Source organism: Callithrix jacchus, chromosome 19 (assembly GCF_049354715.1).
Source record: "Callithrix jacchus isolate 240 chromosome 19, calJac240_pri, whole genome shotgun sequence".
Lineage (NCBI taxonomy): Eukaryota > Metazoa > Chordata > Mammalia > Primates > Cebidae > Callithrix > Callithrix jacchus.
In genome coordinates, this window is record NC_133520.1 from 8,418,427 (window position 1) to 8,870,099 (window position 451,673).

Below are 451,673 nucleotides of genomic sequence, written 5' to 3' on the forward strand. Positions count from 1 at the left end.
TTACTAGAATTCTAGCTTTCTGGGAAAAGGTATTCTCTTTTGTTCTCTAATGCTCAACACCCTGCGTGGCCGGCATTTAAAAGACTAACAAATATTTGTTGAACGGATGGATGAATGCGTGAATGAAAAACCAAACGAACAATGAAAACAGAAGTGTATATAATACATTATAACACGTACTACATTGGGCTTGCATAGTACTATGGGAATTTATAGCAGGAGCATTGTAAAGCCAGCCTTGACGGGGATAATCTCCGGAAGAGCAATTAATCTTTTCAAAATCCGACTCTTGGAGGATACGGTCCCCCACTGGCCTGCCACTAGTTGAAAACGAATTATTTTCTGTGAAACATCAGGATTGTGCCAATAGGGCATCAGGAAGACTGGCTGAATGAGTCAAAGGCCTGCGCGGACAAGTCCAATTAGAACACCTCTGGCTAAAAGCCAGAATGAATGAAAGGGTTCATTGCTGGGCGTAGATGCGGTACCGGTACTGGAAATCTGCCCGAAGCCTCCACGTCGCAGCAACGGCGCCGCGGTCACGTGACCCGGGCCTCCCCCTCCGTCCCCTGGGCCTGCCTGCGCCTGCGCATTACTCCCAGACGGCGGACCCGCGTCAGTAACGGCTTCCGGCTTGGTTGCTCCGCCTCCTGCTTGGCTAGAGCAGTCGGGGCTCGGCGGCGGCCGCGTTGGGGTGGAGGGGGCAGGGCGTGGTGAGGTGAGGTGAATGCCGTAGTGGGGTTCCCCCGAGCCATGGCGTGCTCCATTGTCCAGTTCTGCTACTTCCAGGACCTCCAGGCCGTCCGGGACTTCCTCTTTCCTCACCTCCGGGAGGAGATCCCCAGCGGCGCGGTGCGGAGGGACCCCAGTAAGTGCCTCTAGCCTCGCCGTCCCTTCCCGACCTCTGCTCCGCTGCTTCGGGTCTCCTACTCGCTCTGCGCCGTCTGCCTCTGCCCACCGGACCCTCAGTTCTCCCCGGGCCTCCCTTCCGCACCGGGATGATCCCCTGCCCCCCTCGTCCTAAAGCTCCGTTTGTGTTGTCTTCCTCTCGACCCATCTTTTCTCCTCAGATTCCTGGCCCAAAACTGCGTCTTGCTTCCTCCCTCCCCCCCCGACCCCCACCACATTCCTAGCTCTCTCTCTGAGCATCGTCTCCATCTCCCCATCTTCAGCCTGGGGTCGTCCCCTATTTCATGTTGCCTGCTCCGTGACCGCATCCTCCCTGTTCCTTGCCAGATGTCAGCGCTCCACTCTGATATTGCCCCAGCGGCCACTCTCTCCCATCCCGGGGACTATGGCCTTCTGCCACCTCCCCTTCCGAAAGTGTTCATCATCCCCCCCACACTCTCCCTTCTTCCCTCCGCGTTTCCCCCAACAAATGGCTGACTGACAAATGAGTGTCCCTTGAGGTGGTAAGACTCTTAAAGAAGGAAAATACCTGTCAGGAAGTGAGCGAGAATCTACCTTAGGAACCAAAATTACAGTGACACAGCCAAGAAAGGTTAATTTGCTTTATTGGGATGAGAAGCCTTCCACCTATTTTTATCATCAAAGTGTTAAATAAGCCCTTCCCCACATAGTATAAAGTTCCAGGGCTGGTTAATTAGACACTACATAGGTTCTCAGAATTTCCTACGTTTCATCTTTTGAAAAGGTGTGCCTTCTGTTTTGTTTGTGCATTCCCAGCATGAAGCACATTTGACTTTGTAGTACAGTGCTCTCACTTTGTGCTGTACTAGAATGGTGATGTAAGGCCCACTTAGCTCCTTTCTCTTTTTGTAAATGTAGAAGATATCAAATCAGCCCCCTCTGTGAGTGATTACATACTCTGTGCCAATCATTGGTGCTACAAACCAAATAAGGCCTCTAGGAACTTGTGTTGTACAGACACATCATTAGCTGCCATTCACTGTGATTGAGATATATATGAGGCACTTTGTTGAAGTGGCGATACTTAAGCCTACCTTTGAAGTACTAGTTAGAGGCATGAAGGAGTGGTACTAGCATGTGCAGAGGAAGGGAGGCCTGACATGGCATGGTATTTAGAGAACTAAGAAAAGCTGAATGGCTGGAGAGGAGGATGTGAGGAGAAGAGTTGGGGCAGTAAGGCAGTCATAGTAATAAGGAGCTAGATCATGAGAAGCCTTGTGAAAGTTGTGGCATTTCTCGGAAAGTTTAAGCAGAGAAGTGACATTATCAGATTTGTACTTAATGTAATCAACCTTTGTTGAAGACCTGTAATGTGCTTTGGTAGCAAAGTGGAGGAGAGATTGGAAGAAGGGAAATGGATTGGGAGGCTCTTCCAGTAATCCAAGCAAGAAATGATGTGAGCTTGAGCTAACAGCCTTAGCAGGATGAAGATGATGGACTAGATTAGAAAGATGTGAAGGCGTTAGAATCTGCAGGTGACGGGCATTGTAACTAGTCAGTGAGGGAGTTTCGGAAGCCTTTGGCTTCTTGTTTGGGCCGGTGTATGTAATAAGATAATGGAGGAAACAGGTTTTCAACCTTTTGCATTTTAAATGTTTATGGTATGTCCAAGTAAGGACATCTGGTTAAACACCAGATTTAGATAACCTAAACAGTAGGGAGTAATGGGCCAGAGATGTTATTTGGGGAACTGACAGCAAAAAGCGTCAATTCAGTCTCAATTATGTATGTTGTCAAATGCCCTGAGTAGTGAAGCCATAAGCTTAGAGGAACACTGGTGTTTGTTTAAAAGTCAAATAGAGGTTACTGGGAAGAAAACCAAGAAGGAGTAAAAGAAAGAGGAAGATCAGGTGAGAGAAGACCCTCGGAGCTGAGGAAGGTGAGAACCTGATGAAGGTGAGGAATGATCAGTTTTGCAAATGCAGCAAGGGTCAGGTTCCTCAAAAAATTAAAAAGAACTATCATATGATCCAGTTATCCCAGTTTAGGGTATATATACAAAAGAATTGAAAGCAGAGTCTTGAAGAGATGTTTCCACACCCATGTTCATAGACATGTCACAGTAGCCAAGAGGTAGAAGCAACCTAAATATCGGTCAATTAATGAATGGATAAACAAAATGTGATATATACACACAATGGAATACTATTTCGCCATTAAAATTAAGGAAATGTCACATACTAGAACATGAATGAACGTTGTTAAATTATGCTAAGTGAAATATGCCAGTCACAAAAAGACAAATACTGTATGATTCCACTTACATGAGGAATCTAAAGTCGTCATTTATAGGAACAAAAAATAAAATGGCAGTTACTAGAGGCCGAAGGAAGGGAGAACAGGGGACTTGTTTAATGGACGTAGAGTTTCAAATTTGCAAGATGAAGTTCTGGTGATCGTTTTTACAACAGTGTGAATACACTTTACTGAACTGTCCACTTAAAGATAGTTAAGATGATAAATATATTATGGGTTTTTTTTAATCAAAATACAAAATGTCAATTAGATTGATAATAAATAGATTATTTAAAAATGAGACAAAGCTGCTAATGTTGGAAAGTGACATAGGTTCCAGTAGGAACAAACCTATGTCAGGCCCCACTTGACTGCTTTTACTGCTAAAAGGATCAATATCTTGGCTCACCTGTAACCCATTTGCAGCATGCTGAGAATCTGCTATGGGCAGAGTAGTCATTGGTGGTTTTAAGTAAAAGTATAGCAAAAGTATTTTAAGGTTTGTGTTTTAAACAGATAGGTTTGGTAGCTGTTGAGAGAATAGATTGGGCAGTTCAAAGCTAGAGGCAGGTGATCATTAGAGAGAGAGTTGTAGAAGTTCAGGTTAGAGCCAATAAAGGCAGAACTCAGGTAATAGCAATGGCAGTGGAGTTTGAGATGATTAAAATTTGTGCTGAGAAATAGGATAGCCAGACAAATATTGTAGAGGCATTTTTCTGTCGGCAAAGAGAAGAATGGACGGGAGTGATAGGTAAAAGCAGAAGTAGAGTGACCAGTTAGGAGGCTGTTGCAGTATTCCAGAAGAGATTATCTTTTCCTTAACATAATTTCCTAAGAGGTTATTTTATAGTATACACAGTAACAATCCTGGAAGTATGACAAGTACTTTTGAATGACTGCTATGCTTAATACAGTTTGGGACTATTGAGACCTTAAATGAAGAGTAAGTCATTGGACCTTCCTCATACAGAAGAATTCTTGAAACTCCTAGATATCTGCTGTGATCATATCTTGTCTTTAAAAAAGAGACCAGAAATGGCCCCTTGACCACAGATTCCTTTTCTTTGTACATTGTAAGTCTAGGTCTCACATATAAGTTCCCCAGAAGAGAGAGTCTCATCAGGTCAAAAGAGTAGACATTACTTATTATCACATTGTCATCGTCCATCCCCTCCCTGTCCCCTACTCCTGCTTTTAATTAAGGTCTGTAAAATCAGACATAGAAGCCATCACCTGGCTACTCATACTCTCCCTTTCAGATGTTAAAATCTTAGTACTGTGCTGTTTAATATGGTAGCCACTGGCTACATATGGCTATTTACATTTAAGTTTAGATAAATAGTAATTAAATTTTAAAAATTCCTCAGTCACAGTGGCCACATTTGAAGTGCTCAATAGCCACATGTTGCTAGTGGCTACCATATTGATCAGCACAATATAGAATATTTCCATTATTACAGAACATTCTATTGCAAGTATTGCCTTAATGAGACTTGTATTCCTTCTTCAACTTTTAAGTTCAGGAGTGCATGTGCAGGATGTGCAGGTTTATTATATATATAAATGTGTGTCGTGGTGGTTTGCAGCACAGATCACCCCATCACTCAGTTATTAAGCCCAGCATTCATTAGCTATTCTTTCTAATGTTCTCCCTCCCCGCTCCACCCCAACAGACCTTGGTGTGTTTTGTTCTCCCCCATGTGTTCATGTATTCTCATCATTCAGCTCCCACTTATAAGTGAGAACGTGATGTCTGTTTTCCTGTTCCTGCATTAGTTTGCTGAGGATAATAGCCTCCAACTCCATCCATGTCTCTGCAAAGGACATAATCTTGTTTCTTTTTATGGCTGCATAGTATTCCATGGTGTATATATACCACATTTTTCCTTATCCAGTCTATCGTTGATGGACATTTAGGTTGATTCTGTGTTTTTACTATTGTATAGTGCTACAGTGGAAATATATGGGCATGTATCTTTATAATAGAATGATTTATATTCTTTTGGGTAATATACCCACCCATAGGATTGCTGGGCCAAAAGATACTTCTGCCTCTAGGTCTTCGAGGAATCACCACACTGTCTTCCACAATGGTTGAACTAATTTACACTCCCACCAACAGTGTAAAAGCATTTTTTCTCTGCAACCTTACCAGCATCTGTTGTTTTTGGAATTTTAACAATGGTCGTTCTGACTGGCACAAGATGGTATCTCATTGTGGTTTTGATTTGCATTTCTCTAGTGATATTGAACTTTTTTTCAGTATGTTTCTTGGTGACAAGTATGTCTTCTTTTGATAAGTGTCTATTCATTTCTTTTGCCCTTTGTAATGTGGTTGTTTTTTCTTATAAATTTGTTTAAGTTCCTTGTAGACTCTGGGTATTAGACTTTTGTCAGATGGCTAGGTTGCAAAAATTTTCTCCTATTCTGTAGGTTATCAGTTCATTCTGACAATAGTTTCTTTTGCTGTGCAGAAGCTCATTAGTTTAATTAGATCCCATTTGTCAATTTTTGCTTTTGTTGCAATTGCTTTCCTGTCTTTATCATGAAATCTTTGCCTGTGTCTGTGTCCTGAATGGTATTGCTAGATTTTCTTCTAAGGTTTTTATAGTTTTGGGTTTTAGTTTTAAATCTTTAACCCATTTTGAGTTAAATTTTGTATATGGTGTAAGGAAGGGGGTCCAGTTTCAATTTTCTGCATATGGCTAGACAGTACTTCCAGCATCATTTATTAAATAGGGGTCCTTGCCCCATTCCTTGTTTTTATCAAATTTGTCAAAGATCACATTGTTGTAGATAAGTGGCCTCGTTTCTGAGTTCTGTGTTCTGTTCCATTGGTGTATGTATCTGTTCTTGTACCAGTAGCATGCTGTTTTGGTTACTATAGCCTTTCAGTATAGTTTGAAGTTGGGTAGTGTGATGCCGCCAGATATGTTCTTTTTGCTTAGGATTTTCTTGGCTATTTGGGCTCTTATTTAGTGCCATAAGAATTTAAAAATAGTTTTTTTCTAATTCTGTGAAGAATGTCACTGGTAGTTTAATGGGAATAGCATTGAATCTATAAATTACTTTGGACAGTATGACCATTTTTATGATACTGGTTTTTTCCTATCCATGAGCATGGAATATTTTTCCATTTGTTTATGGCCTCTCTCTCTCTCTCTCTCTTTTTTTTTTTTTTTTTTTTGGAGCAGTGGTTTATAGTTCTCCTTGAAGAAGTCCTTCACTTCCCTTGTTAGCTGTATTCCTAGGTATTTTACTCTTTTTGTAGCAGTCATGAATAGAACTTCATTCGTAATTTGTCTTTCTGCTTGTCTGTTGTTGGTGTATAGGAATGCTTGTGATTTTTGCACATTGATTTTGTTTCCTGAGACTTTGCTGAAGTTGCTTATCAGCTTAAGAAGCTTTTGGGCTGAGACAAGGGGGTTTTCTAGATATACAATCACATAGCCTCTGCAAACACAGACAATTTAACCTCCCTCTTCCTGTTTGAGAACCCATTATTTCTTTTTTTTTTTTGAGACGGAGTTTCGCTGTTGTTACCCAGGCTGGAGTGCAATGGCGCAATCTCGGCTCACCGCAACCTCCGCCTCCTGGGGAGAACCCATTATTTCTTTATCTTGACTGATTGCCTAGCCAGAACTTCCAATACTGTGTTGAGTAAGAGTGGTCAAAAGGGGCATCCTTGTCTTGTGCTGGTTTTAAGGGGAATGCGTCCAACTTTTACCCATGCAGTATCATATTGTCTGTGGGTTTGTCATATAAGGCTGTTATTATTTTGAAGTATGTTCCTTCAATACCTAGTTTATTGAGAGTTTTTAACATGAAGGGATGTTGAATTTTATCAAAGGCCTTTCTGCATCTATTGAAATATTCATGTGGTTTTTGTTTTTAGTTCTGTTTATGTGATGAATCACATTTATTGATTTGAATGTGTTGAACCAACCTTGCATCTTGGGAATGAAGCCACCTTGATTGTGGTAGATAAGCTTTTTGTGCTTCTGGATTCGATTTGCCAGTATTTTATGGAGGATTTTTGCATTGATGCTCATCAGGAATATTGGCCTGAAGTTTTCTTTGTTGTATCTCTGCCAGGTTTTGGTATCAGGATGATGCTGGCCTTATAGAATGAGTTTGGGAGGAGTGCCTCATTTTTTACAGTAGTTTCAGTAGAAATGGTATCAGCTCTTTGTAGCTTTGGAAGAATTCCACTGTGATTCCATCTTGTCCTGGGCTTTTTTTCTTTGGTAGGGTATTTATTACTGCCTCAATTTTGGAACTCATTATTGGTCTATTTAGAGATTCAATTTCTTCCTTGTTTAGTCTTGGGAGGATGTATGTATCTAGGAATTTATCCATTTTTTTCTGGATATTCTACATTATTTCTCTGTGATGGTGATTTGTATTTCTATGGGGTCAGTGGTGATATTCCCTTTATCATTTCTTACTGTGTTTATTTGATTCTTCTGTCTTTTATTTATTAGTCTAACTAGAGGTCTGTTATATTAATTTTTTCAAACAACCAGCTCCTGAATGCCTTGATTTTTGTGTGTGTGTCTCTATCTCCTTCAGTTCAGCTCTGATCTTGGTTATTTCTTGTCTTCTGCAAGCTTTGGGGTTTATTTACTCTTGATTCTCTAGTTCTCTTTAGTTGAGACATTAGGTTGTTGACTTGAGATCCTTCTAGCTTTTTGATGTGGGCATTTAGTGCTATAAATTTTCCTCTTAATACTGCTTTAGCTGCATCCCAGGGATTCTGGTACTTTGTCTTTTTGTTCTCATTAGGTTCAAAGATCTTTTTGATTTCTGCCTTAATTTCATTGTTTACCCAGAAGTCATTCAGGAGCAGGTTGTTCAGTTTCCATCTGGTTGTGTGGTTTTGAGTGAATTTTTTTTTTTTCTTTTCTGCAATGGAGTCTCACTCTGTCACCCAGGCTGGAGTGCAGTGGCATAATCGCAGCTCACTGCAACCTCCACCACCCGGGTTCAAGTGATTCTCCTGCCTCAGCCCCCCAAGTAGCTGGGACCACAGGCACGTGATACCATGCCTGGCTAATTTTTTGTATTTTTAGTAAGAGACAGGGTTTCATGGTGTTATCCATGGTGGTCTCAATCTCCTGACCTCATAATTCACCTGCCTCACCTTCCCAAAGTGCTGGGATTACAGGCGTGAGCCACTGTGCCAGACCTTTTGAGTGAATTTCTTAATCTTGAGTTCTAATTTGATTGTTCTGTGGTCTGAGAGACCGTTATTTCAGTTCTTTTGCATTTGCTGAGGAGTGTTTTACTTCCGATTATGTGGTCCGTTTTCAAGTAAGTGTCATGTGGTGGTGAGAAGAATGTATATTCTGTTGAATTTGGGTCGAGAGTTCTGTGGATATCTATCAGGCTCCACTTGTTTGAGAGCTGAGTTCAGATCCTGAATATCTGTTGATTTTCTGTCTCCATGATCTAATGTCAGTGTGGTGTTAAAATCTCCCACTATTATCGCATAGGAGTCTAATCTCTAAGCACTTGCTTTCTGAATCTCAGTGCTCCTGTACTGGGTGCACATATATTTAAGATAGTTAACTCTTCTTGTTGTATTGAACCCTCTACCATTATGTAATGCCTTTCTTTGTCTTTTTTGATCTTTGTTTAATAAAGCCTGTTCTGTCAGAAACTAGGATTGCAACCCCTGCTTTTTTTCTGTTTTCCATGTGCGTGCTAAATTTTTCTTCATCCTTTTGTTTCTATGTGTGTCTTTGCATGTGAGGTGGGTCTCTTGAAGACAGCATACTGATAGGTCTTGGCTCTTTATCCAGTTTGCCATTCTGTGCCTTTTAATCAGGGCATGTAACCCATTTGCATTTAAGATTAGTATTGTTATGTGTGAATTTTATCCTGTCATTATGATGATAGCTGGTTATTTTGCAGACTTGTTCATGTGGTTGCTTCATAGCGTCACTGGTCTGTGTCCTTCAGTGTGTTTTTGAGGTGGTTGGTGATGGCTTTTCATTTCCATATTTATTGCTTCCTTTAGGAGCTCTTGTAAGGCAGGCCTGTTGGTGATGAATTTTTTTAGCATTTGCCTATCTGAAAAGGATCTTATTTCTCCTTCACTTATGAAGCTTAGCTTAGCCAGATATGAAATTCTGGAAATTATTTTAAGAATGTTGAACATTGGTCCCCAGTTGAGAGACCTGCTGTTAGTCTGATGGGCTTCCCTTCATAGGTGGCCTGGCCTTTCTCTCTGGCTGTCCTTAACATTTTTTCTTTCATTTTGACCTTGGAGAATCTGACGATTTTGTGTCTTGGGGCTGATCTTCTTGTGGAATATCTTACTGAGGCTCTTGCATTTCCTGAGTTTGAATGTTGACCTGTCTTGCTAGGTTGGAAAAGTTCTCCTGGATGATATCCTGAACTATGTTTTCCCACTTGATTCTATTCTCTCCATCTCTTTCAGGTACCCCAATCAGTCATAGATTTCGTTTCTTTATGTGATCCCATATTTCCTGGAAGTTTTGTTCATTCCTTTTTATTTTCTTTCTGTCTATTCTTGTCTGTCTTATTTCCGAAAGATTGTTCAAGCGCTGGGATTCTTTTCTCCACTTGGTCTGTTCTGCTGTTGATACTTGTGATTGCATTGCGAAGTTCTAATGTTGTGTTTTTCAGCCCCATCAGGTCATTTGTCTTTCTCTCTAAACTGGCTGTTCTGGCTATCAGCTCCTGTATTGTTTCATCATGATTCTTAGCATCTATGCATGGGGTTACAACATGCTCCTTTAGCTCAGCAAAGTTCGTTATTACCCATCTTCTGAAGCCTACTTCTGTCAGTTCAGCCATCTCAGCCTCAGCCCAGTTCTGTGCGCTTGCTGGAGGGGTGTTGCAGTCATTTGGAGGAGGAGAGGCACTCTGACTTTGTGAGTTTCAGCACTTTTGCGTTGGTTGTTTCTCATCTTTGTGTGTTAGCCATCTTCTTCCGTCTTTGAGGTTGCTGACCTCTGAATGAGGTTTTTGTGGGGTCTTTTTTGTTGATGATGTTGTTATTTTCTGTTTGTTTTTCTTTTAACAGTCTGGCCACTCTACCATCAGGCTGCTGCAGTTTACTTTGGGTCTGCTTCAGACCTCAGTTTCCTCAATTTCTCCTGTACCTGGAGGTATCACCGTAAAGGCCACAAAACAGCCAAGATGGTAGCCAGCTCCTTCCTCTGGAAGCTGCATTCTGGTGGAGTATTGACCTGTTGCTGGCCCGCATGTACCTATAGGAGGTGGCTGCAGACTCCCATGGGGAGGTCCCATCCAGTGAGGAGGAATGGAATCAGGGTCACACCCAAAGAAGCAGTCTGGTCACAATCTGACAAGGCAGCTGTTCTGCATTGTGGAGGACCCTTCCTCATACAGACTGTCTTTTCTCCACAGCCAGCAGGCTAGAGAGGCTGAGTCTGTGAAACCACAGAGATGATGGCCACCCCTTCACCTCTGGGAACTTGAGCACATCTCTGGTGCATTCCAACCTGCTACCATTGGCTGGCTGGAATTCCAAGCCAGTAGGTCTTAACTTGTGAGGTGCTGTGGAAGTGGGGCCCACAGAATGAGGCTGCCTGACTCCCTAGAATCAGCCACCTTCCTAGAGATACATACAGATGGATTTCCCGCCTTGCCAGGGATCTCAGGGCTGTGGTATATAAAACTCATGGTTCTCTGTGTGTGCCTGAATGGCTGCTCTACCAAGACTCCACACAGCTCTATGTATCAGACCCAAGGCCCTGGTGGTGCAGGCTCATGAGGGGATCTCCTGATCCATGGGTTGCAAAGATCCATGGGAGAAGTGTGGTTTCCCAGGCAGGGCAGCACAGTTACTCACCTCTTTTCTTAGCTGGAGGTGGGGGTTTCTTTGGCTATAGCATATTTTTAATGGTTATGTAATATTTCACTGGAAATTCCACCAGCCTCTGTTTAATAATTGCCTGCTCAATGAACATTTTTCAGGTTATTTCTGATATTTTTTACTGTAAGAACAGTGCTCCACTAAGCATCCTTATACTTGTGGGTCACAGTTGCCAAATTACTCTAAAAATTGGTTTTCAGGTTCAGTCCTATTTATGATAATCAGTGCCTGTCTACAAATATACTTGTTATCCTAATATTACCAGTGTCTTTGACTTTTGCTCTTCTGATGAATGCAGAATGGGATATTGTGGTTTTAATTCGTACTTATTAAAATTGAGAAAAGTTGAGCATTTTCAATGTGTATCAGTCAAGTAGAGCTTGCTTTGTAAATGAACTCTTCACAGCTTTTGCTGATTTTTTTAATTGACTCTTTAAACTTTTTCTATTGTTTTACAAATGTTTATCATGTCCTGTGTTTGCTTGACTCCATGCTGCTTCTGGGTGGGCCGTCGCCCCCTCCAACCCCATTTGCTTTTCTTTGTTCTCTGTGAGTCAAGCTGTTTGTCCAGTCAGTCCCAATGTCAGAACCTGGGTATCTCAGTTGAAGGTTCTGAATTCACTTGCCCTTTTTCATTCCTCACCATGATTGCTGCAGACCACAGCTGCTTCTAATCAGCCGTCTTGGATCTGAAACTTCTTTCAGACTTTCTGTGTTCAGTCAAAACACACACACACACACACACACACACACACACGCTCATTGAGAATTTTATTCTTAATTTTATATTGTGATCTCATTTTTATAAAACGCATATCTGCAACTTTTTGAAGTTTAATTATATATTACCTAATATCTATATCTTTCCAAGTCAAGTAATTTATAGTTTTCAGATATATATAGCTCTAGCATTTTTTTTTCTTTATTTCTTTTGAGGGAGGGTCTCACCCTGTCACCCAGGCTGGAGTGCAGTGGTGCCATCATGGCTTACTGCTGCCTCCACCTTCTGGGCTCAGTTGATCCTGATGCTGCCTCAACCCCCCAAGTAGTTGGGACTACAGGCATGTGCCACCATGCCCAGCTATTTTTTCTATTTCTTTGTAGAGATGGGGATCTCTCTGTGCTGCCTAGGCTGGTCTTGAATGTGTGGGCTCAAGCAGCCCTGCTACCTCAGCTTTCCAAAGTGCTGGGATTACAGGCATGAGCCACCACACCCAGCCTATAGCATGTTTTTAATGGCTCTATAATATTTCACTGAAGACTCCACCAGGCTCAGTTTAATAATTGCCTGATCAATGAACATTTTTCAGGTTATTTCTAATATTTTTGCTGTAAGAACAGTGCTCCACTAAGCATCCTTATACATGTGGGTCACGATTGCCAAATTACTCTAAAAATTGTTTTTCAGGTTCAGTCCTATGTAATAGTCAGTGCCTGTCTACAGATACACTTGTCATCATACTATTATCAGTGTCTTTGACTTTTGCTCTTTTGATAAATGAAAAATGGTACATCATGGTTGTAATTCATACTTCTTAAAATTGAGAGAAGTTGAGCATTTTCAATGTGTATCAGTCAAGTGGAGCTTGCTTTGTAAGATAACTGTTCAGTTTTGCTGATTTTTAAATTGGATCTTTAAACTTTTTCTATTATTTTACAAATGTTTATCATATCCTGTGTTTATATTTTGCAAATATTTGTACTAGTCTATCGTTTGTCTTTTAACTTTATTAATTGGACAGGCTTTAGATTTTATATAATCATATCTATTAACCTTTGCCTTTTTAGCTTCTGTTTCATATTCTCCGTTGACAGATCTTTCCAATCTTAAGCTTGTTAAACATTCTGCTAGATTTTAACCTAAATCACACTTGTGTGCATGTGTGTTAAGTATGAAATCTGAGGTGGAACCCTATCTTTATTTTATTCCAAATGGATGTGCAGTTGTTTTAACACAATTTATTAACAAATTTGTCAACTTCCTACTAATACAAGATGCTGTCTTTACCATGTTAACTACTCAGAAATACTTATCTCTTTTTTTGCCTTCTCTTCTGTTTCACTAATTTGTCAATTCCTATCCATTTTAATGCTTAATAGAGATAGTTTCTGCCAAGGTACTTGTATTACTCCATTCTCACACTGCTACAAAGGAAAGAGATATAATCGACACACAGTTCAGCATGGCTGGGGAGGCCTCAGGAAACTCACAATTGTGGAGGAAGGGGAAGCAAACACGTCCTTCTTCACATCGTGGCAGGAAGAATGAGTGAGAACAAAGTTGGGGGAGAGTCCCTTATAAAACCATCAGATCTTGTGAGAACTCGTATCATGAGAACAGCATGAGGGTAACCACCTCCATAATTCAATTACCTCCCACCAGGACCCTCCCACAACACGTGGGGATTATGGGAACTACAATTCAAGATGAGATTTGGGTGGGGACACAGCCAACCCATATCATTTCAGCTGTCTCCTCCCAAATCTCGTGTCTCACATTTCAGAACACAATTATGTCCTTCCAGCAGTCCCCCAAAGTGTTAACTTATTCTAGAATTAACTCAAATGTTCAAGTCCAAAGTCTCATTTCAGACAAGGCAAGTCCCTTCCACCTATGAGCCTGTAGAATCAAGAGCAAGTTAGTTACTTCCTATATCCAATGGGGATACTGGCATGGGGTAAATACACCTGTTCCAAATGGGATAAATTGACCAAAACAAAGGGGCTACAGGCCCCATGTAAGTCCAAAATTCAATGGGGCAATCATTAAACCTTAAAGTTCCAAAATGATCTCCTTTGACTTCGTGTCTTACATCCAGGTCATACTGATGCAAGAGGTGGGCTCCCACAGTCTTGAGCAGCTCCACCCCTGTGGTTTGGCAGGGTACAGACTTCCTCCAGGCTTCCTTCATGCCTGGTATTGAGTGTCTGTGGCTTTTCCAGGCGCATGGTGCAAGCTGTCAGTGGATGTACTATTCTGGGGTCTGGAGAATGATGGCCTTCTTCTCACAGCTTCATAGCGTCGTAGTCAGGAGTCTGTGCTGGGGCTCGTACCCCACAGTTTCCTTCTACACTGCCCTAGCAGAGGTTTTCCATGATGGTTCTTCCCCTTCAACAAACTTCTGTCTGGACATCCAGGCATTTCCATACATCTTCAGAAATTGAGGCAGAGGTTCCCCAACCTCAGTTCTTGATTTCTGTGCACCCACAGGCCCAACACCATGTGTAAGCTGCCAAGGCTTGCAGCTTGCATGCTCTGAAGCAAGAGCCTGAGCTATATATTGGCCCCTTTTAGCCATGGCTGGGACACAGAATATCAAGTCCCAAGACTGCACAAAACGCCAAGGCCCTAGGCCCATAAAACCATTACTTCCTCTTAGGCCTCTGGGTCTGTGATGGGAGAGGCTGCCATGAAGAACTCTGACATGCCCTGGTGACATTTTCCCCATTGTCTTGGTAATTAACATTTGGATCCTCCTTACTTATGCAAATTTCTACAGCCTGCTTGAATTTCTCCTAGAAAATTCAAGCAGGAAACCCAGGAAATGAGTTTTTCTTTTCTATTGCATTGTCAGGCTGCACATTTTTCAAACTTTTATGCTCTGCTTCCCTTTTAAACATAAGTTCCTGTTCGAAATCATCTTAAGTTCAAAATTCCACTGACCTCTAGGGCAGGGGCAAAATTCTGCCAGTCTCTTTGCTAAAGTATAACAAGCATGACCTTTGCTCCAGTTCTCAAAAAGTTTGTCATCTCCTTCTGAGACCACCTCAGCTTGGACTTCATTGTCCATGTCACTATCACTATTTTGGTCAAAGCCATTCAACAAGTCTCTAGGGAATGCCAGACTTCCCCATATCTTCCTGTCTTCTGAGCCCTCCAATTCTCTAGAAAGTTCCAAACTTTCCCACATTTTCCAGTCTTCTTCTGAGCCCTCGAAACTGTTCTGTCCTCTGCCTGTTACCCAGTTCCAAAGTTGCTTCTACAGTTTTGCATATCCTGATGGCAGCACCCACTCCCAGTACCAGTTGACTGTATTAGTTTGTTCTCACACTTTCATAAGGACATACCTGAGACTGAGTAATTTATAAAGGAAAGAGGTTTAATTGACTCCAATCAGCATGGCTGGAGAGGCCTCAGGAAACTTACAATCATGGCAAAGGGGAAGCAAGCATGTCCTTCTTCACATGGTGGCAGGAAGGAGAATGAGTGAGAGCAAAGTGGGGAGAAGCCCCTTACAAAACTGTCACATCTCATGAGAACTCACTATGATGAGAACAGCATGGAGGTATCCTCCCCCATCATTTGGTTACCTCCCACCGGGTCTCTCCCATGGCACATGGAGATAAGTGGAACTACAATTCAGGATGAGATTTAGGTGGGGACACACCCAGGCCATATCACTACCCTTCTTTCAAAAAATTCTTAGGATTATTCTTACACCTTTTTCTTTCCATTGAGCTTTAGAATTAAGTTTCAAAACAAAACAAGACCAAATCCATACTGGGATTTTGATGAGAGCTGTTTTAAGTTTATATATTAATTTGGGAAAAATTGATATTTCCCCAAAGTCTAGGTCTGTTGCTCTAACCCCTCCCCCTACCCCTAGGTTTATTGAGGTATAACTGACAAAAATGGTACATATTTAAGGTGTGCAACATGATGATTTGATATACGTTATGAAATGATTGTTACAATCACCTTACATAGTCAATTTTTTTTTCTTTTGGTTGGGAGAACCCTTAAGATCTACTCCCTTAGCCAATTTCAACTATACAGTATGGTATTATCAGCCATATTTGGGGCCATCATTCTCCAGACCTTAGAATAGTACATTAGGTCCTCATAACTTCATCTTGTAACTGGAAATTTTTACCCTTTGACTGACATCTTTCTACTCTCTGCTTCTATTAGTTTGACTTTTTTAGGTTACACTTATAAGTGAAATCATACAATATTTGTCTGGATAGTTTTATTCATATTTTTTGCATCTTTTAGCCAAGTTTTTTTTCTTCTCATGTAAATCTTACACTTTTGTTTAATATATCTGTGTACTTTATTAAATTTATTGTTATGACCTGGATCTCATAAAATTTTTATTTTAAAATATTTTATTGATTTTTGTTTACATTTAATTCTCTTTATCAAGTCTAATTTTTCAGTTTCTAATTAATTTCTATTTTCATCTTTAATTTTTTTATTTGTCTAAGATTTGTAGAAAAGTAAGACTAAAATTTCCAAGTGGTTCTTTTTAAATTTTTTTCGTTTAGTTATCTTTTAATTGCTGATTGATGTTTTGCCGTATTGTTGTTGGAGAGTATAGTTTGTATGTTTTCTGCTTCTTAAAATTTCAATAGTTTGGGGGGTACAGGTGATTTTCTGTTACATGGATGAGTTATTTAATGGTAGATTTATGAGATTTTTAGTGAATCTGTCACCTGAGTAGTGTACACTGTACCCCATGTGTAGTCTTTCATTCTTCACCCCCCCCAACCTCCCCTTGAGTCCTCAGAATCTGTTATATCACTCTGTATGTCTTTTTGTCCTCATAGCTTAGCTTCCACTTATAGGTGAGGACATACAGTATTTACTTTTTCATTCCTGAGTTACTTCACTTAGAATAATGGCCTCCAGCTTCATCTAAGTTGCTGCAAAAGACATTATTTCATTCCTATTTACAGCTGAGTGATATTCCATAGTATATATATACCATATTTTTAAAATCTACTTATTGGTTGATGGGCACTTAGGTTGGTTCCCTATCTTTGCAGTTGTGAATTGTGCTATAAACGTGTGTGCATGTGTCTTTTTCATATAATGACCTCTTTTCCTTTGGGAGATACCCAGTAGTGGGACTGCTGGATCACATCATAGATCTACTTTTAGTTCTTAGAGGACTCTCCATACTGTTTTCCATAGAGGTCGTACTAATTTGTATTCTCACCAGCAGTGTAAGAGTGTCCCCTTTTCAACACATCCACGCCAACATCTATTGTTTTTTGACTTTTTAATTATGGCCATTCTTGCAGTAATAAGGTGGTATTTTTTTGTGGTTTTAATTTGCATTTCCCTCATTATTAGTGATGTTAAGCATTTTTTATGTGCTTGTTGGCTTTTTTTTACATCTTCTTTTGAGAAATGTCTATTCATGTACTTTGCTCACTTTTTAATGAGATTTTTTTTTTTCTTGCTGATTTGAGTTTCTTGGAGATTCTGGATACTTGTCTGTTGTCAGATACATGGTTTTCAAATATTTTCCCCCACTCTGTGGGTTTTCTGTTTACTCTGCTGATTATTTCTTTTGCTGTGCAGAAGCTTTTTAATTTAATTAGGTCCCATTTATTTATTTTTGTTTTTGTTGCACTTGCTTTTGGGGTCTTGGTCAGGAATTCTTTGCCTAAGCCAATGTCCAGAAGAGTTTTGCCAGTGTTATCTTCCAGGATTTCTGTGGTTTCAGGTTTTGGGTTTAAGTCTTTGATCTATTTAGAGTTGATTTTTTAATAAGATGAGAGATAGGGATCCAGTGTCATTCTTCTATATATGGCCTGCCAGTTTTCTCAGCACCATTTATTGAATAGGGTGTCCTTTCCCCAGTTTATGTTTTTATATGCTTTGTCAAAGATCAGTTGGCAGTAAATATTTGGCTTTATTTCTGGGTTCTCTATTCTGTTCCAATGGTCTAAATGCCTATTTGTACATCAGTACCATGCTGTTTTGGTAAGTATAGCCTTGTAGTATAATTTGAAGTCCTGTAATGTGATACCTCCAGATTTGTTCTTTTTGCTTAGTCTTGCTTTCGCTATGTGGGCTCCTTTTTTGTTCCATATGAATTTTAGGATTGTTTTTTCTAGTTCTGTGAAAAAGGGTGATGGTATTTTTAGGGAAATTGCATTAAATCTGTAGATTGCTTTGGACAGTATGGTCATTTTCACAATATTGATTCTTCCTGTTTACGAGCATGGGATGTGTTTCCATTTGTTTATGTTGTCTGTCATTTCTTTCAGCAGCATTTTGTAGTTTTCCTTCTGCCTCCTTGGTTAAGTATATTCCTGGTGGGTTTTTTTATGTTTGTTTGTTTGTTTTTTTGCAGCTATTGTAAAAGGTAATGAGTTGCTGATTTGATTTTCAGCTTGGTCATTTTTGGTGTATTGCAGCGCTACTGATTTGTGTACATTGATTTTGTAACTAGATTTTATTGATTTCACTTATCAGAGTTAGGAGCCTTTTGAATGGGTCTTTAGGATTTTCTATATGATCATATGGGTGAACAGCAACACTTTTACTTCCTCTTTTCCAGTTTGGATGGCCTTTATTTCTTTCTCTTGACTGACTGCTCTGGTGCAGACTTCCAGTGCTATGTTGAACAAAAGTGGTCAAAGTTGCCTTGTTCTAGTTCTCAAGGGAAATGCTTTCAACTTTTCCCATTCAATATGATGTTGGCTGTGGGTTTGCCATATATGGCTTTTATTACTTTAAGGTAGTCCCTTCTGTGTCTCTGTTTTCTGCTTTTTGGATGTTGCTTTCTGAGCAGTAACCTAATTAATTAACGTTTGTAAATAGACTGGACATAGGAGAAGACCATTTTCTGTAGGAGACAAAGGTATTTTCTGTATTGCTCTCTAGCTTTTATCTCCACAGCAGCCCCGCGTTGTATTGCTCTTTAACGTGTTATGCTGATAGAGACTGTGAGTGGGCTTAAAATGACCAGTGACAGCATCATACTGGATCCAAAAGACTATCTCAAATAACTGAGAGGGCGTTGAAGATGATGTACTCTGGAAAACTGTTAGTTGACTCAAAAAGTAGATGGAAATGGCCCCTGAGTTAGCCTGCATGGGTCTGAATCCCAGTTCTGCCATTTATCAGTTATGTGACCTTGAGCAAGTTACATAATCTCCTTTTGCTTCAGAAACTTCATTTGTGAAATGGAAGTAACAATAGTACATACCCCAAGAGAAAAAGCTGTTGTGCTTAGAGCAATGTTTTGCGTGTAGTAAATACCATGTGTTTATTATTATGTCTTTAAAAAAAAAACGACTGATGTTGAAGGTACATGTGGAAGGGTTTTGTTTCCTGAAAAATTAAAATGAATAAAGCAAGTGTTCTAAGTCAGTATAGTTTCTGTCACTGGGAGTCCGAACATTTTTATCTTTAAATTAATCTCATATGATGTGTGACGTAATTAAATGTCGCATGTAGGCATTGATGTTGTCTGAGTGCCTGCATTTACAATGTATAGCATTCAGGTTGCCCAGAAAACTTTGTATTTTTGTATCTTCTGTTTGGAAAAATAGATAATTGCCTTACATTTGAAGTCACTTTTTCTTTACTCATTTAAAAAATAATGGTTCATAATGTTGTTTAGTGAGGTTGGAAACAGTCAGAAAATCAATATACAGGTTAATGTTAAAAGGAGGTTGTTTATAACTGCAAACAAGTTGAAAACAATACCTGATAGTAGAGGGTTGATTAAATTATGCTACATCAACACAGTGGTATAATGGGGAGCTGTGAAAACCTAATGGCTTATATTTATATTTATTACGTGGAATACCTTCACTGCAGAGTATGTGGCTAACTTTTTTTCCCAAGTTTCCAGTTTTTTTGGTAATATCAGCCTTGTGTTGCATTTGTCTGTTGACGTCTCTATGTTCTGCACTAAATTATAAACCAGTTTAGGCCAGGGAATGAGTAACGTATCTGTTGTATCCCCAGCATTGATACACAGATGATTTGTAGTAAGAACTTAATAACGAACAAATGTCTGTTGTGTGTTGGACTGTGTCTGAGTTGAATGTTTGTCCTTGTTTTAGGATTGCTAACTATGAAATAAAACAGTGATAAATATGCTATGTACATTTTTTTTCTTTACTATGGAACCAAAATATTCCATGTTATCATGTGATATTGTTAAAATTATTATCAGACTTTCTCTATGTGTACTTTGAAAAAAAGCAGTACTTGCAAGATTAGGCTGGTTTAGGAAGGATTTAATTTAAATATAAGGAGATTTCTCAGAGTCACTAGTTGAAGAGTAGAGTAGGTTAAGGAAGGAAAGTATATTATTGGTTTCTCTGGAACATGCAGAAATTAGCTTTAGTTAGCAATTTTTATATACCTTTACCTATCACCAGCCTGGGCAAAATGGCAAGACCTTGTCTCTGCAAAAAAAAAAACGAGAGAAAAAAATTAGCCAGGCTTGGTGACACATACCTGTAGTCCCAGCTACTTGGGAGGTGGAGGTGGGAGGATCACTTGAGTCTCGGAGATCAAGGCTGCAGTGAGCTGTAATTGCACCACTGAACTCCAGCCTGGGTGACAGAGAGACCCTTTTTCAAAAGTAAACTAAACTAAAAAAACATTCATCAGATTTTGAAGAGTGTATATCTAGCTCACAAATAATTTCATAATGTTCACCCTTCTTTTTAGACATGCTTATCTTTTTCTGTTGCTTTGGATATAAAAAATAAATAATATATAAATATGAAGTTGTTAAAATTATAGATGTAAATTTTTTAATGTATGTAATAAACCCTTTAGTAAGTGACTAAGTAACTAATATGAAATTTATTTTCAAACTAGTATTTCTTGCTAATATGAAATTTCATGCTCATGTGAAATTTGTTTTTCTATTTTGCATTTCCCTAGAAATGGAAAACAGTAATTCTGATTTATAGAAATATAAGAGGTAACTTAACTCCTCCATTCTTTAGACTTTTCCTTTTTCTTTTAGCTTTGATGCTTTCCTTGCCTTGGTCAAGAAGAGCGAAGTAAAATTCACTGAATCCCCTGAATTATTTACAAGTCATACCTTGTAGAGGTTCTTACTTTTTATAGAAACAAGTACATTATCTCCGTTTTTTTCTCATCTCGGAAGAATGGAAATGAATTTCCTTTTGTGCTGAGATCTTTTATTAGACCACAGAAACTGACTTAGGTTTTCCTTTTCCTAACATTTAATGGTTTCAGTTTCTCATTTAGTTTTTGAACTCGATATACTCATATTGGAAAAAGCATATACTATCAAATTAATTGCCCACTTCTAGAATTCAATTTCCTTTCTAGCTTCAGGTTCTTGTTAAATGAAAAAAAACCATACACTCAGTTTATGAGGACAGACTGTTCAGAAACAAATTAGAATAATGTATTTGGGGAATTAAATAGAGCTGCGGAAAGCAGAAGTTGAATTTCTTATTTAAGCTTTTGTTGGTGGAATAATTCATTGATTGGAAGTACTCCTTTTTATTGATTAAAATGTGTTTTCTGTGTGATTTGAAGGTTTCATTTATCAAGTGAGAGTCATAACAGGTTTTTCATGTTAGTATAATCTAATCTCGTCAAGAAAAAAGTTCTCTTCAGAAGGGAATTTTGGTTACATTTTATATTTTGAAGTCATTGATTTTATTTATTCAGGCAAAACATTTAGCTTAATGAGGGTAAGTAAGATCAGGAGTTTATGGTTATGCTGCCATTATTATAGATACTATTCCTATTAGTACTGTTCCTATGATTTCATTATCAGAACTAAAGCTAAGCAATAGTAGTTTTAATTATTTTTTCTCACTAATTAAAATGGAATGGAATAGAATAAAATTAATATTATTATGTTACATATAAAAGTTATTTGAAGGCTGGGCACAGTGACTCATGTCTGCAATCCCAGCACTTTGTGAGGCCAAGACGGGCAGTTCGCTTGAGCTCACAAGTTCAAGATCAGCCCGGGCAGCATGGCGAAAACCCGTCTGTGCCAAAAATATGAAAATTTGCCGGACATGGTGGCTCATGCCTGTAGTCCAGGCTACTTGGGAGGCTGAGGTAGGAGAATTGCTTGCACCCAGGAGCTTGAGCCTGTGAGCTGAGATCACGTCATTGCATTTCCAGCCTGGGCAACATAGCCAGACCTTGTCCCTCCCCATCCCCCCACACACAAAAAAAGTTCTTTGAAAAAGATGGTTTGGATCTCGAATATAAAGGCTGTATATGTAAAGTTTATAAAACATAATCTTTTGTATTTGTTGTATTTCTTTTGAAATGCAAAAGGTTTAGAAACAACAGCTGATTTATTCATTGTATTTAAAAACATTAATCTAAATACACCTGCTTTTATGGGGGTATATAGGGAAGCATTTGAGTAAGAATGTCATTTTCAATAAGTATTCGTTCAGTAAATATTTATTAAATACCTAGGATACTTTTATGTATGTATATGTGTAAATGTGTGCACATACACAGGACACATGTTTTCTGTTCTCTAAGAGGCTAATAGTTGTATAGCCAGGGTGTACATTTATGTTAAATCAGATAATTACATGTTAAGTAATAATGCAGCAAATGACCCAGAACAGTATATGATTAAGTTCTGAATAGGAAACAGTCAAATGCTGTTGTTTCCCAAGAGGGAAAGCTGATTGGTGGATGCAAGAAAACTTCATAAAGGATTCACCTTAGTTTGGACAAGTCGGATTTGGAGAGGTAGAGTCATATGGGAAGCACTTAGTTGATGGGTGTAGGATAGGCAAAGGCAGAGAGTAAGAGAGAATGTTGTATTTGGAGAGTGATAATTATAACAGCTTTTAAGGGTGTCTATGTGCCAGGCACTGTAAAAGTGCTTTGCATATTTTAACTATAACAACTCTGTGAGATTGGTGAAGTTTTTAAACCCATTTTTGCTAAAGAGGAAGCCGAGGCAGTAAGAAATTTAATAAACTGGCCAAGGTCATATAACTCTTTAGAAGGTAAAACTGGGCAACCAATCCAGTGCAACCTGACAACTCAATTAGACCTGAGATTTAATTGTTCTAGACTTGAGTTGTTTTATACTGTAGCCACTAGCTGCATGTACTTTTGAGCACTTGGAATGTAACTAGGAAGAACTGAGATGTGCTCTACATGTAAAGCACATATCACCAGCCTGGGCAAAATGGCAAGACCGTGTCTCTGCAAAAAAAACGAGAGAAAAAAATTAGCCAGGCTTGGTGACCCATACCTGTAGTCCCACCTACTTGGGAGGTGGAGGTGGGAGGATCACTTGAGTCTCGGAGATCAAGGCTGCAGTGAACTGTAATTGCACCACTGCACTCCAGCCTGGGTGACAGAGAGACCCTTTTTCAAAAGTAAACTAAACTAAAAAAACATTCATCAGATTTTGAAGAGTGTATATCTAGCTCACAAATAATTTTACATTGATTACACATTGAAATGATATTCTGGCTGTATTATGATCAACTATATCATTAATGTTAATTTCACCTGTTTCATTTTACTTTTTAATGTGGCTATTAGTTAGTTTAAAATTACATAGGTAGCTCATGATTATTTCTATTAGACAGTGCTGTTCAAGACTGCATACCAGTGAATGAACAGTCTGCCTGGAGTGAGAGAATAGAAGAGTGATGACAGGCAAAGGAAAATAATGTTTAGGATTAAATTAGGCCAGCACTCAGGTTTATCCTTGAGGTGATCCGTGCATTCACCATCTGCCTCAAGTTTTCAGGGTGGGGAAGGTAGTTAAATAGAGATTCCTGGATCCGTTGCAGACCTCCTGAAACAATCTCTGAGAGTAGGGCCATCTCCAAAACTTCAGTCATCCCTAACTCATTATTTTACTTTCTTCATTGTAAAGGTTTAAGGTGTACCTGCCAAGGAGGATCTGCAGGAGAGACTGTAATGCTGGTTTTATGAAGGCACTAATTGTGAATGCTATTTTCTTAATTTTCTAACCAATTTTGTTGGATTGGACAGTAAAATGAAAAACATTGCTTTTTGGAGATTGGGTGGTTCCTACTTATTTAATAAATAGAGAAAATGACAATTTTAATTGCCCTATAATTAGTAGTCTAGCCTTTCACAGAAATGAGGGCCACATAGCTCTAGCTATGGGATTTAGTGATTGGTGGAATGTTTGGAATCTTTACACTGGACCTAGACCGTCCTAGAGAAGTTGGCTGTCCTGGTGTCCTTAATTCTGTGATATACTTGGTTAAACTGATTTGCCTTTTTGAGTTATATCAGAGTTTAGGGATTTCAAATTATCCTGTCCTACAAGAGATACTGATCTATTTATTCTTCTCAAAGACAGTCATGGTGAGCCATTTTTAGCTTTCCTTGGAAGTAATTGATAATAAATTAACCAAATTAGTCATATTTCTTCATGATGACATAGAGTTTATAAACCTCAAGGCCTTACAATAATATTTCATATTAACCTAAAACAGTGTATAGTTCTCAAACTTATGTTGGACTTTGTTTGGCTACCTACATTCTTGACCAATGATCAATTAAAAAATACGAATGATATTGATTACAGAATACCATCCTTCTTAGAAAGGTTACCAGAAGGAAGTACTGTGCCTGAACAGAATTCTTTACATGAATGGCAATTTTATTAGACATTCATCAGCTATTTTCTCAATATATACCTTTTTTTTTCTAAAGAATGTGCTTGGCCCACTTGCATAATCTGATGGCATAAGAAATAACTTTGGTAAAGTGCTGGGATTCTAACACTTTTTAATAGCTGACAATAGCTATCAACTAGCTGCTGGCAAAACATTCTCAAATGATTTTCAATAGGACATAGGAGGCCACAAAAATTAAATCACTGGCGCTGAGTAGAAATAGCCACAAGGTTATTGCCCCACTGGCAAAACATTTCCCGTTTTTAAGCTGACGCATTCTCTCAAAGTGTTATAAATATACTTAGTCTTCTAGAGCAACCTACAAAAAATATCTTTAACTTACCTGAATAATAGTGCTGTTTCACCTCCCTTTATCTTGACTTGGTTGGGGAAAATGTATTCCTATGATAATAGAAGATGCCCAGTTGAATTCTCTTTCCTTTTTGTTGAAAGAACCTTTCCAGTCAAGGGCATTGAAAATGGGTAAACCTTCATGAACCTAAATATCTTATATAAAGTATTTCTCAAGGTCTTTTTTTTTTCTTGGAGGTTCTGAATTGTGGCATAGAGAGATACTGGTTCTCTGCAGGGGTAGGAAATCCAAATTACTGCTGTCTTCTATTTGCTTATATGAGTCGTTTGTGAATTGAGTCAGGTGCTTTTTATACCAATGTGGAGGAGAAATAACACACTCTGTATAGTTTTATACAGCATTCGACAGAGGTTATGTGCACAAACTAAGCTCTTTGAAGGCTTATTTTCGTTTATATCTCCAGCACTTAGCACAGTGCCCCAAACATAAAAGATGTGTGTGTTGAATGCATGAATAATTACAACCTTCCTGAAGAGTCTAAATTCTGCATGGTCTTTTCAAGATTGTGGTAATTTGATATATATGTTATTTTTATAGCAATTTAAAAATTGAATCATGAACTTTATAGTAATAAGCTCTTTTAGATACTTTGCTTTCTAATGTAAGAGATAAGACATATTCTGAAACTTTAAGTGGAATAGCCTAGTTGTCTGCCTTAAACCCACAATAAGACAATTGTTTTTGGTGCAGTAGAAAAATGAGCAAAATAAAGATTGCCTAATTGAATTACATTGCCAAAAAACAAACTGTAATTTTCCAAGTTTAAAAAAAAACTCTAAATCACAACATTAAGGGATTGTTTCTATTTTAAAATAAGAACCCTCTTACTTTTGGCCTTAACTGTAAACCCTACTTTTCCCTAATTTTACCCTCATGTGCCACAGTAGGAGTACATGTAGTCTAATACTTAGGAGTGTGGTAACTGAGTGAGTCAGAAGGAAAGCGCCACGCTCTGAGTTCCAAACTAAGAGTCCTTTATTTGCCGGTGACCGAGAGACGGCTAACGCTCAAAATTCTCTCAGCCCGAGGAAGGGGCTTGATTCCCCTTTCTACCTTGATTTCCCTTTATGCCTTGATTTAGGTAGGGGAGGCGGAGCCTTGCCGAAGTGGAATTTTACAGAAGCAGAATGAGCAGGTTGGAGGGACGTGGTTGCAGACCAGGGTGTTTTCCAATCACCAAGGGGGTACCAAGGAGAGTTAAACACAGTAACAGGTGTGTTAGCCAAGCCGGATGTAGTTGCAGTGGTTATATGGTAGGATAAGCACAGGGTAAGCATGACATAGCACAGCGTCGGTGTGGCCCAGTTATGCACCTGAGGGAGAGGTGGTAGGGAGGGAGATGCAAAAATGGAGCTTGTCAGGCTCACAGCTAAGATGGAGTCAGTTAAGCTAGCACAGGTTAGGTTATTACAGGAGCATGGGTTTTGGAACTCAGAAGTGAACTCAGGCTCCACTGTGCCACTTACTCCTATGTGATATTGGTCAAACTACTTAAACACTCCAAGAAATACGTTTTTCTCATTGTAAAATGGGGACAATAAAGGATCCTGCGATGTTTAAGTGAACTAATAATGTGTATAAAGCATTTCAGCATACAGAAATGTTTAATACATGTTAGTTGCCATATACATTGCATCTTTCTGCCTCTTCATTCTTACTTATGTTTTCCCCCAGCCTTCCTGGCTACTTTGTAAAGACTGAATTTCTTTATATATTTTTCCCCATCTCTTACTCTCTCATCCAAGTTCCCATAGTAGTCCATTACTGCACTTACCATGTATTATGGTTTCATGTTTGTCTACCTTCCATAATAGATCATGAGTTCTTCAAAGGCAAGGAGTATGTTTGTATTTTTCTCAGCTCCCACTACAGGATTTGCCACATGGTGTTTAATGGAGTATTTGTTAAATTGCTAATTGACTTGTACATGGAACTCTTCTATATAAATTGTGCAATGTTAAGTAATAGTGCTATTTTAGGACTTAATATATGCTATTAGGAAGTAATTATTTGGTGTGTAAGTACAGAATATTAGACTGTTACCACAAAACTAATCGAACAGGGACTCCAAGTACTAGACTATAACAAATTCTTTAATTAGCTATATGAAATTGATTTCAGGAAGCTTTAAAACCTTATACATAAGTGAATCTATTTGCCTCCTTCCTACTGTAAGTCATCAGGATCAGTCCCATCTTTTAAATGGATTTCCCCCAAGAATTTTAAAGCTGATTGCTTAAATATTAAATATAATATTTTATTTAGCTAAGTCTTGACCAGCATTGAGAACTTGGTATGTGTCAGGCACTGAGGACTTCAGTATGCTATCCTGGTGTAAGTCCTTACAACAACCCTACTAGATATAGGTATTCTTGTTTTCCATGCCTTTATGATTAAAAACTATAGTTTAAGTGGGTAATTTGCACTAGGTCACAGAGATAGTAAGTGCTAGGTCCAGGATTTGAGCAAGCATTCAATACTTTATATGTATTACCTCAAGGGTGGATGCAGTGGCCCACGTGTGTAATTCCAGCACTTTGGGAGTCCAAGGGGGCGGATCGCTTGAGGTCAGGAGTTCAAGACCAACCTGGCCAACATGGTGAAACCCTCTCTATTAAAAATAAAAAATTGGCCAGGTGTGGTGGCATGTGCCTGTAGTCCCAGCTACTCCAGAGGCTGAGGCAGGAGAATGGCTTGAACCCAGGAGATGGAGGTTGCAGTGGGCCAAGATCGCACCACTGCACTCCAGCCTGGGCAACAGAGCGAGACTCCATCTAAAAAAAAATTAAAAAATTAAAAAAAAAAAAAATATATATATATATAAAACACCTCGAATTTTTTAAGAAGATAAAAGTTCAAATAAAACTTAGGCAGTGTGATTCTGAGGCCTAAAGTTTCATTTGTACCTTATTGCATATAAAGTATCTCCTGCTTGTCTCAGAGTAGTTGTTCAAAGAATGATAGTTTTTTTCTCTTCTGATAAATTAAAAGATGATTATGTAAAAGCCAGTCACATGGGCATCATAAGGGAAGATACTGTACTCTCTAACCCTATCTGGGCTTTTACATCCCTTGTTGCACTGTTGTTGACCATCTTAATTTCCTCTGAGAGGATGTTCCCACATATAAGAAATAACAGAATATCAGAAAAGGGTGCAGAATGGTAGGTTTGTCTGGTTTCAAAATTCAGTTTACTTTTTCACTGATTCTTTATCTTATCAAAAAACAAGTTACTTTGTAAAGGCATCCGTGTGAAATTTTAGGTGTTTCCTTTGTCACTGTGTATATTTGTTTAATATATTGAGTAATAAACATTTGTCATTTTTAGATTTTTTAAAATCACCTTTGTAGTTTGAGTGTGAATTAACTTGATGTCCAGTATCTTAAGATCCAAGTAACCGACACATAATTTTACTAATAACTTGCACACAGTTTTACTAATACATACGTTTAGAAATTCAGTAGGTCAAATATTTTCTGATTGTTATCGCATATAGCAAAATCCTACTATAACACAGTTTACCATTATTTTCTTCCTAACATCAGCATTATACAGGGGTTGGTTCTATTACTACGTTTAAAACAATGCTTTAAAGATATTTAAAGCTCTGTATTTCATGCAAGCATTGTTCATCTTTTTAAAAATAGGTAAATCAACAGACTGGGAAGATGATGGTTGGGGAGCATGGGAAGAAACCGAATCCCAAGAACCTGTAAGTCTTTACAAACGTGTGGATGTTTGTTGATAGTGGCATTTTCCTTTTGTAATGATGGTGACATATTTCAGTATCAGGTTGACATTTTAAAATCTATGTCAGGAACATATTTGTGCTTACTTAATGGTTCTGAACTAGATATGTCTTCTTGAATAACTTAATGACACTGTAGCTAAAGCAGGTGTCTTCATTCATTGTGAGTTGCTATAACAATACCTGAGACTGGGTAGTTCATAATGAATGGAAATTGATAGGCTCACAGTTCTAGATGTTGGGAAGTCCAGGATCAGGGACCAGCATCTGGCAAGGAGGCTTCTTGGTGCATCATAATGTGGTGAAGGTGATAAGACCTGAGGGTTGTGGGAGGAAAGAAAACATGGGCCAAACTCCTTTTTATAAGAAATTCACTCCCACAATAATGAACTGACTCCCTCATTAATGGCATTAATCTATTCATTCTGCTCTCATGGCCTAATTACCTCTCATTAGGCCCCACTTCCCAACACTGTTCCATTGGGGATTAAACTTTGAACACATGCTTTTTGGAGACACATTCAAACCGTAGTAGTGGGCTAAATGGAGAATAATTGTTTTAAGAGTCTTTATTTTTCATGTTATTCTTTTACATTCTTTTATTATTCACTCAAATATTTGCTGTACCTACCATATTCTAGGCATTTTTCTAGGTGCTGGGAGTATAGCAAAGAACAGGGTAGACAAAGTTCATACATATGTTAGTATATTTTCACAAATGAGTAATAGAAAATCTAACTTAAATTGGCTAAAATACAAAGGAATTAACTTACATAACAGGAAGTCCAAAGATAGAATGGACTCCCGGGTTGGTTGATCAGGCAATTCAAATATGCCAAGTTCTTTCCTTCTGTCTACTTTGTATATGCAGCATTGGCTTCGTCCTAATGCCTGTTTCACTCACAGATGTAATGGGCAACATGTTTCTTCATTAACAGAGAGAGAAAAAGACTCAGGCTTTTCATGACTCTTCTAGGAATTAGGGAACTACTTTCTTAGATGTCTCTAGCAAACGTTTCCTTATATCTTCTTGGCCAGGATTGGGCCACATGCTCATTTCTGAACTAATCACCGGCAAGGGATATGAGATATTCATTCTTGAATCATATTATTCCTTGGAGTTGGAGGAGAAAAGAGTCAGCTTCTCTTGAGGCCCATGGCTACACAGGAGGAGTTGATATCTGAACAAATCAGGATTTTTTTTTTTTTTAAAGAAAGAAGAATAATATTAGATAGGTGTTTTTTTACAGTCTTATTTCTGGGAGCTTTTACTCCATGAGAGGGGAGACATAAAAAAGAAAGATGGTTGAAAAGTGTCAAGTGATGGTAATAGGTATGCAGAGAATTCAAATAGTAATGCGATAGCAAGTGATAAGTGACTGTTATAGATTGGGTGGTTAAGGAAGTCTTTTGAGAGGATGTCACAGTTAAACTGAGATCTAAAAGGCAACATGGAGTCAACAACTTGAAAATCTGACAGAGAGCATCTAGCCAGGATAACAGCTCATGCAAAGTCTCGAGGCAGGAATGGGCTTGGGAGTTTGAAGGAACATAAAGAAGGCCAGTGTGATAGAGTAGGACTGAGACTGTTACAAGATGGGGCAGAGGAAAAAGCAGGCCAGCTGTCAAGCTTTGTGGATTTGGTGTTTATTCTGAATGCAATAGAAAACTACCCTTACCTGATTTCTGACTTTGACAGCTCATATTGGCTGCTGTTTGCAGTAGGTTGAAGTTGGGAGCAAAAGTAGAAACTGGGAGACCAATTACAAGGCTGTTGCAGTAGCTTAGTTGAGAGATGATTGTGCCTTTGATTAAGGTGGTATATTAGTGAAAACGGGTAATGGATGGATTCCGGATAATTTCAGAGGTAATGATAAGATTTTCCAGTGAGCTGGTTATAAAGGATGAGAGGAAAGTGAAAAATCAGTAACTTCTTTTGTCTGGGGTATGGTGTGAAACAGATAAAACATGATTGTTGAAAGATTGATATTCTCACAGGGTGAGTAATAGATATTATTCTCTTTACTTTTGTTGATACTTGAAAATATCCATAATAAGAAGTTTTAAAAAAACCTTCCCAGGTATTTGGCTTGAATAACCAGAGGGGTATTGTGTTATATTGAGTTGGGGAAGATGAGGAAAAGAGCAGCCTTAGCAGAGAAATGAGAGAGCGTCATGTACTAGGAAGTAGAGAGATGCGCATGTAGTAGAGATTTATGGAAAAACTCCATGAGGAGATTAAGAACAGGAAACCATGTCAGAAGACCTCAAGGAGAATTAGGATGTGTTGAATAGGGTAAAATGCAGCTCCAGGAAGTTTATTACCCCAGCACCTCTGCGAACACCACCTGGTCCTCTTCTTTTGTAATGCTGTGTCAAAATGGAGCCTCAGCTACTCTCTCTGCTCTTACTAAGTCTGACTGGTTTCTGCTTACTCATGATTTCACCTATTTCATGGCTTTGGCTATGTCTCTTGTCTGGTTGTCTTAGATTCTTTATCCTTTTTTGTTTCACATTCAGAGGTCATATGAAGATTTTACTGAGTCTGTTGATTGCAACCTAATATAGAATATTTGGGGAGGGGGACATAGTGTTTATTCCAGGCCACTTCATGGGACATCAGCAGATCTATTAATGCTGCCTCTTTGTCAGGCATTCATCAGCAGTTTAATTAGCTATGGCAAGAATGAGGAGGGGAGGAAAGGAAAGGAAAGAGGAGAGGAGAGGGTTTGTATAAACAAGCTTGGAGGTTCTTTATGACTCTGTGAAACCTTTCAGAAAGGGATGTGTTTGAGAATTTCCCAGAAAGCGATAGTGTGACTAGCAATTACCTTACATGTGGTATTTGTTATAGATGCTTTTAGTATTTGCTTTCTGGAATCATGTAGCTGAGTTACCATTGTAAATAATGGAAGAGACTTCCAAGTACGTTTGAGGTTTACTGGACTCAACCTCACAGCCATTGCATGTTAAAGTAGACACATTCATTTATAATTTCAGAAGAGGTTCCAGTATGACAGTTATTATCAAGTATATAAAACTGTGCTGGTGTTGAGTTACAGTATATTTATTTCAGATCCAGATGGCCACATCTTTAAGAGCCCGCTGGTACATACTTGGCTTTTTCTATAATGGATTTTTCTTAATATTTGTGAATGACATAGTTAGGCATTTGTGTGAGAGGCTAGTTGTCTTTAAAGATACCTGCTGATTCTTCCCTGATAGTATTAAGTGCGTTAGTTTAGTCATAATGTGCCACAGACTTGCCTTTTGGCTCCTCAAAAATGTGCCTTCCTAAGGGTGCTCTACTTTATGGCAGTATAACCTAAGGAGTAGAAAAGAAGGAAAAGGTGCTACAAAATGGGGTCAGAGAAGCAAGTAGGCCTGATACAGGCTTTGTAACCTTTGAGTTTTTTCTAAATATGATCAGAAACCACATTATCTGATTTCTGGTTTTTGAAGCTCACCGTGGCTGCTCTGTGGAATAGGTGTGGTTAGTTTTTCTTTTCTTCTGAATTAGCTCTACTTCTCCTACTCTTGAGGGTCACGGGCCTCTATTTTGCAGTATTTCATTTTGATGTGCTACTGCTGCGACTGATGGACAATGATATTGCGGTTAGAATGCATACATGTTAACACACTTCCTTTAATCTGACCTGTAAAGCATGTCTTCTTTTTATCAGCAAGGATATACTAAATCTAGAGGTAACCTAAATCTAGGGATCTCTAGGGATAAATCTAAGGATCTTTTAACTGATGTAGTTAAAAGCTGAAAGATGCTTCTTTCCATTCCAAAAACACATAAAAATACTGACATTTAGAACATTATTTCATCTGGATAAAATTTGAATGTTTACAAGTGGCCCTAATGGATGAGAGTGACTTGGTGTTCTTTGTCTTGATAGATGTGCTCATGTTGTGACTTGACAAACGGAGCAAGTGAAACAGTATTGGTATTGATATACCTCATTCACAACAATTTGGGGTGTACCAGTTATTCCTAGCTGTTCTTATTACACACCTTTGAACCCCTGTATCTTGTCATGGGTCCCATGTATATGGTGAGGGAGAATGCATTTGGGTGACAGTAAAAGGAGGCGGGGACAATGAATTTCAGAGGTTATTTGGATGTTCAAGTTATCCTGTTTGTTCAAGAGAGCTTCTTTGAATTTGGATCCTTTCCTTAAAATAAGACATCGTTGCTAAAGGAGACTAGTGGGTGGGAACAAAAATGGCACTATGGCTAGGGTAAGGACTGTGACCTCTCCCTTGAACAGCAGCATCAACCAGAACTTTCCACATAGAGCACTACTATGAAGTTTTGCTGAGCAACATGTTTTATACCAGAACTATTAGAAAGATACTGAGCTGAGGTAAGAGACTCTTACTTCTACTACCGTCTATGATTATGAACAACTCCAGAACTATAACCAGCTCCAAAGGCAAGAATTAGAATAAATTTTGTCAGATGTGCTCTAGTTGCCTAGTTAGAATGTAAAGGGGTGGAAAGAGAACCTTTTACTCTCTCTTATTAGAAACATAGCAAACTGAAAACCCACCTCCTCTTGAGAGTTCAACTGAGTCTTGTCCACATTAAAGAAAAAACCAGGATTAGAAGAAGTAGAATGTCTTGAAGTCAACTTACACTTGTGTCAAGGTGTTATAATTAGAAAAACAATTATAGAAGCCAGATGTGGTGGCTCACACCTGTAATCTCAGCACTTTGGGAGGCGGAGGTGGGCAGATCACTTGAGGTCGAGAGTATGAGACCAGCCTGGCCAACATGGCAAAACCCCATCTCTACTAAAAATATAACAATTAGGCATGGTGGTGCATGCCTGTAATCCCAGCTACTTTGAAGGCTGAGGCAGGAGAATTTCTTGAACCTGGGAGGTCGAGGTTACAGTAAGCTGAGATTGCACCACTGCACTCGAGCCTGAGTAACATGTCTCAAAAAAAGAAAAATAGGATTCTTTACCAGTTGCCATTGGGTTAAGGTTGTTATAACCAGAAGAGGGTAAATGTTTTTCTGCGTTAGTTGGGCATTACAGAGATGGTATGTTTTGGTCTTCAGGAATGCTACAGTAGTGTGTAGATAAGTCACAGGAGGGGAAGCAAAGAGGAAAATGAGCAGCAGCCACTGCCGCTGAATGCTGACATGGAGGCCAGCTGGCTGCTCCTGAGTTCAGCAAAAAACTCAAAACTCCACAGTGCTTTTTAGCTCCACAAGTCTGTTCACTCATTGAGAGTAGTTTCTTATTTTTATGGCAGAAAATGACTTTTATGTTCAGAGAGACAGTACTGGGATCTGGACACGGCTTTTTTAGGAAAGGAGAAAGCCTCTTCTTTTCTGACTCTAGGTTGATTCTGATTCTGATTTGTAGGTGTCAGCTGTAATAATGGCTTAGTGAAGAAAGCATATTTTAATATACACTATCAGCAGTAGCCAGCTATGTCTGAGGAAGCATGCAGCTATAACACTGGTAGGATTAGGAGCTTTAATGGTTTCTGTGATAGAAGACAACCATCTTTCTCCTACAGCTATTTCAGGTCTACATTTCCCTGCTCAGGCTGCCATAACAGAATACCACCGACTAGGTGACTTAAACAGCAAAAACTTATGTTTTCACGGTTCTGGAGACTAGAAGTCTGAGATCAAGGTGCCATCAGGGCTGATTCCTGGATCGTAGACAACTGCTTTCTTGCCGTGTCCTCATTTGGTCCTTCTAGGTACATGTGCTGGGAGAGAAAGAGTGAGTTCTGTTGTCTCTTCCTCTTAAGAGGAGACAAGTCCTATCCAGCCCTGATGACCTCATTTACATTTAAACTAAATTACCTCCTTAAAGACCCTATGTCCAACGGGCATAGTCACTTTAGGGTTAAGGCATCAACATTTGAATTGGGGTGGGGGCAAGGGGACACAAGTCAATTGGCAAGTATACTGAATTGGACAAGTGACAAAGTAAGGTTAAGGAATTTCTACTTGCCTATAAGTAAATACAGTAAGAGATTGAAAAGGCAAACAGAACAGGCTTTTAAGATGAATTGGGATAGAAGAAAAGGTAAAACAAAGATCTTCTGTATCCTAACTTGATTTTAAGTGACATGATGACAAAATAGTGGCTGGCTTGAGGACACTGGAAAAGAAGATAGATGTACTATGCCATCTACTGATTGATGATCCTATAATAAATAGTAAATAGTTTTGCTGGTTTTTTTTTAATCATATTAAAAAGCTTTTAGTTGGGATTATAATTTTCTTGCTATGAGAAAGAAATAATTAGAGGAGAATATTTTGTTCAGCCTTATGCTATAAAGGAAATTGAGGCAGTTTAGAAAGAAGCTTGAAAGGCTTACTTTAATTTCATGGCAAGATTGATTTAATGGGCTTTTCTTCATTGGTGTATTAAGGCCAACGGTAGGAAGTATAGACTTGGAAATGTACTCAATAGTGAAAAGGTAGTAAATGGGTAGTAGTTACTGGATCAGAAGCACTGGAAGGTTCTGGGTCAATGTCTTTAGTTAAGGTAGGCAGCATGGAAAATTTCCATTCAAAAGAATCTTTGAAATGTGTTCCATCTGTTTTACAGAAACTGTTATAACAGTTTAGAGAGGCAATTATGATTTAGCAGATTAACAGGGAATAAAAGCATGCTGGTCAGATAGAGGCCCCAGAGAAATGTAGTTTAGAAATGTTCGTTTACAGGCAGAGAAGTAGAATATAGCATGACCTGATTAGAGGTTCCTAGAACGTTAATAATCTGGGATGATACTGGAAAATCTTTTGCCTTATTTCGTTATTTTCATGAGACTCTCATGCCATCTGCCACACAGGAGACGTGGGCAGCAGATTGGCCAGAGGCAGAAGGAGAATACTTACACAGTAAGGATGTCGTCTGAGGCTGGGCAAGGGTCTCCTTCTCATTAGGCCGTTTCTCATTAGGACTTTGGACTTTGGATTGTTAGAAACACTCATTTTGCTGAAGATACTCCTCTACATTAATACAGTTTGGTCTAGCCTAGTGATTGTCAACCATGGGTGATTTTTGCCTCCTCAGAGAATATTTAGCAATGATTTGGCATTATCTGGAGACATTTTTGGCTTTCACAGCTTGAGGGAGGTGCATCTAGTGAGTAGAGGCCAGTAATTCTGCTAAGCATCTTTCAGTGCACAGAATAGCGCCCCTCCAAACAAAGGATTTTCTGGCCCCAAATGTCAGTAGTCCTGAGGTTCAGAAACCTTGTTTATTTAGCCCATGGCTTTTAATGTAACCCTCCCAGTCTGTCTTTTTGCCTTTCCCCGTTTTCTCCAAAACTTCTTGACCTTCAGAGCATTTAATCTGTAAGATCATTAATTTAATTGTAGTAGAGTTTGGTGAAGTGCTTTGCTGTTATGAAAAGTGCAGCTAACTGATTGCCAGGAAACAAAAGTTAATATAAGTTGTTCTTCAATCTTTGGCCGCCAAGCAACAAGTTGTCCAGGCTTAGTCTCTGTGCCGTTATTTATGCCTAAATGCTGAAGCTCCATGTCGTGAGCTGCCATTTTTCCTTTCTCTTGTTTATAACTGTTAATTTTAGTTCCGCTCTGCACTCCTCAGGCATTCCCACAGAGTAGCTCTGTTAAGTGAGTTTTGGTTTGGTGATTGGGGCCTCTGGTCTTCTCCCAGGGACCCGGCTGGGTGGAGTAGGGAAAGGGAGCCTGGGTTCTGACTGCCAGTTAAACATACGTGCAATCAAGCCTCCTGATTTTACCCCATCCTTCCCCTTACTTCTAGAGGGACCTGGTGCCAATTCCTAAGGCTGCTGGTGAGTTTGCAGTGCATCTAGGGCAGCTTCTCAGCTTTCTTCTCCGTCAGTTTAAGAGCTAGCTTTCTAGGAACTGTAAAATCAGTTACCACCTGTTCCTTTGCTTTCTACCTCTCACATTTTGTGCCTTTTCTCCTCTCATTTTTGTTCATCGGTTTTTGGAGGAAGGTTTTTTTGTCCTTACTGGTTTTGCCTTTACAAAAAATTCTTTTACTATGTTTTTAGTGGTGCTGGGGAAACTTAGAGTAAAATTCATGTGTTTAATTTACCCTCTTTACCTGAGAGGCCAAATAAGACTTTAATTTTACACAATATTGTACTTCTTGCTTTTTCTATTTAATGTAATTTGGAGGTTTTTACGTATATGTAAATTATCTCATTCTTTTCAAGGAACACTATTTTATTATATAGATGTACTGTGATTTATTTAATCACGCTTCTGTTGAAGAACATCTAGTTTTCCTTTGCTTTTTCTTTTTTCCTATTACGAACAATGCTGCAATAAGCATCTTTATATCTGCCATTCATCTTTGGTTACATGTGGCCACATAGTATCATATTTGAGAGTCCGACTGCCTGAATTTCTGTCCCAATTCTGCCACTTACTAAGTGTGAAACCTTGGGCAAGTTACTTAACTGTTCTAAGCTCAGATACCTCATTTCTAAAGTGTGATTGATAATAATATCAGACTCATAGGATTGCCATGAAGATTAAATGATATATGCTTAGAATAGTACTTGGAGCATATAGTAAGTGCTCAGTAAGTGTTCGCTAGCCTTACTATTCCATCAGAATAAATTCAAAAGGTATATACATTCTCCTGGTTTTTTAGTTGTTGTTGTTTGTTTGTTTTTGCTTCTGTTTTCTGAGATAAGGTCTTGCTCTGTCTCCCGGGCTGGAGTGCAGAGGCACGATTGTGACTCACTGCAGCCTCAAATTCCCAGGCCTCTTAATTGTTTAGTTTTTGCAGAGGTGGGGTCTCACCATGTTGCCCAGGTGTATTTTACATTTTGACAGAAATTGTTGTATGGTGCTCCTAAAGGGCTGTCCAATTCGTATTCCAAATAGCAGTGTATGAGAGTACCTTTCTCCACTTGCTATTTACAGAAATAAAAATAGCTCTGAGTAGTTGCTTGTTGACTATGTGCTATTTTTAAGTGAAATATTTCTCTCTACCCATGTTTTTATCAAATACTGTATTGGGAAACAAGACTGTGAGAGATGAATGTGCTTTTCTCTGGCTGTTCTCAGGTATTTGAAGTTGTTGACTCTCAGCATTTATCAAACTTTAAGCTTTGCAAAACCACATCAATGCGAAATGCCACTTCAGTGTTTTAATCTGTATTTTAAATTTATGGGTAAGGACTGTTATCCTTTCATGTTTTTCGCTTATAATTGCTTTTGGGGATGCATACAATTGTCTTATTCTTTTTCTAAATTCCAATAGCAATTTAAGGTTCATGGCACTTTAGCTATTAAATCTGTTCTGATTTATATTGAGTGTGAATTGTTTCTTATTCGTTAGTGTTGTTTATCCGACTAGATGATACTTTCTGAGCAGGAATATTTTGGCACTTTGTTTTACACCATGACACTCAGTATGTGGTATTAAACAGCTGTGGTCAGACACAGTGACATGTGCTTGCCTATACTCCTACCTACTCAGGGGCTAAGGTGGGAGGATCGCTGGAGCCCAGGAGTTAGAGGCTGTAGTGAGCTGTGATTGTGCCACTGCACTGCACTTCAGCCTGGGCGTCAGAGTGACACTCTGTCTCAAAAAAACAAAAACGAAACAAATGAACAGATGTTCAGGCAATAGAGGAGGATGCTTTTTAGGTTTGGAGTTCCACCGTAATAGTTTATGAAATGAATTTTGTATAAGTAATAAAGTATTTTTGACACGTTTATTATAGAAAATTCAAGTATTACAGAAAAATGCAAAGAATAAAATACCCATTCCTAACATCTAAAAATAATCATCATTATGAACTTTAAGGGGTTCTGCATGGATCTATAAAATAAAGGGGTTTTTAGGGGTTTTTCTTTGGCACTATACAAATAGAAGGTTGAGCGGGCAGATGAATGGGCACAAAGAACATTTTCTGAAAATGGGATTATATTATATATATGCAGTTTAAGAATAAATGGCAGAATTAGTCCTACTTGTATTGACAGTTGAAGGAAATAAGAGTTACTGAATTAAAGTTCCTCTAATGCTAGAAAGAAAGGTAGTTTTTAAAATTGAGGTTGAAGTTATAGTGTTTTGTGATTAATTTATTTGTGAGAATTTTCCTCAGGGTCCCTTCAAATCAAATTTAGAAAGAGTTCATGCCTTTCCTTATGTTGAAAAGATGTCAGGACCTTTCATTTGAGAATTTTAGTCTCTGATGTGAAATGTGGCCTAGTACTTTTCATGCTCTGTGTGAGAGAGCTCGAGGGTTCTACAGAGGTGCTGTGTAGCTTCCTCATTTGTGCTTTTATCTATTTCATATGTTGAAATTTTGTATAAAGTTTTGTTTGGGAATAAAAGGTTATGCTATCTAAAAAAAGAAAGTTTGAAAACTATTGAGCATTTCATAGTAGCAGAATAGGAAAAACAAAGAAATCTTTAGTGACTAGTAATATAGTGGTGTTTACTTTCTTTTTGTGTTTCAAAATTGCTGAAGCACTACTTCTCTTGCTTTGACAGTATAGATGACTATTCTACGGCGTAGGCAGTGAGCTACTGAGAATTACAGAGAATGTGCTGACAGCCCTTAGGTTACACTGGATTTTACTGGGACCACTAAAATGTATAAATATCTGTGAAAGTTAGCACAGTGACAGTAACGACATAAATTGCAGATGATGGACTTACCGTACTAAAGTTGAAAGCTTTGAAAAACTACTCCTGGCTACTTCAGTGACTACATAAGTACTATAATAGCTGAGAAACCAAAAAAACATTGGTCACTGTGTTTACCTAGTAATTACCCGTCCCTATAATGTCAGCTATAGTTGAAAGGCTGATTAAAGTACTGCGCTTTTATTGTCTGCCTGCATTGTGTGCTTGAAATCAAAAGACAGAAATGTTTTCAAGTATATGCTCTATCCCATATAGAGTTGTTTAGGAAGAATTCCTTTTCATAATGCACATTACTGGCTTCTATATTTTTTCAGATTAAGAAAACTTTATTACTGGACTTAGTTCAAAAAAAATTCTTGAAGTTTAGACCACACTAAAATGTAATTATAGATTCCCTCCGCGCAACAACTAGGATTCTGTTTTCTAGGTGCATTCATTCATTCATTCATTTTTGCCTTTATAAAAACAAGTTTTATTGTTATTTACCATAGTAGTTTCAGAAAGAGAAACAGTCCGACATGATTGGCAGTTGGCAAAATCTAGTGAAGCAGGTGTTCTGATTGCTTTAATTTGGGGGATTTAATTTGGTTTCTTTTAATACTTAGTCATCTAACACTTCAAACATAATGCAGAATAAATATTTCATCTTTTTCCTTTAACACCATACTCACTTCACTTCAATATGGAAATAGCTTTATTAAATACGATTTTCAAAAGAACAAGCTCTCTGGAGAATATAGCCATGAGGACATTGCACAAAAAGAAAAACTCAAATCCCTGTATGATAATTTACTATTCTAAGGAAACAAAAGTTTCTAATATATGAAGAAATAAACCCAGTCTCAGATGCACTAACAGGTCTGTGAGAAGAGGTTGTGATATAATAACTGCAAACTGCCAGCTGTTTTCAAGATACTCAAGTGATAATGGTGCACCCAGCCCGGCAACAGCCCTCAGAAGAAACCCAGAGTGCTCTCTTCACTGTAGGCCAGTGTACTAGTCCATTTTCACATTGATGATAAAGACATACCCGAGACTGAGCAATTTACAAAAGAAAGAGGTTTATTGGACTTAGACTCCCACTTGGCCGGGGAGACCTCACAATCATGGCAGAAGGTGAAAGGCATGTCTCACACAGTGGCAGACAAGAGAAGAGAGTTTGTGTGGGGAAACTTCCCTTTTTAAAACCGTCAGATCTCTGGAGACTCATTGACTATCAGAACAGGGCAGGAAAGACTCACCCCCGTAATTCAGTCACCTCCCTAAGCTTCTTCCCACGACGCATGGAAATTGTGGAAGTTATAATTCAAGATCAGATTTGGGTGGGGACACAGCCAAACCATCTCAACTAGGTACAAAAATCCATCTTCAGCTTTTGCCTCATCCTAAAGCTGTCCCATGGTTGGACTGCACTGTTTAATCCACAAATGGAATGTAGGCCTTTTCAACAGGAAGCTGGATCTTACTCGTGATGATGCATGTGGACTGAACCACTACAATACCAGGTGGCACCAAGTACTTATCATGGTCAGTGTTCTGAGAGCCCAGACTTTTTCATAATTGGTGGAACCTGCCGGGCTGTTTTCCATGGATCTTTGGTGACTCCACTCACCTGTTTTCCAGGAGTGGTCCTCTCTGAACAGCCACTTCACATTGGCAGGGAGGTGACAGGCTGGCTCTCCCGTGAAGCTTAGCACAGCCACCACAATGACAACGATGGGGGAGACTGCACACAAATTGGTGTTACGTTTACTAACCGGGTGATGGAGGCAAGTTTTTGTGGGAAAGCCAAGGTGGAAGGGGGTCCCTGGTGGAGCACCTTTAACAGTGAAGTGGTTTTTTTTGGTTTGTTTTACATTTCAGGCATGGCTTGGGAAATTATCTTGTCAAATGATATTATTTTTGGATTGCTAGCTTCAAGGGAGCAGTGTTACTGACTGTGGGCCCCATTATTGGGGAAGTTTTCTAAAACCCCAATTAGTGGGCAAATGCCCTTACGATACAAAACAAAATGATGAGCTTGCATCTTGTCAGCCACTGAATGTGTGCTGATGCTCTATTAGGCTTCCCAGAGCATTGTTGTTTGCAGCCCTATTTCTTGCCTGAGCTTTCTGGAACTGGCACTGGAAATCACGTTTTGTTGTCAAACCTAATACTAGTTCATTGCGATCAGCCTAGAGAAGGGATTTCCTAATCTCCACACTACAATATTTTCATCAAGTTAGTTATGTGTGCTTAAACTTGAGGCTTCCCGGAAAAATCTAGCTCAGGAGTCACTTCAGACGGACTTGCACTCTTTATTCTTGGCTTGTGTTTCTGCAGCCCTTCTGGAGCACTACTGTGGCAGAGTTACAGGATACATTGAAGCAGAGAGAGAGAGAGAAAGGGAGGGGGAGGGAGGGGGGTGGAGAGAGACAGACAGACAGACAGACAGAAGAGCATCGAGGGTCTAGGCATTCTTATGGATTCTGACCCACTGGCCATTTCCTCATTCCACCTCAGAACCCTGATTTTAGAAGTGAAGGACCAGAGTTCCTCTGTAAATTGTCCAGGGACTGTGTGAATATATGTTGCTTTAAATTTATTATCTGTAGTATCGGTATGGTTAGTAAAAATCCACTTATTCTTTCTAGAACTTGGTTTCTTTTCTGGAAAATGAAGAATTTCGATCAAATGATCTCCATAGTTCCTTCTGTTTCTGTTTGATTGTTTCATCTGTCAGTTGGCTTCAAGAGGATTATGACATGTGTAGGAGGGAGGTTGTTGTTCCATACAGACAAGCAGTGCTAGGATCTTTGATTACATTGTCTTGCACTTAGTACTACAGTTTCTTAGTTAATTTTTGATTTATTTAAATAAATTTGATTTTACCTGAGATTTCTCCCATCCATACCTCCCTTGGTTTTCTGTTTTGAATTTGCTTCATAATATGGTAAAATTTACTCTTGTTAGGGACAAAATATTATAGCAAAGCTTATGGGGAAACAGTACATTTCTTCCTCTTTATAATTTTAAGGATATTATCTGGTTTGGGTTATTGTCATTAGAGGCTTTTTATCCTTATATAGAATCTGGTATGTTGGATACTGTGCCTTAGTCATAAAGAAGTTATTTTAGAATTCCATGTGACCAAGAGCTTGCAGTTGCAATAGGTGTACAGCTGCTCCCCCGTGTGGTTGTGGACCCAAAGAGCTTGTGGAGCTTCTGTTAAGAGCACAACACCATTGCATTTTGTGACAAGCTAGCATCATTCTTGAGAAGCACAGCTAAAAGTTTAGATCTAGAATTTTATGGCACATCGAACTCTAATGATGATATTAACAATATTGCTGTATTTTTGAACCTATTTTTATAATATGTAAGGCTCAGTTGTACGCATCCAACTTTACTGTGGCAAACTAGGAGGGTATGTTTTTAGAACCACAGTAACAAAAGAAGCTGGAGATGTTGAAAAGACAGAAAAGAATGTGAAAAGTGAAAGTGAAGAATGATAGAGTTTGGCTTTCTGCTTCTTTATTCCCCTGTCATCAGTGGATAAACCCAGAGTGCTAATCCACATCAAGTTTTATTCTCTGGATTCATGTAACTAAAAATGTACACGTATAAGTATAAGATGGCTAAGCAGGGGTAGGGATCTAATAAACGATCATGGAATCATTTTTCTGAATTTGCTTCCAAGCAAGTGAGGTCTATTTCCAATGCTTTTGACATGGCTCATCCTTTTGGGATAAAATTCATGTTTGCTTATGGATCGCGTATAGTCCATTTGTTGGGGTAGCAGCAGGCAGAGCTGGATCATAATTTGACAGTGATTTTTAGGCCCAACTAAGAAGACTGTGATACAGTGGTATTCTGTTCATATATTTCTTTAACTTGTACCTACCATGGATTTGTCAGCCAGAATCTTTTAAATCTTAGTATTACTTATGAAAAAATATTACGAAGGATTGAATATACTAGCTTTAGATTGATTGCTCATTGTCATACAGTTTCATGTGTAAGAATAGGTAATACATTATTCAAGAGATAGGGAATGCTGTTATTTACTCATATATTCTATTAGTGGACTGTGCTGTATGTGGAGTTGAAAAATAATATAAGCCATAGGCTTTGCCAACCCGAGGGCTTCTCATCTAGTGTGGGAGAAATGCAGTCACAGAATAAACAGGTAGCAGGCAATAGTAAGACCTTTAATCGCAGTAAGTTTGAAAGAAGGTTAAGAGTCAGGGTAGGATGTGTTTGCCAGAGGAACTGGAACTTCTGATGGAAAGATAGAAAGGAGAGGGACAGTATTTAAAGGAGTTCTTGAAGAATTGCCTCAAGAATACTCTGGCTCACATATTCAAATACGGTTTGTAGCTCTAAATCGACTCAAAGAGCTACAGAAAGCCTAGCCTGTAATAAAGTGACAATACGGTAGTTCTTTTGGAGGAAAGGCTTTTCATCGAATATGTCTCTAGAGTCAAATCTCAAGTAAAGATAAGCTTCCCGAAGAGCTAGATTTTCCCAAAAGCCTAGATTTTAGTTTGGGCTCTGACACTAATCCCGTGGCTGGAGCACATCCCTTAACTCTGCAAGACGCCATTTTCTTTATTATAAAATTAGGTTTTGGACCAATTGGTCTTGAAATGTCTTTCATCTTTGACTCTGTCTTTCCTGTGCACATAAACATCAGATCTAATCCTTGTTAGTGTCATTATTTTGAAAACATGGGGCAACATAGGAACAACATTCTTTATTGGAAAAAAAAGAAAAGCAACTTTTATAATATTTTTAGGATTTACTGTTTAAACATAGTTTTGGAAGTGTGATAAGAGGAAGGAATCTATTTGTATAGATGCTCAATTATTAAAAAAAATTTCTTTGAGAACATGCCCAAATCAGGGCTGTATTCCTTTCCTGAAGCATTATGTTGATTCTTTTTTATTACATTGAGATGGAGATTTTAGGAGAAGAGTCAGAGACCAATCAAAGAGTTTTAGACCCTCCCAATTTCTTATCAAGTATCAATGCCTAAATAATATTCCTGTATAAGATGCCCACTTCGGGGCTCCTACCTGAAAATGGAACTTTAATCGCTTAGAAGGTCCTGTGCCTCACAGTTGTTATACTTGGAGTCTCAGTGATTGGAGGAAACCACGGCATAGTGTTGTCCTCAGCTTACAGCAAAGCCACCACGAGGGGTGATGTGTTGGGTAAACAGAGACTACCCTATAGCAGAAACTGTGGAACCCGGGAAAAATTGAATCACAACTAAGTTTTACCTTAGAACTTTTATCTTTGGCGGATAATTTTCTAATTTTTCTGTAGAAAACAAATTATAAAAACAACAAGCTAGATACGGAATTCCTTAAGAAAAATAGAGTTTTAATAAAATGAGATTTTGCTAATGTTATGTTCTTCCTTCCTTTTAGGAAACAGTGCAGCCTCACTAATTTATTTTGCTTGAGAAAAAGGTTCCAAATCTATTTGTTTCCTAATATCCCACTGCAAAAGAAAAATAATTGCATGACTGTCCCAGAGGTTTCAGAGTGATTTGGAGTATTTCTGAGGTTTCCTGTGATCCATATTTGATTTGTGTTTTGAACATCTCTCTGATGGTATCCCAGCGAGAAATAATGTATTATTCCTGGAAGGATGCTACTACTATAACATTTCTGACTAGATTCTGTGTCTAAAATCTTTTAAATTTCATAATGCTTGAAATGCATGCTTATTACAAGTTTTTTAAATGCGTGAAAATATAATTTTTTATAAAAGTAAATTAACCTGCATATCTTTCCCTTCTCTTGCCCTCCCCTTTTGAATAATTCAATCTGAAAGATGTTAGATAGGGCTGAGTAATGTAGGAGTCTGCATGGCATCAGACCTAGAAGCCATAAGAGAATAGATGGATAATTTAGCTACATAACAATAAAAACGTTCTACATGGAAAAAATAAGCCATCCCAAATAGGAAAAACTATTTGTATCACTTATTTTCAAAGGGCCAATTTTTTTTTTATATGTAAAGAGTGTACGCAAATCAATTAGATAGAGAGCAGCAACCCAACAGGTAATCTACAAAGGAACAGAACAAACTGGTCATAGAAAATTATGCAGTTTGTTCCTTTCCTTTATATAAAAATGAGAAATTTTCTTAAGTATATGAGAAAATGCCTGAATTCTCATTCATAAGAAAAATGTAGTTTAAAAGTATATTGAGATACACTTTACCTATTAAATTGACACATCCGCCATTAAAACATCTTTTGAAACGTCTGTGAAAAAGCAAGCACTTTCAAAAATTGCTAATGGAATTACAAATTAATACATGTGTGGGGCACAGTTTGGGAATATCCAGCAAATTTACTAATACTCATTCCCTTTGACTCACCAGTTTTGCTTCTGGGAATTTAGCGTACTGATACACTTCCACACAAACTGACAAAATTATAAACTTATTTATTGCAACATAGTTTATAACAGCAAAAGATTGTGAGCAGTACAAATGTCCACACATGTGGGGGACTGGTTAAATAAATTATAATGCATCCAAAAAATGGAATACTATGCAGACATTAAAAAGAATAAAGAAACTTCATGTGGAATGAAGTCTTAGGAATACGTTAAGAGAAAACAGCAAAGTATAGAAGTATGTATATATTATGCTACCATTTTTGTAAGAAAAAGGAAGGAAAGGGGTAGTAAATTTGCATAAAATATCTCCGGTAATACACATAAGAACTGATTGTATTTCTCTAGAGTTGACAACTAGATGGCTAGAATATAGGAATATAAGAGACTTTTCAAAGAACACCATTTATAGCTGTTGAATTTTTAACCATGGGGATTTACCTATACAACAAATAAACTTCTAATGAAAGCAAGGAAATACCTTGTAGGCCAAATAAAAAGAAAGAAGCATAACATTATATCAAATGCTTTTATACATCCTAAACTATAATAAACATCAGATATATTTTTCTTTGCTGTCTAGCTGCAGATACCATAGCTATCTCTTTGTGAACAGGATTATTCATGAAATTTCCTAATGCTGAATTATTCCTGGAGTGATTCCTATGTGACTTTTTTTTTTTTTTTTTTTCTTTTTGAAGATAGATTCTCACTCTGTTGCTCGGTCTGGAGTACAGTGGCGTATTGTCAGCTCACTGCAGCCTCTGTCTCCTAGGTTCAAAGGGAGTCCTCAGCCTCCCAAGTAGCTGGGATTACAGGCGAGCACCACCACACCTGGCTAACTTTTGTGTTTTTAGTAGAGACGGGGTTTCATCATATTGGCCACTCTTGTCTCAAACCTCTGACCTCAGGTGATCTGCCCACCTCAGCCTCCCAAAGTGCTGAGATTACAAGTGTGAGCCACCACGCCCAACCACTGTGTGACATTCTTTTAATGCCTTGCTCGTTTATATTTAAATATTTTACATTAATATTCAAAACTGAAGATTTGTTTATAGTGGGTATTTTGTCAGTCATCTTTGGCATGTTTTGATAAGGAATATTATGAAACTGTATGAGAATTGGAAATATTTTCTCTTCTTTTTTTTCTTTCCCCTCACCCCTTGAGGCAGGCAAGCTGAGTTTGAATACTCTTGGCATTTTTGCATATGCAATAATTGTAGTTTTACATACAGGAAGAAGAGGGAAATACTTGGAAAACACAAAAAACTTCCTGGCTCCAAGATTGTGTTTTATCCTTATCTCCAAGCAATGATCTTATGGTGATAGCTCGAGAGCAAAAAGCTGTATTTCTAGTGCGTGAGTATCCTATTATTTTCAGCAACCTTTATTTTGATGGATTGGATAGAAGAGAAAATGGATTAGGTGGAAAGAATATAACAGTTTTTATTTCCTTCTCTCCCCGCCCCGCCCCCCGCCCGTCAAAGTCGTTGACCTTTTCTCAGTAACAATGTGAGTGAGGTGGTTTTCAACTCTAATTTGAAAACTTGTCATATTACAGATATCTGGTGTTTTGGGCATAACATTTTAACTTATAATTTTTTGTTGAAGATTAAAATTGACTTGTTTTTCATATCTTATAGATCTACAAATCTTACTGATCAAAGTAAGATTATATGTAAAATGTAATACTTTAAAATCAGTGAACAAATATGAAGATTAATTTTGTTCTTTCATTACCTAGTATGATGTATGGCATAGAAGTGTTTATAGTTTCTTGGATATGGCGGTGATCATCCTCAGGTTCGACAGATTTAACAAAAGTCAGTGGGTAGGACTTGTTTTGATTTTGAGCCTTAGTTTCTGAGCTCCTGACAAATATTTCAAATCTACATGTCAGGAAAAAATGTTTATAGAATGGTCTTACAAAGCAAATTTACCCTCCAGTAGCAAAGATCTAGTAGAAAAATGTTCTCTGTCATCTGAAGATAAAAGTAGTCTTGAACTAGGCAGGATGAGCATAGGAATTAATAACTTCATTCTACAAGAACTGTGACAACATTATATAGGATATAGGTTGAATTGGGAGGAGAGGCGAAAGGCCAGGAGACTAGGTGTGTTATAAAAAATCTTATAAACATTTTTATCTTATATTTACCTATAAAAAAGACCCAAGTCAGTTAATACACAAATGTTAAATTTTATAATCATATTCTAAGGGGAAAGAGCAAAATTTATAAATTACTGTTTTAGTATATTGTAGCTAAAATTATTTTATATGATCTCTTAATTTTTTTTAGCAAAATGGAAATATAGTGATAAAGGAAAAGAAGAAATGCAATTTGCTATTGGTTGGAGTGGTTCTTTAAATGTCGAAGAAGGGTAGGTGCTAGTTAATTTATGTTTCTCTGTGTGTTACATGTATGTATGAAACTGTTTGACTTGTAAGTGAATCTATTAAAAAGCGTGCTTGGTTAGGCACAGTGGTTCACATCTGTAATCCTAGCACCTTGGAAAGCCAAGGCAGGAAGATCATTTGAGCCCAGGAGTTCAAGACCACCCTGAACAACATAGTAAGACCCTGTCTCTACAAAAACATTTTTTTTTTCCTTTGAGACGGAGTTTCGCTATTGTTACCCAGGCTGGAGTGCAATGGTGCGATCTCGGCTCACCGCAACCTCCGCCTCCTGGGTTCAGGCAATTCTCCTGCCTCAGCCTCCTGAGTAGCTGGGATTACAGGCATGCGCCACCATGCCCAGCTAATTTTTTGTATTTTTAGTAGAGACAGGGTTTCACCATGTTGACCAGGATGGTCTCGATCTCTTGACCTCGTGATCCACCCGCCTCGGCCTCCCAAAGTGCTGGGATTACAGGCTTGAGCCACCGCGCCTGGCCTACAAAAACATTTTTAAATTAGCTGGATGTGGTACATGCACCTGTAGTCCCAGGTACTCCAGAGGCTGAAGCAGGAGGATTGCTTGAACCCAGGAGTTTGAGGCTGCAGTGAGCTATGATCATGCCACTGCATTCCTGCCAGGGAAACAGTGATACCCTCTCTCTTAAAAAAAAAAAAAAAAAAAATTTTTTTAAATAAGAAAGAAATGCATTATTTGAAATGTTTAATAAATGTATATGCATCCTAACTTTAGAGGTTGTAGAGAATGATTCAGTCAGCAAATTTTATGTATCATGTAATTAGTTTTTAATTCTGTTGTAAGATTTAAGGAAGAATTTAAAAAGAATCTCATAAAATCCTTTTTACATTTTGTCTTTTCCCTCTGTTCTGCATTACTAATTTTATTTATCCAAAAAGTCAAGGGCAATCATTGTCTTCTCTGCCTTGCTGACATTGGGCTTACACTTGAAGGGTACAGTACTACATTAATTCTTAAAACTTATAAATACTTCAGAAATGCAAGTTGGTACATTAGTTTCCTGCTGACCCAGTAAAACTTTTTTTTTTTTTTTTTGGAGACGGAGTTTCGCTCTTTTTACCCAGGCTGGAGTGCAATGGCGTGATCTCGGCTCACTGCAGCCTCCGCCTCCTGGGTTCAGGCAATTCTCCTGCCTCAGCCTCCTGAGTAGCTGGGATCACAGGCACGCGCCACCATGCCCAGCTAATTTTTTGTATTTTTAGTAGAGACGGGGTTTTACCATGTTGACCAGGATGGTCTCGATCTGTTGACCTCGTGATCCACCCGCCTCGGCCTCCCAAAGTGCTGGGATTACAGGCTTGAGCCACCGCGCCCGGCCTAAAACTTTTATAACCATGATATCCAGTGTGGTTACATGATGGAGCTGCTAGCCTAGAACCTTGAGCCCAACACTGGTTTTCAATTAAATTTTAATGACTGAAAACTGATCAGACTGAATAAGGAAAGCCTTCAGACTTTGAAATGAGATAAAAGACAGCCAAGTGGAAGTGCCTAAAACATCCCTGGCACATTGTAGATATTTGAAATATTCTCTACCATTATCAAAATAAATGGTAATATTTCCCCTTAGACCATTTAGACTAAGTGTTTTAAAGTCACTTGATTTCTGTCAGAAATGCAAAGCAAATTGTAATACTTTAAAATCAGTGAACAAACATGAAGATGAACTTTGTTCTTTCATTACCTAGTATGATGTATGGCATAGAAGTGTTTATAGTTTCTTGGATATGCCGGTGATCATCCTCAGGTTCGACAGATTTAACAAAAGTCAGTGGGTAGGAGTTGTTTTGATTTTGAGCCTTTGTTTCTGAGCTCCTGACAAATATTTCAAATCTACATGTCAGGAAAAAAAAAATATCTTTTTAATGGAACATCACACCTAACATGTACTTAGAAATAGATTATCAGAGCAATTTCTGCAAAATAGAAAAGAAAAATCAGCAAGTTGAATACATAAGTTTCTAAAATAATGTACCCTGCAGAAATACAATTTGCATTTCATGTAACTGGCAGTTCCTCAGCCATTTGCCCAGCTCCTGATCTCAAACAAGGCGGCAGGCCGAAGTTCTTAGCTGAAGCAGAGGAGAGGAGGGGAGATAGTAGGAAATGGCTGCTTGGGGATCATTTGAGGTTTGCTCAGTTCTGTATATAGTCAGTTGTGTAAGTAAAGTTTTGCTTTCTGTACTTCCATGTTTTTCATGACAATACAGAGTCAAAAATTCTGTTTCTTATTAACCTCAAATGTGTGCAGCATTACATTTTATGAGAAGGAATTTTAAGGACCTTACCTGCGGTGAGGTTTGACTGTATTTTTACTTATGCATCAGATAAAACTGGTTCACAGAAGTCATGTTATTATCCACTTATTATCCTTTAAACATCCAATTATGGAGAAATAAAAGTAATTGTTAAGTTCAATGGAAAAGCATATGATTTTGTTTTTGTTTTTAGGGAATGTGTAACCAGTGCTCTGTGTATTCCACTAGCAAGCCAAAAGAGGTAAGGATGAATAAGAGTTACCTGTTGTCTTTGCTTTGATGTATGAGTTGTTAAGACAATAAATGTTGTTTGTAACAGGAGTTCCACTGGGCGTCCTGACTGGACCTGCATTGTGGTGGGTTTTACTTCAGGTTATGTACGCTTCTACACTGAGGTGAGTTGAGTTTTCAGCAGCTAGAAAAAAAGCTATTTGACTGCAATACCTGGTTATGCATCCCCTTTATTTGTGACTTTATTACCTGCTGCCTGAAAATGTAGTTGATGCTTTAGGGGGATAGAGGCCAAGACAGACCATGGCAAGTTCTGGTAGAAGATACAGAGAAGAGGAGCTGTATTCTGAAAAGAGTGTACCTGGTACCTCTGGAAAACTGTTGGGGAAATGGTACACTCTGCCTGGTGATACCTGCTCCGATATATCGGTAAGAAAACAAGCAGGGCCCTTCTCTGTGCTTCCTCCTAGAATGGTGTGCTCTTGCTTGCACAGCTTTTGAATGAGGACCCAGTGCTTCAACTTAAATGCAGAACCTATGAAATACCACGACATCCCGGCGTGACTGAGCAGGTAGTGTAAAAGCTTGTGTTCCGGCAGTAGCAGTGACATTACTTGGAAGCAGTTTCTCTCCTCTTTTGGGGGTAGAGACTTAACAGATATCTTTGTCTTGTGGCACAGTTAGCTCTGCTGTCATATTCTAGAAATCTATTTGTAGCTGAAAAGGAATACCAGTCTTGCTTTTATTTATTTAATGAAATATTGTATGTTTCTTTCTACAACAAAGTAAAACACTTTAGTTAGAAGTCAAGAAAATTACTTATTTTAGAATTTGATAGTGACTTAAGACAAAAGTATGGTATTATATAACCTTATATCTTTTTTTATTTGGATTTAGGTGCTAAAATTACCCAGAGTAAAAGAAAAAAAAAATTGCCTTCTTGTTACTAGTGCTACTACCTTGTACTTAAAGTTATTTCCCAGAAAGGGGGTTACTAAGCTTTTGTTCATAGTGGAAAATACATTATATTCATTGAAGATTTCAGTGAGAAAACAATACTCTTTAGTATTTAAGGCTCCAACTTCTTAGTTGCCTTATAAGATTTTGGCTGTCTCAGTCAAAAAATGATTGTAGAGCATTTAAACCAATATGGTTTTATTTGTTTTGCAGAGTTCATAATAAAACTGTGTAATATGCCTTCCCTTTTTTGTACTACTTGGCCTCCAAAAGATTTCAAGTAAACAGATGTATATACTGTATGTATATGTTAATTTAATTTGCATGGGAGATGGACTGGAGCGGTCAAAGAAACCTATCTACCTAGTAAGAGAGACTAGGATTAAAATCTAATAATATCTATGTATGAATTAATCACTAATATAAAGCAATACCTAATTTATTGATAATGTATTTGAACGGAATACATTCTGTACAAGCTTAGAGAAAGGGGAGTTCAGTTTGGACTGGGAAAATAAGAAAATTTCATTGATGAGGTGAGATTTGCTCTAAGCCTTGAATAATTATAGAATTTAATTCGGTAATGGAACAAAGGGGAAAGTGTTTCAGGTGATCAGGAGAAAACTCGAGAGAAGATTCAAATGTAGAACTATATATGCAACTACAAAGAAACCTGTGTTATAAAACAGTGAGAAACTGTCAAATAGGCGGAGTGGCCGAATTTTGCATAAATTCAAAAGCCAAGTGGAAAATTAGAATTGATTCAGGAAATGAAAGAGACTCCTAAAGATTTATGAGAAGAAAGTGATGTAATCAAAGGAATATTGAAGATTTCTTCAGGATAAACTGGAATTCGGGAGGCTGGTTATCTGGTTTTTTAAGTTATGTATAACAAATATGGAGTGGTGGGAGCCAGGACTAAAATGGCTACGGGAAGAGAGAAGGGACCAGTACAAAAATTGTTTTGAGGAAGCAATTAATAAGACTCGGTTATTGTGTAGAGATGTACACCTTTTTAAATGAGCTAAAAATGTCTCTAAGATACTTATCCTGAGGAGTGCCATTGTCAAAGTTGGAATAGGGGACAACATAGGCAGTAAATGTTACTAAATGTGGTTTTGTACGTGTTGAGTTTGAGGCAATGGTAGGAAATAAAACCAAGTTATTGGTGTCATGTAATGATAGAAAACTGCTTATAGGCACAGAGACTAGACTGGACATGATGGTTGAAGTCCTAGATAATGAATGAATTCTTTCAAGTAAAGCATGTAGGAAAATAAAACTGCAGGCTGAGACTTAATTAAGTGTTAGTAACTAATAATACTCATCCTAAGGAGGTAGGAGAAATTGAACTAGTGCAGGAAACAAGGAACAGCTGGAAATCAAAGAAGATAATCTGTGAACTGGAGATAACTTTCCAGAGATGTTTCTCAAATTTCTAAAAATTCACTGGATGATGAAGCTTTTTAAAATACATTAAATTTTGTCATATCTGTAATACTCTTTTAGACATGGGTGGGAAAATATAACTGACATTTAAATATTTGCTTGCTATTTGCTATACAAGCCAAGAAAATAATCTCAAAATTTTTATCAAGAAGGAAGTCTTTGTTGTTACTCTGTATTCTACATTAAACATCTCTGGATCTAACACATCAATTTATATATCAAAACTATCTTCTATTTTCTTCTTTTTAATATGCTTCCAGATTTGTCAGAGATCACAGAAGCGTATTTCCTCTAATTCAGTTCTGGGAGCAGTGAATGTAGTAGGGGTGACAGTAGGTTATTGCAGGAGAGGATTCGAAAGAGGAAAAATCTTCTGGAATTTCAAAGAACTTCTTTTATATAATAGCTTCTGTAAAAAAAACTCTGTCATCTAGCACAATATCTACAGATTTGGGGCCACTGGTGTTTGTATTAGTGTTTTCTTCAGGAAGACTGCCTGTTTTTGGAGATAATTGTCGTGCTGGTGGTTAGGTCTTTTCTATTTTCTGACTCGCCAAAGTCAGTGAGGAGGCTCTCTCCCTGCTGCCATGCTCACTGAGTCATGCATGCTTAGCCTTGTGAACCTGTCATGTGAGAACACATGCCATGTCCTTTCTTCACTAGCTTATGCCCGTTATGCCCCAGAATTCTTTTTTAAAAAGAGCAACAGCCTGACAGTCTAGTTGAAAAAGGTGCAAGGCAGATCTCAAAAGAAATTGGCCCAAAAGCATATAAGAAAATTTTGAACCTTAATAATAATCTAAGAACTATAAGAAAATAGAATGAGAAGCCTGTAATTCCAGCACTTTGGGAGGCCGAGGCGGGTGGATCACGAGGTCAAGAGATCGAGACCATCCTGGTCAACATAGTGAAACCCCGTCTCTACTAAAAATACAAAAAAATTACCTGGGCATGGTGGTGTGTGCCTGTAATCCCAGCTACTCAGGAGGCGGAGACAGGAGAATTGCCTGAACCCAGGAGGTGGAGGTTGCGGTGAGCCGAGATCGCGCCATTGCACTCCAGCCTGGGTAACAAGAGTGAAACTCCGTCTCAAAAAAAAAGAAAAGAAAAGAAAATACAGTGAGATAACTTTTCACTTTTCAGATTGGCAAAGATAAAGATTAACAAACTTTTGGTGACAATATAGAGAAACAGACACCTGCCTGTGTTGTTGGTGGAAATATAAGTTGATAGGTACTTTTTGAGGCAACTTAATATATAAGAGAATGAAAATTGTGAATACTTTATGACCCAACAGACCCAGTTGAAGGAATTTACACTTAAGTAATATCCTACTAACATGGAAAGATATGGACAGAAGAATGTTTATTGCAGTGATGTTTATAATGATGAAAATATATTAATTCATAAATATTTCTTTACTGCCTATTATGTGCCCAGTTCAGTTCTAATCCTTGAGGATTCATTGGTGTAGCAGACATACACGGTTCCTGCTTTTATGGAGCTTACAGTTTGGGGATGGTGGAGGGAAACCAACAGTAAGCAACTAGAGATATCAAGGTGATTCCAGTCTCTGATAGGTACCGTAAAGGAAGTCATGTTAATGAGAAAGTAATGTGCCAAGAGAACAGGTATGTTGTTTGAGATGGAGGTTTAGGAGCAGCCTCTCTGGATAACTGACATTTGAACTGAAATCTGAATGACTAGAACAATTAGGCAGGTGAAAATCTGGGAGGAGAAGGTCCAAACACATGCAAAGGTCTGAGGGTAATGATGACCTCTCTTATTTGCCAGATCTTGCAGCCATGGTTAACGAGTTCAGCTTTTATTCTAAATGCAGAAGGGAGTCATTGGAGAGTTTTAATCAGGAGATTGATTTGATCTGCTGTGTCTCCTGAAGAGCACACTGGCTGTGTGGAACATGGATTCCAGAGAGCAAGGGTGGAAGCAGGAGGCCAAGCTGAATGTCCATCAGTATGAACTGGTTAAGTCAAACGGGGTACCTATAATGAAAGGCTGTGCAGCCACAGCAGATTATTTGTTCACTTACTGAAATGGAAAAATGTCACTGACATATTATTGAGTAGTAAAAATCATGTTAGGATACTGTATGTGGTATAGCCTTATGCAAATGTGTATGAATGTATTTGAGGATGTGTTGAGACGTGTCTGGGATTTCAGGTGAGTTTTCTTTCTTCTGTTTTTACATATTTGTATCTGTGCAATGAGTATATTTCCTTTTTATGAAATTGTAATTCTTTATGTTACTCTCAGCATCTTTGAGACCGTTATTCACCATACACAAAAAGGTTGTATTTGAAAGGAATTTTAGGTCTTTGGCAGAAAGGCACTCGGAAATTAATTTTTTAATCTATTTTTACTGTTGTTCTGACTGATACTGATTTGGGTGTTGGGTGGTTGATGGTTTAGTCCCAGTATTTTTTATTTTACATTATTCATGAAATTCAGGTATATTCAAAAATAGATAAGCTTATTTGATGTATCTAGTTAAGAACATTTATTTTTCTCTTTCTTGTTTCTTAAATAGAACGAAGAGTTGAGTATCTTATATCCCGCTGCCATTGTGACTATTGATGGATTTAGTCTTTTTCAATCTCTTCGTGCTTGTCGAAATCAGGTAGCAAAAGGTAATATTTGGGCAAGAAATATTTAACCTATGTTGATGTTTGTTTTATTTAATTTTACCTGCTTATGGAATTCATTATGTCTTCTAAATACAGAAAGACCTTCTGAACTAGATTTATGGGAAAAACCTGCCTCCTGTAGAGATAAGGGAGCACTTGAGTAGATTGCTTAGTAAGGTAGAGACAAGGGCTAAAACATAAACACTCTTCACATGTTGCCTTTGGAGAGCGTGGTCAGCACAGGAACGCCGGGCTTTCTTCACCAATTCAGCAATATGGCTTGGCCACTTAGATTTGCAACTGTATTGACAGCCAACATTGGGGTAAAGAATTTAGTTACGTTTGGCTGAGGTACCACATTTTCACTAGATCAGCAGCTAATCAAGGTCAACATCCTAAAACCTTGTGACTGCACATTGCTCCCGTCCTCACTGAGGTTAAACATATCGCTATGTCCAAGGGAAATGCAAGATCCTACAGATAGCACTGTAGGCAGGACCTAGCAGGGAGTCACCATGAGCTTCTTTTTGCTAACTTGGAACACTCGGAATGGAGAAAAGCTAGAGGCCTAAACTTCATGTGTATGTGGGCAACAATATTATTTTCAGACTTACGGATGAAAACTGACCAAATGATCAAGACTTCCTGCTTTTACTGCCTATAATTTACATTCTAATGCTGTTACATCTTTGGAAGAGATATTTCATCAAATTCAACATGCCATTGATTATAAGATACGCTATTATTTTATGTACCACTAAGAAGAACAACTATTGCCAGTAAAAGACACACCATCAATTTTCAGATCACGATTTCAGAGTTGTGAACACATGGAAAAGAAGAGTCTTAAAACTAGTGAAAATATGAGTGGTAACACTAACTTCCCTTTTTTTTCTGGGATTGAGTAGAGGGCCTTAATGGCTCCAAAACAAAGTTTAACTTTGGTGGAAAATGAAATGGCTGATAATACCAATTATAAAATAATGGTCTATTACTAGTTTATCAAATTAATGAACTTCTTACCTACAGAAAATTGCCTTTTGATATATAGATTAAGGTATTTTAAATGTTCTCAAGATGATGAAGTTTATGGTGGATTAAATTTAAATAATTTAAGAGTATTAAAATAGGTATAAAATTTTAAACAAATTCTGACCTAGTAAAAAAGCATATACTAGAAAAGAACCGCATAGCCAAGACTTCAGAATTTTGCCAGTCATGTCAGCCTGCTAAAAAGGAGAGAAAGTTTTGATTGCAATATAAGATGCTGCATTTAGACTAAATTTAGAAATGATTTTATGAAACAGTAAACATATCCTAATCAGTCTGTGTTTTCAGGAAACCGTCTCAACCATTTAGGAGTTAAATTTTGTTTTGGGGCCACCAAGGCTGCTCTACTCAATCCCAGAAGGAAAGGGGAAGTCAGTGCCACTACTCATATTTTTGCTGATTTTAAGACTTTTCTGTATTTTAACAACTCTAAAATTGGGATCCGAAATTATTTCTAAATCTAGTATAAATGCAGCATCTTATATTGCAAAAAATTTTTTTCTCTGTCTTTTTTAGCAGGTTGATATGATTGGTAAAATTCTGAAGTCTTGGCTGTGTGGTTCTTTTTTAAAAAGTTTATTTAAATTTTTATGCTTATTTTCATGATCTTTTAAATTTTTTAAATTTAACCCACCATAAGCTTCATTATCTTGAGAACATATAAAATACTTAGAATGAATATATATCAAAAGGCAACTTTCTGTGGATAAGAAGTTCATTAATAGAGATAGACAATTACTTTATAATTGGCATTAACACCCATTTGATTTTTCCCCATTTTTGAATTTCTGTTTGTTTTATATAAGACCATAAAGCCGTTTGTCTCCTAGGAAGTAAGGAATTAAGCCACTTAGTGCCCCTTTGCTGTAAGTTGCTGTAAAAAGAGTTCTGGTTACTTAGCCATAAATTGTGACATTTATTTCAGCATATAAGAAAGTTATCATTTCTTGGCCTTACTATCAGTCTGCAATGTTTAGAGGATTATATTTTTTCTTTATTATTATTTTTTCACTTTCCTGAATAAACAGCCAGAATTCAGCAGTATTCTAATATGCAGCATGGGAACTTATCAATTAACGGGATATGCATGAATCTGTGGCAAGAGGTGTAACTGTTACTTTTCCTTTTCTTACTCAGTAGGTGAAGGGACTGAGGTTAAACACTGGCATTTCATTCTTGTTTTTTTATTTGACAGTGCTGTTGCTTTTAACATATCTTTCTATCAAGTCTGGTCTCAGTCACCCAGATTAGAGACCTTGCTGTATGTGTACTCTGCCAGGTATATCAGGTTTTTAGTTTTTCACTCAGTAAAGCACTGATTGCTATCACTAGGATTTTATCCACTTTGTCAAGAGGGAGAAATTTCTTACTTGACGTCACTTGCAGTTTGAATGCACTTTTGTTTTGTTTTGTTTTTGTTCTGCCTCTGTCATCCAGGCTAAAGTGCAGTGGTGTGATCTCAGCTCACTGCAGTCTCCACCTCCTGGGTTCAAGTGATTTTCCCACCTCAGCCTCCTGAGTATTTTGGACTACAGCCGTGCACCACCATACCTGGCTGATTCTTGCATTTTTACTAGAGACGGGGTTTCACCATGTTGGCCAGACTGATCACAAGCTCCTGATCTAAAGCGATCTGTCTGCCTCGGCTTCCCAAAGTGCTGGAATTACAAGCATGAGCCACCGTGCTCAGCCTGAATTCACTTCGATTTTTAGTAGTAGTATAGGATTTTTAATAGTCTTCTTTAATTACTTGAGTGTTTGAGACTCTTTTTTTCTCTTTTTCCTTGTTTTGTTTGGAAGCACGGTGGTTTGTATTGAGAATCTTTTGTGACAGCCAACTTAGTCTTTTAAATGTTTGCATTTTATGATTATTGTCTTGGTATAAATAACTCTCACTTTATGCCTTGTTTTCATTACTTTGCCTCATTATCACCTGAAATTTTAGAAAAATAAATTAGTATGGTTTTAATGATTTTTTGTAAAACTTAATTTTATCCATAATAATTAAGTTTGGATTATCTATTTTGTCTTTGGTAGCTGCAGCATCAGGCAATGAGAACATACAACCACCACCATTAGCTTATAAGAAATGGGGTCTACAAGATATTGACACTATTATTGATCATGCTAGTGTTGGTAAGTATTACTAATTAAAATTTTCTTGGAATTTACTTCTTATACTTTTTTGCTGAAGTATCTCATTTGTTAGAAATGGACATTTATTCTTTATTATTATTATTTTGTTTGAGACGCAGTCTCAGTCTATCGCTGAAGCTAAAGTGCAGTGGCGCGATCTCGGCTCACTGCAGCCTCCGCCACCTCAGCCTTCCGAGTAGCTGAGATTACAAGCGTCCATCACCATGTCTGACTAATTTTTGTATTTTTAATAGAGACAGAATTTCATCATGTTGGCTGGGCTAGTCTTGAACTCCTGACCTCAAGTGATCTGCCCACCTCAGCCTCCCAAAGTGCTAGGATTACAGGTGTGAGCCACCATACCCAGCCAACATTTATTCTTATGTGAAAAAATGCATTGTTTCTGGTGAGACATCTGGAGGTTCAGATTCAGAGCATCATAGGCATGTATCTTTAAAGCTGGGGATGGTGGCTAATACCTATAATCCCAGCACTTTGGGAGGCTGAGGCGGGTGAATCACATGAGGCCAGGAGTTCAAGATTAGCCCGACCCACATGGTGAAACCCTATCTCTACTAAAAATACAAAAATTAGCCTGGTCTGGTGCACACCTGTATTCCCAGTTTCTTGGGAGAATGAGGCAGGAGAATTGCCTGAACCTAAGAGGCTGAGGTTGCAGTGAGCCAAGATTGCGCCACTGCACTCCAGCCTGAGTGATAGAGCAAGACTGTGTCAAGAAAACAAAAAACAAAAAGAGATGGTAGCAGTTTCAATAAAGATTTAATTATGCCCTCAGCCACAGTGTTGTATTGTTTTAAATCACTCACTATTTGACTAATTTTTCTACAGACAAATTTGGTCGATATAATGACCATATAAATTAGTCTTTTAAAAATGTAACCTTGGTCAGGTGTGGTGGCTTACACCTGTAATTTCAGCTACTCAGAAGGCTGAGGTAGGAGGATCTTTTGAGCTTAGGAGTTCAAGACCAGCCTGAGCAGCCTAGCAAGACCCTATTGCTTTAAAAAAAAAAAAGTAACCTTTAAACCAGTAGAATATAGATAAAAGTAGATTTCTTCTTGCAACCCTATAAGAGAGCTTACTGTGTTAGGTATTGAGGGTATAGAGATGAAAAGACATCCTTCTCTGCTGTCTGGAAATTGTGAGTCTGGGAGTCTAATGAGAAGAAACACATGTGAATGGCTATGATACTACATCATAATAATTGTAGCAAAGGGACCAGCTGTAGTGGAGCAGAGGAGGAAACACTGATTGTTTCTCCAGCACACTATACACTTTTACCCCTAGGTGTATGTGCATGTTGGCTAGAACGCCTCCTCTGTGTTTGTTCACTTGGTCAAGTTCTGCTCATTCTATGCAAACTGGACACTGGGAGAGGAAGAGCAAGGAAAAAAGGAAGGAGTATGACTCAAGAGGGGCTAACGAGGTTTCTGACACATAGGCCATCTTTCTATTTACTGCATAGCTCTTATTTGGAATACTCTGTAATAAAAAGCTATTGGTAAACATTTCAGTTTATCTACTTTTTTGCTAGCATAAAAATGCTACAAAATTTCGGGGGTATAGCTCAGTGGTAGAGCATTTGACTGCAAATGCTACAAAATTCCAAAGTGTTGAGTTCAGTTCAGGGGAACTTCCCTGCTCTGTGAATTAAACTTTGGAACATTGAAACTGGCTAGGGAAAATGATTGGATAGAAAATATTATTCTATTCATTTATCCCCAGCCGACAAAATTAAAAAGGGTCCAATAAACGTTATTGTATGTACATCTTTATGTAAAGGTCTGGTTAATTTATTCAACAAATAAATGAGTACCTATTAGTATTTGTGCTAGAAATACAAGCTAGGACACACCCTCATAAAGCTTACATTTCGATGATGGGGAAACAAACAAACTAAATGAATGAATATGGTAATATCAGACTGTTAGTGGGCATCATGAAGAAAATAAATAGAAGTTATGATAGAGAGTGAAGGAAGAGGGTGCTTTAGGTAGACTAGTGAGGAAAGGCCTCTCCAGGGACATGACGTTCAGACTGAGACTTGAAGGATGAGAAGGAGCCATCTATGGAAAGAGATGTAGGAAGAACATTCCAGGCAGAGGAGCATTAGAGATATAGGCGTGGGAGCCTTGAAGATTTCAGAGTGTTCAAGAAACAGAAAGGGGGTTGGTGTGACTTGGCCATAAAGAGTGAGGGGGAAACAGGACAAGGTTAGGCTGCAGATGCAGACTAGGGTTAGATCACGTAGGGATAAGGAGGTCAGATTTTATTCTAAATGCAATGGATGTTATTGATGGACTCTAAGTAGGAGATTGCATGTAAACATATCTCTCTGTTTGTTCTTTAGGGAGATGCTTGTAGATGAAAGCAAGGAGACCAGTTAGGAGTATATTACAATAATTCATGCAAGAGAGAACGATGGCTTTATGGTGGAGGCACCGGAGTTGGAAGGAAGTAGACAGATTTGAGATACATTTTGTAATTGCTAAGGAATGGTTTTGAGAAATAGGAAGAAAAGAATTAAGGATTTCTTAAATTTTAAGTTTGAGCAACAGGGTGGATGATGAGACTGTTTACTGAAATGAGAATAAGGAGGAGGAGAGGAAGAGATTTAAGGTAGTAAAATAATGAGTTATGTTTTTACAGGCTAACTTCTGACACAGTTATACATTCAAGTAGAGGAATCAAGTATACAAATTGGACATGAGTGTCTGAAGTTCAGGGAGGAAGCTGGGATTGTAGATATAAATTTGAGAGGGAGTGATTTACTATGGAATGCTTTGTAGAATTCAAGAAAAGAAGGTCTGTTGTATTTGACAACTTGGAATTATTTATTGACTCTTGATATGAACAGTTAAAGTAGAATGGTGAGGGTGAAAGCCAAATTAATATAGGCTTAAGAATAAATATTTTCACCCCCTGCTCTCCAAATGACAAGGAAAATAAGAAATAGATTCCCAGGCCGGGTACAGTGGCTCACGCCTATAATCCCAGCACTTTGGAAGGCTGAGGTGGGCAGATCACGAGGTCAGGAGATGGAGACCATCTAGCCAACATGGTAAAACCCTGTCTCTACTAAAAATACACAAAATTAGCTGGGTGTGGTGGTGTGTACCTGTAGTCCCAGCTACTTGGGGGGCTGAGGCAGGAGAATCGGTTAAACCTGGGAGGCAGAGGTTGCAGTGAGCTGAGATTGCGCCACTGCACTCCCGCCTGGCGACAGAGTGAGACTTCGTCTCAAAAAAAAGAAAACACAAAAAATAGATTCCCAGTATCTCCATGTTTATGGAGGTCCTGACCTCTTTTGATGAGTCCTGAAGCCTCATACTCATTTTTCTAGCTCCCTACTGAACAATTTCTACCTAGATATCAAACTTATCCCAAATTGAATTCTTAATTTCCTCCTGTCAAACTTGCTCCTTTTTTTCACACACCATCTTCTTCTGGTTGCTCCTCACTGTGACACAAGGCCAAACCTTACCTGGCTTATGGTACTCTGACACTGTCTCCTGCAGTATACCCCTCCCTGTGCATTGTGTTTCATCACGTGGATCTCCTTTGTGTTCCTCAGACGCAGCAAGCATATTCCCACTCTAGGGCATTTAGAATTACTGCTTCCTCTGCCGGGAAACCTTTAACCAGCTAGTCACATGACTTTCTCCCTCTCTTCGCTCAGGTCTCTGTTTATATATCACTTTGTCAAAGAGGCCTTCTTTAGCCGCTCTACTAGACCTAGAAAATCATCCAATGAGTTTGACTTTATGGAAATTTATATTAAGAGGGACTTTGGTGTCTTTCAAAGTGTGGAAAAGCCTCAGATGCTCAGGGAAAACTCTAAATGACAAGGTAATAATAACGCCAGGAAAAAAATGCACAGCCAAGGAAATATAGTAAGTAGTGTCTCAGCAGTGAGTTATATCATTCCTAATAATGAAAACAGGGAATTTAATAATTTGAGATACAAATATTTTGGAAGGATATAGGGAGAGAAAGAGATGTAAATAAGCCATACCACCATTCTTATTAAGTTAATAAGCCATTAACTTCAGTTAATGAAAAATAGTGCTAAAATCGGTGACTCGAAAGGTAACAGCCCCCTAAATTCAGTACCAATATGTAGCAATATAGAGGGCAGAAAAACAAATAATACTATAGGAATGTAGTCAGCAAAATGTAGACTGTGGGAAATTAGTCTCAAACAGCCAGGTTTCAAAGGATCAAGGGTGGGAAAGAGTTGAGATCAGAGGATTTTGGACCAGCCTTTATGTCCATTTGTTTGTTGTCCTTACTTTGAAACCCAGAGATTATTGTTTTTCTTAGCAATGATCAGCTATTTTGCTTCAAGATCAGAGAGTGGAGAAGGTTTAGGTCGACCAAGGTTAAGATTTAGCCAGGGAAGTATATGTGTAGGGGGAGACAGGTGTAGGGGGGTTGTGAGTATTTACAAGAAAGTGGTGAGGATGGAACACAAATCTAAGCTGGATAAAAACGGAAGTGATGCCAAGAGGTACTTGATAAATAGTGGAAAAAATAATAAGATTAATTATTTGAAAGTCGAAATTGTGAAATTACTGCAGGGAGTTTCTAGAGTAATTGAGTTGGAAAGCTAGGAGGTTGTGGTCTAAGTGTGGTATGCTTGAAATCAAGGTTACAAAGAATCTACAGATGCTGATGACAGGAACTAAAGCATGACATTGAAAATGTAAATGTAAATCTACAGATTTACATTATAGAAGGAAAAGGTTTATGTTATAGAAGGAAAAGATCATTGGTGGCAAGGATGGAAAGAACTAATCAGCCATTTCCTTACTATAAATTAGAATCCTTTAAAAAATTTGTATCTATTGCAAAATGGTCATGTGGATTATCTTGTATCAATTTACACTCCCATGTGTATTGCATGGGAATATGCAAAGAAGCTGTTTTAAAACTTAAATTTCAATTTATATGTCTTACAGTTTACTCTTTGATCATGTTCTGGTGGAGTCAGGCAAAATTTATGCAAATTTTATAATGTAGTGAAAATATTTTGTCTACTGAATCATGGATTCATTCATGACTATGAGGCAGGTGTTCTGACATTTTATAATATTCTAGGAAGTGAGACGGGAATTAACAGTCCAAGGATTTGTTTGATCACTTTAATTCCCATAAATCCAGCGAATGTTTTGCTAATGAACTCACTAAAAGAATTTCCTTTCCTAGGACTCATCTTAAGTACAAATTCATTATTTGACAGTTTTCAGGCAACGGGGAGGCAATACATGTATATGAAAATTAGTAATGCCGGGCACAGCAGCATGCCCCTATAATTCTAGCCCTTTGGGAGGCCACAGTGAGTGGGATCACTTGAGCTCAGGAGTTCAAGACCAGTCTGGGCAACATGGCAAAACCCTTTCTCTATGAGAAATAAAAAAATTAGCCATGTGTGGTCACCTGCGCCTGTAATCCCAGCTACTTGGGAGGCTGGAGTGGGATGATCGCTTGAGCCCAGAAGGCTGAGGCTGCAGTGAGCCGTGACCGTGCCACTGCACACCAGCCTGGGTGACAGAGAAAGACCGTTTCAAAAAAAAAAAAAAGTATATGGAACAATAGAAACTGTAACCCTTGGTTCATTCTATGGTATATTTGAGTTCAGCTTATCTCAATGGGGTATCTTCATGTATCGTATGAGTACTCAAGTTTGAAGACACTGCCTGAGTCCATCTATGTTAGAATAGCAGCAGTTCCTTACTTCCCAGCTCTCTAAGCTCAGTTTCCCCTCTTGCCATTCAGGTGAAATTAAATGACACTGGGTATTCCTCGCTACGCCACCCAGGCATATGGCTATCAACCTTTAAGCTATTTTTGCTCTTAGAGTCTTAAGGAAATGAAAAGTAAGTCTCCGTTATGAAACACTGGGGGTTTCTGAACCACAGAGCAGACATTCAAAAGTGTGTGTTCTCACTGTTTTGGAATGATACTGAGCACAAGTATTCTCAGCTTTTTTTGTGGGAGTGTAAGTTAGCGCCATCTTTATGGAATGCAGTGTAGCAGTACTTAAAATTTTTTTTAAAGGCCAGGCGCAGTGGCTCAAGCCTGTAATCCCAGCACTTTGGGAGGCCAAGGCGGGTGGATCATGAGGTCAAGAATTCAAGACCAGCCTGGTCGAGATGCTGAAACCTTGTCTCTACTAAAAATACAAAAATTAGCCAGGCCTGGTGGTAGGTGCCTGTAATCTCAGCTGCTCGGGAGGCCGTGGCAGAGAATTGCTTGAACCCGGGAGGCGGAGGTTGCAGTGAGCCGAGATAGTGCCACTGCACTCCAGCCTTAGTGACAAGGGAAGACTCCATCTCAAAAAAAATTTTTTTTAATGTAGATCCTGTTTGACCCTGCACTAATGTTTTTAAAAACATATGTATATAATTACAGTATAGATAGATGTATATAGGTGTGCAAAGACATTAAGGATGTATATATATTGTAGAATTCTTTGTAGTGCCAAAAGATGGGAAATGACCTAAATGTCCACCAGTAGGTCAGATCAATTATGCTATGTCTATATAATAGAATACTAAGATTGATGAGAAGAATGATGTCTTCTTGATGTTTTCTTAAATATAAAAAGTGAGGCATGCATCAACTTATTTGATGTTCTGTCATTTGTGTGTATACAACACCTCTGGAAGACAGCATAAGAAACAATTATATTGGTTGTTGCTACTAAAAAGCAAATTGGGGCTGGTGCCGTGGCACACGCCTGTAATCCCAACACTTTGGGAGACTGAGGTGGGTGGATCACCTGTGGTCAGGAGTTTGAGAACAGCCTGGCCAACATGGCGAAACTCCGTGTCTTCTAAAAATACAAAAATTAGCTGGGCATGGTGGCACATGCCTGTAGTCCCAGCTATTCAGGGAGGTTGAGGCAAGAGAATCGCTTGAACCTGGGAGGCAAAGGTTGCAGTGAGCTGAGATCACACCATTGCACTCCAGCCTGAGTGACAGGGTGAGACTCCATCTCAAAAAGAAAAAAATGAGATGTATATTGGTACTTGGGAATATAAGTGGACTATATACTTCTGGTACCTCTGAGTTTTGTATCTATTCAAAAAATTAAATTTTGGTTTTATATTCTATAGGTTATAGAAATTATAGATGGAATTTTTAATTTTGGGGTGGGAAACGAGGTCTTGCTCTGTTGTCGCCCAGGCTGGAGTGCAATCGTTGTGGTCTCGGCCCACTGCAACCTCCACCTCCCATGTTCAAGCAGTTCTCCTGCCCCAGTCTTCCAGGTAGCTAAGATTACAGACACCCACCACCACACCTGGCTAATTTTTGTATATTTAGTTGAGATGGGGTTTCACCATGTTGTCCAGGCTGGTTTTGAACTCTTAACCTCAAGTGATCCACCTGCCTTGGCCTCTCGAGTGTTGGGATTACAGGAGTGAGCCACTGTGCCTAGCAAAATATTTTCTGATGTTGATTTTGTAGCTCTTAAAATGACTTTTGTTTGAATAAAACTAAGGATTTAGCATCTTAGAATGGAACTGAAGTAAAAATGTAAGGACCACAAATCACGTTTTTTTTTTTTTTATCATTAGGTATTATGACTCTGTCCCCCTTTGATCAAATGAAGACTGCCTCCAATATAGGTGGATTTAATGCAGCAATTAAAAATAGTCCACCTGCCATGTCTCAGTACATCACTGTAGGGTCCAATCCATTTACCGGCTTCTTCTATGCTTTAGAGGTATGAGTTTTATCACTGATCATGAGTAAGGCCACTCTTGATTTTACAACTTGGCCTACAAATTGGATATGGTGACTTCTTAGCTTTAGAAGATTAAGCAGTTTACCTTTCTAAATTTTAATTGAAACTAACATTAATCTCAACTAGCTTTCTTCCAAATTCTATTTAGATTAACTAAAAAGGTACTAAAATCAGTATAAAAGAAAATTCTTTGTTTCTGAAGCCCTGAGTTCTTTGATAGCTTTAAATATTGCTGTAGTAGTCAGAAGCTCAAGCTTGTTAATGATGTTAGCCCACTAGGGATTTGAGTAAATGAGGAATTTGTAAAGACGGAACAAGTTGCCAGCTATGCTTGTTATAAGGGTGAAAATTGCTTCCTAAAATAGGGGAAAGTTGAGTGTTAGATTTGGCAGCTCTTGTTTCTCACTTATAAAGCATGCTTCTCAGAATTGTCCAAAATATCTTTTTACTTTTATCAAAATGTGTGTGTTTGTGTATGTGTGTGCATATATATATAAAAAGAGAGAAAAGAGTTGGCTGGTCCAGCTAGAATAACGTAATCTTAATATCCTAGTTTAAAATGTATTTTAATGAATTGGAATTTAAAGAGGGATAGTCTGATAGTAACATAGGCTAATGGTGATTTTATTTTTAAACTATAGAGTTAAAACTTTTTATTATATTGCTCCTAAAATAAACTGTTTACTGTACTCTGAAAGAAACTGAGTTGCTAGTCCAGCCTTTACAACTTTTCCAAAGTATTTTAAAGTAAACTTTATTTAGAAAGTATGTTTGTTTCTTTGTAAGCTACTAAATTTTCTCTCAAATGTTCTGTTTTTCAGGGAAGCACACAACCATTATTATCCCATGTTGCACTAGCAGTTGCAAGTAAACTCACTTCTGCTTTATTTAATGCTGCCAGGTAATTACTTAACAATTAAATAAAAATATCTAATTTGTATCTAGCTTGCTTTTAACCTATATTTTGGTAGCTTGGACTTTACAACCCTGGAAGCTCAGTTTTATTCTAAGTTTTCTTTCTTTTCAGTGGTTGGCTTGGTTGGAAAGGTAAGCATGAAGAAGAAGCTGTTCAGAAGCAAAAGCCAAAGGTTGAGCCGGCTACCCCACTAGCTGTAAGGCAAGTCTGTCATGCTTCTCAAATTTTAGTCCTTTTAGAAGAGTACTGTTACATTTATGGTCTTTTCATAGGCTTGGTTGATTTGCGATCTCCTAAGTCTTTGGAACTTCTGAAAGCCGTTACGGTGGGATTTTTTTTCCCCCACTAGAATGTAAAACTCTACGTGAAGAATGGTTCTTACCTGTTTTGTTCACAGCTGTATCCCTGTTACATATTAGGTATTCAAGATGTATTTCTTAAATGTGCTTATTAAGAAATAAACTTAGCTTAGTCGTAGGAAAATTGGTTTAGTGATAGCTGTTGAATTTCTTTGAAAAGTTTAGTTTGTTACTAAGTTATGTAAACTTTAAAAGTTCTTAGTGATTTCTTTTAAAAAATATAATCTTGGTAGATTACAGTGGCTCACGCCTATAATCCTAGCACTTTGGGAGGCCGAGTTGGGTGGATCACTTGAGGTCAGGAGTTTGACACCAGCCTGGCCAACATGGTGAAACGTAATCTCTACTAAAAATACAAAAATTAGCCAGGCACGGTGGTGCTTGCCTGTAATCCCAGCTACTCAGGAGGCTGAGGCAGGAGAATCACTCAAACCGGGGAGGCAGAGGTTGCAGTGAGCCAAGATCGCTCCATTGCACTCCATCCTGGGGGAGGAGAGCAAAACTCAATCTCAAAAAAAAAAGTAAAAAAGTAAAAGCAGGAGTCGTGTATTCAAGCAGTCTTTAGACAAGACTCCTGGCCTGTGCTTCCTTGTTTATTTCAGTAGTGCTTTAGAATGTATTAGTATATTTGTGAGATTTTTTTTTTGGTGGAAGGAGCATGATTTTTGTTTCTTTTTTATTAGTAGTTTTTAGACGGAAGGGTTTTTTCTGTTTGGTTTTGTTTTAAAATCATTTTATATCACCTAATATAAAGTACCACCATGAAGGGAAATAGTTCTGTTTATTTATCCTCCTTTTTATGGATATTCTTCACCTAAAGAGAGCCAACTAATTCTTAAAATTTATCGAAGTATATCATCTAAGGTTTTTTCATCTTTTTAAAAAATATATTGTAGCATATCACGTTTCCTAATATAAACAATCAAGAAATTAGCCAATGGCCCTGTGAATCTCAAATAGATGTAACAAAGTTTGAGCATCTTTGTTTCAGGGACTTTTCTCAAAGTGAGTTTCCTAGTTCTTTTTTAGTACCTCTTTACTTTTATTTTACTCACAATTCTAATGAGGTTGATTGTAGACCAACAGAAGTTTAGAGATAACTGTTTAGAAAAAGGAAAGTTTTTGCTTCAGGCAGATTGGTTTCAGCAGGATATGGTATCTTACAAAAAAGAGAAAGATTAGGAAGAAGAACTTCAAATAGACAAAGATGCCGGTGTGGGAGCAAATTCTAAAATTTAGTTGATGGTGAGGACATTATTTTCTATGGCATGACTCTTAATCAAATAAAGGTATACTTTATATTCTCTAAAGGTATAGGGTTGTGGGTATCTATTGAAAACCTACATAGACTTGTGGTTTTATTGCTTTTATATATCTTATATTACAGATGTCAGTTATGATTAATAAATTAACTATTAATCCAGGCAAAATTCATATTTCTTTATATAAAAACAGATTCAGCCTATTTCATTTATGCATTTCATTATTCTGTTATATATTTCTGAATTCGAATGTGATTTGAGCTTTTATTTTCTTTTTAAATGTCAGATTTGGACTTCCGGATTCTAGACGCCATGGTGAAAGCATATGTCTCTCTCCATGTAACACGCTGGCAGCAGTAACAGATGATTTCGGCAGAGTTATTTTATTGGATGTAGCTAGAGGAATTGCAATACGCATGTGGAAAGGTACTTCTTACAACAATCCAGAAAAAGAATTACTTTTCACCCCAATAGTTGAGCAGTGTTTTCATCCTTCAGCTTCTGGTTGATAATTCTTTATGTTTGATTCTTCATGTTCACATGTTTTTATCTTTTTGCCGTGAACTCGGATCAGCAACCACCTGATCGAGTAGTCAGTCGGTCCGTCCTTTAGGTTCGATCACCTCATAGCCATGTTTTACCTTTACCTGACGCAGTTTCTTTCAATTCTCACTGTCATTGTCGATTTCTGAGTTCAGTTTCTTGCCCCTGCTACATTTATTCCCCTTCACAAAGCCGTTCTTGAGCCAAATGTGCTCCCCAAATCTATAATGCCAAGTCTTTCACATTTAAGATAGCAAAACCCATGTTCACTTACTTGACTTTTATATCCAAGTGCTTGGGTCAGTCCACCTGGTGTGTCAATAAGTATGTCACTTAGGAGTTTCGTTCAGCTGTTAGTAACAGGCCTGAGTAACAGACCACAGTATCTTCATGAACACAGTCTTCTTCCTTGTGCTTCCCCACTCAAGGTTCTCATAGACAGCCCTCTTATCTGCATTCCAGGAAGGAAGCAGAAAGGAAGAAGGCTTCTTCTGACAACTGAGTCAATCTACTTTGAGGATATTCCCCAAAGTCTCTTCAACCATTGTCTACATTAGCCAGGACTTACTGACATGGCCTCATCTAACTCTAAGGGAGACTTGAAAATATCTTTTAACTGGACACATTGTCAAGCCCCGAATAAAATACTATCTCCCTGACTAAAAAGGGATGATTACATTATTTAGAATCATCTGAAATAGTAACATGTCAGTGTAGACCACAATGTATGGTGCAATCTTGTCTGTCCTCTAAAATCTGTGGAATTAGGGATTGAGGTCATTAAATTACTCTGGACCAGATTGAAGCTACTATCACCTTCTTACCAAAAAACTCCTGCAGTGACAGACAGAGGCAGGCAGTCTTTACTTACTACGTGTCTAAGTATCTGTAGAAATGATTTTAGTACTGCAGATAGATCATTTCTCCTTGGTGTTTGTCTTCTGAAACAATATCAAAGGTGTGTTCTCAGCCAGACTTTTCTAAAATCCAGAAGACAAAGCTGTACTGACGGCTCCAAGTCCCCTATGGCAATTTTACTCCTCACATCATTGCCTGTCTTTCTGCAGCGGGTGCATTCAGTTTTCCTTTCCATTGTGTACTTGGAAAGAAGAATCAATTGCCCGTAAGAGGGGCCACCCTAAAATGGAAGACAGCATCAGCTACTTCTCCCATGCAGGACCTTCCTCCCGTCGCCTTGTAGCCCATATTTTCTCTCTATCTGAATATCACCAAAAGGCTTGGTTGGGAAGGGAATGGAATGGGATCAGGAGGGGTAATCAGGTAGCTTCAATTATATCTATAATCTTTTCCATTCTTGAGTTTTGCTCTTGTTGCCCAGGCTGGAGTGCAATGGCGCTATGTCTGCCTCCCGGGTTGAAATGATTCTGCCTCAGCCTCCCAAGTAGCTGGGATTACAGGCATGTTCCACCTCGTCCAGCTAATTTTTTGTGTTTAGTAGAGACAGGGGTTTCACCATGTTGGTCAGGCTGTTCTCGAACTCCTGATCTCAGATTATCCACCCGCCTTGGCCTCCCAAAGTGCTGGATTTATAGGTGTAAGCCACTGCGTATTTTCTTTTTACAAAGAAAAAGTGATCAGAAGCAAATATAACAAAGTACTAATATTTGATAAGTCGTAGTGATATACTGGTTATTATTTATTACCATTTTTTATTTAAGCTATTCCATAATAATAAAATACACTTTTATAGCTTTTCTTCCTTCACACCCACTATTCCAGAGTACTTCAGGAGGTTACCTTGGAACCTAGATTAAGTAATTAACTTCCCTTTTCCTCTGTCTTTAAGGGTACCGCGATGCACAAATTGGATGGATTCAAGTTGTAGAGGACCTCCATGAAAGAGTACCAGAAAAGGCAGATTTTTCTCCCTTTGGAAATTCTCAGGGTCCAAGTCGAGTAGCTCAATTCCTTGTGATCTATGCTCCACGAAGGGGAATTTTAGAAGTGTGGAGCACACAGCAGGGACCTAGAGTAGGAGCTTTCAATGTGGGGAAGCACTGCAGGTAAGCTGCAAATGCTGGCATTGTGCTGGTTACAAAATGAAAAATCGGAATGCTTTTATTAAAATAAAGCTTTTACTAAAGCTCCTCATTAGATTCCACGTTTGAGAATTACAATATTCTTTATTGTGGTTTTCCCTGTGAGTGCCTGGTTTATAATTATTTAATAACAAGAAGAAAAGTGGAAAATGCCATGATGCGCTACTGAATTAAAGTTAGCTTTTTGCTGACATTTGTCCCTGACTTATGCTGTGAAGGCTCAAAAGGAAAGGTTCCTTCAGATTGCCCTAGTGATAAGTGAGGTGAATGCTTTGTTTGCCATTGAAACCTGGGCCTGACTGTATTCATTTTATTTTATCGAATCTTTTAACAAAGCAGAACTCTGCTAGCTGAGCCTTGCTCTACTTACGTGTTTGCTGTCAGTATTTAGTTGCCTTATTAATGCTCCTAAATTGATAATAATGTTGGGTTCCGTAACTATAATAAAAGCACTTTTGGGCATTTCTCCTTGTTCTAATATTTTTACCATATTGATTTGTGTTTTTTTTAGGCTACTGTATCCTGGATATAAAATAATGGGCTTAAATAATGTTACCAGTCAGAGTTGGCAGCCACAGACTTATCAGATCTGTCTTGTTGATCCAGTGTCTGGAAGTGTGAAAACAGTTAACGTTCCCTTCCATTTGGCACTGAGGTAAGGTTATCCGGTGTTGCTGACTGATGCTTCTCTGTACTCTGTTTTGTAGTTCTATTTTGTTGTTTCCTTTGTCTTTAGACTGATATCTTTAAAGTTAAATAGGAAACACAAAAAGGAAAAAATAGTTGGAGTGCGTCAGAGTTAGAAAGAAGACAATTTCATATGCTGTAAGAATTTGTTATATGTCTTGTTTTAGTGATAAGAAGAGTGAACGAGCCAAGGATATGCACCTAGTGAAGAAACTAGCAGCCTTACTGAAAACAAGATCTCCCAATGTTGGTAGGTATTCTGTCATACTAATCATAAAGCATATTGTTCTATCATCTTTTGAATCAATAAAGTATTGTGAATGGAGCAATCAAAATAATCCATGGATGAGCCCAACTCCTTTTCAGAATGAGGTGAGGTATAAGTGATACAAGTGATCACTTGTACTTACTGCAATTGCTCTGTAAGGATGAAGTCTGCCATCTAGAGGCTGTTATAGTTTATAACAAGGAAAGATTAATGCGAGAGAACCCAAAAATCCTTTAGACTCACTGATAGTATAGATGTGTTCATTTTCTTTCAGAATAATGTTTCACTGTTATAAAAATTAAAATTTTACCTTGATTAATTTCTTCTTTATAGATTTGGTTGAAACAGAAATAAAGGAATTAATTCTTGATATTAAATACCCTGCAACCAAAATACAAGTAAGTGTATATAATACGTGAGCTTTTCTGCTAGTAGCTATAGTACGTCCTTCTTAAAATCTTTGTTTTCCTATTTCCCCCAAACATGGCAGGCTGAAGTCTTCTCTTCATGTTTTTATTGTTTATCCCTTCCTATATTTTCATGTGGAAGTTCCTGTTGTCTCATTTAAAAATAGATATATAACCATACATCTGAGTGTGTTTTATATACACATACGTACACATCCCTACATTTTATATATATATAAGAAATATGTGTATATGACCACCCACCTTAAGAAATACAATCTTACCAGGAACTCTCAAGAGTCCTGAGTGTCCCTCCTCAGTCCCATTCCCTTCTCTCATCCCCTAAGGTAACCATAAATTAGAATTTTGTGGTTCTTTCTTTTTGTTTTTTTTTTTTCTGAGACGGACTTTCACTCTTGTTACCCAGGCTGGAGTGCAATGGTGCGATCTCGGCTCACCACAACCTCCGCCTCCTGGATTCAGGCAATTCTCCTGCCTCAGCCTCCTGAGTAGCCGGGATTACAGGCACGCGCCACCGTGCCCAGCTAATTTTTTGTATTTTTTAGTAGAGACGGGGTTTCACCATGTTGACCAGGATGGTCTCGATCTCTTGACCTTGTGATCCACCCGCCTCGCCTCCCAAAGTGCTGGGATCATAGGCGTGAGCCACCGCGCCCAGCGGTTCTTTCTTTTTCTTTGCTGTATAATTACATCATTTCTGTGTGACTTCTTTGAAACCTGTTGATGCATTTCCTGTCTTTTCAAACTTTATATAAATGGAGTCATGCCCTGTATCTTCTGCGACTTTAGTTTTTCCTTCAGGATTATGTTTCTGAAGGAAGTATGTAGCTGTCGTGGTAATTCATTCATTCACTATGCCATACGAATTCCACTTGCTGACTAGAATTAATTCACTGTCCTGTCAGTGAACTGTTAGGTTGTTTCCAGATTTTTGCCATTACAAACAATGATGCTTTGCTTATCTGTGTACATATTTCCTCATGCACATATGCAAGAGTTTCTCTGGAGTTTATACCTAAGAGTGGAATTGCTAGGGTGTGAGCTTCCTCAGCTGTACTAGTTGATGGCAAGTTGTTTCTCAAAATAATTGTACTAACTTATATTCCCACTTGTTCTGTATGAGTCCCTGTTACTCCACAGTCTCAACATTCCATGATATTGCCAGACTTTACTTTTTGCCAAGCTCGTGGTTATAATGTGGTCACCGTTGGTGATTTCTTTTACTCCCACTCCTCCTATCCAAAGCCCTCATAATGCTATTCAAGTCCTAACTCCATAAATTCTTACATAATGCTTCGATCCCCATGGATAATTCTGAACTTCTACTCTACTTTCAGTCAGAGCTGGATAGTTAATGACTACTTATTTTCTAATTATCTCATGTGTGTTAGTCACAACTTCCCCAACTTTTTTTTTCTTTAGGCCTTTTAAGCTCCTTCAAGTAGGAACCTTACCAAATACTTGAGTTTTATAATTCACAGCATCTAAAATAATGCTACTGTGAAAATACAAGAAAAAAACCATACACAGTGTTTTTTTTTTTTTTCTCTTACACAGTCACTCAACACTTTTGCCACTAGATGTTGGGCTTTTCTCCCCCCACCCACCAGTCAATTTCTTTGGGGGATTCTCCAGCTAACACCAGCTGGTTATTCTCTAATTCAATTCAATTATGACATCATCTACCTGGAGATAATAGCATGAGATCGTCACCACAGGTTAAGAGCTCAGTCCTACAAGACTTCTACCTACTTCCGATGCCAGTCACAAGTAGTAGGTTGTCAGCTATATATCTGATTGACTGGCTATAAATTGGGGTTCTTATGACCCCCTCTTTGGGTTTCATCTAGAGCAATTCATAGAACTCAGGGAAACATTTTACTTAGTTACCCATTTATTAAAAGGATAACACAGAGGGTAGAGATGAACAGCCAGATGGACGGGATGCATAGCGTAAATCATATGCGATGGGTTGCAGAGCTTCCATTCCCTCTCCTGGCAAGCCACTATTCAGGAACCTCTACATGTTCAGCCTCTACTATCCAGAAGTTCTTCCAAACCTTGTCCTTTTGGGTGTTGATGGAAGCTTCATTATGTAGGCATGATTGATTGTATCATTGGCCATTGGTGATTAACTCAGTCTTCAGGCTCTTGTGGCTCCCCAGAGGTCAGGGGTTGGGCTAAAAGTGCCAATCCTCGAATATATGGTTGGTTCCACTGGCAACCAACTGCTTATTCTGAAGCTTTCCAGGAGCCCACCATGAGAGGCTTCATTAGAACAAAAGATTCTCCTATCACCGAGGAAATTAGAGGTCTTAGAAGCTCCCCATTAGAAACTGGGGGTCAAAGACCAAATGTTAGAACAAAAGGTTCTCCTAGCACCTCTGTCTACAAAGAGATTAGGAGTTCTGACTCATGAACTAGGGCAGAGACCAAACATTAGAGCAAAATAAACTGCTAGCACGCCCATTGTTCAGGAAATTACAGGAACTCTGTGTCAGGTACTGGGGCCATAGACCAATATGTATGTTTCTTATTATTTTACAGCTACTACATGGGAGAATTTAGTGAATAGTGGTTTCTGTTACAGTCCGTTTTTAAAACACTTTTTATGGTGTTATTGTAGAACAGAAAAGTCTGCGTGGTTTTTAATCATGTTTTCCATTCTACTGACAATGCTGATTGGCTCTCATTTTCCTCAGGGCAAAGTCTCAGTTACTAAAAATGACATGATGATGACAAAGTGGGCATCGAGAGAGACAGTTGGAGACATCTGTAGTAGAAAGGGCCGTAACCCACACAGTTCTTCTCATTTTGATGTCATCTTTCTTCTTATTTTAAATTATAGAATAGCAAAATTGGGAAACCAGCATAATGCAAACTGTCTTCTTGATTTTCTTTTTTTTAAAACAATACTTCTGAATCATGTATGAAGCTGTGAATTTTATTAAAAACGCTGGAAAGCCCAGTAACAAAGTTATATGTCTTGTGAGACTGACTAAAGGGAGGGAAGAAACCGGTTTAGGCTTTGGGAGACTGAATAATGAGGAAGAAAGTAAGCTAGCTGCTAGCCTGTGTAATCATAGGCAGAGCAGGAGCCGGTTACGCTTGTCCTGGGTTCTTGCCTTTTTTAGTTACTTTCTTTATTGCTTCCAGGTAGTTGCTTCATTATAGGCCTGACCAACGTCTTGAGCCACCCTGTAAGCCCATTTCTCCTGCACAAACACACAGGTTCTTGTGTTACGATCAGATATTTGTCTCATCCCACATTCTCAGCCTGCTTTTTAAACTATTTAATCTCATTGATTAAAATCCAATGTAATGTGCTAATATGAAAGGATAAATATGACCTTTAACTGCTGTGTCTGACTCATTGATGTTTCTGCTACTTGCTACTTTAGGCATGAAGAGAGATTTTGGGACTGGTTATGAAGAATCTTAAATATCTGTGGGGGTGAGGAGAGGGAGGTAGGGTAGGGTAGGTACTGTATCTATCTAGCATGGCCTGTACATTCTGTCTGCCATCACAAATGCAGTAATGAAGCTATAACTAAGTTGTTGGCAGCTTTTGTTATTGATGTGTCAATAACCTCTGCTTTTCATTTATGCTTAGATAGTATAGGCAAATTCAAACTCTTCTTTTGGTAAATATCTTATCTTTGTTCCTGTTTGGATTTGGCTATTCTGTTAAGTAGCTGTTGCCTTTTAGTTGTTTTATTCTCAGCCTGGACTTTTTGTCATTTATATCATATTTGGTGACATGAAGTTGATTGTATATTACTTAACAATGCAACTTGAGATGTAAGGTATGTACACTAAAACATCTTAAATATAGAGCTTCCCTTTGAAATATGTGAAAGTACGGGCATAAATACAAGATAAAAAAATCATTGCCTTATAATTACTAGAGTTCTTCAATATCTTTCTTCTAGGCTTTGGAAAGCATTTTGGCAAGTGAACGTTTACCATTTTTTTGCCTTAGAAACATCACTCAGACTTTAATGGACACTTTAAAAAATCAAGGTAATAGAGTTTGTACTGAGAGGAGGTTATGTTCGCAACTCAAATTTTGTAATGCTGATTATAGAAAGCTACTGACTTTATGATACCATCATGTTACTTTAATATGGAAGATATATATATATATATATACATATACATATATATAGATATATATAAAGATGCTACTTTAATATGGAAGATGTATAGATATAGATATGAAATGAGGAATCTTATTTATTCCCTGTTTAATGTATGTAGTTGATGTTCATCTAAGCTGTCTGTGAATGTGTTGACTGTTTGTTATTGGAAAGGTTTTTTTTTAATTGTGAGGAACGATGTCAGTATAGAACAAGTTGTTTTTCTTATCTAGCTGTAGAACACCGTGAAAGCCATTGGAATGAAGGGGAAGTTGTCTGGTGCTATGGGAAAAGCAGCCAAGTTCTCTTGCTGCCGTTGTCTTTTCTTTGGCTTCACAAGAGGGAACAGATTTCTCTAGGGGGGCACATAGTGTCATTTAGATCAAGATAATAATAAAAAATATTTGTACTTTGTATTAATGTTCTATTAGTGTATAACATCTGTATTTTCCCATCAGTTTCCCTCATGAACAGAGTTAAGGACTTCCAGAATCACAGACAACAATCGGATTGTTAGTTCTGAATTTTCTGATCATTTTTTGCTGCTCAAAATTTGTCTGTACCATCACATTATTCTTAAAAATCAATCAATCAGTCAGTCAAAATGTATTTGTCTGAAAAAGGATTACACTTGAAACTGGGGTTGTAACACCATATTCTATCCAACTGAACTAGTAAAAATTCAATTTATTCTTAATTCCTGGCGTCAGTTAAATTGTCGTGTTCAGTGGACTGGTGTAATCTGGCTGTGACTTTTGCTTGTCATATTAATTGTGTAAAACCAGCCTTGTGTTTGAATTACGCGTGAGCCAGTGTAGAGTGGCTTACTCAACACGTTCTAATTTGTTCTTTCAGGGCTTCAAGCGTCCTAATTTTGAGACTCTTGTTCAACCTTTTTTTAACAGCTACATAAAACTGACATTGGCAAATAGTGAACTCCTTTAGTGTATACCACTTGTCAGAAATAAACACCTCTTTTTAGAAACATAGTATACTTAAAGCCCTCCTACCCCTCAAGGCATTAACAAAATCCCAAAATGTGGTAAGTGAGCAGTTACCTTTCACTCGTCTGGTAGTAAACCAGATACCATTGTTGGAGATGTATAAAATCATCAGTTTCAAGCTCCGTGTAAAATTAAGATTCCTAAAAACTTTAATTATTTTGTATGGTCAGTTTTATTATGGCTCTAAGAACTTGGAACAATATTCCATGATACTATATTTAAAATAAGATTTGGGGGGATTTTCGGTGTCTCCCTTTTTAAAGAATAAATACTTCTTTTATATTAGATGTAAATATTGATATACTATATGAATTATGGAGTCAGGGAAAATCTTTTCAAAGGTATTTTCAGATCATTTCTTTACATTTTAAGTAATAGATGAAGATATTTCTGCCTTCTTTTTTTTCTTTTTTATCCCCCTACTTTTAGAGCGTTTCATTTTATTTACAAAGTTAGACGTTTTGTCATGACAGAAAAATTATCTTTGCTTACAAAATCTGGTATAACTTAAGCATCTCAATATTTAATACATCAGAGCATCAGGGAATTATGTAATATTGAGAGATGTAATGAAAGAAAAGCCTGTTCATGAGTCTGTTAAGCATGTCTCTTTTTTTTGTTGTCAGTCAATGAGAGCATGTAACGTTGCTCGGGTTGGGCTTGAACTCATGGCCTCGCCTCCTCAAGCGCCAGAACAACTGGCCGGAGCCACTGTGGCCCCCTCATATTTCTTAAATATACTTTTTCTTCTGCCTTTAGAACTTGAGTCTGTTGACGAAGGATTGCTGCAGTTTTGTGCCAATAAACTAAAATTGCTGCAACTTTATGAGGCTGTCAGTGAGTTAAATTCTAGCTATTTTCATTTAGACACACCATTCTCTGATAATGTGAGTAATCCCAAATTTTACATTATATAAAATAATCTCTCTGATTAGTTTTACTTTTTAAAATCAGCAGTAAAGAAGTAGAAAATTAAGAATTTTTTTGACACGGTGCAGTGGCTCACGCCTGTAATCCCAGCACTTTGGGAGGCCGAGGTGGGCAGATCACAGGTCAGGAGATCGAGACCATCCTGTCCAACATGGTGAAACCCTGTCTCTACTAAAAATACAAAAATTAGCTGGACGTGGTGGCACATGCCTGTGATCCCAGCTACTCGGGAGCCTGAGACAGGAGAATCACTTGAACCCAGGAGGCGGAGGTTGCAGTGAGCCGAGATTGTGCCACTGCACTCCATCCTGGGCCACAGAATGAGACTTTGTCTCAAAAAGAAAAATAAAAAGAATTTTTTTAAAACTTTAAATGTATATTTTCTTTACCAAGCCTCCTGGTAGCTCTCTGTACCTTTCTGCTAAATTTACATTATTTTTACAAGTGCTGAGATTTGAGGCATGAGCCACTATGCCCATCCATGGTATTTTTTTCTACATATGTTATATAAAAATAATTTGAAAGCCTAGCAGGTTATATCCCTGAGAGCCGCATACAGGACTTATATGTAGATAAAATGAGAAATGTTTTCCTATGTTTTTATTTTATAGTGTTTATACTGCTTGATAACTAAGCATTTAAATTCAAATATTTAGTTTCCTCAGAATGGTAAGAGTTGCATTTGACACGCTTTTACCTTTTTTTCTGATTATATAGCAATATAAGTTTATTAAAATTGTAGCATTTGCCAGGGCATAGTGGCTCACACCTGTAATCCCAACACTTCGGGAAGCTGAGGTGGGAGTATCACATGAGCCCAGGAGTTTGAGACCAGCCTGTGCAACATAGTGGGGCCCTGTCTCTACAAAAAAAAAAAATTTTTTTTTTAGTTAACTGAATGTGGTGGCACACAGTTTTGGTCCCAGCTACTCAAGTGGCTGAGGCAGGAGGATTACTTGAGCCCAAGAAGTCAAGGCTACAGTGAACCATGATCGTGCCAAGGCACTCCAGCCTGGGTAACAAAATGAGACCCTATCTTACAAAAAAAAAAAAAAAGAAAACTAATGTTCTAGAAGAGAATAGAGTACCCTTAAGAAATATGCAGGAAATGTGCTAAAATGGTACTTCTAGTGGTATGTAGTGTTTCAAGATTATTTAAAGAACCTCCTACTCATGAAATGTGATTTGTAAGTAAAGTTTTAAGCAGAATATATGATAGCTATTATATTAATTAAAAAGTCAATTTTTTGCCGACAGCTTTGAATTTCAGTTCAGATAATGTGGTTGATAGATGTGGAATGTTGTTGTGTTTATTGTTTTTGTTCTGTCTTTTAAAGGACTTGGCTGTGTTACTAAGGCTTGATGAAAAAGAACTGCTTAAGCTCCAGGTATTACTAGAGAAATACAAGCAAGAGAACACCAGGACAAATGTTCGATTTTCTGATGATAAAGATGGTGTGTTACCTGTAAAAACATTTTTGGAATATTTAGAATATGAAAAGGATGTGCTCAACATAAAGAAGATAAGTGAAAAGGAATATGTGGCTTTAGGTATGTAAAATAATACACTGTTCTTTGTATCCTTCCACTTTTAGAAGAAAGCATTTTAGGAACATAAGAGCATCTCAGAGATTCAGTTTGTTTTGAAATTTAATCAATGAAAGGATTTAATGTGCTATATTTTTTAGCCAACAAAAGATACTCTGATCTCAACAGGTTGTATTAATAAGTTTACTAAAGAGACAGCACTAGATCATTATTTGCTTTCTGCTTTAATAAATCAAGCAAATTGCACCATTAATTTATCTGTCCTCATAATGTTTTGCTTCTCTAGAATTCCAGATTGTGATTCAGTAAGATTGTTAGTCCAAATGGTAAGTAGTCATTGATTGATGTGCTTTGTTTTTGTTCTACCAGGCAGTTTCTTTTTTTGGAAGTGTTTGCATGGAGAAAGCTCCACTGAGGATATGTGTCACACTTTGGAGTCGGCTGGACTTAGCCCTCAGCTGTTGTTGGTAAGGTGTTTTTTGGTTGCTGGATGCTGTTCTTCCTTGTGAGTATCACCGAGAAGTGTCAGTCTTCTTTTTTTTTTTTAACCATTTTCTTATAGGATATCGTAGAATGATATCCTAAACATGATCAAATGATATTCTAAAAAAGAAACTTTAAATCAACATATTTAATAGAGTAACATTATTTTATTTTTCTTATACCCTGTAAAAAATTTTTTTCTTTTTCTTTTACTTTGAGAGAGAGAAAGTCTTGCTCTGTCACCCAGGCTGGAGTACAATGGTGTGATCATAGCTCACCGCAGCCTCAACCTCCTTGGCTCAAGCCATCCTCCCACCTCAGCCTCCTGAGTAGCTGGGACTACAGGCACATGCCGTTACGCCAGGCATTTTTTTTTTTTTTTTTTTGCTTTCATAGAGATAGGGGTCTTGCTATGTTGCCCAGGCTGTCTCAGACTCCTGCCTTGAAGTGATTCTCCTGCTTTACCACTCAAAGCTTTTGGATTACAGACAAGAACCACTGTGCCTGGCCAATTTTCTGTAAATGTTAAAAAGCATATTCTGTAGTTGGCCTAAAGTAAATTTAGAATCTGTATGTATGCATTTACAGTAGAATTGGATCATCAGTAAGAAACTGTCATGTTACAATGAGAAAGATCTTAAAAACAAAATAAACTTCCCTTAAAGCAACGTGAAAATGTTATCAAACATTTTCAAACTTTAAATATCTATTAGAATGTAATCTCTAATATAACAAATATAAAACAAAAGAATCATCCACGGAGAAAACACAACACGAAATTTTTGCCCTTTCTGAAAAAAAAGGAAAGTTACCCCATATTCCTTGTTCTTTTTTGTTATTACTTATCCCCTACACATATACGCATACACAGCTGTCCCTCAGCACCCATGGAAGACTGGTTCCAGGAAACTCCCCCACCATACCAATATCCATGGATACGGGAGGTTCTCATATAAAATGGTGTAGTAAAAAATTAGCCAGGAATGGTGGCATGTCCCTGTAGTCCCGGCTACTCAAGAGGCTGAGGCATGAGGATCCCTTGAATCACGGAGGTCAAGGATATGCTATGATTGCACCTCTACACTCCAGCCGAGGTGACAGAGCCAGTCTCTAAAATATAAACAAAAAAGTTAAGTATTTGCATGTAACCTATGCACATCTCCTGTATACCTTATATCCCATATACCTTAAATCATATCTAGATTACGTATAATACCTTATGCAACATAAATGCTGTGTAAATTATTGTTAAACTGTATTGTTAAGGGAATAATGACAAGAAAAAAGTCTGTATATGTTCAGTACAGATGCAACCATCCATCTTTTTTCCCTGAATATTTTTGACTCAGTTGATTGAATACATGGATGTGGAATGCATGGATACAGAGGGCCAAGGGCACACTCTTTCATACCCCTCCATTCACGTGTTGTATTTTGGCCTCCATTCATATGTTAAATGTTAGAATTTGGGGATCCTACCTCTGTGAGCTTGTTGACTGTTTAATATATTCTTTTATTATGTATGTGTCTGGTTTTGGTATCAGGATAATGCTGGCCTCATAAAATGAGTTTGGAAGTATTCCCTTCTCTTCAGTGTTGTGAAACAGTTTGAGTATAATTCATATTAGTTGTTCCTCAAATGTTTGAAAGAATTCAACGAGAAATTCATCAGATCCTGGGCTTTCCTGTGGTGGGAGACTTTTTAGGACTGCTTCTGTCTCGTTTCTCATTACTGGTTTGTTGAGGTTTTCTGTTTGTCTGCAGCTGATGGCATAAAGCTGTTCATAACAGTCTCTAATGACCCTTTGTATTTCTGTGGTATCAGTTGTAATGTTTTCTTTTTTGTCTCTGATTTTATTTATTTGAATCTTTTCCCTTTTTTTTTTTTAGTCTAACTAAAGGTTTGTTGATTTTGTTTATCTTTTTTAATAAAACAACTTTTTGGAGCCGGGCACAGTGGCTCATTTCTATAATCCCAGCATTTTGGGAGGCTGAGGCTGGTGGATCACGATGTCAACAGATCGAGACCATCCTGGTCAACAAGGTGAAACCCCGTCTCTACTAAAAATACAAAAATTAGCTGGGCATGGTGGCACATGCCTGTAGTCCCGGCTGCTCAGGAGGCTGAGGCAGGAGAATTGCCTGAACCCAGGAGGCGGAGGTTGCGGTGAACCAAGATCGTGCCATTGCACTCCAGCCTGGGTAACAACAGCGAAACTCCATCTCAAAAAAAAAACAAAAAAGAGAAAAACATAACAGCTTTTTTGTTCTTTTGTAATTTTTTTAAGTCTCAAATTCACTTACTTCCACTTGATCTTTATTACTTCTTTTACTAATTTTGGGTTCGTTGGTTCCACCTTCTAGTTTATTGAGCTGCGCATTGTTAGATTGCTCATTTGGAGTCTTTTTTTCCTCAGGTGTTTATTGCTATAGACTTCCCTCTTAGCACTCCTTTTGCCGCATTCATTGTTTTGGTATGTTGTATTTCCGTTTTTATTTTTATCAAGACATTTTTAAATGTTCTTTTTAGTTGCTTTTTTTGGTCTCATTGGTGGTTCAGGAGCATGTTATTTAATATCTATGTTTTGTAGTTTCCAAAGTTCCTCTTGTTACTGATTTCTAGTATTATTCTGTTGGGGTCAGAAAAATTCGTGGTATGATTTTGACCTTTTACAATTTGTTGAGACTTGTTTTGTGGTAAACATACGGTCTGTCCTGAAGAGTATTTTATGTGCTGATGAAAAGAATGTGTATTCTGCAGCAGCAAGTGAAATTTTCTATAGGTGTCTATTAGGTCCATATGGTCTAGTATGTAGTTTAACTCTGATGTTTCTTTGTTGATGTTCTACCTGGAAGATCTGTTCATTCCTGAAACTGAGATTGAAGGCCCCTATTATTACTGTATTGAAGTCTGTCTCTCCCTTTAGATATATTAATATTTGCTTTATATATTTGCGTGCTGCACTGTTGGGTGTATACATACTTAACTATTGATAGATCCTCTTGCTGAATTGACTCTTTCATCATTATATAGTTACCGTCTTGCACCCTCCCTTTTTTTTTTGAGACAGAGTCTCACTGTCACCCAGGTGGGAGTGCAGTGTCACAATCTTGGCTCACTGCATCCTCCACCTCCCAGGTTGAAGGGATTCTCCTGCCTCGACCTCCCCTGTCTCTTTTTATAGTTTTCAACTTAAAGTCTGTTCTTTCAGATATATGTATGGTTTCTGCTCTTTTTTGGTTTTACTTTTTATGGAATATTTTTTTTAATTCCTTCACTTTCAGTCTATGTTTGTCTTTATAAGTGAAGTGAGTTTCTTATATGCAGTATATGCTTGGATTTTGTTTTTTAATCCATTTGGTCACTCTGTGATTTTTTATTATTATTTTTGTTCCTGGGTCTAAGCAATTCTCTCATCTCAGGCTTCCAGTTAGCCAGGACTATAGGTGCATACCACTGTACCCAACTCACTCTGTGTCTTTTAGTTGGTGAATTTAGCCCACTTACATTCAGTATTACTAGGTAAGGTCTTACTCCTGCTATTTTCTTACTTGTTTATTAGTTGTTGTGTAACTCCTCTTTTTTTCTGCTTTTTTTTTTTTTGATGGTAAAATGATTTTCTCTTGTAGTATGTTTCAATTCGTTGCTTTTGATAGTGTATTGCTTTTTTTAGTGTATCTATAGTAGGCTTTGCGCTGTGATTCCATGAAGCTTAAAACAAAGTCCTAGTTACAACAAGTATTTAAAACTGATACCAACTTAACTTCGATTGCAAAAAAGGAGCAAACAAACCATAAAAAGAAACCTATACAGATTAACTCCCTTCTCCCTGCATTTTAGCATTTTTGATATCATCATTTTACATTATTTATATTGTCTCAAGAAATTGTTATGATTTTTTGATAGTTTTTTCTTTAGTCTTCTTACTCAAGATATACGTGGTTTAAACACCATGATTACAATACTGGTACAGCAATCACATTAGCATCATTTTCCTTCAGTGTGGAGAGCTCCCTTTAGTGTCTGAGAGATTACATGTTTCTTGTAGGATAGGTCTGATAGCAGTAAATTCCCTCAGCTTTCATTTGTCTCAGGAAATCTTTTATTTCCCTTTCATTCCTGAGGAATAACTTTGCTGGGTACAGTATTTTTAGGTGGCAGTTTTTTTCCTTGAACCCTCTGAACGTATTATCCTCTCGGCCTGTAAGATTTCTGTTGAGAAATCTGCTACCAAACATATTGGGTCTATCTTATATGTTATTTGCTTCTATTATCTTGCCATTTTCTAAATTCTCTCTTTGTCTTTGACCTGTATGAGTTTGTAAATTCGAGTATTCTTGTTTGTATTAACTCAGATTGGTGACCCTTGACCTTGTTATACCTGTACATGTGTATCTTCTGGTTTGGAAAGTTTTCTGTTATTACTTATGTGAGTCAACTTTCTACTCCTTTGACTTTCTCAGTTCTCTCTTTAACTTCAGTAACCCCAAATTTGCTCTTGTGATGTTGTTTTGTAGCTCCTATAGGCCTTGTTCATTTCTTTTCATTCATTTCTTTCTTCTCCTCTGACTATGTATTTCCAAATAGTCTATCAACAAATTCACTGATTCTTTTGTTTGATCAATACTACTATTGATGCTCTCTACTGCATTTTTCATTTTATTTATTTTTCACCTCTAAGGTTTCTATTTGATTTTGTCATTAGTATTTCAAACTTTCTAAAATTTCTCTGATAAAGTTCTTAATAGATTGTATGTGTTTTCTTGAAGTTTGTTGAACTTCCTCGAACAGCTGTTGTGAATTCTTTGTCTTAGAGCTCACACATCTCCTTCACTTTAAGTTCTGTCTCTGGTGACTTACTTTGTCAATGTGGTGAGGTCATGTTTCCCTGAATGTTCTTGATGCTTGTAGAAGTATAGTGGTATCTCTGCATCGATATATTAGGTATTTACTTTAGTCTTCACAGTCTGGCTTTGTTTTTACTTGGACTTCCTCAGAAGGCCTTCCAGGGATTCTAAGCTGACTAACGATTACATTCCCTGAGCTTGTGCCCAGTGCAGCTGTCTCAGTACTAGATGACACTCTAAGCCCAGGCTTGCTGCAGGTTTCTCAAGAGCTCTTGAGGTTTATGTGGCTTTCCAGCCTTTGTGGACTGAGGGAAGACCCAATAAGGGTGCTGATGCTCTGTGGGAATGCTGGCCAGGGACCTGAATCCAGAAGACTGCCCTCGTGGCCCAGACACGTGTGCATCTGCATCCTAGCAGGTCTCTGTACAGGTGGATGGGTCCCCAGCTGCAGTGAGAGGTGGTAGAAGTGAGACTGGACCCCTTCAGGATCTGTGTGAAAAGGAGGCTGGCCGGCCTGTTTTGTTGGCTCAGATGGGTATGTGTCACCCAGCAGGTTCCTGCACAAGTGAGGTAATTCCTTGACTGCAACAGGAGGGGCTCGAGCTGAGACTGGGCCCTCTCAAGATCAGGTGTGGGAATGGAGGCTGGTGTGTCTCATGTTGGCTCAGAGAGGGGTGTCTTCCAGCAAGTTCCTGCACAGATAGGATAGTTCTCCAACTGCGGTGAGAGGGATAGTTCTCCAACTGCAGTGAGAGGGCCCTGAGCTGAGATCCCCTTAGGAATGAGACAGAGGTTGGCGAGCCTGTCAGGGAGCCTCTGACTCCTGAGCTGAGAGATCTGGGTGAGTGTCTCAGTCAAACCCTACAACCATTGGGGCACCTCGTTAATTAACAGCAAATCGGCCAGGCGTGGTGGCTTACGCCTATAATCCCAGCACTCTGGGGGACCAAGGTAGGCGGGTCACCTGAGATCAGGAGTTCAAGACCAGCCTGACCAACATGGAGAAACCCCATTTCTACTAATAATACAAAAAAATTAGCCAGGTGTGGTGGCACATGCCTGTTATCCCAGATACATGGGAGGCTGAGGCAGGAGAATCACTTGAACCCAGGAAGCGGAGGTTGCAGTGAGCTGAGATCGCGCCATTGCACTCCAGCTTGGGCAACAAGAGCGAAACTCCATCTCAAAAAAAAAAAGCAAATCTATGCTCACGTAGTAGTAACTCCTTTCTGATAATATGCTCCTTAATAGAGATTTGGATTGGAAAGCAGTGCTTAACAAAGAATTGTTGGAAACAGTGAAGTTTAAATAGACAACAGGTTGTAATCTCTTAGGTAGACAAAGTACCTCGTTCTCCCTCTCATATTGCATGATACAGCAAGCTACCACTTACTTTTTCACCTCAAGAAGCTGCATCATCCATATGCATGCATTTGCTGTCTAGGAAAGTATAAGATTTTGTCTATGTTAAATTTTTTTTAGAGTGAAAAAGATTTAAATTTGATTTCAGTCTCTGCTCCTGAGTGTTTGGCTTTCTAAGGAAAAGGATATTTTGGATGAACCGCAGTCTATCTGCTGTCTTCATAAAATGCTGTCTCTCCTGAGCAAGATGAAAGGTAGGATGCTAGTGCATGTCGTAGTTCAGAATCGCAGGATTTTCACTAATGCTCTCATAAGCAAAGTTTAGTGTTTGAAATGTCACAAAAAGATGGGAGAGTCGATAGGACTCCTTGTTAGTCCCTTAACAAAAGGAGTCTATAGTGTACAGAACGTTTCACGATGGAGATTCTTTTATGTATTAATAGAATACTCTTAATGCATTTGACTTATGTTTTAATTTATGAAATTTTACATTTTGTATCATCATAAAAATAATACGATTTGAACAATACATCTTAACTCAGCAAGGCAAATGGAATGGTCTTCAGGGGAGGTAATGTTTTCCTTGTTACTTTTTATATGATTATCAGAATATTAATCTATTAAAATATTCGGGCCAGGCACAGTGGCTCATACCTGTAATCCCAGCACTTTGGGAGGCCGAGGTGGGCAGATCACGAGGTCAAGAGATGAAGACCATCCTAGCTAACATGGTGAAACCCCATCACTACTAAAAATACAAAAAAATAGCTAGGCGTGGTGGCAGGCACCTGTAATCCCAGCTACTCAGGAGGCTGAGGCAGGAGAATCGCTTGAACCCAGGAGGTGGACGTTGCAGTCAGCTGAGATCACATCACTGCACTATAGCCTGGGTGACAGAGTGAGACTCTGTCTCAAAAAAAAAAAAAAAAAATTCAGTAGTTTTCAATAATGATGAAATATTCCAAATAAGGATTTAATATGGATTCAGAACAAAGATGACTAAAAGATCATAAATAAATGGAATAGATATGTTCTGAATAAAATAGATTGTTAGATTTATTTTCCGCTTCATTGAGAAATAACAAAACACATCAGTAGGGAGCTTAGTTTTAACATTATGTTTAACATAAATGGTTATACCAAAGAAATAGAAGAGTAAGAGTTTATTTTTGAGTTTTCTCCTGTCCCTATAGTGGCCATCGATGAGGCCTGGGATTCTCAGTCTGTGTCACCATGGTGGCAGCAGATGCGCACAGCCTGTATTCAGTCTGAGAACAGTGGAGCTGCTCTATTGTCTGCACATGTTGGACTTTCTGTTGCTGCACAGATATCAAACCACATGACAGAGAAAAAAGTAAGTGGGCAAAGGTTTGGCTTTGATCTGTACACAGCCATAGGCTAAGGGGATGCTTTCCTTTTCTGTTTTTTTTTGTTTGTTTGTTTGTTTTTGGGATCAGGGAAAAGGATGAGAGGTGCTCCCTGTAATTTGTTTATTCAGCCCGATGCCACCCATACTTGCACTTAACAGTTGCCAATGGCAGTATCCTACTGCGTTTTTCCCTCATCTCTTGAGGACTCACATTTCCTTTACAGCTCATGGTGGATGAAATAATTTTTTCCAGGAGGATGTTACATTCGTTTAGATGAGACACCTGAACAGGTCTGTGGAGAGTCACTTAACATTGTCAGTCACTGTTGTTTATCGGCTCAATTTAATATTGCCTTCTTTAAATGTTCTTTATGATGGGGAGAGGGGAAATTTCATACTTTTTTTAAGTTGAAGAGTGTATTCTGAAGAGACATAAGTATTTTGATGGGTACTGAGAGACAAAGCTGTGGCCCTTGCCAAAGATGGCCCAGAAAACTTCGACATGTACTCTGGTTGAATCGGGGTCATTAGTGCAGGACTCCTTATAAATATCTGAAGTCACCGTCCTTGCCCATGAGTCTCCAGTCTACTCCTGACCCTCATGTTTCATCCAACCCAGTAGTAATACTTGTAAAATAGCATTTATGTGTTGCTTTGTGATGTATCCTCAGTATCCATCATCTTTCAAGTTAAAAGCTCCTTTGAGTTAATAGTGATTCAGAATCTTTGGCAGAGAATAACCGGTACATTTTTTATTAGTTTTCCCAAACAGTTTTGGGTGCGGACTCAGAGGCCCTCACTGATTCCTGGGAAGCCCTTTCTCTTGACACCGAGTACTGGAAACTCCTTCTGAAACAGCTGGAGGATTGTCTTCTACTTCAGACTCTGCTTCACAGCAAAGGGAACACTCAGACCTCCAAAGTGTCATCGCTGCAGACCGAGCCACTTCTAAGGCTTTCTGTTAAAAAGTTATTAGAAGGAGGAAAAGGTAAGCTGAGTTTATTCGATCATTTGCATCCATGTTTCTATGTTATGAAGGTTTCTTTTAATAGCAATGACTGAAAGAATAGGGAAAGAAAAATACACTCCGATTTTAAAAATAACAATAACCTTCTATAAACTTTCTCTAAGTTAATTTTCTCTGAAGTCTCATTTGGTCAGTTCCACACTCAGGAACTGCTAGGTGCATCCCTCTGCCTAAGAAAATGGCAGTGATTCTCAAAGAGTGGTCAGAGGACCTCAGGAGTCCTCCTTTTTTCACCTACATATCTGTATAGGTCAGATTTTCCTCGTACGCTTCAACCAAAACAACAGAGCACAATAGATGGAATGTCAAAGCTGATTGGGGATTCCACGTAGAAGCCAGACATTACACAGATGTGCAAATATGTAAAGTGGTGCCACTTTTCTCACCAAATATCCCTTTTTTTTTTGCACTGGGACATGTAGTATTTTTTTTTTTATAGTAAGTTCTGGGATACATGTGCAGAACGTGCAGGTTTGTTACATAGGTATACACATGCCATGGTGGTTTGCTGCATCCATCAACCTGTCATCTACATTAGGTATTTCTTCTAATGCTATCCCTCCCCTAGACTCCCATCCCCAAAAGGCCCCAGTGTATGATGTTTCCCTCTCTGTGTCCGTGTGTTCTCATTGTTCAACTCCCATTTATGAGTGAGAATATGCAGTGTTAGGTTTTCATTCCTGTGTCAGTTTGCTGAGAATGCTGGTTTCCAGTTTCATCCGTGTCCCCGCAAAGGACATGAACTCATCCTTTTTTATGGTTGCATAGTATTCCATGGGTATATATGTGCCACATTTTCTTTATCCAGTCTATTGTTGATGGGCATTTGGGTTGGTTCCAAGTCTTTGCTATTGTGAATAGTGCTGCCGTAAACATACGTGTGCATGTGTCTTCATAGTAGAATGATTTATAATCTTTTGGGTATATACCCAGTCATGGGATTGTTTCGTCAAATATAATTATTTTCATAAAATACTAGCACATAATCAGTTTATTATTTTCATTTTAAAATGGACTAATAAAATATTTTTTAAAGTTATCAGTTTTAATTTTTAGTACCATAAAGATTGACAGCTATAACTCATAAACCAAAGTTCTTTGGGGTTGTCAGTAACTTTAAGGGGATCATGAGACTAGTACGTTCAAGAATTGCCTTTACATGCCTTAAGCATAAACTCTTAAGCTTGCTATCCAAAAACTTTTGATTTTGAATCCAACTGATTTTTCTATTTCTTTCATACTTGCTTCCTAGATTTTAGTTAAAATAAAGCATCCATATGCATCCCGTCTTAGATCTAGGCCTGTCCTCTTCCCTTTCCCTGCCTCTCTCTCATGAATATCAAAATCTTACTCATCTTTCAGGATCCAGCTCAAACGCTTCTCCTCCAAGAAGCCCTTCATATTCACTAACTGCAAATTTTCTCTTTTTCTTTCTAATATCCATAGAATGTTACTCCCCTGTTGTGATGCGTCCCTTTCCACTGTCCTGGAGTCATTTGGGTTCCTGTGCTTATATCCTGCAGGAACATAAACATCTTGTATTTTTAGTTTGTCTTTGGGTGCTCACGCTTTTTATCAGCAGCTCTTTTAGCTGCTGATAAAATACTGGAAGAACTGTGTGTAAGCTTTATAAATACCTGTGTAATTATGGATTTTTATTTAGCTTACTCATTTTCTTATTCTTTATAAACTTGTGACCATTTTTTTATTGTAAACTCACCATACGTCAAGTTGCCACCTAGTGAAAGGGTGAGGATGCTATTTGAATATTAACCTAAGGCAGTGGAATCAGGGGCTTAATTGTGGAATGAGAATTTTCAAATGTTTTAAAAGAAACATAAGACATGAGATCACCGAGCACACTGCTCACATTCATTTTCACTGATAATTGTGACTTTACTTTGAAGCATTCTTTTTGTGGAAGGTTGTTATTGGAATCAAAAGAGGAGGAAAGAGTGAGCGAGAAAGTTTTGGTAAACCACAGAAGAAATGTAATTTGTTTTCGATAATTAACGGGACTCTTTAAACATCTGGAACGTTTTTCACCATGAGTTTACAATTTTCTGTCCTGTATTGATGACAGAAGCATGATATATGCTGTTGATTAGCTATGGCTAAATTAGGCCCATAAATATTTCATGTAGGCAAAAAGTAATATTGGCTGGGCACAGTGATTCATGGCTGTAATCATAGCATTTTGGGAGGTCGAGGCAGGTGGATCACCTGAGGTCATGAGTTCAAGACCAGCCTGGCCAAAATGGTGAAATGCTATCTCTACTAAAAATACAAAAAAATGAGCGGGGCATGGTGATGTGCACCTGTAATCCCAGCTACTCAGGAGGCTAAGGCAGGGAAATCACTTGACCCTGGCAGGCAGAGGTTGCGGTGGGCCAAGATCATGCCATTGCACTCCAGCCTGGGCAACAAAGCATGACTCAGTCCAAAAAAAAAAAAAAAAAAAGATAATATTGTATTGCCTTTAGAAGGCTAGACAAGTGTCATACTAAACAATCTATTTTCACATATAATTAAGTACAAGTGTTTTAAGGATATATTAATTTCTTTGTTTTTTGAGATGGAGTTTCACTCTTGTTGTAACTCATTATACACCAGGCTGGAGTATAATGGTGTGATCTCAGCTCACCGCAACCTCTACCTCCCGGGTTCAAGCAATTCTCCTGCCTCAGCCTCCTGAATAGCTGGGATTACAGGCATGCACCACTACGCCCGGCTAATTTTGTATTTTTAGCAGAGGTGGGCTTTCTCCATGTTGTACAGGCTGGTCTCAACTCCTGACCTCATGTGATCCACCAGCCTCGGCCTCTCAAAGTGCTGGAATTACAGGCCTGAACCATCATGCCCAGCCAATTTCTTTGTTTTTATCTGGTAAAGCGTATTTTAAATCTGTGGACATAGAAAGCATATGTTATGCGCATGTACATTTATATTCATCTAATATTTTCTGAGAGTATAAGAATGCCTTGACATATATTTTGATATATCAAAATTATTAAAAGTCATATTGGTCAGGCACAGTGATTCATGGCTGTGAATATATATTCACATATATTTTAATATATGTCAGGGCATCCTTATACTCTCAGAAAATATTAGATGAATATAAATGCACATGCGCATACCATAATATCAACAAAACATCCTGCTTGTCGCCCTCATAAGTTGCGCGGTAGATAGTAACCCTACTGTAAATCTCGCGGCTTTTTTGGGTCACCTTTAGGCTCAGAAATGAATGTGGCACTTAAATCTCTTCATAAGGAAATGTAGGTTATGAACCATATTGGCTCCCATTGGCAAACGCTGCCATGTGTGTTGTGAATTTTTATTTTCTTTCTTGTCTCCAAACTATAGGTGGCATTGCAGACAGCGTAGCCAAGTGGATATTTAAACAGGACCTCAGCCCTGAAGTATTAAAACTGGCTAATGAAAAAAGAGATGTAGAAAACCCGGATGAACCCAAAGATGGTGTTAACAGAGGTTTCCTTGAGGTATCAGAGATGGAGGCAGACTTAGGAGCCATACCAGGTGATACACAAATAATGAGAAATATGAAATCCAGACTAGAAATATGTGGCCAAGTGTCCGTCAAGGAGAAAAATAACATCACTGCTTTCTTCTGACTTTCAGACTTACTGCATTTAGCGTATGAGCAGTTTCCTTGCAGCCTCGAACTAGATGTGTTGCATGCACATTGCTGCTGGGAGTATGTTGTTCAATGGAATAAAGATCCAGAGGTAAGAGTCTCGTTACCTCTTTCATGTTATTTCTGCTTCTGCGTTCATGCTGTTCATATGTGGGGACTGTAATTAAAGAGCTTATTCTAAACACTGGCTTTTTTTTCCGTTGTAATGCCTCTGTACTAACTAGGGTAGACCTTTTTCATGTATTTCCTCTTATAATCCTCACAGTAAACCTGTAACATGTAGGCACTGTCATTATCCCCACTCTAGAGAAGAAAAATGTAGGGCTCAGAGAATTTAAGTTTCTTCCCTGCAGGCACACAGCTAAGATAAGCGTCAGGATTTAAGCTTAGGTTTCTCTTTCTCTGAAGCCTGTGTGTTTTGCCCTCCTTCCTAGTTAGGTTATGACAAGTATATTGTTTCTTTCTTTCTGAATTCCTGCATGAAATGGCACCAACCTAACAGAATATTCGTATTTTTGAGATTTCTCAACCTGTCACCCAGACTGGAGTGCAATGGTGCGATCTCGAGTCACTGCAACCTCTGTCCCCCGGGTTCAAGCGATTCTCCTGCCTTAGCCTCCCAAATAGCTGGGATTACAGGCGCACACCACCATGCTTGGCTAATTTTTATATTTTTAGTAGAGATGGGGTTTCCCCATGTTGGCCGGGCTGATCTCGAACTCCTGACTTTGTGATCTACCCACTTCAGCCTCCCAAAGTGCTGGGATTGCAGGTGTGAGTCACCATGCCAGACTCAGAATATTATTATTATTATTTTTTTTTTTTTTTGAGATGGAGTTTTGCTCTTGTTACCCAGGCTGGAGTTCAATGGCACGATCTCGGCTCACCGCAACCTCCGCCTCCTGGGTTCAGGCAATTCTCCAGCCTCAGCCTCCTGAGTAGCTGGGACTACAGGCATGCGCCACCACGCCCAGCTAATTTTTTGTATTTTTAGTAGAGACGGGGTTTCACCTCGTTGACCAGGATGGTCTCGATCTCTTGACCTCGTGATCCACCTGCCTCGGCCTCCCAAAGTGAGAATATTCTTAATATTTTAGTCATCATGATAGAAGTCAAGAGTGAAGGTCCTGACATCAACCTAGTGTCTGATTGTTCGCATATGTCTGTGTTTGTCTGTTACTTCTATTTGCCTCAGAAGAACAAAGAGGCATGTTGTACCCAAGATTGCCCTTTCAGTTCTCTGCTCAGGCACTGTTTTCTATTGCTTTTGGTAGCCACTGTTTCTACCAGGGCATTTGCAGTCTAGAATCAGCATGGGGGAAGGACCCAAGCCTGGAGACAGAAGGCCGAGATTTAGATCCCAGCTGAATTGCTGATAAGCTTCTGGCTCAAGAGAGTCACTGAATCTCTGGCCTGTTATTTTCTACCTTTTTCCCCCTCCTTTTTAAAATGAAGGTGCCATGATTAAATAAGATATAAAAACCTACTGTAAATATTCCTCTTTGCCAGTCGGTTCTTCACTTAAACCTCCCTAGTCAGTGCCCTGGTAAATTATTCCTCTCAAATCAAAATTCTTACCTTTATCATCCTTGTATGAGGTTGCACTGTAAAGAACTCTCACAGATGAACCAATTCATGCTAATATATTAATGGAAACGATATTCTTCCTTCCTCCAAAAAACTAATCCCTTATGTATTAAAGGAAGACGTTACAAAAGTAAGTGATTTAAATAAAGGAGCAGCCTTTGATCAATTAAACCTTAATCAAAAAATGATTTTAGGGCAGAGGATCTTCTTAATGCCCCTCAAATCGCTCCCTGGAGTTGACTGCAGCCTGAATGGTGATCATATTTAGGCCGTCTACTTAAATGAGTTACTTTTCCTTTTTATTAAAAAGGAGTGTTATGTCTAGAATAAGAACACAATTTCTAAAATCAGAATGAATTAATATCAGATTCAAGTCTAAAAAAGTGGCATTTAAAAAGAAAATTCTGCTTAATAGCATTTGTTATTTTGTTTTTTTTTAATTGAGATGGAATTTCACTCTTTGTTCCCCAGGCTGGAGTATAGTGGCGTGATCTCGGCTCACTGCAACCTCCGCCTCCCGGGTTCAAGCAATTCTCCTTTCTCAGCCTCCCAAGTGACTGGGATTATAAGCGCCCACTACCACACCCGGCTAATTTTTGTATTTTTAATAGAGGTGGGGTTTCACCATGTTGCTCAGGCTGGTCTTGAACTCCTAACTTGAGATGATCTGCCTGCCTGGACCTCTCAAAGTGCCGAGATTATAGGCGTGAGCCACCACACCCGGCCTATAGCGTTTGTTTATAAACCAAAGGCAGCTTGCAGAGAGGACATAGACAAAGCTGACGTCAAGCCCCATGGCTGCTGCATACAGCTTATAATAATCATAGCACACGGTTTCTGATCTCTTTTTTTCAGCTTTCTCCTAAAATGAGGGCTATAATAGTAGTTATCTCAAAAGGTTATTGCATTTTTTGAGAAAATGAATGCATAGTGCATAACATTTTGATTAGTGTTGTCGTTATCATTAGTATTGCTTACATTTAAAAGAAGTTGTTGTTTTACTTGTTTTTCCTGTTAAATATTCATCTTGCCCCATCCAACCACTGTCTCAGCTCCACCATTTGACACACACAATTTTGTGAGGCTCAAAACAATGAAATTACCTTCAGACAAATTTCAACACAATATGTATTGGCAATGATATGTTTGATGATGATGTATAAGCTACAAAATTATTCAGCAGAGATCTGGATGATTTCATCAGTGTTGCGTACTGTATTTGAGTTTTAATATGTAAAGTATTTTAATCAGAAAGGGTTGAATTTCAAATATCCCATCTGATACTTCATAGTTCCTTCCCTGCTTTAATTTTTTTCTCTTTGGCACTTACCACTAACATACTAAATATAATGTATTTATTTATTATGTTTATTATGTAGGTCCCTCATTAGAATTTAAACTCAGTGAAGGCAAGACTTTGGGTCTGTTCGTTCATTATGGAATCTGTGGTGCTTCAAATAGGGCTTGATGCAGAATAGATGCTCAATAAATATTTGTTGAATAATGAATGAATTGTATCTACAAAAGCAAGCTTACTGTTTTCACATCTGTATGAAATTCAAGTGTTTATTAGAGAGAATATTGCTGTGATGTAAAAACCACAGCAAATTTGAACTCAGATGTTAGCCCATATGACATAGGAGCTGCTAGGAATTAAGATTATATAGGTAATATGAGTTGAAGAGGGACAGTATATCAAAAATTACTTCTCACCCAATAATTTCATGTTATTATTGCAACATTCTTAGGTAAATTTATGTAAGAGGTCTCCATTGATAATGGTAAAACCTATTAAATGATACCTCTTTTTCTTTCTCTTTTTTTCCTCCCTATATGGAAGGAAGCACGTTTTTTTGTTAGGTCAATAGAACACTTGAAGCACATTCTTAATGCACATATTCAGAATGGTAAGTACACAGATGTTAGAAGCATCACTGGTTGATTTAAAAAAGACTTCCTGACTTAACAGGATGTGAATTTAAAGATTCACAACCTGTTACATTTTTATTTGATTATTCTACAACCTAACATATTACTGTGTATTGGCTCAGGTGTAAGGGTCGCTTGAGGCCAGTGGTTCAAGGCTGCAGTGAACTGTGATCATGCCACTGCATCCAGCCTGGGTGACAGAGTGAGACCCTGTCTCTAAAAAATAAACAGTACTGGTCATGTTAACTACTTGGGGAAATGCTGTTTAGAAAGGGGTAAAAGAACTGGTAGTAATCACCACTTCTGTTCGTCAAGCTGACTACTGTTCCTGGGGAGAATGAAGGCAGCTGTTCTGCATCTGTCTTTCCAAGGAAACAGGGAATCAATGATGGCTGCAGAACAGCTGCCTTCATTACACCCGTCAAAGATAGTGAAGGGAAGAGGGATGGGTTTCTCAGGACTAATTCTTAATGAAACATTGTGATAGCCAAAAGCCTAATAAGATTAGATTGTAGCAACTACCTTGTGAATCTTAAAATGGATGTGAATGTTCTCCATTAGCTGCCAGACCTTGGCAACTACTAATGTCTCCTTAAAAAGTATTGAACTTGTGGGCCAGGCGTGGTGGCTCACGCCTGTAATCCCAGCACTTTGGGAGGTGGAGTCGGGTGGATCACAAGGTCAAGAGATCGAGACCATCCTTGCGATGATGAAACCCCGTCTCTCCTAAAAATTCAAAAATTAGCCAGGTGTGGTGGCACGCGCCTGTAGTCCCCGCTGCTCGGTAGGCTGAGGCGGAAGAATTGCTTGAACCCAGGAGGCAGAGGTTGCAGTGAGCCGAGATTCCGCCACTGCACTCCAGCCTGGTAACAGAGCAAGACTCTGTCTCAAAAAAAAAAAAATTGAACTTGTAAACAGATTCCATTTAATAGACAGATGGGTTTCATTATAGGAATTGAGGATATCAGCACCAAGCTAGTTAGTAACCTTAACAATGATGAGACTTGGTGTTAGGCTGGGTAAGAGGAGGTATCACCTTATGTCTCTGTGATAAATTCTTGAGAAGGTACTTTTTCTTTTTAACTGTACTTTAGGTCTGAGTTACATGTGCTGATCATGTAAGATTGTTGCATAGGTACATACATGGCAATGTGGTTTTCTGCCTCCATCCGCCCATTACCTATATCTGGCATTTCTCCCCATATTTTCCGTCCCCAACCTCCCCATTCCGCACTGTCCCTCCCCTAGCACCCTCCCGCCCAGAAACTACTTCTTTTTCACCTCTATCACATTCTTGCAGGTGGTATGTAATCCAGTTGCATAAATTGTAACATGTCCCATTTTACTTGAAAAGAACTTGAAAATTCCTTATTCATCTCTTAGATCTTACATTCATCCAAAAAGAAAAAATTTGCCCTGACTCATTTAGAAAATATCATGTTTAAATTACTCTATCCTTATTAATAAAATTATTAAGTTACTAACTGACTTCAGACTAGTATTTCTTCAAGTCAGACTTTTACCCATTTGTACCTTTACCGATCGAGTAAGGTTCCTGGCTTCTCACAGCCTATGGGGGACCTTACTCATAGACTCACTCAGCTGCATGGGTAGTAATAACAGCATGTGAAATGCCATGTTTATACTGCCTAATTGACAGCTGTTTCAGAAATTTAATTTTAATGCCACAGCTCAGTGAGTGGTGAGTGGCAGGGTCTTGCTTTATTACCCCAGCTGGAGTATAGTGGTGCAGTCATAGTTCACTGTAATCTTGAACTCCTGAGTTCAAGCTATCCTGTCACCTCAGCCTCCGAGTGGGTCTGTAGCCATGTGCCACCATGCCTGGCTAATATTTTAAACGTTTTTTCATAGAGATGGATTCTGGCCATGTTGCCCAGACTTTTTTTAGAAAATTAATTTTTTAATATTTTGTCCTTAATACTTTTTTATATATTACTTTAATTTGTAGTTATATATGAAAAAATCAATTGGCAGACATTGGGATTGTTTCTAGTGTTTGGCTGTCAGGAATAAAACTGTTCCCAACAATCTCGTGCGTATCTTCTGTATTCATTTCTCTTGTGTGTACACCCAGCAGTAGAATTGTCGGGTCATACAGCAGACACGTTTAGCTTCGGTAGCTACCACCCAGCAGTTTCCGGTGTGATTTTACCAAGTTATTATACCACCAGTAATGCATGAGTGCTCCACTTGTTCCATATCCTCATTAATACTTGGTATTGTCATTTAAAAATTGGTTTTAGCCTTTTTGGTGGCTGTGTATAATGCTTTCTCACTGTGATGTTCTATTTCTCTCAGAACTAATGATTTCACTGTTTTCTTCATGCTTATTGCCAATTTTGACATACTCCATACAGTCCAGTTCTGATTTTTATTAAAGATAAAGATTTCATTAACTTGGTAATAGTACATAAGATATAAAGAACGAAATCAAAATAAATAGTCCATATAGTTTAGTCAACTTAAGAAAGACAGTAACTTGTTATATATAAAAAAAGTGAGAATCTATACGCATTCTATTTACTACTGTACTTGCTATCTAGGCATTGCGCTGATGATGTGGAATACGTTCTTAGTTAAAAGATTTTCTGCTGCTACATACTTAATGGATAAGGTAAGGTAGTTTCATGTATTGACTTCTTATTGATTTGGTTCTCTTAATTGACTAATATTGGAAAGATTGGTCACGCTAGGCTTTGTTAGACTATTTTTTAATTTGATTATTAGATTTTACTCATGCTCAGTTAAATGTAATGTCCAGTACTGGTGTTTTAATGACATGAAGAAGAGCTCTAAATCCTCAGAAAGAGTCTATTATATTATAAAAGCCCCTTAACTAAAGAAATTAGGATCGGTGGTTGATTCAAGCAAGGATTTGCATTTTATTTCAAATTAAAATGTAGAAATATACACTTACTGATCTTTGATATAAGGCCAAGATTGTTTTTTTTGTTTTTTTTTTTTTGACAAAAGTCTAGCTTTGTTGCCAAGCTGGAGTGCAGTGGTGCAATCTTGGCTCACTGCAGCCTCCGTCTCCTGGTTCTAGTGATTCTCCTGCCTCAGCCTCCTGAGTAGCTGGGACTACAGGTGCACGCCGCCACGCCCAGCTAATTTTTGTATTTTTAATGCAGATGGGGTTTCACCATGTTGGCCAGGATGGTCTCAATCTCTTCACCTCGTCATCTGCCTGCCTTGTCCTCCTAAAGGGCCAGGATATTTTCTTTGAATGGAGTTGATTGCAGTTCTCCTTTGGTTTTCCTGCAAAAGCCTCACCCATGATGCATTGCCTATCATGGCTGGATCTTATTTTTTTGAAGTTTTTATGTAATCTAAGTTATAACCTTTAGATTTCTATAATTTCTGTAGTTCCTTTGTCTGTATCTAATCCAAAGACCTAGGAGTTATTCTCCGCCATAAACCCTTGCAAAGCATTCAACATAGCATTCATGTAAATACCTCCTCCTTTTTTCTCATTCATATTTCATCAGTTATTGAATTAAATGACATAATTACAGTTACATGTACAACTAGCATGAATTGCTTTGGGAACAAACATAACATGTAAGCATAGAACTCAATTGGTGGGAGCAGAAGCTGCTGAGGGTAACGGCCTAGTCTCCAGCTGACTGGCCAGGGGCACTAGTTTGTTTTACAGGCCACTCAACAATGTAGATTAATGTAGCATCAGGTGAGTGGATGCTAAGAGAATTACCACTGTAATGAAAACATAGTCTTTTAAATGTGTAGTCACAGTCATTTGTGCACCATGAATAGCAGCACAACCAAGACCCAGCTGTAGGCCACTGCTCCCCTTGAAGTTGCTTTCTTTGATGTTTTTGATAACATATTTCTAGTTAAAGCTGACCCGTCTTGGCCGGGCGCGGTGGCTCAAGCCTGTAATCCCAGCACCTTGAGAGGCTGAGGCAGATGGATCACGAGGTCAAGAGATCGAGACCATCCTGGTCAACATGGTGAAACCCCGTCTCTACTAAAAATATAAAAAGTTAGCTGGGCATGGTGGTGCATGCCTGTAATCCCAGCTACTCAGGAGGCTGTGGCAGGAGAATTGACTGAACCCAGGAGGCAGAGGCTGCAGTGAGCCGAGATCGCGCCATTGCACTCCAGCCTGGGTAACAAGAGCGAAACTCCGTCTCAAAAACAAAGCTGACCCGTCTTTCCTCTGGCTCCTCTCCCTTGACTGCTTAGGTTCTTTCCTGGAACTTGCATCTTTCGGCCTTTATGATGCTGTTCTCCTGTTCAGCTTCACCTCTGACCCCCTCCTCTTTCGAGAGAGTAACAATAAACTGTAATTTGTGTGTGTGTTACAGTTTGTAATTTCACAGCATTCTCACATCCACAGTCACATTTGATCTTCACTACTTTGATTGGGGTGAAAATAGTCCTGAACTAGGAAGCAGGAAATTTGTGATTCAGTAAGTCTTTATTATAATGTGTATTTCTCATGTGCCCAGACGATGCTAGGTTCTGTGGTTGAACCAATGGAAGTTACTTACAGTCCTGGCCCTCAAAGAGCCCACAGTTTGAACACCAGGTAAACAGACAATAGGGAGCTTTGGGAGCTCAGAAGAGGAGGAAATAAATAACAAGACAAGGGGAAGGCTTCCAACCTAAATTTTGGTGGATGGTTATATATGACCCAGTAAAAAGTAGGTGAGAAGAAAGTGTATCCCAGCAGTCCTGGAGATAGGAGGCAACTGGTTGGATTCAGAGAACTGTAATTAGCTTAGGATTGCTGGAACATGGGCTATATTAGGAGAAGAGAGAAGCTAAGATGAAGAATTTCTTGTGCAGGCTGTGGATTTGGATTTTCTGGTAGTATGTGTAAGCTTAGCACAGGGTCTGGCACGTGGCTCAGTAAATTGTGGCTATTGTTTTATATTGAAGACACTGGGGCAGTTTTAAGCACAGGAATTATATATTCAGATTTGTGTTTAAAAAGATTATTTAGGCAACAGACAAAATATCTTGGGATTGGGGTTGGCTGAGCTTGGTGGATTCCAGGCTGCTGTGGGTAATCCCAGCAAGGGGTAGCGAGGTCAGGTTTTTCTCCACTGTCTCCTGTGAGATTTCCCTCTTACCAGTTGGTATTTCTGAGGGCAGAACTTTTACCTCCCACTTATTACACTGTAGACATATACAGTAGAATCCTAATAAGTACTTACTGCATAAGGAAATCTTTCTGAGCTAGAATGTAACTCTCATCTGCTTTAGTGCTTTTCCTTTCTATTTCAAACGATTGTGTCTTTATCAGCAAGCCAAACTCTTAGGTGTTCTTGATTAGTATCCTTGAGTTAGGCTCTGGTTTTTTGTTTGTTTGTTTTTCTTTGGTGGGGGTGGGATGAAGTCTCACTCTTTTGCCCAGGCTGGAGTGTAGTGGTGCAATCTTGGCTCACTGCAACCTCCACCTCCCGTTTTCAAGTGATTCCCCTGCCTCAGCCTCCCTAGTAGCCAGGACCACAGGTGCATGCCACGACACCCAGCTAATTTTTGTATCTTTAGTAGAGACAGGGTTTTACCGTGTTGGCCCGGCTGCTCTTGAACTCCTGATCTCAAGTGATCATCCCACCTTGGCCTCCCAAAGTGCGGGGATTACAGGCATGCGTCACCACGCCTGGCCTAAGCTCTCGGTTTTTAGGCAACTCAATTATTTGACTGTACAAAGCGAGGGCCAGATTTTTAGAGGCTTTTTTCTTATTTAATAGTTCAGAAACAAAAAATCATTTAGAAATATGTAATTTATATTTGAAAAGGATTATTCTTGAGCCCAGTGTGACATTAAATTTAACCTCAAATTTAATTGCATCTACCATTGCTAGAGACAGCAGCTAATTAATGAGGCTGCCACATTTATTTATAGATGCATTTATAGTTTTTTAATTCAGTTACTTTTTCTTATCTGTACCATAGTAATGTCTTTTTATTTAAATTATTAAATATTACAACATTTTGTCTTTTTATTTTAGGTCGGAAAATCACCAAAGGATAGGTTATGCCGAAGGGTAAGTGAATCTCCCGTAACTAGAGTTACAGTTGTTAATTCCACACTTCATACAGTATTTTCTTAACTGCAGGGGCGAACTTTGTGATGACGTGTCAGGAGGAGATAACAAAACTGAAGAGAGAATGTCTTGCATTAAGGAAACTGGTCATGAACTACGGCCAATTTCAATTTACTTTTCCAGATTGTTAGATAGCATATTTAAACTGGGTTTTTATAAGATGTGTTCAACTTTGGACTGTGGACAGTATAACATGCTACCATTGCTGCATATTTTTGCTCGAATTCAAATTAGACATTTATAATAGAAGCATCCAACATCAGATTGAAGTAGGTTCAAATGTAATAGTGAATTTTACCTACCTATATATATTATGTATAATAACATAACTATACAAAGACAACATTAATCTTAACTAATATTCCAGTCCCTAGATACGGGACTTGTATTTGACCTGAGAAATTAATAGTACTAGCAACCTAAGAACTTTGAAATGTTCTTTTTACAAATACCTTAAGGAATGTTGGGACACAGCTGTGAGGTCCTTAGTCCCAAAAGAATCACCTCTGTTGAAGACTTTTTCTGGTGTGTTCTTGAGAATGGTTGTAGGACTAGGTTGTGTGTGTGTGTGCATGAGCCCACACACTGAATTATTTGCTTTGGGGATGTGAGGAAATGATTGTTTTTGGTTTTGAAAAGATTCTACACAAATGCAGTGGTCCCTTGGACAGGCCCTTTAAAGGAGTCATTGAGAACCATCTGTTGCTCACAGCATGGATCTGGTATTTCGTTCTCAAGCTTGGGGGTTCTAGTTTTGCTCAGAGGGTTGAGTTCAGTCTCTAAGAGATGCTCTGAAACCAGACCAGGCTGTTTTCTTGGAACTTTTCAGGCTAGAGTCTCGTATGGATCTTCCCTCTACCACGATTATTTGGCTACCAGGTGCCTTAGCAAGCTGAATAGTGAACTCAAAAGTGCTACCATGTATAGTAACTGATGAGACTATCTATACAATACACAAAGAACACTACCTTTTTTTTTTTGAGACAGTCTCGCTGTGTAGCCAGGTGCCAGGCTGGAGTGCGATGGTGCGATCTCGGTTCACTGCAACCTCTGCCTCCCGGGATCAAGCAATTCTCCTGCCTCAGCCTCCCAAGTAGCTGGGACTACAGGCGTGTGCCACCACGCCCAGCTAATTTTTGTATTTTTTAATAGAGATGGGTTCCACCATGTTGGCCAGGATGATCTTGATCTCTTGACCTTGTGATCCGCCCACCTCAGCCTCCCAAAGTGCTGGGATTACAGGAGTGAGCCACTGTGCCCGGCCAGAACACTACTTTTTAAAAGTCATTATTTGTACCACTTTTTAAAGCTTGACTTTAAAATTGGCTGACAGTAAATAATCTAAAAGAAGGAACTTAAATATGCTAATGCCTTGACTGTCTATTCAGTGTGGAAAGTCAGCTGAGCAGGTGTATTATATTCTGATTCTTGTTTTTCTGGTATTAACTGTAGCAGTTTTCCTGCAGGGCCTAATTATGTTCCTTTTTTAAAAACAGGATGTGGGAATGAGTGACACAGCAGTGACATCTTTCCTTGGCTGCTGTTTGGATCTTCTTCAGACCTTAATGGAGGTAAACGAGGTGTATTTTCCTTCTGAACTGCTCCTAAGATGTAAGTCTTCTGCAGACCATTGCAATTGATAATGACTATTTGAATGAGCTTGTTTTTCCTTCATTCATTTCTAAATTTTGACTTAAGCCCAAAAGGTAGTGATATTTTCTTATTAAATTCTTATTAAAATTAGGTTTTGTGTTTTTTATTACAATTTGGGACAGTGTACAGTATGAGTTTGCACTTTGCTGCTAATAAACTCATGAGGGTATTTGTGCCCTATCATTTATCCATTACTGAACACAGTCCTCCATTCTTAAAACTCTTAGGCAGATGTTAGCAGGGATGAAATACAGATGCCTGTGCTGGATACTGAGGATGCATGGCTCTCCGTGGAAGGACCAATCTCCATAGTGGAACTGGCCCTTGATCAAAAGCACATCCACTACCCACTGGTGGAGCACCACTCCATCCTGTGCTCCATCTTGTATGCAGTCATGAGGTTTTCTCTGAAGACCGTGAAGCCACTTTCACTTTTCGACAGTAAGGTAAGTACCTCAAAGGATTTCAGAGCTATTTTGGAGTTGCAGGCTTAGCAGACACATGGGTTTTCTTATTTAATAGAAGCTGTTCAGTACTTTTGTAACTTGCGTAATTTCGTGTGAGGTTCTGACTCCCTTATTCCCTGCTTGATTCTGTTCTTTTTATTTACCTTCCATACTGCTCCCCTCTCAGCTGTCTCTGCCCTTCTCGTTTTCCATATTATTCCTGGACAGACTCAGTTTCTCCCTCTTGTATATCTCTAGGCCTGACCAATCCCCAGAGTTTTTAGGCACACATTTCTATTGAACTTCTCTCTTTGAGTGTCCTATAGGACTTCAGACACCTTATATCTTAAAATATGTCTGCAAAGCCACACCCCCATCCTGCCCCTAACCTAAATTTGCTGTTCCTTCTGAATTCCCTGGCTCGGTTATTTGATGAATGATGTCATCCTTTTTGCCCTGGCAAAAAATAGAAACTTTTAAATAATCTCACTAATTCCTTACTTCAAGCCAGTGTTCTTCATTGTAAATTCATTCTTGTATATTCATCTATAGATCATACCTGTCCATTTCTCTCCATGACTCTACCCCTAGTTAGGCACAATCGTCTTTCCCTTGGCTATTACAACAGCCCTTTCCTAATCACCCTGCCTCCAGTTTCTCTCTCTCCAGTCTCGTGCTATGAGAAATGTCTTCCTGAGAGACAGGTTTAATTGTATTAATTCTATGCCTAAGATTTTTTTGGCTCCTCTGCAGGATTGAGTCCAAACTTGTAAGCAGAATATGTTTTTACATATTCTGTTGTAACCTTCACCATATAGCTGCAGTGGATAGTAGAACTCTTTCCTTCCCCATGCAGGTGTCAAATTTTGAGAGACAGACAGGACTCAGACTGCTGGAGATAAAAATGTCAACTTTATTACCTAGCTTTTTACTGATAGAAACGAGGTTAGAAAACACAGCTTAGGCTTGTGGGACAGTGGGCTTATTATTTCACCCTTAAATGAGAGACTCACAGCCGGGAGCAGTGGCTCACGCTTGTAATCCCAGCACTTTGGGAGGCTGAGGGGAGTGGATCACTTGAGGTCAGGAGTTCAAGACCAGCCTGGCCAACATGGTAAAACCCTGTCACTACTAAAAACATAAAAATTAGCCAGGCGCGGTAGCATGTGCCTGTAATCCCAGCTACTCGGGAGGCTGAGGCAGGAGAATCGCTTGAACCTGGAAGGCAGAGGTTGCAGTGAGCCAAGATCACACCGACAACAGAGCCACAGAATGAGACTCTGTCTCAAAAAAGAATGAGTTAGTGTATCTTTGAGATTATAAAGGATAAGAGTACTTAAAGATTAAAAAAGAGAAAGAAATGTCAAAATAAAGGGCCCAGCTTGGTATTCCCCTCAGAGGTCTTTGCCAAACCAGAACACATCCAGAACTGGACGAGCATACTGACGTTGCTAGTCTCAACGCAGAGCATGCCAAGGCTACCTGAGACAGCTGGGTGACTCTCATCTGCAGAGAGGTAGTGTGGTTGGTTGGGTAGTGAAACAGTCCCAGTGCTACCATTTGCTAACTAGAAGTACTTCGATTTTCTTAGCCTCAGTTTTCTCATTTGGAAAGTGGCAGGGACTCTAGCGCTGACCTCATGGTTGTTGTGAGGGTTCCTTGTACTCAGCACGAAGTACTTAGCAGTGTCTGGGATACAGTAAATAAGAAGTGGTACTGTTATAGACCTTTATAGCTAAGACCACCAGGTGGGAACTCCCAGGAAACGGATTGTGAGTGAGTGTATGCTGAATCTTTAAATACTTCGATCAGTGATGTCCAGAATGTCAAGGGTTGCCCCGGAAGTCTGGTTTTTCTTATCACTAAAGGATGGGTAGCTTTAATCTACTTGGCAATCACACTCGGTGACCTAGAACCATAGATGATTAGGTATGGAAGGCAAATTGGAAGATACCTAGGATGTGACCTGCCTGCAGAAGAAGCAGTAACCCAAGATTGTGGGTCATTTACCCAAGGCAAGCAGGTTGGAAGTGGTGAGCTTCGGACTAGACCTGGATCTTTCCATTTAAAGGCCAGTGCTCTTTGCTGTGTATTACATTTCCTTCCAAGGAACTTCTGAAATCCTGTTTTCTGATACTCTGTTTTTACTTTTTAGACACATGTCTGTTCTTTCAAATCAGGTGTTTTCAAACAATTCAACAAGTGTTTTTAAAGATTCAGAGGCTGCGCACGGGGGCTCGTGCCGATAATCCTGGCATTTTGGGAAGCCGAGGTGGGCAGATCACCTGAGGTCAGGAATTTGAGACCTGCCTGGCCAAGATGGTAAAACCCCGTCTCTACTAAATACAAAAAAATTAACGTGGGTGTGGTGGCACACACCTGTAGTCCCAGCCCCTTGGGAGGCTGAGATGGGAGAAGAGAATCTCTTGAACCAAGAGGAGAAGGCTGCAGTGAGCCGAGACCGTGCCACCGTGTGATTATTAAACAATTTAATGAAAAATAAACAGGGCCGGGTATCGTGGCTCACATCTGTAGTTCCAGCATTTTGGAAGGCTGGAGACAACTCTCTCAAAAAAAAGGATTCAGAGTACATATATATATATATATTATATAATCACATATATAATATATATTATATATAATCATATATATTAATATATAGTATATATTATGTATGTCATATAATGTATATGTTATATATAATATATATATTATATATATATTATATATATATATTATATATATATATATATAATTTGGCTATTACTGGAAAGCAAATCATCCCAAAACTTGGTTGAAAATAACATTTATTATCTCACAGTTCTTGTGGGTCAGTAATCTGTGTTCTCCTTATCTAGGTGCCTCTGGCTCAGTCTCTCATGAGGCTGTAGTTAAGGCCCTGCATCTGAAAGCTCACCTGGGATGGGGAAAGGGTGATTCATTTCCAAGCACAGTCGTTGGCAAGATTCAGTTATTTGCCACATGTGCCTCTCCATACAGCAGCTCACAGCATGGAAGCTGGCTTCCCGCAGAGCAAGTGACAGCAAGTATGAGTGCCTCAAGGCAGAAGCAGTCTTCTGGAACAGAGTCTTAGAAGTAACATGCTGTCACCTCCACCTGCTTGTTTGCTAGCAGCAAGTCACCAGCCCACTGGCAAGGAGAGGGGACCATAGGAAGCACCCATACCAGGACGGGGGGAATCACTGGGGATCATCTTGAAGGCTGTCTACTACGTACTAGATAATTGTTATAAAAATTAAAGGAACAATTCTAAAATCTTATTGTTCAAGGAGAAATAAAAATCAACCATGAGTTATTCTTAAATGTCTTAAGTTTTAAAAAAATCTCCCTTTCCCCGCTTAATAATCCACACTCTGATATCAGTTTTCTTGCTCTCTTTCTCTTTAGGGAAAAAATGCATTTTTCAAAGACCTAACTTCAATTCAGTTATTACCTAGTGGGGAAATGGATCCAAATTTTATTTCTGTACGACAACAGGTAAATTACAGCTATTGGATTTTGTTTTTGTTTCCTGGGGGAAATGAAAAGAGCAAAGGAAAAATCTAGCTGGCTTTTAAAAGAATGACCACTTGCAAAGTGTTTAGAGAGCTGGTCGTTTACCTTTAAATTATGTGTTCCTTTTTTGATAATTAATTTAATGGAAAAACCACTATAAGTGACAGAAAAGCCAACAATACTTTGATTTAGGTATTTTAAAATGAAACAGTAACAATATGTTGCTGTCTCTCTCCGTTTTCAAGTTCTTACTGAAAGTTGTCAGTGCAGCTGTCCAGGCTCAGCATTCAGCCACAAAGGTCAAATATCCCACAGAAGAGGCAACACCCACTCCTTTTGGGAAAGACCAAGATTGGCCGGCTCTAGCTGTGGATTTAGCCCATCACCTACAAGTTAGTGAAGATGTTGTCAGAAGGCAATATGTGGGGGAACTATACAACTATGGAATTGACCACTTAGGAGAAGAGGTAATCATGAACCCTTTGAATGTTAATTGGACTCAAGTTACAAAATTGATAGTTGGAATAAAGAATCAGTAGAGTCTCCAATGAAACCTTTTGCTCTTCCTTTTGTTAGACTATCTAGGTACAAAAATAGAACAATAGAGTATTTTTTAAACATAAAATTATAATCAAATAATTCCTACAGTGTACCAGGCATGCTGTATGCACAAGGATATAGCAGTAAACGAAACAAGGTTCCTTCCTCATGGACTTGACAGTCTGCTGGTATAAGCGGAAAAGCATACTAAATTTTGCATTGCATGGTAGGTGCTATGAAAAAGTAAACAGGGCCAGGCTTCGTGGTTCACACCTGTAATCCCAGCACTTGGGAAGGCTGAGGCAGCAGATCACTTGAGCCCGGAAGCTCAAGACCAGTCTGGGTGATATAGCGAGACCCTGTCTCTAAAAACGAAAAGAAGAACATTTGTTTTAATTAAAAAAAAAAAAAAACGGATCATATGAATAAACAGGAGCTACTACAGTAGGGTGGTCAGAGAAGGTGACTTTTGAGCTGATCCCCTAAGGAGAAACAGCAGACACCTACTCAGAAACTGGGGGAACAGTGCTTGAGATAAGAATTACAAAGGCCTGAGGTGGGTGGGGACTAGAAAGGCTAGGTTCAGGACTAGAAAACCTGGAATGGCTGATCAAACATGGCAAGGAATAAAGAAGTGTGGGATGAGGCAGGGAGGCTGGCACAGACCATGGCCACAACCTGGGATACAGCCCAGGGTTATTCTGAGTATACTCAGAAGCCATTAGAGGGGCTGGGCATGGTGGCTCATGTCTGTAATCCCAACACTTGGGGAGGCCGCGGCGGGTGGATCATTTGAGGTCAGGACTTTTGAGACCAGCCTGGGCTGTTAACATGGTGAAACCCCATCTCTACTAAAAATACAAAAACTTAGCTGGGCATAGTGTCACATACATGCCTGTAATCCTAACTACTTGTGAGAATGAGGCAGGAGAATCCCTTGAACCCGGGAGGTGGAGGCTGCAGTGAGCTGAGATCGCACCACTGCCCTCCAGTCTGGGTGGCAGAGTGAGACTCCATCTCAAAAAAACAGATCAAAAGAAGCCATTAGAGGGCTTCAAATAGCCATGATGTGAAACTCCCTTTATTTGCCACAACCTTGAAAACAACACACTGAATAGCCATATTGAATTGAAAAATTAGGTGATGAGACAAAAACAATTAGCCAAGGAGCAGAAATTTGGGTTTAAATGCTAAGTTTGATTTGGATTTATCTTTTGGTTGTATACAACCAATGGCCACAGTAAAAATCAACTAGAATCTCTTCGCTGGGAACCCCTTTCCTATAGAGTATTAACAAATCTGCTCACTACGACTGTATTATTTCTGTCTTCAGGCCATTCTACAGGTTCATGACAAGGAAGTCCTTGCCTCTCAGCTGCTGGTGTTGACGGGGCAAAGGCTGGCTCACGCGCTTCTCCACACCCAGACGAAAGAAGGAATGGAGCTGCTTGCCAGACTTCCACCCACACTGTGTACTTGGCTCAAAGCAATGGTCAGTGCAATAGAATGAGATCAGGCCATTGGCTGTTTTCTTCAGTGACTAGTTAATAACCGTCATGAAGAACATCTGACAAATTTAATTTCTAGTTACAAAGGAAAGCGTTTTTCTGTAGTAACTCTTAGGTCAGGAACAATTGTTGTTCAGTCGTCTATAATAGGTTATTTTTCTGTCCCGTTTGCAGGACCCTCAGGATCTTCAAAACACTGAAGTGCCAATTGCAGTAACAGCTAAACTAGTAAATAAAGTAATTGAGCTTTTACCAGAAAAACACGGGCAGTATGGTCTAGCCTTACACCTCATTGAAGCTGTGGAAGCCATATCTCTTCCTTCTTGATGACACTTACCTACTGGAAATGCTCTAAAATTATGATTAAACGTCAATTAGTGCATGGTTATTTTACATAATAAGACCTGGAATTTTATGGGAAAAGTATGTCTTTTTTTTTTTTTTCCTTTTGTAAAAGAAATAAGAATATATACAACTTTTGAAAAGTGCAACCCTGGCTAAATTCCACTCCTTGGTTAATACTAAAGATAAAATATAAACAAATGTCAACTCTATTATAATTAATACAGATGTTTTACTGTTTCTTTCTAATTCAAACACTTCGGTAGCTTTATTAAACTTTGCTATTTAAAAAATGGTTATAATTTACATATATGTTCTTATAAGATTCTGTATTTGCTATCTAAAATGTTGTAATTCAGTCTAAATGTGTTCATGTACAGTCCCCATCAGTAGAGTATAGAAACACCCCACTCTCCTTTAGTAAATGTTGAGAAAACGCCTTTCTTGTCATGCTTCAAATCCCACACTGGGCGGTCACCGGGGAGTTCTGGAGACTGAAAGGTTCCTTTCCCAGAGGTTCTGCTGTTGCCATCAGAGGATGACGGTGCTTGAGGAGGAAGAACGGGTTCAAGACCATCATATTCATCAGCAGGGGGCACTAAATAGAACCCTTCACCTGTTGTACTTGCCAAAATTGAGAAAAGAGGTGCGTACACTGCAGCAAATTAATTATAATGTGAGTTAAGATTTGCTTTTTGCCAAGTTGCAAAGTTGTATCCACATCAGGTGTCTGTAAAAATGTATTATCTTGTAAAACTTATGTAAAAAAAAGGCAAAGATACTAAAAATTTTAAGTCCAACTTTATTTTTCCTACAAGTGTTTAGAATGCTTCTGGGATTTGCTGATGTTATCTGTCCTTGGGAACAGTATTGAAAAAACTGCTTAGTGATATTACAGCTTTAGCAAACCGACCTCATAGCTGGGATGAGAGCATCAAATACAACTAATGTTGTACCCTACAGTGCCGAGAGCAGTCCAAGTGCTAAATAAATCTTTACTGATTAAAACCAAACTATCGCTACTCGGGAGGCTGTGGTGGGAGGATTGCTTGAGCCCGGGAGTTTGAGGCCATCCTGGGCAACAAAGCAAAACCCTGTCTCAAAAAAAAGAGAAAAAACCAAATTAACCAAAACTCTGTAATGTAAAAGAGTGCTTTGAGCTCTACAAATACCAAGTGTTTCTTATGGTGTATTTTAGAATGTAGCCATACAGTGTAATTATTGGTATGTCGTGGATCACAGTTGTTACTCATAGTAAGTCACTGTGATACACACGTTTGTTTCTTCACTTTCCCTTAAGAAGCCAACTATAGTAATGTTGCAAAGTTGAGAAGTATGTCCTTCAGGGATATAAAGAAAAAGCTGTTTCTTGACTAAAAGAGCACATCCAAACAAGAATTTAACTGGCTAAAATTTAATAATTACTGTTAAGTAACTATGAAACTTAAAATCCTACAAGGGAAGTGTTTAAGATGTCTTGAGTATTTGGGATGGGGCCTGAGAGTCTGACTGAGGCATACATTTCATAGAGTAACAGCACTGGAAAGAGCTAATCCAACCTCCCGGCCTCTGCTTGGGTCTCCGCTACCCCAGCCAGACGCATCCCAGAATTCTTGTAAACATATCTGGCTCTTAACAGTCACTTGTCATATATGTTCTAAGAGATCAGTTCTTCCTGTGATATTTTGCAGGTATGCTGAACGTAGTGTGAACTTAAGGAGGCTAGTCAAAGAAACTTGGAGTTACAGGCATTTTTAAACACTAAATCCTCAATTCCATCATCACTTCGGGGGAGGGGGTACTTATTAAGCATTATATAATAAAACTGGTTAAGCTTACTCTGGTAGAACAGACAGTCCGATTTGGGGATTGCTGAGAATAATCAGAAGCTGAAATATGGCTCACAGAATCCTAACACAAGTAATTAAGACTCGAGTTACATTTGTTATCCTAAAATTGTTCATAGAATTTTAAAATTGAATTCTGGCTTGTATGGTTAAGAAAAGCAGTTAAATATTTTACTGCTTATCAAGGGCTTTTAAAGTAAATAAATCTGATATGAAGAAAGGCAAGTACTATGTAGATATTCTGTAATAACAAAGCCACAGATGATAAAGGAATTAGATTTTATGTAGAATGGGTTGTTTCTGAAACAAAAGTATGTGGCACTTACTGTAGTTATTGATAAGAGGCCAATGACCAGTAGTGTTTCCTAGATAGATACCCACCCTCACACAACTTTCTTCATTAATGTTAAATATGCATTTTATCTTACGGTATGATGCTCAAGGAAAACAAAGTGTTCAAATACTCGTAACTTCTACATTACAGATTCTGTTGAGATGTAAAACTAGAGGGGCCAGGGAAAATGTAGATAAAGGGATACATAGCACCATGCTTCTAAATGCATCATACTATTGCAAAAAGAAAAAAAGAGTTTTACCTTTATTATAAAACTTCATCTACGGTCAAAGTAAACACTGTTACATTTAAATTGCTATTTTAAAACAATTGCAATCTAAAGTCAAAAATCTGAAATGTAATAATACTAGACTTAGATTGAATATAATGCTCATTTAGAAGTTGCTGTGGTCCGTTTGATTTATAAGAGAGAAAATATTTTATAAGAGAAAATATTTTTACAGTACACTATAGCAACAGCGAGAGCCCTCTCCCACTCTGATAGGAATGGGTTTGCTGGATGTCTACAAGTTAGATTCCTGCTGAGTAGAATTAGCCATCCTTAAAAGATTTTGATCCAATACTGAATTGTTTATAAAATGCTTTCTCTATTGTAATGTACTGTAAGTAGTGAAATTCTGTATATACTGCTATTTTCTGTCCATTGTTGTGAACTCATGTACATTAGTGAAATAAATTTTCAGCTTTCATGTTGTTTCCTAAACATTCATAAATATAAGTATTAAGAGTAACAAATTTGGTCCTTCGCTTCCTTCCTATTTTTTTTTTTTTTTTTTTTTAAGATGGAGTTTCCTTCTTGTGGCCCAGGCTGGAGTGCAATGGCGTGATCTCGGCTCACTGTAACCTCCACCTCCCAGGTTCAAGTGATTCTCCTGCCTCAGCCTCCCAAGTAGCCGGGATTCCAGGTGGTATGTGCCACCACACCTGGCCAATTGTGTACTTTTAGTAGACGTGAGGTTTCTGTGTGTTGGCCGGGCTGGTCTCAAACTCCCAACCTCAGGGGATCCACCTGCCTCAGCCTCCCAAAGTGCTGGGATTACAGGCATGAGCCCCACCACATCCAGCCGCTGATTATTTTCTTTCTAATCCAAAAACTAGCTCTTCTGAAAAGTCTGATGTTTACTAGTGGGGTAAGGGAGACACACCTCTGCCATTCCCTTTGAAAACTGTACTTGTCCTTGATACTCACTTCTGCACCAACAGCAGTCAGTACTTTTCCAGAATGCCTTTATTTTCAGATATCATAGAATTTAAATCCTGAGTCCAAAGATGTATAAAATATAAAACATTTTCTGCTCAACCATATGTGAAGATAAGCTAAATACATGTCTATGTTATACACACACACACACACACACATTTTTTTTCTGCATGTATATACACATAATTCTGTAGTTACAGGAAATACTTTTTATAATTCTGATTTCGACCCTCATCCTCCACCGTGTACTCATCCACTCATTACCAAGTCTTGGATTTCTTTCCAGTATTGTAAATAATGTATCTAAACTTCTAGCCAGTACTGTGGGGAGGTTCTTGCTCCGGTGAGCTATAATACTATTTTCCACTAACGGCTTCCGCACAGCGAGGACAGAGTGTATCTGAAGATTCCGCTGTGTACTTCCAACAACGAGGGCATTTTCCTTTGGTAGTCGGCATGACAATTACTTTATAGGAAGACTCTTCACGAATATCACCACCTATAAAAAACACATGAAGAGGATTTCTCATAGGCATTCAACTTGTATCACTATTTCTTCATTGGTTTAGCAGAGGCCTCTTTTTCAAGTCCTCCATCCTGCTTTGGTAAAGCTTGTTAGACACTTCCCCGTTTGCCCCATTACAGATGTAGCCAAGGTAATGGGATCAGACAACTTAACAACCAAAGAGAGCTGAGGAGTTGGCGACCCCATCACTGCGACTAACAAACATCTCCCAAGTCGCTGACGTCTTCTCAGGCAGAGCAGAGTTTCTAGCTGTTTAATCTGCGTATGGTTCTGATGAATGACGCTGCCTCTCCAGCTACGTACTTGACTAAGAATTTTTAAAAGCCAAATTACAGTGACAACTACAGTGTCCTTATTCAAGATTTCTCATGGGACAAAAGGAACCAAAAGTATCTCCACAATTAATACTTAGACCTCAAATTGATGAAATATAAAAGTAAATTATTTTCTAGTCATTGTACAGAGCATATGAACATTACATGGCCAGGCGCAGTGGCTCATGCCGAGCACTTTGGGATGCCAAGGCAGGTTGATCGCCTGAGGTCAGGATTTCAAGACCAGCCTGGCCAAAATGGTGAAACTCTGTCTCTACAAAAAATACAAGTATGTAACTGCCTTTAGAATAAATCTAGTTCACTGGAAAGCTGCAGATGGCTTATAATTATTCAGTTCTCCAGATGTTACTTATTTTCATGTCCTTCTTCTAAGTTAATGAGGAATTTCCCTTTAAGCTCAATTACATCTGCAGTCATCTCTCGTGGTTCCTGAGCCAGTAAAGTTGTCTCGGAAGCCATCATTAATTCATTCAACTGAGAGGTGCTGGAAGTCTCTTCAGACTGCAGCATCTGGACGGAAGCATGTGAAAGCTACAGTTTAGGTTACATTTTTATCCTAAACTGAGGTTAGAAAAAGAGACACTATAAAATCTCATGTTTAGAGAGGAACCCTTCGGTACACCGTTGCATCCTGAGCAAACACCATTAAATGCATCAAGCCTAATTATCATAAAAGTTTTTAACTAAAGATTTCCATCAACAGTATTTATTGAGAAAGCCAGGCACTTCACTTTGCTAGATCCTAAAATGTCTCTTATTTCTAATTGTCACACACAAAAGGCCTGCATGGTGTTTATTGCACTAACTTTACAAATGAAGAAACAAGCAAAGAGATGTTAACGTGCCCAAGTTTCTCAACTGCAAGTCGAGCCCTGGTGTGTCAGCCTCAAAGCCTTTATGTTTTCATGTATCACTGGGTGAGGGGCTAAAATACTGTCTCAACAAGGACCTGCTTTTGTAATGTATAGTGATCGTGGCAATCTAAGCAATATGCAGAATGCTTCGGAAGTAGACCGAATTTGTCTGATAAACACAGTTTTCACTGTAATTTTGATCTTCAAAGTGAGTTTGTAAGTTAACCAACACAGACATTCCTTTAAAAAATTAAAGCCCATGAGAAATGGGAGACTCAGAGAGATTAATTTGGTTTTTAAAGTTGATGCAATTAGTAATGGACAGACCCACCACCCCCTGACAGCTACTTGGTATGATTCCTAAGGAAACTACATCCATGTTTTTGAAAATTCCAAAGTGTTTTGTACAGTAAAATTGATCCAAAACAAGCTGTTATTCTTTCCAGTTCATTACTTAGACTGAAGTCAAAGGAAACAAACTACCAACATACGTAGGAAACAAGGCGGGGACTGGGCTGTGTACCCTGGCTGGGTCACGGCTTCAGCGGCCTCGCTTCCTCACCTGCAAAATGGAGAGCTTCCCAAGTCTACATTTTAAAATGTGAACATCTTATTACACCTACTAGCTATTTCAAACTCAAATCTCAATCACGCTAATTACATCGTTAAACATTTAAATTGAACTTACCAAACAAGGTGAGATGGGTATTTTTTAGAAAACTGAAACTAACAAAACTTTTAAAAAACATATTCATTGCCAATTCTCTTCTTAAGCATTTAGACTGGAAAAAAATCACATCATTATGTTAAGCTACAAACCAATCCGGCCAATCAACCCCTAAAAATCCCAAGAAGAAAAGTCTGATGTCCCTTCTGGAAATAAAAACCGGATAAATGCTTTGAAATATACAGAGATGGGGTTTCCCCGTGTTGGCCTGGCTAGTTTTGAACTCCTGACCTCAAGTGATCCGCCTACCTCAGCCTCCCAAAGTGCTGGGATTACAGGTGTGAGCCACCGCCCCCAGCCATTTCAGATCATTTATAAAGGTATTTAAGAAAAAAAGTGATTTCTTGATACTGTCAAGCTGCTAATACATTTCAGAAAGCCCTGGAGATGGCAAGGGCATTGTGAAATTTACCCTGCTCCTCTACAAACAGGTACAGACACAAACACAGGACCAAGACACACTGTGTCACAGAGCAGTCACTGTAGACGGGTTAATGCCCCTTATATGAAGGAGATAAAATCAGAAGTTGCACCTTTATCAGGGATCTTTGTCATTCAGAGAATAAATGAAGTATTCCTTACCTGTAATGTAAGGTATGTGCTGGAACACCTCTTCAGCCAGGTGAGGAAGAATGGGAGCAAAAGAACGAACTATTACATCCAAAATTTCAACTAATGCAGTCTGACAAGAGCGTCGTTTGGGGTCATTTTCCTTTTCACAATAAAGCCTGAACAAGAACAACTCATTCAGCAGTTGACGACACTTTGTATATATGGTCACCTAGGTAGGACCTGCCTCAGGTTGACTTTATGCGTAGTGGGTAATCCTACGGCTCTAATCATCTTCTCTTTAAACGATACAATACCCTCTCCCAGAATTTTACTCTGTCCAGGTGCACCCACCTCCTCCAAAGCACTCATGGCTATGCTCTATCATCCGTTTTTCAGGTGGATGACAACTAGGGTCTAGACTACTGTAGTAAAGGACTAGGAAACTTTAGTTGATGGCATTTAACATGTGGTTAAATACCACCCGTTACAAGGCTGTCAGTGTTTGAAGGGAAGCAGTGTTTACGGAGAGGGAGTCATAATCCCTTTGTGCAAGGTCCTTGGGGTGCTGACAGGCTGAGGCTAACACCTCAGACTGGACTCATTACCATAAAGACAGGACCGTCACCTGCACACTGGAGCAACAAATGAAGACTGTGGCATCAAGCCCTCTTCTACAAGGATACTGCCAACATGATACGCTGTTGCCATACAGCTGCACATCTCTCTCTCTCCCTCACGATTTGAGAACTCCAGAGAACAAGCACTATGTTCATCATCTGATACCAGCAGTGATTAGTTTTGAACTTTATCAAGCACAGGGGTCAGCACATTAGTGCTTTTCCTTCTCAATCCCGAGGTATTATTATACTCATTTTACAGATGAAGAAACATTACAGAAGTTGCCCCAAATCATAAAGCTAGTAAGCAGGAGGGCGGACCTTTATACTCAGCTGGACCCCAGAGCCCAGTCCTAAGTGCACGACACTGCCCATCTTGCTCATCACTATCCCCAATGTTTGCCAAACACAGAGCAGACACTCAAGAAATAGTGGTTGAGGTTTTTTTTGTTGTTTTTTGAGACGGGGTCTCGCTCTGTCGCCTCTGTCTCAAGTGAGATGGGGCACTGGACTGCAGGGACACACTCTCGGCTCACTGCAACCTCCGCCTCCCAGGTTCAAGTGGTTCTCGTGCCTCTGTCTCCTGAGTAGCTGGGATTACAGGCATGTGCCACCATGCCCAGCTCATTTTTGTATTTTTAGTAGACATAGGGTCTGCCATGTTTGCCAGGTTGGTCTCAAATTCCTGGCCTCGTGTGATCCACCCTCCTCAACTTCCCAAAGTGCTGGGGTTACAGGTGTGAGCTGCCGCGCCTGGCCACTGCTAAGCATTGTAATATTTAGTCATACATACCTATCTTTGATTACACTGAAATAAAAGTTAGACAGTTCTCTGGTATAAAATGTCTGTAACAGCCGAACCACTTTTCCAAAATCATATTGTTTGTATAATTCGGTAATCTAGGGAACAAAGCCAAAATAAATTTGGAAGCTGAGACAGGCAGATGAAAATGTAAGTCATCACAAGCAAACTATGCTCCTTTCAAAAATATGTTTCAAAGAAACAACTACAGAACAGGCAACATGCAAGAACTCCTGGAAATCTTCCAGATGTCATTTCTGGAGAACACATTTGACTCTCCTCAGAAAACACTATTTTACCCCGAGAACTACGAAAGAACATTAACCAAGAACGAGATTTTAAATAATAAAATCACACCATTTTTGCAACAGCAAATAGTGAAAGTTACTAACGGTTCATTAGTGTTCCCTGATTTATGCCTCATTGAGTTTTGATTTGGGCAAAACTGACGTGTACATCTCTGATACAAACACACTCCCAATTGTGGGAAAACAATTTTTTTTAAAGGGTCTTGCTCTGTCAACCAGGATAGAGTGCAGTAGCACAATCACAGCTCATGGCAGCCTCAAAACCCTGGGCTCAAGCGACCCTTCTGCCTCAGCCTCCCGAGGAGCTTGGGACTACCTGCTAACATGCCCAGCTAATTTTTAAAAGTTTTGTAGACATGGGTTCCAGGCTGGTCTTGAACTCCTGGCCTCAAGCAAAGTGTGAGATTCCGCACCCAGCCAGAAAACACAAATTATTTAAGTCCATGTAAAACTGAACAAGTATCTTATGAGAGAGAGGAATAGTCGTTTTGGTTATTTCTGTACTTTGTTATGAGGAGCACATCTGCAGATAAATAAGTATATCCACTTTATTTCTTCTTGTTGGAGAAACAGAGCTAATTGTGAGAGAAAAATCTGATCTGAGGGGAAGTCTGGATGCATCTCGCTAATCTTTTGAGAAACTCGAAAGATCTGGTAACACTTTATACCTGAGGCCAACCTGGGAATGTGTGAAATTTAGCAAGGGCAACTTTTTCAAGAGTGCAGTAGGTACTACTTCCAGCAAGGTCTGTTCTACTCAGATAAAACTAAAATGTTAACACCCAACAGTGCGGATATTTCTAGTTTCTAAAAGCTTATTAGTTTATATTTACCTTGTTTGCCAAGTCCTGCAGTAAGTGTAGCATATACTGGTCTATGACATACATATCATTGACAGGGATGGAATCGGTTTCTGGGTTGAAATCAGCCACATTTCCCAACAGAAAGCGGAGTGTATTCCTAAGCTATTCATAGGAACAAAAAATACGCAGTTAAAACACTTAATGGTGCCTTCGCTCTTCACTGAGAAGTTATTTTATTACTCTGTAATTAAGTTGCAGTCATCCAACTCCTGTCACGTTCTTAATGGGGTACTTTTATTATCGTCCCAAATAAGACTACAAATGCAAAAAACCAAAAAACAAAAAGTACACAGCAAACTCTCATTCCAGTAGGCCAGTTACAGAAATGAGCGCTGGATCAGAGGCAGAGGATCTTTCAGTGGCCCAGTTTATTCACATGTGTAGGTCAGAACAACGTTACTTCACTTGCTTCACAGGTGAAAATACAGAGACATGGAAAATGTTAAGGGTTATTGAGTGCATAAAAGTATAAAAAATTAATATAATCTATACTATGCTATATTCTGCTTTATATATTGTATTAATAAAATATAAAGGATATTATATACAAATGATATAAAATTACTGGAATTACTACTAATGTTTTGAAACAAATTAACACAGGTTTTTTGTTTGTTTTTGTTTTGTTTCTGGAGACAGTCTCACTGTAGCCCAAGCTGGAGTGCAGTAAGTGACACGATCTCGGCTCACTGAAACCTCCACCTCCAGGGTTCAAGCGATTCTCCTGCCTCAGCCTTCCAAATAGCTGGGACTACAGACATGCGCCACCATGCCCAGCTAATGACTGTATTTTTAGTAGAGATGGGGTTTCACCATGTTGGCCAGACTGGTCTCAAATTCCTGACATCGTGACCTGCCTGCCTTGGACTCCAAAAGTGCTGGGATTACAGACGTGAGCCACCGCGCCTGGCAACAGGAGATTTTTAAAAGCTCACAATATATGGAGAACTCATTTTCTTTTGGTTTTTTTCAGTGCCAAACAAAATGTGTCTCATTTTTTAAAGCAATGATTTGGTAAAGTTTCCTTTAGAAATAGGAAGAATAATGGGTCTAACCTTGCTAATATCATCTCTGGCAGCATTGAGCACGGATGGGCCAATTGTAACTTCAGTGAAGACATTGGACTCTGCTACCCACCAGCGAAGGACATCAGCACCATAGGGAGGCTCTTTGCTTTGATCCTTTTCGTTGAGGAAGAAAATAGAAACAGAATGGCTTTCAATTCCCATTAGCTGAACAAATGTTTTAGGTAAGGCTCCTATTCAGAAATTTTTTAGCACAATATAAGTATAAACTATATTAGCACTGTAATGAAATAAGGGCTAACAATCTCAAATTAGGCTGTATCTAAAAACTGGAAAAAGAAAGAGCATGCTCTACAGATGCTAATACCCAATGTCTTCCCTGGTCGCGTCTGTTTCCAGCCACTACAACTCAGCCATACCTCTCCGGCAGTGCCGGGGCGATCTCTATAATAAGGGAGGGAAAGGGGAAGGCCTGCTTTTCCTTTCACTATTTCCTAGCAACTCTGTACACAAAACAGTGAATGATTACAGGATATCAGCAGGGCAGTAAAAAGCCACAGGACTTAAAGAAATGAAAAACCCCCAAATTGTTAGCAACCTCAGATTTGATGTACATTTAAGACGAGCTTTAACGTGTATAATTTCTAACAATATAATAACGAAATGCGCATTTAGAAGTTGCAATCTCATTTTTTCTGTTTAACTATACATTTCCATTTAACTATACAATTACACCTTTTTTTCCACGTCAGGCAGTAATGTGCTAACAAGGTTTGAGAAAGGTGCACCTCACATAACAGTGTGGAAACCGGATCATCATGCTTAGAAATCACAAAAGGAACTACACATTGTAAAAGCTCTCAGACAATTAAAAAAGAAACAGTGTGGGTTGGGACCTAACTGGAGAGTCAGACATGAAATGAGTTAAAAGGGCCCAATACCGGCCTCTGCCTTTTTCATTAAAATCATGTGTTACTTGAGAGTGTAAAGGATAGTTTTTATTTTTACACTGATGTAACTATATTAAGGGCTCTGCCTACCAATTTAAGACCCTTAAAACGAAAATAAAGTATATTTTAGAGAATCACCTACTTGTCCTCCATTAATGACAACATCAGGACTGAGGACATTCCCAAGAGACTTGGACATCTTTTCTCCAAGGGTAAATCCATGAACAACCACCGTCCTAAAGGGACAAATCAGCTATTTTAATGATAAACACAATTATAACTATCTTTTTGAAGATTATCTATAGCTTAAAAAGAATATCAAAGTTTGACACAAAAATATGATTTTTCTTGACTAACTATGGATGAAACCTTTTCATTTTTTTTTTTTTTTTTTGAGACGGAGTTTCGCTCTTGTTACCCAGGCTGGAGTGCAATGGCGCGATCTCGGCTCACCGCAACCTCCGCCTCCTGGGTTCAAGCAATTCTCTTGCCTCAGCCTCCCGAGTAGCTGGGACTACAGGCATGCGCCACCATGCCCACCTAATTTTTGTATTTTTAGTAGAGACGGGGTTTCACCATATTGACCAGGATGGTCTCAATCTCTTGACCTCGTGATCCACCCGCCTCGGCCTCCCAAAGTCCTGGGATTATAGGCGTGAGCCACCGTGCCCAGCCTACCGTTTAATTTTTTTTTGAGATGGAGTCTCACTTTTGTTGCCCAGGCTGGAGTGCAGTGGCACAATCTCGGCTCACTGCAACCTCTGCCTCCCAGGCTCAAGTGATTCTCCTTCCTCAGCCTCCCGAGTAGCTGGGATTACAGGTGCCTGCCACCAGGCCCCACTGATTTTTGTACTTGTAGTAGAGACAGGGTTTCACCACATTGGTCAGGCTTGTCTCGAACTCCTGACCTCAGGTGATCCACTCACCTCGGCCTCCCAAAGTGCTGGCATTACAGACATGAGCCACTGCGCCTGGCTGAAACCTTTCCTTAAAAGTCAAATTTGGCTGGTTATGGTGGCTCATGCTTGTAATTGCAACATTTTGGAAGACCAAGGCAGGCAGATCACTTCAGGCCAGGAGTTTGAAACCAGCCTGGCCAACATGGTTAAACCCGTCTCCACAAAAAATACAAAAGTTAGCTGGGTGTGCTGGTACGTGCCTATAGTCCCAGCTACTTGGCAGGCTGAGGCACGAGAATCACTTGAACCCAGGAGGCAGAGGTTGGAGTGAGCTGAGATCACGCCACTGCACTCCAGCCTGGGTGACAGACTAAGACTCCATCACAAAAAATAAAAATTAAAACAAAACAAAACAAAAAACTCATTCATAGCTCATGTATCACAATGGTTAAATAGTAAGCTCTACTTAAACAAAGGAAAATTTTAGATATTTTAGTCACTAAACAGATTATGCTATGTACTGATTTTTATCATTAAAACTCAGTAAGTTGGAAATAGAAAACTATGGAGACAGAAAGCAGATCAGTGGTTGCTGGGGGCCCGGCGTGGGAGTGGAGATGCCCACAAACGGACATGAGAAAACATTTTAGTGTATTGGAAATTTTATAAAACCTTCTGTGGTGATTGTGGAAAAACTATATAATTCACTAAAAATCAAAATAATTTTAAAAATGAAAAAATAAAACCAGGAAAAAATATGTCTTAAAAAGAGCAGATCATCATCTCAAAATTATTTTTCAAAAGATAATTTGAAAAATTAGGATGTGAGCCGGGTGCGGTGGCTCACGCCTATAATCCCAGCACTTTGGGAGGCCGAGGCGGGTGGATCACGAGGTCAGGAGATCGAGACCATCCTGGTCAACGAGGTGAAACCCCATCTCTACTAAAAATACAAGAAATTAGCTGGGCATGGTGGCACGTGCCTGTAATCCCAGCTACTCGGGAGGCTGAGGCAGGAGAATTGCCTGAACCCAGGAGGCGGAGGTTGCGGTGAGCTGAGATGGCGCCATTGCACTCTAGCCTGGGTAACAAGAGCGAAACTCCGTCTCAAAAAAAAAAATTTTTATTTTTGTTAAACTTCACATTTCAGATATTGATTCAAATGAAATTTTAAGAATACGGATCTCTTGTACATCTTAGTTTTCCCTGATGATGACATTTTGGAAAACCGTAGTATAATATTACAAGTAGGATATTAACATTGATACAGTTAAGATGCTGAACATTACTGTAAGAATCCCTCTTGTCGCCCTTTTATAACCAAGTTATCTTCCTCACGTTGCGCTCTCTAACTGCTTTCAGCCATGGGTATATTCTGCATTTCTATATTTTTGTTATTTCAAGAATGCTATGTAAATGAAAACATGCAGTTTATAATCTTTTGGGACTGATTTTTTTCACTCAACATAATTCCCTTGAGATGCGTCTAAGCTTTTTAGTAGTAGTATTTTTTCATTGCTGAGTAGTATTCTATGGTGTGGATGTATCACAGTTTACCCATAAACCTGTCGAAGTACAACTGGGTCATTTACAGTTTTTGGGTATTATGAATAAAGGTGCTAAAAGCATTAATGTTCAGGTTTTATGTGAATGTAATTTTTTTTTTTTTTTTTTTTTGAGACAGGCTCTTTCTCTTACCCAGGCTGGAGTGCAGTGGCGCAATCATAGCTCACTGCAGCCTCAATTTTCTGTGCTCATGCTATCCTCTCACCTCAGCCTCCCAAGTAACTGAGACCACAGGTGCAGGCTACCAGGCCTGGTTAATTTTTGTAATTTTTGTAGAGATGGTGTTTTGCCATATTGCCCAGGTGGGTCTTGAACTCCTGGGCTCAAGCAGTTCACCTGCTTCGGCCTCCCAAAGTCTCTAACTTGCACCTTTTTTTTTTTTGAGACGGAGTTTCGCTCTTGTTACCCAGGCTGGAGTGCAATGGCGCGATCTCGGTTCACCGCAACCTCCACCTCCTGGGTTCAGGCAATTCTCCTGCCTCAGCCTCCTGAGTAGCTGGGATTACAGGCACGCGCCACCATGCCAAGCTAATTTTTTTGTATTTTTAGTAGAGACAGGGTTTCACCATGTTGACCAGGATGGTCTCGATCTCTTGACCTTGTGATCCACCCATCTTGGCCTCCCAAAGTGCTGGGATTACAGGCGTGAGCCACCGCTACCGGCCCTGAGGAAGTTAAATTATTCATCTGCATCATCTGTAAATAATACATTTCCTGTGTCCCTCATCATGCTATTTATAAGAAAGAGTAAAATATGAAATAAGAATATCCTGGGAAGATTAGGTTAAAATGTTTGTAAACATGAAAGTATGTTCATTAACACTAATTTCAGTTAAAACTACAGGAAGTGTAAACAGTAAGTTTGAAGCTGGAGAAAACTGAATAGAGTCAAATTCTGAATCTAGTTCTACTTTTATTCTCTGGTGAGTCAAGCCATTAAGAAAGAATGCAGTGTAAGCGTCGTTTGCCTCGTGCATTTGTGTCCTCTGACCTAACCCATCTCTTCCTTTTTCTCAGCCTCACGTGGGGCCGCCACCAAAATGCAGATTTTCGTGAAAACCCTTACGGGAAAAACCATCACCCTCGAGGTTGAACCCTCGGATACAATAGAAAATGTAAAGGCCAAGATCCAGGATAAGGAAGGAATTCCTCCTGATCAGCAAAGACTGATCTTTGCTGGCAAGCAACTGGAAGATGGACGTACTTTGTCTGACTACAACATTCAGAAGGAGTCTACTCTTCATCTTGTGTTGAGACTTCGTGGTGGTGCTAAGAAAAGGAAGAAGAAGTCTTACACCACTCCCAAGAGGAATAAGCACAAGAGAAAGAAGGTTAAGCTGGCTGTCCTGAAATATTACAAGGTGGATGAGAATGGCAAAATTAGTCGCCTTCGTCGAGAATGCCCTTCTGATGAATGTGGTGCTGGAGTGTTTATGGCAAGCCACTTTGACAGACATTATTGTGGCAAATGTTGTCTGACTTACTGCTTTAACAAACCAGAAGACAAATAACCGAGTTAATAAAAGACATGAACAAAAAAAAAAAAAAAAAAGAAAGAATGCAGTGTAATAAAACAGGAAAGTTAGCCCGTGAAACACTTCACCTTCTCCCCTCCACGTCACAAACATTTCTTAAGGCAATGGAGTTAAAGAAATGAAACAAATCAATAGTTTTGTTCAGAAGACATACTCATAACTAAAATTTCTTCAACAATATTTATAAGCACTCCTACATACATAGTCTGCTAACACAGCCACTCTGGAACTTTGGTGTATGTCAGAATCACCTAGAGGGTGACTGCTAGCACTTCCTAAAACAGAGTGCTAGGCTGGTCCCCGAGGTTTTGGATTCAGGCGGTCTGGGGTTGGCACCTCACAAGGTTCCAGGTGCTGCTGCTGCTCTCCCAGGGGTCATATGCTGAGGACCACTCTTGTAACAGAAGCTCTGAAAGGTCTCTTAGTGGAGGAACAGAGGAGGCAGCAGAACCAGACTTGAGAAGTGAAATATCAAATATTTCAGAAGCTGAGGCAGTCACTTTCAAAGGCACTTGTATATCCCACAGAGCTTGAAAATTTCAGAAACTGCAACTGAACCCTCAGGTGATAAAGGGATTCTGAAGCCACCTGTTTGGAGAACACTGAAATTCTCATTGGGCGAAAAGCATGGGGAAGTATTTACTCCTAAGAACTGCGCTTGGAAATGTCATCTCACTATTTCAGAAATGTGTGTCCTTTCCTATTTCCTGACAATCAACTGCAAGTCAAGTTATTCTACCAAATACTAGAAATACTCAACACTTAATCATCAGGGCATGGTGGCGCTGATGATTAAATTTTTGTATTTTTAGTAGAGACGGGGTTTCACCATGTTGACCAACATGCTCTCGATCTCTTGACCTTGTGATCTTCCCGTCTCGGCCTCCCAAAGTGCTGGGATTATAGGCGTGAGCCACCGCGCCCGGCCCCTTTTATCCTTTTTAAAAATTGGGTTGTTTGTCTTTTTGATCTGTAGCAGCTCTTTATACATTTTGTATATTTTTTAATGTGTAGCAAATGTTTTCCTCCACACTATAGTGTAGGGAAGGCAAGATAACATGGTGGCTATACACATAGGCACAGGACTCTAACTGCCTGGGCTTGAATTCCAACTGTGCTACTTAGTTGTATGATCCTAAGCAAGTGACATAACTCTATGTGCCTCAGTTTCCTTATCTGTGAAATGGAAACATTCATAGTTCCTACCTCGCATGGTTTTTTGGCATACCGTGTCTTCACCTCATCTGGTTTTGAAGATCATTTAATCAGGTACAGACCTGGGGTCATTGACTGGTGAAAGGCTGACATTGATTGAGTGCTTTCTATATATGTCACTTGGTTTCTCATTTTTTGGTATCTACATATTTTAATATTTGTAGAAAAATCAGTCCTTATTTACATGAACTAAATGTTTTGGATGTTGTGTTTTATGATTAGGAAGGCTATTCCCAAGAGGTGTACTCTACAATGAAATGGTAACAATTGTGAACTATAATGAAGTGGATAACCACATAGAGCAGAATGTGTCAGAAACAGGAGCAGAAGGTGCTTTGCATAGTATACTGTTCTACGAGTGGGATATAACAGGGATTTAGGGAAAGTTTTAAAAAGTTAGATTGTTTTATAATATTGTTAAAATTTATGGGAAGTCATTGATCTGGACTGAGCTCCGGCACTAGGCTGTTTGCTTGTAAGATCTGAATTCCAGGAAATCAGGAGACATGATAGCCAAATCCATTAAGCCAAGTAACTTTGAAATGGCGCCTGCTTTTCGTTCCCTGTTTTTGCTTTCATCAGCCTTTTCTGCCTATAAACTTCACCCTGCCCCTCAGTTCATCAGAGATCCTCTTTGTACAAAGGTTTAGGAATATCTAATACTAGCCAATTAGATCTGTACAACTCGATTTGCTGAAATTTTACTATTTTACAATATTTTCATTGAAGTTTGTGCTGCCCACAATGGTAGTCATGACCCAAGTGTGCCTGCTGAGGCCTTGCCATGTGTTTAGTCCAGACTGAGATGTGCAGCATGTGCAAAGTACATGTCAGATTTCAAAGGCTTCGCATGAAGAGAATATGTAAAATATCTTAGTTCTTATCGGCTACATGTTAAAGTGATGCAATCATAGCTATGTTGTGTTAAATTAAAATAACTATATTTTTAAAAAGGAGGGCACAGTGACTGGAATAGGAGCCGCACCTTTCCCGGCCCCCATGAAGCTGGGCCCGCCCCTCATGAAGCTGGGCCCGCCCCCCATGAAGCTGGGCCCGCCCCCCCATGAAGCTGGGCCCGCCCCCCCATGAAGCAGGGCCCGCCCCCCGGAGGCTGTAGAGACCCGGAAGGTGGTGCCGCCCCCGCTGCCCGCTTCTTCCCCGCCCCTTCCGTTCCCCGGGCGCGTGCGCCCTTTTTATTCGGCTCTTCTAGGTTTCCGGGGGTCCTGCCCCTTCCAGCCGGGGCGGGAGCGGACGACCACACGCCTAGGGGTAGCCCGACTATGCGTTGGGGGCTGCGCCCTCGCAGGCCTGGGGCGGCGGCCCTGGCCACGGCCCGAAGTTTGTGGGGGACGCCTCGCTTTCCCTGCCGCTCGGGATGGCTACAGGCGACGAAAAGGCTTCTGGAGCAGTCGGTCTCCGGGGCCAGTAACCACCAGCCGAACTCGAATGGCGGCAGTTACCGGGACACGGTGCTGCTGCCGCAGACCACCTTCCCCATGAAGCTGCTGGGCCGCCAGCAGCCGGACACGGAACTGGAGATCCAGCAGGTACGGGCCCTGCTTCGGCGCGGGGCCTCCGGAGAGGCCAGACCCAGCTGCGGGCTCCTGGCGCTCGGCGGGAGCCACACCTCTGCGCTCCACGCCGGTGCGGGTGGGCAGGGGTGTGACCAGATTGGTGGAATTCTTCTGCCTCCCATGGAGTTTGTGGGCTGAAAACCTAAGTGTAGAAATCTCTAGATGAGTCTCCCTCCTTTGTAGCAGGTTCCGGGGCGGGAAATTAAGGGGGACACTAGCGATACCCAGATACCAGCATGTATCGCACGTATGCCCCATTTCTCCCGTAGGCAAAACAGATCAACTTTGGGCACTTTTCCAATGCCTTGTAAAAAGTAAATTCACATGTCCACATGCAAATAAAAACCTAGGCTGGGCGCAGTGGCTCCCGCCTGTAATCCCAGCACTTCGAAAGGCCAAGACGGGAGTTCAAGACCATATTGGCTAGGCCTCCTCCCGCCCCACCTTGTTCTTAAAAAAAAAAAAACTTAAAAACCTCAATTATGATGAATGAGGGGGAAGCTGAAGTCAACCTTTTGGGCTCTTTAGATCCCTAGTTGGAATTATGACTCCTTTGAAATATGAAGTAGCAGTCCTTGCTCAGAGTCCCCTTTATAGACTGTGCGTCTATCTCCTCTACTAACCTAAGCCTTTTTTTTTTTTTTTTTTGAGACAGAGCCTTGCTCTGTCGCCTGGGCTGGAGTGCAATGGCACGAACTTGGCTCTCTGCAACCTCCATCTCCCGGGTTCAAGCGATTTTCATGCCTCAGCCTGCCAAGTAGCTGGGATTACAGTCATATGCCACGACTCCTGGCTAACTGTTGTATGTTTCGTAGAGACAAGGTTTCACCATGTTGTCCAGGCTGGTCTTGAACTCCTCACCTCAAGTGATCTGCCCGCCTTGGCTTCCCTAAGTGCTGGGATTACAGGCGTGAACCACCGTGCCCAGCCTAGACTGAACTTTTAAGGGCAGAGATTCCTCTTGTTAGTATCTGTAAATCTAGGCTTTAAAAATCTCTGATATTGGGGCCGGGCACGGTGGCTCAAGCCTGTAATCCCAGCAGTTTGGGAGGCCGAGGCGGGTGGATCACGAGGTCGAGAGATCGAGACCAACCTGGTCAACATGGTGAAACCCGTCTCTACTAAAAATATAAAAAATTAGCCGGGCATGGGGGCGCGTGCCTGTAATCCCAGCTACTCAGGAGGCTGAGGCAGGAGAATTGCCTGAACACAGGAGGCGGAGGTTGCAGTGAGCCGAGATCACACCATTGCACTCCAGCCTGGGTAACAAGAGCGAAACTCCGCCTCAAAAAAAAAAAAAAAAAATCTCTGATATTCTTGGAATATTGGTTAAGTAAATATACTTAGCTAACTATTCTGACAGTTAATCTAATTTTTTTTTTTTTTTTTGAGATGGAGTCTTGCTCTGTCTCCCAGGCTGCAGTGCGGTGGAACAAACTCGGCTCACTGCAACCTCCACCTCCTGGGTTCAAGCGATTCTCCTGCCTCAGCCTCCCGAGTACCTGGGACTACAGGCGTGCACTACCACGCCTGGCTAATTTTTGTATTTTTCAGTATAAACAGAGTTTCACTATATTGGACAGGCTGGTCTGGAACTCCGGACCTCAGGTGATCCGCCCGCCTCAGCCTCCCAAAGTGCCAGGATCACAAGCGTGAGCCACCGTGCCCGCCCAGAGTTCATCTGATTTTTTAAAGGCTTTTTATTCAGTACCTTCTCTATGCTAGAGTGGCCGTTTCCAATGTTTTCTTGTTTAATCTTCACACCAGCCCTGTGCGATGGATATTATTAACACTTTTCTTTTCTTTTTCTTTTTTTTTTTTTTTTTTGAGACAGAGTTTCACTCTTGTTACTCAGGCTGGAGTGCAATGGCGCGATCTCGGCTCACCGCAACCTCCTCCTCCTGGTTCAGGCAATTCTGCCTCAGCCTCCTGAGTAGCTGGGATTACAGGCACGCGCCACCATGCCCAGCTAATTTTTTTGTGTTTTTAGTAGAGACGGGGTTTCACCATGTTGACCAGGATGGTCTCGATTTCTTGACCTCGTGATCCACCCGCCTCAGCCTCCCAAAGTGCTGGGATTACAGGTGTGAGCCACCGCGGCAGGCCCGTAAGTGCATAGTAACTTGGCCAAGATCACACAGCAAGTGAGGGAAGGGAAGTGAGACTGCCGTACATGTTGTTCCCAGATTTTGGGAATGGCAAGCATCGCAGCCAAAGAATAGCAAGAATGTGTGTATCGGGAATCTGTAGGTCCTTCAACATGGTGGGGGTGGGGAGTGATGAGAGAATGCCCAAGAACTTAGTGGTATTAAACCTTTGGAGGGTCCTGCCTATCATGTAGAGTTTAGACTTCAGTCTTGAGGTGTGTGGGGAAACTACTGAAAGGTTTTAAGAGATGTGTACTCAGTCACACATTTCAGAAACCTCACCTTGTATTTCAGAGTTGAATAGATTGGAATGGAATTGGAATGGAAATAAGCAAGTGTTGGCTGTTATTGGTAAGACTCAGGAGTATGTATTTATATGATGTTTAGATATCGTTGTTCTTTTTAAACAGAAATGTGGATTTTCAGAACTTTATTCATGGCAAAGAGAAAGAAAAGTAAAGACAGAATTTTGCCTTCATGATGGACCTCCTTATGCAAATGGTGACCCTCATGTTGGACATGCTTTAAATAAGGTAATTATAATTTAGGTTATGACACTTGAAAGAAAGTGTTTATGTAAATACTCTTAGAGAGTGTACTCTATTTATATGATAATTATGTAAATTTACATTGGCATGTAAAACTAAAACGTTTTCATACAAAGCAATATATAACTTTAGTGCTGCATGAAAAAAACATTGCTGGTATTTGCTTTGAGCTTAATGTTATTTTATATTAGTAAACATCATCTTATTCAGTACGTAATTATCGTGCAAGGCATTGTCCTGGGAATAGCAGTAGACCCTACTGCTATTAGTTATGGCTTGGTGGGGTGCAGTGGGTCATGCCTGTAATCGTGCCTGGGCCACAGCATGGATGTCAATAATAATCAGTTCACTGATTTTTCAGTTCTTTATGTAGATTTCAGTGGGAATTTTGGGAAGCACGTGGCCTTGAGAATCTGTAGTTTCAAAACGAAGAATTTGGTCACTGAATGGGTCAATAGTGCTATTAGAGGCCAGGCACAGTGTGGCTCACGCCTGTAATCCCAGCACTTTGGGAGGCTGAGGTGGGTGGATCACTTGAGGTCAGGAGTTCAAGAGCAGCCTGGCCAACATGGCAAAACCCTGTCGCTACGAAAAATACAAAAATTAGTTGGGCGTGGTGGAGCACTCTTGTAATCCTAGCTACTCAGGAGGCTGAGGCAGGAGAATCATTTGAACCCAGGGTGGGGGGTGGAGGTTGCAGTGAGCTGAGTTTGCACCATTGAACTCCAGCCTGGGTGACAGAGCGAGACTGTCTCAAAATACCAACAAAGTGCTATCAGAGTAGTATTACTACATATTGTGACATACATTGCATATTGTATTATGTAGTAAATTATATTGAAAGCTTCTGAAACATTTTAGACATGTTACACATCTTGCACATTTGCCAGTATTATTTGCTTCCACACAAGCCAAACTACGCTCTACTGCTTGCTGATTTACTTTTTAATTTTTAGACATATGATATCAGATGGTATAAAAAAGCATTTACTTCTTTCAGTGGAGAAAACTGATGTGCTTGATTTTATTTTGGTACATGCTATTTGATACCAATTTCATTAAAATTTTATTTTTGGCCGGGCGCGGTGGCTCAAGCCTGTAATCCCAGCACTTTGGGAGGCCGAGGCGGTGGATCACGAGGTCAAGAGATAGAGACCATCCTGGTCAACATGGTGAAACCCCGTCTCTACTAAAAATACAAAAAGATTAGCTGGGCACGGTGGCGCCTGCCTGTAATCCCAGCTACTCAGGAGGCTGAGGCAGGAGAATTGCCTGAACCCAGGAGACGGAGGTTGCGGTGAGCCGAGATCGCGCCATTGCACTCCAGCCTGGGCAACAAGAGCGAAACTTAGTCTCAAAAAAAAAAAATTTATTTTTGTTAAACTTCACATTTCAGATATTGATTCAAATGAAATTTTAAGAATACGGATCTCTTGTACATCTTAGTTTTCCCTGATGATGACATTTTGGAAAACCGTAGTATAATATTACAAGTAGGATATTAACATTGATACAGTTAAGATGCTGAACATTACTGTAAGAATCCCTCTTGTCACCCTTTTGTAACCAAGTTATCTTCCTCACGTTGCGCTCTCTAACTGCTTTCAGCCATGGATATATTCTCCATTTCTATATTTTTGTTATTTCAAGAATGCTATGTAAATGAAAACATGCAGTTTATAATCTTTTGGGACTGATTTTTTTCACTCAACATAATTCCCTTGAGATGCGTCTAAGCTTTTTAGTAGTAGTATTTTTTCATTGCTGAGTAGTATTCTATGGTGTGGATGTATCACAGTTTACCCATAAACCTGTCGAAGTACAACTGGGTCATTTACAGTTTTTGGGTATTATGAATAAAGGTGCTAAAAGCATTAATGTTCAGGTTTTATGTGAATGTAATTTTTTTTTTTTTTTTTTTGAGACAGGCTCTTTCTCTTACCCAGGCTGGAGTGCAGTGGCGCAATCATAGCTCACTGCAGCCTCACTTTTCTGTGCTCATGCTATCCTCTCACCTCAGCCTCCCAAGTAATTGAGACCACAGGCGCAGGCTACCAGGCCTGGTTAATTTTTGTAATTTTTGTAGAGATGGTGTTTTGCCATGTTGCGCAGGTGGGTCTTGAACTCCTGGGCTCAAGCAGTTCACCTGCTTCGGCCTCCCAAAGTCTCTAACTTGCACCTTTTTTTTTTTTTTTTGAGACGGAGTTTCGCTCTTGTTACCCAGGCTGGAGTGCAACGGCGCGATCTCAGCTCACCGCAACCTCCGCCTCCTGGGTTCAGGCAATTCTCCTGCCTCAGTCTCCCCGGTAGCTGGGACTACAGGCACGCGCCACCATGCCCAGCTAATTTTTTGTATTTTTAGTAGAGACAGGGTTTCACCATGTTGACCAGGATGGTCTCGATCTCTTGACCTCGTGATCCACCCGCCTCACCCTCCCAAAGTGCTGGGATTACAGGTGTGAGCCACCGCGCCCGGCCTAACTTGCACCTTTTTACTGTGATGTCTTTTTTCCATTTCTTTGTGTTTTTTCCTTCTTGGAGTTCATGGAACTTTCTGGATGTATGGGTTGGTGTTGTTTAATACATTTCAGAAATTTTCATTTATTACTTCTTTGGATATTTTTTCTGCCTCTGTTTTCTCTCCTTTCCTCTGAAACTCTCATTATGCATTTGTTGGTTTGCTGAATGATGTGTGTAATGATGGCTCTGAGGCTCTCTGTAGTTTTGTTATTCTTTGAATTATACAGTATTTATTGATCTATCTTGTTTATTTTTTCTTCTGCTAGATTGTATCTACTATTGAACCTCTCCACTGAATTTTTCATTTTGGTTCTTTTTTATTGTTGTTTGAGACGGAGTCTTGCTGTCACCCAGGTTGGAGTGCAGTGGTACAATATTGGCTTATTGCAACTTCCGCCTCCTGGGTTCAAGCGATTCTCCTGCCTCAGCCTCCTGAGCAGCTGGGATTACAGGTGCCCCCCATCATGCCCAGCTAATTTTTGTATTTTTAGTAGGGACAGGGTTTCGCCAAGTTGGTCAGGCTGTCTCAAACTCCTGACCTCGTGATCTGCCTGCCTTGGCCTCCCAAATAGCTGGGATTACAGGTGTGAGCCACCAAGCCTGGCCATTTGGGGTCTTTTTTTTTTTTTGAAACGGAGTTTCGCTGTTGTTACCCAGACTGTAGTGCAATGGCACGATCTCGGCTCACCGCAACCTCCGCCTTCTGGGTTCAAGCAATTCTCCTGCCTCAGCCTCCCGAGTAGCTGCGACTACAGGCGTGCACGACCACGCCCAGCTAATTTTTGTATTTTTAGTAGGGACGGGGTTTCACCATGTTGACCAGGATGGTCTCAATCTCTTGACCTCGTGATCCACCCGCTTTGGCCTCCCAAAGTGCTGGGATTATAGGCATGAGCCACCGTGCCCGGCCGGGTCTTTTTTTTTTTTAAAAAAAAAAAAAAACTTCTATTTCTTTAGTGATATTCTCTGTTAGATGTGACATTATCATCATACCTTCCTTTATCTTTTTAATCATGGATTCTGTTAGTTCTTTGAACATTTATAATGTTAATTTTGAAGTCTTTTTCTGTAACATTTGACATCTGATTACTTTTATAGGTAGTTTTTATTTTATATTTATTTATTTTTTTTGTGAGACTGAGTCTCACTTTGTTACCAGGCCAGAGTGCAGTGGCATGATCTCAGCTGCTATCTCTGCCTCCCAGGTTCGAGTGATTCTCCTGCCTCAGCCTCCTAAGTAACTGGGACTACAGGCGTGTGCCAGCACACCCAGCTAATTTTTGCATTTTTAGTAGAGATGGAGTTTCACCATGTTGGCCATGGTGGTCTTGGTCTCTGGACCTTGTGATGCACCTGTCTCCGCCTCCCAAAGTGCTGGGATTACAAGCGTGAGCCACCGCGCCCAGCCTCTATTTTCTGCTTTCTTTTTCCAGTGTGTGTGCCATAGTTTGTATGTCTTGTAATTTTTTTGTTGGAAACTGGGCACTTTAGATGTAGTAAATCTGAATAATGGTCTCTCCCACCTCTCAGAGCTTGTAATTGTTATTTACTTGTGACTGGCTATAGTATTTTCATGAAGTCTGTTTCTGCCCCCTCCCATTCTTCCCTTGTGTTAAGCCTCTGATTCTCAGGGAGGCATAGCTTTGTGTATGTCCACAGTCTCCCTGGGATGACAGTGATTTTGGCAATGCTCCTGTCCTCTCTTTCCTTGACAACACCAATTTATTTAGCTTGAAATTTTCCAGCTCTTGACTCTGTTGTTTTCAACAATTCCCTGGGGCATAAATTGCTCTGCAGACTAAGAAAATCAAATTTGAGGTCTTTTGAAGGATTAGTTCTTGAGGTCAGTGTCTGATATTTGTTCTGACCCTAGGAGGGCTTCTGTCAGCTGTTTCTTTCCGTGGTTCTCTCCTCCAAGCTATGTGGCCTGTAGTTTAGCCTGTATCATCTTGAACGTGTGGATCTTCTAATTGGCTTTTTCTACAGCTTTCACTCTTTCTTCTACGAGCCCCATTACGTCTGAATTCTGAATGCTCTAACAATGGGAAGAGTGTAGGAACTATTCATGTTATTGCCTGCTTCTCTTCCAGCCCGGCATTGTCTCTCAGTCAGGGCTCTGGAGTGAAACAACTGTACACGTCTGTGAGGGACACTTCCACTTTAGGAGTCAGGTGTTTATGGGGTGGGCAGTAGCATGAGGTCCTCTTGAGTGGCCTCTCTGGTATGGAACCACCATCTTATGAGTGAGGACAAGGGTGACTGGACTCCCAGTATTCCCAGCAGACGTACACTGTTCCATGATTGTGGGCTGAGTGAAGAAAGGGAGCTTCTGCTTCTTGACTACACTTGCCCAGAACTTAGCTGGGGAATAGGTAGCAACAGGTAGCTGGGGAAGGAGGAGACGTTTCGATGTCCTGCCCCTCCTCGGAAAGATAGGCCTAGACTGGGAGCTGGGAGAACAGGGAACCTGGTGTTCTAGGCTGCAGCAGTATGGGGTGGTAGTCTTGGCTTCTTTGAACTAACTGGCACAGAGGAGAGAGGGAGTGGTCTTGGGTCAAATACCATAGACACTCACTTTTCTTACCTAGTGTTTGAAGATTTGTCTTCTATAGATGTTTCTTCATTTGGCGTATACCTTTAGGATCAATTCCAGAGGCTTTAAATGGTTTTTTTTTGAGACAGAGTCTTGCTCCATTGCCAGGTGCCAGGCTGGAGTGCAGTGGTGCGATCTTGGCTCACTGCAACCTCCACCTCCCAGGTTCAAGCAATTCTCCTAACTCAGCCTCCTGAGTAGCTGGGACTACAAGCACACACCACCATGCCCAGCTCATTTTTCTATATTTAGTAGAGATGGGGTTTCACCATGTTGGCCAGGGTGGTCTTGATTTTTTGACCTTGTGATTCGCCTTCCTCAGCCTTGCAAAGTGCTGGGATTAAGGGTATGATCCACTGTGCCCAGCCCTAAATGGTTGTTTTTAAAAATAATTTTTACCGATTTTACTAGGAAACAGGTCCACATGACTTCTCATGCTATTGTTCCTGAAGTCAGACTTTGTTTCACTGTTTTTTTTTTTTTCTGTTTTATGTTTCACTGATTTCTGCTTCCATCTTTTTTTTGAGACAGAGTCTTGCTCTGTCACCCATGCTGGAGTGCAGTGGTGCGATCATGGCTCACTGCAACCTCTGCCTCCTGGGTTCAAGCAATTCTCGTGCCTCGGCCTCCTGGGATTACAGGTGTGTGCCACCATGCCCTGCTAATTTTTGTATTTTTAGTAGAGATGGGGTTTCACCATGTCGGCCAGGCTGGTCTCAAAGTCCCGACCTCAAGTTATCCACCAATCTTGGCCTTTCAAAGTGCTGGGATTACAGGCATGAGCCACAGTGCCCAGCTGGCTTCTGTCTTTATTTTCTTATTTCTGCTTGCTTTGGGTTCATTTTTTCTCGTTTCTTGAGGTGGACTTTTACAGGCATCCATTTTCTAACATATGTACTTGAATGCTATAAATTTCCCTTTCAGCACTGCTTTAGCTATGCCCCACCAATTTTGACATGTTGGACTTCAATTTTTATTCAGTCTACTGTGTTTTTAAAGTTTTCTTGAGGCCAGGTGCAGTGGCTCAAGCCTTAATCCCAGCAATTTGGGAGGCCAAGGCAGGTGGATCACTTGAGGCCAGGAGTTCCAGACCAGCCTGGGCCACATGGTGAAACCCTGTATCTACTAAGAAAACAAAAATTAGCTGGACGTGGTGGCATGCGCCTCTGGTCTCAGCGACTTGGGAAGCTGAGGTTGGAGAATCCCCTGAGCCTGGGAAGTTAAAAGTGGCAATGAGCCACGATCGCACCACTGTACTCCAGCTTGGGCGACTGTAGGGTCCAGCCCTACAGGGTCCTATGAGGCCCTCTCTGCTGGTGTGGAGACAAGAAATTGTATGAATAAAAGACACAAGACACAGAGATAGAGAAAAGAGAGTTTGGGGCCAGGGGTCCACTGCCAACCAAAGCACGGAGCCCAGCAGTGGCCCCGAGTGCCTGGACGCTCTGGCTTTTATTGAGTCCAAAGCTGGGGCAGGGTATGTAGGGCGTGGCATTGGCGGTCAGTGATAGGTCAGTACATCACGTGTTATATAGGTTGGAGCCCAAGGCTTTCAGGTTGTGGAGATAAGGTAAGGAGCATAATGTGTCAGCACTTTTTCTGTACTTGTTAAGAAAGAATAAAGACATTAAGATTTACGTTACTTTTACTGATGATTTCTTCTGAGAAAAAAGGAACCAGGTACAGAAGTGGAACATAGAGTGGACATGGAACGTGACCACGGAAGCACAGTATCACATAGAGACATTTAAGCCCCCGATACCTGGGGCCTACCTGACAGTGGCAGGCCTACCGAAAGAGCTTGGAGGAGTTTTCTCCTAACTCCCCCGAGGAAAAAGCTGTCTTGGCCATCTTGGACATCTTCCCTAGCTGGCTAAACAGTAAGCACTTTTTCAGCACTGGCACAGCGGCACAACTGAGACGCCCTCCAGTAGTCCTTAGGGGGACCAGCATGACACAGAGCTTAAAGCGTCTTGCCTTAGGGTCATTTCTTTCACAATATCACCCCAGGTTTGCTTCTGACGTAAGAGGCGTTAGTAAAAGAATTAGGATCACCTATGAGAAACTAAGATCACCTGTGAATAGCTAGTATCTACTACGGCTTTCTAGTTACTTTCTTCTTCATTATTTATATGGAAATAGGCTGAGGCTTCTGGCTCCTGTCTAGGCACTTACAGGGTCTCCCGCTACAGGCGACAGAGCGAGACCATGTTTCAACAACTACAACAAAAATTTTCCTTGAAAATTTCTTTCAAGGAAAATGAATTTTTTACATGTGTGCTGTTTATAGTTTTTATTTATTTATTTATTTTTTGTAGAGACAAATTCTTTCTCTATTAACCAGGCTGCTTTCCAACTTCTGGCCTCAAATCATCCTCTTGCCCTTGACATCCCAAATTTTGAGATTACAGGTGTAAGCCACTGTATCTGGCCTCATACGTGTCTTGTTTAGTTTTTAGGTGTTTGAAGATCTTTCTGTTATCTTTCCCTTATTCATTTTAATCCATTATGGATAAAGAGCATTTTCTATTATTTCAGTTCCTTTTTTTTTTTTTTTTTGAGACGGAGTCTTGAACTCTTGCCCAGGCTGGAGTGTAATAGCACGATGTGGGCTTGCTGCAACCTCCGCCTACTGGGTTCAAGTGATTTTCCTGCTTTAGCCTCCTGACTAGCTGGGATTACAGGCACCCATCACCACGGCTGGCTAATTTCTTTTTTCTTTTTTTTTTTTTTTTTTTTCTCTTGATGCTCAGGCTGGAGTGCATTAGCGCAATCTTGGGCTCACTGCAACCTCTGCCTCCCAGGTTCAAGCTATTCTCCTGCCTCATCCTTCCAAGTAGCTGGGATTACAGGCATGTGCCACTATGCCCAGCTAATTTTGTAGTTTTAGTAGAGACGTGGTTTCTCTATGTGGGTCAGGCTGGTCTCAAGCTCCTGACCTCAGGTGATCCACCTGTTTCGGCCTTACAAAATGCTGGGATTACAAGCATGAGCCACCATGCCCGGCCCAATTTTTTGTATTTTTAGTAGAGATAGGGTTTCACTATGTTGGTAAGGCTGATCTTGAACTCCTGATGATCTGCCTGCCTTGGCCTCCCAAAGTGTTGGGATTACAGGCGTAAGCCACTGCGCCCGGCCTGATTCCAGTTCTTTTCAATTTGTTGAGTTTTATTTTTATGACCCAAAAGATGGTTTATTATATTTTTTGTTTTGTTGACACATGATAGAAATATACATGTTCATGTCCTTTGCAGGGACATGGATGTAGCGGGAAACCATCATTCTCAGCAAACTAACACAAGAACAGAAAACCAAACGCTGCATGTTCTCACTCATAAGTGGGAGTTGAACAATGAGAACACGTGGGACGCAGGGAGGGGAACATCCCACACCTGGGTCTGTCGTGGGGTGGGGGTCTAGGGGAGGGATAGCATTAGGAGAAATACCTAATGTAGATGACAGGTTGATGGGTGCAGCAAACCACCATGATACGGGTATACCTATGTAACAAACCTGCACGTTCTGCATGTGTACCTCAGAACTTAAAGTATAATAATAAAATTTTTTTTGAGATATATGGGTATATATTTCATAATTGACATCACATCTGAATTTGGACTGGCACCAAAAATAGCATGTGGCCAGTGGCTACTTATACCATGGCTTAGAGTATATATGATGCATGCATGCATTCATGTATTTGATAAATATTTATAGAATAGTGCCAAAAATCATTTGAAATGCTGGAATTCATGGGTGAAGAGGACAGATGGGCTCTCTGAGTTCATGGAGCTTATGTTTTACAGAGAAGAGACAGATAATAAATACACGTTTCCAAAGAGATAAGTAGAAAGGAGGTTATTTAAATGATGATTGATTTAAATAATTACCCAGAGTAAAGTATACCAATCTTAAGTATATATAGCTAGATAATTTTTTTTTTCTGAGATGGAGTCTCACTCTGTCTCTCAGGCTGGAGTGCAGTGGCACTATCTTGGGTCACTGCAACCTCTAGCTCCTGGGTTCAAGTGATTCTCCTGCCTCAGCCTCCTAGGTAGCTGAGATTACAGGCGCATGCTACCATGCTCAGCTAATTTTTCTATTTTTAGTAGAGGTGGGATATCACCATGTTGGCCAGGATGGTCTCGATCTGACCTTGTGATCTGCCCACCGTGGCCTCCCAAAGTGCTGTGATTACAGGCGTGAGCCACCACACCCAGCCTCTGATAATTTTTTTTTTTAATGTGACAACCACTCAGATTACAGGGCTCCTTCATGTTCACTAGTAAACAGTTTGAAATCTGAGTTTTTAAAGTGGACAAGAGATGGGAGAAGAACATAATACCTTTTCGACTTTCCATAGGTATGGAACAGAGGAAATTGTTTTCTGAACTACTGGGCTAGTGGTCAGAGCACTGTTTCCTCTTGGGAAGAGGGAAATTGAGCTTGGAGCCAAGTCTATTCTTTGCCTTTGATTCTCTCATTCTATTATAATAATACATTAAAAAAAATTTTTTTTTAAATAGTATAAACTTTATTTATCAACATGAGATCTATCAAGGTCAAGACATTTTTGTAAGTGATGTTTCCAGCCATTCAGTCCCTCCTTAAAGAATAAAGGGTCCTGGGAATTCAACTAGATCCATGCGGTCTTATTTACATTATTATCTGAAGAAAGATGGGTGCCCTTTAGAATTGTTTTTAAGATTAAGAAACAGAAATAAGTCAGAAGGAGCCAAATCAGGAACATAAAGTGGATGCCTATGATTTCCCCTCAAAACGCTCACAAAATTGCCCTTGTTGGATGAGAGGAATGAGCAGGATCATTGTCCGTGTGGACTCTGGTGAAGCTTCCCTGGGCATTTCTCTGCTAAAGCTTTGACTAAATACTCATCATAAGCAGATGTGATTGTTTTTCCGGCGCTCCAGAAAGTCAACAAGCAAAATGCTTTGAGCATCCCCAGAACCGTTGCCATGACCTTTGCTTTTGACTGGTCCGTCTTTGCTTTAACTGGACCCCTTCACCTCTTGGTGGCCATGGCTTTGATTGTGCTTTGTCTTCAGGGTTGTACTTCAGGGTTGTAAAGCCGTGTTTCATCTCCTGTTATAGATCTTCAAAGACATGCTTAGGATCTTGATCCCACTTGTTTAAAATTTCCATGGAAAGCTCTGCCCTTGTCTGCAGCGAATCTGGAAGCAACAGTTTTAGCACCCATTGAGTGGAAGATTTCATTAACTACAATTTTTCATTCAGAATAGTGTAAGCTGAACCCAGTAAGAAGACAATGGTGTTGGCTGTTGTTCTGCTGTTACCCACTGGTCCTCTTCAATTGGGGCACAGACAAGATGAATACTTTCCTTGCAGTGATGTGGATGGTGTGCCACAGAGGGCTTCATCCTCAACACCATCTTGTTCCTTCTTAAAAGGAGGTATCCATTTGTAAACTGCTGATTTCTTTGGGGCATTGTCCCTTAAACTTTTCATTGAGTATTGATGACTACTAAATTTGATGCTTGCTTTGGTTCAATTTTAGCAGAATTCATGTTACTCTGATAGGAGCTCCTTTCAAACTGGTGTCTTATTCTTCTTAGAGCCTCAAACTAGATCCGTTCTGGAGGTTGGGAAGTCCAAGATCAGGGTGCCACATAGCGGAGTTCTGGTCTTCTTGCTGCAGCCTCACATGGTAGGGAGATGTCTCTTCTTTTAAGGACACAAATTCCATCCTAAGGGCTCCACCTTCAGGACCTAATCACATACCAACAGCCCCACCTCCAAATACCTACATGATGGGGACTGGGATTTCAACATGTGAACTTGTCGCGGCGGCCGCCGAGCTCCGGGATGGCGTCGAGCAGCTGCGGGCCGGGGCGGCGGGCACACGCGGCCAGGTGTCGCCGGTGTCGCGCCAGCAGGCCGGCGTTCTCCCGGCTCAGCCGCGCCACTTGGCGCTCCAGCTCCTCGATGCGCCGCGACGATCCGGGTCAGCTCCTGCAGGTACTCGGCCGCCTGGCCGGGGACCTCAGCGGCGGCGCGGCAATGGCTGCACGGCCGGGAGAGCGGCTCGGCTCCCGCCTCCGCCGGCGCCGCCCCCAGGGCCCCCGCGCCGCTGCGCTCCGTTGCCCGCTATCCCGCGGACGCGCAGGGCGGCAGGGCGCGGAGCTGCGGCTACCGCGGGCAGGCGAGGAGTTTGCAAAGTAGTAATACATTTTTTAAAAGGCTCTGCTGCCCTCTAGTATTTAAAATGAACTTAAAAAGGTAAATTAGTTCTAAAACTATACCTAATGAAGAGGCCTACTGTATTAGTAAGGGTTTTGTCAGTGACAGAGTTCACCATAATATCGCATTCTCTGAGTACACTGTAAGTTCTGCGATGATCCGATGATACTTCTTAGCTCAGTATAAATAATATTAGGCTATTTGTGTTAATAGTTTCTTATAAAAGTTAATTTGTTTATTTCCTTTCCAAATTGCAGTTCTTTTTTCAAATTGCAATTTTTTTTTTTTTTTGGGGGGGGAGGAAGGCAGGAAGGAAGGGAGGAAGGAAGGAATGAAGGAAGGAAGGGAGGAAGCAGGGAGGGAGGGAGGGAAGGGAAGGAAGGAAATCAAGCAATGAGAGAGACATTGCGGACCTGGATCTAGAGGTTTACAAGTTGATTTCTTTTTTTTTGAGAGAAGGAAAGAAAAAAAAAATAAGTAAAGGAGAGGAAGAAAGAGGAAGAAAAAGAGGGAGAGTAAATGTAAATATTGCTTTATTTTGAAAAAAATTGGGTATTAATAATGGCCAATCAATGTTTCATTTAAACTTATGGGTAGGTGTGATGTGGTATTGACAAGAATGTATATTTTGTGTATTTGAAGTGGAGAGCTCTATAAATATTTATTAAGTTTACTTGTTCCGGATCTGAGTTCGAGTCCTTGAAATCCTTATTAATTTTCTGTCTCATTGAATCTAAGTCTCGTATCTGGGTGTTAGGATCGTTAGCTCTTGTTGTTGCATGGATCCTTTTACCACTATATCTTTGTTGCTTTAAAATCTATTTTATCCGATATGAGAATTGCAACTCCTGCTTTTTATTTATTTATTATTTATTTTTGCTCTCCATTTGGTTGGTAAATCTTCTCCATCCCTTTGTTTTGAGTCTTTGTGTATCCTTGCATGTGAAACAGGTCTGGATGTAACATGCCATTGGGTTTTGGCTGTGTCTTTTGATTGGGGGATTTAGTCAATTTATATTTAGGGTTACTGCCATTTGATGTTGACTGGCTGTTTTATCCATTTGTTGGTGTAAATTCTTCTTTATGTTGGTGCTCTTTACTTTTTGGTGTATTTTTAGAAAGGCTAATACTGGTTGTTTCTTTCTGTGTGTAATGCTTCTTTCAGAAGCTCTTGTAAAGCAGGCCTGGTGGTAATAAAATCTCTGAGTTCTTGCTTGTTCATAAAAGATTTTATTTTTCCTTCAGTTGTGAAGCTTAGTTTGGCTGGATATGAAATTCTGGGCTGAAGGTTCTGTTCTTTGAGGATGTTGAATATTGGCCCCCACTCTCTTCTGGCTTGTAGAGTTTCTGCTGAGAGATCTGCTGTAAGTCTGATAGGCTTGCCTTTGTGGGTAACCTGACCTTTCTATCTGGCTGCCCTTAGTATTTTCTCCTTCGTTTCAACCCTGGTGAATCTAACGATTATGTGCCTTGGGGTTGCTCTTCTTGAGGAATATCTTTGTGGTGTTCTCTGTATTACCTGGGGTTGAATGTTGACCTGCTTTGCTAGTTTAGGAAAATTTTCCTGAATAATATCCTGAAGAATATTTTCCAGCTTGGATTCATTCTCTCCGTCGCATTCAGGTACACCTATCAAACGTAAATTTGGTCTTTTCACATAGTCCCACATTTCTTGGAGACTTTGCTCATTCCTTTTTATCCTTTTTTCTCTAATCTTTTCTTCACATTTTATTTCATTAAGTTGGACTTTGACCTCTGATATCCCTTCTTCTGCTTGAACAATTCGAGTGTTTAAACCTGTGCATACTTCTCGGAGTTCCTGTATTGTATTCTTCAGTTCCATTAATTCACTCATACTCCTCTCTAAGTTGTCTATTCTCAATAGGATTTCATCAAACCTTTTTTCAAAGTTCCTAGTTTCTTTTTTTTTTTTTTTTTTTTTTTTTTTGAGACGGAGTTTCACTCTTGTTACCCAGGCTAGAGTGCAGTGGCGCGATCTCGGCTCACCGCAACCTCCGCCTCCTGGGTTCAGGCAATTCTCCTGCCTCAGCCTCCCGAGTAGCTGGGATTACAGGCACGCGCCACCATGCCCAGCTAATTTTTTGTATTTTTAGTAGAGACAGGGTTTCACGATGTTGACCAGGATGGTCTCGATCTCTTGACCTCGTGATCCACCCGCCTCGGCCTCCCAAAGTGCTGGGATTACAGGCTTGAGCCACCGCGCCCGGCCCCAGAGTTCCTAGTTTCTTTACGTTGGGCTACAACATGTTCTTTTAACTCACCGAAGTTTGTTATTATCCATTCCTTGAAGAGTGATTCTGTCATCGGGATGCGCTCGTTCTCCGTCAAGACTTGTTCCATTGTTGATGTGGAACTGTGATCATCTTTAGAGGGAGAGGCGTTCTGACTTTGAGTATTCTCAGCTTTTTTATGCTGGTTTCTTCCCGTCATTGTAAATTTATCCTTCTGTCGTCTTTGAAATTACCAACTTTCAGATTAGGTCTCTTGAGTGGACGTCCAGGTTGTTAGTTCCCTGGGCCAGAGCAGCGGCGTTAAAACTGATGGTGCTTTTCTGCCCAGGATTCTCCTGTCGGGCTTCCTTCTTGTGTCCATAGTAGGCGACTCTACCTTCCCGGGGCTCCAAACCTCGGTCAGAAGGGGTCCCGTTTGCGCCGAGTGCTGCCGCGCCGAGGTGCCGTCGCAGCCGCTGTGCCGGGCTCTGGTGTCGTGCTGGGGGCCCGTGCAGGTCCTCTGAACCTGTTTACTCTGCTCCGAGAGCTGCCGCGCCGAGGTGCGGGCGGAACCGCTGCACCGGCCACGAGAGTCCCGCTGGCGACCCGTGTGTTTCCTCCACTGGGGGATCTTCTGCTCCGTGAGCAACCAGACTTTGTCTGAAAGTGTGGCGTCCTCTAGTTCTCCGCGCCTTCCCTGAGAGCTGCAATCTCGGGATGTTAGCGATCGGCCATCTTGGATCGTTCCTCAAATTGCAATTTTTAAAACGGTATTAAATTAAAAAAAAAGAATTAAATTGTAGGTCAAATGTTTTATGTATGAATGATAATTATAATTTTATCTTTGCAGATTTTGAAAGACATAGCCAATCGATTCCATATGATGACTGGTTCCAAAATACATTTTGTGCCCGGCTGGGATTGTCATGGGTTGCCCATTGAAGTAAAAGTATTATCAGAACTTGGTGGAGAAGCTCAGAATCTTTCAGCTATAGAAATTCGAGAGAAAGGTAAAATAATGTCTATTTCTATTTTAAAATGATATTTGTAAACAGGTTCCTTGGAAAAGTCACAGCTTTACCAAAGGAACCTTTTGGTTTGGTTTGGTTTGGGTATAATGAGATTTATTGTAAATGCCTTTCTGTCACAGGAAATTCAGATCTATTTTATTGATTTTTATAAGAACGTATGAGACGGAGTTTTGCTCTTGTTGCCCCAGCTGCAGTGCAATGACACAATCTTGGCTCACGCCAACCTCTGCCTCCCGGGTTTAAGGGATTCTCTTGCCTCATCCTCCCAAGTAGTTGGGATTACAGGCCTGTGCCACCATGCCAGGCTAATTTTTGTATTTTTTAGTAGAGGCAGGGTTTCTCCATGTTGGCCAGACTGGTCTTGAACTCCTGACCTCAGGTGATCTGCCTTGGCTTCCCAAAGTGCTGGGAGTACAGGGGTGAGCCACCGTGCCTGGCCTCTGTTTGGATATTGAAGGGAAGACTTTGAGTGTTTCTAATTGCATTCTCAGCTTCTCAATGTTCATATTTTATACAATTATTTTTTTGTAATTTTTTTTTTAACTTTAGGGGGCTTGTTGAGTTATTTCTGGGGTTAAGACAAGAGTAAATTCTAAAATACATACATTTTACATCATTCCCTTATTCGTTCCTTTTTCTTTGTAGACTGGGCCAGGGAGGGCTCGCTTTTTCTCATGTGTTACACTTTGTACATTTGGATATAACTGTGAAGATTGTTTTACTTTCCTGTGAAACATATTATCATTGGCTTAGATTTGATATTCAGATTAATATTTTGTGTATAATGAAATGAAAATTATTATCGGAAATTTTCTTAAATTAAGAAATAAGGAATAATTTTTCTAGTTTATTTTTCCTAAATGTGAGGTCATTGTATAGTCTGGAAAATACAGAAGACAGTAATAAAATTTTAACTTTTGCAATTCCAGTTAATTTTAGAATTTGTAGGTATCTCCTGAACAGTGTTGACCTTCGTATTATTTTTCTATTAAAAAATTTTATAAGCTGGGCGCAGTGGCTCCCACCTGTAATCCCAGCACTTTGGGAGGCCAAGGTAGATGAATTGCCTGAGGTCAGGAGTTCAAGATCAGGCTGGCCAACATGACGAAACCCCATCTCTACTAAAAATACCAAAAAAATTAGCCGGGCTTGGTGGGGCACGCCTGTAGTCCCACCTACTTCAGAGGCTGAGGCATGAGAATTGCTTGAACCTGGGTGGTGGAGGTTACAGTGAGCTGTGATCATGCCACTGCAGTGTAGCCTAGGCAGCAAAGCTTGACTCCCTCTCAAAAAAAAAAAAAAAATCTTATATTCTAAACTGTCTACAGCATTTGTATTTAGAGAGATACATACTAAACCATGTTTATAAGAGTTCAAATTTACTGGTGTTCAGAAGCTTTTTATTTTTCCTTTTTTTTAGCTAGATCATTTGCTAAAGCAGCCATTGAGAAACAGAAATTAGCATTTATTCGTTGGGGAATAATGGCAGATTGGAATAATTGCTACTTTACATTTGATGGGAAGTATGAAGCCAAACAGTTGAGAAATTTTTACCAAATGTATGAAAAGGTAAAAAGATATTTTTTCTTCTTTGAGTAGGTTGGAGTATGTGTTAACAAAATCCTACCTTTAACGTAATATTTTGTCTTTTACAGGGCTTGGTTTATCGATCTTATAAACCTGTATTTTGGTCTCCCTCATCTAGGTATATCTGCATTTTTTGATAATTAAAAGGGAGAAATTTGTGAGGCTTCCGAATATTAATGTTTAATATTTCTAAACCTTAGGACTGCATTGGCTGAAGCAGAACTTGAATATAATCCTGAGCATGTCAGTCGTTCCATATATGTAAAATTTCCTCTCTTAAAACCTTCTTCTAAATTGGCATCTCTTATAGGTAAGATTTATTCATAGCTTGAGTGTACTAAAGTTGTAGAATTATCCCATTTGCTAACATATTTACAATTTTATGTTCACAGATAGTTCATCTCCTGTTAGTTTTTTGGTCTGGACCACACAGCCCTGGACAATTCCAGCCAATCAAGCTGTTTGCTATATGCCAGAATCAAAGTGGGTATATTATTGCATTTTTATTTTAGCCACAAATTGAATCTATTCTGTCATTACCATTATTTTGAATTTATTTTATCTTCTTTATTATTTTAAAACTTAATGAATTATACCTTAGTTATTATGTTCATATAGATTTTATTATCCTTTAGATGATCCTTTTTAAGACCTTATCCAGCTTTTGAGAAAAATGAAATAGAAATATATGTTATGAAGTCTTTTGAAAATAGTACAGTTTCATCTTGAAGTTGGTTTTTCTAAAATGATATTTAAAAATTAAAATCATATCTGGCTTTTCCTGTTTCATTACTGATAATTCTCTCCTAAAATTTTGTTAGGTATGCTGTTGTGAAATGTTCTAAGTCTGGAGACTTCTACATACTGGCTGCAGATAAAGTAGCGTCTGTTGCTTCTGCTTTGGAAACAACATTTGAGACTATTTCAACATTTTCAGGTGAAGACTTTGAGATATCTGACAACATAGTCATCAAAATACTGGGCTGACTTGAATTGACTACTTTGCTGAACAGTGCCCACTGTGAATTGAAACAGTTATGGCCTTTACCTTTCTAGAAAACATTTTACATGGATTACACTAAAGGAGAATATACATTAAGCATGATAGGAGTATAGAAAAATATGAATATTGATAAAGGTACAACAGATAAAAAAAAAATTGCTGGCAATAGCCAATAATTACTTGGTAACATTTTATGCAAAATTAATTTTTAAAATTGTTTTTATCTGCTTTAATAAAAGGAACAAGAAAGGAAATGAACGTATTCATTTTTTGGCATATGATTTTAATAGAGAATTGAATAAATTCTGAAAATCATTCAAAAAGCAGTTTTTCTATCAAAGGAATTTTACGTTATTTTATTATTTTTTTTGAGACAGAGTTTTACTCTCGTTGCCCAGGTTGGGTGCATTGGTGCAGTCTCGGCTCACTGCAACCTCTGCCTCCTCGGTTCAAGCAATTCTCCTACCTCAGCCTTCCGAGTAGCTGGGATTACAGGCATGCACCACCATGCCTGGCTAATTTTGTATTTTTAGGGTTTCTCCATGTTGGTCAGGCTGGTCTTGAGCTCCTTACCTCGGGTGATCTGCCTGCCTTGGCCTTCCAAAGTGCTGGGGTTATAGGCATGAGCCACCATGTCTGACCTTTATTTTTTTTTTTTTTAAAGAGATTGGGTCTCATTCTGTTGCCCATAGCCAGTCAGCTCATTATGGCTTCAAAATCCTGGGCTCAAGTGATCCTCCCGCCCTGGCCACCGAAGTAGCTGGGACTATAGGCATGTGCCACCACACCTAGCTAATTTTGAGAAAATACTTTGTAGAGACAGGTTCTTATTGTATAGCCCAGGCTGGTCTGGAATTCCTGTGTTCAAGTGATCTGCCCGCCTTGGCCTGCCAAATTGCTGGGATTACGGGCATGAGCACTCTGCCTGGCCCAGAAGAATTCTTTGTGAGCTATAATTTGGGACTTTTGAGGTAGTGACTGGTTTTGAAATATAATTATGGAAGTCTAGGGAAGTTTAAAATTAACTATTTTTTGGTCTTTTTTTTTTTTTTTTGAGACGTGGTCTTGCTCTGTCACCCAAGCTGGAGTGCAGTGGTGCCATCTTGGCTCACTACAGCCTCTGGGTCCTAAGCTCAAGTGATCTTCCTGCCTCAGCCTCTGGAATAGCTGGGACCACAAGTGTGTGCCACCATGCTGGGCTAATTTTTATTTTTTTGGTAGAGATGGGGTCTTGCTACATCACCCAGGCTGGTCTTGAACTCCTGGCTTCGAGTGATCCTCCTGCCTTGGTTTTTTAAAGTGCTGGGATTACAGACATGGGACACTATGCCTGGACTAGAATTTTATTTTATTTATATATTTTTAAAGACACGAGGTCTCACTATGTTGCCCAGGCAGGTCTTGAACTCCTGAGCTCAAGTGTTCCTCCTGCCTCTGCCTCCCAGAGTGCTAGGATTATAGACGCGAGCCACCACGCCTGGCCTAAAATTATCTTTTATCCTTAGATATGATAAAAAAATTCAGTCACATGAATAAAGGTACAAAAACGCCTGGAGAGACTGCCTGGCTAAATAGGAAAGCCCTCCAAATTAATCCGTTCAGATACAAGCCAATGAGAAGTTTAAACAACCTTAGCAAAACTAAAAAGATTTTAAGTCAAAGACAGGAAAGGAGCTTAAGAATTTTTAAGATGATTTGATCCTCTTTGGTGCAATAGGATAATAAAAATAAAAACCAGAATAATAATTTACTTTGCACCCTCCCATTTTTTTTTTAAATAGAGGTGGGATCTCATGGTGTTGCCCAGGCTTGTCTCAAACTCTTGGGCTCAAGCAGTCTTCCTGCCTGCAGTTAAAGACATAAGCTATTGCACCCAACCCCCGCCTCTTCTTTAAATGCAGAGGCTACTAAACAATTCATTGTCAAGTTACGTGTTCTCATAGAAGCTAAAAATCATAAGGTTTTTGAAAGTTTTGAGGTTGAATTTAAAGATCTTTTGTCTATATAACATCATTGTTTCAAATTCTTGGTATCAGATAATTATTGAGTTGCTATTTGAGTCACCATATTGTGGAGGATTATATATATATATTTCTTACCCCTGTCAAAATAAGCTGGTGTCATGTAGCTTTCTACTTACTAAAGCAGTAGACATTTTGAAGAATGAAGTAATTTGTATGGGGTAGATTTTCTTTCCAGAAAAAAATGAATTATTTCTCATTGATTACTTAGAGATCTTTTTGGGAGGGTGGTGAGGGAGAGAATGTTAAGTGGTAGATACAGTAAGTATCAAAACACTTAAACTACATTAACTTGCGTATTCTCACAGCAGCCTTTGAGATGGGAGTCAGAATTATCTGCATTTTACAGATTCCAGAAGGTCACAGAACAAGTTAAAGGGGCAGGTAGAATTTGAGCCTAGCCAGTCTTGTTCCAGATTCTGCACATTTAACCTCATATTCTATTGTTAAGCTTAATGAGATAGGTTTGCCATATAAAATGATTCTTTTTTTTTTTTTTGAGACGGAGTTTCGCTGCTGTTATCCAGGCTGGAGTGCAATGGCACGATCTCGGCTCACCGCAACCTCCGCCTTCTGGGTTCAAGCAATTCTCCTGCCTCAGCCTCCCGAGTAGCTGGGACTACAGGCGCGCACCACCATGCCCAGCTAATTTTTTTTTTTTGTATTTTTAGTAGAGACGGGGTTTCATCTCGTTGACCAATATGGTCTCAATCTCTTAACCTCGTGATCCACTCGCCTCGGCCTCCCAGAGTGCTGGGATTATAGGCATGAGCCACCGCGCCCGTCCATAAAATGATTAGTAATAGTGGTTTCCTTTCCCCACAGGTGTAGATTTGGAAAATGGTACTTGTCGTCATCCATTAATTCCTGATAAAGCCTCTCCTCTTTTACCTGCAAATCACGTGACCATGGCAAAAGGAACAGGATTGGTTCACACAGCCCCAGCTCATGGTATGGAAGATTACAGTGTAGCGTCTCAGCACAATCTGCCCATGGTACTGTTCTTCTTTTTTCAGTTTTAATTATTCATCTTAATGAAAGGGAATGATAAATTCTAACCACCATCTTTATTTTTAAAAAATGATGACTTTTGTCATATAATTGTAAAATGCTTATGGTTGTATAGTACTCCAAAGTTTAATTAATTCATACTAATTGAAAAATATTTCCCAGAATTAGGAGAAAATTTGCATGTTATAATTGAAGAATATATATATGGAGCACTTCTAAAATATTTTCTTTCTAGGATTAAGTCATATAGACAGATTACTTTTACTTCCTGAAAAGGTCTGTTTGTTTGTTTTAGCTAAACAGTCCTTTCTACACTTATTTATGCACCCTTCAGTTACTTAGCAAGTATTTCCATTTAGGTAAAAGTTGACTCTGAAAGGGAACAACTGTACATTGCCATAGATTTAGAAATGATAGAGACCACTCAAAGATGTTTTAATATATTTTGTTATTTAAGTTTATGTATATGCTTCAATAACACATTTTGCCTTTGATGATTTAAATGTATAAAATTCACAAATTCCTATTTCTTTTTGTGTGTGTGTGTGATGGAGTCTTACTCTGTCACCCAGACTAGAGTGCAGTGGCACCATCTTGGTTCACTGCAACCTCTATCTCCAGGGTTCAAGTAATTCTCCTGCCTCACCCTCCCAAGTAGCTGGGATTACAGGTGCATGCCACCATGCCTGGCTAATTTTGTATTTGTATTTTTAGTAGAAATGGGTTTTGCCATGTTGGCCAGGCTGGGCTCGAACTCCTGACCTCAAGTGATCCGCCTGCCTCAACCTCCCACAGTACTGGGATTACAGGCAATGAGCACTGGGCCCAGCCAAGTAACTGGGGTTTCAGGGTAGAGAAGGACTAGGCTATATGTTTTACATATATTGTTTTGCCGGATCGTCATAAGAGAAAATGTCATGATATTTTAATTGTTCAAAATGATACTTTATAGGATTGTTTAGTGAATGAAGATGGAATTTTCACAGATGTCGCAGGTCCTGAACTTCAAAACAAGGCTGTCCTCGAAGAGGGAACTGATGTGGGTGAGCATTACATCTGTTGATATCATGTATGTTTTCTGAAAAGCAGCTAGCAGTAGCCTTTGCTACCTATTTTCCCTTCTTATACTTTAACAGAAACAAAAAACTAAAAATATGTCTTGTTTTGCCACGTTTTAAAATGAAGTTTGGTGTACTTTTTTTATCTTTTGCTCTGAAGCTGCTCTATTTAAGCAAGTCAGGGCAGTAATAGGGAGTGAAGTTATTTTAGGGCTATGGAGGTAATAATCAGAGCAGTATTACTTTGTGGAAAAATAAAATCAAGATCAGGGCTGGATGTTTACTGTAAATTACACATTCCACACTCTCTGTTTAACCCTTGTAAATAACTGACCCATATAGCATGGTTTATATATTCGGATCTCGAGAATCCTCCAGTCTTGAATTGTCTTTCTTTCTTTACAGATTTAGAGACCGGGTGCTATGAAAACCTCTGTTTGCCCACACTAAGACTAAGGCTAATTAGACCTGATATATTACTTTTCTAGGGCTACTAGAAAAAAGCATTATAAACTTGGTGGTTTAAAACAACATAAATTTATTCTCTCTTGCCTCTTTCTAGCTTTTGGTGGCTCCTGGAAATCCTTGACATGCCTTGGTTTATAACTGTGTTATTCCACTCTCTGCCTCTCTTGTCACATGGCCTTTTTTAGATCTTATTCGTTTTTTCGAGACAGAGTCTGACTTCTTCACCCTGGCTGGTGTGGAGTGGCATGCTCTTAGCTCACTGCCACCTCCATGTACTAGGTTCAAGTGATTCTTGTGCCTCAGCTTCCTGAGCAGCTGGGATTACAGGCACACATCATCACACCCAGCTAACTTTATTTTATTTTTATTTTTTGTGACAGAGTCTTACTCTGTGGCTCAGGCTGGAGTGCAGGGGTGTGATCTCAGCCTCCTGGATTCAAGTGATTCTCTTGCCTCAGCCTCCCAAGTAGCTGGGATTACAGGCACACATTACCACTCCCGGCTGATTTTTGTATTTTTAGTAGAGATAGGGTTTCGCTATGCTGATCAGGTTGGTCTTGAAGTCCTGACTTCAGTTGATCTGCCCTCCTTGGCCTCTCAGAGTGCTAGGATTACAGGGGTGAGACCCTACCGTTTCAAGCCACAATTTTTTAATTTTTAATTTTTAGTTGGGGTTTCACCATGTTGGCCACACTGGTCTCGAACTCCTGGCCTCAAGTAGTCCATGTGCCTAGGCCTCCCAAAGTGTTGGGATTATAGGCGTGAGCCACCGCACCTGGCTACCTTCTTTAGGTCTTATATGTCTCTCTGTGAATCCTCGTTGGTTTTTTTTTTTATTGGAGGGACTGGTTCTTTATTTCAGAAGGACACTTGTCAGTATTTAGTATCAAAACAGTTGCACTATTGATTTCTGTTTCTCCCAATCAGCCTACGTCAGTCTACATCAAAGGAGAGTACATTGTAAGCCAGTAAGCTGTAGGATGTACGCCGGACAGACCTTAAAGAAACTTTACCAGAAAGTGGGGATTGGGTAGGGAAAGAAACTTTATAAGATCAGCAAACTGCCAGCCTGAGTGGCCGTGTTGGCTCACGCCTGTAATCCCAGCACTTTGGGAGGCCGAGGTGGATGGATCATGAGGTCAAGAGTTCGAGACCAGCCTGGCCAACGTGGTGAAACCCCCTCTCTACTAAAATACAAAAAATGAGCCAGGTGTGGTGGCATGCGCCTGTAATCCCAGCTACACGGGAGGCTGAGGCAGGAATCACTTGAACCCGGGAGGTGGAGGTTGCAGTGAGCTGAGACCACACCACTGCCCTCCAGCCTGGGCGACAGAGCAAGACTCCATCCCAGAAACAAACACCTAAAAAAACCTGCCAGTCCACAGACTATAGAGGGCAGTCACAGTCAGCTTCAGTGGCCAGGGTGCCATAAAGAAGCACAGTTTCAAAATAATACAAAAATTTAAAAGTTTTGTACATAAGCTGTGTGATACTAAGCACAATGAGATGGCACTTTTAGAGACAGCAGCTTCAAACCCAGAAAAGGATATTGAGATGAATTTCACATACCTAAATCAGTGGCAAAAACAATCTTCTTTCTATCCTCTTCATTTTAAGAACACCAGGGCTCCCTAATGCAGTGTGACCTCACTGAAACTTGATTTAGGGTCCTTTCTAATGCAGTGTGACCTCATACTAACTTGATTACATCTGCAGAAACCTGATTTCTAAGTAAGGTCACATTCACTAGGGTTGGGGGATAGATCTTCTTGGGGACACAGTTCAACCCATTACAGCTGTTTTCTTCCAGATTACCCGGAGACCATTTTAAGATTCATGGCATGAAAGATTATGACTCTAAATTTCAATCTAGAATTCTAGATATAATCAGTTCATCTTTGATGTGAAAGGAGGTGGAAGTGGCATAATTTGGAGTCTGATTAAGATTTTACAGTCCCTGCTTTTTACTTGCCAGGAGATGCCGAGAGCATGCCTTTGATACCTGGAAGGTGACTACTTTTTTGTGTGTGTGTGAGATGGAGTCTTGCTTTGTTGCCCAGGCTGGAGTGCAGTGGCACGATCTCAGTTCACTGCAGCCTCTGCTTCTCAGGTTCAAATGATTCTCCCACCTTAGCCTCCCAAGTAGCTGGGATTATAGGCGCATGGCACTGCACCCTGCTAATTTTTTTGTATTTTTAGTAGAGGTGGGGTTTCACCATGCACAGCAGGCTGGTCTTGAATTCCTGACCTCAAGTGATCCTTCTGCCTCTGCCCCTCAAAGTACTGGGATTATAGGCATGAGCCACCATGCCCGGCCAAGGTGACTACTTTTTTTTTTTTTGAGACAATCTCACTCTGTCACCCAGGCTGGAGTACAGTGATGTGATCTCGGCTCGCTGCAGCCTCCATCTCCTGGGTTCAAGCAATTCTCCTGCCTCAGCCTCCCAAATAGCTGGGACTACAGACACACACCACCATGTCCAGCTAATTTTTGTATTTTTGGTAGAGACGGGGTTTCACCATGTTGGCCAGGATGGTCCTGATCTCCTGACCTCATGATCCACCCACCTTGGCCTCCCAAAGTGCTGGGATTACAGGGACAAGGCACCACACCTGGCCCAAGGTGACTACCCTTTACACCTATTGCTGCAGATTAAGTACTTCCTGGAAGTTTAGAGCATTATTAGGATTTTCATAGTTCTTTTAAATTATGTGTAATATAATTAGGTTTTTTTTTTTTTTTAAGTTATAAAGATGCTTCAGACTGCAAAGAATTTGTTGAAAGAAGAAAAATTGGTACACAGCTATCCCTATGACTGGAGGACTAAGAAACCAGTGGTTATTCGTGCCAGCAAGCAGTGGTTTATAAATATCGCGGATATTAAGACTACAGCCAAGGTATGAAAAGCATCCTAGTATAAGGGTTTGGGTTTATCATTCCCTCCGTATAAAAGGGCTGCATATGAGGTTGAGGTGGGGTTTTGGAAGTGGAAAGCATTGTTGCTATTAAGGTTTAGTTTAATAAAATTGTAGAGTATTAGATCTGGAAGGACCTTGGACTACCATTTTTTTCATTATACGTGTGTGGGAAATGAGGCATGGAAAGGTCAAGTGATTTGTCCAGATCACACTGTGAGTAGATAGACTTTCTTGCTCAGTGTAGTCAAAGTTTGGACAGAACTATGTCCGCGTTTAACCTGCTGCAGCCTCTGTTTTCTCATCTGTAGAAAGTGATGATAATGCCTATCTCATACAGTAAGGGAATACAGGTTTCCAGAATATGATCTGATACATAATAAGCATTCAGTAAAATCTTTTTAAACCCTTTGCTTTCTTGAGACTGGAATTGCAATTAATTTAAAAAGTTACTGTTCTAGTTACAAAGGAAGCATATTAAAAAGTAAGATTAATCATATAGGAAGTTGTTTCTTTTAGTTAACGAATGCTTATTACTGGTGTTCTAAATACTATACATATATTTGAGCCCTTTTATTTAATATGTATCTTTCTATGTGGGTGTGTGTAAACATCTCTCACAACTTGATTTAATGAAAGAACTTAAATATATATGTGTTTGCAGAAATAGGAACGCTTTTACTGTTGGTGGAAGTATAAATTAGTTCAAACATGTGGAAGATAGTGTGGTGATTCGTAAAAGGTCTAGAAATAGAAATACAATTTGACCCCGCAATCCCATTACTGGGTATATACCCAAAGGATTATAAATCATTCTTTAAAGACACATTCACATGTATGTTCATTGTGGCGCTGTTTACAATAGCAAAGACTTGGAACTAACCCAAATGCCCATCATTGATAGACCGGATAAAGAAAATGTGGCATATATACACCATGGAATACTATGCAGCCATAAAAAAGGATGAGTTCATGTCCTTTGCAGGGACATGGATGAATCTGGAAACCATCATTCTCAGCAAACTGACACAGGAACAGAAAACCAAACACCGTTTGTTCTTACTCATAGGTGGGTGTTGAGCAGTGAGAACACATGGACCCAGGGAGAACATCACACACTGGGGTCTGTTGGGGGCTGGGGGTCTTGGGGAGGGATAGCAGGGGATGGGAGATTGGGGAGGGATAACATTAGGAGAAATACCTAATGTAGGTGACGGGGGGACAGAGGCAGCAAACCACCATGGCATGTGTAACAGTCCTGCAAGATCTGCACATGTACCTCAGAACTTAGTTTAATTAAAAAAATATATATATAAATATATATATATATGTTAACCAGTTTGAATATATAGATATTTTGCTTCACAGTTTGAAATATATTACTGTATTAAGCCGGTTTATTTATTGGCCTGGCAATTTGGGGTCCTTGCCAAAGCTGTTTACAGCAGTTTATACTGTCTATACTTGTGTAATGTGGACAACGGTAATATATAGTATGTTTTGTTTTTTTTTCTTCATTTAAAGCCTCTCTTCCTTATTTGTCAGTGTTAAAATTTGTAAATTGCAGATCTGTCAATTGCAGCTCTGCACCGATTTTTGATTGTAGAATGTCCAAGTCTGATGCAATGTATTTAAGCTAAGTTTTTTTTTTTAACTTTTTTGTAAAGTTAAAAATTGTTGTGGCCGGCCGTGGTGGCTCACGCCTGTGGTCCCAGCACTTTGGGAGGCTTAGGTGGGCAGATCACGAGGTCAAGAGATCAAGACCATCCTGGCCAACATGGTGAAACCCCATCTCTAAAAAAAAAAAAATTGTTGTTTGCAGAATTAGTGAGAATAAGATAATGTATCGTCATAGTCCCATCACTCAGTTTCAACAATAATGAGCTTTTGGTTAATTTTGTTTCGTTTTATTTTGTTTTGAAACGGAGTCTTGCCCTATTGCCAGGCTGGAGTGCAGTGGCATGATCTCTGCTCACTGCAATCTCTGCCTGCTGGTTGAAGCAATTCTCCTGCCTCAGCCTCCCAAGTAGCTGAGACTGCAGGCGCGTGCCACGATCCCTGGTTAATTTTTGTATTTTTAGTAGAGATGGGGTTTCACCGTGTTGGCCAGGCTGGTCTCGAACTCCTGACCTTGTGATCTGCCTGCCCCTGCCTCCCAAAGTGCTGGGATTACAGGTGTGAGCCACCATGCCTGGTCAATTTTGTTTTTATCTACATCTCTTCTACCACCCACTTTTTACCCCTTACCAATTGTATTATTTTGAACCAAACTCCAGGCTTTATTTTTTCCATATTATATATTGTCCTGGCAATATCTTAGCACATATATTTGAAAGGTAAACTTTTTTTTTTTTTTTTTTGAGATGGAGTTTCGCTCTTGTTACCCAGGCTGGAGTGCAGTGGCACGATCTCGGCTCACTGCAACCTCCGCCTCCTGGGTTCAGGCAATTCTCCTGCCTCCGCCTCCTGAGTAGCTGGAATTACAGGCATGTGCCACCATGCCCAGCTAATTTTTTGTATTTTTAGTAGAGACGGGGTTTCGCCATGTTGACCAGAATGGTCTCCATCTCTTGACTTCGTGATCCACCCGCCTCGGCCTCCCAAAGTCCTGGGATTACAGGCTTGGGCCACCACGCCCGGCCCAGACTCTTTTTTTTTTTTAAGTAGGGTCTTGCTCTGTCACCCAGACTGGAGTACAGTAGTGTGATCTCAGCTCACTGAAACCTTCACCTTCCAGGCTCAAATGATCCTCCCACCTCAGCCTCCAGAGTAGCTGGGACTACAGGTGTGTGCTGCCATGCCTGGCTGATTTTTGTATTTTTTGTAGAGATAGGGTTTCCTCAGGTTGCCTAGGTTGGTTTTGAACTCCTGAGCTCAAAGCAGTCTGCCTGCTTCAGCGTCTCAAAGTGCTAGGATTACAGGCATGAGCCCAAGATAAACTCTTTAAAGCATAATTCCCATGCTATTATCACAGCATTGAAAAAGCAATAGTTATTCCTTAGCATAATCAAGTATCTATTCAATATTTACATTTCTTGTACTTTTAAACCAAGTATAGTATTAATCAAATTGATTTGTAGGCATTTTGCCATTCTGCCAATAGATGGTGCTACAGAGAGTTTTGGGGGAGGGGACTGCTGGTAGTAAACGGTGAGCGAGGAAAGCATTTAAACCTTCTCTGAAAATGTAACAATGCTTTTATTAATGGATAGAAAGATTTTTAAAAATGAAATTAACATTTTGACCTTTTTGGAGACTATTAATAAACATTTTTGCTATACAATTCATCTTTTGCTAATTGACAAAATCAAATGATAGTAGTTTTTAGCCTTTTTGTGGGGGAGTGAAGGAAGGCAGCTTTATTGAGAGGAAGTAACTGTTACCCATTTGTCTGTTTATAGATAGATATTTATTTTAGAGACAGGCTCTTGCTCTGTCGCCCAGGCTGGAGTGCAGTGCCATGGTCATAGCTCACAGCAACCTTGAACTCCTGGGCTCAGGTGATCCTCCTATGTCAGCCTCCCAAAATGCTAGGATTACTGGTGTGAGCCACATGCTTGGCCTTATTTTGAGAAAGTGTTTTTGGTATTGTAAACTATATTATGTAAAATTAGGTATATTGCAATCTTTTTTTGGCAGCTTACGATAGTAATTTCTTTTATGTATTTTTATTTTTTTTGAGATGGAGTTTCACTGTTGTTGCCCAGTTTGGAGTGCAATGGCATGATCTTGGCTTATGGCAACCTCTGCCTCTCGGGTTCAAGTGATTCTCCTGCCTCAGCTTCTTGAGTAGCTGGGATTACAGGCATGTGGCACCACGCCCGGCTAATTTTTTATTTTTGGTGGAGATGCAGTTTCTTCATATTGCTCAGGCTGGTCTTGAACTCCTGACCTCAGGTGATCCACCCACGTCAGCCTCCCAAAGTGGTGGGATTACAGGCATGGGCCACTGTGCCCAGCCTAGTAATTTATTTTTTAAGCATTTTAAAAAATGCTTCAAAAATGGTGGAAATCAAGTTTGAATTGATTTTTAACTATACGTTAGTGAAGTATTATACTTCTATGAAAGCTTTTTTTTTTTTTTAGACGGAGTTTTGCTCTTGTTACCCAGGCTGGAGTGCAATGGTGCGATCTCGGTTCACTGCAACCTCCGCCTTCTGGGTTCAGGCAATTCTACCTCTGCCTCCTGAGTAGCTGGGATTACAGGCACGCGCCACCATGCCCAACTAATTTTTTGTATTTTTAGTAGAGATGGGGTTTCACCATGTTGACCAGGATGGTCTCAATCTCTTGACCTCGTGATCCACCTGCCTTGGCCTCCCAAAGTGCTGGGATTACAGGCGCGAGCCACCGCGCCCAGCCTATGAAAGCTTTTATTACCAGTTTTGATCTAGGGTTGGTATAAATTGGAAATTGGCATGAAATCTTTTGTAACATTGTTCAAAGGTGAAGTCTGCTCCTGATATTATTTATTAAATTCTTTATGGCTCCATTTTTACTTTGCCTTATTTGCTTTGAAATCTTTTAGTTTTTCATTTTTTTGGGTGGGGGGTAAGGGAGGCATGTGAATGGCTACAAACATCCAAAAGAAAGAAATGCATTTCAAAAATTTACTGTCTAGAATCTTTGTTCTGCTTTCTCTCACAAGACTTGATTTATGAATTTATTGCAGGAATTGTTAAAAAAGGTGAAATTTATTCCTGGATCAGCACTGAATGCCATGGTTGAAATGATGGACAGGCGGCCATATTGGTGTATATCAAGGCAAAGAACTTGGGGTGTTCCAATTCCTGTGTTTCATCATAAGACAAAGGATGAATACTTGATCAACAGGTAGAATGCTTTCTAAAATTTTTCAGTGTATTAGTGTGTTTTTTTTCTTCAAAAACGGAAACATAATGTGGATGATTGAGAACTGTTTATATATGTTAAATAAAATATGCTAAAATAGCCTTTTTGGGGGACTAAAATATAAACTCAAAAAGATTCTTTCATACAGGTAAAATATTAAAAACCAGATATACATAAATATCGATACTTAGAAGTAAAGGCCCTGGTTTTTTTCTATCAGAATTTATTGGGCTGGATTAAGATATCCTGGATCCAAAGATGGGCAGTATTCAGCAGGGGAACCTGAAATGTCATTTTTCTTCATGAATGAAGAGCATCACTCTCATATTCTGAGTCTTCTCTCCTTTTCAGTGGAAATGGAATTGTGTAATTGTGTAGTTACTTAAAAATCAAGAAATACAATAAAATAATTAAATGCACATCATTACACTGATCATTATATTCCCTGTTCTTTCTTGTTTCTTTCCTTATTATTTTTTAAAATTTGGAAAGATAATAGATGAACATAGTGAAGAATTCATAATAGAAAAGCTTGTACACTGAAAAGCAGGCTTTTTCCTACTACAGGTACCTGGAACCATTTATTTTATTTTAATTTATTTTTTTAATCTCAGGGTTCTGGGAAAATACAGACCACAGAATATTTTTTGTTTTTTGAGACAGAGTGTTACTCTGTCGCCTAGGCTGGATTGCAGTGGTACATTCTTGGCTCCCTGGAACCTCTGCGTCCTGAGTTCAAGTGATTTTCTGCTCCAGCCTGCTAGGTAGTCAGACTACAGGCGCCCACCACTACGCCTGGCTAATTTTTTTTTTTTTTTTTTTTTTGGAAATGGAGTTTTTCTCTATGGTTAGGCTGGAGTGCAATGGCACGATCTCTGCTCACTGCAGCCTCTGCCTCCTGGGTTCAAGCGATTCCCCTGTCTCAGCCTCCTGAATAACTGGGACTATAGGCGTGTGCCACCACGCCTGGCTAATTATTTTTTATTTATTAGAGGGCAAAATATCTAGGGAATTTTACTGAGGTGATTGAGGTGGGTGGGGATTCCTTGGTGAAATAGCCCTCTGGACTATGAGATGGATTATACGTATGTATTAGTAAATATAGCAAACTGGTTTGACTATAATTTATCCTGACAATTAAATGGTACATCGGTTGACTGGTCAGTAAGTTAGGTGAAATAAATATGAGCTTCGTCAGAAAAACACAAACAAGTTTTCATTAGGTATATTTATGTTCTATTTACTCAATACATTTATGTGGTAGTGTTACAGATTCTTCTGTGTATCTGCCAATGCGTTGGTTGCGTGATGTTTGTTGATTTCTGATACTGAAGTAGCATAGTCAGACAGAATATTGGCCTAAAGAAATGACAGACAAACTTAGCCATATTGTCTGTCAATTCATAGGTCATTTTCCTGTATACCATTTCTGAATGATGACTCTAATCCTCTTCCATTATTGGATCTTTTTGGTGATACAACACTCGAATTTAAGAAAATCGATATTAATTCTTAATCATTTGTTGATTTTTTTTTTTTTAATGAATGAGAGGTTCTTAACCTTGCCCAGGTTGGCCTTGAACGCATAGCCTCGCCTCCTCAAGCGCCAGGACAACTGGCCCAAGCCACCACAGCTCCTCTATTTGTTGATTTTACAAAACAGGCTGAAAGTTTATCTTGTTTCTGCCAGAATCAATTCAGATTCCAAGTGACCACAATTTTCTGTCTTTCTTTATTATACTTTTATATTGTAGCAAGTTGGTAACCATCAGAAGTAACAGCGTCTCCACTGGAAATTGGTACACGGTCCACATGGAGTTGCTGTTACACTTGATAACACCATTAAACATACAAGAAGATTCCTTTTGCTCTAGATGAGATCTGTACTTTATCTCTAAGTAAACCTGTTTCACAGAAGAAAGTCTCAATATATTCATGTTGGAAATATGTTTAGGGACTGGTATATTTGAAACTCTGTTTCTTTGTGATTTGAATTAATGGTGTAATTTGTATTTTATATCATATTTGTATTTTCTCAAGAAATAATTCCAATTCTGGCTTTACTGTAATTGGTCATATTTTGAATCTGTGATATAACGCCATTACAAGTTAGGTTGAAATCTGTTACTAGTCAATAAAAGCAGAGGGAATAATTTTTAGCATAAAAAAGATGACTACCTAGGAAGGAAAAGAAGTTGGTTAAATTTCCTTCATCATTTCAGACAGTTATAATCACTTTCATGCTATTAATGCTATAGCTAACATATGGAAACTTAGCCCCTGACTTCTGGAAGTTATGAGAAATTTAGTAAAAATAGGCAAGGAATTTCCAGTATAATTTGAGTGTTAACTTTAGCTACCTCAAATTTTTTCTCAATTAACAATAATAAACCTTTTGTTCAAAAAATTTATGTTTATTAAAGAAAAATTTCTCCAAAATGGTTTCCTGTTACCTTTATAACATAAATCTAGGATTAAATTAAAAATAGAAATTTCCCTCCCAAATTTCACTGTGTTCTAGCATTAAATTTAGTAAACAAATGTGAAACATTTAGCCTCTTACCTCATTCTTCCAGTAAGTTACAGAAGAAAAGTTGCGTTAATAATCCTTAATATTTTTGCTTCTAAATGCAAAACACGGAAGACAGTGGGAAGATAGCAGCAGTCGTTTCTTTGTTACTTAGTAATCTTCATGCTGCTTAATTGAAGTTCAAAATGATTGGTTGCTGTTTTAGTTGCTCATGCTACCCACTGGTATTTCACAGATTGAAACCTAAGAAGGAACACGTAATGCATGTGTTTAGATAAGGCCTTTGAGTAAAGTACAAGGTTTTATGATTGATTTATTACTTTGTGAAATACAGCATTAAGATGGAAGCATATAGATTACGTACTGATAAGTGGTTTCACCTACTTTTATCAGCACTCATTTATATTGATCTTTGGGTTATAAGTTAACTATGTGTTTGTGTTAAGTATAGGATATTAAAGAAATGAAGGGAGAATTCTTAAATTTCAGACAAATTTAGACTTTTTTCTTGTATTTTTTCTTAAAGAATATTAAATGTCACAAGGAAATAGAAAATGGTTCACAAAATTTTTTAAGTATTATCTGTTTCATTATTAAAAAAAATTATTAAAAACCTAAGTATTTACCAAAGAAAATAAGAGGACTAGTGTCTCTTGTGTGGAGGTATGTATATAAGATGTCCAATACAGTTGTTTTTATAAAAGACCGTAATGATAAACAAAAGAAGATGTGATTTAGGTTAGTGATAGAAGATTGAATATGCACCTGTTAAAAATGTCAGCTTAGCTCCTAATGAGTGGCTAGTTCCTTGTATATAAAAATCAAATGAACATAATGTATTCAGCATTTGGATATTGCAAGATTTTTGTCATATCTCTATAATGAGTATCTTTTGAGCACTTGATCACTGTTAACTTTATATATTTTTTTCAAATTATTTTTTCAAATTTTGTTTAAACATTAAATTCACCTTTGTTTTTATCATCATTATACCTAGCTCAAGTTTGTGGGTTATATGTCTGTTTATTTTTATTGCAATTTTTGTTTTCAAAATCTGTCACACTTTTTACAGAAATTCAGAATACCAGAGTATAAGGCAAGAGAAAGCTTTCTTTTGGTGATATCAATTTTGTGCACTTAAATTTTCATTTGTTTGGATTGTGAGGATGTTTTGTCTTAGAAATCTGTATTTTTTTTTCTTTTTTGAGACGAAGTTTTGCTCTTGTTACCCAGGCTGGAGTGCAATGGTGCGATCTCGGCTCACCACAACCTCTGCCTTCTGGGTTCAGGCAAATCTCCTGCCTCTGCCTCCTGAGTAGCTGGGATTACAGGCACGCGCCACCATGCCCAGCTAATTTTTTATATTTTTAGTAGAGACGGGGTTTCACCTTGTTGACCAGGATGGTCTCGATCTCTTGACTTTGTGATCCACCCGCCTCGGCCTCCCAAAGTGCTGGGATTATAGGCGTGAGCCACCATGCCTGGCCGGTTTATTTATTAAAATTAATTTTTCTTTTTGTTTTGAGATGGAGTCTTGCTTTGTTGCCAGGCTGGAGTGCAATGGTGTGATCTTGGCTTACTGCAACCTCTGCTTTCCGGGTTTAAGCAGTTCTCCTGCCTCAGCCACCTGAGTAGCTGAGATTACAGCTGCGTGCCATTATGCCCAGCTAATTTTTGTATTTTGAGTAGAGATGAGGTTTCACCATGTTGGCCAGGATGGTCTTGATCTCTTAACCTCCTTATCTGCCCACCTTGGCCTCCCCAAGTGCTGGAATTACAGGTGTGAGCCACTGTGCCCAGCCCTTTTTTTTTTTTTGAACAGGATCTTATTCTGTCACCCAGGCTGGAGTGCAGTGGTGCAATCTCAGCTCACTGCAACCCTGCAACCTTCGCCTCCCGGGTTCAAGTGATTCTCCTGCCTCAACACCCCCCACCTTCAAGTAGCTGAGACTACAGTCATGCATCACCATGCCTGGCTAATTTTTGTATTTTTTTAGAGACAGGGTTTTGCCATGTTGCCCAGACTGGTCTTGAATTTTTGAGCTCAAGCGATCCATGCACCTCAGCCTTCCAAAGTGCTAGGATTACAGGTGTGAACCACCGTGCCTGCCCAAAATTAATATATTTGATAAAAAATTGCATATATTTATTATGTACAAAATGTTTTCAAATATGTATGCATTGTGTAATGACTAAATCTAACTCATTAAACATATTTGTTGGGTTTTTCTTTATTCTCATTTTACAGCTATCTTATTGTTTTAAAAATATAAATAATTTGTCTAGAATCTCAAAGCAGAACTGAATTACAGAACATACTGCTTACTAAAGTTCATTTAGTAGACTTTAGTACATGATGTTTTCGTATTTTACAATATGAAGTAAGGAAGGAAGTCTTGTTCTTTAAATATTAGTGAGACTTGCTCTCTGAGATAAAGCTTCTGCCCTTAAAAATATTTCATATTTCTTTTGAATACATTGAACAAATTTCTGTTTTGTTCTGATTCCTATACATAAATAACAAGGAAAACTTAACTATGTTGTTTTATTTACAATAGCCTTTTTCAAATTGGATTTTTAAAAGTGATTTCAGGATTGCTTTTCATTGGTGTAGCTAATGTGTAGTTACATTGTTTCACATAAGTGTAATTAGATAAGCTAAAAGAAAAACCAGAAACCTTTCCTTCTTACTAAGAGACTTTTGTCAGTTTTTTAAAGTTTTTTTTTTTGAGACAGATTTGCTCTGTTGCCAGGTGCCATGCTAGAGTGCAGTGACACAATCTCAGCTCACTGCAACCTCCGCCTCCTGGGTTCAAGCAGTTCTCTAGTGTCAGCCTCCTGAGTAGCTGGGACTATAGGCGCGTGTCGGGGTCCGGCAGGTTTGCCGGGGGACTACCGACCCGCGGGAGTCCCCGAGACCGCCAACGTAGATGTCTCGTTCAACCTGAGAGAGAGAGTGCGCGGAAAAGAAGGAATATAGAAAAGTAGAGTCTGGAGGGCTGCGTGAAGATTATGGCCAAAACGCAGCAAATTTATTTTTGTGGGTTACAGCTTTTATACCTTTTGTCTTGTTTACATTTACCTCATCTCAGCAGAAAGAAACAAAGGGGAAAACAGAAAGGAAACAAACTCCATAAAATAGATATCCGGGGCTTGATATCCTGCTCAGGAAGCAGTTTAAGGGGGCTAGTGGTAGTAGTTTACATTTCAATGATTTTACATTCCAAAGATACAATGGCACCCTTAAGGTGCTGGTTAAACCTGTTTTTCACCAGGAGCTAAAACAAAGGCTTGGCTCCAGGGAAAATATGGGCAGAGGTCTCTGCTCCTCTTAGACATTTCAATTGCAGCAAGTTTATTGCTTACACAGAGACTGAAGGGGGACATGGAAGCAGACAGCACAATGTCCTCATAAACTGCAGGCCTTTGCTTTGCATTCTGTTGTTGCTTTTAGTGAGTCAGCTCACAGCCCTGTCTCACTCGACAGCCCTCGAGGTGAGGAAATGCAGTACAGGTCCAGCAGCCAAACTGGGACGAGTCAACTAACTGTCTCGAGCGTTTGGCGCGAACACCACAGGCGTGCACCACCACGCCCAGCTAATTTTTGTATTTTTTAGTAGAGGGGGGTTTCACCATGTTGGCCAGGATGGTTTTGATCTCTTGACCTCGTGATCTGCCTGCCTCGGCCTCCCAAAGTGCTGGGATTACAGGCATGAGCCACCGCGCCCAGCCTAAAAAGTTTTTTTAAACTTGCAAGTAAAGTGTATATAAAGCACAAAATTACATTTCTTATACTAAAATACATTCTGCATCTAAGTAAATTACTAATATTAAAGAAAATGTGGCAATTAAAATGAATTTTAGACTAGAGGTGTTTGACTAAACTTGGTGGGAATTTATAGTTGCCTTAATGACAGGTCAACAGCAAAATTGGACTCTTTCTTTCTCAATGCTTTTAGTTATAGACTCAGTAGGTTACTTGAATATAGTTAAATAATATTTAAAATGTAATTGAATTTTCTGATATTTAAGAATATGAAAAAGAACTTTATTTTATTAAATAATAATAATAATTTTTTACAATAATGGTCTTGAGCTCCTGGGCTCAAGTGATCCTCCTGCCTTGGCCTCCCAAAGTGCTAGGATTATAGTCATGAGCCACTGTGCCTGGCCAAGAATATGAAGAAGAGCTTAGTTTTATTAAAGTTGAATTTAGCATTCTAAAATATGAATGTGGAGCTGAGTGTGGTGGCTCACAACCCATAATCCTAGCATTTTGGTAGGCTGAGGCCAGAGGATTGCATGAGGCCAGGCATTCAAGACCAGCCTGAGCAGCAAAGCAGATCCCCATCTCTAGAGGAAGGAAAAGAACCGAACAGGGCATGTTGGCATGGGCCTGTAGTCCCAGCTACTCAGGAGGCCGAGGCCGGAGGGTTACTTGATGCAGGAGTTCAGGACTTCAAGTGAGCTATGATCACGTGCCACTGCAGTCCAGCCTAGGCCACAGAGTGACACCTTGTCTCAAAAAACTTAATTAATTAATTAATTAAAATAAAATAAAATGGATATGTTTCATCTATAGTCATAAGGTTACTCACCTTTCTTTAGTTACTAGGACTTTTAAGAATAAAAATTTTCACCTAGCTATCTTTGTCACAGCTTTTTCCAGTGTTTACAGAAACTGAAATGATTTATTCTTGTTATTATCAAGTAAGTCACAGGTAGAGTCTGGTCTTTGGACTTAAAGCTTGCCATGTCAACACACTAATCTCTTGAGACTGCCTAGTTCCTAACTTCATCTCTGATACAGTCTTCATTACGCCTGAGTAAAAGAGCCTTTTTGCCATTGCTTAGCAAACTCCAGAGAGTGAGAATGTGAGCTCAGTTACAGTGTTGTCTTTATAGATGAGTTAGAGAGGGAGAATAAAGAAGTAGAAACAGCACTGAACTATGTAAATTTCAAGCCCTGGTTTTAACTGCTACTTGCTTAGCTTTGTAATTTAAGGAACCTTTAGGTGCAGAACAAATCATCTGTCAAGACCCACTATGCATTTCTGTGAATCCAGTTAGCGAGTGCTTGTAAAGTGCTTTGAAAAAAGATGTGTGGTGTATGTATATATGCTTTTGGTTAATACTCTTTATCCTAACATTTTTACCGTATTTGCTAAATTAATGTGAAATTTGAGCCATTTAGTTTTACTTCGATATTATTTTTATCTGTTTTTCCAGTATATTTAAAACCGTGTTACTGTTTTGTTTTTACTCTTTACCTAAACTTGCCAGTCTAAGGATAACGTTGTAAAAAGGAAAGGCAAAATGACACCCATTTTTAGAATTATTTTTTAATGAGAGTTTCATTAGTATGAACAGTGTTATCTCATAATCGTGTGTATATGTGCATGGAAATGCACTAGTATCTCAGGGTTGGTTTTGTTTTTTCTTTCGTTCTTTAGATTTATTCACATTTTTCTATTATACTATATTCATATTTTCTTAACTGAAAATGTTCTGGACAAACTATCTAAAATAATAATACGTGACTAAATACTATTGTCATATAACTAGGTAGTTATTACATAAAGTTTTTATGGTCTGATAACAAAAGTTTATCTTTGCTGTTAAAGTCTATCTAAAATGAGTGACTGTCTTAGAAACATGCATTTATGCCCATTTTACTTTCTCATTATTTTGAAGTTCTTCAAAGTACATGATGGTAGCATGGTACTTTTTAAATCTGTTCTTCCTAAAATACCAACTTACTGACATACAGCCTTTGTAAGGTGTTTCAAATTTAGATTTGTGGAGCATATTTAATTTGTACTCATTTGATTTTTGCTTCCCACAACAATTTTTGGTAAACACTTCATTTATCTGTGAATTATCAGGCCCAGACCTGACATCAAATAATCAGTTTGAATAATGCTTATATAATACTTATTTAAATGTGGCGGGTATCGTTCTATGTGTTTTATATGTATTAACTCAGTTAATATTCATAGAAAGTCTCTTAATGATGCTGTTACTATTTGTGTTTTATAAATGAGGAAACTGAGGTAGAAATGTTAAGCTCCTTACCCGGGTTCAAGTGGTGGAGCCAGAAATGAAGCCAAAGCCCCCCGCTGGCAGGGTCCATGCTCTTGGCCATTATATGTACTGTAATTAAATGAAAAGCAACCAAAGGAAGCTGTAATAGCAGCAAAGCTGCAATAATACATTCAGTGTTCTAATAAATTAAAAGTGTGTTATTCTCGTGAGAAAATAGAGTATGATTCTTTTCCCTGAGTTTAATTTTCAAATCATTTATTATTGTGTATCTTCCCAAAGGTACAGCAAATTCTGTTTATTTATCTGATAGGGATTTGTTGGCTTTCTGTCATGTGTTAAGCAGTGTACTAAGTTTTATGTGTGTAGTCTCATTTAGTTTGTAGTCGTTCTGAGGGAGGTGTCTAGAATTACTACAATGTAAGTTTCATCAGGGCAGTTTTGCCAACTGCTGTATCTCCAGTGATTACAACTCTGCTCAAGACACTGGAGGTGTTGCATAGTTTTGAACAAATGAATGAGATTATTTATAACGGAAGGGAAAGCCAAGTCTTGAAGAAGTTTTGGTATTTGTCCATGGTCATATAAATACAAAGCAACAGTCAGAATCTAAGCCTTGATGCCTCTCATCACAGTCTCTGCTCTGGTGTGGCATCGCCTCTTACGCAGTTGTCTGTAAGCAGGGAGGGAGTCCTGGACAGTTTTCAAGCAGATTATTCGTGTGATAAAAGCAGTTTAGGAATGCATTCATTTCAAGGGCTGTTTTGTAAATGAAAGGGATGAGGGAAGGCATCAGTCTAGTTGTGAGGAAATGAGGTTGGACTGATAACTGTCAGTGGGAACCACGGTAATCTTTCAAAGGTGGAATGAGAGAGTAAGTTGGTTTAATTTAGTTAGAAATCAGAAGAGGAAAGATAATCAGGAGGTTTCGAGTATGTACCTGGATAGAAAATAGATTGGTAGAAATAGGTAAATCAGAACTGAAACAGCGTGGTCAGAAGAAGACTTTTTTTTTCTTTTTGGGGATGTGTATAATCATTTTTAAATTTATATTGAATTTGAAATGATAGAAGCTTTTTCTTCAAACTAGGGTTTGAGGGAAAAGATAGGAAAAAAAAATCACTGTTTGTTAATTTGAAAATGTTATTCTTCACAATAATTAATTGAACGATTCTGCCATGTCCCCCTGAACAGCCAAACCATTGAGCATATCGTTAAACTAGTGGAGCAGCACGGCAGTGATATCTGGTGGACTCTTCCTCCTGAGCAGCTTCTTCCAAAGGAAGTCTTATCTGAGGTAAATTTCTGTTTGTATTTAACAGCTTTTATTACAGTCCTATATTACAGGACTAAATGACAACGAGAGATTCTTGAGAGTTAAAAAATTATCTTACATAAAGCTAACAAATATATTCGCTGTAAATTAGTAGCTAATTCAGTTTGAAAATGGACATTTTGTTTAGCTATAGAGGTGCAGTATTTAAGACTGGGCGTGATGACTCACACCTGTAATCCCAACACTTTGGAAGGCTGAGGCACGCACATAGCTTGAGTCCATGAGTTCAAGACCAGCCTGGGGAACATGGCAAAACCCTGTCTCTACAAAAAATATAAAATTTAGCCAGGCATGGTGGCATGTGCCTGTAGTCCCAGCTACTTGGGAGGTTGAGGTGGGAGGATGGCTTGAGCCTGGGAAACAGGTTGCAGTGAGCTGAGATTGCACCACTGTACTGCAGCCTGGTTGATAGAGTAAGACTCTGTCCCCAAAAAAACAGTATAGTATTAGGTCAAGCACAGTGGTGCACACCTGTAATCTCAGCACTTTGGGAGTCTGAGGCGGGTGGATCACCTGAGGTCAGGAATTCAAAACTAGCCTGGCCAACATGGTAAAACCTTGTCTCTGCTAAAAAAAAAAAAAAAATTCGCCAGGCTTGGTGGTGCACGCCTGTAGTCTCAGCCACTTAGGAGGCTGAGGCAGAAGAATTGCTTGAACTCAGGAGGTGGAGATTGTGGTGAGCCAAGATCACGCCACTGCACTCCAGCCTGGGTGAAAAAGCGAGACTACATCTCAGAAACACAAAACAAAACAAAACAAAATGTAGTGTTTAATATAGTAGTGGAATGTGAGGGTCAGTTGTTATCTGATTGAGGGCCAGGATTGATTGATTTTGACTGACTTGGTTGATTAAGCTCATGTAATTGTTACTGTGAGAGTACAGTGTCTAATGTTATATAAGGCCTTTGGAGGATTTGTAGTAGAGTTAGCTGATTGTATCACACATTAAAATATCCAAATTTAAAGCTAATTTCAAGAAAATAGAAAGCAATACATATTACACTGGTAAATGTGTAATTCAGTGGCCATAGATACTTTTAAATGTGAATGGAGGGAGTTGTACTTAACCGTGAAATGCTTAAAAATATTGTAAATTTCAGCCGGGCGCGGTGGCTCATGCCTGTAATCCCAGCACTTTGGGAGGCTGAGGCGGGTGGATCACGACGTCAAGAGATTGAGACCATCCTGGTCAACATGGTGAAACCCCGTCTCTACTGAAAATACAAAAATTAGCTGGGCATGGTGGTACGCGCCTGTGGTCCCAGCTACTCAGGAGGCTGAGGCAGGAGAATTGCCTGAACCCAGGAGGCAGTGGTTGCACTCCAGTCTGGGTAACAACAGTGAAACTCCATCTAAAAAAAAAAAAAAAAAATTGTACATTTTATCTAAAAATGTGAACTTCTTGGTTGTATTTCATTTTCTGAAGACTTTTGGGATGCAGTATTTATTATCTGCGTTGTGATCCTTGGTCAACTAACATGCTTTTACATTATCTTACTAGGTTGGTGGTCCTGATGCCTTGGAATATGTGCCAGGTCAGGATATTTTGGACATCTGGTTTGATAGTGGGATTTCATGGTCTTATGTTCTTCCAGGTAATTTTTAAAAATAGATATATGCCGATCAAGAAGTTTTGAAAATATAGAATTGGTATTTAGAAAGGATCTATGATAGAAACCTTTTTTTATGTTTGCTTTATTAAGAGATCTGCTACATTTTAGACCTGGAGGGACCCTTAGAGTTTAATTAATCCAGTGATTTCTAAACCTTTTTTTGTTTTTTGAGATGAAATTTCATTTAGAATTTACGGTACAGAAAATAGTTAAAAATGGGATTTTTTTCTTCTCCTTTAAGCCAGTTCATTCTCCTTGGCCCACTTGGCAACCCCAAGGCACCCAGTTTTGTAAAAACAAAATTTGGAAGTCACTGAAGTTTGGAAAGTCACCCCATCATTTTTCAGAAGAGGAAATGCAAATGACTTAGAGCCAAATTAGGTGATGGTCACATAGATTAATAGTTAGTGTCGAACTGAAACTCAGGTCCCCTGATTTTCACTTCTCATCTTCTATACTTACATTGCTTTTCATGGCTTTTTCTTCTCTCTTTACAAAGAGCTAACTAACTTTATACTTACTGATAGTTAAGGAATGGTTTTGACTGACTGGATAAAGAGAAAGGAGAGACCTTGGGCAGGAATTAGAAAGGAGTAGTAGGGGAAGGCACATATTGGAGGATGTGTTTAGATGCTATACTAAGTGGAAAGCTAGAGTTCAAATGAAGAAGAACAAAGCTTGTTATCCCTGTGAAGTTAGAGACAGGGATGAGATGTCATGGAAGCAGTGATGGATCACACAGTTCCTCACTCTCCTGCTAAGGGCCAACTTTGGCCTGGGAGATTCTGTTTGCTTTCTGGAGTAAGGGTATGTGGGAAAAGTAGCTCGTCTGTGAATCTCACAATGAGATTCCTAGTAGATGGATATATTTCCTTCATTTAAGCCTTTCAGCTTAGGAAATTTGAAAAACAAAATACATGTAAATTCATGTTTACTCTCTCTTACAGGTAAAATGTGCATAATAATAATGGCCAAGTATAAGTTACATATGAATTTTTATAATTTTTGCGTAGCGTTTTTCAGAATTATTTCATCACTTTCTCCCAGCATATTTGAGAGAAAATATTGCAAGTTTAGGTACCTTGTTTCCCTAAATTATAGTCATGTATTATATATTGACATTCCAGTCAGTAGCAGACTGCATATGTGATGACGGCCCCACAAGATGATAATAAATTAGACTCCTGAACAACAGGGTTCCAACTGCACAGGTTCCATCTACTTATATGTGGATTTTTTTCAATGAAATGCAGATGGAAAATACAGTATTCTCAGGATTTGAAACTTCACATGTAGAAAGGGAGGGCTTTTTGTATACGCAGGTTCAGCGGGGCCAACTGTGGGACTTGAGTCGGTACAGATTTTAGTACGTGTTGGGGTAGGGGGTCTTAGGGGTTGTTGGCCCCTAGAACCAATCCTCTGCATATATCAAGGGATGACTGCTGTATTTTTATATACCCTTTCTGTGTTTAGATATGTTTAGATACACAAATACTTACCATGTGCTGACATTGCCTGCAGTATTCAGTACAGTAACATGCCGTGCAGGTTTGTAGCCTAGGAACAATACACTATGCCATGTAGCAGATGTAAAGTAGGCTATCCCACGAGGTTCGTGTTAATACACTCTGTGACGTTCATACAATGAGGAAATCACCTAAGGACACATTTCTCAGAGCATATCTCTGTTATTAAGCAATGCATGGGTGTGTATTGAAAATGCAGGTCAGTAACACTACTTAAGGTAGTAGGAAGAAGAGATTCCTGCTGGCACATTTTGGGCAGCATCCTGAATTTTAGAGAAGAGTATGCCAATTGTGAAACATTGAGGTATAGTGTATTGCACAGTTTATTCACTTCTTTAGATTTTGTGAGAATGAATGCTCTACCGTTGTTGCTTTTCAGTTTCTGAAGTGGTTTTACGTTACTGAGTGCAGTAAGTGCACGTTATATTTGATGCCTTCGAGTGGGTTAAACTGTGAAAACTGTCATTAAGACCTATCTGATAGAGTTTAGTCATAATATTTCTAGAGTCAGATTTTTTTTTTTTTGAGACAGGGTCTTACTGTGTTGCCCAGGCTGGAGTGCAGTGGCACGATCTCAGCTCATTGCATCCTCTGTCTCCCAAGTTCAATGATTCTCCTATCTCAGCCTCCTGAGTAGCTGGGATTACAGGCTTGTGCCACTGCACCCAGCTAATTTTTGTATTTTTAGTAGGGATGGGGTTTTACCATGTTGGCCAGGCTGGTCTCAAACTCCTGGCCTCAACCTTCCTTGGCCTCTCAAAGTGCAGGGATTACAGATGTGAGCCACTGCGTCCAGCCAGAGTGTAGTGTGATATTCTTAACCAAATAATTTTCACTGCAACAGAAAAATTTTAAATTAATTCATAATAATTGTACATATTATTGAGTACATGTAGTGTTTTGATAGGTTCCTTCAATGTATAATGATCAAATGAGGGTATTTAAGCTATCTATCACCCCAAACATTTACCATTTCTTTGTGTTGGGAACATTTTATGTCTTCTCTTATAGCTGTTTTGAAATATGCAGTTAATTGTTACTATAGCCACCCTACTGTATACAACACTAGGATTTGTTCTATATGTGTAACGGCTTTTCTATCCCATTAACCAACTCTGTTGATCCCTCCTCTCACCCTTCCCAGCTTCGGGTAACTTATCATTCTACTTTCTACCTCCATAAGATCAACTTTTTTAGCTCCCACACATGAGTGCGAATATGGGATATTTGTCTTTCTGTACTTGGCTTATTTCATTTGACGTCATGACCTCCAGTTCCATCCATGTTGCTGCTGATGGGAGGATTTCAGTCTTTTTTTTTAATGGCTGAATAGTATTCCATTGTGTATATTTACCACAGTGTCTTTATCCATTTGTCTTTGATGGATACATAGACTGATTCCGTATCTTGGCTATTGTGAATAGTGCTATAATAAACATGGAGGCACAGGTGCCCTGTTAATATGCTGATTTTATGTCCTTTGCATAAACACCTAGTAGCGGGATTGCTGGCTCATATGGTAGTTTTGTTTTCAGTTTTTTGAGAAATCTCTGTAACTTTTTTTTTTTCTTTGAGACGGAGTTTCGCTCTTGTTACCCAGGCTGGAGTGCAATGGCACGATCTTGGCTCACTGCAACCTCCGCCTCCTGGGTTCAGGCAATTCTCCTGCTTCGGCCTCCTGAGTAGCTGGGATTACAGGCACGCACCACCATGCCCAGCTAATTTTTTGTATTTTTAGTAGAGTTGCGGTTTCATCATGTTGACCAGGATGGTCTCGATCTCTTGACCTCGTGATCCACCCGCCTTGGCCTCCCAAAGTGCTGGGATTACAGGCTTGAGCCACCGTGCCCGGCCTTCCATAACGTTTTCCATAATGACTGTACACTGCTTGACATTCCCACCTAAGTTATCATAGCTCCCTTCTCTCCACATCCTTGCCATCATTTGTTACTTTCTGTCTTTTTGATAGTAGCCATTCTAACTGTGCTAAGATGATGTCTCCTTGTGGTTTTGATTTGCACTCCGCTGATGATTAGTGTTGTTAAACATTTTTTCGCATACCTCTTATCCATTTATATGACATCTTTTGAGAAATGTCTGTTCACACCCTTTGCCCACTTTGTAATGAGATTATTTGTTTTCTATTTTTTTGTTTTTGCTGTTGATTTATTTGATTTCCTTTATAAACTGAGTATTAGAGTCTTGTCAGGTGAATAGTTTGCAGTTATTTTCTCCCATTCTACAGGTTGTCTCTTCACTATGTTGATTGTTTCCTTTGCTGTGCTGAAGCTTTTTCTTTCTTTTGAGACAGAATCTCACTTTGTCGCCAGGCACCAGGCTGGAGTGCAGTGGTGCGTTCTTGGTTCACTGCAACCTCCACCTCCCGGGTTCAAGCGATTCTCCTGCCTCAGCTTCCAGAGTAGCTGGGACTACAAGCGTGCACTACCACCACCAGCTAATTTTTGTATTTTTTAGTGGAGACAGGGTTTTACCATGTTGGCCAGGATGGTCTCGATCTCTTGACCTTGTGATCCGCCCACATCAGCCTCCCAAAGTGCTGGGATTATAGGCGTGAACCACCATGCCTGGCCAGATTTTTCTTGATATAGTCCCATTTGTCTATTTTTGTTCTTTTACTTGTGCTTTTGAAGTCTTAGCCATAATGTTTTTGCCTAGACCAATGTCCTGGAGAGTTTCTCCTATGTTTTCCTGTAGTGGTTTCATAGTTGTGGGGAGTCGTAGATTTAAGTCTCTCTTTTGAGTTGATTTTTGTTTATGATGAGAGGTAGGGGTCTGTTTTTATTCTTCTTCACACAGATAGCCAGTTTTCCCAGCACCATTTCTTAAAGAGCGTGTCCTTTCCCCACTGCATGTTCTTGGTGCCTTTGTTGAAAATCAGTTGGCAATACACCGGTGGATTTATTTGTGGCTTCTCTATTCTGTCCCATTGTTCTAAGTGTCTGTTTTTATAACAACACCATGCTGTTTTTTACTATTAACTTTGAAGTATATTTTGAAATTAGGTAGTGTGATATCTCCAGCTTTGTACTTTTTGCTCAGTGCTGCTTCAGCTATTTGGGAGTTTTTTGTGTTTCCATATGAATTTTAGGATTGCCTTTTCTGTTTATATAAAGAATATTAGTGGCATTTTGCTAGGAATTGCATTGAATATTTACTTTTCTGAGATGGAGTCTCGCTCTGTTTTCGCTCCCGCATATGAGTGAGAATATGGGACATTTGTCTTTCTATGCTTAGCTTATTTCATTTGCCCAGGTGGCAGTGAAGTGGCACAGTTTTGGCCCACTGCAACTTCCGCTTCCTGGGTTCAAGTGATTGTCCTGCCTCAGCCTCCTGAGTAGCTGGGACTGCAGGCATGTGCCACCACACCTGTTTAATTTTTATATTTTTAAAAGAGACGGCGTTTTACCATGTTGGGCGGGCTGGTCTCGCACTCCTGACCTCAAGTGCTCAGCTGCCTCAGCCTTGCAAAGCGCTGGGATTACATGTATGAGCCACGATACCTGGCCACATTGAATCTTTACACTGCTTTGTGTAGTGTGGTCATATAAATGATATGAATTCTTCGTAACTATGGGATTTTGTTTCATTTGTTTCTGTCTCCAGTGTCTTTCCTCAGTGTATCATAGTTTTCCTTGTAGTGGTGTTTCATCTCCTTAATTAAATTTATTCCTATTTAATTTTTTGGCATAGTTATTGTAAATGGTGTTACTTCCCTGATTTTTTTTTCCAGCTAGTATGTTACCGTTGAATGGAAATGCTCCTGATTTTTGTAGGTTGATTTTAATAGACTGCAACTTTGCTAAACTTGTTTACCAGTTCTAAGAATTTTTGGTGGTATGTTTAGGTTTTTCTATATGTAAGATCATATAATCAACAAAGAGGGACAGTTCAACTTTCTCTTTTCCTCTTTTCCAATTCTTTTATGTCTTCCTCTTGCCTAATTGCTCTGGCTAGGGCTTCTAGTACTATGCTGAATAAGAAGTGGGCATCCTTATCTTGTTCCAGTTCTCAGGGGGAAAGGCTTTCATTCAGTATGATGTTGGGGTTTTAGTCATTTATAGCCTTTATTATGTTGAAGTATGTTTCTTCTTTGCTGAGTTTGTTGAGAGCTTTTATTAGGAAGGAATGCTGAATTTTTTCAAATGCTTTTTTCTGTCTTTGTTAAAATGATCATTTGGTTTTTGTTCTTCATTGATGAAGGACATAACACATTGTTGATGTGTTGTATCACCTTTTGACTTACATTATGTTGAACCATCCTTGCATCCATGGCATAAATCCCACTTGATCACAGTGTATTATTTTATTATTATTGTTATTTTGGAGATGGGGTCTTGCTCTGTCACACAGGCTGGAGTGCAGTGGTGCGATCATAGCTCACGGCAGCCTCGAACACCTGGATTCAAGCTATTCTCATGCCTCAGCCTCCTAAAGAACTGGGACCATAGGTGTACACCACCAGGCCCAGCTAATTTATTTTATTTTGTTTATTTTTAGAGACAGGATCTCACTGTTGCCCAGGCTGTCTTGAACTCCTGACCTCAAGCAGTTCTGCCTCAGCCTCCTACCTATCTGGAATTAATACGTGTGAGCTACTGTCTCCTGCTCTGCCATCTTTTTGATGTGCCGTTGGATTCAGTTCACTAGTATTTTGTTGAGGATTTTTGGGTCTTTGTTCAACAGAGATACTGGCCTGTAGTTTTCTTTTTTGTCATGTCTTCGGTTTTGGTATCAAGGTAATGCTGGCTTTATACAGTGATTTAAGAAGAGTTTCGTCCTCTTCAATTCTTTGGAGTAGTTTGAGCAGAATTGTTGTTCTTTATGTATTTGGTAGAATTCAGCAGTAAAGCCATCTGGTCCTGGACTTTTCTTTGTTGGGAGACGTTTTGTTACTGATTCAGTCTGGTTGCTCTTATTTTGTTTCTTCTCCGTTTAATCTTGGTAGGTTGAATGTGTCCAGGGGTTTATCTGTTTCCTCCAGGTTTCCCAGTGTGTTAGTGTACGTTTGTTTATAGTAGTCTCTAATGATACTTTGTATTTCTGTGGTGTCTGTTGTATGGCTCCTTTTTCTTTTCTGATTTTGTTTATTTGGATCTTCTTTTCTATCTTCTTAGTCAAGCTAAAGATTTGTTTTCACTGCATATGCATTTACCTTTTTATATTATCTCAGAGTTTCCTGGCTGCACCTGGATTCAGCCCTCTATTTTTAGGTTAAACCCTCTATTTTTCCCTTGGTAACACCCATCACAGTTATTTCTTTTCTTTTCTATTTCTTTTCTTGAGACTGAGTCTTGCTCAGTTGCCCAAGCTGGAGTGCAGTGGCACAGTCTCAGCTCACTGCAACCTCTGCCTCCCCAGCTCAAGTGATTCTCCTGCCTCAGCCTCCCGAGTAGCTGGGGATTACAGGTGCCTGCCACCACGCCCATCTAACTTTTGTACTTTAGCAGAGACGGGGTTTCACCATGTTGGTCAGGCTGGTCTCAAACTCCTGACCTCGGGTGATTGCCAGCCTCCATCTCCCAAAGTGCTGGGATTACAGGCGTGAGCCACTGCACCTGGCCCATCACAGTTATTTCTTGCTTAACATAAGATCCCCGCCACTAGATGTCAGCTCCAAGAAGGCAGAGTCCAGATTTCCCCAGGCTCTAACACAATGCCTGCTGTATAATAAGTGCTCAGGAATATTGGTGTAATTGAATTGGCTTGATTCAGTTATTAAAATTTTGTCTCCCCACCTTCACTCAGGTAATCTTTTTTACATAAGGATTGCAACACTAAATCTTCAATCTTAGGATATAAGGACAAATCATACTTTTATAAATAAAAGGGATTATGGAGTCTTTGAGAGTTGTGAGTGTAAATGTAAAATATGGATGTAATCCTTCTCAAAGACCTCATTACTTTTTTTGAAAACCTTTTTATTTTGAAAAGTCATAAAGTATTATAAAGAATTACAGCACGCTCTTCATCTAGAATTCCCACTGTTAATGTTAATATTTTACTACATTTGCTTTCTTCTTCTTCTTCTTCTTTTTTTTTTTGAGACTGAGTTTCACTCTTGTTACCCAGGCTGGAGTGCAATGGCATGATCTTGGCTCACTGCAACCTCCGCCTCCCAGGTTCAAGCGATTCTCCTGCTCAGCCTCCAGAGTAGCTGGGACTGCAGGCATGTTCCACCACACCCGGCTAATTTTGTGTTTTTAGTAGAGATGGGGTTCCTCCATATTGGTCCGGCTGGTCTCGAACTTCCAACCTCAGGTGATCCACCCGCCTCAGCCTCCCAAAGTGCTGGGAATACAAGTGTGAGCCACCACGCCCGGCCTACATTTGCTTTCTATATTTTTTCTATGTATGTATATGTAGAGGGAAAAAAGGCATCTTTTAGCTCAATATTTTAGTGTATATTTCTCAAAAACATGGATAGTCTCTTACATAACCAACACAGATATCAAATTAGAGAATTAACATTGATTCCATGCTGTTAACTACCTATAGAACTTATTCAATTATACCCAATCACACCCTTTATGGAAAGAGGGGAGGGACCCAAGATCTAATCTGAGAAAACATGTTACATTGAATCGTCATGTCTAGTTCTGTGTCTTTCAGGACCTTGAGATTTGTGCAGGCACGGGTTTATTTGGTGGATTATCTCTCTGGGTTTGTGGGATGCATCATCATGATTAGATTTAGGTTACGAATTTTATGTGGGAATATCACAGAAAAGATACTGTGTTTTTTTCAATGCATTATTTCACAAGTCACCTGATATCTATGTCCCATTACTGCTGATGATGTGTAACTTTGGTCACTTGCTTGCTTAAGGCGACATTTGCCGGTTTTCTGTATTTTAAAGTTACTTCCCTTGCTCCCCATTAATTGTTATCAAAACGTATCTTCTTTTTCTATTTTAATTAATGTAAATTTCTGGGATTGTTTTCTTTTAATATTTAATTTCGAGGTCCTGACCAAAGAGCAGATTTGTACTTGGAAGGAAAAGACCAGCTTGGGGGTTGGTTTCAGTCATCCTTATTAACGAGTGTGGCAGCAAGGAAGAAAGCACCTTATAAGTAAGTATACCTGAGCTCACCTGCTGAGTACCTGCCAGTGTGTGAAGCACTGAGCCGAGTACTGTAGAGATGGTCAGGCACCACTCTCCGTTGCTTACAGTCTCCTGTTGATTAAAACAAATAAGAATTTGAATTAAAAAAAAGAGAAAAGAAAAAGGAGGCAACGCCAAGGTGTCTTGTCAGTGTGAAGCAGATCATTACTGCTAGAAGGAAAAGTCAGCATTGACTGGAGTTGTTGGGGGAACCTAGGTAGTTGTTTTTTCTTTGTTTTTGAGAAAGGACCTCATTCAGTCACCCAGGCTGAGTGCAATGGTGTGGTCAGAGCTCGCTGCAGCCTCCAACTCCTAAGGAAGCTCAAGCAGTCCTCCTGCTTCAGCCTCCTGAGTAGCTGGGACTACAGACATGCACCACCACACCTGGCTAATTTTTAGTTTTTTTTTAGAAATGGGTTCTCCTCCCATTGCCTCTTCTGGTCCCAAACTTCTGGCCTGAAGCAGTCTTCCTGCCTTGGGCTCCCAAAGTGGTAGGATTATAGGCATGAGCCACCATGCCTGGCCTAGCACTAGACCTTGACCTGTGGTCAGACGACTAGGAGGAATGTAGTGAAGGATATTGGAAGTTGATAGAAGACAGCCTGAGTGCAGATGTCCCTTACATTTGTAATATTCACAGAGGCTAATGAACTGAAACATTGCTTTCATTAATTTTATTAAATTAGGGATTCCTATTTAGTACACATACTACTTTTTCAAACACATGAGTGAAAATATGAATCAGAAAGATTCCTCAATGGCTTAGCTTAAGATTTTGGCTGTCTTATGATGAAAACCTATCCCAGAACATTTTACATGTTTTTTGTTTTTATTTTTGTTTTGAGATGGAGTCTTGCTCTGTTGCCTAGGCTGGAGTGCAGTGGCGGATTCTTGGCTCACTGCAATCTCTGTCTCCCAGGTTCAAGCGATTCTCCGGCTCAGCCTCTCGAGTAACTGAATTACAGTTGCATGCCACCATGCCTGACTAATTTTTGTTGTTTTTAGTAGAGATGGGGTTTCACTATGTTGGCCAGGTTGGTCTCGAACTCCTGACCTCAAGTGATCCACCTGCTGAGCCTTCCAAAATGCTGGGATTACAGGCGGGAGCCACCATGCCTGGCCCTTTTACATGTTTTGTTTCTTAACATACTTTTAAAGACCAATGGATGGGCACATCCTATTTTTTCTTTCTTTTTTTTCTTTTTCTTTGAGATGGAGTTTCGCTGTTGTTACCCAGACTGAAGTACAATGGCGCGATCTTGGCTCACCGCAACCTTCGCCTTCGGGGTTCAAGCAATTCTCCTGCCTCACCCTCCCGAGTAGCTGGGATTACAGGCACGCACAACCATGCCCAGCTAATTCTTTGTATTTTTAGTAGAGACGGGGTTTCACCTCGTTGACCAGGATGGTCTCGATCTCTTGACCTCGTGATCCACCCGCCTCGGCCTCCCAAAGTGCTGGGATTATAGGCGTGAGCCACTGCGCCCGGCTCACATCCTGTTTTTTCAAATTATCTTTTGAAAAATAATTTTGAGATGATAATCTGCTCTTTTTAAGACGTATTTTTTCCTGGTTTTATTTTTTCACTTTTAAAATTATTTTGATTTTTAGTGAATTATATAGTTTTTCCACAATAACCACAGAAGGTTTTATAAAATTTCCAATACACTAAAATGTTTTCTCATGTCCGTTTGTGGGCATCTCCACTCCCACGCCGGGCCCCCAGCAACCACTGATCTGCTTTCTGTCTCCATAGTTTTCTATTTCCAACTTACTGAGTTTTAATGATAAAAATCAGTACATAGCATAATCTGTTTAGTGACTAAAATATCTAAAATTTTCCTTTGTTTAAGTAGAGCTTACTATTTAACCATTGTGATACATGAGCTATGAATGAGTTTTTTGTTTTGTTTTGTTTTAATTTTTATTTTTTGTGATGGAGTCTTAGTCTGTCACCCAGGCTGGAGTGCAGTGGCGTGATCTCAGCTCACTCCAACCTCTGCCTCCTGGGTTCAAGTGATTCTCGTGCCTCAGCCTGCCAAGTAGCTGGGACTATAGGCACGTACCAGCACACCCAGCTAACTTTTGTATTTTTCGTGGAGACGGGTTTAACCATGTTGGCCAGGCTGGTTTCAAACTCCTGGCCTGAAGTGATCTGCCTGCCTTGGTCTTCCAAAATGTTGCAATTACAAGCATGAGCCACCATAACCAGCCAAATTTGACTTTTAAGGAAAGGTTTCAGCCAGGCGCAGTGGCTCATGCCTTTAAAGCCAGCACTTTGGGAGGCCGAGGTGAGTGGATCACCTGAGGTCAGGAGTTTGAGACAAGCCTGACCAATGTGGTGAAACCCTGTCTCTACTACAAGTACAAAAATCAGTGGGGCCTGGTGGCGGGCACCTGTAATCCCAGCTACTCAGGAGGCTGAGGAAGGAGAATCACTTGAGCCTGGGAGGCAGAGGTTGCAGTGAGCCGAGATTGTGCCACTGCACTCCAGCCTGAGCAACAAGAGTGAGACTGCATCTCAAAAAAAAAAATCCTATAATCCCAGGACTTTGGGAGGCCGAGGCGGGTGGATCACGAGGTCAAGAGATCGAGACCATCCTGGTCAACAAGGTGAAACCCCGTCTCTACTAAAAATACAAAAATTAGCTGGGCGTGGTGGCCCATGCCTGTAGTCCCAGCTACTCGGGAGGATGAGGCCAGACAATTGCTTGAACCCGGGAGGCGGGGGTTGCGATGAGCTGAGTTCGCGCCATTGCACTCCAGCCTGGGTAACAAGAGCGAAACTCTGTCTCAAAGAAAAAAAAAAAAAATGAAAAGGTTTCATCCATAGTTAGTCAAGAAAAATCATATTTTTGTGTCAAACTTAGATATTCTTTTTAAACTATAGATAATCTTCAAAAAGATAGTTATAATTGTGTTTATCATTAAAATAGCTGATTTGTCCCTTTAGGACGGTGGTTGTTCATGGATTTACCCTTGGAGAAAAGGGAGAAAAGATGTCCAAGTCTCTTGGGAATGTCCTCAGTCCTGATGTTGTCATTAATGGAGGACAAGTAGGTGATTCACCAAAATATACTTCATTTTCGTTTTAAGGGTCTTAAATTGGTAGCCAGAGCCCTTAATATAGTTACGTCAGTGTAAAAATAAAAACTATCCTTTACGCTCTCAAGTAACACATGATTTTAATGAAAAAGGCAGAGGCCGGTATTGGGCCCTTTTAACCCATTTCAGGTCTGACTCTCCAGTTAGGTCCCAACCCACCCTGTTTCTTTTTTAATTGTCTGAGAGCTTTTACAATGTGTAGTTCCTTTTGTGATTTCTAAGCATGAGGTGCGCCTCTCTCAAACCTTCTTAGCACATTACTGCCTGACGTGGAAAAAAAGGTGTAATTGTATAGTTAAATGGAAATGTATAAACAAAAAATGAGATTGCAACTTCTAAATGCGCATTTTGTTATTATATTGTTGGAAATTATACACGTTAAAGCCGGTCTTAAATGTACATCAAATCTGAGGTTGCTAACAATTTGGGGGTTTTTCATTTCTTTAAGTCCTGTGGCTTTTTACTGCCCTGCTGACATCCTGTAATCATTCACTGTTTTGTGTACAGAGTTGCTAGGAAATAGTGAAAGGAAAAGCAGGCCTTCCCCTTTCCCTCCCTTATTATAGAGATCGCCCCGGCACTGCCGGAGAGGTATGGCTGAGTTGTAGTGGCTGGAAACAGACGCGACCAGGGAAGACATTGGGTATTAGCATCTGTAGAGCATGCTCTTTCTTTTTCCAGTTTTTAGATACAGCCTAATTTGAGATTGTTAGCCCTTATTTCATTACAGTGCTAATATAGTTTATACTTATATTGTGCTAAAAAATTTCTGAATAGGAGCCTTACCTAAAACATTTGTTCAGCTAATGGGAATTGAAAGCCATTCTGTTTCTATTTTCTTCCTCAACGAAAAGGATCAAAGCAAAGAGCCTCCCTATGGTGCTGATGTCCTTCGCTGGTGGGTAGCAGAGTCCAATGTCTTCACTGAAGTTACAATTGGCCCATCCGTGCTCAATGCTGCCAGAGATGATATTAGCAAGGTTAGACCCATTATTCTTCCTATTTCTAAAGGAAACTTTACCAAATCATTGCTTTAAAAAATGAGACACATTTTGTTTGGCACTGAAAAAAACCAAAAGAAAATGAGTTCTCCATATATTGTGAGCTTTTAAAAATCTCCTGTTGGCCGGTGCGGTGGCTCACGTCTGTAATCCCAGCACTTTTGGAGTCCGAGGCAGGCAGGTCACGATGTCAGGAATTTGAAACCAGTCTGGCCAACATGGTGAAACCCCATCTCTACTAAAAATACAGACATTAGCTGGGCATGGTGGCGCATGTCTGTAGTCCCAGCTATTTGGAAGGCTGAGGCAGGAGAATCGCTTGAACCCTGGAGGTGGAGGTTTCAGTGAGCCGAGATCGTGTCACTTACTGCACTCCAGCTTGGGCTACAGTGAGACTGTCTCCAGAAACAAAACAAAAACAAACAAAAAACCTGTGTTAATTTGTTTCAAAACATTAGTAGTAATACCAGTAATTTTATATCATTTGTATATAATATCCTTTATATTTTATTAATACAATATATAAAGCAGAATATAGCATAGTATAGATTATATTAATTTTTTATACTTTTATGCACTCAATAACCCTTAACATTTTTCCATGTCTCTGTATTTTCACCTGTGAAGCAAGTGAAGTAACGTTGTTCTGACCTACACACGTGAATAAACTGGGCCACTGAAAGATCCTCTGCCTCTGATCCAGCGCTCGTTTCTGTAACTGGCCTACTGGAATGAGAGTTTGCTGTGTACTTTTTGTGTTTTGGTTTTTTGCATTTGTAGTCTTATTTGGGACGATAATAAAAGTACCCCATTAAGAACGTGACAGGAGTTGGATGACTGCAACTTAATTACAGAGTAATAAAATAACTTCTCAGTGAAGAGTGAAGGCACCATTAAGTGTTTCAACTGCGTATTTTTTGTTCCTATGAATAGCTTAGGAATACACTCCGCTTTCTTTTGGGAAATGTGGCTGATTTCAACCCAGAAACCGATTCCATCCCTGTCAATGATATGTATGTCATAGACCAGTATATGCTACACTTACTGCAGGACTTGGCAAACAAGGTAAATATAAACTAATAAACTTTTAGAAACTAGAAATATCCGCACTGTTGGGTGTTAACATTTTAGTTTTATCTGAGTAGAACAGACCTTGCTGGAAGTAGTACCTACTGCACTCTTGAAAAAGTTGCCCTTGCTAAATTTCACACATTCCCAGGTTGGCCTCAGGTATAAAGTGTTACCAGATCTTTCGAGTTTCTCAAAAGATTCGAGAAATGCATCCAGACTTCCCCTCAGATCAGATTTTTCTCTCACAATTAGCTCTATTTCTCCAACAAGAAGAAATAAAGTGGATATACTTTATTTATCTGCAGATGTGCTCCTCATAACAAAGTACAGAAATAACCAAAACGACTATTCCTCTCTCTCATAAGATATTTGTTCAGTTTTACATGGACTTAAATAATTTGTGTTTTCTGGCTGGGTGCGGAATCTCACACTTTGCTTGAGGCCAGGAGTTCAAGACCAGCCTGGAACCCATGTCTACAAAACTTTAAAAAATTAGCTGGGCATGTTAACAGGTAGTCCCAAGCTCCTCAGGAGGCTGAGGCAGAAGGGTCGCTTGAGCCCAGGGTTTTGAGGCTGCCGTGAGCTGTGATTGTGCTACTGCACTCTATCCTGGTTGACAGAGCAAGACCCTTTAAAAAAAATTGTTTTCTCACAATTGGGAGTGTGTTTGTATCAGAGATGTACACGTCAGTTTTGCCCAAATCAAAAATCAATGAGGCAAAAATCAGGGAACACTAATGAACCGTTGGTAACTTTCACTATTTGCTGTTGCAAAAATGGTGTGATTTTATTATTTAAAATCTCGTTCTTGGTTAATGTTCTTTCGTAGTTCTCGGGGTAAAATAGTGTTTTCTGAGGAGAGTCAAATGTGTTCTCCAGAAATGACATCTGGAAGATTTCCAGGAGTTCTTGCATGTTGCCTGTTCTGTAGTTGTTTCTTTGAAACATATTTTTGAAAGGAGCATAGTTTGCTTGTGATGACTTACATTTTCATCTGCCTGTCTCAGCTTCCAAATTTATTTTGGCTTTGTTCCCTAGATTACCGAATTATACAAACAATATGATTTTGGAAAAGTGGTTCGGCTGTTACAGACATTTTATACCAGAGAACTGTCTAACTTTTATTTCAGTGTAATCAAAGATAGGTATGTATGACTAAATATTACAATGCTTAGCAATGGCCAGGCGCGGCGGCTCACACCTGTAACCCCAGCACTTTGGGAAGTTGAGGAGGGTGGATCACACGAGGCCAGGAATTTGAGACCAACCTGGCAAACATGGCAGACCCTATGTCTACTAAAAATACAAAAATGAGCTGGGCATGGTGGCATATGCCTGTAATCCCAGCTACTCAGGAGACAGAGGCACGAGAACCACTTGAACCTGGGAGGCGGAGGTTGCAGTGAGCCGAGAGTGTGCCCCTGCAGTCCAGTGCCCCATCTCACTTGAGACAGAGGCGACAGAGCGAGACCCCGTCTCAAAAAACAACAAAAAAAACCTCAACCACTATTTCTTGAGTGTCTTCTCTGTGTTTGCAAACATCGGGGATAGCGATGAGCAAGATGGGCAGTGTCGTGCACTTAGGACTGGGCTCTGGGGTCCAGCTGAGTATAAAGGTCCGCCCTCCTGCTTATTAGCTTTATGATTTGGGGCAACTTCTTCTGTAATGTTTCTTCATCTGTAAAATGAGTATAATAATACCTCGTGATTGAGAAGGAAAAGCACTAATGTGCTGACCCCTGTGCTTGATAAAGTTCAAAAGCTAATCACTGCTGGTATCAGATGATGAACATAGTGCTTGTTCTCTGGAGTTCTCAAATCGTGAGGGGGAGAGAGAGATGTGCAGCTGTATGGCAACAGCGTATCATGTTGGCAGTATCCTTGTAGAAGAGGGCTTGATGCCACAGTCTTCATTTGTTGCTCCAGTGTGCAGGTGACGGTCCTGTCTTTATGGTAATGAGTCCAGTCTGAGGTGTTAGCCTCAGCCTGTCAGCACCCCAAGGACCTTGCACAAAGGGATTATGACTCCCTCTCCATAAACACTGCTTCCCTTCAAACACTGACAGCCTTGTAACGGGTGGTATTTAACCACATGTTAAGTGCCATCAACTAAAGTTTCGTAGTCCTTTATACAGTAGTCTAGACCCCTAGTTGTCATCCACCTGAAAAACAGATGACAGAGCATAGCCATGAGTGCTTTGGAGGAGGTGGGTGCACCTGGACAGAGTAAAATTCTGGGAGAGGGTATTGTATCGTTTAAAGAGAAGATGATTAGAGCCGTAGGATTACCCACTACACATAAAGTCAACCTGAGGCAGGTCCTATCTAGGTGACCATATATACAAAGTGTCGTCAACTGCTGAATGAGTTGTTCTTATTCAGGCTTTATTGTGAAAAGGAAAATGACCCCAAACGACGCTCTTGTCAGACTGCATTAGTTGAAATTTTGGATGTAATAGTTCGTTCTTTTGCTCCCATTCTTCCTCACCTGGCTGAGGAGGCGTTCCAGCACATACCTTACATTACAGGTAAGGAATACTTCATTTATTCTCTGAATGACAAAGATCCCTGATAAAGGTGCAACTTCTGATTTTATCTCCTTCATATAAGGGGCATTAACCCGTCTACAGTGACTGCTCTGTGACACAGTGTGTCTTGGTCCTGTGTTTGTGTCTGTACCTGTTTGTAGAGGAGCAGGGTAAATTTCACAATGCCCTTGCCATCTCCAGGGCTTTCTGAAATGTATTAGCAGCTTGACAGCATCAAGAAATCACTTTTTTTCTTAAATACCTTTATAAATGATCTGAAATGGCTGGGGGCGGTGGCTCACACCTGTAATCCCAGCACTTTGGGAGGCTAAGGTAGGTGGATCACTTGAGGTCAGGAGTTCAAAACTAGCCAGGCCAACACGGGGAAACCCCATCTCTACTAAAAATACAAAAATTAGCTGGGTGTGGTGGCATGCACCTGTAATCCCAGCTACTCGAGAGGCTGAGGCAGGAGAATCGCTTGAACTTGGGAGGTGGAGGTTGCAGTGAGCTGAGATGATGCCACTTGCACTTCAGCCTGGGCGACAGAGTGAGACTGTCTCAAAACGAACAAGGTTCTGAAATATATTTTAGGTTTTATTAAAACAAAATATAGTGCCTTTTAGTGAATATTTTATGATAGTTGTTTTCTTCTGATTGTATTAACTTTATAAAAATTAGCAACTATAGCGGTGTAGAAAGAGAGGGAAGTCGCTTTAATCTTAGTACTGATAGCTGTTAATATTCTGATATTTCTATTTATTTTTTCTTTTTCTTTTTTTTCTATTTTTTTGAGACGGAGTTTCGCTCTTGTTACCCAGGCTGGAGTGCAGTGGCGTGATCTCGGCTCACCGCAACCTCCGCCTCCTGGGTTCAAGCAATTCTCCTGCCTCAGCCTCCTGAGTATCTGGGATTACAGGCGTGCAGCACCATGCCCAGCTAATTTTTGTATTTTTAGTAGAGACGGGGTTTCACCATGTTGCCCAGGATGGTCTCGATCTGTTGATCTTGTGATCCACCCGCCTTGGCCTCCCAAAGTCGTAGGATTATAGGCGTGAGCCACCGCACCCGGACTTCTATTTATTTTTTCTAAGCATCCTTTTTTTTTCTTTGAGATCTTATCTATTTTCTCTTTTGTTTAAATGTAACAAATGTTTTCCAACGCTGATGTAAATGTTTTGTAAATAATTAGGATGGCTCCATATTTCATCACTTGATTACCATAAATAATTCTTATTTCCCATTCATGGTCAATATTTAACGGTTAGAGCTTCATATACAGTTTAGGATGTATGTCAAACAGTTTACTGTTTTTGTTCTTCTGAAGAGCCCAAGAGTGTTTTCCGTACTGGGTGGATTAGTACTAGTTCTATCTGGAAGAAGCCTGGGTTGGAAGAAGCTGTGGAGAGTGCATGTGCAATGCGAGATTCATTTCTCGGAAGCATCCCTGGCAAAAATGCAGCTGAGTACAAGGTTACCGTTGTGATAGAACCGGGACTGCTCTTTGAGATAATAGAGGTATGCAGCAATATGCACCTTTTGAAATGGTACTAGTATCATAGAGCTTTGCCTAAAATTTACTTTTAAAACGTGTCTAAATTTAAAAAGTAATTTAGAAAGTAGGGTTTCTGTCTGCTAATCCTGGTATTATCGCTGATTGTTTCCTACCTCACTGTGTTCTTTTCCATGTCTTGTAAAACATGTTCTGTGCATGTAACATGTACATGTTACTCTGCAGGAACAGGAAAGGTATAAAGTTCTGTTTCAAATGAAAGCCCTCAGGACTGTTTAAAAGATGGGTGACATATAAATTGGTCGAAGTCGTCTTCAAATATATAAAAATTGGGAGTTTTGTATTAAGGGTCTGGTTTCCTGAGAATTTCATCCACCTGAACTAGAATTAAAACAAACCCCAAAAGAGTTTCCATTTTTATTTTGTGAGAGCTGAAGAAAATTCACTTTGTCCAGCAAGTTACCACGTATATTTCAAAGCATTTATCCGGTTTTTATTTCCAGAAGGGACATCAGACTTTTCTTCTTGGGATTTTTAGGGGTTGATTGGCTGGATTGGTTTGTAGCTTAACATAATGATGTGATTTTTTTCCAATCTAAATGCTTAAGAAGAGAATTGGCAATGAATATGTTTTTTAAAAGTTTTGTTAGTTTCAGTTTTCTAAAAAATACCCATCTCACCTTGTTTGGTAAGTTCAATTTAAATGTTTAACGATGTAATTAGCGTGATTGAGATTTGAGTTTGAAATAGCTAGTAGGTGTAATAAGATGTTCACATTTTAAAATGTAGACTTGGGAAGCTCTCCATTTTGCAGGTGAGGAAGCGAGGCCGCTGAAGCCGTGACGCAGCCAGGGTACACAGCCCAGTCCCGGCCTTGTTTCCTACGTATGTTGGTAGTTTGTTTCCTTTGACTTCAGTCTAAGTAATGAACTGGAAAGAATAACAGCTTGTTTTGGATCAATTTTAATGTAAAAAACACTTTGGAATTTTCAAAAACATGGATGTATTTTCCTTAGGAATCATACCAAGTAGCTGTCAGGGGGTGGTGGGTCTGTCCATTACTAATTGCATCAACTTTAAAAACCAAATTAATCTCTCTGAGTCTCCCATTTCTCATGGGCTTTAATTTTTTAAAGGAGTGTCTGTGTTGGTTAACTTACAAACTCACTTTGAAGATCAAAATTACAGTGAGAAATGTGTTTATCAGACAAATTCGGTCTACTTCCGAAGCATTCTGCATATTGCTTAGATTGCCACAATCACTATACATTACAAAAGCAGGTCCTTGTTGAGACAGTATTTTAGCCCCTCACTCAGTGATACATGAAAACATAAAGGCTTTGAGGCTGACAGACCAGGGCTCGACTTGCAGTTGAGAAACTTGGGCACGTTAACGTCTCTTTGCTTGTTTCTTCATTTGTAAAGTTAGTGCAATAAACACCATGCAGGCCTTTTGTGTGTGACAATTAGAAATAAGAGACATTTTAGGATCTAGCAAAGTGAAGTGCCTGGCATTCTCAATACTGTTGATGGAAATCTTTAGTTAAAACCTTTTATGATAATTAGGCTTGATGCATTTAATGGTGTTTGCTCAGGATGCAACGGTGTACCGAAGGGTTCCTCTCTAAACATGAGATTTTATAGTGTCTCTTTTTCTAACCTCAGTTTATGACAAAAATGTAACGTAAACTGTAGCTTTCACATGCTTCCGTCCAGATGCTGCAGTCTGAAGAGACTTCCAGCACCTCTCAGTTGAATGAATTAATGATGGCTTCCGAGACAACTTTACTGGCTCAGGAACCACGAGAGATGACTGCAGATGTAATTGAGCTTAAAGGGAAATTCCTCATTAACTTAGAAGGTAAGAAGGACATGCAAATAAGTAACATCTGGAGAACTGAAGAATTATAAGCCATCTGGAGCTTTCCAGTGAACTAGATTTCTTCTAAAGGCAGTTACATACTTGGAATGCATCCTTCTGTGGAAATAATATAAACGGTTGCCAAGTTTCTAAGCCCACTCTTAAAACTCTTATCTGATGATCTTGGGAACTGAGGGCTAGGGACAGAAGAAAGAGACTTTCTTTCTGTCCTTTGAATAAATGTTGGTTATTGTATATGAGGTTCATGTTAGTCTGACTTGCTCCCATTTCCCTTCATGTCCCCGATTTGATACTTAGTACCCCTGCACTGGCGCTGTCCCATTCCTCATTGTTGATGCAGAAATTTCCTGTTATGTATACCCCAGATTAAAATATTTAGCCATTCTTGTGAGGCGGTAAGGAGGATGTTTTGTTGAGCTCACTCTAACAATGGTATGTCATAAGGAAGCATTTCGTAGATACTTGTTTTATAGAAGATTTAAAAAGTCAACCTGGTTCATCTTCATTGGTGGAGGTCGAGTTGCATTAATAAAGAAAAATAAGCAGGTATCTTGGCAAAGTTTATGCTACTTGGGTTTTTCATAGCTTTCGGGTAACAGGGGATGGGAAGTTAACTTAGAGGCATCAGTTCAAACTTGGGCGTGGCAGCATAGACCATGTACTAAAGGTTCTGGCTTAATTTACTTTTTGTAATTTTATTTTCCTGAGACTGAGTCTCGCTCTGTTGCCCAGACTGGAGTGCCCATGGCACCATCTCAGCTCACCACAACCTCTGTCTCCCAGGCTCAAGCAATTCTCCTGCCTCCCCAGTAGCTGGGAACACAGGTGCATGCCAACATGCCTGGCTAATTTTTTTTTTTTTGTATTTTTAGTAGAGATAGGGTTTCACTGTGTTGGCCAGGCTGGTCTTGAACTCCTGACCTTGTGATCCGGCTGCCTCAACCTCTCAAAGAGCTGGGATTACAGGTGTGAGCCACTATACCGGCCTTTTTTTTTTTTTTTCCCACACAGTTTCGCTTTTGTTGCCCAGGCTGGAGTGCAATGGTACTATCTCGGCTCAGTGCAACCTCCACCTCCCAGGTTCAAGCGATTGTTCTGCCTCAGCCTCCCACGTAGCTGGGATTACAAGCACCCGCCACCACATCCGGTTAATTTTTGTATTTTTAGTAGAGACAGAGTTTCACCATTTTGGCCAGGCTGGTCTCGAAATCCTGACCTCAGGCGATCAACCTGCCTTGGCATCCCAAAGTGCTCGGCGTGAGCCACTGCGCCTGGCCATGTAATGTTCATATACTCTGTACAATGACTAGAAAATAATTTACTTTTATATTTCATCCATTTGAGGTCTAAGTATTAATTGTGGAGATACTTTTGGTTCCTTTTGTCCCATGAGAAATCTTGAGTAAGGACACTGTAGTTGTCACTGTAATTTGGCGTTTAACAATTCTTAGTCAAGTATGTAGCTGGAGAGGCAGCGTCATTCATCAGAACCATACGCAGATTAAACAGCTAGAAACTCTGCTCTGCCTGAGAAGACGTCAGCGACTTGGGAGATGTTTGTTAGTCGCAGAGTGATGGGGTCGCCAACTCCTCAGCTCTCTTTGGTTGTTGAGTTGTCTGATCCCATTACCTTGGCTACATCTGTAATGGGGCAAACGGGGAAGTGTCTAACAAGCTTTATCAAAGCAGGATGGAGGACTTGAAAAAGAGGCCTCTGCTAAACCAATGAAGAAATAGTGATACAAGTTGAATGCCTATGAGAAATCCTCTTCATGTGTTTTTTATAGGTGGTGATATTCGTGAAGAGTCTTCCTATAAAGTAATTGTCATGCCGACTACCAAAGGAAAATGCCCTCGTTGTTGGAAGTACACAGCGGAATCTTCAGATACACTCTGTCCTCGCTGTGCGGAAGCCGTTAGTGGAAAATAGTATTATAGCTCACCGGAGCAAGAACCTCCCCACAGTACTGGCTAGAAGTTTAGATACATTATTTACAATACTGGAAAGAAATCCAAGACTTAGGTAATGAGTGGATGAGTACACGGTGGAGGATGAGGGTCGAAATCAGAATTATAAAAAGTATTTCCTGTAACTACGGAAAGAATTATGTATATATACATGCAGAAAAAAAATGTGTGTGTGTGTGTATAACATAGACATGTATTTAGCTTATCTTCAAATATGGTTGAGCAGAAAATGTTTTATATTTTATACATCTTTGGACTCAGGATTTAAATTCTATGATATCTGAAAATAAAGGCGTTCTGGAAAAGTACTGACTGCTGTTGGTGCAGAAGTGAGTATCAAGGACAAGTACAGTTTTCAAAGAGAATGGCAGAGGTGTGTCTCCCTTAACCCACTAGTAAACATCAGACTTTTCAGAAGAGCTAGTTTTTGGATTAGAAAGAAATAATCAGCGGCTGGATGTGGTGGGGCTCATGCCTGTAATCCCAGCACTTTGGGAGGCTGAGGCAGGTGGATCCCCTGAGGTTGGGAGTTTGAGACCAGCCTGGTCAACACAGAGAAACCTCACGTCTACTAAAAGTACACAATTGGCCAGGTGTGGTGGCACATACCACCTGGAATCCCGGCTACTTGGGAGGCTGAGGCAGGAGAATCACTTGAACCTGCGAGGTGGAGGTTGCAGTGAGCCGAGATCACGCCATTGCACTCCAGCCTGGGCCACAAGAGGGAAACTCCATCTAAAAAAAAAAAAAAAAAGGGAGGAAGGAAGCGAAGGACCAAATTTGTTACTCAAGAGAGGAAGAAATCTCTTAATACTTACTTATATTTATGAATGTTTAGGAAACAACATGAAAGCTGAAAATTTATTTCACTAATGTACATGAGTTCACAACAATGGACAGAAAATAGCAGTATATACAGAATTTCACTACTTATAGTACATTACAATAGAGAAAGCATTTTATAAACAATTCAGTATTGGATCAAAATCTTTTAAGGATGGCTAATTCTACTCAGCAGGAATCTAACTTGTAGACATCCAGCAAACCCATTCCTATCAGAGTGGGAGAGGGCTCTCGCTGTTGCTATAGTGTACTGTAAAAATATTTTCTCTCTTATAAATCAAACGGACCACAGCAACTTCTAAATGAGCATTATATTCAATCTAAGTCTAGTATTATTACATTTCAGATTTTTGACTTTAGATTGCAATTGTTTTAAAATAGCAATTTAAATGTAACAGTGTTTACTTTGACCGTAGATGAAGTTTTATAATAAAGGTAAAACTCTTTTTTTCTTTTTGCAATAGTATGATGCATTTAGAAGCATGGTGCTATGTATCCCTTTATCTACATTTTCCCTGGCCCCTCTAGTTTTACATCTCAACAGAATCTGTAATGTAGAAGTTACGAGTATTTGAACACTTTGTTTTCCTTGAGCATCATACCGTAAGATAAAATGCATATTCAACATTAATGAAGAAAGTTGTGTGAGGGTGGGTATCTATCTAGGAAACACTACTGGTCATTGGCCTCTTATCAATAACTACAGTAAGTGCCACATACTTTTGTTTCAGAAACAACCCATTCTACATAAAATCTAATTCCTTTATCATCTGTGGCTTTGTTATTACAGAATATCTACATAGTACTTGCCTTTCTTCATATCAGATTTATTTACTTTAAAAGCCCTTGATAAGCAGTAAAATATTTAACTGCTTTTCTTAACCATACAAGTCAGAATTCAATTTTAAAATTCTATGAACAATTTTAGGATAACAAATGTAACTCGAGTCTTAATTACTTGTGTTAGGATTCTGTGAGCCATATTTCAGCTTCTGATTATTCTCAGCAATCCCCAAATCGGACTGTCTGTTCTACCAGAGTAAGGTTAACCAGTTTTATTATATAATGCTTAATAAGTACCCCCTCCCCCGAAGTGATGATGGAATTGAGGATTTAGTGTTTAAAAATGGCTGTAACTCCAAGTTTCTTTGACTAGTCTCCTTAAGTTCACACTACGTTCAGCATACCTGCAAAATATCACAGGAAGAACTGATCTCTTAGAACATATATGACAAGTGACTGTTAAGAGCCAGATATGTTTACAAGAATTCTAGGATGCGTCTGCCTGGGGTAGCGGAGACCCAAGCAGAGGCCGGGAGGTTGGATTAGCTCTTAACAGTGCTGTTATTACTCTATGAAATGTATGCCTCAGTCAGACTCTCAGGCCCCATCCCAAATACTCAAGACATCTTAAACACTTCCCTTGTAGGATTTTAAGTTTCATAGTTACTTAACAGTAATTATTATATTTTAGCCAGTTAAATTCTTGTTTGGATGTGCTCTTTTAGTCAAGAAACAGCTTTTTCTTTATATCCCTGAAGGACATACTTCTCAACTTTGCAAGATTACTATAGTTGGCTTCTTAAGGGAAAGTGAAGAAACAAACGTGTGTATCACAGTGACTTACTATGAGTAACAACTGTGATCCATGACATACCAGTAATTACACTTTATGGCTACACTCTAAAATACACCATAAGAAACACTTGGTATTTGTAGAGCTCAAAGCACTCTTTTACATTACAGAGTTTTGGTTAATTTGGTTTTTTCTCTTTTTTTTGAGACAGGGTTTTGCTTTGTTGCCCAGGATGGCCTCAAACTCCCGGGCTCAAGCAATCCTCCCACCACAGCCTCCCGAGTAGCGATAGTTTGGTTTTAATCAGTAAAGATTTATTTAGCACTTGGACTGCTCTCGGCACTGTAGGGTACAACATTAGTTGTATTTGATGCTCTCATCCCAGCTATGAGGTCGGTTTGCTAAAGCTGTAATATCACTAAGCAGTTTTTTCAATACTGTTCCCAAGGACAGATAACATCAGCAAATCCCAGAAGCATTCTAAACACTTGTAGGAAAAATAAAGTTGGACTTAAAATTTTTAGTATCTTTGCCTTTTTTTTTTTTTTACATAAGTTTTACAAGATAATACATTTTTACAGACACCTGATGTGGATACAACTTTGCAACTTGGCAAAAAGCAAATCTTAACTCACATTATAATTAATTTGCTGCAGTGTACACACCTCTTTTCTCAATTTTGGCAAGTACAACAGGTGAAGGGTTCTGTTTAGTGCCCCCTGCTGATGAATATGATGGTCTTGAACCCGTTCTTCCTCCTCAAGCACCGTCATCCTCCGATGGCAACAGCAGAACCTCTGGGAAAGGAACCTTTCAGTCTCCAGAACTCCCCGGTGGCAGCCCAGTGTGGGACTTGAAGCATGACAAGAAAGGCGTTTTCTCAACATTTACTAAAGGAGAGTGGGGTGTTTCTATACTCTACTGATGGGGACTGTACATGAACACATTTAGACTGAATTACAACATTTTAGATAGCAAATACAGAATCTTATAAGAACATATATGTAAACTATAACCATTTTTTAAATAGCAAAGTTTAACAATAAAGCTACCGAAGTGTTTGAATTAGAAATAAACAGTAAAACATCTGTATTAATTATAATAGAGTTGACATTTGTTTATATTTTATCTTTAGTATTAACCAGGGAGTGGAATTTAGCCAGGGTTGCACTTTTCAAAAGTTGTATATATTCTTATTTCTTTTACAAAAGAAAAAAAAAAAAAGACATACTTTTCCCATAAAATTCCAGGTCTTATTATGTAAAATAACCATGCACTAATTGACGTTTAATCATAATTTTAGAGCATTTCCAGTAGGTAAGTGTCATCAAGAAGGAAGAGATATGGCTTCCACAGCTTCAATGAGGTGTAAGGCTAGACCATACTGCCCGTGTTTTTCTGGTAAAAGCTCAATTACTTTATTTACTAGTTTAGCTGTTACTGCAATTGGCACTTCAGTGTTTTGAAGATCCTGAGGGTCCTGCAAATGGGACAGAAAAATAACCTATTATAGACGACTGAACAACAATTGTTCCTGACTTAAGAGTTACTACAGAAAAACGCTTTCCTTTGTAACTAGAAATTAAATTTGTCAGATGTTCTTCATGACGGTTATTAACTAGTCACTGAAGAAAACAGCCAATGGCCTGATCTCATTCTATTGCACTGACCATTGCTTTGAGCCAAGTACACAGTGTGGGTGGAAGTCTGGCAAGCAGCTCCATTCCTTCTTTCGTCTGGGTGTGGAGAAGCGCGTGAGCCAGCCTTTGCCCTGTCAACACCAGCAGCTGAGAGGCAAGGACTTCCTTGTCATGAACCTGTAGAATGGCCTGAAGACAGAAATAATACAGTCGTAGTGAGCAGATTTGTTAATACTCTATAGGAAAGGGGTTCCCAGCGAAGAGATTCTAGTTGATTTTTACTGTGGCCATTGGTTGTATACAACCAAAAGATAAATCCAAATGAAACTTAGCATTTAAACCCAAATTTCTGCTCCTTGGCTAATTGTTTTTGTCTCATCACCTAATTTTTCAATTCAATATGGCTATTCAGTGTGTTGTTTTCAAGGATGTGGCAAATAAAGGGAGTTTCACATCATGGCTATTTGAAGCCCTCTAATGGCTTCTTTTGATCTGTTTTTTTGAGATGGAGTCTCACTCTGCCACCCAGACTGGAGGGCAGTGGTGCGATCTCAGCTCACTGCAGCCTCCACCTTCCGGGTTCAAGGGATTCTCCTGCCTCATTCTCACAAGTAGTTAGGATTACAGGCATGTATGTGACATTATGCCCAGCTAAGTTTTTGTATTTTTAGTAGAGATGGGGTTTCACCATGTTAACAGCCCAGGCTGGTCTCAAAACTCCTGACCTCAAATGATCCACCCGCCGTGGCCTCCCCAAGTGTTGGGATTACAGACATGAGCCACCATGCCCAGCCCCTCTAATGGCTTCTGAGTATACTCAGAATAACCCTGGGCCGTATCCCAGGTTCTGGCCATGGTCTGTGCCAGCCTCCCTGCCTCATCCCACACTTCTTTATTCCTTGCCATGTTTGGTCAGCCATTCCCAGGTTTTCTAGTCCTGAACCTAGGCTTTCTAGTCCCCACCCACCTCAGGGCCTTTGTAATTCTTATCTCAAGCACTGTTCCCCCAGTTTCTGAGTAGCTGGCTGCTGTTTCTCCTTGGCGGATCAGCTCAAACGTCACCTTCTCTGACCACCCTACTGTAGTAGCTCCTGTTTATTCATATGATCCGTTTTTTTTTTTTTAATTAAAACAAATGTTCTCCTTTTCGTTTTTAGAGACAGGGTCTCGCTATATCGCCCAGACTGGTCTTCAGCTTCCGGGCTCAAGTGATCTGCTGCCTCAGCCTTCCCAAGTGCTGGGATTACAGGTGTGAACCACGAAGCCTGGCCCTGTTTACTTTTTCATAGCACCTACCATGCAATGCAAACTTTAGCATGCTTTTCCGCTTCTACCAGCAGACTGTCAAGTCCATGAGGAAGGAACCTTGTTTCGTTTACTGCTATATCCTTGTGCATACAGCAGGCCTGGCACACTGTAGGAATTATTTGATTATAATTTTATGTTTAAAAAATACTCTATTGTTCTATTTTTGTACCTAGATAGTCTAACAAAAGGAAGAGCAAAAGGTTTCATTGGAGACTCTACTGATTCTTTATTCCAACTATCAATTTTGTAACTTGAGTCCAATTAACATTCAAAGGGTTCATGATTACCTCTTCTCCTAAGTGGTCAATTCCATAGTTGTATAGTTCCCCCACATAATGCCTTCTGACAACATCTTCACTAACTTGAAGGTGATGGGCTAAATCCACAGCTAGAGCCGGCCAATCTTGGTCTTTCCCAAAAGGAGTGGGTGTTGCCTCTTCTGTGGGATATTTGACCTTTGTGGCTGAATGCTGAGCCTGGACAGCTGCACTGACAACTTTCAGTAAGAACTTGAAAACGGAGAGAGAGATAGCAACGTATTGTTACTGTTTCATTTTAAAATACCTAAATCAAAGTATTGTTGGCTTTTCTGTCACTTATAGTGGTTTTTCCATTAAATTAATTATCAAGAAAGGAACACATAATTTAAAGGTAAACGACCAGCTCTCCAAACACTTTGCAAGTGGTCATTCTTTTAAAAGCCAGCTAGATTTTTCCTTTGCTCTTTTCATTTCCCCCAGGAATCAAAAACAAAATCCAATAGCTGTAATTTACCTGTTGTCGTACAGAAATAAAATTTGGATCCATTTCCCCACTAGGTAATAACTGAATTGAAGTTAGGTCTTTGAAAAATGCATTTTTTCCCTAAAGAGAAAGAAAGCAAGAAAACTGATATCAGAGTGTGGATTATGAAGCAAGGAAAGGGAGAAAGATTTTTTAAAACTTAAGACATTTAAGAATAACTCATGGTTGATTTTTATTTCTCCTTGAACAATAAGATTTTAGAATTGTTCCTTTAATTTTTATAACAATTATCTAGTACGTAGTAGCCTTCAAGATGATCCCCAGTGATTCCCCCCGTCCTGGTATGGGTGCTTCCTATGGTCCCCTCTCCTTGCCAGTGGGCTGGTGACTTGCTGCTAGCAAACAAGCAGGTGGAGGTGACAGCATGTTACTTCCAAGACTCTGTTCCAGAAGACTGCTTCTGCCTTGAGGCACTCATACTTGCTGTCACTTGCTCTGTGGGAAGCCAGCTTCCATGCTGTGAGCTGCTGTATGGAGAGGCACATGTGGCAAATAACTGAATCTTGCCAACGATTGTGCTTGGAAGTGAATCACCCTTTCCCCATCCCAGGTGAGCTTTCAGATGCAGGGCCTTAACTACAGCCTCATGAGAGACTGAGCCAGAGGCACCTAGATAAGGAGAACACAGATTACTGACCCACAAGAACTGTGAGATAATAAATGTTATTTTCAACCAAGTTTTGGGATGATTTGCTTTCCAGTAATAGCCAAGTAATATATATACACACACACACACACACATATATATAACATACATATTATATAATATGACATATATTATATTATATATAATATATATGTGATTATATTTTATATATATAATATATAAATATATATATATATGTAACTCTGAATCCTTTTTTTTGAGAGAGTTATCTCCAGCCTTCCAAAATGCTGGAACTACAGATGTGAGCCACGATACCCGGCCCTGTTTATTTTTCATTAAATTGTTTAATAATCACACGGTGGCACGGTCTCGGCTCACTGCAGCCTTCTCCTCTTGGTTCAAGAGATTCTCTTCTCCCATCTCAGCCTCCCAAGGGGCTGGGACTACAGGTGTGTGCCACCACACCCACGTTAATTTTTTTTGTATTTAGTAGAGACGGGGTTTTACCATCTTGGCCAGGCAGGTCTCAAATTCCTGACCTCAGGTGATCTGCCCACCTCGGCTTCCCAAAATGCCAGGATTATCGGCACGAGCCCTCGTGCGCAGCCTCTGAATCTTTAAAAACACTTGTTGAATTGTTTGAAAACACCTGATTTGAAAGAACAGACATGTGTCTAAAAAGTAAAAACAGAGTATCAGAAAACAGGATTTCAGAAGTTCCTTGGAAGGAAATGTAATACACAGCAAAGAGCACTGGCCTTTAAATGGAAAGATCCAGGTCTAGTCTGAAGCTCACCACTTCCAACCTGCTTGCCTTGGGTAAATGACCCACAATCTTGGGTTACTGCTTCTTCTGCAGGCAGGTCACATCCTAGGTATCTTCCAATTTGCCTTCCATACCTAATCATCTATGGTTCTAGGTCACCGAGTGTGATTGCCAAGTAGATTAAAGCTACCCATCCTTTAGTGATAAGAAAAACCAGACTTCCGGGGCAACCCTTGACATTCTGGACATCACTGATCGAAGTATTTAAAGATTCAGCATACACTCACTCACAATCCGTTTCCTGGGAGTTCCCACCTGGTGGTCTTAGCTATAAAGGTCTATAACAGTACCACTTCTTATTTACTGTATCCCAGACACTGCTAAGTACTTCGTGCTGAGTACAAGGAACCCTCACAACAACCATGAGGTCAGCGCTAGAGTCACTGCCACTTTCCGAATGAGAAAACTGAGGCTAAGAAAATCGAAGTACTTCTAGTTAGCAAATGGTAGCACTGGGACTGTTTCACTAGCCAACCAACCACACTACCTCTCTGCAGATGAGAGTCACCCAGCTGTCTCAGGTAGCCTTGGCATGCTATGCGTTGAGACTAACAACGTCAGTATGCTCGTCCAGTTCTGGATGTGTTCTGGTTTGGCAAAGACCTCTGAGGGGAATACCAAGCTGGGCCCTTTATTTTGACATTTCTTTCTCTTTTTTAATCTTTAAGTACTCTTATCCTTTATAATCTCAAAGATACACTAACTCATTCTTTTTTGAGACAGAGTCTCACTCTGTGACTCTGTTGTCGGTGTGATCTTGGCTCACTGCAACCTCTGCCTCCCAGGTTCAAGCGATTCTCCTGCCTCAGCCTCCCGAGTAGCTGGGATTACAGGCACATGCTACCGCGCCTGGCTAATTTTTATGTTTTTAGTAGTGACAGGGTTTTACCATGTTGGCCAGGCTGGTCTTGAACTCCTGACCTCAAGTGATCCACTCCCCTCAGCCTCCCAAAGTGCTGGGATTACAAGCGTGAGCCCCTGCTCCCGGCTGTGAGTCAGTCTCTCATTTAAGGGTGAAATAATAAGCCCACTTTCCCACAAGCCTAAGCTGTGTTTTCTAACCTCGTTTCTATCAGTAAAAAGCTAGGTAATAAAGTTGACATTTTTATCTCCAGCAGTCTGAGTCCTGTCTGTCTCTCAAAATTTGACACCTGCATGGGGAAGGAAAGAGTTCTACTATCCACTGCAGCTAAATGGTGAAGGTTACAACAGAATATGTAAAAACATATTCTGCTTACAAGTTTGGACTCAATCCTGCAGAGGAGCCAAAAAAATCTTAGGCATAGAATTAATACAATTAAACCTGTCTCTTAGGAAGACAGTTCTCATAGCATGAGACTGGAGAGAGAGAAACTGGAGGCAGGGTGATTAGGAAAGGGCTGTTGTAATAGCCAAGGGAAAGACGATTGCGCCTAACTAGGGGTAGAGTCATGGAGAGAAATGGACAGGTATGATCTATAGATGAATATACAAGAATGAATTTACAATGAAGAACACTGGCTTGAAGTAAGGAATTAGTGAGATTATTTAAAAGTTTCTATTTTTTGCCAGGGCAAAAAGGATGACATCATTCATCAAATAACCGAGCCAGGGAATTCAGAAGGAACAGCAAATTTAGGTTAGGGGCAGGATGGGGGTGTGGCTTTGCAGATATATTTTAAGATATAAGGTGTCTGAAGTCCTATAGGACACTCAAAGAGAGAAGTTCAATAGAAATGTGTGCCTAAAAACTCTGGGGATTGGTCAGGCCTAGAGATATACAAGAGGGAGAAACTGAGTCTGTCCAGGAATAATATGGAAAACGAGAAGGGCAGAGACAGCTGAGAGGGGAGCAGTATGGAAGGTAAATAAAAAGAACAGAATCAAGCAGGGAATAAGGGAGTCAGAACCTCACACGAAATTACGCAAGTTACAAAAGTACTGAACAGCTTCTATTAAATAAGAAAACCCATGTGTCTGCTAAGCCTGCAACTCCAAAATAGCTCTGAAATCCTTTGAGGTACTTACCTTACTGTCGAAAAGTGAAAGTGGCTTCACGGTCTTCAGAGAAAACCTCATGACTGCATACAAGATGGAGCACAGGATGGAGTGGTGCTCCACCAGTGGGTAGTGGATGTGCTTTTGATCAAGGGCCAGTTCCACTATGGAGATTGGTCCTTCCACGGAGAGCCATGCATCCTCAGTATCCAGCACAGGCATCTGTATTTCATCCCTGCTAACATCTGCCTAAGAGTTTTAAGAATGGAGGACTGTGTTCAGTAATGGATAAATGATAGGGCACAAATACCCTCATGAGTTTATTAGCAGCAAAGTGCAAACTCATACTGTACACTGTCCCAAATTGCAATTAAAAAACACAAAACCTAATTTTAATAAGAATTTAATAAGAAAATATCACTACCTTTTGGGCTTAAGTCAAAATTTAGAAATGAATGAAGGAGAAACAAGCTCATTCAAATAGTCATTATCAATTGCAATGGTCTGCAGAAGACTTACATCTTAGGAGCAGTTCAGAAGGAAAATACACCTCGTTTACCTCCATTAAGGTCTGAAGAAGATCCAAACAGCAGCCAAGGAAAGATGTCACTGCTGTGTCACTCATTCCCACATCCTGTTTTTAAAAAAGGAACATAATTAGGCCCTGCAGGAAAACTGCTACAGTTAATACCAGAAAAACGAGAATCAGAATATAATACACCTGTTCAGCTGACTTTCCACACTGAATAGACAGTCAAGGTATTAGCATATTTAAGTTCCTTCTTTTAGATTATTTACTGTCAGCCAATTTTAAAGTCAAGCTTTAAAAAGTGGTACAAATAATGAGTTTTAAAAAGTAGTGTTCTGGCCGGGCACAGTGGCTCACACCTGTAATCCCAGCACTTTGGGAGGCTGAGGTGGGCGGATCACAAGGTCAAGAGATCAAGATCATCCTGGCCAACATGGTGGAACCCATCTCTATTAAAAAATACAAAAATTAGCTGGGCGTGGTGGCACACGCCTGTAGTCCCAGCTACTCGGGAGTCTGAGGCAGGAGAATTGCTTGAACCCGGGAGGCAGAGGTTGCAGTGAACCGAGATCGCACCATTGCACTCCAGCCTGGCACCTGGCTACACAGCGAGACTGTCTCAAAAAAAAAAAAGGTAGTGTTCTTTGTGTATTGTATAGATAGTCTCATCAGTTACTATACATGGTAGCACTTTTGAGTTCACTATTCAGCTTGCTAAGGCACCTGGTAGCCAAATAATCGTGGTAGAGGGAAGATCCATACGAGACTCTAGTCTGAAAAGTTCCAAGAAAACAGCCTGGTCTGATTTCAGAGCATCTCTTAGAGACTGAACTCAACCCTCTGAGCAAAACTAGAACCCCCAAGCTTGAGAACGAAATACCAGATCCATGCTGTGAGCAACAGATGGTTCTCAATGACTCCTTTAAAGGGCCTGTCCAAGGGACCACTGCATTTGTGTAGAATCTTTTCAAAACCAAAAAACAATCATTTCCTCACATCCCCAAAGCAAATAATTCAGTGTGTGTGGGCTCATGCACACACACACACAACCTAGTCCTACAACCATTCTCAAGAACACACCAGAAAAAGTCTTCAACAGTGGTGATTCTTTTGGGACTAAGGACCTCTAACAGCTGTGTCCCAACATTCCTTAAGGTATTTGTAAAAAGAACATTTCAAAGTTCTTAGGTTGCTAGTACTATTAATTTCTCAGGTCAAATACAAGTCCCGTATCTAGGGAATGGAATATTAGTTAAGATTAATGTTGTATTTGTATAGTTATGTTATTATACATAATATATATAGGTAGGTAAAATTCACTATTACATTTGAACCTACTTCAATCTGATGTTGGATGCTTCTATTATAAATGTCTAATTTGAATTCGAGCAAAAATATGCAGCAATGGTAGCATGTTATACTGTCCACAGTCCAAAGTTGAACACATCTTATAAAAACCCAGTTTAAATATGCTATCTAACAATCTGGAAAAGTAAATTGAAATTGGCCGTAGTTCATGACCAGTTTCCTTAATGCAAGACATTCTCTCTTCATGTTTGTTACCTCCTCCAGACACGTCATCACAATGGTCAAAGGCAAAGTTCGCCCCTGCAGTTAACAAAATACTGTATGAAGTGTGGAATTAACAACTGTAACTCTAGTTACGGGAGATTCACTTACCCTTCGGCATAACCTATCCTTTGGTGATTTTCCGACCTAAAATAGAAAGACAAAATGTTGTAATATTTAACAATTTAAATAAAAAGACATTACTATGGTACAGATAAGAAAAAGTAACTGAATTAAAAAACTATAAATGCATCTATAAATAAATGTGGCAGTCTCATTAATTAGCTGCTGTCTCTAGCAATGGTAGATGCAATTAAATTTGAGGTTAAATTTAATGTCACACTGGGCTCAAGAATAATCCTTTTCAAATATAAATTACATATTTCTAAATGATTTTTTGTTTCTGAACTATTAAATAAGAAAAAAACCTCTAAAAATCTGGCCCTCGCTTTGTACAGTCAAATAATTGAGTTGCCTAAAAACCGAGAGCTTAGGCCAGGCGTGGTGGCTCATGCCTGTAATCCCCGCACTTTGGGAGGCCAAGGTGGGATGATCACTTGAGATCAGGAGTTCAAGACCAGCCGGGCCAACACGGTAAAACCCTGTCTCTACTAAAGATACAAAAATTAGCTGGGTGTCGTGGCATGCACCTGTGGTCCTGGCTACTAGGGAGGCTGAGGCAGGGGAATCACTTGAAAACGGGAGGTGGAGGTTGCAGTGAGCCAAGATTGCACCACTACACTCCAGCCTGGGCAAAAGAGTGAGACTTCATCCCACCCCCACCAAAGAAAAACAAACAAACAAAAAACCCAGAGCCTAACTCAAGGATACTAATCAAGAACACCTAAGAGTTTGGCTTGCTGATAAAGACACAATCGTTTGAAATAGAAAGGAAAAGCACTAAAGCAGATGAGAGTTACATTCTAGCTCAGAAAGATTTCCTTATGCAGTAAGTACTTATTAGGATTCTACTGTATATGTCTACAGTGTAATAAGTGGGAGGTAAAAGTTCTGCCCTCAGAAATACCAACTGGTAAGAGGGAAAACTCACAGGAGACAGTGGAGAAAAACCTGACCTCGCTACCCCTTGCTGGGATTACCCACAGCAGCCTGGAATCCACCAAGCTCAGCCAACCCCAATCCCAAGATATTTTGTCTGTTGCCTAAATAATCTTTTTAAACACAAATCTGAATATATAATTCCTGTGCTTAAAACTGCCCCAGTGTCTTCAATATAAAACAATAGCCACAATTTACTGAGCCACATGTGCCAGACCCTGTGCTAAGCTTACACATACTACCAGAAAATCAAAATCCACAGCCTGCACAAGAAATTCTTCATCTTAGCTTCTCTCTTCCCCTAATATAGCCCATGTTCCAGCAATCCTAAGCTAATTACAGTTCTCTGAATCCAACCAGTTGCCTCCTATCTCCAGGACTGCTGGGATACACTTTCTTCTCACCTACTTTTTACTGGGTCATATATAACCATCCACCAAAATTTAGGTTGGAAGCCTTCCCCTTGTCTTGTTATTTATTTCCTCCTCTTCTGAGCTCCCAAAGCTCCCTATTGTCTGTTTACCTGGTGTTCAAACTGTGGGCTCTTTGAGGGCCAGGACTGTAAGTAACTTCCATTGGTTCAACCACAGAACCTAGCATCGTCTGGGCACATGAGAAATATACATTATAATAAAGACTTACTGAATCACAAATTTCCTGCTTCCTAGTTCAGGACTATTTTCACCCCAATCAAAATAGTGAAGATCAAATGTGACTGTGGATGTGAGAATGCTGTGAAATTACAAACTGTAACACACACACAAATTACAGTTTGTTGTTACTCTGTCGAAAGAGGAGGGGGTCAGAGGTGAAGCTGAACAGGAGAACAGCATCATAAAGGCCGAAAGATGCAAGTTCCAGGAAAGAACCTAAGCAGTCAAGGGAGAGGAGCCAGAGGAAAGACGGGTCAGCTTTGTTTTTGAGACGGAGTTTCGCTCTTGTTACCCAGGCTGGAGTGCAATGGTGCGATCTCCGCTCACTGCAGCCTCTGCCTCCTGGGTTCAGTCAATTCTCCTGCCACAGCCTCCTGAGTAGCTGGGATTACAGGCACGCACCACCATGCCCAGCTAACTTTTTATATTTTTAGTAGAGACGGGGTTTCACCATGTTGACCAGGATGGTCTCGATCTCTTGACCTCGTGATCCATCTGCCTCAGCCTCCCAAGGTGCTGGGATTACAGGCTTGAGCCACCGCGCCCGGCCAAGACGGGTCAGCTTTAACTAGAAATATGTTATCAAAAACATCAAAGAAAGCAACTTCAAGGGGAGCAGTGGCCTACAGCTGGGTCTTGGTTGTGCTGCTATTCATGGTGCAGAAATCACTGTGACTACACATTTAAAAGACTATGTTTTCATTACAGTGGTAATTCTCTTAGCATCCACTCACCTGATGCTACATTAATCTACATTGTTGAGTGGCCTGTAAAACAAACTAGTGCCCCTGGCCAGTCAGCTGGAGACTAGGCCGTTACCCTCAGCAGCTTCTGCTCCCACCAATTGAGTTCTATGCTTACATGTTATGTTTGTTCCCAAAGCAATTCATGCTAGTTGTACATGTAACTGTAATTATGTCATTTAATTCAATAACTGATGAAATATGAATGAGAAAAAAGGGGGAGGTATTTACATGAATGCTATGTTGAATGCTTTGCAAGGGTTTATGGAGGAGAATAACTCCTAGGTCTTTGGATTAGATACAGACAAAGGAACTACAAAAATTATAGAAATCTAAAGGTTATAACTTAAATTACATAACAACTTCAAAAAAATAAGATCCAGCCATGATAGGCAATGCATCATGGGTGAGGCTTTTGCAGGAAAACCAAAGGAGAACTGCAATCAACTCCATTCAAAGAAGATATCCTGGCCCTTTAGGAGGACAAGGCAGGCAGATGACGAGGTGAAGAGATTGAGACCATCCTGGCCAACATGGTGAAACCCCATCTGCATTAAAAATACAAAAATTAGCTGGGCGTGGCGGCGTGCACCTGTAGTCCCAGCTACTCAGGAGGCTGAGGCAGGAGAATCACTAGAACCAGGAGACGGAGGCTGCAGTGAGCCAAGATTGCACCACTGCACTCCAACTTGGCAACAGAGCTAGACTTTTGTCTTAAAAAAAAAAAAAAAAAAATCTTGGCCTTATATCAAAGATCAGTAAGTGTATATTTCTACATTTTAACTTGAAATAAAACGCAAATCCTTGCTTGAATCAACCACCGATCCTAATTTCTTTAGTTAAGGGGCTTTTATAATATAATAGACTCTTTCTGAGGATTTAGAGCTCTTCTTCATGTCATTAAAACGCCAGTACTGGGCATTACATTTAACTGAGCATGAGTAAAATCTAATAATCAAATTAAAAAATAGTCTAACAGAGCCTAGCGTGACCAATCTTTCTAATATTAGTCAATTAAGAGAACCAAATCAATAAGAAGTCAATACATGAAACTACCTTACCTTATCCATTAAGTATGTAGCAGCAGAAAATCTTTTAACTAAGAACGTATTCCACATCATCAGCGCAATGCCTAGATAGCGAGTACAGTAGTAAATAGAATGCGTATAGATTCTCACTTTTATTATATATAACAAGTTACTGTCTTTCTTAAGTTGACTAAAGTATATGGACTATTTATTTTGATTTCGTTCTTTATATCTTATGTACTATTACCAAGTTAATGAAATCTTTATCTTTAATAAAAATCAGAACTGGACTGTATGGAGCATGTCAAAATTGGCAATAAGCATGAAGAAAAGAGTGAAATCATTAGTTCTGAGAGAAATAGAACATCACAGTGAGAAAGCATTATACACAGCCACCAAAAAGGCTAAAACCAATTTTTAAATGACAATACCAAGTATTAATGAGGATATGGAACAAGTGGAGCACTCATGCATTACTGGTGGTATAATAACTTGGTAAAATCACACCGGAAACTGCTGGGTGGTAGCTACCAAAGCTAAACGTGTCTGCTGTATGACCCGACAATTCTACTGCTGGGTGTACACACAAGAGAAATGAATACAGAAGATACGCACGAGATTGTTGGGAACAGTTTTATTCCTGACAGCCAAACACTAGAAACAATCCCAATGTCTGCCAATTGATTTTTTCGTATATAACTACAAATTAAAGTAATATATAAAAAAGTATTAAGGACAAAATATTAAAAAATTAATTTTCTAAAAAAAACAGTCTGGGCAACATGGCCAGAATCCATCTCTATGAAAAAACGTTTAAAATATTAGCCAGGCATGGTGGCACATGGCTACAGACCCACTCGGAGGCTGAGGTGACAGGATAGCTTGAACTCAGGAGTTCAAGATTACAGTGAACTATGACTGCACCACTATACTCCAGCTGGGGTAATAAAGCAAGACCCTGCCACTCACCACTCACTGAGCTGTGGCATTAAAATTAAATTTCTGAAACAGCTGTCAATTAGGCAGTATAAACATGGCATTTCACATGCTGTTATTACTACCCATGCAGCTGAGTGAGTCTATGAGTAAGGTCCCCCATAGGCTGTGAGAAGCCAGGAACCTTACTCGATCGGTAAAGGTACAAATGGGTAAAAGTCTGACTTGAAGAAATACTAGTCTGAAGTCAGTTAGTAACTTAATAATTTTATTAATAAGGATAGAGTAATTTAAACATGATATTTTCTAAATGAGTCAGGGCAAATTTTTTCTTTTTGGATGAATGTAAGATCTAAGAGATGAATAAGGAATTTTCAAGTTCTTTTCAAGTAAAATGGGACATGTTACAATTTCTGCAACTGGATTACATACCACCTGCAAGAATGTGATAGAGGTGAAAAAGAAGTAGCTTCTGGGCGGGAGGGTGCTAGGGGAGGGACAGTGCGGAATGGGGAGGTTGGGGACGGAAAATATGGGGAGAAATGCCAGATATAGGTAATGGGCGGATGGAGGCAGAAAACCACATTGCCATGTATGTACCTATGCAACAATCTTACATGATCAGCACATGTAACTCAGACCTAAAGTACAGTTAAAAAGAAAAAGTACCTTCTCAAGAATTTATCACAGAGACATAAGGTGATACCTCCTCTTACCCAGCCTAACACCAAGTCTCATCATAGTTAAGGTTACTAACTAGCTTGGTGCTGATATCCTCAATTCCTATAATGAAACCCATCTCTATTAAATGGAATCTGTTTACAAGTTCAATTTTTTTTTTTTGAGACAGAGTCTTGCTCTGTTACCAGGCTGGAGTGCAGTGGCGGAATCTCGGCTCACTGCAACCTCTGCCTCCTGGGTTCAAGCGATTCTTCTGCCTCAGTCTACCGAGCAGCTGGGACTACAGGCGCGTGCCACCACCCGGCTAATTTTTGAATTTTTAGGAGAGACGGGGTTTCATCATCGCAAGGATGGTCTCGATCTCTTGACCTTGTGATCTACCCGCCTCCACCTCCCAAAGTGCTGGGATTACAGGCGTGAGCCACCACGCCTGGCCCACAAGTTCAATACTTTTTAAGAAGACATTAGTAGTTGCCAAGGTCTGGCAGCTAATGGAGAATATTCACATCCATTTTAAGATGCACAAGGTAGTTGCTACAATCTAATCTTATTAGGCTTTTGGCTATCACAATGTTTCATTAAGAATTACAGTCCTGAGAAACCCATCCCTCTTCCCTTCACTATCTGTGAAGGGTGTAATGAAGGCAGCTGTTCTGCAGCCATCATTGATTCCCTGTTTCCTTGGAAAGACAGATGCAGAACAGCTGCCTTCATTCTCCCCAGGAATAGTAGTCAGCTTGACGAACAGAAGTGGTGATTACTACCAGTTCTTTTACCCCTTTCTAAACAGCATTTCCCCAAGTAGTTAACATGGCCAGTACTGTTTATTTTTTAGAGACAGGGTCTCACTCTGTCACCCAGGCTGGATGCAGTGGCATGATCACAGTTCACTGCAGCCTTGAACCACTGGCCTCAAGCGACCCTTACACCTGAGCCAATACACAGTAATATGTTAGGCTGTAGAGTAATCAAATAAAAATGTAATAGGTTGTGAATCTTTAAATTCACATCCTGTTAAGTCAGGAAGTCTCTTTTAAATCAACCAGTGATGCTTCTAACATCTGTGTACTTACCATTCTGAATATGTGCATTAAGAATGTGCTTCAAGTGTTCTATTGACCTAACAAAAAAACGTGCTTCCTTCCATATAGGGAGGAAAAAAAGAGAAAGAAAAAGAGGTATCATTTAATAGGTTTTACCATTATCAATGGAGACTTCTTACATAAATTTACCTAAGAATGTTGCAATAATAACATGAAATTATTGGGCGAGAAGTAATTTTTGATATACTGTCCCTCTTCAACTCACATTACCTATACAATGTTAATTCCTAGCAGCTCCTATGTCATATGGGCTAACATCTGAGTTCAAATTTGCTGTGGTTTTTACATCACAGCAATATTCTCTCTAATAAACACTTGAATTTCATACAGATGTGAAAACAGTAAGCTTGCTTTTGTAGATACAATTCATTCGTTATTCAACAAATATTTATTGAGCATCTATTCTGCATCAAGCACTATTTGAAGCACCACAGATTCCATAATGAACGAACAGACCCAAAGTCTTGCCTTCACTGAGTTTAAATTCTAATGAGGGACCTACATAATAAACATAATAAATAAATACATTATATTTAGTATGTTAGTGGTAAGTGCCAAAGAGAAAAAAATTAAAGCAGGGAAGGAACTATGAAGTATCAGATGGGATATTTGAAATTCAACCCTTTCTGATGAAAATACTTTACATATTAAAACTCAAATACAGTACGCAACACTGATGCAATCATCCAGATCTCTGCTGAATAATTTTGTAGCTTATACATCATCATCAAACATATCATTGCCAATACATATTGTGTTGAAATTTGTCTGAAGGTAATTTCATTGTTTTGAGCCTCACAGAATTGTGTGTGTCAAATGGTGGAGCTGAGACAGTGGTTGGATGGGGCAAGATGAATATTTAACAGGAAAAACAAGTAAAACAACAACTTCTTTTAAATGTAAGCAATACTAATGATAACGACAACACTAATCAAAATGTTATGCACTATGCATTCATTTTCTCAAAAAATGCAATAACCTTTTGAGATAACTACTATTATAGCCCTCATTTTAGGAGAAAGCTGAAACAAAGAGATCAGAAACCGTGTGCTATGATTATTATAAGCTGTATGCAGCAGCCATGGGGCTTGACGTCAGCTTTGTCTATGTCCTCTCTGCAAGCTGCCTTTGGTTTATAAACAAAGGCTATAGGCTGGGTGTGGTGGCTCACGCCTATAATCTCGGCATTTTGAGAGGTCCAGGCAGGCAGATCATCTCAAGTTAGGAGTTCAAGACCAGCCTGAGCAACATGGTGAAACCCCATCTCTATTAAAAATACAAAAATTAGCCGGGTGTGGTAGTGGGCGCTTATAATCCCAGCCACTTGGGAGGCTGAGAAAGGAGAATTGCTTGAACCCGGGAGGCGGAGGTTGCAGTGAGCCGAGATCACGCCACTATACTCCAGCTTGGGAACAAAGAGTGAAATTCCATCTCAATTAAAAAAAAAACAAAATAACAAATGCTATTAAGCAGAATTTTCTTTTTAAATGCCACTTTTTTAGACTTGAATCTGATATTAATTCATTCTGATTTTAGAAATTGTGTTCTTATTCTAGACATAACACTCATTTTTAATAAAAAGGAAAAGTAACTCATTTAAGTAGACGGCCTAAATATGATCACCATTCAGGCTGCAGTCAACTCCAGGGAGCGATTTGAGGGGCATTAAGAAGATCCTCTGCCCTAAAATCATTTTTTGATCAAGGTTTAATTGATCAAAGGCTACTCCTTTATTTAAATCACTTACTTTTGTAACGTCTTCCTTTAATACATAAGGGATTAGTTTTTTGGAGGAAGGAAGAATATCGTTTCCATTAATATATTAGCATGAATTGGTTCATCTGTGAGAGTTCTTTACAGTGCAACCTCATACAAGGATGACAAAGGTAAGAATTTTGATTTGAGAGGAATAATTTACCAGGGCACTGACTAGGGAGGTTTACGTGAAGGACTGACTGGCAAAGAGGAATATTTACAGTAGGTTTTTATATCTTATTTAATCATGGCACCTTCATTTTAAAAAGGAGGGGGAAAAAGGTAGAAAATAACAGGCCAGAGATTCAGTGACTCTCTTGAGCCAGAAGCTTATCAGCAATTCAGCTGGGATCTAAATCTCGGCCTTCTATCTCCAGGCTTGGGTCCTTCCCCCATGCTGATTCTAGACTGCAAATGCCCTGGTAGAAACAGTGGCTACCAAAAGCAGTAGAAAACAGCGCCTGAGCAGAGAACTGAAAGGGCAATCTTGGGCACAACATGCCTCTTTGTTCTTCTGAGGCAAATAGAAGTAACAGACAAACACAGACATATGTGAACAATCAGACACTAGGTTGATGTCAGGACCTTCACTCTTGACTTCTATCATGATGACTACAATATTAAGAATATTCTCACTTTGGGAGGCCGAGGCAGGTGGATCACGAGGTCAAGAGATCGAGACCATCCTGGTCAACGAGGTGAAACCCCGTCTCTACTAAAAATACAAAAAATTAGCTGGGCGTGGTGGCGCGTGCCTGTAGTACCAGCTACTTGGGCGGCTGAGGCTGGTGAATTGCCTGAACCCAGGAGGCGGAGGTTGCGGTGAGCCGAGATCGTGCCATTGCACTCCAGCCTGGGTCACAAGAGCGAAACTCCATCTCAAAAAAAAAAAAAATAATAATAATAATAATATTCTGGGTCTGGCATGGTGACTCACACCTGCAATCCCAGCACTTTGGGAGGCTGAAGTGGGTAGATCACAAAGTCAGGAGTTCGAGATCAGCCCGGCCAACATGGGGAAACCCCATCTCTACTAAAAATATAAAAATTAGCCAAGCGTGGTGGTGTGCGCCTGTAATCCCAGCTATTTGGGAGGCTAAGGCAGGAGAATCGCTTGAACCCGGGGGACAGAGGTTGCAGTGACTCGAGATCGCACCATTGCACTCCAGTCTGGGTGACAGGTTGAGAAATCTCAAAAAAAAACAAAAAAACGAATATTCTGTTAGGTTTGTGCCATTTCATGCAGGAATTCAGAAAGAAAGAAACAATATACTTGTCATAACCTAACTAGGAAGGAGGGCAAAACACACAGGCTTCAGAGAAAGAGAAACCTAAGCTTAAATCCTGACACTTACCTTAGCTGTGTGCCTGCAGGGAAGAAACTTAAATTCTCTGAGCCCTACATTTTTCTTCTCTAGAGTGGGGATAATGACAGTGCCTACATGTTACAGGTTTACTGTGAGGATTATAAGAGGAAACACATGAAAAAGGTCTACCCTAGTTAGTACAGAGGCATTACAACGGGAAAAAAAGCCAGTGTTTAGAATAAGCTCTTTAATTACAGTCCCCACATATGAACAGCATGAACGCAGAAGCAGAAATAACATGAAAGAGGTAACGAGACTCTTACCTCTGGATCTTTATTCCATTGAACAACATACTCCCAGCAGCAATGTGCATGCAACACATCTAGTTCGAGGCTGCAAGGAAACTGCTCATACGCTAAATGCAGTAAGTCTGAAAGTCAGAAGAAAGCAGTGATGTTATTTTTCTCCTTGACGGACACTTGGCCACATATTTCTAGTCTGGATTTCATATTTCTCATTATTTGTGTATCACCTGGTATGGCTCCTAAGTCCGCCTCCATCTCTGATACCTCAAGGAAACCTCTGTTAACACCATCTTTGGGTTCATCCGGGTTTTCTACATCTCTTTTTTCATTAGCCAGTTTTAATACTTCAGGGCTGAGGTCCTGTTTAAATATCCACTTGGCTACGCTGTCTGCAATGCCACCTATAGTTTGGAGACAAGAAAGAAAATAAAAATTCACAACACACATGGCAGCGTTTGCCAATGGGAGCCAATATGGTTCATAACCTACATTTCCTTATGAAGAGATTTAAGTGCCACATTCATTTCTGAGCCTAAAGGTGACCCAAAAAAGCCGCGAGATTTACAGTAGGGTTACTATCTACCGCTCAACTTATGAGGGCGACAAGCAGGATGTTTTGTTGATATTATGGTATGCGCATGTGCATTTATATTCATCTAATATTTTCTGAGAGTATAAGGATGCCCTGACATATATCAAAATATATGTGAACATATATTCACAGTCATGAATCACTGTGCCTGACCAATATGACTTTTAATAATTTTGATATGATATATCAAAATATATGTCAGGGCATTCTTATACTCTCAGAAAATATTAGATGAATATAAATAAATGTACATGCGCATAACATATGCTTTCTATGTCCACAGATTTAAAATACGCTTTACCAGATAAAAACAAAGAAATTGGCTGGGCATGATGGCTCAGGCCTGTAATTCCAGCACTTTGAGAGGCCGAGGCTGGTGGATCACATGTGGTCAGGAGTTGAGACCAGCCTGTACAACATGGAGAAAGCCCACCTCTGCTAAAAATACAAAATTAGCCGGGCGTAGTGGTGCATGCCTGTAATCCCAGCTATTCAGGAGGCTGAGGCAGGAGAATTGCTTGAACCCGGGAGGTAGAGGTTGCAATGAGCTGAGATCACACCATTATACTCCAGCCTGGAGTATAATGAGTTACAACAAGAGTGAAACTCCATCTCAAAAAACAAAGAAATTAATATATCCTTAAAACACTTTTACTTAATTATATGTGAAAATAGATTGTTTAGTATGACACTTGTCTAGCCTCCTAAAGGCAATATAATATTATCTTTTTTTTTTTTTTGGACTGAGTCATGCTTTGTTGCCCAGGCTGGAGTGCAATGGCATGATCTTGGCCCACCGCAACCTCTGCCTGCCAGGGTCAAGTGATTTCCCTGCCTCAGCCTCCTGAGTAGCTGGGATTACAGGTGCACACCATCATGCCCCGCTAATTTTTTTGTATTTTTAGTAGAGATAGCATTTCACCATTTTGGCCAGGCTGGTCTTGAACTCCTGACCTCAGGTGATCCACCTGCCTTGGCCTCCCAAAATGCTATGATTATAGCCATGAATCACTGTGCCCAGGCAATATTACTTTTTGCCTACATGAAATATTTATGGGCCTAATTTAGCCATAGCTAATCAACAGCATATATCATGCTTCTGTCATCAATATAGGACAAAAAATTGTAAACTCATGCTGAAAAACGTTCCAGATGTTTAAAGAGTCCCGTTAATTATCGAAAACAAATTACATTTCTTCTATGGTTTACCAAAACTTTCTCGCTCACTCTTTCCTCCTCTTTTGATTCCAATAACAACCTTCCACAAAAAGAATGCTTCAAAGTAAAGTCACAATTATCAGTGAAAATGAATGTGAGCAGTGTGCTGGGTGATCTCATGTCTTATGTTTCTTTTAAAACATTTGAAAATTCTCATTCCACAATTAAGCCCCTGATTCCACTGCCTTAGGTTAATATTCAAATAGCATCCTCACCCTTTCACTAGGTGGCAACTTGACGTATGGTGAGTTTACAATAAAAAAATGGTCACAAGTTTATAGAGAATGAGAAAATGAGTAAGCTAAATAAAAATCCATAATTACACAGGTATTTATAAAGCTTACACACAGTTCTTCCAGTATTTTATCAGCAGCTAAAAGAGCTGCTGATAAAAAGCGTGAGCACCCAAAGACAAACTAAAAATACAAGATGTTTATGTTCCTGCAGGATATAAGCACAGGAACCCAAATGACTCCAGGACGGTGGAGAGGGACGCATCACAACAGGGGAGTAACATTCTATGGATATTAGGGGAAAAGAGAAAATCTGCAGTTAGTGAATATGAAGGGCTTCTTGGAGGAGAAGCGTTTGAGCTGGATCCTGAAAGATGAGTAAGATTTCGATATTCATGAGAGAGAGGCAGGGAAAGGGAAGAGGACAGGCCCAGATCTAAGACGGGATGCACATGGATGCTTTATTTTAACTAAAATCTAGGAAGCAAGTATGAAAGAAATAGAAAAATCAGTTGGATTCAAAGTCAAAAGTTTTTGGATAGCAAGCTTAAGAGTTTACGCTTAAGGCATGTAAAGGCAATTCTTCAACGTACTAGTCTCATGATCCCCTTAAAATTACTGACAACCCCAAGGAACTTTGGTTTATGAGTTATAGCTGTCAATCTTTATGGTACTAAAAATTAAAACTGATAAATTTTAAAAATATTTTATTAGTCCATTTTAAAATGAAAATAATAAACTGATTATGTGCTAGTATTTTATGAAAATAATTATATTTGACGAAACAATCCCATGACTGGGTATATACCCAAAAGATTATAAATCACTCTACTATGAAGACACATGCACACGTATGTTTACTGCAGCACTATTCACAATAGCAAAGACTTGGAACCAACCCAAATGCCCATCAACAATAGACTGGATAAAGAAAATGTGGCACATATATACCCATGGAATACTATGCAGCCATAAAAAAGGATGAGTTCATGTCCTTTGCGGGGACACAGATGAAACTGGAAACCAGCATTCTCAGCAAACTGACACAGGAATGAAAACCTAACACTGCATATTCTCACTCATAAATGGGAGTTGAACAATGAGAACACACGGACACAGAGAGGGAAGCATCATACACTGGGGCCTTTTGGGGATGGGAGTCTAGGGGAGGGATAGCATTAAAAGAAATACCTAATGTAGATGACAGGTTGATGGATGCAGCAAACCACCATGGCATGTGTATACCTATGTAACAAACCTGCACGTTCTGCACATGTATCCCAGAACTTACTTTAAAAAAAAAAAAAAACTACATGTCCCAGTGCAAAAAAAAAAGGGATATTTGGTGAAAAAAGTGGCACCACTTTACATATTTGCACATCTGTGTAATGTCTGGCTTCTACGTGGAATCCCCAATCAGCTTTGACATTCAATCTATTGTGCTCTGTTGTTTTGGTTGAAGCGTACGAGGAAAATCTGACCTATACAGATATGTAGGTGAAAAAAGGAGGACTCCTGAGGTCCTCTGACCACTCTTTGAGAATCATTGCCATTTTCTTAGGCAGAGGGATGCACCTAGCAGTTCCTGAGTGTGGAACTGACCAAATGAGACTTTAGAGAAAATTAATTTAGCGAAAGTTTATAGAAGGTTATTGCTATTTTTAAAATCGGAGTGTATTTTTCTTTCCCTATTCTTTCAGTCATTTCTATTAAAAGAAACCTTCATAACATAGAAACATGGATGCAAATGATCGAATAAACTCAGCTTACCTTTTCCTCCTTCTAATAACTTTTTAACAGAAAGCCTTAGAAGTGGCTCGGTCTGCAGCGATGACACTTTGGAGGTCTGAGTGTTCCCTTTGCTGTGAAGCAGAGTCTGAAGTAGAAGACAATCCTCCAGCTGTTTCAGAAGGAGTTTCCAGTACTCGGTGTCAAGAGAAAGGGCTTCCCAGGAATCAGTGAGGGCCTCTGAGTCCGCACCCAAAACTGTTTGGGAAAACTAATAAAAAATGTACCGGTTATTCTCTGCCAAAGATTCTGAATCACTATTAACTCAAAGGAGCTTTTAACTTGAAAGATGATGGATACTGAGGATACATCACAAAGCAACACATAAATGCTATTTTACAAGTATTACTACTGGGTTGGATGAAACATGAGGGTCAGGAGTAGACTGGAGACTCATGGGCAAGGACGGTGACTTCAGATATTTATAAGGAGTCCTGCACTAATGACCCCGATTCAACCAGAGTACATGTCGAAGTTTTCTGGGCCATCTTTGGCAAGGGCCACAGCTTTGTCTCTCAGTACCCATCAAAATACTTATGTCTCTTCAGAATACACTCTTCAACTTAAAAAAAGTATGAAATTTCCCCTCTCCCCATCATAAAGAACATTTAAAGAAGGCAATATTAAATTGAGCCGATAAACAACAGTGACTGACAATGTTAAGTGACTCTCCACAGACCTGTTCAGGTGTCTCATCTAAACGAATGTAACATCCCCCTGGAAAAAATTATTTCATCCACCATGAGCTGTAAAGGAAATGTGAGTCCTCAAGAGATGAGGAGAAAAACGCAGTAGGATACTGCCATTGGCAACTGTTAAGTGCAAGTATGGGTGGCATCGTGCTGAATAAACAAATTACAGGGAGCACCTCTCATCCTTTTCCCTGATCCCAAAAACAAACAAACAAACAAAAAAAAACCAGAAAAGGAAAGCATCCCCTTAGCCTATGGCTGTGTACAGATCAAAGCCAAACCTTTGCCCACTTACTTTTTTCTCTGTCATGTGGTTTGATATCTGTGCAGCAACAGAAAGTCCAACATGTGCAGACAATAGAGCAGCTCCACTGTTCTCAGACTGAATACAGGCTGTGCGCATCTGCTGCCACCATGGTGACACAGACTGAGAATCCCAGGCCTCATCGATGGCCACTATAGGGACAGGAGAAAACTCAAAAATAAACTCTTACTCTTCTATTTCTTTGGTATAACCATTTATGTTAAACATAATGTTAAAACTAAGCTCCCTACTGATGTGTTTTGTTATTTCTCAATGAAGCGGAAAATAAATCTAACAATCTATTTTATTCAGAACATTTCTATTCCATTTATTTATGATCTTTTAGTCATCTTTGTTCTGAATCAATATTAAATCCTTATTTGGAATATTTCATCATTATTGAAAACTACTGAATTTTTTTTTTTTTTTTTTTGAGACAGAGTCTCACTCTGTCACCCAGGCTATAGTGCAGTGATGTGATCTCAGCTGACTGCAACGTCCACCTCCTGGGTTCAAGCGATTCTCCTGCCTCAGCCTCCTGAGTAGCTGGGATTACAGGTGCCCGCCACCACGCCTAGCTATTTTTTTGTATTTTTAGTAGTGATGGGGTTTCACCATGTTAGCTAGGATGGTCTTCATCTCTTGACCTCGTGATCTGCCCACCTCGGCCTCCCAAAGTGCTGGGATTACAGGTATGAGCCACTGTGCCTGGCCCGAATATTTTAATAGATTAATATTCTGATAATCATATAAAAAGTAACAAGGAAAACATTACCTCCCCTGAAGACCATTCCATTTGCCTTGCTGAGTTAAGATGTATTGTTCAAATCGTATTATTTTTATGATGATACAAAATGTAAAATTTCATAAATTAAAACATAAGTCAAATGCATTAAGAGTATTCTATTAATACATAAAAGAATCTCCATCGTGAAACGTTCTGTACACTATAGACTCCTTTTGTTAAGGGACTAACAAGGAGTCCTATCGACTCTCCCATCTTTTTGTGACATTTCAAACACTAAACTTTGCTTATGAGAGCATTAGCGAAAATCCTGCGATTCTGAACTACGACATGCACTAGCATCCTACCTTTCATCTTGCTCAGGAGAGACAGCATTTTATGAAGACAGCAGATAGACTGCGGTTCATCCAAAATATCCTTTTCCTTAGAAAGCCAAACACTCAGGAGCAGAGACTGAAATCAAATTTAAATCTTTTTCAGTCTAAAAAAAATTTAACATAGACAAAATCTTATACTTTCCTAGACAGCAAATGCATGCATATGGATGATGCAGCTTCTTGAGGTGAAAAAGTAAGTGGTAGCTTGCTGTATCATGCAATATGAGAGGGAGAACGAGGTACTTTGTCTACCTAAGGGATTACAACCTGTTGTCTATTTAAACTTCACTGTTTCCAACAATTCTTTGTTAAGCACTGCCTTCCAATCCAAATCTCTATTAAGGAGCATATTATCAGAAAGGAGTTACTACTACGTGAGCATAGATTTGCTTTTTTTTTTTGAGATGGAGTTTCGCTCTTGTTGCCCAAGCTGGAGTGAAATGGGGCGATCTCAGCTCACTGCAACCTCCGCTTCCTGGGTTCAAGTGATTCTCCTGCCTCAGCCTCCCACATATCTGGGATAACAGGCATGTGCCACCACACCTGGCTAATTTTTTTGTATTATTAGTAGAAATGGGGTTTCTCCATGTTGGTCAGGCTGGTCTTGAACTCCTGATCTCAGGTGACCTGCCTACCTCGGTCTCCCAGAGTGCTGGGATTATAGGCGTAAGCCACCACGCCTGGCCGATTTGCTGTTAATTAACGAGGTGCCCCACTGGTTGGAGGGTTTGACTGAGACACTCACCCAGATCTCTCAGCTCAGGAGTCAGAGGCTCCCTGACAGGCTCGCCAACCTCTGTCTCATTCCTAAGGGGATCTCAGCTCAGGGCCCTCTCACTGCAGTTGGAGAACTATCCCTCTCACCGCAGTTGGAGAACTATCCTATCTGTGCAGGAACTTGCTGGAAGATACCCCTCTCTGAGCCAACATGAGACACACCAGCCTCCATTCCCACAGCTGATCTTGAGAGGGCCCAGTCTCAGCTCGAGCCCCTCCTGTTGCAGTCAAGGAATTACCTCACTTGTGCAGGAACCTGCTGGGTGACACATACCCATCTGAGCCAACAAAACAGGCCGGCCAGCCTCCTTTTCACACAGATCCTGAAGGGGTCCAGTCTCACTTCTACCACCTCTCACTGCAGCTGGGGACCCATCCACCTGTACAGAGACCTGCTAGGATGCAGATGCACACGTGTCTGGGCCACGAGGACAGTTTTCTGGATTCAGGTCCCTGGCCAGCATTCCCACAGAGCATCAGCACCCTTCTTGGGTCTTCCCTCAGTCCATGAAGGCTGGAAAGCCACATAAACCTCAGAGCTCTTGAGAAACCTGCAGCAAGCCTGGGCTTAGAGTGTCGTCTAGTACTGAGACAGCTGCACTGGGCACAAGCTCAGGGAATGTAATCGTTAGTCAGCTTAGAATCCCTGGAAGGCCAAGTAAAAACAAAGCCAGACTGTGAAGACTAAAGTAAATACCTAATATATCGATGCAGAGATACCACTATACTTCAACAAGCATCAAGAACATTCAGGGAAACATGACCTCACCACATTGACAAAGTAAGGCACCAGAGACAGAACCTAAAGTGAAGGAGATGTGTGAGCTCTAAGACAAAGAATTCACAACAGCTGTTCGAGGAAGTTCAACAAACTTCAAGAAAACACATACAATCTATTAAGAACTGTATCAGAGAAATTTTAGAAAGTTTGAAATACTAATGACAAAATCAAATAGAAACCTTAGAGGTGAAAAATAAATAAAATGAAAAATGCAGTAGAGAGCATCAATAGTAGTAGTGATCAAACAAAAGAATCAGTGAATTTGTTGATAGACTATTTGAAAATACATAGTCAGAGGAGAAGAAAGAAATGAATGAAAAGGAATGAACAAGGCCTATATACAAAACAACATCAGAAGAGCAAATTTGGGGTTACTGAAGTTAAAGAGAGAACTGAGAAAGACAAAGGAGTAGAAAGTTGACTCACATAAGTAATAACAGAAAACTTTCCAAACCAGAAGATACACATGTACAGGTATAACAAGGTCAAGGGTCACCAATCTGAGTTAATACAAACAAGAATACTCGAATTTACAAACTCATACAGGTCAAAGACAAAGAGAGAATTTAGAAAATGGCAAGATAATAGAAGCAAATAACATATAAGATAGACCCAATATGTTTGGTAGCAGATTTCTCAACAGAAATCTTACAGGCCGAGAGGATAATACGTTCAGAGGGTTCAAGGAAAAAAACTGCCACCTAAAAATACTGTACCCAGCAAAGTTATTCCTCAGGAATGAAAGGGAAATAAAAGATTTCCTGAGACAAATGAAAGCTGAGGGAATTTACTGCTATCAGACCTATCCTACAAGAAACATGTAATCTCTCAGACACTAAAGGGAGCTCTCCACACTGAAGGAAAATGATGCTAATGTGATTGCTGTACCAGTATTGTAATCATGGTGTTTAAACCACGTATATCTTGAGTAAGAAGACTAAAGAAAAAACTATCAAAAAATCATAACAATTTCTTGAGACAATATAAATAATGTAAAATGATGATATCAAAAATGCTAAAATGCAGGGAGAAGGGAGTTAATCTGTATAGGTTTCTTTTTATGGTTTGTTTGCTCCTTTTTTGCAATCGAAGTTAAGTTGGTATCAGTTTTAAATACTTGTTGTAACTAGGACTTTGTTTTAAGCTTCATGGGAATCACAGCGCAAAGCCTACCATAGATACACTAAAAAAAGCAATACACTATCAAAAGCAACGAATTGAAACATACTACAAGAGAAAATCATTTTACCATCAAAAAAAAAAAAAAGCAGAAAAAAAGAGGAGTTACACAACAACTAATAAACAAGTGAGAAAATAGCAGGAGTAAGACCTTACCTAGTAATACTGAATGTAAGTGGGCTAAATTCACCAACTAAAAGACACAGAGTGAGTTGGGTACAGTGGTATGCACCTATAGTCCTGGCTAACTGGAAGCCTGAGATGAGAGAATTGCTTAGACCCAGGAACAAAAATAATAATAAAAAATCACAGAGTGACCGAATGGATTAAAAAACAAAATCCAAGCATATACTGCATATAAGAAACTCACTTCATTTATAAAGACAAACATAGACTGAAAGTGAAGGAATTAAAAAAAATATTCCATAAAAAGTAAAACCAAAAAAGAGCAGAAACCATACATATATCTGAAAGAACAGACTTTAAGTTGAAAACTATAAAAAGAGACAGGGGAGGTCGAGGCAGGAGAATCCCTTCAACCTGGGAGGTGGAGGATGCAGTGAGCCAAGATTGTGACACTGCACTCCCACCTGGGTGACAGTGAGACTCTGTCTCAAAAAAAAAGGGAGGGTGCAAGACGGTAACTATATAATGATGAAAGAGTCAATTCAGCAAGAGGATCTATCAATAGTTAAGTATGTATACACCCAACAGTGCAGCACGCAAATATATAAAGCAAATATTAATATATCTAAAGGGAGAGACAGACTTCAATACAGTAATAATAGGGGTCTTCAATCTCACTTTCAGGAATGAACATCAACAAAGAAACATCAGAGTTAAACTACATACTAGACCATATGGACCTAATAGACATCCATAGAAAATTTCACTTGCTGCTGCAGAATACACATTCTTTTCATCAGCACATAAAATACTCTTCAGGACAGACCGTATGTTTACCACAAAACAAGTCTCAACAAATTGCAAAAGGTCAAAATCATACCAAGAATTTTTCTGACCCCAACAGAATAATACTAGAAATCAGTAACAAGAGGAACTTTGGAAACTGCAAAACATAGATATTAAACAACATGCTTCTGAACAACCAATGAGACCAAAAAAAAGCAACTAAAAAAAACATTTAAAAATGTCTTGATAAAAATAAAAACGGAAATACAACATACCAAAACAATGAATGCGGCAAATGGCATGCTAAGAGGGAAGTCTATAGCAATAAACACCTGAGGAAAAAAAAGACTCCAAATGAGCAATCTAACAACGAGCAGCTCAATAAACTGGAAAAATTAGAACCAACCAACGCACAATTAGTAAAAGAAGTAATTAAGATCAAGCAGAAGTAAGTGAATTTGAGACTTAAAAAAATTACAAAAGAACAAAAAAGCTGTTTTGTTTCTCTTTTTTTTTTGAGACGGAGCTTCGCTGTTGTTACCCAGGCTGGAGTGCAATGGCACGATCTTGGCTCACCGCAACCTCCGCCTCCTGGGTTCAGGCAATTCTCCTGCCTCAGCCTCCTGAGCAGCTGGGACTACAGGCACGTGCCACCACGCCCAGCTAATTTTTGTATTTTTAGTAGAGACGGGGTTTCACCTTGTTGACCAGGATGGTCTCGATCTGTTGACCTCGTGATTCACCAGCCTCAGCCTCCCAAAGTGCTGGGATTATAGGAATGAGCCACCGTGCCCGGCTGCAAAAAGTTGTTTTATTAAAAAAGATAAACAAAATCAACAAACCTTTAGTTAGACTAAAAAAAAAAAAAAAGGGAAAAGACTCAAATAAACAAAATCAGAGACAAAAAAGAAAACATTACAACTGATACCAGATAATCACAAAGGGTCATTAGAGACCATTATGAACAGCTTTATGCCAACAACATCAGACAAACAGAAAACCTCAACAAACCAGTAATGAGTAACGAGACAGAAGCAGTCCTAAAAAGTCTCCCACCACAGGAAAGCCCAGGATCTGATGAATTTCTCGTTGAATTCTTTCAAACATTTGAGGAACAACTAGTATCAATTATACTCAAACTGTTTCACAACACTGAAGAGAAGAGAATGCTTCCAAACTCATTTTATGAGGCCAGCATTATCCTGATACCAAAACCAGACACATACATAATAAAAGAATACATTAAACAGTCAACAAGCTCACAGAGGTAGGATCCCCAAATTCTAACATTTAACATATGAATGGAGGCCAAAATACAACACGTGAATGGAGGGGTATGAAAGAGTGTGCCCTTGGCCCTCTGTATCCATGCATTCCACATCCGTGTATGCAATCAACTGAGTCAAAAATATTCAGGGAAAAAAGATGGATGGTTGCATCTGTACTGAACATATACAGACTTTTTTCTTGTCATTATTCCCTCAACAATACAGTTTAACAATAATTTGAACAGCATTTATGTTGCATAAGGTATTATACGTAATCTAGGTATGATTTAAGGTATATGGGATATAAGGTATACGGGAGATGTGCATAGGTTACATGCAAATACTTAACTTTTTTGTTTATATTTTAGAGACTGGCTGGAGTGTAGAGGTGCAATCATAGCATATCCCTGACCTCCGTGATTCAAGGGATCCTCATGCCTCAGCCTCTTGAGTAGCCGGGACTACAGGGACATGCCACCATTTCTGGCTAATTTTTTACTACACCATTTTATATGAGGACCTTCTGTATCCATGGATTTTGGTATGGTGGGGGAGTTTCCTGGAACCAATCTTCCATGGGTGCTGAGGGACAGCTGTGTATGCGTATATGTGTAGGGGATAAGTAATAACAAAAAAGAACAAGGAATATGGGGTAACTTTCCTTTTTTTTCAGAAAGGGCAAAAATTTCGTGTTGTGTTTTCTCCTTGGATGATTCTTTTGTTTTATATTTGTTATATTAGAGATTACATTCTAATAGATATTTAAAGTTTGAAAATGTTTGATAACATTTTCACGTTGCTTTAAGGGAAGTTTATTTTGTTTGTAAGATCTTTCTCATTGTAACATGACAGTTTCTTACTGATGATCCAATTCTACTGTAAATGCATACATACAGATTCTAAATTTACTTTAGGCCAACTACAGAATATGCTTTTTAACATTTACAGAAAATTGGCCAGGCACAGTGGTTCTTGTCTGTAATCCAAAAGCTTTCAGTGGTAAAGCAGGGAGAATCACTTCAATGCAGGAGTCTGAGACAGCCTGGGCAACATAGCAAGACCCCCATCTCTATGAAAGCAAAAAAAAAAAAATGCCTGGCGTAACGGCATGTGCCTGTAGTCCCAGCTACTCAGGAGGCTGAGGTGGGAGGATGGCTTGAGCCAAGGAGGTTGAGGCTGCGGTGAGCTATGATCACACCATTGTACACCAGCCTGGGTGACAGAGCAAGACTCTCTCTCTCTCAAAGTAAAAGAAAAAGAAAAAATTTTTTTACAGGGTATAAGAAAAATAAAACAATGTTACTCTATTAAATATGTTGATTTAAAGTTTCTTTTTTAGAATGTCATTTGATCACGTTTAGGATATCATTCTACGATATCCTAAAAGAAAATGGTTAAAAAAAAAAAAAGAAGACTGACACTTCTGGGTGATATTCACAAGGAAGAACAGCATCCAGCAACCAAAAAACACCTTACCAACAACAGCTGAGGGCTAAGTCCCGCCGACTCCAAAGTGTGACACATATCCTCAGTGGAGCTTTCTCCATGCAAACACTTCCAAAAAAAGAAAGTGCCTGGTAGAACAAAAACAAAGCACATCAATCAATGACTACTTACCATTTGGACTAACAATCTTACTGAATCACAATCTGGAATTCTAGAGAAGCAAAACATTATGAGGACAGATAAATTAATGGTGCAATTTGCTTGATTTATTAAAGCAGAAAGCAAATAATGATCTAGTGCTGTCTCTTTAGTAAACTTATTAATACAACCTGTTGAGATCAGAGTATCTTTTGTTGGCCAAAAAATACAGTACATTAAATCCTTTCATTGATTAAATTTCAAAACAAACTGAATCTCTGAGATGCTGTTATGTTCCTAACATGCTTTCTTCTAAAAGAGGAAGGATACAAAGAACAGTGTATTATTTTACGTACCTAAAGCCACATATTCCTCTTCACTTATCTTCTTTATGTTGAGCACATCCTTTTCATATTCTAAATATTCCAAAAATGTTTTTACAGGTAACACACCATCTTTATCATCAGAAAATCGAACATTTGTCCTGGTGTTCTCTTGCTTGTATTTCTCTAGTAATACCTGGAGCTTAAGCAGTTCTTTTTCATCAAGCCTTAGTAACACAGCCAAGTCCTTTAAAAGAGAGAACAAAAACAATAAACACAACAACATTCCACATCTATCAACCACATTATCTGAACTGAAATTCAAAGCTGTTGGCAAAAAATTGACTTTTTAATTAATATAATAGCTATCATATATTCTGCTTAAAACTTTACTTACAAATCACATTTCATGAGTAGGTTCTTTAAATAATCTTGAAACACTACATACCACTAGAGGTACCATTTTAGCATATTTCTTAAGGGTACTCTATTCTCTTCTAGAATGTTAGTTTTTTTTTTTTTTTGTAAGATAGGGTCTCATTTTGTTACCCAGGCTGGAGTGCCTTGGCACGATCATGGTTCACTGTAGCCTTGACTTCTTGAGCTCAAGTAATCCTCCTGCCTCAGCCACTTGAGTAGCTGGGACCACAAGTGTGTGCCACCACATTCAGTTAACTAAAAAAAAATTTTTTTTTTTTTTTTTTTTTTTTGTAGAGACAGGGTCCCACTGTGTTGCACAGGCTGGTCTCAAACTCCTGGGCTCATGTGATACTCCCACCTCAGCTTCCCAAAGTGTTGGGATTACAGGTGTGAGCCACTATGCCCTGGCAAATGCTACAATTTTAATAAACTTATAATGCTATATAATCAGAAAAAAAGGTAAAAGCGTGTCAAATGCAACTCTTACCATTCTGAGGAAACTAAATATTTGAATTTAAATGCTTAGTTATCAAGCAGTATAAACACTATAAAATAAAAACATAGAAAAACATTTCTTATTTTATCTACATATAAGTCCTGTATGCGGCTCTCAGGGATATAACCTGCTAGGCTTTCAAATTATTTTTATATACCATATGTACAAAAAAATACCATGGATGGGCATAGTGGCTCATGCCTCAAATCTCAGCACTTGTAAAAATAATGTAAATTTAGCAGAAAGGTACAGAGAGCTACCAGGAGGCTTGGTAAAGAAAATACACATTTAAAGTTTTAAAAAAATTCTTTTTATTTTTCTTTTTGAGACAAAGTCTCATTCACTCTGTGGCCCAGGATGGAGTGCAGTGGCACAATCTCAGCTCACTGCAACCTCCGCCTCCTGGGTTCAAGTGATTCTCCTGTCTCAGACTCCCGAGTAGCTAGGATCACAGGCACATGCCACCACGCCCAGCTAATTTTTGTATTTTTAGTAGAGACGGGGTTTCACCATGTTGGACAGGATGGTCTCGATCTCCTGATCTGTGATCTGCCCACCTCGGCCTCCCAAAGTGCTGGGATTACAGGCGTGAGCCACTGTACCCTGTCAAAAAAATTCTTAATTTTCAGCTTTTTACTGCTGATTTTAAAAAGTAAAACTAATCAGAGAGATTATTTTATATAATGTAAAATTTGGGATTACTCACATTATCAGAGAATGGTGTGTCTAAATGAAAATCGCTAGAATTTAACTCACTGACAGCCTCATAAAGTTGCAGCAATTTTAGTTTATTGGCACAAAACTGCAGCAATCCTTCGTCAACAGACTCAAGTTCTAAAGGCAGAAGAAAAAGTATATTTAAGACACATGCTTAACAGACTCATGAACAGGCTTTTCTTTCATTACATCTCTCAATATTACATAATTCTCTGATGCTCTGATGTATTAAATATTGAGATGCTTAAGCTATACCAGATTTTGAAAGCAAAGATAATTTTTATGTCATGACAAAATATCTAACTTTGTAAATAAAATGAAATGCTCTAAAAGTAGGGGGATAAAAAAGAAAGAAAAGAAGGCAGAAGTATCTTCATCTATTACTTAAAATTTAAAGAAATTATCTGAAAATACCTTTGAAAAGATTTTCCCTGACTCCATAATTCATATAGTATATCAATATTTACATCTAATATAAAACAACTATTTATTCTTTAAAAAGGGAGACACTGAAAATCCCCCCAAATCTTATTTTAAATATAGTATCATGGAATATTGTTCCAAGTTCTTAGAGCCATAATGAAACTGACCATACAAAATAATTAAAGTTTTTAGGAATCTTAATTTTACACGGAGCTTGAAACTGATGATTTTATACATCTCCAACAACGGTATCTGGTTTACTACCAGACGAGTGAAAGGTAACTGCTCACTTACCACATTTTGGGATTTTGTTAATGCCTTGAGGGGTAGGAGGGCTTTAAGTATGCTATGTTTTTAAAAAGAGGTGTTTATTTCTGACAAGTGGTATACACTAAAGGAGTTCACTATTTGCCAATGTCAGTTTTATGTAGCTGTTAAAAAAAGGTTGAACAAGAGTCTCAAAATTAGGACGCTTGAAGCCCTGAAAGAACAAATTAGAACGTGTTGAGTAAGCCACTCTACACTGGCTCACGCGTAATTCAAACACAAGGCTGGTTTTACACAATTAATATGACAAGCAAGAGTCACAGCCAGATGACCCCAGTCCACTGAACACGATAATTTAACTGACGCCAGGAATTAAGAATAAATTGAATTTTTACTAGTTCAGTTGGATAGAATATGCTGTTACAACCCCAGTTTCAAGGGTAATCCTTTTTCAGACAAATACATTTTGACTGACTGATTGATTGATTTTAAAGAATAATGTGATGGTACAGACAAATTTTGAGCAGCAAAAAATGATCAGAAAATTCAGAACTAACAATCTGATTGTTGTCTGTGATTCTGGAAGTCCTTAACTCTGTTCATGAGGGAAACTGATGGGAAAATACAGATGTTATACACTAATAGAACATTAATACAAAGTACAAATATTTTTTATTATTATCTTGATCTAAATGACACTATGTGCCCCCCTAGAGAAATCTGTTCCCTCTTGTGAAGCCAAAGAAAAGACAACGGCAGCAAGAGAACTTGGCTGCTTTTCCCATACCACCAGACAACTTCCCCTTCATTCCAATGGCTTTCACGGTGTTCTACAGCTAGATAAGAAAAACAACTTATTCTATACTGACATCGTTCCTCACAATTAAAAAAAAACCTTTCCAATAACAAACAGTCAACACATTCACAGACAGCTTAGATGAACATCAACTACATACATTAAACAGGGAATAAATAAGATTCCTCATTTCATATCTATATCTATATCTATATATATCTTCCATATTAAAGTAACATCTTTATATATATCTTTATATATATATATGTGTATATATATATCTTCCATATTAAAGTAACATGATGGTATCATAAAGTCAGTAGCTTTCTATAATCAGCATTACAAAATTTGAGTTGAGAACATAACCTCCTCTCAGTACAAACTCTATTACCTTGATTTTTTAAAGTGTCCATTAAAGTCTGAGTGATGTTTCTAAGGCAAAAAAATGGTAAACGTTCACTTGCCAAAATGCTTTCCAAAGCCTAGAAGAAAGATATTGAATAACTCTAGTAATTATAATGCAATGATTTTTTTATCTTGTATTTATGCCCGTACTTTCACAAATTTCAAAGGGAAGCTCTATATTTAAGATGTTTTAGTGTACATACCTTACATCTCAAGTTGCATTGTGAAGTAATATACAATCAACTTCATGTCACCAAATATGATATAAATGACAAAAAGTCCAGGCTGAGAATAAAACAACTAAAAGGCAACAGCTACTTAACAGAATAGCCAAATCCAAACAGGAACAAAGATAAGATATTTACCAAAAGAAGAGTTTGAATTTGCCTATACTATCTAAGCATAAATGAAAAGCAGAGGTTATTGACACATCAATAACAAAAGTTGCCAACAACTTAGTTATAGATTCATTACTGCATTTGTGATGGCAGACAGAATGTACAGGCCATGCTAGATAGATACAGTACCTACCCTACCCTACCTCCCTCTCCTCACCCCCACAGATATTTAAGATTATTCATAACAAGTCCCAAAATCTCTCTTCATGCCTAAAGTAGCAAGTAGCAGAAACATCAATGAGTCAGACACAGCAGATAAAGGTCATATTTATCCTTTCATATTAGCACATTACATTGGATTTTAATCAATGAGATTAAATAGTTTAAAAAGCAGGCTGAGAATGTAGGATGAGACAAATATCTGATCATAACACAAGAACCTGTGTGTTTGTGCAGGAGAAATGGGCTTACAGGGTGGCTCAAGACGTTGGTCAGGCCTATAATGAAGCAACTACCTGGAAGCAATAAAGAAAGTAACTAAAAAAGGCAAGAACCCAGGACAAGCGTAACCGGCTCCTGTTCTGCCTATGATTACACAGGCTAGCAGCTAGCTTACTTTCTTCCTCATTATTCAGTCTCCCAAATCCTAAACCGGTTTCTTCCCTCCCTTTAGTCAGTCTCACAAGACATATAACTTTGTTACTGGGCTTTCCAGCGTTTTTAATAAAATTCACAGCTTCATACATGATTCAGAAGTATTGTTTTAAAAAAAAGAAAATCAAGAAGACAGTTTGCATTATGCTGGTTTCCCAATTTTGCTATTCTATAATTTAAAATAAGAAGAAAGATGACATCAAAATGAGAAGAACTGTGTGGGTTACGGCCCTTTCTACTACAGATGTCTCCAACTGTCTCTCTCGATGCCCACTTTGTCATCATCATGTCATTTTTAGTAACTGAGACTTTGCCCTGAGGAAAATGAGAGCCAATCAGCATTGTCAGTAGAATGGAAAACATGATTAAAAACCACGCAGACTTTTCTGTTCTACAATAACACCATAAAAAGTGTTTTAAAAACGGACTGTAACAGAAACCACTATTCACTAAATTCTCCCATGTAATAGCTGTAAAATAATAAGAAACATACATATTGGTCTATGGCCCCGGTACCTGACACAGAGTTCCTGTAATTTCCTGAACAATGGGTGTGCTAGCAGTTTATTTTGCTCTAATGTTTGGTCTCTGCCCTAGTTCATGAGTCAGAACTCCTAATCTCTTTGTAGACAGAGGTGCTAGGAGAACCTTTTGTTCTAACATTTGGTCTTTGACCCCCACTTTCTAATGGGGAGCTTCTAAGACCTCTAATTTCCTCGGTGATAGGAGAATCTTTTGTTCTAATGAAGCCTCTCATGGTGGGCTCCTGGAAAGCTTCAGAATAAAGAGTTGGTTGCCAGTGGAACCAACCATATATTCGAGGATTGGAACTTTTAGCCCAACCCCTGACCTCTGGGGAGCCACAAGTGCCTGAAGACTGAGTTAATCACCAATGGCCAATGATACAATCAATCATGCCTACATAATGAAGCTTCCATCAACACCCAAAAGGACAAGGTTTGGAAGAACTTCTGGATAGTAGAGGCTGAACATGTAGAGGTTCCTGAATAGTGGCTTGCCAGGAGAGGGAATGGAAGCTCTGCAACCCATCGCATATGATTTACGCTATGCATCCCGTCCATCTGGCTGTTCATCTCTACCCTCTGTGTTATCCTTTTAATAAATGGGTAAACTAAGTAAAATGTTTCCCTGAGTTCTATGAATTGCTCTAGATGAAACCCAAAGAGGGGGTCATAGGAACCCCAATTTATAGCCAGTCAATCAGATATATAGCTGACAACCTACTACTTGTGACTGGCATCGGAAGTAGGTAGAAGTCTTGTAGGACTGAGCTCTTAACCTGTGGTGACTATCTCATGCTATTATCTCCAGGTAGATGGTGTCATAACTGAATTGAATTAGAGAATAACCAGCTGGTGTTAGCTGGAGAATCCCCCAAAGAAATTGACTGGTGGGTGGGGGGAGAAAAGCCCAACATCTAGTGGCAAAAGTGTTGAGTGACTGTGTAAGAGAAAAAAAAAAAAACCACTGTGTATGGTTTTTTTCTTGTATTTTCACAGTAGCATTATTTTAGATGCTGTGAATTATAAAACTCAAGTATTTGGTAAGGTTCCTACTTGAAGGAGCTTAAAAGGCCTAAAGAAAAAAAAAGTTGGGGAAGTTGTGACTAACACACGAGATAATTAGAAAATAAGTAGTCATTAACTATCCAGCTCTGACTGAAAGTAGAGTAGAAGTTCAGAATTATCCATGGGGATCGAAGCATTATGTAAGAATTTATGGAGTTAGGACTTGAATAGCATTATGAGGGCTTTGGATAGGAGGAGTGGGAGTAAAAGAAATCACCAACGGTGACCACATTATAACCACGAGCTTGGCAAAAAGTAAAGTCTGGCAATACCATGGAATGTTGAGACTGTGGAGTAACAGGGACTCATACAGAACAAGTGGGAATATAAGTTAGTACAATTATTTTGAGAAACAACTTGCCATCAACTAGTACAGCTGAGGAAGCTCACACCCTAGCAATTCCACTCTTAGGTATAAACTCCAGAGAAACTCTTGCATATGTGCATGAGGAAATATGTACACAGATAAGCAAAGCATCATTGTTTGTAATGGCAAAAATCTGGAAACAACCTAACAGTTCACTGACAGGACAGTGAATTAATTCTAGTCAGCAAGTGGAATTCGTATGGCATAGTGAATGAATGAATTACCACGACAGCTACATACTTCCTTCAGAAACATAATCCTGAAGGAAAAACTAAAGCCGCAGAAGATACAGGGCATGACTCCATTTATATAAAGTTTGAAAAGACAGGAAATGCATCAACAGGTTTCAAAGAAGTCACACAGAAATGATGTAATTATACAGCAAAGAAAAAGAAAGAACCGCTGGGCGCGGTGGCTCACGCCTATGATCCCAGCACTTTGGGAGGCCGAGGCGGGTGGATCACAAGGTCAAGAGATCGAGACCATCCTGGTCAACATGGTGAAACCCCGTCTCTACTAAAAAATACAAAAAATTAGCTGGGCACGGTGGCGCGTGCCTGTAATCCCGGCTACTCAGGAGGCTGAGGCAGGAGAATTGCCTGAACCCAGGAGGCGGAGGTTGCGGTGAGCCGAGATCGCACCATTGCACTCCAGCCTGGGTAACAAGAGTGAAAGTCCGTCTCAGAAAAAAAAAAAACAAAAAGAAAGAACCACAAAATACTAAATTATGGTTACCTTAGGGGATGAGAGAAGGGAATGGGACTGAGGAGGGACACTCAGGACTCTTTAGAGTTCCTGGTAAGATTGTATTTCTTAAGGTGGGTGGTCATATACACATATTTCTTATATATATACAAAATGTAGGGATGTGTACGTATGTGTATATAAAACACACTCAGATGTATGGTTATATCTATTTTTAAATGAGACAACAGGAACTTCCACATGAAAATATAGGAAGGGATAAACAATAAAAACATGAAGAGAAGACTTCAGCCTGCCGTGTTTGGGGGAAATAGGAAAACAAATATTTTAAGAAGGATGTACTATAGCTACTAGCAGAAAAGCTCACGTATTATATACACTTACTTGTATTTTGGTTGCAGGGTATTTAATATCAAGAATTAATTCCTTTATTTCTGTTTCAACCAAATCTATAAAGAAGAAATTAATCAAGGTAAAATTTTAATTTTTATAACAGTGAAACATTATTCTGAAAGAAAATGAACACATCTATACTATCAGTGAGTCTAAAGGATTTTTGGGTTCTCTCGCATTAATCTTTCCTTGTTATAAACTATAACAGCCTCTAGATGGCAGACTTCATCCTTAGAGAGCAATTGCAGTAAGTACAAGTGATCACTTGTATCACTTGTACCTCACCTCATTCTGAAAAGGAGTTGGGCTCATCCATGGATTATTTTGATTGCTCCATTCACAATACTTTATTGATTCAAAAGATGATAGAACAATATGCTTTATGATTAGTATGACAGAATACCTACCAACATTGGGAGATCTTGTTTTCAGTAAGGCTGCTAGTTTCTTCACTAGGTGCATATCCTTGGCTCGTTCACTCTTCTTATCACTAAAACAAGACATATAACAAATTCTTACAGCATATGAAATTGTCTTCTTTCTAACTCTGACGCACTCCAACTATTTTTTCCTTTTTGTGTTTCCTATTTAACTTTAAAGATATCAGTCTAAAGACAAAGGAAACAACAAAATAGAACTACAAAACAGAGTACAGAGAAGCATCAGTCAGCAACACCGGATAACCTTACCTCAGTGCCAAATGGAAGGGAACGTTCACTGTTTTCACACTTCCAGACACTGGATCAACAAGACAGATCTGATAAGTCTGTGGCTGCCAACTCTGACTGGTAACATTATTTAAGCCCATTATTTTATATCCAGGATACAGTAGCCTAAAAAAAACACAAATCAATATGGTAAAAATATTAGAACAAGGAGAAATGCCCAAAAGTGCTTTTATTATAGTTACGGAACCCAACATTATTATCAATTTAGGAGCATTAATAAGGCAACTAAATACTGAGAGCAAACACGTAAGTAGAGCAGGGCTCAGCTAGCAGAGTTCTGCTTTGTTAAAAGATTCGATAAAATAAAATGAATACAATCAGGCCCAGGTTTCAATGGCAAACAAAGCATTCACCTCACTTATCACTAGGGCAATCTGAAGGAACCTTTCCTTTTGAGCCTTCACAGCATAAGTCAGGGACAAATGTCAGCAAAAAGCTAACTTTAATTCAGTAGCGCATCATGGCATTTTCCACTTTTCTTCTTGTTATTAAATAATTATAAACCAGGCACTCACAGGGAAAACCACAATAAAGAATACTGTAATTCTCAAACTCGGAATCTAATGAGGAGCTTTAGTAAAAGCTTTATTTTAATAAAAGCATTCCAATTTTTCATTTTGTAACCAGCACAATGCCAGCATTTGCAGCTTACCTGCAGTGCTTCCCCACATTGAAAGCTCCTACTCTAGGTCCCTGCTGTGTGCTCCACACTTCTAAAATTCCCCTTCTTGGAGCATAGATCACAAGGAATTGAGCTACTCGACTTGGACCCTGAGAATTTCCAAAGGGAGAAAAATCTGCCTTTTCTGGTACTCTTTCATGGAGGTCCTCTACAACTTGAATCCATCCAATTTGTGCATCGCGGTACCCTTAAAGACAGGGGAAAAGGGAAGTTAATTACTTAATCTAGGTTCCAAGGTAACCTCCTGAAGTACTCTGGAATAGTGGGTGTGAAGGAAGAAAAGCTATAAAAGTATATTTTTTTATTATGGAATAGCTTAAATAAAAAATGGTAATAAATAATAACCAGTATATCACTACGACTTATCAAATATTAGTACTTTGTTATATTTGCTTCTGATCACTTTTTCTTTGTAAAAAGAAAATACGCAGTGGCTTACACCTATAAATCCAGCACTTTGGGAGGCCAAGGCGGGTGGATAATCTGAGATCAGGAGTTCGAGAACAGCCTGACCAACATGGTGAAACCCCTGTCTCTACTAAACACAAAAAATTAGCTGGACGAGGTGGCACATGCCTGTAATCCCAGCTACTTGGGAGGCTGAGGCAGGAGAATCATTTCAACCCGGGAGGCAGACATAGCGCCATTGCACTCCAGCCTGGGCAACAAGAGCAAAACTCAAGAATGGAAAAGATTATAGATATAATTGAAGCTACCTGATTACCCCTCCTGATCCCATTCCCTTCCCTTCCCAACCAAGCCTTTTGGTGATATTCAGATAGAGAGAAAATATGGGCTACAAGGCGACGGGAGGAAGGTCCTGCATGGGAGAAGTAGCTGATGCTGTCTTCCATTTTAGGGTGGCCCCTCTTACAGGCAATTGATTCTTCTTTCCAAGTACACAATGGAAAGGAAAACTGAATGCACCCGCTGCAGAAAGACAGGCAATGATGTGAGGAGTAAGATTGCCATAGGGGACTTGGAGCCGTCAGTACAGCTTTGTCTTCTGGCTTTTAGAAAAGTCTGGCTGAGTACACACCTTTGATATTGTTTCAGAAGACAAACACCAAGGAGAAATGATCTGCAGTACTAAAGTCATTTCTACAGATACTTAGACACGTAGTAAGTAAAGACTGCCTGCCTCTGTCTGTCACTGCAGGAGTTTTTTGGTAAGAAGGTGATAGTAGCTTCAATCTGGTCCAGAGTAATTTAATGACCTCAATCCCTAACTCCACAGATTTTAGAGGACAGACAAGATTGCACCATACATTGTGGTCTACACTGACATGTTACTATTTCAGATGATTCTAAATAATGTAATCATCCCTTTTTAGTCAGGGAGATAGTATTTTATTCGGGGCTTGACAATGTGTCCAGTTAAAAGATATTTTCGTCTCCCTTATAGTTAGATGAGGCCATGTCACTAAGTCCTGGCTAATGTAGATAATGGTTGAAGAGACTTTGGGGAATATCCTCAAAGTAGATTGACTCAGTTGTCAGGAGAAGCCTTCTTCCTTTCTGCTTCCTTCCTGGAATGCAGATAAGAGGGCTGTCTATGAGAACCTTGAGTGGGGAAGCACAAGGAAGAAGACTGTGTTCATGAAGATACTGTGGTCTGTTACTCAGGCCTGTTACTAACAGCTGAACGAAACTCCTAAGTGACATACTTATTGACACACCAGGTGGACTGACCCAAGCACTTGGATATAAAAGTCAAGTAAGTGAACATGGGTTTTGCTATCTTAAATGTGAAAGACTTGGCATTATAGATTTGGGGAGCACATTTGGCTCAAGAACGGCTTTGTGAAGGGGAATAAATGTAGCAGGGGCAAGAAACTGAACTCAGAAATCGACAATGACAGTGAGAATTGAAAGAAACTGCGTCAGGTAAAGGTAAAACATGGCTATGCGGTGATCGAACCTAAAGGACGGACCGACTGACTACTCGATCAGGTGGTTGCTGATCCGAGTTCACGGCAAAAAGATAAAAACATGTGAACATGAAGAATCAAACATAAAGAATTATCAACCAGAAGCTGAAGGATGAAAACACTGCTCAACTATTGGGGTAAAAAGTAATTCTTTTTCTGGATTGTTGTAAGAAGTACCTTTCCACATGCGTATTGCAATTCCTCTAGCTACATCCAATAAAATAACTCTGCCGAAATCATCTGTTACTGCTGCCAGCGTGTTACATGGAGACAGACATACGCTTTCACCATGGCGTCTAGAATCCGGAAGTCCAAATCTGACATTTAAAAAGAAAATAAAAGCTCAAATCACATTCCAATTCAGAAATATATAACACAATAATGAAATGCATAAATGAAATAGGCTGAATCTGTTTTTATATAAAGAAATATGAATTTTGCCTGGATTAATAGTTAATTTATTAATCACAACTGACATCTGTAATATAAGATATATAAAAGCAATAAAACCACAAGTCTATGTAGGTTTTCAATAGATACCCACAACCCTATACCTTTAGAGAATATAAAGTATACCTTTATTTGATTAAGAGTCATGCCATAGAAAATAATGTCCTCACCATCAACTAAATTTTAGAATTTGCTCCCACACCGGCATCTTTGTCTATTTGAAGTTATTCTTCCTAATCTTTCTCTTTTTTGTAAGATACCATATCCTGCTGAAACCAATCTGCCTGAAGCAAAAACTTTCCTTTTTCTAAACAGTTATCTCTAAACTTCTGTTGGTCTACAATCAACCTCATTAGAATTGTGAGTAAAATAAAAGTAAAGAGGTACTAAAAAAGAACTAGGAAACTCACTTTGAGAAAAGTCCCTGAAACAAAGATGCTCAAACTTTGTTACATCTATTTGAGATTCACAGGGCCATTGGCTAATTTCTTGATTGTTTATTAGGAAACGTGATATGCTACAATATATTTTTTAAAAAGATGAAAAAACCTTAGATGATATACTTCGATAAATTTTAAGAATTAGTTGGCTCTCTTTAGGTGAAGAATATCCATAAAAAGGAGGATAAATAAACAGAACTATTTCCCTTCACGGTGGTACTTTATATTAGGTGATATAAAATAATTTTAAAACAAAACCAAACAGAAAAAACCCTTCCGTCTAAAAACTACTAATAAAAAAGAAACAAAAATCATGCTCCTTCCACCAAAAAAAAAAATCTCACAAATATACTAATACATTCTAAAGCACTACTGAAATAAACAAGGAAGCACAGGCCAGGAGTCTTGTCTAAAGACTGCTTGAATACACGACTCCTGCTTTTACTTTTTTACTTTTTTTTTTTGAGATTGAGTTTTGCTCTCCTCCCCCAGGATGGAGTGCAATGGAGCGATCTTGGCTCACTGCAACCTCTGCCTCCCCGGTTTGAGTGATTCTCCTGCCTCAGCCTCCTGAGTAGCTGGGATTACAGGCAAGCACCACCGTGCCTGGCTAATTTTTGTATTTTTAGTAGAGATTAGGTTTCACCATGTTGGCCAGGCTGGTGTCAAACTCCTGACCTCAAGTGATCCACCCAACTCGGCCTCCCAAAGTGCTAGGATTATAGGCGTGAGCCACTGTAATCTACCAAGATTATATTTTTTAAAAGAAATCACTAAGAACTTTTAAAGTTTACATAACTTAGTAACAAACTAAACTTTTCAAAGAAATTCAACAGCTATCACTAAACCAATTTTCCTACGACTAAGCTAAGTTTATTTCTTAATAAGCACATTTAAGAAATACATCTTGAATACCTAATATGTAACAGGGATACAGCTGTGAACAAAACAGGTAAGAACCATTCTTCACGTAGAGTTTTACATTCTAGTGGGGGAAAAAAATCCCACCGTAACGGCTTTCAGAAGTTCCAAAGACTTAGGAGATCGCAAATCAACCAAGCCTATGAAAAGACCATAAATGTAACAGTACTCTTCTAAAAGGACTAAAATTTGAGAAGCATGACAGACTTGCCTTACAGCTAGTGGGGTAGCCGGCTCAACCTTTGGCTTTTGCTTCTGAACAGCTTCTTCTTCATGCTTACCTTTCCAACCAAGCCAACCACTGAAAAGAAAGAAAACTTAGAATAAAACTGAGCTTCCAGGGTTGTAAAGTCCAAGCTACCAAAATATAGGTTAAAAGCAAGCTAGATACAAATTAGATATTTTTATTTAATTGTTAAGTAATTACCTGGCAGCATTAAATAAAGCAGAAGTGAGTTTACTTGCAACTGCTAGTGCAACATGGGATAATAATGGTTGTGTGCTTCCCTGAAAAACAGAACATTTGAGAGAAAATTTAGTAGCTTACAAAGAAACAAACATACTTTCTAAATAAAGTTTACTTTAAAATACTTTGGAAAAGTTGTAAAGGCTGGACTAGCAACTCAGTTTCTTTCAGAGTACAGTAAACAGTTTATTTTAGGAGCAATATAATAAAAAGTTTTAACTCTATAGTTTAAAAATAAAATCACCATTAGCCTATGTTACTATCAGACTATCCCTCTTTAAATTCCAATTCATTAAAATACATTTTAAACTAGGATATTAAGATTACATTATTCTAGCTGGACCAGCCAACTCTTTTCTCTCTTTTTATATATATATATGCACACACATACACAAACACACACATTTTGATAAAAGTAAAAAGATATTTTGGACAATTCTGAGAAGCATGCTTTATAAGTGAGAAACAAGAGCTGCCAAATCTAACACTCAACTTTCCCCTATTTTAGGAAGCAATTTTCACCCTTATAACAAGCATAGCTGGCAGCTTGTTCCGTCTTTACAAATTCCTCATTTACTCAAATCCCTAGTGGGCTAACATCATTAATAAGCTTGAGCTTCTGACTACTACAGCAATATTTAAAGCTATCAAAGAACTCAGGGCTTCAGAAACAAAGAATTTTCTTTTATACTGATTTTAGTACCTTTTTAGTTAATCTAAATAGAATTTGGAAGAAAGCTAGTTGAGATTAATGTTACTTTCAATTAAAATTTAGAAAGGTAAACTGCTTAATCTTCTAAAGCTAAGAAGTCACCATATCCAATTTGTAGGCCAAGTTGTAAAATCAAGAGTGGCCTTACTCATGATCAGTGATAAAACTCATACCTCTAAAGCATAGAAGAAGCCGGTAAATGGATTGGACCCTACAGTGATGTACTGAGACATGGCAGGTGGACTATTTTTAATTGCTGCATTAAATCCACCTATATTGGAGGCAGTCTTCATTTGATCAAAGGGGGACAGAGTCATAATACCTAATGATAAAAAAAAAAAAAACGTGATTTGTGGTCCTTACATTTTTACTTCAGTTCCATTCTAAGATGCTAAATCCTTAGTTTTATTCAAACAAAAGTCATTTTAAGAGCTACAAAATCAACATCAGAAAATATTTTGCTAGGCACAGTGGCTCACTCCTGTAATCCCAACACTCGAGAGGCCAAGGCAGGTGGATTACTTGAGGTTAAGAGTTCAAAACCAGCCTGGACAACATGGTGAAACCCCATCTCAACTAAATATACAAAAATTAGCCAGGTGTGGTGGTGGGTGTCTGTAATCTTAGCTACCTGGAAGACTGGGGCAGGAGAACTGCTTGAACATGGGAGGTGGAGGTTGCAGTGGGCCGAGACCACAACGATTGCACTCCAGCCTGGGCGACAACAGAGCAAGACCTCGTTTCCCACCCCAAAATTAAAAATTCCATCTATAATTTCTATAACCTATAGAATATAAACCCAAAATTTAATTTTTTGAATAGATACAAAACTCAGAGGTACCAGAAATATATAGTCCACTTATATCCCCAAGTACCAATATACATCTCATTTTTTTCTTTTTGAGATGGAGTCTCACCCTGTCACTCAGGCTGGAGTGCAATGGTGTGATCTCAGCTCACTGCAACCTTTGCCTCCCAGGTTCAAGCGATTCTCTTGCCTCAACCTCCCTGAATAGCTGGGACTACAGGCATGTGCCACCATGCCCAGCTAATTTTTGTATTTTTAGAAGACACGGAGTTTCGCCATGTTGGCCAGGCTGTTCTCAAACTCCTGACCACAGGTGATCCACCCACCTCAGTCTCCCAAAGTGTTGGGATTACAGGCGTGTGCCACGGCACCAGCCCCAATTTGCTTTTTAGTAGCAACAACCAATATAATTGTTTCTTATGCTGTCTTCCAGAGGTGTTGTATACACACAAATGACAGAACATCAAATAAGTTGATGCATGCCTCACTTTTTATATTTAAGAAAACATCAAGAAGATATCATTCTTCTCATCAATCTTAGTATTCTATTATATAGACATAGCATAATTGATCTGACCTACTGGTGGACATTTAGATCATTTCCCATCTTTTGGCACTACAAAGAATTCTACAATATATATACATCCTTAATGTCTTTGCACACCTATATACATCTATCTATACTGTAATTATATACATATGTTTTTAAAAACATTAGTGCAGGGTCAAACAGGATCTACATTAAAAAAAATTTTTTTTTGAGATGGAGTCTTTCCTTGTCACTAAGGCTGGAGTGCAGTGGCACTATCTCGGCTCACTGCAACCTCCGCCTCCCGGGTTCAAGCAATTCTCTGCCACGGCCTCCCGAGCAGCTGAGATTACAGGCACCTACCACCAGGCCTGGCTAATTTTTGTATTTTTAGTAGAGACAAGGTTTCAGCATCTCGACCAGGCTGGTCTTGAATTCTTGACCTCATGATCCACCCGCCTTGGCCTCCCAAAGTGCTGGGATTACAGGCTTGAGCCACTGCGCCTGGCCTTTAAAAAAAATTTTAAGTACTGCTACACTGCATTCCATAAAGATGGCGCTAACTTACACTCCCACAAAAAAAGCTGAGAGTACTTGTGCTCAGTATCATTCCAAAACAGTGAGAACACACACTTTTGAATGTCTGCTCTGTGGTTCAGAAATTCCCAGTGTTTTATAACGGAGACTTACTTTTCATTTCCTTAAGACTCTAAGAGCAAAAATAGCTTAAATGTTGATAGCCATATGCCTGGGTGGCGTAGCGAGGAATACCCAGTGTCATTTAATTTCACCTGAATGGCAAGAGGGGAAACTGAGCTTAGAGAGCTAGGAAGTAAGGAACTGCTGCTATTCTAACATATATGGACTCAGGCAGTGTCTTCAAACTTGAGTACTCATACGATACATGAAGATACCCCATTGAGATAACCTGAACTCAAATATACCATAGAATGAATCAAGAGTTACAGTTTCTATTGTTCCATATACTTTTTTTTTTTTGAAACGGTCTTTCTCTGTCACCCAGGCTGGTGTGCAGTGGCACGGTCACGGCTCACTGCAGCCTCAGCCTTCTGGGCTCAAGCGATCATCCCACTCCAGCCTCCCAAGTAGCTGGGATTACAGGCGCAGGTGACCACACATGGCTAATTTTTTTATTTCTCATAGAGAAAGGGTTTTGCCATGTTGCCCAGACTGGTCTTGAACTCCTGAGCTCAAGTGATCCCACTCACTGTGGCCTCCCAAAGGGCTAGAATTATAGGGGCATGCTGCTGTGCCCGGCATTACTAATTTTCATATACATATATTGCCTCCCCGTTGCCTGAAAACTGTCAAATAATGAATTTGTACTTAAGATGAGTCGTAGGAAAGGAAATTCTTTTAGTGAGTTCATTAGCAAAACATTCGCTGGATTTATGGGAATTAAAGTGATCAAACGAATCCTTGGACTATTAATTCCCGTCTCACTTCCTAGAATATTATAAAATGTCAGAACACCTGCCTCATAGTCATGAATGAATCCATGATTCAGTAGACAAAATATTTTCACTACATTATAAAATTTGCATAAATTTTGCCTGACTCCACCAGAACATGATCAAAGAGTAAACTGTAAGACATATAAATTGAAATTTAAGTTTTAAAACAGCTTCTTTGCATATTCCCATGCAATACACATGGGAGTGTAAATTGATACAAGATAATCCACATGACCATTTTGCAATAGATACAAATTTTTTAAAGGATTCTAATTTATAGTAAGGAAATGGCTGATCAGTTCTTTCCATCCTTGCCACCAATGATCTTTTCCTTCTATAACATAAACCTTTTCCTTCTATAATGTAAATCTACAGATTTACATTTACATTTTCAATGTCATGCTTTAGTTCCTGTCATCAGCATCTGTAGATTCTTTGTAACCTTGATTTCAAGCATACCACACTTAGACCACAACCTCCTAGCTTTCCAACTCAATTACTCTAGAAACTCCCTGCAGTAATTTCACAATTTCGACTTTCAAATAATTAATCTTATTATTTTTTCCACTATTTATCAAGTACCTCTTGGCATCACTTCCGTTTTTATCCAGCTTAGATTTGTGTTCCATCCTCACCACTGTCTTGTAAATACTCACAACCCCCCTACACTTGTCTCCCCTACACATATACTCCCCTGGCTAAATCTTAACCTTGGTCGACCTAAACCTTCTCCACTCTCTGATCTTGAAGCAAAATAGCTGATCATTGCTAAGAAAAACAATAATCTCTGGGTTTCAAAGTAAGGACAACAAACAAATGGACATAAAGGCTGGTCCAAAATCCTCTGATCTCAACTCTTTCCCACCCTTGATCCTTTGAAACCTGGCTGTTTGAGACTAATTTCCCACAGTCTACATTTTGCTGACTACATTCCTATAGTATTATTTGTTTTTCTGCCCTCTATATTGCTACATATTGGTACTGAATTTAGGGGGCTGTTACCTTTCGAGTCACCGATTTTAGCACTATTTTTCATTAACTTAAGTTAATGGCTTATTAACTTAATAAGAATGGTGGTATGGCTTATTTACATCTCTTTCTCTCCCTATATCCTTCCAAAATATTTGTATCTCAAATTATTAAATTCCCTGTTTTCATTATTAGGAATGATATAACTCACTGCTGAGACACTACTTTTTATATTTCCTTGGCTGTGCATTTTTTTTCTGGCGTTATTATTACCTTGTCATTTAGAGTTTTCCCTACATCTGAGGCTTTTCCACACTTTGAAAGACATCAAAGTCCCTCTTAATATAAATTTCCATAAAGTCAAACTCATTGGATGATTTTCTAGGTCTAGTAGAGCGCCTAAAGAAGGCCTCTTTGACAAAGTGATATATAAACAGAGACCTGAGCGAAGAGAGGGAGAAAGTCATGTGACTAGCTGGTTAAAGGTTTCCCGGCAGAGGAAGCAGTAATTCTAAATGCCCTAGAGTGGGAATATGCTTGCTGCTTCTGAGGAACACAAAGGAGATCCACGTGATGAAACACAATGCACAGGGAGGGGTATACTGCAGGAGACAGTGTCAGAGTACCATAAGCCAGGTAAGGTTTGGCCTTGTGTCACAGTGAGGAGCAACCAGAAGAAGATGGTGTGTGAAAAAAAGGAGCAAGTTTGACGGGAGGAAATTAAGAATTCAATTTGGGATAAGTTTGATATCTAGGTAGAAATTGTTCAGTAGGGAGCTAGAAAAATGAGTATGAGGCTTCAGGACTCATCAAAAGAGGTCAGGACTCCATAAAAATGGAGTTTTTGTGTTTTCTTTGTTTTGAGACGAAGTCTCGCTCTGTCGCCAGGCGGGAGTACAGTGGCGCAATCTCAGCTCACTGCAACCTCTGCCTCCCAGGTTTAACCGATTCTCCTGCCTCAGCCCCCCAAGTAGCTGGGACTACAGGTGCACACCACCACACCCAGCTAATTTTGTGTATTTTTAGTAGAGACAGGGTTTTACCATGTTGGCTAGATGGTCTCCATCTCCTGACCTCGTGATCTGCTCACCTCAGCCTCCCAAAGTGCTGGGATTATAGGCGTGAGCCACTGCACTCGGCCTGGGAATCTATTTCTTATGTTCCTTGTCATTTGGAGAGCAGGGGGTGACAATATTTATTCTTAAGCCTATATTAATTTGGCTTTCACCCTCACCATTCTACTTTAACTGTTCATATCAAGAGTCAATAAATAATTCCAAGTTGTCAAATACAACAGACCTTCTTTTCTTGAATTCTACAAAGCATTCCATAGTAAATCGCTCCCTCTCAAATTTATATCTACAATCCCAGCTTCCTCCCTGAACTTCAGACACTCATGTCCAATTTGTATACTTGATTCCTCTACTTGAATGTATAACTGTGTCAGAAGTTAGCCTGTAAAAACATAACTCACTATTTTACTACCTTAAATCTCTTCCTCTCCTCCTCCTCCTTATTCTCATTTCAGTAAACAGTCTCATCATCCACACTGTTGCTCAAACTTAAAATTTAAGAAATCCTTAATTCTTTTCTTCCTATTTCTCAAAACCATCCCTTAGCAATTACAAAATCTATCTCAAATCTGTCTACTTCCTTCCAACTCCGGTGCCTCCACCATAAAGCCATCGTTCTCTCTTGCATGAATTATTGTAATATACTCCTAACTGGTCTCCTTGCTTTCATCTACAAGCATCTCCCTAAAGAACAAACAGAGAGATATGTTTACATGCAATCTCCTACTTAGAGTCCATCAATAACATCCATTGCATTTAGAATAAAATCTGACCTCCTTATCCCTACGTGATCTAACCCTAGTCTGCATCTGCAGCCTAACCTTGTCCTGTTTCCCCCTCACTCTTTATGGCCAAGTCACACCAACCCCCTTTCTGTTTCTTGAACACTCTGAAATCTTCAAGGCTCCCATGCCTATATCTCTAATGCTCCTCTGCCTGGAATGTTCTTCCTACATCTCTTTCCATAGATGGCTCCTTCTCATCCTTCAAGTCTCAGTCTGAACGTCATGTCCCTGGAGAGGCCTTTCCTCACTAGTCTACCTAAAGCACCCTCTTCCTTCACTCTCTATCATAACTTCTATTTATTTTCTTCATGATGCCCACTAACAGTCTGATATTACCATATTCATTCATTTAGTTTGTTTGTTTCCCCATCATCGAAATGTAAGCTTTATGAGGGTGTGTCCTAGCTTGTATTTCTAGCACAAATACTAATAGGTACTCATTTATTTGTTGAATAAATTAACCAGACCTTTACATAAAGATGTACATACAATAACGTTTATTGGACCCTTTTTAATTTTGTCGGCTGGGGATAAATGAATAGAATAATATTTTCTATCCAATCATTTTCCCTAGCCAGTTTCAATGTTCCAAAGTTTAATTAACAGAGCAGGGAAGTTCCCCTGAACTGAACTCAACACTTTGGAATTTTGTAGCATTTGCAGTCAAATGCTCTACCACTGAGCTATACCCCCGATATTTTGTAGCATTTTTATGCTAGCAAAAAAGTAGATTAACTGAAATGTTTACCAATAGCTTTTTATTACAGAGTATTCCAAATAAGAGCTATGCAGTAAATAGAAAGATGGCCTATGTGTCAGAAACCTTGTTAGCCCCTCTTGAGTCATACTCCTTCCTTTTTTCCTTGCTCTTCCTCTCCCAGTGTCCAGTTTGCATAGAATGAGCAGAACTTGACCAAGTGAACAAACACAGAGGAGGCGTTCTAGCCAACATGCACATACACCTAGGGGTAAAAGTGTATAGCGTGCTGGAGAAACAATCAGTGTTTCCTCCTCTGCTCCACTACACCTGGTCCCTTTGCTACAATTATTATGATGTAGTATCATAGCCATTCACATGTGTTTCTTCTCATTAGACTCCCAGACTCACAATTTCCAGACAGCAGAGAAGGATGTCTTTTCATCTCTATACCCTCAATACCTAACACAGTAAGCTCTCTTATAGGGTTGCAAGAAGAAATCTACTTTTATCTATATTCTACTGGTTTAAAGGTTACTTTTTTTTTTTTAAAGCAATAGGGTCTTGCTAGGCTGCTCAGGCTGGTCTTGAACTCCTAAGCTCAAAAGATCCTCCTACCTCAGCCTTCTGAGTAGCTGAAATTACAGGTGTAAGCCACCACACCTGACCAAGGTTACATTTTTAAAAGACTAATTTATATGGTCATTATATCGACCAAATTTGTCTGTAGAAAAATTAGTCAAATAGTGAGTGATTTAAAACAATACAACACTGTGGCTGACGGCATAATTAAATCTTTATTGAAACTGCTACCATTTCTTTTTGTTTTTTGTTTTCTTGACACAGAGTCTTGCTCTATCACTCAGGCTGGAGTGCAGTGGCGCAATCTTGGCTCACTGCAACCTCAGCCTCTTAGGTTCAGGCAATTCTCCTGCCTCATTCTCCCAAGAAACTGGGAATACAGGTGTGCACCAGACCAGGCTAATTTTTGTATTTTTAGTAGAGATAGGGTTTCACCATGTGGGTCGGGCTAATCTTGAACTCCTGGCCTCATGTGATTCACCCGCCTCAGCCTCCCAAAGTGCTGGGATTATAGGTATTAGCCACCATCCCCAGCTTTAAAGATACATGCCTATGATGCTCTGAATCTGAACCTCCAGATGTCTCACCAGAAACAATGCATTTTTTCACATAAGAATAAATGTTGGCTGGGTATGGTGGCTCACACCTGTAATCTTAGCACTTTGGGAGGCTGAGGTGGGCAGATCACTTGAGGTCAGGAGTTCAAGACTAGCCCAGCCAACATGATGAAATTCTGTCTCTATTAAAAATATAAAAATTAGTCAGACATGGTGATGGACGCTTGTAATCTCAGCTACTCGGAAGGCTGAGGTGGCGGAGGCTGCAGTGAGCCGAGATCGCGCCACTGCACTTTAGCTTCAGCGATAGACCGAGACTCCGTCTCAAACAAAATAATAATAATAAAGAATAAATGTCCATTTCTAACGAATGAGATACTTCAGCAAAAAAGTATAAGAAGTAAATTCCAAGAGAATTTTAATTAGTAATACTTACCAACACTAGCATGATCAATAATAGTGTCAATATCTTGTAGACCCCATTTCTTATAAGCTAATGGTGGTGGTTGTATGTTCTCATTGCCTGATGCTGCAGCTACCAAAGACAAAATAGATAATCCAAACTTAATTATTATGGATAAAATTAAGTTTTACAAAAAATCATTAAAACCATACTAATTTATTTTTCTAAAATTTCAGGTGATAATGAGGCAAAGTAATGAAAACAAGGCATAAAGTGAGACTTATTTATACCAAGACAATAATCATAAAATGCAAACATTTAAAAGACTAAGTTGGCTGTCACAAAAGATTCTCAATACAAACCACCGTGCTTCCAAACAAAACAAGGAAAAAGAGAAAAAAAAGAAAAAAAGAGTCTCAAACACTCAAGTAATTAAAGAAGACTATTAAAAATCCTATACTACTACTAAAAATCGAAGTGAATTCAGGCTGAGCACGGTGGCTTATGCTTGTAATTCCAGCACTTTGGGAAGCCGAGGCAGACAGATCGCTTTAGATCAGGAGCTTGCGATCAGTCTGGCCAACATGGTGAAACCCCGTCTCTAGTAAAAATGCAAGAATCAGCCAGGTATGATGGTGCACGCCTGTAGTCCAAAATACTCAGGAGGCTGAGGTGGGAAAATCACTTGAACCCAGGAGGTGGAGATTGCAGTGAGCTGAGATCACACCACTGCACTCTAGCCTGGATGACAGAGGCAGAACAAAAACAAAACAAAACAAAAGTGCATTCAAACTGCAAGTGACGTCAAGTAAGAAATTTCTCCCTCTTGACAAAGTGGATAAAATCCTAGTGATAGGAATCAGTGCTTTACTGAGTGAAAAACTAAAAACCTGATATACCTGGCAGAGTACACATACAGCAAGGTCTCTAATCTGGGTGACTGAGACCAGACTTGATAGAAAGATATGTTAAAAGCAACAGCACTGTCAAATAAAAAAACAAGAATGAAATGCCAGTCTTTAACCTCAGTCCCTTCACCTACTGAGTAAGAAAAGGAAAAGTAACAGTTACACCTCTTGCCATAGATTCATGCATATCCCATTAATTGGTAAGTTCCCATGATGCATATTAGAATACTGCTGAATTCTGGCTGCTTATTCAGGAAAGTGAAAAAATAATAATAAAGAAAAAATATAATCCTCTAAACATTGCAGATTGATAGTAAGGCCAATAATGATAACTTTCTTATATGCTGAAATAAATGTCACAATTTATGGCTAAGTAACCAGAACTCTTTTTACAGCAACTTACAGCAAAGGGGCACTAAGTGGCTTAATTCCTTACTTCCTAGGAGACAAATGGCTTTATGGTCTTATATAAAACAAACAGAAATTCAAAAATGGGGAAAAATCAAATGGGTGTTAATGCCAATTATAAAGTAATTGTCTATCTCTATTAATGAACTTCTTATCCACAGAAAGTTGCCTTTTGATATATATTCATTCTAAGTATTTTATATGTTCTCAAGATAATGAAGCTTATGGTGGGTTAAATTTAAAAAATTTAAAAGATCATGAAAATAAGCATAAAAATTTAAATAAACTTTTTAAAAAAGAACCACACAGCCAAGACTTCAGAATTTTACCAATCATATCAACCTGCTAAAAAAGACAGAGAAAAAAATTTTTTGCAATATAAGATGCTGCATTTATACTAGATTTAGAAATAATTTCGGATCCCAATTTTAGAGTTGTTAAAATACAGAAAAGTCTTAAAATCAGCAAAAATATGAGTAGTGGCACTGACTTCCCCTTTCCTTCTGGGATTGAGTAGAGCAGCCTTGGTGGCCCCAAAACAAAATTTAACTCCTAAATGGTTGAGACGGTTTCCTGAAAACACAGACTGATTAGGATATGTTTACTGTTTCATAAAATCATTTCTAAATTTAGTCTAAATGCAGCATCTTATATTGCAATCAAAACTTTCTCTCCTTTTTAGCAGGTTGACATGACTGGCAAAATTCTGAAGTCTTGGCTATGCGGTTCTTTTCTAGTATATGCTTTTTTACTAGGTCAGAATTTGTTTAAAATTTTATACCTATTTTAATACTCTTAAATTATTTAAATTTAATCCACCATAAACTTCATCATCTTGAGAACATTTAAAATACCCTTAATCTATATATCAAAAGGCAATTTTCTGTAGGTAAGAAGTTCATTAATTTGATAAACTAGTAATAGACCATTATTTTATAATTGGTATTATCAGCCATTTCATTTTCCACCAAAGTTAAACTTTGTTTTGGAGCCATTAAGGCCCCTCTACTCAATGCCAGAAAAAAAAGGGAAGTTAGTGTTACCACTCATATTTTCACTAGTTTTAAGACTCTTCTTTTCCATGTGTTCACAACTCTGAAATCGTGATCTGAAAATTGATGGTGTGTCTTTTACTGGCAATAGTTGTTCTTCTTAGTGGTACATAAAATAATAGCGTATCTTACAATCAATGGCATGTTGAGTTTGATGAAATATCTCTTCCAAAGTTGTAACAGCATTAGAATGTAAATTATAGGTAGTAAAAGCAGGAAGTCTTGATCATTTGTTCAGTTTTCATCCGTAAGTCTGAAAATAATATTGTTGCCCACATACACATGAAGTTTAGGCCTCTAGCTTTTCTCCATTCCGAGTGTTCCAAGTTAGCAAAAGGAAGCTCATGGTGACTCCCTGCTAGGTCCTGCCTACAGTGCTATCTGTAGGATCTTGCATTTCCCTTGGACATAGCAATATGTTTAACCTCAGTGAGGACGGGAGCAATGTGCAGTCACAAGGTTTTAGGATGTTGGCCTTGATTAGCTGCTGATCTAGTGAAAATGTGGTACCTCAGCCAAACGTAACTAAATTCTTTACCCCAATGTTGGCTGTCAATACAGTTGCAAATCTAAGTGGCCAAGCCATATTGCTGAATTGGTGAAGAAAGCCCGGAGTTCCTGTGCTGACCACGCTCTCCAAAGGCAACATGTGAAGAGTGTTTATGTTTCAGCCCTTGTCTCTACTTTACTAAGCAATCTACTCAAGTGCTCCCTTATCTCTACAGGAGGCAGGTTTTCCCATAAATCTAGTTCAGAGGGTCTTTCTGTATTTAGAAGACATAATTAATTCCATAAGCAGGTAAAATTAAATAAAACAAACATCAACATAGGTTAAATATTTCTTGCCCAAATATTACCTTTTGCTACCTGATTTCGACAAGCACGAAGAGATTGAAAAAGACTAAATCCATCAATAGTCACAATGGCAGCGGGATATAAGATACTCAACTCTTCGTTCTATTTAAGAAACAAGAAAGAAAAATATAAATGTTCTTAACTAGATACATCAAATAAGCTTATCTATTTTTGAATATACCTGAATTTCATGAATAATGTAAAATAAAAAATACTGGGACTAAACCATCAACCACCCAACACCCAAATCAATATCAGTCAGAACAACAGTAAAAATAGATTAAAAAATTAATTTCCGAGTGCCTTTCTGCCAAAGACCTAAAATTCTTTTCAAATACAACCTTTTTGTGTATGGTGAATAACGGTCTCAAAGATGCTGAGAGTAACATAAAGAATTACAATTTCATAAAAAGGAAATATACTTATTGCACAGATACAAATATGTAAAAACAGAAGAAAGAAAACTCACCTGAAATCCCAGACACGTCTCAACACATCCTCAAATACATTCATACACATTTGCATAAGGCTATACCACATACAGTATCCTAACATGATTTTTACTACTCAATAATATGTCAGTGACATTTTTCCATTTCAGTAAGTGAACAAATAATCTTCTGCTGGGGCTGCACAGCCTTTCATTATAGGTACCCCGTTTGACTTAACCAGTTCATACTGATGGACATTCAGCTTGGCCTCCTGCTTTCACCCTTGCTCTCTGGAATCCATGTTCCACACAGCCAGTGTGCTCTTCAGGAGACACAGCAGATCAAATCAATCTCCTGATTAAAACTCTCCAATGACTCCCTTCTGCATTTAGAATAAAAGCTGAACTCGTTAACCATGGCTGCAAGATCTGGCAACAAGAGAGGTCATCATTACCCTCAGACCTTTGCATGTGTTTGGACCTTCTCCTCCCAGATTTTCACCTGCCTAATTGTTCTAGTCATTCAGATTTCAGTTCAAATGTCAGTATCCAGAGAGGCTGCTCCTAAACCTCCATCTCAAACAACATACCTATTCTCTTGGCACATTACTTTCTCATTAACATGACTTCCTTTACGGTACCTATCAGAGACTGGAATCACCTTGATATCTCTAGTTGCTTACTGTTGGTTTCCCTCCACCATCCCCAAACTGTAAGCTCCATAAAAGCAGGAACCGTGTATGTCTGCTACACCAATGAATCCTCAAGGATTAGAACTGAACTGGGCACATAATAGGCAGTAAAGAAATATTTATGAATTAATATATTTTCATCATTATAAACATCACTGCAATAAACATTCTTCTGTCCATATCTTTCCATGTTAGTAGGATATTACTTAAGTGTAAATTCCTTCAACTGGGTCTGTTGGGTCATAAAGTATTCACAATTTTCATTCTCTTATATATTAAGTTGCCTCAGAAAGTACCTATCAACTTATATTTCCACCAACAATAGAGGCAGGTGCCTGTTTTTCTATCTTGTCACCAAAAGTTTGTTAATCTTTATCTTTGCCAATCTGAAAAGTGAAAAGTTATATCACTGTATTTTCTTTTCTTTTCTTTTTTTTTTTTTGAGACGGAGTTTCGCTCTTGTTACCCAGGCTGGAGTGCAATGGTGCGATCTCGGCTCACCGCAACCTCCACCTCCTGGGTTCAGGCAATTCTCCTGCCTCAGCCTCCTGAGTAGCTGGGATTACAGGCATGCGCCACCATGCCCAGCTAATTTTTTTGTATTTTTAGTAGAGACGAGGTTTCACCATGTTGACCAGGATGGTCTCGATCTCTTGACCTCGTGATCCACCCGCCTTGGCCTCCCAAAGTGCTGGAATTACAGGCTTCTCATTCTATTTTCTTATAGTTCCTAGATTATTATTAAGGTTCAAATTTTTCTTATATGCTTTTGGGCCAATTTCTTTTGAGATCTGCCTTTCTCCTTTTTCTACTAGACTGTCAGGCTGTTGCTCTTTTTAAAAAAGAATTCTGGGGCATAACGGGCATAAGCTAGTGAAGAAGGGACATGGCATGTGTTCTCACATGACAGGTTCACAAGGCTAAGCATGCATGACTCAGTGAGCATGGCAGCAGGGAGAGAGCCTCCTCACTGACTTTGGCGAGTCAGAAAACAGAAAAGACCTAACCACCAGCACGACAATTATCTCCAAAAACAGGTAGTCTTCCTGAAGAAAACACTAATACAAACACCAGTGGCCCCAAATCTGTAGATACTGTGCTAGATGACAGAGTTTTTTTTACAGAAGCTATTATATAAAAGAAGTTCTTTGAAATTCCAGAAGGAGATTTTTCCTCTTTCGAATCCTCTCCTGCAATAACCTACTGTCACCCCTACTACATTCACTGCTCCCAGAACTGAATTAGAGGAAATACGCTTCTGTGATCTCTGACAAATCTGGAAGCATATTAAAAAGAAGAAAATAGTTTTGATATATAAATTGATGTGTTAGATCCAGAGATGTTTAATGTAGAATACAGAGTAACAACAAAGACTTCCTTCTTGATAAAAATTTTGAGATTATTTTCTTGGCTTGTATAGCAAATAGCAAGCAAATATTTAAATGTCAGTTATATTTTCCCACCCATGTCTAAAAGAGTCTTACAGATATGACAAAATTTAATGTATTTTAAAAAGCTTCATCATCCAGTGAATTTTTAGAAATTTGAGAAACATCTCTGGAAAGTTATCTCCAGTTCACAGATTATCTTCTTTGATTTCCAGCTGTTCCTTGTTTCCTGTACTAGTTCAATTTCTCCTACCTCCTTAGGATGAGTATTATTAGTTACTAACACTTAATTAAGTCTCAGCCTGCAGTTTTATTTTCCTACATGCTTTACTTGAAAGAATTCATTATCTAGGACTTCAACCATCATGTCCAGTCTAGTCTCTGTGCCTATAAGCAGTTTTCTATCATTACATGACACCAATAACTTGGTTTTATTTCCTACCATTGCCTCAAACTCAACACGTACAAAACCACATTTAGTAACATTTACTGCCTATGTTGTCCCCTATTCCAACTTTGACAATGGCACTCCTCAGGATAAGTATCTTAGAGACATTTTTAGCTCATTTAAAAAGGTGTACATCTCTACACAATAACCGAGTCTTATTAACTGTTTCCTCAAAACAATTTTTGTACTGGTCCCTTCTCTCTTCCCGTAGCCGTTTTAGTCCTGGCTCCCACCACTCCATATTTGTTATAAATAACTTAAAAAACCAGATAACCAGCCTCCCGAATTCCAGTTTATCCTGAAGAAATCTTCAATATTCCTTTGATTACATCACTTTCTTCTCATAAATCTTTAGGAGTCTCTTTCATTTCCTGAATCAATTCTAATTTTCCACTTGGCTTTTGAATTTATGCAAAATTCGGCCACTCCGCCTATTTGACAGTTTCTCACTGTTTTATAACACAGGTTTCTTTGTAGTTGCATATATAGTTCTACATTTGAATCTTCTCTCAAGTTTTCTCCTGATCACCTGAAACACTTTCCCCTTTGTTCCATTACCTAATTAAATTCTATAATTATTCAATGCTTAGAGCAAATCTCACCTCATCAATGAAATTTTCTTATTTTCCCAGTCCAAACTGAACTCCCCTTTCTCTAAGCTTGTACAGAATGTATTCCGTTCAAATACATTATCAATAAATTAGGTATTGTTTTATATTAGTGATTAATTCATACATAGATATTATTAGATTTTAATCCTAGTCTCTCTTACTAGGTAGATAGGTTTCTTTGACCGCTCCAGTCCATCTCCCATGCAAATTAAATTAACATATACATACAGTATATACATCTGTTTACTTGAAATCTTTTGGAGGCCAAGTAGTACAAAAAAGGGAAGGCATATTACACAGTTTTATTATGAACTCTGCAAAACAAATAAAACCATATTGGTTTAAATGCTCTACAATCATTTTTTGACTGAGACAGCCAAAATCTTATAAGGCAACTAAGAAGTTGGAGCCTTAAATACTAAAGAGTATTGTTTTCTCACTGAAATCTTCAATGAATATAATGTATTTTCCACTATGAACAAAAGCTTAGTAACCCCCTTTCTGGGAAATAACTTTAAGTACAAGGTAGTAGCACTAGTAACAAGAAGGCAATTTTTTTTTTCTTTTACTCTGGGTAATTTTAGCACCTAAATCCAAATAAAAAAAGATATAAGGTTATATAATACCATACTTTTGTCTTAAGTCACTATCAAACTCTAAAATAAGTAATTTTCTTGACTTCTAACTAAAGTGTTTTACTTTGTTGTAGAAAGAAACATACAATATTTCATTAAATAAATAAAAGCAAGACTGGTATTCCTTTTCAGCTACAAATAGATTTCTAGAATATGACAGCAGAGCTAACTGTGCCACAAGACAAAGATATCTGTTAAGTCTCTACCCCCAAAAGAGGAGAGAAACTGCTTCCAAGTAATGTCACTGCTACTGCCGGAACACAAGCTTTTACACTACCTGCTCAGTCACGCCGGGATGTCGTGGTATTTCATAGGTTCTGCATTTAAGTTGAAGCACTGGGTCCTCATTCAAAAGCTGTGCAAGCAAGAGCACACCATTCTAGGAGGAAGCACAGAGAAGGGCCCTGCTTGTTTTCTTACCGATATATCGGAGCAGGTATCACCAGGCAGAGTGTACCATTTCCCCAACAGTTTTCCAGAGGTACCAGGTACACTCTTTTCAGAATACAGCTCCTCTTCTCTGTATCTTCTACCAGAACTTGCCATGGTCTGTCCTGGCCTCTATCCCCCTAAAGCATCAACTACATTTTCAGGCAGCAGGTAATAAAGTCACAAATAAAGGGGATGCATAACCAGGTATTGCAGTCAAATAGCTTTTTTTCTAGCTGCTGAAAACTCAACTCACCTCAGTGTAGAAGCGTACATAACCTGAAGTAAAACCCACCACAATGCAGGTCCAGTCAGGACGCCCAGTGGAACTCCTGTTACAAACAACATTTATTGTCTTAACAACTCATACATCAAAGCAAAGACAACAGGTAACTCTTATTCATCCTTACCTCTTTTGGCTTGCTAGTGGAATACATAGAGCACTGGTTACACATTCCCTAAAAACAAAAACAAAATCATATGCTTTTCCATTGAACTTAACAATTACTTTTATTTCTCCATAATTGGATGTTTAAAGGATAATAAGTGGAACATGACTTCTGTGAACCAGTTTTATCTGATGCATAAGTAAAAATACAGTCAAACCTCACCGCAGATAAGGTCCTTAAAATTCCTTCTCATAAAATGTAATGCTGCACACATTTGAGGTTAATAAGAAACAGAATTTTTCACTCTGTATTGTCATGAAAAACATGGAAGTACAGAAAGCAAAACTTTACTTACACAACTGACTATATACAGAACTGAGCAAACCTCAAATGATCCCCAAGCAGCCATTTCCTACTATCTCCCCTCCTCTCCTCTGCTTCAGCTAAGAACTTCGGCCTGCGGCCTTGTTTGAGATCAGGAGCTGGGCAAATGGCTGAGGAACTGCCAGTTACATGAAATGCAAATTGTATTTCTGCAGGGTACATTATTTTAGAAACTTATGTATTCAACTTGCTGATTTTTCTTTTCTATTTTGCAGAAGTTGCTCTGATAATCTATTTCTAAGTACATGTTAGGTGTGATGTTCCATTAAAAAGATATTTTTTTTCCCTGACATGTAGATTTGAAATATTTGTCAGGAGCTCAGAAACTAAGGCTCAAAATCAAAACAACTCCTACCCACTGACTTTTGTTAAATCTGTCGAACCTGAGGATGATCACTGGCATATCCAAGAAACTATAAACACTTCTATGCCATACATCATACTAGGTAATGAAAGAACAAAATTCATCTTCACGTTTGTTCACTGATTTTAAAGTATTACAATTTGCTTTGCATTTCTGACAGAAATCAAATGACTTTAAAACACTTAGTCTAAATGGTCTAAGGGGAAATATTACCATTTATTTTGATAATGGTAGAGAATATTTCAAATATCTACAATGTGCCAGGGATGTTTTAGGCACTTCTACTTGGTTGTCTTTTATCTCATTTCAAAGTCTGAAGGCTTTCCTTATTCAGTCTGATCAGACAGTTTTCAGTCATTAAAATTTAATTGAAAACCAGTTTTGGGCTCAAGGTTCTAGGCTAGCAGCTCCATCATGTAACCACACTGGATATCTTGGTTATAAAAGTTTTACTGGGTCAGCAGGAAACTAATGTACCAACTTGCATTTCTGAAGTATTTATAAGTTTTAAGAATTAATGTAGTACTGTACCCTTCAAGTGTAAGCCCGATGTCAGCAAGGCAGAGAAGACAATGATTGTCCTTGACTTTTTGGATAAATAAAATTAGTAATGCAGAACAGAGGGAAAAGACAAAATGTAAAAAGGATTTTATGAGATTCTTTTTAAATTCTTCCTTAAATCTTACAACAGAATTAAAAACTAATTACATGATACATAAAATTTGCTGACTGAATCATTCTCTACAACCTCTAAAGTTAGAATGCATATACATTTACTAAAAACATTTCAAATAATGCATTTCTTTCTTATTTTAAAAAATTGTTTTGTTTTTTTTTTTAAGAGAGAGGGTATCACTGTTTCCCTGGCAGGAATGCAGTGGCATGATCATAGCTCACTGCAGCCTCAAACTCCTGGGTTCAAGCAATCCTCCTGCTTCAGCCTCTGGAGTACCTGGGACTACAGGTGCATGTACCACATCCAGCTAATTTAAAAATGTTTTTGTAGGCCAGGCGCGGTGGCTCAAGCCTGTAATCCCAGCACTTTGGGAGGCCGAGGCGGGTGGATCACGAGGTCAAGAGATCGAGACCATCCTGGTCAACATGGTGAAACCCCGTCTCTACTAAAAATACAAAAAAGTAGCTGGGCATGGTGGCGCGTGCCTATAATCCCAGCTACTCAGGAGGCTGAGGCAGGAGAATTGTCTGAACCCAGGAGGCGGAGGTTGCGGTGAGCCGAGATCGCACCATTGCACTCCAGCCTGGGTAACAAGAGCGAAACTCCGTCTCAAAGGAAAAAAAAATGTTTTTGTAGAGACAGGGTCTTACTATGTTGTTCAGGGTGGTCTTGAACTCCTGGGCTCAAATGATCTTCCTGCCTTGGCTTTCCAAGGTGCTAGGATTACAGATGTGAACCACTGTGCCTAACCAAACACGCTTTTTAATAGATTCACTTACAAGTCAAACAATTTCATACATACATGTAACACACAGAGAAACATAAATTAACTAGCACCTACCCTTCTTCGACATTTAAAGAACCACTCCAACCAATGGCAAATTGCATTTCTTCTTTTCCTTTATCACTATATTTCCATTTTGCTAAAAAAATTAAGATATCATATAAAATAATTTTAGCTACAATATACTAAAACAGTAATTTATAAATTTTGCTCTTTCCCCTTAGAATATGATTATAAAATTTAACATTTGTGTATTAACTGACTTGGGTCTTTTTTATAGGTAAATATAAGATAAAAATGTTTATAAGATTTTTTATAACACACCTAGTCTCCTGGCCTTTCGCCTCTCCTCCCAATTCAACCTATATCCTATATAATGTTGTCACAGTTCTTGTAGAATAAAGTTATTAATTCCTATGCTCATCCTGCCTAGTTCAAGACTACTTGTATCTTCAGATGACAGAAAACATTTTTCTACTAGGTCTTTGCTACTGGAGGGTAAATTTGCTTTGTAAGACCATTCTATAAACATTTTTTCCTGACATGTAGATTTGAAATATTTGTCAGGAGCTCAGAAACTAAGTCTCAAAATCAAAACAACTCCTACCCACTGACTTTTGTTTAATCTGTCGAACCTGAGGATGATCACCAGCATATCCAAGAAACTATAAACACTTCTATGCCATACATCATACTAGGTAATGAAAGAACAAAGTTCATCTTCATGTTTGTTCACTGATTTTAAAGTATTACATTTTACATATAATCTTACTTTGATCAGTAAGGTTTGTAGATCTATAAGATATGAAAAACAAGTCAATTTTAATCTTCAACAAAACTTATAAGTTAAAATGTTATGCCCAAAACACCAGATATCTGTAATATGACAAGTTTTCAAATTAGAGTTGAAAACCACCTCACTCACATTGTTATTGAGAAAAGGTCAACGACTTTGACAGAGGGGAGAGGGAGGGGGAGAGAGAGAGAAGGAAAGAAAAACTGTTATATTCTTTCCACCTAATCCATTTTCTCTTCTATCCAATCCATCAAAATGAAGGTTGCTGAAAATAATAGGATACTCACGCACTAGAAATACAGCTTTTTGCTCTCGAGCTATCACCATAAGATCATTGCTTGGAGATAAGGATAAAACACAGTCTTGGAGCCAGGAAGTTTTTTGTGTTTTCCAAGTATTTCCCTCTTCTTCCTGTATGTAAAACTACAATTACTGCATATGCAAAAATGCCGAGAGTATTCAAACTCAGCTTGCCTGCCTCAAGGGGTGAGGGGAAAGAAAAAAAAGAAGAGGAAATATTTCCAATTCTCATATAGTTTCATAATATTCCTTATCAAAACATGCCAAAGATGACCGACAAAATACCCACTATAAACAAATCTTCAGTTTTGAATATTAATGTAAAATGTCTAAATATAAACGAGCAAGGCATTAAAAGAATGTCACACAGTGGCTGGGCGTGGTGGCTCACACTTGTAATCTCAGCACTTTGGGAGGCTGAGGTGGGCAGATCACCTGAGGTCAGGAGTTTGAGACAAGCGTGGCCAATATGATGAAACCCCGTCTCTACTAAAATCACAAAAATTAGCCAGGTGTGGTGGTGCTCGCCTGTAATCCGAGCTACTTGGGAGGCTGAGGACTCCCTTTGAACCTAGGAGACAGAGGCTGCAGTGAGCTGACAACACGCCACTGTACTCCAGACTGAGCAACAGAGTGAGAATCCATCTTCAAAAAGAAAAAAAAAAAAAAAAAAAAGTCACATAGGAATCACTCCAGGAATAATTCAGCATTAGGAAATTTCATGAATAATCCTGTTCACAAAGAGATAGCTATGGTATCTGCAGCTAGACAGCAAAGAAAAATATATCTGATGTTTACTATGGTTATAGGATGTATAAAAGCATTTGATATAATGTTATGCTTCTTTCTTTTTATTTGGCCTACAAGGTATTTCCTTGCTTTCATTAGAAGTTTATTTATTGTATAGGTAAATCCCCATGGTTAAAAATTCAACAGCTATAAATGGTGTTCTTTGAAAAGTCTCTTATATTCCTATATTCTAGCTATCTAGTTGTCAACTCTAGAGAAATACAATCAGTTCTTATGTGTATTTCCGGAGATATTTTATGCAAATTTACTACCCCTTTCCTCCCTTTTTCTTACAAAAATGGTAGCATAATATATACATACTTCTATACTTTGCTGTTTTCTCTTAACGTATTCCTAAGACTTCATTCCACATGAAGTTTCTTTATTCTTTTTAATGTCTGCATAGTATTCCATTTTTTGGATGCATTATAATTTATTTAACCAGTCCCCTACATGTGTGGACATTTGTACTGCTCACAATCTTTTGCTGTTATAAACTATATTGCAATAAATAAGTTTATAATTGTGTCAGTTTGTGTGGAAGTGTATCAGTAGGCTAAATTCCCAGAAGCAAAACTGGTGAGTCAAAGGGAATGAGTATTAGTAAATCTGCTGGATATTCCCAAACTGTGCCCCACACATGTTGTATTAATTTGTAATTCCATTAGCAATTTTTGAAAGTGCTTGCTTTTTCACAGACGTTTCAAAAGATGTTTTAATGGTGGATGTGTCAATTTAATAGGTAAAGTGTATCTCAATATACTTTTAAACTACATTTTTCTTATGAATGAGAATTCAGGCATTTTCTCATATACTTAAGAAAATTTCTCATTTTTATATAAAGGAAAGGAACAAACTGCGTAATTTTCTATGACCAGTTTTTTCTGTTCCTTTGTAGATTACCTGTTGGGTTGCTGCTCTCTATCTAATTGATTTGCGTGCACTCTTTACATATAAAAAAAAATTGGCCCTTTGAAAATAAGTGATACAAATAGTTTTTCCTATTTGGGATGGCTCATTTTTTCCATGTAGAACGTTTTTATTGTTATGTAGCTAAATTATCCATCTATTCTCTTATGGCTTCTAGGTCTGATGCCATCCAGACTCCTACATTACTCAGCCCTATCTAACGTCTTTCAGATTGAATTATTCAAAAGGGGAGGGCAAGAGAAGGGAAAGATATGCAGGTTAATTTAATTTTATAAAAAATTATATTTTCATGCATTTAAAAAACTTGTAATAAGCATGCATTTCAAGCATTATGAAATTTAAAAGATTTTAGACACAGAATCTAGTCAGAAATGTTATAGTAGTAGCATCCTTCCAGGAATAATACATTATTTCTCGCTGGGATACCATCAGAGAGATGTTCAAAACACAAATCAAATATGGATCACAGGAAACCTCAGAAATACTCCAAATCACTCTGAAACCTCTGGGACAGTCATGCAATTATTTTTCTTTTGCAGTGGGATATTAGGAAACAAATAGATTTGGAACCTTTTTCTCAAGCAAAATAAACTAATGAGGCTGCACTGTTTCCTAAAAGGAAGGAAGAACATAACATTAGCAAAATCTCATTTTATTAAAACTCTATTTTTCTTAAGGAATTCCGTATCTAGCTTGTTGTTTCTAATATTTGTTTTCTACAGAAAAATTAGAAAATTATCCGCCAAAGATAAAAGTTCTAAGGTAAAACTTAGTTGTGATTCAATTTTTCCCGGGTTCCACAGTTTCTGCTATAGGGTAGTCTCTGTTTACCCAACACATCACCCCTCGTGGTGGCTTTGCTGTAAGCTGAGGACAACACTATGCCGTGGTTTCCTCCAATCACTGAGACTCCAAGTATAACAACTGTGAGGCACAGGACCTTCTAAGCGATTAAAGTTCCATTTTCAGGTAGGAGCCCAGAAGTGGGCATCTTATACAGGAATATTATTTACGCATTGATACTTGATAAGAAATTAAGGGTCTAAAACTCTTTGATTGGTCTCTGACTCTTCTCCTAAAATCTCCATCTCAATGTAATAAAAAAGAATCAACATAATGCTTCAGGAAAGGAATACAGCCCTGATTTGGGCATGTTCTCAAAGAAATTTTTTTTAATAATTGAGCATCTATACAAATAGATTCCTTCCTCTTATCACACTTCCAAAACTATGTTTAAACAGTAAATCCTAAAAATATTATAAAAGTTGCTTTTCTTTTTTTTCCAATAAAGAATGTTGTTCCTATGTTGCCCCATGTTTTCAAAATAATGCCACTAACAAGGATTAGGTCTGATGTTTATGTGCACAGAAAGGACAGAGTCAAAGATGAAAGACATTTCGAGACCAATTGGTCCAAAACCTAATTTTATAATAAAGAAAATGGCGTCTTGCAGAGTTAAGGGATGTGCTCCAGCCATGGGATTAGTGTCAGAGTCCAAACTAAAATCTAGGCTGTAGGGAAAATCTAGCTCTTCGGGAAGCTTATCTTTACTTGAGATTTGACTCTAGAGACATATTCGATGAAAAGCCTTTCCTCCAAAAGAACTACCGTATTGTCACTTTATTACAGGCTAGGCTTTCTGTAGCTCTTTGAGTCGATTTAGAGCTACAAACCGTATTTGAATATGTGAGCCAGAGTATTCTTGAGGCAATTCTTCAAGAACTCCTTTAAATACTGTCCCTCTCCTTTCTATCTTTCCATCAGAAGTTCCAGTTCCTCTGGCAAACACATCCTACCCTGACTCTTAACCTTCTTTCAAACTTACTGCGATTAAAGGTCTTACTATTGCCTGCTACCTGTTTATTCTGTGACTGCATTTCTCCCACACTAGATGAGAAGCCCTCGGGTTGGCAAAGCCTATGGCTTATATTATTTTTCAACTCCACATACAGCACAGTCCACTAATAGAATACATGAGTAAATAACAGCATTCCCTATCTCTTGAATAATGTATCACCTATTCTTACACATGAAACTGTATGACAATGAGCAATCAATCTAAAGCTAGTATATTCAATCCTTCGTAATATTTTTTCATAAGTAATACTAAGATTTAAAAGATTCTGGCTGACAAATCCATGGTAGGTACAAGTTAAAGAAATATATGAACAGAATACCACTGTATCACAGTCTTCTTAGTTGGGCCTAAAAATCACTGTCAAATTATGATCCAGCTCTGCCTGCTGCTACCCCAACAAATGGAGTATACGCGATCCATAAGCAAACATGAATTTTATCCCAAAAGGATGAGCCATGTCAAAAGCATTGGAAATAGACCTCACTTGCTTGGAAGCAAATTCAGAAAAATGATTCCATGATCGTTTATTAGATCCCTACCCCTGCTTAGCCATCTTATACGTGTACATTTTTAGTTACATGAATCCCGAGAATAAAACTTGATGTGGATTAGCACTCTGGGTTTATCCACCGATGACAGGGGAATAAAGAAGCAGAAAGCCAAACTCTTCCATCATTCTTCACTTTCACTTTTCACATTCTTTTCTGTCCTTTCAACATCTCCAACTTCTTTTGTTACTGTGATTCTAAAAACATACCCTCCTAGTTTGCCATAGTAAAGTTGGATGCGTACAACTGAGCCTTACATATTATAAAAATAGGTTCAAAAATACAACAATATTGTTAATATCATCATTAGAGTTCGATGTGCCATAAAATTCTAGATCTAAACTTTTAGCTGTGCTTCTCAAGAATGATGCTAGCTTGTCACAAAATGCAATGGTGTTGTGCTCTTAACAGAAGCTCCACAAGCTCTTTGGGTCCACAACCACACGGGGGAGCAGCTGTACACCTATTGCAACTGCAAGCTCTTGGTCACATGGAATTCTAAAGTAACTTCTTTATGACTAAGGCACAGTATCCAACATACCAGATTCTATATAAGGATAAAAAGCCTCTAATGACAATAACCCAAACCAGATAATATCCTTAAAATTATAAAGAGGAAGAAATGTATTGTTTCCCCATAAGCTTTGCTATAATATTTTGCCCCTAACAAGAGTAAATTTTACCATATTATGAAGCAAATTCAAAACAGAAAACCAAGGGAGGTATGGATGGGAGAAATCTCAGGTAAAATCAAATTTATTTAAATAAATCAAAAATTAACTAAGAAACTGTAGTACTAAGTGCAAGACAATGTAATCAAAGATCCTAGCACTGCTTGTCTGTATGGAACAACAACCTCCCTCCTACACATGTCATAATCCTCCTGAAGCCAACTGACAGATGAAACAATCTTAAACAGAAACAGAAGGAACTATGGAGATCATTTGATCAAAATTCTTCATTTTCCAGAAAAGAAACCAAGTTCTAGAAAGAATAAGTGGATTTTTACTAACCATACCGATACTACAGATAATAAATTTAAAGCAACATATATTCACACAGTCCCTGGACAATTTACAGAGGAACTCTGGTCCTTCACTTCTAAAATCAGGGTTCTGAGGTGGAATGAGGAAATGGCCTGTGGGTCAGAATCCATGAGAATGCCTGGACCCTCGATGCTCTTCTGTCTGTCTGTCTGTCTGTCTGTCTCTCTCTCTCTCTCCCCCCCACCCTCTCTGCTTCAATGTATCCTGTAACACTGCCACAGTAGTGCTCCAGAAGGGCTGCAGAAACACAAGCCAAGAATAAAGAGTGCAAGTCCGTCTGAAGTGACTCCTGTGCTAGATTTTTCCGGGAAGTCTCAAGTTTAAGCACACATAACTAACTTGATGAAAATATTGTAGTGTGGAGATTAGGAAATCCCTTCTCTAGGCTGATCGCAATGAACTAGTATTAGGTTTGACAACAAAACGTGATTGATTTCCAGTGCCAGTTCCAGAAAGCTCAGGCAAGAAATAGGGCTGCACACAACAATGCTCTGGGAAGCCTAACAGAGCATCAGCACACATTCAGTGGCTGACAAGATGCAAGCTCATCATTTTGTTTTGTATCGTAAGGGCATTTGCCCACTAATTGGGGTTTTGGAAAACTTCCCCAATAATGGGGCCCACAGTCAGTAACACTGCTCCCTTGAAGCTAGCAATGCAAAAATAATATCATTTGACAAGATAATTTCCCAAGCCATGCCTGAAATGTAAAATAAACCAAAAAAAACACATCACTGTTAAAGGTGCTCCACCAGGGACCCCCTTCCACCTTGGCTTTCCCACAAAAACTTGCCTCCATCACCCGGTTAGTAAACGTAACACCAATTTGTGTGCAGTCTCCCCCATCGTTGTCATTGTGGTGGCTGTGCTAAGCTTCACGGGAGAGCCAGCCTGTCACCTCCCTGCCAATGTGAAGTGGGTGTTCAGAGAGGACCACTCCTGGAAAACAGGTGAGCGGAATCACCAAAGATCCACGGAAAACAGCCTGGCAGGTTCCACCAATTATGAAAAAGTCTGGGCTCTCAGAAGTACTGGACCATGATAAGTACTTGGTGCCACCTGGTATTGTAGTGGTTCAGTCCACACGCATCATCACGAGTAAGATCCAGCTTCCTGTTGAAAAGGCCTACATCCCATTTGTGGATTAAATGTGCAGTCCAACCATGGGACAGCTTTAGGATGAGGCAAAAGCTGAAGATGGATTTTTGTACCTAGCTGAGATGGTTTGGCTGTGTCCCCACCCAAATCTGATCTTGAATTATAACTTCCACAATTTCCATGCGTCGTGGGAAGAAGCTTAGGGAGGTGACTGAATTACGGGGGTGAGTCTTTCCTGCCCTGTTCTGATAGTCAATGAGTCTCCAGAGATCTGACGGTTTTAAAAAGGGAAGTTTCCCCACACAAACTCTCTTCTCTTGTCTGCCACTGTGTGAGACATGCCTTTCACCTTCTGCCATGATTGTGAGGTCTCCCCGGCCAAGTGGGAGTCTAAGTCCAATAAACCTCTTTCTTTTGTAAATTGCTCAGTCTCGGGTATGTCTTTATCATCAACGTGAAAATGGACTAGTACACTGGCCTACAGTGAAGAGAGCACTCTGGGTTTCTTCTGAGGGCTGTTGCCGGGCTGGGTGCACCATTATCACTTGAGTATCTTGAAAACAGCTGGCAGTTTGCAGTTATTATACCACAACCTCTTCTCACAGACCTGTTAGTGCATCTGAGACTGGGTTTATTTCTTCATATGTTAGAAACTTTTGTTTCCTTAGAATAGTAAATTATCATACAGGGATTTGAGTTTTTCTTTTTGTGCAATGTCCTCATGGCTATATTCTCCAGAGAGCTTGTTCTTTTGAAAATCGTATTTAATAAAGCTATTTCCATATTGAAGTGAAGTGAGTATGGTGTTAAAGGAAAAAGATGAAATATTTATTCTGCATTATGTTTGAAGTGTTAGATGACTAAGTATTAAAAGAAACCAAATTAAATCCCCCAAATTAAAGCAATCAGAACACCTGCTTCACTAGATTTTGCCAACTGCCAATCATGTCGGACTGTTTCTCTTTCTCAAACTACTATGGTAAATAACAATAAAACTTGTTTTTATAAAGGCAAAAATGAATGAATGAATGAATGCACCTAGAAAACAGAATCCTAGTTGTTGCGCGGAGGGAATCTGTAATTACATTTTAGTGTGGTCTAAACTTCAAGAATTTTTTTTGAACTAAGTCCAGTAATAAAGTTTTCTTAATCTGAAAAAATATAGAAGCCAGTAATGTGCATTATGAAAAGGAATTCTTCCTAAACAACTCTATATGGGATAGAGCATATACTTGAAAACATTTCTGTCTTTTGATTTCAAGCACACAATGCAGGCAGACAATAAAAGCGCAGTACTTGAATCAGCCTTTCGACTATAGCTGACATTATAGGGACGGGTAATTACTGGGTAAACACAGTGACCAATGTTTTTTTAGTTTCTCAGCTATTATAGTACTTATGTAGTCACTGAAGTAGCCAGGAGTAGTTTTTCAAAGCTTTCAACTTTAGTACGGTAAGTCCATCATCTGCAATTTATGTCGTTACTGTCACTGTGCTAACTTTCACAGATATTTATACATTTTAGTGGTCCCAGTAAAATCCAGTGTAACCTAAGGGCTGTCAGCACATTCTCTGTAATTCTCAGTAGCTCACTGCCTACGCCGTAGAAATAGAATAGTCATCTATACTTTCAAAGCAAGAGAAGTAGTGCTTCAGCAATTTTGAAACACAAAAAGAAAGTAAACACCACTATATTACTAATCACTAAAGATTTCTTTGTTTTTCCTATTCTGCTACTATGAAATGCTCAATAGTTTTCAAACTTTCTTTTTTTTAGATAGCAGAACCTTTTATTCCCAAACAAAACTTTATACAAAATTTCAATATATGAAATAGATAAAAGCACAAATGAGGAAGCTACACAGTACCTCTGTAGAACCCTCGAGCTCTCTCACACAGAGCATGAAAAGTACTAGGCCGGGCCGGCTTTAGCTCAGCGGTTACTTCGACAATGCTTCTTATGGTGGAAACATAACCACTCTGCGTGGTTCGAGACCTGCGGGCGCTCTCCGGCCTTTTTAAAAAAAAAAAAAAAAAAAAAAAAAGAAAAGTACTAGGCCTCATTTCACATCAGAGACTAAAATTCTCAAATGAAAGGTCCTGACATCTTTTCAACATAAGGAAAGGCATGAACTCTTTCTAAATTTGATTTGAAGGGACCCTGAGGAAAATTCTCACAAATAAATTAATCACAAAACACTATAACTTCAATCTCAATTTTAAAAACTACCTTTCTTTCTAGCATTAGAGGAACTTAACTCTAATTCAGTAACTCTTATTTCCTTCAACTGTCAATACAAGTAGGACTAATAATGCCATTTATTCTTAAACTGCATATATATAATATAATCCCATTTTCATAAAATGTTCTTTGTGCCCATTCATCTGCCTGCTCAACCTTCTATTTGTATAATGCCAAAGAAAAACCCCTAAAAACCCCTTTATTTTATAGATCCATGCAGAACCCCTTAAAGTTAATAATGATGATTATGTTTAGATGTTAGGAATGGGTATTTTATTCTTTGCATTTTTCTGTAATACTTGAATTTTCTATAATAAACGTGTCAAAAATATTTTATTACTCATACAAAATTCATTTCATAAACAATTACGGTGGAACTCCAAACCTAAAAAGCATCCTCCTCTATTGTCTGAACAACTGTTCATTTGTTTCGTTTTTGTTTTTTTGAGACAGAGTGTCACTCTGACGCCCAGGCTGAAGTGCAGTGCAGTGGCACAATCACAGCTCACTACAGCCTCTAACTCCTGGGCTCCAGCGATCCTCCCACCTTAGCCCCTGAGTAGGTAGGAGTATAGGCAAGCACATGTCACTGTGTCTGACCACAGCTGTTTAATACCACATACTGAGTGTCATGGTGTAAAACAAAGTGCCAAAATATTCCTGCTCAGAAAGTATCATCTAGTCGGATAAACAACACTAACGAATAAGAAACAATTCACACTCAATATAAATCAGAACAGATTTAATAGCTAAAGTGCCATGAACCTTAAATTGCTATTGGAATTTAGAAAAAGAATAAGACAATTGTATGCATCCCCAAAAGCAATTATAAGCGAAAACCATGAAAGGATAACAGTCCTTACCCATAAATTTAAAATACAGATTAAAACACTGAAGTGGCATTTCGCATTGATGTGGTTTTGCAAAGCTTAAAGTTTGATAAATGCTGAGAGTCAACAACTTCAAATACCTGAGAACAGCCAGAGAAAAGCACATTCATCTCTCACAGTCTTGTTTCCCAATACAGTATTGATAAAAACATGGGTAGAGAGAAATACTTCACTTAAAAAAATAGCACATAGTCAACAAGCAACTACTCAGAGCTATTTTTATGTCTGTAAATAGCAAGTGGAGAAAGGTACTCTCATACACTGCTATTTGGAATACGAATTGGACAGCCCTTTAGGAGCACCATACAACAATTTCTGTCAAAATGTAAAATACACCTGGGCAACATGGTGAGACCCCACCTCTGCAAAAACTAAACAATTAAGAGGCCTGGGAATTTGAGGCTGCAGTGAGTCACAATCGTGCCTCTGCACTCCAGCCCGGGAGACAGAGCAAGACCTTATCTCAGAAAACAGAAGCAAAAACAAACAAACAACAACAACTAAAAAACCAGGAGAATGTATATACCTTTTGAATTTATTCTAGTGGAATAATAAGGCTAGCGAACACTTACTGAGCACTTACTATATGCTCCAAGTACTATTCTAAGCATATATCATTTAATCTTCATGGCAATCCTATGAGTCTGATATTATTATCAATCACACTTTAGAAATGAGGTATCTGAGCTTAGAACAGTTAAGTAACTTGCCCAAGGTTTCACACTTAGTAAGTGGCAGAATTGGGGCAGAAATTCAGGCAGTCGGACTCTCAAATATGATACTATGTGGCCACATGTAACCAAAGATGAATGGCAGATATAAAGATGCTTATTGCAGCATTGTTCGTAATAGGAAAAAAGAAAAAGCAAAGGAAAACTAGATGTTCTTCAACAGAAGCGTGATTAAATAAATCACAGTACATCTATACAATAAAATAGTATTCCTTGAAAAGAATGAGATAATTTACATATACGTAAAAACCTCCAAATTACATTAAATAGAAAAAGCAAGAAGTACAATATTGTGTAAAATTAAAGTCTTATTTGGCCTCTCAGGTAAAGAGGGTAAATTGAACACATGAATATTACTCTAAGTCTCCCCAGCACCACTAAAAACATAGTAAAAGAATTTTTTTGTAAAGGCAAAACCAGTAAGGACAAAAAAACCTTCCTCCAAAAACCGATGAACAAAAATGAGAGGAGAAAAGGCACAAAATGTGAGAGGTAGAAAGCAAAGGAACAGGTGGTAACTGATTTTACAGTTCCTAGAAAGCTAGCTCTTAAACTGACGGAGAAGAAAGCTGAGAAGCTGCCCTAGATGCACTGCAAACTCACCAGCAGCCTTAGGAATTGGCACCAGGTCCCTCTAGAAGTAAGGGGAAGGATGGGGTAAAATCAGGAGGCTTGATTGCACGTATGTTTAACTGGCAGTCAGAACCCAGGCTCCCTTTCCCTACTCCACCCAGCCGGGTCCCTGGGAGAAGACCAGAGGCCCCAATCACCAAACCAAAACTCACTTAACAGAGCTACTCTGTGGGAATGCCTGAGGAGTGCAGAGCGGAACTAAAATTAACAGTTATAAACAAGAGAAAGGAAAAATGGCAGCTCACGACATGGAGCTTCAGCATTTAGGCATAAATAACGGCACAGAGACTAAGCCTGGACAACTTGTTGCTCGGTGGCCAAAGATCGAAGAACAACTTATATTAACTTTTGTTTCCTGGCAATCAGTTAGCTGAACTTTTCACAACAGCAAAGCACTTCACCAAACTCTACTACAATTAAATTAATGATCTTACAGATTAAATGCTCTGAAGGTCAAGAAGTTTTGGAGAAAATGGGGAAAGGCAAAAAGACAGACTGGGAGGGTTACATTAAAAGCCATGGGCTAAATAAACCAAGATTTCGGAACCTCAGGACTACTGACATTTGGGGCCAGAAAATCCTTTGTTTGGAGGGGCGCTATTCTGTGCACTGAAAGATGCTTAGCAGAATTACTGGCCTCTACTCACTAGATGCACCTCCCTCAAGCTGTGAAAGCCAAAAATGTCTCCAGATAATGCCAAATCATTGCTAAATATTCTCTGAGGAGGCAAAAATCACCCATGGTTGACAATCACTAGGCTAGACCAAACTGTATTAATGTAGAGGAGTATCTTCAGCAAAATGAGTGTTTCTAACAATCCGAAGTCCAAAGTCCTAATGAGAAACGGCCTAATGAGAAGGAGACCCTTGCCCAGCCTCAGACGACATCCTTACTGTGTAAGTATTCTCCTTCTGCCTCTGGCCAATCTGCTGCCCACGTCTCCTGTGTGGCAGATGGCATGAGAGTCTCATGAAAATAACGAAATAAGAAAAAAAAAATTTTCCAGTATCATCCCAAATTATTAACGTTCTAGGAACCTCTAATCAGGTCATGCTATATTCTACTTCTCTGCCTGTAAACGAACATTTCTAAACTACATTTCTCTGGGGCCTCTATCTGACCGGCATGCTTTTATTCCCTGTTAATCTGCTAAATCATAATTGCCTCTCTAAACTGTTATAACAGTTTCTGTAAAACAGATGGAACACATTTCAAAGATTCTTTTGAATGGAAATTTTCCATGCTGCCTACCTTAACTAAAGACATTGACCCAGAACCTTCCAGTGCTTCTGATCCAGTAACTACTACCCATTTACTGCCTTTTCACTATTGAGTACATTTCCAAGTCTATATACTTCCTACCGTTGGCCTTAATACACCAATGAAGGAAAGCCCATTAAATCAATCTTGCCATGAAATTAAAGTAAGCCTTTCAAGCTTCTTTCTAAACTGCCTCAATTTCCTTTATAGCATAAGGCTGAACAAAATATTCTCCTCTAATTACTTCTTTCTCATAGCAAGAAAATTATAATCCCAACTAAAAGCTTTTTAATATGATTAAAAAAAAACCAGCAAAACTATTTACTATTTATTATAGGATCATCAATCAGTAGATGGCATAGTACATCTATCTTCTTTTCCAGTGTCCTCAAGCCAGCCACTATTTTGTCATCACGTCACTTAAAATCAAGTTAGTATAGAGGAAGATCTTTGTTTTACCTTTTCTTCTATCCCAATTCATCTTAAAAGCCTGTTCTGTTTGCCTTTTCAATCTCTTACTATATTTACTTATAGGCAAGTAGAAATTCCTTAACCTTACTTTGTCACTTGCCCAATTCAGTATACTTGCCAATTGACTTGTGTCCCCTTGCCCCCACCCCAATTCAAATGTTGATGCCTTAACCCTCAAATGACTATGCCCGTTGGACATAGGGTCTTTAAGGAGGTAATTTAGTTTAAATGTAAATGAGGTCATGAGGGCTGGATAGGACTTGTTTCCTCTTAAGAGGAAGAGACAACAGAACTCACTCTTTCTCTCCCAGCACATGTACCTAGAAGGACCAAATGAGGACATGGCAAGAAAGCAGTTGTCTACAAGCCAGGAATCAGCCCTGATGGCACCTTGATCTCAGACTTCTAGTCTCCAGAACCGTGAAAACATAAGTTTTTGTTGTTTAAGTCACCTAGTCGGTGATATTCTGTTATGGCAGCCTGAGCAGGGAAATATAGACCTGAAATAGCTGTAGGAGAAAGATGGTTGTCTTCTATCACAGAAACCATTAAAGCTCCTAATCCTACCAGTGTTATAGCTGCATGCTTCCTCGGACATAACTGGCTACTGCTGATAGTGTATATTAAAATATGCTTTCTTCACTAAGCCATTATTACAGCTGACACCTACAAATCAGAATCAGAATCAACCTAGAGTCAGAAAAGAAGAGGCTTTCTCCTTTCCTAAAAAAGCCTTGTCCAGATCCCAGTACTGTCTCTCTGAACATAAAAGTCATTTTCTGCCATAAAAATAAGAAACTACTCTCAATGAGTGAACAGACTTGTGGAGCTAAAAAGCACTGTGGAGTTTTGAGTTTTTTGCTGAACTCAGGAGCAGCCAGCTGGCCTCCATGTCAGCATTCAGCGGCAGTGGCTGCTGCTCCACTTTCCTCTTTGCTTCCCCTCCTGTGACTTATCTACACACTGCTGTAGCACTCCTGAAGACCAAAACATACCATCTCTGTAATGCCCAACTAACGCAGAAAAAAGTTTACCCTCTTCTGGTTATAACAACCTCAACCCAATGGCAACTGGTAAAGAATCCTATTTTTCTTTTTTTGAGACATGTTACTCAGGCTCGAGTGCAGTGGTGCAATCTCAGCTTACTGTAACCTCGACCTCCCAGGTTCAAGAAATTCTCCTGCCTCAGCCTTCAAAGTAGCTGGGATTACAGGCATGCACCACCATGCCTAATTGTTATATTTTTAGTAGAGATGGGGTTTTGCCATGTTGGCCAGGCTGGTCTCATACTCTCGACCTCAAGTGATCTGCCCACCTCAGCCTCCCAAAGTGCTGAGATTACAGGTGTGAGCCACCACATCTGGCCTCTATAATTGTTTTTCTAATTATAACACCTTGACACAAATGTAAGTTGACTTCAAGACATTCTACTTCTTCCAATCCTGGTTTTTTCTTTAATGTGGACAAGACTCAGTTGGACTCTCAAGAGGAGGTGGGTTTTCAGTTTGCTATCTGTTTCTAATAAGAGAGAGTAAAAGGTTCTCTTTCCACCCCTTTACATTCTAACTAGGCAACTAGAGCATATACTTTTACATTTCACACATCTGACAAAATTTATTCTAATTCTTGCCTTTGGAGCTGGTTATAGTTCTGGAGTTGTTCATAATCATAGACGGTAGTAGAAGTAAGAGTCTCTTACCTCAGCTCAGCATATTTCTAATAGTTCTGGTATAAAACATGTTGGTCAGCAAAACTTCATAGTAGTGCTCTATGTGGAAAGTTCTGGTTGATGCTGCTGTTCAAGGGAGAGGTCACAGTCCTTACCCTAGCCATAGTGCCATTTTTGTTCCCACCCACTAGTCTCCTTTAGCAAAGATGTCTTATTTTAAGGAAAGGATCCAAATTCAAAGAAGCTCTCTTGAACAAACAGGATAACTTGAACATCCAGATAACCTCTGAAATTCATTGTCCCCGCCTCCTTTTACTGTCACCCAAATGCATTCTCCCTCACCATATACATGGGACCCATGACAAGATACAGGGGTTCAAAGGTGTGTAATAAGAACAGCTAGGAATAACTGGTACACCCCAAATTGTTGTGAATGAGGTATATCAATACCAATACTGTTTCACTTGCTCCGTTTGTCAAGTCACAACATGAGCACATCTATCAAGACAAAGAACACCAAGTCACTCTCATCCATTAGGGCCACTTGTAAACATTCAAATTTTATCCAGATGAAATAATATTCTAAATGTCAGTATTTTTATGTGTTTTTGGAATGGGCAGAAGCATCTTTCAGCTTTTAACTACATCAGTTAAAAGATCCTTAGATTTATCCCTAGAGATCCCTAGATTTAGGTTACCTCTAGATTTAGTATATCCTTGCTGATAAAAAGAAGACATGCTTTACAGGTCAGATTAAAGGAAGTGTGTTAATATGTATGCATTCTAACTGCAATATCATTGTCCATCAGTCGCAGCAGTAGCACATCAAAATGAAATACTGCAAAATAGAGGCCCATGACCCTCAAGAGTAGGAGAAGTAGAGCTAATTCAGAAGAAAAGAAAAACTAACCACACCTATTCCACAGAGCAGCCACGGTGAGCTTCAAAAACCAGAAATCAGATAATGTGGTTTCTGATCATATTTAGAAAAAACTCAAAGGTTACAAAGCCTGTATCAGGCCTACTTGCTTCTCTGACCCCATTTTGTAGCACCTTTTCCTTCTTTTCTATTCCTTAGGTTATACTGCCATAAAGTAGAGCACCCTTAGGAAGGCACATTTTTGAGGAGCCAAAAAGCAAGTCTGTGGCACATTATGACTAAACTAATGCACTTAATACTATCAGGGAAGAATCAGCAGGTATCTTTAAAGACAACTAGCCTCTCACACAAATGCCTAACTATGTCATTCACAAATATTAACAAAAATCCATTATAGAAAAAGCCAAGTATGTACCAGCGGGCTCTTAAAGATGTGGCCATCTGGATCTGAAATAAATATACTGTAACTCAACACCAGCACAGTTTTATATACTTGATAATAACTGTCATACTGGAACCTCTTCTGAAATTATAAATGAATGTGTCTACTTTAACATGCAATGGCTGTGAGGTTGAGTCCAGTAAACCTCAAACGTACTTGGAAGTCTCTTCCATTATTTACAATGGTAATTCAGCTACGTGATTCCAGAAAGCAAATACTAAAAGCAACTATAACAAATACCACATGTAAGGTAATTGCTAGTCACAGTATCGCTTTCTGGGAAGTTCTCAAACACATCCCTTTCTGAAAGGTTTCACAGAGTCATGAAGAATCTCCAAGCTTGTTTATACAAACCCTCTCCTCTCCTCTTTCCTTTCCTTTCTTCCCCTCCTCATTCTTGCCATAGCTAATTAAACTGCTGATGAATGCCTGACAAGGAGGCAGCATTAACAGATCTGCTGATGTCCCATGAATTGGCCTGGAATAAACACTATGTCCCCCTCCCCAAATATCCTATATTAGGTTGCAATCAACAGACTCAGTAAAATCTTCATATGACCTCTGAATGTGAAACAAAAAAGGATAAAGAATCTAAGACAACCAGACAAGAGACATAGCCAAAGCCATGAGTAAGCAGAAACCAGTCAGTCTTAGTAAGAGCAGAGAGAGTAGCTGAGGCTCCATTTTGACACAGCATTACAAAAGAAGAGGACCAGGTGGTGTTCGCAGAGGTGCTGGGGTAATAAACTTCCTGGAGCTGCATTTTACCCTATTCAACACATCCTAATTCTCCTTGAGGTCTTCTGACATGGTTTCCTGTTCTTAATCTCCTCATGGAGTTTTTCCATAAATCTCTACTACATGCACATCTCTCTACTTCCTAGTACATGATGCTCTCTCATTTCTCTGCTAGGGCTGCTCTTTTCCTCATCTTCCCCAACTCAATATAACACAACACCCCTCTGGTTATCCAAGCCAAATACCTGGGAAGGATTTTTTAAAACTTCTTATTATGGATATTTTCAAGTATCAACAAAAGTAAAGAGAATAATATCTATTACTCACCCTGTGAGAATATCAATCTTTCAACAATCATGTTTTATCTGTTTCACACCATACCCCAGACAAAAGAAGTTACTGATTTTTCACTTTCCTCTCATCCTTTATAACCAGCTCACTGGAAAATCTTATTACCTCTGAAATTATCCGGAATCCATCCATTACCCGGTTTCACTAATATACCACCTTAATCAAAGGCACAATCATCTCTCAACTAAGCTACTGCAACAGCCTTGTAATTGGTCTCCCAGTTTCTACTTTTGCTCCCAACTTCAACCTATTGCAAACAGCAGCCAATATGAGCTGTCAAAGTCAGAAATCAGGTAAGGGTAGTTTTCTGTTGCATTCAGAATAAACACCAAATCCACAAAGCTTGACAGCTGGCCTGCTTTTTCCTCTGCCCCATCTTGCAACAGTCTCAGTCCTACTCTATCACACTGGCCTTCTTTATGTTCCTTCAAACTCCCAAGCCCATTCCTGCCTCGAGACTTTGCATGAGCTGTTATCCTGGCTAGATGCTCTCTGTCAGATTTTCAAGTTGTTGACTCCATGTTGCCTTTTAGATCTCAGTTTAACTGTGACATCCTCTCAAAAGACTTCCTTAACCACCCAATCTATAACAGTCACTTATCACTTGCTATCGCATTACTATTTGAATTCTCTGCATACCTATTACCATCACTTGACACTTTTCAACCATCTTTCTTTTTTATGTCTCCCCTTCTCATGGAGTAAAAGCTCCCAGAAATAAGACTGTAAAAAAACACCTATCTAATATTATTCTTCTTTCTTTAAAAAAAAAAAAAAATCCTGATTTGTTCAGATATCAACTCCTCCTGTGTAGCCACGGGCCTCAAGAGAAGCTGACTCTTTTCTCCTCCAACTCCAAGGAATAATATGATTCAAGAATGAATATCTCATATCCCTTGCCAGTGATTAGTTCAGAAATGAGCATGTGGCCCAATCCTGGCCAAGAAGATTTAAGGAAACGTTTGCTAGAGACATCTAAGAAAGTAGTTCCCTAATTCCTAGAAGAGTCATGAAAAGCCTGAGTCTTTTTCTCTCTCTGTTAATGAAGAAACATGTTGCCCATTACATCTGTGAGTGAAACAGGCATTAGGACGAAGCCAATGCTGCATATACAAAGTAGACAGAAGGAAAGAACTTGGCATATTTGAATTGCCTGATCAACCAACCCGGGAGTCCCTTCTATCTTTGGACTTCCTGTTATGTAAGTTAATTTCTTTGTATTTAAGCCAATTTAAGTTAGATTTTCTATTACTCATTTGTGAAAATATACTAACATATATATGAACTTTGTCTACCCTGTTCTTTGCTATACTCCCAGCACCTAGAAAAATACCTAGAATATGGTAGGTACAGCAAATATTTGAGAACAGTAAAAGAATGTAAAAGAATAACATGAAAAATAAAGACTCTTAAAACAATTATTCTCCATTTAGCCCACTACTATGGTTTGAATGTGTCTCCAAAAAGCATGTGATCAAAGTTTAATCCCCAATGGAACAGTGTTGGGAAGTGGGGCCTAATGAGAGGTAATTAGGCCATGAGAGCAGAATGAATAGATTAATGCCATTAATGAGGGAGTCAGTTCACTATTGTGGGAGTGAATTTCTTATAAAAAGAGGAGTTTGGCCCATGTTTTCTTTCTTCCCACAACCCTCAGGTCTTATCACCTTCACCACATTATGATGCACCAAGAAGCCTCCTTGCCAGATGCTGGTCCCTGATCCTGGACTTCCCAACATCTAGAACTGTGAGCCTATCAATTTCCATTCATTATGAACTACCCAGTCTCAGGTATTGTTATAGCAACTCACAATGAATGAAGACACCTGCTTTAGCTACAGTGTCATTAAGTTATTCAAGAAGACATATCTAGTTCAGAACCATTAAGTAAGCACAAATATGTTCTTGACATAGATTTTAAAATGTCAACCTGATACTGAAATATGTCACCATCATTACAAAAGGAAAATGCCACTATCAAAAAACATCCACACGTTTGTAAAGACTTACAGGTTCTTGGGATTCGGTTTCTTCCCATGCTCCCCAACCATCATCTTCCCAGTCTGTTGATTTACCTATTTTTAAAAAGATGAACAATGCTTGCATGAAATACAGAGCTTTAAATATCTTTAAAGCATTGTTTTAAACCTAATAATAGAACCAACCCCTGTATAATGCTGATGTTAAGGAAGAAAATAATGGTAAACTGTGTTATAGTAGGATTTTGCTATATGCGATAACAATCAGAAAATATTTGACCTACTGAATTTCTAAATGTATGTATTAGTAAAACTGTGTGCAAGTTATTAGTAAAATTATGTGTCAGTTACTTGGATCTTAAGATACTGGACATCAAGTTAATTCACACTCAAACTACAAAGTTGACTTTTAAAAAATCTAAAAATGACAAATGTTTATTACTCAATATATTAAACAAATATACACAGTGACAAAGGAAACACCTAAAATTTCACACGGATGCCTTTACAAAGTAACTTGTTTTTTGATAAGATAAAGAATCAGTGAAAAAGTAAACTGAATTTTGAAACCAGACAAACCTACCATTCTGCACCCTTTTCTGATATTCTGTTATTTCTTATATGTGGGAACATCCTCTCAGAGGAAAATAAGATGGTCAACAACAGTGCAACAAGGGATGTAAAAGCCCAGATAGGGTTAGAGAGTACAGTATGTTCCCTTACGATGCCCATGTGACTGGCTTTTACATAATCATCTTTTAATTTATCAGAAGAGAAAAAAACTATCATTTTTTCAACAACTACTCTGAGACAAGCAGGAGATACTTTATATGCAATAAGGTACAAATGAAACTTTAGGCCTCAGAATCACACTAAGTTTTATTTGAACTTTTATCTTCTTAAAAAATTTAATTTGAGGTGTTTTATATATATATATATATATATATATTTTTTTTTTTTTTTTTTTTTAGACGGAGTCTCGCTCTGTTGCCCAGGGTAGAGTGTAGTGGTGCAATTTTGGCCCACTGCAACCTCCATCTCCTGGGTTCAAGCCATTCTCCTGCCTCAGCCTCTGGAGTAGCTGGGACTACAGGCACATGCCACCACACCTGGCCAATTTTTGTATTTTTAATAGAGAGGGTTTCACCATGTTGGCCAGGTCGGTCTTGAACTCCTGACCTCAAGTGATCCGCCCCCTTGGACTCCCAAAGTGCTGGAATTACACACGTGGGCCACTGCATCCACCCTTGAGGTAATACATATAAAGTATTGAATGCTTGCTCAAATCCTGGACCTAGCACTTACTATCTCTGTGACCTAGTGCAAATTACCCACTTAAACTAGTTTTTAATCATAAAGGCATGGAAAACAAGAGTACCTATATCTAGTAGGGTTGTTGTAAGGACTTACACCAGGATAGCATACTGAAGTCCTCAGTGCCTGACACATACCAAGTTCTCAATGCTGGTCAAGACTTAGCTAAATAAAATATTATATTTAATATTTAAGCAATCAGCTTTAAAATTCTTGGGGGAAATCCATTTAAAAGATGGGACTGATCCTGATGACTTACAGTAGGAAGGAGGCAAATAGATTCACTTATGTATAAGGTTTTAAAGCTTCCTGAAATCAATTTCATATAGCTAATTAAAGAATTTGTTATAGTCTAGTACTTGGAGTCCCTGTTCGATTAGTTTTGTGGTAACAGTCTAATATTCTGTACTTAAACACCAAATAATTACTTCCTAATAGCATATATTAAGTCCTAAAATAGCACTATTACTTAACATTGCACAATTTATATAGAAGAGTTCCATGTACAAGTCAATTAGCAATTTCACTATTAAACACCATGTGGCAAATCCTGTAGTGGGAGCTGAGAAAAATACAAACATACTCCTTGCCTTTGAAGAACTCATGATCTATTATGGAAGGTAGACAAACATGAAACCATAATACATGGTAAGTGCAGTAATGGACTACTATGGGAACTTGGATGAGAGAGTAAGAGATGGGGAAAAAATATATAAAGAAATTCAGTCTTTACAAAGTAGCTAGGAAGGCTGGGGGAAAACATCTGTAAGAATGAAGAGGCAGAAAGATGCAATGTATATGGCAACTAACATGTATTAAACATTTCTGTATGCTGAAATGCTTTATACACATTATTAGTTCACTTAAACATCGCAGGATCCTTTATTGTCCCCATTTTACAATGAGAAAAACGTATTTCTTGGAGTGTTTAAGTAGTTTGACCAATATCACATAGGAGTAAGTGGCACAGTGGAGCCTGAGTTCACTTCTGAGTTCCAAAACCCATGCTCCTGTAATAACCTAACCTGTGCTAGCTTAACTGACTCCATCTTAGCTGTGAGCCTGACAAGCTCCATTTTTGCATCTCCCTCCCTACCACCTCTCCCTCAGGTGCATAACTGGGCCACACCGACGCTGTGCTATGTCATGCTTACCCTGTGCTTATCCTACCATATAACCACTGTAACTACATCCGGCTTGGCTAACACACCTGTTACTGTGTTTAACTCTCCTTGGTACCCCCTTGGTGATTGGAAAACACCCTGGTCTGCAACCACGTCCCTCCAACCTGCTCATTCTGCTTCTGTAAAACTCCACTTCGGCTAGGCTCCGCCTCCCTTACCTAAATCAAGGCATAAAGGGAAATCAAGGTAGAAAGGGGAATCAAGCCCCTTCCTCGGGCTGAGAGAATTTTGAGCGTTAGCCGTCTCTCGGTCACCGGCAAATAAAGGACTCTTAGTTTGGAACTCAGAGCGTGGCGCTTTCCTTCTGACTCCCTCAGTTACCACACTCCTAAGTATTAGACTACATGTACTCCTACTGTGGCACATGAGGGTAAAATTAGGGAAAAGTAGGTTTTACAGTTAAGGCCAAAAGTAACAGGGTTCTTATTTTAAAATAGAAACAATCCCTTAATGTTGTGATTTAGAGGTTTTTTTTAAACTTGGAAAATTACAGTTTGTTTTTTGGCAATGTAATTCAATTAGGCAATCTTTATTTTGCTCATTTTTCTACTGCACCAAAAACAATTGTCTTATTGTGGGTTTAAGGCAGACAACTAGGCTATTCCACTTAAAGTTTCAGAGTATGTATTATCTCTTATATTAGAAAGCAAAGTATCTAAAAGAGCTTATTACTATAAAGTTCATGATTCAATTTTTAAATTGCTATAAAAATAACATATATATCAAATTACCACAATCTTGAAAAGACCATGCAGAATTTAGACTCTTCAGGAAGGTTGTAATTATTCATGCATTCAACACACACATCTTTTATGTTTGGGGCACTGTGCTAAGTGCTGGACATATAAACGAAAATAAGCCTTCAAAGAGCTTAGTTTGTGCACATAACCTCTGTCGAATGCTGTATAAAACTATACAGAGTGTGTTATTTCTCCTCCACATTGGTATAAAAAGCACCTGACTCAATTCACAAACGACTCATATAAGCAAATAGAAGACAGCAGTAATTTGGATTTCCTACCCCTGCAGAGAACCAGTATCTCTCTATGCCACAATTCAGAACCTCCAAGAAAAAAAAAAGACCTTGAGAAATACTTTATATAAGATATTTAGGTTCATGAAGGTTTACCCATTTTCAATGCCCTTGACTGGAAAGGTTCTTTCAAGAAAAAGGAAAGAGAATTCAACTGGGCATCTTCTATTATCATAGGAATACATTTTCCCCAACCAAGTCAAGATAAAGGGAGGTGAAACAGCACTATTATTCAGGTAAGTTAAAGATATTTTTTGTAGGTTGCTCTAGAAGACTAAGTATATTTATAATACTTCGAGAGAATGCGTCAGCTTAAAAACGGGAAATGTTTTGCCAGTGGGGCAATAACCTTGTGGCTATTTCTACTCAGCGCCAGTGATTTAATTTTTGTGGCCTCCTATGTCCTATTGAAAATCATTTGAGAATGTTTTGCAAGCAGCTAGTTGATAGCTATTGTCAGCTATTAAAAAGTGTTAGAATCCCAGCACTTTACCAAAGTTATTTCTTATGCCATCAGATTATGCAAGTGGGCCAAGCACATTCTTTAGAAAAAAAAAGGTATATATTGAGAAAATAGCTGATGAATGTCTAATAAAATTGCCATTCATGTAAAGAATTCTGTTCAGGCACAGTAATTCCTTCAGGTAACCTTTCTAAGAAGGATGGTATTCTGTAATCAATATCATTAGTATTTTTTAATTGATCATTGGTCAAGAATGTAGGTAGCCAAACAAAGTCCAACATAAGTTTGAGAACTATACACTGTTTTAGGTTAATATGAAATATTATTGTAAGGCCTTGAGGTTTATAAACTCTATGTCATCATGAAGAAATATGACTAATTTGGTTAATTTATTATCAATTACTTCCAAGGAAAGCTAAAAATGGCTCACCATGACTGTCTTTGAGAAGAATAAATAGATCAGTATCTCTTGTAGGACAGGATAATTTGAAATCCCTGAACTCTGATATAACTCAAAAAGGCAAATCAGTTTAACCAAGTGTATCACAGAATTAAGGACACCAGGATAGCCAACTTCTCTAGGACGGTCTAGGTCCAGTGTAAAGATTCCAAACATTCCACCAATCACTAAATCCCATAGCTAGAGCTATGTGGCCCTCATTTCTGTGAAAGGCTAGACTACTAATTATACGGCAATTAAAATTGTCATTTTCTCTATTTATTAAATAAGTAGGAGCCACCCAATCTCCAAAAAGCAATGTTTTTCATTTTACTGTCCAATCCAACAAAACTGGTTAGAAAATTAAGAAAATAGCATTCACAGTTAGTGCCTTCATAAAACCAGCATTACAGTCTCTCCTGCAGATCCTCCTTGGCAGGTACACCTTAAACCTTTACAATGAAGAAAGTAAAATAATGAGTTAGGGATGACTGAAGTTTTGGAGATGGCCCTACTCTCAGAGATTGTTTCAGGAGGTCTGCAACGGATCCAGGAATCTCTATTTAACTACCTTCCCCACCCTGAAAACTTGAGGCAGATGGTGAATGCACGGATCACCTCAAGGATAAACCTGAGTGCTGGCCTAATTTAATCCTAAACATTATTTTCCTTTGCCTGTCATCACTCTTCTATTCTCTCACTCCAGGCGGACTGCTCATTCACTGGTATGCAGTCTTGAACAGCACTGTCTAATAGAAATAATCATGAGCTACCTATGTAATTTTAAATTAACTAATAGCCACATTAAAAAGTAAAATGAAACAGGTGAAATTCACATTAATGATATAGTTGATCATAATACAGCCAGAATATCATTTCAATGTGTAATCAATGTAAAATTATTTGTGAGCTAGATATACACTCTTCAAAATCTGATGAATGTTTTTTTAGTTTAGTTTACTTTTGAAAAAGGGTCTCTCTGTCACCCAGGCTGGAGTGCAGTGGTGCAATTACAGTTCACTGCAGCCTTGATCTCCGAGACTCAAGTGATCCTCCCACCTCCACCTCCCAAGTAGCTGGGACTACAGGTATGGGTCACCAAGCCTGGCTAATTTTTTTCTCTCGTTTTTTTTGCAGAGACAAGGTCTTGCCATTTTGCCCAGGCTGGTGATAGGTAAAGGTATATAAAAATTGCTAACTAAAGCTAATTTCTGCATGTTCCAGAGAAACCAATTATATACTTTCCTCCCTTAACCAACTCTACTCTTCAACTAGTGACTCTGAGAAATCTCCTTATATTTAAATTAAATCCTTCCTAAACCAGCCTAATCTTGCAATTACTGCTTTTTTTCAAAGTACACATAGAGAAAGTCTGATAATAATTTTAACAATATCACATGATAACATGGAATATTTTGGTTCCATAGTAAAGAAAAAAATGTACATAGCATATTTATCACAGTTTTATTTCATAGTTAGCAATCCTAAAACACGGACAAACATTCAACTCAGACACAGTGCAACACACAACAGACATTTGTTCGTTATTAAGTTCTTACTACAAATCATCTGTGTATCAATGCTGGGGATACAACAAATACGTTACTCATTCCCGGGCCTAAACTGGTTTATAATTTAGTGCAGAACATAGAGACGTCCACAGACAAATGCAACACATAGCTGATATTACCAAAAAAACTGGAAACTTGGGAAAAAAAGTTAGCCACATACTCTGCAGTGAAGGTATTCCACGTAATTAATATAAATATAAGCCATTAGGTTTTCACAGCTCCCCATTATACCACTGTGTTGATGTAGCATAATTTAATCAACCCTCTACTATCAGGTATTGTTTTCAACTTGTTTGCAGTTATAAACAACCTCCTTTTAACATTAACCTGTATATTGATTTTTTGACTGTTTCCAACCTCGCTAAACAACATTAGGAACCATTATTTTTTAAATGAGTAAAGAAAAAGTGACTTCAAATGTAAGGCGATTATCTATTTTTCCAAACAGAAGATACAAAAATACAAAGTTTTCTGGGCAACCTGAATGCTATACATTGTAAATGCAGGCACTCAGACAACATCAATGCCTACATGCGACATTTAATTACGTCACACATCATATGAGATTAATTTAGAGATAAAAATGTTCGGACTCCCAGTGACAGAAACTATACTGACTTAGAACACTTGCTTTATTCATTTTCATTTTTCAGGAAACAAAACCCTTCCACATGTACCTTCAACATCACTTTTTTTTTAAAAGACATAATAATAAACACGTGGTATTTACTACACGCAAAACATTGCTCTAAGCACAACAGCTTTCCCTCTTGGGGTATGTACTATTGTTACTTCCATTTCACAAATGAAGTTTCTGAAGCAAAAGGAGATTATGTAACTTGCTCAAGGTCACATAACTGATAAATGGCAGAACTGGGATTCAGACCCACACAGGCTAACTCAGGGGCCATTTCCATCTACTTTTTGAGTCAACTAACAGTTTTCCAGAGTACATCATCTTCAATGCCCTCTCAGTTATTTGAGATAGTCTTTTGGATCCAGTATGATGCTGTCACTGGTCATTTTAAGCCCACTCACAGTCTCTGTCAGCATAACACGTTAAAGAGCAATACAATGCGGGGCTGCTGTGGAGATAAAAGCTAGAGAGCAATACAGAAAATACCTTTGTCTCCTACAGAAAATGGTCTTCTCTTATGCCCAGTCTATTTACAAACGTTAATTAATTAGGTTATTGCTCAGAAAGCAACATCCAAAAAGCAGAAAACAGAGGCACAGAAGGGACTACCTTAAAGTAATAAAAGCCATATATGGCAAACCCACAGTCAACATCATATTGAATGGGAAAAGTTGAAAGCATTTCCCTTGAGAACTAGAACAAGGCAACTTTGACCACTTTTGTTCAACATAGCACTGGAAGTCTGCCCCAGAGCAGTCAGTCAAGAGAAAGAAATAAAGGCCATCCAAACTAGAAAAGAGGAAGTAAAAGTGTTGCTGTTCACCCATATGATCATATAGAAAATCCTATAGACCCATTCAAAAGGCTCCTAAATCTGATAAGTGAAATCAATAAAATCTAGTTACAAAATCAATGTACACAAATCAGTAGCACTGCAATACACCAAAAATGACCAAGCTGAAAATCAAATCAGCAACTCATTACCTTTTACAATAGCTGCAAAAAAACAAACAAACAAACATAAAAAAACCCACCAGGAATATACTTAACCAAGGAGGCAGAAGGAAAACTACAAAATGCTGCTGAAAGAAATGACAGACAACATAAACAAATGGAAACACATCCCATGCTCGTAAACAGGAAGAATCAATATTGTGAAAATGACCATACTGTCCAAAGCAATCTACAGATTTAATGCAATTTCCCTAAAAATACCATCACCCTTATTCACAGAACTAGAAAAAACAATCCTAAAATTCATATGGAACAAAAAAGGAGCCCACATAGCGAAAGCAAGACTAAGCAAAAAGAACAAATCTGGAGGTATCACATTACACGACTTCAAATTATACTACAAGGCTATACTTACCAAAACAGCATGGTACTGATGTAAAAATAGGCACTTAGACCATTGGAACAGAATAGAGAACCCAGAAATAAACCCAAATATTTACTGCCAACTGATCTTTGACAAAGCATATAAAAACATAAACTGGGGAAAGGACACCTTATTCAATAAATGGTGCTGAGAAAACTGGCAGGCCATATATAGAAGAATGACACTGGATCCCTATCTCTCATCTTATTAAAAAATCAACTCTAAATAGATCAAAGACTTAAACCCAAAACCTGAAACCACAGAAATCCTGGAAGATAACACTGGCAAAACTCTTCTGGACATTGGCTTAGGCAAAGAATTCCTGACCAAGACCCCAAAAGCAAGTGCAACAAAAACAAATATAAATAAATGGGACCTAATTAAATTAAAAAGCTTCTGCACAGCAAAAGAAATAATCAGCAGAGTAAACAGAAAACCCACAGAGTGGGGGAAAATATTTGAAAACCATGTATCTGACAACAGACTAGTATCTAGAATCTCCAAGAAACTCAAATCAGCAAGAAAAAAAAAATCTCATTAAAAAGTGAGCAAAGTAATGAATAGACATTTCTCAAAAGAAGATGTAAAAAAAAAGCCAACAAGCACATAAAAGATGCTCAACATCACTAATAATGAGGGAAATGCAAATAAAAACTACAAAAAAATACCACCTTATTACTGCAAGAATGGCCATAATTAAAAAGTCAAAAAACAATAAATGTTGGCGTGGATGTGTTGAAAAGGGGACACTCTTACACTGCTGGTGAGAATACAAATTAGTACAACCTGTATGGAAAATAGTATGGAGAGTCCTCTAAGAACTAAAAGTAGATCTATGATGTGATCCAGCAGTCCCACTACTCGGTATCTCCAAAAGGAAAAGAGGTCATTATATGAAAAAGACACATGCACACACGTGTTTATAGCACAATTCACAACTGCAAAGATAGGGAACCAACCTAAATGCCCATCAACCAATAAGTAGATTTTTAAAATATGGTATATATATACTATGGAATATCACTCAGCTGTAAATAGGAATGAAATAATGTCTTTTGCAGCAACTTAGATGAAGCTGGAGGCCATTATTCTAAGTTGAAGTAACTCAGGAATGAAAAAGTAAATACCGTATGTCCTCACTTACAAGTGGAAGCTAAGCTATGAGGACAAAAAGACGTACAGAGTGATATAACAGATTCTGAGGACTCAAGGGGAGGTTGGGAGGGGGGGTGAAGAATGAAAGACTACACATGGGGTACAGTGTACACTACTCAGGTGACGGATACACTAAAATTCTCATAAATCTACCATTAAATAACTCATCCATGTAACAAAAAATCACCTGTACCCCCCAAACTATTGAAATTTTAAGAAGCAGAAAACATACAGACTATACTCTCCAACAATACGGCAAAACATCAATCAGCAATTAAAAGATAACTAAACGAAAAAAATTTAAAAAGAACCACTTGGAAATTTTAGTACTACTTTTCTACAAATCTTAGACAAATAAAAAAATTAAAGATGAAAATAGAAATTAATTAGAAACTTTGAAAAATAAGACTTGATAAAGAGAATTAAATGTAAACAAAAATCAATAAAATATTTTAAAATAAAAATTTTACGAGATCCAGGTCATAACAATAAATTTAATAAAGTACACAGATATATTAAACAAAAGTGTAAGATTTACATGAGAAGAAAAAAACTTGGCTAAAAGATGCAAAAAATATGAATAAAACTATCCAGACAAATATTGTATGATTTCACTTATAAGTGTAACCTAAAAAAGTCAAACTAATAGAAGCAGAGAGTAGAAAGATGTCAGTCAAAGGGTAAAAATTTCCAGTTACAAGATGAAGTTATGAGGACCTAATGTACTATTCTAAGGTCTGGAGAATGATGGCCCCAAATATGGCTGATAATACCATACTGTATAGTTGAAATTGGCTAAGGGAGTAGATCTTAAGGGTTCTCCCAACCAAAAGAAAAAAAAATTGACTATGTAAGGTGATTGTAACAATCATTTCATAACGTATATCAAATCATCATGTTGCACACCTTAAATATGTACCATTTTTGTCAGTTATACCTCAATAAACCTAGGGGTAGGGGGAGGGGTTAGAGCAATAGACCTAGACTTTGGGGAAATATCAATTTTTCCCAAATTAATATATAAACTTAAAACAGCTCTCATCAAAATCCCAGTATAAATTTGGTCTTGTTTTGTTTTGAAACTTAATTCTAAAGCTCAATGGAAAGAAAAAGGTGTAAGAATAATCCTAAGAATTTTTTGAAAGAAGAGTAGTGATATGGCCTGGCTGTGTCCCCACCTAAATCTCATCCTGAATTGTAGTTCCATTTATCTCCATGTGCCATGGGAGAGACCCGGTGGGAGGTAACCGAATCATGGGGGAGGATACCTCCATGCTGTTCTCATCATAGTGAGTTCTCATGAGATGTGACGGTTTTGTAAGGGGCTTCTCCCCACTTTGCTCTCACTCATTCTCCTTCCTGCCACCATGTGAAGAAGGACATGCTTGCTTCCCCTTCTGCCATGATTGTAAGTTTCCTGAGGCCTCTCCAGCCATGCTGATTGGAGTCAATTAAACCTCTTTCCTTTATAAATTACTCAGTCTCAGGTATGTCCTCATGGAAGTGTGAGAACAAACTAATACAGTCAACTGGTACTGGGAGTGGGTGCTGCCATCAGGATATGCAAAACTGTAGAAGCAACTTTGGAACTGGGTAACAGGCAGAGGACAGAACAGTTTCGAGGGCTCAGAAGAAGACAGGAAAATGTGGGAAAGTTTGGAACTTTCTAGAGAATTGGAGGGCTCAGAAGACAGGAAGATATGGGGAAGTCTGACATTCCCTAGAGACTTGTTGAATGGCTTTGACCAAAATAGTGATAGTGACATGGACAATGAAGTCCAAGCTGAGGTGGTCTCAGAGGGAGATGACAAACTTTTTGAGAACTGGAGCAAAGGTCATCGTTGTTATACTTCAGCAAAGAGACTGGCAGAATTTTGCCCCTGCCCTAGAGGTCAGTGGAATTTTGAACTTAAGATGATTTCGAACAGGAACTTATGTTTAAAAGGGAAGCAGAGCATAAAAGTTTGAAAAATGTGCAGCCTGACAATGCAATAGAAAAGAAAAACTCATTTCCTGGGTTTCCTGCTTGAATTTTCTAGGAGAAATTCAAGCAGGCTGTAGAAATTTGCATAAGTAAGGAGGATCCAAATGTTAATTACCAAGACAATGGGGAAAATGTCACCAGGGCACGTCAGAGTTCTTCATGGCAGCCTCTCCCATCACAGACCCAGAGGCCTAAGAGGAAGTAATGGTTTTATGGGCCTAGGGCCTTGGCGTTTTGTGCAGTCTTGGGACTTGATATTCTGTGTCCCAGCCATGGCTAAAAGGGGCCAATATATAGCTCAGGCTCTTGCTTCAGAGCATGCAAGCTGCAAGCCTTGGCAGCTTACACATGGTGTTGGGCCTGTGGGTGCACAGAAATCAAGAACTGAGGTTGGGGAACCTCTGCCTCAATTTCTGAAGATGTATGGAAATGCCTGGATGTCCAGACAGAAGTTTGTTGAAGGGGAAGAACCATCATGGAAAACCTCTGCTAGGGCAGTGTAGAAGGAAACTGTGGGGTACGAGCCCCAGCACAGACTCCTGACTACGACGCTATGAAGCTGTGAGAAGGCGGCCATCATTCTCCAGACCCCAGAATAGTACATCCACTGACAGCTTGCACCATGCGCCTGGAAAAGCCACAGACACTCAATACCAGGCATGAAGGAAGCCTGGAGGAAGTCTGTACCCTGCCAAACCACAGGGGTGGAGCTGCTCAAGACTGTGGGAGCCCACCTCTTGCATCAGTATGACCTGGATGTAAGACACAAAGTCAAAGGAGATCATTTTGGAACTTTAAGGTTTAATGATTGCCCCATTGAATTTTGGACTTACATGGGGCCTGTAGCCCCTTTGTTTTGGTGAATTTATCCCATTTGGAACAGGTGTATTTACCCCATGCCAGTATCCCCATTGGATATAGGAAGTAACTAACTTGCTCTTGATTCTACAGGCTCATAGGTGGAAGGGACTTGCCTTGTCTGAAATGAGACTTTGGACTTGAACATTTGAGTTAATTCTAGAATAAGTTAACACTTTGGGGGACTGCTGGAAGGACATAATTGTGTTCTGAAATGTGAGACACGAGATTTGGGAGGAGACAGCTGAAATGATATGGGTTGGCTGTGTCCCCACCCAAATCTCATCTTGAATTGTAGTTCCCATAATCCCCACGTGTTGTGAGAGGGTCCTGGTGGGAGGTAATTGAATTATGGAGGTGGTTACCCTCATGCTGTTCTCATGATACGAGTTCTCACAAGATCTGATGGTTTTATAAGGGACTCTCCCCCAACTTTGTTCTCACTCATTCTTCCTACCACGATGTGAAGAAGGACGTGTTTGCTTCCCCTTCCTCCACAATTGTGAGTTTCCTGAGGCCTCCCCAGGCATGCTGAACTGTGTGTCGATTATATCTCTTTCCTTTGTAGCAGTGTGAGAATGGAGTAATACATGTACCTTGGCAGAAACTATCTCTATTAAGCATTAAAATGGATAGGAATTGACAAATTAGTGAAACAGAAGAGAAGGCAAAAAAAGAGGTAAGTATTTCTGAGTAGTTAACATGGTAAAGATAGCATCTTGTATTAGTAGGAAGTTGACGAATTTGTTAATAAATTGTGTTAACTGCATATCCATTTGGAATAAAATAAAGATAGGGTTCCACCTCAGATTTCATACTTAACACACATGCACACAAGTGTGATTTAGGTTAAAATCTAGCAGAATGTTTAACAAGCTTAAGATTGGAAAGATCTATCAACGGAGAATATGAAACAGAAGCTAAAAAGGCAAAGGTTAATAGATATGATTATATAAAATCTAAAGCCTGTCCAATTAATAAAGTTAAAAGACAAATGATAGACTAGTACAAATATTTGTAAAATATAAACACAGGATATGATAAACATTTGTAAAATAATAGAAAAAGTTTAAAGATCCAATTTAAAAATCAGCACAACTGAACAGTTATCTTACAAAGCTAGCTCTACTTGACTGATACACATTGAAAATGCTCAACTTCTCTCAATTTTAAGAAGTATGAATTACAACCATGATGTATCATTTTTCATTTATCAAAAGAGCAAAAGTCAAAGACACTGATAATAGTATGATGACAAGTGTATCTGTAGACAGGCACTGACTATTACATAGGACTGAACCTGAAAAACAATTTTTAGAGTAATTTGGCAATCGTGACCCACATGTATAAGGATGCTTAGTGGAGCACTGTTCTTACAGCAAAAATATTAGAAATAACCTGAAAAATGTTCGTTGATCAGGCAATTATTAAACTGAGCCTGGTGGAGTCTTCAGTGAAATATTATAGAGCCATTAAAAACATGCTATAGGCTGGGTGTGGTGGCTCATGCCTATAATCCCAGCACTTTGGAAAGCTGAGGTAGCAGGGCTGCTTGAGCCCACACATTCAAGACCAGCCTAGGCAGCACAGAGAGATCCCCATCTCTACAAAGAAATAGAAAAAACAGCTGGGCATAGTGGCACATGCCTGTAGTCCCAACTACTTGGGGGGCTGAGGCAGCATCAGGATCAACTGAGCCCAGAAGGTGGAGGCAGCAGTAAGCCATGATGGCATCACTGCACTCCAGCCTGGGTGACACGGTGAGACCCTCCCTCAAAAAAAATAAAAAAAAAAAACGCTAGAGCTATATATATCTGAAAACTATAAATTACTTGACTTGGAAAGATATAGATATTACGTAATATATAATTAAACTTCAAAAAGTTGCAGATATGCATTTTATAAAAATGAGATCACAATATAAAATTAAGAATAAAATTCTCAATGAGCGTGTGTGTGTGTGTGTGTGTGTGTGTTTTGACTGAACACAGAAAGTCTGAAAGAAGTTTCAGATCCAAGACGGCTGATTAGAAGCAGCTGTGGTCTGCAGCAATCATGGTGAGGAATGAAAAAGGGCAAGTGAATTTAGAACCTTCAACTGAGATACCCAGGTTCTGACATTGGGACTGACTGGACAAACAGCTTGACTCACAGAGAACAAAGAAAAGCAAATGGGGTTGGAGGGGGCGACGGCCCACCCAGAAGCAGCATGGAGTCAAGCAAACACAGGACATGATAAACATTTGTAAAACAATAGAAAAAGTTTAAAGAGTCAATTAAAAAAATCAGCAAAAGCTGTGAAGAGTTCATTTACAAAGCAAGCTCTACTTGACTGATACACATTGAAAATGCTCAACTTTTCTCAATTTTAATAAGTACGAATTAAAACCACAATATACCATTCTGCATTCATCAGAAGAGCAAAAGTCAAAGACACTGGTAATATTAGGATAACAAGTATATTTGTAGACAGGCACTGATTATCATAAATAGGACTGAACCTGAAAACCAATTTTTAGAGTAATTTGGCAACTGTGACCCACAAGTATAAGGATGCTTAGTGGAGCACTGTTCTCAAAGTAAAAAACATCAGAAATAACCTGAAAAATGTTCATTGAGCAGGCAATTATTAAACAGAGCCTGGTGGAGTTTCCAGTGAAATATTATACAACCATTAAAAACATGCTATAGCCAAAGAAACCCCCACCTCCAGCTAAGAAAAGAGGTGAGTAACTGTGCTGCCCTGCCTGGGAAACCACACTTCTCCCATGGATCTTTGCAACCCATGGATCAGGAGATCCCCTCATGAGCCTGCACCACCAGGGCCTTGGCTCTGATACATAGAGCTGTGTGGAGTCTTGGTAGAGCAGCCATTCAGGCACACACAGAGAACCATGAGTTTTATATACCACAGCCCTGAGATCCCTGGCAAGGCGGGAAATCCATCTGTATGTATCTCTAGGAAGGTGGCTGATTCTAGGGAGTCAGGCAGCCTCATTCTGTGGACCCCACTTCCACAGCACCTCACAAGTTAAGACCTACTGGCTTGGAATTCCAGCCAGCCAATGGTAGCAGGTTGGAATGCACCAGAGATGTGCTCAAGTTCCCAGAGGTGAAGGGGTGGCCATCATCTCTGTGGTTTCACAGACTCAGCCTCTCTAGCCTGCTGGCTGTGGAGAAAAGACAGTCTGTATGAGGAAGGGTCCTCCACAATGCAGAACAGCTGCCTTGTCAGATTGTGACCAGACTGCTTCTTTGGGTGTGACCCTGATTCCATTCCTCCTCACTGGGTGGGACCTCCCAATGGGGGTCTGCAGCCACCTCCTATAGGTACATGCGGGTCAGCAACAGGTCAATACTCCACCAGAATGCAGCTTCCAGAGGAAGGAGCTGGCTACCATCTTGGCTGTTTTGTGGCCTTTACTGGTGATACTCCAGGTACAGGAGAAATTGAGGAAACTGGGGTCTGAAGCAGACCCAAAGTAAACTGCAGCAGCCTGATGGGAGAGTGGCCAGACTGTTAAAAGAAAAACAAACAGAAAATAACAACATCATCAACAAAAAAGACCCCACAAAAACCTCATTCAGAGGTCAGCAACCTCAAAGACGGAAGAAGATGGCTAACACACAAAGATGAGAAACAATCAACGCAAAAGTGCTGAAACTCACAAAGTCAGAGTGCCTCTGCTCCTCCAAATGACTGCAACACCCCTCCAGCAAGCGCACAGAACTGGGCTGAGGCTGGCTGAACTGACAGAAGTAGGCTTCAGAAGATGGGTAATAACGAACTTTGCTGAGCTAAAGGAGCATGTTGTAACCCCATGCAAAGATGCTAAGAATCATGATGAAACAATACAGGAGCTGATAGCCAGAACAGCCAGTTTAGAGAGAAAGACAAATGACCTGATGGGGCTGAAAAACACAACATTAGAACTTCGCAATGCAATCACAAGTATCAACAGCAGAACAGACCAAGTGGAGAAAGAATCCCAGCGCTTGAACAATCTTTCGGAAATAAGACAGACAAGAATAGACAGAAAGAAAATAAAAAGGAATGAACAAAACTTCCAGGAAATATGGGATCACATAAAGAGATGAAACCTATGACTGATTGGGGTACCTGAAAGAGATGGAGAGAATAGAACCAAGTGGGAAAACATAGTTCAGGGTATCATCCAGGAGAACTTTTCCAACCTAGCAAGACAGGCCAACATTCAAACTCAGGAAATGCAAGAGCCTCAGTAAGATATTCCACAAGATCAACCCCAAGACACAAAATCGTCAGATTCTCCAAGGTCAAAATGAAAGAAAAAATGTTAAGGACAGCCAGAGAGAAAGGCCAGGCCACCTACGAAGGGAAGCCCATCAGACTAACAGCAGGTCTCTCAACTGGGGACCAATGTTCAACATTCTTAAAATAATTTCCAGAATTTCATATCTGGCTAAGCTAAGCTTCATAAGTGAAGGAGAAATAAGATCCTTTTCAGATAGGCAAATGCTAAAAAATTCATCACCAACAGGCCTGCCTTACAAGAGCTCCTAAAGGAAGCACTAAATATGGAAATGAAAAGCCATCACCAACCACCTCAAAAACACACTGAAGGACACAGACCAGTGACGCTATGAAGCAACCACATGAACAAGTCTGCAAAATAACCAGCTATCATCATAATGACAGGATAAAATTCACACATAACAATACTAATCTTAAATGCAAATGGGCTACATGCCCTGATTAAAAGGCACAGAATGGCAAACTGGATAAAGAGCCAAGACCTATCAGTATGCTGTCTTCAAGAGACCCACCTCACATGCAAAGACACACATAGACACAAAAGGATGAAGAAAAATTTAGCACGCACATGGAAAACAGAAAAAAAGCAGGGGTTGCAATCCTAGTTTCTGACAGAACAGACTTTATTAAACAAAGATCGAAAAAGACAAAGAAAGGCATTACATAATGGTAGAGGGTTCAATACAACAAGAAGAGTTAACTATCTTAAATATATGTGCACCCAGTACAGGAGCACTGAGATTCAGAAAGCAAGTGCTTAGAGATTAGACTCCTATGCGATAATAGTGGGAGATTTTAACACCACACTGACATTAGATCATGGAGACAGAAAATCAACAGATATTCAGGATCTGAACTCAGCTCTCAAACAAGTGGAGCGTGATAGATATCCACAGAACTCTCGACCCAAATTCAACAGAATATACATTCTTCTCACCACCACATGACACTTACTTGAAAACGGACCACATAATCGGAAGTAAAACACTCCTCAGCAAATGCAAAAGAACTGAAATAACAGTCTCTCAGACCACAGAACAATCAAATTAGAACTCAAGATTAAGAAATTCACTCAAAAGGTCTGGCACAGTGGCTCACGCCTGTAATCCCAGCACTTTGGGAAGGTGAGGCAGGTGAATTATGAGGTCAGGAGATTGAGACCACCATGGATAACACCATGAAACCCTGTCTCTTACTAAAAATACAAAAAATTAGCCGGGCATGGTATCACGTGCCTGTGGTCCGAGCTACTTGGGGGGCTGAGGCAGGAGAATCACTTGAACCCGGGTGGTGGAGGTTGCAGTGAGCTGAGATTATGCCACTGCACTCCAGTCTGGGTGACAGAGTGAGACTCCATTGCAGAAAAGAAAAAAAAGAAATTCACTCAAAACCACACAACCAGATGGAAATTGAACAACCTGCTCCTGAATGACTTCTGGGTAAACAATGAAATTAAGGCAGAAATCAAAAAGATCTTTGAACCTAATGAGAACAAAAGGACAAAGTACCAGAATCCCTGGGATGCAGCTAAAGCAGTATTAAGAGGAAAATTTATAGCACTAAATGCCCACATCAAAAAGCTAGAAGGATCTCAAGTTAACAACCTAATGTCTCAACTAAAGAGAACTAGAGAATCAAGAGTAAATAAACCCCAAAGCTTGCAGAAGACAAGAAATAACCAAGATCAGAGCTGAACTGAAGGAGATAGAGACATACACACAAAAATCAAGGCATTCAGGAGCTGGTTTTTTGAAAAAAGTAATATAACAGACCTCTAGTTAGACTAATAAAGAATAAAAGACAGAAGAATCAAATAAACACAGTAAGAAATGATAAAGGGAATATCACCACTGACCCCATAGAAATACAAATCACCATCACAGAGAAATAATGTAGAAAATCTAGAAAAAAATGGATAAATTCCTAGATACATACATCCTCCCAAGACTAAACAAGGAAGAAATTGAATCTCTAAATAGACCAATAATGAGTTCCAAAATTGAGGCAGTAATAAATACCCTACCAACGAAAAAAAGCCCAGGACAAGATGGAATCACAGTGGAATTCTTCCAAAGCTACAAAGAGCTGATACCATTTCTACTGAAACTACTGTAAAAAATGAGGCACTCCTCCCAAACTCATTCTATAAGGCCAGCATCATCCTGATACCAAAACCTGGCAGAGATACAACAAAGAAAACTTCAGGCCAATATTCCTGATGAGCATCAATGCAAAAATCCTCCATAAAATACTGGCAAATCGAATCCAGAAGCACAAAAAGCTTATCTACCACAATCAAGGTGGCTTCATCCCCAGGATGCAAGGTTGGTTCAACACATCCAAATCAATAAATGTGATTCATCACATAAACAGAACTAAAAACAAAAACCACATGAATATTTCAATAGATGCAGAAAGGCCTTTGAAAAAATTCAACATCCCTTCATGTTAAAAACTCTCAATAAACTAGGTATTGAAGGAACATACTTCAAAATAATAACAGCCTTATATGACAAACTCACAGACAATATGATACTGAATGGGTAAAAGTTGGACGCATTGACCTTAAAACCAGCACAAGACAAGGATGCCCCTTTTGACCACTTTACTCAACACAGTATTGGAAGTTCTGGCTAGGGCAATCAGGCAAGATAAAGAAATAGTGGGTTCTCCCCAGGAGGCGGAGGTTGCGGTGAGCCGAGATTGCGCCATTGCACTCCAGCCTGGGTAACAAGAGCGAAACTCCGTCTCAAAAAAAAAAAGAAATAATGGGTTCTCAAACAGGAAGAGGGAGGTTAAATTGTCTGTGTTTGCAGAGGCTATGTGATTGTATATCTAGAAAACCCCCTTGTCTCAGCCCAAAAGCTTCTTAAGCTGATAAGCAACTTCAGCAAAGTCTCAGGAAACAAAATCAATGTGCAAAAATCACAAGCATTCCTATACACCAACAACAGACAAGCAGAAAGCCAAATTATGAATGAAGTTCCATTCATGACTGCTACAAAAAGAGTAAAATACCTAGGAATACAGCTAATAAGGGAAGTGAAGGACACAAGGAGAACTATAAACCACTGCTCCAAAAAAAAGAGAGAGAGAGAGAGAGAGAGAGAGAGACCACAAACAAATGGAAAAATATTCCATGCTTATGGATAGGAGAAAACCAGTATCATAAAAATGGTCATACCGTCCAAAGTAATTTATAGATTCAATGCTATTCCCATTAAACTACCAGTGACATTCTTCACAGAATTAGAAGAAAACTATTTTAAAATTCTTACGGCACTAAATAAGAGCCCAAATAGCCAAGAAAATCCTAAGCAGAAAGAACATAGCTGGAGGCATCACACTACCCAACTTCAAACTATACTGAAAGGCTATAGTAACCAAAACAGCATGCTACTGGTACAAGAACAGATACATACACCAATGGAACAGAACACAGAACTCAGAAACGAGGCCGCTTATCTACAACCATGTGATCTTTGACAAATTTGATAAAAACAAGGAATGGGGCAAGGACCCCCTATTTAATAAATGATGCTGGGAGTACTGGCAAGCCATATGCAGAAAATTGAAACTGGACCCCTTCCTTACACCATATACAAAATTTAACTCAAAATGGGTTAAAGATTTAAAACTAAAACCCAAAACTATAAAAACCTTAGAAGAAAATCTAGCAATACCACTCAGGACACAGACACAGGCAAAGATTTCATGATAAAGACAGGAAAGCAATTTCAACAAAAGTAAAAATTGACAAATGGGATCTAACTAAACTAAAGAGCTTCTGCACAGCAAAAGAAACTACTGTCAGAATGAACTGATAACCTACAGAATAGGAGAAAATTTTTGCAACCTAGCCATCTGACAAAAGTCTAATACCCAGAGTCTACAAGGAACTTAAACAAATTTATAAGAAAAAACAACCACATTACAAAGGGCAAAAGAAATGAATAGACACTTATCAAAAGAAGACATACATGTCACCAACAAGCATACTGAAAAAAAGTTCAATATCACTAGAGAAACGCAAATCAAAACCACAATGAGTTACCATCTTGTGCCAGTCAGAATGACCATTGTTAAAATTCCAAAAACAACAGATGCTGGTAAGGTTGCAGAGAAAAAATGCTTTTACACTGTTGGTAGGAGTGTAAATTAGTTCAACCATTGTGGAAGACAGTGTGGTGATTCCTCGAAGACCTAGAGGCAGAAGTATCTTTTGGCCCAGCAATCCTATGGGTGGGTATATTACCCAAAGGAATATAAATCATTCTATTATAAAGATACATGCCCATATATTTCCACTGTAGCACTATACAATAGTAAAAACACAGAATCAACCTAAATGTCCATCAATGATAGACTGGATAAGGAAAAATGTGGTATATATACACCATGGAATACTATGCAGCCATAAAAAGAAACAAGATTATGTCCTTTGCAGGGACATGGATGGAGTTGGAGGCTGTTATCCTCAGCAAACTAATGCAGGAACAGAAAAACAGACACCACGTTCTCACTTATAAGTGGGAGCTGAATGATGAGAATACATGAACACATGGGGGAGAACAAAACACACCAAGGTCTGTTGGGGTGGAGCGGGGAGGGAGAACATTAGAAAGAATAGCTAATGAATGCTGGGCTTAATAACTGAGTGATGGGGTGATCTGTGCTGCAAACCACCACGACACACATTTATATATATAATAAACCTGCACATCCTGCACATGCACCCCTGAACTTAAAAGTTGAAGAAGGAATACAAGTCTCACTAAGGCAATACTTGCAATAGAATGTTCTGTAATAATGGAAATATTCTATATTGTGCTGATCAATATGGTAGCCACTAGCAACATGTGGCTATTGAGCACTTCAAATGTGGCCACTGTGACTGAGGAATTTTTAAAATTTAATTACTATTTATCTAAACTTAAATGTAAATAGCCATATGTAGCCAGTGGCTACCATATTAAACAGCACAGTACTAAGATTTTAACATCTGAAAGGGAGAGTATGAGTAGCCAGGTGATGGCTTCTATGTCTGATTTTACAGACCTTAATTAAAAGCAGGAGTAGGGGACAGGGAGGGGATGGACGATGACAATGTGATAATAAGTAATGTCTACTCTTTTGACCTGATGAGACACTCTCTTCTGGGGAACTTATATGTGAGACCTAGACTTACAATGTACAAAGAAAAGGAATCTGTGGTCAAGGGGCCATTTCTGGTCTCTTTTTTAAAGACAAGATATGATCACAGCAGATATCTAGGAGTTTCAAGAATTCTTCTGTATGAGGAAGGTCCAATGACTTACTCTTCATTTAAGGTCTCAATAGTCCCAAACTGTATTAAGCATAGTAGTCATTCAAAAGTACTTGTCATACTTCTAGGATTGTTACTGTGTATACTATAAAATAACCTCTTAGGAAATCTATGTTAAGGAAAAGATAATCTCTTCTGGAATACTGCAACAGCCTCCTAACTGGTCACTCTACTTCTGCTTTTACCTATCACTCCCGTCCATTCTTCTCTTTGCCGACAAAAAAATGCCTCTACAATATTTGTCTGGCTATCCTATTTCTCAGCACAAATTTTAATCATCTCAAACTCCACTGCCATTGCTATTACCTGAGTTCTGCCTTTATTGGCTCTAACCTGAACTTCTACAACTATCTCTCTAATGATCACCTGCCTCTAGCTTTGAACTGCCCAATCTATTCTCTCAACAGCTACCAAACCTATCTGTTTAAAACACAAACCTTAGAATACTTTTGCTATACTTTTACTTAAAACCACCAATGACTACTCTGCCCATAGCAGATTCTCAGCATGCTGCAAATGGGTTACAGGTGAGCCAAGATATTGATCCTTTTAGCAGTAAAAACAGTCAAGTAGGGCCTGACGTAGGTTTCTTCCTATTGGAACCTATGTCACTTTCCAACATTAGCAGCTTTGTCTCATTTTTAAATAATCTATTTATTATCAATCTAATTGACATTTTGTATTTTGGTTAAAAAAAACCCATAATATATTTATCATCTTAACTATCTTTAAGTGAACAGTTCAGTAAAGTGTATTCACACTGTTGTAAAAACGATCACCAGAACTTCATCTTGCAAATTTGAAACTCTACGTCCATTAAACAAGTCCTCTGTTCTCCCTTCCTTCGGCCTCTAGTAACTGCCATTTTATTTTTTGTTCCTATCAATGACGACTTTAGATTCCTCATGTAAGTGGAATCATACAGTATTTGTCTTTTTGTGACTGGCATATTTCACTTAGCATAATTTAACAAAGTTCATTCATGTTCTAGTATGTGACATTTCCTTAATTTTAATGGCGAAATAGTATTCCATTGTGTGTATATATCACATTTTGTTTATCCATTCATTAATTGACCGACATTTAGGTTGCTTCTACCTCTTGGCTACTGTGACATGTCTATGAACATGGGTGTGGAAACATCTCTTCAAGACTCTGCTTTCAATTCTTTTGTATATATACCCTAAACTGGGATAACTGGATCATATGATAATTCTTTTTAATTTTTTGAGGAACCTAACCCCTGCTGCATTTGCAAAACTGATCATTCCTCACCTTCATCAGGTTCTCACCTTCCTCAGCTCCGAGGGTCTTCTCTCACCTGATCTTCCTCTTTCTTTTACTCCTTCTTGGTTTTCTTCCCAGTAACCTCTATTTGACTTTTAAACAAACACCAGTGCTCCTCTAAGCTTATGGCTTCACTACTCAGGGCATTTCAAAACATACATAATTGAGACTGAATTGATGCTTTTTGCTGTCAGTTCCCCAAATAACATCTCTGGCCCATTACTCCCTACTGTTTAGATTATCTAAATCTGGTGTTTAACCAGATGTCCTTACTTGGACATACCATAAACATTTAAAATGCAAAAGGTTGAAAACCTGTATCCTCCATTATCTTATTACATACACCGGCCCAAACCAGAAGCCAAAGGCTTCCGAAACTCCCTCACTGACTAGTTACAATGCCCGTCACCTGCAGATTCTAACTCCTTCACATCTTTCTAATCTAGTCCATCATCTTCATCCTGCTAAGGCTGTTAGCTCAAGCTCACATCATTTCTTGCTTGGATTACTGGAAGAGCCTCCCAATCCATTTCCCTTCTTCCAATCTCTCCTCCAGTTTGCTACCAAAGCACATTACAGGTCTTCAACAAAGGTTGATTACATTAAGTACAAATCTGACAATGTCACTTCTCTGCTTAAACTTTCCGAGAAATGCCACAACTTTCACAAGGCTTCTCATGATCTAGCTCCTTATTACTATGACTGCCTTACTGCCCCAACTCTTCCCCTCACATCCTCCTCTCCAGCCATTCACCTTTTCTTAGTTCTCTAAATACCATGCCATGTCAGGCCTCCCTTCCTCTGCACATGCTAGTACCACTCCTTCATGCCTCTAACTAGTACTTCAAAGGTAGGCTTAAGTATCGCCACGTCAACAAAGTGCCTCATATATATCTCAATCACAGTGAATGGCAGCTAATGATGTGTCTGTACAACACAAGTTCCTAGAGGCCTTATTTGGTTTTAGCACCAATGATTGGCACAGAGTATGTAATCACTCACAGAGGGGGCTGATTTGATATCTTCTAAATTTAAAAAAAGAGAAAAGAGCTAAGTGGGCCTTTCATCACCATTCTAGTACAGCACAAAGTGAGAGCACTGTACTACAAAGTCAAATGTGCTTCATGCTGGGAATGCACAAACAAAAGAGAAGGCACACCTTTTCAAAAGATGAAACGTAGGAAATTCTGAGAACCTATGTAGTGTCTAATTAACCAGCCCTGGAACTTTATACTATGTGGGGAAGGGCTTATTTAACACTTTGATGATAAAAATAGGTGGAAGGCTTCTCATCCCAATAAAGCAAATTAACCTTTCTTGGCTGTGTCACTGTAATTTTGGTTCCTAAGGTAGATTCTCGCTCACTTCCTGACAGGTATTTTCCTTCTTTAAGAGTCTTACCACCTCAAGGGACACTCATTTGTCAGTCAGCCATTTGTTGGGGGAAACGCGGAGGGAAGAAGGGAGAGTGTGGGGGGGATGATGAACACTTTCGGAAGGGGAGGTGGCAGAAGGCCATAGTCCCCGGGATGGGAGAGAGTGGCCGCTGGGGCAATATCAGAGTGGAGCGCTGACATCTGGCAAGGAACAGGGAGGATGCGGTCACGGAGCAGGCAACATGAAATAGGGGACGACCCCAGGCTGAAGATGGGGAGATGGAGACGATGCTCAGAGAGAGAGCTAGGAATGTGGTGGGGGTCGGGGGGGAGGGAGGAAGCGGTGACAGGCAGAGCCGAGAGGAAGCAAGACGCAGTTTTGGGCCAGGAATCTGAGGAGAAAAGATGGGTCGAGAGGAAGACAACACAAACGGAGCTTTAGGACGAGGGGGGCAGGGGATCATCCCGGTGCGGAAGGGAGGCCCGGGGAGAACTGAGGGTCCGGTGGGCAGAGGCAGACGGCGCAGAGCGAGTAGGAGACCCGAAGCAGCGGAGCAGAGGCCGGGAAGGGACGGCGAGGCTAGAGGCACTTACTGGGGTCCCTCCGCACCGCGCCGCTGGGGATCTCCTCCCGGAGGTGAGGAAAGAGGAAGTCCCGGACGGCCTGGAGGTCCTGGAAGTAACAGAACTGGACAATGGAGCACGCCATGGCTCGGGGGAACCCCACTACGACATTCACCTCACCTCACCACGCCCTGCCCCCTCCACCCCAACGCGGCCGCCGCCGAGCCCCGACTGCTCTAGCCAAGCAGGAGGCGGAGCAACCAAGCCGGAAGCCGTTACTGACGCGAGTCCGCCGTCTGGGAGTAATGCGCAGGCGCAGGCAGGCCCAGGGGACTGAGTGGGGGGGGGGTCACGTGACCGCGGCGCCGTTGCTGCGGGTGATCAACGTCGACGTGGAGGCTTCGGGCAGATTTCCACTCCTGGTATTGCATCTACGCCCAGCAATGAACCCTTTCATTCATTCTGGCTTTTAGCCAGAGGTGTTCTAATTGGACTTGTCCGCGCAGGCCTTTGACTCATTCAGCCAGTCTTCCTGATGCCCTATTGGCACGATCCTGGTGTTTCACAGAAAATAATTCGTTTTCAACTAGTGGCAGGCCAGTGGGGGACCGTATCCTCCAAGAGTCGGATTTTGAAAAGATTAATTGCTCTTCCGGAGATTATCCCGGTCAAGGCTGGCTTTACAATGCTCCTGCTATAAATTCCCATAGTACTATGCAAGCCCAATGTAGTACGTGTTATAATGTATTATATACACTTCTGTTTTCATTGTTCGTTTGGTTTTTCATTCACGCATTCATCTATCCGTTCAACAAATATTTGTTAGTCTTTTAAATGCCGGCCACGCAGGGTGTTGAGCATTAGAGAACAAAAGAGAATACCTTTTCCCAGAAAGCTAGAATTCTAGTAACTGATACAGGCAGTAAGCAATTAATTACAGTAGTTACCTTTAATCCAATGGGATATGATTTAAAGTCCCCCAGTGGATGACTGAAACCACGGATAGTACTGAAGCCTGTGTATGTGTGCTATGTTTTTACCTATACATACCTATGATATAGTTCAATTTATAAATTAGGCACAGTAAAAGATTAACAATAACTAGTAATAAAATTGAATAATTATATGAAAAATGAACCCGTGGATAAAGGGGGCACTATTGTGCCGGGCGCGGTGGCTCAAGCCTGTAATCCCAGCACTTTGGGAGGCCGAGGTGGGTGGATCACGAGGTCAAGAGATCGAGACCATCCTGGTCAACATGGTGAAACCCCTTCTCTACTAAAAATACAACAAATTAGCTGGGCATGGTGGCGCATGCCTGTAATCCCAGCTACTCAGGAGGCTGAGGCAGGAGAATTGCTCTCAATCTGAGGGTCAACATAAAGGAGGAAATGATTCAGATGAATTAGCAAGTGGAGAAGCAGCAGGTAAGATGGGTCTCCAGGAGGATGCACCCCTTTTCCCTTCCTGTCTTTAAGTACACTAATGCTACTTTTCAGCTGGCTGCATTTCCCCTTAAGCTTTAGAGTTGTTAACACATATCACTGGATTTGTGTATATGTCTATTTGCATTGGGCAGAGGTGAATTGCTAGGGTATGGTGTAGCAATAAGCATGCAAGGAACACTGACTGTGTTTTTATATCCCATTGAGACTAGAAGGTGCACGGGAGCTGCACTGGTCATGTCTTACACCTCTAAGTATTGAACATACACAGTAGTAGAAACTGTATTTCTCAATTTCATGGAGATAACATTTTAAAACTCGTTATCTCAGGAGCTGTTTGATTTTAAGGCTCACAACTGGTTTTAAGAGTACTAAGGTGATTGGAGGCATAAACTAAGGCCATGAGAGAAAACCACAACTGATTTTAAGAGTACTGAGGTGGGGCGGGGCGCGGTGGCTCAAGCCTGTAATCCCAGCACTTTGGGAGGCCGAGGCGGGTGGATCACGAGGTCAAGAGATCGAGACCATCCTGGTCAACATGGTGAAACCCCGTCTGTACTAAAGACACAAAAAAATTAGCTGGGCATGGTGGCGTGTGCCTATAATCTCAGCTACTCGGGAGGCTGAGGCAGGAGAATTGCCTGAACCCAGGAGGCAGAGGCTGCAGTGAGCCGAGATGGCGCCATTGCACTCCAGCCTGGGTAACAAGAGCAAAACTCCGTCTCTTAAAAAAAAAGAAAAAAAAAAAAAGAGTACTGAGGTGGTTGGATTTAAAAACTAAGGCCACGAGAGTAGAAGCAGTGGAAGATGGGGTAGGAGAAGAGTAGAAGATAGGGTAGCAGTGTTTACTGATGAGGAAAGTGTTTCTAGATGTCGTCTCTCGGTTGGATATTACTTACGTAGTGAGTGTTTTAAACCACACCTGATAGCCAACTCTGGAGGAGAATAGGAGGGAATCTTTCTGAATGAGACACTTACTAAGCCCAGGTGGAGACAGATCTGAGATTGAAGAAAGAGCTTTATGTCACATGTTTCTTCTTGCTCAAGAATGGCATGTATAACATGTTTATTGTGCAAATGGGAATTCACTTTTTGAATTTAGGTTTGCAGTTCTCTTAAAAGTCAGTCTAATCCTGTTCTATTTTTGTTTGTTCTTTAAATGTTTGAATATGATAATTATTTAGTTTTGCATAAATCAAGAAAATACAGATTTAAAACGCAAGAGAAGAAAAAGCAATGAAAGTCTTTTCTTTTTTAGGTGACCGGAAAGAGAAGATGAAAAATCAAATTCAGCAGATGATGGATGTCTCTCGGGTATAATCCTTTTTTAGAGTCCCATAAGTGCCCGTGAATGCTTTTACTGTGTCTCACTTATATAAATACTTCTGTCTTCTGTAATTTTTAGACACAGACTGCAATATCGGTAGTTGAAGAGGATCTAAACCTTTTACGATCTAAGCTAAGAGCCTCCAGGTCCACTAAATGTAACCTGGAAGGTAGGTTGCTTCTTGAGAAGAAATTGCTGTATATCAGAAAGATGCGAAATTGCATTAGACAGATAAAGAGTGGTTTCCTGCTTTCATACTTCTCATTCCTCTCCGCACCAAAACCCCAACCAAGTTCTCAAGTTCTTGTGCACACACATAGAGCTCAAATGTTTGACCCTTTGCAGACCAGATAAAGAAATTGGAAGATGACCGCAACTCACTACAATCTGCCAAAGTTGGACTGGAAGATGAGAACAGAACCCTGAGGCAGAAAGTGGAGATTCTGAGTGAACTGTATCAGCAGAAGGAGATGGCTTTGCAAAAGTAAGGTTTTCATTTACTGTTCACTGTCATGTGACTAAATAAAGGTGTACTAATATAGACAGTGTTATCTTTTTTAGGATTATTTATCCTTCTTTCCATCTCTAATTAGTACAAATTTGTCTTTCTTCCTATCTGCTTTGTTTCTCATAACCTGCATTTTTCTTTCCTTCCTAACCAGTTGTCAGAAACTGCTGCCTGTAGCTCATGTAAGAGGGAGCATTTGACTGGGACTGACAGTTCCTGCTGTGGAAGTGCTTCTCTTTTGAAGATCTGTCCACGCCTTTTCTGTGGCTCCACCACTTATTTCACTTTCCTTTCTTTGTGGTCAATTACGTAATTTCCTTTAAAAAGTCTGAGTGATTTGTACGACATGTTTTAGTAGAATAAAAACTTCAAAAAAGGACATTTTACTTACTAAAGGTACATTAAGTTTTGGACTTCACAGAGTCAAATATTCAGACTAAACATAATTGTGGCAAAGATGAGGAGTGTTGAATATAGAACTATTTGGTGTATATATTTAGATACTAATCTTCTGAAATGCACATCTCAAATTTTGAGCTAGGTATCTTTTGAAAACTGTATTTTTATAATTCAAGTATTTTCTCCACAAAAACATCTGAATTCTCTAAAAATAGGTTGTCTGTGGCAGTTACTATTTGTGTTTGCTCTTATATTTTACTCTATGGTGTAGATGGCAGTGTGTGAGAAGACCTCTCTTGCTAAGCAAACTTAACCTTTTAAAATGCTTAGTCTGCTACTGCCGTATGCCATTAAACATTAAAACTATACCATTAACTTTTTCTCTAATTCTTTGCTCACCAAGCAGCCAGTTTAGATTTTCCAGATTTTGCTCAGGCCAGCTCTAAATGCCTGTCCTGCTTCAGAGAGACATTCCTCATTTCATTACTTTTTTAAAAAGAGCACTTCTCTGCCTCCAATAGTAATGTGAATTATTTAAATGGAAACTGTTTTTCTTCATGATCCAGTTAACCCATTTATGTGCCACAACATTCATTCAGTCTCCATGCGTGGTTTGTACTCTGCTGTCCGCCCCTAAAGTCACTGCGTGTGTTCAGGCCCTTGTCATCTTTTATGCCAGTCCCCTAGCTAATCACCTCTCTTATCTTCAGTCTCTCTTATACATCTGCTTCCAAATTCTGATTGTCTCTATAGCTGCTAGAGTGAACTTTCTAAAATACAAGTCTGTCCGTGTCATTATGTGCTAAAAATCTATCAAGTATGCTCCATCCCCTTGAGGGTCAACTCCATAGTTCTTAACACGTACAGAGGCCACTTTCCCCTCAGCTATTCCTTAGTTGCCTCTCCAGGTACACTTCCTGCGGTTTCTTCTGATGCTTCTTAAACTGTAGACACTCAACAGTTCCTCCATGCCACTCTAAACTTCTTTGTCTTTCTGTATGCTGTTTTTCTGCAGTAAAAATGTCCTTCATTGTTTCTGCCTGGCAGTCACCTACCTACTCACATGTTCATGCTCCTAAAAATCTTTCTTGGAGTGAGTAGCATAAATAAATAGGTAGCTACACAGACTGAGCCTCATTTGCTTCTTAAATGTAATTCCTAAAATATATTTGAGTTTAAATCTACATATTGGTGTCTTCCGTTTATTTGATGGCCTGTTCTGTGTTCTTTTTTTTCAAATTATTAGAGCATTTTAAATTCTTCTGCTCTTCTCTCTTTAAGCTTGGTGGTTACAAGTTGTTCTACTTGTCTTGTTGTCTTTACCTTAAAGGCCACAGTGTGTATCCTGGACTTATTACAAAGTCTGACATAAGGGAGTTACCTCTTTCTTCATAGAGGAGTTACCTTTCTTTTGTGTGTGTGTGTGTGAGACAGGGTCTCTCTCTGTCGGCAGGCTGGAGTGCAGTGGCACGATCTCGGCTTACTGCAACTTCTGCCGCCTGGGTTCAAGTGATTCTCCTGCCTCAAGTAGCTGGGACTACAGGCACCCGCCACCATGCCTGGCTAATTTTTGTATTTTTAGTAGAGATGCATTTTGTTTCAGATACGGGGTTTCACCATGTTGGCCAGGATGGTCTCAATCTCTTGACCTCATGATCCGCCCACCTCAGCTTCCCAAAGTGCTGGGACTACAGGCGTGAACCACCACACCAGGCACCAGGCCGAGGAGTTACCTCTTTCTGGGCTTTAACTTCCTCCTGACTTAAATGTTACTGTGGTAATGTATTGAAATGCTCTCTAAAGCTCAGACTCCACAGAATATTTTGTGTTTTACAGTGCTATCCTGCTGATTCTCAATTTACATACATATTTATAGTTAGTATCACGCTTTATTCTCCTGCATCTTCAGTCTTCCATTTGCGATCACTGTCATTCTATTTGAAGAATATACTTTAATTCAGGTTCAGTGCGTTCATTTTTGTGTGACAATGTCTTTATTTTGACTCTATTTTAAAATGTTCTTTTTTTTTCTTGAGACAGAATTTCGCTCTTGTTGCCCAGGCTGGAGTGCAACAGTGCTATCCCTGCTCATTGCAACCTCAGCCTCCCAGGTTCACGTGATTCTCCTGCCTCAGCCACCCGAGTAGCTTGGATTACAGGCATGCACCATCACGCCCAGCTAATTTCGTTTTTTTTCAGTGGAGATGGGGTTTCTCCATGTTGGTCAGACTGGTCTCGAACTCCTGACCTCAGGCGATCCACCTGCCTCGGGCTCCCAAAGTGCTGGGGTTACAGGTGTGAGCCACTGTGCCCAGCCTTAAAAGGATCTTTCTACTGGTTATGGAATTTTCATAGTTGTTTAATACCAACACTTTAAAGATAACCAGTTATCTTCTGGTTTTAAAGTTTCTTTGAGGAATCTATTATCATTCTTATTTTCTCTTTTTCAAATACATCATGCCTTCCCTAGCTGCCTTTGGTCATTTTTCTTTTTGGTTTTTCAGCAATTTTGTTGGGAGGCACATCATGTAGGGTTTTGTCATCACCCCCCCATCCCCACCCCCCTGCTTTTCCTGTTTCATTTATGCTGCTTGAGGTTATAAACCTCTCTTAAATTTGGGGCCTCTTTTTTCACACATTAATTCCATTTCATTCTCTCTTGTCCTGAGAATCCCATTAAACATACTAGGATCCCTCATCCCTACCCCTTGCCCAGTGCTCCTATATCCTGAATTTGCTTCATTCTGGATGTTTTCTGACCTGTCTTCCAGTGTGCTAAAAATGTCACCTCAGTTTAAGCCTGGACAACATAGGGAGACCTCTGTCTCTAATTTTTAAAATTAGCTGGATGTAGTGGTATGTGCTTATGGTCCCAGCTCATTGGGAGACTGTGGTGGGAGGATTGCTTTAGCCCAGTCTCTTGCTTGAGACTGCAAGCAAGCCATGATCACACCACTGCACTCCAGCCTGAGCAACACAGTGAGAACCTGTCTCAAAAAAAAAAAAAGGCAAAAGAAATGAACATTCAATTCATAGACTCAGAAGTGGAAACAGCAAGTAAACATAAATAGATGCTCAACTTTAGGAGTCATGAGAATCGTTAAAATACCATTTTCTTTCCAGCAGATTAGAGCACAAATTAAGAAGTTTGATAATAGGAGGATGTATGAAAGTGGACTGTTGATGGTAGTGTTAAATATGTACTGTTGGCCAGGCAAGGTGGTTCACGCCTGTAATCTACCACTTTGGGAAGCCTAGTCGGGTTTATCACCTGAAGTTGAGGTTCGAGACCAGCCTGACCAACATGGAGAAACCCCGTCTCTACTAAACATACAAAATGAGCTGGGTTTACAGGCATGCACCATGTCCCAAAGTTCTGTAATCCCAGCTATTCGAGAGGCTGAGGCAAGAAAATCTCTTAAACCCGGGGAGGTGGAGATTGCGGGTGAGCTGATAGCGCCCCTGCACTCAAGCCTGGGCAACAAGAGCAAAACTTTGTCTCCGAATAAATAAAATAAAATAGGGCCAGGCGTAGTGGCTCATGCCTGTAATCCCAGCACTTCGGCAGGCCAAGGCGGGTGGATCACGAGGTCAAGAGATCGAGACCATCCTGGTCAACATGGTGAAACCCCGTCTCTACTAAAAATAGAAAAATTAGCTGGGCGTGGTGGCACGTGCCTGTAGTCCCAGCTACTCGGGAGGCTGAGGCAGGAGAATTGCTTGAACCCAGGAAGCGGAAGTTGCGGTGAGCCGAGATCCTGCCATTGCACTCCAGCCTGGGCAACAGAGCAAGACTCCTCGGAAAAAAAAAAAAAAAAAAAAAAAAAAATATATATATATATATATATATATATATATATATATATATACGGCCAGGCGCGGTGGCTCATGCCTATAATCCCAGCATTTTGGGAGGCCAAGGTGGGTGGATCACGAGGTCCAGAGATCGAGACCATCCTTGTCAACATGATGAAACCCCGTCTCTACTAAAAATACAAAAATTAGCTGGACATGGTGGCCTGCGCCTGTAGTCCCAGCTACTCGGGATGCTGAGGCAGGAGAATTGCTTGAACCCAGGAGGCGGAGGTGTTGGGGAGCTGAGATCGCACCATTGCACTCCAGCCAGGGTAACAAGAGCGAAAGTCCGTCTCAAAAAAAAAAAAATGTATACACACACACACACACACACACACACACACACGGTTAAATAATATAACCCATGTTATATATATTTTGCCACTTCCCAAAAAGGGTCTATTTAACTCACAGAGTTATTGTGCAAATCAAATGAAGTAAAAGCCTTTTTAAGCTAGGCGCAGTGGCTCACACCTGTAATCCCAGCACTTTGGAAGACCAAGGTGAGCAGATCACCTGGGGTCATGAGTTCAAGACCAGTCTGGCCTACAGGATGAAACTCCGTCTCTAAATTAAAAAAAAAAAAAAAAAAAACACGAAAAAAAAGGCAGGGCGTGGTGGCCAGCCTGTGGTCCTAGCTACCCCGGAGGCTAAGTCGGAAGGATCACTTGAACACAGGAGACGGGGGTTGCAGTGAGCCAAGACCGTCCCATTGCACTCCAGCCCGAGAGACAGAATGAGACTCTGCCCCGCCCCCCACGCCCTAGAAAAGACCCCATCTATACAAAAAAAGTTTTTATTTTAATTAGCTGGGCGTGGTGGGGCACAGCTGCACCTGTAGTCCCAGCTACACAGGAGGCTGAGGCGGGAGGATCCTTGAGCCTAGGACATAGAAGGCAGCAGTGAGCTGTAAGCGACTCTGGGCGACAGAGCAAGCTATCTGTCTCTTAAAAAAAAAAAAAAAGTAGCCACGCATCTTTAACACAGGAGGAGGAGGTGTGTGTGGTCGCTAGGGGTTCAAAGTTAAATAGCCGCAGAGCGAACTAATACAATGAACATTTAAAACAGTGAACTCTACGAAGTGGGCTGGAAGACAGCTGAAACCAAAACCAACCTTCTTTTTTTTCTTTAACACACTGTTGCTGGCCTACTGTTTTATTTCCTTTTTTTTTTTTTTTTTTTTTAAAGCCAATCTTTAAAAGTTGACACACCTTTGGCTTGTATTTAATGCAACAGGTGACTTGCACCTACGGAGAGCTTGGAGAAAACACGGACATGTGGAATTTTCCCGCATGTCCCGCAGATCGGGAGTCTGAAGAGACCGTGGGAAGTCTCTGTTGTGCGCCTGCGCGGAGTTCCCGCATGCTCAGTACCTGAGGTAGGGGAGCCTTCCATCCCGGAATGACCTACGGACAGTGCGAAAGCGCGGTACCGGACGCCGCGAGGGACTGGGTCTCCATAGCGCGTTTCTGCTGTTCTGAAGTGTCTTTGGTCCAACGTCGTTCCAGGTTTGTCACCGTAAGTTTCTCTCCTGCCGGTCGGGGCAAGAGCCGGGTAGACAGGATTTATGTTTGGAAAAAAAAAAGGTCTATGTGAATCAGATTGCTTCTCCAGATGTTCTAATTTCGGACTGGGACTCATGAGTGTCAGTATTTTAATGGTTTATCCGCTGCTTTTATTTTCGTGATCCGGAAGGTTTTTATAGCCATATATTGTAGAAACAACAAGACAGACCTAGACATTGAGTTCGTTGATGCACCCAAATTTAGAAACTGCCTTCCACCTAAAATTAAATTTCTTTAAGTAGCAAATATTCTTCCAACCGCCATTTCTACGTATTTGTAGGTTTGCGTGATTTATTTGGATTTCCTGGGAATATAATTGCTGGTTCAAAAGATAGGTACGTCATACTTTTACTGAGCTTCTCAAAACTCTCCTGAGGGTTCACCCTTTGTCAACAATGATCAGGAACGTTCCCTCGCACCCTTGCAAACCCGACAAAGGACAGACTTTTCTTCTCCTCCTCTCCTCCCTCTTCTCCTCCTCCCCTCCCTCTCACCCTTTGTTTTTCTTCCTCCTCCTTTCTTCTTTCTTCCTTCTTCCTCCTTCTTTCTTTTTTAAGACATGTTCTTGCTGGGCGCGGTGGCTCAAGCCTGTAATTCCAGCACTTTGGGAGGCTGAGGCGGGTGGATCACGAGGTCAAGAGATCGAGACCATCCTGGTCAACTTGGTGAAACCACGTCTCTACTAAAAATACTAAAAATTAGCTGGGCATGGTGGCGCGTGCCTGTAATCCCAGCTACTCAGGAGACTGAGGCAGAAGAATTGCCTGAACCCAGGAGGCGGAGGTTGTGGTGAGCCGCGATCACGCCATTGCACTCCAGCCTGGGTAACAAGAGCGAAACTCCGTCTCAAAAAAAAAAAAAAAAAAAAAAAAAGACGTGTGCTTGCTCCGTCCCCAGGCTGGAGTACAGTGGTGCTGTCATGTTTCACTGCAACCTCAACCTCCCAGGCTCAGGTGATTCTCCCACGTCAGCCTCCCAAGTAGTTGCATGTGCCACCACGCCGGTCTAATTTTTGCATTTTTTTTTTTTTTTTTTTCAGAGACGAGGTTTTGCCATGTTGCCATGTTAGAGACTGGTTTCAAACTCCTGAGCTCAAGCAATCTACCCACCTTGGCCTCCCAAAGTTCTAGGATAACAGGTGTGAACCACCGCGTTCAGCGACAAATTTTCTTTTTTCTTCTTTTCTTCTCTTTTCTTTTCTCTCTTTCTTTCTTTCTTTTTTTTTCTGTCTTTCTGTCTTTCTCTCTGGAGTAGCTGGGATTATAGGTGCACACCACTGTGCCCAGCTAACTTTTGTATTGTTTTGTAGAGACAGGGTTTCACCATGTTGGCCAGGCTGGTCTCAACATTTTTTTAAAAAGTTTAGTAGCTCAGGCCGGGTGTGATGGCTCACACCTGTAATCCCAGCACTTTGGGAGGCCTAGGCGGATGGATCACGAGGTCTGGAGTTCAAGACCAGCGTGGCCACATGGAGAAATCCCGTCTTTTCCAAAAATAAAAAAATTGAGTGGGTTTGGTGACCCATGCCTGTAGTCCCAGCTACTTGGGAGGCTGGGCAGGAGAATCGCTTAAACCTGGGAGGCATAGGTTGCGGTGAGCCAAGATCCCGCCATTGCACTCTAGCCTGGGCACCAGAGGGAGACTCTGTCTCAAAGATAAAACAAAAATTAGTTGGGCGTAGTGGCCTGTACCTGTAGTCCTAGCTACTCCAGAGGCTGAGGCAGGAGAATTGCTTCAACCTGGGAGGCGGAAGTTGCAGTGAGCCAAGATCACACCATTGCACTCCTGCCTAGGTAACAGAGCGAGACTTTGTCTCCAAAAAAGAAAAAGTTACATTAAAAAAAAAGTTGGCCGAGCGTGGTGGCTCAAGCCTGTAATCCCAGCACTTTGGGAGACCCAGGCGGGTGGATCACGAGGTCTGGAGATGGAGACCATCCTGGTTAACATGGTGAAACCCCGTCTCTACTAAAAATACAAAAAATTAGCTGGGCGTGGTGGCGCGTGCCTGTAATCCCAGCTACTCAGGAGGCTGAGGCAGGAGAATTGCCTGAACCCAGGAGGCGGAGGTTGCGGTGAGCCGAGATCGCGCCATTGCACTCCAGCCCGGGGAACAAGAGCGAAACTCCGTCTCAAAAAAAAAAAAGTATTTAAAAGTTAAGCAACTGCCCTGCCATTTACAAAAAATTGGAATTCTCCCATGATTTGAAACACCACCTTCAGTGTATTAGGTTCTGTTTCTGCAATTTGTTTCCTTAATTTGTCTCACCAAACTTTTATATCATATTTTGAATAAATCACATTTTGTCATATTTTGACAATTAATAAGGGGAGTACCTCTGCTCATTGTTCTTTTTCCAGAATTTGCTCCATTATGCTTACATTTTTATTTTTTCAGATGACCTTGAACATTCTCATCAGGCCAGGTTCCAAAAGATAAATAACTATTATTTTGATCTGGAACTCATCATTTTTAGATCGGAATCCTCATCTGTTCACAGTCGTTATATGAGAAGAAACGAATCATTTGAGGCCTGTTGTTTTCCATGCTTCTGAACTAGCCCTTTGGCAGATGTAAAGACTTCTCTAATGGATAGGTGTTAGGCTGATGGCCTTACGTGTTATACAGCTTTTTTTTTTGTCTACTGCAAGCCTCAAGCTCAGAATGTTATGAAAAAAAGCCTGCGCTGTACTCTGGTTGAGGGTCATGTTGATGATCATTTTGTATTCTTAAGGTCAGAACACTGTTGGAGAAGTTATAGGAACTTTTTGCCCTTGACACTGCTCTAATGTTCCTGCAAAATAACCAAAATAAGGACAATCAGAACAATAATAGTTAGCCAGTATTATTTGGTGTTTACCTTGTGCAAGGGACAAGTGCTTTCTTTCTTTCTTTTTTTTTTTGAGACAGAGTCTTACTCTCTGTCGCCCAGGCTAGAGTGCAATGGCACGATCTCGGCTCACTGCAACCTCCACCTACCAGGTTCAAGCAATTCTTCTGCTTCAGCCTCCTAAGTAGCTGGGATTACAGATGTGTGTCACTGCGCCCAGCTAATTTTTGTATTTTTAGTAGAGAGAGGATTTCACCATGTTGGTCAGGCTGGTCTTGAACTCCTGACCTCAGGTCATCTGCCCACCTTGGCCTCCCAAAGTACTGGGATTACAGGCGTGAGCCATCACGCTCGGCCTACCCAGTCTTGGGTCATTCTTTATAACTGTATGAAAATGGACTAATAAACCTCCCTTTGTAATTATGCCCTACACACGTACATCCCTGTACTATTCACACCACTTTTGGCGCTTCCTAATTTTATGTTATAGGCATTAGGCTACATTATTTTATCTACAACCCACCAAAATATTAGCTCCTCAAGCACAAATATTACGTCTTATATTTTTAGCTCCCAAGCACCTTCCATATCCTTTGCACATTACCCACCTCACATACAAATTGTCTCACATGCTCAGCAGCCTGGGTCAGTGTCTCCTATGTTTTCAAATGCCCCATCTGCAGAGAGACATAAAAAATATAGAGTTTATTGAAAGAGTTAATGCCCAAATGGAGTTTTTTTCAAGTCTCTTTTAGTAAATATGTATTAAAGAACTTAATGGGAGCAATCCCAAGTCAGCACTCAATTAATATATGTTCAGTTGAATTTACGTAAGGAAAACCAGTATTTGAAATTAACGACATATTTTTCTTGATCTCTTTTTAGAGTTTACCATGGCTTCCAGGAACACCGTGTTGATGCGGTTGGTAGCCTCAGCATATTCTGTTGCTCAAAAGGCAGGAATGATAGTCAGACGTGTTATTGCTGAAGGAGACCTGGGTATTGTGGAGAAGGTACTGAAACTCTCATATCATTTCATACCAACTTTATTTTTGTTCTTGAGGTTTAGCTAAATGATGTAAAACTGTGGACAGACTTTATCAATGAAAATAGTTGATGGCTCTGTTATGGAGATTGCGAGACCCTTGCTTCAGAAGGGTAACATCTCTGCTTTGAAAATGACTCCAGACTTCCTGCATGCAAGATCTTTATTCATATGTCTGAGTCTTCTGAACCATATTCATCCCGAAGGCATTGTAACCAAGCTTCAAATTCTAGAGTAATCTCTTGCATGTAACACCATGCAATCCTTAGTGAACTCAACATGTTTGGTAAAATCTGGCATTTACGTAAGTATTTGTTATAATCAAAGTGATACATTTTTTTCTTCCTCATGGAAAAGAAACTCAAAACAAGAGTGTTTTTTCCAATGTAGGAATTACAAACTTAAATAGATTGTTACAAAGTTTATAGTGATAGTTGATTCTTAAAAGAAATGCCACCATGCTTGTGTTCCAGTTTAAAATATAATTTTCCATAGGATTTGGTTATTACTTCACATTACAAATTTTACACATAAGCTTTCATATATTGACTTTTAATCCTTAAATTCTTTATTATAATCTTTTTGTTATTTTTTTTTTTTTTTGAGACAGAGTTTCACTGTTGTTACCCAGGCTGGAGTGCAATGGCACGATCTCGGCTCACCGCAACCTCCGCCTCCTGGGTTCAGGCAATTCTCCTGCCTCAGCCTTCTGAGTAGCTGGGATTACAGGCAAGCGCCACCATGCCCAGCTAATTTGTTGTATTTTTAGTAGAGACGGGGTTTCACCATGTTGACCAGGATGGTCTCAATCCCTTGACCTCGTGATCCACCCGCCTCGGCCTCCCAAAGTGCTGGGATTACAGGCTTGAGCCACCACGCCCGGCCTTTTTGTTATTTTTTTAAGAGACAGGGTCTCACTCGGTCACCTGAGGCTGGAGTACAGTGGCATAGTCACACTGATAGCTGGTTGCAGCCTCAAGCTCTGGGCTCAAAGGATCCTCTTGACTTAGCCTCCGGAGTATCTAGGACTACAGTCACGCACCATAACACTGAGCTAATGTTTTTTTCGTGGAGATGGGGCTGGTCTTGAACTCCTGGCTTCAAGCAATCCTCCCGCCTCAGCCTCCCAAAGTGCTGAGATTATGGGTTTGAGTACAGGTCTGAGCCACTACACTTGGCCTAAATCTTTATTATAGTCTTTAAGGAAACTTGTATTGTAGTTTCTTCCAAGTGAGAGTATTAATACGATATGATTTATCATTGACACTTTAATGATTTAAAATACAGTAAGTTAAGTCACTCATTTCTAAGTGATACATCCGTCTAGGTTGTTACCATAAGAAAAAGTGAGACATGTGAGTAAAAACAATTGAGAAAAAAGTTGAGGTGAGTTCATTATAAAACATCCTACATGGCTGGGTGTGGTGGCTCACGCCTGTAATCCCAGCAATTTGGGAGGCCGAGGCGGGTGGATCATCTGAGGTTGGGAGTTTGAGACCAGCCTGACCAATGTGGAGAAGCCCTGTCACTGCTAAAAATACAAAATTAGCAGGGCGTGGTGCCGGGCACCTCTTGTCTTAGCTACTCAGGAGGCTGAGGCAAGAGAATCACTTGAACCCAGGAGGCAGAGGTTGCAGTGAGCCAAGATTGTGCCATTGCACTCCAGCCTGGGCAAGAAGAGCGAAACTCAATCTCAAAAATACAAAAGAACATTCAACATAATTGCTTTTAAAAAGTAAACATAAAAATCAGCCTGGGCAACACAGCAAGACCCCGTCTGGCATGGTGGGACATGCTTATAGTCCTGGCTACTTGGGAAACTGAAGTGGGATAATTGCTTGAGCCCGGGAGTTAGAGGCTGCAGTGAACCGTAATCCCACCACTGTACTCCAGGCTGGACAGCAGAGTAAGACCCTATCTCTAAAATAAATAAATAATATTAAATAAAAATAAAACTCATGAGAACAAATGAAATAAATCTTGTTTCCTTTTTTGATAGATTGATGGGCCTGCTCATAGAGGAAATAGAGGTATCTTGATTTAAGCAAAATATTTGTTATAGTCTGTCATTTTCTATTTTAAACAGATTCAAGCTATTTTTAGTCATATGGCCAACATCTCCCATCCTGAGCCATGGTTGCGTGTATTCATAACTGGATTCATAACATTATCCAGAAATTTAAATTCATGAGTCATTTTCATCCTGGAAAAGGATCACTGTTGGCTGATCACAGGACTCTGCTCCTGGCATTGTACTATTCTCTTTATTAAATAACACACAGTTTTTAAAAATACCGAATGTGTTATCTGAAGTGGAAGAGGATGATACAGAAAACATACTTATCAAGTTTGTCAATAAGATAAAGCTGGGCAGGCTAGTTAATACATTTAATCACAGAATAAGTATTGAAAAATAGTTGCAACCTCTGAGAAAAGTGGACCAAATCGAACAGGATGTTACAACAGGAATAATACAAAGTCCTGTATTCATGTTCAAGTTATATAAGATAACTCTGATTCAAATTTGTTTGAAAAAGAGGTTTTAGTTGACCATAGATATGCTTAGTAATAACCAACAAAATAATACTGCTGCTTTCAGAGGGCTACTAATCTTATTATTATTATTATTATTTTGAGACGGAGTTTCGCTCTTGTTACCCAGGCTGGAGTGCAATGGCAGGATCTTGGCTCACTGCAACCTCCACCTCCTGGGTTCAGGCAATTCTCCTGCCTCAGCCTCCTGAGTAGCTGGGATTACAGGCACGCGCCACCATGCCCAGCTAATTTTTTGTATTTTTAGTAGAGATGGGGTTTCACCAGGTTGACCAGGATGGTCTCAGTCTCTTGACCTCGCGATCCACCCGCCTCGGCCTCCCAAAGTGCTGGGATTACAGGCTTGAGCCACTGTGCCCAGCCTCCTAATCTTATTTTTATAAAGTTTTTTCTATTTTGAAAAATAGGAAATGGAGAAAAACAGCAAAAAGTAAACAAAAATTATGCCACCATTGCCAGTATTTTGTATAATTTTTTTTCAGATCTTTTTCCTTAACATCACTTATTTTAAGATGATCTTATGTTGAAATTATATTAGACATACAACTTTGAAACACAGTTAGCTAAAAAGGAACAGGGATGTAGTGCCAAGTTAGGAAAAAAGGTAATATTCTCATTGTCTTCTGTATGCTGAGGCATTTCTAGTACTTTATATCCTCTTGTTGATACCTTATTTTTAAAAAACAGCAAAATCGGTTTGTCACACAAGGTTCCAACAATAAGGTCTGGAGCTATGTTGATAGAAGAGGAAATATTTATCTTAGAGAAGAGAAGAGAATAGCTTTCCTCAGGCTGGGCATGGTGGCTCACGCCTATCATCCCAGTACTTTGGGAGGCCAAGGAGGGTGGATCACCTGAGGTCAGGAGTTTGAGACCAGCCTGGCCAACATGGCAAAACCCCATCTCTACTAAAAATATGAAAATTAGCCGTCACGTGGTGGCAGGCACCTGTAATCCCAGGTACTTGGGAGACTGAGGCAGGAGAATTGCTTGAACCTGGGAGTTGGAGGTTGCGGTGAGCCCAGACCCCACCATTGCACTCCAGCCTGGGGAACAAGAGCAACACTCTGTCTCAAAAAAAACAAAACCAAAAAAACTCCTTTCCAAACTTTAACCACTATTAATCCTTTGAGAAAACCAAGTCAAGAAACTAGTTAATTCATTTGGTGTTAAGATCTATGACTCTAAAAACTGACAATGTAATGTAAATTATGTAGGCACTGATGCACAAGGAATCAGAGGACAACTGATTTCTCATTCGTTCTACAAAACTTTGCATTCTTTGTTACAGACCTGTGCAACAGACCTGCAGACCAAAGCTGACCGACTGGTACAGATGAGCATATGTTCTTCATTGGCCCGGAAATTCCCCAAACTAACAATTATAGGGGAAGAGGTAAGAGTTGTCAGAGACTTTTTTTTAAAATCCCTGCTTACCAAATGGATTTATAACTGACACTTTATTGATTTATATACCAGTATTATGATTTCAAGCATTATATTATTTTAAACACAAATAATTATTGTCTTTCTTGGACTTGGAGGAAATGTTTTAAGATATTTTGGTCTATTTCTAGGCCAGATGTCTTCATTTTTGACCATGGAAAATAACGGTTACTGTTATACCCAGCATACAAACTATAAGATGAGCAGAGTTCTAGAACTTTGGAATAAAATGGGTTTTGTTGTTTGTTTGTTTTTAAAATTAGGCTGATTTGCATACTTATCCAAAGACTATAACACTTTGAAAGTGAGGGAATTGACATCTCACGTAATACAGAGAACTATCTGCTGTCAGAGACTTGTTTAAATGAGTGTATAATACTTAAAAATTCTTTTCTTTTTTTTTTTTTTTTTGAGACAGTTTCAGTCTTGTTACCCAGGCTGGAGTGCAATGGCGCGATATCGGCTCACCGCAACCTCCGCCTCCTGGGTTCAGGCAATTCCCCTGCCTCAGCCTCCTGAGTAGCAGGGATTACAGGCACGCACCACCATGCCCAGCTAATTTTTTTTTGTATTTTTAGTAGAGACGGGATTTCACCATGTTGACCAGGATGGTCTAGATCTCTTGACCTCATGATCCACCCGCCTCAGCCTCCCAAAGTGCTGGGATTACAGGCTTGAGCCACTGCACCCGGCCAAAAATTCTTTTCTTTTTAAACTCTGTTCAGAATGATGATGTTGGAACCATTTAGTCAACTTTGATGAGCCACATATGGTTGTTTTTGTAAATTTTTAAGGTTTGCTTTAAAAGCTCTAAACATAAATGGTAAACCGGAAGAACTAGTAAAAACTGTGATGCTGTATTTCTTCTGTTGATGAGACAAAGTGTACTCCGTAAACAATAAACAGCTTCAATGACCATTAGGGTTATCTCTGCTTTAGGATCTGCCTTCTGAGGAAGTGGATCAAGAGCTGATTGAAGATGGTCAGTGGGAGGAAATACTGAAGCAACCATGCCCATCACAGTACAGTGCTATTAAAGAAGAAGATGTATGATCTATATTTATACTCTACTCGCTACTAACCTGTGCTTTTTGTCATAGTAAAGGAAATAAAATGTACCTGTAAGATGAAAATTGATAGTTATAAAATAGGGGCAACCAGAAACTTGATGTTTCAGAGCCAACATGGAAGTATTAGGCAACCATATAGATTGTATGACCTGTTAATTTAGAGTTCAGTTTCTCATCCGATGGATTTCCTTTCCACTCTGAAGCCACGATTTAAAATCCTTTTAGGGCTAGGCATGACTCACACCTGTAATCCCAGCATTTTGGGAGGCCAAGGGGGTTAGATTATTTGAGCCTAGGAGTTCAAGACCAGCTTGGGGAACATAGTGAAACTCTCTCTCTACAAAAAATACAAAAATTAGCCAGATATGGTGGTGCGCTTTTGTAGTCTCAGCTACTTGGGAGATTGAGGTGGGAGGATCATCTGAGCCAAGGGAGGTTGAGGCTGCAAACAGCATCATCTTTTTTTTTTTAATTTTTTTTTTATTTTATTGAGAGAGAGTCTTGCTCTGTCACCAGGCTGGAGTACAGTGGTGGGATCTTGGCTCACTGCAACCTCCAACTCCCTAGTTCAAACGATTCTCCTGCCTCAGCCTCCTGAGTAGCTGGGATTATAGGCACGAGCCACCATGCCCAGCTAATTTTTGTATTTTTAGTAGAGATGGGGTTTCACCATTTTGGCCAGGATAGTCTTGATCTCTTGACCTTGTGATCTGCCTGCCTCAGCCTCTCAAAGTGCTGAGATTACAGGCATGAGCCACTGTGCCCAGCCCCAGCACCATCTCTTGAAGAGATTATTATTTTCCCCAGTTGAATGGCCTTGGCACACTTGTCAAAAATCAGCACACCATGTATGGGTTTCATGCCTGGCGCGGTGGCTCATGCCTATAATCCCAGCACTTTGGGAGGCTGAGGCAGGCAGATCACCTGAAGTCAGGAGTTTGAGACCAGCCTGACCAACATGGAGAAATCCCGTCTCGACAAAATACAAAATTAGCCAGGCGTGGTGGCCTGCGCCTGTAATTCCAGCTACTCAAGAGGCTGAGGCAAGAGAATCACTTGAACCCAGGAGGCAGAGTTTGCGGTGAGCCTGGGCAACAAGAGCAAAACTCCATCTCAAAGGGAAAAAAATAAAGATGTATGGGTTACGGGTTTCATTATGGACTCTCAGTTATGTTGCATTGGTCTATATATCTATCCTTATGCCAATACCATACTTTCTTGCTTTGTATTACGTTTTACAATTGGGAAGTGTAAGTTTTCCTACCTTGTTCTTACCATGTACAGTTTTACACGTACCCTCCAGCCTGGACAACAGAGTGAGACCCTGTCTCATTAAAAATAAACACTTTTAGGAAGAAAATCTAATTTGTTACTTAGTAGATTTGGTAGTAAAACATTCACTGGTAATTAGGGATAAAGGCTATAAAACAGGTTGGTACCTTATATTTTTAGAAGGCCATAAATATCATCCTGCTTGCTTTTTATAGTTGCTTAAGTTAAATCTGTGACTTCACATAGCCACCATAACTTGTTTAGTTTTCTAATTTTTGATCATTTAATGCATACTTATTCCATAGTAATGGAGACTTACTATGAGTAAGACACGTTGCTCTGTGGTATGGAGGAAACAAAGAAAATGAGACGTGGTGCCCTCCATCAGAAACATGCCCTCACCCACAAATTCACATCATTTTATAATTCTAGTGTTTAAAGCAGCATATCCTGAATCATGTTAAATGTCCTAAACAGAAGGAATTTTCCTTTTAAATCTGCTGCCAGTTTTATTAAGCATTCATTTATCACTGGATTATATGGAATGTATCCTTAAGATAATCAGACTGGTTTTTTTTAATAGATGAGTGGTTTCTGTTTCCCAGGCTGGCCTCGAATGCGTAGCCTCACCTCCTCATGCACCAGGACAACTGGCCTGAGTCACCGTGGCTCCCAGACTGTTGTTTTTTAAAAATCAGCACTTAAGGCCGGGCACGGTGGCTCACGCCTATAATCCCAGTACTTTGGGAGGCCGAGGCAGGTGGATCACAAGGTCAAGAGATCGAGACCATCCTGGTCAACATGGCGAAACCCCGTCTCTACTAAAAATACAAAAAAATTAGCTGGGCGTAATGGCACGTGCCTGTAATCCCAGCTACTCGGGAAGCTGAGGCAGGAGAATCGCTTGAATCCAGGAGGGAAGTTGCGGTGAGCCGAGATGGCACCATTGCACTCCAGCCTGGGTAACAAGAACGGAACTCCATCTCAAAAAAAAAAAAAATCAGCACTTATATATAAAAATGAGTAGCAGCTATACATGCTCAAAACATTTTTTATGCCACTTTACAAGTTTTCCTTGTACCATGATCTAGACATCAGTATATTCATTGTGCTTAGTGTTCAAATGACAACAAACTTTTATTAGTTAAGCATTTCATGTTGAAAATTCTTAAATCAGACTTTGACTCAAATGGAATTCTTCCATGATTACAAAAGAAAGCAGTTTTTGTACTATTTAAAAACAGATGACATTAACGTAAGCCATCTATACTATAATTTGAAAAAGGAAAAAAAAAGCATAGTTTTGATCCTTTTAAATCAATTTTTAGAATTTTGTATGCTTGATTTAGATATTTTCCTTCTCTTTTTTTTAATTTTAGCTTGTAGTCTGGGTTGATCCTCTGGATGGAACCAAGGAGTATACTGAAGGTTCGTATCTCTTTTGTATTCATATTTGACAGCAGTAAGACAAGGAGATGATATTTAGTTGTAAATATTTGATATTTTGTATGTTGTATGGAAAGCTAGTATCATGTGTTATGTTTTGCCCTAAAGCTACATTTGTGGTCATGGTTATCACATACATCACTGATTATCAAGACAGAGGAAGAAAATTCATCTTTTCAAATACCACTCCTCACGTACTCTACCAGCGCCACACTTCTAATGTCTCCCAGATGAGAATAACTAACACAGTAAACCAGTGTTACCAAAGTGAAACCTATGCTGAACCCCCAGCTTTAACGGGGTAGAAAAACGATAACCAGCACAGCTGTGTAGCTCTTGCTCTGCCACCTCCACCATCCCATGCCCGTCTCACTCACTCTCCCCTCATCTGTGAACTGCTTAGCTGCAAAAATACCTTTGACCAATTGATGTAATAATGATGAGTCATAACATGAGCAAGTTATATAATTGACATTTATTTCTTCTCTACAGGTCTTCTTGATAATGTAACAGTTCTTATTGGAATTGCTTATGAAGGAAAAGCCATAGCAGGAATTATTAACCAGCCATATTACAACTATGAGGTATTACTACAAGTGATACAAAGTTATTTCATTAGATAAATAAGGATGGTGTTATATGGTTCTTTATGTTATCTAAGCGAGTAGTTTTTAGCCTGGTTGCACATGCAATCATCTGGGGAACTTTCACTTTTAAAATTTTTTTATTACCTTCAACGTTTTTTAGCTATGCTGTTAACTGTTGAGAAACTTTTAAAAATATGGATTCCGATGCCATTCTCGAGAACAATTGAATCAAAATCTCTGGCGACATTGATACTGGGCATGTAAATATATGTATGTCTATATATACAGATATACTGTATGCATTATCTATTTTTAAATTAATTCCTTATGATTCAAATACAAATGTTAGAGAATTACTGATATGGTTCTTGATTAGCTTGGGCATCAAGACATCTGATTTAGCCGGGCGCGGTGGCTCAAGCCTGTAATCCCAGCACTTTGGGAGGCCGAGGCGGTGGATCACGAGGTCAAGAGATCGAGACCATCCTGGTAAACATGGTGAAACCCCGTCTCTACTAAAAATACAAAAAATTAGCTGGGCATGGTGGCGCTTGCCTGTAATCCCAGCTACTCAGGAGGCTGAGTCAGGAGAATTGCCTGAACCCAGGAGGCGGAGGTTGCGGTGAGCCGAGATGGCGCCATTGCACTCCAGCCTGGGTAACAAGAGCGAAACTCTTTGTATGTTGTATGGAAGCTAGTATCATGTGTTATGTTTTGCCCTAAAGCTACATTTGTGTCATGGTTATCACATACATGTGATTTTTTTTTAAAAAAGAAAAAAGAAAGAAAGATATCTGATTTACAATTGGTTTGTCAAGCACATTAAAGAAATGAACCATTTCAACAAGGGAAAGATGCTAGCCATGTTGTTTTCTAGTTAATGTTGCATAGTGCCTGAATTACAGTCCGTGTTGGTAACAGAACTTGTTATGCTCGTGCCCTCTTTCCTCTTGTCTCTTCTAATCTGCTTTGATTTTCTATTATATATCAGAGAAATTGCCTTCCATAGAAGCAAGAGACTAGTGTAATTTCAAAGCAAGAATAAGAATATACCATTAAATTACATTAAATTTTATAGAAAATTGTTGAGATAAAGTAGTTAAGGTATTTATATTAATGAGACCTTGATAGAACTTTAGAGAAACAAAATAATCAGAGTGGGCAATATTACTTCTGATTTTCCACTCTGAGTTGAAAGCAGGATTAATCTTTATTTCTAATATAAATTTGTTGTTTTCTGCTGTTCATATAATTATAAATTTTATTTAAGGAGTCATGTGTTTCTTAAGATTTACCAAAATAGTTATATGTTATTGAGAAAGTCTCTTGGGTTAAATTGCTCGTGTCTATTAATTCTTTAAATATCATTTTAATGTTTTTTTTTTTTTTTTTTTGAGGCAGAGTTTCGCTCTTGTTACCCAGGCTGGAGTGCAATGGCACGATCTCACCTCACCACAACCTTCGCCTCCTGGGTTCAGGCAATTCTCCTGCTTCAGCCTCCCGAGTAGCTGGGATTACAGGCACGTGCCACCATGCCCAGCTAATTTTTTGTATTTTTGGTAGAGACGGGGTTTCATCCTGTTGACCATGATGGTCTCGATCTCTTGACCTCGTGATCCACCCGCCACGGCCTCCCAAAGTGCTGGGATTACAGGCTTGAGCCACCATGCCCGGCCATTTTAATGTTCATACTGTTATATGCAGACACAAGTTTGTGGTTTTTATGTAAACTTTAATTTAAGACTATTACTTTTTTTTTTTTTTTGAGACAGAATCTCACTCTGTCGCCCAGGCTGAACTTCAGTGGTACAATCTCAGCTTACTGCAACCTCCGCCTCCTGGATTCAAGCGATTCTTCTGCCTCAGCCTCCAGGGTAGCTGGGATTACAGGCTTGCACCATCACGCCTAATTTTTTATTTTTTATTTTTTTGACATTTTTAGTAGAGACAGGGTTTCACCATATTGGCCAGGCTGGTCTCAAACTCCTGACCTCGTGAACCACCCACCTGGGCCTCCCAGAGTGCTGGGATTACAGGCGTGAGCCACCGTGCCAGGCAAGACTATTACTTTAGAAAGGGACATTTAATTCATAGAAAGCATTGTAATGCATGGTACCTTTCATCAAGAAAAAAATCTAAGTGCTTAGGAGTTAATAATTTTCACCACTTCTTTCTGAGATTAGAAAAATTGTATTCATTTTCCACAGAACAATGAAAAGCAGCAGTTAAGGGAACACAGGAATGAAGCAAAGGTGAGAAAAATAGCTAGGGTTTTGGCTCCACTAGCAGGTAGAAAAGAGGTAGGCAACTTGCAGAACCCCAGGTGGTCACTGTGCATCCCACCCACATACAGTTCATTTTCTCCTGTGCTGCTTCTCTTCCTTACCTCTCTCTGTATCACTTCCCCTTCTGTGCACTCTCTTTATCCTTTCTTTTGCTTTTCTTGCTTATGCCTTAAAACTCATTACAATAAATGGAAGTAGAAACGTTGCTCAGCTGTGTTGGTGGTTTTCAGGCTAAAGATTCAATTTTAAATCATCATCACCATAATAACTAAAATTTATTAAGAATTTACTGTATGCAGGCCAGGCGCGGTGGCTCAAGCCTGTAATCCCAGCACTTTGGGAGGCCGAGGCGGGTGGATCACGAGGTCAAGAGATCGAGACCATCCTGGTCAACATGGTGAAACCCCGTCTCTACTAAAAATACAAAAAATTAGCTGGGCATGGTGATGCGTGCCTGTCATCCCAGCTGCTCGGGAGGCTGAGGCAGGAGAATTGCCTGAACCCAGGAGGCGGAGGTTGTGGTGAGCCGAGATCGCGCCATTGCACTCCAGCCTGGGTAACAAGAGCGAAACTCTGTCTCAAAAAAAAAAAGAATTTACTGTATGCTGCCAGGCTCAAGGGTGTCAAATGTATCCTTTCACTGAATACTCACCACAGCCCTCTGAGGAAACTATTATCTCCATTTTAAAGAGGAAACTGAGGCAATTAACTTGCCTGTGGTCACCCAGGTGGTAAATAGCAGAGCTGGGATTCAAACTCAAATCCAAACCTTGCGACTATATAACTTTATATTGTCCTCCTGAGCCAGAGAAAAGACTTATCAATTCAAACTTTATTATTGCTTCCAACATATGCTAAAGTTGGTAGGCACTTAAAGGAATTAGCATGAAGAAACGCAATCCAGTTTTACATTGAAGCCAGTTTTTTTTTTGAGATGAAGTCTCACTCTGTTACCGAGGCTGGAGTGCAATGGTGCAATCTCGGCTCACTGCAGTCTCCACCCCTTGAGTTCAAGCAATTCTCTGCCTCAGCCTCCCTAGTAGCTACGATTATAGGCATATGCCACCATGCCTGGCTAATTTTTGTACTTTTTATTTTTTTGAGACAGAGTCTTGCCTGTTGCCTAGGCTGGAGTGAAGTGGCGTGATCTCTGCTCACTGCAACCTCTGCCTCTCGGGTTCAAGTGATTCTCATGCCTCAGCCTCCTGAGTAGCTGGGATTACAGGTGTGCGCCAGCATGCCCAGCTAATTGGAATCTGTACTTTTCAGATTCCAAGCCTCTCCTGTAGTGTAAGTGCAGGTGGGAACAGAGGAAGCACATTAACATATACTGAGCACCCAGTGCCTGTTCTTTGGCTCTGTTGCCACAGTTGCCGTCAGACTCTTGGGATTGCCCATCTATGGAGCGCTGTCTCACCCAGGGCCACAGCTCTTCCCAAGGCAGCTCATTTCCAGTGACTGACTATTGCAGGAGCTCAAAGACCTGCCCTTTCATCCCAGTTTGGGACAACCCTGAAGGGCTGTGGTAGCTCCAGAGCTACCGAAGGAACAGCTCCCCGTAGGGTCAGCTCTTGTGCCTGCATCACAGTTTATGTCTGCCCATGCCCTTGTCCTTCAACAGGTGTTGATGCCAAGCACATTTCCTAGCAAACATATCACCTGTCTCAGAGTCTGCTTCCCAGGGAACCAACCTGCAACACAAGCATATTTCATAATAACAGCACCCAGGGTACTGCTGTAGGGCAAATAAGATGATGTGTTTGACGACATTTTGGCAAGTAAACTTAGGTAGTCTAATTTAGTGTTGAAGAATATCATCTGTGAAGACAGATGAGCCAATTTTGGGTAGTAAACTTCCTAGAGCCTTTAGCCAGATCACTTAATTATTCCGTATTCCATTTTTCTCATCTTTAAGGATGACAGTACCTACTTCATCAATAATGTATTGGCCTTTTCAGTTGCCCTATCTCCTTAGCAGTAAAATACATTGTCATCATTACCTATTCCAGTAGCAACATGCTTTTTAATATTTCGTGGATGATGAAGAGTAGTAATCAATGCGTGGTATTTCATTTCCTGGGGATCTTAGCACCTTCTGAAAATGGCCACTTTCAAATACAACAGATCACTAGATGATTCAGAGAATCAGTAATAAGCTTATGATGTTTCAATACATTATAAACCATAATCAGTTTATAAGGATCCTGGGAAATAACCAAACTTTTTTTTTTCTTTTCTTTTCTCTATTTCCCTTACTTTCAGAAGGGGCAAACCAAACATTCTTTGAAACTATTAACCAGAACAATAATCATAATAATCGGCAGATTCTCAGGAAGAATTCTTTGTCAGTGATATTGTTCTTGTACTTTATAAAATTACTGTGTTTTATTTTTTTTAATCATGATGCTAATATGAAATATTCCATCTATGGCTAACATTCTTCTCCAAATAATCACAAGTTTTGTTGTTTCACTTGTTTACATAGGCAGGACCAGATGCTGTGTTGGGGAGGACGATCTGGGGAGTCTTAGGTTTAGGTGCCTTTGGGTTTCAGCTGAAAGAAGTCCCCGCTGGGAAACACATTATCACAACTACCCGATCCCATAGCAACAAGTTGGTTACTGACTGTGTTACCGCCATGAACCCCGATGTTGTGCTGCGAGTGGGAGGAGCAGGAAACAAGGTATGAAAAAGGTCTGTCACCTGCTCTGAAATGCAAGTGAGTTGTTGAAATCCTGGACTTTTAAAAACATCAAATAAGAGTTTAAAGAGATGGGAGTAAGGATTACAATTTGTACATTTCAGCAGTATTTAAATTTTAAAAATAAATTTAAGAGTCAGCTTTTTTTTTTTTAATCTGAGAGTGTTCAGTGTTAATAAAAGTCATCAGGGTGAGACTCATGTTTCTCGCCAAAGACCTTATTTTCCCAAGGACCCTCTTAGATGATTTCCTAGACCTCCTGGAGGCTTAAGCTCGGGCCTGCCTGCCCACTTCCTATCTATTTCCCCCATTCTTTCATCCAGGTTTCCAACCTGCTGAGAGAATTATGAAATGGGACACAATTTGATCTACATCCCTAGCCCTGATCTGTTCTCATCTGATTGTCCCCTGGATATCATCATGATGACATCCCTCAGGTATCTCAAATTCAGCGTGTCCAATTTGAGTTCATCCTCTTTCTACCCACCTCTGGAAGTGTTCCTTTCTCTGTTTTACTATTCGGCTAAAGCACCACCATTTTCCTAAGTGTCCAGCCAGATACCTGAAAGTCGTCCTAGACCCCTTCATTCTTCCCTCACATCCTATCAATCTGGTCCTACTTACATATCTTCTTGAATACTTCCAATGTCTCCTCTTGTCCACATCAGTTGCTAGTACTATAGTTGAAACCTATCAGCATCCCTCACCCAGCTGTTCCAATAGCTTCCAAAGTGGTCTGCCTGTTCAATCCAGTCTTCCAATTAAAAATGCAAAACTACTCCTGTGGCCCAAATCCTCAGATGACTCCCCATCACAATTTAAAATAGATGCCTATTAGCAAGGGTTGTAAGGCCTTCTATATCTTGGTCCTTGGACCCTTCCAAGCCTCATCTCCCATCATCCAACTCATACTTCAGCTCTAGTGATATGGAACTGCACGTACTGTACTGCCTGATACGTTTTCACACGTGTGTGGAGCACAGGGAAGGTAATAGACGTTTAATGAATTGAATGGAATTTATTTCTCCTCACCTATGTATTAGAAGTAATTATTTTTAGGTTTTCTAAAGGCATTTACTCATAATAATGAAAAATGGGAGTTTAAGAAACTAAAGGGGGCCGGGCACAGTGGCTCATGCCTGTAATCCCATCATTTTGGAAAGGCAAGGTGGGTGGATCACCTGAGGTCAGCAGTTCAAGACCACCTGACCAACATGGAGAAACCCCATCTCTACTGAAAATACAAAATTAGCCTGGTTTGGTGGCACGTGCCTATAATCCCAGTGACTCGGGAGGCTGAGGCAGGAGAATTGCTTGAACCTGGGAGGCAGATGTTGCAGTGAGCCAAGATTGCACCGTTGCACTCCAGCCTGGGCAACAAGAGTGAAACTCCATCTCAAATAAAAGAAAAAGAAACAAAAGGGTTTTTGTTCGTTTGTTTGTTTGAGATGGAGTCTTGCTCTCGTTGCCCAAGCTGGAGTGCAATGGCAAGATCCTGGCTCACTGCAACCTCCACCTCCCAGGTTGAAGCAATTCTCATGCCCCAGCCTTCCAAGTAGCTGGGATTATGGGTAATTTTTTTATAGTTTTAGTAGAGATGGTTTTTTGCTATGTTGGCCAGGCTGATCTCAAACTCCTGGCCACAAGTGATCCACCTGCCTCAGCCTCCCAAATTCTGGGATTATAGGAGTGAGCCACCGAGAGCAGCCTCTAATAATGGTCAATTTTTTAGATGTTTAAAAAAAATTTAATTAATTCTGCAGTAAATGTAATTGCTTTTACACTAAAAAAAAACATGAATAAAAGGAACATGTTATTTTATGTAACTGGGAATATAGAAATTGTTCAGAGATCCTCTTTGTAGCTTTTTTGACCATTATATTTTCTTCATATCACTATATTATGCATTTATTCTCTGTATTTCTTCATAATAATGGTATAATTTAAATCTGCTAAAGGCTTTAACCTAAGTTTAATAGAGGAACTGATTAAATATCCATGATAGAAACAAGCAGTTTTTCTTCTCTGTACCTCAGTCTTTTCATGACTTTCTATTATGCTTTCAAGTATCAAAGGATAGTTGTTACTTTCACCCTTACAGATTATTCAGCTGATTGAAGGCAAAGCCTCTGCTTATGTCTTTGCAAGTCCTGGATGTAAGAAGTGGGATACCTGTGCTCCAGAAGTTATTTTACATGCTGTGGGAGGTTAGTCTGTTTTATTTTGAGAAATTCATAGTTGTTATACAATTATATCGTGCTAAGACATAATATGTCAGTAATATTATTTTACTTATACCCTTATGATATAAAAGCCAGAAGGACGCTTAGAGATTATTCAGTCCAAACCCCTCATATAATAGATGGATGAGAGAGTAGATTTTCAGCAAGTTTTACTTTAGTTATAATCTCTTTTTTCAAACTTTGATCTGCATACAGTTGATTTAATTTAGCCCTTATTTATGGCCTTTTTTTTTTTTTGAGATGGAGTCTCCCTCTGTTCCCCAGGTTGGAGTGCGGTGGCACGATCTTGGCCCACTGCAACCTCTGCCTCCCGGGTTCAAGTGATTATCCTGCCTCACCCTCCCAAGTAGCTGGGACTACAGGTGCATGCCACCATGCCCAGCTAATTTTTTGTATTTTTAGTAGAGATGGATTTTACCATGTTGGCCAGGCTGGGCTCAAACTCCTTTACCTGAGCTGATCTGCCTGCCTCGGCCTCCCAAAGTGCTGGGATTACAGGCATGAGCCACTGTGCCTGGCCTATAGGCTTTTTATTTTATTTTATTTGACACAGGGTCTCTCTTGTCCAGGCTGGAATGCAGTGGCATGATCATGGCTCACTGCAGCCTTGAACTCCTGGGCTCATGCCATCCTCCCACCTTACCCCTCCGGGTAGCTGGGACTACAGGCGTGTGCCACTATGCCTGGCTAATTTTGGTATTTTTTGTAGCAATGGTGTTTTGTCATATTGCCCAAGCTGGTCTTGAACTCATAGACTCAAGCAATCCTCCCACCTTAGCCTCCCAACGTCCTGGGATTCCAGGCATGAGCCACTGTGCCCAGCCTATTTATGGCTTAAATGTTTTTAGGGGTCTTTTTCTTGTAAAAAATTTTTTCTTGTAAAGCAAAATGTTCATTATTAGTGTCACTTCACTTAGTCTCTTTTAAGCCAGTATGGGTGAATATCTCAGTACTGGTTTTAAAGATCATACAGTTAGAATTTTCTTTTAATCTGACTGAAAATGCATTGCAAATAAATACATAGTAAGATAATTTTTCAATTTTCAATAGACATCAGTTCACATCTACCCTTAGTAAGCAGTGCCTTTTAAAATCCCTGTCAGATTTAAAAATGGCAATAAACAAAACACTTTATTTTTTATTTCTCCTAATATATTATTTTATCAATAGCTTAGCATATTATATGACGAGGATGTTAAACTGTACTTCTTCACAGTCGATTTTTACTGGGATGTGAGATGAAACTAATATAATAGAATTCTATTTTATTAACATCCTTTAATCTTTTACCAATTAAATTATTAATATTAAATAATAGAGTGAAGAAAGACGTTTTTGAAAATGGGAGTAGTGATGATGGACTATTATCAAAAGAAAAAGTAATACCTCAGGAGTAGAGAAACTGACACCAAGAAATGCAGATTGAAAATGCCAAATAAAATTAATCAATCAGAGAAAAAATAATTTTATATCCTTTAATTAGTTAAAATTGTTCTATCGTCTTAAAGTTCAAGTGAATTAAAACTTAAGCTTTATGGACACCCAGTATCTGATTTGATCCAGAATTTATTGGCTACTATTGGATAAGGAAGCAAAAGGTACTCAGTAATAACTAGAAAAACCACAATCCAATTAGCCACTAATTTCGATTGATTGATTGATTGATGTTTTTCTATAGGCAAGTTAACTGATATCCATGGGAACGTTCTTCAGTACCACAAGGATGTGAAGCATCTGAACTCTGCAGGAGTCCTGGCCACACTGAGGAATTATGACTACTATGCAAGCCGAGTTCCAGAGTCTGTTAAAAATGCACTTGTTCCTTAAAAGAAAGTTCATGTGGCCGGGCGCAGTGGCTCATGCCTGTAATCCCCGCACTTTGGGAGGCCGAGGTGGGTGGATTGCTTAAGCTCAGGAATTTGAGACCAGCCTGGGCAACATAGTGAGACCCCATCTCTACAAAAATACAAATTAGCCGGCTGTCCTGGTATGCGCCTGTAGTCCCAGCCACTTGGGAGGCTGAGGCAGGAGAATCGCCTGAGCCCAGGAGGCAGAGGTCGCAGTGAGCCAAGAGCGAGCCACTGCACTGCAGCCGAGGTGATAGGAGTGAAACCCTGTCTCAGGAAGAAAAAGATACATGAAAAAAACAAACCAGAAAGTACCAAAAGTTTCATTTACTGAGCTGAGAAAGACTTAGTTCTCAAAATGATACATTTTCAAACTAATTGGATAGAATTAGAGTTCCACCTTTATTCATTGTTAAGCAGTGATTTCTATTTAGTTATTATATTTAGGAATTGAAAATAAAATAAAATAATGTAACTTGATTTATCAACCAGACCAACTTCGATGTCTGGAGAACTTACTAACTCAATATGTTATATTTGTTTTTCTCTATTTAGGTGCAGAAATGAGAAAAAGGTTTAGTTCCAATTGACAATGCAGGTCAATTGTTTAATCAGCATTCCTGTCTTTTAAACCGGTTTCTTTAGGGCACAATTTTTCCTGGAATCTCACTCTTGTTTTTCCCAGTAATTTAAAACATGTTTCTGCTTAAATTAAGAATATACATGTTATTATATATGCTGATGAAACAGATTTATAAGAAAAGCTTTTTTAAAAATAAATTATTTCATCCTAGCTCTTTGTTATTCACCAGCTTTTTAAAAAAGTGTTTGAAAATTATAAATTCTCTGCTTTGGGGATTTGTTTGTTGGTTTATTTTGAGATGGAGTCATGCTCTTTTGCCCAGGCTGGAGTGTGGTGACATGATCTCGGCTCACTGCAACTTCCACCTCCCAGGTTCAAGTGATTCTTCTGCCTCAGCCTCCCATGTAGCTGGGATTACAGGTGCGCGCCATCACACCCAGGTAATTTTTGTATTTTTGGCATCGGGGTTTCACCACATTGGTCAGGCTGGTCTTAAACTCCTGACCTCGTGATCCGCCCACCTCGGCCTCCCAAAGTGCTGGGATTACAGGCATGAGCTACCGTGGCTGGCCTAGTTTACTTTTATGGCATCATTATAAAGCTTAATTGTGGAAAGCTGAGTACTTCTGTTCCTTCCAATGAGAGATGATAACATAAACCATCAAAATTATTCTGATAATATACCTAAGTTTTAATTTTTAGGTCTCTGTCCATTGCTTTTAATTAAATTTCTCTTTTCAAATCAAAAAAGTGATTTAAATTAACAGTTCCCAGGCCTGGTGCAGTGGCTCATGCCTGTAATCCCAGCACTTTGGGAGGCCAAGGCAGGTCAGGAGTTCAGGACCAGCCTGACCAACATGGTGAAACCCCATCTCTACTAAAAAAATACAAAAATTAGCCAGGCGTAGTGCTGTGCACCTGTACTCCCAGCTACTCAGGAGGCTGAGGCAGGAGAAATTGCTTGAACCTGGGAGGCAGAGGTTGCAGTGAGCCAAGATCATCCCACTGCACTCCAGCCTAGGCAACAGAGTGAGACTCTTTAAGGAAAAAAAAAAGTTAATTATTTAACAGTTCCCAAACCCAAATGCATATCAGAATCATCTAGGAAGATTTTTTGAAAATGCAGATTTCACAGGCTGGGTGTGGTGGCTCACGCCTATAATCTCAGCACTTTGGGAGGCTGAGGTGGGTGAATCACCTGAGGTCAGGAGTTTGAGACCAGCCTGGCCAACACGATGAAACCCAGTCTCTACTAAAAAATACAAAAATTAGCCGGGTATGTTGATACTTGCCTGTAATTCCAGCTACTAGTGGGGCTGAGGCAGGAGGATTGCTTGAAACTGAGAGGCAGAGTTTGCAATGAGCTGAGATCATGCCATTGCACTCCAGCCTGGGCAACAGAGCAAGACTCTGTCACAAAAATTAAAAAAAAAAAAAAAAAAAAAAAAAGGATAAAATGCAGATTCATAGGGTCCATCCCAACAATTTTGCTTCTGTGTATTTTAGGAAATCCAGGGACTCTGATAATGATTTAACTCTAGGACTCACTAGGTAAGGTAATATGGTGTTATTTTACGGAAGGAAGCACCTTTGAGCACTGGCTCTTGTAACTCTCTTCTCATTGTCCTGGCTTTCTTTTTTCTCCTAGACACTCCTACTCAGCCTCCTTTATTGCTTTCTCTTTGTCTTCCTTCCTTTAAATGTCATTGTTTACCAAGATTCTGTTCTAGGGTCTCCCCTTTCTTTTCTTTTCTTCTTCTTTTTTTCTTCCTTCTGAGGAAGGAGACCCAGGCACCTGAGATCAGCTTCCCCTTTGACTATCACACTGCATTTCAATAGAAGAAAAGGCTGACCACCTGGCGCCTCCTGTTTCACCTTCCTGTAGGTGGCAGTCTTGGTCTTGGGGAAAATATCCGGAAGACCCTGCTTTTACTTAAAACAAGATCAAACCCGAAACCTTTTCACACGTGAGTCCTAAAACTGTAAACCAGAACCCTTTCATATGTGATTCCTGAAGCCGTAAACCAAAACTCTTTTCCTATGTGATTCTGGGTCCTAAAACTGTAAACTAGAACCCTTTCACATGTGATTCCTGAAGGTGTGAACCAAAACCATTTTCCTATGTGATTTCTAAGACTGTAAACCCAAGATTCTTCCACGTGTAATATCTAAAGTATAAGCCTGTATAAAGGCAGAACCTTCCTTTGTTAGACAAGCTGAGCTTTGGACAAAGTATCGATCAGGCTCCCCGGCCGAATAAACTTCTTCCTTCTCCATTCAGAGTTCCAGAGATCCATTTCCCGTGGCCACTCCTGCTACACTTCACTCTTACCCACCCTCCTGAAATTATTTTACAAACCCATGAGGTGATCTTGACAGTTGGCCAATTCAGAAAATTATCACCAGAGTCCATCTGCTTCCCTCTATGAATGAAGTTCTCTATCTGTAAATAGTGAACTAAACCTAATTTTTAAAGAATCTAAGTATAACGTGAGAAAAATTTTCAAGGTATTTTCTTCAGGTTCCTATATGAAAACCAAACTTGGCCGGGCGTGGTGGCTCACGCCTGTAATCCCAGCACTTTGGGAGGCCGAGGCGGGTGGATCACGAGGTCAAGAGATTGAGACCATCCTGGTCAACATGGTGAAACCCCGTCTCTACTAAAAATACAAAAACTTAGCTGGGCATGGTGATCCCAGCTACTCAGGAGGCTGAGGCAGGAGAATTGCCTGAACCCAGGAGGCGGAGGTTGTGGTGAGCCGAGATCGTGCCATTGCACTCCAGCCTGGGTAACAAGAGTGAAACTCCGTCTCAAAAAAAAAAAAAAAAGAAAACCAAACTTATGTAAGTGAGATACGTGGGAGTCTACATCCTCTCTCCATTACTATTGCCTCTACATTCATTACATTAATTTGTTCCCTTTTACCCCATTATTTCTCCCCTAGATCCCTGCAGTGTCTTCATGACTAATCTTTCTGCCTACACTGTATCCCATCTGTTTCTCTCTAATGTGTTTATCACATCATCTCCAGAGTGATTTTTTTTTTTTTTTTTTTAAGAGATGGGGTTTCACCATCTTGGCCAGAATGATCTCGACCTCAGGTGTAAGCCACCTTTCCCGGCCTTTTTTTTTTTTTTTTTTTGAGGCAGAGTCTCACTCTGGCCCATGCTAGAGTGCAGTGCTGTGCTCACAGCTCACTGCAGCCTTGACCTGGACTTAAGGAATTCTTCTGCCTCAGCTCCTCAAGTAGCTGAGACTACAGGTGTATGCAATAACTCCTGGCTAATTTTGGTACATTTTATGTAGAGATGGGGTTTCACCATGGTGCACAGGCTGGTCTCTAACTCCTGGGCTCAAGGGAATCTTCCAACCTCAGCCTCCCAAAATGCTGTCATTACAAGCATGAGTTACCACACCTGGCCGAAAGAAATTTTTAAAAATCAAATGTAATGCCATTCCTCTTACTCAAAATGATTTATGGCTTGTCTTTGCCTTCATGATAAAATGTAAGCTCCTTATAATTATATATGAAGCTCTTAAAGTCCTCTTCCTCTCCAGCATCAACTCTGGCCCTAACCTATACTGCAGCCTTGCTCAACCATTTAGAGTTCACCTAAAACACTTATTTTTTCTCTCCCCATGGCCTCCACTTATTGAACAAATATTTATTGAGCACCTACTATGTGTTAGGTACAGAACATTCTTTTTGACTTTTTTGTTGTTTTCTTTTCTTTTTTTTTTTTTTTTGAGACGCAGTTTTGCTCGTTACCCAGACTGGAGTGCAATGGCGCTATTTCACCTCATCAGAACCTCCATCTCCTGGGTTCAGGCAATTCCCCTCCCTCAGCCTCCTGAGTAGCTGGGACTATAGGCACGCGCCACCATGCCCAGCTAATTTTTTGTATTTTTAGTAGAGATGGGGTTTCACCATGTTGACCAGGATGGTTTCGATCTCTTGACCTCGTGATCCACCCGCCTCAGCCTCCCAAAGTGCTGGAATTACAGGTGTGAGCCACCGTGCCCGGCCCATCGTTGTGTTTTTTTTTTTTTTTTTGAGACAGAGTTTCACTCTTGTTGCCCAGGCTGGAGTGCAATGGCACAATTTCAGCTCACTGCAACTTCCACCTCCCAGGTTCAAGTGAGTCTCCTGTCTCAGCCTCCTGAGTAGCTGAGATTACAGGCGCCCACTATGACGCCCGACTAATTGTTTGTACTTTTAGTAGAGATGGGGTTTCACCATGTTGGCCAGGCTGCTCTCGAACTCCTGATCACAGGTGATCCACTTGCCTCGGCCTCCCAAAGTGCTGGGATTATAGGTGCGGGCCACTGCACCCAACCAGGTACTGAACATTCAACAGTAGAGGTAACAGTGACCATAAGTCTGTTCCTTTGTTGAGCACGTGTGAAACAAGATGGATAATAAGTAAATAAAATTATTTTAGATTGTGGTAATTGCTATAAAGGAAATCAGGAAGCTAGAAAGCAACGGCCGGGCGCGGTGGCTCAAGCCTGTAATCCCAGCACTTTGGGAGGCGGAGGCGGGTGGATCACGAGGTCAAGATATCGAGACCATCCTGGTCGACATGGTGAAATCCCGTCTCTACTAAAGATACAAAAAATTAGCCGGGCATGGTGGCGCGCGCCTGTAATCCCAGCTACTCAGGAGGCTGAGGCAGGAGAATTGCCTGAACCCAGGAGGCAGAGGTTGCGGTGAGCCGAGATCGCGCCATTGCACTCCAGCCTGGGTAACAAGAGCGAAACTCCGTCTAAAAAAAAAAAAAAAAAGGAAGCAACTAGGGTGGGGTGAAAGGGCTGAAAGGATCTTCTCTGGATAAAAAGTATCTTTTTCGTGGAGCTGATGTCTGGTCAGGCAGGCTAACAGCTGAGATTTCCAGTGGAAATAGCAAACACAACATCTCTGAGAAGACAGAAAAAGACCTAAAGGAAGCCACAGTAGCTAAAGTGAAATGAGCAAGAGGAAGAGTGTTAACAAATGAGGTTGGGATAGATCCTGAGGCAGAACTTGGGTATTAAAAATTATTTAAAAAGGAAAAAGAAACAAGGTTAGGGATGCAGGTCGGGGCCAAGTCTTCTATACCCTGAAACAGTTTTTTTTTTTTTTTGAGACGGAGTTTCGCTCTTGTTACCCAGGCTGGAGTGCAATGGCGCGATCTCCGCTCACCGCAAACTCCGCCTTCTGGGTTCAAGCAGTTTTCCTGCCTCAGCCTCCTGAGTAGCTGGGATTACAGGCATGCGCCACCATGCCCAGCTAATTTTTGTATTTTTTTAGTTGAGACGAAGTTTCACCTCGTTGACTAAGATGGTCTCGATCTCTTGACCTCGTGATCCACCCTCCTCGGCCTCCCAAAGTGCTGAGATTACAGGCTTGAGCCACCGCGCCCGGCCTAAACAGTTTTTAAAAATATTTTAAGGGTTGAGGGGAAATGGGAAGTGATGCCAAAGGGTACAAAGTTTCTTTAGGGGATGATAAAATGTTCCAGAACTAATTGTGGTGATGATTGAACTCTGAATTGTACACTTTAAATAGGCGAATTTTATGGTATATGAATTACATCTGAATGAAGCTGTTATAAAAAATAAAATGGGCCAAGTGCAGTGGCTCAAACCTGTAATCCCAACACTTTGGGAGGCCGAGGCAGGTGGATCACGTAAGATCAGGAGTTCGAGACCAGCCTGACCAACATGGAGAAAACTCATCTCTACTAAAAACACAAAATTACCTGGGCGTGGTGGTGCATTCCTGTAATCCCAGCTAGTTGGGAGGCGGAGACAAGAGAATCGCTTGAACCTGGGAGGCAGAGGTTGCAGTGAGCCGAGATCGCACCATTGCACTCCAGCATGGGCAACAAGAGCGAAACTTTGTCTCAAAAAAAGAAAAAATAAAATGGCCACATGTGGCTGGTGCCTACCACACTGCATAGCATAGCTCTGTATCGTCTTCTGGCTTATTTCATCAAGTTTAGTAACTAGTCACATCTTTAGCAAAACATTTCAAGTAAGTCCCAAATTTTATTAAATTATTACAGTCTGCAATTTGTAAAGCTGTGTGTGTGTGTGTGTGTGTGTGTGTGTGTGTGTGTGACGGAGTTTTGCTCTTTTTAGCCAGGCTGGAGGTCAATGGCACGATCTCGGCTCACCGCAACCTCTGCCTCCTGGGTTCAGGCGATTCTCCTGCCTCAGCCTCCTGAGTAGCTGGGATTACAGGCACGCGCCACCAGGCCCAGCTATTTTTGTATTTTTAGTAGAGACGGGGTTTCACCATGTTGACCAGGATGGTCTCAATCTCTTGACCTCGTGATCCACCCGCCTTGGCCTCCCAAAGTGCTGGGATTACAGGCTTGAGCCACCGCACCCGGCCTATAAAGGATATTTTCACCTAGGTATCTTACAGATATCTGAAAAGAAATCAGTCTGGAATCAAATCCTTTGCCAACTCTGCTTCGTCTCGTCTTCCCTCCTTTGATAATGATGTAACCACCCACCCATTTATCCAGCTGAAATCTAGGAATAAACAGGTAGATTTGCTTCTCGGCCAGGTGCAGTGTAATCAGCAATTTGGGAGGCCAAGGCTGGCAGATCACTTGAAGCCAAGAGCTTGAGACCCGCCTGACCAACATGGTAAAACCCCATCTCCACCAAAAATACAGAAAAATTAGCTGGGTGTGATGACACACACCTGTAACCCCAGCTACTTGGGAGGCCGAGGCACCAGAATTGCTCGAACCCAGGCGGTAGAGGTTGCAGTGAGCTGAGATTGTGCCACTGCTCCAGCCTGGGCAGCAGAGGGAGACTCTGTATCAAAAAAGAAAAAAAGAATGTTTGCTTCTTTGTCTCACCATCACCTCCCGAACATCTCGTCTGTCATTATTGATTTGACCTCCTAAATATGTCTGAAACTTATTCTCTATTCTCAGTTCTTATTCCACTGCCTTAGTTTAGGCCATCATCTTTTATCTTCTCTCATATGGACTGTAGTAATAACATCTTGTTTCCCTAATGTCAGTTCTGCCCACTCCTAGCCATCTGCTATATTATTGTCAAAATCATCCTTGTAAAATTTGATCCTGATCATTTTTGCTCCTGCCTAAAATTTTTCACCGAATTTCTATCATCGCATAAAACCTTGCTCCTCAGCATGATTTATAGAACTCTTCATAGTTCAGCCTGCCTGTATTCCAGCCTTTTAGTCCCTCACTTCCAAAATATTTTATATTCTGGCAATGAAGAACTGGTCAGAGTTTTCCCAGTACACACAGCTTCATGACTCCAGGTTTTAGCTCATGTTCTCCCTTTACCCTGTTTTCTCCCCACCCCTTAAATATACTTGTTTAGTTTTGCTTTGTTTGACACAGGGAGACAGGGTCTTGCTCAGGCTGGAATACAATGGCACGATCATAGCTCACTGCAACATCAAACTGGACTCAAGTGACCCTCCTGCCTCAACCTCCCAAGTAGCTGGGACATTAGGCATAAACCACCACACCCAGTTATTATTTTTTATTTTTCCCTGTGGAGAGAGGGTTACCTAGCTATGTTATGCTACCAAGCTTTGTTACCTAGGCTGATCTCAAACTTCTGGCCTCGGATGAATGCCAGGAACAGGAAGTGGCTGAGAATTCGAAACTAGTGGGGAAAGGGAGGGCCCACTGAGAACCATCCCAGCAACCTGACCACGGCTGGTCTTCCCTGGACAGCATGAACCACACTATCTAAACCTTCTTCACTCCCATCAACACCGACCATGAGATGCCGAAGGAGCATGAGGTGGATGTGCTGAGGGTGCCCCACAACCCTGCTCCCCTGTCCGTCCGTGCCCAACCACATCATCTGGTCCCTGTTCAACACCCTCTTCATGAACTCCTGCTGCCTGGGCTTCACAGTGTTTGCCCACTCCGTGAAGTCTAGGAACAGGAAGATGGTTGGTGACCTGATCGGGGCCCAGGCCTACGTCTCCACAGCCGAGTGCCTGAACATCTGGGCCCTGATTTGGGGCATCATCATGACCACTCTGCTTATCATCATCCCAATACTGACCTTGCAAGCCTATTGATAGATCAAGAGGAATCATCCAGGCCAGGGGCTCTGCCCGTGACTTGTTTCCCATGTACTCCACCTTACATTCCTTGCCCTGTCGAGTGGAGTCCTGTATCAGCCCTTAATCCCCACACACTTTTCTACAATGGCGTTCAATAAAATGCACGTGTTCCTGGTGAAACAAACAAACAAACAACAAAAAACTTCTGGCCTCAAGTGATCCTCTCACCTCGGTTTCCCACAGTGCGCGGATTACAGGTATGATTACAGGCATACAGGATTACAGGCATATTATTGTGCCCAGCCAAATATGCCGACTTTTAGCCAAAGCTTTCTTTACCATTCTGTCTTCCCTCCCTCCCTCCCATGGATAATCATCTTCCATCCTCTGAGCTATTTGTACTTTGCAAACTTTATTTTTGCTCTCATTTCCAATATTTTTCTTTTCTGTTTTTTTCTGATAGAGTATTACTCTGTCACTCAGGCTAGAGTGCAGTGATGCGATCTTGGGTCACTGAAATCTCTGCCTCCTGGGTTCAGGTGATTTTCCTGCCTCAGCCTCCTGAGTAGCTGTATTAACAGGTATACACCGCCATGCCCAGCTAATTTTTGTATTGTTAGTAAAGATGGGGTTTCACCATGTTGGCCAGGCTGGTCTCAAACTCCTGACCTCAAGTGATCCACCTGCCTCAGCCTCCTAAAGTTCTGGGATTACAGGTGTCAGCCACCATACCTGGCCACAAAATGTTTTTAATATGAAAATATTTCTGTTGCTACATATATCTCACGATGTAGCAATTTTTATTGACCTCGTTTTGTTTTGTTTTTGAGACAAAGTCTCACTCTCTTGCCCAGGCTGGAGTGCAGTGGCTGAATCTCAGCTCACTGCAACCTCCGCCTCCTGTGTTCTAGTGATTCTCCTGCCTCAGCCTCCTGAGTAGCTGGAATTGCAGGCGTGCGCCACCATGCCTGCCAAGCTAATTTTTGTATTTTTAGTAGAGAGGGGATTTCACCGTGTTGGCCAGGCTGATCTTGCACTCCTGACCTTAGGTGATCCACCTGCCTTGGCCTCCCAAAGTCTAGGTAACAAAGTCTGTAGGCTCCTTGGTCAGGCATGGTGGCTCATGCCTGTAATTCCACTACTTTGAGTGATTGAGGTAGGAGTATCAGTTGAGTCCAGGAGTTCAAGACTAACATGGGCAACATAGCAAGACCCTGTACCTACAGAAAATAAAAATTTGCTAGGCATGGTGCACATGCCTATAGTCCTAGCTACTTGGGGGAAAGTAGGAGGTGGGAAGATCGCTTGAGCCCAGGAGATTGAGACTGCAGTGAGCTATATTCGTGTCACTGCACTAGAGCCTGCTCTGCCAAAAAAAAAAAAAAATAGAAAAGAAAAAAAAAGGTCAGTTGCAGTGGCTCCCGTCTGTAATCCCAACACTTTGAGAGGCTGAGGCAGGTGGATCACCTGAGGTTGGAAGTTTGAGACTAGCCTTGCCAACATGGTGAAATTCTGTCTCTACTAAAAATACAAAAAGTATCCAGGCATGGTGGTGGACACCTGTAATCCCAGCTACTCAGGAGGCTGAGGAAGGAGAATGTCTTGAACCAGGGAGGCAGAGGTTGCAGTGAGCCAAGATCATGCCAGTGCACTCCAGCCTGGGCAATGGAGTGAGACTCTGTCTCAAAAATAAAAGGCTTCTTGAGGACAGGGACTTTGCCTTTCATCTCTGTATCTCCTATTTATGTACACAATAATAAGGTATGAAAATCCAACACCCATTCTTGATTTTTAAGAGTCCTGTTAACCTAAGAATATATAAGAAACAAGCAGCTGCCAGGCGCAGTGGCTCACGCCTGTAATCCCAGCACTTTGGGAGGCCGAAGTGGGTGGATCACGAGGTCAAGAGATCGAGACCATCCTGGCCAACATAGTGAAACCCCGTCTCTACTAAAGACAAAAAAAATTAGCCGGGCATGGTGGCACATGCCTGTAATCCCAGCTACTTGGGAGGCTGAGACAGGAGAATCGTTTGAACCCAGGAGGCGAAGGTTGCAGTGAGCCGAGAATGTGCCATTGCACTCCAGCCTGGGTCACGAGTGAAACTCCGTCTCAAAAAAAAAAAAAACCCAGCAGCAAACACTATACTTTTTTTACTTTTATTTTCAGAGAAAGGGTTTTCTCTGTCACCCAGGCTGTAGTACAGTGGTGCAATCATAGCTCACTGTACCTTCAAACTCCTGGTCTCAAGTGATCTTCCCACCTGGGTCTCCCAAAGGGCTGACATTACAGGCATGAGGCATTATAGCCAACCAAGCAAACACTATTCTTTTTTTTTTTTTGGAGTTGGAGTTTTGCTTTTATCATCCAGGCTGGAGTGCAATGGTGTGATCTAGGCTCACTGCAACCTCTGCCTCCTGCGTTCAAGCGATTCTCCTGCCTCAGACTGCCAAGTAGCTAGGGCTACAGGCATGCACCACTATACCAGGCTAATTTTGTATTTTTAGTAAAAAGACGCAGTTTCACCATGTTTGCCAGGCCAGTCTTGAACTCCTGACCTCAGGTGATCCACCTGCCTCAGCCTCCCAAAGTGCTGGGATTACAGGTGTGAGCCACCGTACCCGGCATATGGACACTATTCTTGATAATGCAACATTAGCGGCATTCCCACTCAAGTCAATAACAAAACAATTACGCTCTTATCTAACATTATTATTGCTCTCCTTTAACATTATTCTGGAAGTTCTAGCCAATGGAAGAGAGAAGATATAGGTCATGTAAATTTTGGATAGGAAGAAAACAATATTTACCTAGAAAATCCAACGTAACTAAAAAATAATTGGAACTAGTAAAAGCATCCAACAAGATGGTAACTCTAAGGCCTAAGACTTTCTGCTTTAAGTTCTGCTATCCTGAAAGTGGGCTTCTGTTTGTGTACTACAGTACATCCTTTTTGGTCTTTTTTTAATTTTGAGACAGAGTTTCGCTCTTGTTACCCAGGCTGGAGTGCAATGGCGCGATCTCAGCTCACCGCAACCTCCGCCTCGTGGGTTCAAGCAATTCTCCTGCCTCAGCCTCCTGAGTAGCGGGGATTACAGGCATGTGCCACTGTGCCCAGCTAATTTTTGTATTTTGAGTAGAGACGGGGTTTCACCATGTTGACCAGGATGGTCTCGATCTGTTGACCTCGTGATCCACCCGCCTCGGCCTCCCAAAGTGCTGGGATTACAGGTGTGAGCCACCACGCCTGGCCCACAGGTCAACAGTTTAATGTGGCTGTAAAAATCTAATGTGCTGTGTGTTGATAGAAGTGTGATGGGCAGAATAAAAGTGACAATACTTCTTCCTCTACTTTGTCCTGATCACATCACACCCAGAACATTTTGTTCAGTTTTGAGTATTACATTTTAAAAGACACACTGATGAACAGGTATATATTTGAAAGAAGGCAGCTGGAATGGATTAAAACTATAATTTGAAGAACTACTAAAAGGGTTGGAAACATCTGGCCTAGAGAGCAAAGACATGCAAGACATGATGGCCTGGAATATATGAAAGAGATTCATGGAGGATCCCAGGCTAATGGCTTGAGCTCAGGAATTTGAGACCTCTGTATAGCCTCAGAGATACAGCAAATAGAGGTGTAGAAAAGCAGAGGTGTATCTAATAATAATAGTTTAGAACAGCGGGGCTGTCTTGGGCAATATTAAGTTTCCATCACTGGAGATGTTCAAAAACAGATTATTTGGTTATTCATTTGTTGAATAAATCATTACAGGATTGCCGGGCGTGGTGGCTCATGCCAATAATCCCAGCACTTTGGGAGGCCGAGGCGGGTAGATCACAAGGTCAAGAGATCGAGACCATCTTGGTCAACAAGGTGAAACCCCATCTCTACTAAAAATACAAAAATTAGCTGGGCATGGTGGCACGCGCCTGTAGTCCCAGCTACTTGGGAGGCTGAGGCAGGAGAATTGCTTGAACCCAGGAGGCGGAGGTTGCGATGAGCTGATATCGTGCCATTGCACTCCAGCCTGGGTAACAAGAGCGAAAACAAAATAAATGATTACAGGATTCTCTGTATCCCTAGTGCATTATGTGGTAGGATACAGTATTTATGAAAAGCATTTTGGGCTGGGTGTGGTGGCTCATGCTTGTAATCCTAGCACTTTCGGAGGCCGAGGTGGGCATATTGCCTGAGCTCAGCAGTTTGAGACCAGCCTGGGCAACACAGTGAAATCCCATCTCTACTAAAATACAAAATAATTAGCTGGGCATGGTGGCCTGTGCCTGTAGTCCTAGGCACTCAGAAGGCTGAGGCAGGAGAATTGCTTGAACCTGGCTGGTGGAGTTTGCAGTGAGCCAAGATCATGTCTTTGCACTCCCGCCTGGGCGACAAAGTGAGACTTCGTCCAAAAAAAAAAAAAAGAATTTTGTTTTTAAATCTCACCTTCCTCTTCTGTATTATATAGCATTTGATTACTCAACAATATTTAGTTAGCACCTATCTGTGATGCATAGGAAACTGTGTTGGAACCTTCATGAAACTTCGTAATATTGGCCAGGCACAATGGCTCACACCTGTAATCCCAATACTTTGGGAGGCCAACATGGTTGGATCATTTGAATCCAGGAGTTCAATACCAGTCTGGGCAACATGGCCCATGAGACTAACAGTGGACTTTGCAGCGGAAACCCTACAAGCCAGAAGAGACTGGGGGTCAATATTCAACTTTTTTTTTTTTTGAGATGGAGTTTTGCTGTTGTTACCCAGACTGGAGTGCAATGGCACAATCTCGGCTCACCGCAACCTCCGCCTCCTGGGTTCAAGCAATTCTCCTGCCTCAGCCTCCCAAGTAGCTGGGACTACAGGCACACACCACCATGCCCAGCTAATTTTTGTATTTTTAGTAAAGACAGGGTTTCACCTCATTGACCAGGATGGCAGGATGATCTCGATCGCTTGACCTCGTGATCCACCCACTTCAGCCTCCCAAAGTGCTGGGATTATAGGCATGAGCCACCACGCCCGGTCTCCTTTTTTTTTTGAGCTGGAATCCTGCTCTGTCGCTAGGCTGGAGTGCAGTGGCACTATTTCAGCTCACTGCAACCTCCGTCTCCTGGGTTCAAGTGATTCCCCTGTCAGAGCCTCCTGAGTAGCCGGGATTATAGATGCCCTCCACCATGCCCAGCCAGGATGGTCTTGATCTCCTGACCTCACGATCTGCTCACCTTGACCTCACAAAGTGCTGGCATTACAGGCATGAGCCACCACACCCAGCCTGCAACATTTTTAAAGAAAAGAAATTCCAACTCAGAATTTTACATTTGGCCAAACTAAGCTCCATAAATGAAGGAGAAATAAGATCCTTTTCAGACAAGCAAATGCTGAGTGAATTTGTTACCACCAGACCTGCCATATAAGAGCTCCTGAAGAACGTACTGAATATAGAGAGGAAAAACCATTACCAGCCACACATAACACACTGAAGTACACAGACCAATGACACTACAAAGCAATCATATAAACAAGTCCGCAAAATAGAGAGCTAACATCACGATGACAGGATCAAATCCACACATAACACACTGAAGTACACAGACCAATGACACTACAAAGCAATCATAGAAACAAGTCCGCAAAATAGAGAGCTAACATCACGATGACAGGATCAAATCCACACATAACACACTGAAGTACACAGACCAATGACACTACAAAGCAATCATACAAACAAGTCCGTAAAATAGAGAGCTAACATCACGATGACAGGATCAAATCCACACATAACACACTGAAGTACACAGACCAATGACACTACAAAGCGATCATATAAACAAGTCCGCAAAATAGAGAGCTAACATCATGATGACGGGATCAAATCCACACAAAGCAATACTAACCTTAAATGTAAATGGGCTAAATGGCCCAATTAAAAGACACAGTGTGGCAAACTTGCTAAAAACCAAGATCGATTGGGAGGCTGTCTTCAAGAGACCCATCTCACATGCAGTGACACAGACAGGCTCAAAATAAAGGGATGAGGGAAAATCTGCCAAGCAAATGGAAAAAAAAGAAAAAACCAGGGGCCGTAATCCTAATTTCTGACAACATAGACTTTAAACCAACAAAGATCAAAAAGGACAAAGAAGGGCATTATATAACGGAAAAGGGTTCAATTCAGCAAGAAGAGCTAACTATCCTAAATATATATGCACTCAACACAGGAGCACCCAGATTCGTAAGACAAGTTCTTAGAGACCTTCAAAGACACTTAGACTCCCACTCAGTAACAGTGGGAGACTAATACCCCACTGACAATATTAGAGCATCAAGACAGAAAATTAACAAAGATATTTAGGATCTGAACTCAGCATTGGATCAAATGGGCCTGGTAGATACCTAAAGAACTCTTGACCACAAAACAATGGAATATACATTCTTCTCATCACCACGTGGCACTTACTCTAAAATCAATCACATAATCAGAAGTAAAATACTCCTCAGCAAATGGAAAAGAAGCGAAATCATAATAAACAGTCTGTTGGCCCACAGAATCAAGACTAAGAAATTCACTCTAAACCTTATAATTCCATCCAACAAGACAAATATATAAGTAAACAACAAAAGAAGAAAATATAAGTAAACAAATACAATTTAAACTTGGTAAGGGCTGGGCATGGTGGCCCATGTCTGTAATCCAAGCATTTTGGGAGGCCTGGGAAGGCTAATTGCTTGAGCTCAGGAATTTTTTTTTTTGAGACGGAGTTTCACTCTTGTTACCCAGGCTGGAGTGCAATGGCGTGATCTCGGCACACTGCAACCTCCGCCTCCCGGGTTCAAGCAATTCTCCTGCCTCGGCCTCCCAAGTAGCTGGGACTACAGGCACGCGCCACCATGCCCAACTAATTTTTTGTATTTTTAGTAGAGACGGGGTTTCACCATGTTGACCAGGATGGTCTTGATCTCTTGACCTCATGATCCACCCGCCTCGGCCTCCCAAAGTGCTGGGATTACAGGCTTGAGCCACCATGCCCGGCCCAAGCTCAGGAATTTGAGACCAGCCTGGGCAACATTATGAAACCCCATCTCTACTAAAAATACAAAAATTAGCTGGGCAGGTGGCACACACCTGTGGTTCCAGCTACTCAGGAGGCTAAGATGGGAGGCTCACTTGAGCCCAGGAAGTCAAGGTTGCAGTGAGCTGTGATCATGCCACTGCACTCCAGCCTGGGTGACAGAGCAAGACCTTGTCTGAACAAACAAACCAAACTTGGTAAGATCCCAGGTAACCTTCTGTCTTCAACTTTGCATGTCTCTCATGTACCTGGCTTCCTAATGTACCTCAAAATTGGCATCCAGAAGAGCAAGCCAAGATTCCTGTATTTGTCCCAAAATAAAATGAATAAAACCTAGTCTAGGTAGTTAGTGAATCACTAATAGGCAAAAACATGCAAAGTCTCATTATTACGCAGCTTCCAAGGCCAGGGCGTGGTGGCTCACGCCTGTAATCCCAGCACTTTGGGAGGCCGAAGTGGGCAGATCACCTGAGGTTGGGAGTGCGAGACCGGCCTGACCAACATGGAGAAACTGCATCTCTACTAAAAATACAAAAAAAAATTTAGCCGGGCGTGGTGCTGTATGCCTGTAATCCCAGCAACTCAGGGGGCTGAGGCAGGGGTATCACTTGAACCTGGATGCAGAGGTTGAGGTGAGTGAGATCATGCCATTGCACTCCAGCCTGAGCAACAAGAGAGAAACTTTGTCTAAAAATAAGTAGTAATAATAATTAGAAACTATTAACTTCACCATTGTTTTGTGTTCTAAAGAGATTGACAGGTAAACTCAAAAGCTGTATTTGTGACTTAATCTTATTTTACATGGTTAAAAGTGGCCTACGCCCTCTATGGAGTTTTCCTCTTTATTTCTATTCTTGATATTAAATGAGAAGAAATACAGACTGAATTCTCTTTTCCTGAAGAATTCATATATTCCTTATGAACTGTGAAAGAGTTGTCTTCTTTCAAAGGTCCTTATCTTTCTAAACTATCTTCAGTCTTTTAGTATAAAGAGAAAATTTTGTTTCATGTCAAAGCTTTGGCTCCTTTATATAAGGTATTAATTGATTAAATATCAAAACAGTGACAAGTCATACACTAAGTTTCAAAAATGTTACATCATAGGGCTTTAAAGAATGGAAGAATATAGCCTAGCAATTAAGGAAAGTGTCAGCCTTTTATGATCCTAATCTACATCTTAAACTCCTTAAAAGGAGTGCTATTATTATTGTAATTAAAATGTCTGAAGAGTTCTTAGAAACATAGTTTTTAAAGAAACATTGTTTTAAAGACACTGTGTAGCAATGGATAAGACTTTTAAGTATGGTGCAATTCCAGATAGTTAATGATTTTTAAATGAAAGCACCAATGTTTAAATATTAATTTTGGAATCTGTCACCCCCCCTTCCCCCCCAAAAAAAGAATTAATTTCAACCCTTGGTTGCTGACCTAGGGCATGGTGTAAGCATCACAGCCCTACATCATTCTTTCTCACGGCGTTAGACTTTTCCAATCCTTTTATTGTATTCCTTGAAAATCAGTGGCAAGGTATGGGAAAGATAAGAGACCACACATTTTAAAATCGTAAAAAGATTTTAGTACTTTTATGACACATCGTTTTCACTTTTCTGTTGTGCGCCCTTTCTACAGGAATGGTGAAAGCGACAGAACATCAGGTCAAACACCTCTTGCTACTAATGTAAACTCACTCTCTGAAAACCATTCTCAAATAGACAGTAAGTGCCATAAAGCAGGCATGTGAATGCTACACAAGTGGGAACCCACTCACTTCTTTGAAATAAAAAGACATCACTTGCAGACTTCACAGGTGTCTGAGGGGAGCGGCCGGAAGTGTGCTGCCAGCCACCATCTTCAGTTCTGGGAGACTGAGTTTACATGTTTTCCAAATGGCACAAGCCTCCTAAGAGTCCAGTGAATCAACAGACATTTGTGAAATATTAATAAACAACTTTTTATGAGCTATTACTACAAAGAACTTCAGCAAGAGGGGAGAGAAAGTTTAGTGATCTTTTAGTAAACATTTTTGGCGTAACAGTCTTTGGGACCAGATAGTTTAAAAAAAAAAACAAAAATGCTTATAAACACCATGGCTCCGTATTCAGCTGGTGTACACTACAAACAGGATGATGGAAATACATGTTCTTAAAGCATTTCCACAGAAAATGTTAGTATTTTTCATGACATTCTAAATAAATTTTGCCACATTAGCTAAAACACAAGTATTCTTTATTGCACATTTCAAAGTAGTAAAAGGACGCTATAGCTTAAAAGGTGATTTTTATTTAGGGAAGAAATGACATTAATGAAGTGTTTGGCTCAAAAATGCACACTGCCAAGGCAGCTTAGTTCTAACAGATCTTTTAAAAGACACTTGGATTTTGAAGTCCTTTCTGGTCATGAATAATGCACAGTCCTGACTAGTGCTGAGAGGCAGGAGGAGGCTCATCTACAGAGCCTGGCGGTAGTAAGTCTCTTGCGGCAGGTGGTGGTGGGTAATCCTGGGGAACATGGGCTGGGGGTGGTAATCGGGTACCAGGAATAAAGTACTCTCTTGGGGCAAGAGGACCTAGAGGTCTAAATGGTGCCTGTCCTGGTATAAATGCCCGAGGGTGGAGTGGCACGTCCCGTCTTCCTGGTGCAAATTCTAAGCCTAATGGTGGACGCATACCAGGGCCTGGAAAACAAAAATTATGTAGAGTAAATTCCTACGAATAAATTAAGACGATGCCAGGTACGTTAATATATTCTGTCATCCCTTGTTTCTGGAGGCAGAGTCTTGCCTGTCAGTCAGGCTGGACTGGAGTGAAGTGATCATGGCTCACTGCAGCCTCAATCTCCTGGGCTCAATCGATCCTCCCCTCTCAGACTCCGAGTAGCTGGGACAACAGGTGCAAACCACCACACCCACCTAACTTTTGTATTTTTTGAAAAGACAGGGTTTCACCACGTCGCCCAGGCTAGTCTCAGACTCCTAGGCTCAAGGGATCCATGTGCCACAGCCTCCCAAAGTGCTGGAATTACAGGCATGAGCCACTGTGCCTGGCCTGTCATCTTTATATTGACATAGATTTGTACTTGAAAGTACTATATACCATAACAAGAAGACAGACTAAATGTGGCTTCATTGCAACCAACATTTTGATAAATTCCATTGTTTACTACTGTATATTAAGAATTTATGTAGTAGCTCAACATGTGCCTAATACACGCCATGATAATCCAGGTGCTGGCCCTGCTGGAAAAGGTCTTCCAGCTTCATCTAATTAAATCAGCAGCATTCATTAGACAGCAGTTAAAATCTTCCTTCTCTTTCCTATCTCCCTCCTTTGTATTCCCCAAGGTGAGGGTTGAGGGTTTTATCTTTCCCTCTCTAATATTCTGTCACCCACTGCTCATGCTTCTGTTGCGGGTGATTAGAAGCTTTATGTTGTAGACTGTGTATATCTGTGACCTACAGGACATTTTAATTAGGGGATGTGTTTTATCTACCTTGCTATCCATTGCAGAACCTAGTGCACAGCCAGAGATATTCAAAAAACATGTGCTGAATATTTCTGGCTTTCTATAAATAGCCCCTTTCCTTGTTCTATTAGAGACAATTATTGCTCATCTAATAAAGGACATTATGCAGCCCCCTTTGTGTCTTAAGAAACTTGGGGAGAAGTTACGATGTACTCAGTCAGCTTCGTCGCTGCATTGCAAAGCCCAGCAATTGCAGTTGTTTTAGCAAGGGATAGAGAGAAGATGACCATGCTTTACAGTCAGTTACTACTGTTCAGATCATCTTACCAAAGGGTGGAGGAATTCGCCGAGGCCAAAAAGGTCCACAAGGTCCACAGAGCTGAGGTGGTGGTCGATATCGAATGGGTGGTGGTACAGGGCCTCCCATGGGGGTGCCCATAAGAGGGACTCCTGGGAAAGGAGGGGGCCCTTTTGGAGTCGTATTAGCCTGCAGAGTAGAAGCAATTGAAGTTTTGAAATGCTCTGGTGTGACAGACAAAAGTACCAGCACCAGTAACAACTAAAACCCAATGAAGCACATGTCAGGCACTTGTCCAAAGAGCAGAATCAGTGCAACAACTACCACTCTCATTGGTTCCCACTGACAGCTTGGAAAGGTTAAAAGTATGTCACAGGAGTGAACACTTTTGCTATAATCGTATTATTGCTTATATCTGCAATGGAAGGGCAAGCAAAGGTTATAAAGGGAAGTCATTCCTGACTAATACTGTCTCTACGGCAGGTGCTCCCTCTGCACATCCCTCCCTCCCGTCAGAATAATTTCCATATGTAGAATGCGGAGAATAAAAGGGAATGAAAAATCCATTCTCTACCATGTAACAGCATTATTCACAGTACCTTCAACAGGCCTTACGTATGTTAACTCAAATTCTCCTATCTCTAAATCTCTAATAGGACCATCTTGTTCTAAATATGCAGGAACACAGGCACAGAGAGTATTAGATAATTTGCTGACAGTCACAAGCATTTAAGAAGCTGGGATGGAATTCAATGCCAGGTTTGACTCCAAGGCCATGTTCTTTCCACCTCTACTTCTCCTCTCTAACTAAGTAGTCTCTACTGTCTTTGAAGTCTTCTACTTCAAAGGGGTCTTGGCTCTTATCCAAGCTGCCCTTGGACAAAAAGATTTCTCAAGAGATGTGTATTCCTCGAGTCATGTGCTGGAACTCCGAAGCATTTTCCAAGAGAAACAATGTTATATACACAAATGACACCGGCACACTCTAAATACATTCATTCACTAGTAATACTGTCTACTACAAGACACTGACTGACTAGTCATTCCCTATGGGAAAGTGGTTTGGAAACTCTCAATCATTAAAATAAATGTACTTTGATTTCAATACAGAGAAGCATGGTGAGGGCTGACTAGAGGACTTACCAGCCTTAACAGCTACACAAGTTACAAGAGAATACGCTTATGTGAACGCTGTTTAAGGCCACTGCTGAGAACTGGCCCAATGGGTAATTAGAGACTTCCACTACTCAGTACTGCACTTCCAACAAACATTCTTCTGTTATCAATCTGTAATTTCAGATCATTCCAAATAGGTTTTGCCTAGTATACAATTGGAGATATTCTTAAACAGCACATTTCCAAAGGAAGATATAACAATGAATTACACAACTTACAATGAATTTACTTTGCATAAGAGCATTAAACCCTGAAATGCAGAAGAGTGGGGACTTTGCACTTTTGTTTAAGTTAATTACAGTTACAGCAAATGCTCTACACAGGTTAAATGTCTAATCAAACAGGAGAGGGAGAAAAGGCCAACAAATCAGTCAGACTTCAGCAACACTCCCAAGTCGAGGACAAAAGTACGATCAATATCGCCAGGCAATTTATAGCCCACTTCAGTCCACACTTCTAAGTACTTACTGCTACTGGAGGCTCAGCTGAAGATGTAATGCTGGGAACGGAGGGGACTTCAGGCTCTTGGAGAACAGTTTGCTTTTTTAGAAAAATAAATGAGATAGTACAAATAGAACACACAAATAGGAGATGAAGCAAAGAGAGTTGTAGGAAAAGCTACATGTTCTTGAAATAAATAATCAAAATGGGTGCATTTACCTTGCTTTCGTCCATCATCCGGGTAGGGGAAGGGCCTCTTGAGCTGTTTTTCATCATGGCAGCTGTACCAGGTCCTGGATCTGTCAGAGACCAGAGAATTGACATAGGCTTATTCTGACTTGTGTACTCTAAGAGGACGATAAAAAAAAATCCTCTCCCCACTTCCTGCATGGTTTTAGACTCTTTAAACACTCTTGCTCCCTTACCAGAAGGAAACGGTTTCCCAGATGCCTCAGCTGACCATCGAGGATGAGTCAGAGGCCCGTCCACAGAACCTTGTGAAAGAAATAACAGAGCCCTTGTATGTATTTTTCAGAAGAAATAACAAATTGTAGACAGGTTAGGGTTCAAGTCTATCTGGAAAGCAACATTAAAAACGGGTCTCCCGATACTCATGAAGGCAAATCATTTATCATTTATGCACGGACTTAAAGAATTAAAATAAGCAATGCCTTGCACTGAAAGAACAATAAACCTGCACATTCATGGCTCTGGTCTATACTTCAAGCTATGGACTTCTATATACAGTATTCTACATTGTGATTGTTGTTCAGTGTATATGTGATCTGACTTCCATATCTTACTAGTGTAGACATATTTAGGATTCAAAATAGACTCAACAGCATTTCACACTATAGTAATGAGAAGTGGAAACATGTATGCCTCATAAACTATGAAGTTACTAAGGCAAATACAGTTGATTCTTGAACAATGCAGGGGTTAGGTGTGCTGATCCCCTGTGCAGTGAAAAACCCATGTGTAACTTTTGACTCCCCAAAGCCTAGCTACTAATAAATAGCCTACTACTGACCAGAAGCCTTACCAATAACATAAACAGTTGATTAACACATATTCTGTATATATATATTGTATACTGTATTCTTACCTTAATAGAGTAAGCTAAAGAAAATGTTACGGAAATCCTAGGAGGAAATGTATGCACAATACTGTACTGTATTTGTCTATACTGTAAGTGTACAGGATCTGTTTACAAGAGGACTCGTGACAGAAATGACAGATAACTGCTGCTGCACACTCCAGTGTCTGGTCTATATCAAAGCAATTCAGCTTTTCTAGTGATGTCATGACTTTGCTTCTTGAGAATAATTCCGGCATCACTAGCGGCATTTCATATGGGCCACGTGGTGTTATTCCAGGTTTATGTTATTGCACTAAACATAAAAAATACACAACAACTGTGAAAGATTATGTTTACATGGAGATTAACAGACACGTGTTTAAAGCGGATACTCGCCACACTTGAGCTCACCGCCATAGCAACAGGAGGTGGCGATGAAATTACTGCAGTACAGTGTATACTACAGCTAACTTGATGCATTTATGATTTAATACTGTGTCTTTACATGTGTTTACTTTCTCCCAATTGTGAATGGTGTCATGTATATCTGTGTTTGCGCAAGTGTTGATAAACTTTTTAAAATAGATTTTTGTATATTTTACAATAGTATATGATAAAATAGACTAGTATCTACATATATTTTATGCATTCATGACATACCAAAAATTTTTTTTTAATATTTCTAGGCTGTGTGGTTCATCTGCAAGCTCTTTCAAATTATTGCCAAGTTCCAAAAAATTTCCCAAGGTATTTTTTGAAAAACCTCTGCATATAAGCAGACCTGCACAAATCAAACCTGTGTTTGTGTTCAAGGGTCAGCTGTATTTGGGAGAGGAATCCCACAGAACTTTAATTTAAAGATAAAGTATAAATATTTTTACACTTCATAGTAAAACAATTAAAAAGAAACAATAAAAGGACCTTAACGGAAATAATAAATGCTTTTTGTTCTAAAACAAACCTTGCAGTTGAATACTTATCCACCAAGACAAATTAAGAAATTTCCTTTTTTATACTGGACAGACCCAAATTCTAAGGTGTTGTTTGCATTAGAATCCTCAAATAAAAAGGAAAAAGCCAAAAGAGCCATTCTGGCTCAGAGGACCTAAAGATGACAGCGTCTTGTTACCATTTTAAGACAGCCTTTTTTTCTTAAGTTCTTGAGATTATTCCTAGGGTATCATAACCATTAAACACAAACAAAAGTCATTTACATACATTTTACACCACAAACAGGTTGTTGCCCTTCACAAGGTGCTCCCTTAACTCTCCGGGGAGGGGTTTGTGTATTTGGTCTTCCCGGCATTGGTTTTACAATCACAGGTTCTTCCTGCAGCGTTGCCATCTTTTGTGTTAATTCCAATAATCTTGAATATAGAGAAAGAGTATTTAAGAAAGACTTAAATATGAAACAGAAACCAATTCCTTCAGAGATAACACTGAAAACACAGGCATCCAAATCACATACTTGTGTCTCAAGTTGGTAGCTTCCCTTTTCTCTTCGGCTATAGCTCTTTCTGCAGCACGAGCTTTGAGCTACGGAAGAAATATATTCAAATTAAGTTCTAGGAGACTATGCACCAAATACAGGAAAGAAAAAAGGAATCTTACCCAGTTTTCATGAACTTTCTTCTCATGGGTGGCGATCTAAAAAAGATAATACATCACAAAATGTGCTTACAGATTCATTCTAATCGCCTGCATTAATTATCAAAGAATTCTGGGCACTAAATAGGAGACTAGAATCATTACCTGGTTTTTAAATAACCGCTCTGTTTTCTGTAATTCATCCTCCAATTCTTCAATTCTCCGCCTAAAAATTACACTTGGCTTTATGAGTTAAGGCACAACCGAATAAAACCCAAACCATGTGACGATGTTAACACTTACCCTAACAACTGCACCCCAATAGAGCTACTTCAACTGTTCCTAAATATGTTTCTCAAATAATCCTGTTATCGTCCACTATAAACCCTCTTTTCCTTTTTTCATCCTTTAATTATATCGTAAAAAAAATTTCCCAAAGGTAGAATTACTGGGTCTATCAAATGGCAAAATCACTTTAATGGCTTTTGATACATCACACAACAAACTGCCCCCCTCCCCGCCCACTATCCCCAGAGCTGTTTGCGTGAACCAAGTTCCCTTACAGTTTTGCCAGCACTGGGTATTTGTTAGTATTTTTCCATTTGTTAACTTAAAATTTAGTTTTTCTTTTGTGTGAATTTATGTATTCATGTCCTCTGACCATTTATTTACACTTTTGGGCTAAAAAAAAAAAACTAGTTTCATTAGCCAGTGACACCGTCTTAGAGGGTGAACTTACTTGTAAGTTTTTACTCCCTCTGCAGCCGAAACTGCCTTTTCATCAGCGGCTGATAGCCTCTGCTCTCGTTCTTGCCGCTCATACTCTTCTTGACTTAATTTCCTAGGATAAAACCAGTTGTCAGTGAAAGTATTTCTCTTTTCCTCCTGGCATTCTGTCTGAATGCTCTACTAAAATGTCACTTCCTATCCTATTCTTAAAAATGCACAGACTATACAAAGTCACAGGAAGGAATTCAAAGTGTCCTTTAGGATGAAAATCCAACTGCGGCCTGTTGATACATCACCTGCATTTTCTAATGTCTCGTAACTTTTTCGTCACTAGTAAGTAAATGTAAAACACTGTGTGTCCCATGGGAAAGACGTGTGTTGAAATGATGAATGCTCACTTTTCTTCAATGTAGAAAGCCAGGACACAGTTAAGCTTTCCCCACAGTTAAAACAGGGGATAATTACTTCTCTTATTTTAAACCATGGAAAAACCACTAATTAACTTTCTTATGCGCTGTTTCTCAATCCTAGACTGGTACCATGATAAAGACAGCCAACGAAAGGGCTTTTTAGAACATGCCTTCTAACTGTACAGTTAACCACAGAACATTTTCACACTTCAGATACGGAGCTCCCCTACCTATTTCAAAGGAATCATGATTAAGCAGAGAGACAAATCTGAGTATTGCCAATGTCTGTTGAACAGAAAAAGAATCCAACTCTCCCGTAATCAGGGTGCTATGCACTGAAAACTGGTTTTAACCTGATAATTCTCAAGCTCAAGACGTCAACATACTGTAACACAGACCGTAAAGGCAGCAACATTTAATGGTTTAAAAGTGCTACTTGCAGTTACCCTTGTACTTCTTTACTCATAGTTCTGATACAAAAGATACTTGAAACTTTTCTATAAATTGGCAACAGAAATGGAGCTATAGTAAAAAAGGTTAATAACAACAAAGAGAAAAGTTGATGTATTCCTTTATAACTGCGCATTTAATATTTCAGCAATATTTTGTGAGTGGTTATAATATACTAGTTACCTTATAAGAGGCTAAGATAAAGGTTTGGGTATGGTAAGTACCACCTCTGCACTAAAAGAGCTCACAATTGAATGCATAAAAGGTGGGTATAAGAATAGAACAATCCCTCCCTGACTCTGGCTTAGGAGGGGATGTAGACAAAACAAGTCTTAGAGAAAGATTCAAGAGAATTTTGCTTCCAATAACGGATGAGTTAGTCTGCAAACACTGAAGATAAGAACATATGGACAAAAATAGAAAGAATGTGCTTGAAGGCATCAGAAAGCTAATAAGGCAGTGAAGAAAATCCAGTAGGAAAAACCACAGAATTACAAGGAAGTCTGGCATTTTAAGCCATTGTCCCCCAGGTTCATCCACACATTAAAAATAAGCCAAACATATATGAAGGTTGAGAAGAACTTTCAACAGATACCTGGCTTCAGAAAAACAAGAGGTGGAGTTCGGGGCTCACAATGAGAAGGTCCCCGAGAAAAAGCCCTAGGCTTTGGGTTGAGACCAGAAAAGAGCTGCACACTTGGAGTACTGAACAGGCAATATAATGTCCTTTAAACAGACTAAGCCGTTTTTCAATGAACTTAATTGCTAACTGGAATAAAGTGACCACCACCTGCTAGAGGTAATCTCAGATCTTTTCTGTAGGATGGTAACATCATCCGAGACCTCAAATTTCCCCTACAATTTTCATAAACAATGTTTACCACCCCATCAAAACCAACCAGGCATTCCATAAGACAAGACAACGTGACTGCAATCTAAAAGACAAGAGAAACAGACTCATAAGGGATCCACATAATAGGATTACCACAGATTTTAAAGCAATTGTGCCTTATATATGGAAGGAAGTAAAAGTCAAGATTATGAATTTCAGCAGAGGATCAGAAACTATAAAAGTGAAAAATAGTAAGTGAAACCAAAAAGAACTCAATTAATGATTTCAGCAGATTAGATAACTGAGGTGACATTTTAGCACACGGGAAGACAGGTCAGAAAACATCCAGAATGAAGCAAATTCAGGATATAGGAGCACTGGGCAAGGGGTAGGGATGAGGGATCCTAGTATGTTTAATGGGATTCTCAGGACAAGAGAGAATGAAATGGAATTAATATGTAAAAAAAGAGGCCCCAAATTCAAGAGAGGTTTATAACCTCAAGCAGCATAAATGCAAAAGAAAAAGCAGGGGGGTGGGGGTGGGGGGGTGATGACAAAACCCTACATGAGGCGCCTCCCAACAAAATTGCTGAAAAACCAAAAAGAAAAATGACTAAAGGCCGCTAGGGAAGGCATGATGTATTTGAAAAAGAGAAAATAAGAATGATAATAGATTCCTCAAAGAAACTTTAAAACCAGAAGATAACTGGTTATCTTTAAAGTGCCGGTATTAAACAACTATGAAAATTCCATAACCAGTAGAAAGATCAAAATTCCATAACCAGTAGAAAGATCCTTTTAAGGCTGGGCACAGTGGCTCACACCTGTAATCCCAGCACTTTGGGAGCCCGAGGCAGGTGGATCACCTGAGGTCAGGAGTTCGAGACCAGTCTGACCAACATGGAGAAACCCCATCTCCACTAAAATAGAAAAAGAAATAAAACAAAATGAAATTAGCTGGGCATGGTGGTGCATGCCTGTAATCCCAGCTAGTCGGGAGGCTGAGGCAGGAGAATCACTTGAACTTGGGAGGCTGAGGTTGCAATGAGCAGGGATAGCACTGTTGCACTCCAGCCAGGGCAACAAGAGCAAAACTCTGTCTCAAAAAAAAAAGATCCTTTTAAAATAGAGTCAAAATTAAGACATTTCACACAAAAATGAACGCACTGAACCTGAATTAAAGTATATTCTTCAAATAGAATGACAGTGATCGCAAATGGAAGACTGAAGATGCAGGAGAATAAAGTGTGATACTAACTATAAATATGTATGTAAATTGAGGATCAGCAGGATAGCACTGTAAAACACAAAATATTCTGTGGAGTCTGAGCTATAGAGAGCATTTCAATACATTACCACAGTAACATTTAAGTCAGGAGGAAGTTAAAGCCCAGAAAGAGGTAACTCCTCGGCCTTGTGCCTGGTGTGGTGGTTCACGCCTGTAGTCCCAGCACTTTGGGAAGCTGAGGTGGGCGGATCATGAGGTCAAGAGATTGAGACCATCCTGGCCAACATGGTGAAACCCCGTCTCTGAAACAAAATACATCTCTATTAAAAATACAAAAATTAGCCAGGCATGGTGGCGGGCGCCTGTAGTCCCAGCTACTTGAGGCAGGAGAATCACTTGAACCCAGGAGGCAGAAGTTGCAGTAAGCCGAGATCGTGCCACTGCACTCCAGCCTGCCGACAGAGAGAGACCCTGTCTCACACACACAAAAAAAAAGAAAGGTAACTCCTCTATGAAGAAAGAGGTAACTCCCTTATGTCAGACTTTGTAATAAGTCCAGGATACATACTGTGGCCTTTAAGGTAAAGACAACAAGAAAACTAGAACAATCTGTAACCACGAAACTTAAATAGAGAAGAGCAGAAGAATTTAAAATACTCTAATAATTCAAAAAAAAAAAAAAGGAACACAGAACAGGCCATCAAATAAACGGAAGACACCAATATGTAGATTTAAACTCAAATATATTTTAGGAATTATATTTAAGAAGCAAATGAGGCTCAGTCTGTGTAGCTACCTATTTATTTATGCTACTCACTCCAAGAAAGATTTTTAGGAGCAAGAACATGTGAGTAGGTAGGTGACTGCCAGGCAGAAACAATGAAGGACATTTTTACTGCAGAAAAAAACAGCATACAGAAAGGCAAAGACGTTTAGAGTGGCATGGAGGAACTGTTGAGTGTCTACAGTTCAAGAAGCATCAGAAGAAACCGCAGGAAGTGTACCTGGAGAGGCAGCTCAGGGATAGCTGAGGGGAAAGTGGCCTCTGTTAAGAACTATGGAGTTGACCCTCAAGGGAATGGAGCATACTTGATAGATTTTAAGCACATAATGACACGGACAGACTTGTATTTTAGAAAGTTCACTCTAGCAGCTATAGAGACAATCAGAATTTGGAAGCAGATGTATAAGAGAGACTGAAGATAAGAGAGGTGATTAGCTAGGGGGCTGGCATAAAAGATGACAAGGGCCTGAACATACGCAGTGACTTTACGGGTGGACAGCAGAGTACAAACCACGAATGGAGACTGAATGAATATTGTGGCACATAAATGGGTTAACTGGATCATGAAGAAAAACAGTTTCCATTTAAATAATTCACATTACTATTGGAGGCAGAGAAGTGCTCTTTTTAAAAAAGTAATGAAATGAGGAATGTCTCTCTGAAGCAGGACAGGCATTTAGAGCTGGCCTGAGCAAAATCTGGAAAATCTAAACTGGCTGCTTGGTGAGCAAAGAATTAGAGAAAAAGTTAATGGTATAGTTTTAATGTTTAATGGCATACGGCAGTAGCAGACTAAGCATTTTAAAAGGTTAAGTTTGCTTAGCAAGAGAGGTCTTCTCACACACTGCCATCTACACCATAGAGTAAAATATAAGAGCAAACACAAATAGTAACTGCCACAGACAACCTATTTTTAGAGAATTCAGATGTTTTTGTGGAGAAAATACTTGAATTATAAAAATACAGTTTTCAAAAGATACCTAGCTCAAAATTTGAGATGTGCATTTCAGAAGATTAGTATCTAAATATATACACCAAATAGTTCTATATTCAACACTCCTCATCTTTGCCACAATTATGTTTAGTCTGAATATTTGACTCTGTGAAGTCCAAAACTTAATGTACCTTTAGTAAGTAAAATGTCCTTTTTTGAAGTTTTTATTCTACTAAAACATGTCGTACAAATCACTCAGACTTTTTAAAGGAAATTACGTAATTGACCACAAAGAAAGGAAAGTGAAATAAGTGGTGGAGCCACAGAAAAGGCGTGGACAGATCTTCAAAAGAGAAGCACTTCCACAGCAGGAACTGTCAGTCCCAGTCAAATGCTCCCTCTTACATGAGCTACAGGCAGCAGTTTCTGACAACTGGTTAGGAAGGAAAGAAAAATGCAGGTTATGAGAAACAAAGCAGATAGGAAGAAAGACAAATTTGTACTAATTAGAGATGGAAAGAAGGATAAATAATCCTAAAAAAGATAACACTGTCTATATTAGTACACCTTTATTTAGTCACATGACAGTGAACGGTAAATGAAAACCTTACTTTTGCAAAGCCATCTCCTTCTGCTGATACAGTTCACTCAGAATCTCCACTTTCTGCCTCAGGGTTCTGTTCTCATCTTCCAGTCCAACTTTGGCAGATTGTAGTGACTTGCGGTCATCTTCCAATTTCTTTATCTGGTCTGCAAAGGGTCAAACATTTGAGCTCTATGTGTGTGCACAAGAACTTGAGAACTTGGTTGGGGTTTTGGTGCGGAGAGGAATGAGAAGTATGAAAGCAGGAAACCACTCTTTATCTGTCTAATGCAATTTCGCATCTTTCTGATATACAGCAATTTCTTCTCAAGAAGCAACCTACCTTCCAGGTTACATTTAGTGGACCTGGAGGCTCTTAGCTTAGATCGTAAAAGGTTTAGATCCTCTTCAACTACCGATATTGCAGTCTGTGTCTAAAAATTACAGAAGACAGAAGTATTCATATAAGTGAGACACAGTAAAAGCATTCACGGGCACTTATGGGACTCTAAAAAAGGATTATACCCGAGAGACATCCATCATCTGCTGAATTTGATTTTTCATCTTCTCTTTCCGGTCACCTAAAACACAAAAGACTTTTATTGCTTTTTCTTCCCTTGTGTTTTAAATCTGTATTTTCTTGATTTATGCAAAAATAAATAATTACCATGTTCCAACATTTAAAGAAGAAACAAAAATAGAACAGGATTAGACTGACTTTTAAGAGAACTGCAAACCTAGATTCAAAAAGTGAATTCCCATTTGCACAATAAACATGTTATACACGCCATTCTTGAGCAAGAAGAAACATGTGACATAAAGCTCTTTCTTCAATCTCAGATCTGTCTCCACCTGGGTTTAGTAAGTGTCTCATTCAGAAAGATTCCCTCCTATTCTCCTCCAGAATTGGCTATCAGGTGTGGTTTAAAACACTCACTACGTAAGCAATATCCAACCGGAGAGACGACATCTAGAAACACTTTCCTCATCAGTAAACACTGCTACCCTATCTTCTACTCTCCTTCTACCCCATCTTCCACTGCTTCTACTCTCACAGCCTTAGTTTCTGGATCCAACCACCTCAGTAATCTTAAAACCAGTTGTGGGCCTAAAAATCAAACAGCTCCTGAGATTACGAGTTTTAAAATGTTATCTCCATGAAATTGAGAAATACAGTTTCTACTACTGTGTATGTTCAATACTTAGAGGTGTAAGACATGACCAGTGCAGCTCCCGTGCACCTTCTAGTCTCAATGGGATGTAAAAACACAGTCAGTGTTCCTTGCATGCTTATTGCTACACCATACCCTAGCAATCCACCTCTGCCCAATGCAAATAGACATATACACAAATCCAGTGATATGTGTTAACAACTCTAAAGCTTAAGAGGAAATGCAGCCAGCTGAAAAGTAGCATTAGTGTACTTAAAGACAGGAAGGGAAAAGGGGTCCATCCTCCTGGAGACCCATCTTACCTGCCGCTTCTCCACTTGCTAATTCATCTGAATCATTTCCTCCTTTAGTTTGACCCTCTGATTCAGATTCACATTCTAATCGATTCAACTGTGTAATGCAATTAGTCAAAGCCTAGAAAAGAAGTAAAAGGGCACTAAGAGTCTTTCCAGTTTAGTTCAACAGATTTCATGATAATTCACAAGAATTAAGCTTGTATTCATGAGAAGGTACTTACATTAATATAACCATCCTTGTGAGTAAGAGCTACTTCCAAATCTTTCTGAGACTTCTCTAATGATTTGATTTGTTCACTGAGCTCGGCGTGTAATTTACTCCAGTCTTCGATTTCCTGCTGCAACTGAAAAGTTAAAACACACGATTCCCACAGGTTAGGGCTTCTGCACCGGGGACAAGACCAAGTGAATGAGACAGGGAGGTAAGGAGCCATGCCTCTCCTTAGCCTGTCACTGTGGGCTAAGACCTTGGTTAAGTGGGAGGAGAGAGTGGCCCCAATCCTCAGAGCCATAGTGAGAACATCAGAGCTGACAAGGAAATTGATCTCGTTTATTGCATCCTTCAGAAAATTATAGCCAATTCAAATAATTTACTTCCAGAAGGAACTGAAGGGCTCATCCTACTATCTCTCAAGTCTAGACTCCTGATCATGTAACCTTCCCTTCGCTAGTGAAGCAGTAACTACTAACAGGAGGGTGATAAAATATCTAATTCTTAGGTTAAAAAAGTCAATCTATTACCCACTTAAGGCTACTCAAGTTAATAGTAATTGGTGTTTGACAAAACAAGACTAAACACTCTGTTTAATAAATGGTGTTGGGAAAACTGGCTAGCCATGTGCAGAAAGCACAAACTGGACCCGTTCCTGACACCTTACACTAAAATTAACTTCAGATGGATTAAAGACTTTAACATAAGACCTGGCACCATAAAAACCCTAGAAGAAAATCTAGGCAAAACCATTCAGGACATAGGAGTAGGCAAGGACTTCATGAACAAAACACCAAAAGCATTGGCAACAAAAGTCAAAATAGACAAATGGGACCTAATCAAACTCCACAGCTTCTGCACGGCAAAAGAAATAGTCACTAGAGTGAATCGGCAACCAACAGAATGGGAAAAATTTTTGCAGTTTACCCAGCTGACAAAGGGCTGATATCCAGAATTTACAGAGAACTCAAACAGATTTACAAGAAAAAAACAAACAAGCCTATTCAAAAGTGGGCGAAGGATATGAACAGACACTTTACAAAAGAAGACATACATGAGGCCAACAAACATATGAAAAAATGCTCATCATCACTGGTCATCAGAGAAATGCAAATAACTACCTTGAGATACCATCTCACGCCAGTTAGAATGGCAATCATTAAAAAATCTGGAGACAACAGACGCTGGAGAGGATGTGGAGAAATAGGAACACTTTTACATTGCTGGTGGGAGTGTAAATTAGTTCAACCATTGTGGAAGACGGTGTGGCAATTCCTCAAAGACCTAGAAATAGAAATTCCATTTGACCCAGCAATCCCATTACTGGATATATAACCAAAGGACTATAAAGAACACATGCACTATAATGCATTCTACTATAAGAACACATGCACATGAATGTTCATTGCAGCACTGTTTACAATAGCAAAGACCTGGAACCAACCCAAATGTCCATTGATGATAGACTGGACTGGAAAAATGTGGCACATAGACACCATGGAACATTATGCAGCCATCAAAAACGATGAGTTCATGTCTTTTGTAGGAACATGGATGAATCTGGAGAACATCATTCTCAGCAAACTGACACAAGAACAGAAAATGAAATACCGCATATTGTCACTCATAGGTGGGTGATGAATGAACAATGAGAATACATGGACACAGGGAGGGGAGCACTACACACTGGGGTCTATTGGGGGAAAAGAGGAGGGACAGTGGCGGGGGGGAGCTGGGGAGGGATAGCATGGGAGAAATGCCAGATGTGGGTGAAGGGGAGGAAGACAGCAAATCACACTGTCACGTGTGTGCCTATGCAACTATCTTGCATGTTCTTCACATGTACCCCAAAACCTAAAAGGCAAAAAAAAAAAAAAAGCAAGACTAAACACTCTGATAAGCAAAATAAATTGTACAGAAAACCCGGGACAGAAAATGTATACCTATACTCAATTTTGGAAATATAGTTTAAACCTGGCATATCTAAGAACAGAATCCTGCATGTACATTACCTTGAAAATAGATCTGAAAAGAGGCATTCATGTGATATGATACTGGGTTCTCTATTTGACATGACCCAGGGCATGTACTTTCCTTTACCTGCTCCTTTTTCTTCTTAAGCCTAGCATTTTCTTCTTGAACCCGACGGCATTCAGACTTCACCTTCTCTTCACTAAGCTTAGCTTCAGTAAGTGCAATTTGAACCTAATGCAAAACACTCCTATTAGTGAATTAATTCCAAAGAAAACAAAAAAAAGTTACTTTCCCAACCCAATATCACGTAGTTTTTGTTTTTCGCACGTTTTAGCACATGTCAAATTTTTGCTCCTCAATAAAACTATGATATGGTTTTAATATCCTGCAGGAATTATAGTCAGCTTTACCTCCGAAAATTCTGAAGCATTCATGGAAATAACATCTTTTAACGTCTCAATAGATTTCTTCTTTTCTGATATCTGCCATGTAAAAACAGAACACAAAACGCATATTAGGATTTCAGTAGAAACACTGGGATATACACTAAAAAGAGGAAACATCAACAAACTATATCCTAGAGCCATCCTGTGTTTCAGGTAAAAGCAGGTTTTCCAGTTTTACCCTAGGGAAAAATCGAGAACTTAAAGAGGTAAGGGAAAATAAGGCATAATTTTTCATGGCATACATAACCTTCCTTGTTAGAATAAAATGTGGTAGACGGCGAGACTAAAAGATGAAAGAAAAGAAATTGAAGAAACTTTCAAGTTAACCAGTTCAAAGCAATGTGGTTTTTTTCCCTTGGGGCAAGAAAGAGAAAAAAATCCCCAAGGTACTTTAAAAGTTCTCTTGCCTAAATTAAAAATGGTAGAATTGGAGTGAGAATAGACAGATCATGCATATACAAGAATTCCAAATCATTTATGAAGATCCTGGCTCCTCAAGGGGATGGGGCATAATCCTTCACTTTTTAACTGTGGGCTGTGTTGCTAACTTCCTTCCAAAGAGTACAATAATGCAAAAGGTTAAAAAAAAAAGTAATTTTAATGTGAAGAAACCCGGCAATACTAAGCTCGGTGAGGTAATCAAGATTAACAGGATGTGAGATTTACGGGAACCCTCTTTACTATCTTTGCAATTTTTATGTCATTCTGAAACTATTCTATTAATAAAGTAAAATGCTTATAGCGAAAAAAAAAAAAACTTTGCAAAACAAACAAACAAAAAAAACCCAAGGACTGTTCAACTGGATTGTGGTTTCTTAGTTTCCCCACATGTTTTGGAGGCAGAGCCAAGCAATACAACAATTACCTAGGGTTGAGAACCAAAATCCTTCCTAGGCCCGTAAGAATAACTTCTTGTGTAAGTACCTAAAATCCCACAAAAACGGACAGAAGTAGGTTCAACATCCCTGACTCGCACTCTTACTTCACAGAACACCATGGAAAATAAAAAGTTCAACTCCATCTACAGAGTTCAAAAACCAAGTATTAGTAACACTTAGCAGAAAACTCTTACCAAATCCTGATTCTTGACACTCTGTTCTCTCGTAGATTCCAACATAACACGAAGTTTTTTAGCTTTGCCACCCAGAATTTCCTTTTCTTTTTCAAGTTTCTTGATTTTATCCTATAAAAAAGATTCTAAGATTAGTTACACTCATTAATTTTTACTTTTGTTTTAAAATGTAATCCCCAAAAGAAGTTTTTACCTTAAATTTAATTGCTTTACCAGGGAGAATCATTCTTTGCTTCCTGGTTTCTTGAATATGTTTCTTTAATTGCTTGATCTACAAATAATAAAGCATTCAGAATCCACAAAAACACGGTATTGTGCTATTGGAACCTACTTTGAAGTGACTGACCTCTTATAGAAGAAAACAGCACTTTACACATATGATTGCTTAAGATCTGGATGGTTTAGAGGAATTAATGAAATATTATTTTAAAATTCCATTAATTTTAAAATAATATTCCATTATTAATAATATTATTCCATTAAAATGAATATTATTTTAAAATGCCATAGTAACCGAACTATAAGACAGGTGAAATCATTCAAGCTGGGACCATGGGAAAGAAAACAAAAGAATAATTATACCTTCTGTTCATAATTTGACAATTTCTGTTCAAGTTCTGTATTTTCTTTCCTAATAATCTTCAACTTCTCAGAAATCTGCTGTTCGGTGACTGAAAAAAGAAAATATATAAGGGTATTATGATCAATAAATGAAACTGAATGACCCAGTGTATCAGCAGAAAGACATGTTATCTGGCACTATGAGGAAAAAGAACTTCTTCGCATAACTATTATGGTTTTGAAATGTGATATGGTTTGGATTGTGTCCCCACCAAATCTCAAGTCAAATTATCGTCCCCAGTGTTGGAGCTGGGGCCTGGTGGGAGGTGACTGGATCATAGGGGTGACTTCTCTTGAGTGGTTTATCACCATCCCTGTGGTGCTGTTCTTGTGACAGTGACTGAGTTCTTATGGAGACTGGTTGTTTAAAAGTGTGCCGCACCTCCCCGCTCACTCTCTCTTGCTCCTGCTCCTGCCATGTAAGACGACCTGCTCTTGCTTTGCCTCCTGCTATGGGTAAAAGCTCCCCGAGGCCTCCCCAGAGGCAGATGCCACTATGCTTCCTGTATAGCCTGCACAATTATGAGCTAATTAAACCTCTTTCTCATAAATTACCCAGTCTCAGGTATTTGTTTTTTTGAGACAGGGTTTCGGTCTATTACCCAGGCTGGAGTTCAGTGGCACAATCTCAGCTCACTGCAAACTCCACCTCCTGAGCTCAAGCAATTCTCCTGTCTCAGACTCCCAAGTACCTGAGACCACAGGTGTGTGCCACCACACCCGCGGCTAATTTTTGTATTTTTTATTTTATAGAGATGGGGCTTCTCCATGTTGCCCAGGCTGGTCTCAAACTCCTGAGCTCAAGCAATTCTCCTGCCTTGGCCTCCCAAAGTGTTGGGATTACAGGCATGAACCATCCCACCTGGCCTTGGGTATTTCTTTACAACAGTGTGAGAACAGATTAATACAAAAAGCAATCTGCTAATAGGAATAAGAATGTAAAAATATTGTTACAATTTAAGAAAAATATAATAAAAACCTTTATTTCAATGAGAGTCTAATTTAAATTTATTTCCAAGATGGGAAGCACAGTAAAATGTTATAGGTCAATATTCCTCCCTGCATAAAGCACTTTTTCTTCTCAGAAAATGGTATCGCTTCAAACATGTCATTGGCAAAGAGAAACAGAAAATGCAAGCATGCTGATTTATATTTCTAGTCCTGAAATTATCTACTTAAATAAATATTTAATATACTAAATCGTTAGCACAGAAAAACTGGTCACATGTAATAAACTAGTACATCAACGTTTAAGGTAAATCTGCCCCCAATGGAACTAATCTTCTCCCTACTCCCGCAATTTCTTCCTCCTCATCTCCTGTCTCAGTTGGTAGCATCACCATTTATTCTATCATCCAAGCTAGCAACCTAGGAAGAGGAGAGTTTTCATAAGCTGTAAGTCAGTCAGACATCAGAAGTCACTAAAACTACTTCCATATAAAACCCATATCAAACACCAATATAGACGAATAGTACAAATAACAACAAGTGTAAAGATTTACCTTGATATACTCTACTCTTCACCTAGAAAAGACAAATAAAAATGAAATTTTATGTCAAACATTTCATTAATAGGTGTATACAGTTCCTAACACAACAGTTGGAATTGTAACCAAATGAGAATTTAATAAGTTTGCTTTAGCATAATAAATCCACAAGGTTAAGACATTTAAAAAGGTTACAAAAGCATTTCAAATTTAACAGTAGTGACATGTTGCAGTCTGACAGATGAAGCACTAAGATAAATATCTTACTCCGCAGCTAAAGATATGTTTACATACCTAAATGAACACCAGTCTCATGAAATGAGCACTTCACTTGAATAACAGAAATGGCTAGTATTTTTATAATAAATATGTTAACATTTTATTTTCTCAAAGTCACTTATTTGACAACTCCAAAGAGCCAGAATGAAATCTAAAAACACTGACTACTCAAAAAGACTCTGAGGAAACAAAATTAAAGGTATCATCTTCGTACTAAGATACACCTCTTTTGCTTTCCAGAAAATATCTGAGAAATCCTGTTCAAAGTTGACTACTGGCTGGATTTAGAAACGATTCTATTAACACTAAGGCAGATCATTTGACTTTCTTAGACCACTAAAAACAGTGCTCATGAACCTGACAGGGAAGGGAAGACTGCTAGAGGAAAATGCACAAGCAACGACACAAATGACAACTATCATCTTCCTGGAAGGGCAGGACCCAAATCATCCGCCAAAAACAGCACTAAATTATGAGACAATAAAAGCCAAGCAGTAACTAATTTTATTTTTTTTCTTTTTTGAGACAGAGTTTCGCTCTCCTTACGCAGACCGGAGTGCAATGGCGAAATCTCGGCGCACCGCAACCTCCGCCTCCTGGGTTCAGGCAATTCTCCTGCCTCAGCCTCCTAGTAACTAATCTTTAAAAAAAAATTTTACTAGATTTCTTGGCAACCCAGAACATATTTATCCCTTTCAAATGTCATAAATGGTGATGAGACACTAACACCAGTTCACAAATCACCCAGAATAATAATCTCACTGGGTGAGATTATTATACTGTTTACATAATACACTGTATAATATACTGTTATTATATATAGCAATTAATATACTGTATAAATAATAATTACAGTATCTAAATCTCACTTAAAATACTATTACTATAGGAATATGCATTCAGAAATTTCCAACATGCAAACAAATTACTCTCTCTCTAATGGCCTTGCTAATGAGAGCAAACTTCCTGTGCTCCATTTCACCCAAACTAACAGGCAAGCAGAGACCAAGGTTCCAAAACTCAAATGCTGAGGCTGAGGAACAGCAGTTAGGACAGAGGGCCTATATAACTTTCTGAAAAACAAAAAAGGTGTTAGACTTTTTTTATTAATAAATAGGAGAAACAACAGTGGGAAATGTAAAATGTTTTCACCTTTTCCCCTTCCATTTACCCTTCGATTCTCCCTTTTTATCTGAGGAAAAGTCCTGTGAGGTTCAAGAAAGCCTCACAGGAAAAAAGACCCTTCTTTATACGTGATTTTACAATCAACTGTGAAAGCAGAGAAAAATTATTAACGATGATATATGTGATATAATTAGGAAATCAGAAGAAGAATACTTAGTTTTAGAAAGATTTGCATTCAATTATTTTGGCCATTTTAACTGTTAAATTTCAATCGAAAGCTTTTCATATCTGCAAAGCTCATTGATACAAAATAATCTTCTCCTAATTATGTTAAATAACATATTCTCCCAAATATGTTAAGCTAAATGCAATACAGTATAATCATAAGTAGGTACAAGTATGAGTATATACACTTACACATACACATGTTTAAGTCTGAAAGATAAATTCTGCACAGAAGACTAAAAGATTAAAAAGACTTAATCGTGTCTTTGCACATGATATAATCTGTATTTCCAAATAAATATTTTGAGTAAAATAGTACATAATCAAATCAGAAACACACATCTTTTAAAAACTGAAAACTTACCTCATCTAGATAAAAGAATTTTTATCATTTTGTTGTATTTCCTTGCAGCATTTATTTTCTGTGTGTATATTTACGACAGTTTACACCTTAAAGGCTTAGTTTCTACTTTTTTTCTACTTCATGTTAAATTGTGAGTATCTGTTGTGCTCCTGTTTTTGAATTATATAAAGCAGACTAATATCCCATTATATGAACATAAAATAATTTAACAATTTTCCTACTGTGAATCACAGCAGGTTGTGCAAAGTTTTCACTCTAATAAATACTGTTCCACTGAATGCTCTTATGTAAGATATTTGTAACTTTTTTTTTTCATACAGATTCTCACTCCGTTGTCCAGGCTGGAGTGCAGTGGCACAACCTGCCTCCCCGGTTCAAGCGATTCTCCTGCCTCAGCCTCCAGAGTAGCTGGGATTACAAGCTTCTGCCACCACACCCAGCTAATTTTTGTATTTTTGGTAGAGATGGGGTTTCGTCTTGTTGCCCAGGCTGGCCTCAAACTCCTAGCCTCATGTGATCCACCTGCCTCGGCCTCCCAAAATGCTAGGATTACAGGTGTGAGCTACCAGGCCCAGCCATGCAAGATATTTAATGTATGACTGGTTATTTCTTTTCTTTTCTATCTATTTATTTATTTATTTGGAGATGGAGTCTCACTCTGTGGCCTAGGCTGGAGTGCAGTAGCACATGTGGCCTCACTGCAGCCTCCACCTCCCAGGTTCAAGTGATTCTCTGCCTCAGCCTCCCAAGTAGCTGGAATTACAGGCGTGCGTCATGACACCAGCTGATTTTTTAATTTTTAGTAGAGATGAAGTTTCATCATGTTGGCCAGGCTGGTCTCAAAATCATGGCCTCAGTGATCTGCCTGCCTTGGACTCCCAAAGTGCTGAGATTAGAGGTGCGAGCCATCGTGCCTGGCCGACTAGTTATTTCTTTTGGATAGATTACTAGACATGATAGTAATACAATATAAAAGGAGATAACCATTTTTAAGACTTCTGACGCATATCATGAAACTACTTTTCAGGATGGCTCTAAGAATTCCCAGTTCTACTAACAGTGTACATATGACCTATCTAATTGTTTTTTTTTTTTCCTTTTTGAGTTGAGATAAAGACCCAACTAATTCTTATTATTTAAATTTTGATATAAGGGACATATAAATTGAAATTTTCCCATCCAGATTATACATGTTATCTTGTTGTTACTTAAGAATTTATCAACACAAGGGCCGACTGCAGTGACTCACACCCGTAATCCCAGCACTTTGGGAGGCCGAAGCGGGTGGATCACAAGGTCAGGAGTTCAAGACCAGCTTGGCCAAGATGGTGAAACCCCATCTCTACTAAAAATACGAAAAAAAGAAAAAATTAGCTGCGAATGGTGGTGGGCGCCGATTATCCCAGCTACTCAGGAGGCTGAGGCAGAGAATTGTTTGAACCCGGGAGACGGAGGTTGCAGTGAACCAAGAGCTGCCTGGGGGATAGAGCAAGACTCTGTCTCAAAAAAGAAAAAAGACAATTTACCAAGACAAAAATTACACCAAATTATTTTACAGGGTTAGCTTGAATTAAAAGCGTTAATTTCTGTTCATGTTAGTAACTAAAAAAGAAACAAAAGGGCTATTATAAAACCATACTTGAATTTATGAGATATAGTATACATTAATTTACTCACAACAAGGATAGTTCTCCAGAAGAAAACAGCAACTAAAACAATTCCCAAGAAGGCAGTGATAAGAACAGGTTTCCATGGCAGTCCATAAAAATCGGGCCCAGGCTGATCATCAGGCAATGTAGAAACTAGCTGAAAACGGCATATTAGAAATAATGAGAAACCTTAAAGAAACTTAACATAAAGCAGTCACAAAGACTCATCCATCGAAACTCTAAAACAACTCTGTCAGATAACTATCCCCTCAAAAATCTTCCATAGCTCTCACTGCTTCAAGAAAAATAGGACACTGGGAGTCTCAGACTTAGTGTTTGGCTTGTAGTGTTTCAAAGAATTACGAGTCTAAATGTCTTTAGGTTGAGCATATATTTCTAGTTTGCAATAGGCCCTGATACAATATGTTATCTAAAACATGGCTAGAATCTCTCTGGATCATACTTTTCTCTTGAGTAAGTTGGTTTTTGTTGCTTAAAAAAACACGTAAGACAAAAAACCTCAGATATACACGTGATCAACTTTTTATGGCTAAAAATAAAACCAATACTATGATAATGAATACCACAAAGAAGTGCTATTCCTCTAAGACTTACAATCTTAAATCAACTCTTACATAAACAAAGAACAAACGCTGAGTAAATTATGATAGCTCCTGATAACCGATCTACATAAACCGCTTTGACTTTAGTGCCTTAATTCTAAATATTTCCTTGAAGACAGTACATTAAACACCTGTCTGCTCTATGCTGTTTTCACGGTCCTCTGCAAGTACACTATCATACCGGCCCCATCTCCCAACAGTGCCGGGGGTTATAGTGAAAAGACCTGTAGGCTGTGTTTTGATCATGACTATACACCAGAACATAAAGTGCGGTCATTACGTTAAGTACTCAATTAAAACAAAAGTGACGAAACCTCAAACACACTTCCACCTGACTCCCTAAACAGCATAAAACGTCTTGCCTTCCTCGGATCTGACACGCCGTTTCTCCTTTGCATAGACAATCGGTGCACCCACTCTGCTTAGAATTCGTCCACCCGCCTGCCAAAGGTGGGGTCCCTCCCTGGGAATGGGTACCCTCACCTCCAGCAGCTGGGCTATGAAGGCTGTGTAGAGCACCGACAGGGGTCCCAGAAGTTCCGGGACAAGTGGGAAGCTGGGACAAGTGGCTGGCCACATCTTAAGGTTATATGGCTTGTGGAAAAGAACAAGGATAATGAATAGTATGGAAATCACATTCCAAAAGTTGAAGAAACTGGGGGCATGTGATATGTGGGGGAAACAGATGATATCTGTAGATAAAGATAACCATTCTTAGATCTTTAAAGGTCTATCTTTGGCCAGGCACGGTGGTTCACACCTGTAATCCCAGCATTTTGGGAGGCGGAGGTGGGCGGATCACGAGGTCAGGAGATGAAGACCATCCTGACTAACATGGTGAAACCCCATCTCTACTAAAAATACAAAAATTAGCTTGGCATAGTGGCGCACGCCTGTAGTCCCAGCTACTCAGGAGGCTGAGTCAGGAGAATCGTTTGAACCCTAGAGGCGGAGGTTGCAGTGAGCCGAGATCAAGCCACTGCCCTCCAGCCTGGAAACAGAGCAAGACTCCATCTCAAAACAAAACAAAAAAAACCTAAAGTCAACTCAGAGGAACAATCAAGCAAGAAGAAACAGGAAAACCCTGAGAAAGAAGAAAAATGAAGGGTGCAATGTGAGAGGAGAGTGGGATCTATAATCACAGAATGGTACTAGCCCAAGAATGCAGACAGATCACAGGGCAGAATAAAAAATCCAGAAATAGACCCAACTGCACTGGAAATTTGGGATACAGCAAGTCAGCTGGGGAAAAACAGAGTTTCTAATAAGTGGTATTACATATCTAGATAACAATATGGAAAATGATAAAATTGGATCTTTTTCTTAGCATTCATAAATTCCAAGTGAATCAGAAACCTGAATGTAAAAAATGAAAACAAGTAGTAGAAAATATTGTGTGAATGTCTCTATGTATTAGGTGAGTGGGGAAGACCTTCCTAATTATGTATCAAAATCCAAAAGCAACAAAGGAAAAGATTTGTAAATTTGATTACAGAAAAACAAAAAAAACTTGCCCAACCCCAATCCACAAAAATTGCAAAATAAGCAGAGTTGGCAATTATAACCTAAGAAAAAATATTTGTAACATGTTTTGAAGGATTAATATTCCTAAAATATAAGATGCTTTATAAATAAGAAGATGGCGGCCAGCAAACCTAGAGAAAAATGGGCTGAGGAAATGAGCAGATCCCACGAAAAGAAATGCAAATAATTAAAAAACACATAGAAACATGCCCTGCCTCTCTCATTAATTTTGGAAAATTATCAGCCATTTGAAGAAATCTTCAAATATTTTTCCAAACACCTTTCTTCCCCTCTTCTACAGAGATTCCAGTTACACATCTATTAGGCTGCCTGACAGCATCCCATAGCTCACTGATGCTGTGTTCATTTTTCTTGGGGTCTTTTTCCCATTTTGTTTCATTGAGGATAAGAAATTGCTGCATCTTCTAGTTCACTCACCTTTTCTTTTTTTTTTTTTTTTTCACCTTTTCATCTACAATGGCTACTCTGGCATGAATCCCTTCCAGTGCATTTATCATCTCAGGCACCATGTAGTTTTCATCTCCAGAAATCTGATTTGGGTCTTTTTAAAAAAACAAATCTTTCATTTCTCTCTTTATTTTTATTTTTATTTTGAGATAGAGTCTCACTCTGTCACCCAGGCTGGAGTGCAATGGTGTGATCTCAGCTCACTGCAACCTCAGTGAGCTTGAACCTGGGTTCAAGCTATTTACCTGCCTCACCCTCCCATGTAGCTGGGATTACAGGTGCCCACCATCACACTTGGCTAATTTTTGTATTTTTAGTAGAGATAGGGTTTCACCATGTTGGCCAGGCTGGTCTTGAACTCCTGACCTCATGATATGCCCTCCTCAGCCTCCCAAAGTGGTGGGATTATAGGTGTAAGCCACCGCGCCCGGATGTCTCTCCTTACTTTTGAAACACCTGAAGTACAGGAAGTCACTGATTTAATACCCTTGCCTAAATCTACCATCTCTGGCAGTTCTTGGTTGGCTTTGATAGGCTGATTTTTCTCCTCATCCTGGTTTATATTTTTTTGCTTCTTTGCATGCCTGATAATCTTTGAATGGATGTCATGCTTACGAACACATATCCTTGAACTTTGCACTAGGATGTAATTCAATTACTTGGAAACAGTGTGGTTTTCAGTCTTAAGATTTGTCAAGCAAGACATTAGTAGCATTTAGTCAGAGGCAAGACCCTTCTGAGTACTCTGGATCTCTCCACAATTATTAGGTTTTCCAGGCACTGCTTCTAGCTCTGTGTCAAAAACCATTCCCTCTGATCACTTAGATGATTTCTGTTGGCTGTGAGTAGTTCTGTTACACTCATGTGCCGATCAGTATTCTGCTCAACACTCAGAGGGGACCCTTCACAGACTCCCACAGTTCTCTCTCTGCATAGCTCTCTCTTCTTGCTACTCTGCCCTGTGAACTCTAGCTACCTGGGTCTCTTTGGACTCCCAGTACCATCTCCTCATCTCAGGGTGTCTACCTGGCTCCACTTGGGTTCTCTCTTTCTGTGCCATGGCCTGGGAACTCGGACAACTGGAGAGCTCATGGCATATGTTCCTTCTCTTTCAAGACTTACTGTCCTTTGTTGCCTGATGTTCAATGTCTTGAAAAATATTGTTTCATCTATTTTGTCTGGTTTTTTAAAAATTGTTTCAGTTGGGAGGGTAAAGCTGACTCTATAAAGCCATCATGAATGGATGTGCAAATCATTTGCTTATTTCTTAATGGTAGGAGAAATAACAAAATAAAGTTTCTAATAGAGGAGGAAAATGACAGGGTGGATGGAACTGAAACAAAAGCTAGAGTCCTCTGAACAGATCTTGTTTTACAAATTGACTTTGGATCTTGTAAATATGTTAGATCAAGCTTGTCCAATCCACAGCCCACAGGCCACATGCAGCCCAGGACAGCTTTGAATGCAGCCTGAGGCAAATTCGTAAACCTTTTAAAAACATTATGGGTTTTTTTTAGCACATCAGCTAGTGTATTTTATGTGTGGCTCAAGGCAATTCTCCTTCTTCTCATGTGGCCCAGGGAAGCCAAAAGATTGGAAACTCCTGTGTTAGAGAATTGTAAAACAAAAATATTTTAAAGAACAATCCCTAAAAATTGAAACAAAAAATAAATTAACCCATGTATTGACTTGGTGAAAGGACCACAGAAAGGAATTAGTTCAAACACAGCCTAGTGGGACTTAGCTTAAAGACAAAAAGACTGCAAAACATTAAGATATTTTCAGTAACGTATTATTGGTGGCAGTGTTAGTGTTTGTGTTTTTAATACTGTTGCATGAATACTGTAAGATAAAAACACTATGTTGCTGTGAAACTGAGATTTCCAACACTGAAGAAACAAGATACAAATTTAAGATCGATGAAGTGAGAAAAATTTGTCTAGCATACTTACTTTCTACTGGAATTATCCGTATGACATTATGATGAATATTCACATAAAAAACCATCACATACTTCCTAGCTTTGTCCTCTGAAAAGTCCTAGAAGTTACGGCTAACTCATAAGCAATAAGCAATCTTAGTACCTAGAATGTAATCTCTAAATAGTGTCTCTCATTAAAAGGACCCAGAATTCTTTGGAGAAATAATTCCTTCAAGATTTGGGCAGGAAATGTGCAAGATGTGCTTGGAAAATCTTGTCATACTATTAACAGAAAGCACGGAAAGTAGCAATGACCACTAGCAGTGTCAAATGGGCCCAGGAACAAGCTGAACAGGCGTCCATTCAAAAATGGGAGAAAACGATCATCAATAAGAATAACTGGCCAGGCATGGTGGCTCACGTCTGTCATCCCAACACTTACGGAGGCTGAGGCGGGCAAATTACTGGAGCCCGGGATTTTGAGACGAGACTGAGAAACATGACGAAACCCTGTCTGTATAAAAAAACATTAAAAATGAGCTATGAGTGGTGGCGCACATCTACAGTCCCAGCTACTCAGGAGGCTGAGGTAGAAGGATCACCTGCACTCAGGGAGGTGGAGGATGCAGTGAGTCATGATCACACCACTGTACTTCAGCCTAGGCAACAGAGTGAGACCCCATCATAGAACAAAAAAAAGGGAATTGCTACGATTACTGAGAAGTTAGACTAGTAGGCTTCTAAGGTCTCTTCCAATCCTAAAATTCCACTAACTATTAATCAACTATTGATCTATGAGTCTGACCTCTGGTGCAGTTTTCCCAATAAAGTCAGCACCCCATGACTCCCCAACCCTATCAAATAATTATATATATAAACTGCTTGATACTTCACATATTTTACATATCTTCCATTTTCTCCAGTTTTCACATATATTTATTTAGTAAACCTTTTTTTAAGCCTGTCAAAAGTCAGAATTACACTTTATATCTCTTAGAATCTTTTATGCCTAGCAATTTCTGGTACATATTTAGCCATCAAAATCCTCTTTTGACAATCACTCTCAAGTCAGCAACTTATAATTCTGAACCCTTCTATCTTGCCCATCATGTCTGTCTTTCCTTGTTAGCCCCTAACCACAGATCCTATCCCACACCACTCCTATCCCCCCAGCCCAGGCCTAGAAGACGGCTCTGTGGCTATGTAGAAATACAATGAATAAAGAATTCCTTCCACAACTAGGGGGCTATTAAACTTTTCAAGTGATAATTTCATTCTGAAAACCAATGAATTCTAAATTCTGAGACGGTCTTAATCACTGAAAATTTCATTAGCCCAATTGCACAGATAATACAAATCTTCACCACCACGACCATGGAGAATACTGAAAAACGGTTTGGTTTTCCTACTTGTTTTCCATTCTGGTGGTCTTTCTCCTGAAATCCGCAGGTATTCAATGTCTTTATATGCCCTCTGACCATCCAAATGAGAATTAGGTGAGGTATGAGATCTTACAACGCCAGATGCTATATCAGACATTTTGCATTATTAAATCATTTAATGCTTACCAACAATTGAAGTAGGTATTATCTACATTTTTCAGATGAGAAAGTTCAGGTTCAAAGTTTAGTCATTTGCCCTAAACCTCTAAGTAATGGCTTTAGGGTTGGAAAGCAAATCATCCTGGCTTGAAACCCATGCATTTTAACAGAAAAACAACAAAAACCCTCTTTCCTATTTGAGTCTTGAAATAACAGGACCTAGAAGAAACTGCTTTGGTGAGGAGCATACTTTCCCTGTAGCTCTAAGGGCAACCTGGCCTCCAACTTCGAGAGCTTGCGTATTCCTCTAACTCACCAAGAGAAAAAAGTCCAATTTCAGCAAGTACCACAAGGGGGAGCTAAGTCCTAAAAAGCCAAGATAAGCTTCTAGGCATTAAATGTCTCATTTCAAGCATGGCTCTCTTAGAAAGATTTGAATAGATATTCTGCCATAAGTGACACTTTCTAAGAAACAGACCCGACAACCCCTTTCCTGCTTAAAATCTTCTGAGGATCTCTGCCAACAATGATCTGACCACGCACCATGACACACAGTTTTCTGACTTCTGCGTCCCTCCAACAGACCTTTCCCCTCTTAGCTCCATACTTTTTAATTTGTATTTTTTCTGAGACAGGACCTTGCTCTGTTGTCCAGGCTGGAGCATGGTGGCACAATCTCCGCTAACTGCAACCTCTGCCTCCTGGGCTCAAGCAATTCCCCCGCCTTAGCCTCCCAAGTAGCCGGAATTACAGGTGCACATCACCATGCCCAGCTAATCTTAACTCCACACTTTAACAGCACCAACTGGTCAAGAACAGTGGCTCACGCCTGTAACCCCAGCACGTTGGGAGACCATTGGTGGACTGCTCCCATGGGCTAAGGACTTCGAGACCAGTCTGGGCAACATTGCGGAACCCCACCTCTACTAAAAATACAAAAAAAAAAAGCCAGGCATGGTGGTGCACGCTTGTGATCCCAGCCTCCCAGCCACTAAATGGACTGAGGCAGGAGGATCACTTGAGCCCAGGAGGCAGAGGTTGCAGTGAGCTGAGATCACACCACTGCACTCCAACCTGGACGACAGAACAAAACCCCGTCTCAAAAAGAAGGAAAAAAAGAATTAACACCAACTACTCACGCTTCCCTGGCTTCCCCAGATAACCTTTCCTTCATGCCTTCACTTCTCTGAATGTGTTATTTTTTCTGCCTGACTGCATGGTGCCCGGCCCCCTGCCCATCTCCCTCCATAGCCCTTCTATTTGGCAACTCCAAGTCAAGCTCCCATCTGTCTTTCGACTGTGCTTAAAGCATCTCTCAGTAAACTTCCGGCCTTTCATATTACTCTCCCACCACAGTGAACCAATTTATGCCATAGATTGTGCTACCATCAGGTAAATACTTCTCTTTCTGCTCATTATCACAGTACATTTCAAGTGAATGTCTCTCTCTCCTGCCTCTTTCCATCATGCCCACTTCTGAGCCAATTGTTTTTAATGTCAAGGGAATCATGCAATGGGAACTGCAATGACTACACAGAATCCAGAGCAGGTCAGGTCTCTGTGACCAATGAACTGCTGTCTCACACTCATCTCCTGAGCAGTCTCTTCATCAGGAGTGAAGCCAAACAGGCAATAGGACTGACTATGCAACCCCTGAGGGCATCGGGAAATTGTAAGCATAGTGGTAGCTCTGTGACTTGATTCTGCCTATCTCATCTAAGAACTGCCCTAGCCCAGCAGCCTGCATGCTCTGCAGTAACCCCAAACAGCTATTCAGACTTCTACATGAAGACAGGCATCAATTACTATATATTCTAAAACTCAGAAAATAATCAGATGGGGCCAGGCACAGTGTTATAGATATATTATGCAGCCCATCATCCTAGCACTTTGGGAGGCCAAGGCAGGTGGATCACTTGAGGTCAGGAGTTCGAGACCAGCTTGGCCAACAGGGTGAAACTGCATCTCTACTGAAAATACAAAACATTCGCCGGGTGGTGGCAGGCCTGTAATCCCAGCTACTCGGAGGCTGAGGTAGGAGAATTACTTGAACCTTGGAGGCAGAGGCTGCAGTGAGCTGAGACCGCACCACTGTACTCCAGCCTGGGCAGCAGAGCAAGACTCCATCTCAAAAAAATAATGATCAGATGGAATGCAGATACCAGAAAACAAAATCCTTTTAGTACAAAACCATTGTGCACCATAGATTAATGCTTTATAGAATGTGTAGTCAGTGCCTTAGAGATTTGAGACTGGACCTTATCTGAAACTCTCAGGTTCCCTTTTCCAAAGCTATAGCCATAATTTTTTAAATCATTAAACAGTCAATAATAAGAAAAACTTTGTAAGTCTGCATTTTTGGCTCAATATAAAATTAGAGCTTGATTAATGTAACCTGATTTCTATATCCTTAACAAGTCTAACAGTTATCCAATAAATAGTTTTCAAATTGGGATACAGCTTCTCCTTTTGCTCATAAAATGAAGTTATTTGCCTTCTAACATTAATAAATACAAAACTATTGAATTCTTAGCTTTTCACCTATAAAGCAGCAAAGAAAAGCCTTGTATAAGAGCACACAGCCTTATATACAAATATCTATTTCAATATATTAGATAACTATCAGATTATGATAAAAATCTTATTTAAATTCTTTGGAAATTTTTCTTTCTTTCTTTCTTTCTAGGTAGTCACGTATAAGCCAACTTACAACTGAGAACAAGGCAGAAACCACAACTTACATCTGTTGGAACTTGTAGCTCTTCTTTGGAATATTCATGAACTACCTGGATTAGATCTTTTGGAAAATATCCAAAAAGGCGCCCGACCTATACAAAAGAATGGGCAAAAGGGACAAATATCAATCAAATTCTGTATGAGAAATATAAACGAGAGACTTCTTAGTAGTGTAGAAAATATACAAACACATAGGTAAGTAGATGTAACCAAGAGAGGTAGACAGTTGCTGTTGTAATTACACCAAGATTATTACTTATTACCCTGAGAATTTAGGTACAGAAAACTGTCAAGCAAACATTTCTAAAACTGCAGAATTTTTTTTTTACTACATTCGGCTTAATTCTAAATGCAGGACATGTAAGGTTAGTGTTTAGAAGTAGATAAAAGATCTGTGTAAGGGAATATTATTGTATATTTTATATGATTAAAACTGCACAGCAAAGCTGGTTATAAACTCAATTCCAAATAACCTCTAGCAAAAATGTAGCTGCACATTTCATAGCATAGGTCATAACCCAGGACTTATAAATATTTCTTAAACAATAAACAACAGCCATGTCACAAGTAAAAAGAATACAAAGTTTCTAAAATACATCATCACTACAACAAAAGGCAAATACAGCTGACCCTTAAGCAATACAGGTGTTAGGAGCACAGTCAAAAATCTCATATAACTTCTGACTCCACAGAAACTTAACTACGAATAGCCTACCAGTAACTAGAAGCCTTACCAATAACATAAATGGTCAATTAATACATATTTTACATGTTATAGGTATATGTTTTATTCTTACAGTAGAGTAAGCTAGAGAAAAGAAAAGGTTATTAAGGCCAGGCATCGTGGATCATGCCTGTAATCACACTGGGCAGAGGCAGGAAGATCACTTAAGTTCAGGAGTTCGAGACCAGCCTGGTGACATAGTGAGACCTTGTCTCTCCAAAAAATTTTTTAAAAAAACTAGCTGAGCACAGTGCCATGCACCTGTAGTCCCAACTACTGGGGAGGCTGAGGTGGGAGGATGACTTGAGCCCAGGAGATTCAGGCTGCAGTGAGGCCTTAGTGAGCCATGATGGCACCACTGCACTCGAGCCTGGGTGATAAAGTATTAAGAAAATCTAAAGAAAAACATATTTACTATTCATCAGTAAGTGGAAGTGGATAATCATCCTCATCATCTTCATGCTGGGTAGGCTGAAGCAGAGGAAGAAGAGGAGGGGTTGGTCCTGCTGTTTCAGTAGTGGCAGAGGCAGAGGAGGTAGAAGAGGAGGCACACACACTTGATGTAACTTTATGGAAATACAATGTAATTTCTGTCTAGCTTCTTTTGCTTTTTCATTTCTCTAAAAATGTTTCTGTATGGTACCAATTCTTCTTCTACTGTTTGCCTTATTTTCAGTGCCCATATCAGACATTGGTCCATGTTATAACAGAAGGTAATAGCAGTCTTTAATAACTGAAACCCTTCTATCAGACTGTCTGATACTGACTTGTTTTCTGGCCTTTCTGTCTTCTTCCTCACTGTCTGGCACTAGTATATCCAAAAGACTGGCAGCTGGTATTCAACTTTCCCTTCAAGACTCAGGGGTTAGCAGATTTATAGATAAAGGCAGAAGGCAGTCCTGATCATAAACCCAGCTGCATTTGCACACAACAATGGAGTTGGCTTATCCCTTCCTCTTTTAAATCCTGCTGCTCACTTGTTTTCCTTATTAACAAATGTCCTTTATGGCATTTTTTTTCCCCAAAATAGGGCACTTCTGTCAACATTAAAAACCCGTTCAGGCATATACCTCTCTCCTAAATGATTTTCTTAATGGTGTCTATGAAATATTCTACTGCCTCCTGGTTGGCAGAAGCTGCTTCTGCTGTTGGTTTGACTTTCTTTAACGCAAACCACTTTCTAAAATTATCAAACCATCCTTTGCTGGCATTAAATTCTCCAGTGTTAGACCCTTCACTTGCCTTTTGCTTTAAGTTGTTATACAATGATTTTGCTTTGACTTAAATCACATTAGAATCTATAGGTATGCCTTTCTAACAGCAAGCCTATAACCACATAAAAGCTGTATTTTTAATAGTACATAAAATGGTATTTTGCAAAACTAAAAGTGTAAGATCTCCATGACTGCTGGCATAGCTGCAATAACAGCTTCAAGGATTTCCTTTTCCTTTTTATAATGGTCCTTATGCTAGATTTGTTAATCTTGCAAACACAGCTGCAAACCTCAATCTACGGCACCTATCAAGCAATTCAACTTTTTCTTGTAATGTCATTACTTTTCTCTGCTACTTGAGAGCACTTCCAACATCACTAGTGACACTCTATATGGGTCTCAGAGTGTTATTCAAGGTTTACAGTATTGCACTGAACACAAAAAGTACACGAGAACCACAAGAGATCACTTTTTAAGCACTATAATATTTATTGGAGATGAATTGCTCATGTGGAATAATTAGTGTCACATTTTAAGTGGACACTCACAATACTTGAGCTCAGCAGAATAGCAAGAGTAGGTGGTTATGAAATCTTGTAGTAATTTATGCAATTACGATTTAATATTTTATCTTTATGTTTTATATTTCTCTCCACTGCGAAAGATGCCATGTAAGACCTGAGTTTGTGTGTGTACGTTTTGATAAATTTTAACTTTTTATATCGATCTGTGTATGTTTTGTGGTAGTAAAGAATACACTAGGATCTACATATATTTTATATATTAACAACATACCTAACTTTTTCTTAATTCTTTCAATATTTCTAGGCTATGCAGTCTGAGAGTTTTTTCAAATTATCACAAACCTCCATGAAATGTTATAATACATTTATTGAAAGAAATCTGCATATAGTGGACCCACAGAGTTCAAACCTGTGTTGCTCTAGGATCAGCCGTATTTGCTGATATGATGTGTTATACTGTCATTTTCCAAAATGACATTACAGGTGTCTGGAGACAAAATAAAATTACAATGTAACACACACTAATCTGCACACCAAGCTTTCGTTTCATGCAAACAAAAATCTCTATAGAAAATAATTCCATTCATTTTCAGCACTAGTAGCTAAGGTATGTAAAACGTGCCCTCTTGAGAAACACAGTCTTTTACTAGTCACTGTCTGAAAGGAAGAGGTAGATCTCCCAATCATTAAGGGAGGAGGCTGGCATGTAAATCAAATGCACAAAAAGAGAAAAAGGCCATCTTATCACTATTCTATTGATGAGTGTTCTTGTTCTATCTGAAAACTACCTGGAAGCCAGTATTAGTAGTAAAATACTGCCGTGAAGATTAGATAAGGGCAGTTAAACTGTGTGTTATTGGCAGATCAAGTCTAAAATGCTAAGAAACTGAAAAAGACTGCAGAATGAAAACTAAGAAACGGAAACAAGAATCATTTTGGAAGCTGAAGAAAGAGTTTTTAATTTCCTGGGAAGAAGGTTCATCAAATTAGAGGGGAGACTATTTTATTAAAGGAGAACCTGGAAAAAGGAAACAAATCAGAGGTATGTAGAGAAAGGGAAACACTATACATTTACCTTCCGTAATCTTTGTCAATTGAGACCACAGGTGGCATCTCATTTCTTACCATTTGACAAAAAAAAAAAAAAAAAAAAGTTGCAGAATTGTAGGCCCGCGTGACAAGAAGTAATCTTTCTTCTGCCAAGGTGCTGTTATTTCCTTGGTAGGGGGTAGGGGTAAGCAGAGTATTGCCTTAAGAGAACAAATTCTGGATAAGTTAATATCAGGATAAATATAAATAAATGTCATTGCCCCATAAGGAAATACTGAAAAGGAAGACAGATAAGCCATGAGCCCTTCCATTAAAGAGTCCTTGACTTTATGTGAGCTAAGACAGTACACAAATTAACTGCCATACAAAGAAGTAAAGCAAATGCCACAGGAACAGTGCAAACAAAGTGCCACCCAAACAATCATCAGGCAGCAAAGACCCCTTCTGGATGGGTGCCGAAGGCAGTGTTCCTTAAGAAGGCAGGATGAGAGCTGCGACCCAGAAAGACTGACGGGACATCTAGAGCTGAAGACGTTTATAAGAAAAACTGCAGTGGGAGGAAAATGTTAAGTCAAGTTCATTCATCCAAATGCTCAAAGACGAGGAGTGAAAAAAAAAACTTAACTGTTCTAGCAAAAACTCAGCCTAGATACATGGAAAAACATTTCCAAGAGTAAAGACTACCAACAAATCTCCTTAGGCAGACTTGAAAGAAAGAGAATAGATTTGTCTTGGTAGGGAGTGAGTCACTGGGGATGCTCTCTAAATAGGATGAACCTGAACACTTGTTGTTTCCCAAGATTATTCCCTGGGAACCTGGAATGCCAACAAAATGAGTCTGTTTTCCCAAGGGGATTTCTCAAGCCTATTTTCTGTTTGTTTGTTTGTTTGTTTGTTTGGTGTTTTATTGAGAGTGACAACTTTCACAGTTGGGATGGGTATTTCTCTAAGTTGGAACAATCCAAAAGACATCGAGGACCCTTACTACTTGAGGTAAAGACACAGTCCACACATCACACTGTCTAAAAAGAAAAGGATAATAACTCATAAGACGAGCCTCTCAACCAGAGGTCACTCCCAGTGAATCTCATTAAAACACCAAAGTGTGATGCAGTCATTGATTGCCACGTCTGATATCAGGGCACCCATAAAATCAGCTGGGAACAGAGCCCTGGGGTAACCTCCACACCCAGGGTCTGAAAAGCAGGACAAGGATGACCGCAAAGCTGCAAACAAAAACACACACAAGAAAGCACATGGGAAACACACGTTTTGCTTTTTTACAGACTAGTAACAGTACAGATGACTAGGGAACTATTCCCAAGACTGTCACTTTTTCATAAATATTAATATAAACAAAGAAATGACACAAAATCAACTTTTTTTTTTTTTTGGCCAATCAGTTTGAGCTTATGAGGTTGCTCAGGTTAGCCTTGAACTGATGACCTCGCCTTCGCAAGCGCCATGACCTCCGGCGGGAGCCACTTTGGACCCCAAAATCAACTTTTTAAAAAAACCTTTTGAGATGGAGTCTTGCTCTGTCACCAGGCTGGAGTGCAGTGGCTCGATCTTGGTTCACTGCAACCTCCGCCTCCCAGGTTCAAGGGATTCTCCTGTCTCAGCCTCCCAGGTAAGTGGGACTACAGGCACGTACCACCACGCCCGGCTAAGGTTTTGTATTTTAGTAGAGATGGGTTTCCCCATGTTGGCCAGAATGGTCTCAATCTCCTGACCTCGTAATCCTCCCACCTTGGCCTCCCGAAGCCATGGGATTATGGGCGTGAGCCACCGCGCCTGGCCAAAATCAACTTTAAACTTACATGTTTAAAGTTGAAATGTTAAACACTCTCTCGCACATAGTTGACAGGAGTAAGTCTAATTCCCATGAATCCTTCCTTTTTAAAGCAATGAAGTAAAGAATTTTTCGGCTCTTACCATTTCAACTTCTAATATGTACGCAGCATCCTAGAGGTTGACACTGAGGGGAACTTGCTAGAATCAGATCTATTTCAGAAGGCTCTGCTGAGCCCCTACTATGTGCAGACCCAAGGCCACTGGGGACACAGGGCCATCTTTTTTCAGAGTCGGGCACAGAGGACAGGTTAATTCCATCAAAGGTCCCAAAAAACCACAGTCATTTAAATATACAGTGCTAAACAAGCCAATAAAAGTTAAGTAAATAAAGTATGTCAAAATTTTACTTACACTTCCCGCCCAAACTTCAGGCGATCCTCTTGCCAGTTTATAGTAGACATATACAGGGTCACCTTTTGTTAAATTCACAAAACGACAATCCGGGCCTGTGAAATCTTCGAGAGCTTCACCCCGGTACATTAACACTGTATAAAAAGAGTGAGGAAAAAATAGCCAGATTATCAAGATTCAATGCTCACCGTCTATATTGATTTATCAGGAAATATAAGAATCCCAATATAAATAACAACCAAGCTTTTCCAGTACTCTGGTTTCTTTTATTTGCTCAAAGTATCTCAAATCCTTAGAGCTTTAACTGCTATAAATCGTATCTTCTGCAAGTAGAGGAAAGGAAAACCTTCTCTATTTTTCTCTATGGATAATACTGAGAAACAAAAAGCAATGTGGCAACTACCAACATGGCTTTTCTTACCCAAGTGAAACTCTTGATTCCCTCTCTAACTTTCCAGTTCCTCAATCTTTTCTGTTTCATATTCATAAAGAGCTTCCTTTTGCAAATTGGCAAGTGCAAGCCCAGATGATGACTAGCTTCAGCATGGCTACCTGAAGAGGTAATAGGGAACCAGAGTACCCAGGAACTCCCAAGAGGCCAGTTAACTTGAACTAACCATTAAAAGGCTCTACCTTCAAGTGGCTGAAACCGCTACTATGTGGCAGTAAACACTGTCAATTTCACTGGCAGCCAAGTTTTTCTCTCTGTACAGTGTCTGGAGAGATTAATGGAAAAGGATATCTATCACACCCTACTATAGATTCAGTTACACCACAAGGCAATATTTTCTGAAAGTAAATAATGTTGACCGCATGTAACATTAAGAAAGTTTCGAAACAAAGAAAAAATACCCTTATGTATATGCTTCTATAAGCAAAATCAAAAGTCAACATCGCATGTGGCCAGGACTAAGCAAACTATGAGAATAGGTCAGTAATTCCCTTCATGCTTAAAATGCACGCTTAAATCATGCTTGATCTAGAAACTGTAAAGCAGTACTTTTCTTTCTGTGGCCACATAAACAGTTTCCCATGTAAGACAAAATGGACAATAACTATATTTAAATAGCAGAGACAATGAAGGAAAATGGAAATAAGACTTTTTCCAAAAGCCAATTTGCAACAAAGTACATTTTAAACATGTCTTTAAATGGCTATACAAACATATAGATTTGGAGGGAGTTATTTGTTTTTTGAAGCTAGGCTCTGATTATTTTCCAACATGTCAACTTTGTAGTTCAGACATTATTGCGTGAGAGGCCAGGTTTAAGGCCACAGACAATTTAAGATTGGGAATAAGATCAAAATCGGAAACGGCAGTGTTTTTCTTGCTCTCCCTTAGAATAGATCATAGAGGATTTAGAATAACACATCAGAGGCCAGCATACAAGTGGAACAGCTATTTGAAAAGCACACAAGGACACTGTACACACTCAGTTTACAAAACACTTCATACAACACAACACAGAGCCATCTAGACGCTGCTCCTGTCGATGCCTGTTATATCTGGTTTCCTCTGCTTGAACACACACCATTTCTCAAGTTATGTTACAACCGTGAGCTCTTCTAACATCAGGCCTCAGTACTGGAGAAGCATCAGTGATGTGACGATTCTCCAGGTAACCTGTTTTGACGAACCCAGGCAGGGCCATGCTTGCAAGCAAAGAAGACCAACTATCTTGCCACCGCCAACAGCAAATGGATAACAGCGTGGTTTTGCTCGAAGAAAACTAAAGGGAAAAATCATGGCAGTCGTTCTGCTTTTGACAGCTTATTCACATCAGCCACAGGGTTACCTCTAGGAATGGCTTCACGCTCATTAGACATCTCTTTTCTTGATTAGTGTTATATGGACAGTTCAAATTATGAAATTTGGTTTGGATAACAAATTTGAATATAAATAGCTAAACTATAGGGTTCTTGGCCTTTCTAAAATGAATACTTTTCTATAGGCATTACTTAACAATGTATGAAAAACCGTTTCCGCAGTGGCTGTTAAGTTACAAGGTTGTTTGAGACCAGCTGAAAGGCTCTAAGAGTGATCCTGGTTTGGGGAACCAGGAACACAGAGAAGAGGTTTCAACACCCAAGTGGCTAAGTCTAAACCTACCCTGGCTTTTGAGACCCTTGGGGTATTTAGTATCATTCCTGTAATAACCCTCTTTATCTGAGCCTGAAGATCTCCCCACCGCCCACCTCCAATCCGGGACTGGAGAGCAATTCCGCTTCCTGCGCACAGAGGAGGAGGCTGCCGGTCCCAGGTGGCCGGTGCAGATCCTCGGCCTCTTTGCAGAGCGAAAGCTTTTGGCCTGCCCTGCCTAGCAGTCTGCAAAAAGGCTTCCAAGCACAGAAATGAAGTCGGGGTAGAGACCTCGGACGGAATACAATGAGTGCTTGGACTCCGGACTCGTCCCAAACCTAAACTCCCAATTCCTGTTCAAAAGGCTAAGCCCAAATCCCAGGGAAGCGAAAGGGCAAAGGGACAGCCCCAGAAAGCCTTTGCAGAGAAGCCCCACCATCAACCTGCCACTGGGAAAACGCCCACCGAGCCCTTAGCGCACCCACCGAGGTCCCCGCGGCGCGAGCAATAAAGCGTTTGGCTGCGGCGTGGGGAGCCCAGTAGCGCGACGCGCAACCACAGCTGCCCTCGGAGCCCAGGCGGATGGAGGGGTGGGGAAGGGACGCTGTGAGCTACTCCTGGGGAAACCAGGGACCACTGCGAGCAACCCCCCGTCTCGGCAGAGGAAAAATAACACGCTGGCAACAAGTGGGAGGTGCAGCCCCCACGGTCAGACCTGAGTGGCTCCGGCTCAGCCGGAGAAGGCAGACACAGGGACCCGCAGCCAGCCCACCCCCGCCTCCCGCGCGCCCCGCTTGCGACCCCGGAGCCAGCAGGCCGGGCTGCAGAGCTCCAGTCCCCACACAAGCCGGGCAGCGCCGCCTCGGAGACCCCCGGAGCCAGCAGGCTGGGCTGCAGAGCTCCAGTCCCCGCACAAGCCGGGCAGCGCCGCCTCGGAGACCCCGGGGCCGGCCGGGTGGGCTGCAGAGCTCCAGTCCCCGCACAAGCCGGGCAGCGCCGCCTCGGAGACCCCCGGAGCCAGCAGGCTGGGCTGCAGAGCTCCAGTCCCCCCACAAGCCGGGCAGCGCCGCCTCGGAGACCCCCGGAGCCGGCAGGCTGGGCTGCAGAGCTCCAGTCCCCCCACAAGCCGGGCAGAGCCGCCTCGGAGACCCCCGGGGCCGGCCGGGTGGGCTGCAGAGCTCCAGTCCCCGCACAAGCCGGGCAGCGCCGCCTCGGAGACCCCCGGAGCCAGCAGGCTGGGCTGCAGAGCTCCAGTCCCCGCACAAGCGGGGCAGCGCCGCCTCGGAGACCCCGGGGCCGGCCGGGTGGGCTGCAGAGCTCCAGTCCCCGCACAAGCCGGGCAGCGCCGCTTCGGAGACCCCGGGGCCGGCCGGGTGGGCTGCAGAGCTCCAGTCCCCGCACAAGCCGGGCAGCGCCGCCTCGGAGACCCCGGGGCCGGCCGGGTGGGCTGCAGAGCTCCAGTCCCCGCACAAGCCGGGCAGCGCCGCCTCGGAAACCCCCGGAGCCAGCAGGCTGGGCTGCAGAGCTCCAGTCCCCGCACAAGCCGGGCAGCGCCGCCTCGGAGACCCCGGGGCCGGCCGGGTGGGCTGCAGAGCTCCAGTCCCCGCACAAGCCGGGCAGCGCCGCCTCGGAGACCCCCGGAGCCGGCAGGCTGGGCTGCAGAGCTCCAGTCCCCGCACAAGCCGGGCAGCGCCGCCTCGGAGACCCCGGGGCCGGCCGGGTGGGCTGCAGAGCTCCAGTCCCCGCACAAGCCGGGCAGCGCCGCCTCGGAAACCCCCGGAGCCGGCAGGCTGGGCTGCAGAGCTCCAGTCCCCGCACAAGCCGGGCAGCGCCGCCTCGGAGACCCCGGGGCCGGCCGGGTGGGCTGCAGAGCTCCAGTCCCCGCACAAGCCGGGCGGCGCCGCCTCGGAGACCCCCGGGGCCGGCCGGGTGGGCTGCAGAGCTCCAGTCCCCGCACAAGCCGGGCAGCGCCGCCTCGGAGACCCCGGGGCCGGCCGCCTCGCAGGCTCACTCACTGCTGCACTCGTCCTCTGCGCAGAGTTTGTTCTCCGAGAAGCGCCGGCCAGTGCTGGGGTCCGGCTGGCCCGGCACTCGCCACTGCGGCCCGAGCAGGAGCAGCCAGAAGAGCAGCCAAGGCGCCGCAGCCATGTTGTGGTCACCTCGGGGAGCCGGTGACGCAGAGGAGGGGGCCGCGGGCGGAGCGCCGGCGGCGGGTGGAAAGCCGGGCGCCGCCCCTTGGCGGCGCCCAAGAAGGTCTGAGCAGTTCCCGACTGACAGGTCAGCAGGGACTTCAAGAGGGATGCGGGGAACCACCAGAAGGACTGAGGGAGACCTCCAGGAATGGGACTGTCGACAGCCTAGTCCTCACCCCGAAGTGTTTTCCTCTGGCGCTGCCTTGGCAACCAGAACTCTTGTCGTTCTCCCACATCCAATCAGCTGCCTTTGCCCCAGTCCGTCACAGAACCTCCGCGTGACTCCTTCTCTGCCCGTTTGGGTCCCCAAACGCTGTGCTCCCCAACCCTGTAATAGGCATCTCTAACAATCTGCTGAAAACCAAACTCTTATTTTTATTTCCTCAAACTCTGTTCCTTTCAGTCTACCCTATCTGAGATAGAAATAAGAATGACAATTTAATTCCTATATTCTGGGTGCTCAAGCCAAAAATATACAAACCATCCTGACCTCTTTTCTCTCACACCTGAGTCCAATCCATCAGAAAATCCCATGTCTTTTTAAAAAAATAGGTTTATTGAAGTATAATTAACCTACAATAAATTGCACGTTTAAAGTGTACAACTTGATAATTTTCGACAGAAGTCTACACCCATGAGACCATTACCACAGTCAAGATAATTAATACATTCATCCCCTCTGAAAGAGTTCTCATGCTCCTTTATAATCCCTCCCTCCCTTCTCCCAGCTGTCTTCAGACAACCTTCTGTCACTGCAGATTGGTTGGCATTTTCTAGAATTTGATATAAATGGACATACAGTATACATTCTTTTTTTTTTTGGCTAACTCACTCAGCATAAACATTTGAAATACATTCAGAATCTGACCACTTTGGCTGGGTGTGGTGCCTCACGCCTGTAATCCCAGCACTTTGGGAGGCCAAGGTGGGCAGATCACCTGAGGTCAGGAGTTTGAGACCAGCCTGGCCAACATGGTGAAACCCTGCCTTAATAAAAATAAATTTTTAAAATCTGATCACTTCTCCCCATCTCCAGTGCCAGCAGTGCAGGCCAGGCCACCCATCTGTCACCTGAATAACTGCACAGCCTCGTCATATTCTTGCTTCTGCTCTTAGCCCTTCCAAAGTCTATTGTCTCAATAGTAGCCACAGCAATAGTTTTATGATATAAATGTGGCCATGTCTCTCCCCTGCTCAGAACCTTCCTGTGTCTTCCCATTTCCAGTAAAATGCAATTACTTTTTAATGGAGTACGCTATCTTATTTAATTTTACTCCTTTCCCCTTTTACCCTCATTTCCTAACACTCTTCCCTTGCTCTGTTGGTTCCAGTCAAATACACAAAGCCTAATCCTGCATCTGTGTATCTGCACTTGAAATTTTCCCTCCACATGGAGTAATTCGCCAAACGGTCTGCTCGGCTAACCAGTTTCCTGTCTTCATCGTGTCTCTGCAACAGTGCCACGCCTTCCAAGTGAGGCCTCCCCGATCACCCTACATAAAACAGAGTTCCCTCTCATGACTAGCTGGCTCATTACCCTGCTTTATTTTTCTTTAGAGCATTTACCACCTGCCTTATGTTTATCTACTTCACTGCCACCACACATCCAATATAAGCTCCATGGAAGGACGGGATTTGTCTGCTTTGTTCGCTGCTGTAACATTGGTGCCTAGAACAATGTCTGGAACATCTGAGGTACTCAACAAATGATTTGTTGAATAAACCCATGGATCTTCACATACCATAGGTATATTATGCCATTAACCTACATAAAGCTTCCATATATAAATAATACCAAGAGGGAATATACCAAAAAAACAAGGCATTTGATGTCTTCCCCTCAGCAACATCCTTAACACCAAGAACAGCACCTGGAATGTATTTACTGTTGAATGAGGGTGTATTTATTGAGAAAGGAGTGGATGAAATGGCACATACTTTTTCCTTATATACTACCAGAATACTAAAGCAGATTTAAAAGATGATTTTAATTTATCTTATTTCTCCTTATATTAGAATAACAATTAATTGATGAAAAAAACAAAATTCCAAAGTAATCTAATTGAATATTACCTATGCAAACTGTACACCTTGTCCAATCAATCTTTTGTGCCCTGTGTAAATCAAATACCAACTCCTCAAGCTCATCTATGAAACCTGCTGCATTTCGCCGTGGACCAGAAAACCTGCTCGGGATCCCTCTCTCTGCAGGACAGAACGCTTCCCTTTCTCTCACCTATTAAACCTCTGCTCTTAACCTCACTCCTTGTGTGTCCGCTCTTGTTTTATTTGGTGTGGGGCAGTGAACCTCGGGTATTACCCCAGATGAATGATGCTGCTTTGCATTGTTTCTGTAGTCAATTAACCTCATCAGTTTTGCTCGGTTCGTAATCTGAACTTTTTCTACCTGAGGCCCTTTTGGTGTCCTAGGAGAAGATAGGATGAATAGGAGGAAAGAAATTTACCTTCTAACCATCTTTTCTCACTTACCCATCCTCTTTCAGCCTGACTTGTGCCTTGGGTAACATCTTAACCTTATGTGTACACCTTCCTCCCCTGGGTGTCCTCACCTCACTTCAGCTCTCCATCTTCAAGGACACAGGTAGAGTGGGAAATAAGCTTCACACAAAGATCTAGAGTTCAGATTTAGACATTTGAAACCACTACTGTTTATGCAGCAAGGAAAAAAAATGTTTTCTTCTTAGATAAAAAAAAAATGTAGAGAAAACTGTACAGTACAATTTGAAAACTCCAGTTGTCCACCCAACAATAAAAAAGGCCAGTATTTCCTTGCAATGACAGAAATTTGGTGTACATACATAGTGATAAATTTGGCACCTAGGTGAACATTCACTTTTCAATAGATTTTATGGAGCAATGCTCGCTCTAGAAAGTGTGGTCCTAGAAAATTTAATCAACTGCAAAAGAACCACTAGAGTTTCTGAAGGCTTGACAATTAAATGGTTTTAAATATTTGACTAAACGGGTCTCCTGGTTTCTTTCAAAGTTGCACAAGCAAGGGTTACCTAAGTACAAGCAAGCCCAGGTGACATTTTTGTATTTCCAGGAAACTCCTGTGCCAGGATTCAGCCCTTAGAGAATGATCAAATCTTCATTAAAACTCCCAAAAGTAGGAATTGAGACCAGAAAATAAGACATTCTCACTCCACCAGGGTGTTTAGCCCCAGAGCTCAAATTGTGAGAGCTGCACAGGAAAAGGTCTCAGACCTGGCAGAGGGTGTGTTGTAAATACCCACAGCTCCCATAGCGACCTGCCCTGTGTCCTGCAGAAAGAGGCGAGGACCTGCCCAGAGCCAGAGGTCAGAAGGTAGCTGTGGAGCAGCCCTGTTCAAGTGGCCTCCTCAACCTGGCATCCTGAGAATGTGGCTCAGAGCCAAACCTGGGAAAATCTAGGGAGTCCATCTGAGGTTCAAAGTATAGTCCCCTCTTCTCACCACCTCCTTCTTTTGGGGGGTGATCCAGGAGGTGTCAGGAAGTAGAGTCTTGCTCTGTTACCCAGGCTGAGTGCAGTGGCACAATCACAGCTCACTGCAGCCTCGACCTCTTGGACTCAGGTGATCCCCCTACCTCAGAATCTTGAGTAGTTGAGACTGTAGGCATGTGCCACCATGCCTGGCTAATTTTTTATTTTTGTAGAGATGTGGTCTCGCTATGTTGCCCAAGCTGGTCTCCAACTCCCGGGCTTGAGAAGTCCTCTTAGTTCAGCCTCCCAAAGTGCTGTGATTACAGGCATGAGCCATCTTACTGAGCCTCTTTCTTCAACCTCAGGGTCAAGCGCTACCCTGGAGTAGACGGTACCAATGGCACGTATCAGAATCAATTAAAAAGACTTTTCACGCTTCACCTGCCTGCATTCACAATTCAAAGCAATAATTCCACTGAGAGTTTCATCATCACCTCTCTTTTTTTCACTGATGGTGTTGTCATTGTTGGGGTTAGAGCAAAGTGAGGCACAACAGCAAAGATATGAATTCAACTTAAGTGTCCATCAACAGAGGGCTGGATAAAGAAAATATAGTGTATATACACAACAAAATATACTCAGGTATAAAAGAGAATGAAATCACACCTTTTGCGGCAAGATGGATGGACCTGGAGGCCACCACTGTAAGTAAAAACAACTCAGAAACAGAAATCCAAATACTGCATGTTCTCACTTAAAAGTGGGTGCTAAATAATACGTACACATAGATGTAGAGTGTGCAATAATAGTTACTGGAGACTCAAAAGGGTCGAGAGGTGGGAGGGGTGAGGATGAAAAATTAATTACTTAATGGGCACGAGGTATGTTATTTGGGCAATGGTTACACTAAAAGCCAGACTTCGCCACGGTGCCATATAACCATGTTAAAAAAAAAAAAACTGCACTTGTACCCCTTAAATTTATACACATTTTAAAACAAAATGAGGAAGTAGAGTTGTGAATGCATGCCGACCGTTAATCGGGAAACTCTTGTTCTGACACTACGATAACTTACCATTGGATTGGAGAGACGTTACTTAGATTCTTTGGGAGTCAGTTTTCCTGTCTGTAGCATGACAGTGTGGAGCAGGTAGTATAGTGTAATGGAAAGTCCACAGCACAAAGTCACAATTCCTGGTGCACATAATTTAACTTCCCTTTGCCTCATTCTCCTTTCATTTAAAATGGAGATAATAAGATCTGTGTTGTCTATTTTAATAGGGCTACGTTGAGGATCAAATAATGTGAAAGTTCCTTAAAAACTGTTCAGTGAAACATAAACATACAGCTTTCTTCCAACTGTTGCTGCTTCACCATTGTCTTCTAAGTTCTCTTTACATTCTAAAATCATAATTTCAAATCATAGAATAAATACTATGCACTAGACCTTTCCCCTCTCCACCTCCAGTTTGTCCTTGTTCCTATAAGAAGTCAAGATGTGGCTGTGTTAAAAAATGGGTGGATGGGTGAGCTGATATGGAGCCAGCCCTGTCTCTCATACATAGAAGAAGCAGTGAGGAAACCTTTTACCTTGATTTAAAGCCTGACAAAAGCCAATTTGCTTATAAGGAAGAGATGAGCTCTTAGGAGAAAAAGAGCTTTCAATATGAAATACTGGTCATGGCATTCCCTTAACTCTTCCATGGTCTTTCATCTGGCATTCCCTTCTTTCAACGTGAAATACTGGTCATGGCATTCCCTTAAGTCTTCCATGATCTTTCATCTGTTCAGCCTTGGAATGTGATCTTAGAACAAATGAACCAAAGACAACACCAACATCCACCTCTGCTTTCCAGCTCTTCTAAGTTCCAACAGTCGAGAATGTTGATGCTCAGTGTTACATAGAATAAAGATCGTCCAGTAGATGGTGCTGCTGTTTCTGAAAATGGACAGAGAAACCATTCAAAGCGACTTCATCTTCCCTACTAAAAGTCTGGAGAATACGGTTGAGGCCCATCTATGGAGAGCCTTGACTGGCAATCAAAGAAGTGTTTGAGTTACTGTCTATTCAGTGTGACGTCAGTCCACAATGTGGGCAGAAAAAAAGATAATGATGAAAGGCATTAATTGGAAAAGTTAATTTGGTAGAAAACTTAAGGATAGCATACAGAAGACAGTTCAAGAGTGAAAAGACAGAAGGGCCTTGAGCTTCCAGAGTCTATAGATAAGTAATAAAATGCATGATAATAATAATTTAAGTAATATTAATTTTTAATAATTTAATACCAGCCCACAATTATTATGAAGCACTGCTCTTACCACTTTACGTAATGTTAACTATTTAATCTTCACAATAAATCTATGAAGGAGGAATTGTTATTATGCCCATATTTCAGAGGAGTAAACTGAGGTTGGGTAACTTGCCCAGAGGCACTCAGCTCATACACGAACTGAAGCTGAGATTCACATCTAAGCAGTAGGCTCCAGAGTGTGTGCTCTGATGACCTACACTAAAATGGCTACACATTTTACAACCTCCATGGTAAACAGTAATAATAACATTGAACAAATGGGGCAATCACTAAATGGATGCTTAGAAAAGAGAGTAAGATGACAGTCTGGCCTTTCCAACACTGAATTTAACGTGAAGACAGGGTGTACCTCATTAAAACCTCTGAAATCATTTGGTCCATTCACTATCTTAATCAACATGGGATTCCCTTTTACAACTTTTCAGAATGGTTATTATAAGTTCTAAAAGGAAAGGCAAGGTCATGTTCTCCTAAGAGCTCATCTCTTCCTTATAACCAAATTGGCCTTTGTCAGGCTTTAAATCAAGGTAAAAGGTTTCCTCACTGCTTCCTCTATGTATGAGAGAAAGGGCTGGCTCCATATCAGCTCACCCATCCACCCATTTTTTTAACACAGCCACATCTTGACTTCTTACAGCAACAAGGACAAACTGGAGGTGGAGGGGGAAAGTCTAGTGCATAGTATTTATTCTTGATAACAGTGTATTTTGTCATCTTTTCATTTGTATTTTCATGCGCATCTCACTGCAAAGTGTTCAGCTCACTTTGCTCTCTGAAGGCTAGACTCTCTACTTGACATTAAATCCATAATGTTCTGAGGTAGAGTGAATTGCAGGAACATAACAGTAAGAGAAAGGAAAGAGGAACCACTTATGAGTTGAACTGTCACTGAGCTGCCCAAATAACTACATACAAATAGGAAGTTTATGGATTTGAAATTCTCAAGAGCTGTTCCTTCAGCACTACTGAATGGAAACTCTTGGTATGTTCCTAACTGAGGACCCTAGACTTCCCAGTCTATTTAACTTGAGATCATTCTGTTTAAAAATTAGAAATGGTGGACAGGCACGGTGGCTCACGCCGGTAATCCCGGCACTTTGGGAGGCCAAGACGGGTGGATCACGAGGTCAAGAGATCAAGACCATCCTGGCCAACATGGTGAAACCCCATCTCTATTTTAAAAATACTTAAAGAAATTTTTTGAAAAATTAAAAAAAAATAAGAAATGTTGTATCTATTCAAATCATTTTAACATATCATTTCATTCAAATGCATGCTTTGCTTCCTGGTAGCTATTTAACTTTGGGCAAGATACTTACAGTCTCCTTGCTTCAGTTTCCTTGTCTATAAAATAGAACTGTCTAATTTGTAGGACAGTTGTTTTAAAAAATAAATTAATTAATGCATGTAAAGCAGTGAAAACCATGCCTGATACGTAAATGAACTGCAAATTTGAGCTCTATTTATCCTACTTAACATCTCATTTGAGTCACATAACAACCTTACGAAATAAGATGGGTACACAGTAGTATTTTCATTTACAACTAGATTCAGAAAGATTATGGGACTTTCTCACAATCATACAGCTAGGAAGGCTGTGAGAAAATTAGAAAAAAAGGCACTTAACATATAGCAAGTGCTCAATCAACATTTGCTGCTGCTGTCACTCTGATCAGACAATGCTAAATTTCAATTCCAGGTTTTCTGACTGCAATCCCAAATTGTTTTCTTTCTCTCCTGTGTTTTTGTTTTTTTGTTTGTTTTTTCCCTGCACTCAGGTTTCTATGGCAATAGAAATACAATTTAGAACTGAAATACTAGCCAGATCTTGCAAAAAACACTATTACTTATAAGGTACTTCAATGCCCAGGTTATCCAAGTCTTAACAAAATAAACTTGATGCCTCAAATTAAGACTAAGACTAAAAAAATTTAGATCACACAAAAGTTATACTCAGGAGGATTAGGAGGAAGATCACAAATAAGAGACAGGGCTAACATGCAGCTCCCATTTGGACCGACAGAACAGTGTGTGGAGATTTACACCATTTTACTTCGAGAACCACCACAGGAACACACTAGGAAAATAGAAAGAATTCATGGATCCTTTGAAGGAAACAGCATGCCACAGCAAAGTTACAAGACAGGCAAAAACCTGCAAGTCCCCAAAGTGTGAGAGGGGAAAACCTGCCTCAGAACATACATCCCCCCATGGGGGAATCTGAAAATCCAGATCATGGGAGGACTTAACCTTACCTAGAGCTGAAATGGATTTAGGGGGCCACACAAAATATAAAAGCAGAAGTAGCAGCAGGAAGAGCCCTGTAGGCACCCAGTCTCCAGCTTGAGCCCAGGGAAGCCATCCCTGACTATATCCTTGGGGAAGACAGCCAGCTGAATTGGGAGGTGGAGCGGTCACAGGGTGAAATGAGCTCCCAAATGAAATTTGTAATAATTTTGATTGGGAACTAATTTTCTTGAGCAGAGCCCAGGGTGTGAACAGAAACTGCTACATATACAAGCACAGGAGCTGCTGCCAACATTGCGGGCAGACAGGAAGGGGCAAAGCCTGAAAGCCATGCTTGCTTTCTCAGTAGGGAAGCATAAGGCCTGGAAAAAGGTCTGAGCAGGGCACTGCAGGAGCAAGACTACCCACCAACTGCATGGCAGCTGCATGAAGCCTTTCACTACCAACTATGCCCCACTTTTCTGGCAAAGTATATGACTCAGCAGAGGCAGCTTTAATCCTCTCTGGAACATAACTTCGTTGGCCTGAGAACTATACCTCCACCCCTGACAGTGGTTGTGGCAAGCCCCACCCAAGGAGAACCTGAGCGCAGACCCATCTAAGCCTGCCCTGACCTGATGGCATTTCTCTACCTGCCCTGGTAGCCAAACACAAAAGACATAAACTCTTGGGAGGTTTACGGCTCCACTCATCACCTGAGAAACCAAAGTACTTGCCCTGGTCAACTAAGGGCAAGCTTAGATCCTCCTCCTACTATTGCAGCTGATATTCTCTTGAAAGTGCCACCTCCTGTCTGGAGACCAACTAACTTAGGCCATTACAGAAACTCTTAACAGAGTAACCCTACTCCCAGAAAGAAGAAAACAGTTACTAAGTCCAAGGCCTACAACATCCTGGCTAACCAGTGGTCCTCAGTGTGTCCATGACTTTACTACTAGCAAAACCAGCATTAGAGAAGCCCAGCACACTAAACATATCTACAATCAAGGACTTTCACAGAGCCTACCTCATTCTCCTGCCATCTACACAGAGCAGCAGCTATGCTGCTATCCATAGCTGGGAAACCTGAAGACAGATCATATCAAAGGACTCTTTGCAGACATTCCCCAGCACCAGCCCAAAGACTGGCAGCCTTGCTGAGTGACTAGACCTAGAACAGCAATAATAATCATTGCTGTATGGCTCTCAGGAAGCCCCATCCCTTGGGAAAGGAAGAGAATATCACACCAAGGGATCAGCTCAGGGGGAAAAAGAATATGAACCGAAGGCCTTGAGTTCCAGACTTTTCCACTGAAATAGTCTACACAAATGTGAAGAAACCAGAAAAGCAAATTCTGTTAATATGACAAAATAGGGCTCTATAAAACCCCCGAAAGATCAGATGAGCTCCCCAGAAATAAACCCAAACCAAGAAGAAATCTTCGAATTGACAGGCAAATAAGTCAGAAGCTTGATTACTAAGCTATTCATGGAGACACCAGAGAAGGGTAAAAACCACCTTTAAGAAATTTTAAAAAACAATAGAGGGTATGGATGAAAAATTCTCCACAGGAATAGATATCATAAAGAAAAACAATCACAACTTCTGGAAATGAAAGACGCACTTAGAGAAATACAACATGGACCAGAAAGGTTTAACAATAAACTAGAACAAGTAGAAGAAAGAACTTCAGAGCTCAAAGACAAGGCTTGCAAATTAACCTAACCAGACAAAGACAAAGAAAAAAGAATTTTTGAAAATCAACAAAGCCCCCCAAAAATTTGGGATTATGTTCAATGGCCAAAGCTAATAATTGGTATTCCTAAGGAAGAAGAGAAATTTAAAAGTTTGAAAAACTTTTTTGAGGGAATAATTGAGGAAAAGCTCCCTGGCCTTGCTAGAGATCTAGACATCCAAATACAAGAAGCTCAAAGAACACCTGGGAAAGTCATCACAAAAAGATCATCAGCTAGGCAAAGGTTACCTAATGTCAAGATGGAGAAAAGAATCTTAAGAGCTGTGAGACAAAAGCGTCATGTAACCTATAAAGGAAAACCTATCAGATTAATAATAGATTTCTCAGCAGAAACCTTATAAGCCAGAAGGGATTCAGATCCTACCTAAAGCCTCTTCAAACAAAATAACTGTCAGCCAAGCATTTTGTATCCAGTGAAACTAAGCTTCATAAATGAACAGATAAGATCTTTTTCAGACAAATGCTGAGAGAATTTGCCACTTCCAAGCCAGCACTATCAGAAATGTTAAAAAGCAGTTCTAAATCTTGAAATAAAATCTTAAAATACACCAAAGCAGAACCTCCTTAAAACATAAATCTCACAGGGCCTATAAAACAATAACGCAATGGAAATAAAAGGTATTTAGGCAACAACTAGCATAATGAATAGACCAGTACCTCACATCTCAACACTAACGTTGAATGTAAATGGCCTAAGTGCTCTACTTAAAAGATATAGAGTGGCAGAATGGATAAAAATCCACCAAGTATCTGTGTCTTTGAGAGACTCACCTAATACAAAGGACTCACATAAACTTAAATGGGTTAAAAAAGATATTCCACACAAATGAAAATTAAAAGCAAAGACGAATAGCTATTCTTATATCAGACAAAATAGACTTTAAAACAACAACAGTAAAAAATATATACAAAGAGGGACTTTATATAATAATAAAAGGATTAGTCTAACAGAAAAACATCACAATCTTAAATATATATAACCTAACACTGAGCTTCCAAATTTATAAAACAATTACTACTAGATCTAAGAAATGAGATAGATAGCAATACAACAATAGTAGGAGATTTCAATATTCCACAGACAGCACTAGAGAGGTCATCAAGGCAGAAAGTCAACAGAGAAACAATGGACTTAAATTATACCCTGGAACAAATGGACATAACAGATATTTACAGAACATTCTACCCAACAACTGCAGAATTTACATTATTTTCATTAGCACATGAAACATTCTCCAAGATAGACCAGGTGATATGTCACAAATCTTAATACATCTAAGAAAATCAAAATTATATCAAGTATCCGCTCATATAACAGTACAACAAAACCGAAAATTAACTCCAAAAGGAAATCTCAGAATTATACAAATACATGAAAATTAAATAGCTGTTGAATTATCTTTGGATCAAGAATGAAATTAAGATGGAAATTTAAAAATTATTTGAACTGAATAACTATAGTGACACAAAACCTCTGGGATACCGCAAAAGCGGTGCTAAGAAGAAAGTTTATATCATTAAATGTCTATATCAAAAAGTCTAAAAGAGCACAAACAGACAACCTAAGGTCACACCTCAAGGAACCAGAGCAACAAGAACAATCCAAACCCCAACCCAGCAGAAGAAAAGAAATAACAAAGATCAGAGGAGAAGGAAATGAAATTGAAACAAACAAAAATACAAAAGATAAATGAAACAAAAAGCTGATTCCTTGAAAAGATAAACAAAATTGATAGACCATTAGTGAAATTAACCAGAAAAGAAGAGAGAAGATCCAAATAAGCTCGATTAGAAATGAAAAGAGGAGATATTACAACCAATACCACAGAAATACAAAAGATCATTCAAGGCTACTATGTACACCTTTACGTGCACAAACTAGAAAATCTAGAGATGGGTAAAGTCCTGAAAATATACAACCCTCCTACTTTAGTCACGAAGAAATAGAAACTCTGAAGAGACTAATAACTAGTAGCAAGATTGAAACAGCAATTTTTAAAGTCGTCAACAAAAAAGAGTCCAGGACCAGATGGATTCATTGCTGAATTCTATCAGGTGTTCAAAGAATTAGTACCAATCTTAAACCATTCCAAAAGACAAAGAAAGAGTGAATCCTCTCTAAAGCATTCTACGCCGTCAGTATGACCCTAATACCAAAGCCCAGGAAAGGACATACAGAAAAAGAAAACTACAGACCAGTATCCTGCATGAACACAAAGGCAAAATCCTCAACAAAATACCAGCTAACTGAATGCAACAGCATACCAAAAAGATAATCCATCATGATCAAATGGGTTTGTATACCAGGGATGCAGGAATAGTTTAACATATGCACGTCAGTAAATGTGATACATCACATAGCAGAATTCAAAACTAAAACTATATGATCATCTCAATGGACACACAAAAAAGCATTTGACGAAATCCAGCATCCCTTTATGATAAAAATCCTCAACAAAAATGGCACAGAAGGGATATACCTGAAGATAATAAAAGTAATCTATGACAAACCCACAGCCAACATTAAATTGACTGGGGAAAGGTTGAGAGCATTCCCTCTGAGAACTAGAACAAACCAAGAATGCCCACTTTCACCACTTCTATTCAACATGAAACTGGAAGTCCTAGCCAGAACAATTAGACAAAAGAAAGAAATAAAGGGCATCCGAATTGGTAAAGAGAAAGTCAACCTGTCACTGTTCATAGATAATATGACTGTGTACCCAGAAAACCCTAAAGACTTGTGCAAGCGGCTCTTAGGTCTAATAAATGAATTCAGCAAAGTCTCAGAATACAAAATCTCAATGTACACAAATCAGTAGCACTGCTATACTCCAACAGCAACCAAGCTGAGAATCAAATCAAGAAACTCAATCCTCTTTAAGACAGCTGCAAAATAAAATAAAATATCTGGGAATATACCTAAGCAAGGAGGTGAAAGATCCCTACAAGGAAAACTACCAAATGCTGCTGAAATAAATCACAGGTGACACAAACAAATGGAAACACATACAGTGCTCATGAATGGGTAGAATCAACATTGTGAAAATCACTATACTGCCAAAGCAATCTACAGATTCAGTGCAATTTCCATCAAAATACCATGATGATTCTTCACAGAACTAGAAAAAAAAATCATAAATTCCTATGGAACAAAAAGAGCCTACATAGCCAAAGCAAGACTAAGTAAACAACAAACCTGGAGGCATCACATTACCCCACTTCAAACAATACCACAAGGCTATAAAAATAGGAATGTAGACCAATGGAACAGAATAGAGAACCCAGAAATAAAGCCAGATACTCACAGCCAACTCATCTTCAGCAAAGCAAACAAAAACATAGTGTGGAAAGGACAACCTACACACACACACACACACACACACACACACACACAAAAATGGTACTGGGATAATTGGCAAGCCACTTGTAAAAGAATGAAACTGGATCTTCATCTCTCACCTTATACAAAAATCAACTCAAGATGGATCAAAGACTTAAATCTAACACCTAAAAATTCCAGAAGATAGTATCAGAAAAACTCTTGTAGATGCTGGTTTAGGCAATGAGTTTACGACCAAGAACCAAAAAGCAAATGCAACAAAAACAAATAAATAGATGGGACCTAATTAAACAAAAAGGCTTCTGCACAGCAAAAGAAATAATCAGCAGAATAAACAGACAGCCCACAGAGTGGGAGAAACATTCCCAAACTATGCATCTAGCATAGGACTAATCTGAGGAACTCAAACAAATCAGCATTTAAAAATCAAATAATCTCATCAAAAAGTGGGCAAAGAACATGAATAGCTGATTCTCAAAAGAAGATATACAAGTAGCCAGCAAAATATGGAAAGAAATGCTCAACATTACTAATTATCAGGGAAATACAAATTAAAATCACAATGCGATACCACCTTACTCCTGCAAGCATGGCCATAATTTAAAATTAAAAAAATAGTAGATGTTGGTGTGGACGTGGTGAAAAGGGAACACTTCTATGCTGCTGGTGGGAATGTAAATTAATATAATCACTATGGAAAACAGTATGGAGATTCCTTAAAGAACTAAAAGTAGAACTACCATTTGTCCAGCAATCCTACTATTGAGTATCTACACAGAGGAAAAGAAGTCATTATATGAAAATGACTCATGAACATGCATGTTTATAGCAGCACAATTCACAATTGCACAAATATGGAACCAACCAAAATGCCCATCTATCAACAAGTAAAGAAAATGTGACACACACACACCATGGAATACTCCTCAGCCATAAAAAGAAATGATGTAATGGCATTTGCAGCAACTTGGAAAAAGTTGGAGACTATTATTCTAAGTAAAGCAACCCAGGAAGGTAAAACCAAATATCATATGTTCTCACTTATAAGGGGGAGCTAAGCTATGAGGACACAAAGGCATAAGAATGATATAATGGACTTTGGGGACTCAAAGGGAAGGGTGGAGGGTGGATGAGGGATAAAAGACTGCACATTTGGTACAGTATACACTGCATGGGTGATGGGATGCACAAAAAAATCTCAGAAATCACCACTAAAAAACTTAGCCATGTAACTAAAAACCACCCGTTTCCCAAAAACTATCAATATAAAAAAGACTTTGGATCAACTTTATATTTTTGTTTTTCATTTCGAAAAAAAATGTACATTTTTTTCTCTACACTTTCAGAAGCAGACCAAAAGCATTCACACTGATAGGTAATGCGTGGGTTTGTTTTTTGTTGTTGTTTAAGTTACATCCTCTCGAGCCTTGATGGGATTGGAAAAATTAATGTTAAGGGGCGAGGAGAGTGTGGAAGAAAGAAGTAATGGGAAGAAGTTAAATAAATAAAACTGGAAAGTCTCAGGATACAAAATCAATGTGGAAAAATCACAAGCATTCCTATACAGCCATAACAGACAGACAGAGAGCCAAATCATGAGTGAACTCCCATTCATAATTGCTACAAAGAGAATTAAATACCTAGAAATTCAACTTACAAGGGACGGGAAGGACCTCTTCAAAGAGAACTACAAACCGATGCTTGGGGAAACAAGAGAGGACACAGATTTAATAAAAAAAATTGCTCACTGACAGGCAGAATGACTATCGTGAAAACGGCCATACTGCCCAAAGTAATTTACAGATTCAATGCTATTTCCATCAAGCTATCATGGACTTTCTTCACAGAATTAGAAAAAGCTACTTTATGCCACGGCCCTTCCTGCTCCCACAGCTCAAGAAGGAAGTTGAGCCCAGTTGCCCGAAAAGTTGGAGTACATCATAAAATACCACATGTCTGCGCTGCAGCGAGACATGCAGGCCAAGGGCGTGCCGCTGATGAGGGCTCCAAGAAGGACAAGAAGGGCAAGGACGGCACCAAGACCCTGATGAGCACCATCATGCAGCTGCGGAACATTTGCAACCACCCCTTTTTGTTCCAGCACAGCGAGTCCTTTTCTGAGTACTTGGGGTTCACTGGGGGCATCGTCCAAGGACTGGACTGAGCCCTGGGGAAATTTGAGCTTCTCCATAAAAATCCTCCCAAACTCCGAGCAACCAACCACAAAGTGCTGCTGTTTCTGCCAAATGACCTTCCTTATGACCATCGTGGAAGATTACTGTGCGCATCGCAGGCGGCTTTAAATACCTCAGGCTTGATGGAACCGCGAAGGTTGGAGGACCGGGGCAAGCTGCTGAAAACCTTCAAGGAGCCCAGCTCCGAGTACTTCATCTTCCTGCTCAGCACCCGGGCGGGTGGCGGGGACTCGGCCTGAACTTCCAGTCAGCCGACACTGTGATCATTTCCACAGCGACTGGAAGCCTCACCAGGACCAGCGAGCACGGAGCCAAGTCCAGCACACAGGGCAGCAGAAGGAGGAGCGCGTGCTCCGCCTCCGCACCGTCAACAGTGTGCAGGAGAACATCCTGGCTGCGGCCAAGCACGAGCTCAGCGTGGACCAGCCGGTGACCCAGGCCGCCATGTTAGACCGGAGGTCCTCCAGCCATGAGCATGCGCCTTCCTGCAGGCCATCCTGGAGCAGGAAGAGGAGGAAGCGAAGTGCGGACCATGAGACCGTCAACCAGTTGGTCGCCCGGCACGAGGAGGAGTTTGATCGGTTGATACACAAGGACCTGGAGCTTGACTTATTTTCTTATTTATAACTTATATTCAGTTTTGATTTTGAGTTTTTCTTTGTGTATATCTTTATATTCTTAAGATTCTGTCTAGGGTTTTTGCTAGACATACACATCGTCTTCAACAGCAGACTCATCCGGATACAGGTTAACAGAATGTTTCTCACCTTCCAAAGGTGTGTGGGTTTGTTCGCAAAGCCCAGTGTTCTGTTACCCGCTCCCTCCTGCATTAGGCCTTCTCCTTCCTGGTCAAGAGAGAGTTTGACATCGGAGAGTCCTACAGAGGTGGATGAGAATCAGGCCTTAAGTAACTCATCAGTGAAAACAGGGAGCTAGAACAGATGCACAGCATTCATGCTCTGAGTGTAACCCTGTGGAGCGTTCAACAAACAAAGTGCTTCTTATCATTCACTACATCACTATGGTTAGGAAGCATGATTATTCTTAGGATTTGTTATTTTTCCTATCCAGTGTGGCAGTTCATTATTTCTTCTATACAACCTTTTCACTCTTTCAGAGGGAAACCACATTGGTTGAATTCTTTCTTGTTGCCATTCATACTTTATTTATAAAGTACTTAATAGTCTTTTAAAAATAATTGCTGGATAATTGAGAATGAAGTTGTCATACTTCTATCCAGAAACATCTGCAAAGCTAATCCAAGTGCTTTACTTTAATCTGTAATTTGAGGCCAGTAAAGAAACAGATAGGGGGGAAATCAAATGAAGAGAACTTTTGTCAGTCATAGAAATAGATTCAGATTCAAAACTTCATTAGTACCAATTAAAATAAAAAGGAACTGAGCCACAGAGAGGGATTATTATTCACTAATGCTGTGAAACTTTTACTTCTGATGTTATCAGTTATCAAATATACGGCCTACCGGAAAGTATGTATATTCTACGTTATAGTTTGATAGGTCATTTACAGAACTGCTTATCTCATTCAGGAATGTACACTGTCAAACAAAGATATTTAATGATAGTGTAGTAGCTGTTAGGTTACCTTTGCATACATGTTGAAGTAAAATATGTTTTTGTAAATATCTTTTAACAACTGAAACAATCAAATGTACTATATTGTTTTAAGGTCTCTGAGACAGATCTGTTGAAGAACACGTAAACACTTGAGTAGTCACTAAATGAGTCCATGTCGAATTTGATTAAACTGGAAGATTCCTGGATCCAGGAAATTAAAACCATATACAATAACTTAGTGTTTTGTCTAGTTGGTATAAAACAGTTAATGTTATAACAAATATAGTGAGAATTTAGGCAATATGTAAAAATGTATTCATTAATGGAAGGGTTTCATTGGCAATTCTTATGTCCGTTTTTGGTCCTTTGACTTGAATTCAGCAGGGGGATTCTGATAATGTTAGATATAAAGGCCTTTCCAAACCACGCACTTGATCAAGTTGGAAATTAGGGGTAGAGGTCCCCTTGAGGCATATTATTTACATTTTAAGTTTTTATTGCAGACAAAAATATAGTGGGCTATTTCCTAAGGAAAACAAAAAGTTATCATCCCTATAAAGTTCTTCCCTATAAAGATAAATTTTATGTTCTACAAGCTTTCTTTTCTACTTGATTGAGACAGGCTTCCTCCTTCCACTGCAAAGTCACCCATCCCTCACTCAGCCCCTCCAATGCCTCTGTGGTCACCAGTGACTCTTCAGGTACCTGCTCATGTCAAATAGGAATGTCTGTTAGCCCAAGAATTTCCTCTCCGCTTTCTCCAGGCATCCTTATGAAATGTATCCTCTGTAGATCGCAGGGTTTTTTTTTTTTTTTTTTTGAGACCGAGTTTTGCTCTTGTTGCCCAGGCTGGAGTGCAATGGCAAGATCTTGGCTCACTGCAACCTCTGCCTCCCAGATTCAAGCGATTCTCCTGCCTCAGCCTCCCAAGTAGCTGGGATTACAGGCATGCGTGCCACTATGCCTGGCTAATTTTTTTGTATTTTTAGTAGAGACAGGGTTTCACTACATTTGTCAGGCTGGTCTTGAACTCCTGACCTCAAGTGATCCACCCGCCTTGGCCTCCCAAAGTGTTGTGATTACAGGCATGAGCCACCGCGCCCTACCTAGTCTTCAGTTTTTAAGTCTGTATATTTGAATGTTCCTAAAGAGAAACTTATTTTCTCTTTAGATCTGAATGGCATAGACTTAACTCCTGTGCAAGATACTCCTGTGGCTTCAAGAAAAGAAGATACATACGTTCATTTTAATGTGGACATTGAGCTCCAGAAGCATGTTGAAAAATTAACCAAAGGTTTGTAATCTTAAATAATAATTGGCTTCTTTATGAACAGAATTCTCATCTTATTTGTGTTTGTACATATGGTGGACCTGGCAGAGTTAGTATCTGGCAAAAGCAAATGTCACACAGTGTTTATTGATTTCAATAAAATATACATATTTTTTAAATGTGGGAATTAGGAATTGTGTTATCTACTTGTCTAGTAACACTGTTATGTAGTAAAAAATCTTTAATAATAGAATTTTGTTGTCTTTACCAAGAAAACAAAGTTTTTCGCACACTGAAGGTCTGCTCCCTAAGGCTCCCTGATCAGCTGGGCATGGTGGCGCATGCGTGTAGACCCAGCTACCTGGGAGGCTGAGGCAGGAGAATGGCTTGAACCCAGGAGATGGAGGTTGCAGTGAGCTGAGATTGCGCCATTGCACTCCAGCAACTGGGTAAAAAGAGCAAAACTCCATCTCAAAAAAAATAAAAATAAAAAGGATAAAAGAAGCTGGGCTCAGTAGGTCATGTCTATAATCCTAGCACTTCAGGAGGCTGAAGTGGAACTATCACTTGAGTCCAAGAGTCTGAGACAAGCCTGGACAGCATAGGGAGACCCCTGTCTCTAAAATAATTTTTATAATTAGCTGGATGTAGTGGTATGTGCTTATGGTCCCAGCTCGTTGGGAGACTGTGGTGGGAGGATTGCTTTAGCCCAGTCTCTTGCTTGAGACTGCAAGCAAGCCATGAACACACCACTGCACTCCAGCCTGAGCAACACAGTGAGGACCTGTCTCAAAAAAAAAAAAGGCAAAAGAAATGAACATTCAATTCATAGACTCAGAAGTGGAAACAGCAAGTAAACATAAATAGATGCTCAACTTTAGGAGTCATGAGAATCGTTAAAATACCATTTTCTTTCCAGCAGATTAGAGCACAAATTAAGAAGTTTGATAACAGGAGGATGTATGAAAGTGGACTGTTGATGGTAGTGTTAAATATGTACTGTTGGCCAGGCAAGGTGGCTCAGGCCTGTAATCCTACCACTTTAGGAAGCCTAGTCGGGTTTATCACCTGAAGTTGAGGTTCGAGACCAGCCTGACCAACATGGAGAAACCCCATCTCTACTAAACATACAAAATGAGCCAGGCACGTTGGTGCATGCCTGTAATCCCAGCAATTCGGGAGGCTGAGGCAAGAAAATCTCTTAAACCCGGGGAGGTGGAGGTTGCGGTGAGCCGATAGGGCCACTGCACTCAAGCCTGGGCAACAAGAGCGAAACTCTGTCTCTGAATAAATAAAATAAAACAGGGCCGGGCACGGTGGCTCATGCCTGTAATCCCAGCACTTCGGGAGGCCAAGGCGGGTGGATCACGAGGTCAAGAGATCGAGACCATCCTGGTCAACATGGTGAAACCCCGTCTCTACTAAAAATACAAAAAATTAGCTGGGCATGGTGGCGCGTGCCTGTAGTCCCAGCTACTCGAGAGGCTGAGGCAGAATTGCTTGAACCCAGAAGGCGGAAGTTGCGGTGAGCCAAGATCGCGCCATTGCACTCCAGCCTGGGTAACAAGAGTGAAACTCCGTCTCAAAAATAAATAAATAAATAAATAATAAAATAAAATGCACTTAATCTTTGACCCACAGTTTCACATCTGGGATCTATCACAATTACAGTCTTCCAGGAGCACAAAGATATATTTACATAGAAAGTCTCCTAACCAACCTCTACATACCTTGCTGAATTCAACTTTGCCGTTTTCTTGTAAAACCTGTGAGAGGATACAATGAACACTTGGGAGATGGCTACTCTTGAGATGACGGCAGATTTCTATTCTCACTTGTTGAGCTTAACGTGCACCATGTTTGTCTTTATTTAAGCCATTTGTACTTTTCTTATGTAATTGTACAATTATAAAAACCAATGTATGGCCGGGCGCAGTGGCTCATGCCTGTAATTCCAGCACTTTGGGAAGTGGAGGCGGGTGGATTACCTGAAGTGAGGAGTTCAAGACCAACCAGGCCAACAAGTGAAACTCCGTCTCTACTAAAAATACACACACAAAAATTAGCCAGGCCTGGTGGCAGGTGCCTGTAGTCCCAGCTACACAGGAGGCTGAGGCAGAAGAATTGATTGATCCCTGAAGATGGAGATTGCAGTGAGCAGAGAGCGTGCCATTGCACTCCAGCCTGGGCAACAGAGCAAGACTCCTTAAAAAAAATATATATATATATATATATACACATACATGTATATATGGCTGTGCATGGTGGCTCACGCCTATAATCCCAACACTTTGGGAGGCTGAGGTGGGTGGATCATGAGGTCAAGAGATCGAGACCATCCCGGTCAACAAGGTGAAACCCCGTCTCTACTAAAAATACAAAAATTAGCTGGGCATGGTGGCGCGTGCCTGTAGTCCCAGGTACTCGGGAGGCTGAGACAGGAGAATTGCTTGAACCCAGGAGGTGGAGGTTGCGGTGAGCCGAGATCGCGCCATTGCACTCCAGCCTGGGTAACTAGCGAAACTCCATCTCAAAAAAAAAAAAAAATCAGCACTTATATATAAAAATGAGTAGCAGCTATACATGCTCAAAACATTTTTTATGTCACTTTACAAGTTTTCCTTGTACCAGGACCTAGAGATCAGTATATTCATTGTGCTTAGTGTTCAAATGACAACAAACTTTTATTAGTTAAGCATTTCATGTTGAAAATTCTTAAATCAGACTTTGACTCAAATGGAATTCTTCCATGATTACAAAAGAAAGCAGTTTTTGTACTATTTAAAAACAGATGACATTAACGTAAGCCATCTATACTATAATTTGAAAAAGGAAAAAAAAAGCGTAGTTTTGATCCTTTTAAATCAATTTTTAGAATTTTGTATGCTTGATTTAGATATTTTCCTTCTCTTTCTTTTAATTTTAGCTTGTAGTCTGGGTTGATCCTCTGGATGGAACCAAGGAGTATACTGAAGGTTCGTATCTCTTTTGTATTCATATTTGACAGCAGTAAGACAAGGAGATGATATTTAGTTGTAAATATTTGATATTTTGTATGTTGTATGGAAAGCTAGTATCATGTGTTATGTTTTGCCCTAAAGCTACATTTGTGGTCATGGTTATCACATACATCACTGATTATCAAGACAGAGGAAGAAAATTCATCTTTTCAAATACCACTCCTCACGTACTCTACCAGCGCCACACTTCTAATGTCTCCCAGATGAGAATAACTAACACAGTAAACCAGTGTTACCAAAGTGAAACCTATGCTGAACCCCCAGCTTTAACGGGGTAGAAAAACGATAACCAGCACAGCTGTGTAGCTCTTGCTCTGCCACCTCCACCATCCCATGCCTGTCTCACTCACTCTCCCCTCATCTGTGAACTGCTTAGCTGCAAAAACACCTTTGACCAATTGATGTAATAATGATGAGTCATAACATGAGCAAGTTATATAATTGACATTTATTTCTTCTCTACAGGTCTTCTTGATAATGTAACAGTTCTTATTGGAATTGCTTATGAAGGAAAAGCCATAGCAGGAATTATTAACCAGCCATATTACAACTATGAGGTATTACTACAAGTGATACAAAGTTATTTCATTAGATAAATAAGGATGGTGTTATATGGTTCTTTATGTTATCTAAGCGAGTAGTTTTTAGCTTGGTTGCACATGCAATCATCTGGGGAACTTTCACTTTTAAAATTTTTTTATTATCTTCAACGTTTTTTAGCTATGCTGTTAACTGTTGAGAAACTTTTAAAAATATGGATTCCGATGCCATTCTCGAGAACAATTGAATCAAAATCTCTGGCGACATTGATACTGGGCATGTAAATATATGTATGTCTATATATACAGATATACTGTATGCATTATCTATTTTTAAATTAATTCCTTATGATTCAAATACAAATGTTAGAGAATTACTGATATGATTCTTGATTAGCTTGGGCATCAAGACATCTGATTTAGCCGGGCGCGGTGGCTCAAGCCTGTAATCCCAGCACTTTGGGAGGCCGAGGCGGTGGATCACAAGGTCAAGAGATCGAGACCATCCTGGTAAACATGGTGAAACCCCGTCTCTACTAAAAATACAAAAAATTAGCTGGGCATGGTGGCGCTTGCCTGTAATCCCAGCTACTCAGGAGGCTGAGTCAGGAGAATTGCCTGAACCCAGGAGGCGGAGGTTGCGGTGAGCCGAGATTGCGCCATTGCACTCCAGCCTGAGTAACAAGAGCGAAACTCTTTGTATGTTGTATGGAAAGCTAGTATCATGTGTTATGTTTTGCCCTAAAGCTACATTTGTGTCATGGTTATCACATACATGTGATTTTTTTTTAAAAAAGAAAAAAGAAAGAAAGATATCTGATTTACAATTGGTTTGTCAAGCACATTAAAGAAATGAACCATTTCAACAAGGGAAAGATGCTAGCCATGTTGTTTTCCAGTTAATGTTGCATAGTGCCTGAATTACAGTCCGTGTTGGTAACAGAACCTGTTATGCTCGTGCCCTCTTTCCTCGTCTCTTCTAATCTGCTTTGATTTTCTATTATATATCAGAGAAATTGCCTTCCATAGAAGCAAGAGACTAGTGTAATTTCAAAGTAAGAATAAGAATATACCATTAAATTACATTAAATTTTATAGAAAATGGTTGAGATAAAGTAGTTAAGGTATTTATATTAATGAGACCTTGATAGAACTTTAGAGAAACAAAATAATCAGAGTGGGCAATATTACTTCTGATTTTCCACTCTGAGTTGAAAGCAGGATTAATCTTTATTTCTAATATAAATTTGTTGTTTTCTGCTGTTCATATAATTATAAATTTTATTTAAGGAGTCATGTGTTTCTTAGGATTTACCAAAATAGTTATATGTTATTGAGAATGTCCCTTGGGTTAAATTGCTCGTGTCTATTAATTCTTTAAATATCATTTTAATGTTCTTTTTTTTTTTTTTTGAGGCAGAGTTTCGCTCTTGTTACCCAGGCTGGAGTGCAATGGCACGATCTCAGCTCACCACAACCTTCGCCTCCTGGGTTCAGGCAATTCTCCTGCCTCAGCCTCCCGAGTAGCTGGGATTACAGGCACGTGCCACCATGCCCAGCTAATTTTTTGTATTTTTGGTAGAGACGGGGTTTCATCCTGTTGACCATGATGGTCTCGATCTCTTGACCTCGTGATCCACCCGCCACGGCCTCCCAAAGTGCTGGGATTACAGGCTTGAGCCACCATGCCCGGCCATTTTAATGTTCATACTGTTATATGCAGACACAAGTTTGTGGTTTTTATGTAAACTTTAATTTAAGACTATTACTTTTTTTTTTTTTTGGAGACAGAATCTCACTCTGTCGCCCAGGCTGAACTTCAGTGGTGCAATCTCAGCTCACTGCAACCTCCACCTCCTGGATTCAAGCGATTGTTCTGCCTCAGCCTCCATAGTAGCTGGGATTACAGGCTTGCACCATCACGCCTAATTTTTTTTTTTTTTTTGACATTTTTAGTAGAGACAGGGTTTCACCATATTGGCCAGGCTGGTCTCAAACTCCTGACCTTGTGAACCACCCACCTGGGCCTCCCAGAGTGCTGGGATTACAGGCGTGAGCCACCGTGCCAGGCAAGACTATTACTTTAGAAAGGGACATTTAATTCATAGAAAGCATTGTAATGCATGGTACCTTTCATCAAGAAAAAAATCTAAGTGCTTAGGAGTTAATAATTTTCACCACTTCTTTCTGAGATTAGAAAAATTGTATTCATTTTCCACAGAACAATGAAAAGCAGCAGTTAAGGGAACACAGGAATGAAGCAAAGGTGAGAAAAATAGCTAGGGTTTTGGCTCCACTAGCAGGTAGAAAAGAGATAGGCAACTTACAGAACCCCAGGTGGTCACTGTGCATCCCACCCACATACAGTTCATTTTCTCCTGTGCTGCTTCTCTTCCTTACCTCTCTCTGTATCACTTCCCCTTCTGTGCACTCTCTTTATCCTTTCTTTTGCTTTTCTTGCTTATGCCTTAAAACTCATTACAATAAATGGAAGTAGAAACGTTGCTCAGCTGTGTTGGTGGTTTTCAGGCTAAAGATTCAATTTTAAATCATCATCACCATAATAACTAAAATTTATTAAGAATTTACTGTATGCAGGCCAGGCGCGGTGGCTCAAGCCTGTAATCCCAGCACTTTGGGAGGCCGAGGCGGGTGGATCACGAGGTCAAGAGATCGAGACCATCCTGGTCAACATGGTGAAACCCCGTCTCTACTAAAAATACAAAAAATTAGCTGGGCATGGTGATGCGTGCCTGTCATCCCAGCTGCTCGGGAGGCTGAGGCAGGAGAATTGCCTGAACCCAGGAGGCGGAGGTTGCGGTGAGCCGAGATCGCGCCATTGCACTCCAGCCTGGGTAACAAGAGGGAAACTCTGTTTCAAAAAAAAAAAGAATTTACTGTATGCTGCCAGGCTCAAGGGTGTCAAATGTATCCTTTCACTGAATACTCACCACAGCCCTCTGAGGAAACTATTATCTTCATTTTAAAGAGGAAACTGAGGCAATTAACTTGCCTGTGGTCACCCAGGTGGTAAATAGCAGAGCTGGGATTCAAACTCAAATCCAAACCTTGCTACTATATAACTTTATATTGTCCTCCTGAGCCAGAGAAAAGACTTATCAATTCAAACTTTATTATTGCTTCCAACATATACTAAAGTTGGTAGGCACTTAAAGGAATTAGCATGAAGAAACGCAATCCAGTTTTACATTGAAGCCAGTTTTTTTTTGAGATGAAGTCTCACTCTGTTACCGAGGCTGGAGTGCAATGGTGCAATCTCGGCTCACTGCAGTCTCCACCCCTTGAGTTCAAGCAATTCTCTGCCTCAGCCTCCCTAGTAGCTACGATTATAGGCATATGCCACCATGCCTGGCTAATTTTTGTACTTTTTATTTTTTGAGACAGAGTCTTGCCTGTTGCCTAGGCTGGAGTGAAGTGGCGTGATCTCTGCTCACTGCAACCTCTGCCTCTTGGGTTCAAGTGATTCTCATGCCTCAGCCTCCTGAGTAGCTGGGATTACAGGTGTGCGCCAGCATGCCCAGCTAATTGGAATCTGTACTTTTCAGATTCCAAGCTTCTCCTGTAGTGTAAGTGCAGGTGGGAACAGAGGAAGCACATTAACATATACTGAGCACCCAGTGCCTGTTCTTTGGCTCTGTTGCCACGGTTGCCGTCAGACTCTCGGGATTGCCCTATCTATGGAGAGTTGTCTCACCCAGGGCCACAGCTCTTCCCAAGGCAGCTCATTTCCAGTGACTGACTATTGCAGGAGCTCAAAGACCTGCCCTTTCATCCCAGTTTGGGAGAACCCTGAAGGGCTGTGGTAACTCCAGAGCTACCGAAGGAACAGCTCCCCGTAGGGTCAGCTCTTGTGCCTGCATCACAGTTTATGTCTTCCCTCTGCACATGCCCTTGTCCTTCAACAGGTGTTGATGCCAAGCACATTTCCTAGCAAACATATCACCTGTCTCAGAGTCTGCTTCCCAGGGAACCAACCTGCAACACAAGCATATTTCACAATAACAGCACCCAGGGTACTGCTGTAGGGCAAATAAGATGATGTGTTTGACGACATTTTGGCAAGTAAACTTAGGTAGTCTAATTTAGTGTTGAAGAATATCATCTGTGAAGACAGATGAGCCAATTTTGGGTAGTAAACTTCCTAGAGCCTTTAGCCAGATCACTTAATTATTCCGTATTCCATTTTTCTCATCTTTAAGGATGACAGTACCTACTTCATCAATAATGTATTGGCCTTTTCAGTTGCCCTATCTCCATAGCAGTAAAATACATTGTCATCATTACCTATTCCAGTAGCAACATGCTTTTTAATATTTCATGGATAATGAAGAGTAGTAATCAATGCGTGGTATTTCATTTCCTGGGGATCTTAGCACCTTCTGAAAATGGCCACTTTCAAATACAACAGATCACTAGATGATTCAGAGAATCAGTAATAAGTTTATGATGTTTCAATACATTATAAACCATAATCAGTTTATAAGGATTCTGGGGAATAACCAAACTTTTTTTTTTCTTTTCTTTTCTCTATTTCCCTTACTTTCAGAAGGGGCAAACCAAACATTCTTTGAAACTATTAACCAGAACAATAATCATAATAATCGGCAGATTCTCAGGAAGAATTCTTTGTCAGTGATATTGTTCTTGTACTTTATAAAATTATTGTGTTTTTATTTTTTTAATCATGATGCTAATATGAAATATTCCATCTATGGCTAACATTCTTCTCCAAATAATCACAAGTTTTGTTGTTTCACTTGTTTACATAGGCAGGACCAGATGCTGTGTTGGGGAGGACGATCTGGGGAGTCTTAGGTTTAGGTGCCTTTGGGTTTCAGCTGAAAGAAGTCCCCACTGGGAAACACATTATCACCACTACCCGATCCCACAGCAACAAGTTGGTTACTGACTGTGTTACCGCCATGAACCCCGATGTTGTGCTGCGAGTGGGAGGAGCAGGAAATAAGGTATGAAAAAGGTCTGTCACCTGCTCTGAAATACAAGTGAGTTGTTGAAATCCTGGACTTTTAAAAACATCAAATAAGAGTTTAAAGAGATGGGAGTAAGGATTACAATTTGTACATTTCAGCAGTATTTAAATTTTAAAAATAAATTTAAGAGTCAAGTTTTTTTTTTTTTTAATCTGAGAGAGTTCAGTGTTAATAAAAGTCATCAGGGTGAGACTCATGTTTCTCGCCAAAGACCTTATTTTCCCAAGGACCCTCTTAGATGATTTCCTAGTCCTCCTGGAGGCTTAAGCTCGGGCCTGCCTGCCCACTTCCTATCTATTTCCCCCATTCTTTCATCCAGGTTTCCAACCTGCTGAGAGAATTATGAAATGAGACACAATTTGATCTACATCCCTAGCCCTGATCTGTTCTCATCTGATTGTCCCCTGGATATCATCATGATGACATCCCTCAGGTATCTCAAATTCAGCGTGTCCAATTTGAGTTCATCCTCTTTCTACCCACCTCTGGAAGTGTTCCTTTCTCTGTTTTACTATTCGGCTAAAGCACCACCATTTTCCTAAGTGTCCAGCCAGATACCTGAAAGTCGTCCTAGACCCCTTCATTCTTCCCTCACATCCTATCAATCTGGTCCTACTTACATATCTTCTTGAATACTTCCAATGTCTCCTCTTGTCCACATCAGTTGCTAGTACTATAGTTGAAACCTATCAGCATCCCTCACCCAGCTGTTCCAATAGCTTCCAAAGTGGTCTGCCTGTTCAATCCAGTCTTCCAATTAAAAATGCAAAACTACTCCTGTGGCCCAAATCCTCAGATGACTCCCCATCACAATTTAAAATAGAGGCCTATTAGCAAGGGTTGTAAGGCCTTCTATATCTTGGTCCTTGGACCCTTCCAAGCCTCATCTCCCATCATCCAACTCATACTTCAGCTCTAGTGATATGGAACTGCACGTACTGTACTGCCTGATACGTTTTCACACGTGTGTGGAGCACAGGGAAGGTAATAGACGTTTAATGAATTGAATGGAATTTATTTCTCCTCACCTATGTATTAGAAGTAATTATTTTTAGGTTTTCTAAAGGCATTTACTCATAATAATAAAAAATGGGAGTTTAAGAAACTAAAGGGGGCCGGGCACAGTGGCTCATGCCTGTAATCCCATCATTTTGGAAAGGCAAGGTGGGTGGATCACCTGAGGTCAGCAGTTCAAGACCACCTGACCAACATGGAGAAACCCCATCTCTACTGAAAATACAGAATTAGCCTGGTGTGGTGGCACGTGCCTATAATCCCAGTGACTCGGGAGGCTGAGGCAGGAGAATTGCTTGAACCTGGGAGGCAGATGTTGCAGTGAGCCAAGATTGCACCGTTGCACTCCAGCCTGGGCAACAAGAGTGAAACTCCATCTCAAATAAAAGAAAAAGAAACAAAAGGGTTTTTGTTTGTTTGTTTGTTTGAGATGGAGTCTTGCTCTCGTTGCCCAAGCTGGAGTGCAATGGCAAGATCCTGGCTCATTGCAACCTCCACCTCCCAGGTTTAAGCAATTCTCATGCCCCAGCCTTCCAAGTAGCTGGGATTACGGGTAATTTTTTTATAGTTTTAGTAGAGATGGTTTTTTGCTATGTTGGCCAGGCTGATCTCAAACTCCTGGCCACAAGTGATCCACCTGCCTCAGCCTCCCAAATTTCTGGGATTATAGGAGTGAGCCACCGAGAGCAGCCTCTAATAATGGTCAATTTTTTAGATGTTTAAAAAAATTTTAATTAATTCTGCAATAAATGTAATTGCTTTTACACTAAAAAAAAAAACATGAATAAAAGAAACATGTTATTTTATGTAACTTGGAATATAGAAATTGTTCAGAGATCCTCTTTGTAGCTTTTTTGACCATTATATTTTCTTCATATCACTATATTATGCATTTATTCTCTGTATTTCTTCATAATAATGGTATAATTTAAATCTGCTAAAGGCTTTAACCTAAGTTTAATAGAGGAACTGATTAAATATCCATGATAGAAACAAGCAGTTTTTCTTCTCTGTACCTCAATCTTTTCATGACTTTCTATTATGCTTTCAAGTATCAAAGGATAGTTGTTACTTTCACCCTTACAGATTATTCAGCTGATTGAAGGCAAAGCCTCTGCTTATGTCTTTGCAAGTCCTGGATGTAAGAAGTGGGATACCTGTGCTCCAGAAGTTATTTTACATGCTGTGGGAGGTTAGTCTGTTTTATTTTGAGAAATTCATAGTTGTTATACAATTATATCGTGCTAAGACATAATATGTCAGTAATATTATTTTACTTATACCCTGATGATATAAAAGCCAGAAGGAAGCTTAGAGATTATTCAGTCCAAACCCCTCATATAATAGATGGATGAGAGAGTAGATTTTCAGCAAGTTTTACTTTAGTTATAATCTCTTTTTTCAAACTTTGATCTGCATACAGTTGATTTAATTTAGCCCTTATTTATGGCCTTTTTTTTTTTTGAGATGGAGTCTCCCTCTGTTCCCCAGGTTGGAGTGCGGTGGCACGATCTTGGCCCACTGCAACCTCTGCCTCCCGGGTTCAAGTGATTATCCTGCCTCACCCTCCCAAGTAGCTGGGACTACAGGTGCATGCCACCATGCCCAGCTAATTTTTTGTATTTTTAGTAGAGATGGATTTTACCATGTTGGCCAGGCTGGGCTCAAACTCCTTTACCTGAGCTGATCTGCCTGCCTCGGCCTCCCAAAGTGCTGGGATTACAGGCATGAGCCACTGTGCCTGGCCTATAGGCTTTTTATTTTATTTTATTTGACACAGGGTCTCTCTTGTCCAGGCTGGAATGCAGTGGCATGATCATGGCTCACTGCAGCCTTGAACTCCTGGGCTCATGCCATCCTCCCACCTTACCCCTCCAGGTAGCTGGGACTACAGGCGTGTGCCACTATGCCTGGCTAATTTTGGTATTTTTTTTAGCAATGGTGTTTTGTCATATTGCCCAAGCTGGTCTTGAACTCATAGACTCAAGCAATCCTCCCACCTTAGCCTCCCAAAGTCCTGGGATTCCAGGCATGAGCCACTGTGCCCAGCCTATTTATGGCTTAAATGTTTTTAGGGGTCTTTTTCTTGTAAAGCAAAATGTTCATTAGTAGTGTCACTTCACTAAGTCTCTTTTAAGCCAATATGGGTGAATATCTCAGTACTGGTTTTAAAGATCATACAGTTAGAATTTTTTTTTAATCTGACTGAAAATGCATTGCAAATAAATACATAGTAAGATAATTTTTCAATTTTCAATAGACATCAGTTCACATCTACCCTTAGTAAGCAGTGCCTTTTAAAATCCCTGTCAGATTTAAAAATGGCAATAAACAAAACACTTTATTTTTTATTTCTCCTAATATATTATTTTATCAATAGCTTAGCATATTATATGACGAGGATGTTAAACTGTACTTCTTCACAGTCGATTTTTACTGGGATGTGAGATGAAACTAATATAATAGAATTCTATTTTATTAACATCCTTTAATCTTTTACCAATTAAATTATTAATATTAAATAATAGAGTGAAGAAAGACGTTTTTGAAAATGGGAGTAGTGATGATGGACTATTATCAAAAGAAAAAGTAATACCTCAGGAGTAGAGAAACTGACACCAAGAAATGCAGATTGAAAATGCCAAATAAAATTAATCAATCAGAGAAAAAATAATTTTACATCCTTTAATTAGTTAAAATTGTTCTATCGTCTTAAAGTTCAAGTGAATTAAAACTTAAGCTTTATGGAACCCAGTATCTGATTTGATCCAGAATTTATTGGCTACTATTGGATAAGGAAGCAAAAGGTACTCAGTAATAACTAGAAAAACCACAATCCAATTAGCCACTAATTTTGATTGATTGATTGATGTTTTTCTATAGGCAAGTTAACTGATATCCATGGGAACGTTCTTCAGTACCACAAGGATGTGAAGCATCTGAACTCTGCAGGAGTCCTGGCCACACTGAGGAATTATGACTACTATGCAAGCCGGGTTCCAGACTCTGTTAAAAATGCACTTGTTCCTTAAAGGAAAGTTCATGTGGCCGGGCGCGGTGGCTCACGCCTGTAATCCCAGCACTTTGGGAGGCCGAGGTGGGTGGATTGCTTAAGCTCAGGAATTTGAGACCAGCCTGGGCAACATAGTGAGACCCCATCTCTACAAAAATACAAATTAGCCGGCTGTCCCGGTATGCGCCTGTAGTCCCAGCTGCTTGGGAGGCTGAGGCAGGAGAATCGCTTGAGCCCAGGAGGCAGAGGTTGCAGTGAGCCAAGAGCAAGCCACTGCACTGCAGCCGAGGTGATAGGAGTGAAACCCTGTCTCAGGAAGAAAAAGATACATGAAAAAAACAAACCAGAAAGTACCAAAAGTTTCATTTACTGAGCTACGAGAAAGACTTAGTTCTCAAAATGATACATTTTCAAGCTAATTGGATAGAATTAGAGTTCCACCTTTATTCATTGTTAAGCAGTGATTTCTATTTAGTTATTATATTTAGGTATTGAAAATAAAATAAAATAATGTAACTTGATTTATCAACCAGACCAATTTCGATGTCTGGAGAACTTACTAACTCAATATGTTATATTTGTTTTTCTCTATTTAGGTGCAGAAATGAGAAAAAGGTTTAGTTCCTATTGACAATGCAGGTCAATTGTTAATCAGCGTTCCTGTCTTTTAAACCGGTTTCTTTAGGGCACAATTTTTCCTGGAATCTCACTCTTGTTTTTCCCAGTAATTTAAAACATGTTTCTACTTAAATTAAGAATATACATGTTATTATATATGCTGATGAAACAGATTTATGAGAAAAGGTTTTTTAAAAATAAATTATTTCATCCTAGCTCTTTGTTATTCACCAGCTTTTTAAAAAAGTGTTTGAAAATTATAAATTCTCTGCTTTGGGGATTTGTTTGTTTGTTTATTTTGAGATGGAGTCATGCTCTTTTGCCCAGGCTGGAGTGTGGTGACATGATCTCGGCTCACTGCAACTTCCGCCTCCCAGGTTCAAGCGATTCTTCTCCCGTGCAGCTGGGATTACAGGTGCGCGCCATCACACCCAGGTAATTTTTGTATTTTTGGCATCGGGGTTTCACCACATTGGTCAGGCTGGTCTTAAACTCCTGACCTCGTGATCGGCCCACCTCGGCCTCCCAAAGTGCTGGGATTACAGGCATGAGCTACCGTGGCTGGCCTAGTTTACTTTTATGGCATCATTATAAAGCTTAATTGTGGAAAGCTGGGTACTTCTGTTCCTTCCAATGAGAGATGATAACATAAACCATCAAAATTATTCTGATAATATACCTAAGTTTTAATTTTTAGGTCTCTGTCCATTGCTTTCAATTAAATTTCTCTTTTCAAATCAAAAAAGTGATTTAAATTAACAGTTCCCAGGCCTGGTGCAGTGGCTCATGCCTGTAATCCCAGCACTTTGGGAGGCCAAGGCAGGTCAGGAGTTCAGGACCAGCCTGACCAACATGGTGAAACCCCATCTCTACTAAAAAAATACAAAAATTAGCCAGGCGTAGTGCTGTGCACCTGTACTCCCAGCTACTCAGGAGGCTGAGGCAGGAGAAATTGCTTGAACCTGGGAGGCAGAGGTTGCAGTGAGCCAAGATCATCCCACTGCACTCCAGCCTAGGCAACAGAGTGAGACTCTTTAAGGAAAAAAAAAAAGTTAATTATTTAACAGTTCCCAAACCCAAATGCATATCAGAATCATCTAGGAAGATTTTTTGAAAATGCAGATTTCACAGGCTGGGTGTGGTGGCTCACGCCTATAATCTCAGCACTTTGGGAGGCTGAGGTGGGTGAATCACCTGAGGTCAGGAGTTTGAGACCAGCCTGGCCAACACGATGAAACCCAGTCTCTACTAAAAAATACAAAAATTAGCCGGGTATGTTGATGCTTGCCTGTAATTCCAGCTACTAGTGGGGCTGAGGCAGGAGGATTGCTTGAAACTGAGAGGCAGAGTTTGCAATGAGCTGAGATCATGCCATTGCACTCCAGCCTGGGCAACAGAGCAAGACTCTGTCACAAAAATTAAAAAAAAAAAAAAAAAAAAAAAGGATAAAATGCAGATTCATAGGGTCCATCCCAACAATTTTGCTTCTGTGTATTTTAGGAAATCCAGGGACTCTGAGAATGATTTAACTCTAGGACTCACTAGGTAAGGTAATATGGTGTTATTTTACGGAAGGAAGCACCTTTGAGCACTGGCTCTTGTAACTCTCTTCTCATTGTCCTGGCTTTCTTTTATCTCCTAGACACTCCTACTCAGCCTCCTTTATTGCTTTCTCTTTGTCTTCCTTCCTTTAAATGTCATTGTTTACCAAGATTCTGTTCTAGGGTCTCCCCTTTCTTTTCTTTTCTTCTTCTTTTTTTCTTCCTTCTGAGGAAGGAGACGCAGGCACCTGAGATCAGCTTCCCCTTTGACTATCACACTGCATTTCAATAGAAGAAAAGGCTGACCACCTGGCGCCTCCTGTTTCACCTTCCTGTAGGTGGCAGTCTTGGTCTTGGGGAAAATATCCGGAAGACCCTGCTTTTACTTAAAACGAGATCAAACCCGAAACCTTTTCACACGTGAGTCCTAAAACTGTAAACCAGAACCCTTTCATATGTGATTCCTGAAGCCGTAAACCAAAACTCTTTTCCTATGTGATTCTGGGTCCTAAAACTGTAAACTAGAACCCTTTCACATGTGATTCCTGAAGGTGTGAACCAAAACCATTTTCCTATGTGATTTCTAAGACTGTAAACCCAAGATTCTTCCACGTGTAATATCTAAAGTATAAGCCTGTATAAAGGCAGAACCTTCCTTTGTTAGACAAGCTGAGCTTTGGACAAAGTATCGATCAGGCTCCCCGGCCGAATAAACTTCTTCCTTCTCCATTCAGAGTTCCAGAGATCCATTTCCCGTGGCCACTCCTGCTACAGTTCACTCTTACCCACCCTCCTGAAATTATTTTAAAAACCCATGAGGTGATCTTGACAGTTGGCCAATTCAGAAAATTATCACCAGAGTCCATCTGCTTCCCTCTATGAATGAAGTTCTCTATCTGTAAATAGTGAACTAAACCTAATTTTTAAAGAATCTAAGTATAACGTGAGAAAAATTTTCAAGGTATTTTCTTCAGGTTCCTATATGAAAACCAAACTTGGCCGGGCGTGGTGGCTCACGCCTGTAATCCCAGCACTTTGGGAGGCTGAGGCAGGTGGATCACGAGGTCAAGAGATCGAGACCATCCTGGTCAACATGGTGAAACCCCGTCTCTACTAAAAATACAAAAACTTAGCTGGGCATGGTGATCCCAGCTACTCAGGAGGCTGAGGCAGGAGAATTGCCTGAACCCAGGAGGCGGAGGTTGTGGTGAGCCGAGATCGTGCCATTGCACTCCAGCCTGAGTAACAAGAGTGAAACTCCGTCTCAAAAAAAAAAAAAAGAAAACCAAACTTATGTAAGTGAGATATGTGGGAGTCTACATCCTCTCTCCATTACTATTGCCTCTACATTCATTACATTAATTTGTTCCCTTTTACCCCATTATTTCTCCCCTAGATCCCTGCAGTGTCTTCATGACTAATCTTTCTGCCTACACTGTATCCCATCTGTTTCTCTCTAATCTGTTTATCACATCATCTCCAGAGTGATTTTTTTTTTTTTTTTTAAGAGATGGGGTTTCACCATATTGGCCAGAATGATCTCGACCTCAGGTGTAAGCCACCTTTCCCGGCCTTTTTTTTTTTTTTTTTTTTTTTGAGGTAGAGTCTCACTCTGGCCCATGCTAGAGTGCAGTGCTGTGCTCACAGCTCACTGCAGCCTTGACCTGGACTTAAGGAATTCTCCTGCCTCAGCTCCTCAAGTAGCTGAGACTACAGGTGTATGCAATAACTCCTGGCTAATTTTGGTACATTTTATGTAGAGATGGGGTTTCACCATGGTGCACAGGCTGGTCTCTAACTCCTGGGCTCAAGGGAATCTTCCAACCTCAGCCTCCCAAAATGCTGTCATTACAAGCATGAGTTACCACACCTGGCCGAAAGAAATTTTAAAAAATCGAATGTAATGCCATTCCTCTTACTCAAAATGATTTATGGCTTGTCTTTGCCTTCATGATAAAATGTAAGCTCCTTATAATTATATATGAAGCTCTTAAAGTCCTCTTCCTCTCCAGCATCAACTCTGGCCCTAACCTATACTGCAGCCTTGCTCAACCATTTAGAGTTCACCTAAAACACTTATTTTTTCTTTCCCCATGGCCTCCACTTATTGAACAAATATTTATTGAGCACCTACTATGTGTTAGGTACAGAACATTCTTTTTGACTTTTTTGTTGTTTTTTTTTTTTTTTTTTTTTTTTTGAGACGCAGTTTTGCTCTTGTTACCCAGACGGGAGTGCAATGGCGCTATTTCGGCTCATCAGAACCTCCATCTCCTGGGTTCAGGCAATTCCCCTCCCTCAGCCTCCTGAGTAGCTGGGACTATAGGCACGCGCCACCATGCCCAGCTAATTTTTTGTATTTTTAGTAGAGATGGGGTTTCACCATGTTGACCGGGATGGTTTCGATCTCTTGACCTCGTGATCCACCCGCCTCAGCCTCCGAAAGTGCTGGAATTACAGGTGTGAGCCACCGTGCCCGGCCCATCGTTGTGTTTATTTTTTTTTTTTTTTTGAGACAGAGTTTCACTCTTGTTGCCCAGGCTGGAGTGCAATGGCACAATTTCAGCTCACTGCTACTTCCACCTCCTGGGTTCAAGTGATTCTCCTGTCTCAGCCTCCGAGTAGCTGAGAATACAAGCACCCACTATGATGCCCAACTAATTTTTTGTACTTTTAGTAGAGATGGGGTTCCACCATGTTGGCCAGGCTGCTCTCGAACTCCTGATCACAGGTGATCCACTTGCCTCGGCCTCCCAAAGTGCTGGGATTATAGGTGCGGGCCACAGCACGCAGCCAGGTACTGAACATTCAACAGTAGAGGTAACAGTGACCATAAGTCTGTTCCTTTGTTGAGCACGTGTGAAACAAGATGGATAATAAGTAAATAAAATTATTTTAGATTGTGGTAAATGCTATAAAGGAAATCAGGAAGCTAGAAAGCAACTAGGGTGTGGTGAAAAGGCTGAACAGATCTTCTCTAGATAAAAAGTATCTTTTTCGTGGAGCTGATGTCTGGTCAGGCAGGCTAACAGCTGAGATTTCTAGTGGAAACAGCAAACACAACATCTCTGAGAAGACAGAAAAAGACCTAAAGGAAGCCACAGTAGCTAAAGTGAAATGAGCAAGAGGAAGAGTGTTAACAAATGAGGTTGGGATAGATCCTGAGGCAGAACTTGGGTATTAAAAATTATTTAAAAAGGAAAGAGAAACGAGGTTAGGGATGCAGGTCGGGGCCAAGTCATCTATACCCTTAAACAGTTTTTAAAAATATTTTAAGGGTTGAGGGGAAATGGGAAGTGATGCCAAAGGGTGCAATGTTTCTTTAGGGGATGATAAAATGTTCCAGAACTAATTGTGGTGATGATTGAACTCTGAATTGTACACTTTAATTAGGCGAATTTTATGGTATGTGAATTACATCTGAATGAAGCTGTTATAAAAAATAAAATGGGCCAAGTGCAGTGGCTCAAACCTGTAATCCCAATACTTTGGGAGGCCGAGGCAGGTGGATCACCTGAGATCGGGAGTTTGAGACCAGCCTGATCAACATGGAGAAAACTCATCTCTACTAAAAACACAAAATTACCTGGGCGTGGTGGTGCATTCCTGTAATCCCAGCTACTTGGGAGGCTGAGGCAAGAGAATCGCTTGAACCTGGGAGGCAGAGGTTGCAGTGAGCCGAGATCGCACCATTGCACTCCAGCATGGGAAACAAGAGCGAAACTTTGTCTCAGAAAAAGAAAAAATAAAATGGCCACATGTGGCTGGTGCCTACCACACTGCATAGCATAGCTCTGTATCGTCTTCTGGCTTATTTCATCAAGTTTAGTAACTAGTCACATCTTTAGCAAAACATTTCAAGTAAGTCCCAGATTTTATTAAATTATTACAGTCTGCAATTTGTAAAGCATTTTTTTTTTTTGTGTGTGACGGAGTTTCGCTCTTGTTACCCAGGCTGGAGTGCAATGGCGCGATCTCGGCTCACCGCAATCTCCGCCTCCTGGGTTCAGGCAATTCTCCTGCCTCAGCCTCCCGAGCAGCTGGGATTACAGGCACGCACCACCATGCTCAGCTATTTTTGTATTTTTAGTAGAGACGAGGTTTCACCATGTTGACCAGGATGGTCTCGATCTCTTGATCTCATGATCTAGCCGCCTCGGCTTCCCCAAAGTGCTAGAATTACAGGCATTGAGCCACCGTGCCCGGCCCATCTTTGTTTTTTTTTTTTTGTTTGTTTGTTTGTTTGTTTTTTTCTGAGACAGAGTTTCACTCTTGTTGCCCAGGCTGGAGTGCAATGACACAATTTCAGCTCACTGCAACTTCCACCTCCCAGGTTCAAGTGATTCTCCTGTCTCAGCCTCCTGAGTAGCTGAGATTACAGGCGCCCACTATGACGCCCGACTAATTGTTTGTACTTTTAGTAGAGATGGGGTTTCTCCATGTTGGCCAGGCTGCTCTCGCACTCCTGATCACAGGTGATCCACTTGCCTCGGCCTCCCAAAGTGCTGGGATTATAGGTGCGGGCCACTGCACCCAACCAGGTACTGAACATTCAACAGTAGAGGTAACAGTGACCATAAGTCTGTTCCTTTGTTGAGCACGTGTGAAACAAGATGGATAATAAGTAAATAAAATTATTTTACATTGTGGTAATTGCTATAAAGGAAATCAGGAAGCTAGAAAGCAACGGCCGGGCGCGGTGGCTCAAGCCTGTAATCCCAGCACTTTGGGAGGCCGAGGCGGGTGGATCACGAGGTCAAGATATCGACACCATCCTGGTCGACATGGTGAAACCCCGTCTCTACTAAAAATACAAAAAATTAGCCGGGCATGGTGGCGCGCGCCTGTAATCCCAGCTACTCAGGAGGCTGAGGCAGGAGAATTGCCTGAACCCAGGAGGCGGAGGTTGCCGTGAGCCGAGATCGTGCCATTGCACTCCAGCCTGGGGAACAAGAGCGAAACTCCGTCTACAAAAAAAAAAAAAAAAAAAAAAAGGAAGCAACTAGGGTGGGGTGAAAGGGCTGAAAGGATCTTCTCTGGATAAAAAGTATCTTTTTCGTGGAGCTGACGTCTGGTCAGGCAGGCTGACAGCTGAGATTTCCAGTGGAAATAGCAAACACAACATCTCTGAGAACACAGAAAAAGACCTAAAGGAAGCCACAGTAGCTAAAGTGAAATGAGCAAGAGGAAGAGTGTTAACAAATGAGGTTGGGATAGATCCTGAGGCAGAACTTGGGTATTAAAAATTATTTAAAAAGAAAAAAGAAACGAGGTTAGGGATGCAGGTCGGGGCCAAGTCTTCTATACCCTTAAACAGTTTTTTTTTTTGAGACGGAGTTTCGCTCTTGTTACCCAGGCTGGAGTGCAATGGCGCGATCTCCGCTCACCGCAAACTCCGCCTTCTGGGTTCAAGCAGTTTTCCTGCCTCAGCCTCCTGAGTAGCTGGGATTATAGGCATGCGCCACCATGCCCAGCTAATTTTTGTATTTTTTTAGTTGAGACGAAGTTTCACCTTGTTGACTAAGATGGTCTCGATCTCTTGACCTCGTGATGCACCCGCCTCGGCCTCCCAAAGTGCTGAGATTACAGGCTTGAGCCACCGCGCCCAGCCTAAACAGTTTTTAAAAATATTTTAAGGGTTGAGGGGAAATGGGAAGTGATGCCAAAGGGTACAAAGTTTCTTTAGGGGATGATAAAATGTTCCAGAACTAATTGTGGTGATGATTGAACTCTGAATTGTACACTTTAAATAGGCGAATTTTATGGTATGTGAATTACATCTGAATGAAGCTGTTATAAAAAATAAAATGGGCCAAGTGCAGTGGCTCAAACCTGTAATCCCAACACTTTGGGAGGCCGAGGCAGGTGGATCACGTGAGATCAGGAGTTCGAGACCAGCCTGACCAACATGGAGAAAACTCATCTCTACTAAAAACACAAAATTACCTGGGCGTGGTGGTGCATTCCTGTAATCCCAGCTACTTGGGAGGCTGAGGCAAGAGAATCGCTTGAACCTGGGAGGCAGAGGTTGCAGTGAGCCGAGATCGCACCATTGCACTCCAGCATGGGCAACAAGAGCAAAACTTTGTCTCAAAAAAAAAAAAAATAAAATGGCCACACATGGCTGGTGCCTACCACACTGCATAGCATAGCTCTGTATCGTCTTCTGGCTTATTTCATCAAGTTTAGTAACTAGTCACATCTTTAGCAAAATATTTCAAGTAAGTCCCAGATTTTATTAAATTATTACAGTCTGCAATTTGTAAAGCTGTGTGTGTGTGTGTGTGTGTGTGTGTGTGTGTGTGTGTGTGTGACGGAGTTTTGCTCTTTTTAGCCAGGCTGGAGGTCAATGGCGCGATCTCGGCTCACCGCAACCTCTGCCTCCTGGGTTCAGGCAATTCTCCTGCCTCAGCCTCCCGAGCAGCTGGGATTACAGGCACGCTCCACCATGCTCAGCTATTTTTGTATTTTTAGTAGAGACGAGGTTTCACCATGTTGACCAGGATGGTCTCAATCTCTTGACCCCGTGATCCACCCGCCTTGGCCTCCCAAAGTGCTGTGATTACAGGCTTGAGCCACCGCACCCGGCCTATAAAGGATATTTTCACCTAGATATCTTACAGACATCTGAAAAGAAATCAGTCTGGAATCAAATCCTTTGCCAACTCTGCTTCGTCTCATCTTCCCTCTTTTGATAAACCACCCACCCATTTATCCAGCTGAAATCTAGGAATAAACAGGCAGATTTGCTTCTCGGCCAGGTGCAGTGTAATCAGCAATTTGGGAGGCCAAGGCTGGCAGATCACTTGAAGCCAAGAGCTTGAGACCCGCCTGACCAACATGGTAAAACCCCATCTCCACCAAAAATACAGAAAAATTAGCTGGGTGTGATGACACACACCTGTAACCCCAGCTACTTGGGAGGCCGAGGCACCAGAATTGCTCGAACCCAGGCGGTAGAGGTTGCAGTGAGCTGAGTTTGTGCCACTGCTCCAGCCTGGGCAGCAGAGGGAGACTCTATCAAAAAAGAAAAAAAGAATGTTTGCTTCTTTGTCTCACCATCACCTCCCGAACATCTCGTCTGTCATTATTGATTTGACCTCCTAAATATGTCTGAAACTTATTCTCTATTCTCAGTTCTTATTCCACTGCCTTAGTTTAGGCCATCATCTTTTATCTTCTCTCATATGGACTGTAGTAATAACATCTTGTTTCCCTAATGCCAGTTCTGCCCACTCCTAGCCATCTGCTATATTATTGTCAAAATCATCCTTGTAAAATTTGATCCTGATCATTTCTGCTCCTGCCTAAAACTTTTCACCGAATTTCTATCATCGCATAAAACCTTGCTCCTCAGCATGATTTATAGAACTCTTCATAGTTCAGTCTGCCTGTATTCCAGCCTTTTAGTCCCTCACTTCCAAAATATTTTATATTCTGGCAATGAAGAACTGGTCAGAGTTTTCCCAGTACACACAGCTTCATGACTCCAAGTTTTAGCTCATGTTCTCCCTTTACCCTGTTTTCTCCCCACCCCTTAAATATACTTGTTTAGTTTTGCTTTGTTTGACACAGGGAGACAGGGTCTTGCTCAGGCTGGAATACAATGGCATGATCATAGCTCACTGCAACATCAAACTGGACTCAAGTGACCCTCCTGCCTCAACCTCCCAAGTAGCTGGGACATTAGGCATAAACCACCACACCCAGTTATTTTTTATTTTTCCCTGTGGAGAGAGGGTTACCTAGCTATGTTATGTTACAAAGCTTTGTTACCTAGGCTGATCTCAAACTTCTGGCCTCGGATGAATGCCAGGAACAGGAAGTTGCTGAGAAATCGAAACTAGTGGGGAAAGGAAGGGCCCACTTGAGAACCATCCCAGCAACCTGACCACGGCTGGTCTTCCCTGGACACCATGAACCACACTATCTAAACCTTCTTCACTCCCATCAACACCGACCATGAGATGCCGAAGGAGCATGAGGTGGATGTGCTGAGGGTGCCCCACAACCCTGCTCCCCTGTCCGTCCGTGCCCAACCACATCATCTGGTCCCTGTTCAACACCCTCTTCATGAACTCCTGCTGCCTGGGCTTCACAGTGTTTGCCCACTCCGTGAAGTCTAGGAACAGGAAGATGGTTGGTGACCTGATCGGGGCCCAGGCCTACGCCTCCATCGCCGAGTGCCTGAACATCTGGGCCCTGATTTGGGGCATCATCATGACCAGTCTGCTTATCATCATCCCAATACTGATCTTGCAAGCCTATTGATAGATCAAGAGGAATCATCTAGGCCAGGGGCTCTGCCTCTGACTTGTTTCCCATGTCCTCCACCTTCCATTCCTTGCCCTGTCGAGCGGAGTCCTGTATCAGCCCTTAATCCCCACACACTTTTCTACAATGGCGTTCAATAAAATGCACGTGTTCCTGGTGAAACAAACAAACAAACAACAAAAAACTTCTGGCCTCAAGTGATCCTCTCACCTCGGTTTCCCACAGTGCGAGGATTACAGGTATGATTACAGGCATACAGGATTACAGGCATATTATTGTGCCCAGCCAAATATGCCGACTTTTAGCCAAAGCTTTCTTTACCATTCTGTCTTCCCTCCCTCCCTCCCATGGATAATCATCTTCCATCCTCTGAGCTATTTGTACTTTGCAAACTTTATTTTTACTCTCATTTCCAATATTTTTCTTTTTTTTTTTTTTTGATAGAGTATTACTCTGTCACTCAGGCTGGAGTACAGTGATGTGATCTTGAGTCACTGAAATCTCTGCCTCCTGGATTCAGGTGACTCTCCTGCCTCAGCCTCCCGAGTAGCTGGAATGACAGACATACACCACCATGCCCAGCGAATTTTTGTATTTATAGTAGAGATGGGTTTTCACCATATTGGCCAGGCTGGTGTCAAACTTCTGACCTCAAGTGATCCACCTGCCTCAGCCTCCCAAAGTGCTGGGATTACAGGTGTCAGCCAGTGTACCCAGCCCCAAAATGTTTTTAATATGAACATATTTCTATTGCTACATATATCTCACTATGTAGCAATTTTTATTTACTTTGTTTTGTTTTGTTTTTGAGACAGAGTCTCACTCTCTTGCCCAGGCTGGAATGCAGTGGCTGAATCTCAGCTCACTGCAACCTCCACCTCCCGAGTTCAAGTGATTCTCCTGCCTCAGCCTCCTGAGTAGCTGGAACTGCAGGCGTGCGCCACCATGCCTGCCAAGCTAATTTTTGTATTTTTAGTAGAGAGGGGATTTCACCATGTTGGTCAGGCTGATCTCGAACTCCTGACCTTAGGTGATCCACCTGCCTTGGCCTCCGAAAGTCTGTAGGCTCCTTGGTCAGGCATGGTGGCTCATACCTGTAATTCCACTAGTTTGAGTGATTGAGGTAGCAGTATCAGTTGAGTCCAGGAGTTCAAGACCCACATGGGCAACATAGCAAGACCCTGTACCTACAGAAAATAAAAATTTGCTAGGCATGGTGCACATACCTATAGTCCTAGCTACTTGGGGGAAAGTAGGAGGTGGGAAGATCGCTTGAGCCCAGGAGATTGAGACTGCAGTGAGCTATATTCGTGCCACTGCACTACAGCCTGCTCTGCCAAAAAAAAAAAAAGACCAGTTGCAGTGGCTCATGTCTGTAATCCCAGCACTTTGAGAGGCTGAGGGAGGTGGATCACCTGAGGTTGGGAGTTTGAGACTAACCTGGCCTACACGGTGAAATTCTGTCTCTACTAAAAATACAAAAGTTAGCCAGGCGTGGTGGTGGACACCTGTAATCCCACCTACTCAGGAGGATGAGGCAGGAGAATGTCTTGAACCAGGGAGGCAGAAGTTGCAGTGAGCCAAGATCATGCCAGTGCACTCCAGCCTGGGCAACAAAGTGAGACTTTGTCTCAAAAAAAGAAAAAGGTTTCTTGAGGACAGGGACTTTACCTTTCATCTCTGTATCTCCTATTTATGTACACAATAAGATATGAAAATCCAATACCCATTCTTGATTTTTAAAAGAGTCCTGTTGGCCGGGCGCAGTGTCTCAAGCCTGTAATCCCAGCACTTTGAAAGGCCGAGGTGGGTCGATCACGAGGTCAAGAGATCAAGACCATCCTGGTCAACATGGTACAACCCCGTCTCTACTAAAAATACAAAAAATTAGCTGGGCATGGTGGCACATGCCTGTAATCCCAGCTACTCAGCAGGCTGAGGCAGGAGAATTGCCTGAACCCAGGAGGAAGGGGTTGCAGTGAGCCAAGATCGCGCCATTGCACTCCAGCCTGGGTAACAAGAGCAAAACTCCGTGTATAAAAATAAAATAAAATTAAAAAATTCCTGTTAACCTAAGAATATATAAGAAACAAGCAGCAAACACTACACTTTTTTTATTTTAAGACGGAGTTTCGCTCTTGTTACCCAGGCTGGAGTGCAATGGCGTGATCTCGGCACACCACAACCTCCGCCTCCTGGGTTCAGGCAATTTTCCTGCTTCAGCCTCCTACTTTTTTAATTTTTATTTTCAGAGAAAAGGTATTCTCTGTCACCCAGACTGTAGTACAGTGGCGCAATCATAGCTCACTGTGCCTTCAAACTCCTGGTCTCAAGTGATCCTCCCACCTGGGCCTCCCAAAGTGCTGACATTACAGGCATGAGCCATTACAGCCAACCAAGCAAACAGTATTTTTTTTTTTTTTTTTGGAGACAGAGTTTTGCTTTTATCATCCAGGCTGGAGTGCAATGGTGTGATCTAGGCTCACTGCAACCTCTGCCTCCTGGGTTCAAGCGACTCTCCTGCCTCTCAGACTGCCGAGTAGCTAGGGCTACAGGCATGCACCACTACATCAGGCTAATTTTGTATATTTTGTAAAGAGACGCAGTTTCCCAGCACTTTGAGAGACTGAGATGGGTGGATCACGAGGTCAAGAGATCGAGACCATCCTGGTCAACATGGTGAAACCCTGTCTCTACTAAAAATACAAAAAACTAGCTGGGCATGGTGGCATGTGCCTGTAATCCCAGCTACTCAAGAGGCTGAGGCTTCGGTGAGCCGAGATGGCACCATTGCACTCCAGCCTGGGTAACAAGAGCGAAACTCTGTCTCAAAAAAAAAAACACGCAGTTTCACCATGTTTGCCAGGCTAGTCTTGAACTCCTGACCTCAGGTGATCCACCTGCCTCAGCCTCCCAAAGTGCTGGGATTACAGGTGTGAGCCACCGTACCCGGCATACAGACACTATTCTTGATAATGCAACATTAGCGGCATTCCCACTCAAGTCAATAACAAAACAAATACGCTCTTATCTAACATTATTATTGCTCTCCTTTAACATTATTCTGGAAGTTCTAGCCAATGGAAGAGAGAAGATACAGGTCATGTAAATTTTGGATAGGAAGTAAACAATACTTACCTAGAAAATCCAATGTAACTAAAAAATAATTGGAACTAGTAAAAGCATCCAACAAGATGGTAACTCTAAGGCCTAAGACTTTCTGCTGTAAGTCGTGCTATCCTGAAAGTGGGCTTCTGTTTGTATACTACAGTACATCCTTTTTGGTCTTTTTTTAATTTTGAGACAGAGTTTCGCTCTTGTTACCCAGGCTGGAGTGCAATGGCGCGATCTCAGCTCACCGCAAACTCCACCTCCTGGGTTCAAGCAATTCTCCTGCCTCAGCCTCCTGAGTAGAGGGGATTACAGTCATGCGCCACCATGCCCAGCTAATTTTTGTATTTTTAGTAGAGACGGGGTTTCACCATGCTGACCAGGATGGTCTCGATCTGCTGACCTCGTGATCCACCCGCCTCGGCCTCCCAAAGTGCTGGGATTACAGGCGTGAGCCACCATGCCTGGCCCACAGGTCAACAGTTTAATGTGGCTGTAAAAATCTAATGTGCTGTGTGTTGATAGAAGTGTAATGGGCAGAATAAAAGTGACAATACTTCTTCCTCTACTTTGTCCTGATCACATCACACCCAGACCATTTTGTTCAGTTTTGAGTATTACATTTTAAAAGACACACTGATGAACAGGTGTATATTTGAAAGAAGGCAGCTGGAATGGATTAAAACTATAATTTGAAGAACTACTAAATGGGTTGGAAACATCTGGCCTAGAGAGCAAAGACATGCAAGACATGATGGCCTGGAATATATGAAAGAGATTCATGGAGGATCCCAGGCTAATGGCTTGAGCTCAGGAATTTGAGACCTCTGTATAGCCTCAGAGATACAGCAAATAGAGGTGTAGAAAAGCAGAGGTGTATCTAATAATAATAATAGTTTAGAACAGCGGGGCTGTCTTGGGCAATATTAAGTTTCAATCACTGGAGATGTTCAAAAACAGATTATTTGGTTATTCATTTGTTGAATAAATCATTACAGGATTGCCGGGCGTGGTGGCTCATGAGGTCAAGGATGTACATCCAAAAAGGATGTACTGTAGTACACAAACACAAATCCCAGCACTTTGGGAGGCCGAGGCAGGTGGATCATGAGGTCAAGAGATCGAGACCATCCTGGTCAACAAGGTGAAACCTTGTCTCTACTAAAAAATACAAAAATTAGCTGGGCATGGTTATGCGCGCCTGTAGTCCCAGCTACTTGGGAGGCTGAGGCAGGAGAATTGCTTGAACCCAGGAGGCGGAGGTTGCGGTGAGCTGATATCGTGCCATTGCACTCCAGCCTGGGGAACAAGAGCGAAAACAAAAAAAATGATTACAGGATTCTCTGTATCCCTAGTGCATTATGTGGTAGGATACAGTATTTATGAAAAGCATTTTGGGCTGGGTGTGGTGGCTCATGCCTGTAATCCTAGCACTTTGGGAGGCCGAGGTGGGCATATTGCCTGAGCTCAGGAGTTTGAGACCAGCCTGGGCAACACAGTGAAATCCCATCTCTACTAAAATACAAAATATTAGCTGGGCATGGTGGCACATGCCTGTAGTCCTAGGTACTCAGAAGGCTGAGGCAGGAGAATTGCTTGAACCTGGGCAGTGGAGGTTGCAGTGAGCCAAGATCATGCCTTTGCATTCTAGGCTGGGCGACAAAGTGAGACTTCGTCCATAAAAAGAATTTTGTTTTTTTAAAATCCTAGGGTTTCTCACCTTCCTCTTCTATATTATATAGCATTTGATTACTCAACAATATTTAGTTAGCACCTATCTGTGATGCATAGGAAACTGTGTTGGAACCTTTATGAAACTTCGTAATATTGGCCAGGAACAATGGCTCACACCTATAATCCCAATACTTTGGGAGGCCAACATGGTTGGATCATTTGAATCCAGGAGTTCAAGACCAGTCTGTGCAACATGGCCCATCAGACTAACAGTGGACCTTGCAGCGGAAACCGTACAAGCCAGAAGAGATTGGGGGCCAATATTCAACATTCCTTTTTTTTTTTTTTTTTTTGAGATGGAGTTTCCAGACTGAAGTGCAATGGCACGATCTCGGCTCACCGCAACCTCCGCCTCCTGGGTTCAAGCAATTCTCCTGCCTCAGCCTCCTGAGTACCTACAGGCATGCACCACCATGACCAGCTAATTTTTGTATTTTTAGTAAAGACAGGGTTTCACCTTGTTGACCAGGATAGTCTCGATCTTTTGACCTCGTGATCCACCCGCCTCAGCCTCCCAAAGTGCTGGGATTATAAGCGTGAGCCACCATGCCTGGTCTCTCTCTCTCTCTCTCTCTTTCTCTCTCTCTCTCTTTTTTTTGAGATGAAATCTTGCTCTGTTACTAAGCTGGAGTGCAGTGGCACTATCTCAGCTCACTGCAACCTCCGTCTCCTGGGTTCAAGTGATTTCCCTGCCTGAGAGTAGCTGGGATTATAGATGCCCTCCACCATGCCCAGCCAGGATGGTCTTGATCTCCTGACCTCACGATCCGCTCACCTTGACCTCACAAAGTGCTGGCATTACAGGCATGAGCCACCACACCCAGCCTGCAACATTTTTAAAGAAAAGAAATTCCAACTCAGAATTTTACATTTGGCCAAACTAAGCTCCATAAATGAAGGAGAAATAAGATCCTTTTCAGACAAGCAAATGCTGAGTGAATTTGTTACCACCAGACCTGCCGTATAAGAGCTCCTGAAGAAAATACTGAATATAGAGAGGAAAAACCATTACCAGCCACTACATAACACACTGAAGTACACAGACCAATGACAGTATAAAGCAATCATATAAACAAGTCCGCAAAATAGAGAGCTAACATCACGATGACAGGATCAAATCCACACATAACACACTGAAGTACACAGACCAATGACACTACAAAGCAATCATATAAACAAGTCCGCAAAATAGAGAGCTAACATCACGATGACAGGATCAAATCCACACATAACACACTGAAGTACACAGACCAATGACAGTATAAAGCATCATATAAACAAGTCCGCAAAATAGAGAGCTAACATCACGACGACAGGATCAAATCCACACATAACACACTGAAGTACACAGACCAATGACACCACAAAGCAATCATATAAACAAGTCCGCAAAATAGAGAGCTAACATCACGACGACAGGATCAAATCCACACATAACACACTGAAGTACACAGACCAATGACACCACAAAGCAATCATAGAAACAAGTCCACAAAATAGAGAGCTAACATCACGATGACAGGATCAAATCCACACATAACACACTGAAGTACACAGAACAATGACAGTATAAAGCATCATATAAACAAGTCCGCAAAATAGAGAGCTAACATCACGATGACAGGATCAAATCCACACATAACACACTGAAGTACACAGACCAATGACACTACAAAGCAATCATAGAAACAAGTCCGCAAAATAGAGAGCTAACATCACGATGACAGGATCAAATCCACACATAACACACTGAAGTACACAGACCAATGACACTACAAAGCAATCATATAAACAAGTCCGCAAAATAGAGAGCTAACATCACGATGACAGGATCAAATCCACACATAACACACTGAAGTACACAGACCAATGACACTACAAAGCAATCATATAAACAAGTCGGCAAAATAGAGAGCTAACATCACGATGACAGGATCAAATCCACACATAACAATACTAACCTCAAATGTAAATGGGCTAAATGGCCCAATTAAAAGACACAGTGTGGCAAACTTGCTAAAAACCAAGATCGATTGGGAGGCTGTCTTCAAGAGACCCATCTCACATGCAGTGACACAGACAGGCTCAAAATAAAGGGATGAGGGAAAATCTGCCAAGCAAATGGAAAAAAAAGAAAAAACCAGGGGCCGTAATCCTAATTTCTGACAACATAGACTTTAAACCAACAAAGATCAAAAAGGACAAAGAAGGGCATTATATAACGGAAAAGGGTTCAATTCAGCAAGAAGAGCTAACTATCCTAAATATATATGCACTCAACACAGGAGCACCCAGATTCGTAAGACAAGTTCTTAGAGACCTTCAAAGACACTTAGACTCCCACTCAATAACGGTGGGAGACCAATACCCCACTGACAATATTAGAGCATCAAGACAGAAAATTAACAAAGATATTTAGGATCTGAACTCAGCACTGGATCAAATGGGCCTGGTAGATACCTAAAGAGCTCTTGACCACAAAACAATGGAATATACATTCTTCTCATCACCACATGGCACTTACTCTAAAATCAATCACATAATCAGAAGTAAAATACTCCTCAGCAAATGGAAAAGAAGCGAAATCATAATAAACAGTCTGTTGGCCCACAGAATCAAGACTAAGAAATTCACTCTAAACCTTATAATTCCATCCAACAAGACAAATATATAAGTAAACAACAAAAGAAGAAAATATAAGTAGGCTGGGCGCGGTGGCTCACGCCTATAATCCCAGCACTTTGGGAGGCCGAGATGGGCGGATCACGAGGTCAAGAGATGGAGACCATCCTGGTCAACAAGGTGAAACCCCGTGTCTACTAAAAATACAAAAATTAGCTGGGTGTGGTGGTGTGTGCCTGTAGTCCCAGTTACTTGGGAAGCTGAGGCAGGAGAATTCCCTGAACCCAGGAGGCGGAGGTTGCGGTGATCCGTGATCGCACCATTACACTCCAGCCTGGGTAACAAGCAAAACTGTGTCTCTCGAAAAAAAAAAAAAAAAAAAAAAGGAAAGAAAAGAAAATATAAGTAAACAAATACAATTTAAATTTGGTAAGGGCTGGGCATGGTGGCCCATGCCGGTAATCCAAGCATTTTGGGAGGCCTGGGAAGGCTAATTGCTTGAGCTCAGGAATTTGAGACCAGCCTGGGCAACATTATGAAACCCCATCTCTACTAAAAATACAAAAATTAGCTGGGCAGGTGGCACACACCTGTGGTTCCAGCTACTCAGGAGGCTAAGATGGGAGGCTCGCTTGAGCCCAGGAAGTCAAGGTTGCAGTGAGCTGTGATCATGCCACTGCACTCCAGCCTGGGTGACAGAGCAAGACCCTGTCTGAACAAACAAACCAAACTTGGTAAGATCCCAGGTAACTTTCTGTCTTCAATTTTGCATGTCTCTCATGTACCTGGCTTCCTAATGTACCTCAAAATTGGCATCCAGAAGAGCAAGCCAAGATTCCTGTATTTGTCCCAAAATAAAATGAATAAAACCTAGTCTAGGTAGTTAGTGAATCACTAATAGGCAAAAACATGCAAAGTCTTATTATTACGCAGCTTCCAGACACTGTGGAAGTGCATTCCACCAGGACAGTTCTTTAGGTCTTGGCCCACAGCTCTTTGGCTCAAATAACAGATATAAACATTCAACATTGAATTTATTTTTTGTTCTAAGAATTAACACATAGTTCAAAAATATCTAAATTTTCCAAGCTAAAGATGATGCAAATTTATTTTAATTCTGGATTGAAAATTAAAATGTTTAATTCCATTTTTCCAAATAAATTATGTATTACTTCGTTTTCCTGTCCCGTATATAAACGCAATCTATTGCTTGTAGCCTTTGCCAGATACCCACTGTGATAGAGTAGGAAGAACCTCCAGAATTTGCTACGCACTGTGAAGAATGGTAGATGTCTAAGACATGGTTTCAACAAACAAGAATCTTGAGAGCGTCAAGGAAGAAAATCAAACTCTGGCCAGGCACGGTGGCTCACGCCTGTAAACCTTGCACTTTGGAAGGCCGAGGTGGGCAGATAATGAGGTCAGGAGTTCGACACCAGTCTGGCTAACATAGTGAAAACCTGTCTCTACTAAAAATACAAAAAATTAGCTGAGTGTGGTGGTGTGCATCTGTAATCCCACTTACTTGGGAGGCTGAGGCAGGAGAATCACATGAACACAGGAGGCAGAGGTTGCAGTGAGCCGAGATTGCGCCATTGCACTCCAGCCTGGGCGACAGTGAGAGACTCCATCTTAAAACAACAACAAAAAAAGAAAATAGAAGAAAATCAAACTCTGGCTTGTGACACAGCCCTCAGGAGATCTTGAGAACATGTGCCCAAGGTTCAGGGTGCAGCTTGGTTTTATGCATTTTAGGACGACATGAGACATAAATCAAATACATTTAAGATATACATTGGCTGGGTCCAGAAAGGCAGGAAAACTTGAAGCAGTAAATTCCAAGTTGTAGGTAGATTTAAAACTTCTCTAATTCGCAATTGGCTGAGTTATTAATAGGAATGTCTGAGTTGTGATAGAGGCTGTGGAGACCAAAGTCTTAGTATGCACATGAAGCCTCCAGGGAGCTGGCTACAGAGAAAATAGACTGTAAACGTTTTTCTTTTCTTTTTTTTTTTAAAGACGGGGTTTCACTATGTTGGTCAGGCTGGTCTTGAACTCCTGACCTCAGGTGATTCGCCCACCTTGCCCGGCCAGCTGTAAATGTATCTTATCAGACTTAAGGTCTGTGTTGATGTCAATGCTGGAGAGGTGTAATCAGGCATGTCCGGCCGGGGGCGGTGGCTTGCGCCTGTAATCCCAGCACTTTGGGAGGCTGAGGTGGGCAGATCACAAGGTCAGGAGTTCGAGACCAGCCTGATGAATATGGTGAAACCCCGTGTCTACTAAAAATACAAAAAATTAGCCAGGCATGGTAGTGCGCACCTGTAATCCCAGCTACTCAGAAGGCTGAGGAAGGAGGATTGCTTGAATACAGGAGGCGGAGGCTGCAGTGAGCGGAGATCACACCACTGCACTCCAGCCTGGGCAACAGAGTGAGAGAGACTCTATCTCAAAAAAAAAAAAAAAGGCATGTCCAACACTCACCTCCCTTAATGCCCTGAATCCGTCTTTCAGATTAAGGTTTAGAGTGCCCTGGCTGAGGGGGAAGTCCATTCAGATGTTTGAGGGCCTTAGAATTTTATATTTGGTTTACAAGAGCTAGCAAAGTATGAAAAGAGAAATCAATTTCCACAAAAGGAGGTAGAGAGGCACCACTTGGTGTACATAGAATCACTTAGAGAACTTGATAAAATTTGATTATGAATCCCATTGAAACAGGAAAAGTTCCCTTGTCCCCCTCACAGGGCGTGTGATGGGGGTGTGGCTTGCTTCTTCAGTGTCCCACTGCTCAAGCCTCCCAGGGAGCATACAGATGGGTAGGCTGTGGGGCTCCAACCCCACAGCAGCGTCTAGGGGTGAATGTTTACAGCTCCTGAAGCCCCTGTGTGTGGGCACGTGTTACAAGGTGCTCTTTTAGTTTTGCGTCTGCAGCTTGTGTTAACCAGATCACTTAGACCCTCTTCCTTGTCAGAGGGCTTTCTGTATCCTGGGATCTTGTCTTCGTATACTGGAATGGATCACACCTGGGGTTGGAGAAACAGTGCAACATTTTTAAGCCTGCATCTGATCAAAGAGACAACCCAAACAGACTGTGTGTGAGCAGCAAATCTGTTTATTCACTCAGGAGCGAGTGGGCCGAGTCCGAAAAGGGAGTCAGTGTGGAGGTGTGGGGCAAAGCAGGTTTTATAGGCCAGGGTAGAAAGTTACAGCTGATCATTGTTACAGTAGGTCGTTGTTAACTCAGAATGTTGATCAATCAGCTAAAACAGGAACCTGTTGTTTTTCTTCTTAGTGGTTTTCCTGTTGCTTCAGACCCTCTGGCACCAGGAAGCCATCTGTATGTGTCAGATACAGAGTTCATAATGGCTTGACAGCAAGCTTGGCAACAATGTTGCCATATTTAAGGAACCTAACATCCCTGTCTTTTTAATAAGAGGAGGGGGAATTGGGTGATGTTTCTCAGGGCTTCTTCCGCTGGGCAGCTTGGGTACCTAATTGGGAGAGAGATTTTGGGGCAAGAGGTGATACTGGGGGGTTGTCAGGAGTAGTAGTTGTTGCATCGACTGATTGGTGATGGCTTAAATGTGGTTTTGTAGGAACTGAGAGGCTAGTCAGAAGAAGCAGGGTCTAAATAACAGAAGGAAAATGATAGAAACAAGGGGTCAGCCAGCAGGAGGAGCTCTGAAAATTAGTCCAGGAGTCTGAAAGGCATTGCCTCATTTTAGAGGCATTTTCAGTTAACCATCGAGTGGCATCTTGTCCCAGGCCAGACTGGATGGTGTAAAAACAGCACTCTTCTCCTAAAAAGGTACATAGCCCGCCTTTTTTGGTGGCGAGGAGATCTAAACCTTTGTGGTTTTGAAGGGTAACTGCTGCTAAAGAGTCTATTTGAGATTGGAGCGAGGATGGATTTTGCTATGTCTTCCAGATTGTCTGAGAGATCCTTAGAAAGACATGACAGTAGGGCAGGTATGTGGCCAACCCTGCTATTCCTGTTCTGGTAGCAGCTGCAATTCCTAGTCCTATTAGCAGAGGTATTAGCTGCACAGCTCTGCACTGATGGACATGAGCCTTGATGGGGACTGGTAAACTCTAATTCCCAGGGGTAATGTCTACTTTGGGGCTTAGAAAGACTAGGGTGCAGGTACCAGTCCAGTTAGTAGGGAGGCAGAGATAGGTGGAGGTCCCACACATGAAGACTATTCCTTGGCTGGGTAAGCAGAACTGGTTGTGTATACTGAAGAGGTGTGTGAGTTTCTTATTTTCATGTTCCCATACGCCTAAGGTACCTGCTAAAGCGGCCCCCGTGAGTGGCTGGAAAGTAGTTGTTGGGGTGAAGTGAATGGCTCCTTTTGTTTTGTTTTCCCATTGGAGGAGGTCCCGTTTTGTATCTACTAGGAGCCTTTCAGCAGAGTGATCGGAAGTGGGTATAAGAAGGCACTCACTTGTTGTGGGAGCTATATTGCAATCAGTCCAGGGGTGCAAAGTCATGCAAGGGGTGTATCTGCCAACGCAAAACACTGACTGTTTGTGAAGCAGAGAGGTGGTGTGGACTTTTGGGGGTCCTGTAAAGCGGACAGGGTGACGAAATGAAGCTGTTTGGGTGACCTGAAAGTTGTGATAATCGGTAGGGTTTTGGAGTTGCAAGGTAAGGTGGCACTGATGGAGTAGGTGCCCTAGAGGTAGGCCTGAGGACAGATTATGCTGGAAGCATAAGGGGCCTGAAAAGTTAAGAGTATTTGTGGTTACAGGGCCGTGTATGGGTTTGTCATTACTTGTGAATGGAGTAAGGTTGGAAATGTAGGAGCGTAGAAGCTGTACCGAGCGTCCTGTCAAAGTACTTTTGGTCATGCCAGTGATGGGGAAACAGGCCACTGACTGCATATTTAAGAGTTGGAAGGGGCTTTTTCCTTCACAGCGAGGGTGATAGGTTAATTTGGCAATTAACCCCGTCCTTTGCGGGGACGGGAATGGCAGTATAAGTGGCAGCTGATAGAGAGAGGCAAAGCTGGCAATCCTTTGCCAGGTCTGGGTTGGATTGGTTCAACAGAGAATGGCTTAAGGGTCTTGTATAGGTAGCTGGGTACAATAGGAAGGGGAGGAGCAGTTGTGTGGGGTAGCCAAGAGAGTAGGCGGGACAAACAGACAAAGAGTGAGTAGAAAGGTAAACAGCTGTGCTTCATTGGGGGCGAAGTTACATAGGGTGCCTCAGAAAAAAAAGCCATCTATCCATTCTAAGAGAGTCAAGGGTAGGAGCCTGGCGGTGCAACCAGGATAAAGGTCTGGCAAAAACAGTGGAGGAAGAGGGGAAAGCAGCAAGGTAGACAGGAGCAGGGCATTCACGTCTCTTTGGGAATTTGGGTTAAGTTTTAGAGAGGTTGGGGAGAGTACTTGCGAATTCCAAGAGGAGGTGGAAGAGTCAGGCTGATTGTCCGATGGACACAGCTTTACCCTGGAGCAGTGAATCCACCGTGGCGGGGGGTCTTGCAAGTAGACAGCAGTTAGGGTGCTGTAGACAACCAGGAAGGGTCCTGTCCACCGTGGTAGTAGAGACCGAGGGATCAGGCTCTTTATCAGAACTGACTGTCCAGCTAGGGTTTCCTTGTAAGTCTGGGAATCTGTAGTGGGTAAGAGAAGATTAGCAGCCTTGAGGATTTCATGTCTAGCCTGTTGGAGGACTGGAAGACAGTCCCCAAGAGGACTGGTGTCTGGGATAAGGTTGGGCCTGAGCAGATAGGTACGATCATATAGGAGTTGGAATGGGCTGTACTTAACGGGCTCTCAGAGCGTGGCTCGAATCTGAAGGAGTGCAAGGGGTTTGAAGGACGGTCCAGTCCTTTTTGAGCTGGAGGGTAAGTTTGATAAGATGTGTTTTTAAGAGGCAGTTGGTTCTTTCTACCTTTTCTGAGGACTGAGGGTGGTATGGAGCATGGAGATTCCACTGGATGCCAAGGGCCTGGGAAACTGCTAGGATTACCCTGGCTAATGAAGGCTGGTTCATTATCAGACTGTATGGAAGTAGGGAGGCCAAATCGGGGGATTATGTCTGTTAGAAAGAAAGAAGTGACTGCAGAGGTTTTTTCAGACCTGGTGGGAAAGGCCTCAACCCACCCAGTGTCGGTATCAACCCAGACCAGGAGGTATTTGAACTTTCGACACGGGGCATATGAGTAAAGTCTATTTGCCAAGCTTGTGCCCGAGTAAACCCTCGGGCCTGATGCACAGGAAAAGGCGGGGGTGGGGGGAGCTGAGAAAGCCCTGGGGAATAGTAGAGTGGCAGATAGAACATTGAGCTGTGATTGTATTTTTTTTTGTTTTTGAGACGGAATCTCGCTCTGTCACTCAGGCTGGAGTCTAGTGGGATTATAGGCGCACACCGCCGCGCCCAGCTCATTTTTGTATTTTTAGTAGAGACGGGGTTTCACAACGTTGGTCAGGCTGGTCTTGGAACTCCTGACCTGGTGATCCGCCCACCTTGGCCTCCCAAAGTAATGGAACTACTGGCATGAGCCACCTCGCCCAGCTGAGATGCGATTGTTTTGAGGATAGACTTCCATGAAGGAAAAGAAATGAGGGGTTCTAAAAGATGGGCTGGGGGCTTGTAACCTACATGGAAGTAATCATGAAAGGATGAGAGGATAGAGTCGGCTTGTTTTCCACGGTCTCAGAACCATCTGCTTTGGGTAGGAAGTGACTAGGAGAGTGAGGTTTCGGAGGAAGAGGAGGTAGGAGTGACAGATGAGAAGGAGAAATATTGGCTTCGTGGGGCACATACCGGAGTGTCTGCTGCTGCTTTGGCTGTTTTGTTGGCACAGGCGTTTCCTTGGGCAATGGGGTCCAAACCCGCTCCCTTTCTTCAGGAGTGAGAGAAGTGAGGATGACATTTAAGTCACTCCAGGTGAGGCCGGGCGCGGTGGCACACACCTGTAGTCCCAGCACTTTGGGAGGCCAAGGCGAGTGGATCACGAGGTCAACAGATCGAGATCATCCTGGTCAACATGGTGAAACGCTGTCTCTACTAAAAATACAAAAAATTAACTGGGCACGGTGGCACATGCCTGTAATCTCAGCTACTCAGGAGGCTGAGGCAGGAGAATTGCCTGAACCCAGGAGGCGGAGGTTGTGGTGAGCCGAGATCGTGCCATTGCACTCCAGCCTGGGTAACGAGAGCGAAACTTCATCTCAAAAAAAAAAAAAAAAATCACTCCAGGTGAGATTCTAAGACTGGGTTAAGTATTGAAACTCTTGTATACATTCGGTAGGGTCTGATGGGAAAGAGCCTAGGCTCTGACTTATTTGGGAAAGGTCAAACAGAGAGAAAGGGATGTACACTGGGACTGTTCCTTCAGCTCTGGCCACTTCTCAAAGGGGAAATTGTTGGACAGGGGTGGGGGAATTAGCTGTGGGACCAAATTGTAAGCCGGACGGGTATGATCTAGGATGGTCATAGGAGGGGCATAAAGACCAGGTTGTGGACAGAAGAGGAGTTAGGCTCTGGGGGAGGATTAGGACTTGGTTTGGAGGATCAGAAGGATTGATGGACAAGGAGGATTCAGGGTCAGTGGCGGGGGTGGGGTGGTGGGGCAGGTGTTAAGGTTTGGAAGGGAGAGGAGGACAGTCACATTGGGAACAGAGATTAGGCAGGGACTGAAGTGTAAAAAAATGCCTGGATGTATGGCACTTCAGACCATTTGCCCATTCTATGACAAAAACTAAGTCCTGAAAAATAAAAAATCAAAAGTGCCATTTTCTGGCCACTGAGAACCACTGTCTAATTTATGTTGGGGCCAGGCTGTATTACAGAAAAAAATAAGACATTTAGGCTTCAGATCGGGTGAAAGTTGAAGAAGTTTTAGGTTCTTGAGGACACAGGCCAGGGGAGAAGAGGGAGGGATGGAGGGCGGAAGGTTGCCCATGATAAAGTAGAGGCGTTGAAGGAGAAGATAGAGTGGAGGAGAAGAGCAACCACTAGGATCCTCAGCGGGCGTCCCCAGCTGGGGTCCTGGGCTGTACCGCTGGTGAATGGCCAAGGCGGGCATTCTGGCTGTTGACCAGGCACCCAAGGGAAGACTGTCTTCCCAAGGAGAGTCCGTGATCAAAGTTAGATTTCTTGATGCACGAATAGGAGGTATTCTTTGTCTCTAATTAAGAGGAGGCAGGCTCGGTGGCTCACGCCTGTAATCCCAGCACTTTGGGAGGTCTAGG

General features: G+C 40.1%; 9 protein-coding genes, 1 long non-coding RNA gene, 2 other non-coding genes and 1 pseudogene across 52 annotated transcripts; 7 read left to right on the top strand and 6 right to left on the bottom strand.

Moving 5' to 3' along the window:
- The first annotated feature begins 636 nt into the window (after positions 1–636).
- Positions 637–113,987, top strand: LOC108590127 (rab3 GTPase-activating protein non-catalytic subunit). 4 transcript variants are annotated; one of them, XM_035280827.3, is made up of 35 exons: positions 637–868; positions 28,452–28,516; positions 46,835–46,958; positions 47,900–47,981; positions 50,486–50,533; positions 50,612–50,687; positions 50,994–51,095; positions 55,478–55,577; positions 58,662–58,760; positions 66,365–66,513; positions 67,356–67,435; positions 67,562–67,651; positions 69,358–69,497; positions 71,422–71,638; positions 72,186–72,329; positions 72,529–72,611; positions 72,963–73,027; positions 76,990–77,080; positions 78,960–79,087; positions 80,468–80,681; positions 81,048–81,145; positions 87,520–87,625; positions 88,565–88,725; positions 89,500–89,728; positions 93,137–93,310; positions 93,413–93,519; positions 96,856–96,922; positions 99,509–99,579; positions 102,950–102,985; positions 104,542–104,616; positions 104,926–105,144; positions 108,553–108,642; positions 108,906–109,127; positions 110,534–110,692; positions 110,883–113,987. In XM_035280827.3, the coding sequence occupies exons 1-35, from the start codon at positions 754–756 to the stop codon at positions 111,033–111,035; spliced, it is 4,179 nt and encodes a 1,392-aa protein (XP_035136718.3). In that variant the 5' UTR covers positions 637–753; the 3' UTR covers positions 111,036–113,987. The 4 variants fall into 4 exon arrangements, with proteins under 4 accessions (XP_035136718.3, XP_078212621.1, XP_035136719.3 ...); XM_078356495.1 differs by lacking the exon at positions 50,612–50,687; XM_035280828.3 differs by lacking the exon at positions 28,452–28,516.
- LOC118149602 (small nucleolar RNA SNORA36 family) lies at positions 60,385–60,515 on the top strand. The gene has a single exon (XR_004737174.2). It is a non-coding gene; the product is annotated as a small nucleolar RNA SNORA36 family (small nucleolar RNA).
- A 3,318-nt stretch (positions 113,988–117,305) lies between the features above and the next one.
- On the bottom strand, positions 117,306–124,130 carry LOC118149548 (isoleucine--tRNA ligase, mitochondrial-like). The gene is made up of 6 exons (XM_078357343.1): positions 124,105–124,130; positions 122,155–122,248; positions 121,093–121,218; positions 120,008–120,139; positions 118,858–118,964; positions 117,306–117,623 (listed from the first exon to the last, which is right to left on the bottom strand). Exons 1-6 carry the CDS (start codon positions 124,128–124,130, stop codon positions 117,434–117,436), a joined length of 675 nt encoding a protein of 224 aa, XP_078213469.1. The 3' UTR covers positions 117,306–117,433.
- Positions 121,809–121,903, bottom strand: LOC118149628 (small nucleolar RNA U13; annotated as a pseudogene).
- A 1,372-nt stretch (positions 124,131–125,502) lies between the features above and the next one.
- Positions 125,503–126,036, top strand: LOC100401133 (ubiquitin-ribosomal protein eS31 fusion protein). The gene has a single exon (XM_002764174.7). The coding sequence runs from the start codon at positions 125,518–125,520 to the stop codon at positions 125,986–125,988; it is 471 nt and encodes a 156-aa protein (XP_002764220.2). The 5' UTR covers positions 125,503–125,517; the 3' UTR covers positions 125,989–126,036.
- A 2,351-nt stretch (positions 126,037–128,387) lies between these two features.
- IARS2 (isoleucyl-tRNA synthetase 2, mitochondrial) lies at positions 128,388–194,549 on the top strand. Of its 2 annotated transcripts, none has more exons than XM_008985188.5 (23): positions 128,388–128,774; positions 131,359–131,481; positions 145,908–146,067; positions 147,509–147,657; positions 147,744–147,793; positions 147,876–147,985; positions 148,068–148,158; positions 148,497–148,612; positions 151,525–151,694; positions 152,663–152,753; positions 155,983–156,134; positions 160,825–160,985; positions 170,770–170,872; positions 172,413–172,506; positions 181,033–181,141; positions 184,127–184,229; positions 185,133–185,258; positions 186,213–186,344; positions 187,389–187,495; positions 188,733–188,878; positions 190,206–190,396; positions 192,087–192,252; positions 194,061–194,549. In XM_008985188.5, the coding sequence occupies exons 1-23, from the start codon at positions 128,508–128,510 to the stop codon at positions 194,201–194,203; spliced, it is 3,060 nt and encodes a 1,019-aa protein (XP_008983436.4). In that variant the 5' UTR covers positions 128,388–128,507; the 3' UTR covers positions 194,204–194,549. The 2 variants fall into 2 exon arrangements, with proteins under 2 accessions (XP_008983436.4, XP_002760545.4); XM_002760499.7 differs by having other exon boundaries at positions 192,108–192,252.
- LOC118149477 (uncharacterized) lies at positions 174,762–185,199 on the bottom strand. Its single transcript, XR_004736966.3, has 3 exons — positions 185,065–185,199; positions 181,162–181,245; positions 174,762–174,885 (listed from the first exon to the last, which is right to left on the bottom strand). It is a non-coding gene; the product is annotated as an uncharacterized LOC118149477 (long non-coding RNA).
- Positions 194,550–195,088: 539 nt separating the features above from the next.
- Positions 195,089–305,271, bottom strand: RAB3GAP2 (RAB3 GTPase activating non-catalytic protein subunit 2). Of its 4 annotated transcripts, XM_078356491.1 has the most exons (35): positions 305,040–305,271; positions 280,178–280,242; positions 261,578–261,701; positions 260,552–260,633; positions 258,308–258,355; positions 258,154–258,229; positions 257,746–257,847; positions 253,267–253,366; positions 250,075–250,173; positions 242,337–242,485; positions 241,413–241,492; positions 241,197–241,286; positions 239,352–239,491; positions 237,214–237,430; positions 236,523–236,666; positions 236,241–236,323; positions 235,825–235,889; positions 231,774–231,864; positions 229,886–230,013; positions 228,297–228,510; positions 227,833–227,930; positions 221,410–221,515; positions 220,309–220,469; positions 219,304–219,532; positions 215,718–215,891; positions 215,509–215,615; positions 212,094–212,160; positions 209,437–209,507; positions 206,032–206,067; positions 204,382–204,456; positions 203,853–204,071; positions 200,383–200,472; positions 199,896–200,117; positions 198,331–198,489; positions 195,089–198,140 (listed from the first exon to the last, which is right to left on the bottom strand). In XM_078356491.1, the coding sequence occupies exons 1-35, from the start codon at positions 305,152–305,154 to the stop codon at positions 197,988–197,990; spliced, it is 4,179 nt and encodes a 1,392-aa protein (XP_078212617.1). In that variant the 5' UTR covers positions 305,155–305,271; the 3' UTR covers positions 195,089–197,987. The 4 variants fall into 4 exon arrangements, with proteins under 4 accessions (XP_078212617.1, XP_078212618.1, XP_078212619.1 ...); XM_078356492.1 differs by lacking the exon at positions 280,178–280,242; XM_078356493.1 differs by lacking the exon at positions 258,154–258,229.
- LOC118149601 (small nucleolar RNA SNORA36 family) lies at positions 248,318–248,448 on the bottom strand. Its single transcript, XR_004737173.2, has one exon. It is a non-coding gene; the product is annotated as a small nucleolar RNA SNORA36 family (small nucleolar RNA).
- A 93-nt stretch (positions 305,272–305,364) lies between the features above and the next one.
- LOC100403806 (transport and Golgi organization protein 1 homolog) lies at positions 305,365–313,921 on the top strand. 2 transcript variants are annotated; one of them, XM_078356525.1, is made up of 5 exons: positions 305,365–306,436; positions 307,713–307,768; positions 307,860–307,950; positions 308,127–308,265; positions 313,780–313,921. In XM_078356525.1, exons 2-5 carry the CDS (start codon positions 307,730–307,732, stop codon positions 313,781–313,783), a joined length of 273 nt encoding a protein of 90 aa, XP_078212651.1. In that variant the 5' UTR covers positions 305,365–306,436; positions 307,713–307,729; the 3' UTR covers positions 313,784–313,921. The 2 variants fall into 2 exon arrangements, with proteins under 2 accessions (XP_078212651.1, XP_035136755.1); XM_035280864.3 differs by lacking the exon at positions 313,780–313,921 and adding an exon at positions 308,444–309,870.
- Positions 313,895–336,224, top strand: LOC100397282 (3'(2'),5'-bisphosphate nucleotidase 1). Of its 24 annotated transcripts, none has more exons than XM_078356508.1 (12): positions 313,895–313,921; positions 314,389–314,443; positions 315,148–315,246; positions 317,822–317,949; positions 321,826–321,930; positions 322,920–323,027; positions 325,702–325,750; positions 326,261–326,352; positions 328,563–328,607; positions 331,126–331,323; positions 333,443–333,548; positions 335,263–336,224. In XM_078356508.1, the coding sequence occupies exons 3-12, from the start codon at positions 315,171–315,173 to the stop codon at positions 335,409–335,411; spliced, it is 1,056 nt and encodes a 351-aa protein (XP_078212634.1). In that variant the 5' UTR covers positions 313,895–313,921; positions 314,389–314,443; positions 315,148–315,170; the 3' UTR covers positions 335,412–336,224. The 24 variants fall into 24 exon arrangements, 23 of the variants coding, with proteins under 23 accessions (XP_078212634.1, XP_078212638.1, XP_054104124.1 ...); XR_013529685.1 differs by lacking the exon at positions 314,389–314,443 and adding an exon at positions 331,665–331,778 and having other exon boundaries at positions 313,915–314,061; positions 335,263–335,423; XM_054248149.2 differs by having other exon boundaries at positions 313,915–314,061.
- On the bottom strand, positions 317,555–410,478 carry LOC144580349 (transport and Golgi organization protein 1 homolog). Of its 10 annotated transcripts, none has more exons than XM_078356501.1 (26): positions 394,690–394,831; positions 391,228–391,310; positions 390,595–390,728; positions 384,883–384,969; positions 376,093–376,221; positions 372,438–372,459; positions 370,897–370,985; positions 370,508–370,585; positions 370,315–370,425; positions 369,207–369,278; positions 368,923–369,027; positions 366,833–366,955; positions 366,618–366,729; positions 365,669–365,724; positions 365,487–365,577; positions 365,172–365,310; positions 359,933–360,034; positions 359,359–359,419; positions 359,218–359,253; positions 359,075–359,142; positions 358,825–358,973; positions 356,954–357,022; positions 356,748–356,827; positions 356,556–356,627; positions 354,941–355,100; positions 353,361–353,825 (listed from the first exon to the last, which is right to left on the bottom strand). In XM_078356501.1, the coding sequence occupies exons 3-26, from the start codon at positions 390,721–390,723 to the stop codon at positions 353,569–353,571; spliced, it is 2,397 nt and encodes a 798-aa protein (XP_078212627.1). In that variant the 5' UTR covers positions 390,724–390,728; positions 391,228–391,310; positions 394,690–394,831; the 3' UTR covers positions 353,361–353,568. The 10 variants fall into 10 exon arrangements, with proteins under 10 accessions (XP_078212630.1, XP_078212627.1, XP_078212628.1 ...); XM_078356502.1 differs by having other exon boundaries at positions 391,212–391,310; XM_078356504.1 differs by lacking the exons at positions 353,361–353,825; positions 391,228–391,310 and adding an exon at positions 317,555–317,613 and having other exon boundaries at positions 394,690–395,060.
- LOC144580461 (3'(2'),5'-bisphosphate nucleotidase 1-like) lies at positions 410,246–426,401 on the top strand. The gene is made up of 9 exons (XM_078357344.1): positions 410,246–410,310; positions 410,399–410,704; positions 410,807–410,870; positions 415,897–415,945; positions 416,456–416,547; positions 418,751–418,795; positions 421,320–421,517; positions 423,642–423,747; positions 425,439–426,401. The coding sequence occupies exons 1-9, from the start codon at positions 410,246–410,248 to the stop codon at positions 425,585–425,587; spliced, it is 1,074 nt and encodes a 357-aa protein (XP_078213470.1). The 3' UTR covers positions 425,588–426,401.
- The last annotated feature ends 25,272 nt before the right edge of the window (positions 426,402–451,673 follow it).

Excerpts from the sequence above, each read along its gene's own strand:
- LOC144580461 (XM_078357344.1), top strand. The coding sequence starts at position 410,246 with ATGGAACCGCGAAGGTTGGAGGACCGGGGCAAGCTGCTGAAAACCTTC. Across the intron at positions 410,705-410,806 it reads CACGAGGAGGAGTTTGATCG|ATTCTGTCTAGGGTTTTTGC; the intron begins GTTGATACACAA and ends TATATTCTTAAG. Across the intron at positions 418,796-421,319 it reads AACACAGGAATGAAGCAAAG|GCAGGACCAGATGCTGTGTT; the intron begins GTGAGAAAAATA and ends TTGTTTACATAG.
- IARS2 (XM_008985188.5), top strand. The coding sequence starts at position 128,508 with ATGCGTTGGGGGCTGCGCCCTCGCAGGCCTGGGGCGGCGGCCCTGGCC. Across the intron at positions 148,613-151,524 it reads GACTATTTCAACATTTTCAG|GTGTAGATTTGGAAAATGGT; the intron begins GTGAAGACTTTG and ends CTTTCCCCACAG. Across the intron at positions 152,754-155,982 it reads CGAAGAGGGAACTGATGTGG|TTATAAAGATGCTTCAGACT; the intron begins GTGAGCATTACA and ends TTTTTTTTTAAG.
- LOC100403806 (XM_035280864.3), top strand. The coding sequence starts at position 307,730 with ATGAAAAATCAAATTCAGCAGATGATGGATGTCTCTCGG. Across the intron at positions 307,951-308,126 it reads CACTAAATGTAACCTGGAAG|ACCAGATAAAGAAATTGGAA; the intron begins GTAGGTTGCTTC and ends GACCCTTTGCAG. Across the intron at positions 308,266-308,443 it reads AAGGAGATGGCTTTGCAAAA|TTGTCAGAAACTGCTGCCTG; the intron begins GTAAGGTTTTCA and ends CTTCCTAACCAG.
- LOC100397282 (XM_078356508.1), top strand. The coding sequence starts at position 315,171 with ATGTTAGAGACTGGTTTCAAACTCCTGAGCTCAAGCAATCTACCCACC. Across the intron at positions 321,931-322,919 it reads TAACAATTATAGGGGAAGAG|GATCTGCCTTCTGAGGAAGT; the intron begins GTAAGAGTTGTC and ends TCTCTGCTTTAG. Across the intron at positions 326,353-328,562 it reads AGCCATATTACAACTATGAG|AACAATGAAAAGCAGCAGTT; the intron begins GTATTACTACAA and ends CATTTTCCACAG.
- LOC144580349 (XM_078356497.1), bottom strand. The coding sequence starts at position 394,822 with ATGGCTGCGGCGCCTTGGCTGCTCTTCTGGCTGCTCCTGCTCGGGCCG. Across the intron at positions 369,279-370,314 it reads GTGTCAAGAATCAGGATTTG|ATATCAGAAAAGAAGAAATC; the intron begins GTAAGAGTTTTC and ends TTTACATGGCAG. Across the intron at positions 356,828-356,953 it reads TGGGAAACCGTTTCCTTCTG|ATCCAGGACCTGGTACAGCT; the intron begins GTAAGGGAGCAA and ends GGTCTCTGACAG.
- LOC108590127 (XM_035280827.3), top strand. The coding sequence starts at position 754 with ATGGCGTGCTCCATTGTCCAGTTCTGCTACTTCCAGGACCTCCAGGCC. Across the intron at positions 79,088-80,467 it reads ACACACCATTCTCTGATAAT|GACTTGGCTGTGTTACTAAG; the intron begins GTGAGTAATCCC and ends TGTCTTTTAAAG. Across the intron at positions 110,693-110,882 it reads GTACTTGGCTCAAAGCAATG|GACCCTCAGGATCTTCAAAA; the intron begins GTCAGTGCAATA and ends TCCCGTTTGCAG.
- LOC118149548 (XM_078357343.1), bottom strand. The coding sequence starts at position 124,130 with ATGTCATCATCAGGGAAAACTAAGAT. Across the intron at positions 120,140-121,092 it reads CCAGAGATGATATTAGCAAG|CTTAGGAATACACTCCGCTT; the intron begins GTTAGACCCATT and ends TCCTATGAATAG. Across the intron at positions 118,965-120,007 it reads TGCAGGACTTGGCAAACAAG|ATTACCGAATTATACAAACA; the intron begins GTAAATATAAAC and ends TTTGTTCCCTAG.
- RAB3GAP2 (XM_078356491.1), bottom strand. The coding sequence starts at position 305,154 with ATGGCGTGCTCCATTGTCCAGTTCTGTTACTTCCAGGACCTCCAGGCC. Across the intron at positions 236,324-236,522 it reads CCCTTCCATTTGGCACTGAG|TGATAAGAAGAGTGAACGAG; the intron begins GTAAGGTTATCC and ends GTCTTGTTTTAG. Across the intron at positions 200,473-203,852 it reads TTTCACTTTTCGACAGTAAG|GGAAAAAATGCATTTTTCAA; the intron begins GTAAGTACCTCA and ends CTTTCTCTTTAG.
- LOC100401133 (XM_002764174.7), top strand. The coding sequence starts at position 125,518 with ATGCAGATTTTCGTGAAAACCCTTACGGGAAAAACCATCACCCTCGAG.